Source organism: Artibeus jamaicensis, unplaced genomic scaffold (genome assembly GCF_021234435.1).
Source record: "Artibeus jamaicensis isolate MK-2021 breed Jamaican fruit bat unplaced genomic scaffold, CSHL_Jam_final contig_1539, whole genome shotgun sequence".
NCBI classification, from domain to species: domain Eukaryota; kingdom Metazoa; phylum Chordata; class Mammalia; order Chiroptera; family Phyllostomidae; genus Artibeus; species Artibeus jamaicensis.
In genome coordinates, this window is record NW_026521299.1 from 1048576 (window position 1) to 1620971 (window position 572396).

At 44.7% G+C, this 572396-nt stretch overlaps 6 protein-coding genes and 2 pseudogenes across 21 annotated transcripts; 5 read left to right on the top strand and 3 right to left on the bottom strand.

Annotated features, from left to right (window-relative positions):
• Window positions 1–3987: 3987 nt before the first annotated feature.
• Window positions 3988–107455, bottom strand: ILRUN (inflammation and lipid regulator with UBA-like and NBR1-like domains). Of its 3 annotated transcripts, none has more exons than XM_053669042.1 (5): window positions 107105–107455; window positions 63490–63644; window positions 57165–57362; window positions 21771–22099; window positions 3988–4121 (listed from the first exon to the last, which is right to left on the bottom strand). In XM_053669042.1, exons 1-5 carry the CDS (start codon window positions 107260–107262, stop codon window positions 4086–4088), a joined length of 876 nt encoding a protein of 291 aa, XP_053525017.1. In that variant the 5' UTR covers window positions 107263–107455; the 3' UTR covers window positions 3988–4085. The 3 variants fall into 3 exon arrangements, with proteins under 3 accessions (XP_053525017.1, XP_053525018.1, XP_053525019.1); XM_053669043.1 differs by lacking the exon at window positions 107105–107455 and adding an exon at window positions 106577–106804; XM_053669044.1 differs by lacking the exon at window positions 57165–57362.
• Window positions 39202–39753, top strand: LOC119041200 (transcription factor BTF3 homolog 4-like; annotated as a pseudogene).
• Window positions 107456–160814: 53359 nt separating the features above from the next.
• Window positions 160815–174293, top strand: SNRPC (small nuclear ribonucleoprotein polypeptide C). The gene is made up of 6 exons (XM_037144325.2): window positions 160815–160898; window positions 161281–161323; window positions 166145–166253; window positions 169021–169110; window positions 171221–171325; window positions 173951–174293. The coding sequence occupies exons 1-6, from the start codon at window positions 160891–160893 to the stop codon at window positions 174073–174075; spliced, it is 480 nt and encodes a 159-aa protein (XP_037000220.1). The 5' UTR covers window positions 160815–160890; the 3' UTR covers window positions 174076–174293.
• Window positions 174294–193155: 18862 nt separating this feature from the next.
• On the top strand, window positions 193156–273374 carry BLTP3A (bridge-like lipid transfer protein family member 3A). Its single transcript, XM_037144326.2, has 21 exons — window positions 193156–193340; window positions 222715–222877; window positions 222963–223001; window positions 223915–224006; window positions 230378–230567; window positions 230885–231025; window positions 231442–231612; window positions 232311–232506; window positions 244278–244364; window positions 245125–245241; window positions 252334–252473; window positions 252770–252911; window positions 253160–253353; window positions 253507–254963; window positions 260910–261106; window positions 264460–264614; window positions 264691–264841; window positions 266621–266883; window positions 267314–267422; window positions 267551–267657; window positions 268053–273374. The coding sequence occupies exons 1-21, from the start codon at window positions 193297–193299 to the stop codon at window positions 268176–268178; spliced, it is 4281 nt and encodes a 1426-aa protein (XP_037000221.2). The 5' UTR covers window positions 193156–193296; the 3' UTR covers window positions 268179–273374.
• Window positions 273375–273583: 209 nt separating this feature from the next.
• On the bottom strand, window positions 273584–280721 carry TAF11 (TATA-box binding protein associated factor 11). 3 transcript variants are annotated; one of them, XM_037144327.2, is made up of 5 exons: window positions 279993–280329; window positions 277205–277353; window positions 275307–275394; window positions 274887–274983; window positions 273584–274216 (listed from the first exon to the last, which is right to left on the bottom strand). In XM_037144327.2, exons 1-5 carry the CDS (start codon window positions 280161–280163, stop codon window positions 274086–274088), a joined length of 636 nt encoding a protein of 211 aa, XP_037000222.2. In that variant the 5' UTR covers window positions 280164–280329; the 3' UTR covers window positions 273584–274085. The 3 variants fall into 3 exon arrangements, with proteins under 3 accessions (XP_037000222.2, XP_037000224.2, XP_037000225.2); XM_037144329.2 differs by having other exon boundaries at window positions 274127–274216; window positions 274875–274983; window positions 279993–280573; XM_037144330.2 differs by lacking the exon at window positions 274887–274983 and having other exon boundaries at window positions 274160–274216; window positions 279993–280721.
• A 1011-nt stretch (window positions 280722–281732) lies between these two features.
• Window positions 281733–469064, top strand: ANKS1A (ankyrin repeat and sterile alpha motif domain containing 1A). Of its 12 annotated transcripts, XM_053669070.1 has the most exons (26): window positions 281734–282020; window positions 358667–358747; window positions 360448–360604; window positions 362396–362458; window positions 368841–369137; window positions 369906–369981; window positions 370246–370347; window positions 370443–370544; window positions 371134–371330; window positions 374971–375063; window positions 382222–382342; window positions 399265–399854; window positions 437209–437275; window positions 442318–442424; window positions 455463–455561; window positions 456329–456481; window positions 456576–456683; window positions 460087–460251; window positions 461520–461645; window positions 461896–461967; window positions 462147–462233; window positions 462795–462932; window positions 464080–464250; window positions 465223–465320; window positions 465420–465544; window positions 466771–469064. In XM_053669070.1, exons 1-25 carry the CDS (start codon window positions 281845–281847, stop codon window positions 465424–465426), a joined length of 3453 nt encoding a protein of 1150 aa, XP_053525045.1. In that variant the 5' UTR covers window positions 281734–281844; the 3' UTR covers window positions 465427–465544; window positions 466771–469064. The 12 variants fall into 12 exon arrangements, with proteins under 12 accessions (XP_053525074.1, XP_053525045.1, XP_053525051.1 ...); XM_053669099.1 differs by lacking the exons at window positions 465420–465544; window positions 466771–469064 and adding an exon at window positions 464516–464614 and having other exon boundaries at window positions 281733–282020; window positions 465223–465412; XM_053669076.1 differs by lacking the exon at window positions 465420–465544.
• A 9912-nt stretch (window positions 469065–478976) lies between these two features.
• Window positions 478977–488670, bottom strand: TCP11 (t-complex 11). The gene is given in 9 exon segments (XM_037144359.2): window positions 478977–479086; window positions 479815–479983; window positions 480758–480934; window positions 481029–481045; window positions 481048–481245; window positions 481498–481581; window positions 481584–481634; window positions 487724–487736; window positions 488530–488670. Coding segments are annotated over 9 exon segments (960 nt in total).
• Window positions 488671–536474: 47804 nt separating this feature from the next.
• Window positions 536475–539202, top strand: LOC119048655 (peptidyl-prolyl cis-trans isomerase G-like; annotated as a pseudogene).
• Window positions 539203–572396: the final 33194 nt, after the last annotated feature.

Consider the following 572396-nt stretch of genomic DNA (forward strand, 5'->3'; position numbering starts at 1 on the left):
AGGTTCTTTCACTGAGCTGCCCACAGGGAACTGGCCAGGGAGTCCCTGACCCTGGACCCACACCCCCTAGAGACACTGCTCACATCCACGTCCACTGTAGTTCAGAACACTACACACAGCTTTGCCAGCCAAGGTGAAGACCCAATTTAGGGGTCTGCAGTTTCAGTGAAAGCCGTGCCAGCACCTGGGAACCGAGGGCATGGGTTCAAGTGTGTAGGACCCAAGCAACTCCCTCCTCCCCTCTGATCTCACTTTCTTGTCAATGCAGAGGGGTGATGTTGTGACTGAGGAAAAACTTGAATTCTGAGCCCTTAAGAGTGCTACAGACCAGAAGAAATGGATCCAGTGAACCCACCATTTGCATCATATTTGCCAATTAAGTTTTTCATGCTGACAATGTGTAATGCACCTCTTTTGCTCTTGGCCAAGGTCGGGACTGTCTCACGTAAGAATGTGGAGTAGCTTCCATGTTTGCCTGCTAATTGCCTGGGAGTGTGATCCCTACCTGACTCCTAGGACCCCAGGCAGTCTGCAGAAACTCTCCTAATCCATCGCATACCACGAGGAGAGCCTGGGGCACCACCACCAAAAACACAAAATAAAGATGTATTATTCCCTCTAGGATGCTGGAGCCCCGGTGGAACTGAGGACTCCCCCCAGACCTGGCCCTGTCTGTCTCCCAGTCTGTAAGACGTCCACCGTGCTGTGTGTTCTCCCTGAGCCACGTGCCTGACCCACAGTGAAGGCGGGACGGAGGAGGACTCAAAAGACACATGGGACCCTGGAGACCTAGGAAGGGCAGCAGATCTCACTGTAACCCCAGGACCAATTTCCCAAATGTATAATGAACCTCAGGGTCTCACTTTTCCCGCATGCAGAAGGGAGAAACCCAGAAAGCAACAGTGTACACTGTAGAGCCGCTATGGGGCTAAACAGGTACATGGGGCTTCAGAGAACAATAAAACTCACTGACACATGTGAAAATTGTTTTTGGTGTGTGTTAATTTAATCATACAAATATTCATTTATACAGTAAGGAAATACCTCCTCATCTTCATCTCCTCCCAGGCACCACGAGGCCCCAGCACAAAAACCCACCCAGCTTGCTTACTACACACCCGTCGCGGGGAGCGCGGCCACTGCTGCTTCAGCATTCACCCAAGGACACAAAGGCAAGGCAAGGCAGGGTGTGTGTGGGGTGGGGGTGGGGGGGAATTGAGTGCTTTTCTGAGCCTCAGCAACCCCACCATCCTCTCCTGCAAGGGGCTCAGATTGGACTTGGGGAGCTGTTCATTCTCATGCCCATTCCCCACTCTGGTCACCCTCTGGCCACACCGGCTGTCTTGCTTAGGTTCTTTCTAGGTTGGAAGTGCCTTAGATGGGTTTCAGGTTATAGCCAGTCCTTATAGAGGGAGAGAAATCTGTTTCTTGCAGAAAAATGCCCTGAATTCAACTGTCCCCATGACAAAAAAATAAAAGGGCATGCACGTGTGCACACACATCCGCACACCTCACCCCATGCACACAGATGGGCTCTTCCCAAGCTGGAGCCCCTCCGCCTCCCTCACTGGACTTAGGCCCCTAAAGATGGTGCCTACCTCACTTTGGGGGTCCGACACTGGTGGTCCTGCCCACAGACAGCTGCTATTCAGTGAAGAAGAGCAGAGGCTACTGGGGCTGAGAAGGCAGCCTATGCGACCCCACTAGCAGTGAGGAAGGCTCACACCAGTGAGTGAAGGTGGAATGAACGGTACAGCTAACCCCTGGTCCAGGAGAGCCATGGACTCCTGCCCCTACTCCATGGCTTGTGCTTGCTCTGGCCCTCTGTAAAGATGTGTACAGAAATTATTTTGTTCTCAGGAGGGAAGCCAGCATGACTGGGACAGTCACCTTGCCAGGTCAGGGTGCCTACAAGCAAAAGCAGCAGCACTGTCTCTGCTGAACAGTGGCAGGCGGGCACCTCCTGGGAAATGGGGAAGGGGCACCTTGCGCGGGGCAGATGAGGAAGCGAGGAAACCAGGTGATAGAGAGCCCCCATGATCCTGCCAGGGGCAGCTGGAGACACGCCACTCTGAGGACTATCAAACGAGAAGAATGCTAGGCATGGGCGGGCTCTAGGGTGGCAGTGTCCCAGGAGGTTGGCACCAACGAAGTGGCAGTCTGGGCCTAACAGGGCCCTCAGCCAAAAAGCTATCATGAGCCCCTGGCTAGGGCACCTGACAGGGACACCCCTCTGCTCTGCTCAGAAATGGGGTACTCTTCATGTGCATAAAACGTGGGCATCCCAGTGTGAGTCCTGGTCCAGCCCAGACCGAGCCGTACTGCCCTGCTCAGCAGGCTGGCTCCACTCTCCCCCGGGGCTTCTCCAGTGGACCAAAATATATCCCCCCTTTTATTTTGGGGGGAGGAGGGAAGGCAAAAGGGTTTATTTCATACAAGCTTATCGCTCACAATCAAGCTTTTAAAAAACAGTCTCGGAAGAGGATGAGGAGGAACAAACAACACACATTTTTTGAACTCACACACCCAAACAGAGACAGACAGGCAGGCAGACCTTCACCCACACCTAGGCTATATGACCCCTTGCAGCCACCCATCACCTGGTCTCCCTCTTTGACTCACACCCCCAGGGTGGATTGGGGTGTGATAACAGACAGGCAACTGAGCCCTAGATCCTAGATCCATACCCCTGGCTTCCAAACCAACCAACACTTGAGGGAAGGAGGGGTGAGAAGAGAAGAGGGACTTTGCATATTCTTGTATCTTTGGCAGACAGCTTTTCTAGCCTGGTTTGAGCTCCCCATGGAGACACCCACATCTCAACCTGCTCGGAATCCACAGGAAGCCGTTGGGGCCTCCTGCCCCAGCGGGCGACCAGCCAACCAGCCTGTGCTCTGGCTGGGCTGCCTGTTGCCCACCACCTCCCGGTAACCACGCATCCTGCTCAGGATGAGGGTCCTCTCATTTCCACCGAAACGTGGTCTCCGAGACCACAGAGTCAGTAACTCGGGCCCTTCCCATGGCAAGTTCCCCATCTGTGGCTGTATTTTCATACCTAACAGCTCAGCCTCTACCAACAGGCTATGAAAACGCCACAAAAGACAGTGAGAGAAAACACAGGGAAGGGAGTTGTGTGACAACAGAGAAGCATGGGACCTTTACTTCCCACTTGCTGGTGAGCTGCACCAACGTCCGTGAGTGTGCATGTGGCACGCCCCTATATGAGGCACAGAGGCACTGCTCCCAGAGCGAACGGGGGCCACTGTGGATGCAGACTCCCAAGAGCAATAAGCACGATGGCATTTCTGACACGAGAAAAACGGGAGAAAAGCAGTCTGTGGCAAGTGTGTGCAGAAGGACACCTCTCAGCCTTAGAAACTCCCACATCATCTGAGGCCTGTCCTCAGGCTTCCTCTGCTGGCCACACAGGTAAGTTTGGTCTTCAGAGAGGTTCTGATGGTAACAAGCCACAGGGTTGACAATTACAGATGTCAGAGGTGTAAATCAACAAAGATGGAAGAGAAAAGAAGAGGAAAAGGGCTGATGCCATCAGACTCTGGATCACGTGGCGCGGCAGATGCCCCCCTGCAGCACTGCCCGGAGCCCCAAACATACCGCGCGGCTCCCAACCTGAACCGTTCCGGAGCAAGCGGCTATTCTACAAGGAGTATGTTATCCTTTATCTAAAAAAATAAAAGTGTAGAAAGAGGGGAAAAATTAACATGTGCTCAAAACTACAACCTGTCTGTAGGCAAAATAATTTTTGTTCAAAAAGATGGCTTTTTTCCCCTTCCCGAGCGGCCTAGTGACGTGTTAGACTGACGCCTAATAAACAAAACCCGAGGTGGCTGCGTGGATCTCTTCCTGGTAGCCTCAACACCACTCCAGCGATTCAGCACTCACACATGCACACTGAGTTTACTCAAAACCAGTCTGTTCTGCTTCTTCCTCTTCTTCCAGGGTGGACGATCAGAGCCAGAGGTCCGTGCGATGTGGTCTGCAATCCAGAGGAACCCCTTGCCCGCCCGCCACCAAAGTCAACCTTCTGTCTTTTGTTAGTTTTTCTTCTCGCTGACCACGGGTGTTTAAGATTGGCCAAAAGGGTAAGGCCCGTGGAGCCCCTGGAAGAGAGTGAACACAGTCAGTGATAGTAAACACAGCAGGTACAATGTGACAACCAAAGCCAAGTTAAAGAATCTATGATTCCCGGTGAGGCATAAGGAAACTCCAAGGCAGGGACAAGGCTTGAGGGTTGTCCTCACCATGCAAAACCTCAGAAGGCCAAACATCAGCACATTTCAGCCTTAGACAGTGCGGCTCTGTGACTTGGGTGCCAGCCCACAAACCCCATAGGTCACTGGTTTGGTTCCCAGTCAAGGGAACATGTTTGGGTTGTGGGGCCAGGTCCCAGGTTGGGGACCTGCGATGACATTTCTCTCGCATATTAATGTTTCTCTCCCTCCCTTCCCCTCTAAAAATAAATAAATAAAATCTTAAAAAAAAAGCCCCAAAAACCTAGCCCTGGCTGGTGTGGCTCAATGGATTGAGTGCCAGCCTGTGAACCAAAGGGTGGCTGGTTCAATTCCCAGTCAGGGCACATTGCTGGGTTGCGGGTCAGGTCCCTGGTGGGGGGCATGCAAGAGGTAACCATACACTGATGTTTCTCTCTTTCTCCCTTCTCCCTGTCTAAAAATAAATAAATAAAGTCTTACAAAAATAAAATTAGAGGAAACCACTATTGCTGCTAAGGCAATCTGTAAATTAAAAAACCCGCAATCCAAATATCAGTATATTTTAAGTTCCTAAGTGTTCTCACTCACTCATACCATCCAAAGATGGGGGGGGGTGCTGGGGGAGAGACTCCTCATTTTCAAAGTTCTAGGTCAATCGGTACCAACCTTCCTCTACCTAGGTCTCAAAGCCTTCTTTCCTTCTTGACAATATCTCAGTTTCTCAGCTAAAGATCCACTTTCTGCACCTTAATTTCCACAATGGAAGCCACTACTGGCTGATGACACTTTTTTTTAAAGATTTTATTTATTTTTAGAGGGGAAGGAAGGGAGAAAGGGTGAGAATCATCGATGTGCCAGAGAAACATCAATCAGTTGCCTCTCACATGCCCCTAACCAGGAACCTGGCCTGCAACCCAGGCATGTGCCCTCAGTGGGAAATGAACAGGTGACCTTTGGGTTCTCAGGCCGGTGCTCAGTCCACTGAACCACACCAGCCAGGGTCTAATGACACTTCTATCAACAACCAAAAAACTGCAGCAGAGAAGTGACTATTTAGTGGGCAGCTGGGTACCAGGCCCGGACATTAGGAGCTTTGCATACATTTTCTTTACTCCCCATCTCAACAGCCAGGTGAGTATTATCACACCCATTTGACAAATGCCCATTTGACTACAGAGACTAAGAGTCTCGTTCAAAGTCAAATGGCAGAGCCAAGGTTCAAATCCAAGTCTGATCTTCTTTCTCTCCACAATGCCTCTCCCTTGTCACATGGTAAGGTTTATTCCAAATTCTCAAAGGCATTTTCTATGCTGCTTGGCTGGGTGGAGAAGGCATCACATCTTCCTTTAGTTAAGATGTGCCAACACCAAAGGCAGCTGCATGAAATTGGTGTAGGATGACCTGTGACTCATCCACTCCCAGCCCCACCTGGAGTGTGCTCCCTAAAAAAACCTGGTCAATGCCAAGACTGAGAGGGCAAAGGTAACTGGTGACTAACCTCACTGGGGTCCCACACCCCCAAACTGGCCCAGAAGCAGTAGCAGGGGGCCCTTTGGACCAAAAGGACCAAAGGGGAACAGGGAGCAGTCACCTAAGCTGTAACCAAATGACCAGAAAGGGGCTTCCTTGACTTGACAACTACATTAAGAATCCTGAATCTAGGTAAAACTTGCAGGGAGGAGGCATAATGACTGAGATGACATTTTCCATTAGCTTGATGGAATGTGGGCATCCAAAATTTCATTGCCTTAAAATACGACACATTTTGCTCTGTCTGGTGTGGCTCAGTGCATTGAAGTTGTGGGTGCGAAAGGTGTCTGTTTGATTTCCAGTCAGGGTACACGCCTGGGTTTTGGGCCAGTCCCTGGTTGGGGGGTGTGCAAGATGCAACTACTCTATGTTTCTCTCCCCCTCTTTCCCCTTGTCTAAAAATGAGTAAAATCTTAAAAAAGACGATGCATTTCTTTAAAAGAAATGGAAGTGCTTGGCTGCAGGGCTGCCAGTGGTTAGAATCTCGTTTCAGTTTGACTGTTTGCTGCCATCTCCCAGCACATCGCCTGGCCCTCAGCAGACACCCAGTAAGTATCTGCTGAATCATAACGGAATGAAGAAGGGATTTCTCAGGCTACTACCAGGAGTGTCAGGCTCCTCTAGATCACAGGAATATTAGCCCTTCTAAAACCAAGTTTTTAAACAGCTACTGAGGCCTGGGGACACAACAGCCTGGGTCATGCCATCCATCTGGTCACAGCTTCCCAGGCCCCAGGAGGGGCTGGGCTCTCTGGAGGTGGTTAGAGGCCGCGCACAGGTCTCACTCCCCACTGCTGTGGGTACAGATGGTGTCACAAGAGGAGAGGAGATCTGGGTTCTGCTCTCGGCTCTGCACCAGCTCACCAAGTGACCTTGAGTAAGGTCCCTTCCCCTCACAGGATCTCAGGTTCCTCCCTAAATCTTGCCAGGTTTAAAGTTCTAGGAGTTGACACAAAATGCCTTGGCTCAGGAGGCTTAAAAGGGGAAAAAAATGCCCTTTGGTCATGCTTAGGCAAGAAGTCAAAGCTGCCACATTCTTAGGAAACATGAGATTAAAGTTCCCATATTTTTTTCAGTGAAAAGCACTGAAATTGTTTTTGCTTAGCTCACCCACCCTGACATATAGGCACAAAAGACCAACTAGAGAGATGCTTGGTGGTATTGCTGCACAAAAGAGCCGAAGGTGTATTTGGAGGCCAGGCACGCCAACACCAATGGAGCGTCAACTATGTGCCAGGTGCTGCTTTGGCACTTTAACATGTTCTCTTTAATTCTTACATCCTACAAAGATCCATTGGAACAAGTATGATCTCTAAGCTCAGAAAGGTGTGGTAACCTGATCAAGGGCACAGCTGGAAAGTAGCACACTAGTGCTTAAAATGCCAAAACGCCACATTTCTTGCCAGCCTCTAAGCCAATCATGCCTCTAGCAAGCAAGCTAATGCCATAACCATCTCAGTAGCCATGGCACCTACCCACTCAACCAAGCGGGGGCAGGGCAGCAAAGGGCTCTCAGACTCCCCTTTATGGGGCCTGGTCACGGGGTCACACACACCACAGGTGGCAAGTAAAGAAGCTTAAAATAAGCTGCCCTTAAAGCTAAGCGCTCTCAGTGCTTCCCAACAGCATCCATTCATCTGGAACAACTCAAGGGAAGCAGTAAAGGCTTAGTTAGATTCCCATAAGATTTAAAACCAATACAATGTTCAAAGGTCTCTGTATAGGAAAAAAAGAATAGAAAAGAAAACCTCAAAACAGCATTTGTTTTCTATGAAATAGTTCCCCTTTTACCTCAAATTTAACCGCCTTACAGGCCAAAGCTCCACACATTTCACATGGGATTTCGTAAAGGACATACTAGCTTTCAAACTTGCCCGCAGTGGTTGGAGAAGGGAATGTATGACTTTTCAAGGAGCTGTTTGCACGCCACCGCTCTACAGACATGCAAGACAGGTCCTGTGCTACTGGCAGAGGGAAGGATGAAGACATGGGCATTTTCGGACTTCCACCTCAGTGCCCCACCCTTACACCATTTAACCAGCCTAGACTACGGAGTTACTGCTGGTCTTTCATTTACTGACTGAGCTTCTGTGCCTTTTGGAAAGAAAAATGCTACCTAATTCCCTTTCACCCAGGGAATGGCATATTGGTGTTGTTGAACTGGTACAGAAAGGCGGCTTGAGAACAAGCTCTCTTTTCCTTCTCCTCAAATTACCTACCATCACTTCAAGAAAGGGAGAGAAAGCCAATTCTATTTCAAAACCACTTTACCACCCAGATTTCACACACACGAGAGTACAGGTGTAACATGTGGGTCACAGAGCACAGGCAATGCACACTGGTCATAAAAAAAAAAAAACCATGGTGGAGATTTCAAAAACTCCTCTTCCAAGACATCCCATAGCAGGAGGCCACGTGGGAAGTGCCCTTCCTAACAGTGGGATGGAGGTACAATTGAAACAGGGGGCCCATCTATAGTTCAGGTTCTACTGGAGTTCCAAGACTTGGTGTAATAGGCTCTGGTGGCTAATGCCTCCAACCCCAGTCTAAGAGTAGGGTTTGGCAAAACAGAAAACATTAACTCTCTTCTGGGGCCTAGCAATTCCACTTTTACCTGTAGGAAAAGTGAATGCCAGATATTTTAACTGACCTGGCATCACCAACATCTCTCCTGTAACAGCTGCACCACTACTAAGGAAAACAGGTCCAGGGAGGGACACATTGGATGGTACTACAGAGACCTGAACTACACTCCCAACTCAAGCAAAAACTGAAGCCACCAGCATGACTACATCACTCAGTGAGTCCGACATAGGTCCTCCTCTCTGTGAGGACCACTTCTCCCCACAGATGCAGCACTAGCAACAAAGCTGGTTTTATCCATGCCAACAGGGTATAAATAATCAGACCCAGAAAAGAACTCCTTTATCTGACTCCAGGTCTGAAGGTCAATTCTCCTGCACCTACCCAACTTACACAGAAATGGGTCTTCTAAAGCTGCATTTCTTGGAGTAGCCTCATATCCATTAGGGCAGAGGTCCTGAATCTCTGGGATGGATGTGAACCGGTAGTGGTCTAGGCCGGTTAGGAACCGGACTGCACAGGAGGAGGTCAGCTTGCATGTAATGAACTTGAATTATCCCGAAAACAACCCCCCAGCCCCAGCTGTGGAAAAACTCTTCCAGAAAACCGGTCCCTGGTGCCAAAAAGGTTGGGGACTGCTGTGTTAGGGAACAAGAAGTGTTCCTGGGAGGGGGGGGGCGGGAAGAGAGAGAGAGAGAGAGAGAGAGAGAGAGAGACAGCCTTTATGTCCACAGGGGTTGAGGTGTTGTGTGTTTGCCTCAACCTCCCCTAAGCCTTTCATTAACAGTGGTTGTAGCTCTGAGTCCTGGGACCCAACCACTACTTGGCTACAGGGCAGGTGAGCCCTCTTAAAAGCACAGAAGCTCCATCCTCACCAGATAATACACATGGGGCCTCCCTGCTCCTTAGTGCTTTGGACTTGACCAGGGTGAAAGATTCCAGTAACTGGGTCAGGTCAGAAGCTGCACTTCCATGATGGAATCACTGAAAGCTATAATTTGGCTAGTTTTCTAAAATACTTTGGAACAAAAACATTTACAGACATAGAACACAAGTTCAGTCTTGTTTATCACAATCTCCTGGAAGAAAAATTTAAGATCCAGTACCTATGGCCCTGGCTGGTGTGGTTCAATGGAGTGAGCACTGGCCTGTGAAACAAAGGGTTGAGGTTCGATTCCCAGTCAGGGCACATGTCTCAACTGCAGGCCAGGTCCCCAGTTAGGGGCATGTGAGAGGCAACCACACATTGATGTTTCTCTCCCTTTCTCTGGCCCTCCCCTCCCCCACCTCTAAACAAACAAACAAACAAATAAATAATTGAAAGACAGAAAGACAGACGGACAGACCCAGTACCTATGGTTCTGTTCTCAAAGTAAATCTGAAAAAAAGCCACTGACTGGTTTTTGGCAGCAGTTTCCAGGTGCCCCTGTGGAGCAGCAGGGTCGCTCCTAGCAGTGGTTTGGTTATCATCAAAACTGTGCAAATATTCACCTGCAGTATCTTAAAAGATCTAAAATTTTGCAGAAATCAAAATAACTTTTCCAAAATGGAGTATTAAAAATTTATCACAGAGGGGAAACATTAACTGTATATTAAAATACTAACACCCAGAAAACTAGTTGTATTTCAGCTAGAATTTTTAAAAAAGTTTATTCATCAGTTTTCAACAGTAGGAAATATAGTGCTATTGAAGGGCAAGCTTCCCTCTTTTGAGTATGAAACCTATTTCTGTCAACTATTTTTAAGAGTCGGATATAAGTAAGATTAATGAATCAACTGCAAAATACTTTGCACCAGTGAGCTATCTCTGTTACTAACTTTCCGGGAGAAAAGAAACAAGAAGGCTCAAATTCCTGACGTAAGTAACAAGGATGTCTCACGAGGGCTTTCTGGGTTGCTCTTTTCTTTATGAAAACTGTAGTTTAGTGTAAGCACCACAACAAGCAACTTTCGCATACCTGTCTTTATTTTGCTTTTATTTGTGATTTACTTTAAATAAACAGAAAGGTTCACAGAGAACCTTTAACAAACGGACAGGAGCGCCTGCCACCTGGCTGTGAAGTCACATGCTCTGCCCGTGGATGCTGAGGGCTGCATGGGAGCATGGGGGAGGAGGGGGTCCTCCTTATTTCCTGGGCCAGTTCCGCCCACCTAGTGCTCCTTTTCCTCCACCCCCCTCTTTCTTTCTTAAGAGACTGTATTTATTCTTAGAGAGAGAGAAAAGGTGGAGAAAGAGAGGAAGAGAAACATCATTCAGTTGCCCTTGTACACCCCAACTGGGGACCTGTACTCAACACAGGCTTGTGCCCTGACTGGGAATTGAACTGGTGACCTTTCGGCTTGCAGGCCAGCACTCAATCCACTGAGCCACACCTGCCAGGGCTCCTTTTCTATCACTTATGTGCACTGTATACAAACAGAATACAGGGTTTAGTACTAAGGTCTGGCCTGATCCTGTCCTGCAAACATAGTGTGATGAAGCCCTGTTCATGGGGTGGGGGTGGAGGTAGAGGGGGCCCTTGGCTGGCAAGGGCCAGAGGCTGACTGCCTTGATCAAATTTGTCAGTCCTTCATTCATTAGAAGTCAAGTATGAACTGGAGTAATGGATGAGGGCAATGCCCAGAGAGAAGGGAAGGGAGGGAAGAAGAGAGGGACAGAAACACTGATGTGAGAGACATTGACTGGTTACCTCTTGTACGCACCCTGACTAGGGACTGAACCTGCAACCCAGACACATGCCCAGACCAGGAATTAAACCAGCAACCTTTTGGTTTGCAGACGACACCCAAGCAACTGAGCCACATGTGAGGGTTAGGGCCTTTCCCTTGATGGTGGCCACAGCCCGAGGAGGCTTCTAGTGGAACAGTGGTGCCATGTCAGCACGATCGGAACTCCTGCAGATGCTTTAACCCTGGTGTTCAAGCCACTTTCATGTGACAGTCCTCAAAACTTCAAAGACATATTTTATGTACTGGCTGAGGATGAATGTGAAAACAAGCCCAAGGAAAGAAAATAAGGCCTGAGGGACTGATGGTGGGACGGCTCAGTCCACGGCCTTCTGGTTGTGCCATAACTGCGCTTAAAAAGCTTGATTCAGTTATAAGCGTGCCGAACTGATTTTTAAAAAGCCCTGTGAAACCATTTTTATGCTTACCTCTGTAACACACCTTTTCTGTTGCTCTTAATTAACTTCTACAGCCCTGTTGGGGTCCTTCTCATCTAGACGTCCATTCCCACCCTGCCTGCCCACCCCCAAGCCTTCACCATGTGTCCACCCTTCTTCCTCATGCATCCAAAGGCAACTCTTAGAGCCTTCACCTCTCCCATGAAGAGTACAACTCAAGTGTAACTGTGAATGAGACCACATTATCTAAAGTTCTACAAGGAGCCCTGGCTGGGTGCTGGTTCGATTCCCATTCAGGGCACATGCCTGGGTTGCAGGCCAGGTCCCCCGTGGGGGAATGTGAGAGGCAACCTATCAATATACTTCTCGCACACTGATGTGTCTCTCCCTTCTTTCCCCCCTCTCTAAAAATAATTTTTAAAAAATCTTTAAAAAATGTAAAGTCCTACATTTTTTGGACTGACACTGGCTGAAGTGTGACCTCCCTTTCGGTAAAGGTTTCAGAAAAAGCTATTTGCTCTCTGTGCCTGAGTCCAGGTGGGACGCTGGCAGACAGCTCTCTCGTGGCCATATCCTCCTGTAGAGGAAGTCCCTAAAAAGGAAGAACTGGCAACTATCTCACTTGGGAGGGCACTTGAGAGGAGACGAATTTACCTAAGTTCTGAGCCATGTGGCCGCTGGTGCTACATTGTGGGGGTCCTGCTGAGGTACCAGGTGAAGCTGCTGGTCCCATTTCCCCCCAGAATTTCCACTTGGGCTTCTGTCACCTTTTGTCAACTACCCTTTCCTTATATGTCATTGTATTCCCCCATTTCTCTTACAATGAATTCACAGCATCACCCCCCGTGCCCCCCACCCTTCACGTGGCTGGCAGATTTAGGAGAACAGTGGTCTCTCCCTGGTCCCATTCAGCCCTAATTGGTTTCACCTTGCCACTCCTCTGTTCAGAAGTAACGCTGCTACTGTTTCCTTTCACATTAAAAGTAAACTCTCCTTTGCTTGGCTTTCAAAGATCTTCCTCCAAAATTTGCCCTACCCTCTTTAAGCACACCCCACCACGCCAGGCTGGCCAGTGCCCATTAACGCACCTTGCCTGGCTACCTCTGGGCCTTCCTGTATGTGGTTCCTCTTCCTTCCAATTGAGCTTGAATCTATCATCCAAAAAGGTATCATTTTTTCTGGCTACTCCAAACCTCACTGCTTTCTCCTTCCTCCAAACTCCTATGAGGACTTAAAAGTCAACTGGGACTCAATATACTTCTCTTTACTGGCTCTCATTCTTTCCTATGAACTAGGCACGTCTTTGTAGGCAGAAAGTGAATTCTTTGAAGAAAAGTATTAGTACAGGCTGACCATCCAACTAGGAGGCCTCACTAATTGACTAATGATATTCAAGCTACTGCTGTGTAAAGCAAACAGTTTCAATTGACCCCTGAACAGTAAAATCACAACCAGAAGCCCAGGACCCCCTTCTTCTGCGGGGGAAATGTCCACAGCTTTAGAAAGGTCTCACTTGCAGCTGAGCTCTAAGAGCCCACATCTTCCCCCTGAGAAACAACAGCTTGTAACCTTCCATTCCACCCCTGGTCCTGCCAGAATGCAGTTACAGCAGACTTGGCTGGGAAGAAGCCATTTGAAACCTGAATATAGATGATGTCTCACACTTTCAGTTACTCTTGTCTCCTTGAACCTGTAACTTCACTAGTACTAGCTGGAGAACTTTCATCAGAAGTTAAAATGTTACATTGAGAGTATAGGGAACAGAATGTATCCTTATAACCAAAATAAAATATTCTGGACAACCATGAACACTAACTCTGTTTCAGCTCTAAGATGGTTCAGCATCAGCCTAGTCTACAGCACTGCGGAGAGCCCCGAAACAAAACGGAGCTAAACAGCTTTAAAGCTGTTGAGGTACGAAAGGGAGAGGTCCTGGAGATAATTTTTATTCTTAGTCAGACAATGTTACAAACAACAGAAGACATTTTCTAAGGCTCTCACTGTTTGCTTAATTTATTTTTTTAAACGCATACATAACCCATGCCAATTCAAACACTGGCAAGGCTGGCAGGACTTTACTGACTCTGCTGGGTTTTCAAAAGAGATTCACTGTAGTATCATTAAACCAGAGCCTCCTGGCAAACCTCACCTGGTACAGAATGTGCTAATCTGCCAGCAAACTTGAGGGGTGAGGGGAGACACACAGGCTCCTCGGCTCTCTGCACTGCTCCTTCTTGACCATGAAGTCTTTTGTAACTCTTGAGGATGGACAAGGAGATCTCTACAACCTGACACAGTTATAAACTAACTACCTTCAGAGAACAGCCAACAGACTGCTTCTGCCAGCTGACTTCATCCCAGTGTGGTCTAGAACATCAGACTCAAACTGGGTCCCCAGGTTCCAGCCCATGGCCCAGCCCCAATTTGCTGTGTGAATGTGAGCAAGTCACTTTTAACTTCCTGATTAGTTTGTCAAATGAAGAGTACAACTATAAAACTCGAAAGGGTGTTGTGGGTTTAGAATAAGAATAAAACACAGTAAAGGTGCTCTGGATAACATCAAGCGCTTTGTTTGCACATCAGACATACTATTACGTCAGTCCTTGGACCTCTTCTCTATCTACACCAGTGGTTCAATGGTAGGGTGATTCCCCTCACCCCCCCCACCCCTGCTCACACCCAAGGGACATTTGGCAACGTCTGAAGGTATTTTTGGTAGCTACCTTGGATCTGGGGAGGTATTCCTGGCATCTAGTGGGATGATTGGCCAGGGATGTTGCTAAGCATCTTACAATTTATAAAACATGCCCCCCCACCCCCTAAAGACTCACCTGGCCAAAAATGTCAACAGAATAGTGTCAGTGGACTGGCTGAGCAACCCCATTCCACACCCATCACACTGGATGCGGTGGACAGCATCCAGTCTCAGAGCACTATGTGCCATCCATACGGCATGACCCCCCAAGTGCAGGTCTCCACCCAGACCGCCCCCTAAGCTCTATATGCAACTCGGACACACAACAGCACACCCGACACCTCCATTCAGTTGTTCAGAGAAGACGTCCATGTGCCCAGAAGGAACTTCTGATCACTCCCCACCTCTATCGCAGCCTTTCATTTCTTCACTGATGGCAATTCCATCCTAAATTTTGGTCACTCGGGCCAAAAATCTTGGTGCTATCCTTTATTCTACTCTCTTTTACATCCTCCTCTTCCATCCCACTAGCAAATCCTGTTGGCGTTAGCTACAAACTAGATGCGGACTCAGACCTTCTCCTGCCTCCACTGCCACCGCTCTAGTCCAGTCGCTCCCGCGCTGGCCCCAAATGAGTGCAGCACTAACTTCCCGACTGGCCCCCTGCTTCTACTCTTGCTCCACATTCTCCACGTGAGAGCCAGAGCAATCCTTTTACAACACTAGGTCAGACCCCTCTGCTCAAAACCCTTTTTTTCATGGTCCCTCAGGATAAAAGTCCAAAGCTTTCGAGGGACCACAAAGCCCTCCGTGACCTGTTTCCACCCTCGGACTGCATCTCCCTCTACTCTCCCCTCATTCTGTTCCTTGAACAAATCAGGTAAACGTAAACCTCAGGGCTTGTACTGACTGTCCCTCTGTCTAAAATACTCTTTCTCCTGAAGGCCTTTGTAAAAACAAAGTTTGGTTTTAAAGGAAGTAAGATAGCCCCTAAGTATGTTCTAGTTTTAAAATGCTAAGTATGCTCAAGGGAGATTTTACATTTGTTCCAGAAATATATAATTCCAGAGATTATTTTTTTGGCAACAATAAAGGAATACAGACAGGTTTGTGAGGTATACGTGCTGCTGTCAGAAGAGTGATTTAAGCCCTGGCTGGTGTACCTCAGTGGACTGAGCACGGGCCTGTGAAGCAAAGGGTTGCTGGTTTGATTCCCAGTCAGCGCACATGCTTGGGTTGTGGGCCAGGTCCCCACTGGGGGGACATATGAGAGGCAACCACACACCGATGTTTCTCTCCCACTCTTTCTCCTTCCCTTCCCCCCTCTCTAAAAATAAATAAATAAAATATTTAAAAAAAAAGAGTGAGTTAATAGACATTTCAATGTCCAAAAACATCTAAACCCAAGTGACTAGGGAGGTCCTAGGAAACGTTTTTCCTTCCTGGAGGCTACGGATAAAGGCTGATTCCTGTAGCTTCTGTTGTACTTATGGGGAGAGGGGTTAGTAGTAGAGCAGCTGCATAATATTTGGTCAACAACTGCTTGCTCCTCATTTGAAATGGAGCAGTATACTACAGCGCATGCTCTCCCCACAACTGTAAGCTCAGCTGATAAAAATGTACTTGAACACTACTTGTAATTGGAAAGCAATGGAGTGCACTGTTAAGAGAGCAGCCTTGAAAGTAAAAAGGAACTGCTTTTGTTCATGTCTTGGTTTCACCACTTTCTAGCTGCATGACCTTGGGCAAGTCATGGAATCTGTGTATCCCAAGTCTCAGCAACTGTAAAGTACAGATAACAACAGTGTCTGCATCATGGTCCAGGTGAGTGGACTAAATGATGTCAAACACTAAGCCTGTTGCCTCTGAGAAAAAGACAACTAGGAGGTTGGGGCGCAGGGAGGTAACTGGTATTTTTTGTAATAAGCGTTGTAGAACTACTTGGCTACTTAAACTACATGCATTGATCATTTTAACATTAACAAATTAAATTTAAAAAGGCCTCAGCACAGTGCCTAGCACACAGTAAGTATTCAGTAAGTGGCAGCTGTACAGCTCTGAACATTGCACTTTCAGTGGCCTCTGCCTGGGAGTAGTATGGTTTTGCTACTTGTCCCTTGTCAGAGGAGAACACAAGCTGTAAATATAGAGTGACACAGTTTTCCTTCCAGTCCCTCCTTCAGCCACCTTTAGACCTTTTGTGGAATGGGTCTGTACCTGAGGACTCAAGTTTCACAGCAGTGCAAAGATTAGTTACACCGCCTCTATCACTTCACATAAACTATTAGCCCAGCTAAGGACAACAACCATCTGTCCACTGGTAAAATTCGGTGCCCTCTGCATGGGACAAATGATGAGCCTAATTCCACTAAATCACCCTAAACCTATTCCTCATTATTATGTTAAATTCACTGGTTACCTTGAAGTAGATAAGAAGATCCACAAGCCATTAATTAGATTCCGAGGCCCCTACAGCAAAAGACTTGCTTTTCCCAAGCCTCCCCTAGGATTTTTAAACCCTTGCCTAAACAGATGGAAAATAACTCTTCTCTTAGTCAACAGAGATAGCAGGTTAGAAGTCAGCTGATGTCGGATGTAATAAAAGCAGACTGACTTCTCTAGCTTCAGATCCCAAATATACTAAAGAATAGCTGTCAGAGACAGAGAGGAGGGCAGAGGGGCAGGTGGGAATGTGGGCAGGCAGGCAGATGGCACGCGGCAGTGGTGGGCGCTGGAGGAGTGTGAACCTCCCCACAAAGATAATAACAAGCTTCTCCTTCTGAACCAGCACTTGGCAGAAGTAATAACAGTGGTTCAGAGTATAATCCAGTTTGAAGGAAGAGTATATTACATATACTAGCTCCAAACATTTTTTAAAGTAAGAACAAACACAAAATAAGGGCTATGGTCCAAGTAACAAAATAAATAAATTTGGGATTCTTTTCAGCTCCGTCAGTGTAAATTATTACTCTTAGAGAAAGAAGTGAAGAATTTGGCTGCCCTGAACAACAGCCCCATCTTATTCCCAGATGTCCTGAATCAGATCATTTGGATGGTGTCTTTTTCTTCTGTGAGGCCTTCTTAGAAAACATTTAGAAATTTTAAAAAATTACTGGCAAGTAAGAAAAGGAAGTATATAATTTCAAGAGGACTTATTTTCTCCTTCCACACCTCTATAAGTTATTTTTTCACTGCTTTCGCACTGTCCAAACAAAAGCTGTCCTGGCCTCCAGAGATGAGTCAGGGAGAACTAGAATTCACGACAAGACTAGCCCTGAGTCAACAGAGTGAGCACCTGTCCTACTGTGGCTGTTTGTCCTCCGAGATTCTTGAGCTAATTACACAAAAACGGTTTCTTTAAAACAGCACCTGGCCGTCACCAACACTTGATCTGACTCTTCACCTGGGACAGGTCTGCCACAACTGAGCTGACAAGGAGGCCAGCCAATCTCTAACAAAAGCAAGGAGTCAGATGTATGGAGCTGTGGAGCAGGCCCACATATATACTCACTTTTCTGACTCCCTCTGAGAGCTCTTACACAGGGAGGGGCCAGGCCCTGGCTGGTGGGACAGAGCTAGCCCAGGAGGTCCCATCCAGAGTTTCCCCACAGGCGTGAAGCACTGAGTCCAGAAAGCTAATGGGTATTCAAGGGCAGCTGGGGAAGGGCTCCACGGGTGTCCAGTTCCTGGCACTGACAGATGTGCCATTATGTTGACACATCCACCCAGCCCTCATAGAGCAGGTGCATGAAGCAATCTTTTCATTTCATCCTATCAACCTTAGCAAGTTAAACTATAACTATGGAGACAGCAGGAAACTATATCTGCCCACTAAAACTGTGGTCATGGGCTTCCAAGAGCATCATGTTCTTTCCCAGCCTTAATGACAGGCAGGGAATGTCTTCAGAGTAAATCAGATCTATTGCCAACTCAGTGATCCCTGACACTAGGCATCAGGTATTCCTCCTGATGGCATGCGGGGTGACATGAAAACAGCTGCTCCGACTCTCGAGCCCCAGGAGCCTTTTTCATCCTTTCTACTCATTCATAACTAAAGCAGTGCTATTTATTACAACATCGCAAGGTTTATGTACTCCCAAGAATGATAAAAATAGTTTCCATTTTTATCACCCAAGAAAAGAAGTCACTACTTTAGGAATTCAATAAATTGGGGAACTCTTAAAAAAGAAGATGCCAAAGGTAATCCTCATTTACATATCAGAGCCACTGTCAGCTCTGGTTCTTTCCTGCCTTGATGACAACTGGCACTCACTTAATGTTTTCACTCAACATGGCCTCCAGCCCAACAGGAGGATCTTGGGAAAGTCCAGGTTCCGGTACTAAGAAATACACTGTAGTAATGTGGTGCCTGGATTTGAATCCCAGCTTTGCCTCAATGGGCAAGTTACTCAGCCCCGTGGAGCTTTTCTTACCAAAAAATGAGATGAGGCTTGTAAAGGATTTGGGCAGCACACCTGGCACACAGGAACAGTTAAAAAATACCTCTGATCTATGCCTGATTTCATCACTTTGTCAAGTATACCAATCAGAACCTCAAAAGTCAAGGCTTTTCTTATATAACTACCAAGCATGACACATGGTCTTGATTGGATTCTTGTTTAAACAGATGAACTCTATGACATTTACAGGCAAGTGGGGAAATGAGAATGTGAATTCACATTAAATATTAGAAAATTATTATTAATTATTATGTAAGTTAATGGTATCGGGGTTATATTAAAACGTTCTTATTTTGTAAAGATGCATAATAAAGTAACCAAATGTTTAACATATTTCAGAAAACAAGGGATGGCAAATTAACAATTGCTGAACCTAACTGATGAGTATAACAAATGCTTATTGTATAATATTTTCTCCACTTTTTTGTACATTAGAAATTTTTCATAATTCAAATTCCAATAAAGCAGTTTTCCAACATAAAAATGACACAAGTATGCCCACTTTTTAAAATAAATAAATAAATAAATAAATCTATATTCTGAAGCCAAACACAAATGTTTAGAATTATAAATTACCCCTGCTTTAGGATATCCATTAAGTACAGTCCCAATTCTTCTGAAAGCCCTTATTTTACCTTCTGCTCCTGGAAGAATCACAGTGCATCAGCTGAACCTGTCTCCCACTGTCTGTTCCCCATATTCCCAGACCACACGTCCATTATCATTCTGTCCTCAGACGTAGCTGTTCTCCATACTACTGCCCTTACTGTCGTTCCACGTCTGACCATTCTTTGAAAAGCCCTTTCATCAAGTCCAGATGTACTGTCTCTTACTTTCTACCTCCAGGCACATATACAAATTATACATTTTGACTGTGTTGTTCTCCACTGACCAAATTTATACTTCATCTCTCCTACTGCACTGTAAGCTGCTAGTTGGCAGGGGTAACGTCTTTTATTCTTCAAGTCTCCCACTGAACAATGTACACTGCTCTAAACAGTGCATAAATCCGTTAATAAATATTACTGATGACTGTTCACACCCTACCCCACTCCTAAGGAGCTTTAAGAGGTAGAACTGGCTCAACTCAAGCCAGAATTACTTTCAGAGAGCCTGCTAAATGCTCACGTAAGTGCTTTATGAATAAGGTTCTCCTTAAAATAAGAGAAAAGGGAGGCTCCAATTTCTCTTTGGGATCTAAGTGCCACATTCTTAATGCTTTATAGCTAACAGGCTCCAACGAGAACCTTACTCTGTGGTTCTTTCAAGTGCTACTTCTAAATGAACCCTACAGAGCTCATGGCAACAAATTTAGGTAATATACCATGAGTTCATCAACTTTACAATCTCAATAGCCTCACCATAGCCCTGCCCTTCTGAAAAAGCAGTATGCTGGGACCGGTAGGTAATCCATTCTGACAGCACACCTCTGCCAAATATACCAGGCACAGGGCAAACAGAGCTGGTTAAAAGGCACCAGTCCCTAAAACCCTAGCAAGGGTGTCCAACCTTTTGGCGTCTCTGGTAGAATTGTCTGGGACCACATATTAAATACATTGCAACATGCAGTCACAAAAAAAACCTCATAATGTTTTAGGTAAATTTACAATTTTGTGTTGGGCTGTGTTCACAGCCATCCTGGGCCGTGCAGTGTCCCAGCCAGGAATGCCAGGCCTCGCCTAAGACTACAATGATGGCTGAGCCAGGTAGTTTGCAGGTGGGTAAAGGGGATTCCATTCTAGAAAGCATTGGACAACTGGTTTTGCCTCCTCCAACCCTCATCTTCCCATTAAACTCAACTGCATCAAGTTCCTGTTCTGACTGGGCAATCTAGAGCCCATACCGCCCAGAACGTCATCCTCTGAAGGGTTAATATTAAGGAAGACAAATCTGGAGCAATAGGAGTTTAGAGGAAAATCTTTGGTTAAGTGCTAAAGTGTGGTATCTTTCCTCAAATACAGCCAATTTACTTCTCTCATATCCTGTAGAACTAGCATGGCTCCATAGAATCCTTTATGCTGCGCTATTACTGAATGAACTCCCTCTGCCTAGACCATGTGAAGAAAGGATCCACATCATCAAGTTTCTCTTCTTAATCTGCCTCTCGATCAAGACCATATATAAAGCATTGGTCAGAAAAAACACCATTCTTACAACAAAGCAACTTGTCCTTCAAGTGAACATCAGTTCTACTGTTTAATTTTGAGGGCGAATACTAACATGAAACAAAGACGGATGCAGCAGTTATATATGATTATATAGGTGGGACGCTGGCCTGACGCACAGCGTTATTCATCAGAGAAGAATGCACAGGAATGCTTGCAGGCCCCCGCCACACGAACCACCTACAACGGTGAGCTCTTAGCATCATGGCCTTATTCAACCAACCTAAACCACATCTAGGAACCATCACCACCTTAGCAGTATGTGGAAGAAACTGTTTAATCAATCAGCATAAAAAGAAACAGATTAAGAAATCAAACACCTAGAAAGGTGTCTCAGAACAATCAGAATACTTAAAATCATGCTTATCTCAACAAACAATTCTCTCTTATTCTCTACACGTGAAAAGTCAAAATATTACTTGGGCTACTCTGAGTTGTGGATGGAGAAGTAGATGAGCCACACAGACTGAAAAGACATCAACAAGAAGACATGTAAACAAAGTAAAAGCCCAGCAGTATTTAGGATAAATAATTGAGCTTGTCTTTTTCCTTGGGGCGGGGGGAGGGGGACCAAAACAAAACAAAAAACCCCCTACCCAAAACCAAAAAAATCAAAGTAGAAACCAATCCCAAAGGCGTTGTTGCTGCTCTAAGATCAGTACACATTTAAATGAAAGCATGGCTGGTGATATTTTTACTTTCTTTTTTTAAAATGTAAAGGTAAAGAACTTTGTTCTTTCAACACCCAAACCAGAGCAGAGAGACAGTAGTATATTGTAAGTGTGGATGAAGTAGTATCTACAAGATCTGGAGATGGGGAGGGGGGGAGGGGAGAAGGGGTAGGTTTCGTGTTGTTGCTGTTGGCAGGAAAGCTAAGCGGTCTTAAAGAACATTCTAGGATTCTAGGTTTGCCATGAAGGGGTATCACGGATCCCAAGGCCCACCACCTACCCCTTCTCCTCTTCTCCGAGGGCACCTACCTTACTGTAAGTCACTACTGATAAGTTGTTTGCGTGACTGCTGGGGGACAGATTTACAGAGTTCTGTGAAAGTCTATTCTCATCTTGCTCGGTTTGGTCAGGAGCAGGAGCCCATGTGTTTTTGCTGATCGAGTCGAACTCAGAACCCCCAGGGTCTTTTAAGTTGTTTTCATCTGATTGTCGGTTCTTTTGGGGAGAGGCAAACGGGTTGAAGTTTCCTTCTACCTTGCGATGTGGCTGTGTGTTGAACTCCGTTTCAAAAGATGACAGCTGCTGCGTTACTCCTAAAAGTCCACCCACCTCCACACTGAGAATCACCCAGATGACATCTGAAACAAAAAGGCAACTCATGTCAATACTAGATACACCTGAGGCCCAAAGCAGCTACTGCTGAGAATTTCAACCACCACCCAAACCATAGAAAGAAGTGTTCTTCTACATGCTGGTTTAAAAGCTTACTGATAAAGTAGTTCAGTATATATACATTGCATAAAGTTCTATATTTTTGGCAATGTCAAGAACAAACTCTGGTATAAGTTCAGTAGAGGTCTGTGGTGAGATCCCTGAAGCTATTTGTAAAAAAGGTTACTAGTTAATTCTGATGCACAGTGATCTTCAGAAATCATTACTCCAGAGAACAATGATCAGTAGAAACCTAAAGGCTATTTTCCCAGAATTACAAGCTCTTTCTGGTGTTTGCTTTATTTTACATGTGTTTAACTCAGAAAACTCATGGCATGCATAATTTTTGAGTCAAAAAATGCTTATAATTACTGAAACTGGAACTTAAAGATTTGCCCCCATGGCCTGGGCAATTCAGAGTGACCATACTGTTTAAACTGGGTCACCTGAGAGTTAAAGAGGGCGCTATTAATAACCGCACCAGGACAGAGGTGTAAACCAGCACCAGCCCTGACATACTGGGGCAGATATCACCCGGGCTATTTCCACAACATATGTGGTCAAAAGATACCAAAACCTTTTCGTCTTGGACTTTCTACAATAATCTAATTTAACACCAATTTACCTTAATGTCAGATAGGAAAACCGTACTATCTACTGTAAAGCCGTAAGATATTTGTTTTATTTATTTATCATTTTTTTATCTTCACCCTAGGACATGCTTCTTGATTTTAGAAAGAGGAAGGAAAAAAGAGGGAGAGAGAAATGAAGAGAAACATCAATGCGAGAGAGAAACATTGACTGGTTGCCTCTTGTTCATGCTCCATGTGGGAACTGGACCACAACCTAGGCGTGTACCCTGATTGGGATTCAAACCTGTGACCTCTTGGTTCATAAAACCACATTTCAATCAACTGAGCCACACTGGCCAGGGCCATAAGAGATTTGTTTTAGAAAGATGTACTACAGAACTTTTGTCCTAATTCAGTTCTTTATTTCCTTAACTATCAAAGCAAGGATTCAAAAGAATAAAAAGAGTGGCAGCTTCCTCTGACGTCCAATTCAGAGAATAGTGGCATCTACTTTCCTGCTGGAAGGTTTTCAAAAAGCGAGCTACAGAAATCCAGGAAGCATTTAAGTGTTAACCCTGCTAAACACAAATATAAAAAATTGTCCGGGTTCCTAAATCACTGCTGTCAGACTGATAAGAAAAAACAAATAAATTTCATTAGTTAGTGACATGAAAGCATAGACAACATGTAAGTGGATAGTGAAGCAACTGAGGAAAAAACCCTCTCAGACTGTGCTTATTTTCAGTTTTAAATTTGGGTTCTGTATCTGAGATAGGGGACCTTAGGGTATCAGAGAATCATAAATACTGAATTTTAGGTTAGTGGCTTGGGAGCTGTATTAAGAATTGATTTGCATCCAAACAAGCTATGGGCAGAACCCAGTTAGTGGAGATGCAGTGACATCTGCTGTTCACTGTAGAATTAGCAACTCTTTTCATCTCAAGAACAGGAAGCTAAATGCCCTAGCAGCACTAGCACAATTCACAGGGATGGGTATCCATTCCAGACACACATCATTAAAGCACATGTGAAACTAGTACCATAAAAGCTGTACCTACTGGTTTAACACTGTAAGCCAGGATATACAGTGCTCACATCCCTTAGAAATCTGGGACAGTCCCAGGTATGGTGGGTCAGAGGACTTTCACTCAAGGCTCTCAGTCAATCCCATAAACCAATATGATGTGGGCCTTAAGAACTACTCAGTGGTAGGCAGCTTGAGGGAGATTCATTCATTCCATTCTCTTCTATCCTAGCTTTCTAACCAAAAGCAACATTTCTTCACTCTACTATTCATTTTCTCCAAACAAACAGGCCATTTTACAACACATCAATTCCCACTTGTCCTCCAACTATCTGTTTTCCAAATTGGTTTAGCATACTTACCTATAGGTCACATGCTTAGTTCTCTCTTAGCTCAAGAAACTAAATGCTTATGAGAAAAGACATCTTCCAAAGGCTGTTGCCAGTATATGAAACTAATGACATTCTACCCCCTCCAACTCCATCCCCCGGCTTTGAGAACTAAAATTTCTTAATATAACTCACTGGGCCTTATCACACTTATGCCCCCCCCACTCCATTCACCTTAGCTACTTCACTGTGCTGTTCACAGAGTCTACCTAGCAGCCATAAAAGAAATGTCATTTAAGAAGCCACAGATTTACAAATACCAACAATAAACACTCCAGTTCTGACCCCTCTGAAGTTATTACCATAACGGGTTGGGTCATTAATCAACAGCAAAATATGCCTTCTATACTGCACAGCGAGTCATCTAGGTACTTCCTCTAGACCTCACATTTCTGAATGTGCTTATCCCACACATTGTGTATGTGTGTTTAATCAAATAAATAAAAAAGGATGATAAAACCCCTGGCTGGTGTAGCTCAGTGGACTGAGCGTGGGCCTGCGAACCAGAGTATCACAGTTCGATTCCCAGTCAGGGCACATGCCTAGGTTGCAGGCCAGTTTCCAGCAGGGGACACAGGAGAAATAACCATACATTATTTCTCTCCCTCTCTCCTTCCCTTCCCCTCTAAAGATGGATGAATAAAATCTTATTAAAAAAAAAAAGGATGATAAAGATGAACACAATAAGCTTGTTTCAGAGAAGCTGGGCATTATCAATTCTTGCCAGAATGCCTCAATTACCGAGATGAGAACTGCCAGCTTGGTATTTTACGTTACCTCTAATGACAAAATCACAGCTGTGAGGAAGGTTAGGGGCCATCTAATAGAGCTGTTTCACTTTCTAAATAAAGGATCTGAGGTCTGGAGGTAGAAGAGATGAGCCCAAGATCAGACATCAAGTTAAAAGCCAAATAGGTGATGACTAAGAACTCCCAGTTCTTAGTACAGCCTTTTAAACTCACACTTACATTATTTCTTCCCAACAGCAACTTGGGAAATGTACCCAAGTTGGCTAGAGTTGTCGTTTCTAGCCACAGTAGCTTTACCTACAGACATATGTTCTTTGGTGCCAATATCAAATAAGTGGGTGAATAGGGTGTCCTAGAAACACAGTCAATAAAGTAGAACCAAGGGCTAAACCTACACAATCAGAGATTAGTAAGCAAATGGAGAAACTGACTTTAGAGTATCTTGCTTTAAGGTGATTTTTTTTTAAGTTCCTGATCCAGAACTTTGGAGCCAGGATGTACTAAAAGTATTATTTCATTCAATTCATCTGGTTTACATATGGTAAAATCTTTAATAATAATAAGTACAGAGTTGGAACAATATGGTAAACAAAACGAAAACCAAAGTACTGGACAATAACTCAAATATAAATATATATGAGCCCCTAGTCATATAAATAACTAAATGGGGCAGAAGAGACAAACTTCCTTACAGAAGAATTTCCAGTAATGTATACAGATATTCCCCCCTCCAAGAGGTGGGGCTTAATTCCATACATCCCTCCAACCCACCTTGAGGGTGAGCTAGACTTAGTGATTTGCTTCCAAACAATACAGTAGGAAAAACAGAAACTTTATGGTGGGAAAAAAATGACAGACTACTTGACAAAGTGATCATGAAATTAATATCTCCAGATCAAGTATTCCACAAGGCACCTCACCTCTGCGGTATTCTTCCCCAAGCCCACAACACCAATCTAACCGTGAGGAAAATACAGACAAGCTCAGACTGGGAGGCATTAGAAAGGATACCTGCTGGTGTTCCTCAAAACTGTAAGAGGTCGTGAAAAGCATGGAATGACTGAGGAACTGTCACAAACCAGAGGAGACTGGGCGAGACAACAACTAAATGTAATGTGGTACTTAGAGACTGGATTCTTGAACAGAAAGAGGCTGTAAGCAGAAAAAATGATAAAATCTAAGTGAAGTCTGGAGTTTAATTAAGAGTAACGTTCCAATGTTGATGCCTTCATTCTAACAAGTGTGCCATGGAATGTTAAGATGCTAACAATGGAGGAAACTGGGTATAGGGGAACTCTGTATCATCTCTGAAACTTTACTATAAGTCTAAAATCGGTTCTGAGTAGTATCTGCTGAAAGAAATTAGCATTAAAAATTGCATTTTCAAGCACTAAGAGGTAAAAGTTGCCACAGAGCCAACATAAACCATTCTCTCTGTAGTTCACTTCCTCAGATTCTTCAGAGGCCTACCCTGTCAACTGCACCAGAGTCACTCCTCTCTAAGTGGACAGAGCTCTTTTCTAGTGCAACCCCTTGGCGGAGCAGAAAGGGCCAGTTAACGGTCTTCAAGCAGGAGAAACAGGACAAATGATATGGCTGTTAGACTGAGACTGCCTGGCTGGTTCCAGAGCCTCCCTCTGGCCTGCACAAGGGCAAACAGGAGCTACTCAAAGCAAGCAACGACTGTGGCATCGACAGGTTCCACTCTGTCTGGGCTTCCCGCAGGAAGAGGCCAGGAACTTGGGAAAGCATCATTTTCAAAAAACTAGTTTACAAGGACACTTCAAAGTAGCTTAAACTATCACTAGGACTAAAATCTTGTAGGCTTCTGATCTATAGAACAACTACCTTGGGCATGTCCCCGGGAGCTGTGTGACAAATATGCCACAGCACCAGAAGACATAACTTGGTTTAGTTAGCATATACACGGAAGATTACCATGGCGATCACTTACGGATTTTGAGGTTGAAGATTCAAATCCTCCTAAAGCTCAACTCATCTTCAAAGCACAACAGGAACCTCACATTACCCCTGAGGATTAAGAAACAAATTGGGTCTGGAGAAGTAAACAGGTACCAGTCAGTTGCTGGGCCACAAGCTATGGGAGCACATCTCTTCTCCAGAGGAAAGCTAGGTATGCAGTACCTAGCTTCAGTGAGAAAGGTTTGAAAGGACCGTGTGCAAGCACTGGTCGTCCCGTGGACTGAAATAAGTCCCGACAGTCATAGGTCAATACCATGAGCAGGTCTTGACATCTTTGTGTCTGTCTCTTGGACCTACTAAGGCAATAGTACTACTGTAGGAAGAGGACACTTCCAACTGTCCTTGCACTCATCTGCCTAGTCTCAATTCCCAGCCTGCATTTCCGCATTATTTACGCAACATGATAGCCTTTCTCCCATGACAATACACAGGCACTCAGATGCTTTTACGGCATCTACCTCAGCATCTACACAAGAAGAGGTTAGAGGCAGGCAACACCAGCTCCTCAGCTCCTCAGAAGACAACTCCTGGTTTCTGGGGCTCAGGCCCCATTTAGACAGAGTGACTGCTGAAGGCCTGCTTCCCAACCCATTCTCACTCCCTACTTCATCTTGCCAGAAATGTGTGTTAGAAACTCCTTCAGTTTCAGTATTCTCTTCAGGAATTTCCTTTCAAAATGCAAATGTCCCCCAAGGGTATATATTAAGCTACTTTAACCTCATTATCAGGCCAACCAATGGGCACAAGTTCACACAGGGGAGAAGAGAAGCAAAAGAAAGAACAGTGAAGTACCCCAAGGTGCCCATAAGAGGGAGAGTGGCTCAGAAAGCAAAGTAGAAATGACAATAACAAACACAGTGGAACCTTGGTTCTCAAACTTAATTCATTCTGGAAGGCTGTTCAAGAAGCAATCTGTTTGAAAACTGAATCACACCTGAGAGACATGTGATGATCATACAGTACCACCAGCACGAAAGGTTGAGAACTGAGGCTTGACTGTAAACTATTCCTACTTCACAATTTTTCCAAATCATGCTATTTAATAGGCATGAGCTTTTACCTTAAATGGGGGAGGCACTAAGTACAGTGATCATTTTTAATCGCTTATTTGCTTCAAGTCTTAAGATACAATGATTCCCTACTTTCCAAAGCCATTAAATCAGTGCCATGGAACTGAAAGAGTAAAAGCTTGTCTGAGACAAAAGATAAAAATCAGCTCAGAATGAAAAAGAAAAAAATAACTCTGCCATTAACCGAGCTAAAAGAACAGACAGAGATAAACGCAGGTGCAAAGTTAACAGGAAGCATTACTTCTCCCAAGATCAAAGACCAGCTGTAAAATGCTATAATAGCCATCTGAGTGGCTACTTTCTTATCAATGAATCCCAGACTCACTTTGTTACTGAGGATACCCAATCGCTAACCTGTCCTTGTTGCAAGACAGCACCCAAACCCTAATTAATCCTCCCCTCTAATCCTATCATAGAAACAGTGGCCAATCCAAAATTGATCCCCACATGCCTGAGAGCCTCTTTAGAATGGTTTAACAAAAACCCAAACCTTACAAAAGTCCCTTCCCTGCTTCTTGCTAGTGCAATAGAGAGAATCAGGTTGTCATCACCTGAACCCTTTGACTGATCTTAGCATCACTAAGAGCCAAATAATTCTGAAAAAGAAGAACAAAGTTGGAAGCCTCACACTTCCTGATTTCAAAACTCATTACAAAGCTACAGTAATCAAAACAGTGTGGTACTGGCAGAAAGACAAACATATACCATGAAATAGAATGGAGAACTCAGAAATAAACCCTAATACTTACAGTCAAATGATTTTTACAAGAGTTCTAAGGCCATTCAATACGGAAGAATAATCATTTTCAACAAATGGTATTGAAAATTGGATATGCAAGTGCACAACAATAAGGCTGAACCCGCACCTTACACCACATACAAAAATTAACTAAAAATGGATCAAAGGCCTAACCATTAAGACCTAAAATTGTAAAACTCCCAGAAGAAAACACGGAAGTAAAGCTTCATGACACTGGATTTGGAAATGATTTCTTGGTTGTGACATCAAAAAAAGTAACCAAAGAAAAAAGATTATATTGGAATACATCAAAATTAAAACTTTATACAAAGGACATGACCAACAGCGTGAAAAAGCAAACCAGGGAATGGAGAAAGTATGTAAAAATCATCTATACAATAAGGGGCTAATATGCAGAGTATTTAAAAGAAGTCATACAAAATAAAACAAATGACCTGATTTTAAAAAATGGGCAAAGAACCTGCATGGACAAAATAAGTTATTAACAAGGACATGAAAAATGCCCATCACTCATCATTAGGGAAATGCAAATCAAAACCACAATGAGATACCACCTCACACTCATAAGGATGTATACTATCAAAAATTAGAAGTTTTGGCAAGGATATGGAGAAACTGGAACCCTTGTGTATTATTGGTGAGAGGGTAAAATGGCACAGCTGCTATGGAAAACAACATGGTAATTCCTCAAAAAATTAAAAATTGCCATGTGGTCTAGCAATTTCACTTCTAGGTGAATACCCAAAAGAACTACAGGCAGGGTCTTGAACAGATTATTTGTATACCCATTTTCATAGCAGCATTATTCATAATACCAAAAGGTAGGAACAATCCAAGTTTACATTAATGAATGAATTTAAAGAGTATGGTCTACATACACAATGAAATAATTAAGCCTGAGAAAGAAAATTCTGAGATACGATACAATTTGGACGAACCTTCAAGATGTATGCTAAGTGAAATAAGCCAGTCACAAAAGAAGAAATACTACATGAAAAAATTTTTTATTGATGGATTGATTGATTTGAGAGAGAGAGGAAGGGAGAGTGGGTGAAACATGGATTTGTTGTTCCACTTATTTATGCATTCATTGATTGATTCTTCTATGTGCCCTGAATGGGGATTGAACTACAAACTTGGAGTGTTGGGACAATGCTATAATCAACTGAGCTACCCAGCCAGGGCCCAGGAGTTATTCTTCAATGACTAGAGAGTTTCAGTGTTGCAAGATTTAAAAAAGTTCTGGAGCCCCTGGCTGGCATAGCTCAGTGGATTGAGTACGGACCTGCAAACCAAAGGATTGAGGTTCAATTCCCAGTCAGGGCCCATGCCTGTGTTGCAGGCCAGGTCACAGCAGGGGACACACTAGAGGCAACCACACATTGATATTCTCTCCCTCTCTCTTTCCCTTCCCCTCTAAAAATTAAAACAAACAAACTTCTGGAAGTAGGTGGTGGTAATAGTTGCATAACAATGTGAATGTACTTAATGTCACTGAAATGTGTATTTTAAAATGGCTAAAATGGTAAATTTTGCCAAGATGGAGGCATAGGTGGATATGCCGTGCCTTCTCACACAACCAAGTTTAGAGACAACTAAATATTAGCAACAGAAAACACAGCCAGAACACAGAAAATTGAACTTTTCGGAAGTCTGTTAACAACAAATTCTTCAGTCTGACCGGTAAGGGGCGAAACCAGCAGCTGGTGGAGCGGGGTTGCACAGGAAAACTCGGTCAGACTGACTCAGGCGCGCAGAATCCAGGCGCAGGGTTGGACCTAGTGAGCGACCGAGCGACCAAGCGGGCGACCGCGGGGAAACAGCAAGGGAGCAGGGCTGCGGGTTGACTGTGGTCGCGCATTTGTGTGCGGATAGACAAGCGAGGGAGTGGGCGATTGGACCGGGACCCAGCGGGTCCCCACGGCAAGCGGCAGGGAGGGTGCCGCCATTTCCCTGCTATGACCCCACCTCCACATACAGTGTCATAACCCAGCGACTCTGAATGGCCCGGCCCTGGTGAACCACCTAAGGCGCTGCTCCTCACCCAGCAGCAGGAAACAGCAGAGGGGGCCGCCATTTCCCCACTCTGACCACGCCTCCACATACAGTGTAACAACCCAGAGACCTGGGAGTCCAAGGCGCCGCTCCTCACACTTAAAGGGCGCAAACAGATCAAAAATAGCTCAAGAAGATCTCAAAGCCCCAGAGCCTATAAATCTAAGTGATGAAGAAATAGCAAAACTCTCAGACGCACAGTTTAAAACACTGGTCATCAGGATCCTCACAGAACTGGTTGATTATACCGACAAATTAGACAAATATATGAAGGCGAAACTAATTGAAATGAATGGAATTGCACAGGGCACCAATAGCAATGAAAAGAAAACTGGGACTCAAATCAATGGAGTGGACCAGAAGAAAGCAAATAATGGTCAAACAGAAAAGAGTCAAGAAGCAAGAATTCAAAGAAATGAGGAGAGTCTTAGGAACCTCCAGGACATCTTTAAACGCTCCAACATCCGAATTATAGGGGTACCAGAAGGGGGAAAGGAACAGCCACCAGTGGAAAACTTCTTTGAACAAATAATAAAGGAGAATTTCCCCAATCTGGCAGAGGAAATAGACTTCCAGGAAATCCAGGAAGCTCAGAGAGTACCAAAGAAGTTGGACCCAGGAAGGAACACACCAAGGCACATCATCATTACATTAGCCAAGATTCAAATGAAGGAGAGAATCCTAGAAGCAGCAAGAGCTAAGGGGACAGTCACCTACAAAGGAGTCCCCATCAGACTGTCAGCAGATTTCTCAAAAGAGACCTTACAGGCAAGAAGGGGCTGGAAAGAGGTATTCCAAGTCATGAAATCCAAAGACCTACAACCAAGATTGCTCTATCCAGCAAAACTTTCATTTAGAATGGAAGGACAGATAAAGTGCTTCTCAGATAAGATCAAATTCAAGGAGTTCATCATCACCAAGCCCTTATTATATGAAATGTTCAAGGGACTTACCTAAGAAAAAGAAGTTAAAGAAACATGAACAGTGAAAGGACAACAAACTCACAGTTATTAACAACCACACCTAAAACAAAAGCAAACTAAAAGGACAGCTAGATCAGGAGTGGAAACATAGAAATGAAGATTTCAAGGAGGGTTAGCAACAGGGGAGTGGGAGGAGGAGAAGGGGGGAGAAGGTACAGAAAATAAGTAGCAGAGACAGTAGATAGAAAATAGATGGGGGGCAAGAATAGTATGGGAAATATAGAATCTAAAGAACATGAGACACATGGTCATAAACTAAAGGAGGGGTAATGGTGGGGACAGGGGGATAGGGTGGAGGGGAATGAAGGGGGGAATAGAAAAACTGTAACAGCATAATCAATAAAAAAATTTTTTTTTAAATAAAATAAAATGGTAAATTTTGTCCTGTGTATTTCACCACAATTAATTAAAAAAAACAACAACAACTTTCAGTTGCTTAAGGTTAATCACTCTTATGTGGCAGACTCAAAACCAGAAGTCAGTCCTTTTGAATCCTGGTTTAGTGCTAATCTGTAATACCAGGTAGCACTCCCTCCCCACCCCCATCAGTCTTGAGAGTTCCACCAATCAGGAAATACATAATACTCTTCCTGGCAGAAAAGATGAAAATATTAACATCTTAATAATTTAAACTTCTATAGCCTACTAATAAAGCATAATCTGAGTGGGTGATAGCACAGCCACAGAAAACTGACACGGCATGAAAGTACACTTAAACAACTTAAATTATTAATTTAAATTTCAAAGTATCATTATGTTTAAGGACAATGTAGGGTATCAAAACTATAGCTCAGCACATTAAGAGCTAAAGGTATGCAACTGGCATACATACAGATTAGAAGTAGCATTTTAACAATTATTTTGCCATTAACACTGAAATGCACTTAAATGTGGCACTGGATAAAAATGGCTTAACATTTAAGTACTGTCCATTTTATATGCAAATAGGGAGAAAACGGTTGGTATTCTTATTTCTCACTCCTGCTGGATTTCTCAACCAGTCTGATTGGGACATACTGGTGCTTCTTGATAGCTGTAATATTTTCATCAAAGGGTAATTAAAAACAGAATATTCTAACAAGTATTTCCAAGTAAATATTTAACAACCAGAAAGTTAAATTTTTAGAGTAGCAACTGATTTACCTAATTCAACCTTAAATATATATTTTTAAAAGGCCGCTCCTCTTGGTATACTTTTTTATTTTTAAAGTGTATTTTATTGATTATGCTTTTAGCTTTTCCCATTTTTCCCCTTTATCCCCTCTCCATGCTGCACCCCCCAACCCTAGCACACCCCCCCCAGTTCATGCCCATGGGTTGTACACATATGTTCTGTTTCCTATACTATTTTCGACCTCTCCCTATTTAATGCCTACCAATTATGCTTCTTATTCCCTGTATCTTCCCTCCCATTTCTCCCCTCCTCCTCCCCACTGAAAACCCTCCACGTGATGTCTATTTCTCTGATTCTGTTCCTGTTCTAGTTGTTTGCTTAGTTTTTTTGTTTTTCTTTCTTTCTTTTTTTAGGTTCAGTTGTTGATAGTTGTGAATTTGTTGTCATTTTACTGTGCTCACATTTTTTTATCTTCCTTTTTCTTAGATAAGTTCCTGTAACATTTCATAGAATAATGGCTTGGTGATGATGAGCTCCTTTAACTTGACCTTATCTGGGAAGTACTTTCTCTGCCCTTCCATTCTAAATGATAGCTTTGCTGGATAGAGTAACCTTAGATGTAGGTCCTTGCCTTTCATTACTTCAAATACTTCTTTCCAACCCCTTCTTGCCTGCCAGGTCTCTTTTGGGAAGTCAGCTGATAGCCTTGCGGGAACTCCTTTGTAGGTAACTCTTTCCTTCCCTCTTGCTGCTTTTAAGATTCTCTCTTTGTCTTTAATCTTGGGTAACTTCATGATGATGTGCCTTGGTATGTTCCTCTTTGGGTCCAACTTCTTTGGACTCTCTCAGCTTCCTGGTCTTCCTGGAAGTCTATTTCCTTTGCCAGACCGGGTAAGTTTTCCTTCATTATTTGTTCAAATAAGTTTTCCACTTCTTGCTGTTCTTCTCCTTCTGGCACCCCTATAATTCAGATATTGGAACGTTTCAGGTTGTCCCAGAGGTTTGTAGGGCTCTCTTCACTTTTTTGAATTCTTGTTTCTTCATTCTGTTCCGGTTGGATGTTTATTTCTTCCTTTTGTTCCAAATTGTTGATTTGAGTCCTGGTTTCCTTCCTGTCACTGTTGGTTCCCTGAATATTTTGCTCTATTTCATTTTGGGTATCTTTTATTTTTCAATGAAGCTCAATCAGTTCTGTGAGCATTTTGATTACCAGGGCTTTAAATTCTCTATCAGATAGGTTGGTTATCTCCTTTTCATTTAGCTCTTTTTCTGAGGCTTTGCTCTGTTCTTTCATTGTGGCCCTATTTCTTTGTTCAGGGCCCCTGTTAACTTGTAAGGGGGCAAGGCAACCCTCTTTGCTGCACTGGGGGCACTGCCTATAGGGAAAGGGCCAGAGAGGGAACAATGCAGCTCGCCTGCTAGTCTCTGGCACACTTTTCAACAAACTCTTGTTGTGAGACTGGGAGTTTATCCCACTGCAGCCAACACTGTAGGATATATATACTTCTAAGGTGAAAATGAACTTTGGACTCTGGCACTTTTCCTTCCACAGAGTTACTGCATGTGTTTTGAATACTTAACAGCACACTTAAGACATAAGCCCCATTTGTTTTGTTTGTTTGTTTTTTAATTCTCACCTGGGCATATGTTTCACTGATTTTAGAGAAGGGTTGGGGGGAGAGAGAAGACTAAACTGCAATGTAGGAATGTGCCCTGACTGGAATGGAACCTGTAGCCTTTTTGGTATACGGACCCATGCTCCGAGGAACTGAACACCCTGGTCAGGGCCCATCTGCCTTTTTTTTTTTTTTTAGCAATTCAAACCCTAACTTTAACACAATGATAGACTCTGCATAAACCAGCATTAAGTATAATGGGGGGGAAAAGTATAAAACAGCATTATTGATTGATGGTAGTCATCGTTGGTGAAAGCTTTTTGACCCAAAGATTTCAGATCATGCACACTGCCTTAACTCTGCTCTCCCACCCCCCACCTCCTAAAAGGACTAGCTGTGTTTCTTGCTTCAGGGAAACTGCTCCTAGTCAACAACATCATCTCAGCTGGACCAATGCGCTAGACCAATGCAAATCACCAAAACAAAAGAGCAACCCCTACCCTCTCAACATTCTCTCTCAAAAGAACTACCAATACAGACATCATGTTCACTGGCAAGTCACAAAGTTAGTGATGAAGCAGAACTTCCTGAACATTTCTTCGTTTTCTCTCTGCCCCCAACCCTTGCCTCATTTTTCACTTTCTTCTTCATTTCTTTGGTCTTACACAACTTTCCCAGGCACCCACTCCTCTTTGTTTCTATCGCAGGCCCTTAACAGGCCAACGTATTTTCCAAGCTTAAAGCTGAGCAGAGTCTCGAGGAAATAAATAATTATTCATCCCTGGACTGAAGTAGGTCTAGCAACGTCCACACACAAGGCACCCCAGGGCTCACCCATGGCCATCTGGACTTCTCAATCCTACAAAAGGAAGTCACAACCTCATCTCTACTCACACCTGAGGTGCAGAACATACAGATGCCCTCTTGGATCTCTTACTCTTTTAGTCTGGGCCATGATACATGATAGTCTGCTACTTATCTCTCTTCCAGATGAACTGTGGGTATAAATATTCCTCAGAGGACTATCACTTCAAAGCTATCTCCCACTGTTTCGCACCCAGACCCCTCTAATCATGTGCAAACTGTACTGGTCCTGTTCAACCAGACTTTATGCTTATTTATTGCAGTCTGAAAATGTGGAACCTTCTCCCTGTCACCAATATCAGTCTATTTAGTTAAAATGTTGTGTATTTGCAAAAGCCCTTCTTAAGACCATTTGAGCTAAAACATTATGTTTACTTTTCTTATTCAAGAAATGCATTTTTTAATACTTTACTACTCTTACAACTTCATTTTTTAGAGCAGTTACAGGTTCACAACAACACTGAGAAGATATATAAACCCTCTGTCTCCATATATGAACCCTGTCTTCATATATGCACCACCTCCACTATCAACATCCCACACCAAAATGATGCGTTTGTTACAACTGATTAACCTACACAGACACATCATTATCACCCAAAGTCCATAATCTACATTAGGACTCACTCTTGGTACTGTACATTCCATGGGTTTGGATAAATATATAAAGGCATGTATCCATCACTATAGTATCATACAAAGTGGTTCCAATGTCCTGCAAATCCTCTGGGCTTTGTCTATCTAACCCTCTCTCCCCGAGGCCCTGGCAACCACTGATCTTTTTACTATTTCCACAGTTGTTTTTTTTTATTTTCCAGGATGTCATATAGTTAGAATTAAACAGTATATAACCTTTTCAGACTGACTTCTTTCACTTAGTAATATATACTTAAGGTTCCTTCATATCTTTTCTTAGCTCAGATTGATATGATAACTCAGATTGATAGCTCATTTCTTTTTAATGCTAGATAGTACTTCACTGCCTGGCTGTAGCAATTTATTTACCTATTCACCTATTGTTGAATATCTTGGCTACTTCCAAGTTTGGCAATTATTAATAAAACTAATATAAATACGGTTAGTAGTATTATAGTTTTGTTTTTTAAATATATTTTATTGATTACGCCATTACAGTTGTCCTATATCCACCCCTTCATTCCCCTCCACCCTGCACACCCCCATTTCCCCCCTTTAGTTCATGACCATGTGTCACAAATTCTTTATTTTTACATTTCCCATACTGTTCTTGCCCTTCGCCCTGTCTATTTTCTACCTACCATCTATGCTACTTATTCTCCGTACCTTCTCCCCCCCCTTCCTCCTCCCACTCCCTTGTTGCTAATCCTCCACGTGATCTCCATTTCTATGGTTCCGCTTCTGATCTAGCTGTCAGCTTAGTTTGCTTTTGTTTTAGGTGTGGTTGTTAATAACTGTGAGTTTGCTGTCCTTTCACTGTTCATATTTTTTAACTTCTTTTTCTTAGATAAGTCCCTGTAACATTTCATAGTATAAGGCTTGGTGATGATGAACTCCTTGAACTTGACCTTATCTGAGAAGCACTTTATCTGTCCTTCCATTCTAAATGAAAGCTTTGCTGGATAGAACAATCTTGGTTGTAGGTCCTGGCCTTTCATAACTTAGAATACTTCTTTCCAGCCTCTTCTTGCCTGTAAGGTCTCTTTTGAGAAAGCAGCTGATAGCCTCATGGGCACTCCTTTGTAGGTGTCTGTCCCCTTATCTTTTGCTGCTTCTAGAATTCTCTCCTTCATTTTAATCTTGGGTAATGTAATTATGATGTACCTTGGTGTATTCCTCCTTGGGTCCACCTTTTTGGGACTCATCACTGAGCTTCCTGGACTTCCTGGAAGTCTACTGCCTTTGCCAGATTGGGGAAGTTCTCCTTCCTGATTTGTTCAAATAAGTGTTCCACTTGTTGCTCTTCCTCTTCCCCTTCTGGTACTCCTATAATTTGGATGTTGGAACGTTTAAAGATGTCCTGGAGGTTCCTAAGCCTCTCCTCATTTTTTTGAATTCTTGTTTCTTCATTCTTTTCTGTTTGATTGTTTCTTTCTTCTTTCTGGTCCACTCCCTTGATTTGAGTCCCAGTTTTCTTTCCATCACTATTGGTTCCCTGTGCATTTTCTTTTATTTCACTTAGTGTAGCCTTCATTTGTTCCTCTAATTTGCAATCAAAATCAACAAGTTCTGTGAGCATCCTGATCACCAGTACTTTGAACTGTGCATATGATAGACTGGCTATATCTTGGTCACTTAAAAGTATGTGGTCTGGGGCTTTGTTTTGAGCTGTTCTTATGCTTGAGCCTCAATATTTTGGTCTGTTCATGCCTGTCAGGTACGAGGGGTGGAGCCTTAGGTGTTCACCAGGGCAGGGCAACCCACGTCATTGGGTTGTGACTGGGGGCGGGGTCAGAGACGGAGCAATGGCATTTGTTCTGCTCTCTCTCAAATTTTGGTCCCCTCTACCACTTCCCACAAACAAATTGGGCCCTTCTGGTGCTGGTTCCCGGGTGGGTGGTCTTGTGTACATTCTAAGACCCTGTGGGTCTCTCCAACAAATTCTCCTGTGAGGCTGGGAGCCTCTCCCATCACTTCAATCCCTATAAGTTTTTCTAGTTGGTGCTTTTAGGCTTTCATTCCTGTCACTGGAGCCCTGGGTTGCATGGTTTGTCTCACTGCCTGTTTTTTTGCCTGGTTTATCTGTGTGCGAATGTGTGTCTGCGGTCAGCCAGCCACCTTGTGAGCCTTACTGGGTTTGCTCATTTCATCCCTGAGCCTGCCTGGGTCCGATAACCACTGCCTTTTTCTGTCAGGACCCCTCTCTGCCAGCCACCGACTCTGCCCCCTTAGCGGTCTGGATGAATGCTTCGTTGTTGTTGGACTTCGGTACAGTCCAATTTTCTGTCTGTTTTGGTTGTGTTTTTGTTTCTAAATCTTTGTTGTCCTTAAATTTGGTTGTGCAAGGAGGTACAGTATTTCCAACTATGCCTCCATCTTGGCTGGAAGTCAGCATTATAGTTTTTAAAGAAACTACTGAACTTGTCTTCCATAGTAACTATCACTTTGCAAGGAGTGTTCCTGTTGCTCCAATCCTCACCAGCATTTGTTATTGTCAGTGTTCTAGATCTTGGCCATTCTCATAAGTGGGTATTGGTTAACTCGTTTTAATTTTCAATTCTCTAACTATTGACATATGATGTTGAGCATCTTTTCATAGATGCTTATTTGCTGTCTGGGTACCTTCTTTGGTCAGATATCCATACAACTCCTTTCTCCATTTTTTAATTGGGCTGTTTTCTTATTATTTAGTTTTAAGAGTTTTTGTATATTTTGGATAACAGTCCTTTATGAGATTCTTTTGCAAATTTTTCTCAGTTTATGGCTTCTCATTCTCTTCACATTGCCTTTCAGAGACCAGAAGTTTTTTAATTTTAATAAAGCCTAGAGTATCAATTATTACTTTCATAGATCATGCCTTTGGTGTTGCATTTAAAAAGTCGGTGAGGCCCTGACTGGTGTGGCTCAGGGTTTGTGCTGCCAACCAAAAGGTTATCAGTTGATTCCCGGTCAGGGCACATGTCTGGGTTGTGGGCCAGGACTCCAGTTGGGTGTGTGTGAGAGGCAACCATTCGATGTTTCTCTCACACATCAGTGTTTCTCTCCTTCTCCTTCTTTTCCCCTCAAATAAAGTTTAAAAATCCTTTTAAAAAAGTCATTGCAGAGCTGCCATCTTGTGTCCCAATGTGTGTGCACTTATGCTCAACTGGTCTGCCCAAGACCCCCTGAGCACCAACCCTAGTCCCCCACACAACCCCGTTTTCTCTCCAACAAGATGAAAGAAACTATCATGAACCAAGAAGAACTTGCCAAACTGCAGGCACAAATGCTCACTGGTGGAAAAAGAACTACTCAGAAAAAAAGAAAGTGGTTTACAGAACAGCTACAACAGATGATAGGAAACGTCAGTTCTCCTTAAAGAAGTTGTCGGTATCTCTGTACTATAAACAGTATCTCTGGTATTAAAGAGGTAAATATGTTCACAAACCAAGGAACAGTGACCCACTTTAACAACCCTAAAGTTCGGGCATTTCTGGCAGCAAACACTTTCCCCATTGCAGGCCATGCTGAGACACAGCAGCTGATGGAAATGCTACCCGGCATCTTAAATCAGCTCGGTGCAGTCTGACTAGTTTAAAGAGACTGGCCCAAACAATTTGTGGATGGAAAAGCACCACTTGCTATGGAGGAGGAGGAGGATGATGATGAGGAGGAGGATGATGAGGATGAGGAGGATGATGAGGATGAGGAGGATGATGATGATGATGCTGATGTTCTAGATCTTGTGGAGAATTCTGATGAGGTTTCCAAGAATGAAGCAAACTGAACTGAGTCAACTTCTAAGGATAAACTTGAATTAGTTACTGGGAGTGGCCATTTTATTTTTTTAAGATTTTATTTTATGTAGTTATTTTTAGAGAGAAGAAAAGAGAGGGATAAAGAGAAGGAGAGAAACATCAATGTATGCTTGCCTCCCACGTGCCCCCCAACTGGGGATCTGGCCCACAACCCAGGCATGTGCCCTGACTGGGAACGAACCAGCAACCCCTTGGTTTGCAGGCCTCGCGTACTCAATCCACTGAGCTACACCAGCCAGGGCTGCTGTGTTAATATTTTGTTGAGGAATTTTGTATCTATGTTTATGAGAGATAATGGTCTGTGGTTTTCTTTTCTTATAATGTCTATGTCTGGTTTTGGATTAGGATAATGCTGGCCTCACAGAATGAGTCAGAAAATATTCCTTCCACTTCTATCTTCTGGAAGAGATTCTAGAGTATTAGTATAATTTCTCCTAACATTTGGTAGAATTTACCGATGAACTCTTCCAAGCTTGGTGTTTCTGTTTTGTAAGGTTAATTACTGGTTCAATTTCTTTAATAGATATAGGCCTATTTAGATTTCTTGTTGTGTGAGTTTTGGCAGATTGTATCTTTCAAGGAATTGGTCCATTACATCTAGGTTATCTAATTTGTGGGGACAGAGTTGCTTATAACATTCCTTTATTACCCTCTAATGTCCACAGGATCTATAGTGATGTCCCCTCTTTTATTTCTGGTACTAGTGATTTATGTCTTCCTCCTTTGTTTCTGAGTTAGCCTGGCTGGATAGAGGCTTATCGATTTAATTTTTTTTTCCAAACAACCAGGTTTTTATTTTGATTTTTTCTATTGACTTATTTTTGTAATTTCATTGATTTCTGCTCTAATTTTGACTATTTCCTTTTTTTCCTGCTTACTTTGAATTTAATTTGCTTTTCTTTTTCTAGTTTCCTAAGGTAGAAGCTTAGCTTATAGGTGTAGATCTTTCTTCTTTTCCAATATAGTCATGTGCCACATTTCAACATTTTGGTCAACAACAGAATGCAAACACGATAGTGCTGGCACAAGATTATAACGGAGCTGGAAAATTTCTTTCATGTACTATAGTCGTTGGTCATTATGTCATAGCTCAATGCACTACTCACGTTATTTGTGGAGATGCTGGTGTAAACAAACCACCATGCTGCCAATCACATACAAGTATAGCACATACAATAATGTCGAGTACATAATACTTGATAATGATAATAAATGACTGTTACTGGTTTATGTATTTACTATACTTTCTATCATTATTTTAAAAATGTACTCTTTCTACTTATTAAAAAGTCTGCTGTAAAACAGTGTGCCATGCTATGCCAGCAGCAGCCTCATATATCTTGTGCTTGCCTCATCTCTTGATTGCATCATCTCTTGATTGCATCAACTTCTCTTGTGCTTGATTATATCTCATGCTGTTTGTACAGTGACCTGCTATACTGGTTTGTAGCCTAGGAGCAATGCATTATACCATACAGCCAAGGTGTACAGAAAGGTTATACCATGTAAATTTGTGTAAATATACTCTATGATATTCTCATAATGACAAAATCACCAAACCCCCAACGTTAAGCAGCACATGACCATATATACATTAAATGCTATTAATTTCCCTCTAAGAACTGCTTTTGCTGCATTTCAAAATTCTGATAAGTGGTCTTTTTCATTTAGTTCAAAGTATTTTTAAATTTCTTGTGAAAAAAATTCACATGAGGTATCTTCTTTGAGCAAGTATTATTTGCAAGTGTGTTGTTTCATTTCCATGTACTTGGGGATTTTCTCACCATCTTCCCATTGTTCGTTTTTAGTTTAATTCCATTGTAGTCTTAGGAAATATATTGCATGATTTCTATTCTATTAAATTTGTTAAGTTATTTTATGGCCCAGAATGTCTATCTTGAAGAATGTTTCATGTGATCTTGATAAAAATGTATATTCTGTTGTTGGATGCAGTGTCAATCATATCCAATAGATTGATGGATGCTATTGAGTTCAACCAAATCCTCAATGGTTTCCTGCCTGATGGATTTCTGATAGATGAGTGTTGAAATCTCCAACTGCAATAATGGATTCATCTATTTCTCTTTGCAGTTCTATCAATTTCTGCCTAGCATAGTTTGACACTCCATTATTAGGCGTATACACATTAAGGGTTGTTATGTCTCCTTGCAGTACTGATCCGTCTTTATCCCTAATAACTTTCTTTGGTCTGAAGTCTGTTCTGTCTAGATATAGCTACTTCTGCTTTCTCTGGATTAGTGTTAACATGGTCTATCTTTATCCCTTTATTCTTAATGTATATGGATGTTTATACACATGTATATATATGGATGCTGTTATAAACAAATACAGTTTTGGCCTTGTTTTGTAATTCACTCTGACAATCTCTTACTTTAAACTGCTGTATTTAGACCATTAAGGTCTAAAAAATATTGTTGCCCTGGCTGGTGTAGCTCAGTGGATTGAGCACAGGCCTGCAAAACAGAGGATTATGGTTCAATTCACAGTCAGGGCACATGCCTGGGTTGCAGGCCAGTTCCCTACAGGCCAGTTTCCAGCAGGGGATGCACTGGAGGCAACCATACATTGATGTTTCTTTTCCTCTCTTCTTCCTCTCTAAAGATAAATAAAATCTTGTAAAAAATAAAAATTATTGTTGATGCAGCTGAATATATATATTTGTTACTGTTTTCTATTTGCTGCCTTGTTTTTCCTATTCTGTCTTTCACTATTTCTGCCTTTTATGGTTTTAAATGAAATTTTATGATTCCATTTTCTTTCCTTTTTTAAACTATCAATTATGATTCTTTTTTTTTAGTGGTTGTTAGTTTGCAATGTACATTCACGACTAATCCAAGTGAAGTCTGAAATGACACTGTACCATTTCACACATAGTACAAGTATCTTACAATAACAAAACGTTCCCATTTCTACCTCCTGCCCCTTGCATCATTGCCATTATTCAGTTCACTCATCCATATACACACACAAAAGTGCACATAACTGAACACACTGTTGTGATTATTTTGAACAAATTATTCTGTCAGAGCAATGTAAACAAAGGAAGAAAAAGAAAAGTTTAGTATTACCCTCATTTATTTATTCTCCAATGTGCTTCCTTTCTTTGTACAGATCTGAGTTCGGACCTAGACCTTCTTCCTTCTATTTGAAGAAAACTTCCCTTAAATTTTTTGCAAGGAAGGTCTACTGGCAACAAATTCCCTTAATTTTGGTTTGTCTGAGAAAGTACTTCTCTACTTTGAAGGACAGTTTTTCAGGATACAGAATTCTACCTAGGTTGATGAAGATTTTAAATATTTCACTGTACTCTACTCTTGCTTATATGGTTTCTGAAAAGAGGTCATATAATTCTTACCTTTGCTCCTCTACTTGGGAAGTTCTTTTCCCCCTCTAGAAGTTTTTTCTATATTTCTGATTTTCTACATTATGAATGTAATATGCCAGTATGTGATTTTTAAAAGCATTTAGATGTTTTCTTAGCTTCCTAAATCTGTGTTTTGGTGTCTGATATCAAATTGGAAAAATTCTTTGTCACTACTGCTTCAAATATTTCTTCTGTTCCTTCCTTTCTTATCCTTCTGGTATTCCAAATATGTATATGTTATCTTTCGCAGTTGTCCCACAATTCTTGGATATTGTTCCACTTTTTCAGTCATTTTTTCACTTTGGTTTTAGTTTCAAAAGTTCCGATTGACATACTTCAAGCTCAGAAAACCTTTCTTCAGCTATGTCTCAGCCACTAATGAGCTCAAAGGTATGTTTTATTACTAAGTTTTTAATCGCTAAATTTTAATTTTTTTCTTAGAATTTTGATGTCTTTGCTTGTATTACCTATCTGTTCTTATATATTGTCTACTTTTTACACTAAAGCTGTAAGCATACTTATATTTTAGAAATTCCTGGTTCCAACACTCCTGCCATGTCTCTCTACTCTGGTTCTGATGCTTGTTTAGCCTCTTAAAACTTTTTGCCTTTTAGTATACCTTGTCATTTTTTGTTGTTGTTGAAAGGTATACATGATATACTGTAAAAAAGGAACTGTAGAAAAGAGGCCATCAGTAATATAGTGGTAAGATATAGGGGGAGGGGAAGCATTCCACAGTCCTATGATTAGGTCCCAGTCTTTTGATGAGCCTGTGCCCCTGAACTGTGAACCGCACCAGTGCTTCTCAGGTTTCTTGTCCCCCTGTATGGGGACAGCAAGGCTAAGAGGGATACAACCGGGTATTGCCCTCCCCATGTAGAAAGCTAGAGCCAGCTGGAATTTGCTATCTCTTTAGGCTCTTATAAAACCACAGCAGGCTAGGTTCTGATAAAGTAATTTGTCCTGAGGGCAGGCCATGTTAAGAACAGAATGTTCTTGGTATTTTAAAGACAGTTATTTTCCCCCTCTCACTGATAGAATTAGGGAATTTTTCTCCAATATTATCCACTGTGAGAACTGGATACAAAACTCATAAAAGTATGTGGATGCCCTTGGGGTTTTAACTCTAGAACTTGTCTAAAGCTTCCAGGAATTTGTCAATTACAGTTTTTGGTTTTTCTAGACTAGTACGAGATCTCTGCAGAGGTTTCTGCTCCAGTAAATTGTGATTCTCTGTGTAATTTTCAGTGGACATTAAGTTTGTACATTCTTCTACCTAGGGTACTCCACACCAGCATTTAACACCTTTCTGGTTTTATGACCTGGAATCTTTGACTCCGCCCTGAAGATCCCACCAGGACGCCAAACAAACAGGTGACTGATATATCTGAGAAGGAAAAAACCTCAAAGAACCTTTTCTAAGAAAAGTTCATACAAGGCAAGTTAAGAGTTGAGGAGGGACTGCTGCACAAGGACTCAATATAGTTAGATCTTTTGATAACAGTGAGAATGTTACCACCACCACCACTACTACTACTACTACTACTAAGCATCTAACACTTAGCGATTGCTTACCATGCCAGGTGCTGTTTTAAAAGCTTTTGCATGAATTAACTCTAATTCTCTCAAAACTCTAGGAGTTAAGTACTGTTTTATTTTACAGGCAAAAACACTGAATTCCTGAGAGATAAAATAATTTCCTAAAGGTCACAGTGATTGCTATTACACTGCTGAACTAGAAGTCAACCCCAGAGATACAACCCCAGAACTCATGCTGCTGTTCTAATGTCCTTATTTAATAAAGAATACTTAGGGATTTAACTATAAATGAACCAAATAAGTTATGTTTGTTGATTCTTAGCAAGCACCCCAGATTCTGTTTTTGAGCTAATAGATTTTATTAATCACTATTTATACTCCTTACCTCATCAAAGCAAAAAGAATTGTGACCCAGCCTTGACTGGTGTGGCTCAGAGGGATGCCTGCCACCCGCAAACTGAAAGGTTTGCTGGTTTGGTTCCTGATCAGGGTACATGTCTGGGTCGCAGGCCAGGTCCCTGGTTGGTGGCATGCAAACAGCAACTGATTGACGTTGCTCTCCCCCATTGATGTTTCTCTCTCTCTATTTCCCTGCCTTCCTCACTCTCTATAATAAATTTTAAAAATCTTTAAAGAAAATTACTTAAGGACAGAAAGCACATAAATGTTTGCCAGGGGCTAGAGAAACGGGGAATGACTGCTGCTGGGGTGATGAAAGTGTGCTGGAACTAAGTGAAGACGGATGCACAATACTATAAATGTACTAAACACCACTGAATTGCATTCTTTTCCATGGTTAACTTATTACATAAATTTTATCTCCATTTAAGAAAAGGGTTCTACAATACACGTAATGTTTTAACAGTAATTCAAGGAACTGATAATCAATAGCTAAATACTGTGTTCTTTTAAAGTAATGACAAAAAAGAAAGGTTCTCAAATATTAGTGAGTAGGAAAAAAGTAGGTTACACAGTAAATGCCAAGTCTGAAAAATAACCTTTTCTCTTTTAATATTTGGATACATAATTAGCGTGCCTATATACAGCAGCATAAACTTTTTTCTTTATATTTTCAGTATATTTGTTTTATTATTACAAATATATTTTATTTATTTTTAAAGATTTTATTTATTTATTTTTAGAGAGGGACAGAGAGGGAGAAGACAAAAAGAAAAACATCAATGTGTGGTAGCCTTTTGCACTCCCCCAACCGGGGACCTGGCCCACAACCCAGGCATGTGACTAGGAATTGAACCAGCAACCCTTGGTTCACAGGCCAGCGCTCAATCTACTGAGCCACACCAGCCAGAGCGGAACCAATATATTTTAAATAATTTAATCACAAATAACTAAGTTTAGGGATGTAAGTGATTTACAATTTCAAATAAGAGAATAAACAAATAATATGTTCAAACTAAAATCAAATATATCAATAACTACATCAAATGTGAATAATCTAAACATGCCAATTAGAGGACAGAAATTGTCTGAAAGGAAAAAACACAGCTCAACTATATGCTATGCATAAAAAATTCAAAATATAATCATTTAGGTAGGTTGAGAGTTAAAGCTAGAACAAGATGTACCATGCAAATGTTAATAACAAAGAAAGCTAGAGCACCTATATTAGTATCAGACAAAGTAGACTCCAGAGTGAAGAAAATTCCTAGGGAATAGACGGTCCATTACACACTAATAACTTGGTCAGCTCACCTAGAAGACACATCTTAAATGTTTATGTACCTAACTAAAAACAAAACTTTAAAATATGTGAACCCAAAACTGACATAACTAAAAGAAGAAAGACAAATTCAAAACTGAGGTCGCAGACTTCAACATTCCCCTTTCACTAACAGAGAAAACTAGTAGACCTGCCCACAAAAAAATACTTATAAAGATATGAAAGAACTGAACAGCACCAAACAACTGGATATAAATGACATTTAAAAAACAGTACACTCAACATTGTCAAAATACATATTCTTTTGAGGCACACATAAAATAATCACCAAGACAGACAATTATCTCCTGGATCACAAACATTTTAACAAATTTAAAAGAATCTAAACTGTACAGACTTCCAGCCAAGATGGCAGCGTAGGTAGAAAGACCGTACCTCCTCGCACAACCAAAATTAAGGACAACAAAGATTAAGAAATAAAAATGCAACCAAAACACACAGAAAACTGAACTGTATAAAAGCCCGACAAACATTCATTCAACCAGACCAGTAAGAAGAACAAAGTTGCCGGCCAGCGGAGAGGGATCCCAGCAGGAAAAAGGCAATGGCTGATAGGCCTGGGAGCACAGACGGCACGAGGCTAGCAGACCCTGGGTGCAAGGAAGAAATGAGCAGAGTGCACAAGGCAGTTGGCTGACTGCAGTCACACATTCACATGCAGATAAACCAGGCAAAAACTGAGAGTGAGACAGACTCTGCAACCCAGCGCACCAGCTACAGGAAATAAAGCCTAAAAGCACCAGTTGAAAATACTTGTGGGGGTTGAGGTGGCGGGAGAGACTCCCAGCCTCACAGGACAGTTCACTGGAGAGATCCAGGAGAGACCCACAGGGTCCTAGGACATACACAAGCCCACCCACACAGGAACCAGCACCAGAAGAACCCAATTTGCTTGTGGGAGGTGGCAGAAGGCACTGAAATCGGAGAGACTGCAGAGCAAGCTCCACTGTTCCCTCTCTGACCCCGCCCCCACATACAGTGTCACAACCCAGCCACTGGGTTGCTCGGCCATGGTAAACACTAAAGGCTCCGCTTATACTTAATAGGTGCGACCTGACCAAAAACAGCTCAATCAGAAGAACAAATCAAAGCCCCAGAGCCAACACTTTTAAGCAACCAAGAGATAGCCAACCTATCAAATGTACAGTTCAAAACACTGGTGATCAGGATGCTCACAGAACTGGTTGATTTTGGTCACAAATTAGATGAACAAATTAAGGCTACAATAAGTGAAATGAAAAAAAATGCACAGGGAACCAACAGTGATGGAAAGAAAACTGGGACTCAAATCAATGGAGTAGATCAGAAGGAAGAAAGAAACGAACAGAAAAGAAAAGAATGAAGAAACAAGAATTCAAAAAAATGAGGAGAGGCTTAGGAACCTCCAGGACACCTTTAAATGTTCCAACATCCAAATCATAAGGGTGCCAGGGGTGCTGGGAGGAGAAGAGGAAGAGCAAGAAGTTAAAAACTGGACTTCTGCCAAGATGGAGGCGTAGGTGGAAACACTCTGCCTTCTCCCACAACCAAATTTAAAAACAACAAAGTTTTAACAACAAAAATGCAGACAAACCACAGAAAACTGAACTATACGGAAGTCTGACAATAATGAATCCTTCAGCCAAACCGGTGAGAGGGGCAGAGCCAGCAGCAGAGTGGGGTCGGGCAGGAAAGATCGATCAAACCGACCCGGGCGTGCGATCCAGGTGCGCAGGCAGCCGTGGGTGGATCCCAGGTGTAAAGTCGCAGGCGGACCCACTGAGGACAAAAGGTGGTGGACACACTGAGGGCAGCCTGGGGTCACACATTCGTGAAGGAGCAAGCAGTGAGACGGACTGCGCAGGCCCCAGCGGCAGGAAGCAGCAGAGGAAACTGCCATTGGCCCTCTCTGACCCCGCCCCCACATACAGCTTCACAACCCAGCAACCTGGGTGCCCCAACCCTGGTGAACACCTAAGGCTCCACTCCTCATACCTAACAGGCGCGAACAGAGCAAAACATTATGGCTCAAGCAGAAGAATAGCTCAAAGCCCCAGAGCCAATAACTCTAAGCAACCAAGAAATAGCCAACCTATCAGATGCACAGTTCAAAACACTGGTGATCAGGATGCTCACAGAACTGGCTGATTTTAGTCACAAATTAGAGGAACATATGAAGGCTAAACTAATTGAAATGAAGGGAAACGCATAGGAAGCCAATAGTAATGGAAGGGAAACTGGGACTCAAATCAAAGGAGTGGGCCAGAAAGAAGAAAAAAATGACCAAACAGAAAAGGATGAAGAAACAAGAATTCAAAAAAATGAGGAGAGGCTTAGGAACCTTCAGGACATCTTTAAATGTTCCAACATCCAAATTATAGAGGTACCAGAAGGGGAAGAGGAATAGCCACAACTGGAAAACTTATTTGAACAAATTAGGAAGGGGAACTTCCCCAATCTGGCAAAGGAAATAGACTTCCAGGAAATCCAGGAAGCTCAGAGAGTCCCAAAGAAGTTGGACCCAAGAAGGAACACACCAAGGCACATCATCATTACATGAGCCAACATTAAAATGAAGGAGAGAATCCTAGAAGCAGCAAGAGATAAGGGGACAGTCACCTACAAAGGAGTCCCCATCAGACTGTCAGCTGATTTCTCAAAAGAGACCTTACAGGCAAGAAGGGGCTGAAAAGAAGTATTCCAAGTCATGAAAGGCAAGGACCTACATCCAAGATTGCTCTATCCAGCAAAGCTTTCATTTAGAATGGAAGGGCAGATAAAGTGCTTCTCGGAGACAATCAAATTCAAGGAGTTCATCATCACCAAGCCCTTATTCTATGAAATGTTACAGGGACTTATCTAAGAAAAAGAAGATAAAAAAGATGAACAGTGAAAGGACAGCAAACTCAGTTATTAACAACCACACCTAAAACAAAAGCAAACTAAGCTGATAGCTAGATCAAGGAGCAGAACCATAGAAATGAAGATCTCATGGAGGGTTAGCAACAGGGGAGTGGGAGGAGGAGAAGGGGGGAGAAGGTACAGATAATAAGTAGCATAAATGGTAGAAAATAGGCAGGGGGGAGGGCGAGAATAGGATGGGAAATGTAGAATCTAAAGAACCTGTGACACATGGACATGAACTAAAGGGGGAGAATTGAGGGGGAGGGGTGTTCAAGGTGAAGGGGAATGAAGGGGGGAAATGGGACAACTGTAATGGCATAATTAATAAAATATATATATATAAAAAAAGAAACTGTCCTCATTGGCCTGGATCACTTCACTGAGCATCATTCCACAAAGTGAAAGGTTACCAGTTCGATTCCTGGTCAGGGTACATGCCTGGGTTGCAGGCCTGGTCCATAGCTGGGGTGTATGTGTATGAAAGAGGCAACTAATTATTATTTCTCTCCCTCTCTTGCCTATCTCTAAAAATAAATAAAATCTTTTTTTTTAACTATTGTTTTCAAGGGTTACTCACACTTCTGATATTAGAGAATTCTACAGATCAGAACTGAAACAGGGCATCTTGTTGAGGATCTTCTAGAATTAAATGACGTAGGCTTTTTCAGTCCAACACGAAAGAGAGATGTTTTAAAGTTGGGGTGAACAGGTAAAGAACTGGCAGAAATGTCAAACAGAATAGCATCTAAACACAAGACTTCTATGCGGAACTTAGAGAAAGTTTGTAAGAAATCAGAGCTTCTTTTATAACATGATGGGTTAAAACATAGAAGAATGAGGTCCTGAAATACTAGCTAGGGAGAATATTCTATAAAAGGAGAAGCCAGAAAAAGTACTTAATAAAAGTTTTAGGAAATAAGCATAAAATAAGCATAGGAAATTTACATAGAGCACTCAATAACTCTCCTAGTATGTGGGTCATATGAGAAAAAGTCCAGCTATTAATATAACGAGAATGGTTTTCACAATATCGATGTAACCTGGCAGCCAAGGAGAGTGAACTGGAATGTGCATGAGTGAACAATGATGACTTCACAGTACCAGTCAGTGGGGGGTGGTAGACACCATTGAGTGAACGTGTGTACTGTGTGGCTGTTGCACTCAAAATGACTGAGTGAGTAGAGCAACAAATTTGTAACAAATTTTGCATTAAGCTTAAATTAAATATTCCTCCATGGAAACTGTTCAAATGATTTGGAGGATGCAGCAATTGCCAACTGCTGATTGGCAGCTCATGCATCATGTCTTGTGCAGAGTTTTTTTGGCAAAACATCAAATCACCCAGGTGACTCAGCCCCCTATAGCCCAGATTTGCTGCTTTGGAACTCCTGGTTTTTCTCCAAACTAAAATCACCTTCAACAGGGAAGAGACTTCAGAATATGGATGAGATTCAGGAAAATACAATGGGGGAAGCTGATGGAGATTAGAAGAACTGTGTGAAGTCCCAAGGTGCCTACTTTGAAGGGGACTGAGAGGTTTCTTGTATCTTGTATCTTCTTCAATAAACGTCTCTATCTTTCTTATTACATGGCTGGATACCTTCAGGACAGACCTTGTATTACAGTTTGGGAGCTTAATAAGGGGAGTTCCATTTCTAGAGTCTGGGAAAATAAATGAATAATGTATAAGTAATCTACATATGAAATGTTCCTAGGGACCCACGTGAAGTATTTAACAAGAATAGCTAATTCAAGTGGGAGAAGCCCTCATTAACACATGATAACAAGAGTATCATCTGACCTTAGCTTAATTGAAGAATTTGTAAGAAACTATCACAGTGCACAGGTAAATCTCTCTTGTAGAATTCTGGAAGAGAGCACTCTGCTAGGAAGAGGGGGGGCATGTTACTATTGGTACCAAGACTAAAATGGGCACAACAGCTCATGCTCTTACTTCTTCCCAAGAGTCAACTGTCCTATAGGAACTGTTTATCTCCTGGCAGGCAAAAATTCCTTGGAAGAACACCAATACCTACCCAACTACCTAAGAGACGGCCTGCCAAACTCAACCTCACCCTCATCTCCAGTCCCATTCAGTATAGAAATGGAGAGTGGACTTCTTCCCTAAACCCTTACAAGTATCAATACCCAGGAGCCAAAGTTTTCCTAAGAACCCCATATAGTACTGATGATCAAATTAGTGAAAGATTATAAAACTACTTTTGTATTTTATAACTATAAATTATGCCTAATTTATAACTTCCACTGAATCGTAAACAAATCATTAATTATCTCAGGTCTTTAGTTTCCTTACCCATAAAATGTTGCTAATACTTCCTTTGTAAGGTAATTGATCAATGCAAAAAGCCCAAAACAACGCCTGACATACAGCAGGTATCAGATAGCATTGCTTTTATCTAAGAAGCAAAAATTCTTAAAAGGAAGATAAAATAAAATGTTTGAGCTTGAACATATCCCTGTTATAAATCAGATACTTAGTGCTTCTCAACCAAAGGAATTAGATATGTGTGTGGTGGGGGAGCAGGCTTGGCAGTAAAGACAAATGTAAGAAGTTAGAGGTATTTAGTGAGAGAGGGCCAAGCGTCTCACAGCACGCCCACCTCATGAAGGACTTTGCACACAATGTCCCTTGAGACTGAGTGCACAACCGACCTAAAATGGGGAAAGAAAACCCATTTGTAAATGACTAAACGCAGCAAAAATTTTCTTTTGAGGAAGAGAAATGAGCTGAAACACCCTAAGTGTTATTATAAAAATAAGAACAGATTCTTTCTAGAGAAGATCTAAAGACTACAAAGAGACCACCCCGCCAAAAACAAAACAAACAAAAGATACAAGGTTTATTGTTAAAACAGAAAGATAAAGTACAGAGAAGTTACCTAACTTGTCCAAGTTCATGCCCAGGCAATCAAGTCCCGCATTCCAAATTCTTACTGCCAACTAACTACACTCAATGAGCTAACAAACTGAGAAAAAAACAAACAAACAAACAAACAAACAACAACAACAACAAAACTGGGAAGAGCCAATCACGGGTTGACATAGCAGGTTCTTAGTTGTGGTTTTTTATGTATATTATATGTACTTTCTGCCAATTAACATCTTTATTATCATAATGTGTTTTCTAACCAACAGCAACCTAAATTCAATGAAATACAGTAAGTTTGTAAAATTAAATTCTATACCAGAGCAGATAAAAGGCTTGCAAACTATACACCACAGAGCCCTGGAGGTCATGGAGCAGGGTAACTTGGGCCAAGAAGGCTTTCAACCCAACAAAACCAGTTTTATTTTTATTTTGTCCCCTTATTTGGAGGGGGCATTCATAAATGCTACTATCAAGGAAGGTATTCCACTGATTAAGAAAAAAGCTTGAAAAAGCATGAAATCAGATAAATTTTCAAGACCCCTTAAAGCTTTTAGATTTCTCAAAGTCCTGACAGACAAGTCACAGACTATTGACCAAGAAAGGCTTTAAAAACTTTTATTGCCTGCACAGCTAGTATATTTACACACTATCTACTTCGAGAATTTGAAGGGATGCTACAAGTACAAACTTAATGTACACTTACTGATAATTATTTTTAACACTAAACACACACACACACGGAACAAGACTAGTATTCTCAAACACTGGAGCAGTATCTGCTAAGATTCTGCTAGTATTCTCCAACACTGCTAAGAAGCAGTATCTTTGCATCAAAGGGACTTTAAAAAAAATCCATGTATGTTATTTCTTCTCCCTCCTTAAAATGCTAACATTCATTTTTAAAAATCTATTGAGCAGCCACTCTCTGCTTCAAACTGAGCCCAGCTTTTTGAAGAATTACAGAAATAAATGAGACACGTATATATTGCCTTAAATTTTAAAGATGATATGAGTCATCACTCATCACATTAAATGGGTGGTAAGAAGTAAAGTACCAAAGAGAGGCAAAGGACAGGAAGGGAAAGAGATAATGCACTGAGAGCTAAGCAGTGGGAGAAACTACTTTCAACTGTGCACGTAAGATTCTTGAGCCCTAGCTGGTGTGGCTTGGTGGGTTGAGCAGTGGCCTGCAAACTGAAAGGTGGCCATGTTCTCAACCCAGTCAGGGAACATGACTGGGTTGAGGGCCAGGCCCCTAGGTGGGGGGTGTGCAAGAGGCAGCTAACTGATGTTTCTCTCTTTCTCTATCCCTTCCCTTCTCTCTAAAAATAAACAAAATCTTAAAAAGAAAAAAAAAGATTCTTGAGAGGTGACATGAAAACAGAGTCCAGAGGAAAGAGACAAATAATCTCTCTCCATTCTAATACCTGATTATATGTTCATCTGTTATTCAACAAATAGTTCAAGACTACCTCCTAGATGGAGGTATGGGTGAAAACACTGTTCCTCCTCACACAACCAAGTTTAAAGACAACAAAGTGTTAGTAACAAAAACGCAAACATAACACAGAAAATTGAACTATATGGAAGTCCAACAACAACAAACCATTCAGCCAGACCAGTAAGAGGGGCAGAGCCAGCGGCTGGGTGGATCCCAGGCGTAGGGTTGCAACGGGCAGACCCAGTGAGGGCGCAAGGCGGCAGGCTGACCCCGTTCACACACTCGTGCACAGACAAACCAGGTGAAGGAGCGAGCAGTGAGATAGACCGCGCAGGCCCCAGTGGCGGGAAGCAGCAGAGGGGACTGCCATTGACCCTCTTTGATCCTGCCCCCACATACAGTGTCACAGCCCAGCCACTGGTTTGCCCCACCCTGGTGAACACTGAGGGCTCTGCCCCTCATACGTAACAGGCACGAACAAACCAAGACATTATGGCTCAAGAAGAACTCAAAGCCCCAGAGCCAGTAACTCTAAGCAACCAAGAAATAGCCGACCTATCAGATGCATAGTTCAAAACACTGGTGATCAGGATGCTCACAGAACTGGTTGATTTTAGTCACAAATTAGAGGAACAAATGAAGGCTAAACTAATTGAAATGAAGGGAAATGCACAGGAAACCAATAGTGATGGAAAGAAAACTGGGACTCAAATCAAGGGAGTGAACCAGAAGGAAGGAAGAAAGAAAGAAAGAAAGAAACAAACAAACAAACAGAAAAGAATGAAGAAACAAGAATTCAAAAAAATGAGGAGAGGCTCAGAAACCTTCAGTACATCTTTAAACGTTCCAACATTCAAATTATAGGAGTACCAGAAGGGGAAGAGGAAGAGCAACAAGTGGAACACTTATTTGAACAAATCAGGAAGGAGAACTTCCCCAATCTGGCAAAGGAAATAGACTTCCAGGAAATCCAGGAAGCTCAGAAAGTGCCAAAGAAGGTGGACCCAAGGAGGAACACACCAAGGCACATCATCATTACATTAGCCAACATTAAAATGAAGGAGAGAATTCTAGAAGCAGCAAGAAATAAGGAGACAGTCATTTACAAAGGAGTTCCCATCAGACTGTCAGCTGATTTCTCAGAAGAGACCTTACAGGCAAGAAGGGGCTGAAAAGAAGTACTCCAAGTCATGAAAGGCAAGGACCTACATCCAAGATTGCTCTATCCAGCAAAGCTTTCATTTAGAATGGAAGGGCAGATAAAGTGCTTCTCGGAGACAATCAAATTCAAGGAGTTCATCATCACCAAGCACTTATTATATGAAATGTTACAGGGACTTATCTAAGAAAAAGATTAAAAAAATATGAACAGTGAAAGGACAGCAAACTCACAGTTATTAACAACCACACCTAAAACAAAAGCAAACTAAGAGGACAGCTAGATCAGGAGCAGAACCATAGAAATGAAGATCACACGGGGGGTTAGCAACAGGGGAGTGGGAGGAGGAAAGGGGGGGAGAAGGTACGGAGAATAAGTAGCATAAATGGTAGGTAGAAAATAGGGCGAAGGGCAAGAATAGTATGGGAAATATAGAATCTAAAGAACTTGAGACACATGGGCATAAAGTAAAGGGGGGAATGGTGGGGGAGGGGTGTGCAGGGTGGAGGGGAATGAAGGGGGGAATAGAACAACTGTAATGGCATAATAAATAAAATATATTTTAAAAAAACAACAACAAATAAATAGTTCACAGCCTAGCAGGGGAAAAGGATAAGTAAACAAACATCTCAAACACAATGTGTTAAACAACAACAAGCATGTGTATAATTTAATGAAAAAGAGACATTTCCTTCTCCAAGGAAGACATCTTCCTTGTGAGAAGAGTAAGAAAGGGGGGAAGAGGGAAGGGTGACTTGACTTCAAGGTCTTAAGGATGTGCAGGAGTTTATTGGAAAGAAAGGAAAAGATATTTTAGGTAATGGGAACAACATTAAGCAAGAGCATGGAGAATTGAAAGCAAATGGAGTCTTTGGAGATTGGCTGCAGGGGAATAAGGAGGTGACTAAAGACAAAAGTGAAAGCAAGACCTGGCCAGATTGTGAGGAGCTTTAACCCTCATGAGCTTGGCTTTATTAGAGCAGGCACAAAAGTTTAGGCAAAGAACATTGTTGCGTAAGCACTATGAGACACCTTTCCTAACATTAAATATTTTTTTATTAATTTTATTCAGTTATTTTTCAAGTACAGTTTTTTTGTCTATTTCTCCCATCCCATAAATATTTTTGAGTCTATAAAAATATTTAAAGTTTCCACTGTCTGCAAAAACTTGAGAATATTAATTCCAAGACCCCTTCAAATAACTCCAAAGGTCCCACTAGTCATAAGACCAGTTAAGTGCTCCTTGAGGGCAAGAACTGTTTGCTATTTATTTTTCTCTGGATTTCCAGAACATGGGATGTAGTAGAACCAATAGGGATTGACTGGTGATTAAGGACAGTATGACAGACCAAAACAGAACAAAGATGATTCCAAGTTTTCTGGCCTGATCATCTCACAGAGGTGCCAATGAGAAGAATGCAAGTTTGCCTGGGAAATGTTAAAATTCAGAAATCTACAGAATACCCAGGTGTTCTGTCCATAAGCAGTTAATACACAGGTTTGATGCTCCGAAAACAGTTTGCAGTCACCGATATGAATTTGAGCATCACCTCGAATGCTCTATATTGCTAACAGTTGAAGCCGTGTGGGTAAATGAGGTCGCTGAGCATGATCAAAGCCCAGCTCAGAATCTAGTATTCTCAAGGCAAAGATAAGACTAGAAAGAGACAGAGCAAGAACATTGAGAGGGGGAACAGAAACAATGTGACTCTAGGAAAGTACACATGTCAAAAAACCTTTGGTATATGGTGCCAAATGATAGAGGTCAGTATAAAGCCTGCTAGATCTGGAAACTGGACAGTCACCAATAAACATTTCCCTGGAGTAGGTAAAGAACAGATTGGGTCAAAGAATAAATGGAAAACAGGAAGAAAGGATGCTGAGTACATATCATTTTCTTCAGAAAGTTTGGCAATGAACAGAAAGCCTGAGAGGTGTTAGTAGCTTGACAATCATAGGGCTGAAGGAAGTATGCACATTTTGTGCACTTTTTTTATATGACTTGTATCTAGAAATTCTGTGAACAAAGACTGCCTTTAGTGTTCTTTTACCACCTACTAGATTATACAATAAAAATAGCAACATTACTAAATCATTGTTTACAACGCAAGATACATCTCATACAATTAACTAAATTTTAACTAAAATCCTAGTATAAAAGGGAGAGCAGTAGACTGAACCAACCAGACAGTCTAAATTCAAGCCATTCACCTGCATGAAGTGACTGCTTAAGAGAGGCCATGCCCTGTTAGGTAATTTGACAGACTCTATGAGCAACACTGGGGATGCAGTAAGATGTTACCTTAATTCCTTCACCCTGGGCTGCACAGGGACATACTCACCTCCATAGTAGAGTCCTGTAGCAGTGCACATCCGCCACTGTCCCTGATACATTCCTGCTCTGCTAGGGCTGCACATCTGGACGCTGACATCTGCAATCTCTTGGGGCTCTAGCGATCTCACCATCACCATATTCACGTGTCCAAACTGGTCTCCCCCGACATATTTAAGACAAACCCCTGGAGGCCAGGCCTCTGCTCCTGAGTTCAAGCAAAAGAAAAAAGTGTTAGGTAATCAGTGGTCTTCTGCTTGGTGCAGTTCATTACCAGGCCATAGAAGAGGCCTCCTTGCTTGTCTCTCACACATGTAATCCTGCCCACTGACCCCTAAGCTATTAACACCTCGCATGACTGATCAAAGGGGATCATCAGAGTAAATAACCTCTGACCAACAGGCTACCCCTAAGAGAAGACAAGGAAAGCAAAAACAAGGCAGTTCCTCAAGAAGATTTTCAAGTGACCCCAGGGAAGGCCACACATCACACTACACCCGTAGAAACTAAAATGATACACACTAAGAGCCATGAAAACAAGCACAGAGCCACGTCTTCAAAGGACTGCTTTCTCTGCTAAGAGGTAACACATGCCCATTTTCACTCTAACTTTTTAAGCTGAAATTCATAGTATAAATATGTCTGACTGTCCCCAGTTTTTTTCATCCAAACAAGGAGGTAAAACACATAAGGAGTAATTTCTACGATAATGTTTTCACTTTAAAACCCCTTTTTCCCTGATGTATGACTTTGCCTCTAGAGTCCTTAATTATGAAAAGACCTAGGCTCAAGAGACTGTAAATACAAGATGGAAGAGTCAAGTGCAAGTTCCATGTGCAGGTTCTAACGGTAACAGGGAAAACACAGACAGTGTGGTGAACTCCCCTGATCAGAACACAATGAACTGTGTGGGACAGCACCAGTGAGAGGTGCTTATACAAAGGACAGAACTGTCACTACAGGGAAATGGCTTTGGCAGAAATGTCCTTCCTCCTTTGGAAGTGGCAAAGATCTTATTTGGCACCAACTCCTGTATATCTATTTTCATGTAAAATAATGCAAAATGAGAAATCTACATATCAACTTACTCTGACTAGTCATAGGGAGCCACACAGTGATTAGATGTGATTTTTCTTGTGAGGTATCTCCAATACACTCCTTTTAACCATAAACAAAAACACATATATATCTTTCTGAGGGATAGATGTTCATTATACAAATACATCATTATGAAAAGATGGACATGGCAGGATATAGTGTGCTTGAAATTTACCTAATAGTACTCACCAGGCTGGTTTTGATATGCGTGATGGCTTACTATTGAAAAGAGAACCAGAGAGAAAAGCAACCAGAGCTCTACTGCTACAATCTCAGCCCCATGATCAACAGCACCCTCTCTGGCCCTTGGGTCTGTAGGGATAGTAAATGAAGCAGTGGCCACTATGCTCTGTCATTCCCTCTTAAGAAAAACTGTCAGTGAAGTGTCCTCTTAAGTTAAACACTACAGAGAGCAACTGCAGCTGGTGGAAAGGGTGTGGATGATACACTGGTAATATAGGCACATTTTTTTTCATTTCTGGGGCCTATGGCCTGGAAAAAGCATATCTTATACCAAGAGTATTAGCAGCTGACATAAAGCATCTTGGAAAATGTTGGTCTTTTTAAAGACCAAGATCCAAAAGGAAAATTAAACCCTGTTGTAGGGCTGAATTCACGATTATTGTCTAAAACACAGACAGACACACCCACCCACCTGTAACAAGACAGTATCTATCCACATAAAAACCCCTATAAAGTTTGAAGATTGCATTTCAAATCAAGTGACATAAAAACATTGATTTTGTGGCCATTTTCTCCCTGTACCTGATAAAATGACTTGAACATAATAAAATTTGTTGAATGAATGAACTCGTAAGAAGATCAGGTAAACCATGACTGGCTAGGTGTGGGACATACTTGGCTCTCCATAAGCAGCTGAGAGGGTCAGATCTCTCAGCGATGCAAAGAGGAAGGGCTACTCTACTCCAGGGAGAACTGGGTTAGTTGGTAAAACATTACATGATTCATGTTAAATTATGCAGCTACGGTCCTGATTATTTTAGTATGCTACATACCCTACTGATGTGGTACTTAGAGAGCCTCTTGAAAAAAGCTGGAACAGCACACACCATCAACTCTGAAGTGTTAATTTACTATAAATTAAAGAACCACCATCCGTCTTCTGAGAGGCACCAATAATTCACTATGACATACAGTTCTTACAGCCCCAACTGTTAGGTCAGGTGACTCTGAAAGAGTCAAAGATACTGATTCCTCCTGGCTAAGTATACCTAAAACCAAAATTTGAGAAGTACAACACAACAAGCTTCAAATTAAGTCTGTTACAAACTGGCTTTATGGGGAATGAATATATATATATATAAAGAAAGACTAATCTGTATTTTATGACTTTCCAAAATTGTCACGGGCATGCATATGATTAAGGCTGTGTTTCTCCAGTTGCCATGGAATATAATTTCATTAAAAAAAAAAAAGTAAAACCAACTCCCCCAATTTTGCAATTTTGAGATGACAGAGAGCATGACAAAAATTAAATAAAAGCCCAGCAGTTTCAGAAAGCCTGAAACTTACTACGTACGTGATTACAAAAACAGCTTGGAGACAGTAAGGGGCATCCCAAGAGCAATGCAGAAGGCAACATACCTCAGTGAAAATCCCCTATTCTTTTAATCCCCAAAGTTTGGAGACTGCATTTCAAATTAAGTGGCATAAAAACAGAGACCTTCATTGATTTTGTCACCATTACCTCCCTGTACCTGATGAAATGGGTAGAACATAGAATTTGTTGAATGAATGGAGCAGAATGATCTCTATAATCATGCTGAAGAGAAAGGAAGAAAATTTACGATTTTAAGGAGCCAAAAGAAAAATGGAGGAAGTTATTCCTTCTCAAATTCTTCTCCAACTCTTGCTTTATTACGACTTCTATGTAGTTCAAAAAATAAAGATGCCTGTAAAACCACTCTCACGTAACAATCACAACCACTTTACCAGCCCTGCAAATTGAGCACTGGCCTGGGTCAGTCAGGGCACACGACTGGGTTGCAGGCCAGGTCCCCAGTTGGGGGCGTGTGAGAGGCAACCACACACTGATGTTTCTTGCACACTTTCTCCCTCCCTTCCCCTCTGTCTAAAAATAAATAAATAAAAAGTCTTAAAGAAAAAAAAAAAAACTACTTCACCAAAGTCAGAGAAACACCAGAGTTATCATTCATGCTCAGCTTAACATTCACTACACTTGGACTACACAGCATGGATGTAACAGCTTAGAAGCAGCTGTGCAGGTTAGTAAAGAGTATTGTCTACTCACATCTTTAGAGGGACAGTTTAAAAATTTTACCTTAAACTCCAATGCAAAGTTTCCTGCTCAAATTTCCCACAATTCTAACACTTAAAAACAATGATAAAAGTTTGGAACATGAAAATTTGCACCTGTGTCATTAGATGTCTCACGTCTGTTTTTCTGTGGTCTAAATCTAAGGATTTAAACAGTATTAGTAGTTTAATTTTAAATGATGTGGCATTTATCTTCTTTGGGGAAGCTGTTGGGACAGCTATGTGCAGTTTCTATTGATCTCATCTGCTGTATATCTGAATACCTGGCATGCTGAAAACATGACAGCAGAGGATCACGAAAATTATTTATGAAACTCTTTCAGTGAGCACTACCCCTTAGAGAAGATTATGAATGAGAGTAGGAGAGCCAGAGAAGAAATAGCAAAGGCCTACCCTACTTATGTGCTTTTACTCTAGTTCCAAATTAGGATGGTGCCAAAGAACCAGTGCATATGCACACTTGTCCTCTCCCTAATAACATATCCATCACTCAGTTACTGGAGGTCAGGTTCTCCTTAATCAGATGGAAAACATTTAATGTATAAATAAAAAAGTATTTTACAAATGGTTGAAAAAATTCCAGAAGAATAAAAAAACTATTTATTCAAAGTACTTTGAAAGGTAAATTTCTAGCAATTGTGGCCCTACTTTTCAAGAGGCATTCAGGAACAAAAAATGCTGTTTAGAGGAAAAAAAGGCTGCAGCTCCACAGGCTGTTTTAAACTGAAGTTAGTATGTAAAAACAGGAGGAAAAGGCAGCCAGGCCCACCAACACAGATTTCCTCCACATCAAAGGGAAAGGCAGGCTCTTTGGGGTTCTGATTTTACAATGTACCCATTTTAAATTAATTAGTCCTCCCTCTAACGCCCTCTTTCCCCATTAACCCCCATCACTGTCTAATAAATGAGCCGATATATCAAGAGGTTTCCTAAAATAGAAAATAGGTATTCTTTTGAGGAACAAGTATGAAAGACACAGGGATGAGGACTGGGGGAGGGGAAATTGAAGGGAGGGGGGAGACAGGGCGGGGGTGGGTGGGAGAAATAGATAAAAAATGTACTTGAAAAGTAACTAAATAAAATTTATTATAAAAAAAATAAAAAAAAGAAAAGTTATTCTGCAACAAGTTAGTATTTAAAATAATTCAACATTACTCTAACAACTTATAATATTTAAAAGCACTATAATGACCTCATGGAAGTCCACACCATTTTCACTATAAATAACAAGGTCTTAGATAATTTTTTAAAAACTAAATAAAACTTCTGAATATTTCACACTTTCTAAATAAATGTCACATTTAAAAACTTCATGTATAAGTTTCAAAAGCACTTAAAATTTTTTAAAAATAATTTTATTTATTTACTTTTAGAAAGAGGGAAAGGGAGGAAGAAAGAGAGTGAGAGAAACACCAATGTGTGACAGATGTATCAACAGGCTGCCTCTCATATGCCCCCAAATGAGGACCTGGTCCACAACCCAGGCATGTGCCCTGACTGGGGCACCAAGAGGCAACCCTTGGGCTCACAGACTGGCACTGACTGAGCCACACCAGCCAGGGCTCAAAAACGCTTTTTTGATCAGTAACTGCAGGTTTAATAATACAAAGGAGAAACACATTAATAGAAGCTGAATTAAAGACACTGTTTTCATATTTTTAAAAGTAGGCAGTCATTAAGAAAGCTAAGAAATTAGGCAAAGATAATCAAACTTCAAACAAGTAAGAATTTCAAGAAAAATTTAAAAATACAACTATTTTCCCATGCTACCACATGCCTCTCAAAGTAACAATGCGCTACGCTGTTATAACCAAAAGGGAGAAGAAGCTAATAAAAATTTAACAAAGCCACAGATGTTCGCAGTCACCTATAACACTACTAGGTCAGGCCAAATGATGTGCATTTGCTCCATGACTCACTGAACCTGTATCTAAGGGAGAAGAAATGCTTCTAAATAAGCCAGAAAAACCTAGGAATAATAATTTGGTATATTAGTTATTCTATAAAAGTCCAGCTTAGCCAGTCTTTCCCCATCATAAAAGAAATATAAAAAACTGAAAAGTAAATAGTCAATAAAAATTTACTTCTATAGAGTTTGAGCCCACAGAATTTTACATCTCATTATCAGACTACTTGCTAGCAAGGGTATCCCACCACCCCCAATTTTCAGCTAGATATCCTTTTGCCTACTTTTCTCTCTCTCAGAATTTCTGTCTCAAAAACAAGGATGTTAAAGCATCCTCACCCAGTCAGCATAAATTTTTATGGGATGGGACAAAGAATACTAAACCTACTCAAATTTAAAAAGTCATTAAAAAAGAATTTAACAATTAAAAGATAATAGTTAACAGTTACCAGACGCATAGTCAAACACCATTTTCAAAGAACTATGGTTAGATCAATTTTTTCTTAAAATCAGCAATATACCAAAAACAATGCTTTAAAAAAAGAATTTCTTGATCTTTCCAACTTTCCCATTATAAGCAAATCCCCACAGTTCTCACCATATTTTTCAAAGTGTATTAATGTCTCAGATATTTCAATGAAATTTCAGACTGAATCATCCTGTGGCTGTAAAGAAATGAGCTCACAGCTCTTATTCTAGCTACCTTGTTCTATTCATGGCTGTACCTCCACTAGCCTGATGGAAATAACTGGAAGATGAAGCAGAGCAGAATTAAAGGCTTGAAGTACAACTACCATACACAGGCCAAGTTCCTGGTATCAAATGAGTATTGAATTGTGTTCAGATGCCATCAAGACCTAAACTGTTTTTCCTAATCTGGGGCAAGGGATATTTTGTTGATGTTTAGCCATCATATGAGTATAAGAAATGCTACATCATGTGTAAGAAAAATCTCAAGAGTTATACAATCACATTTCTAAAACTACTAAGAAAAAGAAAACTAGACAAGGAGAATTGCCCACTACATATTTACCAGAATTCTGGATCCGCCATGTTTTTATAAACTGAGTATCAGGAGGTATTGACTCCCCTTCTCCTATGGTGACATCTTCAACAAAAGACATAGAGGGCATACTGATGTTTGGGCTCTCGAAGTCGTAATAGGCGCCAATTGCTGCTTGTAGGTTCCTACAAAGAGAAAAGGTGAAAGACTTCAGTTCTGTTCATGTTAACTGTCAAAAAAAGGAAAAGGCCAGTTTCTTAGGGTTTGTAAAAGAACCTAAGGCTCTTGGTATGTAAATCTTCAGAGCCAGTGGTTTTGACTGATGAACAACAGGAAAAACACCAGGACCAACAACTTGTGCACCATTTTCACCAAAAGTACCCACATAAAAAGCAACAAACAGCACCACTGGCTAAAACATGTGGAAATTTCCCTCTTATACAAAAGGATAGCAAGTATGAGTCCAGCAAGTCAATTAAGAGAATTCCTCTGCAACTATGACAAAAATTCGAGACATTCTAATTTTGTAAAAAAGCAATATATGCACAAGGTTTAAAAATTCCATATAGTGAAAAATACCCATCTTATCTCCTTTCCCCTCCACACACATAATTGTTCATATAACTTTCTTAAGTACCTTTGCATAACTTTCTTATGCACATACAAACAATTAATATATAGTCTCATTTTGCCCCTTTTACACAATTAGTAGCATATTATTCACTGCCTTTTGCTTTATTCTTTCAGTACTGTCATGAGGACATTTTTATGTCGGTGCATAATGAGTATCCTCACTGGTTTTTAGATCTGTATCCATTATATAGACACATAATTTTACATAAGTGGACCGCTTTTGAGTTTGTTTCCAAGCTTTAATTCTTCCATAAATAAGCTTATGCACACAAGTGCATCTATAAGAGAAATCCCTGTAAGTCATACCACTAGGTCAAAGAGTATGGTTTCTATGTATATCTAAACTTCCCTCAATAAAAGTTGTATGCTTAGGAGACTTCTGGTCAAGATGAGGCATAAGTAAATGTGGCTCACCTCCTCACACGACCACAGCAAAAATTATAGCTAGACTACAAAATGAGAATCACTCACAATATTCAGAAAAATGGAGCTGTACAGAAGTTTGACAACCAAGGAATTAATGAAGTCACATTCGTCCAAACATGTAGGAAGGGTAGAGATGCAGAGACACTCGGAGATGGGAAACGGGCAGTCCAACATCCATGTGTGGTAGATAAAAATCAGGAGGGAGGGATTCCTTGGGAGGGAGGGGTCCCAGACCAGACCACTCAGCCCAGGGTTCCAGTGCCAGGAAGATAAGTCCCCATAACTTCTGGCTGTGAAAACCAGTGGGGATTGACCAGCGGGAAAAAACTGCAGGTTTCTAAGGGGTCTTCCCTTAAAGGTCACAAACAGACTTAGAACTTATGTAGACTCACTTCCTTTAGGCTTCAGTACCAGGAGAGCAGCTGGAAGGGCACCAGTGGCATGTGGGGGAAAAAACTTAAGTGCCTGGCACCAAAATGAGTGCTGGGGGACAGCTTCCTCCCAGACAAAACACCAGAAGCCAGACAGCAGCACTGTCCCCATTCTGAGCCCTTTCCCACACAGAACCACAAAGTGGTGACACCATATCAGAGACTCCAACAACCTGGTTCACTTGGGTTACCCCCAGAAACTACCTAAGGCTCTGCCCCATCCAACTAACTGGTGCACTTGCCTACTATAGGCCACACTACTAAGACAGAGAGTCAAAGCATGTCTACCTAATGCATAGCAAAAAACATAGGGAGGCTGACCAAAATGCAGAGACAAAGAAATATGGCCCAAATGAAAGACCAGAAATAAATCCCCGAAAAAGAACTAAACAAAATGGAGATAAGCAATCTATCAGATGCAGAGTTCAAAGTATTAGTTGTTAGGATGTTCAAGGAACTCACTGGGTACTTCGACAGCATAAAAAATACACTGGCACAAATGAAGGTAACACTAAGTGAAATAAAAATTTACAGGAAATCAACAGTGGAGTGGATGAAGCTGAGAATCAAATCAATGATTTGGAACATAAGGAAGCCAAAACAAAAACAAACAAACAAAAAACCAAAAACCACCACACAAAATGAGAAAAAAGAATTAAAAAAATGAGGATAGTATAAACAGTCTCTGAGACAACTTTAAGAGGTCCAACATTCACCTCATAGGGGTGCCATAAGAAGAAGAGAAAGAGCAAGAAATTGGAAATCTGTCTGGGAAAAAAAATGGTGAAAGAACACTTCCCTAATTTGGTGAAGGAAATAGACATGCAAATCTAGGAAGTGCAGAGAGTCCCAATTATGATGGATGTAAACAGGCGTACTCCAAGACACATCATTATTAAAAGGCCAAAGGTTGAAGATAAAGAAAGACTCTTAAAAGCAAGAGATAAGAAGTTAGTGACTGGAGGTTGCCAGATGAGACGGGAGAGGGGGAGAATGGGAAAAGAGGTGAGGGGATTAAGAAGTACAAATCGGTAATTACAGAATAGCCACAGAGGTGTAAAGTATAGTAGAGGGAAGAGAATATTCAAACAACTTATACGCATGACCTATGGCCATGAACAATGATTGGGGGATTGCCTGATTGCAGTGAGGTTTATGGGTGGAGGGGGTCAAAGGGAGAAAAATCAGGACAACTATAACAGCACAATCAATAAAATAGAATTTAAAAAAGAAGTAAAAATAGGTATGTATAGAATAGATGGGGGGATGTTAAGAATAGTATAGGAAATGGAGTATCCAAAGACCTTATATGAATGACCCAAGGACATGAACTAAGCAGGGGAGGATTGCCAGAGGGAATAGGTGGTACCTGGTGGAGGGAACAAAGGGGGGAAATTGGGAAAACTGTAACAGCATAATCAATAAAATATGTATTTTTTAAAATTTCTACGCTCAATGAACACTCCCATCAAGAATGTATAAGTGTTCATTTCCCTACTTGCTCAACAGTCTTTCTCCAATGTTTTAGATTTTTGTCAATCTGAAGGTAAAAAATAAGATCTCAGTGAGGTCTTAAAATAATCTTCTCTTTTTATGAGAGATAGTATCTTTTACATGTTTATGACACATTTGTAGTTTCTTTTTTTGAAGCATCAGTTTGTAAAAGTTTGTGTTCTTTTAAATTAATCATAACCTCTTAGGCCAGAAGGATCTAGCAAGCACACAAACCAGAGTCCCTAACTGGACAGAATGGCACGGCTGACAGCTTGTGTCAGTGCCAGAAACCAAAGGCCACTAAGGGGTTTAAGTACACTGTGTTATTAGAGAGATCAAAGAAATTGTTGGTAATTACATTAACTGCTTCTCTTACAGTCTTATTCAAGCTAGTGACATCATCCCCAATCCCCACAGTAGGCTAACATCATAAATTGCATTTTTTGTAAACATAACCTAACCATAAGCCAATGGATCCAGTTAATAGTTTATCCCCCTTCACCAGAGGACTTTTTCATTGTTTTTAGAGAGACAGACAGACAGACAGACATCAATGTGAGAGATAAACGTAGACTGGCTGCCTCCCATATGTGTGCCCACCAAGGTCAAGCCTGCAACCTTTCAGTTTACAGTACGTCGCTGCAACCAACTAAGCCACACCAGCCAGGGCCAATGAATTATTTTTAATTAAGCATAAACACAGCATGAAATAATCTCTGACAGTACACAACTATTCAAAAGACAAGCTATTAACAGCAACTACCTTTTCTACTGGGAGGCCCACCTGCTCCTCCAGGTGTTTGCAACTGCCAGAAAGACTGACTATATTTAGAGCAGTTACCTCAGGTCAAGCCTCATGCAATGGTGGCCTATTATATTAGTTAGTAATGACTGGAATTACACCAACAGCTGCGTGCCTGTCCTTTATGTGCTAGATAAATTTTACATGGAGAAGAGCTGAGCCAGTGGCCAAACTGTGCCTATTTGCTTGACTATTCAATAGGAAGGTTGGTACGTTAGTCTTCCCAGCAACTTCCTGATCCAGCTGGCTATGATCCAAAGTGAAAAATATATATGACTGGTCAAACTTAGGGAAGCCCAACCCCTCCGTCCCACAAACAGGCTTAGGAATACATGGGGAATCAGCATTACATTTGGGGGTTGGGGATAAAATTAGGGATAGAAAAATAAGCCTAGTTTGCATTTTGTTCTTCTGAATTTTTTTATAGAAGTTATGTGTCCAACCTTACATGAAGATCATTTTTCTGCTGTAAGTCTCCAACAAGTAGCCTGCTGAAAAGTTTTTGTTCACTTGGCTATAAAATACACTTGGGAGGGAAGAAACTGTGTACTCGGGCAACTGCCAATTCTCATCCCCATTCTGTGTCATGTTTCACCTCTTGGCTCTGCCTGGTACCAGACAGGACTTTGAGACCACTGCATAGAAACGCCGACAAGTGGAAAAACCCAGCTACCCTACATAGGCAGACTCATTCGCCTCATCAAGTCTTTCACATGTCCCAGCTCATCTCACAGTCGAGCCAACAAATCTGCTTATTTGTACTTACGTTATATTGGTAATTTAGCCAGAGAAAGAGAAGGAAACTTTATAAAGTCCAAAGTGAAACTGAAAGTAGGAGAAAGTAAACTGGACTCCTGGCAGGAAGCAGGAGCGGAGGATGACAAAGCAAATTCATTTTCTAAGTATGAGGCCTCCAGAGAGTGGACTTTTAGCCCAGTGGTGCTCTGACCCATCAGACAGATACACAGCTCAAAATGTGAGTGCATGGATTCTCTGCACTCGAACCCTTTCAATCACTGCCTTTCTGGGTCAAAAAGCAGCAGGAATAGACCAAAAAGCTCCAATATAAACTCCGGTGTAAGAACAAGTAGACATGATAGCATGTATTCCCACTCAAAACAACACACTCACCTATTATTAGCCAATAAGAAATTCTGCATGGAACAGAGCTGGCTGGGGAGATGCACCGACTTAATATTCAGCCAGCCTGAATGTTTAACCTTCCAGGTTCCTTCACTATTCTTGCTCAAAACAAGTTTTCAATCTGATTTTAGATGGTTAAAAGCACCCTGAAGAACAAAGGGAGGCACAGTAACCGTGGAGAAAAAGGCACATGCTAAGATGAATGATGGTGATGGCTGCACAACACTGTGAACATGCTCAATCCCACAGAACTATACACTTAAAAATGGTTGAACTGGTAAAATTTCTTATGGCATTGTTTAAGAGGCAGCTCCTATCTCTGGCTGTGTGGCTTTGAACAAGTGGCTAAACATCTATGTCAATTTACTTCTCCATAGAACAGAGTTTTTTGTATTATAAGTCTGGCTTATATTTTATATTACAAGGTAGGCTGTGAAGATTGCATCAGGCAGTGTGTGTAAATGCCCTGGGCTGTCATTCACCCATTTAACAAATATTTCATGAATGAGCATTTATTCATACGCTAGGCACTCAACTAGGGACTAAGGACAGAACAGACAGCAAGATGAGGAAAGCCCCCGCCTCTACTATAGCCTAGCACACGGAGGAAAACCAGGAACACTCAAACAAGGATAACTCCACACTAAGTGCCTCTCACACTAAGGCTATCAATTCAAGACAACTTTTCTTACTTGGGGTGAAAAATGGGCTTGGTGCACAATACAGTTTCAACTGTACCAATTATCAGCTTAACCTGATTCAGAGCAGAAGAATTTAGTGATGCTGATACGTGTGTCCTGATGAAATGCAGTTGTGTAACTCAGAAGCAATAGCATCCAACCTTCATTTTATAAAGACACAAATTAACTAAGAGGTAAATAACTTGCTCCTGACTATTAGTAAAATTTACTATTATTGATCATTTATTATTATAGAATCAACTATTAATAGAATTTAAAGCCACATCTATTCAAAAGCATAAAGCTTTTAACTCACCCAGAATTTTCTAGTTATGTAATTAACAATGACCATTTGATTTCCTTAAGAACATATTACCATCATAAATTCCATAAGCAAATCAGTTGCAACCTTTTCATTTAAGCTGAATTCTTGAAAGTGGTCAAATACCTAACTTTGCATATGTTCACAAATACAGAGTATTTATTTCTGTACTATGTATACATACATAAACCAAATTATTGGTCTTATTAAAAAAGTCATCTATATACTGAATATACAGTCAGGAACATCACCCAAAAACATGGAGATAGAAAACAGTTAAAATCAGGAAATCAGAATTAAAGAAAGAATGCCGGAAGACTGAGTAATATTAGCTCAGATTCTCAAGGACATAAAATTAGATACCTTCTCTTTCCATTCTCTGAATAAGAAATTCAAAATGATCCAAATTATTTATGAGAAAGAGAAAACAATCCATCTTATTTGGACACAAATTAAAATGCGAAATCAAAATAATGAACCAATGCAATGAAGCACAAACAATAGTGGCTTTGGGCTTCCAGCAGTACTCATCCCAGGCCCCCTCACCAAGAATCAGGAGGGCTTTCCTATCTCTGAATGACTGGAAAACCTTGCTAGAAAAAGGATCAGCAAAACAGATGGCAGTTCTTACTAAGTCTTTCCAACATCAAAATTTCGTTATTTTAGGAGGAGCATGCTGAAATATTTAAGGGTGAAGAAGAGTCATAGTATTTACAAACTTCAAATGACAAAAAATTTTACATATTAAAACATAATTAAATCAAAAACATTGCCCTGATGGCATAGCTCAGTGGATTGAGCATGGGCTCGATAATGAGCCCATGTCACTCAGTAATATTCTATTATTACAAACCAAAGGGTCACCAGTTCGATTCCCTGGCATATGCCTGGGTTGTGGGCCAGGTCCCCAGTGGGGGCCATGTGAGAGGCAACCACACATTGATGTTTCTCTCCCTTTCTTCTTCCCTTCCCCCCTCTCTAAAAATAAATAAATAAACTCTTTTAAAAAATGTCAACCATGTTGAATCTAGGTGGTAAGTATAGTGTATATACACACTACGATTCTTTTGACAGGTTTGAAAAGTTTATAATAAAAATATAAATGCAAAAGGCAGAAAAAAGAGAAGATATCCTTTTCACTGCCACTGGGGGATATCAAAAAAATTCAGGCACAGAATTACCACAACCATCTTGAGAACATGAAAGGATCCACTGGGAATCTCAGGAGCCCTGATGATGAAGCTGATATCTGAGGATGATAGGTCAGAGAAGGGAAATAACTGCTATGTCCTTGATGCTGTAGTTGAACTACAAAATTAGGCAACCCTAGGGCCATGTTACATTGGGTATCCTTCTCATCTACGAAAATAAAATTGGCTTATTGTTTTATTTTTAAAAAACAAGTTCTGAGGACACAGAAATTCAACAGTGACATTTGAAGAAGTTTAGTTTCTAAGTGCCTCTGGCTAATATGTCAGGATCAAACTATCTTTCTTTCCAAAAAAAACCACAAAAAACTGGGGTAAAATATACAAGCATTAAAATATGTTATTTGGTGGCATTTAGTGCATCACAATGTTGTGCAAACACCATTTCTCTCTAGTTACTTAAGAATACCCCACAGCCACTATGTACTCATTCCTTACTTCACCTCCCCCACGCCCTGGCAAACACCAACCTGCTTCATGTCTCTATAAATTTGCCTATTCTGGATAATTTATATAAAAGGAATCATACAATAATGTAACCTTCTGTGTCTGGCTTCTTTCACTTAGCAAAATGTTTTCAAGATTCATCTTAAATAGTAGCATGTATCAATATTTCCTTCCTTTTTGTCACTCAGTAATATTCTATTACATGTACATCCTACTTGTGTTTATCCATGGGCATTTGGGTGCTTCTACCTTTTTTTCCTAATCCTTATATAAGATATGTTTATTGACTTTGGAGAGAAAGGGAAGGGAAGGAAGGGAGAGAGGGAGGGAGGGAGAAAGAAACATCCATCTTTCTGTGTGAGAAACACCGATCAGTTGTTTATGTCCTGTATGCACCCCAACCCGGGATCAAACCCAAAACCTGGTTAAGTGCCCCGACCAGAAATCCAAGCCACAACATTTTGGTATTTGGTGTATGGGATGACACTCCAACCAACTGAGCCACCTGTCCAGGGCTGGGTGTTTCTATCTTTTGACTGCTATGAGTAATGCTGTTATACACATTCATACACGTCAGTGTGGGAATATATATGTGCTTGTTTCTTTGATATATATATGCAGAAATAGAACTGTTAGGTCATATGGCAATTCTATGTTTAACTTTTTGAAAAACCATCGAACTGTTTTCCTTAGTGGCTGAACCATTTTATTTATGTTTCTACCAACAGTGTACAAGTGGTTCCTATTTCTCCATACCCTCACCAATACTTTATTTCTTTATTTTTTATTATAGCCATTCCAGTGAATGAAGTGATAGCTGACTTTTAAAAAAAATTTTTTCTTTTATTGATTCTAGAGAGGGGGGAAGGGAGAGATAGAGGAGATGGTGACAAACAGGGAGAGAGAGGAAGAGAGGGGAAGGAAGAGGGAGGGGGAGAGGGGGGAGAGAGAGAGAGATGGATGAATGATTGATTGGTTGCTGGTTGCTTCTGGCACACGCCCTGACAGGGGACTGAACCCACAACCCAGGCATGTACCCTGACCGGTAAGCGAACCAGAGACCTTTCAGTCTGTAGGACTATGCCTAATCAGCTAAGCCACACCAGCCAGGGCTGGTTTTGATTTGCATTTACCAATGATCTTAAACATTTTTTCATGTACTTGTTGACTTCATTTAAAAATTTGGACTTACTCCTAAAAGAAAAGAACATCTAAAGGTTTAAAAGAACACACACATACACACAATTTCCTGAAGTAAAATTTACATAGCATAAAGTTTACCTATTTCAACTGTATAATTCAATGATTTTAGTAAAAAACTGTTAAAACCATTATGTTTTAGAACACCGTCATCACCCCAATGATGTCATAACATGTAAATAACAAGTAAATATGTTATCTACAAGGCAAAGGGGAATGAGGGTTGCTAATCAGCTGACCTGAAAATAGTGAAATTATCCTGGATTACCCAGGTAAACTCAATGTAATCACTTCTGTAAGAGAGTAAGAGAGAACTGGAAGAGAGAACCAGAGGAACAGCAATGAGAAGGACTTGCACAGCCTGCTGGCCCTGAAAATGGAGAAATGATGCCTTAAGCCCGGGATGTGTGTGGTCCCTGGGAGAAGGGAGAAAGGCAAGAAAATGGATTCTCTAGCAAGAATACAGATATTGTAACACTTTGATATTAGCCCAGTGACACCCATTTTGAACTTCTAAACTCTGAAACTGTAAAATAAGAAATTGAGACCTGGCTGGTGTGACTCAGTGGACTGAGTGCCAGCCTGCAAACAGAAGGGTTGCAGGTTCAATTCCCAGTGAGGGCACATGCCTGGGTTGCAGCCTGGGTCTCCAGTTGGGGGTATGGGAGAGGTAACCAATCGATGTCATCCTTGCATATCAATGTTTCTCTTCCTGTCTTTCTCTCTCCCTTCCCCTCTCTCTAAAAATGTAAAATCTTTTAAAAAATTTTTTTGGAAAAAAATTAATTTTTTAAACCATTGTTTGTGGTAATTAATCACAACAGCAAAAAACTAACAGATAGTTATTCACTGTATTATTCTTTCTATTTCACTGTATATTTGAAAATGTACAACATAAAAGAAAAAACTATGAATATAAAGACAGATTAAAGAAAGATTACAATTTTAAAAGGTGCTGTTTTCATTTTTTAATTTCAAGATTTTATTTATTTATTTTTAGGGAGATGGGACGGGAGGGAGAAAGAGAGGGAGAGAAATATCCATGTGTGGTTGCCTCTCCTATGCCCCCTACTGGGGACCTGGCCTGCAACCCAGCCAAACCAGTGACTCTGGTTCACAGGACCGCATTCAATCAGCTGAGCCACACCAGCCAGGCTAAAAAGGTGCTGTTTTCTGCTAAGTTGCCTCCTTCATCATAATTCTGCTTTCAAGAATCTGACTATCCATTAAAGACATGTGTTTAGAAATAACTCCCCCTTTTTCTTGCTTCCTCACCTTCCCCTGAATTTGACTGCCATGGATACTTCCTAAAATTCACTAGATTGAGAGCTAACTGAAATTTTCAAAGATACTAGAACACTGGCCTAGAGGAGACATGAAAATGTAAAACCTAAAAAGTCCCAGAACAACAAAGAAAATGTGATTCAGACAAAGCTGTTTTCCTGAATAAAACGTTATGGTTTAGTTGTTCATGAAGCTTTTTGGGGGACCTAATTTAAAGTTTAAATTTAATGATAAATTTACTGAGATAATCTAGTAAATTTATAATTAAATATAGTTTACAAAAAAAAGTATATTTACCTAATAGGAAATTTATAATACGTCAGCAGTAGTCAAACGGATCTTATCTGACAGACTAGTCAAAAAGCTATATCCCCCTACCAGAAAAGGGAAATTCTTGTTTTTGATTTTATAAAAGATCGAACTAAGCTATATGATGGGGGAGACCCAAAAACCCCTGGAATTTATTTATAAAAACTATATTTATTTTTACATGTTTAAATTGCAGTCACCTTCAAAGTACTCTCCATTTGATGCAGGACACCTACCAAGACTTTTTTTCACTGCTCAAAACAATTTTTGAACTCGTCAATTTTGATGCCTTTTAGAGCTTTTGCCGTTTTTTTTGTTTCACCTCTTCCACATCAGTGAAATATTTCCCTTTGAAGATTTTTTTCATCCAAAGAAAAAAAGGGGGAGGGGAGAAATAAAAAAAGTTGCTTGGGGCAAGATCAGGTGAATGGGTAGGCTGGGGCAAGGAGGTCATGCCTTTTGGGGGGGGGCAGGGCAAAACTGCTGAACACTCAGAGCAGTGTGGGAGGTGCACTCATAAATCACCCACCATGAAATGGGTAAACAGGCTGAGAGTCTTCAAAAAATAAATCACAGAGGCCGAACACAGCCTCTCACAACAATGCCACCTGGCACATTGGTACAGATGGGTTCCTAGAACACTCACCTAGTGGGGGAAGCCTATACTACAAGGGGCCTGCCCTCCAGATGATAATTCCAGGGTTTTGGGGGCCCCCTCATAGAGCAACACTCCATTCATAAATCTAGCTATTGTTTCCATTAGGTTGGCAAAAAAGTTCCTTATGTTTTTTTCCATAAAAAACACATTTTTTCATTTTCACCAATAACTATTGATTTGGATATTTTGAGTATATTGGCTATCTCCTGCTACTGTCTTCTAGTGAGCAGAGGCCAGAGGTGCTGCTAAACATTTTCCAATGCATAAGACAGCCCCACAAAAAAAGAATTATTTGGCCAAAATGTCGACAGTACTAAGAAACTTTGCAAACCATTCTCGACACATTCAATCAGTCATAGCACCTTCTCCATCAACTGCACAAACCTTTTTTTTGTTTGTTTCAGTTGCGTTTTTACCTTTCTTGAAAAACAGCATAATATGTTGAAACTGTTGCATATATTCTTGTCTTCAATATTAAAATGGCTGCACGATAATTCACCAATTTTGATAAGCTTTTAAAAAATGTCGCGGGGGACCTCAGAAGATCGGAGGTTAAGTGACGAAGAAATAGCAATCTCAGACCACAGTTTAAAACACTGGTCGTCAGCTTCCTCACAGATCTGGTGGACTATAGCCACAAATTAGAGAAACATATGAAGGCTAAATTAAGGGAAATGAATGGAATTCCACAGGAAACCCATAGAGATGAAAAAAAAACTGGGACTCAACTCAATGGAGTGAACCAGAAGGAAGAAAAAAATGATCAATCAGAAAGGAATGAAGAAATAAGAATTCAGAAAAATGAGGAGAAGCTTAGGAACTTCCAGGACATCTATAAACGCTCCAATATCCGAATTATAGGGGTACCAGAAGGGGGAAAGACACAACCACCAGTGGAAAAACTATTTGAACAAATAATAAAAGAAAATTTCCCCAATCTGGCAAAGGAAACAGACTTCCAAGAAATCCAAGAAGCCCAGAGAGTACCAAAAAAGTTGGACTCAAGAAGAAACACACCAAGGCATATCATAATTACATTAGCCAAAATTAAAACGAAGGAGAGAATCCTGGAAGCAGCAAGAGCTAAGGGGACAATCACCTACAAAGGAGTCCCCATCAGGCTGTCAGCAGATTTCTCAAAAGAGACCTTACAGGCAAGAAGGGGCTGGAAAGAAATATTCCAAGTCATGAAAACTAAAGACCTACAACCAAGATTGCTCTACCCAGCAAAACTTTCATTTAGAACGGAAGGACAGATAAGGTGCTTCTCAGATAAGACCAAATTCAAGGAGTTCATCATCACCAAGCCCTTATTATATGAAATGTTAAAGGGACTTATCGAAGAAAAAGAAGTTAAAGAAACATGAACAGTAAAAGGACAACAAGCTCACAGTTATTAACAACCACACCTAAAACGAAAGCAAACTAAAAGGACAGCTAGATCAGGAGTGGAAACATAGAAATGAAGATCTCAAGTAGGGTTAGCAACAGGGGAGTGGGAGGAGAAGACGGGGAGAGAAGGTACAGAAAACAAGTAGCATAGACAGTAGATAGAAAATAGATGGGGGGGGCAAGAATAGTATGGGAAATACAGAACCTAAAGGACTTGAGACACATGGACATATGCTGATATGACAGCTGTCACAATTCAATCTAATTGTTTCAAATGAAGTTAAAGACAAGTAAGCACTACTAGAGCCATCACACAGAAAAAACTAAACATGTTTTTTGGCCAATACACACAGAGGAAAAAAGCACGGACTTTCAAAAGAAACACCACACACCCTTTACACATAAATTTGATTGAAATGCTCCATACCTATCTGTCTTACCTTTGAGATTTACAGATGGTGTGCTACAGGGGCCTACTTCAAAACCTGTTCAGTTTCATCTCCCCTAAAGTACAATACCACCGTTGGAGACAATAAAAAAGTGTATCTCGGCATACTTCACCTCCAAAATGGCATACTAGGGTACACATCTAAAAGAATCTAAGGCCCTACATTGTCAATCTTATTCTTTATTCTAAGAAGAAAAAGGTACATAAATCTTGGCTTAGTTCTATTTAATATAATGAACAAAGCCAGAACTATGTTACCATCACTGCCAAATAATGCCACATGGCATTAATGCCAACTTTACTCCTTCTGCAGCCAAGCCATCTTCAAATACTCTGTGGCTATATTTGGCTGCTCTCTGGTACACATGTGAGACAGGTACCTTTAAAAAGCTACATACTTACAGTGAGGGAACTAAATTAAATTAGACTTAACTTGGAGAAAGAGTATGATAAAGGCAGATTTTATGATAGTTCACAAATCTGAGAGGACCAGGTCACTTTTTCCTTTAAAAACTAATAAATGACAGTATGATTATGTCAGAGACTGCTCCCATTTTAGGAACAAATAATTATTGTGAAAATAAGGAAGACAGCATTTAAAGCTTTCCTCTACAAGTCCTTTAATACTTGCAAACAGCCCTGGCTGGTGTAGCTCAGTGGATTGAGCGCGGGCCTGCGAACCACACGATCGCGGTTCGATTCCCAGTCAGGGCACATGCCTGGGTTGCAGGCCAGTTCCCAGTAGGGAATGCACGAGAGGCAACCATACATTGATGTTTCTCTCCCTCTTTCCTTCCCCCCTTCCCCTCTAAAGATAAAAAAAAAAGTGGGTGTTGAATCTGCCTTTTGACTCAGCAATTCCACTGCTAGGATTATATCTTAAGAACCCTGAAACACCAATCCAAAAAAAAAAAAAAAACTTGCAAACAATCTCATATACTATGGTTAATGTTTTCATGTTCTGGATAACCAGCTATAGGTGACAAGTGGTCAGGTTTAGACATCTCGTCCAGCTATGACATTTCTTATATATTACAAAAGAATATGATTTTTAAAAACAGCTACTTGCATGATACTGCATAATTAGCACCAGTTAAATTATTAGCCAAAAAAAACCCCAACCAAACAAAAAAAAACACCCACAAAACCATCCAAAGAAACATGGGGGAAAAAACTATCCGATTTGGTTTACAAAGAAAACAGAGAAAATAAAATCCATAGCTTTTTAAAGATTCTTCCTAAAAAAAGAGTAGTCTCTCAAAGAGAGAAAAGCAGCAAATATCCCAAATAATGGACATACAGCAAAGGAGTTTCTGTATTTCAAGCTTTACAAATTCAAGATCTCTGTCTTCAGAAGGTAAGGCAAATACACTGAGTCCCCAATACAAAGATCCACTAAAAAATAACCCAAATCGTACTTAATTTACCATTAAATCCTTCACAACCCTAATTTGATCAGTTCCACTGAGAAAATCAGCAATCTTTACAGTGGACTGCCAACTAATAAATAAAAAAAGAACAGAATTAGAAAATTACCTTTTTTGCAACCACTTATGCAATAAATGACTCAGGAAAGGATGGTTAATGGGCACTAAAAAAATATGGAAGAAACACTGCTAGGGGAAAAAATATCCTTGCTGTCTCTTATATATTACTTATCAATTACGAAGGAGAAAAACAGGTTCACATTATCTTAACCAAATACTCTAGTTTAGCATAGGCCTCCTAATGTGATACAATGAAAGACACAGAATCACCTATGTATTATTTCTAGCAAAAAAATAAAATTTTTTTACCTGAAACTAATTGTGAGAAAACAGTAACACTAATCAACGATATAGGAATCTCTAGAGAACAACTGGCCTGGACTCAAAAAACGTCAGTGTAGCCCTGACTGGTGTGGCTCAATGGGCTGGGTGCTGGCTTGTGAGTCAAAGGGTCATGGGTTTGATTCCCAGTCAGGGCATATGCCTGGGATGTGGGCCAGGTCCCCAGCTGGAGGCGTGCAATAGGCAACCTACTGATGTATTTCTCACACACTGATATTTCTCTCTCTCTCTTCCCCTCTCTCTAAAAGTAAACAAATAAAATCTTAAAAAATGTCAATGTCATAAAACAACTAAATGACAAAGATGAGGGGACTATTCTAGATTCAAGACAGCTAAACAGACATGACAACCAAATGTAAAATGAGATGCTTGAGAAGATGCTGGGTTGCAGGGAGGAAAGGTTATGAAGGGCATTTTGGGGAATGGAAAATCTAGATATCGACTGTATATTGGGCAATACTATGGTTTACATGCTAACTTTCTCGGGCGTGACAATAATACTGCAGTTATATAGCATGATGGCCTTTGCTTAAAGGCTTAGGGGTGAATGTCCCTACGTGTACAATTTATTCGAAATGGTTCAGGGGGCAAAATGTATTAAATCCATTGAAAGAACTCTCATGCATTGTTGGTGGCAATGTAAAATAGTAGTTACTCTGGATAACAGTCTGGCAATTTCTTTAAAAAATAAACACAACTTTACTATGCAAAATATCCTAGGTCTCTATCCAAAAGGAATTAAAACACATACCAACACGAAGTCTCACAAAAGAATGTTCATAGCATTTTTATTCATAATAGCCAAAAAGTACAAATACCCCAAATGTCCATCAATCGATAAACAAAATGCAGTATGTCCACACAATAGAATACTACTCGGAATAAAAATTAATAAAATACTGATACATGCTAAAATATGGATGAGCCTCACAAACATTTATGCTAAATGAAAGAAGCCAGATACAAAAGGCCAAATTTGTATGATTCCACTGTTATAAAAAGTGGAGAAAATGAAATTATTTAGAGAAAGAAAAAAATTATTCATCTGAGTTTGGGAGTGAGAATGGGGATTAACTATCAACTGGCAGAATAAATCTTACAAAGTGATGAGGATAGATGACTAGAGTGTAGTGATGGTTCCTCAGCTTTATAAACTAAAAAGTCATTCAATTATCCTTTTAAAATAGGTTAACTTATGATGTATAAATTATAATTCAATAAAGGTGCTTTAAAAACAAAGCAAATGTGAAAAAATGTCACTTATACAAGTATTCATTGTACTAGTCTTTCAACTCTTCTATAGTTTTGAAATTCTTCAAAATAAAAAGCTGGAGGATAGATCAGAATGAACTCTGCAAAACATCCCCCCCAAAATTAGTGTTCCTAGCTGCAGATTATTTAGAAAGGATAACACAGCACAACTTTGACAGATTTAGAATAACATAAAAGAAGAGCCAGCACCTAGGCCCAATTTTCATCCAAAGATAGGATTAACAGTATTTTCTCTACTTAGGTATTATACTTTCTAATTACCAAATAATCCATATTCACTATTGAAAACTTAAAAATTAAAAAGAAAGAATTAAGGTATAAAAGAAAATAAAAACCAACAGTAACTCCATCAACCAGAGATAGCAATTGAGAATTTGTTCTTTACCCTTCAGGTAAAAGCAGATCCATTTTGGTAAAGAAAAGCTATTTATATATAATATTATCACAATCTGATCAATTATTCAATTGGTTCCAGCCACGTAGCTCAGTTGGTTATAGTGTTGTCCTGGATACACCAAGGTTGTGGGTTCAATCCCCAGTCAGGGCACAAACAAGAAGCAACCAATAAATAAGTAGAACAACAAATGGATGTCTCTGTGTCGCTATATGTCTGTCTGTCTCTCTCTCTCTCCCCCCCTTCCTCTCTGTAAAAAAAAAAATTCAACTGGTACACTGAAATCTTTTATCATATCCAAACAATTACATAAATCGTTATAAGGATACAAAGGCAGAATAAAACATTTTACGTGCAAATGCAAGGCTTTCCACTTCCAATTAAAAACAACATCTTTGGGACTTCCGCCAAGATGGAGGCACAGGTGGAGACGCCGTGCCTTCTTCCACAACCAAGTTGAGAGACAATAAAATATTAGCAACAGAAAACACAACCAGAACACAGAAAATTGAACTTTTCGGAAGTCTGATAACAACAAATTCTTCAGCCTGACTGATAGACCAGCGAGGGAGTGGGTGGTGAGACGACGGGACTGAGCAGGTCCCAGCACCAGAGGCAGCAGAGGGGTCCGCCATTTCACCGCTCTGACCCCGCCCGCAAATACAGCATCACAACCCAGCAACCTGGGCGGCCTCGCCCTGGTAAACACCTAAGGCTCCGCTCCTCATAATTAGTGGGCGCAAACAGACCAAAAATGGCTCAAGAAGATCTCAAAGCCCCAGAGCCCATAAATCTAAGCAATGAAGAAATAGCCAAACTTTCAGACGCACAGTTCAAAACACTGGTCATCAGGATGCTCACAGAACTGGTTGATTTTAGTCACAAATTAGAGGAACATATGAAGGCTAAACTAATTGAAATGAAGGGAATTACGCAGGAAACCAATAGTGATGAAGAGGAAACTGGGACTCAAATCAAGAGAGTGAACCAGAAGGAAGAAAATAATGGCCAAACAGGAAAATAGGAAGAAACAAGAATTCAAAAAAATAAGAAGAAACTTAGGAACCTCCGGGACATCTTTAAATGCTCCAACATCCGAATTATAGGGGTACCAGAAGGGGGAAAGGAACAGCCACCAGTGATAAACTTATTTGAACGAATAATAAAGGAGAATTTCCCCAATCTGGCAAAGGAAATAGACTTCCAGGAAATCCAGGAAGCTCAGAGAGTCCCAAAGAAGTTGGACACAAGAAGGAACACACCAAGGCACATCATAATTACATTAGCCAAGATTAAAATGAAGGAGAGAATCCTAGAAGCTGCAAAAGATAAGGGGACAGTCACCTACAAAGGAGTTCCCATCAGACAGTCAGTGGATTTCTCAAAAGAGACCTTACAGGCAAGAAGGGGCTGGAAAGAGGTATTCCAAGTCATGAAATCCAAAGACCTACAACCAAGATTGCTCTATCCAGCAAAACTTTCATTTAGAATAGAAGGGCAGATAATGTGCTTCTCAGATAAGGTCAATTTCAAGAAGTTCATCATCACCGAACCCTTATTATATGAAATACTAAAGGGACTTATCTAAGGAAAAGAAGATAAAAAAAAGGTAAACAGTGAAAGGACAGCAAACTCACAGTTATTAAGAACCACACCTAAAACAAAAGCAAAGTAAGAGGACAGCTAGATCAGGAGCAGAACCATAGAAATGGAGATCACATGGAGGGTTAGCAACAGGGGAGTGGAAGAAGGAGAAGGGGGGAGAAGGTACAGAAAATAAGTAGCATAGACAGTATACAGAAGAAGAGTATGGGAAATATAGAATCTAAAGAACTTGAGACATGTGGTCATAAACTAAAGGGGGGATGGTGGGGGAGGAGGTGTGGAGGGGAATGAAGGGGGGAAATAGAACAACTGTAATGGCATAATTAATAAAATATATTTAAAAAAAGAATTTAAAAAAAAACATCTTTGGCCCTGGCTGGTGTAGCTCAGTGGACTGAGCACCAGCCTGCGAACCAGGGGGTTGCCAGTTTGATTCCCAGTCTAGGGCATATGCCTGGGTTGTGCCAAGTCCCCAGTGGGGGCGGGGGGGGCATGCTCGAGGCAACCACACATTAGTATTTTTCTCTCTTCTTCCCTTCCCCTCTCTAAAGTAAATAAATAAAATTTATTAATAACAAAAAAAAGAAACACACCAAAGCATCTTTGGCCTCATCTCTCTCCCAAAGCCCTCCTAAAATGGTGCTATTAGCTGAATGCATGGGTTTATGCCCCCCAAATTTATTGAAATCTTAAGCCCCCAATGTGATGGTATTAAGAGGCAAAGCCTTTGGGGTGATTATGTTATGCGGGTAGAGCCCTCATGAATGGGATTAGTGTCTTCATAAAGGCCACCCCTGAGAGCTCCCTGAACCCTTCCACCATGTGGAATTAGAGGAGAAGTACGCCGTACCTATGAACCAGCGACTGAGCACTCACCAGACATTAAATCGGCCAGCACCTTGGTTTTTAGACTTCCCAGCCTCTATCCGCCCACATGAACTAAAAAAAATTTTTTTAATTCGTAAGTTCACAAGAACAAAGTGAGGAAGTGAAGCGGCAGCATTTGGGGCTCTGGCAGGTAGACAACTGACAAATGACAGCTAACCTGAGCAAGCTGAATCCTCCTCAGCTAACAGTGGGAAAAGGCAGAGAAATAACCCAACTTAAAATGAGGATTCCCAAAAGGTTCAGGAATGAACACCAGGCATCCTTCAAGCGAAGGTGAATATATGGGTAAAAATAAGAGAGGTTATGTATTTGCCTAAACCCAACAGTCAGACCTCAGTTACCCCAACACAGTCTAAACACTGCACGGCCTGGTGACTGCCCCACCCTGGAGGAAATGGGTGGGGCTGTTAAAGCCTCAGTTACCAACCCCTATAGTGAAGCCCACAGCTTCCAATCCACTTTTTGTGTTCTCTTAAAATAGGAGTTGGTAGCAAAGAACTACCAGATATTCAAGGTAAAGCACCTAATATGAAAGAAAGAAACCAAATCAAACAAACAGAAATACAACTTAAAGAGAACACTAAAAAGATCTCCCAGAAAAGAGTTAAAAAAAAATCTGTCAAACGGTAGAAAAAGCAAAGAAAGAGGACCAGAGCAATATCTGAAAAACAGGAGATCTAAGAAAAGAGAACAGAGACAAAAAAGGGAGGAAATCAGAAAATTCAAGAAATTTCCCAAGAATAAGAGGACAGTTTCCAGACTGAGAGGACTCCCCAAAGCTGAGCACAATGTATGAAAATACATGTTTAATTTAAATATACATATTGCTGTCAAATTTAAGGACACTGGAGACACAGTAAAGTTACCAAAAGCTTCCAGAGAAGGAAAAAATAGGATTTATTCAAAGAACAAAGAATCAGAACAGTGTTACATTTGGCATAATATTTCCAAGGGGTGGAGTGGTGGGGGGAGAGTAGGAAGATAAAGAAGCAGTGCCTTCAAAATTTCTGAAAAAATAAAAATTTCCAATCTTGAAATTTCTACCTGGCCAAACCTGGGATATCAAGTAAGCGTTAGAATAAAATATACCTTCAGAATACAAAATCTCAAATTCTATCTACTTAGGACTGTCAGGAAGGTTTTAAAAGTGGGGGGTCCAGGAAACAGGGGTTCCAACAAAGGGGGGATAGTGTGAAAGAAACCCTGTATGCCCTCAGACTGACAGCACAACCAGTGCAGACCAGAGTCAAATGCCTTGTAAGAGGCTTCTTCGCAAAGATCAAAACTGACAGGACAACTAACGTGTCTACACCTATAAGAATTGGTAACTGGTAAGGAGTGTGAGGATAACTTAGTGAAAAATATGTAAGAGACTGAGCAAACCAAAAAATCAAGATAATTATTATACTAAGACCAGCAAAATATTGTGCAGAAAAGGAAAATATATCAAAGCACACTAATGGCTCAAGTGTCATTAAACATTTAAATAGTTAAAACAATATAAACACTGAAAACTGCCTTAACCAAATTACAAATAATTGAAGTGGGAGAATGGGAGGCAGATGAGTAAAACTAAAAATCACCATGTGCCAGACACATCTCTAAATCTTTACATATATTAATTTATCTAATCCTCAAACACTAATATTGTCCTTATGTATGAGGAAACCAAGGCACAGAGAGAGTAAATAACCTGCCAAAGGTCACACAAATAGTAATAATATAAGCTTTGAACTTTGCTCTTCACTACACTGACTCACCCAGAACAAAATCCTCATCGCCCTGTGGGAAGTCAACAGATAATAAACCCCAAAATCAATTGCAAGAACTGCAACAGACCACCTCTGGAAAGTGAGATAAGGAAGAAGGAGTCTAGAATCTTTGTTCTTTCAACAAGCCTGTAGTACTACCACTTTCCTCTTTAAACCACGTATGTATTTATATATAAATATATATACACATACATTTATGTATATTTAGATAAGGATTTAATTATAAGAAAATGTACTTCCCTTTAAAATCACTTTTGCAGTAAATATTAAACTCTTACTTCAACCATAGAAAACCAAACACACAAATACAACAGGAAAAAAGTGCAAAAATAAAACCAAACGTGTGGTGTGTGTACATATGTGCAGGTACACACACCACAAACCACAAATCAAGGCAGTTATTACAGCTGGGGCAGCAAAAGGTTGCTCAGAAAAGAAAAATGAATTCAAGTACACTAATCACTCATGGGTCAATACACATTTAAATAGTTAAAACAACATAAACACTGAAAACTGACTTAACCAAATGACAAATAATTAAAATGAGAGATGGGTGAATGAAACTAATAGCTACCATGTGTTAGGCTAGCCTAAATCATTATATATGCCTTTGATATGTGATAAAGATAGCAAAATCAAATTAGTGGGAAATATGACCTTCTCAAATGATGGAAAACTGACTAATCATCTGGAAAACATATTAGATTATCAACCTCCAAATGCCAAATACATTTATTATATAACCACACTGCCAAATACATTTATTATATAAAAGATGTATATGTAAATTATGTAATCATAAAGATGACCGAAGTGAGTAATTATATAACAATTAGATGGGGAAGAATTTCCACTCATGAAACCAAAAGGAGACATCAAAAAGGAAAATATTGCTGGATTCAACTTCATATTAATTCACACGAAAAGTGTCCCTACCTAGTTTAAAAGATTCTAAACCAAGTAAAAAGGCAAACTTTCATAAGGCAACCATTTAATAAGAAGCTAATTACCTTAATACACAAACAACTTGTACAAATCAATGAGAAAAAGAGTAACAATCCAATAAAGGTAAAGAGAAAAACACATAAGTCACAGAAAAATACAAATGGCCTTAATAAAGCTGGGGAAAAATACAAATGATCAATAAAAATATGGAAAGAAATCCAACTTCATTCATAACTAAGGCAATACAAATGAACATGAATATCAGACCAGCAACAACATAAAGACAGATCAAGCTTAGGTTAAGAATGCAGCAAAACAAACACTCTTATACACTGATAGTAATAATGAAAATTGGTACAATCCTTCTGGAGTTTGTTATTGCTGATCAAAATTTAAACTGCCCACGTACCCAGCCCCAGTGATTCTACTTCCAGGACCGTACCCAAAAGTGTACACAGACACGTGTACCATAGCAGTTCTATAAAAGCAAACACCTGGAAAGTCCATCAACAAGAAAGTGGTTAAATAAAATATCATCAGCCACAATGGCATACCATACATCCCTTAAAAAAAATGTTCACAGCATATTGTGAGGTTTATTTAAAAAGTGAACCTGAAACCAGTATGTATAGTATGATTCCACTTGTGTGTATATGTGTTTTTTAAACTATGAACGATGAGATTAAGTCCTCTACACACAAGATGGTCCACCTGCAGATCATGCAGTCTCAGAAATAAAAAATCTTGACAACTAAAGTGAATGACGGATCTGTGGCCTGACCTAAAAAAAGTCCATACTTAAAAACATATCAAAGTTTGTTTAAAACATTGTGGAAGAGGAGGCACATGACAAGGCCTACACAGAAGACCTAATAAGGACACCTATCATGGACTACTCTCCTGACTTTTATTTAACTGCACAGAAGCCAGATATTTTTCAGAAAAACTGTAGGAGGGATTTAAATCTGTATGTACAATGGAGGAAAGCAATGCAGTGACAACTAGTAATTTGCACACATAAGGACTCTGACCACTCTGATCATGTACATAGATGCCTACAAAGGGACAGAAGGTCTCTGAGAAAAATGGAATGGCTACTTCAGAAGAATGTGATGAGGGAGGGAAACACAGGGAATTATGTATCATCTAGGCTTTTCATAAAAAACATGTATTTTTTTACGATTATATATCCAAATAAAATTAAGTAATTAAAACACAAATAAACTAAAAATACATATGCAAAATATAACTTATAAATATCCATTTAAAAAAATGACAAACATGACCTGGCTGGTGTTGGCTGAGTGGACTGAGTGCCAGCATGGGAACCAAAAGGTCACCAGTTCCGTTCCCAGTCAGGGCACATTGCCTGGGTTGCAGGCGGGCTCCCCTGTTTGGGGTATGATAGACACAACTGACTGATGTATCTCTCACACACTGATGTTTCTGTCCCTCTCTTTCTCCCTCCCTTCCCCTGTCTCTAAAAATAAATAAATAGAATCCTTTAAAAATGACAAAGATGCCAAAAAGAAAGGACATTTACAAGTATTAAAACTACACAGAGCCTTGGTTGATGTGGCTCAGTGGACTGAGCACTGGCCTGCAAACCAAAAGGGCGCTGGTTTGGCTTCTAATCAGTGCACATGCCTGGCTGTGGGCTAGGTCCCCAGTTGGGGGCATGCAAGTAGCAACCGATCAATGAAAAGGGAGTGAAAAAACATTATGTGCAAGAGAAATATCGACTGGTTGCCCTCTGCACACCCCCAACTGGGGACCTGGCCAACAACCCAGGAACATGCCCAGAACTGAATTAGCAACCTCTTGGTTTGCAGAAAGAGGCCCAACCCACTGAACCACACCAGCCAGTACAGGATGCTCAATAAACTTATTCAGAACCTCAACAGCATAAAAAATATCCAGTCAGAAATGCAGAATACACTAATTGAAATAAAGAACAAATTATAAGAAATCAATAGTGGAGTGGATAAAGCTGAGAATCAAATCAGCTATTTGGAATATAAGGAAGCAAAAAACAACCAATCAGAACAGCAAGAAAAAGAATCCAAAAAATACAAGGATAGTGTAAGGAGCTTTTATGAAAACTGCAAGCATACCAACATTTGCATCATGGGGGTGCCAGAAGAAGAGGAAAAACAAGAAATTGGAAATCTATTTGAAAAAAAACAAAGACAGAAAGCTTCCTTAACTTGATGAAGGAAACAGACATACAAGTCCAGGAAGTTCAGAGAGTCCCAAACAAAATGAACCCAAAGAGGTCCACACCAAGACACATCATAATTAAAATGTTAAAGGTTAAATACAAAGAGACTACTAAAAGCAGCAAGAAAAAGCAGTTAGTGACCTATAAGGGAGCTCCCATAAGACTGTCAGCTGATTTTTCAAAAGAAATTTAGCAGGCTAGAAGGGATTGGTAAGAAATATTCACAGTGACTAAAAGCAAGGACCTACAACCAAGATTACTCTATCCAGCAAAGCTATCATTTAGAATCAAAGGACCAATAAAGTGCTTCCCAAATAAGAAAAAGCTGAAGGAGTTCATCACTACCAAATTATATGAAATATTAAAGGGTCTTCCTTAAGAAGATAAAAAATATGAACAATGAAATAGCAATAAATATCAACAACTGAATCCATAATACAAAATAAACAAGCAGAACAGAAATAAATTGATAGATACAGAAAAAGTTCTAATGGTTGCCAGATGGGAGGTGGTCAGGGCAATAGGCAAAAGTGGTGTAGGGATTATAAAGTACAAATAGGTAGTTACAGAATAGTCATGGGGATGTAAAGCAAAGCAAAGCAAAGCAAAGCAAAGCAAAGCAAAGGGAATAGTATAGCCAAAGAAAATATATGCATGACCCATAGACATGGACACAGTGTGGAGACTGCCTGAGGGAGTGGGGGTCCTGGGTGAAGGGGCACAAAGGGGGAATAATTGGGACAACTGTAATAGCATAAACAATAAAATATAATTAAAGAAAAAAGTACCTTAACAAGGCATACCTTGACCTGGCAGTTTCACTTCTAAGAATCTGACCTAAGTAAAAACATGGGCTATATATCACAATTAAAATATATATATATATATATATTAAGAGAAGAAAAAATTAGGCAAGTGAGCAGATACTGATAATAGTGAAAAACAAAAATCAATAAATGGCTGCTTAAATAAGTTACAGAATACACTCAAATAACAAAATTATTAGCAACCATGAAAAACAGACATGGAAAATAGCTATAATGTTTAGTGAAAAGGAGGCTATAATGTGTATTATATAATGTTTTAACTTTAAATATATAATATGCATATAAATCTGTATGCAGATATGCACACAAACTGACAGCAGTGATTAGCTTTGGGTAGTATTTAAAAGTGGATTTATTGCCTTCCTCTGACATTTCTGAATTTGCTGGTTTTTATGTACAGTAGTAGTATTTTTACAGTGAGAGGGAAAAACAAACATATTTCCATTTCCCAAAACAGCAAACCTGACTATGGAAAAATGAATAGAGGATATGTTCAGTCAATTCATAAAAGAAACACAATGGACATCTAGCACATAAAAGTACCCATCACAAATATCAAAATATAGCCCTGGCTGGTGTGGCTCAGTGGACTGAGCACCAGACTGTGAAGCAAAAGGTCGCCAGTTCAACTCCCAGTCAGGGCACATGCCTGGGTTGCAGGCCATGTCCCCAGTAGGCGACATGAAGGGCAACCACCCATTGATGCTTCCCTCCCTTGTCTATCTCTCTCCCTTCTGCTCTCTCTAAAAATAAATAAATAAAATATGTTTTAAAAAGTAACAAAATCTAAATTAAAATAAGATCACATGTTTTTAACAAACAAACTGAAAAACAGTAAGTTATAACATGATGCACTGAATAGGTAGTAAAGAAATAGTCACTCACATACCGCCCTGGGTGGTATGGCTCAGTAGACTGAATGCCAGCTTGTTAACCAAAGGGTTGCCAGTTCGATTCCCAGTCAGGGCACATGCCTGGGTTGTAGGCTGGGTCCCCAGTAGGGGGCATGTGAGAGACAACCACACACTGATGTTTCTCTCCCTCTCTTTCCCTCCTGTCTAAAAACAAATAAAATCTTAAAAAATTTTTCGTAAAAAAGAAATAGTCACAGCCCTGCGAACCAGAGGATCGCAGTTCGATTCCTAGTCAGGGCATATTCCTAGGTTGCAAACCGGTTCCCTGCATGCCAGTTCCCAGCAGGGGATGCACGAAAGGCAACCATACATTGATGTTTCTCTCCCTCTCTCCTTCTCTTCCCCTCTAAAGATAAATAAATAAATAAATAAATAAATAAATAAATAAATAAATAAATAAATAAATATCTTTAAAAAAAAGTCCACTAATATAGTAGTGGCAGTAATACAAATTAGTCCACTTTTATGGAAAAGACAATTTTGCGATTAAGTATTAAGAGTATCAAAACCCATCTTTATCTTTGGCCCAGCAATCTAATTCTAGGAATAAAAAAAAAAAAAAGTAATTCATGAGCCATGGTGACGACAGGTCAGTTGGTTAGAGCCTCATCCCAATATGCCAAGGTTGCGGGTTCAATCTCTACTCAGGGCACATACAAGAATCAACCAATACATAACTAAAGGGCAACAATACACCGATCTTTCTCTCCCTTAAGTCAATAAATAAAAAACAAAATTTCAAGAGATACTTAAAAAAATAAATAATTAGTGATGCAAAGATTTAGTTATGATGTTTAATACTGGATTTATATTAATAAAACACTGAAATCAACCTAGAACAAAAAGACTATTAGAAAAAAAGACTATCGAATTAGTATTTTATATCCATGTAATGAAATACTGTGAAGTCTTTAAAAATAAAAGCAAAAATCAAATTTGTTAAGAATGGAAAAATGGTAATAAGAGAATATTAGGTAAAACAGATTACAAATAGTGTGTATACTATTTGAAGAGCATCCCCCAAAATTCACATCCACTGGAACCTCAGAACATGACTGTATTTGGTAACAGTCTTTGTAGATGTAATTAATTAAGATAAAGACTTGCGACATTAGGTTGGGCCCTAAATCCAACTCACTGGTGTCTTTCAAAACAGTAGATTTGAAGACACAGACAAGGAAGGTCATGAAGTGTTGCAGCTACAAATCACAGGACACCAAGAAATGCCAGTAGCCACAGAGGATAGGAAGTAAGGAAGGATTCTTCCCTAGGACCTTCAGAGGGAACACATGGCCTGTTGATGCCTTGATCTCAGATTTCCAGCCTTCAGAACTATAAGAGAATAAATTGCTTTCAAGCTATCAACTTTGCTGGAATTTGTTATGGCAGGCTGCTTATATTTTAATCCTATCTCTACCCCTTATTACTCCAGTGACTTTAGGCAAGTTATTTAACTTTGCTGAGCCTCTCTTCCATTTTCATTAAAATGAAGATGACAATATTTATTTCCTAGAATTTATTGTGAACATTAAGTTATACATAAAATGTAATCACTTAAAACAGTACCTGGAATATAGTAAATATTCAATTTTTGTAAAGCAAACACAGACACTGAAATACACACAAACATACATTATACTCTTGGTCCTGTTACTATGCCATATTTTTGTTTTCTTTTTGAGTATTGGCACTTTTTAAATATTTCATAATGACAGTTTTATTATGACATAAATCTTATTATAGACATTACTTTTAAATTTAAAAAAATTTTAAAAGGCAGTCATTCCCAGTTTTAGTTTTATGCAAACCCTATCTCTCAGCCAGGTATTTCCACTCTATCAAAGCCTGTTATCAAAGTGTTAAAAAAATTCAAAAGCAAAATTTACTTTAGAAAAGAAATGCTGACGACAAAGCACTTTAGAAGGACACTGTGTATCATTCAGTCAATCATTAGTAGGCTGTTGCTTCATAACAGGCTGTGAACCACTGAACTCAAGCGTAGTAATTCAAGTATAAACCCTCAGAAATACAAGAAAACACAACTGTTCATTTTTTAAAATGAGTCTTTTAGTAAATTCAGTGGGGCTGCATTCCTTATTTGAAATAAACTGCTCCCCTTGCCAAGACATATGTTAACTTTGGGAAATTGTTAGAAAAACCACTTACAAAATTAATTACCCTTCCAACATTAGTCTCATTTGCACACGTGATTTTATTAGAGTTAAACCTCTTCAGTGAGTTTCAGTCTTGTTGAACTTGAGTCCATAAAAAGTTTAACTTAACTGGCAGCATCTCATAAATTAATTCAGATGAACTGATTACTAGACAGTTTACTTAACACACTTTGCTCTTAACAGAACAAAACGAAGTTTTAACAATTATATACAATTACTGGATGACGACAGCCTGCTGCTTAATACAATGAAGGAATTCTACTGCATTTGAAAAGTCCAAAGTCCTCTACTGCATTGCTCATTAAAAACCCACCTATATGATCAGCCTACTCAAGTACAATACCTTGACAACTAGTTTCTTTTCCCACTGGAGCAAAGGCGGTACAAGCCCAAGGTTGGACACTACTCTGAATAGGAAAAACAATGATTCAAACTGCAATACCACTGTTGTTAAAATTTTATATGCATATAATTTTACATTTACATATATATATAGAAAATTCTCTGTATATGTGTGTACGTGTACATATACATGCAGAATTTATAGGCAGAGACATTCTCTAAAAGGCACAGGAGAAATAGTGGCTATATCTGAACAGGAATAGTAGTAGTTGCTTTAGCCCAGAGGTTGCAAATTAGTGGCCCAGGGACAACATCCTACCTACAGATAAACTTTATTTTGGCCTACACAGTGTTTTTAAAAAATGTGAGCTCTGACTGGTGTGGTTCAGAGGGTTGGGTACTGTACTGCAAACTGAAAGGTCGTTTGGTCCAGGCGAGGACACATGCCTGGATTATGGGCCAGGTCCCTGACTAGGGGCATGTGAGAGGCACCCAGTCAATGTCCTCTTGCACATTGATGTTTCTCTCCTCCCGCTTTCTCTCTCCCTTCCTCTCTAAAAAACAGATAAGCCCTGATTGGTGTAGCTCAGTGGATTGAGCTCAGTTCTGCGAACCAAAGGATCAAGGTTCGATTCCCAGTCAGGGTACATGCCTGGGACACATGAGAGGCAACCATACATTGATATTTCTCTCCCTCTCTCCTTCCCTTACCCTCTAAAGATAAATAAAATCTTTAAAAAAATAAATAAAAAACATTTAAAAATTTAGATAAAAATAATAAAATACTTGATTTAGTTGTCAAAATTTGAAAATTAATGTTTCCCATAAAAATCTGAATCTCTGGCTCTTGGGAAGAAAAAAATGAGGACCCTGGACTCCCATTCCAGCATGGCAGAATTTAACTTAAGGCAAGAATCAGACACTGTTGTTATAAAAAGGTAAGCACATTCCAATTCTCACACACTTCGATTGTTCATGTTCCCTACCTGGCAACTCTAGGCATTTTAGTTTGTAATTCCTGTTTGGAATTTTCTGAACTATTTGAACTTACTATGTGCTTATATTACTCTTTAAAGTTTTTCCTCAATGAAACACACTAGCAAAGATGCAAGAGAAGTTTAGAGAGCTTACAAAATATTGCTCTCCATTCTAGTTAAATGTACCTAATCTTTCTGAATAATAAATTCTTTCATAAACTGAATTACAAACAATATTCAATATAAGAAAATATGCCTCGAAATGCAGGTATATAAGATGGAGCCAATCTTTAGAGGGCTCAAAAGACTTCTGGAAACAGTATTCTTATTGTTACTTGAATTTTTTAAAATCTGTTTTACTGACTATACTGTTACAGTTGTCCCAATTTTTCCACCCTTGCCCACCTCCACCAGGTACCCTAATTCCTTCCAACAATCCCTCTCCCCCTTAGATCATGCCTATGGGTCATGCATGTCAGTTCTTTGGCTTCTCCATTTCCTCTATTGTTCTTAACATCCCTCTGGTCTACTTTGTAGCTACCAATTTGTACTTTAAAAAAAAATCTATTTTATTTATTGAGAGAGTGGAAGGGAGGGAGAAAGTGAGAAAGAAACCTCAATGTGTGGTTGCCTCTTGCGTGCCCCCTGCTGGGGGCAGGCCTGGGGGCAGTGCTGGCCTGCAAATGCATTCTAGCTGCGAATGGAACCAGCAACCATTTGGTTTACAGGCCGGCACTAAATCCATTGAGCCACAACAGCCAAGGCCCAATCTGTACTTCTTAATCCCTGAACCTGTTCCCCTCTTCCCACTCCTAACTGATAACTCTCCAAATGATCTCCAAACGTATAATTCTGTTCCTGTTCTGCTTGTTTGCTTAGTTTTTTAGATTCAGTTGTTGACAGTTGTGAATTTATTGCTATTTGAATGTTTGCAGTTTTGATCTTCTTTTTCTTAAATAAGTCCCTGTAACATTTCATGTAATTATGGCCTGGTGCATGGCTGGTGTGGCTCAGTGGATTTAGTGCTGGCTTGCAAAACCAAAGGTCACCAGTTCAATTCCCAGTCAGGGCTCATGACTGGGCTGTAGGCTAGGTCCCAAGTTGGGGGCATTTGAGAGGCAAGTGATGTATCTCTTGCATATTGGCTTCTTCCCTGCCCCCTCTCTAAAAAGTAAATAAATAAAACCTTAATGATGGCTTGGTGATGATGAACTCCTTTATCTTTCCATTGTTTGGGAAGCACTTTACCTGTCCTTCAATTCTAAACAACAGCTTTGTTGGATGGAGTAATCTAAGTTGTAGATCTTTGCTTTTCATCTCTTTGACTAGTCCTGCCAGTCCCTTCTTGCCTGCAAAGTTTCTTTTGAAAAATCAGCTGACAATATTATGGGAACTCCTTTGTAGGTAACTCTCTGTTTTTCCCTTGCTGCTTTTAAGATTCTCTCTTTATCTTTAACCTTTGGTATTTTAATTATGATGTGTATTGGTGTGGTCCTCTTTGCATCTTTCTTGTTTGGGACTCTCTGTGTTTCTCGGACTTGTATGTCTATTTCCATCACCAAATTAGAACAGTTTTCTGTCATTATTTTGTTAAATAAGTTTTTTAATTTCTTGTTCTTCCTCTTCTCCTTCTGGCATCCCTATGATTCAGATGTTGGTACATGTGAAGATGTCCCAGAGGCTCCTTAGCCTATCCTCATTTTTCCCCTAAATTCCTTTTTCTCCTTGCTTTTCTGATTGAATGTTTTTTCTTTGTTATGTTCCAAATCATTGATGTAATTTTTTACTTCATCCTCTCCACTGTTGGTTCCCTGTAGATTTTTCTTTACTTCACTTAATGTAAACTTCATTTCTGCCTGCATCTTTTTAATGCTGTTGAAGTACCCAATGAGTTCCTTGAGCATCCTGATAACCAGTGTTTTGAACTCTGTATCTGATAGGTTGCTTATCTCCATTTTGTTTACTTCTTTCTCTGGAGTTTAGTTCTGTTCTTTCATTTGTGCCACATTTGTCTCCCCATTTTGGCAGCCTCCCTGCATTTGTTTCTCCATATTAGGCAGGGGTGCTCTGACCCCCTATCTTAGTGACATTACCTATTATAGAAAAGTGTACCTGTAAGTTGCATGGGGCACAATCATAGATATTCACCAGGGTGGGGCAACCCGCATCACTGCTCTTCGGCTCTGTGTAGAGGAGAACTCAGGGAGGGGACAATGCTGCTGCCTGGGCTCTGGAGTTTTGCCAGGGAGGAAGCTCTCTCCTAGCACTCACCCTGTGCCGGTCACTTCATTTTTTCCCTGTATGTCACTGGTGCTCTTCCAGCTGTTGCCCTGGTGCTGAAGCCTAGAGGGAGTGAGTCTGCATGAGTCCTAAGTCCATTGCAGTCATTTTAAGAGGATACTCCTAAGAATCCTGCAGTTTTTTTCCACTGCCCCAACCCCCACTGACTTTTACAGCCAGAAGTTATGGGAACTTATACTCCTGGCGCTGGAACCCTGGGCTGGGATCCCTTGCTCCCAAGGTATCCCTCCCTATTTTTATCTACATGTGGATGTGAGACCACACATTCTGCGTCTCCACCCCTCCTACCAATCAGGATGAATGTGGCTTCTTTATTTGCTTGGTTGTCAGATTTCCATACAGCTCAATTTTCTGGCAAATGTGGGTGATATTTGTTTTGTAGTCTAGTTGCAATTTTTGCTGTAGTTGTGCAAGGAGGTGAGGCGTGTTTACCTACACCTCCATCTTGATCTGAAATTGTTATTTAAATATAATTTGCTTTCACTCTGACAGATACAGTTCGGTTGGTTGGGCAACACCCCAAAAAGCTAAAGGTCATTGGTTTGATTTCTGGTCAGGGGACAGGCCTGGGTTGTGGATTCAGCCCCAGGTTGGGGTGTGCAAAAGAGGCAACCAATTGATGACTCTCTCTCACATTCATGTTTCTCTCCCCTCTCTCAAAAAATAAAATTGTAAAATATTTTTGAAATTTTTAATTTGTTTTCAAGTTCTGTAGGAACTATTAGCAAAATTTAAATCTCATCTATCATGTATCTGCTGAGTATCTACCTAAGCATCTAATGGTAGGTACTTCTCCCTAAGCACTTACCATTAGATGCTTAGAGAGAAGCAAAGGTCACTACAGGGTGTGTATCACATATGACAAATGTTATAAAAAGCAATAGGATTTCATGAGACATAAAGAGATCAAGAACAGCATTCCAGGTAGAATAAAAAAAGTGTAAAATTGGGAAAGTAAAAGTATGTGTAGGAAATGAGCAGCAGACAAATATAAATGGGACACAGAAAAGTAGGAATCCACACAAAGATATGTCAGAAAAGGTGGAGGCAGACAAGTTGGGATTAATCATTGGAGAGCCCTGAATGTCAAGCTAAAGCTCTCTGCTCTCTATCTGGTACATATACTGTTAAAGGTTTCTGAGAAAAGAGGGGCCTAGATCAAAGCTATGACTTGGAAAGATTGATCTGGTAATGAATGGTATGCCCACAAAATGAACTGGAAGGAAGAAAGTCAGGTGTAGAAAACCATTTTGAAATTATTCCTATGTTACACCCTGTTTGAGTAGAAACACAACCTACAAACTAAAATGGTGACTGAAGGAACGGAAAAAAGAAACAATGGGAGGTGCACTGCAGAGCGGAGATGAACTGGGCTTGGCAAATGTTCTTGGGTATCCAGCGAAGAGAGGGCATTGGAAATAATCAGTTCAGGCCTGATGTTTATGGGACCATTGGAGCTATGAACAGAACAGGGAAAATTCAGAAAGAAAAGTTGGTTGGGGATCAGGAAAAGGATAAACTGACCTTTTAAACACATTTAGTTTGGTGTGCCTAATAGAACGCAAGTTTTTCCTCCTGATCAGAAAATCTTGCACTCTTTTCTGGCCCAATTTCTAGTGATAGCCTAAAAGAGAAATATATATCCTTAACACAAGTAAATAATATATTTAATGCAGCACTGGCTGGTGCGGCTCAGTGGACTAAGTGCCAGGCCTGCGAACCAAAGTGTCACTGGTTTGATTCCCAGTCAGGGTACATGACTGGGTTGCAGGCCAGGTCCACAGCTAGGGGAATTTGAGAGGCAACAAGTCAATGTATCTCTTGCACATTGATATTTCCCTCTCTCCCTCCCTTCCTCTCTCTTTAAAAATAAATAAATAAATAAGGAATATATTTAATGCACAGACCATGAGGAGTCAATCCCAAAGCCTGTAATATGACAAAATTAAACTTCACAGAATGAAGTTGAACTCCTACCTTACACATATACAAAACTTACCTCAAAAAGGACCAATGACCTAAATATAAGAACATAAACCATTAAACTCTTAGAAGAAAAGAGGTAAATCTTCATGACTTTGGGTTGGCAACAGATTATTAGATATAATACAATAGCAAAAGCACAAGCAACAACAAAAAAATTAGATAAACTGAACCTCCTCAAAATTAAAAACACCTGTGCATCAAAGGACATTATCAAAAAAATGAAAGACAACTACTGAATGGAAGAAAATATTTGCAAACCACCTATCTGGGAAGAGTCTAGTAGCCAGAATATATTAAAAAAACTCCTCCAGCCCTGGCTGGTGTAGCTCAGTGGATTGAGCACGGGCCTGCAAACCAAAAGATCGCGGTTTGATTCTCCGTCAGGGCACATGCCTGGGTTGCAGGCCAGTTCCCAGCAGGGGCCAGTTCCCAGCAGGGGATGCACCAGAAGCAACTATACATTGGTATTTCTCTCCTTCTCTCCTTCCCTTCTCTTCTAAAGATAAAGAAATTAATTTTTTTTAAAGAAATAAACGCTAGACTTAAAAAAAAATCCTCCAGCTGAACAACAAAAAGACAAACAATCCAATTAAAGACTGGGCAAAGGGCTTGAACAGATATTTCTCCAAAGAAGATATACAAATGGCCAACCAGCATATAAAAAGACATTCAGTACCACTGGTAACTAGAAAAATGCAAATCAAATTTACAATGAGGTACTATTTCATATACTAGAATTGTTATAATTTAAAAAAAAGTGTTGGGAAGGGTGTAGAAAAACTGCAACAGACCCTCATACACTGCTAGGAGGAACGTGAAACGATTCAGTCACTGTGGAAGTTTGATGGTTCCTCAAAAGTTAATCACAGAATTACCATAAGACCCAATAATTCAAATGTTAAGGTATATACCCCGAGAACTTCCAGCCAAAATGGAGGCGTAGTTGGAAACACTATACCTCCTTGCACAACCAAGTTTAAGGACAACAAAGATTCAGAAACAAAAACACAACCAGAACAGACAGAAAATTTAACTGTACCAAAGTCCAGCAACAACGAACCATTCATCCAGACCAGTAAGAGGGGTGGAGTTGGCAGCCTGTGGAGAGGGGTCGGGGCAGGAAAAAGTGGTTGCTGACTGACCCAGGAGCACAGGCGATGGTTGGCAAATCCCAGGCGTGGGGTGGCAACAGGCAGACCCAGTGAGAGCTGGGTCTGGCTGACTGCAGCTGGCTGACCGCGGTCACACATTCACATGCACATAAACCAGGCAAAATTATGAACAGTGAGATGGACCGCACAACCCAGGGCCCCAGCAATGGGAATTAAAGTCTAAAAGCACCAACTGATAAAACTTTTGGAGGTTGGGGTGCCTGGAGAGGCTCCGAGACTCATAGGAGAGTTCGTTGCAGAGACCCACAGGGTCCTAGAAAGTACACAAGCCCACCCACCCAGGGAACCAGCACCAGAAGAGCCCAATTTGCTTGTGGGAAGCAGCAGAGGGGACTGAAATCTGAGAGAGAGCTGAATAAACACCACTGCTCCCTCTCTGACCCCACCCCCACATACAGCATTACAATTCAGAGAGGGGGGTTGCTCCACCCTGGTGAACACCTAAGGCTCTGCCCCTCACACATAATAGGCGCAACCTGACCAAAACATTATGGCTCAAGCAGAAGAACAGCTCAAAGCTCCAGAGCCAATACATCTAAGTGACCAAGAGATAGTCAACCTATCAGATGCACAGTTCAAAACACAGGTGATCAGAATGCTCACAGAACTGGTTGACTGGTTCCCTGGTTGATTTTAGTTGCAAATTAGAGGAACAAATGAAGGCTACACTATGAAATGAAGCAAAATGCACAGGGAACCAATAGTGATAGAAACAAAACTGGGACTCAATCAATGGAGTGGACCAGAAGGAAGAAAGAAACAATCAAACAGAAAAGAATGAAGAAGCAAGAATTCAAAAAAATGAGGAGAGGCTTAAGAACCTCCAGGACATCTTCAAATGTTCCAACATCTGAATTATAGGGGTACCAGAAGGGGAAGAGGAAGAGCAACAAGTGGAAAACTTATTTGAACAAATAATAAAGGAGAACTTCCCCAATCTGGCAAAGGAAATAGACTTCCAGGAAGTCCAGGAAGTCCAGGAAGCCCAGAGAGTCCCAAAGAAAGTGGACCCAAGGAGGAACACACCAAGGCACATCATCATTACATGAGCCAAGATTAAAATGAAGGAGAGAATCCTAGAAGCAGCAAGAGATAAGGAGACAGTCACCTACAAAGGAGTTCCCATCAGACCGTCAGCGGATTTCTGAAAAGAGACCTTGTAGGCAAGAAGGGGCTGAAAAGAAGTATTCCAAGTCATGAAAGGCAAGGACCTACATCCAAGATTGCTCTATCCAGCAAAGCTTTCATTTAGAATGGAAGGGCAGATAAAGTGCTTCTCAGATAAGGTCAAGTTCAAGGAGTTCATCATCACCAAGCCCTTATTCTATGAAATGTTACAGGGACTTATCTAAGAAAAAGAAGATAAAAAATATGAACAGTGAAAGGACAGCAAACTCACAGTTATTAACAACCACACCTAAAATAAAAGCAAACTAAGAGGACAGCTAGATCAGGAGCGGAACCATAGAAATGGAGATCACATGGAGGGTTAGCAACAGGGCAGTGGGAGGAGGGGGGGGAGAAGGTACAGAGAATAAGTAGCATAGATGGTAGGTAGAAAATAGACAGGGGGGGAGGGCAAGAGCAGTGTGGGAAACGTAGAAGCTAAAGAACTTGTGACACATGGACATGAACTAAATGGGGGGAATGTGGGGGGAGGGGGTGCAGGGGGGAGGGGAATGGAGGGAAATGGGACAACTGTAATGGCATAATCAATAAAATATATTTTTTTAAAAAGGTATATACCCCAAAGAACTGAAAACAGGTACTCAAAGAAATACATGTACACACATGTTCATAGCAGCATTATACACAATAGCCAAAAGGTGGAAACAGCATTTAAATGTTCACCAACAAAAGAATGGACAAACTGTGGTATAACCATATACTGGAATATTGTTCACCAATAAAAAAGGAAAAGTAGTGATACATGCTAAACAATATGGATGAATCCTAAAAGAGACCAAACACATAGGACAAATATCATATGGCTCCATTTATTCCACTTATTTGAAATATCCAGCATAGGTGCATCCATAAAGAAAGCATTCAGTTTTATGAATGATAGGGGAGTAACTGCTTAATGGGTGCCAAGTTTCCTTTTGGGGTGGTGAAAAATGTTTTGTCTAGACAGAGATGTAGTTGCACAACACTGAATACACTAAATGCCACTTCACTGTGGTTTAATTTTGTTATGTCAATGTCACCTCGATTTTTAAAATACCAACAATATTCCCCAGAAGATTTTTTTAAAAATCTGTCATACATATATACAGTGGAATATTACTTGGCCATAAAAAAGAATGAAACATTACCATTTGCAACAACATGGATGGACCTAAAGGATATATGATTAGTGTGGTAAGTCAGAGCAAGACACGTATTATATATTTCACTTACACGTAGAAGGTAAAGAATGATATAAATGATCAAACAAGAAACAGACTCATGGCTTCCAGAATGGAGTGGCATTGGAGGGGTGGTGACAAAGGTGAAGGAATTAAGAAGTACAAGTTGGCAGTGGTCACAAGGATTTACACACAGCATAGTTCAACAGTGCTGTAACTATTCCATACGGTGCCAGGTGGGTACTAGAAATATTGGGAGGGGTACGCTTTGTAGAGCATATGACCACTGACCACTATGCTATACACCTCAAACTAATACAAAATAATACTGAAGGTAAACTATAATTTAAAAGTAAATAGAAATAAAAATCAATAATATTCCAATCCAAAAATAAAAATAAGCTCCATGTCCTGTACTAACCACATTCTAGCCAAGCCAGTCTTGTAGGCGGCCCTGCTCCACCTGCCCCTTCCTTCACAGTTCCACTCAGGAAATAACACACCGCTTTTTCACCAATTCAAAAACCCCAACCATTTCAAAGCTTAACTTCTAAGAAGACAACTTGCCCATAGCAGGTACTCAATCTTTGTGAATCACTGGTTCTATCTGATTCTAGATTAAATGATATTTTACTCATTTAATTCAGTATTAACATGCGAATGTTTCCTTTTTTAGCATCCTGAAAATTTTTTCTCATAGTTTCAGGCATGCTTTTTTTCTACTAAGCAAATTAAGATTGAGGCTATGTTCTGCTTTTTACCACACCATCTTCTAGGGAGTTTATCCAACACACATTTGTTTAAATACTGTCTGGTTGATAGTTTTTGATGTTATATGCTAGCCAAATTTTGTGGGGGGGAGGGAGTGGAAAGATGAAAGGTGGTATAGCCCTAGCTATACTGGAGATTGGTTCTAGCTTAATATATGATCAGAAATTCAAGTCCCACTGCAACAGGACACTAAAAGACTTCCTACAGAACAATTTACTTTTTTTTTTACTGTGTTTCTTTACAACTAAAATTAACCTGTGTGCTTTATTTGTAAACTTATTTATATTATACCAAGTCCCAACTTGTATGTGCCACTCAAAAAAGATGCCCCCCAAAAATGTGGAAGAAAAGAATGTCCAGCCCTGGCTGGTGTAGCTCAGTGGATTGAGCGCGGGCCTGCGAACCGGACGATCGCGATTCGATTCCCAGTCAGGGCACATGCCTGGGTTGCAGGCCGGTTCCCTGCAGGCCAGTTCCCAGCAGGGGATGCACAAAAGGCAACCATACATTGATGTTTCTCTCCCTCTCTCCTCCCTCCTCTTCCCCCTCTAAAGATAAATAAATAGTAAAATCTTTTAAAAAAAAGTAAAAATCTTAAAAAAAAAAAAAGAATGTCCAGAGCAAGAACTCCCAGCTTCCTTAAAAATGCAAGACTGCACAACAGTCTATCATTGAATGTTATATAATTCTTCCCTACCTTCTTCCTGAAACTGCTGCTTGGCATACATTGTTTTAAGAAAGCTAGTATTAATATTAAGTTTTACCTGTCATAAAAGGGACTTTTCCTAGATTCACCCATGTTAAACAGAGAGTGAATCAGAAAAACATTGAGCAGGTCACTGAGAAATGGATTAAGATCTGACAGGAGAGACACTATCACATCAGGTGAGACGCACAACTGATTTTCACATTTAGAAGCTGATTTCACTTCATTGTGTAACAGTGGTTACAACTTTATTTATTTTATTGCGTCTGACAATGTTGAGATAGTCACTAGAACAGTTTTACACAAAGTATTCCCCAAGTTACTTTTCTAGAAAACAACTGTTCCATCTATGATGGGCATGCATATGTAGTATTCCCAAAAAATACACACTGCTTCCTGAAACATACCTTGAGGCAACCTAGGATATTGCAACACTAAAACTGCAAAGCCCTATCCTAATGAATAGGAGGGACAGAAACAGTCAATGTTGTCTATAAGCTAGTGAAAGTTATTTTACATATATATATATATATATATATATATATATATATATATATATGAAATAAGTCTAAGTCTAAGTTAATGTCCTCTAAAAATCAAGAGATTATTTGCCTCTTAAATGCTAAATGCTAAAGTACAACTCATTTTAAAAACATAACAGAGACAAATGACTTTGAAGGCCAGAAGTAAATTTAAAATCTTAACAATGAGCCCTGGCTGGTGTAGCTCAGTGGATTGAGCTCAGTTCTGCGAACCAAAGGGTCACCAGTTTGATTCCTAGTCAGGGTACATGCCTGAGCTGCAGGCCAGGTCCCCAGTAGGGGGCACACGAGAGGCAACCACACATTGATGTTTCTCTCCCTCTCTTTCTCCTTCCCTTCCCCTCTATCTTAAACAAAATCTCAACAATGAACTGTACATACAAAATTGGTTAAAACTACATTTTGTTATGTATATTTCATCACAATTTTTTTAAAAATCATATAAGCTCTCCTCTAATTCTAACCCCTAGTTTCTCCTGAAAAAAATATACAAATGTATCAAGACTATATTAAAGGGTAGGAAAGCATTAAATTGACTGAGTTTAAATTATAAATGGTTGAAAAGTTGTAATGATTTGAATAGAAGCTTTCTGACCCCTTAAGGGTAGTGTTCATTAGACATTCTCCATCTCTAAGGTAGGCATAAGCAAAAAAAAAAAAAAAAGCTTAAATTGCCCTGGCTGGTGCAGCTCAGTGGACTGGGTACCTGCCCGTGAACCAAGGGGTCACTGGTTCAATTCCCAGCCAGTGCACATGCCTCAGTTGCAGGTCAGGTCCCCAGTTGAGGACCTGTTGGGGGTGTAGAAGAGGCAAGCCACCAATGTTTCTCTCACACATTGATGTTTCTCTTTCTCTCTCTCTAAAAATACATAAATACTTTTAGATAATATTTAAAATATTAAATATTTTAATACTTTTATTAAAAATATATAAAAGCTTTTTTAAAAAGCCTAAATTGTAGTAACAGAGACTTCATTTTGACAAATTCTCACTAGAAAAGTAATTAAACATTATAATAAGGTATCATGTCAATCTCTGCCCTCAGGGATGCAAGAATAAGTTATCCAGGAAGGTTTACATGCAATTTCTTTAGGAAAAACTGGAATGAAGTACAAAATCTCTTAAACCAACTTCCAGTTGTTTGTTTTTTTTAAGATTTTATTTATTTCTTTTTAGAGAAAAGTGAAGGTAGAGAGGAGGAGAAACAAGGATGTGTATTTGCCTGTCACATGTCCCCTACTGGAGACCTGGCCAGCAACCCAGGCATGTGCCCTGACTAGGAATCAAACTGGTGACCCTTTGGTCTGCTGAATCCACTGAGCTACACCAGCTAGGGCCCAATTTCCAGTTTTAGAATTCCAGGTTCTATAGTCACAGCCCAACAGTGTCTCTGCAAGATATTCCACCTATAAAGTAGGGGAAGGTAGAAAACCATATGGGGGTATAAATGGTAATAGAGAGGGAGACTTGGCTTAGGATAGAGAACACACAATATAATATACAGATAATGCATTATAGAACTGTACACCTGAAACCTATACATTTCTATTAACCAATGTCACCCAATAAATTCAATTTTAAAAAAAGGTATTCCACCTAAGCAAAGTACACTAATCTACAAATCATTTCAGTTTCACTACAGACACTGAGTTTTTTCACCATTCCATGTATTCAGTTTATGTATTCAATTAGGAATTAAAAATTGACTACTTTTCTTAGAGGCAATTCCACCATTTCTAGTAGTAGCATGGCTGCCAGCGCAAGTATAAACACTGCAAAATGCTTAAACTGAAACAATACATGGTTCTAAACTAAATTAATAGAAATAGCTACATAAAGCAAACCCAATCTAAGGGAAAAAAAAATCTGTGTTTACAGGGTACAAAATTTACAAGGCTAACACATTCAATTTAAGTCAGTCTTCCGACAACTTCTTAAAAAGTTGTTACTAACAACAAAAAAATTCTTTCTTTGGAAAACAAAAACAAACTCTTACCAACTCATTTTAGAAGACTCATGGCCTCCATTTAAAAATAACTTAATTTGCCACATTATTTTTTAATAGTCATCACAAAGAAGCAGGCATTTATGAAGTCACAGGATGGTTCATTATCTTAAATTCAACAGGTTAACCACAGCAGTTGGAGATATGTTGCCAACCTGTACTAGGCCTCCCCAACAGTTTCCAAAGTTAGGCATTAAATGACACTCAATACATTTCTAGAATTTAGAGATTCACTTAAACAACACAAATTATTTTGACCAAGTATGTATTCATTCATGTATGTGTTTTAATTAGATTTTATTAATTATGATGGGTATTTGTCTAAAACAAAAGTCTTAACAAGTCAAATTTAGCCAGGTCAACATGGGAATCAAAACACAATACTGAATTATGGAGCTAACTGCTGTCATTAGAAAAGAGTAACAAGCTTACTGCTTTCAGTTCATAAATGATTTTTTTCATTTTATAATCAAAGAAAACAAAAAACATGGCTTCTACCACCAAAAAACAAGTTAATGTGGCTTAAAGCTGAGTGATCACTTAAGGAGCTACTGACTTCTAACTGCTTTAAAACCAGAATATATTTTTTCAATGGCTCACTCCTTTGTTCAGAAATGTATCATACCTTGTATCATACAGAGATAACATCTTGTCAGAATATATGCTACTTTGTACCTTGGAGCGTAATACTTTTTTATAAAAATTCAAATAAAAATGTATAATGCAACTATAATTTTTAAGTTACTTTTTCCTCATCCACACTGGGCCTCATCTTTCATAACACCTAAAAACAATCTTAGCTATTAAACACATACACACACACCTCAAGCATATAAAATTCATTACACTGGTTTTGTAGCCACAATAATTGTACTAGCAAACACTGACTCCAAAGAACTAAAAACTTACTAGGGCAGGGTTTAAATGGTACAACTCACAAGGGGGTGGGGAGAAATAATGATCCTCCTCTATCAAACTGGCAGTAACAATATGCCAAGTTTCCTTTGCTGAACTAGTGTAAACAAGGAAGAAAAAGGGCTGGGATGGGAAAGAAGGCAGGCAAGAGAACAACCTTTCTTCGGACAGCTTTCTAAATTTCACCCGTGTAATAATACCTCTTAGTGTTTTCAATAACCCTGTCACTCTATTTAAACAACACAGGTTGGTGTTAAGAAAAATATTGTAGATTATAGTCTCTGCCTGAGATCATCCTGAACATAAAAGATACAAGTGCTGCTGACAAATACTTCTTTAGTTCTAAAGCCTAAGTCCTGCATTCGATGTCTCAAAGAGTTTTCTAAACACCTAGAAATTCAATCCCACTCTTCCTATAACAATCAACTTAATAGGACTGACCAATGATGCCACACAGAAAAAAATTCACATATTACTTTAGGTGCAGTCACGGCTACAAGGCTGCCATTAGTAAAACGAGCATCATTCTGGGTAAGACTAGATGAGGAATAGGATAAAGAGTAGGCTTACAGCCTTTTTTTTCTGGCAGGGCCTGAGCCATTCAGTGGGCAAGGAATAAAGGGGAGGCTAGCTGTACAAGTGATGCCAAGAGAAACAAGATTCCACATGTCAGGGGACTGCCCAACACAGAGAGCAAAGGGCATTCACCCCATGGCTTTTGACCAAAGAAAAATGAGTTGCTTTACCTGAAATCTTTTCAAAGGAAGTCTATTAGTCTCCACTTTCTCACTCACCTGGAATGAACCCGACAATCCCACCTCAAAGAGCAAGAGGAAGCCTTGCTTATCAAAAACAGCAAGTACTACCTCCAAAGCCAAGAAATACTCCTTTAGTCTAAGTGCCATGGTCTTCTGCCCCAATTTCAGCCTTCTCCAAGGAGCCTCCAAGCTAAAAATTCCTGGTTCCCAGCCTAAGTCAAGTTCTCCGTTTTCCCAAACAAATACCAACCAGCTTTCTTTCGGATAAGCCCCTCTCCATTCCGGAATTCTTGAGCAGAGGGTCCCAGCCTGTCCAGAAAGTTCCCTTCCCCAAGATAATCTCCTTTCCTTCACTTCTCTAAGGCTGTTCCCAGACCCTGCCCCAGGTCTAACACTCCCAGTCGTCCGTCAGCGGATTAACTAGTAGATCCCACCACTCCCAGGCACAACTCTTCGGAAAAAATCTTCTCTCTAACCGTACTCATTAGCCCTTCTCCTTAATATTCTTCTCCTTTTCCCTATCAGTCCTTGAATGGAAGGGAACACACATATCTGTTCCTCTCGGCTCCTAATTACCTTCTTTCCCGCGCTCCAGATTCCTCCACAGCATCTAATACTCTCCCGAAGTTTCCCCTCATCCCTATCTTTCTCAGCACCTAACTCCACACCCGAAGCTTTTTTCCACTCCCTAAATTCATATTTCCTGTGCTTTCTACTCTTAGCCAACAACCACAGCCCTCTTCCTTCCAAGTCTACTACCCCTATGACGCCTCGAGACTCAGGTCTTTTCCTCTCTTCCCACGTTCCACGGCCACTAATACTTCACAGAACCTCAGGGCCCTCCCCCCGCCACGATCTCTCTTCCGCCCCTCCTGCCCTCCGTGGCCTCCAACAATTCCTCGTACGTCCTCTCGAGCCCTGCTCAGCCCCCAATTTCTCCCTTGTCCCTGGGGCTCCCGCACATGCCTTCTCCGCCCTGGCAAGAGAGGTGCCCCTCAGAGTCCGCCCGACCCTTCCTGCTGCGGGGCTCTGATGTCCCTTCCCTTCCCTTCTCCTCGGGGCCCCGAGGCCGCTGCCAACGCTGGCGCGGCGGGGCCGGCTCACCAGTTGGTCATGTCCAGGAAGAAGGCGCAGCCAGCCGGGTTGAGCTGGAAGCCGAGCAGCCGCTGGAACTCGGAGATGAGCACGTCCTTGTCGGTGGTGCCCAGACAGCTGAACTTCTGCATCAGCTCGGGGTCCAGGTCCACGTCCATGCCCTCCATGTCTAGGGCCGGACACCCGCTTCCCCACCTCCTCACAACTGAGCCGCCGCTGCGCCGCCGGGCCCGGGGACCAGGAGGGGGCCCGCTGCTAACTAGCGCCGCGACCCCGCTCCTTTGAAGTAGGCCCCGGGCCTCTCACCGCCTCATAAGGGTAAACTCACTCAGCCACTCTCTCGCGCGCTCCCCCCCTCCCTCCCCCCCCACGCCGCCGCCGCCGCCGCCGCTGCCGCCTCGGCTCTTGCTACTCCACCGCCTCCGCCTCCTCCCGCGCCGCGCCCACTGCGCAAGCGTCGCCTGCTCCAGGCCCCGCCCCTTCCTCTCCCAGAGGCCCGCCCCTCAGTGGCGTCACAACCTCGTGACGTCTCCCGCATGACCTCACCGTGGTGAAACGAGGGGGCGGGAAGTGGGAAGGAGGAAAGGCACCGCCCAGCGGCGGGAGGCCGGGGGTGACTCTTGGCTTGACCTCCGTCTCGCCCCGCCTCCATCCTCAAGGGGCGGAGTTAAAGCCCGGTTTGGCGGGGAGAAGTTCCCGAGCGTTGGACAACTCCACCATTTTGTAGGTGAAGAAACTCCCGCAAAAGTCTGTGGAAGAGCAGATACTATGGCAAGGTCAAGTACTGAAGTGTACGCCGGTACCCAGTCCTCCCAGCCAGGAGTATCCACTTCATGCTGGAAGGACTTTGCGTAAGTCTACAGAGCCGCTTTCCCAGAGGGGTTTAGTTGAAAATCCTTGGTTTCCCGCCCCCCTGAGTGGTGATTACTACAGTTCATCACGATGGTTTCTGTATTTCAACAGTAGTAGCTAGTCTGGGGAAGTAAAGGAGACCTTGATGAAAACGTTAATGACAGTTCAAACGGACAACATACATAATTGGTCAAGACCAACCCTGTCAAAATAAAGGTTAATGCGAATTTGGCATGTCTTGTTCTATTTTTAAAATAGAAGGCAAAGCACTATTGTATATTCAGGGATGTCAAACCCCTGAATCTACTTTCAGGGGCTTGAAAGTAAATTTATTTACTTTTATTTTTAAAAGTAAAAGCAGTTTACATTTATTTTCATCAGGGGCCACACCAGCCTTGCACTTTCCTTCAAAGGGCTGAATGTAATTTTCAGACTGTATAAATATAACTGCTCCTTAACAGTTAAGCAAGAGCTCAGTGCTGCCACTGGGTAGAAACAAGGTGCCTGGTGGGATAAAACTAGGTGGAGGGCTGGATTCAGCCCACAGGCCTTGTTTGCCACCTGTGGTATATATGGTACACCTACCTGGTCAAGGCCCTCTTTCAAGGTCAGAGAATGAGAAAGGCAGCATAGGGACCATCTTGTCTACCCCCTTACATTCCTTCATTCAGGAAGTGCTTTTGAACACTATTTACCACACACTCTGCTACATTCAAAGGGGGAAACAATGAGTAGGAAATAGTCTCCTGCCTTCAAGAAGTACTCTGTTTTACAAATAATGAATGTGAGATCCAGAAAGCTTGTATGCCTTGTCCAAAAACACAGAGCAGCAAATCCAGAAACCAGTTTTCAGATTCCTAATGGAGTATATTTTCAACAGCGTGCCAAACTAGAATAAGTCACTGGTAGCGTCTAGAAGGTTTTGAAAAGGGAAATCATTCTATCACATTATGAAATAAGAGTGAAATATAATGACTCGTTAAAATATAATACTCATTGCAACTACTGTTGCATGATAAATATTTTACTCTTATTTAAAGTAAGAGTAAATTAAGCCTGGGGTCACACATTTGGGATTCAAATTCTCATTTTCCTAATTATTGGCAAACATAGTACTTGCACAGATAGTGTTATTGTTAGGATTAAATAAGGTAAGAATATACGAGCTCAATACGGTGCCTGCTCCATAGGAAGCACTCAAGAAATAGTTTAACATTGTGACCAAAAACATTATGAGATTCTTGGAGGGTTGGACAGTGATACAAGTAGGCAGGGATTACCTCTTCCCCCAGCTGCTCGTCTACTTCCTGGTCCTCTATAAGAATATTAAATATGTGTCCTTTCTCCTTTTCTAATAAAGGACTGTCCTTTTTCTCTCTAATGATTTTTCCCCTTCCAACGTGAATATCTTATGGGAAATACACCTTGCTATAATAATACTTACAAATATAACTACTCATATTATACAGTAGTTACAAACATTCACACTGTTCTTGGGCCTCTGAAATCTGTGTGAAAGCTTAGATCATTTCAGGGGCCTAATTTTTAGGTGGCCACAGTGTTGGAATATTTCACTACCATTTAGAAAAGTTGAGTCTCCCTCAGAGGTGAGAACATACTGTCTCAATCTTATGGGTGATGGAATGGGGATACAGAAAGATTTTTAAAATCACAATATTAGAGCTGAAAGGAACTGAGACTGTAATCTAACCTCCCCATTTTACAAAAGAAATTGAAACTAAGAGAAGAGAATTGATTTACCCAAGATCCCACAGATAGTAAGGGCTCTCCAAACTTCCAGGCTAGCTCTCTACCCACTATACCCTGCTATAATTCCCTTTATATTTTTTAGTTCAATTTGGCCTTACATATAAAATATGAATTTTGACCCAAGAATTGATTTCATGTTAGACCATAGACTTTGTAGAAAGTGTTTTAATTTGCAACACCCATGGATTAAAGTTGTGTTGACCAAGAATCCAAAATAAGAAAATGTTATTGGAACCTAAGAACTCTGTTAGAATGCTAACCCAAAAGGCAGTGGCTGGGTACTCAGTTGGTTAGAGCATCTTCCAGTAAGCCAAGGTTGTGGGTTTGATCCCTGCTCAGGGCACATAAAAGAATAAACCAATGAATGCATACCATATTTTTTGGACTATAAGATGCACCCCCCCCAATTTTGGAGGAATAATGGTTGTTAATGCTGCTGTTGAGTTCTGTTTACATTTACCTTGGTGAAATATTATGTTATTTATGTTATTAAATATTGTACCACATTTTTTGCTTCAAAAAAATTTTTGCTATTTTCCTCCTCTAAAACCTAGGTGCATCTTATGGTCCAAAAAATATGGGTAAATAAGTGGAACAACAAATTGATGTTTCTTTCTCTATATATAAATGCAAAAGAATACTGACCCAAGAAAATTAAAAACTCTTGGCCAAGTACTAGGGTCTTAACTCACATATAAACAGCTCACATAATGGAAAGAGATCATGGCAAATAAGAGACCCAAATGGCTTATAATAGGCATTATCTCAAAGGAGTACAAGTACTCCTCAAGTGAATTTTGAAACTTTGCAGGACCATTTTTGGTTCTCATAATAGTGGTTTGGTACCCTGGCTGTTAATTCCCTGAGGACCAGAGATGCAGTTCTTGGGACAGTCATGCATGATAAAGAACTGTCCCATCCCTAAACACTATGCAGAAACAATGACCAAGGTGGCTCACACATTAGATATAAAAAAAGAACCACATCCATCCTCATGCAATGGTTCTCTTGTGGGGATAGGATATGAAATGGAGAAAATGAGCTGTTACCCAATCAGAAGACTCCCAGAAATGGGGATTTTCATTTAAGTCCGGAAGTTATGAACACCTACATATCTGCCCTCATAGCTTTGTTTTATTTTGTTAGGAAGAGGTCCTAGAGAAGGACTGGTTGAGAGACAAAGGGACAAATTGCTGAACACCAGTCTAAAAAAGGAAAACCGAAAACAGTATTCTAAAAGACCTTCTAGCTACCATCTCAGAACTATGTCAGGGGTTATACTTGGATATATCACTGCTGGTATATGCCCAAGACCAGCCTGTTTCTTTCTGGATTTCTTAGGCTAGTGATCTTATGTAAGAAATTTAAACTAATTCCAGATCTCAGGACCAGGTCAGTGTCAGGGTTTCTTAAGGGAACTAAGCCATTTTATCATTCAGAAGTTGACTGTCTAGCAGAAGAGTGATTCATCTCATCAGGGAAGCGTAGACTGATTGTTTCCAGATCTCCAAATTCTTAAGATTCAGAATGGCCAAGGCCAGGTAGTTCCAAGATTATGCTACAGCAAAACAGATTCATAGAACAGAAAAGAGTCCAAATAGATATTGGGGTATATTGTATGAAAATATAATAACTTACAGTGAAACTTTTGGGGAGGACATTCAAAATGTGATAATCTCCTTTGTCAGCAAACCATTAACAACCCTCTAAGTAGCCACCAGCAGTCATATCTGCACCACATAACTCTGTCCTTTAACCCCCATTGACTGAACAAGAGAGTGATCCCTGGCCTAAGATGAGCCAATCAGATTATCTTTTTTCAGGAATTTGAAATTGGGACTCATTTGAGTGGGTGGAGTAGACATAGGCTGTTTACTTGATGTGAGTTATAGAAAGAAAAGAGACCATCACCTTCTTTGGGCACCCATAAGAAGAAGATATCGCCTTGAAGCAAGAGAAAACCAAAGATGTGAGACCTGAAGGCGTGGAAAAGAGAGGTGCCTGTCACACTGAGTCCTGGTTGGCCAGCTTCCCTTAGATTCCATGAGATTCTCCAGGTTCAATTCAAACTACGTTATCTCCTGGATGAAGTCAAAGAATAAATCAAATCATAAAACAAGAGCAAATAAATTTAGAATAAAATAAAGTAAATACTTCATTTGTAGTAGATAGGGATGAACATACTACTCTTAAAAATCATGGAAACCAAACTTACATCCAAGATGCAGGTGTAAATAGATACCCTTTGCTTCCTTGCACAACCAAAAGAAGGACAACAACCAATTTAACAATAACAATAAACTGCCAAAACTTCCAGAAAATCGAACTGTATGGAACTCTGACAACCAAGGAGTTAAAAAATATCCAGCCAGACTGGTAGAAGCAGCAGAAATGGGCAGCTGGGGCAGAGAGGACACATGGCAAGACTGTGACTGGCAGATCTGATGGATGAGGTGGCAGCTGGTGACTGGGCAGTCCCTCATTCGTGTATGGATAAATCAGGAGGAACAACTGTGGATTGAGATAGACCAAGCAACCCAGGGTTCCTGCATAGGGAAAGAAAGCCTCAAAATCTCTGGCTGTATAAACTTGTGGGGGTTGTGATGATGGGAGAAACTCCCAGTCTCATAGCAGAATCCACTGGGGAGATCCATAGGGTGCTAGAACGTACACCACTGACCCACCCAGGAATGAGCACCAGTAGGGCCCAGTTTGCTTGTGGGTAGTGGAGAAAGTGACTAAAAGCAGGGTAAGAACTGAGGAAGTGGCACTGTTCCCTCTCTGACTGCTTCCCCACTATGCAGTTCCCTACTATGAAGTAGGTTGCCATGCCCTGGCAAATAGACCTAAGTCTCCACCCCTTACAATGTAGGTGTGCTAAGACACAGAAAAATAGCCCAAATGAAAGAACAGATCAATAAGTGATGAGGAGCTAGCCAACCTCTCAGATGCAGAGTTCAAAACACTGGTAATCATGATGCTCACAGAAATGATTGAGTATGGCCACAAAATGAAGAAGTGAAGGCTATACAAAGTGAAATAAATAAAAATATACAGGGAACCAACAGTGAAGGGAAGGAAACCAGGACTCATATCAATTATTTCAAACAGAAGGAAGAAATAAACATTTAACTGGAACAGAATGAAAAAATAATTAAAAAAAGAGGAGAGGCTTAGGAACCTCTGGGACAACTTTAAGCACTCCAACATCTGAAACAGGGATACCAGAAAGAAAAGAGGAAGAGCAAGAAATTGAAAACTTATTTGAACAAATAATGAAGAAAAACCTCAATCTGGAGAAGGAAATAGATATGCAAGTCCAGGAAGCTCAAATAGTCCCAAAGAAGTTGTATCCAAGGGGGAACACACTAGACACATCATAAATAAATTACCCAAGATTAAAGATAAGGTGTCTTAAAAGCATTGAGATAAAGGAGACGGTTACCTACAAAGGAGTTCCCATAGGACTAGTAGTTGATTTCTCTAAAGAAACCTTGCAGGGAAGAAGAGGCTGGAAAGAAGTATTCAAAGTCATGAAAGGCGAGGACCTACATCCAAGTTGACTTTATCCAGTAAAGCTATCATTTAGGAAGGGCAGATAAAGTGCATCTCAGATACGGTCAAGTTAAAGGTGTTCATCATCATCAAATCCTTATTATATGAAATGTTAAAGGGACTTATCTAAGAAAGGAAGATAATATAAACAGTAAAATGACAATAAACACAACTACCAACAACAACCTAAAAAACAAAAACAAACTAAACTAGAACAGGAACAGAATCACAGAAATAAAGATCACATGCAGCGCTGTCTGCAGGGAGGGGGGAGGATCAGGGAGAATGGGGGAAAAGGTACAGGGAATAAGAAGCATAATTGGCAGGTGGAAAATAGGGGGAGGTTAAGAATAGTACAGGAAATGGAAAAGTCAAAGAACTTATGTACAACCCATGGACATGAACTAAAAGGAGAGGAATACTGGAGGGAGGGGGGTACAGGGCAGAGGGAGATAAAGGGGAGAAAAAAATAGGGCAGCTGTGGTAGCATAATCAATTAAATATACTTATAAAATAATGGAAACCCCTGCAGTATACAGATAATAAGAATGTAAACAGGTAATTCACTAAAGAAGAAATACGAATGGCCAGTATACATATTAAAATGTCATTCATAGTTAAACAAATGGATTAAAACAACAATAAGTATTACTTTTGCCTAATCATGTTGACAAAGCTTTAAAGATTTATAATAGCTTTTCTTGGTAAGAGTGTGGGAAAAACAGGTATTTTCAAACACTACTGCTTCTGGGGATATAAATTCATATAATTTTTCCTAAAGGTGAGTAAATGTGAATTTAGGTGAATTGGTATGAAAAAACCTTACAAATACTCATATATTGTAGCCCCCAAATCTTAGGCTTATAAATGAGCTTTTCATAGAAGTATTATAATACATATAACAGTGAAAAGTTGAAATTAGCCCAAATGTTCATCAATAAGGAAACTGTTGCAAAATAAAAATTGAAAAAGTGGGGAGGGATGGACAAAATTCTTACTCTGCTATTTTCACCAATATAATATTATGTGAATCTATGACCAAAGAAGTAAAGAACTAGAAAGAAACCTGAATGAATATTTTAATAGCCTTAGATAGAAGAGATGGTTTCTAATCATGAAATCAGACTGATAGTTTGCCTACATAAAAAATTTTAAACTTATTTGCTGCAACAATTAAAAAATTAACTGTAACCCCTGATTGGTGTGGCTCAGTTGGGCATTGACCTGCAAAGCAAAAAGTTGTCCACTTGATTCCCAGTCAGGGTTGCAGGTTTGGTGTCCATTTGGGTCGCTGGAGTGCATACAGGAGGCAACTAATTGGTGTTTCTCTTTCACATGATGTTTCTCTTCCTCTTTTTCTCCCTCCCTTCCTCTCTCTCTAAAAATAAATAAATAAAATACAAAAACACTATGAGCAAAGTCAAAAGAAAGCTAATATGAGGACAATAATTATAATAGGACCGACTGTTTCCTCTTGATTTAATAAATAAAAGCCTAGCCCTGGTCAGTGTGGCTCAGTTGATTGAGCATTGTCCTGCAGACTGAAGTGTTGCAGGTTAGATTCCTGGTTAGGGCACATGGCTGGGTTTCAGGTCCCTAGCATCCTTCACACGCTGCTACTAGATCCCCAGTAGCAGCATGTGAAGGATGCAACAGATCCATGTTCCTCTCTCACATTGATGTTTCTCTCCTTCTCTTTCTCTCTCCCTTCCCCTCTCTCTACAATTAGTAACAAGAAAAAAATTAAATAAATATCTATTAGGATCAATAAGGAAAAAACAGTCTAAAGAAAAAATTTGCAATGGAGATGAATGGTCAGTTGACAAAAGAAAAATATAAATGGCCTATAAATGTATGAAAATGCTTTGTATGTCATGACTGATTAACAAATTAAAATTAAAACAGTGTAATAACTTTTTATTCATCTGACAAAGATTGATCCTAGTCAATGTTCTATAAGTGTGAAGAATAGGGCAATTTCATGCAATAGCGGTAGAATTATAGGTAAAAACCTCTTTGGAGGACATCTTGGCAGTGTCTATCAAAATTTTAAATATACACCCTGTATCTTAAATATCATACAGATAAACTAAAAAAGATGGCCAAAGATGAATTTAGAAGGATAATCAGTAAGAATTATTTGAAATGCTAGGAAATTGGAAACAATCTAAATGGCCATCAGTAAGGCTTTAAGTAGATCATACTACGCTTATACTCTAGAGCAGCGATTTTCAACTAGTGCGCTGCAAGAATTTTTAAAAAATGGAATACCTATCTATTTAGTCAGGGGCACTGACTTTTTCCCCTTAGATTGTCAAATAAAATATGACAACAGCCAACACAATAGGTGTTCAGTGTGAATGAATAAAAATTATACCTATTTTTGGGGTCAGATCAGGAAAAAATATATTTTTGTGTGCTACAGAATTTTAGTAATTAATTCATGTGTGCTGTGAGATGCAAAAGGTTGAAAATTGCTGCTTTGCGATATTACACAGCCATTTAAAAAATGACATAGATACCCTGACTGGGTAGCTCTGCTTAGTTCGTTAGTGTCTTCCACGTACACTTAAGGTTGCAGGTTTGATCCCTGGTCAGGGTACATAGAAGAATCAATCAATGAGTACATAACACAGTGGAACAACAAACTGATATATCTCTGTCTTTCTCAGAATCAATTAAAAAAATTTTAACAATACACATATATATGAACTAACATGAAAAGATATCAAAAACTGACCTAGAAAAAAAGCAAGCTGTTAAACAGTATTTATACCATAATCTCATTTGTATTTGTTTAAAAGCATATGTGAGCTTGTATGTTTATGCATATCGTGGAATAGATGCATAGTGATGTGACTGGGGAATATATACTCATGGTTAAGGAGATTGAATTATGGTAGAGTTGCCAGGTGAAATACAGGATATGAAGATAGAGTTGAATTTCAGGTAGACAGCAATTTTTTAAAAATATAAGTATGTAACAAACTAACTGGGTGTTCTGTATTTTTATTTGCTAAATCTGGTAACCCAGTTTATATGAAATGTTGACCTTTAATATTAAATCTGTATTGCTTGAATTTTTACAATGTGCATATATTTTCTTGGTAGTCATTAAAAAGATAATATTTTAAAGTAAAACTTTAAAATTTCTGTTGGTAAGGTAGGCTATTATGTAGCTATTTTATAAACACATTTTTGGGGATTATTTAATTATACAACAAATCTTTATTCAACAGCAGTTTTTAAAAGCTGCATTAAGGACTTCCGCCAAGATGGAGGCATAGGTAGATGTGCTGTGCCTTCTCACACAACCAAGTTTAGAGACAACTAAATATTAGCAACAGAAAACACAGTCAGAACACGGAAAATTGAACTTTTTGGAAGTCCGTTAACAACAAATTCTTCAGCCTGACCGGTAAGGGGCGAAACCAGCGGCTGGTGAAGCGGGGTTGCACAGGAGGACTCGGCCAGACGGACTCAGGCGCCCGGAATCCAGACGCTCGGAATCCAGGCTCAGGGTTGGACCTAGTGAACGACCGGGAGCGACCAGGCGAGCGACCTCGGGGGAGACAGCGGAGGAGCAGTGCTGCATGTTGACTGTGGTCGCGCATTTGTGCACAGGTGGACAGGCGAGGGAGTGGGCGGTTGGACCGGGTGGCAAGTCCCGCGGCGAGCGGCAGTGGAGGGCGCCACCATTTCCCCGCTCCGACCACGCTCCCACGTACAGCATCACAACCCAGCGACCTGGGAGTCCAAGGCGCCGCTTATCACACTTAAAGGGCAGGAACAGACCAAAAATGGTGCAGGAAGATCTCAAAGCTCCAGAGCCCATAGATCTAAGCGATGAAGAAATAGCAAAACTTTCAGATGCACAGTTTAAAACACTGGTGATCAGGATCCTCACAGAACTGGTTGATTATACCCACAAATTAGACAAACATATGAAGGCGAAACTAATTGAAATGAATGGAATTGCACAGGGCACCAATAGCAATGAAAAGGAAACTGGGACTCAAATCAATGGAGTGGACCAGAAGAAAGCAAATAATGGCCAAACAGAAAAGAGTCAAGAAGCAAGAATTCAAAGAAATGAGGAGAGTCTTAGGAACCTCCAGGACATCTTTAACGCTCCAACATCTGAACTATAGGGGTACCAGAAGGGGGAAAGGCGCAGCCACCAGTGGAAAACTTATTGGAAAAAATAATAAAGGAGAATTTCCCCAATCTGGCAAAGGAAATAGACTTCCAGGAAATCCAAGAAGCTCAGAGAGTCCCAAAGAAGTTGGACCCAAGAAGGAACACACCAAGGCACATCATCATTACATTAGCCAAGATTAAAATGAAGGAGAGAATCCTAGAAGCAGCAAGAGAAAAGGGGACAGTCACCTACAAAGGAGTCCCCATCAGACTGTCAGCTGATTTCTCAAAAGAGACCTTACAGGCAAGAAGGGGCTGGAAAGAGGTATTCCAAGTCATGAAATCCAAAGACCTACAACCAAGATTGCTCTATCCAGCAAAACTTTCATTTAGAATGGAAGGACAGATAAAGTGCTTCTCAGATAAGATTAAATTCAAGGAGTTCATCATCACCAAGCCCTTATTATATGAAATGTTAAAGGGACTTGTCTAAGAAAAAGAAGTTAAAGAAACATGAACAGTGAAAGGACAACAAACTCACAGTTATTAACAACCACACCTAAAACAAAAGCAAACTAAAAGGACAGCTAGATTAGGAGTGGAAACATAGAAATGAAGATCTCAAGGAGGGTTAGCAACAGGGGAGTGGGAGGAGGAGATTGGGGGAGAAGGTACAGAAAATAAGTAGCATAGACAGTTGATAGAAAATAGATGGGGGGGGCAAGAATAGCATGGGAAATATAGAATCTAAAGGACTTGAGACACATGGTCATAAACTAAAGGGGGGGTAATGGTGGGGACGGGGGTGTAGGGTGGAGGGGAATGAACGGGGGGAATAGAACAACTGTAAGAGCATAATCAATAAAAAAATTTTTTAAAAATAAAATAAAATAAAAGCTGCATTAAAACCGTTACAGAGAGATCTGATCAGATCACCAGGGAAGAGTAGGAAGAGTAGCAGGGCGTTGCCCGAAGCAAAGATAAACAGTCTAGGACAGGATTGGCTGAGAAGCTGAAAGCCTCCAGTGTGAATAGAACTATTAACTACGAGATTTCAAATAAAAGAAGGGTTCTTGGGCTCTCAGGCTGGCTCACACCACTGGCTCTCTCTCTTCTTCCCCAAGGATGCCTGGATGATTGTACTGCAGCTCCCTGCATTCTCCAATGGACAGTCTCTTGGATGGGAAGAAACTTGAGGCACAGCCTAGAATCAGGCTGACCTGGCAGAGTATGGCAGATTTATTCTTGAATCTTCTAGAGGAGACCAGTTCTGAGGCAGAAGCCTGCCATTATCCAAAATGTTGTAGATGTTGTATCTTATTTTAGTTTGTAAACTAACCCTGTAGAAATAAGATAATTAAAAGTTAATGGGGGGAATAGTAGTTAAAAAGAGTTTAACCTTAATTGATAGGTTTAAGTGATGAAAGCTGTAACTAAGGAGTTAAAGATTTTCAACTTAACTGATAGGTTTAAGTGACTAATGCATGAGGAAAGTTGTCATTCCAAAATTGTGACATATTTGAATATGCCTTTCCTTTATCACCAAACCTTTGCATATGGAATTTTGCCTAGGGAGTGATGGTAGGGAGCAGGACCCCATTTGCAGTTCAGTAACAAAACTATATTTTTCAAAATACAGGTATGGTCTACTTCCAGTTGAGATGAAGACATAGGTAAACACAGCTCACCTCCTTGCACAACCACATCAAAATTACAACTAAAATATAGAACAACCATCACTTGGAACTATTAAAAATTGAGGTGAATGGAAGTCTGACAACTACAGAATTAAAGAAACCATGTCCAACCCAATTGGTAGGAGGGGTAGAGATGTGGAATGGGCTGGTCCCAATCCATATGTGGTAGATAAAAATTTGGGGCGGACATATTGGGAGCAAGGAGTCCAAGCCCCACACTAGGCCCCCAGCCAAGGGTTTCAGTGCCAGGAAGATAAGCCCCCATAACTTCTGACTGTGAAAATTAGTAGGGATTGGGTTGGTGGAAAAAACTTCAAGTCCCAGGCAGTTCCTGTTTAAAAAAAAACTCACGTGGACCTACTCAGACCTACTCCGTCTGAGCACCAGCACTGGGGTTGCAATTTGAAAGCACCATTGGCATACAAGGAAGAGCTGAATTATCTGGCACATCTAGGAGAGACCTGGGTGACAGCTTTCTCCCAGACAGGTAGGCAGAGGCCATTGTCCCTTTTCTGAACCTTCTCCCCACAGAGTCACAAAACAGAAAGACTGGAGCCACAGATGAGATTCCATCAACCTGGCTAAAACTATTTGTCCAAACCAGGAGATCCCCTGAGATTCTATTCCACACAACTTAGTGGCCCACCCAAGCTGCTTTTCCATATGAATGGCTGGTCTCAGTTCATGCTAAACAACTTCCTGAATCCTACCAAACAAGCAATACCCAGCCTCAGTCAGCCCCCAGCCCCCAGCCCCCATACCTCTTGCTAAGTGGCCCTGGGCTCTAGCAGCAACCAGCCTAGATTCACAGCTTGGCTTGGCCTGGGAATCTCCAAACCCAGCAAAAGTAGCAGCTATTTCAGACTGCTTTATAAATCATGCAGGGTGGCACCAGGAAAAACACAGGTAGGGGTTGAACTTGGTCTGCACCCAGGAAGTACCAGCACCTGCTCACCCAGTGGACAGGTACAGACCACATCAGAGTACCACCACCCTGTCTCTGCAAAGCTGATCCTACACAGAGGGCATAGGCTGGTGGTTAGTGGTCACAGCTAGTCCTTGCAGATGACTGGCCTGGGTAAATCTCTCCCACTGACCTGCCAATCAAGGCTCAGCTACAAGAGGTGTACTCAGCCCACACAAAGGGTATACCTCAAGTTCCAGCTGGGGTAATAGGGAATGCTGTGCCACTGGACCCTACAGGACATCTACTACATAGGCCGTACTACCAAAACAGGGAGTCATAGCAGCTCTACCTAATACATAGAAGGACATGCAGGGAGGCTGCCAAAACAAGGAGACGAAGAAACATGGCCCAATTGTAAGAACAAAGAATTTTAAAAGCAGGAGCAAAAAGCAGTTAGTTACGTACAGGGGAATTCCCATAAGACTGTCAGCTGCTTTCTTAAAGTTTGTAGGCTGGAAAAGATTGGCAAGAAATATTCAGTGTTCAAAAGCAGGGACTTAACAGCTCAGATTGCTTTACCCAGCAAAGATATATCATTTAGAATTGGAGGGCAGATAAAGAGCTTTACAGACTAGAAAAAAACTAAAGGAGCTTATCCCCAAACCATTATTATGTAAAATGTTAAAGGGACTTATCTAAGAAAAAGATCAAAACTATGAACAATAAAATGGCAATAAATACATATCTGTCAACAATTGAATCTGAAAGACAAACTAAGCAAACAAGAAGAAGAAAGAGAATCATGGATACAGAGATCTTTTTGGTGGTTACCAGATGGAAGGGGTGTCTCGGGGAATGGGTGAAGAGGTAAGGGGATCAAGAAGTACAAATTGGCAGTTACAGAATAGCCTTGGGGATGTAAAGTACAGTATAGGAAATGGAGTAGCCAAAGAACTTACATGCATGACCCATGGACATGAACAATGGTGTGGAGATTCCTTGAGTGAGTAAGGGATATGGGGGGAATATTGGGACAACTATAGTAGCATAATCAAAATATAATTTAAGTAAATAAATAAAAATATAGGTATTAACTCATGAAAATAAGCAAAGTAAAAAGCTGGAAATATAACAAACTACACAATTGGTTATATCCCACAGAAAAATTGCAGTAGATTTCTATTTTTCATTTTTCTCTATTTCCCAAAGTTTTGACATTAAGGTTGCATTTGAAGAATTTTTATCTTAAAACTTGTCTATACTATGTTAAGTAAAAAAGTAGCATCTAAAATTAGTATACTGTAGCTCTGACTGGTGTGGCTAGGTGGGTTGGGCATCATCCCACAAACCAAAAGGCCACCAATTTAACTCCTGGTCAGGGCGTATGCCTGGGTTGCAGACCAGATCCCCAGTTGGGGGTATGTAACAGGCAACCGATCAATGTTTCTCTCAAACATTGCTGTTTCTCTCCCTCTCTTTCTTCCTCTGTCCCCCCGTCTCTAAGAACAAATAAATAAAATAAAATTAGTATACTGTATAAACTTACTTATATAACATAAGCTTAGAAATACTAACAATTATTATTACTAATTTTTTATACTTAAATAAATCAAATTTATTTTATTTGATTGATCTGTGATTTCTGCTAATACAGAAAAATGTTTCCAATATATTCTTTTTTTCTTTTTAAGTATATTTTATTGATTATGCTATTACAGTTGTCCCAATTTTTTCCTCCTCTTTATCCCCCCTCTGCCCTGCACCCCTCCTCCAGCATCCCCCCTCCCCTTAGTTCATGTCCATGTCTTGTACATATAAATTCTTTGGCTTCTACATTTCCTGTACTATTTTTAAACTATCCCTGTCTATTTTATGCCTACCAATTATGCTTCTTATTCCCTGTACCTTTCCCCCACATTGTCCACCTCCCCAACCCCACTAATAATCCTTCATGTGATCTCCATTTCTGTAATTCTGTTCCTGTTCTAGTTGTTTGCTTTTTTAAAAAAGGTAATGTTGATAGTTGTGAGTTTGTTGTCATTATACTACTTATATAGATAAGTCCCTTTAACATTTCATATGAGGGCTTGGTGATGATGAACTCCTTTAACTTGACCTTATCTGAGAAGCACTTTATCTGCCCTTCCATTCTAAATGGTAGCTTTGCTGGATAGGGTAATCTTGAATGTAGATCCTTGCTTTTCATGACTTCAAGTACTTCTTTCCAGCCTTTTCTTGCCTGTAAGGTTTCTTTGGAGTAATCAGCTGATGGTCTTATATGCACTCCTCTGTAGGTAACTGTCTTCTTTACTCTTAATGCTTTTAAGATTCTCTCCTCATTTTAAATCTTGGGTAATTTACTTATGATGTGTCTTGGTGTGTTCCTCCTTGGGTCCAATTTCTTTGGGACTCTCTGGACTTCCTGGAAGCCTATTTCCTGTACCAGATTGGGGAAGTTTTCCTTCATTATTTGTTCAAATAAGTTTTTAATTTCTTGTTCTTCCTCTTCTCCTTCTGGCAGCCCTATGAATCGGATGTTGGAGTGCTTAAAGTTGTCCCAGAGGTTCCTAAGCCTCTCCTCATTTTTTTGAACTCACTTTCTTCTTTCTGTTCTGGTTGGATGTTTATTTCTTCCTTTTGATCAAAATCATTGATATAGGGTCCTGGTTTCGTTCCCTTCACTGTTGGTTCCCTGTATATTTTTATTTATTTCACTTTGTATAGTTTTCATTTCTTGCTTTATTTTGTAGCCATACTTAAACAATTCTGTGAGCATCCTAGTTACCAGTGTTTTAAGCTCTGTGTCTGAGAGATTGGCTATCTCCTAATCGCTTAACTCTTTTTCTGGAATTTTGATATGTTCTTTTATTTGGGCCCTTTAACTCCTTGGTTGTCAGAGTTCCATATAGCTTGATATTCTGGCAGTTCTGGTTGTTTATTGTTTTTAAATTGATTGTTATCCTTTTGGGCATGCGAGGAAGCAAAGCATTTCTACCTACACCTCCATCTTGGCTGGGACTCCTACAATATTTTCTTGAATGATAAATATGACAAAAAGTAGTGTTAACTGTTATTCACATAGATGGATAACATCTCCAGAAAGATGGACAAATGAGTGCAAAACACATCTGGAAGGATATACTCCACAGTATTAACATTGACAGTTGTTAATGTCACTATCTTGAGTGTGGGGAATAATGGATTTTTAAACATTTTTTATCTGTGTTTTCAGATTTTTAATAAAGCAATCACATAATAAAACATTTAGAGGAATTTCATTTTGAAGAGAAGAACATTGTCTAACCTGAGTTCATTTCAGTTCTAGACACTGTCAAACATGAGTTCATGAGTTCATTATCCACCCCTTCTCTGCTGCCTTAAAGCTTGTAAGCTGCAAAACCTAGGAAGCAGCTAACAGTCAGTTGAGCTATTCAGTAGAGAAGCAAATGTCTGCTAGCTGCTAGCTTATTATAAGTAAGGCTGAGTTAGGACAGTGGCCTAGAAATGAGAGACTTAATCCTTGTTATATGTGACTGTTTACCAATTGCTTAGCTTCTTTCTAGCTCTCAGTTTCCTCACCTCTACATAGGGAATGCTGCAAAAAGATCAGTGAAGTGGAGAAAAAAATAAACAAAATAAAGAAAAAATATTTGGCATTTCATCTACAGCTACAATTATTATTTACATACATAAACTTAACCACAAGCTAAAACTTCCATTCTATGCTTATTTCCTGGGGTTGGAAGTTTAAGTAAAGTAGGCATCTGTGTTTGTGAATGTTAAATATTAAGATATTACATGACAGTGGTAGCCACAAGGCCATACATTTCTATAAATAACTCTGTAAAGGTAGTCAACAGTGCAAAACATCATGCATTCAAGTGCCCAGTGAGCAGAAGGCAAAGAGGCCATAGGACTTAGGAGCACAGAAGAGCTCAGGGGAACTAGGATACCCAGAGAGGTCTTTAAGGAATCCTTACCAGGTCCCTGGATGATTCCCAAAAGTTCGAGGAACAGGCTAGTGAGGGGACAAATTATGGCAAAATTATTTAGGCATTTGTTATTTTAACTTTTTATGTGATTAAGAAAATCATAAAATTTACCATATTAACTATTTTTAACTGTACAGTTCAGTATTGTTAAGCATATTTACATGGTTGTGCAAGCTATTTTCAGAACATTTTCATCTTGCAAAACTGAAACTTTGTACCCATTAAACAACTCTCCTTCCAACCACCCCTAGTCCCTGACAACAACCATTCTACTTTCTGTTTCTATGAATGTGACTGCTTAATATACCTCATGTAAATAAAATCATACCATTTTTGTCTTCATTTTATACTGGCTCATTTCACGCTATACAAGGTCCTCAAGGTTCATCCATGTTATTGCCCATGTCAGAATTGCCATTCTTTTTAAGGCTGAATAATATTTCACTGTATTATGTAGGCACCACATTTTGTTTATCCATTTGTCTGTTGATGGACATTTGTGTTACTTCTACCTCTGGGCTATTGTGAATAACACTGCTATGAACATGAATGTGCAAATATTCTATTTAAATCGTTGCTCTCAATTCTCTTGGATATGTACCCAGAAGTGGGATTTCTGGATAATGTAGTAATTCTGTTTTTAATTTTTCAAGGCCCCCATATTGTTTCTTTTTTTTCTTTATTCTCACCTGAGAATATGTTTATTGATTAATTTTAGAGAGAGAGGAATGGAGAAAGAAAATGAGAGAGAGGGAATGAGAGGGAGGGAGACTTCAATCAGTTGTACCCCCATGTGCCCCATTCAGGGGTCAAACCCACAAGCTAGGTATGTACCCTGACCAGGGATAGGATCCCTCTCTAGTGTTTTTCATAGTAGTCATCATTTTACAATCCAACTAACAGTGCACATGGGTTCCAATTTCTCTACACCCTTGGTAACACTGGTTATTTTTGTTGTGTTTTTTTGATAGTAGTCATTTCAGTGGATATGAGGTGATTTTTTATCATGGTTTTGATATGCTTTTTTGTGATGAGTATGGAAGTTGAGGACCTTTTCATATTCTTGTTGACCATATATAAGTCATCTTTGGAGTAATGTCTATTCAAGTCCTTTGCCCTTTTTTAATCAGGTTTTTTTTGTTGTTGTTGTTGAGTTATAGCAGTTCCCTATATATTTTAGATATTAACCCCTTATCAGGTATATCATTTACAAATATTTTTCCTATTCCATTGGATGCCTTTCACTGTGTTTATTATGTCCTTTGATGCACAAAAGTCTTAAGTTTGATGTAGTCCCATTTGTCTATTTTTTTCTTTTGTTGTGTGTGCTTTTAGGAGTGTTATATCCAAGAAATTATTGTTAAATCCAATGTCATGAACTTTTGCCCTTTGTCTTCATTTAGCAGATTTATGGTCTGGGTTTCATGTTTAGGCTTTAATCTATTTTGAATTTATTTTTGTGTATGGTGTAAATACAGGCTTGACTTCATTCTTTTATATGCATTTGGAAGTTTTTAACTGCTGCAAGACCCAGGATCCTCTTAACTGCCTCCTATTTCTTGTTCTCATCACAGAAATATATCTAGAAGTGATTCCAGGAAAAGGAAATAGAATCTAAGGTGTACCTGAGGGGAAGTAGATAGGTAAGAGTGAAGAGCAGCCTACTGCAGTGAGCAGTATCACCGCTTTCAACATCCACCCACACAATGATGAGGACAGACCAGAACCCCCACATTTGGGGTTTTTCCAGTGCCTCTACCCTATTACTCTATTCAAGAGATAAAAAACAGCAGGTACCACCTTACTGTACTCTTTTCTTCTAAACAGAGCATCTGACGCCCTGACTCTCTTTTTTCGTTGTGTGGTAAATGAGACAATACAAAAGAAAACCTGATTGTCTTTATCTCTTGTCCATTGGTCCCTCTGCAGCAGGATAGTAAGAAGCTACAAAAATTCTGGGCAAGTGTAATGGGGAAACTGAGACAAAAAAAATTAAATAAGGCCAAACAGTGTGAGCAACTTACAGCCAGTTGGTGAATGGCCAGAACTTATCTCCCCTAACCAAGGACATGAGAGTGAATGGTTTATACCTCTCCTTCCTAATCAGAGAACTGGTCTGGGAGGTAGGGAACAGAGACCCAATTAATGTCATTTGTGCTATCTAAACCCAGGGACAGATGAGATCAGGGAAACAAATAACAAAAACCCCATTAAAAGCCAGACCCAAAATAAAAGTAAAACAGTATACAGGAACAAAGAATAGTCCCCCAAATGCCCCCCTCCCTGGTCTGCTCCATGTTAACATACCAGCATATTAAAAATGCCCCTGGAAAGCTGATGAATATTCTTCTGAAACCCTCCAGTAAGATTCTCACCTGCAAAAGAAAGATAAACAGCCCTCAGGACAAAGATGTAGTGCAGGGTCCCTCTAGAGCAGGCCCATGCCCCTTTTTAGGCATGAACCTTTAATTTCCTCCTAAACTCTAACGATCCCCAGGAGACTCGGAGCCAGGGGAGATGTGGGCAGCGGCAGCTCAACGTGAGCTTACTCTATGATCCTGTTTCCAGGGCCCCCTTCTTTTCTGACTTCCCAGTGAGCTAACAGCAGCCCTGCCTTGGCTCCTCCTTTCCTGTAACTTCTCTAGGGAGTCAAAGCAGAGCACTGCCTAGGCTCTCTCCTGTTACTACTTCTCCCCTTTCTTTTTTTGTTTCACTGTCCCCAGCCTTAGTAAACACACTCTCAAAATCACCTGGACTCACCCTGGCTGGTGTGGCTCAATGGATTGAGTGCCTTCCTGCTAACCAAAGGGTCACTGGATCAGTTCCCAGTCAGAGCACAGACCTGGGTTGTGGGCCAGGTCCCCAGTAGGAGACTCTCAAGAGGCAACCACAGATTGATGTTTCTCTTCCCCCATCCTAAAAATAAAGTTTAAAAAAAAATCACCTGGACTCATGTTGTGAAATCTTTCCTACACAAAGTAAAGAACCCACACACTACAGGCTGCCCTGAGGCAGACCTGCTTTGGGCCAGTGCCTGTACAGTAACACCTTGACCTAGATACATCCAGAAGCAGTACATTCTTTTTGCTTTTTCTTGTCTTCTTGGCCCCTTTATCTTAATAGAGCCAAAGCATCTTAAGTAAACACCAACTCCTTATGTCTTCCTCCTGTTAAAAAACAAAAACCACAACCCATCTTGTTTCATAATAATCACCCCTTCTCCAATTGGGTCACAATGTGTACTGTATCTTGCTGTCTACATGCTAGGTAGAGGTAAGAAAAAAAGGAGGGAAACAGGAACAAAAACGTAATGACTCCCTACAATGTGCCAAAGTCCATCTCTTTAAGTAATTTGAGTCATTTAACCACCACAACAAAATAAGATCAATATTATTATTATTCCCATTTTGCAGATAAAGAAATGGATAGTGAGAGTTTAAATAATGTGTCCAAAGTGACACAGTTTTTTTTTTTTTAGAAAGCCGGGATTTAAGCCCAAGGCTCCGAAAGAAACTGCCTTTCTCTTTCCTCCAGATTCTTTCAGTTCTAAGTTTACCTTTTCACAACGTTCAGCCTGATTGTATTTCCATGGAACTGTCATTACTTTCTCCATTATTGTGGAACCATTATTTCATTTCTTTGGCAATTTCCAATTTCCTGCTAGAGGAGATTAGGGTAATAAATACTAATATTAATACTAATATCATAAACTTACATAACACCTTATAATTTTTCAGCATATGCATTCATTCTCTCATTTTAAGGAAAAAATAGGTTGTATCCATTTATTTTCCTTTTAAAAATATTTTTATCGATTATGTTTAAAGTCCCATTTTTTTCTCCCCTTCATTCCCCTCTGCCCTGTACCCCATCTCCCACCAGCATTTCCCTTCCTTAGTTCATGTCCATGGGTCATACATAGAAGTTTGGCCTTTCCATTCCCCATACTATTCTTAACTTCCCTATGTCTATTTTGTACCTCCCATTTATATTACTTATTCCCTGTACCTTTTCTCCCATTCTCCCCCATTCCTGCTGATAACCCTCCATGTAATTTCTATTTCTGTGATTCTTTACCTGTTCTAGTTATTTGCTTAGTTCATTTTTATTCCTGTTGGGTTTTTTTTTTAGATTTGGTTGTTAATGGCTGTGAGTTTATTGTCATTTTACTGTTCATACTTCTGATCATCTTTTTCTCAGATACGCCCCTTTCACATTTCATAGAATAAGGGCTTGGTGATGATGAACGCCTTTAACTTGACCTTTACTGGGAAGCACTTTATCTTCCCTTCCATTCTAAATGAAAGCTTTGCTGGATAAAACCATTTTGGATGTAGGTACTTGCCTTTCATGACTGGGAATACTTCTTTCCAGCCCCTTCTTGCCTGCAAGGTTTCTTTTGAGAAATCAGTTGTCTCCTTTTCTCTTGCTGCTTTGAAGATTCTCTCCTTATCTTTAATCTTCTCTAATGTAATTATGGTGTGCCTTGGGTCCAACTGCTTTGGGACTCTCTGAGCTTCCTGGATTTCCTGGAAGTCTATTTTCTTTGCCAGATTGGGGAAGTTCTCCTTTATTATTTGTTCAAATAAATTTTCAATTTCTTGCTCATCCTCTTCTCCTTCTGGCACCCCTATGATTTGGATGTTGGAATGTTTCAAGTTGTCCTGGAGGTTCCTAAGCCTCTCCTCATTTTTCTGAATTCTTGTTTCTTCATTCTGTTCTGGTTGAATGTCTCTTTCTTCCTTCTAGTCCAAATCATTCATTTGAGTCCCGGTTCCTATCACAACTAGTTCCCTGTACATTTTCTTTTATTTCACTTTTTATAGCCTTCACTTTTTCCTTTATTTTGCAACCATACTCAACCATTTTTGTGAGCATCCTGATTACCAGTGTTTTGAACTCTGCATTTGATAGGTTGGCTATCTCTTCATCACTTAGTTGTATTTGCTCTGGAGCTTTGATCTATTCTTCCTATTGGGCCATAAGTTTTTTGTCTTGGCATGCCTGTCATGTTTAAGGGGCAGAACCTTAGGTATTTGCCAGGGCTGGGCAACCCGAGTCTCTGCTCTGTGGTGCTATATGTGGGGTTGGGGTTCAAGAGAGAACAATGACACTTGCTTTGCCCTCTGCCAGCTTTCAGTCACTTCCTCCACTACCTACAAGTAAATTGGGCCCTTCTAGTGCTGATTCCCAGGTGGGTGGGTTTGTGTACATTCTAGAACCCTGTGGGTTTCTCCAATGAACTCTCCTGTGAGGCTGGGAGTTTCTCTTGCCACCGCAACCCTCACAGTTGTTTTTTTTTCAGTCAGAGGTTTTAAGGTTTTATTTCCCTGTGATGGTACCCTGGATTGCTCAGTCTGTCTGACTTTCCAGTTTTTCCTCCCAGTTTATCTGCACATAAATGTGGGACCACCTGGTCTGTCAGCAACCACTTGATCCAGTCCTCCAGTGGCTGCCTTTCTGTGGGTCCTCTCTGCCCAGGCCACCCATCTTTGCCCCTCCTACTGGTCTGTATGAATATTTCTTCTTTAATTCCCTGGTGGTTGGACTTCCATACAGTGATTTTCTGGCAATTCTGGTTGTATTTTGTTTGTAAATTTGTCGTTCTCCTTCTGGTTGTGCAAGGAGGAACAGTGTATCTACCTATGCCTCCATCTTGGCTGGTAGTCTTTCAAGTCTCCATTTATTTTTTAATAGTTTAATTATTTTGCAAAGACTCATACATATTTATTATAAATAAAATTAAATAATATAGAATATTATAAAGAAGGAAGTAAAAAATCACCCTAAGTCCCACTACCCACAGGACAGGTACAAGAATATTCATTACAATAATGCTTATGAAAGCAAAATACTGGAAGCAGTATAAATGTCCATAACAGGGAAATGGGAACATCAATTGTGATGTAGTCATTAAAACACCTACAGCAGTTAAATTGACTTAACTCTGTGGCAACATAGCTAAATCTCAAAATCATGAGGTTGAATGAGAAAAGTAGTGGCAGGGGATTCATATGATATAATTTTTATAAGTTTTAAAAACAAAACAATATATAATTTTTATGGACTCATACCAACTTTTAAAAATAATAAGTAATGGATTCAGGAAAATGTTTATCTCAAGAAAGAAAAAGAAGGGAGTGCAATAGGGTTGGATACCTGTGTCTCTGTGTTAATTGATACAGTAATATTTTATTTTAAAAATATCTAAAGTGGAACTTCCAGACGGATGAGTAGGTAAACACACTGTGCCTTTTCACACAACCAAAAGAAGGACAACAACAAATTAAAAAACAATAAACAACCAGAACTAACAGAAAATTGAACTGTATGGAAGTCCAACAACCAAGGAGTTAAAGAAACATACATCCAGACCAGCAGCCAGGCACAGAGGACTCAAGGCAGGATGGTGGCTGGTAGACCCAGTGAGGTGGCGGATTTTGGACTGGTTGGTCCCACATTTCTGTACAGATAAACTGGGAGGAACAACTCCCAGTTGGGGAGTAAGACAGACCGAGTAACCCAGGCTTCCAGTGTGGGAAATAAAGCCTCAAACCTCTGATTGAAAACACCTGTGGGGATTGAGGCGGTCGGAGAAATTTTCAGGCTCACAGGAGAGTTCATTGGAGAGACCAAGAGGGTTCTAGAATGTACACAAGCTCACCCACCCAGGAATCAGCACCAGAAAGGCCCAATTTGATTGTGGGTAGAGGGGGAAGTGACTGAGAACCAGCAAAGAGCTGAGCCAGTGGCATTGTACCTGCTCTGTCCACTTTCCCACATACAGCCTCACAACACAACATCGTGGATTGCCCCACCCTGGTGAAAACCTAAGGCTCCTCCCCTTACTATGTAACAGGTGTGCCAAGACAAAAAAAAAAAAAAGGCCGCCCAAACAGAAGAACAGATCAAAGCTCCAGAGCAAATACAACTGAGCAACCAAGAGATAGCCAATCTATCAGATGCATATAGTTCATAACACTGGTAATCAGGATGTTCATAGAAGTGGTTGAATATGGTTGCATTAGATGAAAAAATGAAGGCTATGCTAAGTGAAATAAAGGAAAATGTACAGGGAACCAATTGTGATGGGAAGGAAACTGAACTCAATGATGTAGACCTGAAGGAAGAAAGAAACATTCAACCAGAACAGAATGAAGAAACAAGAATTCAGAAAAATGAGGAGAGGCTTAGGAACCTCCAGGACAACTTGAAACATTCCAACATCCAAATCATAGGGGTGCCAGAAGGAGAAGAGGATGAGCAAGAAATTGAAAATTTATTTGAACAAATAATAAAGGAGAACTTCCCCAATCTGGCAAAGAAAATAGACTTCCAGGAAATCCAGGAAGCTCAGAGAGTCCCAAAGCAGTTGGACCCAAGGAAGCACACACCAATTGGACCCAAGGCACATTATAATTACATTAGGGAAGGTTAAAGATAAGGAGAGAATCTTCAAAGCAGCAAGAGAAAAGGAGACAACCGATTTCTCAAAAGAAACCTTGCAGGCAAGAAGGGGCTGGAAAGAAGTATTCCAAGTCATGAAAGGCAAGACCTACATCCAAGATTACTCTATCCAGCAAAGCTTCCATTTAGATTGGAAGGGCAGATAAGGTCTGGTTCTCAGATAAGGTCAAGTTCAAGGAGTTCATCATCACCAAGCCCTTATTCTATGAAATGTGAAAGGGGCGTATCTGAGAAAAAGATCAGAACTATGAACAGTAAAATGACAACTCACAGTTATTAACAACCAAACCAAAACAAGGACAAAAAGAAACTAAGCAAACAACTAGGACAGGAACAGAACCACAGAAATGCAGATCACATGGAGGGTTATTGGAGGGTGTGGGTGGGGAGAGAGGAGGAAAATGTACACAGATTAAGTAGCATAAATGGTAGGTATAAGATAGACAGGGGGGAGTTTAAGAATAATACAGGAAATGTAGAAGCCAAAGAACTTATATGTATGATCCATGGACATGAACTAAAGGTAGGGAATGTGGGTAGGGGGGGTGCACAGGATGGAGGAGAATCAAGGGGGGAATTGGACAATTGTAATAGCATAATCAATAAAATATATTAAAAATATCTAAAATATTATATAATGTTGGGATTTCTGTGTAAGGACTTGGATGTTTATTATGTTATTCTTTGTATGTATATAAGAAGAAAATACCATAGGCACTGTTAAGTTCTTTATCTGTATTAACTATTTTAGTGATTTCAATCCTGTGAAGAAGTTACTATCATTACCCCCATTTTACAGATGAGAAAACTGAGGTGCAGAGATTAGAAAGTTTCCCAGTGGCACATATTTGGTAAATGGTGACCCTGGGATTTGAAAGCAGTCTGGCTGCATAGTCTGATCTTGTAACAACCACACCTCTTGAAACATTAAATTTTTTTAAAAACTAAGAGGGAGGCAGGATGGAGCAGGGAGATAATATCATGTGGCATCACACAGGTCAGTGAAAGACAGTTCAACAATCTTTTCTAACCTTATTTTTGCTTCTGATAGGAAATGCTTCCCTTCCCCACCAGACCACGTGACATAAGCCATAGAGCCCTGCCCAGACCTAGAGACCATCCAACATCAGCACACAATGTCAGGAGGAGGAGGATAAATAAAACAATGAACTCTGAGAAGAGTCTTTTGAGTTTTTAAGTCTTCAAGAAATTCTCTGGAAGGCGATACAAAGCAGAATAATTACTTCTATGAGTAAAGAAAGTTTTTCATTTAGAGTCTGAGCTAATAATCCTGAAAGTTTTGATTGTGCTAAATTACTGTCTGCATTTGGGCAGGACCATTTGAACAAATTCCCAGGTGAGTCATAATCCACACACATAAAATAAAAAATGGACTCCAAGCTTCTCATCGTGTTAACACAAGAGCAAAATTAAGATTGGATAGAAATCAAGTGTAACATCTGTCTTCAGATGTGTTGTTGGTGGCCTCCACCAACCCTCTGGGGTGGCTCAGAGGCCACTATGGATGACTGGCCTTTGGGAGCTGGCTGACAGCTTCCTCCTAAGGTCCTCTACAGCTCTGCCTCCAAATTCCACATCCAGGAGTAGCATGGCTCAAAGGTTAGACAGGCATCCGACTGAACTCGTGGTGACAGGTTTGGGAGTGAAAAGAACTTAAATAAGCATGCAAAAAGCTTTAGGATAAAAGGTAATTGAACATTTTTCAAAAAAATAGGGGATATTTTTAGTCTTGTCATGTTTCTTAATTTTGCGATTTTATTTTCCCTCTAGGAAGTTCTAATGGGCATCTCTCCATTTCCACAAGAATAAATATTTCAATGGATAAATCAGCCCTTACATTTCCAGAGCAATTTCTTCTTTACGAGGAGATTCCATATTCATTATGTTATCTGGTTCTCTCGCTCTTTGAGTCATAGGCGATAGGAACAACAACAAAACAATAATACTGAGTGTTTTATTCTAATGAAAGTCAGTCACAAAAGATCTCAGACTGTAGATTCCATTTATAGAAAATGTCCAGAATAGGCAAATCTATAGAGACATAAAATAGGTTAGTAGTTGCTGGGGGAGGGGCAGATAATTGAGAGTGACTGTGAGTGAGTGGGTATAGGGTTTCTTTTTGGGGTAATGGGAGAGTTCTGGAATCAGGGGTGGTGGTTTCACACCATCGTGAATATATGAAAACCACTGAATTGTATACTTTAAAATGGTGAACTTTATGGAATGTGAATTTTATCTTAATTTCTTAAAATAGCAAAAGAAAAAAAATTGTCTACCATGTGCTAAGGTTGGCTGAGGGCTTTATTTGCTTCAAGGCATGTATCTGCTCATCTGGGCAAACTTATATGATATTATCAGTTCCTTATTTTATAGATGGGGACACAGGCTCAGAGGTAACTCGTCCACAGTGATGTGATGAACAAATAAGCACAAACAAAAATTTAGATTTCTGGCCCTCACTTTCCTAATCAGACCCTTAACTGTCATCCCTGTGATTCAAGGAGCTATTTCTGTGTAGAACACATCCAATAGTATTATTTCCTCTGCTCAACTCTTTGTAAAAGGTCTTTGCAATGTTTCTTTGCATTTACCTTTTATGGTGTCTTTTTTTCATTTGGGTTTCTTTCTTCCCAATTTTTGTGAGTTAGTCATAATAGCGATTTCCCCCTGAAAGTTCTTAACTCTCTAAATTAACCTTCTTCTGACAAAAAATGAAGTTTCATTTCTTAGTGCCTCTCCAGGGAAATCCCTTAGGGTCACACAATCACAGCTGACTTTAAGTAAAGCTGTGATGTATACCCCTACACTCATCTGTTCCAAGGAGGTGATCACCTTGCCACATAGTCCCCAAAGGGAACTGGTTTACTCTGACCTAATATCATTTAGATCACAAGTGAGTCCGTCAAAACACTAGAGAAGGAAAAGACATATAGCAACAGCCTTGTTATGGGTGAATCCTCTGACATTCCAGGTTGGAGTACACCTTATAGACGATTTGCTCTGACCCGTTCTTGAACATGGAGAATTCCAGGGTGGAGAGGGACTGAATGACTTTACCAAGGCCATGGGATGGCCTGGAATTATGAGCCTAAAATTCTGGACACTATATCACTGCCTTAGTGGATTTCTCCAATGATTCTCAATCCAAAGAGTGCTACTGATACTGCTTGTTCACATATTAGTACATGAATTTTACTAGTTAAAAATGACACCTAAGCATAGCTATATGAGGGACTACTATGTAATCATTAACAGTTGGGAGGATGACTATTTATTGATATTTATATAAAATATAAATTTTACCATTTCTCAGCCTTTTGGGTAAGATCAAGTATATACAAAATATAAATTTTAAAATGTTAAGTAAAATAAATACAGTACCATCCCACTTTTTTGATTCTCAGGCTGACACTGAATCTACTGAGCCACACCAGCCAGAGCTCATCCCACTTTTTTGAAAGAAAACTATATGTATAAACACTTCTAAGGAGAAGAATATGTATCAAAATGTTAGTAGAAGTTATACCTATGAATGGTAACATTATAGGTGATTATTTTTTTCTTATATATATAGTCTAATATTTTTACAATGTACTTTTGAAAAGAATAATTTTTTACTTTAAAAAACAATAGAAAAAAGATTATTTAAATCTTTTTAAATTTTTTAAAATATATTTTATTGATTATACTATTACAGTTGTCCCATTTCCCCCCTTCATTCCCCTCCACCCTGCAAAACCCCCTCCCACCCACATTCCCCCCTTTAGTTCATGTTCATGGGTCATAAGTTCTTTACCTTCTACATTTCCCATACTATTCTTGTTCTCCCCTTGTCTATTTTCTACCTACCATCTATGCTACTTATTCTCTGTAACTTTTCCCCCTCTTTCCTCCTCCCACTCCCCTGTTGGTAACCCTCCATGTGATCTCCATTTCTGTGGTTCTGTTCCTGTTCTAGTTGTTTGCTTGGTTTGTTTTTGTTTTTGTTTTAGGTGTGGTTGTTAATAATTGTGAGTTTGCTGTCATTTTACTATACATGTCTTTTATCTTCTTTTTCTGAGTCCCTTTCACATTTCATAGAATAAGGGCTTGGTGATGATGAACTCCTTGAACTTGACCTTATCTGAGAAGCACTTTATCTGCCCTTCCATTCTAAATGAAAGCTTTGCTAGATAGAGCAATCTTGGATGTAGGTCTTTGGATTTCATGACTTGGAATACCTCTTTCCAGCCCCTTCTTGCCTGGAAGGTCTCTTTTCAGAAATCAGCTGACAGTCTGATGGGAACTCCTTTGTGGGTAACTGTCTCCTTATCTCTTGCTGCTTTGAAGATTCTCTCCTTCATTTTAATCTTGGCTCATGTAATGATGTGCCTTGGTGTGTTCCTTCTTGGGTCCAACTGCTTTGGGACTCTCTGAGCTTCCTGGATTTCCTGGAAGTCTATTTCCTTTGCCAGATTGGGGACGGTCTCCTTCATTATTTATTCAAATAAATTTTCCACTTCTTGCTCTTCCTCTTCTCCTTCTGGTACCCCTATAATTCAGATGTTGGAAGATTTGAAGATGTCCTGGAGGTTCCTAAGCCTCTCCTCATTTTTTAAATTTTTGTTTCTTTTTTCTTTTTCTTTGGTTGTTTGTTTCTTCCTTATGGTCTACTCAATTGATTTGAGTCCCAGTTTTGTTTCTATCACTGTTGGTTCCCTGTGCATTTTGCTTCATTTCACTTAGTGTAGCCTTCATTTTTTCATCTAATTTGTGACCATATTCAACCAATTCCATGAGCATCCTGATTACCAGTGCTTTGAACTGTGCATCTGATAGATTGGCTATCTCTTGGTTGCTTAGTTGTATTTGCTCTGGAGCTTTGATCTGTTCTTCTGTTTGGGGCATTTTTTTTTGTCTTGGTGCACCTGTTATGTAGTAAGGGGAGGAGCCTTAGGTGTTCACCAGGGCAGGGCAACCCTCCCTCATGGCTGAGTTGTGAGGCTGTATGTGGGGGCGGGGTCCAAGAGGGAACAATGGTGCTTGCTCAGCTCTCTGCTGGATTTCAGTCCCTTCCACTGCATCCCCCAAGCAAATTGGGCCTTTCTGGTGCTGATTCTTGTGTGGGTGGGTTTGTGCAGGTTCTAGGACCCTGTGGGTCTCACCAACAAACTCTCCTGAAGCAGGGAATCTTTCCTGGCACCTCAACCCCCACAGGTGTTTCCAGTCGGTATTTGAGGCTTTATTTCCCCGAGCTGGGACCCTGGGTTTCATGGTCTGTGTTGCTCTCTAGTTTCACTTGGTTTATCTGCATGTGAATGTGGGACAGCCCAGTCAGCCAGCCGCCTTGCACGCAGTGCCTCCCTTCACAATCACCACCTCGTTGGGTCTGCCCATTGCCACCCAGAGCCTGGGGTCTGCACGCAGCCACTGCCTGCTGGCGTCTGGCGTGCCTGGGGTTTGCCAGCTGCTGCCATGCATATTCGGTGCAACCCCTCTCTGCCCAGCCACCAGAGTCTGCCCCTCCTATAGGTCTAGACGAATGTGTCTATTTTAACCCCTTGGTTGTTGGACTTCCATACAGTTCAGTTTTCTGTCAGTTCTGGTTATTTTGTTTCTAAATTCTTGTTGTCCTTATTATGGTTGTGTAAGGAAGCACAGTGTGTCTACCTATGCCTCCATCTTGGCTGGAAGTCAGATTATTTAAATCTTTTTAAATGGACACCAAAAGGACCAAGCATGGCCCTGGCTGGGTGGCTTATCCGGTTGGAGCATTATTCTGTACTAAAGGTTCAGGTTCAATTCCTGGACAGGGCACATACCTAGGCTGTGGGTTCTCATCACAGTCAGGCTGCATATGGGAGGCAACCGATGCATGTTTCTCACATCGATGCTTCTTTCTCCCTTCCTCTCTCTCTAAAAATCAATTAACATATTCTTGGATGAGAATTAATTTTTTTAAAGTACCAACATAAAATAAATAGAAATAGACTATATTAAAATTGAGAAATTCATCAAGACACCATTAAGAAAGTGAAAAGTGAGTAACAAATTGGGAGAAGATAGTCACAAATCATATATCCAATAATGAACTCAAATCCAAAATACATAGTTACAAAATACTTTTACAAAAAACTAAGTAAAAGACAGACAACCCAATAGTTAATTGGCCCAAGACTTGAACAGACACATTACAAAAGAAGATATCCAAAATTTCCAATGAGTATACATAATTTTAAAGGTGCTGTTGCAAATTAAAACCCACAAATGAGATATACTTATTAAAATGGCAAAAAAGTAATAACAATACCCAATATTGGTAAGATGTGGAACTAGAACTGTCATATATTTCTGGTGGGAATAAATTGCTACAACCACTTTGAAAGACTGTACCCTGGCTGGTGTGGCTCAGTGGACTGAGCACCAGTCTGTGAATGAAGAGGTCATCAGTTGGATTCCCAGTCAGAGCATATGCCTTGTGGACCAGGTTCCTGGTTGGGGCCAGTGAGAGGCCAGGCAATGCAAGTGAGCAATGTTTCCCTCCCTCTCTCTCTCCTTTCCCCTCTTTCTAAAAATTATATATAGAGGTGTGTGTGTGTGTGTGTGTGTGTATTTAAACTGTTTGCTATACCTCTTTAAGTTATACCCACGCCTACCCTCTGGTTTAAAAATTTCTCTTTTAGGAATATACCTAAGAGAAGTGAGGGCTTCTGTCCACCAACAAAAATATATAAGGATGTCCGTAGCCATGCTATGTATAATCACCCAAAACTGGGAACATTCCAATGCCAATGAACAGGGCAAATTGTGATCTACCCACACAATGGAAGTTCGAATTCCTGTTATATGCAGAATTGTGGATGATTGAGAGGGCATGTTCAAAACAGCATATTCTGTGTTGTTAGAGGTAGGACTGTTGGTTGTCTGGGGAGGTGATGAGGGTGGGGGGAGAATGGCTAGTGACTGGGTGGAAGCCTGAGAAAGACTTTGCAGGTGATGGAAATGTTCTTTCTGTATAACTTGATCTGGAGTTACCCATGTGTGTACGTAGGTAAAAATTCATCAAGCTTAATATTTTCACATTTTGCTGTATATAATTATAACTTAATTTGTAAAGTTTTATTAAAAAGTGTCACAGCAGCAAGAAGAAAGCTATTCATCAGTATTTGGATGGTGAACATTAAGACTAAAAAGTAGGGACTTCCACCAAGATGGAGGCGTAGGTGGAAGCACTGTGCCTTCTCGCACAACTAAGTTTAAAAACAACAAAGTTTTAGCAATAAAAATGCAGCCAAACCACAGAAAAACTGAACTACACGGAAGTCTGAAAACAACGAACCCTTCAGCCAAACCAGTAAGAGGGGCAGAGCCAGCAGCAGAGCGGGGTGGGGCAGGAAAGATCCACCAGACCAACTCGGTCACTCGACCCAGGTGCGCCAGCAGCTGTGGGCGGATCCCAGGTGTGGAGAAGCGAGCAGACCCCCTGAGGGCTGATCGAAGTCATACATTCGCGCGCAGATAAACCGGTGAAGGAGCTAGCAGTGAGACAGACCTCGCAGGCCCCAGCAGCAGGAAGCGGCAGAGGGGACCGCCATTGTCCCTCTCTGACCCCCACCCCCACATACAGCATCACAACCCAGCGACATGGGTGGCCCTGCCCTGGTGAACAACTAAGGCTCAGCTCCTCATACATAACAGGCATGAGCAGATCAAAACATGGCTCAAGAACAACTCAGAGCCCCAGAGCCAATAAATCTAAGCAATGAAGAAATAGCCAAACTTTCAGATGCACAGTTCAAAACACTGGTGATCAGGATGCTTACAGAACTGGTTGATTTTAGTCACAAATTAGAGGAACATATGAAGGCTAAACTAATTGAAATGAAGGGAAATACACAGGAAACCAATAGTAATGGAAAGGAAACTGGGACTCAAATCAAAGGAGTGGACCAGAAAGGGGAAAAAAAGGACCAAACAGAAAAGGATGAAGAAACAAGAATTCAAAAAAATGAGGAGAGGCTTAGGAACTTTCAGGAGATCTTTAAGTGTTCCAACATCCAAATTACAGGGGTACCAGAAGGGGAAGAGGAACAGCCACCAGTGGAAAACTTATTTGAACAAATAATAAAGGAGAATTTCCCCAATCTGGCAAAAGAAATAGACTTCCAGGAAATCCAGGAAGCTCAGAGAGTCCCAAAGAAGTTGGACCCAAGAAGAAACACACCAAGGCACATCATCATTATATGAGCCAAGATTAAAATGAAGGAGAGAATCCTAGAAGCAGCAAGAGATAAGGGGACAGTCACCTACAAAGGAGTTCCCATCAGACTGTCAGTGGATTTCTCAAAAGAGACCCTACAGGCAAGAAGGGGCTGGAAAGAAGTATTCCAAGTAATGAAATCCAAAGACCTACATCCAAGATTGATCTATACAGCAAAGCTTTCATTTAGTATGGAAGGGCAGATAAAGTGCTTCTCAGATAAGGTCAAGTTCAAGGAGTTCATCATCACCAAGCCCTTATTCTATGAAATGTTAAAGGGACTTACCTAAGAAAAAGAAGATAAAAAAGGTGAACAGTGAAAGGACAGCAAACTCAGTTATTAACAACCACACCTAAAACAAAAGCAAACTAAGCTGATAGCTAGATCAGGAGCAGAACCATAGAAATGGAGATCACATGGAGGGTTAGCAACAGGGGAGTGGGAGAAGGAGAAGAGGGGAGAAGGTACAGAAAATAAGTAGCATAAATAGTAGGTAGAAAATAGATAGGGAGGAGGGCAAGAATAGTATGGGAAATATAGAATCTAAAGAACTTGAGACACGTGGTCATAAACTAAAGGAGGGAATGGTGGGGGAGGGGTGTGCAGGGTGGAGGGGAATAAAGGGGGAAATAGAACAACTGTAATGGCATAATTAATCAAATATATTTTTAATAAAAGACTGAAAAGTAAGGGCTTGAAAAAACTCATTAAAAAAGGCCAACCTTCCTCCCCAGGAGAAAAGGACAATTCTGAATTTTTCTCCTGTGAACATTCAATATTTTCCCAGTCTCTTCATATTTTATTTCTTACTGGTGAACCGGGGGCTGATAAAGCCCTAACATCCCCTGGGCAAACCTCAGATTCTAACTCTAGTCATTGGTGGTTTATCAGTTAAGGGACTGGATTAAATATAGTTTATACATATACATTTACAAATGTATACATACCGCAGAGAGGAAAACAGATGATTCCAGCCCTATGTACAGGAATTGGAACACGTGACAAAATTGTTGAAAAGTGACTTTGTCCAGTTTCCCCCCTTGGCACACTAAGTTTGCTTTCCACCTCATCTGCTGTGAGGTCTCTGAGCCTCTTCAGAGCTCAAGCCTCCAAGGGGCCCTTCAGTCCTTCCCTAGGCCCAGCCTACATCTCAGTCCTGATCTGAGCTGAAGCATTTATGGACTTTTAAGGTGTTACCTGGAAACTGCCAGCTGTGCCGTTTCCCCAGGGGCATTTACATTGTGAAAGGGGACTTTACAGGCACACTGGACACCGATATACGAGAGAGGAAGAAGGAAAGTTTACGAAAAAAAAATTGCATTTGAAATGATTTTCAGGTTCCCTAAAATTTTTTGAGGAAATTCCAAGAAGTTCAAAAGGTTTTAGGTAAACTGAAGTTTATAATTCATAACAAATTGTTATCTTACTGGAGCTCATGAAAACCTTTGGTGAGTCATGGCCCCCATTCTATGGACCTAAAGACCTACTGGGAAAGGTAAGGAGCTTCACAGGGTTAAGTAACTGGAACTTGGAAGATTTAGAATGTGAACTTGAGTCACCTGACCCAGGACAGCCACTGCGCTCCTCCAACCTTCCTCTTCCAGAAAAGCCTTTCAACTAAAAACATTTGGTGAGCCTTCCTGGAATCAGTAGAAAGGAAGTAAGAGCCCTCACTTGCAGATTTGCTTCTGGCAAATTCTTTCTCTTTTTTCTTTCCTTTTTTTTTTTTTTTGTTTCCATTTTAGTCCCTTCTATCACTTCCTGACTTGGAAGGTGCTGGTGGTAACTGCAAACTGCCACAACCTAGGATTTAAAATTTTCTTCACACATGGGTTTTCATGTTGGATCGTGGATGGCGGTGGTGGCACTGAGAGGTGGCACCAAGCCTTGGGGAAACCTCAGCCTCCCTACCATCAAGCCACTCCAAATAAACACACAATTTCAGTAGAAACAATGCTAGGGAAATGCAGCTTCATAACAGTTTCCTCCCATCCAAGTACTAACGAGGCCCGACCCTGCTTAGCTTCGGAGATCATATGAGATCAGGGGTATGCAGGGTGGTATGGCCGTAGGCCATAACAATTTCCTGAAGTTCAGATTCCCCAAGTTTCACAACTCCAAGGGGCATTATATATGTAAAATATACTGTAAATTGTATTACAATGTATTTAAAATTGTGCCCTAAAATTCAGTAAGAAGAGAGACTGGCCTAACTACCTTCCAAAGGACCACCCCTCCTCAGAACCCCTGTAACAGAAATTCAGGAGCACCTGCAATAAGTGTGTCCCAGGATCTGGCTAATACCAGCAGAAAGAAATCAAGGCCACAGAGATCAGGAAAGTGATGGGGAAATGGAAAAGGACCATGGGTTGACACAGGTAAGGTCCAGAGTGCAGGAGGTCAGGGGTTAGTCAGCAGAAAGCACAAGCAGGAGTCAGACTTCTGGTCTTGAATGGAGAAGACAGGTGCTCTGAGCCCATGTGTGTTGAGGTGTGCCACAGAGAAGTCTGAGGCTCGCAATTAACCACCAGAAATTCTGGGCGACCAAAAGTTGCATGTTGGCCTTAAGACTTCAGTACAAATTGCTGTTTGTTTCAGGTGAATTCACCTTTTGTCTTGAGTTTTCACTGTACTGTGTTTCTAGATCTGCTAGTTCATAAAGCCAAGGGAACTTGGACATCTACTAAATCTAAAAGAGGATTACTATGGGCTACCTCATCATGAATTACATTGTTTACTAAATTTGATAAACTCAGCTCTGGTCACAAACTGGACTAAACCACCCTCTGTCAGTGGGCCAAATCCTGGTTTGGTTGTGCACAGGAAATGGAGTATGGTCTGTCAGCTGTAGACCCCCAGTTCTGGCCCCAGGGCTCATTTCCAGGCTAAAAGGGACATTTCTATTGGGCAGAAAATAAATGGTTGTACATGAGTCTTTGCACCCCAGCGTTCTGTTTTTCAGGTCACCTAGAGGCCCCAGGTGTCCTTAGCTGGGCCACCTGGAACCACTGTATGGAGTGTGGGGAATGTTGTGAACTCCCAACAGCTGCTAGATCTGCCCTCCTTGGATACCACTCCTTCCTTCCCCCCTGAATTCTGGAGGAGAGAATAGCAATCCAGCCAGCTTTGTTGGAAGTTTGCCAACACCTAGTGTTTAGAACAATGAGAAGGACCATCCTAGCAACCTCCAAAGGCTCAGGGGTGCCTGCACTGCCCTCAGGTCTCTGCAGTCAGGTGTATTTTGCAAAATGACCCATTGCTCTTCATATTACAGCCTCCTATGTGGACCTTCTCTACAGCCTTGCTCTTTCTTTTTGATGAAATTAATCTGTGTTATGTTGTGGGCAGAGACCAAGGAACAAATGGGCAGCACATGGAGAGATTTGACATGAATAGTGCTACCACTAGCCCAGGAACTGATATACCTAGGACTAGAAGAGACATGAGAGTTATAGAATACTAACAACAGGCATTTATGATTGGCTATGCACCAGGTCCTGTGCTATATACATTATCTACATTATGTGCTCATTGACTACGACAACCCTAGGTGGTGTTACTGTATCTATTTGATAAATGAGAAAACTTAGAGGGGCTTATTTTTTTAAGTATATTTATTGATTATACTATTACAGCTGTCCCATTTTGGGTTACCCCTTTCTCTCCCTCTGCCCTGCATCCCCACTCCAACCAGCATTTCCCCATCCCCTTAGTTCATATCCGTGAGTCACACATAAAAGTTCTTTGGCTTCTCCATTTCCAGGACTGTTCTTAACCTCCCCCTGTCTATATTCTTCCTGCTGGTTATGCTTCATATTCTCTGTACCTTTTCCCCTTTTCTCCCCCCTTTACCTCCCTGCTGATAACTCTCTATGTAATGTCCATTTCTGTGGTTCTGTTCCTGTTCTAGTTGTTTGCTTAGTTTGTTTTTGTTTAGGTTCAGTCATTGATAGCTTTGAGTTTGTTGTCATTTTACTGTTTATAGTGTTGATCTTCCTTTTCTTAGATAAGTCCCTTTAACATCTCATAGAATATAGGCTTGGTGATGGTGAACTCCTTTAACTTGACCTTATCTGAGAAGCACTTTATCTGCCCTCTATTATAAATGATAGCTTTGCTGGATAGAGTAATCTTGGATATAGGTCCTTGCCCTCCATGACTTCAAATACTTCTTTCCAGCCCCTTTTTGCCTGTGAGGTTTCTTTTGAGAAGTCACAAGATAGCCTTATGGGAACTTCTTTGTAGGTAACTGTTTCCTTTTCTCTTGCTGCTTTGCAGATTCTCTTCTTATCTTTAGTCTTGGCTAATGTAATTATGATGTGCCTTGGTATGCTCCTCCTTGGGTCCAATTTTTTGGGGGGACTGTCTGAGCTTTCTGGACTTGTATGTCTATCTCCTTTGCCACATTGGGGAAGTTTTCCTTCATTGTTTGTTCAAATAAGTTTTTAATTTCTTGCTCATCCTTTTCTTCTGATAACCCTATGATTCAGATGTTGTAATGTTTGAAGTTGTCCCAGAGGTTCTTAAGCCTCTCCTCACTTTTTAAAATTCTTGTTTCTTCATTTTGTTCTGGTTGAATGTTTATTTCTTCCTTCTGCTTCATATTATTGATTTGAGTCCCAGTTTCCTTCCCTTCACTATTGGTTCCCTGTATATTTTTCTTTATTTCACTTTGTATAGCCTTCATTTCTTCCTTCATTTTGTGTCTGTACACAACCGTTTTGTGAGTATCTTTATTACCAGTGCTCCAAACTCTGCATCTGATAGGTTGGCTATCTCCTTGTCGCTTACTTCTTCTTCTGGAGTTTTGATCTGTTCTTTCACTTGAGCTATTTTTCTTTGTCTTGGTGCACCTGTTACATTGTAAGGGGTGGAGGCTTAGGTGTTTGCTGGGGTGGAGCAACCCACTTTGCTGTTGCATTGTGATGCTGTATTTGGGGGAGGGGTCAGGAAGGGAACAATGCCATTTGCTCAGCTCTCACCCCACTTTCAGTCACTTCCTTCGTTACCCACAAGTGAATTGGGCCCTTCTGATGCTGCTTCCTGGGTGGATCAGTTTTTGTACATTCTCAGACACATGAGTCTATCCAACAAACTCTCTTATGAGATAGGCCATTTTTCTTGCCACCACAACCGCACAGGTTTTACAGCCAGAAATGTTTAGGCTTTCTTTTCCTATGCTGGAACCCTGAGTTGTACAGTCTGTCTCCCTCCCCAGTTGTCCCTCCCGGTTTATCCACATGAGAATGTGGGACTGGCCATTCTGCCAGCCCACCACTTTGCACCTGGTCTGCTGCCTTGCCATGCCTCCTCCACCCCAGCAACTGGCCTCTCCAACCCAGGTGCCCATCTTTGCCCCTCCTACCAGTCTGGATGAAAGTTTCTTCTTTAACTCCTTGGTTATCAGACTCCCCATACAGGTCAATTTTCTGGCAGCTCTGTTGTTTTTTGTTTTAACCTTGTTGTTTTTCTTCTTTTACTTTTGCCAGGAAGCAAAGCATGTCTACCTATTCCCCCATCTTGGCTGGAAGTCTATAGAAGGGATTTGAATAAATTGCTCAATTTTACATAGCTCATATGACAGAAACCAAAGCTGGGTGTTCACTGAACTGTTTCAGTTTCCTTTTGGCAACACAGAAAGACTACATTTCTCAGATCTCCAAGTATCTAAATGAATTCTGGTCAGACTGTTGATGTGATATACTCCATTTCTAGGTTTAAAACATGCCACCCAAACTTCACTTCTGTTTTTTTATCTGCAGAACTGGAATCAAGGATCCACCCCACCCTGTCCTCCTTCACAAGGACAGAGCCTCAATCCCTGAGTAACTGCTAGGAGAGCCTCTCAGGGTGCTGACCTACATTACTTTGTAATGGGAACAACAAATAAACCTTAGTTGTGCCAAACTGCTGACACTTCAGGGTTTGTGTGTCACTACTGCATAACCTACTGACATGGAGTAAAATATGAATGAGGTGTAGCCAGGTTTTGAGTGCAGAGCTGTCTTACCTCAGCCACTATAACTGCTTCCTTAAAACTAGGGCAGGAGAATGAAGAAGAAGTTGTTTCTAAAATGTCTAACTTCGTCACTAACCTCATGTGGGATCTTAGGTGAGTCACTTAAGTGGCTTGGTTTTTTTCACTTGTCCACTGGGAATAAAAATATCTGACCTTCCAACCCCACAAGCTTATTGCAAGGATCAAACAAGGCAATAGCTATGAAATGGCTTGGAAAATAAGCATCACTCAAATGCAAAATAAGTGTTATCTGACCTATTTTGCTGCCTCTGGTTAGGAATGTATTCCACTAACCTTAGAACTGTCATGAAACTTTTGTCTCACATCCCTGCCTCTATATCCCTAATAGTTGTTCTCTTGGTACCTTTTAATGTTAACATAATTATACTTATAGATATAATTATGCAAAAATAGTAGGAGAAGCTCCCACACACCTTTTATCTAGATTTCCTAATTGCTTATATTTTGGCCTATTTTTCATACATGTTTATAATTTATTCAACAAAAAGTTGGGGGCTGTGCTTCATGATTCCAGAGATTACAACTCTGCCTGTGCCTTTATTTCAGCCCAGTGAAACTGTTCTCAAACTTCTGATGTCCAGAACTATAAGAGAATAAATGTGTGTTATTCGAATGCACCAAATTTGTGGTAATTTGTTATAGCAGCCATAGGAAACTAATACAATCCATATTCAAAATTTGGCAAGTATCCAGGTATTATCTATTTTACCTATTTATGTTCTCAATCTAATATTCAGTTTAGAATCACAATTTGCATTTAGGTGTCATGAATTTTTAGTCTTCACTAATCCAGTACCTTACAAAGGTTACTTACTTAAAAGTGAGTTCCTCAGCCTTACTTGGTCTTTCTCAACCTTGACATTTTTGAAAAGCATAGCTTTTTATCTTGCAGAAGATCATTCAGTTTTTGTTTGGTTGATGTTCCCCCATTCTTAGATTCAGATTATTTATTTTTACAGGTGTATGATACCATTTCAGGAGCTACATGGTTCTGGTTTATCCCAGTATTAACAATGTTGATTTTGATCACTTGGTTAGGGTAAAGGCTATCAGGTCTTTCCACTGTAATGTTACTGATGTCCCTTTTGTAACTAAGATGTAATTTGTGGGTAGATATATTGAGAATTTACTTCATTATGCTTTAACCCTCAAGTTTTAGCATCCATGATGATTTTCTAACTCCACCAGTCCTTCCAATTAGTAGACATAATTCTGGAAGGAAGACCTCCCCTTTCATATGCATTTATTTATATCAGAATAGACTCATGGATTTTTATTTAGTTCACTGGGCTATACTTCACTACCATCATTATTTTTTGTTGTTTTATTTATTTTTTAAATTTATTTTTTTATTGATTATGCTGTTACAGTTGTTCTATTCCCCCCGTTCATTCCCCTCCACCCTACCCCCCCATCCCCACCATTACCCCCCTTTAGTTTATGACCATGTGTCTCAAGTTCTTTAGATTCTATATTTCCCATACTATTCTTGCCCCCCCATCTATTTTCTATCAACTGTCTATGCTACTTATTTTCTGTACCTTCTCCCCCCTTCTCCTCCTCCCACTCCCCTGTTGCTAACCCTCCTTGAGATCTTCATTTCTGTGTTTCCACTCCTGATCTAGCTGTCCTTTTAGTTTGCTTTTGTTTTAGGTGTGGTCGTTAATAACTGTGAGTTCGTTATCCTTTCACTGTTCATGTTTTTTTTAACTTCTTTTTCTTAGATAAGTCCCTTTAACATTTCATATAATAAGGGCTTGGTGATGATGAACTCTTGAATTTGACCTTATCTGAGAAGCACTTTATCTGTCCTTCCATTCTAAATGAAAGTTTTGCTGGATAGAGCAATCCTGGTTGTAGGTCTTTGGATTTCATGACTTGGAATATTTCTTTCCAGCCCCTTCTTGCCTGTAAGGTCTCTTTTGAGAAATCAGCTGACAGTCTGATGGGAACTCCTTTGTAGGTGACTGTCCCCTTATCTCTTGCTGCTTCTAGGATTCCTTCATTTTAATCTTGGCTAATGTAATGATGATGTACCTTGGTGTGTTTCTTCTTGGGTCCAACTTCTTTGGGACTCTCTGAGCTTCCTGGATTTCCTGGAAGTCTATTTCCTTTGCCAGATTGGGGAAATTCTCCTTTATTATTTGTTCAAATAAGTTTTCCACTGGTGGCTGTTCCTTTCCCCCTTCTGGTACCCCTATAATTCGGATGTTGGAGCGTTTAAAGATGTCCTGGAGGTTCCTAAGACTCTCCTCATTTCTTTGAATTCTTGCTTCTTGACTCTTTTCTGTTTGGCCATTATTTGCTTTCTTCTGGTCCACTCCATTGATTTGAGTCCCAGTTTCCTTTTCATCGCTATTGGTTTCCTGTGCAATTCCATTCATCTCAATTAGTTTCGCCTTCATGGCCTTGCCCTGGTGAACAACCTAAGGCTCTGCTCTTCACCCAGCTGCGAGAAACAGCAGAGGGGCCACCATTTCCCCGCTCTGACTCTGCCTCCACATACAGCATCACAACCCAGCGACCTGGGAGTCCAAGGCTCCGCTCCTCATACTTAACGGGTGCAAACAGACCAAAAATGGCTCAAGAAGCCCCAGAGCCTATAAATCTAAGCAATGAAGAAATAGCAAAACTCTCAGACACACAGTTTAAAACACTGGTGATCAGGATCCTCACAGAACTGGTTGATTATAGCCACAGATTAGACAATCATTATTTATTTTTGATTCTCAAAGATTGTCCCAGACTTGGCCAGTGGGAGCCACTTCAAACTGGATTCTGTGTTCTTTTGATATTCTTCAAGCAGTTTCTTATTTCTGGCGTGAGAGGTCAGGTTCATCTTATATTTTCTCTGAAGTCCATTCTCCAAGAAATCCTCTTTCCCCTAGTTGGAGAGTGGTATTTAGAAACCAAGATCTGGCTGTTCTGTATGCTCATTGCAGCTAATATGTCACTGCTTCTCTGGACTTTCTCGGTGCACAAAGCCAGGAAATTTGTTTAAAACCACGAGCCATATTTGATACCTCCAATTCTAATCCAGAATCACATGGTAAGTTTCCCTCTCCATTTTTGTAAGTCCTTATGTACAACTGTGAGAAAACCAGCTCCCATTACTTTCAATATATTTTCTCATTTGCTCAAGCCTACTACCAAGTACAGGTCAATCTTTAAGAGATTTTCTTTTTGGCAGGGGGAGGAACAGTGAGATGCACAAATCTTAAGAACACAATTTGATGAGTTGTTCTTTTTTAAGATTCTGTTTAGTTATTTTTAGAGAGAGAGAGGGGAAGGGAAGGGGAAAGAAAGGGAGAGAAAGATCAGTCAGTCGTTTCTCACATACCTCCAGGCAAGAACCTGGCCCACAACCCAGGCATGTGCCCCAATTTGGAATCAAACCAGTGATCTTTCCGTTTCTGGGACAATACCCAACCCACCGAGCCACACCACTCAGGGCACAATTTGATGAGGTTTGATAAATGCCTACATTTATGTAACCTGCACTTCTCTCAAAATATAGAACATTGCCATCATTTCTGTTGTGTGAACAATTTGACACCCCCAGACACAACCACTTTTCCATTTCATTCAACCACAAATTCGTTTTGCTTGTTTTAAAACTGCATGCACTTTTTGTGTCTGGTTTCTTTCGTTCAACATAATGGTTTTACCTATGAAATTCATTCATGTTATCATGTGTATCAGTAGTTTATCTGTTTTATTGTTGTCCATTGCATGAATTTGTTTAATCATTCTTCTGGGATGGACACTTGGATTGTTTCTAGTGTGAACTTATTATGAAGGAAACTTCCTTGAACATTTTTACACAACTCTGTGTATGGACATATGTTTCATTTTCCTTGAATAATTGCTAAAGAGTGAAGTTCTTGGGTCATAAGATAGGTATATAAGAAACCGCCAAACGTTTTTCCAAAGTAGTTGTACCATTTTCACTCCTGTCAGCAATGAATGAGAGTTGTACTTGCTCCATCCTTGCCCACATTTGGTATTTCCAGTCTTTTTAATTTTAGCCAGTATAGTCGGTTTGTGATGGTATCTTTGCTGTGGTTTTAATTTGCATTTCCCTAATGAGTAACATTTTGGGACACTTATTTATGAGCTTATTTTTTCTTTTGTGAGTGTCCAACTCATTTGCTCATTAAAGTTCTTTTTGGCCCTTATTGGTTTGTAAGCATTTTTAATATAATCTGGGTGAAAGCATTTGTGAAATAAATATTTTTAAAATATATTCTCTTGGTCTATGGCTTTCCTCTTCATTTTCTTAACCATGTCTTGTCATAAACAGAAGTTTAAAATTCTGATAAAGTCTAATTTATCCAATTTTTAAATGGCTATTTGCTTTCTGGGTTCTAAGAAATCTTTCTTTCTAGATTGTGAATCCCAAGTACTTAAATTAGTGCTGGAATCAAATGAACAAATTTTTCCTCTTGAAACTTAGGTGCCAAACAGGCTTCTCTGGTGAGAAAATGAAGGATTTTAAAGGACATCCAAGAGGTCGGGAAAAAGAGTGGTGGCTGAGGTTCTCAGGACTTAAGCCTCCGGACTCTCAGCCTGAATGAAACTCACATGTAGTTAATGGTGCCTGGATTAAAGTCCATAAGGCTGAAATCACTGGCAATCTGAGCAAACCCAACAGAGCAGCCCTGTTCCTTCCCTCAATGGCAAGAATTTGGGAGAGTGAATTCCAAGGTGCCAGTTTGTAAGTCTGCATGTTTTCTAAACCACACCTTCAAATGAAGAGTCTGTCTGCTGAAGAAGGCAGTTTTCAGGGAGTGGTTCCGGGAGATAGTTCCACAATACAGCCAGGACCTGTGGTGTGCCTCTCCTGCCATATTCTTTTCTTTTCTTTTTAACAATCATTTACTTAATTTAAAAATTCATAAAGTTTAAACATCAAAATTTTAAAAGGTATACAGTGAAATATTTTCCTTCCATTTTTAATTCCAAAACAGATAATCACTCTTACTAGTTTCTTACATCTCCTTGAAGAAAAAAAATTTAACAGATTTTATATATTTACTTTTAGAGAAAGGGGAAGGGAAGGAGATAGAGAGGGAGAGAAACATTACTGTGTGAGATCAGTTGCCTCTCACACGCCCCCAACTGGTGACCTGGCCTGCAACCCAGGCATTTGCCCTGAGTGGGAATTGAACCATCAATATTTCAGTACACAAGCCGGCACTCAATCCACTGAGCCACACCAGCCAGGGCTCTTTTAACAAATTTTTAATGCATTCACAATATAATACAAATATGTAGTATTTCCCTCCTTTTTAAAAAATATAAATGGTATCTACTATATACACTGTTCTGTGTCTTCGTTTTTTCAATAGTATGTCTTGGAGAGTTTTCCATACTGATACACAGAGATATTTCTCATTCTTTTCTGCAGCTGTTTAGTATTCCACAGTACAAATATCCATAATTTATTTAATCGGGTCCTTGTTGATGAACATTTAACCTTCCAGACATTTGTTCTTTCATTCAAACAGTGCTTCACTTAAAAAGCTTCTATATACATCATTTTTGCACACCTGCAACTATAACTGTAGAATAAATTTCTAGAAATAAAGTTGCTGAGTCAAAGGATATGTGCAGATGGAATTTTGGTAGGTATCACCAAATTTCTGTCAACAGGAACTGTTCCAATTTATACAGACAGGGGATGTGTGATAGTTCCTACTACCTAATAGCTTCTCAGAGCTTAATCTACTAGTATTATAAATCTTGAATTTTTACCAATCTGGTAGGTAATAATACTATCTCACTGACATTTACTTTGAATTAATATTATTATGAGTGAGGATGAGTATGTTTTTGTATGTTTAAAGGACATGTCTATTTCCTTTTTCTTTGCACTTTGTATTGAGTTTATGGTTATTTTATCATTTTGTAGGAGCTTTTTAAATGTCACATTCAACATCATTTTTAAAGTCAGGTGGATTGAAGCGTCAATTATGTACACTAAGATTCACGTTTTAGTGGAGCTGTCCTTTGCATGTGGAAGGCCTTCCAACTGGGGGCTACAAATGACGATTTGAAGTACTTATTTAAAAAACTCCAGCTCATGAATTGCAGTGCAGGAGTTACTGGAAGTAGCTTCCACTCAGGTTGGGATTTCGAAGGTCTCAGATGTACATGCAGTGTGTTCAATGGAAAGAGCATTAGCACTGACGTCCTGGGTTCAAGTCCTGTCTTTGCCATTGTTAACTATGTAATTTGTGTTTTTTTCGATTCCATATATGAGTGAAACCATATATTCCACTTCTGGGTATTTATTTGAAGACAATGAAAGCATATATTAAAAAAAACATCTGCACCCCTATGTTCCTAACATCAGCTCTTTGGGCCTCAGTTTCCTCATCTGTTAAAAAAAACCCTCAAAATCAAATCTTATCAGATAACATAATGAAAACACACTGTTTGGTGCTGACACAAACTAGGTGTTTAATAAATGTTAGTTTTTCTCCTCTTTCATAAAAACCAAGTTACTAAAGATAACACACCCCGAGGCTACAGAGGGTCATGTGCATGTGTGTTTGTGTGTGTGTGTGTGTGTGTGTGTGTGTGCATCACATCCCCAGCCATGACCTCAGATCCTGCCAGGGTGTTAAGCTACCAAGACATCACTTACGCTGCTATTTCCAGCTTTCTAGCTTGACCCCCTAGAGTCAGGCCGAAAACTTTCTGGGCTGATAAAATTGGTTCACAGAGAAAATATTATATGTGTTTAACAGAAGACATTCCAAGAGTGAGTAATAACTCCTTTTTTGGAAGAAGTTACTCAAAACCACTTTGCTAAATCTGTTCTTCTGCCTTGGTGATTAGTGCCCCACTGGCTGTCTCCTTACACCATGACCTGTTGACCCAACAGCCTTAGATTAATAAAAAAAGGTTAAAAAAAAAACCCTTGCCCTGACATTCCACTTAGCATTGTACCCTCTAGTGCCATCCATGTTGTCATATTGTCAAACTTTTGTTCTTTTTTATTGCTGAATAATATTTCATTATATATGTGTGTGCATACATGTATGTGCATGTGTGTATAATTCACACCTTCTTTGCTTCCATAACTTGATTATTTGTAAATAATGTTCATTGAACATAAGGGTGACTATATCTTTTCAAATTATTGTTTTCCTTTTCTTCAAATAAATACCCAGAAGTGGAATATTATTTATTTCATTTATATGTGGACTCTAAAAAACAAGAAAAAAACAGATTCACAGATATAGAGAACTAATGGTTGCCATGTGAAAGGAGTGGTGGAAAAGGTGAAGGAGAATAAGAGATACAAACTTCCAGTTATAAAATAAGTAAGTCACAGGGGACGTAATATATGGTACTGGGAACATAGTCAGTAATATTGTAATAACTTTGTACAGTGACAGATGTCACTAGACATATTGTGGCTCTCATATCATAAGGTATATAAATGTAGAATCACTATGTTGTACCCCTGAAACTAATATAACATTGTATGTCAGTTATAATATTTTTTTAAACTAAAACAACCCTTAAAAAAAAAGAGAACTTGCTACCCAGGCCCTAGGACTTTTTTTGTGTTCCCAGCAGTGAACCCTCTGTTTCCTCTGAGGGAGGCAAAATGATCACAGCAGAACTAATGAATACTTATTTCCCCCGCTACTCCACAGACAAAATGAATGGGCTTTGCTTCCATCCTGTAGGTGCCAGATGGGCATCCTCAGTGTTGTCCTAGTTTTGTTCTCATTTGCTCAGGTGAGCCTGCCTCCAGGCTCTGGCCTTGGAAAGCAGCGGCTAGGTTACCTCTCAATTGATTTCACTTGCAGGGTAGACTGGGATGAGGATTGGGTGAAGTCCTTAGAAGGACTCTCCTTCCTGTCACCAGCCACAGTCAAGAGTTCCCAGCCACAGCTATGTCCACACCCACCTGGGAAGCCTGGTGTCAGCTTCTACAACTGGCCCTATGTCCTGCTGTTGTTTTCAAATACAAGATCAAGTTTTAGCCTTCTCAGTCCACTTCATGGGATCAAGGTCTCAGTTCAAAAAGAAAAGTTAGGGGATAAGGTCACAATGGTGTGACCCTCCCCAGTGAGGCATCTGTTGGCGGGTAGCCCCCTCTGAGCTGGAAGTACAGGTTAGAGTGCAGGGCAAGTCCACCTCTGGAATTCCACCTCTCCCCAGCATTTCAGGGCCCTGAGGTCTGGAATTGTAGAAGAGTGCCAACTAGATAGAAGAGTCAGAAGTCAATGATGTCTGCAAAATGAGGCTGAAGTCTTGTTTCGGAAGGGTGAAGGAAAATGCCTCTGACTTCTACAGCTCATCTTTTATGTGGCCATGAAGAGGTCTGGAAGGATTCCTGGATGTGGTATTCAAGAGTCTGGGGTTTTTAGTACCGATTCTTATAACTGAAATTGCCAGTACTCTCCACCAATTTCTGTGTGTTTACCATATGCTAAGTGCATTTGAGAAAGATCTTATTCAGTCCTCATAGCCATGACTCTATTGTTAGCATAGGTAGCTAGATATTAATAAAGGAAGGAAGCAAAGGAAATCAAACATAAAGAAACCTAATCAACTGAGGAATTGAATTGGACACTGAGCCTGTTTTACTAGGAAGTGGCAGCACTCATAGTCTCCCTAGGGGACAGTTTTATCAGGGACCTGATCCCCAAAGTAATCAGGAAGGATCCTTACTGGTCACTAGCCAGGACTACCAAAAGAAAGGTAAAACAGCAGGAGAAATTCCTCTGCTGGGCACATGTCCAGTAGAAGCCCAGATGACAAAGGGGGAGGAGCTTCTACTATGAGGTGTTCACAGTAGGAGCCAAGATCACGACCAAAAAGGCCCATCTGTCCAGCCTGAGGAAAGGATCTTATTGGATAAGGGACACAGAACTCTGAAAGATGTAGGAAATGATTGGGTAGAGGAAGGATCCAATACCAGCATGCAAAGGATTGGGAAGCTGCTTGGTTAGTTTGAGAGAGCACCCTGGTCCTTCCCAAGCACAGATAATATAATCAGCCTAACGGAGGTGAGCCAGCTCGCTCTCTCTTTTTCTCTCTCACCCTCTCAAATGGTAACACACGCTCGCCCATTTATTCATGAGTTCTCTCTCCACAGCAACCATGTGAGCTGAGCAGCTGCCTTGGGCTTGGCACATGCACAGGCTCCAAGTGCAGACCTGGGCACAGTGCCAGATGAAGCACAGCTGGGAACAGACTATGCTAGAGAGATGGGGACAAACATGAACTAAATCAATGGCACAGAATTTCTGGACATTGGCTCTATTTCTGAGCATGATGAAAACAAGGCTGAACTTTTTCCATAACAGGGTGGACGAAAGTGAGGCACTGGAGCTGAACCCAGGGTGCTCCTTTGAATTTGCTTCTACAGTAAACCTTACCACTCAGCTTTATTCTCCCATACATGGGTTCCTAGAATACTTTGTTTGTGGCTCCATGAAAGGGCCTCATTTTCACTGGCAACACTATGAAGTAGATATTATTATCGTCCCCATTTTACAGATGAGGAAACTGAAACACAAAGAGGTTTAGCAAGTTCCCCAAGGTTAAAGCAATAGCTTGTGATACTGGGATTCAAATACAGGCATTTTAGATCTAAAACTATGCTCATTACACCTACACAGTATTATTCTTGATGAAGTTGTCTTATATATGTGAGAGGATGAGGTCAATGTGTGAGGAGAAGCAGACAGGAAGATGAGAGATGGAGAGAGAAGAGACAGGGTAACATTATTTGAGACCACAACTGAAGATAAATCCACCCTTACATGTCTCATCTTTCTGGGCCTCTACATCCCCAATGTGCTTAATCTAATTTGAGTTGGTTTTGTCACATGCTCCTAAAAGAATTATTTTTAATAAGTACCCTCTAATAGTGTTTTTAGAAATGGGAAAAATGCCTGGGAGATACTAAAGATTATTAAAATTTATTAATAAAATAATAATTTTACTAAATTATTATTTCTAGTAAAATTATTAATTGTTTATCTGAAATTCAAACTTAACTGGGCATCATATATTTAGCTGTCAACACTACCCTGCAGGGATATACAACAGTGTACCAGAGGGTGTGACAAACCACATGACAAATGTAACACATGAGTCCCTGATGGAATATCTTTTTAAGAAAGGAATAAAGTTAAGCAATTTAGCTGGGTAATTGAAATACATTTTATATTAGAATAACCATAGGTAAGACATGAACTCTAACAAAACAGTTGGTAGAGGCTGTTATACAAAAATGTTAACATCCATGGTTGAAGGACTTTTTAAAATTTTTTAAGACTTTATTTATTCATTTCCAGAGAGGGGAAAGGGAGAGAGAGAAACACTGATCAGTTGCCTGTCACACGCTCCCAACCAGGAACTTGGCCCACAACCCAGGCATTTGTCCTGACTGGGAATTGAACTGGCAACACTTCTGTTCACAGGCTGACACTCAACCCATTGAGCCACACCAGCCAGGACTATTTTTCAAAAAGATTTTTTAAATTTATTTTTTGAGAGATGGGAAGGGAGGGAGAGAAACACCAGTGTGAGAGAGAAACATAGATCGGTTTCCTCTAGCATGTGCCCTGACCATGCCCTCACTGGGACTATATGAACCCACAGCCCAAGCATGTGCTGACCGGAATCTAACTGTGACCTTTTGCTTTACTGTCACACTCAATTGGTTTGGGCAAACCAACCAACTGAGCCACACCGGTCAGGGCCTGAAAGACTTTTTTTTTTTTTTTTTTTTAAAGAATGGGTTTATTAGGCCATTGATAGCAAAAATAGAAAATTGGTCTTGGGACCTGAATCCTAAAGCCCCAGCAGCTTGGCCAGTTGGAAAAGACAACATGTCCACAGATCCGGAGTTTTGCAAGAGTTTTTATACATCAGGTAGGGGGAAGAGGGATATAGGCTATTCTGAAAAGATTTACATTAGCTATGGACAAAGGGGATGGGAGAAGGTGAAGCGATGCCAGCTCTGGGATAGGTACTGAGCCAGCAAGGAAGAAGTGTCCACTCCCGTGGATGAGCTGTGGGCAGCAGGTGGGAAACTTCATGCGTAAATGAGAAGCAGAGACTCCTGGGGTCTGACGGTGCCTGGTGGTTCTCTCTTTCAGATAATCTCTAAAGTCGCCACCTGGAAACTAACCCAAAATTCCAACAGGTATACAGAAATGTGAGCAGTCTTTTGTTAGAGTTGATCCACAGCTATTAACAGGCTAACTGTTCTGTCCCTTTCTCTCACTCTCCAGCCACTATAATTTTAATTTAGAACATCTCAGAATTTTTTTCTTGCCAAAGCACATTAATAGACAAACCAATAGAACAGACCAAAATCCCAGAAATGAAAAGAATTTATAGAAGACTTTAGTAGATGATAAAAGTAGCATTTCACATTAGTAGTAAAAATGACGGATTATCAAAAAACTGGTGCTGGGATTGTTGCTGGTGGAAGTGGGGCTCTTTAAAGGGATTGAGAGAAAAACATTTCATCCACCCATGCATGAGAGGTTGTGGTGTGGCAAGGTTTATTTGGGTGGAAGGCTGACCCTCTGTCCTATCTCCATCTGTCCCACTATGGAAAAAGTCCAACTGTGTCTTCAGCAAGGTCAAGACAAAGCAAGTGTCCAGCGTCACATTATTAATATTATTATTATTATATCATTCTCACCTGAGGACATTTTTTTCATTGCTCTTAGAGAGAGAGGTAGGGAGACAGAGGAAGAGAGAGAGAGAGAGAAGAGAATCCACTGGTGTGCCTCAGTGGGTTGAGTGCTGGCCTGCAATCTCAAAGGTCACCGGTTCAATTCTCAGTCAGGGCACATGCCTTCCTTGGTTGTGGGTGTGTGAGAGGCAGCCAAGTGATGGTTCTCTCACACATTGATATTTCTCTCCCTCTCTTTCCCTCTCTTTAAAATAAATAAAATCTTTTAAAAAATAAATTTCATGTAGTTAAAGATATAAATATGGAAAATGACAATAAAAGAACTAGAAAAAATGACAGAATTTTTAAAAAGCTCATAGAGGGGGAGGCTCTCTAAGTATGACATAAAATGCAGAAATTGTAAAAGAATTGATTAAGTTTTAGCAACACAGAAATTGAAATTATTTCATGATAAAAATCACCCAAAATAGAACCAATGACAAATAACAAAATGGAAAAACATTTGCAATTCATATTACAGGAAAAATAAATTTCCTTAATATATATAGAGTTCTCTACAAATCGAAAAGAGAAGGATGAGACTAATACAATAGACAAAGGGGCAAATGGCATGAAAGGCAGTCTACATAGAATAGTATATAATAGACTCCTTAAGGCTCTTAAACATATGAAAAAATGCTCAACTTTATTCATAAGAGAAGTAAAGTTATAATACCTATCATTACAGTACCTGCCGTTTTTAATCTATCATTGAAAAGATGAAAAATCACTCAAATACAACAGAGGGCAATTTGGCAGTATTTTTCAAAATTATAAAGCAAAGCTCTTTAACCTAGTAATTTTACTTCTGGAAATTTATCCTATAAATATACTTGCATATGTGCCAGTAATAGTAAAAAACAGGAAACAATTTAAGTGTTCATCAACAGGTTAATAAATTGAGGTATATCCAAACAATGAAGTACTATGCATTTGTAAAATGGAACCAGAACACAGGTTTGTGTTTGCATTTGCATAGTGTCTCTCTGGAAGGACAGGGAAGAAACTGGTAACAGGGGTATGGCTGGGGAACATACTGCACAAAATATCTTGAGAAGAAATGGATAGCATAGACATATTACGCAGTAGATTGCAAACATTGTGAATGTTTAAGATATCGCACAAGAGTTCAAGGGCATTTCGAGCAAAGATGACCACATTAGATTTTGACCCTACACCTAGAAGAATGAAGGTAACAAATTAATTCTCAAAGTTGCCTGGAACCCTCAGAGGAAAAGTGCAAAAAGCACTGCTTTCCAAGATAATACGTCATGTGGCGGGATACAAGGGAAATACCCTCTTGGAACTTGGAGGTTACCCTCTGAGTCTTGGAAAACAGTAAACATTCTAAGTATTTAAAACAGAGGACATTTAATTCAAAGAATTGTTTTACATAGGTGTTGGCAGAGATAACAAGTGAAGCAAATAGTAAAGTAGCCCAGAGATGAGCAATAGCAAGAAGCTACTGCCACTCTTACACTGGAGGAACAGAAGAAAGATACATCTTGTTACCAGATCCCAGGAGCTGGAATCATCTGTTAAAAGTTAGAGCTAGGTAGGTTGGAGGAGACAGCCTAAGGTTGGGGGGGTGGGTGGGGATGGGTACTCTGGCGTGGGGGTGGGTACACTCTGCTTTTTCCCTCAGTCCCTCCAATCTGCAGAAGTGCCTCCCATCGATGGGCCTAGCAACTCAGCCTGGAAGCCAACCAGCACATCAGTCCAAGCCATGCAGCCTTCATGGGGTCAGGCCCCCACTGGCATGCTGAAAAGATGAGGGGAAAGATAAGACATGGACTTGAGGGCAAAACAATACCAGGGCCAGCACAGAGAAATAAGGAGAAGAATAAAAACATAATTAATGAATCCATCCCTTTGAGAAGAATCAACTCAGGGTGCATACACAAATGTAGGTTTCTAGAACTGCAACATTAAGGCCCAGGCATTTGCCTCCAGTTGTCCTTTATAGCTGGTTTTTCCAAACTAGATCTAATCCTGGACAATTCAATAATCTAATTGTTATACCTCTTAAAAAATATTTTAATCTAGAGTGGCACCTTTTCTTGATTTGGTGAACGAAAGAGGCCAGTTGTCCTATAAAATGTCCCACCTTCTAAATCTACTCATTGCGTTTTGCTTTCCTTTAGCTTGCTCTCCTAGCTTATCCTATAACCTTGATTAGACCCAAGTTAAACATTTTGGGTAAGAATACATCATAGGTAGTGATTTCTACTTAATGTTGGAATCCCAGCAGGAGACACATATCTGACTGTTCTTAGTATTACCAATGCTGAGTTACCACTGTATTGAAGTGGTGAAAGATTGATGACTTCATTGTACAATTAACTTTTGTTTTAGGACCAGGAAGCTTTAACCTTGTTAAAGCTCAGCTTCCTCACCTAAAACGTGAATAATAGGGTTGTTAAGTGGATTAAATAAATTAATGCATTTAATGCACGTGGGGCATAGTACATATTCAAATAAAGTAGCAATTATTATTTTAGTTCCATTTCCACCACCAGAGAGTGTGAAGCAGAAGAATCTAAAGCTCCTCCTCCCCAGTTGCATTTTGCAGTCTGATAGATCAGGCTGGAAGTTTGCCCTTGTTGTTAGAACAGGTTATATCTGTGGACAAGTTACTTCTATCAGTTTAAACCCCACAAGTAAGAATTACTACCCATATTTTTCAGAGGAAACTGCACAAGCAGCAGAGGTAGTAAGCGGCAAAATAAGACTAAACACCAAGGATTCAACTCTCCTGCAGTTAATGTGACTCGAAAAAGACACTCTATGTAAAACAACTTGCACTTGGCTTTATTGCTTTAAGCAACTGATTTTTTTTCTCAGTTGTTCACCTTCTCAGCAAGTTTTCCCTATTATTTAAAGTTGAGCTCCCTCTTTCCTGGTTAATTTTTCACCCTGCATAGAACTTGGCTCCATCTAAACTACTACATACTGACTTTATTATTGTCTGCCCTAACTCGAACGTCATCTTCATGACAGGGATGTTTGTTTTATCCACTGCTGTCTTCTCAGTACTTAGAGCACACCCTGGCAGATAGCGGGTAACCGTTAGCTATTTGTGGAGAGAATGAATAACACGCTTCAGGGAGCATCAGGAATCAAGATGAAGTAAATGCGCGTACATTGAACCTCATAAGGACCCTTAGTACTCCCGCCTTCCTGTAGGTGGCAGGAAGGAAGGAGAAGCCCCACCCCTCCGACCCGGCCACACACTGGAGTATTGGCGCAGCACCGCTCCGCACACTGATTGGATGACTGAGGAGGGTAACGGAAGTCGCGCTAAATACGTCATTCCGCGGCGTCGGCGCTTGGTGTGTGCGTCACTTCCTGTGGTAAGGAACCGAGTGGCCAACGGCCTGCAGAACAACATGCCCAAGTGAGTGGGGACTTGAATCTGGGGGCGGTTTTCGCAGTTACAGTCACTAATGACCCTGTCTGGGCCCTGACATGGCCCTGTGATCATGGCCCTGTTGGGGTTTGCAGGGCGGATTCTGGCTCCTGTAGCCTCAACGGAAACGAGAGGGTCTGAGGAAGGGAGGAAGGGGGCGGGTTCTGGATCCCCCTTTTAGAGTGTGGAGATCGATGGCCTATAGAGGAATAAAAAAGCCTGATTTATGTCAGGGCGCTTTGTTTGACGTGTACGAATCAGTACTAGACCTTTTATTGTTATTTTTTAACCTTAAATGAACAGCACTTCTGTGGATGGGCATCTATTAACGGGTTGTCATCTCTTTTTTCTACGTTCCATCTCCCTCCAGGTTTTATTGTGACTACTGCGATACATACCTCACCCATGACTCTGTAAGTGGTGTTTTTTTTCTGCTTCAAAAAACCTTGTATGTAATAAATTAGATATTTTTTAGGTGTAAGTTTATGGTTTTCGTCTGCTGAGGTTTAAGGGCCCCTGCTTGGAGAAAATAATTGGAGGTGTTTATTTTTCTACCTTTACTGTAACTGTCTTCAGAATTTGAAGTGATTAGTCTTCCAGCAGTCAGTGTTTTCAGTGGAGACTCAAAATAATAAAGCCTTAGCAAGTTTAAAGATGAAAAAAACTGTATATGACAATTAAAAAGTCCAGGAAAGTATCTTAAAGCTCAAATATTTGTGCCACAGCACTCAAATGTTTGATGGAATTGAAAAGAAATGCCTAAGTTTGAAACCAAGTACTTTAATTTGCATTAAAAACTGCTTAACAAGTAATAACAGCATCCAAGATTCAATACATACTGTGTCACCCATTGTTCCAAATGCTTTATGTGTATTATTTTGTTTGCTGTTCATGGTAATCGTTTGAAGTTAATATTTCCATTTTACAGAGAAGGAAACTGAGGCAAGGTGTGGATAAATAACTGACCGATGTTACAACATTATACATCGCATGGAGCTTGGCAGTGTTCTACAGAGCTTCTGTGCTGGCCACTGTCAAGCTTTTGTCTCACAATCCCTTTACGTTCTTAAAAATACTGGGTTGTTAAAAAATTAGGTTTTGTGGTGTATAGCTATTAATATTTGCATATTTGAAATTAAAACAAAAATTTAAAAATATATCATTTAAAGTTAACAATAACATACTTTTTATTTGTAACACAAATAACATTTAAAAAGTGAAAACTAGCTATTTTCCCCAACAAACTATTTAGTACGAGCCATGGCATTGTTTTCACATTTTTGCAAATGTATCTGATGTCAGACTTAATGGCAGACAGCTAACTAAATTCTCAATAGATGAGAAATAGAACTTCTCATCTATTCCACTATGTTTTGGGTGAAATATATGAAGAGTCCAGCCCCACATGGGTGTAGAGTTGAAAAAAAGAGGAGTTCTTTAATAGCCTTTTTAGGCCATTTAATAGCCTTTAATAGCCCTTTTAGATTATTGTAGCTATTCTTTAGTACTTTATATTTCGGCCCAAAAATCAACACATGGTTAGTTGCAGTATGGAATCTGAAAACATATCAGTTTTCATACCTGGTTACATTAAAATTCACTGGTCTCTCTTCTACTTTGAGTGGACCTTTCACCACACATGATTTTGTAGCATGCTTTTGTCACTTGGAAAATATTTGTTCTCTCAGTTACATGAGTCTTCCAAGTGTTGACACATTTGTTTATATAACATAAAAATTTATGTTGGTTAATGTCACAATCTAATCAGAAACCACTTTTAAATATTCAGAAGCCGACAAGCTTGTGGTGGTGATAAAGTTTTCCAAAAGCCTAATTTTTATTTGAAAAGTCAGAATTTTAAATACTACTGATTGCTTTCCTCAAAGTAACTGGTTTATTTCATTTATTTTTGAGGAATCTGAATAATTAGTTTGTTTCTTAGTTTTTTCAAATAAAAATGATGTTCTATCAAAGATGAAGTTGGTAGAACTTACAGCTTGAACAATCGAATGCCTACTTTTCTTTGACATAGCATATTTTGGTACATAGCAGAACTGGTTTGTACATAGTTCCCATTTTGTCACTCAGAATATTAAAAAGACATCTCAGGCACTGAGATTTAATAAAATTAACAAATTTTCTGTCCTGGCTGGTGTGGCTCAGTGGATTGAGCACCAGCTAGTGAACCAAGGGATCACTGGTTTGGTTCCCAGTCAGGGCACAGGCCTGGTCCCCAGTGGGGAGCGCACAAGAGGCAGCCCACATTTGATCTTTCTCTTTCTCCCTCCCTTCACCTCTCTAAAAAATAAATAAATAGAATCTTGGGGTGGGGGACAATTTTACTGCTTCATCAAGGACAGTCAATGAAACTGACTCCACTTCTCTCTCTCCCATGAGTACATGTTACTGAAAAATGCATTGATCACTAATGCTTCAGGTTGCCATTGCCATGATTCATTCCAGAGCACCAGGAGTTTGGCAGCCTCAGTGAAAGTGTCAATACAGTGAGAAAAGTAATGTCTTAATATTATTATAAACCTTTTTTGACCTTGCAGACCCCCCCACCCCTGAAGTCTGGTCAAAGACGCCCTCAGGTGTCTGGGAGCCACACCTTGAGAAGTGCAGCTCTATATTTTTCTGCCTTTGCAGAAACCCGATTAAATCAGAACTTTTTGATAATCATGTTTTGAATAGTGGCTGCAAGAACTTAGCCAGTGATTTCTCTGTTGACACTTCATTTGGAATTCTTTCTGACACATGGTCACATATAGTTTAGCATTAATAGATTTCTGGAACATGTTAGTAGGATGGTTCTGAATGTTACTGTAGATGTCTTGGAGGAGGACCTTTGAATAAGTTTGTGTCAGTAATAGCTTACCTATATATCCCAAATCTTTTTGTTTTGTTTTGTTTTTGTGCCTAACTTCCTATAAGTCATTTGGGGAGTCTTAATTTTCTGACATTGTTAGCAAGGGGGCTGTACCTCTCTAATTTTTTAGCAGTATATATTTTCATATGCCCACTCATATTGCTAATGCCAAAATTCAGAAAATTGAAAAAGGATATTTTTTTTCAATCCTCACCTGAAGGCATTTTTTCATTGCTTTTAGAGAGACAGAGGAAGGGAGGAGAGGGAGAGAGAAACATTGATGTGAGAAAGAAGCATTGATTGGTTGCCACAGCTTAGGTATGTTCCCTGACCAGGAATCAAACCTGCAACCCCTTGATTACTGGACAACACTCCAACCAACTGAGCCATGCTGGCCAAGGGTGAAAGGGACCTTTTTATAATAAATGTCTCTCTATCAGAAACATCAGGAACCCTTGTAATACTGTTGTTCTAACATGATAGCTTGTGAACTAGTATGAGATTTCCATGGTGATTGAAGCAACTCCCTGCAGAGGACTTTGAAATGTATAAAACATTCAGTGTTTAACTTTGGAACTCTTACTGGTTCTCAGGCATGATTTTGTTATTAGGCTTGAGGCATCATTGTTCTAAGCATAGTGTAAGCAGTGGCTTGGGAGACAGGGAACAGTATTTTGAAATGTGGACCACTCATGTCATATCGGTCATATCTTCTGCCACTGAATCAATCATTCAAAGAGGAGATTTACTACTGGTAGGAGGTGGTTAGGCAGCCATGGGGAGCATCTCATTGAGATCTGGATTCACCACTTACCAGCTATGTGTTTTGAGACAGATCTTTAAGCATAAAAATAGAAGATTTATTATCTATAGAATAATCTTGTGATATTTTAAAATCAGTTTTATTGAATTATAGTTTACGTTTAGTTAAATACAAACTTTGTAAGTATACAGTTTGATGAGTTGTCAGACGATTACAACTTGATGTGTACACCAAGATACAGAACATTTCCATCTCCTCAGAAAGTTCCCTTGTGTTCCTTTGCAGTAAGTCTCCTATACCTCTGGCCCTGACTGGTCTGGTTTTTACTGAAGATCAGTGTTACTAGTTTTAAAACTACATGTGAATGGAATCGTACAGTATATACACTGGGCTTGTGCCTGATTTCTTTTGCTGAGTGTGTTTTTGAGATTCGTCCATATTTCCTGTATCAGTGATTTGTTCTTTTTTTTTTTTTTTTTAATGATTTGTTCTTTACAGTTACTGTTGTGGTTAATGTGCATGCATGATTTTTTATGAAGATTGAAAAACTTGTAAAGTACAAAGCTGTCTGGCATATAGTGAATGTTAAACAAAATTTAAAAAACAGAAGGTTAAATGTATGGAGTTTATTGTATGTCATTTTTATCCCAAAAAGCTGTTCAAAGAAAACGAAAAGAATAGTGGGCTGGAGACAAAGGCCTGTACGTGATCTATAGAGACTTTACCAGGGGTGTCGCACCTGCGGCCCAGGGCCATGTGCAGCCCAGGGTGGCTAGGAATGTGGCCAACACAGTGTCATAACTTTACTTAAAACAGTATGAGATTTTTGGGTGATTACATGTCACAGTGTATTTAATGCATGGTCCAAGACAACTCTTCTTCCAGTGTGGCCCAGAGACGCCAAAAGGTTAGACATCTCTACCTAGATCCATACAGTCATTTAAGAGAATATATTGTCATAAACAGTATTATTTAAATGTATGTAAGCCTTTTTTCTTTTTGCCATAGAATAACCTAAGAAAGGGCATTAAAAGGGATCAGTGGTTTGCAAGCTGTTTTTTTTTTTTTTTAAGATTTTATTTTTTAGAGAGAGAGGAAGAGAGGGAGAGAAACATCAATGTGAGAGAGACATTAATAGTTGCTTCTCACACACCCCCAACTGGAGACCTGGCCTGCAACCCAGGAATCAAACTGGCAGCCTTTCATTTCACAGACAGGCACTCCATCCACTGAGCCACACCAGCCAGGGCTAGCAAACTTTTCTTAAAAGTGCCAGATTATAATTATTTTAGGTTTGTGGACCATGTGTTCATTGCTATTATTCACTCTTGTAGAGGGAAGAAATAGACAATACATAAACAAATGAATGTGGCTGTGTTCATACAACTTTTTTTTACAAAATCAGATGGCTGGCCCATAGGCCACAGTTTGCTCTGGTTTAGATAATAAGCATAGTAGATAACATGGATAACGTTTATAAGTGATGGATTAGCTAAAGCTGCTAAAGGTAGCCAGGCCACCTGTATGTAAACATACGGCTTTATAAAATTTCTAGTTTGGGAAATTTGTTTCCGTGACTGATACAACCTTTTTGTTTCACAGCCGTCTGTGAGAAAGACACACTGCAGTGGCAGGAAACACAAAGAGAATGTGAAAGACTACTACCAGAAATGGATGGAGGAGCAGGCTCAGAGCCTGATCGACAAAACAAGTATGTTTCAGTCTCCTGTGCTTATGTGGTAGAATGGTCCCATTCTTTCTCGTCCCTGTATCTGTTGTTGTTCATAGAAGCAACTCATCCTGAATGATAAATAGGAGCATTCTCATGTGATGAATGAAAGAAGTGGAAGGTCATTGGTTTCCCGGGGACATGGCAGCACATTAATATTAATTATTGATGTTAGAGCAATCAGGTGTTAGACTGGAAAGTGGGACAAGGAAGGATGAGTTGCCTAATGTTTATTGACATGGACTGGATTATGTAGCAAATTTATGTAAAACCTCTTTTGTAGTGATCCATACAACTCTTTAGAACTGTTTTTCTGATACAGTAGGAAAAGGTAGGTAGGGAGTAGGTTTGTAGTTTTCTTCAAAGAGTTTGAGAGATTCTGAGTTTCTTATTTTTTGTTGTCCTGACAAAGATAACTAGTCAGAAAGCAAGTAACTGAGGTGACGAAATAATCTGGGTATGTTTTGGAACCCTGTCACAGGTGCCGTAATCTTTTTGTTTAATTAGGGACATTTTTGTTGTTTCAGCTAGTTGGGTTCAGGACACGGACAGAGGATGTTGCATTTTTATCTTAGATCATCCTGGTCTATTTAAAACACATCCTTTCTTGATTATTTATTGTACTCAGAGCTGGCAGACAAATGTGGACTTCGATTGTAGATGTGATTTTTTTTTCAGAAGCAAAAACTGCTGTGGGATATTTCAAACATAGGAGAAAGACAAGTTTAATGAGTAAACCTTCCATGGCCGCTGCTCCCCTACTACCCTCTTCCTCAGTTCCCATTCCCCCAGCACTCAGCTACAACACTCTTGTTTCATTTATCCCAAAGCTCTCCAACCCAGTACTATTGACATTGGGGTTTTGAAATTCTTTGTTGTGAGGGCTGTCCTGTGTGCACTGTAGGGTGTTTGGCAACAGGCCTGGCACCTACCATCAAGGAACAGTTCCCAGTTGTGACAGCCAGAAATGTCACCAAGCATTACCCAGTATTCCCGAGGGGCAAAATTGCCCTGGTTGAGAGCCACCAAATACCTTCATCTACTCCCTTTATCCTTCCTAGATTAAGGAGCAAATCTCAGACGTTGTCCCATTTTATTTGAAAAAAATAAATTATAATGTAATCTTTTTTTTCTCTATTTAAAAAAGCATTAGACATTTCTTGGCACTGAAGAATAGCCTCATATTTAGTTATTTTTGTAGACAGCAAAAAAAATTTAGGATGAGTGAATATTTTTGAGGGAAGACTTGGAAGAGAAGCAAGACCTCAGGGATACACTTTTCTTTTTTTTTTTTTTAAATAAGTCCTCAGGTGACGACATGCTTATATTTTAGAGAGCGGGAGAGAAACATCAATGTGAGAAACATTGATTGGTGCCTCTTGCATGTGCTCTGACTAAGGAGCAAACCCCGTAACCTAGGGAGATCCATCCCCCAACTGGGAATCGAACCTGTGACCTTTCGGTTTTAAGGGATGTTGCTCCAACCAACTGAGTTGTACTAGCCAGGGCAGGGACACACCTCTTCATGTTCATGATTATGTTGACATTGAGTCTGCTACTGAGTCAATGACTTAGTCCCCCTTCAGTCTTTATAAGCTGTTCTTTTTATTCAGGGTGTGGGAGGTGCCTTATTGGGATATGATTCCTTATAGAACTCAGACCATTCAGAGGCATATGAATAGCTGTTCATAAATAGCCACTCTAGGTCAGTTTTTTTGATTTGGTGCTCATGAATTATCGGTGATTACTTGAGTTATTTGACCACCTTTGTACTGATGAGCATGAGTTAGGATAGGGGAAGGGTGCCTGGGTTGTGGACTACACTGAATTGGGAAGGACTTATATTCAGGAATAAATTTTATGAATGTGTATTTTAATATTTGTGACTTTTTTAAAAAGCCAAATATAAATGATCTTCAGTCTCTTTTGTTTTCATTTGTGCCTCGTGTTGTCTGAAAGAAAAATTAAAAGTTGAGCCCTGGTTGGGTGGCTTAGGTGGTTGGAATGTTTGTCCCACATGCCAGAAGGTTGCAGGTTTGATTCCCAGTCATAGCACATAACCGAGGTTGTGGGTTTGATTCCCAGTTGGGGTGAGTAGGTGAACCTTGATCAGGGAGCATACAGGGGGCAACTAATCGATGTTTCTCTTTCTCTCCCCACCCCTCTTCCTCTCTAAAATTGATAAAAAACATAACCTCTGGTAAGGATTTTTTTTTTAATTAAAAGTTGATTGTATCAGACATTTTTAAAGATCGTAATCTACTTTGGCTCAGGCTCTTGCCTTGAAATCTTTCTTTTCGCCCCTTAGGTCAGTGCATTCATTTCAAAACTGGTAAACCAAATAGCCTATTGTTTTGACTCCCAGCAGCATGTACAGGAAGGAACAGTTTGCAGCGCGTGTTTTGGGGACATTTTCAAACAAAACTGTGGGTGGCCGCTTCTCTTTGGCAAGACATTTTGGTAGAAGGTTTTCACTCCAATTTTCTATAGTTAATTCAGCCATAGAAATACTAACTGAATAAAAACAATTAAAAAAAACCCAAACCAGTAAGCCAATTAATTGCAGTTTTAGCTGGTGAATACATAAAGTTGATTTTAAAACTGGAGAGGGCATGCTATAGTAATCTTATATGGTTGCTTTTTAGAATTAAATAATTGGGATCATTAAAGATTAAAAGAAAGTAGTTATTTGAGTAAATGGGCTGTTGAATTCTCATTCACCGTGTGTTTTTTCTCACTTTCTTTAAAGCTGCGGCATTTCAGCAAGGAAAGATACCTCCCACTCCGTTCTCTGCTCCTCCTCCTGCGGGGGCAATGATTCCTCCTCCCCCCAGTCTTCGTAAGTTTGTAAGGTTTTTCTCTTAAGAGTATAACTGGGCAGATTGTACTCAGATCTTGTTAGAGAAAACAACTTCGGTGGTATAATTTCTGAAATATCTGTAGTTCCCTTCTGATTGCATCATCACTAGGGTGTTGTGTCTGTGGCATCCCATGTGGGTCCGAGGCAGGTTCAGTGGATTAGCCGAAGCTCATGTGATTAGACAAGCTAATACATGAAGAGGTATTGCTGAGTACGTTAAATTATTTACTGCTATGACCATAACACAGGAGGGTTGATGGAGCTGGTAAACTTCTCAGTCTCTTTTCTAACCCACCTAACACCAATATATGAGGCTTATCCAAAAATTGTCCAGTCATGGAATTTGAAGAAATAGAGGCACTTACTGAAGAAGATACAAGAAAGATTGTACAGAGGACAATGATGCCTCAGTCCCCTTCCAAGTAGCCACATTGGGACTTCACACAGTTCTCCCAGTTACTATCAGCTGCCCCCTCATATTTTTCTGAATTTTGTCAGCAGTCTGAAATCTCTTCCCTGTCAAAGGTGATTTTAGTTTTGGGAAAAGCCAGAAGTTGCAGGGTGCCAAATCTGGGCTGTAGGGGGCTGAGTCACCTGGGTGATTTGATGTTTTGCCAAAAAAGTCTACGTGAGGCGTGGTGCATGAGGTGGTGCATTCTCGTGATGAAACTGCCAATCAACAGTTGCCCACAGCTGCAGCCTTCTCAGTCGTCCAAATGTGTTCTGTGGAGGAATGTGCTAGCTTCATGCAAAAGTTGATGCAGCTTCATTGCTGTACTCGCTTAGTCATTTTTTAATGCGACAGCCATACAGTGCACATGCTCACTCAGTGGCATCTACCCCCCCCCCACTAGTACAGTGAAGTGATCATTGTTCATGCATGTGCATTTCAGTCCTCTCATTGGCTGCCGGTTTACATCCATGTCACCCAAACAGTTCTCGTTATATTAACAATGGCTGGAGTTTTTCCAAACAGACCTCGTATATACCTTGTGAAAGACAAGAATTGAATAGTTGAAAGTGGGATGGATCAGAGGCCTCTCTTCTCTGGGAATGTTTATTGTTTCTTCATGACAGAAGGAGATTGAGTAACTCCTAAGTTCTTTGGCTCTTCTGGAAGGTTTGAAATTGAAATTGAACCCAGAGACCTAAACTCTTGTAAGTGATCACAGAAACACGTAGAAGTAAGGAGGCTGTTTGTAAGAGTTGTGCGTAGGTGGACCACTTTGGGCTCCCACCTTCCTGGGACCTAGCCAGGCCTCAGCTCACAGCACCTCTTACTTTGGTCATCTCTCTTCTCTATCCTGACAGGCTGGCATTCAACTCCATTTTTTTAACAGTAGAATAGTCTTATGGTATGAATGTACCATAATTATCCTCACTGTTTTCTTACTGATGGACATGTATGTTGTTTAAAGTTGTTGCTGTTGTAAGTGATACATCAGGAATGCCTCTGCATATATATCTTTGTATTTTCAAAGAATATTTTAAGTCTGGGTTTTGATTTTATTAAATGATCTGAAATTAGGTGGTTGTGGCTTAAGTTCATCAGCTTTTTATCAGGAGCTCTACAGAAGGTATAATACCCCCTTTTATCCTTACCTGAGGACATTTTTTCCATTGCTTTTAGAAAGAGGGGATGGCAGAGCGAGAAACATTGATGCGAGAGATAAGCATTAGTTGGTTGTGCCTGGACTGGGAATCATGGTGCCTGGACCCGGACCTAGGATGGGGGATCGAACCCATAGCCTTTTGGTTATGGGACAGTGCTCCAACCAACTGAGCCACAGTGGCCAGGACAATTTAATACCCCCTTTTTAAAAATGTAAATTTTGGTATTTTTTTAAACCTGGGGAACCTGACTGCATTTTATACTTCTGTCTAGATAGGCTTGTCCTTGCTTTTCAGTCAGAGTAACTAAAGTTTTGTGGCATGCTGATTCTTGTGGATCTACTGTTATAAAAAAGAGCATAAGAAGTTTATTATAATAGGATTTAGACCAGATCATGAGGCCCTATTAGTTTCAATAAGAAGATAAAATACTAATATATAAGCATGTCTTAACCTCAGGCCCCATTCTTTATTTCAGCGGGTCCTCCTCGCCCTGGCATGATGCCAGCACCTCACATGGGGGGCCCTCCCATGATGCCGATGATGGGTCCTCCTCCTCCTGGGATGATGCCAGTGGGACCTGGTAAGTGTGAATTTCCTAGAATGCTTCATTGTGTTTTAGCTCTTCATTTAAACGGAAGTCTTAATTAGCCGTCTAAGTATATTATCGCAACAAATTAAATTTGAATCTGTAATAATAAAGAAAAAGAAATATTTGGTTTATCAGTGTAATTGGATGCTATCCAGAGACATTGTGGTACTAAAAGCAGGATAAGGCTGCCTCTTTTTCTCTTCTTCTCCCTCCCTCCTGTTTTCTGGTGTCCTGACTTCTGGCCATTTAGAATGAAGAGAAAGGTAGATGAGCTTGTTCCACAGGGGCATAAAGGAAGGGGTTAATACATGCTTGTACTGCTGCTTTTCTTGGTTTTGATTTGGACCGGAGTTGACCTCCTTTTGCTGATTTTTAATCTTAGAGGTTAGCTAAGCTAAATCAGTATATGAAAAGGGCTTTAGGCCTGGAAGTTGGTCTTTTGTTTAGGAATGGGAAAAAGCTTATATTTCAAACATTTTATTTTAATGTAAATGTAAGTGTACATTAATTTGGAAATTTTTCTGTTACATGGGCAGGGCGTTGACTTTGAGAACAAGTCTACTGATTGGAACATTGTATGTTTTTTGCAGAATTCAGTAAGCCATACCTATGATGCCAAACCTTTAGTTTCATTTTCTGTGAAGTGGTTAGAGACCATGTGAGGCAAGCTAGTTCCCATCTTTTATGATCAGCTCACCTTCCAAACATGCGAGCACTTTTTGGGGATGATCTACCTGACTCGCTAAATATCAACTTAGTTTTCATAGGTAGAGTTCTTTTTTTACACTTATTTTATTGGTTTGCAGAATAAAGTATGTAATTAGAGTAAATACAGCTGACGCAGGAAGCCTAAAATTCAGCTGGTAAGGCAAGATACAAAGGTATTAAAGTAGCTTCCCAGCTGGAAGCCTTCTGGTGCTTACTGCAGGTATCATTTAGAGGGATGGGAGAGTATAGATAAAAAGAGTTCCTGCCTTACTGGCTTTGAACCCAAAACACAATCAAAGTGACTTAGATGGCTTCTTTTGCATTCTTAAATTAGTCACAAGTTCAAATTTGTAGATGGGTTAGTTGTTTCAACTGGGAGTGCATGACTCATCTAAAGAAGGTTTCTAGAACAAGCTGCAGCCCATGGTTGACATTTGAGAATGAAGGTTGGTGTTGCCAGTTCTCCTGAGTATTTTGTTGTTATTTTTAGCCAAGATAAGATGGTATGTTATGGGGTTTCCGTTAAAATAATTGAGTAGTTGGGGTGGGCGTGGATAAGAGTGGGTGGGGATAAGATAAATTGGCCAGGGGTAGACAACTGTTGATGCTGGCTGATGGGTACATGGATGTTCATTATACTCTTTTTTTTCCTATTCTTGTGTGTGTTTGGACATTTCTGTAATACGTTGAAAAGGATCTAGACTTACTTATTAGTAATTATACTTACTCAGTGCCAGTGTTGGCAATTAATTAAAATGAAATGCACTATGGAGGCTAAAGAAGAGTTTTCAGGTGCCTCGCTTTCAGTCTTTGGTCTAGATCAGCTTCCTTTAACAAGTGCTGAATACTGGTTATGTTACGTGGGGTTTTCAGTAAGGTATTCAGTAGTTTAGCAGTATTCTCTGTTCCTGTTGAAATTAATCTTTAAAAAAATTATGTACCTGTTGGATTTTGTGTCTTTGCATACTTGTGTTTTACTTTTTGTGATAAGGCTGTATTCAACTTTGAATATAGTTTTCTCTCGAACCATTTATAGCAAGCCTTTAATCAAAATGATTTAGTTAAAAATAAGTAATTAGGGTAAAATTTGATATTTAACAAGGCAATATATAGCATGAAAATTATGAGGCATAATAAAAAATGAATACCTATGAACCCACCACCCAGCCGAGGATGTAGAACGTTATCAGTTCCATGAAGCTGCCTGTGTTTCTCCCCAGCCTTCACCTCTCTGCTTGCCATCCCTTTCCTGGTTCATTTATTTGGCTTCTATATTGATTTGACACTTAAAAAAAGTCATTAATAGTTTCTAAGATGCATTAGAAAAATCAGCTTTGTGTGTGTGTGTGCTAACTGTTATAAATCACATTATTGCCTATTATTTTTCTTGACTTGAGCTAAGTATGGTTACTAACAGGTTCTCAGCATGGGCCTCCTGCTCACCTTTCCTACAACTCCGAACAAACGCTTAGTGGTAAGATTGTCCTCTGTGCCTGTGTACATCCATGAAATAGCTCCTGGTAATATGGTGCATAGAACTGATTAAAAGAGCTGACTGAGTAACATGTGACTTAGTTGTGAATTTCCCTGAGTGAGAAAAAAGGTCATTAGGGAACTAGTGTCCCTGGTGGTTTCTGGAAAGCCATCTATTATTAATAGTTTCTCCCTTACTATCATTAGAGTATGATTCCCATATGGTTCTTGTGTTTACCTTTTTGTTTTTTGTTTGAGAATGTCTAAATATTTTAAAGATGTGGTGAATTTGTTGTATTCTTCTGTCAAGTATGTCTTTTTTCCAGCATTTTGCAGGGGGGGCCACTTTTTTATCTTTAATAGAAATCCCATCAAGCTCTCTCATAAGAAGTATTTTCTGACTTTCTTTTTCCTTTTCTTTGTTTTGTCCTGCAGCTCCTGGAATGAGGCCACCTATGGGAGGGCACATGCCCATGATGCCTGGGCCCCCAATGATGAGGCCTCCTGCCCGTCCCATGATGGTGCCCACTCGGCCCGGAATGACTCGACCAGACAGATAAGGAGAGAGGGGGGCCTCTTTCCGTCACTTTTGTATTACTTGTTCTAGTTCACCGGGAGAGTGTGGTGCTGTGACTCTGGGTGTTTTCTAACAGCACGACAAGGAAGACACTCCCTCTTCCTATCAAAGAGAGAATAGTTTTTGAGGGGAGTAGTGGGACAAAAAAATTCATTTGTATTGTGAAATGTGAAAATAAAATTGTAAACTCTGTTAGCTAAAGATGTGTTCCCTTTTTTTCCCCTTCTTATTTGTTAGTTATAAAGGAGAGGAACTATTTCAGTTGTGCTTCTCTAGCTTGTTCTCTCTTCAGCGTGCCCTCTGCATGACATTCTTTGTCCTTAGCTATAGAGTGGTTCCCTCTGGGCACCCTGCCTTTATTAAGTAAACTTCTCTTGTACAAGACTTTGGTAGATGTAACACTTGTAAAGCTTTTGTTAATTGAAATAATAAACAGCACAATTGGTTAATTTTTCACATGAACAATACTTTGTATAGTAAGTGGAAAATTTTAAGCCTTGTATGCTGATGCAGGGAAAAAGACCTCACCATGTGTGTGTGTCAGCTAAGAATAGCAAGGATTGCCTTAACTCAGCTTCTCTTTTTTCCCAGCTCCGCTTTTTCTTGGGTCTCAGATAGTCAGAAACCTTGCTAATAGCAGTGGTGGAATTACTCAGATTTCCATGGTATAGAAAGTTCCTTCAGAATGTCATTTGTTATATCCCTGAGCTATAAAGGTATGATATTTTCAGGGACGCATCTAGAAAGTTAGCCATTGGTATTGTTCATAATTCAACTCATTGTAAAACCTGAACTCCTATCTCACATTACAAGTGGGAGTGAAAATTATTGTAACTTAGCCCTGGCTGGTGTAGCTCAGTGGATTGAGCGCCGGCCTGAAAACCAGAGGATCACAGTTCAATTCCCAGTCAGGGCACATGCCTGGGTTGCAGGCCAGTTCCCAGCAGGGGACGCATGAGAGGCAACCATGCATTGATATAAAAAAAATTATTGTAACTTTTGGGGAGGGCAATTTGGCAATATCAGAATTACCTATATCCTTTGACTTAGCACTTCCATGTCTAGAAATGTATCCTACAAATACACTTGCATGTGTACAAGATGACATGTACATGATTATGCATTGTGGCAACAGATCGGAAATAACATAGATATCCAACGAAAGGGAACTGATTTATCAAGTGTGAAAACAGCCACAAAGTGGCATATACCATTCTAGTTAAAATAGAACAAGGGAGCTCTGTGTCTTGATGGGCAAAGATTTTCAAGATGACATGTTGTTCTGCACTTTGGTTTGTTCCCATTACAAGGTATTGTCTGCTGCTGTCCTTTATAAAGGAAATACTTGGATGTGACTATCTGCATAAAGATCTCTGGGAGGACAGATAAGCAGCTGGTGATATGAGTTGCCCATAAGAGTAAGTGGGTGGCTGTGGGACAGGGATGCAGGAGAAAAGCTGGTCACCTTTTCTAGTCTTGGAGTCATTATCTAGTTCAAAACCAAAAACAAACCACTTTCTCTTCTGAGGTTATTGTTACAGTGATGTCATGGCACATGGTGTCATAAACCAGCAGTCTGCAATCTGGCTGATGACTGGCTGATAGGGGACCTTATTCAAAATAAAGGTTCCAGATTTTTTTTTAGATTTTTTTATCAAAAATACTTAATATTGAACTAAGGGAAAGCCACATATACTTTCATACACCAAAGTCATTATTTCAAAAGAAGGGAAAAGAATGAGAACCAAGGTTATCCTATGTTTTAGATTGATGTATTATTTATAATAAATTGAATTTTATGGACATGTAAATATCTATGCATATATGTAAATATATATATGAAAAACCTAAAAATGTAGGAATATTAACATTAGACTATATTCAGTGACTGTGGTGTTGCTATATTGTAATACTTTTTTGTAATTTCTGGTATGTTTAGTCAGAGGAAAAAGTACATGTGAAAAATATTTAGTTTTATGGATCTATCTCAGTTCCTATAGTGATTCCCCTATTGATGACTACTGAGGTAGTTATTATTTCCCAAGTCAAACCCTCAGAGCTTCAGGTAAAAGCTCACTTTTATGAACTCACATTATTAGGAAATACAGCATCCCTTCATTTTCTATGTGACAAACTAATTTCCAGTTTGCCTTCCTATTTTGCCAGAAGGAAAGAAGTGCTGATGTGTCCCTCGTAGGCTTGTCCTCACCTGGGTTCCATTCTAGTTTGTAGATTTTCCAGACACTGGAGAACATGGTGATGACAGCAGAAAGATCACACTTGTCAGTGAAATGCTTTTGTCCAGAAGGACTCAGTGGTTGGTTCCCTGTGCATTTTTCTTCATTTCACTTAGCGTAGCCTTCATTTGTCTCTCTAATTTGTGACTAAAATCAACCAGTTCTGTGCGCATCCTGACCACCAGTGCTTTGAACTGTGCATCTGATAGGTTGGCCATCTCCTGGTTGCTTAGTGGTATTTGCTGTGGAGCTTTGATCTGTTCTTCCGTTTCAGCTCTTTTTTTTTTTTTTTTGTGGTCTAGGTGTGCCTGTTAGGCAGTGAGGGATGGAGCCTTAAGTGTTCACCAGGGTAGGGCAACCCAAGTTGCTGGGTTGTGGTGCTGTGTGTGGGGGCGGGGCCAGAGAGGGAACAACACTCTATTTCTATAGAAATAAAGATCCTGACCAAGAGATAGTCTTTACACTCAGTCTCTGTAGAAGCTGAGTCAGCTTCCTAGGCTGAGTCTTTGCCAGAACCACTTGTTACTTTTAGTTTCTGATTGTCACACCTTTTAAAGAAGACTTAAATCTCAGAAATTCATAGTTTATGTGCCTGAACTTACAGCTCAGGTTTGTTAAAATTTTCTGCAGATTTAAGAATTTGTTTACGGGAGTCCTGACCCATGGCTCAGTTGGTTGGGCATCGTCCTACAAAGTGAAACGTCGCTGGTTCCATTCCTGCCTGGTCAGGGCATATGCCTGAGTTGCAGGTTCAGTCTCCAGTCAAGGTACACGTATGAGAGCCAACTGATCAATGTTTCTCACTTTTATGTTTCTGTCCTTCTCCCTCTTTTCTTCTGCCAAATAAATAAATATAATCTTTAAACAAAAAAGAGTTTGTTAGGGGAAACCTTGGCAACTAAGCTTACATATGAGTCAGCAAGTTTCTGACTTGGATGGTTCTGCCAGGCCAAGGATGAAGAGAGTGTCTTGTGTATACATAGAAGAAGCTGACAGATACCTATTTAAGCTTTTTAAAATAGCCTCAGGTTACTTAGGAACAATCTTAAAGGGAAGCCCTTTGCAGTGTGTAAGAATTTGTATAGGTGCAATCAGTACTACTAGATACCAAGAACCGGAGGAGTTGGTGTAGATGTGGGGTGACATACTTGCTTTTCCGTGGGCAGAGCCAGAGCCATAGGGAGTGCAGTTAAAGTTCAAGTTGTCATTCCCACTGCCGTGGTTTTAAGGGTTTGCCAGAATGCCAGGCCCCTTGATTCCAAGCTGCCTGAGAAATGTGATCCTTGCATAGAGCCACTGGCTAATTTGGTCCTCTTGTGTGGAAAAAGTCCAGTGGCGATTGTCCCAGTTACTTAGCTTCAGTCAGATGGTATCTTTTAGGCTCCTAGATACATTTGGTGAACAGAAAAAAGCCTGGCTTGCCTTAGGTTTCCCTGACAGAAGTGTCTAGAAGGCTGTCCTGGTATATTGGTTTGCATACAGATGTTAACTAATTGAAGTCATTTCTTTCTTTCCCAATTGAAAGCTTGAGTTAGAATTTTGGCACAGAATCAAACAGCATCTAGAAATGTTCATCAGACAAATGCAAGAATAAACTGATCTGAATGTTACTTATTTTCCTTACTTGTTGGTACGGGGGGTGGGGGGAGAATTGAATTTCAAACTTCCAGAACATTGTGAGAACTGTACGAAGAACACTCACACCCTTTGACCAGAGTCACTTATTGTTAGCTGTTAGCATTTCACTTATCTGCTTTATTATTTGCTTGCTCGCTCTATGTTTTCTGAGCCATTTGAAAGTAAGTTGCTTATATTATGCCTGAGTGTGTATTTCCTAAGAATGAGTACATCTTCTTACACAATCATAGTTTAATTATCAATCTCAGAAAATACAACCTTGATTCAACAATCTATCAACCATGGCCCTGGCCCAGTAGCCTAGTTGGTTAGATCATTCTCCCAACACACCAAGGTCGTGAGTCAGTCCCTGGTCAGGGCACATACAGGAATCAACCAATGAATGCATGAATGAGTAGAAAAACAAATCAGTGTCTCTCCCTCTCCCTTCCTCTCTAAAATCAATAGATAAAATTTTTTTTTAAAGAAAAATAATTTAGCAACTATTATTTAACTTTTGTCCACTGAGCCAATATTGTCCTTGTATTCTTTTTTCCTTTCCTATACAGGATCTTCTCTAGGATCATGTTCTTAACTTTTTGATCAAATCTCCTTATTCTCCTTTGATCTAGCTAGACCAATTCTTCAGCCTCTCTTCGTCTTTTATAAACCTTTGTGTAACAGGATGTCCCTCATTCCTCATTTTGGCTTTGTCTGATGTTTCCTTGTAGTTACATGTTGGTGCCTGTCCACAGCTGTGTCCCTGGATATCACATCTGCAGGCAGGCACAGGCCTGCGCCGTCCTTCTGTCTGCCCTTTGTTGGTGAGAGTGATTTTGATCACTTACCGAGATGATTTTCCAATTTCTCCATACTTGTTCCTTTTGAATAAGTGTCTTTCCCCGGTTCCCAATAAAAAAAAGCCCATTGACTTATGTCCTCATTTAATGGTCAGACTTTGAGCACAGCACAGGAAGCCAAGATCTCCAAGCCCTTTGTAAGTAATCATCTTTCACAATGACTCTGAAAACTGGTCTCCTACTCCTTCCCCCTCTCCTTTGCTCGTATGTCACATCCTAGTACTTTGGGGAGGCGGTTGTTGAACGAAGAAGCAAAAGGGAGGACAAAGAATTTACCTCTATATTCTAGTGCTACATTTCTGCCCTTTATCCTTTTTGTCTCTTCAGGTCTCTGTTGGTAGAGTGAAGCATGTAAAGAGGAACAAAAAGAAGAGTAACACAAAAGAGCCTCGGGTAGCAGGCAGATGGTACTAAGTGCCCACCCCAGTATCTATTACTATTCATAATAAGGACAGAATACCTATTTTTTTCTGGATCCATGGCTGTCTGTAATGAGCAGCACATGTCCCATAGTTTGTAGTTTGGTGCGGCCTCCTGGCAGGAAAGAGCATGCCCTTTTTCTGCCCTCTTTCCTTTTGACAGGAAGGTAGATATGTTTGAAATGTAAGCAACATTTTGGACTAGGAATTAGCAACTGAGGGTGGTGTTAGCAAGGCAGAAGGAGCCTAGGTCAGTAACGCCTGAAGAGCAAGAGCTGCCTGCCTTAGACTTCTTGTATGCAAAAGGAAAATAAACATCTTCTTTTTATTGAAGTCACATATTATTTTCAGTTTCTGTTATATGCAGCTGGACCTAAAACAACTGAAAAAAAAAAGGTGCTCACGAGAAGAGTAGCACTGAATAATTCGCCCTAGAAAAGCTTGCCCGGCAGCCACTCTAATACTTGCTCTGAGTTTAGACACTGTTCTAAATGATGGGAGCACAATAGTAAAACAAAGTTCTTTTATGAAGCTTACATTCTAAGTGGAAATCAAACAGTAAACAAATAGAAAATACCAATGTTCTGTGCTATGTGCCATAAAGAAAAATAAAGTAGGCAAGGGGCATAGGGAGTGCTAGATCAGGAATTACTCAGGGGGAAAGACATGAAGAAGTGAGTGGCGGGCAGGGGGAAGCCATGCTGATGTCTAGGGGGTGACTTTTCCACACAGAAGGAACTGCAGGTACAAAGGCCCTGATGTGGGAGTCTGCTTGCTGATTTGGAGGAACCACAGGGAGGCCAGAGTAGCTCAGAACAGCTAGAACTGGAGAGATGGATGTGTTCATTTTCTTGATTGTGATGATTTCACTGTGTGTGGGGGTGTGGGGGTGAGAAAACTCTGAATTGTGCACTTTAAAAAATCTACTTCGTTATGTCAGTAAATTGTAAAAAGTCATAGCTACCACAAACTAGAAACTACTCCAAGAATCCTTATAGACACTAATAACAAATCTTTGCTACTCAACCCTCTTGCTCTTGAGTTTTCTATAAAACTACTTTTCCTTGTTTGCTAGTCTTTCTTTGGACATGTTGTATGTTCTCTTTTGCATACATAGCACAGTAAGTACAAATGAATATTAATCATGAACTAAGAGGTGTGGCCACCCTGCCAGGGACTCTTCTGGGTCAGAAAGTGCTTTCTGACCTAAGTGCTTTTTTTAAATGTATGGATGGTGGAATATGGTTCAGCAATAAACAGGGATGAACTATTGATACAACAATTTGGATTGCTCTCAGGGGTGGTATGCGGAGGGAAAAAATGCCAGTCTGAAAAGGTCACACTGCATGATACAATCTATATAAATGACAAAATTATCAAGATGAGGAGCAAATTAGTAGTTGCCAGGAGTTAGTAATGGTGTTGAGGGCGGGTGAAGCAGAGACTAACATAAAGGGTTAGCATGAGGGATACCTTTGTGGGGATAGATGGCTCCTGTGTCTTGGTTACACAAGTGGTTACACAAATCTACACATGATAAAATGCAGAATTATACACACTCCAGTATCAGTTTCCTGGGTTTTATATCGTTATATATGATGTAGCCATTGTACATCGGTGGATGAAGAGTACTTGTTTCCGATATCTTCACAATTTCCTATGAATCTATATTTCAAAATAAAAAATTTTAAGAAATATATGGACTCCTGCTACCAGAAAGATGGAGTAGATATACGTGTCTCCATACCAACTGCTAAGTACAGCAAAAACCCTGGGCAGTACATATACATACATATGTGTTTATACAAGGTGGAGCAAAAGTAGGTTTACAGTTGTTTGCATGCAAACTAATACAATAATAAGTAATACAAGAATAAACTGTTACACCTACTCACAAATGTAACCGACTTTTGCCCTACCCTCTATAGCACAAGCATAAGAAGGCTGAAAGGTAGAAAGATGAAGGCAGTTGGTAATGAAGAAATACAGATGGGCAAAGAGACTAAAACACCCGAAGAAAAGCCTGCTCTCTGTAGCCAAAGAAGCAGATAAGAGGCAGCTTAACAAGACAAAACTTTTAGACAGCAATCACTCTACCCAAACACCACAAAAAAACTGACCCTACCCCAACATGTCACAAAGACCAAGTGGGGAGCTTAGAATTCTACCCTTGTGAGACTAAGGAGGTATGCCAGGCGCCTGACAGGGTCGTATCAAAGATGAGCTGGGATTGTCATCCCCATCTGGCAGTGACAAAGCATTGTCGCCTCCTGACTTGAGGTAGTATCAGAAGAGGCTTAGTAAGGACTTCCACACTGCCCAGTGGTAATGAGGATGCACACATACACCCCTGTGTCAGTGGAGAGCTTGTGGGGAGCAGTAACAAGGCAGTCTGCCACTCCTGTGAGGGAAGAATTAGTTGTGCCTACTGGAGAGCTGAAGTTCCCACCTTAGCCTAGGAGTAATGAGCCCTTCCCTTGGATGTTGAAGGAAGCTAATTAGGCAGTGCAGACTTCTATCTCCCTCCACCTGACAGTTACGAGAGGGCACCTCCTCCTCTCGTGATACACTATTATCAGAAAAAGCCAGCAAGACAGAAGATCTTAAATAAGATCCCAAGGACTTGACCAGATAGTTCAGTCAGTTAGTGCATTGTCCTGATACACCAGGGTTGTGGGTTTGACTCCCAGTCAAGGCACATATAAGAATCAACCAATGAATGCATAAATAAGTGGAACAACAAATCAATGTTTCTCTCTCTATAAAGTCAATAAAGTAAAAAAAGAGGTTTCAATTTAAAATCACTCATAATAGAGACTTCTGATCAAGATGGCAGTGTAGGTAGATATGGCTCTCTTTGCACAACTACATCAAAATTACAACTAAGATACAGAACAAGCATCACTCAGAATCATCAGAAATCGAGTTGAGTGGATGTCTGACAACTACAGAATTAAAGAAACCACATCCATCCAGACTGGTATGAGGGATGCAGACTCGGAAAGGCTGGCCCCTCACTCACATATGGTGGATAAAGTTTCAGGAGAGACATGGGAGCAGCCTCGGGAGTGAGCAGTCCTAATCCCACACCAGGATTCCCAACCCCACAACTTCTGGCTACAAAACCCAGCTGGGATTAAGTCCCCACAACTTCTGGCTGCAAAACCAGCTGGGATTAAGTTGATGAAAGAAACTTCTGGAGCCCCAAGCAGTTCAAAGAGCCCACACATGGACTCACCTACACAAACTCACTCTGTCTGCCCTCCAGCACTGGGGTAGCAGCTTGAAAGGCATCAGTGGTATACAGGGAGACACTGAAGTGTCTGGCATCAAGGGGAGCAGAGGCCATTGTCCCTTTGCTAAACCCTCCACACACAGAGCCTATAAACTGGTTCTAGATCTGCGACTCCATCAACATGGCTAACACTGTTTGACCTGCCTCGGAGATCCCCACAGATTCCTGGACACCCAACTTATGGGCCCACCCAAGCTGCTATTTCATATGAGCGGCTGGTCTTGGATCATGCTCACAACTTCCTAAGTCCTATCAAATAGGCAACAGCTGGCCTCAGTGAGCCCCAAACTTGGCACTAGCAGCAGCCAGCTTAGATTCACAACTTCCCTTTGCCTGTCAATCTCCAAGCCCAGCACAAGTAGCAGCCTTCTCAGGTTGCTCAGACAGGGTTCCCTGGGCAACACAGGTAGGGGCTGACCTTGGCTACCACCTGGGAAAATCCAGGACCAGCACACCCAGTGGACAGCTACAGACCATGTTGGAGCACCACCACCCTGCCCCTGCACAGCTAATCCTCCATGGAGGGCAGAGGTCAGTGGTCACAACCGGTCCTTGCAGCTGACTGGCCTGGGTAAGTCCCTCCCATTGATCTGCCAAAAGCAACCAAGTCTCAACTAAAAGAGGAGGATATACTCGGACCACACAAGTACACATCTCAAGTACCCAACCTGGGCGATAGGGGAGGCTGTACCACCGGACCCTACAGGACACCTGCTACATTAGGCCATGCTATGAAGACACAGAGTCAAAGCAACTATACCTAATACACAGAAATAAACACAGGGAGGCTGCCAAAATGAGGATAAAAGAAACATGGTCCAAATGAAAGAGCAAATCAAAACTCCAGAAAAGAACTAAATAAAATGAAAGTAAGCAATCTATCAGATGCAGAGTTCAAAACACTGGTTATAAGGATGCTCGAGGAACTTATTGAGGACATCCACAGCATAAAAAAAGACCCAGTCAGAAACAAAGAATACACTGATTCAATTAAAGAGCAATATACAGGGAAACAATAGTAGAGTGGATGAAGCTGAGAATCAAATCAATGATTTGAAACATAAGGAAACAGTAAACAACCAATCAGAATAACAAGAAGAAAAAAGAATTTAAAAAATGAGGATGGTATAAGCTGCCTCTCTGACAAGTTCAACAGTTCCAACCTTTGCATCATAGGGGCGCCTGAGGAGAAGAGAAAGCAAGATTGGAAATCTATTTGAAAAAATAGTGAAAGAAAACTTCCCTAATTTGGTGAAGGAAATAGACATACAAGCCCAGAAAATACAGAGTCTAAAACAAGATGGATTACAAAGAGACCCCAAGGCATATCAAAATGCCAAAAGTTAAAGATAAATAGAGGATCTTAAAAGCAACAAGAGAAAAGGAGTTAGTTACCTTACAAGGGAAATCCCATAAGACTGTCTGGTGATTTCTCAAAAGAGACCGCAGGCTAGCAGGGATTGGCAAGAGATATTCAAGGTCCTTAAAAGTGGGGACCTACAGCCAAGATTGCTCTACCCAGCAAAGATATCATTTAGAATTGAAGGGCAGATAAAGAGCTTCCAAGATAAGAAAATACTAAAGATTCATCATCACCAAACTATTATTATATGAAATGTTCAAGGGACTTATTTAAGAAAAAGAAAAGGATCAGAACTATGGACAATGGCGAAAATACATGCCTATCAACAACTGAATCTAAAAAACAAACTAAGCAAACAAGAAGAACATAGGCAGAATCATGGATACAGAGAATGCTTTGATGGTTGCCAGATGGGATGGGTGTTGGGAGAATGGGTGAAGAGGTGAGGGGATCAAGAAGTACAAATAGGTAGTTACATCCCCCCAATAGCCTTGGGGATGTAAAGTACAATATAGGAAATGGAGTTGCCAAAGAACTTACTCGCATGACCCATGGACATGAACAATGGTGGGGGAATTGCCTGAGGGAGTGGGGGGTGCTGAGTGGAGGGGGGCAAGGGGAAAAATTGGGACAACTGTAATAGCATAATCAATAAAATATAATTAAAAAATAAAAATGTAAAATCACAATAATAATATAAAGAAAGAAACACTCATCATACCAGAAAGCAGGAAGATCTCAAACTGAATTTAAGTGGCAATCAGTAGATGTCAACATCAAGATGACAAAGAGGCTAGAATTATTTGATAAAGATCTTAGAGCAGCCATCATAAAAATGCTTCAATAAGCAATTATGAACATGCTAAAAAGAAATAAAGAAATAGAAGATACAAAAATGAACTAAATGGAAATTTTGGAATCCAAAAATAAAACATAAGCCCTGGCTGGTGTGGCTCAGTGGATTGAGTGCTGGCCTTCAAACCAAACGTTTGCCTGTTTGATTCCCAGTCAAGGCACATGTCTGGGGTATTCGAGAGGCAACCACACATGGTTCTCTCCCTCTCTTTCTCCTTCTCTTCCCCTCTGTCTAAAAATAAATAAATAAAATCTTTAAAATAAATAAATAAAATACTCAGTGGATGGATCAACAGCAAACAATTGGTAACAATACATAATCAGTGGACTTTAAATACCCAATCTAAACAACAAAGAGAAAATAGACTTAAAAAAAAAAATGAACAGCACTTCAGGAACCTGTGAGAATATAAAAAAAGATCTAATATTCATGCGAGAGTCCCCAAAAAGGAAAGAGCTAACAAAGTTACTGTAACAAATTATAGTTGGAAACTTCCCAAAACTGTAAGAGACATGAACCTACACATTCAAGAAGCTTAGCAAACTTTCATTAGGATAGCTCAAAGAAATTCACACCAAGACTTGTTAGATTTGAAATTCTGAAAACCAAAGATAAAGAAAAAAATTGAAATTAGCCAGAGACATCCTGGCTGGGTAGTTCAGTTAGAGAATTATCCTGATGTCCTTATGTTGTGGGCTCAACCCCTGGTCAGAGCACATACAAGAAGCAACCAGTGAATGCATAAATAAGTGGAACAACAAAATCGGTGCCCCCCACCCTCTCTCTTCCTCCTGTCTTCCTCTCTCTAAAATCAATCAATAAAATTTAAAAAAAAAAATAGCCAGAGAATAGTGATACCTTACTTTTGGGGAAAAATAATTTGAAGGACAGCAGCTTCTCACCAGAAACCATGGACACCAGAAGGAAATGGCAGAATACTTTTAAAGTGCTAAAAAAAAAAATTAAGCCCAGAATACTACAGCCAGTGAAAATATGCTTCAGGGATGGATGGGAAGTGAACACTCTCCGATGAAAGACGACAAAGAGAATTTGTTGCCTGTAGATCTACACTAAAGGAATGGATTAAAACTTCTCTAAATGGGAAGGAAAAAATAGATCAATGACTGTTATAACATCAAGAAGGATGAACAAAAAGAAGAGAAAAATTAAAAAAAGAATGAACAAACACAGTAAGCAAAACTGTGGGTAAGTACAATAGACTTTACCTTTTCTGAGTTTTCTGAATTATGTGTGATAGTTGAAGCAAAAATTGTGACAGCTTGATGTAGCTCTAAACATATGTAGAGGAAATATTCAAGACAAATATACCTACTGGAGGGAAAAAGAACATTAAGGGAGATAGGTTTTATACTTCATTTGAACTGGCAAATAAATGGCAAGACTAATAGACTGTGATAATTTATTAATAAATAATGTAATAACTAGAGGAACAACTAACGGCTATGAAAGCTATACACTAGAATACACTACAGTTTCCTTATTTCAAAACATCACAAAGTGACACTAATCAAGACAATGTGTTACAAGTGTAAGAAAGGACATAGAGATGAATGAAATAGACCCTATTTTTACTGGTTATTAATTCTCACGAAGATAATTCAGTGTGGAAAGAATATTCCTTTTAACAATTGATTTTTTTTAAAGATTTTATTTCTCCCCTGGCTGGTGTAGCTCAGTGGATTGAGTGCGGGCCTGCAAACCAGACATTCACAGTTTGATTCCCAGTCAGGGCACATGCCTGCGTTGCAGGCTGGTTCCCTGTAGGCCAGTTCCCAGCAGGGGATGCATGAAAGGCAACCATACATTGATGTTTCTCTCCCTCTCTCCTTCCCTTCCCCTCTAAAGATAAATAAATAAAATCTTAAAAAGAAAGATTTTACTTATTTATTTTTAGAGAGAAGGGAAGGGAGGGAGAAAGAGAGAGAGAGAAACATAATGTGTGGTTGCCTCTCACACACACCCTACTGGGGACCTGGTCCGGAACCCAGGCACGTGCCCTGACTGGGAGTTGAATCGGTGACCCTTTGGCTCACAGGCCCAAGTTCAATACACTGAGCTACACCAGCCAGGGCTCAACAAATGATGTTTAGACAACTAGATAGGCATATGCAAAATATCAAAGTTGGTCCCCTTTATCACACCATGTACAAAAATTAACTCAAAGTGAATCATAATTCCTAAATGTAAGAGCTAAAATTATACAACTTTTATAAGAAAACATAGATGTAAATATTCATGACCTTGGATTAGTTAATGATTTCTTAGATATAACACCAAAAGCACAGGAATACAGAAATGATGAGCTGAATATTATCAAACCCAATTTTGTGCATGTGTGTTTCAAAAGACACTATCAGGAAAATGAAATGACAACTCCCAGAATGGGGGAAATTTTTTTGCAAGTTATATCTAATAAGGAATTTGTACCTAGAGTATAAAAAGAATTATTACAACTCAATAATAAAAAGATAAATATCCAATTTAAAAATGGACAAGAGATCCGGATAGACATTTCTCCAAAGATGTGCAAGCTAGCACATGAAAAGATGCTCAATATCATCAGCTCTCAGGGAAACACATACAAATTCTTTTTTTTTTTTTTTTAGAGATTTTATTTATTTATTTTTGAACAGAGGGAAAGGGCGGGAGAAAGAGAGGCAGAGAAACATCAATGTATGGTTGCCTTTCGTGCATCCCCTGCTGGGAAGTGGCCTGCAGGGAACCAGCCTGCAACCTGGGCATGTGCCCTGACTGGGAATCGAACTGCGATTGTCTGGTTCGCAGGCCCGTGCTCAATCCACTGAGCTACACCAGCCAGGGCACAAATTCTTAACCAAATATTAACAAATAGAATTCAGTAATATATGAAAGTAATTATACACCATGTTCAAAAGAGGTTTATTAGAGGGATACAGGCTGGTTCAGTATTTGAAAATTAATCAGTATAATCCGTGTAAACAGGCTAAAAATCACATGAATATAGCCTTCAGTGCAGAAAAAGCATTTGAAAAAATTAATCATTAATTCTTTTTTAAAAATATTTTATTTATTTATTTATCTTTAGAGGGTAAGGAAAGGAGAGAGGGAGGGAAATATCAATGTATGGTTGCCCCTCGTGCGTCCCCTGCTGGGAACTGGCCTGCAACCCAGGCATGGTTTGACTGGGAATCAAACCATGGGTGTTTGGTCTGCAGGCCCGCGCTTAATCCACTGAGCTATGCCAGCTGTGGCTAATCATTAATTCCTGATAAAAAACTCTCACAAAAGTGGTACTAGAAGAGAACACCCTGGACTTGATAAAGAGCATCTGAAAAAATCTACAATTAATATTATACTTAATGGTTTAATAAAAATTGAATGCTTTCCCCCTAAAACAGGGACAAAAAAAGATATCTAATCTCACCAGTCCTATTAAACAAAGTGCCAGGAGTTGTAGCCAGCTCAATAGGGGGAAAAAAAAAAGGTCACTTAGCATGGCCTTCATTTTTTCATCTAATTTGCAATCAAATTCAACCAATTTTGTGAGCATCCTGATTATCAGTGCTTTGAATTGTGCATCTAATAGTTGGTTATCTCTTCATCACTTAGTTGTATTTTTCCTGGAGCTTTGATCTGTTCTTTCTTTTGGGCCATTTTTCTTCTCATCACACCTGTTATGTAGTGAGGGGCAGAGCCTTAGATATTCACCTGAGCAGGGCAACTCACATGGGTGTGTTGTGAGGCTGTATGTGGGGAGGGGTCCGAGAGGAAACAATGACGTTTGCTCCACTCTCTGCTGGATCTCAGTCACTTCCCCTGCTTTCCACAAGCAAATTGGGCCCTTCTGATGCTGATTCATATGTGGGTGGGTTTGTATACATTCTAGGACCCTGTGGGTCTGTCCAAGGAATTCTCCTGTGAGGTTGGGAGTTTCTCCTGCTGCCTCAACCCCCAAAGGTGTTTTCAATCAGTAGTTTGAGGTTTTATTTCCCCACAATGGGGCCTTGAGTTGCGTAGTCCCTCATGCTTCCCAGTTGTTCCTCCTGTTTTATCTGTGCACAAATGTGAGACCACCCAGTCTGCAATCCGCCACCTTGCCAGGTCTGCCCGCTGCTGCCTTGCTGGCCAGCTGCAGCCTTGCTGGCCAGCTGCAGCCTTGCTCACGCAGGTCCTCCAGCCACTGCCTTGTTGCATGTCCTCTCTGCCAGTTGCCTGTCTCTGCCCCTCCTACCGGTCTAGATGAATGTTTCTTCTTTAACTCCTTGGTTGTCGGACTTCCACACAATTCAGTTTTCTTTCAGTTCTTGTTTTGTTTTTAAATTGCTGTTGTCCATCTTTTGGTTGCGCAAGGAGGCACAGTGTGTCTACCTACGCCTCCATCTTGGCCAGAAGTCTTGTATTATTCCTTACAATTGAATGTTAATGTACAATCATCTCAAAAATAAAATGGTTAACTTTAAAAAAATGTGAATTGCCCCTAAATCTCTTGTTTTTGTGCACCTTGTATTCTTAGCATTGCAGGGAAAGATAAATGCATGAATGCTGTTGGTGAGAGTATAAACTCTCCTATTCAATGATCCCTATGTTAGAGGAAATTGGCAGTTATTTTAAAACATAGCACAACACCCAGGGAATGACTTATTTATGGCTTGTTTTTTTCCTTTGTTTCTTGCTTGTCCCTGCGTGCCAGAGATAACAACTGCCCCTGTGTGCTGGAGATCACATTTCGCTTCTTCCGTAAGCTTTTGCACCAGAAGTAACAGTCTGAGTGACAGACCACCCCTTACCCTATATAAGCAATTTCTCCCCACTGATCAGGGCCCAGAGTTTGGAGACTGTCTCCCCTGGGTCTGCATGTGTAATAAAGGTTCCACTTCTCTTCCTCCAGTGTTCGGTCTGAGTCTTTCCTGTAACACCTAGAGAGGCCATATTCTTGTCAAGCATGAGTCTTTTTCCTTTCAACAAGAATCTCATTCAAGGATTTTCGGCCATGACGGAGGTGTAGGTGGAAACACTGGACCTTCTCACACAACCAAATTTATGAACAACAAATATTTAAAAACTGGAACACAACCAAAACAGAGAGAAAATTAAATTGTACCAAAGTCCAACAACAACAAACCATCCATCCAAACCGGTAGCGGAGTCAGCCATTGGTGGAGAGGGCTTGCACAGGAAAAAGCATCCAGACCCACCCAGGAGTGCAGGCGGTGGTTGGCAGATACCAGGCACGAGGTGGCAACAGGTAGACCCAGTGAGGGCGCAAGGTGGCTGGCTGACCGCAGTCACACAGTCTCATGCAGATAAACCAGGCAAAGGAGCGAGCAGTGAGATAGACCTCGCAACCCAGGGCCCCAGCACTGGAGAAATAAAGCCTAAAGTACCAACTGGAAAAACTTTCATGTGTCAAGGTGCCGAGAGAGGCTCCCAGGCTCACAGAGAGTTCATTGGAGAGACCCACAGGGTCCTGGAGGGTACACAGGCCCACACATCTGGGAACTGGCACCAGAAGGGCCCAATTTGCTTGTGGGAAGCAGCAGAGGGAACTGAAAGCCAAGAGAGAGCAAAAACTGCCATTGCCCCTCTCTGGCCCCACCCCCACATACAGTGTCACAATCCAGCAACTGGGTTGCCACGTCCTGGTGAACACCTAAGGCTCTGTACCTCACGTAACAAGCACAAACAGACCAAAACATTATAGCTCAAGAAGAAGAACAGCTCAAAGCCCCAGAGCCAATACTTCTAAGAGACCAAGAGATAGCTAACCTATCAGATGCACAGTTCAAAACACTGGTGATCAGGATGCTCATAGAATTGGTTGATTTTGGTCGCAAATTAGATGAAAAAATGAAGGCTACACTAAGTGAAATGAAGCAAAATGCACAGGGAACCAATAGTGATGGAAACAAAACTGGGACTCAAATCAATGGAGTGGACCAGAAGGAAGAAAGAAACAACCAAACAGAAAAGAATGAAGAAACAAGAACTCAAAAAAATGAGGAGAGGCTTAGGAACCTCCAGGACATCTTCAAATGTTCCAACATCTGAATTATAGGGGTACCAGAAGGGGAAGAGGAAGAGCAACAAGTGGAAAACTTATTTGAACAAATAATAAAGGAGAATTTCCCCAATCTGGCAAAGGAAATAGACTTCCAGGAAATCCAGGAAGCTCAGAGAGTCCCAAAGAAGGTGGACCCAAGAACACTCCAAGACACACTGTAATTATATTAGCCAAGATTAAAGATAAGGAGAGAATTCTAAAAGAAGCAAGAGGAAAAGAAAGAATTACCTACAAAGGAGTTCCCATGAGACTATCAGCTGATTTCTCAAAAGAAACCTTTCAGGCAAGAAGGGTCTGGAAGGAAGTGTTCCAAGTCATGAAAGGCAAGGACCTCCACCCAAGATTACTCTATCCAGCAAAGCTTTCATTTAGAATGGAAGGGCAGATAAAGTGCTTCTCAGATAAGATCAAATTCAAGGAGTTCATCATCACCAAGCCCTTATTATATGAAATGTTAAAGGGACTTAATTAAGAAAAAGAAGATAAAAAAGATGAACAGTGAAAGGACAGCAAACTCACAGTTATCAACAACCACACCTAAAACAAAAGCAAGGTAAAAGGACAGCTAGATCAGGAGCAGAACCATAGAAATGAAGATCTCATGGAGGGTTAGCAACAGAGGAATGGGAGGAGGAAAAGGGGGAAGAAGGTACAAAGAATAAGTAGCATAGACGGTAGGTAGAAAATAGACAGGGGGGAGGGCAAGAATAGTAGGGGAAATATAGAATTTAAAGAACTTGAGACACGTGGTCATAAACTAAAGGGGGGAATGGTGGGGGAGGGGTGTGCAGGGTGGAGGGGAATGAAGGGGGGAAATGGGACAACTGAAATGGCATAATCAATAAAACATGTTTTTAAAAAATAAATAAAAAGGGGGGGAAAATCTCATTCACCAGGCATGATGAAGGTTCAACAGGGTTGTAAATCTTTAAGTATGAGTTGAGTTTTGTTTTACATGGCTATTGACAGATGCCTAAATCAGCTGATGGCGTGTTCCAGGAAAAGAAGCATGAAAGAAAAGAAACTGTTTTGAGGCCCCTGCTGCTGACAGCAATACTGGTAAAGAATGGTATGGTCAATAATCCGAGCAAGAAATCTCCTCCAAAGGATCTATTGGTGTGTATTCTAGTGAGACATGGACAGAGGAAAAAGTAATGATAATCCTGTTGGGAAGGATTGGGTTGTAGAGCATCTAGTCACGGATGACTCGGGAAAAAGTGAACTTACTAAGAGAGAGGCATAGGCATGCAGGAAGTCTGCTGATTATTTCTTTTGAAAGTTTCACATTTATATGGTTGGCCATGCTTAGACTATTTCTGGAATAGGGTAACAAGATTTTGGGGAGGGGAAATGAATTGCTGAAGGGCAGGAGGAGGGAAATTTTGCTTTTTTTTTTTGTGTGTAATATCTCGTGCATGTATTATCCATAAGAATGAATAATTTTAATACAGTTAATTGGTGGCTAGATTTCCCATAAGGTTTTCTTAGAGTACTATTTTGCTCGGGTTTTTGCTTGAAGGTTTAAGTCTAGAAAGCTGTCACCTTCCCACCTTTGCCATTGGGTCTACAGATGTCCCTGGCATGGGTTATACAGTTAAGTGTATGGATGAAACAGTGAAAAATAGCACTGACTGACAGCAGACTTGGGCTCTTGTCCTGAGTCTCACTAAGTAGTTGTGACCTTGGTCAAGCTCTTTTGAACTATTTCCCTGGGCTTCATTTTCCTTATTTGCTAAACAAAGAACTTGTTCTCTAACATCCTCGGTAATTTTAACAGTTACTGTCTCATTTTCTTGTGCCCTCCACTTGTGGGAGGGGGGTACCTGCGCATTCGGTAAACATTGGTTAACCCGGTAGGGGCTAAGAGGGCACCAGGAAGAAAAGGAGGTGCCCCCTCTCAGTCCTTGAGTACAAACCAGTGGTTCTATGGGCCTCTCACGTCCCTGAGACTATTTTTCACTCCCCATCCTGATTCCTGGAGTAGTTGGTGGTCAACAAATGAATGTGTGAAGGAAGCTGCGCAATTATTGAGCGAATTACTGCAAAAAATTACAAACACGCCGCCTCTCCCCGACGCTCCAAGGCGACTTCCGGAGTGCGAACCACGGGCAGGTCAGAGGCACAGGCCTTTCATTTCTCTCTGCGCCAAGAGGACAGCGGCCGGGCAGAGGCAGAAGGCGGGAGCTCGCCTTGCGCCACCGCGCGCGCGCGCCACCTGGCGCGCCACCGCCCCTCTCCGCGCTCCCGGCTTCTCACCACGCGCGCGCCTCGGGACTCCGGAGGGCGGTGCGCTAGATCTACGCGGCTCTGGGCGGGCTGCCGCGGCTTCGCGCGGGTGGGTGGGATCGCGGCGGAACTGCGAGCGCCGGAGCAGGGGCGGGAGAGCCATGGTGGCGGCATCCGGTCCCCGCGCCGCGACGAGGTGAGGGGCCGCCTCTTCAAGGCTGAGGAGGCCACAGCTGCCCACTTGCTTTCCACGACGGCCGCGGCTCCGGCATGGCCGGGATCATTAAGAAGCAGATCCTGAAGCACCTGTCCCGGTGAGAGCGCCAGCGCCGGTCCGCAGCGGTCCCGCGGCCCTTCCTAACCCCTTAGACCCAGCCTCCCTCTCTTCGGCCCCAGCCCGGACTCCGTGGCGGCTCCCGCCTCCACCCGAGCTGGACTGCCTTCTCCTCGCTCCGCTGGCCCCGCCGTTGTCGCCACTCTTCTTCCCTTACCCTGGGCCCCCGGGTACCGGCGCTCTTGCCCTTGCGCTCGTGCCTTGGGCTCTCCTCCCCAGACTAACAGCCCCTCTATCCCCCGACCCTCAAGGATCTACCGGTCCCCTACCCTCAGTTCCCACACCGCCCAGCGGGTCAGCCCGACTTCCCTTGCATGTCCACCCTCACCCTGTAGGGAGGCCCTGTGACCGTCCCTATACGGACCCCACGGACTGCACCCTTCCCTGCCCGCCCCAGCTCTCCCACCCAGCTCACCCACCTTGGGCTCACCGCCCCGCCCTCCTGGCCCTCCGTGTGCCCCAGACCGGGCCCTCCAGCGCCTCATGTCCTTCCTCGGACTGCTCCAGACTAGACCCTTTAGCCCCTGGCCCATTCTCAATAACACTCGCACCAGCCCTTCAGAACCCATTTTCCACTCAGATTTCCAACTCCCACGCTGGTTTTCTTCCCAGAGGCTCCCAGCTCCTCCTCTTGGTCATCTCGCTGACCCTGTTGCATCACCCTTGAAAAAGATATCCCCGCACCCAGGGCCATTCCTTTGATCACCTTTCTCCCTCCTTGCTTCTCTTCTCATTACACAGACTAAATGGAGAAAGGTCAAGAGTACTGGGCATAAAGTTTCAACAACCTTTCCTTTAAGATACGGAGGTTTTTTTGACAGCCCGTGAAAAGAAGTAAAACAATGTGCACTTCTGCTTTGCAGCCATTTATTAGCAGTGTTATGTCCCAGTAATTTTGGCAGGAGAGGGTGGCAGGGAATACAGTTTGCAGGTGTAACTGGATGACTGCTGACCCTTGTGTTACTGTTGCAGGTTGTCAGCACTGGTGTCCACAAAATTTGGGAGCTAGGATTTCACTTACTTTTCACTCCTTATTCCAAGCAGGAGTTGGTGATGTTATAATACCTTTAGCCACTTTGTATCTCAAGGGGAGAGTGATTCAAGCCTTAGCTCCAGTGGTCAATGGTTTTCAGGAGGTGGGAGCTGGGGAGAAGCCAGGACACCCTGGCCTTGCATTGATTGGTGTGTCTTTCCTGGTCTTCTCATTGTGTTGGTGAGTGGTTTGTGGGACCCTATTGCTGCCACTGCATCCCCTCTTTGGTCACTACTCTGACTTATTTACTGTTGCTTTGATTTTAGACTTTAATTAGCAACGGATTCCGATACATCTTTTGATAATCACCATATTATCAAAGTGAAAGCAGATTGGCTGCTGGAGCTAGAAAGTGACTTTGGATCATTTACTAGGATTAGCTCCCTAAGATATTCTTTTTCAGTTAGAATTTGTCTATGTGTTCCATGAGTTTGGTTGTTCTGTATAAAGATTTAAATAAAATCAGAACTAATGATTGTGAAACAGGACAGAATATTTAACTAAAGGACACCTATTAATTTGAATGAACATGAAAGCAGAGTAGTTTAGGGTTTAGAGATGATCTCACCTAACTAATAACATTACGTTTAAGAGCCCAGACTTTTTCTGGTTTACTCTATTCAGCTGCGAAATGAGTATAATAATGGTAATGTACTTTAAATTGTTATTGTGAGGGTTCAGCACAGTGCCTTGCATACAGCAAGTGCTCAATAAACACGAACTGTGGTTAATTTTTGGGCTACTGCTTGTGTGACAGTTTGATACAAGCCATAGACTACTCCAGAAAAACCCATATATGTGAACAGGTAATTTTTATGTAAATTCCCAGGTGGGGGGAATACGAAACCCTTAAAGCACATGCCTGAACCTTACAAAGCATCCTGGACCTAGGTAAATAACCCTTTGCTAATTCAGCCCCTCATTTTATGGCTGAGGAAACTAAACCCTAAAGACTAGAGAGGGTAACTGACTTGCCCAATCCGCAGAGGAAGGTCAGGTGTAGTGGGAGAGGACCAGCTTCCTGACTGGTGTACCTTCTGCTGTGGTACACACACGGTCTGCGCACTTCATATCCCTGTGAGGGTACGGGTTTTTTTAAAAAAGATTTTATTTATTTATCTTTAGAGGGGAAGGGAAGGGAAGGAGAGAGGGAGAGAAATATCAGTGTATGGTTGCTTCTGGTGCACCCCCTGCTGGGAACTGGCCTATAACCCAGGCATGTGCCCTGACTGGGAATCGAACTTTGATCATTTGGTTCGCAGGCCTGCACTCAATCCACTAAGCTATACCAGCCAGGGCTTGAGGATAGGATTTTTAAAGAAAAATTTGATGGTATATGGTGACACATTCAGTGACTCCTTAGGGAACAAACTGTCTCTTTTAGATGAAGTAGGAATAGATATGACAGACATTGGGAGAGATTTATGCTTTCCTCAGTGTGGGGTGGTTGATTGAGGAGGAGAAAGAGGAGGGTGTTCAGGTCTGCAATTTCAGGGCGCTGTGACATATGCCTGGTTAAGGGGAAGGTCAAACTCTTGGGGTTTGTATTTGACTTTGAAAAACTGTCCAGTCATGTGCGACATTTGTGCCTCTTTATGGTCTCTACTACACCACCTACATAGGTTGGCCTGCCTGGAGGGGAACTGTAATTTCTGTAGCTTGCCAAACCTGATGAGGAAAGAGAGGAGAGAAAAATACTGAGTTAGTATACTAAATAAACATTGGTAGGTGTTTAATAGTTACTTGTTGCTCATGACGACAGTGCTGATTTCCTCCACACAACTTGGAGGAAAGTGTCTCTATAGCAGGAAAGTTATCCCAGTGGCCTCATGTTCTGTTTAGTTTTAGTCATGAAGTTTCAGATATAAAGCATCTTATTGGAAGCTATCTTCCATATTAGTAGAGTATTTTGATAAACAAGATTTGTGGGAGGCGGTCTTCAAGATATTTTTTGTCATGTGCCAACTCGAGACGAGGCAGTGGTCTGGGCACTGGGGATTCAGCATGGGAGAAATGTAAACATCTTTTAAGGGCTTTCACCTATGGTTTGGGTGACTGCTATATAATACAAGTAGCTTCAATGCCCAGTATTCATTTAAACAGACCTAGAAGGAGACCTCTACTCTGAAACAAGGGTGATCATTTAAAAAATATCCAAATTGATGACGACCTGTGAGGAACTCCCCAACTTAGTTTTTATATTCATAATAATATCCTGTATTAGCTATTCACCTAAAGTCATTATATTTTTTAAATTTGTGAAGTGTTTTCATGCAAGTAATTAAAAGATTAGTGTTAAAGCAAAAAAAAAAAAAAAAAATCCAAATTGAGCCCTGGCCAGGTTGCTCAGTTGTTTGCAGCCTTGTCCATTGCACCAAAAGTTCGCAGGTTCTATCCCTGGTCAGGGTGTGGATGTGAGGCAAACAATCAGTGCCTGCCTGTCTCCCCGCCCCCACCCTCACCCCTTCCTCTCTCTCTCTCTAAAAGCAATAAACATGTCCTCGGGTGAGGATTAAAAAAATCCGAAATTGTTTTTTTACTAAATTAGACTTCTCTTGTTTGAGATCACCTTAGCTAGTGACCGTTCATTATAAAAGTAAGAGGAAATCTGATTGATTGTGAAGTAAGTCAGGGACTATGGTTCGTGGAAATTTAGACTCTGGTGCCAAACAAGCTAGATTTCACCTTCCAGATCTGCTACTTAATGAATGGGGCAGCCTTTCTGAGCCTTAATGTTTCTTATCTGTAAAAGATGAGAATAGGGAAGAATGCTACATTCTTGGCAGATTTTTTTGAGGATTGGGGATAAAGCTGGCATGTAAGTAGGGTTTAATAAAGAGTAACTGTTATGACATGGCCGGAGCAGGTAGGGACACTACCACAGTAGGACGACAGCAACCCGCCTGACTGGGTATTTTAGAAACCCATTAGAAGTCTTAATTATTTACTCTAAATAGATGCAACAAATACGACCTTGAGTGATAGAGACATAGCTGATAAACATGATAGATATTTTAAAAACATAAATATTAGGTGAAATTCAGAGGCATAACAAACTTCAGAGTTCTTTGGGAGAATTAGAGAGCCTGACCGTGCACTCAGCCCTCTGAGTTCCCGATCAGCGCCACCATTCGTTGCTATCATTATGCTGAAGAGGTCATCGTGGCCAGTCCCCGATGGACAGTGGCGACCTGCAGGCTCAGAGAGGCTGACTGCTTGCTCAAGGTCTGTTTAGGTGAAGGTTTGTAGGACTACTCTCCACTTCCAGGTTGTGCCTCTTTTTGGTCACCTTTGTTTCCTAAACAATTATTTTGTGCATTTTCTTAAAATAGTCAAATCATATGTCTTTGTTTCTCTTCCTTATCTTCTTATGTTGCTTCAGAATAAAGAGCTTTTATTTACCTAACAAATATTTAATAATAATAGTCAGCTGTGCAAATAAGTACTTTAAAAGTCTTAGGACGATTTAATCCTCAGACTAACCCTAGGAGGTAGGTATTAGGCCCATTTTATAGATAAAGAAAGGAGGCAGAGAGGTCAAATAACTTGCCCCAAATCATAACTAGTAAGTGATGTATCTGAGATTAAAACGCAGGCACTCTGATTCCGGAGCCGTGCTTTTTAACCTACTCTCTTGCTATAATGGTTTTCATTTATTCACTATTTGCACATACCTTTGTTACCAGCACCCACATGAAGGAATAATATTACTAGCACCCAGGAAACCTCCTTGTGTCTCTTCATTATTACCTCCACCACAGAGTAACCACTGTCCTGCCTTTGAGCAATATAGATAAGTTTTGTCTTTTTATATTTTATGTAAATGGAATAATACAGTACGTATGCTTTATGTCTGGTTTCTTTAGCTCAACATTATTATTATTATTGTATTGATTAGCGAGAGGGAGGAGGGGAAGAAAGAGAGAATGAATATCTATTTGTTGTTCTACTTATTTATGCAGTCATTGGTTGATTTTTGTACCTATAACCTTGGCATATCAGGACAATGATCCTCTAACCAATTGAACTACCTGGCCAGGATAACTTTATCTTTGTGAGGTTAATCCCTGTTGTTGCATCAAGGTGTAGATCCTCCATTTTCATTGCCATATAGTATTGTGTTTGTACATTCTACTGTTGATGGACATTTGGGTGTTTTCCCAGTTCAGGACTATGATGACTAGTGCTGCTGGAAACATTCTAGTATGTGTTTTTTGGCAAACAAATATACACATATCTCTTGGGGATATAGTAAGAGTGAAATTTCTGGGTTGTAGGATATGCATATATTACATTTGCATTTTCGATATTTAATCAAACAGTTTTCCAAAGTGGCTCTAGCAATTCACACTTGCACCAGAAGTGTATGGGAGTTCCGGTTGTTCTACATCTTTGCCAACACTTGGTATTTTTCATCCTTTTTATTTTTGCCATACTGGTGGATGTGTTTTGATTTATTTATTTTTTTTTACTTTGTGGTAAACCAGATGGCCACTTTACTTATTGCCTATATTTATTTTTTAAAAAGATTTTATTTATTTATCTTTAGAGGGGAAAGGAAGGAGAGAGGGAGAGAAACATCAATGTATGGTTGCCTTTCATGCGTCCCCTGCTGGGAGCTGGCCTTCAGGGAACCAGCCTGCAACCCCGTTATGTGCCCTGACTGGGAATCGAACCGCAATTGTCTGGTTTGCAGGCCTGCGCTCAATCCACTGAGCTATACCAGCCAGGGCTTGGCCACTTTATTTTTGCCTATATATACTTTTTAAATTCTGATCTACTTGTAAATTATAGTCACAAGTATTAGACCTTGGAAACATAAGATCTTTTTTGGGAGAAGTCTCAAATTAGGCAGGTTTAGTGAAAATAATTATGGTAATTTATAAACATTAGCCCATAAATTTTTTTGCTCGGAATGGATGTGATGCTTAGCTTCTTGTCAAAATAATAGTCATGTACATTAAAAGAAAGGAGGGGCTGTTCTCAGGCATTTTTGTTTGGTCTTTAGTCAACCCTGAATATTAAATAGTTTCATTCTAGTCTGTAAACTTAAAACCCATTTTTAGCAAAGAAACTAAAATTTGAATTTCATAGCTTTTGCATTACAATCCTTACACCTTTCCAAGGGTAAAATGGTTGTCTTGTGTCTTAAAACTAGCACTTAAAAGTAATAAAAAATTTCAAAGCAGTACTACCATGTGTATCTGACATAAGTAGCGTACTGTATGGTTCACAAATAATGAAATTGTCTGCTTTGAAAAATGACTGAGAAGCACATCAATGTAGCAGGAAAAACCAGGACTCTGGATTCTAAAAGGTAGCTGTGCATTTTGACTGTTACTCATTTTTGTTTTAAAGATCTTATCTATTTTCAAGGAGAGGAGAAGAAAGGGAGAAATAGGAGAGAAACATCAGTTAGTTGCCTCTTGTTCACACCAAAATGGGGACCTGCTCTGCAACCCAGGCATGTGCCCTGACAGGGAATTGAACTGATGACCTTTCAGTTTGCAGGCCAGTGCTCAATCCACTGAGCCACGCTAGCCAGGGCTGACTCTGCTACTTTAAAGCTGTGTGTTCAGCAAGTCTTTTAGTTTCTTGAAACTTCCTCATCTGTATAATGGGGGATAATAATACTTAATGTTGTTTTGAGGATTAGAAATAATGTATAGGGGGTAGGCTGGGATGGGGTAAAAGGCAGAAAACTGTACTTGCACAACAATTAAAATTAAAAAATTTAAAAAATGTAATGTATAAAAGTGACTGGTCCAGAAAAAATATGTAATAACCCATTATGTTACTATTTATATTTTTTCTTTTTTAAATGTATTTTTATTAATTATGCTATTACACTTGTCCCATTTCTCCCTTTCATTCTCCTGCACCCTTCACATCCCCTCCCACCCACATTCCCCCCTTTAGTTCATGTCCATGTGTCATAAGTTCTTTAGCTTCTACATTTCCCATACTATTCTTGCCCTCCCCCTATCTATTTTCTACCTACTGTCTATGCTACTTACTCTCTGTACCTTTTTCCCCCTCTCTCTTCCTCCAATTCCCCTGTTGCTAACCCTTCATGTGATCTCCATTTCTGTGGTTCTGTTCCTATTCTAATTGTTTGCTTAGTTTGCTTTTGTTTTAGGTGTGGTTGTTAATAACTGTGAGTTTGCTGTCTTTTTACTGTTCATATTGTTCATATTTTTAATCTTCTTTTTCTTAGATAAATTCCTTTAACATTTCATATAATAAGGGCTTGGTGATGATGAACTCCTTGAATTTGACCTTATCTGAGAAGCACTTTATCTGCCCTTCCATTCTAAATGAAAGCTTTGCTGGATAGAGTAATCTTGGGTGGAGGTCCTTGCCTTTCATGACTTGGAACACTTCCTTCCAGACCCTTCTTGCCTGAAAGGTTTCTTTTGAGAAATCAGCTGATAGTCTCATGGGAACTCCTTTGTAGGTAATTCTTTCTTTTCCTCTTGCTTCTTTTAGAATTCTTTCCTTATCTTTAATCTTGGCTAATGTAATTACAGTGTGTCTTGGAGTGTTCTTCCTTGGGTCCACCTTCTTTGGGACTCTCTGAGCTTCCTGGATTTCCTGGAAGTCTATTTCCTTTGCTAGATTGGGGGAATTCTCCTTCATTATTTGTTCAAATAAGTTTTCCACTTGTTGCTCTTCCTTTTCCCCTTCTGGTACCCCTATAATTCAGATGTTGGAACATTTGAAGGTGTCCTGGAGGTTCCTAAGCCTCTCCTCATTTTTTTGAAATCTTGTTTCTTCACCCTTTTGTTTGGTCATTTTTTTCTTCCTTCTGGTCCGCTCCATTGATTTGAGTCCCAGTTTTGTTTCTATCACTATTGGTTCCCTGTGCATTTTGCTGCATTTCACTTAGTGTAGCCTTCATTTTTTTCATCTAATTTGCAACCAAAATCAACCAGTTCTGTGAGCATCCTGATCACCAGTGCTTTGAATTGTGCATCTGATAGGTTGGCTATCTGTTCAATGCTTAGTTGTATTTTTTTCTGGAGCTTTGATCTGTTCTTCCGTTTGGGCCTTCTTTTTTTTTTTTTTTTGGTCTTGTCAAGGCTGTTACATAGTGAGGGGTGGAGCCATAGGTGTTCATCAGGGTGGGGCAACCCACTTGCTAGGTTATGACACTATATATGGGGCCAGGGTCAGAGAGGGAACAATGGCACTTGCTCTGTTCTCTCTCGTATTTCAGTCTCTTCCACTGCTTCTCACAAGCAAATTGGGCCCTTCTGGTGCTGATTCCCAGGTGGGTGGGCTTGTGTATGTTCTAGGACCTTGTGGGTCTCTCTAGCGAACTCTCCTATAAGGCTGGGAGTCTCTCCCAGCACCTCAACCCCCACAAGTGTTTTTAATTGGTGCTTTTAGGCTTTATTTTTCTTTGCTGGGGCCCTGTCTGTCTCACTGCCTGTTTTCGCCTGGTTTGTCTGTGGGCAAATGTGTGACTGCGGTCTGCTGGCCGCCTTGAGTGCTTCACTGGGTCTGTTTGTTGTCTCTCTGTGTCCAGGGTCTGCTAGCTGCTGCCTGCACTCCTAGGTCTGCCAACCGCTCCTTTTTCCTGCCATGACCCCTCCTTTCTGGCTGCTGACTCTGCCCCTCTTACCAGTGTGGATGAATGGTTGTTGGACTTCCGTAGAGTTTAGTTTTCTGTCTTTTGGTTGTTTTATTGTTTCTAAATTTTTGTTGTCCTTAATTTTAGTTGTGCAAGGAGGCACAGTGTGTCCACCTACACCTCCATCTTGGCTGGAAGTCTATTTATTAAAATTTCTCAAGAGAAATCACTGTTTGTTTCTGGAGATAATGCTTTTCAGCATCTTCAAGACTGTGCCTAGGAACTTCTGGCCGAGATCGAGTCATAGGTGGAAACATTGTGCCTCCTTGTACAACCAAGTTTAAAGACAACAAAGTTTTAGTAACAAAAATGCAGCCAAAACACAGAAAATTGAACTGTACAGAAGTCTGACAACAATGAACCATTCAGCGAGACCTGTAAGAGGGGTGGAGTCAGCAGCATGGTGGGGTCAGGCAGGAAAGATCGGTGGACCAATTCAGGAGCACACATGCAGTTGGTGGATCCCAGGCATGGGGTGGCAATGGGAGGACCCAGTGAGGGCGCAGGGTGGCTGGCTGACCACGGTCACACATTGGAGTGCAGATAAACCAAGCAAAGGAGCGAACAGTGACACAGACCACTCAGGCTAGGGCCCCAAAGGTGTGTCTTCTTGCCACAAAAATAAGGACTTGATGTATTATAAGTATTTGTTTTACTTGCCTACAGCAACATTTATTTTACATGTATATTCAGTCTTTATAGTGCATTGGTAATATGTGGCTTGGATGTCATCTCATCACTTAAAAATTAAAACATTGATGGTGAGAGGTCAGTGTATATAAGTCTCTGACTTATGGAAGTGTTATGCTTTCAAACTTTATTTCTAAGTTTAAAATTTGGAGTGTATAGTTCAGTAGAAATAGTGTTATAAATGTTGAATAGGGTCCCGAGTTAGCTCACAAAATCCATAATAGATTAATTATATATGGGGCAAGCTTACTAGATGGAGTTCTGGATCATGGTTGTTAGGGACCATTTGAAGTGGGAGGGAAGATAAAGGAGAAGAAGAAAAAGTTTTTACTTTCCTATTTCTAAGAGTAAGGTTTTTTAGATCATCAAGATCATATCTCTGCAAAGACCTTTTGGGTTGTGATTGAGGGATGTGACCAGCATCAATGAGCCACCAGGAGATGATGATGTCATGCAATGTGCAGAATGATGTCACACAAAGAAGCATTATCCTTTGTCTCTTTTGGTTTTGGAGTGTTTATTCATGTTTAAGTGGGTGAATTACCTGTTTAGATTATATAAGCCTAGAGTCTAACTGTTTTACATATAAACACAAAGTATTGCACAGTTTGAAACTATAGTGAATTCCAGGACTGCAGTTACCATGGGTGAAGATTGTTTTGAACTTTACCAAGTGCTTTTCACCATTTAGAAAATGTTCTGATTCTGGGCAAGCTGTTTCTGGAATTGAGTTTGTTTGGGTTGAGAACCACTGACTTAGATTAACTTCTTAAACAGCTGAAGCTTGCTTTTGACACTCATTTCTCTCCTTTATATCTCTTTTCCACTTAACAAGTCCCCTCTTCTTGTGTACCCCATTTTGCTGATTCTGCCCTCACCCATCTGCTACTGTATTCTCTGCCCCAGCCAGGTCCATGTGCTCTGCTATTCTCCCTTTCTTGCCAAAATCCTCAATTCTTTAGGATATATAATTTCAGCTAAGTCAAGGGGAAAAGTAGAGAACATATTTTGGAGCAGAAATGGTATTCTAACTAGACCAACTCTAATTCAGAATATGTCCTACCATGCAGGGGTGTCCAACCTGTGGCCCACAGGCTGCATGTGGCCCAGGATGGCTATTAATGCAGCCCAACACAAAATCGTAAATTTACTTAAAACATTGTGAGATTTTTGTGTGTGATTGTGTGTCACAATGTGTTTAATGTTTGGTCCAAGACAACTCTTCTTCTTCAGTGTGGCCCAGAGACACCAAAAGTTTGGATGCCCCTGGAGGCTCCCCTAACCTCATAGTGTAATAGCTTCCGAATCCACAGGTACTCTGGAAATTTTGTCTGTTTTTGATTTTTCAAAATGATTTTTGTTACAGTGGTAGCGGGGATGGGGCAGAGGTCTGGCTAGCTGTTTGTGGTACGTATGTCATTTGAAAGTTGGGGAATCCTAATGTGCAGAAAATCCAGATAAGGGTGGGCTAAGTTTACTTAAACTGCCTCTAATCATCTGCTCTAGTGCCTTCTCAGGCAGAGCTGAAAACATGCATTTCCTTTTTCTAAAATAAATTTTTTCCTCCCTCCCTCTCCCACCTCCCCCCCCTTTTTTTTTTTTTTAAATCTTTGTCTTTTAACCTGTCTGAAAGAAGGGGCTACAGTTCAGGGGCACACATTTTATTTTAGAAACTGTCTCAACAAAGGTTGATATGAAGTTAGAGGCTTGCCGATATAGGAAACATCCACCTCAGTAGAGCCCTCACTGTCTGCCTTTCAGGTAAAGTTGGCTGTGGCTTCTTAGCCCATAAGAGAGGTTCTTCGGCCCCTTTGAGGGAGCCTTGCTGCAAGAAGGTTGAATATTTGGCTGTCGGTGGTGTGTTGGCCCTTCTCAGATGCCTGGAACAGGGAGTTCAGGGAGTCTGGCCTTTCCCCCAGCTAGCCCCTGGCCCTGGGCTGCCTTTGAGGACTCTGTTTCTGAGAATGTTTATTCATTCTTTCATTAAACGTTTATTTACCACCTGCATTGTATGCCAAGTACCAGGAGCTCAAAGACAAATGAGACAAGATTCCCTTTCAAAAACTTAACTGCCTGTAGAGAAAAACAGGCCCATAAATGATGAGCCCGGAAGCATTAAGTATCTGTGGAGCCTGCGTGGTACAGGAAGTCAGAGGCAGAAAGGCAATGCCAGGCAGAGGAAGCTGCGTGAGCAATGGTTCTCATTTGAGAGGTCACGAGACTACGTACAGTTTTCTGTCACTGGACTGTAGAGTTTGGGGGTGGAGCACAGCGTGAAACTATACTGGAAAGATGGGCCAAATCATAGAAGCCTGTATACCATGCCAAGGAATCTGGATATAAGGCTTAGTTTGTTCTCTGTTGCCATTGACCTGGGCCGTAGGCAGCCAATCAGTGTTTCTTTTTCTCCCTTCCTCTCTTTCTAAAAGCAATGAAAAAATACCCTTGGGTGGGGATTTAAAAAAAGGTCTTTAGGACAGTGCCTGGAGTAATGTAAGCAGTTATTAAATATGAACTACTATGTAAAGATTTTTGTTCTCAGAAATGTCATTCCTTTTTATTTTTCCTAGTATTAATTTTATTATAAAAGATTCTAGACAGAGCTATTGATCTTCTCTTTTCTTTTTGAACACTTTTCACTTTCTAGTTGTCTCTAACGGGTATCTCTTCTATTTCACATAGGAATGTATTTCTGTTTTTACAGATGATACTCTTAAACCTTATTGAACCTGTCTGGTTAATCAGGTGTACTATAGCATGTTTGTAATGTAGAAGAGAATGCGAATGGATTGTTGGATATGTCCTTGAGTTTATTACACCTATTCGGCAATTAGTGTTTATTGGCTTTGTGTTATTATTGGTAAACACTAATTGAGTATACTTATCCTAGACTTTGTGCTGATGGAGATCTAAATGATACAGTTCTAGCTCTTGAGGCTCTCATTTTTGTTTTAGAGACCTTCATTTTTAGCTTGAACTTTTTTGTGTCCTCTGCAGCTACTTTATATGGTTTGAGCCTGCTGTCTCCAGCCAGTTGAGTGTACTGTTGTCTCGGGTGTTCATTCATTGAGTGATCTCTGCAGGGGAAACGACCAGAAGGTCTGATGGGCCTTATCTTTCACCAGCATATGTGAGCGACAGCTGGCTCATTTTGAGCACTAGTGCCTCTTAAAATAAGCATGTAAGTTGGTTAAAATTAGGGCCAGTTCTGATAAAAATTTAAAGATAGCCTAGTGTATGATAGGAATCTTCCTTTTTCCTCAGTATCGTCCTTGGACAGTTTTTAAAGCTCAGATAATTTATGTGCTACACTTTTCTAACTAGTTGTTTGAGGCTTCCATGAAGAAATCTATCCTTACTCAACAGTGAATAGCCAACAGTGCCTGTTAGTGGAATAGGTCCTCTTTTTTTGAGTATTATTAGCAAGTGCATTTTCACTTTGCTAGCAGCCTGTGTGTAAGTTATAAAATTAGAAATGTATTATTCAGAGTTCACTAATTTCTACTCTTGATTTAAGTTTGGGAATTGTGAAGACATGGAAGTAAAGGATTAAAGGCAATATGTTAGGATGACCAGAAATGTTTCTAACAAAGTGAGACATCCCAGGATGTGGGTCAGGAGATATAATATCTTTAAGACCAGTATAGGGGAAAGCATCTGGGACCTAATCACTCAGTGGTTGGGAGGAAATGGATGGAAACTCGGTGGCCGAAGAGTAAAGAGAGGGCAGCTATTCCTGAGTTACAGTGGATGAGGAGTCCCTCCCCCCACTATCTTAGTCCTAATTCTAGAATGATCAATAAAAGTATATGTAAGACAGACATTGGATTAGAAATTGCAGCCCAAATTTCAGGTGATGGTCAAATGTGTAGTAAGTTAGGTGAGTTATGTAATAGTCAATTAGATGAACAGTTCATAAGTAACATGACTTAGATGCCTGGACTCTTGCTAGTTCTCAAAAAAGACAGGCTCCAGCCAGACAGGGTATAGGGCTTCAGCTAAGCAGGCAAGCCTCCAGGTTTAGTGGAGGGAATTAGAATGCTCATCAGGGCTACTGTTGAGAATTAAAAAGAAAGAATCTTTCCAGAATCCTTGTTCTATCAACTAGGGCAGTATTAGCTTGGGGAGTAGGGTAAACGGAGTCCCTCAAGTCATGGACTTGGGGAATGGAGAAAGTGTGTAAACTGGTTACATTTTTTGAGAGTATATATCACTATCATGTCTGTGGAAGGAAATTTGGCATTATCTATCAAAAACTGATTGGATTGTGGGAGATAACTGCAGGAGGGTATGGGTTATTTTGGAGGTGGGTAATGAAAATGTTCTAAAATCAATTAAGCTTAAGACTGCACAATTCTATGAATTTACAGTCATACCTCGGTACTCGCCAGCCTCAGAACTCATCAAACCCTCTACTCCTCTCCTTGTCACATTTAGATGAGAAAAAATGTTTCGGCACTCCGTGCTTGCCCAGGACTTACCGCACTTGCTAGAACTTGTATGAGTCATGACACTGCCCCACAAGAGAAAACGGTTCATTATTCAGTTGGCTTTGGCGCTTGTCACAACTTACAGAATTAATTAATGATGATTAACGAGTTGCCACTGTATTAAAAACCAGTGGGGGGGAAAAGTACACCATGTGAATAGTACACACAAGAAAGCTGGGATGGCTGTATTATCATCAGACAAAATAGACCTCAAGACAAGGATTATTACTAGAAATTAAAAAAAAAAGCATTTCATAGTAAAAGGATCAATTCATCAGAAACCATGTTAAATATGAACCTAATAAAAGAGCTTCAATATACATGAAATAAAACCAGACAGAATTAAATGGAGAAAAGGGCAAATCCACAATCATAGTTGGAAATTTTTAATACTCCTCCCTCAGTAGTTGATAGAACAACTTGAAAAGTAGCAATAAGGATATAGAAGATCTGACATTTACAGAACACTGCACATAACTGCAGAATACGCATTCTTTAAAGTGCATGGGTATGTTTGTCAAGATAGATCACATGTTAAACTATAAAATATGTCTCAGTAAAGATAAAAATATTGCAAACTTACATAGTATAATTCTTGACCACAGTGGAATTAAATTGGAAATCAGTAACAATAAAATAACTGGAAAAGCTGCCCCCCACACAAAAATTTGGAGTACTTAAAATACATTTCTAAAAAAACTCATGGTCAAAGAAGACATCATAAAATAAGTAGAAAATATTTTTATCTACTTTAAAGTGAAAATGCAACATATCAGACTTTGTGGGAGGTAGCAAAAAAAGTAAACAATGGGAAATTTATGGCTTTAACTGCTTATATTAGAAAAGTGTTTAAAAGTCAATGATTGAAGCTTCCAACTTTAAGAAGCTAGAAAAAGATGAGCAAAATAAACTCAAGTAGAAGAAAGGAAAAATAAAGGGTAGAAATCAGTGAAACTGACAACAGGACAAAAATAGAGAAAATAAAGACAAAAGGTATTTTTTAAAAATATTTTATTAGGTTTATTATTCTTTTATTTATTTTTTGAGAGAGGGGAAGGGAAGGAGAAAGAGTAGGAGAGAAATATCAATGTGTGGTTGCCTCTCATGCGTCCCCTGCCAGGAACTGGCCTGCAACCCAGGCATGTGCCCTGACTGGGAATCGAACCACGATACTCTGGTTCACAGGCCCGCGCTCAATCCACTGAGCTACGCCAGCCAGGGCAAGACAAAAGGTATTTTTTTAAAGATTAATAAAATTAACCTTTAGCAAGACTGCTCAAGAGAAAAAAAGTACTGTCAGGGATGAAATAGGGGATATAGATAGATTTTGTAGATGTCAAAAAGATGTTAAAGGATATTATTAATATCTTTTGTCAATAAATTTGACAATTTAGATAAAATATGTGAAATTATTAGAAAAATATAACTTACCAGAACTGACAAAATGAAATAGAATGTCTGAATAGCCCTATATCTATTAAAGACACTGCATTTGTTGTCAAAACCTTTTTCATAAACAAAACTGCAGGCCAGAAAGTTTTATTGGTGGTTTCTATAGAACCTTTAAGGAAGAACTAATACCTAAATAACACAACTTACTTTAGGAAATAAAGAAGGGAAACACTTCCAAACTTGTTTAATAAGTCTATCATAACTCGAGTAACAAAGTCTTGACAAAGGTGTTGTAGATAACATGAATGTCTATGTTGAAAATCTAATGGCTTCTTTTAAAAAAGCTATTAGTATTAAAAAGTTGTTTAGGAAAGTTGCCGAATATAAAATCAAAATACAAACATCAATCGTCATAAAGTTTGGAAATGAAGTAATACTTATCTATTCATAGATGATACAATTGTTTACATAAAAAAAAATCCTAGCCCTGGCAGGGTAGCTCAGTTGATTGGAGCACTGTCCCACACACCAAAGGGTTGTGGGTTCCATTCTTGGTTGGGGCGGGTACCTAGGTTGCGGTTTCCATCCCTGCTCAGAGTGCACACAGGAGACAACTGATTGATGTTTCTCTCTCACATTGTTTTTCTCTCTAGCACTCACTCTTGCTCCCTCTGCCTTCTTCTCGCTCTAAAATCAATAATAAAAAAATATCCTTGGGTGAGGATTAAAAAAACCCTAAAGAATCTACAAAACAATCACTAGAGCGAATAACTGAGTTTAGTAAGGTTGCAGGGTACAAAAAGATCAGTATAGAAATATTACTTTTACTGCTATGTTTTAGCAGAAAACAACTAGAAAAAACAACTTTCCTTTACAAATACTGTCAAAAATACAGAGAAACAAATTTAAGAGGAGATGTATACTAAAATTACAAAATGTTGCTGGAGGAGTTAAAGAAGACCTAATTAAATACTCCATACCTGGACTGTATAACATATTCAAGGATAAGCTAACTCATTTTTGTTAATATATCAAATCTTTCCAAATCCAGCTACAGAGCCAGTGCAATTCCAGTCAGAATTTTAGCAGGTGCTTTTTTTTCCCTGACAAATTGGCAGGCTAATGTAAAAATTTATATGAAAATGAAAAGGACCAGAATGATTATTTCATCTTGAAAAGATGAGGATTTATACTACTTACTTTTGAGACTTAAAATGAAGCTACAGTAATAAAGATATTGTGGTATTGGCATAAGGATAAATAGATCAGTAGAACAAAATAGAAAGTTCAGAAATAAGCCACTGTATATAAATTGTACCTCAAGTAAGACAAAACCAATTAAAAAAACCCAACATTGTAAACAACAAATGCAAATCTAGAAGGAAAGAATTTTCTTCTATTAAGTCATACATCTGGCCCTGACCAGTGTGGCTCAGTTGGTTGAAAATTTTCCAGCAAAGCAAAGGGTTGCCAGTTTGATTCCTGGTCAGAGCATATGCCTGGGTTGTGGGCTGGTCTCCAGTTGGGGCACGTGGGAGAGGCAACCAGTTGATGTTTCTCTCACATGGATGTTCTCTCTCTCTTCCTCCCTTTCCCTCTCTCTAAAAGTAACTAAATAAAATCTTTTAAAAATAATAAAAGGCACCACTTAAAAGCCATATCTGTTCATGCAGAAGTTTTGAGAGTAACTACCTTTTAGGGCACCGTCTAAGATTGAATGGCATATTTCTGCAGGTTATCTAGGATGAAATGTTAGCTACTTTAGCAATTGAAATGTTTGTTTAGGTTGATGCAGGTTTTTTTAAAATCTAAAAAAACTGCTTCACTGTTATGTTGTGTTATATCTTTGCTTAAAAACAAGCCTGTGCTATGTCTGAGCAGTGAAAATACTTAAATATGGATTTGGACAGGAAGCTCAGAAGCCAAGGACTGGGGGCTGTGATCACCTTAGTGCAAAAAATAGTGAAGGAAGCAAAGTGTATTTGTGGACTTTTAAATATATATATATATATTTTTTATTGATTATGCTATAACAGTTGTCCAATTTCCCCGCCCCTTTATTCCCCTCCACCCTTCACCCCCCTCCCAACCACATTCCCCCCTTTAGTTCATGTCCGTGTGTCATTCTTATAAGTTCTTTAGCTTCTACATTTTCCATACTATTCTTGCCCTCTCCCTATTTTCTACCTACCATCTATGCTAGTTATTCTCTGTACCTTTTCCCCCTCTCTTCCTCTCACTCCCCTGTTGCTAACCCTCCATGTGATCTCCATTTCTATGGTTCTGTTCCTTTTCTAGTTGTTTACTTAGTTTGCATTTGTTTTTGCTTTAGGTGTGGTTGTTAATGATTGTGAGTTTGCTGTCATTTTACTGTACATGTTTTTTATCTTCTTTTTCTTTGGTAAGTCCCTTTAATATTTCATATAATAAGGGCTTGGTGATGATGAACTCCTTTAACTTGACTTTGTCTACCCTTCCATTCTAAATGAAAGCTTTGCTGGATAGAGCAATCTTGGATGTAGGTCTTTGGATTTCGTGACTTTGAATACTTCTTTCCAGCCCCTTCTTGCCTGTAAGGTCTCTTTTGAAAAATCAGCTGACAGTCTGATGGGAACTCCTTAGTAGTTTACTGTCTCCTTATCTCTGGCTACTTTGAAGATACTTTCTGTCGTTTTAGTCTTGGCTAATGTAATTATAATGTGTCTTGGTGCGTTCCTCCCTAGGTCTACCTTCTTTGGGACTCTCTGAGCTTCCAACTTTATTTCCTTTGCTAGATTGGGGAAGTTCTCCTTCATTATTTGTTCAAATAACTTTTCCACGTGTTGCTCTTCCTCTTCCCCTTCTGGTACCCCTATAATTCAGATATTGAAGCATTTAAAGATGTCCTGGAGGTTCCTAAGCCTCTCCTCATTTTTAAAAATTCTTGCTTCTTCATTCTTTTCTGTTTATTTGTTTCTTTCTTCCTTCTGGTCCACTCCATTGATTTGAGTCCCAGTTTCCTTTCCATCACTATTGGTTCCCTGTTCATTTTTCTTCATTTCACTTAGTGTAGCCTTCACTTTTTCATCTAATTTGCGACCAAAATCAACCAGTTCTGTGAGCATCCTGATCACCAGTGCTTTGAACTGTGCATCTGATAGGTTGACTATCTGTTCATTGCTTAGTTGTATTTTTTCTGGAGCTTTGATTTGTTCTTCCGTTTGGGCCATTTTTTTTTTTTTTTTTGGTCTTGTCAAGCCTGTTATATATTGAGGGGTGGAGCCTTAGGTGTTCACCAGGATGGGGCATCCCATGTTGCTGGGTTGTGACGCTGTATGTGGGGGCGGGGCCCGAGAGGGAATAATGGTGCTTGCTCCACTCTCTGTGGGACCTCAGTCCCCTCCGCTGCTTCCCCTGAGCAAACTGGGCCTTTCTGGTGCTGATTCCCAGGTGGGTGGGCTTGTATACATTCTAGGACTCTGTGGGTCTCTCCAACTAACTCTCCTGTAAGGCTGGGAGTCTCTCTCAGCACCTCAACCCTCACAGGTGTTTTCAGTCGGTATTTTGAGGCTTTATTTCCTGGCGTGTGAACGTGGGACCACCTGGTCAGCCACCCTGTGTGCAGTGCCTCGCTTCACAATTGCCGCCTTGCTGGGTCTGCCCATTGCAACCTTGTGCCCCAGGGTGTGCCAGCTGCTGCCTGCATGCTCAGGGTTTGCCTGCTGCCATCTTGTACGCCCGAGGTACCTTTTGCATACCCAGTGCCACTGCTTTTTGTGCCACAACTCCTCTCTGTCCAGCTGCCTGACTCCACCCCCCTTACCAGTCTGGATGAATGTGTCTATTTTATCTCCTTGGTTGTCTGACTTCCATACAGTTCAATTTTTTGTCAGTTCTGGTTGTTATTTTGTTTCTAAATTGTTGTTGTCCTTATTTTGGTTGTGTGAGGAGGCACAGTGTGTCTATGTACACCTCCATCTTGGCCAGAAGTCTTTTTTCTTTCTTTTAAAAAAAATTCCTCACCTGAGAACATGCTCACAGTTTTTAGAGAGAGGGAGAGACAGAAGAAGGGAAACATCTGATGTGAGGGAGAAAGAAACATTGATCAGTTTCCTCTTGCATATACCCAGAGCAGGGACTGAACCCACAACCTAGGTACATGCTCTGATTAGGAATCGAACCTCTGATCTCTCAGTTCACTGGATGGTGCCCCAACCATCTGAGCCACACCGGCTAGGGCTTTGTGGACCTTTTTAATTCCCCAGTGAGGGTTCAATTTTTGTGGGACCTGAAGTAGACTGATTATTGCAATTTATTGACCCTATCGTTAGCAATAAAGGTTCCAAATTACAGTACGCAAGTGGTGGAATATTTGAATGAATGCTGGCATAAGTCCTGTTTCTGCCACTTAACTTAGTCCCAGCTTTACCACTGCCCAGCTGTGATTCTTGGGCAAGTCATTTAACTTTCTGATCATTTGCTAATTGTAGATTTGGAGTAAAGATTATTTAAGATCCTTTCTAGCTCTGAGATTCTGTGAACCTGCAAATCTGAGAACTCTCACTTCTCAGCAGCGTCGTGCGTTTTCACAAAGATGTCTGAGAGCCTTCCTCTGCTGTTTCTTTGGCAGATCGCAGTCCTCTGGCAAAAATGAAACAATCAAAATCTGTTTTTCCAGCTTGATTTCATCTTAGCTTCTCTGCTCTGTAACAGTAACAGATGTCCGGAAAATGTTTTCCCACATACTAGAAATGGAATAAATAGCAGGCTTCCATTAGTCTTTTCAGCCACCCTTGGACTCAGTGACAGCATTCTCAATTAGGAACACAAATGCCAAATAAAATTTGTGCCAGGGGCTGTAGGGCGACTTCAGATCAGATCTCAGATGAGTGGTTTCCACAAACCCCCACAATAGTTCCGTGGGTCACCTTTTAATCTATTCTGTGCTACTACTATAGAGTGCAGACAAATGCAGTTTAAGAATTCTTACCACCTTTTTTTTTTTTGAGAAAGGAGTAAGTAATATTCATTTTTATTGAGTTCTAAAAGAAATCACTAAGTGACAAAGCAAGTGTGTGTTGTGCCATTATTACTGTTATGGGAGAACAGCCCACGGCGGTCCAGTGGGCCTGCACGTACCATCAGCAGTTCTGAGAGCGGGCTTGAAGAATTCTTAGTTGTTCAGCTTTTGATGATTACTTGCATATTGGATCATAGAGCTGATGGCACAGTACCTTCTGTATTTTTGTTAGTCTCTTGGTAGAGACTGGGTGTTACCTCTGGAATGGTGGTGAATTAGCCCTGGGCATACTTTATTAATCTGATTGGGGTGGTAAAGTTTAGAAAGGTTTCTGATGGAGTTAAACTATAACTTTACCCACCAAAGTTTAGATTTATTTTCTTATTAAGGTTAAGCAGTCCATGGTAGGTTGTGAAAAGAGAAAGGATGTCTTCCATCCATTTGAGATAGCTTATATATCCATTCTGTGCTGGGTGTGTTTTGGAGGAACAGAATATTAAGAGAAGATGTTAGAAGAAGTAAGATAGTCCAGTGAGCAGACCTGGGTTCATACTTTGCCTCTGTCTTTTCCTGCCCTGTCACCTTGGGCAAATTACTTCACATCTGGACTTCATGTTCTTCTTCTTTAAAATGGGGAAAATAATATATTATGAAGGCTAATGTGTTTAAGCACCTTAGTTCAATGCCTTGTACAAAGAAGATGTCATTATCATTAGACTGGTTCTGCTAGTCCAGGTCAAGGGATAAGGCTTTTCCTTATTTGTAGTGTGCAAAATAAATTATTTTATTTTTAAATATATTTTATTGATTATGCTATTACAGCATAATGGGGATATATATCCCCATTATTTGTTCCCTTTATACTCCTCCACCCTGCACCACTCCACTCCACCCCATCCTCAAGCATATCCCCTCCACTTCAGTCATAGCTGTGGGTCATACATATAAGTTCTTTGGCTTCTCCATTTCCTATACTATTCTTAACCTCTCCTTGTCTATTTTGTGCCTTCCAATTATGCATCTTTTTAAAAAATTTATTTGATCAATTATGCTATTACAGTTGTCCCATTTCCCCCTCTTTATTCCCCTCCACCCTGCACATCCCCTCCCACCCACATTCCCCACCTTTAGTTTATGTCCATGGGCCACACACACAAGTTCCTTGGCTTCTACATTTCCTATATTATACTTAACCTTCCCCTGTCTATTTTCTGCCTACCATTTATGCTACTTATTCTCTGTACCTTTCCCCCCTCCTCCTTCCACTCCCCCGCTGATAACCCTCCAAGTGATCTCCATTTCTGTCATTCTGTTCCTGTTCGAGTTGATTGCTTAGTTTGTTTTTGTTTTTGCTTTAGGTGTGGTGGTTAATAACTGTGAGTTTGTTGTCATTTTACTGTTCATAGTTTTTAATCTTCTTTTTCTTAGATAAGTCCCTTTAACATTTCATATAATAAGGGCTTGGTGATGATGAACTCTTTTAACTTGACCTTGTCTGGGATGTAGTTTATCTGCCCTTCCATTCTAAATGAAAGCTTTGCTGGATAGAGTAATCTTGGATGTAGGTCCTTGCTTTTCATGACTTGGAATACTTCTTTCCAGCCCCTTACTGCCTGCAAGGTTTCTTTTGAGAAATCAGCTGACAGTTTTATGGGCACTCCTTTGTAGATAACTGTCTCCTTTTCTCTTGCTGCTTTGAAGATTCTCTCCTTTTCTTTACTCTTGGCTAATGTAATGATGATGTGCCTTGGTGTGTTCCTCCTTAGGTTCAAGTTCTTTGGGACTCTCAGAGCTTCCTGGACTTCCTGGAAGTCTATTTCCTTTGCCAGATTGGGGAAGTTCTCCTTCATTATGTTTTCAAAGAAGTTTCTAATTTCTTCCTCTTCTCTTTCTGGTCCCCCTATGATTCAGATGTTGGAACGTTTAAAGATGTCCTGAAGGTTCCTAAGCCTCTCCTCAATTTTTTTTTTTTTTTTTAATTCTTGTTTCTTCATTCTCTTCTGGTTGAATGTTTCTTTCTTCCTTCTGGTCCACACCATTGATTTGAGTCCTGGTTTCCTTTCCATCACTGTTGGTTCCCTGTACATTTTCCTTTATTTCTCTTAGCGCAGTCTTCATTTTTTCATCTAATTTGCGACCATATTCAACCAGTTCTGTGAGTATCCTGATTACCAGTGTTTTGAACTGTGCATCTGATAGATTAGCTATCTTTTGGTCACTTAGTTGTATTTTTTCTGGAGCTTTGATCTGTTCTTTCATTTGGGGCATTTTTAAAATTTTCTTTGTGAGCCCGATACATAGTGAGGGGCGGAGCCTTAGGTTTTCACCAGGGCAGGGCAACCCATATCACTGCTTTGGGATGGGGACCGAGAGGAAACAGTGATGCTTGCTTCGCTCTCTGCTGGTTTTTGTTCACTTCCACCACTTCCCACAATGAAATTGGGTCCTTCTGGGGCTGATTCCCCAGGTAGGTGGGTTTGTGTACATTCTAGGACCATGTGGGTCTGTCCAACGAATCCTTCTGTGAGGCTGGGGGTTTCTCCTGCTGCCTCAACCCTCACTGGTGTTCTCAATCAGAAGTTTGTGGCTTTATTTCCCCATACTAAAACTTTGGGTCATGAGGTCTGTCTCACTTCCCAGTTCTTCCTCCCGGGTTATCTGCACCCAGTCTGCAGTACGCTGCTTTTCTGGTCCACCAGCTGCTGCTTTGCTGCGAGTCCTCTCTGCCCTGCTGCCCATCTCTGCCCCTCCTACTGGTCTGAATGAATGTTTCTTCTTTAACCCCTTGGTTGTTGGACTTCCATACAGTTTGATTTTTCTGTCAATTCTGGTTGTTTTTTGTTTTTAAATTTGTTAAACATTTGTGTTAAATTTGTTTAACAAATTTGTGTTAAACATTTGTCCTTCTTTTGGTTGTGCAAGGAGGTACAGTGTGTTTACCTACACCTCCATCTTGGCTGGAAGTCAAAATAAATTGTTTTTAAATGCCTCTTAGTTGACCGAAGGACATCTAGCCCAGCCCGTAGAATAAAAGGACATAAAATTAGTTTAAACTGTGTGTCTATCTTCATATTCAGCTATATCCTAGGAAAAAAAGATGTTAAATCAGCTTTCTTATATGTCAGGGCAGAGTAAAAATGTCTGGGGAAAAAGTTAAGAGTGATCATGTAGGTAGAGATTGTGATTACTGACAAAAGTAATAATCTCTGTAGAAATTCTCTACTCTGATTGTCAAAATTATACAATAAAATGAATTTTATCCTCTCACTTGCTAATTATTCTGTGCCCTTCCTGGAAATATGAATGATCACTTTTCATCCAGGGCCTAATCTACTTTGGGGCAGGAAGACAGGTTTTGCTCTTTTTTGATTCCTCTGTGTTTGTGCTGTGGAGGAGGCCGTGTGCCAGCAGGCTGGTGACCTCCTGACTGAGGTTAGTCTCCAGTTCTGGCTGGCTGGCGTTCACACGCATGCAGTCCCTTCAGAGGCAGTTGGAGACATACGTCCTCTTGGTTGCTGTCAGAAGTCTGTGTTGTCTTTCACCAGCTGACATGGCTGCATAGTTCATAGAACTGTGCTGTAGGCCTGTTGTTTTCGATTAGTTGGTCTGGGCTTTACAAGCCTGATTTTTGACTAGCTTCACTGATAATTTTATTCCCTGTCCTCTGTCTCTTGTGACTATTAGAACCAGAAAAACAAGTTACGAAAATCTATTCCTGGAGCAGAGTGGGATAAAATATTTAGGGTTTCTGGGGAGCATTAATTCAGTTTTAATCTTATTCAGGTTTTAATTTCTAGATAGCCAGGTCAAAAGGATAGAAATAAGCATATTGGGAATGGAAGGTGCGACATTGAGATAGATTGATCTGAGGGGCTGTCTCTTAAAGAAAACCTGCACTGGCTGGTGTGGCTCGATGGAATGAGTGCTGGCCTGTGATCTGAAGTGCCACTGGTTCGATTCCCAGTCAGGGCACATGCCTGGTTGCAGGCCAGGTCCTCAGTGGGCAACATGTGAGAGGCAAGCACACATTGATGTTTCTCTCCCTCTCTTTCTCCTTCCCTTCCCTTCTCTCTAAAAATAAATAAGTAAAATCTTTTTTAAAGAGATAAAAGAAAACTCGAGTTCTCAGGTAATAACCGAAGCCTCCTAAACCTTTTAAAATTTTGACATACAATATTACATGTTTCAGTTGTACAATATGATTTGACATTTGTATACATGTTGAAATGATTATCTAAATCTTTTTTTAAAAAAGAGAATCATTTAAGCCTATCCTAAAGGGAGAGGGTAGTAGAATCCAGAAATAACAGTGATTGAGATTTATTTATTGAGCACTTAATAAATGCCAGGTATTAAATGTATGAGAGTTAGCTCTTTCAATCCCAGCAGCCCTGTGAGGTTGGTTGAACAGTTTGCCTGCACTCCCAGTGTTAATAAGTGAGAGAACCAGGTTTTGTGCCCAAGTCTAACTCTGAAGCCTGTGTTCTTAACCACCAAGCCATAATGATGGAAGTTGAAAACTTTGTTCTTGAAGGACGAATTTTCGCATCTCTTTTCCATCTGCAGACTCCGGTTTTCTCTTCCTTGAAGTATTTTAGTTGGTTGACTGAAACCTTAAACTATTCTCAAACTTTAAAGAACAGAAGAAATCACCTTGAGTTTGTTAAAAATGTGGATTCCTTACCCACCTCCCCAGTGTGATTCAGTATATCTGGAGTGTGTTAAAATAAACATATTAAAGTGATTCTACCCATGTGATCAGAGGCACATAGTTTGAGTTGCATTGCCCTGAATACTAACAAGGTTAAGATGAAATGTAACACAATCTCATACAGTTTAATTCAAGGCTTTAAAAATGACATTTATTTTATATGGGGCTGTAAATAGAGTTAGATTTTTGTATAGAGTATGATGTACAATTAGATCTGTGGTAACTATGAACAATCATTCTGAGAATATCAGTGCTAACAAGCAGTGTAATTCATTCTTGACTGTTTATGTTTCATTTTATTTGAAGCATGTTCCTCTTTTTCCAGGGAAATATATTGGGTTGGCCAAAAAGTGTGCTTGGGATTTCCTGTAAGATGGCTGTAGTAGTTAGTACTTAGTTGTCTTAGCCAACATACTCAAAATATCCAAATCAATAAAGTTATTGGTGAAAATGAAAAATGTGTCTTATTTTATGAAAAAACTGAATGAACTTTTTGGCCAATCCAATACTCAAAAAAGTCTCTATCACTTAATTTTTCTAAAAATGCCCTTTTATCATGAGGACAAGTAACTTACGTTAGCAATTCTCAGCCTTTCTCCCCACTCCTGCGTACTAGAGGGACCCTCACTCCTGTCTCTGTCAGTAGCCATTCCTGCCATGTGTCAGCTCTGATAGGAAGATGGGGTCTTGTTAGAATCCGTGGGGAGGACAGGAGGATACATACAGTCTTTACAAACTAATTTTACGTCTTTAAATATTCTTATCTTTACGACAAATACTTCTAAAGGATGCCCGCCCCAATTTCTGAGCTGCTGTGGCTTTCCTGAATACTTAACAATGGAGGAAGGTTTGCTAGGAGGAAATAATAATTGTAATATCCTATTTAAATACACAAGGGGCTTGAGAAAGAAAGCCTTTCTGTACCTAGTGATTACAAATAATGTTGAGTTCCATTTGCTGCCTTCCTTTTCTTCCCTCCCCCAAATTCCTCAGGGCATTCACTTATCTTCCTTTTCTTTCAGTTGTTGTTTCATGTCATGGAAGTATTATATAAGTTCTTCTTCTGTTTTATAATTCTGCTTCCTTGCAGTCATTTCTTGCAGGAAAAGAGGAATTCTTTTCCTCTGTAGTTTCCAGACAATAGGAGCCATTAGAGAAAGCTTGTCTTTTTGTTTCAGAGAATAAAATTGGTTCATACTTAGTAAATGTTGATTTAGATTTCTTTTTATTAATTTTTCTTTTTTTTTCATTGTATTTTTTTTCCATGACCATTTATCTGCCTTATACCCTGCCACCTCCACAATCACCACATTGCTCCCATGTCTGTGAAAAGTATGTGTAAGGGTCTGGGGTTTAATTTTACTGTATTTAGAAGCTAATAATTAGCCTGCTACAGTTCATGCGTGTGTTACGAGACTCTTGGATTAGACACAAGGGACTTAATTACTTATGCCCAGTAAGCAGCCTAAGCATATGCTTGCAGTTAGTTCCCTCCCCAACCCCCAAGTCCCATGGGAGTGTCTTGAATGAGCCTAGATAGATGGCCCCACATGTGTTACAGAAATGGCACGTTGAGCTTGGGGAATCCATTGTTTTTGGTATGCAATAAGCAAGCCTCCTCTTCCTGAAGGGGACGTTACTTCATCCCTCAAAGCTGCTCTTTGCAACACAGTCCTGAGAAGTGGGCTGGGTGAGGATTGGTGAGGGTCGTGCATTTTTAGCACCAGCAAGACAGTGTGGCCAGCTTGAGAGACCCATGGCAGAGTAGTTTTCCCAGTAGTGAATACAGTAGGTAACTGACTGAAATCTTAGAAAGATTTCATATAAAATAGTTGCCATGTGAAAAGGTAAAAAGGGTAATATAATGAACAGTCACCTCCCAACCTGAGAAATAAGTGTTTTCCATACAGTCGAAACTTCCTGTGGAAACTCCCTCGTCCCACAGGTAAGTAAGTCCTTCCCTGAATTTGTTACCATGCCAGTGCATTCCTGTGTATTCCTTATTATCACACAGTATTGTTTTGTGTGTTTATAAACCTCTAAAATTTTTTACTATCTTTAAAAAATTGTTAAAGAACTTTTGTACATAGTACCATGTTAGGCATTATCGAAAAAAATTAAAGCTTTTATATGTCATGATCTTATGGTTCAAGGAAAACCAAAAACACAGCTTAGTAAAAAGAAAGGACATGTGTAAAAAATAAAAGTTAATAAACAATATACAACTCCAAAGTCAACTATTAGCATCTAATATATGTAAAGGCTAAGTATAGTTATGGATAGGGGGCAGAATGCAATTAACTAGTGTGTGGAAAATAATGATGCTAAGCAGTAAAAAAGAGTTACAGGAATGAGATTCATCAAGACAGTTTGTCTCACAGGAGAAGGTTACGCTATGAGAAACTGGCCTTAAATTGATCAGCTGATGGAGATGAGAGAAGGGAGCTGGGAGTAGCGAGCTAGCAGTGCATTTAGCTAAGAGGTGCACAGGCTGAGCGTTCTGTGAGGTAACCATTTCGATTAGGAAGGGCGGCTAAGCCTGCACTGACTTCAAAGTGCTGAACATCTAATTGCTCAGGAGTGGTTACACATGAGAGAATTACAGAATATCCTAAGATCCTAATTGTTTAATGTGCATTGCAGCAGTTGGGGAGAGAAAGCCTCAGTGAGAAAGGATGTTTTGAGTTGGGCCTTGATTGGCAGATCATGATGAGGGTGCTCCAGGAAAGGGAGTGAGTGGCCCAGCACCTGAGCAAAGATGAGACCATGAATGTGGAATAGTGAGAAGACTAACCTGTGTGAATTGTTTATGTCCAGGCCAACTGACTAGAGTTTCCCATGGTCTAGGCTTACTGATTGCACATTTACAGTGCAGTTCAGCAGTTTTTGTCTGTCTTGTATTTCCTGAAGATTAGCAACTAGACCCAGTAGCATGATGAGATTCAGGTCCAGTCCCTTTAGCAAGACTGTAGGTGGCGGCTGTGTGTTCTTTTATCACATCAAAGGTATGTGTAAGGGCCTGGGGTTCATTTTACCCTACCTAATTGCTAATAATTAGTGTCTTACTTGTTCATATTTTAAGTGTGTAGAGCTCCCTCTTATGTTTTTTTAAGTAGTGTTAAAAATATACCTGCTTGTTTTCTGAAATGTCCTGGACTGGCCTTCCCCCACTCTCCACCCCCATTTTAAGTTGGACTCTTCATTTCTGTTACCCCATCTTACTCAATTTGGATTCCTCTCCTAGCATTTTCTTCTCAGTGCTAGGCCCCTGCCCCGGGAAGGAGCCTTTGTTAGTTTATATGAGTTTATAGGGCTAGACTGTTCTAGCTCCTTTGGGCCTCACTGAGGACCTCTTGTAGTGGACAGAACCCCACCAATTTCGATTGCTATCTCAAATTGGTCACATGGTGTTTTATTTAGCTCTTGGTTGTCTTGGGATTCTTCTGTTCTGTGATCCATCAGATGCGCTGTCATTTTCCTCTGTGTTGATCTGCACAGCTGCTTACAGCACTCGTGTCTTATGGTTGTTGATGTTTTCCCCTTCTTGCTTGTATATGGGGGGTTAGAAGGATGCTTTATTTTCTAGTTTTAAAGATTTTATTTATTTATCTTTAGAGGGGAAGGGAAGGAGAGAGGGAGAGAAATATCAATGTATGGTTGCCTCTCATGTGTTTCCTGCTGGGAACTGGCCTGCAACCCAGGCATGTGACCTGACTGGAAATTGAACCGCGATCCTTTGGTTCACAGGCCCACACTCAATCCACTGAGCTACACCAGCCAGGGCTTATTTTCTAGTTTTAAATGTTATCCATGGGCTTTTTGTGTTGCTATCTAATTGCTGTTTTTATGTGGGCATTCAGAAATATCAAAAAGCTGTGTTGTCACTGCTACAGCCATTTCCCCAGAATCTTCATTGTAGGTTCTTGAGTAAAAAGATGGCATGGGGAGGAAGAAGAGGGTACGGGGGGAATAAATGGGGATGGAAGAAGACTTGAATTGGGATGGTGAACACACAGTACAATATACAGACGAGGTATCATAGAATCATAAACCTGAAACCTATATAATTTTATTAACCAATGCCAACCCAATAAATTCAATAAAAAACAGAACTAGTAATACCTATTTTGGAATAAGTATATCTAAGCATTTATATAACTGTGATTTTATATATATATATATCTCTATATATATCTCCATTATAAAAAGAAAAAGAAGAAAGATGACATAATTGTGAGTATAATAATAGGTCTCACCCAACATTTTATGTAGTGTAGAGGCAGTGGTCATTAGATGTTTGTTATTAATGTTCTCTTTTCCCTAAATTCAGAAGTGTTATTGGCTGTATGCCTGTTTAGCAGGTTCCCATGGAAATAATAGCTTCTTATCATTATTCTTTCCAGGTTTACTAAGAATCTTTCCCCAGACAAAATCAATTTGAGCACCCTGAAAGGGGAGGGTCAGCTGACCAACCTAGAACTAGATGAAGAGGTTCTACAGAATGTGCTGGAACTGCCTACCTGGTTAGCCATCACTCGGGTCTACTGCAACAGGGCCTCCATCCGGGTGAGAATGGGGGTCAGAGTGCTGTTGTTCTCTTTGGTCGGCAGGCCTGCCTTCCACAGTCTGAGTCTTTGCTTTTCTCTTTCAGATCCAGTGGACAAAGTTGAAGACGCACCCAATTTACTTGGTAATGGCTTGTCTTGATTGCAAATAATTAAGTGGGGATTACTGGGGTGTGGTTTTAAGGGATCTGAGAGAAGATGTAGAGGGGTCCTGATAAGCTGTCCCTTTTAGGGAGCTGTCGGTGCTTTGTCTGGCCTGTGGCTTCTCTCTGAGACAGAGTGACTATTGTCTGGACTCACTCTGTAACTGCTGGGCAGTATAGAGATGAGCGTTGAGACATTTGAGCCAGGAGTCCTGAGGGTTTAAAAAAAATTTTTTTTTAATTTTTAGAGAGAGGGGAATGGAGGGGGAGAAAGAAGTATTGATCAGTTGCCTCTTGCACATGCCCTAACCGGGGACCAGGCCTGCAACCCAGGCATGTACCTTGACCTCGAATTGGACCGGCGATGTTTTGCTCTGTGGGATGACACTCAACCAACTGAGCTGTGCCGGTCAGGGCCTGAGTTGGTTTTGTTTTGTTGTTTTTCACAAGTTTTGCTGCCCAGGTACAACCTTTAGATTTCCTTATTTTTTCTTAGACTCCTAACAAAGGAAAAATTAGAAGTTTAGTTCATGTTGACTATTAGGTGATTATCAAATGACAGCTCTTAAATAACTGATTGATGTGTATCTTTATCCCAAAGACTGGAATCCCAAGAGGAACGGTAATATCTCTGTAACTGGGATTTATGTTTCAGTTTTCTGCTGGGAGCTAATCCCATACTTGTTTAAGAGTTTTGCTGCTAATGGAAATGAAAGGGGAAAGATGAGACCTCTCTTTGTATTTCAGTTTGTTCATTCATTCAACAGATATTAACTGTCTTCCCACTGTGAACATAGCACTCAGCTAGGCACTGGAACACAGGGACGAACAAGACACAGCCTGTGCTGTGTGGGTTTTTGTGCAGACGCTTAGCTCTTCATGGCTTTTATTTCAGTGTCTGGATAAGGTGGAGGTGGAGATGAAGACATGCGAGGAGCCTCGGCCTCCCAATGGACAGTCTCCCATTGCCCTCGCTTCAGGACAGAGGTTAGTTGGAAAGGTTAACTGGTCCAGATCACCTTTAAGTTAAAAAATAAAAACTTTATTTTGGAAAATTTCAAACATACGCTTAAGTAGAGAGAACAGGATAATGAACCCCCATGCACCCAAGATCTCACTTCAACAGTTACTAACATTTGGTCATTTTTTCACCTTTCTCCTGCCATTTTGTGTGGTGTGTGTGTGTTTGTGCTGTAGCACTTGAAAGCAAATCTCAGACACCATATAATTCCACCCATGAATACTTCTGTGTCATGTATCTTTGACAGACGAGGACTGAGAAGAAAAAAGAACCCATAATACCATTATCACAATGAATAGAATTAATAGGAATTCTTTAATATTCTCTATATTTCATATTCAATTTTCCTGAATTGTCTCTAAAATGTTTTTTATAATACAATGTGGATCAAAGAACTATGTACATTATACTTGGGTGATAAGAGTTTTAAAACTTTTTAATTCTAAACACCGACCCCACCCCACTTTTTAATATATCATTTATTCTTTTTAATAACTGGATTATTTTTTATAAAGAATTTCCCAGATTCTTAGTGTCATTTAAAATGTTTCTCATGTAGTCTGGTAGTTAGAATTAAAGGCTTGATTTGATTTAATTATTTTTTAAAGAATATTTCAGAAATAGCCCTGGCTTGTGTGGCTCAGCGGACTGAACACCAACCTGCAAACCAAAGGGTTGCTGGTTTGATTCCCAGTCAGGGCACAGGCCTGGGCTGTGGGCCAGGTCCCTGGTTGGGGGCGTGTGAGAGTCAACCAATCTGTGTTTCTCTCCGTCTCTTTCTCCCTCGCTCTGAAAATAAATTAATTAATTAAAAAGAAAAAGAATTTTCTTTAACCAGCTATTTGAGTACCCTGAAATATAGTTTTTACAGGTATGTCAGGATGAATGCTGGATTCTTTACCTTTACCAAATATAAAAATCCTATGTACCTAAAACTAACACAATGTTATAAATAAAATATATAACTAGAAAAACAGTTATGAGTTGACAGCTTAATCTCTAAAGAGATTTTGGGGGGGTGGGGAGAAGAAGGAAGAGGTGTACTTTTGAAATCATGGGTTTTGCTTTTTTTACAGCTTTATTATGGTGTATTGGGCATTAAATAGACTGCACATGTATAAAGTATACAATTTGATAAGTTTTGGCATATGCATATACCCATGAAACCATCAGCACGATCCATGATAATGAACATACCCATGGTCACCCCCACACGTAGTGACCTTTTCCTTTGTATCCTCTCCCTTCCCTTCCTACCTCCTCCTATCCCCAAACATTGCCTTCTATCACTATAGATTAGTTGCATTTTTGTAACTATATAAATGAAATCACATACACACTGTTTTTTTGGTCTGGCTTCTTTTATTCAGCATGGTTATTTTGAGAATCATCCATGTTGTTGAGTGTATCAATAGTTTATTCCTATTATTGTTGAGTAATAATATTCCATTGTGTGGATATACCACAGCTTGTTTTCCATTCACTTGTTTATGGACATTTTATTTTCAGTTTTTGGCTATTGTGAATAATGCTGCTATGGACACTCATATCGAAGTTTTTGTGAGGTTACGTGCTTTTATTTCCACTGAGTCAATATCTAGGAATGTAATGGTAGAGTGGTATGGTAGGTAAGGATTTAAGTTTTTTAGAAACTGTCATACTTTTCTAGAGTGGTTTACTATTTTACATTCGTGTTACATGTTATATTTTTTTTAATAAAAGATTTTATTTATTGATCTTTAGAAAGGGGAAAGGGAAGGAGAAAGAGAAGGAGAAGAACACCAGTGTGTGGTTGCCTTTCATGCGCCCCCCACTGGGGGGACCTGGCCCACCACCCAGGCATGTGCCCTAGAATGGGAGTGGAACTGGTGACCCTTTGGTTCTCAGGGCAGTGCTCAGTCCACTGAGCCACACCAGCCAGGGCTACATTTTACATATTTTAACATGCTTTCTCATTTTACTTTTTTATATCCTACATTTATATGTACTTTTTAAATATATTTGCTGTATGTCATACTTTTACAGTCATTATTCTTTTTGCTGTTCTGATGTCCCTATCATTGGCCAGTGAGAACCTTTCAAAATCATCACCTATGTCCTTTGGACAAGATCCCAGTAATTTTCCTGCTTTTAAACAGTGCAAGATTTTCAGGCTTCTCTATACATCCTTACCTGGGACCTGGAATCAGATATCTCTCCAAGAGACCCTGATTCCTTTGACTAAGAAATGTTATGTAGAGACTACAGTCTGGGGAAGATGGTATTCTTTGAGTTGCCATTACCTTGAAGCCTTTCTAGTGTTCAGTTCTAGGGGAAAGGTATTTTCAAGAAAAGGAAAAATAAAGCATGACACTATTCTGATGATTTGTTTTCTTTTGAGAGTTACAATATTTTATTTAATACACAGTGTTTACATATTTTTATTTTAAATCATTTAAAATTTTTCAATTACAAGTTGACACACATTACTATATTAGTTTCAGATGCACACCCAGTGGTTAGGTATTACATACTGGCTAAGGGATCATCCCGATCAATCTTGCACCCATCCACACCATACATAGTTATTAGAATAGTATTCACTATATTCCCTATGCTGTACTTCACATCCCCATGACTCTTCTGTACCAACCAATTTGCACTTATTAATTCATTCACCTTTTTTGCCAATCTCCCCAAAACTCCCCCATCTGGCAGTTGTCAAAATGTTCTCTATATCTATGAGTTTTTGTTCTGCTTATTCATTTATTTTGTTTTTTAGATTCAGCTGTTGATAGGTATGTATTTATTGCAATTTTATTGTCCATATTTATGTATATTTTTCTTCTTAGAGAAGACCCTTTAACATTTCATATAACACTAGTTTGGTGATGATAAACTCCGTTAGCTTTTTCTTGTTTGGGAAGCTCTTTATCTACTCTTTGATTCTAAATGATAACTTTGTTGGGTAGAGTAATCTTGGTTGTAGGTCCTTTTCATCACTTTGAATGTTTCTTGCCAGTCCCTTCTGGTCTGCAACGGTTCTGTTGAGAAATCAGCTGACATTCTTATGGGAGCTCCCTTGTAGGTAACTCTGCTTTTCCCTTGCTGCTTTTAAAGTTCTCTCTGTATCTTTAACCTTTGGCATTTTGATTATGATGTATCTTGGGGTGGGCCTCTTTTGAGTTCATCTTGTTTGGGAATCTCTGAGCTTTCTGGGCTCATGTGCCTATTTCCTTCACCAAGTTAAAGAAGTTTTCTGTCATTATTTTTTCCAGTATATTTTTTCAATTTCTTGCTCTCTTCTCCTTCCAACACCCTCATGATATGAACATTGGTGTACTTAAGGTTGTCCCAGAGGCTCCTTACACCATACTCATTTTTTTATTCTTTTTTTCTTTTTGCTGTTCTGATTGGGTGTTTTTTTGCTTCCTTATATTCCACATCACTGATGTGATTCTTGACTTCATCTTCTCTACTGTTGATTCCCTGTAAATTATTCTTAATTTCACTTAGTATGTACTTTATTTTTGACCAGTCCTTTTTCATATTGTTGAGTTTTTCACTAAGTTCATTGAATATTCTTATAATCAGTGTTTTAAACTCTGCATCTAATAGATTCCTTGTCTCCATTTTTTTTTAGTTCTTTTTCTGGAGTTTTGTTCTGTTCTTTCATTTGGGCCATGTTTCTTTGTCTCCTCATTTTGGCTGCCTCCCGGTGTTTGTTTCTAAGTATTAGGTGAAGCTGTTACGTCTCCTGGGTTTGGTAGAGTGACCAATGTAGTAGATGTCCTGTAGGGTCCAGTGGCAGAGTGTTCCTGATGACCTCAAGCTGGGCCCTCTAGGTGTACCCCCACCTCTCCCCATGGGCTGTGTACACCTTCCTGTTGTAGTTGAGCCTTGATTGCTATTGGCAGGTCAGTGGGAGGGATTTACCCTCAGGCCAATTGGCTGCAATGACTGACTGTGACCACTGACAACCATGGAAGATCATGGTTGGCAGGGGCCTACCCCACAGAGCAGGACTTAGTGGGGCTCATGTGCCCTCTGAGTCTGCCCCTTGAGTGTGTCCTTTGTGAAGGTGGTTGAGTGGTGGTGCTTCAACATGGTGTGAAGCAGTTTATTGGGTGTGCTGGCTTGGGGGCCTTCTGGGAGGTACAGGCCAAGGTCAGTCACAACCTGTATTCTGACAGGGGCCATGTGGCATAAGTTACCAAGTGATCTGCAGATGGTCACTACTTGTGCTGGGCTCGGAGATGTCCAAGCAAGGCCAAGCTTTGAACCAAGGATGGCTTTGCTAGTGCTGGGCCTGGAGCCATTTAGTGAAAGGTATGGGGCACGCTGAGGGCAGATGCTGCTTGTTTGAGAGATTTTATAGGAAAATCTGAAGCATGAGCTAAGACAGGCCATTTGTATGGAAAAGCCACTAGAAAGAGCTTGGGCGGGCCTGAAGACTGGGTGAGGCAGAGCCTCAGGGCATGACCAGGGTGGGGCAACACTGTGAGCCAGGTTGATGTAGTCTCAGATATGACGCCTGCCTGCCAGCTCTGGGGCGGGGAGTCTCAGACAAGAAACGGGCACAGAAAAGGGACAGTGTCCTCTGCCAGCAGTTCTGCCTGGTCGAAAGCTGTCCTCTGGCTCTCACCCTGATGTCAGACACTTCAGTTTCTGCCCATATGCCTCTGGTGTCTTTCAAGCTGGAGCCCCAGTGCTGGAGCTCAGAGTAACTAACTGAGTAAGTCTGAGCATGGGCCCTTTAAGAGAAACTGCCTGGGAATCTAGCAATTTTTGTCTTCCACAGCCTCAATCCCCACTGATTTTTACAGCCAGAAGTTATAGGGACTTATCTTCCTGGCACTTGAACTCTTGGGTCTGGGGGCCCTGGTGTGGGAGTGGGATCTGTCACGTCAACATACCCCTCCCTATTTTTATCCACTACACATGGGTGTTGGACCAGCCCATTCTGGGCCTCTGCCCCTCCTACCAGTCTCGATGTGGTTTCTTCTTTAATTCTGTAGTTGTAGGACTTCTTCATTCAGCTCAATTTTTGGTGGTTCTGAATAATGGTGGTTCTGTAGTTTAGTTGTAATTTTGATGTGGTTGTGGGTTTCTTCCCAGAATTTTTAAAATAAATATGTACAGTACTATAAATGTGTTTCCTCTTCCATATGCTTTTCTTAATAACATTTTGTTTTCTCTAGCTTACTTATTTTAAGAATACAGTATAAATACATATATCATATAAACTGTGTGTTAATCAACTGTTTATGTTACTGGTTAGGCTTCTGGTCAACAGCAGGCTTTTAGTATTCCAATAGTTAAGATTTGGGAAGAGTCAAAAGTTGTATGTGAGGTTTCGTGGATTGTTGATGGCCCGGGGGAGTTAGTGCCCTTAGCCCCTGCGTTGTTAAAGGGTCAGCTGGGTGTGTTTGTTTGTTTTAGTTTGTAATTTTCTGACCTTTTCATCTCATAATAAGAACTGACTTCACCTACATGTCAAGAATGTCTTTGTTTTGCACATCCAGAAATACTCTAAGGTGGCCTTCATTCCTCAGCTTGCCATTTCTGGCCTCTCACTATGGAAGTACAGCTATGGTCTTTGGGATATATTTGCTAGGGTAAAGGTGGGACTACTCTTGATTAGATTTTACAGTATTAACCTCTTGCTCACCTAGTGTGTTTCTTTCCTCTTCCCCATACCTTTGCAGAGTATGTTCTGACTTGGAAGATTTTATACAAACCTAATGTTTCCTTTCTGTAGTTAAAGTTCCCCTCACAGAAAATAGTCAAATGTTTATTTCAGTTAATTTGTGGACTGTAAATTTTTTTTCCAATTTAATCTTTGAAAGAAGAGGGAGATTGTTTCCAGGTAAACTCTTTTTTCTTTTAATTCATTATTTAAAAAAAAATTCCATTAAAAGTCATGACTGGTGTGGCTCAGTTCTTGAGTATCATGCCACAAAGTGAAAGGTCACCAGTTTGATTCCCAGTCAGGGCACATGCTTGGATTGCAGGTTTGGTCCCCAGTTGGGACTCATATCAGAGGCAAACAATCAATGTTTCTGTCTAACATTGATGTTTCTCTCCCTCCCTTTCTCCTTCCCTTCCCCTTTCTCTAGAGTAAGTTAATAAATAAAAATCTTTTAAAATCTTACTAAAAAGTACTGTATCATCATAAAATTTTATTTGAAATTAAAAAATACCAGAAAGTAGAAATGTGAGGCGAGAAATAAAGAAAAAAATTATGTATAGTTTTCACATCCCAAAGGTGGGAACTGTTTATGCTGATGTCCTCCAGTATAAAGAGTGTGTCCGGTTGCACCTGATTCTGAACGCTGGTCTACCTCGTTTGTTGTAGCGAGTATGGCTTCGCTGAGAAGGTGGTGGAGGGGATGTTCATCATCGTCAATTCCATCACTATCAAGATTCACTCCAAGGCCTTCCACGCTTCTTTTGAATTGTGGCAGCTCCAGGGCTATAGTGTCAACCCCAACTGGCAGCAGAGTGACCTCCGCCTCACCCGCATCACCGACCCCCACCGAGGAGAGGTGACAGCCCTCACATTTCAAGAGGAGAGAATGGGGGTGTTTAAAGTAGGACTAAATCTTGAAGGATAGTATTCCTGTGTTGCGGGTTTCCTCCAATGATCCCCTGTTCCTGGGAACGTAGGAACTTCACTTCTCTGTCCAGTGCTATTGCTCTATCCTTCCTCAGTTACGGATCTCTCATCCGCGGCCTTGTATTGGTAAAATCCCAGCTGGGAATGGTGGGAGTCTCTCTGCCTTGCCAGTCTGTTCCCCTTGGGTTGCCCACCTTTTGCTTAATCTTATCCACAGAAATAACGGATTTTACTCTTTTCTTCTAGGTTTTAACATTTAAGGAAATAACCTGGCAAACACTTCGGATTGAGGCAGATGCAACTGACAGTGGTGATCAGGACCTGGTTACCACCCCACTGAGGCTCATTACCAACCAGGGCAGGATCCAGATAGCTCTCAAGAGAAGAGTGAGTGTCCTCTGTCCTTGAAAAACTTCCAATTCCCGTTCTCCTGAACAGCTTGGGAGTTGGTGCACTCTCTTTTCTTGATGCTATCAGCATCTGGAATGACAGTTGGAAAAGCCGGGCCTGTGCTTCAGTGTTGCAAAGTACCCAGTAAGAAGAGAACATTTCCATCTCCCTGCCATCTCAGTTTTGGAAACCCCAGTCTCTACCCATAGTAGGGACACTGACATAGGGACCTGGCAGTTGTCTTTTGCTGCTTTAGTATAAGTTTTAAGAAATTGATTCTCCAAAGTGCTTGATACTTTACTTTCATGTCCTGGGGATTGAAAAGCCATCTCTGAAATTGATTCGGTGGTGGTTACTTTGAGGAGTTGGAATGGTGTGAGATGTTGAATCTGTGTTCTGTGTGGCCCCTTCAGACCAAAGATTGCAATGTGGTAGCCTCCAAGCTGATGTTCCTGTTGGACGACCTGCTCTGGGTGCTGACCGACTCACAGCTCAAGGCTATGATGAAGTATGCAGAGTCACTGAGTGAGGCCATGGAGAAGTCAGCCCAACAGAGGAAGAGCCTGGCCCCTGAACCTGTACAGGTTAGAGGCAAAACAGATACCCTGGGTGGGGCTGGGGAAGTGGTCAGCCAGACTTAATTTATACCAACATAGGGGGAGTCCAGACTTTTTTGGCTTATTGGAGGGGGTTGTTATTTCCTTTTGGATGTGTGAGCATAGGCTTTGCTTCGGCCTCTGATTGATTCATTATTCTGTTCATTGGGTGCCTCTGGTATGTTAGGTATACAGTGCTACCCACTGGAGAGGAAAAGAGGAATAAACATCTTGTTCCTGTCCTTGGAGCTCTCTTGTTTTGTAATATGGACCATCAACAAGCTATTATAATATGATGTGAAAAGTGCTTTAACAGAGATAAACACTGTGCTATGAGGGCACAAGGCATCTGACCACCTGGGCCGAAAGAGGGCATTTAGGAACGAGTTCCTGAGGAAGTGTTTTAGCATCTGTCAGCTCAGTCCTGGGGGGGGGGGGGCGGGTAAGAGCTTGGAGAGCAGCTTAGACCTCAGAACAGTACTCTGATAGTTACTAGACTAATTATAATTAGGCTTTTTGGAATTTTGGGTAATTTAGGGACAGACCTGAGTTGCCAGGTGAAGAGTTACAAGAGGAAGGGGATCTTGCTCAATTGTACTTTTCTTCAGGTTGGACTAAAGCTTAAAAAAAGCCTGCAGAGGAGTCTCAGGGTGTGGACGTCTTGTTTTTCTTTCCATCACTTGTAGATCACCCCACCCCAGCAGTCCTGGGCCCAGGCATTTGGTGGCAGCCAGGGCAGCGGTGGCAGCAGCAGCAGCAGCAGCAGCACCAACCGCCTCAGCCAGTACTTTGAGAAATTTGATGTGAAAGAGTCCTCCTACCATCTGCTCATCTCCCGCCTGGACCTGCACATTTGTGATGATAGCCAGTCCCGAGAGCCAGGTACTTCGGGAGGCCTGAACCTGGACAAAGCTTGGGGAGGAAGGCCTTTTTCCAGAGATGGTGGAGTACTTTGGTTGGCGCCCCTTAATCACATGCATTCCTGGAGCCTCAGCTGTCCTGTGGTACCTTTTTCTACCAGTGGAAGCAATGCTCTTCAGCCTTTAGGGTGCAACGGAACCACCTGTAACACTTGATAAAATACACATGTTGGGGCTCTCCCCAGACCCCACTTCAGTCAGAATCTTCAGGGATATAGCCCCAGCATTGCATACTTCATTCTTTCTCCAAAAGCCCTTGGACAATGCTAACCACTGATGTAAATGTTAAGAAAGGAAATTCAACTAGGAAACCTCAGAATTTTCAGATTTTTAGAAAAATCCTTACCTGAGGATATGTTCATTGGTTTTAGAGAGAGAGGAAGGTGGGAGAGGAGAGGGAGAGAGAGAGAAACATCAATGTGAGAGAGAAACATCGATTGGTTGTCATCTGTATGTGCCCTGACCAGGAATTAAACCTGCAATCCTTTGGTGTACTGGATGACACTCTGTCAACTGTGCCACCTGGCCAGAGCAACATTTTCAGATTTTTAAATCAATTTAAATAATTATTATGTGTAAATGTGCTCTTCCCAAGCACAGAGATTATGCTATGTTCTTGTCCTGTTTTTATGTTCATTAGAGCAATTAGTATTACACATACACATTTATTCAGAACAAAAAAGTAATTGATTCATTTCTTTCCTTCATGAGCTTCAGGTAAATCACTTTAGCTGCTTGTCTTTGGGTTTCCTTATTTGTGAACTTGGGTTAAATTACATCTTCTTTACCTCCCAGATTGTTGTCAGGCTCAAATGAGATATTTACTGAATTTCGAGTACCTTAATTATAGGCAAATATTAAATAGTATTCTTTTAAAAAATATATATTTTATTGATTATGTTATCACAGTTGTCCCATTCCCCCCTTCATTCCCCTTCACCCTGCACACCCCTCTCACCCACATTCCCCCTTTAGTTCGTGTCCATGGGCCATACATACAAGTTCTTTGTCCTCTACATTTCCTATACTGTTCTTACCCTCTCCCTGTCCATTTTCTACCTACTATTTACGCTACTTAATGCTACTTATTCTCTGTATGCTTTCCCTCTCTCTCCCCATCCCACTCCCCCACTGATTACTCTCCATGTGATCTTCATTTCTGTGATTCTGTTCCTGATCTAGGTGTTTGTTTAGTTTGTTTTTGTTTTTGTCTTTTTTAGGTTCAATTGTTAATAGCTGTGAGGTTGTTGTCATTTTACTTTTCATATTTTTATCTTCTTCTTAAATAAGTAAGTCCCTTTAACATTTCATATAATCAGGGCTTGAACTTGAACTTCTTGAACTTGACCTTATCTGAGAAGTGCTTTATCTGCCCTTCCATTCTAAATGAAAGCTTTGCTGGATAGAGTAACCTCGGATGTAGGTCCTTGCCTTTCATGACTTGGAGTACTTCCTTCCAGCCCCTTCTTGCCTGTAAGGTCTATTTTGAGAAATCAGGTGAGAGTCTAATGGGCACTCCTTTGTAGGTGACCGTCTCTTTTCCTCTTGCTGCTTTGAAGATTCTCCCCTTCTCTTTAATCATTGGTAATGTAATTGTGATGTGCCTTGGTGTGTTCCTCCTTGGGTCCAAGTTCTTTGGGACTCTGAGCTCCCTGGACTTCCTGGACCTCCAGGAAGTCTATTTCCTTTGCCGGATTGGGGAAGTTCTCCTTTATAATTTGTTCAAATAAGTTTTCCACTTTTTGCTCTTCCTCTTCCCCTTCTGGTACCCCTGTAATTCGGATATTGGAACGTTTAAAGATGTCCTGGAGGTTCCTAAGCCTCTCCTCATTTTTTTTTTTGAATTCTTGTTTCTTCATTCTGTTCTGGTTTAATGTTTCTTACTTCCTTCTGCTCCAAACTGTTGATCTGAGTCCCAGTTTCCTTCCCAACACTGTTGGTTCCCTGTAGATTTCTCTTTATTTCACATACTGTAACCTTCATTGCTGCCTGGGTCTTTTTATGCTGTTGAAGTACCCAGTGAGTTCCTGGAGCATCCTGATCACCAGTGCTTTGAACTGTGCACGTGATGATAGGTTGGCAATCTCTTTGTCGCATAGTTGTATTTTTTCTGGAGCTTTGAACTATTCTTTCATTTGGATCATTTTCTTTTTTTGTGTCTGCGAGTGCTTGTTATGTAGTAAGTGACAGAGCCTTAGGTGTTCACCAGGGCTGGGCAAGTTGCTAATTGTGATGCTGTATGTGGGGCAGGGGCCCAACAAGGAACGGTGGTGCTCATTCCGCTCTCTGCTGGCTTTCAGTCACTTCCGTCTCTACCCACAAATAAATTGGGCTCTTCTGGTGCTGATTTCCCAGGTGGGTGGGTTTGTGTGTGTTCTAGGATCCTGTTGGTCTCTCTAATGAACTCTCCTGTGAGGCTGGGAGTTTCTTCTGCCACCTGAACCCCCAGAGGAGTTTTCAGTCAGAGATTTTGAGGCTTTATTTCCCCTCATTGGAACCCTGGGTTGTGCAGTCTATCTCGCTCCCCAGTTGTTCCTCCCAGTTTATCTGCACATGAATGTGGGACTGTCCAGTCTGCAAACTACCTCCTCACCTGGTTCACCACGCCTTGCCCACCCCTGTCCTTCAGCCTCTGCCTTTCTGAGAGGCCTCTCTGTCCCAGCTGCCCATCTTCACCCCCCTACTGGTCTGGATGAATGTTTCTTCTTCAACTCCTTGGTTGTTGGACTTCCATACAGTTTGATTTTCTGTCAGTTATGCTCATTTTTTGTTTTTAAGTTTGTTGTTGTCCTTTTGATTGTGCAAGGAGGCACAGTATGTATGCCTGTGCCTGGCCAGAAGTCTCTTAAGTATTATTCTGATGCCTGTTTCTTTAGTACTCTGTATGTTCTTCCACTATACTTCCCTTTGCTTCCAGTTCTTTGTTTTACATGCTCTCATATGGTAGATTTATCTCTTGCTGTCTTTTCTCTGAAGGTCATGTTTGCCTTTTAATGAGACGTAGACTAACTTTTCATGGGGGAGCTTACCTTTTCTTTTCTTCCCAAGGCACCAGGCAGCATTGCCTCTCTTGTTTGGCTATTCCTTGGTCTTGAGGTGATATCAGCTCCCCTCTACTCCCACTCAGAAGGCTGAAAGTCACAGTGACAGCATAAGGATTGCTTTTGCCACCATAGGGAATAAATTGCTCACTGGTTTGCCAACCATTCATTTTGGAAGTTCTGTGTTAAAACAATTATTATTTTATTGGGTGGCTATTTCTTCCAAGTGTTGCTATAAGGGCTTTGCTTTTTGTTGCTATTTTATTTTCAATCCTTTTATAAGTCTTCCTTTAGAGTACGTCATTGAGAGTTTCATCCTCTTCCTTGATGAGGGGGTGTAGAGCACTGTTCTCTCCATGTGGCAGAGCTCTTTAATCCACACTGTGATGTGAATGACTGTAGGCTTCCTTGCAGCCCGCATTTATTTATTAAACTAAATTACTCTACTTGGTGGAACTTATGGAAGTTTTAGATGGGGCATAACTTGCAGCCTACTGGACCCAGGTGTGGTATATGATGCTAAAGGAGCAGGAGGAGGAAGAGTCCTTGTGACTTGACTCTTCTCCTTGGATTTAGGGAGAAAGGGGAAGGGAGAACGAGGTGGTGCAAAAACGGCTTTAAGATTCTCTTGAGCTGTTCTGTCAGCACACCTGTTGGACACCTGAGACACTGGCTGTGCCCAGCTGAGATGCGCTGTGAGTGCGATGTGCACACGGGGCTTTGAAAATGCAATACGGAAATGCAGTGCAGAATATCTTGATGATTATTTTCATGTTGATTACATGTTGAAATGATAATATTTTAAGTATATTGATTTATAAAATGTGTGTTATTAAAATCATTTCACTTTTTTAAAAAGTTCTTTTTCATGTGGCTACTAGAAAATGTAGACTTGTGGCTCACATTCTATTTCTGTTGGATGGTATTACTTTATAACTGTCCGATATGGTAGCCACTAGCCACATGTGGTTATTTAAATCAAAATTAAGCAAAATTAAATGAGTTCTACATTTGCACCAGCCACAATTCAAGTACTCAGTATAATCTATAGACCACAGAAGATGTCCATCACCACAGGAAGTTCTTTTGTACAGTGCTGCTATAGAGACTCCTTGAAGGCTCCATTTACCTTCTTTTTCTTTTTTTTTTTAATTGATTATGCCATTATGGTTGTTCTATTCCCCCCTTCATTCCCCTCCACCCTGCACACCCCCACCCCCATGATTCCCCCCCTTTAGTTTATGACCATGTGTCTCAAGTTCTTTAGATTCTATATTTCCCCTACTATTCTTACCCTCCCCCCTATCTATTTTCTACCTACCGTCTATGCTACTTATTTTCTGTACCTTCTCCCCCCTTCTCCTCCTCCTCCCACTCCCCTATTGCTAACCCTCCATGAGATCTTCATTTCTATGTTTTTGCTCCTGATCTAGCTGTCCTTTTGGTTTGCTTTTGTTTTAGGTGTGGTTGTTAATAACTGTGAGTTTGCTGTCCTTTCACTGTTCATATTTTTTATCTTCTTTTTTTTAGGTAAGTCCCGTTAACATTTCATATAATAAGGGCTTGGTGATGATGAACTCCTTGAATTTGGTCTTATCTGAGAAGCACTTTATCTGTCCTTCCATTCTAAATGAAAACTTTGCTGGATAGAGCAATCTTGGTTGTAGGTCTTTGGTTTTCATGACTTGGAGTACTTCTTTCCAGCCCCTTCTTGCCTGTAAGGTCTCTTTTGAGAAATCAGCTGACAGTTTGATGGGAACTCCTTTGTAGGTGACTGTCCCCTTATCTCTTGCTGCTTCTAAGATTCTCTCCTTCATTTTAATCTTGGCTAATGTAATTATGATGTGCCTTGGTGTGTTTCTTCTTGGGTCCAACTTCTTTGGGACTCTCTGGGCTTCCTGGATTTCCTGGAAGTCTATTTCTTTTGCCAGATTGGGGAAATTCTCCTTTATTATTTGTTCAAATAAGGTTTCCACTGGTGGCTATTCCTTTCCCCTTCTGGTACCCCTATAATTCGGATGTTGGAGCATTTAAAGATGTCCTGGAGGTTCCTAAGTCTCTTCTCATTTTTTTGAATTCTCGTTTCTTCATATTTTCCTGTTTGGCCATTATTTTCTTCCTTCTGGTTCACTCCCTTGATTTGAGTCCCAGTTTCCTCTTCATCACTATTGGTTTCCTGTGCAATTCCCTTCATTTCAATTAGTTTAGCCTTCATATGTTCCTCTAATTTGTGACTAAAATCAACCAGTTCTGTGAGCATCCTGGTCACCAGTGTTTTGAACTGTGCATCTGAAAATTTTGCTATTTCTTCATCACTTAGAGTTATGGGCTCTGGGGCTTTGAGTTCTTCTTGAGCCATAACATTTTGCTCTGTTCGTGCCTATTACATATGAGGGGTAGAGCCTTAGGTGTTTACCAGGGCAGGGCCACCCAGGACTCTGGGTTGTGACGCTGTATTTGGGGGCGGGGTCAGAGCAGGAAAATGGTGGCCCCCTCTGCTGCATCTTGCTGCTGGGGCTGGCTCCATCCTGTCTCACTGCCCACTCCCTCGCTGGTCTATCTGCGCATGAATGCGGGACCACAGTCAACCCGCCGCCCTGCACCCTCGCTGGATAGCCGGTCGAACACTGGGTCGCTCACTTGGTCCGCCCGTTGCAACTGCAGGCCTCTGATCCGTGCCCCTGAGTCCCTCTGACTGAGTTTTCGTGTGCAACCCCACTCTGCCGGCTACTGGCTTCGCCCCTCTTACCAGTCAGGCTGAAGAATTTGTTGTTATCAGACTTTCAAAAAGTTAAATTTTCTGTGTTCTGACTGTGTTTTCTGTTGCTAATATTTTGTTGTCTCTTAACTTGGTTGTGTGAAAAAGCATGGTGTCTCCACCTATTCCTCCATCTTGGTGGAAGTCCTGTTTTTTTTCAATATTTTTATTTATATTTAGAGAGAGAGAGAGAAGGGAAGGAGAGAAACATCAACGTGTGGTTGCCTCTTATGTGCCCCCAAGTGGGAACTTGGCCTGCAACCCAGGCATGTGCCCTGACTGGGAATCAAACTGGCGACACTTTGGTTTGCAGCCTGTGCTCAATCCACTGAGCTACACCAGCCTGGGCCATTTACCTTTTTTTTTTCATTAAGAGACACTATAGCCTGGATGTTGGGGCCCCAGACTAACACACTCATGTAGCCCTTGGTATTAGAGATGAAATTATTGGAACCCGGGTAGGTCACTGGGGACAGTTCGGCTTAAGTTAGGGCAGCACTGTCTCTTAAAATCAAACTGGATCTTTGACATGGGTCTTGGCTGTGATTTTTTTTTTTCATTTGATACCAAAAGCAAAGGCCACAAAAGCAAAAGGACTATATCTGATAAGGGGTAATACCCAAAACATAATATAACTCAATAGCAAAAAACCCAAACAGTCCAATTAAAAAGGGCAGAGGATTTGAATAGATATTTTTCCAAAGAAGACATACAGATGGCAAATAGGTACATGAAAAGGTGTTCAACATCACTACTTATCAGGGAAATACAAATCAAAACCACATTAAGATATCACCTCACACCTGTTATAATGGCTATTATCAAAAAGACAAGAATTAAGTATTGATGAGGATGTGGAGAAAAATCCCTTGTGCACGGTTGGTGGGAATGTAAATTGGTGCAGCCAGTATGGAAAACAGTGTGGAGGCTCCTCAGAAAGTGAAAAATAGAACTACCATACGATCCAACAATCCCACTTCTGAGTGTTTAGCCAAAGGAAATGAAAACACCCAAAAAGATATCTTCACTCCCATGTTTATTGCAGTCTTATTTACAATAGCCAAGGTACAGAAGCAGCCTAAACATCCACCGATGGATAAGTGTATAAAGAAAATTGATAAAGCAGCCTAAAAATCTGTTGATCAATGAATGGATAAAGGCACACACACATACACAAATGCAAACATACAATGAAATATTACTCAACCATAAAAAAGAAGGAAATTCTGCTATTTGTGACAACATGGATGGACCTTAAGGGCATTGTGCTAAATAAAACAAGTCAGAAAAAGACATACAATGCATGATCTCATTTAAATGTGGAATCTAAAAAGGAACCAAAAATACTCATAGATACTAGCACAGATTGGTGGTTTCCAGAAGGAAGGGACAAAATGTATGAATGGAGTCAAAGGGTGCAAACCTGTTACAAAGTAAATAGGTCACGGAGATGGGATGTACAGCATGGTGGCGACAGTGAATAATACTGTATTGTTTATTTGAAAGTTGCTGAGAGTAGGTCCTAGAGTTCTTATAACAAGAAAAAATTTTGTAACTATGGTGATGGGTGTTGACTTACTGCGGTGATCATTTTGCAATATGTACAAATATTGAATCGTTATGTTAACATTGTACAACTGATATCAGTATAATGTTATATGTCAGTTACATCTCAATAAAAGAAATCAAACTGGAGCATCTCACACTTCAGAGGCTTCAGAGAGGAGGTTGGTGGTTGATGTGAAAGAAAGTCACCTGACTCTTTTTAACTCTTTCCCCTCAGGATAAGGCCTGTGAGCCCAAAACTTTGTCTCTTAAACCTAAGCCATCCTTTTCCACCAGCTCATTGCAGAATTGTAATTAGCCATTTATGCCCACTATCATTTATGTCTCGTATATAATTATGTGTTTACAATTAAGTGTGTTGGTAATTGGTAATTATATTTGATTTCAATTCCAGATCCTGTTTTTATATGCTCAGTCTGTGTGGTTTGTTGTTCTTTTAGCTCCAAGTAACTTCAACAGAGGGAGCATGGCTGTGAAACCGTCTCATTCCAGTAGCCTAACTCATGCATCTTAATTGGGGTATTTCTCCCAAGCAGGTGCAAATCGACTCTTTTCTTTTGAACAGCTATGTTGAACAATAATTCACATACTATATCATTCACCCATTTAGAATATACAGTTCATTGTTTAGTGTGTTTATGGGGTTGTGCAATTGTCACTATAATCCAATTTTGGAAAATTTTTGTCCCCCCTACAAGAAACCCTGTAGCCATTAGCTGTCACTCTCACGTCACAGCCGTAGCACATACCGATCTACTTTCTGTCTTGATATTTGCCTACTCTGGACATTGAAAATTGGTTTTTTTGGTGGGTGATGAAAAGAATCTTCTATAGTAACAATGGTTTGTGGTCCTCCAAAGCTTAACCCTGTCTGGCAAGATTTTATTCCTTACTACTTAATTTCTGTCATTGGGTTTGCCTGGATATCACATGAGTAGCATCGATGCTGAATTTACGAAAGGTACACAAGTATATGGGAGATCAGTACTGCAAACTGTGGTGAATAGATGGCTGTGATTAGAAGAATTTCTTTCAGTTGATTGCTTGATCTTAAAGCGTAAGTTGAGAGATGGCCTGCACGCGCCGCTGGCTGTCACTGGCTGCCTTGTCAGTGTTTTTTGTGTTTGCTCGTCAGTGCTTTTGTGATTTGAGCTTTGAGGACTAAATAAAATAGCTTACATTTTGTTATTTAATTCTACAAATGTTATTCAGCCCATCACTTAGATGCTGAAAAGAAAAAATATATCTGAATTAATATCTAGCAGCTAGTTAAGTTAAAGATTATTTTTTCAGATCAAGCAAAGTTTAAAATTAAGGTAATTTAGTTTTAATGAAATTAATTTAAAATTTTCAGTTTTATTTTGCTAAAAATAATTTTGAATAACTAAACATTTGATTATATTGCTGTTATATATTTATATAAAGAGAAAATTTGCATATGTATTTGATAAATTATAATTTACATAAATAAATTACATTAAAAATTACTCAGCAAGCCCTGGCTGGTGTGGCTCAGTGATTGTGTGCTGGCCTGCGAACCAAAGGCTTTCCAGTTCCATTCCCAGTCCGGGCACATGCCTGGGGTGTGGGCCAGGGATACTGGAGAGGCAACCACACATCGATGTTTCTCTTCTTCCCTTTCTCCCTCCCTTCCCCTCTCTCTAAAAATAAACAAATGAAATAAAGGAAATTTAAAAAATTACTCAGCAAATATAAAGTTAAATATTAGCTTTAAATTTTTTAATTTAACTTTTAAATGAAAGGAAATTTAGTCTCTCTTAACCTTGCATTGAATAAAAGGAGTAAGCTTTGTATTTATTCTTTTTATGTATGAAACAGAGATATATAGAATATAAACAGATATACAGCATATCTGAGATATTAAAATTTTATGGAGGGGACAATTAGGGAAAAATGTGTAAAAGGCTCCTTAGAGAGGGTAATTATGAAAAAGTGATTGAGAAACTGAAATACTGGTATAGGTGTATTTCTTGGTATGATATTGATTAGTCCAAAACTTGTGAGATGTAGATTGGTTGGAAAAGACCCTGTGGGTTGTAGGTGTACCAGTTTATTTTTAGCGGATCTCGTGGTATTTCCCTTTATGCCAGTAAGGGACAAGGTGGAAGGGCAGAACATGGGTCAGACATTACATGTTTGCAGAAGAACATCCCTGCTCTTACAGTTCTTAGAATCTAGTTGAAGAGATAAGTGTTTTGAACTCTGCATCTAGTAGATTCCTTGTCTCCACTGTGTTCTTTTTCTGGAGTTTTGTTCTGTTCTTTCACTTCGACTGTGTTTCTCTTCATTGTGGCTGCCTCCCTATGTTGTTTCTAAGTATTAGATAGAGCTGTTACGTCGCCCGGGTTTGGTAGTGTGGCCTATGTAGTAGGTGTCCTGTAGGGTCCAGTGGCACAGTCTCCCCAGTCACCCAAGCTGGGCATTCTAGGTGTGCCCACCCCCCCGCCCCAGGCTGTGTACACCCTCCTGTTGTAGTTGAACTTGATTGCTGTTGGCACGTCAATGGGAGGGACTTACCCCCAGGCTGATTGACTGCAAGGCCTGGCTGTGACCACCAACCGCCAACCACCATGGAGGATCAGCTATTTAGGGACCCATCCTACAGAGCAGGACTTGCTTCAGTGGGGCTTTGGTGCCCACTGAGTCTGCCCCTTCAGTGTGTCACTATGGAGGTGGTTGGGTTGTGGTCTTAAGTAGTCCACCGGTTGTGCTGGCTCTGGGCCTTCTGGAGATGCAGGCCAATGTCAGCCACCACCTGTGTTCTGCCAGGGACCATGCAGCTTGAACTACAGAGAAATCTGCAGGTGGCTGCTACTTGTGCCAGAGGTGTCCGGGTGAGGCCAAGCTGCAAACCAAGGCTGGCTACTGTTAGTGCCAGACCTGAGGCCACTTACCAAGACGTATAGGGCATGCTGAGGCCAGATGCTTCTTGTGTGAGGGATTTTAGGAAACTCTGAAGCATGAGCCAAGACAGGCAGTTTGTGTGGAAAAGCTACTGGAAGCAGCTTGGGTGTGCCTGCAAATTTGATGGCGTGGGGTCCCAGGAAATTACTAGCGAGAGCCGGGTTGATGGAGACTCAGATATGGCACCTGTCTGCTGGCTCTGTGGGAGAGGGCTCATCAAAGGAACAATGACCTCTGCCAGCACTTTAGTCTGGAAGAAAAATGCCCTCCACCCCAGCTCTCACCCTGTTGCCAGACAATTCTTTCTCCCTGTAAGTCCCAGGTGCCTTTTGAACTGTTTCCTCAGTGCTGGAGCTCAGAGGGAGTGAGTCAGAGTAAGTCCACACCTGGGTTCTTTAAGAGCAACAGCCTGGGACTCCCGAAGCCCTCAGTCACACTCAGCCTTGATCCCCTCTGGTTTTTACAGCCTGAAGTTATGGGAACTTACCTTCCCAGCACCGGAACCCTGGGCTTGGGGGTCCGGTGGGAGACTGGGACCCTCGCTCCTCAGGGGGGACCTTCGCTCCTCAGGGGGGACCTTCACAGCTGAGATATCCCAATTTTTAACCACCACATGTAGGTGTGGGACCAGCCTGTCGTGCATCTCTGCTTTTCCTACCAGTCTCTATATGGCTTCTTCAAACCCCTAGTTGTAAGACCTCTATTCAACTAGGTTTCAGATGGTTCGGAATGATTATTGTTCTGTAGTTTAGTTGTAATTTTGATATGGTTGTGGGAAGATGGGAGTACTTCCTACAGATGATGGTATGGGTTATGCCAACATCTTGACCAGAAGTCAATACAATATTTGATTTATTGCTGAAAGTTCCAATTTACCTACAATACTCTGTTATGTTTATTTTACAGTGTTCTTATTAATTCAGTACTTTTAGTATGCCATGGTACTTTGTATGTGCAGCTAAAGCTTTTCTAGTATCACAGCTTTTGCTCTGACGCACTAGAATCTTTTCTTAAATATGAAAGGAAACAGTATGGGTCCTGTGTTTTGAGGAATCTGACTTATGCCTCTCCAGGTGTTGTGCTGAGGGACAGTGTATAGTATTGTTAGTTTGGGGGGAATCAGTCAATGAAGGTTGTAGATTGTGTCTATGGGAGACTTAGGATTGGAGGTTCTAAATCCTGAGTTTTGCACTTTCTTTTGCCCTTCTGGAAATTTGGCAGCTATATAGAGAGACAGTGGAATATACTTTTTTGGATCTTTTAGAGCATGTCCATGGACTGTTGCAACTCAAAAGAGGAGGAACTGAGTCTTGAAAATCACTTGATGTCATAGCTTTTAATGTACACTGTGTATCAGATCCTCAAGAGAACTTTTAATGCTTCAAGAGGTGTTTAGTCTTCTTTGTTTCTTTTGTTGCTAGCTCCTTTATCTTTCTTTTATAGGTGTCTCTGCAAACAGACTCATGGGTGGTGCCATGCAGCTTACCTTCCGCAAGATGGCATTTGACTATTACCCCTTCCACTGGGCAGGTATGAGAATTCTAAAAGGGGGAAGTTCTAGCATGGCCCAGGTATTGAAAGCAGATCTCTTGGTTCATCCCTGGATGCCCCACAGGAAGCTGCAAGGGCTTCCAGCACATGAGGTTTGGAAATAGCCCTCTTCAGAAAGACATCCAGAAGCTTTTGGTGTCTGTTATCTATGATTCTTTATCACTGATGAGAGGAAGTAGGGAGGGGAGACAGAGCCTAAGATACCGCTTTAAAAAATGTTTTTTAGATTTTAGTTTTAGAGAGAGGGTAAGGAGATAGAAAGAGAGGGAAAGAAACATCCATGTGCCAGAGAAACATTAATCATTTGCCTGTCCTACACCCCTTACTGGGGATCCAGCACACAACCCAGGCATGTGCCCTGACTGGGAATTGAACTGACGACCTTTCAGTTTGCAGGTTGATACTCAATTCACTGAGCCACACCAGCCAGGGCTGATACACTGCTTTTGATTCTACCCTTTCTCCCTTATTTCCCTTAGTTTTAGAGCCTTTCTCATAGTCTACAGTCAAAGATAGCAGCAGTCAGAAGCTGGCCTTTGGGAACCTTAGAGAAAAATCACATATGGAATCCAGAATAAGTTAAGTGCTCTCACTGGATAATTTTTACTTTTCCCTGAGAATTCTGGATTGAGGCTGAGGGATCAGAATCTGAACTACGACTATGCCAGCAAAGAGGGAAAAAATGGAATATCGGAATATGATCTTGGACTAGAATCTTTTTGCTTGCTTTGTTGTGCAGGTGATAGCTGCAAACACTGGGTACGGCACTGTGAAGCCATGGAGACCCGAGGCCAGTGGGCCCAGAAACTGGTGATGGAATTTCAGACTAAAATGGAGAAGTGGCGTGAAGACACAGGTCTGAAACCCCCCTGGCACCCAGGGGTAGACTCTCCTTTCAGGAGGAAAGCAGGTGGGGTTATGAGAAGCTGGAGGACTCCTGTTGCTTAGCCTCTGGCCATTTACTTGTGACTATCCAGTGGAAATAGAGTACTGGGCTAACTAATCATCTCGTCTTATTCCTAGCCAATTATCCCATCCTTATCCCATGGAGAGTCATTAGTGACTTTTTAATTTCCTTTTTTTAAGTATATTTTATTGATTATGCTATTACAGTTGTCCCAGTTTCCCCCCCCCCCACTCCCCCTTCACCTGGAACCCCACTTCTGACCAGCAGTCCTTCCCTTAGTCCATCACCATGGGTTGTGCATATAAGTTCTTTGGCTTCTCTCTTTCCTGTACTATTCTTAACATCCCCCACTGTCTATTTTATACCTACCAGGTATGCTTCTTATTCCCTGTACCTTTCCCCCATTCTCCTTCCTCCCTCTCCCCACTGATAACCCTCCATGTGATCTCTATTTCTTTTCCTCTTTTAGTTGTTTGCTTAGTTTGTTTTTTAGATTCAGTTGTTGATAGTTGTGAGTTTGTTGTCATTTTAATGTTCATAGTTTTGATAATTTTCTTTTTCTTAAATAAGTCCCCTTAGCATTTCATATAATAAGGACTTGGTGATGATGAACTCTTAGCTTTACCTATCTGGGAAGCACTCCATCTGTCCTTTCATTCTAAATGAAAGCTTTGCTGGATAGAGTCATCTTGGATGTAGGTCCTTACTTCTCATGACTTTGAATACTTGTTGCCAGTCCCTTCTTGCCTGCAAACTTTCTTTTGAAAAATCAGCTAATAATCCTGGCTGGTGTGGCTCAGTGGGTTGAGTGCTGGCCTGGGAACCAAATTACCTGTTCTATTCCCAGTCTAGAGCACATGCCTAGGTTGTTGGCCAGGTTCCCATTAGGGGGCATGTAAGAAGCAACCACACACTGATGTTTCTTTCCCATTCTTTTATCTCTAAAAGTAAATAAACAAAATCTAAAAAGAAAAATCAGCTGATAGTCTTATGGGAACTCTTCTGTAGGTAACTCCACTTTCCTCTTGCTGCTTTTAAGATTCTGTCTTTATCTTTGACCTTTGACATTTTAATTATGATGTGTCTTGGAGTGGGCCTCTGCATTCATCCTGTTTGGGACTCTCTGTGCTTCCTGGACTTGTATGTCTATATCCTTTGCCAAGTTAGGGCAGTTTTCTGTCATTATTTTTTCAAATAAGTTTTCAATTTTTTGCTCTTTCTCTTCTTCTTCTGGGATCCCTATGATTCAGATATTAGCACTATTGGAGATGTTCCAGAGTCTTCTTATTCTCTCCCCATTTTTTTGTATTCTTATTTCTTCATTATGTTCTGGTTAACTGTTTCTTCCTTATGTTCCAAATCATTGATTTGAACCCTGGCTTCCTTCCCTTCACTGTTGGTTCTCTGTAGATTTTTCTTTATTTCAAGTGTACCCAGGGTTACAGTTCTTCCCGTATGCTTTTGCCATACTCAGTGAGTTCTCTGAGCATCCTCATCACCAGTGTTTTGAACTCTGCATTTGATAGATTGGTCCTCTCCGTTTCATTTAGTTCTTTTTCTGGAATTTTGTTCTGTTCTTTCATTTGGGCCATATTTCTTTGGCTCCTCATTTGGCACCCTTCCTGTGTTTGTTTCTGTGTATTAGGGAGAGCTGCTTTGATTCCCTGTCTTAGCGCACCTGTTAAGTTGTATGGGGCAGAGTCTTAGGCATTCACCAGGGCTGGGCAGCCTGCTTCACTGCTTTGTGGCTGTGTATTCAGTGCCATTGCCTGGCTGCTTGAGGCTTGCTCTGCACTTGCCCTATTTCCAGTCACTTCATCCACTTCCTGTATGCTGCTGCTGCCGTGGTGGTGGTTCCCAGAGTAGGTGGGTTTGCGGACATTCTAGGACTGTGCAGGCTGTTTAAATGGACTCTCCAGAGAGACTGGCATTTTATTCTCTGGCCCCAACCCCCACCTGATTTTATAGTCAGAAGTTATGAGGCTTTATTTCCCCCGCACTGGAACCCGGGGCTGTGTACTCTAGCCTGGGGCTGGGATTCTTTGCTCCCCAGGTGTCCCTCCTAATTTTTATCTGCCACATGTGAATGTGAGACCACCCATTCTGCTGGCTGCAGCCACAACCCTGCTGCTTCACTGCCACCACACTGTGTCCTGTCCACCCTGGCTCCCCATCTTTGTCCCTGCTACCCATGTGGATGAATGTGGCTTCTTTAAGTCTTTGGTTGTTGGCCTTCCACACAGTCCAATCTTCTGGCAGTTTCGGGTATTCTTTGTTTGTAGGTTAGTTATGATCTTTCTTATGGTTGTGCAAGGAGGCGAAGCGTGTCTACCTATGCCTCCATCTTGACTGGATGACTTTTTAAATTTTTTAAAATATATTTTATTAATTATGCTATTACAGTTGTCCCATTTCCCCCCTTCATTCTCTGTGGGGGCGACTTTCCTCACAAGTCCCCCCATGTGCCACCGATGAGAGTAAACATGACTGAGACATGATGTGATCTGCTTGGGGAGGAAAGGTGGCCAATCCCTCAAAGGGGAAGGGCCAAGAGTCCCCTGCTCAAGGGGCTTTTATTGGGTTCGTTTGCACAAGAATACAGGTCAGGATCAAACAATAGATAGCATTCAAAGAACTATGAGGACTTATTCTCACTCAGGGTCAGATAGCTAACGAGCCATAAAACTTTGAGGAACAAACTTCTTGCTTGGACCCTTATCATTTAAATGAGAGCATTCTAAACAAAGCAGGTTTCACAGGATTTTACATATTCTTTCTTAGGCCTGGTCACCCGGGGAACCTGCCCTTTCCAGCCCAGGGCTGCACGGCCTTCCCCATCATAGGTTTTTAGGTTTAAGTGGATTAGAGCCAAGAAGCGCTTCTCCCAGACGGAAATGAGGACTTGGGCTATGTCAGAATAGCTGGGGGCAAGGGTCCATCGCTCCTTCTTTGTTACAACCCCCTGAGTCCTTCCACGATGGCCTCCCAAGTGATTGTGTCTGGCTTAGGTTGCCCCCCCCCAGGGTCGTACCCGCCATGGACATCGACCATGCTTTGGGAGCAGGGGAAGAAGCAGAAGCAGCGCTTGCTGCCAGAGACAAGCTTTGTCTCCTGTGGCTCGCATTCCGGAGGTTGCTCACTTAGCCATGGGGGGCAGTTACAATTCCTGAAACCAGGCAGGGTGGTTCCCAACAATTCCCCTCTACCCTGCACACCCCCTCCCACCCACATTCCCCCCCTTTAGTTCACGTCCATGTGTCATAAGTTCTTTAGCTTATACATTTCCCATACTATGCTTGCCCTCCCCCTGTCTATTTTCTACCTACCATCTATGCTACTTATTCTCTGTACCTTCTCCCTCTCTCCTCCTCCCACTCCCCTGTCGTTAACCCTCCTTGTGATCTGCATTTCTGTGGTTCTGTTCCTGTTTTCTGTGGTCTAGTTGTTTGCTTGGTATGTTTTTGTTTTAGGTGTGGTTGTTAATAACTGTGAGTTTGCTGTCTTTTTACTGTCCATATTGTTCATATTTTTTATCTTCTTTTTCTTAGATAAGCCCTTTTAACATTTCATATAATAAGGGCTTGGTGATGATGAACTCCTTGAACTTGACCCTATCTGAGAAGCACTTTATCTACCCTTCCATTCTAAATGAAAGCTTTGCTGGATAGAGTAATCTTGGATGTAGGTCCTTGTCTTTCATGACTTGGAATACTTTTTTTCAGCCCCTTCTTGCCCACAAGGTCTCTTTTGAGAAATCAGGTGACAGTCTCATGGGAACTTCTTCGTAGGTGACTGTCCCCTTATCTGTTGATGCTTCTAGAATTCTCTCCTTCATTGTAATCTTGGCTAATGTAATTATGATGTGCCTTGGTGTGTTCCTTCTTGGGTCCAACTTCTTTGGGACTCTCTGAGCTTCCTGGATTTCCTGGAAGTCTATTTCCTTTGCCAGATTGGGGAAGTTCTCCTTCATTATTTGTTCAAATAAGTTTTCCACTTGTTGCTCTTCCTCTTCCTCTTCCTCTTCCTCTTCCTCTTCTGGTAGCCCTATAATTTGGATGTTGGAACGTTTAAAGATGTCCTGGAGGTTCCTAAGCCTCTCCCCATTTTTTTGAATTTATGTTTCTTCATTTTTTTTTGTTTTGTTTGTTTCTTTCTTCCTTCTGGTCCACTCCCTTGATTTGAGTCTTAGTTTTCTTTACATCACTGTTGGTTCCCTGTCCATTTTGCTTCATTTCACTTAGTATAGCTTTCATTTTTCATCTAATTTGCGACCAAAACCAACCAGTTCTCGGAGCATCCCGATCACCAGTGCTTTGAATTATGCATCTGATAGGTTGGCAATCTCTTGGTCACTTAAAAGTATTGGCTCTGGGGCTTTAATTTGTACCTTGCATTTGAGCCATTTTTTGGGAGGGAGGCGTCTGGTTGCACCTGTTATGTAGTGAGGGGCGGAGCCCTAGGTATTCACCTTGGGCAGGGTGGCCCAGTAGCTGGGTTTTGATGCTGTATGTGGAGGGGGAGGGTCAGAGAAGGAACAATGGTGCTTGCTCCATGCACCCTCGGATTTCAGTTCCTTCTGCAACTTCCCACAAGCAAACTGGGCCCTTTTTGTGCTGGTTCCTGGGAGGGTGGGCTTGTGTACGTTCCGCCTTGTGCGCCTCACTGTCTGCTCATTTCCTTCCCTTGTCTGGGGTCTGCTTGCTGCCACCTGTGCGCCTGGGTAGGTCTGGCCGCTTTTTCCTGCTGCAACCCCTGTCCACCAGCTGCTGACTCTGCCCCTCTTACCAGTCTGGATGAATGGTTGTCGGACTTCCATACAGTTCAGTTTTCTGTCTGTTGGTGTTTTTTTGTTTCCAAATTTTTATTGTCCTTAATTTTGGTTGTGTGAGGAGGCACAGTGTGTCCACCTACGTTTCCATCTTGGCTGGAAGTTCTGGATGACTTTTTTCTTTCTTTCTTTTTTTTTTTAAACTTTTTTATTGATTATGCCATTACATTTGTTCTATTCCCCCCCCTCCGTTCCCCTCCACCATGCACACCCCCCCCCCACCATTTCCCCCTTTAGTTCATGAACACGTGTCTCAAATTCTTTAGATTCTGTATTTCCCCTACTATTCTTACCCTCCCCCCATCTATTTTCTATCTACTGTCTATGCTACTTATTTTCTGTACCTTCTCCCCCCCTTCTCCTTCTCCCACTCCCCTGTTGCTAACCCGCCATGTGATCTTCATTTCTATGGTTCACTCCTGATCTAGCTGTCCTCTTAGTTTGCTTTTGCTTTAGATGTGGTTCTTAATAACTGTGAGTTTGCTGTCCTTTCAATGTTCATATTTTTTATCTTCTTTTTCTTAGATAAGCCCCTTTAACATTTCATATAATAATGGCTTGGTGATGATGAACTTCTTGAATTTGGTCTTATCTGAGAAGCACTTTATCTGTCCTTCCATTCTAAATGAAAGCTTTACTGGATAGAGCAATCTTGGTTGTAGGTCTTTGGTTTTCATGTCTTGGAGTACTTCTTTCCAGCCCCTTCTTGCCTGTAATGTCTCTTTTGAGAAATCAGCTGACAGTCTGATGGGAAGTCCTTTGTAGGTGACTGTCCCCTTATCTCTTGCAGCTTCTAGGATTCTCTCCTTCATTTTAATCTTGGCTAATGTAATGATGATGTGCCTTGGTGTGTTTCTTCTTGGGTCCAACTTCTTTGGGACTCTCTGAGCTTCCTGGATTTCTTGAATGTCTATTTCCTCTGCCAGAATGAGGAAGTTCTCTTTTATTATTTGTTCACATAAGGTTTCCACTCGTGACTCTTCCCCTTCTGGTACCCCTATAATTCGAATGTTGGAACGTTTAAAGATGTCCTGGAGGTTCCTAAGCCTCTCCTCATTTTTTTGAATTCTTGCTTCTTGACTCTTTTCTGTTTGATCATTTTTTTCTTCCTTCTGGTCCACTCCATTGATTTGAGTCCCAATCTCCTTTCCATTACTATTGGTTTCCTTTGCATTACCATTCATTTCAATTAGTTTAGCTTTCATATGTTTCTGTAATTTGTGACTAAAATCAACCAGTTCTGTGAGTATCCTGATAACCAGTGTTTTGAACTGTGCATCTGAAAGTTTGGCTATTTCTTTATCGCTTAGATTGATCGGCTCTGGGGCTCTGAGTTGTTCTTGAGCCATTTTTGGTATGTTCGCGCCGTTAAGTACGAGGAGCGAAGCCTTAGTTGTTTACCAGAGTGGGCCACCCAGGTCGCTGCTTTATGACGCTGCGTGTGTGGGCAGGGTCAGAGAGGGAGCAATGGCGGTCCTCTCCCCTAGCCCAGTCCGTCCAGTCCCACCACTCGCCCTGGCCTGTTTATCCGATTGGAATTGTGCGAGCCTGCTGCCCCGCGCCTTGCAATCTCAATGCTCACCTCTTCACTGGTTTATCAGCACGCAGATGCGCGACCTACCGCAGACAGACAGCCGCGCCTGTTCCCTGTGTGCTGCCGTAGCTAGCCCGGGCTCCGGGCCTTCGGCTGCTTGCGTACCACCAGGTCAGGGATCTTTTTGGTCAACCCGCTCCACTGCTGGCTTCGCCCCTCTTACCAGTTTAGCTGAGCATTTCGTCGTTTTTTTTTTTTTTTCGGACTCTGTATTGTTGATTTTCTATGTGGTTTGGTTGTGTTTATTGTTGTTAAAAATAGTTGTTCTTAGATTTGGTTGTGCACGGAAGCAAGGTGTTTCCACCTATGCCCCCATCTTGGCGGAAGTCCTGACTTTTTTCTTTAGAGAGTTGTGTTGTCCTCAGGGATGGCTGCAGTGTTGAGAGAGGTTGTCATCACCTCTATTCAATAGGGTGTTGCCCTGGTCTTAAGGAGAATACAATTTTTGAGTTCTATCCAGAAGCTAGACAGTGTTAAGATGCCTTTTCTACATATATTGTAGCATTAATATTTTAGGATCATTATTTTATAATCCTAATTAGGATTTTTACTTCCTAATTTTATTAATAATACAATTTGAATGTATCTGATTTTTTCCCACCTTTTCACTTTTATTTAGATTCTCTCTCTAGTCCTCGAAAGAACCCTCTTGAGAGAAGCCCCTCTCAGGGCCGACAGGCTGGCTTTCGGCCTCCAGCATGGAATCGCTTACGCTCTAGCTGCATGCTAGTTCGGGTGGATGACTTGGACATCCACCAGGTGAGGAGTCTAGGACCCGGGCAAATGTGGTTGGAATGGGGTGGGGCAGTTCATTTGGAATGCAACAAGTGTGAACAGGACTTGAGAATACCCTACTACAAACTGTACAAACCTTTCTTTGAAAAAATGAACTTGTGGATAGCATTAGGCAGGTGTGAGAATGTCTGGAATATGTGTGAAGTATGTGTAAAAGCACTGTGCTCCCTGGGACAGACGTTGGATGGAGGATAGAGGAAATTGAGGCAAGTCTGTCCTGGGTGCAGCGTAGATGCTAACAGCAGTTTGCGATTGCATAGGTCTCTACAGCCGGACAGCCCAGTAAGAAGCCATCTACACTCCTTTCTTGCAGTCGGAAACTTCACAACCTGCCCACTCAGGTCTCTGCCATTCATATTGAGTTCACAGAATATTATTTCCCCGATAATCAGGAGCTTCCAGGTAAGCATTGTACTTGGTCATTTCTTACTGTCCAGGCATGTCCTTTCCATTTGTCAGACTTGGGGCTACTGCTTATATTCTCATTTGTTGTTAGGAGTTTAGAATGTTTGAATTAGCACACCTTTGTTAAAAATTCTGCCCTGTATAAATGTGTAACTTTGCTCTCTGGGTAATATGAGAAATATCAACTGCTAAGTAGGAGTCGAGCTGCTACTTCGTACATGGGGATTCTTTTCTCTGCTTTCCAGTTCCCTGTCCCAATCTCTACATTCAATTAAATGGTCTGACATTTACGATGGATCCTGTCAGCTTGCTCTGGGGAAACCTCTTCTGCCTGGATTTATACCGTAGCTTGGAGCAGTTCAAAGCTATCTACAAACTGGAAAATTCAAACCAGAAAGATGAACACTTGGACATCCGACTGGATGCCTTCTGGTTGAAGGTAGGGAGAGAGTGGGATTTTTGTTCTCTCTTGACAGCCACAGATGCATTTCTCCCATTGCAGCCCAATGGTCTTTCATTGTGTGTTATGGTGGGGTGTGGAGATACTCAAATGGCCATTCTGAATTGGGTTTAATTTTCTCTCTCTCTGAAGGTGAGCTTCCCGCTGGAGAAGAAAGAGCAAGCTGGGTTGCATCGGCCTCAGGCCCTCGTCTTCTCTGCATCAGGCATGACTGCCACCAATACACGCCATGCCCCACACTGTGGCTGTCTAGACCTCCGCACTCTCTTCCAGGGTTTCGATGCTGCCGAGTTCTTTCGTTCCAATTACGTTCAGTTCCCCAGGGTTCCAGGTGGCTTCAGCCTCCTGCACATGCTTTTTTCACATCATGCCTTCAAGATGGAGTCCAGCCTCCCTCATTCTAATACCCTACCTCCCCAAAGGCCTAAAGCTTCCCAGGATCTCTGGTCCATCCACTTCTCCCAGATCTCCTTGGACTTTGAGGGAACAGAGAACTTCAAGGGCCATACCTTTAATTTTGTAGCCCCCTTTCCCTTGTCCATTTGGGCCTGCCTGCCCCTTCGCTGGCAGCAAGCCCAGGCACGAAAGCCCCTTCTGGCTGCAGAAGGGAGGCTGAGACCTTCAGCCAGCTTTGGCAGTTCCTTTCAGTCTGAGGCCCTTGCCCCTGACGCTGTGTCCCATCTGAGGTCAAAAACTGAGCATGATTTGAAAAGCCTGTCAGGCCTAACAGAAGACATGGAAATTCTGAGAGAAGGCAGTGGTGGTATGGACAAGAAAGAGCCTCAGACAGAACTGGAGGATGTGGCAGATGTTCACATGCTTGTACATTCCCCTGAACATGTTTGCGTGAGGCTTGACCACTACCAGTACTTGGCTCTGCTCCGCCTGAAGGAGGTGCTACAGGGTCTTCAGGAGCAGCTGACTAAGGATACAGAGGCCATGACTGGGTCTCCCCTGCAGGACCAGACAGCTTGCATTGGGGTCCTCTTCCCTACTGCCGAGGTGGCTCTGCTCATGCATCCTGCCCCTGGTGCTGCGGAAGCTGACACTGCGGGCTCAGATACCACTAGCCTTATAGAGTCAGAGCTGTCTCCTTCAGAGGATCGGGAGCTGAAGTCCGATGCCTCCTCAGACCAGGGCCCAGCAAGCCCTGAGAAGGTTCTGGAGGATAGTGGCATTGAAAATCCGGATGCATCTCTGGATAGGCCATTGCCTCTCCATAGCAATGGAGAACTGCAGGACTCAGATTCTCTTGCACGACAGTTGGCAGGGAAGGGCCATGAGGCAGTCAATTCCCTACAGGCCAAGAAACTGAGCAGAACTGGAGCATCCAGCTCACCAGCTGCCCTGAAGTCCCCAGGTATTAGGGATACTGCTGTGAATGGGCAGGATGAGCTTATGCCCTTGAAGAGCATTGAGGGAGAATTGTCAAACGCTATTCACATGACCAAGGATGCCACCAAGGAGGCTCTGTATGCTACCATGGACCTCACCAAGGAAGCTGTGTCTTTGACTAAAGGTGCCTTCAGTCTGGGCAGAGACCGAATGACCTCCACCATGCACAAGATGTTGTCCCTGCCCCCAGCCAAGTGAGTGGTTCTTTGCCTCCTCCAGTCACCCGCTGTGACTCCTAATTGTGGTCATTGGACTTAGAGTCTCTTACTGTGAGCATTTTTAGATTGGGATGTACTGTATAGTCCAGAAGAATGTGTAGAATGGCCTATTTAATGTGGCAGAGCCCTTGGTGTTCAGAGCTGCTGCAGGGAAGTGGAGGAATTTTCAGGCTACTTGGAGGATATAGGTACACCAATTAGAGAGACTCATTTTCAGGCTACTTCTAATTCTGTGATGGGGGAAGATTCTGAAATTGCAATAAAATAATGCAAAATCCCCTGTATTATCACATGCCTCCACATATTGTAGCTGTTTCTTGGGCAGTTTTCAAGTCAACATTTATTGCTTCTTAGGATTAAATTATCTCCTCTTTCTGATTCACTGTTATTGATGCAGACATGCTGTATCAGAATAATAATTTCTGGCATCTGTGTGATGTTTTATTCTTTTCGGTGGGCTCTAGTGTAGTATTTTGTTTGACTTGACCCCCACAGCAACCTAGTGAAGTCGCTGCAGATACTTGTATTCTTAGTTTAAGCTGAGAAAACTGAGGCCTCAGGGAGAATGTGTGCGTGAGTCCTGTGCTGCTGATACAGACCTGGGGCTTTGGACTTGCTCTTTCTGGTATACCTTATTAACATCTGCTGGAGGAATAGTTTCACCCACTCGTTCAGCAATAATTTTTTAGCCCTACTGTGTGCTGTTCTTTGTTAGACACTGGAGATAAGTAGGGAGTAAGCAGAAAAACAGAAATGTATTCAGAAGAGTGGAAAGGTACAGATTTGTCCATTGGGTGCCTTGTGGTTTTAGGAAAGATAATGAAGACTGTGGGAAGTCTTTGCTGGGACACACTTTGTGGTTTGTGGACCATGGTATGAAAACCAGTGGCTGTAGAGCTTTTGTGTACGTGGATTTTCTTAAGTAGGTTTTTCAGCATTTGCTGGGGGTGTGCTAGAACCTGCTAGGCATAGACATTCTAGGAGGAAGAAGAGAGGAAAACTTAAAAGAGTGAATGATATAATAATTCTAGCCAATATCTACTGAGTGCTTTCTATGTGTCAGGCACTGTCTTAAATACTTACAATATTAATCCATTGAATTCTTGTAATAACCTTATAAGGCAGGTACTGATATCACCCCCCATTTTACAGATGAGGAAACTGAGGCTCAGAGGTAAGAAACTTGCTCAGGACCACACAACTTGTGAGTGGTGGGGTGAGGATTGAAAGCCTGGACTTCCAGTCACCAAATGCAGTGCGGCCTTTTCTAAATGAAGAAGAGTAAGGGAGATGGGAAAGGAGGAGAGATGGAAAAGAGAAAAGACAGGTGTGTGACACAAGCTCGTTTTTAAACAAAGGCCAATAATGACTTCCTAACTGCTCAGGCCAGTGGCCCTTTCTCAGTCGTCCTTACCCTGGACGACTCTGTGGTCAGGTATTCCTATCAGTCAGTCCGTCCTGAGTATATGTGACCCACCCAACTACCCACCTTCTACCTTGGCTGCTCTCTTCTCCTATTTATCCTGTAAATGTAACTATTCCACAAGGCTAGGGTGTCCATGTTCTCATCACCTTGGTCATAATTAATTATAAAACTGATTGTGTTCATGATATTGTTGACAATATAGAAGAATACAGAAGAAAACTTAAAAGTCACTTGTTATACTATCCAGAGATGGCTTCTATTTACACTTGGATCTAGTTTCTTCCAATGTTTATACATATATTTGTGTATCCATGTGAATGCTTATGTGTCTATACAGATACACACACAAATATTGTTTTTACAGTGGGATTATAATATTTCTGTAGGACGTAGAAAATGTCCAGTTTTATCCACTTAATATTTTTCCATTCATGAGGCATTTGTGAAATTTTTAATTGCTCGATTATGTTCTAGAAAATGAATGTATCATAATTTATTCACACATTCCATCACTTAATGTTTCCAGTTTTTCTCAGGTAGAACTGATGCTGTGTTAAATGTTCTTATTTTTGTGAATATTACTCTTTATGCAAATCTAAATCTTCAGAATAAAAATCTAGAAATAGAATTATTGGGCCCAACATTACAAACATTTTTAAGGTTCTTGGTGCATTTGCCAAACTTTCAGAAGGTTTATATCATTCTGTGCTTTCAAACACTTTTTCTGTAGGTTATTTTATCCATTTCCTCACTACGGCTATATTCCATATTTTTAGTCCTGATTTCCCTTTCCACCCCTGCTCTTCTTTTAAAACTGTCCACTGCATATAGTTCCGCGTGGATATCCCAGTGGTGCCTTGAACCTCACATATATAAAACTAAATTTCTTCTCTCTCCTCAGACCAGTTCTTTCTTTTTTTTTGGTAGCATCAATCTGCTCATTCAAGTTCAACATTTTTGCTCTGCTCTTCCAGTCGTTTGTCAAGTTCTGGCTACAGTTCTTAGAGCAGGATTCCTCAAACTTTAACATGCTTCAAAATCAGTTGGAGGGCTTGTTAATGCACACATTGCTGAACCCTACCCAGAGAGTCCCTTATTTAGGGAGTCTCTAAATGCATCTCGTGCATCCCATATCAGTTGTTTCTGTCTGTTCTCACGTCAACTATTTTAAAAAACTATTAATTGAATTTCTTATTGGAAGTCTTTTTTCTAACTTGTTTGAAGAAGCCAGGTCAGACTTCCTAAAACAGGTATGAGCTTGTTCTTTCCTTACTCTAAAACCTTCAGGCTTTTTCCTTTTAAAAAGGAAAATAATTCAACTACTTCCCCTGAATTTAGTTGAATTTTTTATTGTGACATAATTAAATATTAGGATATATCTACATGGCACTTCACAGTTTTAAAAAAAAATCATAGACTTTATTTTTTAGAGTAGCTTTAGGTTGATAGCTACTGGGTAGAAGGTACAGAGATTTCCCATAAATCCCTTACACTGTATAGTTTCCAAGCACCTTTATATATAATCTTTTACCTAGGGTTTTCTATAACTTGGCTTCAACCAATGTGGTAAAATGAAAAAAGTACTTTGCAGGACTTCCAGCCAAGATGGAGGCATAGGTAGACACACTGTACCTCCTCGCACAACCAAAAGAAGGACAACAGTTGAGAAACAAAAAAAACAACCAGAACTGATAGAAAATTGAACTGTATGGAAGTCTGACAACCAAGGAGTTAAAGAAGAAATATTCATCCAGACTGGTAGGAGGGGTGGAGTCGAGCAGCCAGGGCAGAGAGGATGCACAGCAAGGCTATGACTAGCAGACTAGGGTGTGCAAGGTGGTGGCTGGCAGACCCAGCAAGGCAGCGGATTATGGAACAGGGTGCGCAAAGCTGCAGCTGGCCGGCAAGGCGGTGGCTGCTGGAGCAGGCAGTCTCACACTCGTGCGCAGATAAACCAGGTGAAACAAAATGGGAGCAGAGCAGACTGCACGACCCGGGGCCCCAGCTTGGGGAATACAGCCTCAAACCACTGATTGAAAACACCTGTGGGGGTTGACGTGGCAGTGGGAGAAACTCCCAGCCTCACAGGAGAGTTCGTTGGAGACACCCACAGGGTCCTAGAATGTATACAAACCCTGATAGGAATCAGCACCAAAAGGGCCCAATTTGCTTGTGGGAAGTGGGGGAAGTGACTGAAATCCGGCTGAAAGCAGAGCAAGCACCATTGTTCCCTCTCAGACCCCTTCCCCACATACAGCGTCACAACCTAGCAATGTGGGTTACCCCGCCCAGGTGAATGAATACCTAAGGCTCTGCCCCTCACTACATAACAGGCATGCTGAGAAGAAAAAATGGCCCAAATGAAAGAACAGATCAAAGCTCTGAAAAAAAATACAACCAAGTGACCAAGAGATAGCCAACCTATCAGATGCACAGTTCAAAACAGTGGTAATCAGGATGCTCACAGAATTGGTTGAATATGGTTGCAAATTAGGTGAAAAAAATGAAGGCTAAGCTAAATGAAATAAAGGAAAATGTACAGGGAATCAATAGTAATGGGAAGAAAACTGGGACTCAAATCAATGGTATAGACCAGACGGAAGAAAGAAACATCCAATCAGAAAAGAAGGAAGAAATAAGAATTAAAAAAAAAAAAAATGAGAGGCTTAGGAACCTCTAGGACATCTTTAAACGTTCCAGCATCTGAATCATAGGGATGCCAAAAGGAGAAGAGGAGGAGCAACAAATTGAAAACTCGTTTGAACAAATAATAAAGGAGAACTTCCCCAATCTGGCAAAGGCAATAGACTTCCAGGAAATCCAGGAGGCTCAGAGAGTCCCAAAGAAGTTGGACCCAAGGAGGAACACACCAAGGCACATCATAATTATATTAGTCAAGATTAAAATGAAGGAGAGAATCCTAGAAGCAGCAAGAGATACCCCTATCTCTTGCAGTTACCTGCAGAGGAGTTCCCGTCAGACTAACAGCTGATTTCTCAAAAGGGACCTTACAGGCAAGAAGGGGCTGGAAAGAAGTATTCCAACTCATGAAAGACAAGGACCTACGTCCAAGATTACTCTATCCAGCAAAGGTTTCATTTAGAATGGAAGGGCAGATAAAGTGCTTCTCAGATAAGGTCAAGTTCAAGGAGTTCATCTCCAACCTCTTATTATATGAAATGTTAAAGGGACTTATCTAAGAAAAAGAAGATAACAAATATGTACAGTAAAAAGACAGCAAACTCACAATTATTCACAACCACACCTAAAACAACAAAAACAAACTGAGCAAACAACTAGAATAAGAACAACCACAGAAATGCAGATCACATGGAGGGTTATAAGCAGAGGAGTGGGAGGGGTGGGAGAGGGGAAAAAGGCACAGAGAATAAGTAGCATAGATGGTAGGTAGAAAATAGACAGGGGGAGGTTAAGAATAGTATGGGAAATGTAGAAGCCAAAATACTTACATGTATGACCCATGGACATGAACTAAAGGGGGGAATGTGGTTTGGAGAGGGTGTTCAAGGTGTGGGGGAGTGAAAGCGGGAATGGGACAACTGTGATAGCATAATCAATAAAATATACTAGAAAATAATTAAAAAGAAAAAAGTACTTTACAAGAAGGTAGTGGACTTGGGTTTTTCTTAATTCTACCTTTAACTGTGACCTTGAGTCAGTTTCTTCATTTGTAAAATAGGAGTGTACAATTAAAAAGTCTTTGAAGGCTTCTCTTTACTATGTTACACCTTTCTATCTTCCAGTGCTTTCTCCAACAAAATTTATGCTCTAGTTGGGTTGAGCTATTTACTAGTCTCTAACAGTACTCTTTGTTTTCTGGTGTGCCTTTGCTTACAATTTTTCTACCCCATAAAATGTCCTTTTCCCTTCCTCTTTCACAGTCCTTCAAGGACCAACTCAAATGTTGCCTCCTTACACAAAGCTATTCTTGGCCCCTTTCTCCTCATTCTTTCCTCTCTTTGATATTGCCTAGTCTTTGGCTCGTACCTCTGTTCCTCTCTTTTGGTGTGTATAACTTACTCCCATATAACGTTATTTATGTATGGGTCTCCTCCCTCCTTCTAGATTATAAATTTCTGAGGACAGTGGATGTCTTACTCATCACTCTGCCCTGTACATAGTCTGGTGCCTTGCACACAGAAGTTATTCGGTAAATACTTGTGGAATGAATGTGGTTGGATTCAGGTGCCATTTATCAGCCCAGGGCTGTAGGCAGTTGATCTCTTCTCTGTATGGGATGACCTTAATTAACTTTGACATTTAATGTTGAGCTGGTTATGCAGTTTTAAATGTTGGAATATGAGGATTTAGAAAGGCCAGCTGTTGACAAATGGTGTGACCCCTATAGCAGATAATAGTTGTAATCAAGTTAATGTATATAACAACCATCTGGGCTGAAAGGGACGGGTATTGCAAGGGGATGGAACAGTGTTTCTGAAGCCACATCTGTGGGTTTGTTTTTATTTTTTAAACAGGGAGCCCATGGCCAAGATAGATGAGGGGGTGGCAGCCCCAGTGAGTGGAGGTGCTGCTCGATTCCGATTTATTTCCATGAAGAGGACAGTATCTCAGCAGTCATTTGATGGTGTCTCATTGGATAGCAGTGGCCCTGATGACCGGATTTCAGTAGACAGTGATGGCAGTGATAACTTTGTGATGCTCTTGGAGTCTGGTAAGTGGAAGCAGAGCCAGCCAACGTTCTAGAACTCCAGAAGGGGTTCTTTCTGCTGTCTGTATTCAGAGTGGCAGGATGCAGGTTGAATAAAGGAGCTAGATTTGATGAAATAGACATTTTCTTAGGCAAAACCAAAAACAGAAATTCAATGGATTTGTGACTCTAGCTTTATCTTCACATCTTCTAGGTAATTGTTTAGTACGAGACCTTTTTCACAGAACGAGATTAGTCTTGCAGCCACCCAGCTACAGCAGGATTAGTTTGTGGCTGATGTCAATGGTGTGTGTGTGTTTGTTTTCTGGTCTTTGCCTAACTACTTTATTATTGGAAAAGAACCAGGAACTTTTCATCTATGATAAAATCAATAACTGTTAGGAATTAGATCAAGTATCACTGGAAATTATATTGGTTCTTTCAGCTTAGTGAAATGTAAGATTTTAAAATTGTCCCTTAAGTATCTAAATGGAAAAATAAAAAGAACATCAAATAAAAAGCTGGCTGGTGAGTGCCATATTTGTTTTATTATTATTAACTTCTTAGGGAAAATTTCAAATATATAAAAAAGTAGACAGATTGAAGTAGTGAACCCTCATATACCCATTACCTAGCTTCAGATATTAAGTACGCATGGCCATAGAGACATTCAGTCAGGATGGTGGCACAGATAAACACAGCTCACCCTTTTGCCCAAAGGCATCAAAATTCCAACTAAAATATAGAACAACCATCACTTGGAACTGTCAGAAATTGAGTTGAATGGAGGTCTGACAACTGTGGAATTAAAGAAATCACGCTCATCAGACTCGTAAGAGAGGCAGAAACATGGAATTGGCTAGTGCCATGTGGTGGATAAAAATTTGGTATGGATATCTTGGAAGTGAGGAGTCCTAGCCCCACAGTGGGCCCCCAGCCCAGTGTTCTAGTATCAGGAAGATAAGTCCCCATGACTACTGGCTGCAAAAACCAGCAGGGATTGAGAGGTGGAAGAAACTTCTGGAGTCCCAAGCAGTTCCTCTTAAAGAACCCACACACAGATTTATACAGGTCACTCCCTCTGAGACCCAGCACCAGGGTAGCAGCTTGTTTTCTGGCAAATGGAGAAACTGAAGTGTCTGGCATCAAGGCAGAAGCTGAGGGACATTTTTCTCCCAGCAAAAAAAGAGGGCAGAGACCATTACCCCTTTTCTTTTTCTTTATTGATGATGCTATACAGTTGTCCCAATTTTTCCCCCTTTTCTCCTCCACACAGAACCCCCACTCCCTCAGGCAATCCCCACACCATAGTTCATGTCCATGGTATTAGCTCTACCTAATACACAGAGATAAACATAGGAAGTCTGCCAAAATGGGGAGACAAAGAAACATGGCCCAAATGAAAGAATAAATCAAAACTCCAGAAAACGAACTAACAAAATGGAGATAAGCAATCTGAAAGAAGCAGAGTTCAAAACATTGGTTATAAGGATGCTCAAGGAAGTTAGTTAGTGAGGACCTCAGCAGCATAAAAAAGATCTCCAGTCAGAACTGAAGGATACACTAATTGAAATGAAGAACAATTTACAGGGAGACAACAGTAGAGTGGGTGAAGTCGAGAATCAAATCAATGATTTGGAACATAAGGAAGCAAAAAACAACCAGGCAGAACAAGATGAAAAAAGAATCCAGAAAAAAGTGACAGTGTAAGCAACCTCTGAGACAACCTCAAGTGTTCCAGCATTTGCATCATGGGGGTCCGGAAGGAGAAGAGAAAGAGCAAGAAATTGGAAATCTGTTTGAAAAAGTAGTGAAGAAAAACCCTTCCCTAATTTGGTAAAGGAAATAGACACACAAGCTCAGGAAGCACAGAGAGTCCCAAACAAGATGGATGCAAAGAGGCCCACTCCAAGACACATCATAATTAAATTGTCAAAGATTAAAGATAAAGACAGAATCTTCAAAGCAGCAAGAGGAAAGCAGTTACCTACAGGGGAATTCCCCTAAGACTGTTAGCTGATTTCTCAAAAGAAGTTTTTCAGGCTAGAAGGAATTGGCAAGAAATATTTAAAGTCACACAAAGTGGGAACCTACAGCCAAGATTGCTCTACCCAGCAAAAATATCATTTAAAATCCAAGGGCAGATAAAGAGTTTCCCAGACAAGAAAAAACTAAATGAGTTCATCATCATCAAACCATTATTATATGAAATGTTAAAGGGACTTATTTTTTAAAAAATCAAGACTATGGATAATAAATACATATCTATCAACAACTGAATCTAAAAAACAGATTAAACAAATAAGAACAGAAACAGAATCATGGATACAGAGTGTTTTTTCATGGTTGCCAGATTGGGTGTGGGTATGGAGATGTGGATGAGGATGTGAGGGGATTAAGAAATATAAATACGTAGTTACAGAATAGTCTTGGGAATGTGAAGTACCGTATAGGAAATGGAATAGTCAAAGAATTTATATGCATGACCCATGGACATGAACTGTGGTGTGAAGATTGCCTGAATGAGTCACGGGTGCTGGGTGGAGACAGGCAAAGGGGGAAAAATTGGGATGACTTTAATAGCATAATCAATCAAATATAATTAAAATGAGAAAAATAATAAAGTGATGCATAAGAGAAAAAATGAATGACCATTTTTTTTCACACATACTTTTGCCCATTTACCTTCCTCCCATATTATTTTGAAGCAGATTCCCAATATAGCATTTTATCCATAAATATTTTTATTATGCATCTCTAGAGAATACAGACTTTTAATTATAAGAGTTAAATTGACCATCTTAACTATTTTAAACTATAATTCAGTTAGCATTAAGTACATTGAAATTTTGTGCAACCATCACCACTAAGCTTCTCCAGAACTCTTTTCATCTTGAGAAAAATGAAACTGTACCCATTAAATAGTAGTTAGTCATTCCCTCCTTCTCTAGCCCCTGTTAACCATCATTCTACTTTCTCTCTGAATTTGACTACTCTAGGTGCCTCATATGAGTGGAAGCATACAGTACTTGTCCTTTTGTGACTGGCTTGTTTTACTTAACGTGACATCCTCAAGCTTCATTCACATTGTAGCATGTCAGAATTTTCTTCACCTTTTGTTAATCCGTTTATCCATCCATGGACACTTGGGTTGTTTCTATTTACAGACTTTTAAAAAATTAGGCAAAATACCATTATCACACTTAAAAATTAACAGTAATTGCTTAAGTTCATCAAATATGTAGTTAGCCTTCATATTTCCAGTTGTCTCATAAGTGTCATAAATGTTTTGTTTTTACAGTAGTCATTGTTTTTAGGGATTGTATTTGAACAAAAGTTTTTGACTTTCAGACTCTTTTGTTGTCTTTCTTACGCAGAGTCTGGCCCAGAATCTCTTCCATCAGGATCTCTTCCAAATGCCTTGGACAGTGCTGGTGTTCAAGGGAGCCCTGTGGTGGATAGTTATGGCCAGGGGTCACCAGAGGCCAACAGTTTCATCTCACCCAGTGGGGAAGACCTCAATCTTTACCCGGTCAGTGTTCTTCTCTGCAGAGGGTAGGCTCTAGGCTGGAAGCTCAGGACTCAGCTAAGAGAGTCTCCTTTTCCAGGTCTCAGTTCTGGTTCTGAAGGTGAATGAAGTATCTTTTGGGATTGAGGTACGTGGTGAGGACCTGACTGTGGCCCTGCAAGCAGAGGAACTGGGTCTCCAGCAGCTGGGCACCATGGGACTCTGGCAGTTTCTGCATGGACAGTGCCCAGGTGAGGATGGCACCATCCCAGGAGAGCTGGTGGGATTCGTGTGGGGCAGCCACAGCTTAACTGGCTCCTATCACTGCTCCAGAGGCAGCTGCCCTAGCCAAGCCCTCGGTCCTTCTCTCCAGTAACCATTAGGGGGAGAAAGAACTCTAACAAAGCTCTTTCTTGCAAGGAGCTTCCTGGAGCTCTTGCTGGGGTTTTGCATTCAATAGGTTATTCTCCATGTTTATTTCCCACATGCTCCTTAAGCTTATACATGAAGATAGTGTCCACTTACTGTTTGTGTGGCAGCTAACATCAAATTATATATGACCAGGGAACTTTGGTCATTCAGATTAAGTCCTTTGGTGCGAATTATCATTTGTACTGTAAAAAAATGACAGGGAAAATCTGGGCTTGTGCTACAAGTTTCACTTAAAAACATCGTTTTTCAAAATACCGAGTAAATACTAACAAATATTATAAAATATACATAAGGCATAAAAAATAACAAATTAATGAACTAATGTTTAATAAATAAAACACTTAGTTTAATAAATAAAACAGTACTATTAACTTTGAAGCCCTGGGAATTCCTCTCCTGAACCTTCTTCTGCCTCTCAGCTGTCAAAGGGGATCATGGCATCCTGAAGTTTGTATTTATCATTCTCTTGCTTTATAATTCTTCCACATGTGTTTGAACCAATGTGTTTTTTAGCTTTGAAGGGTTTTGAGTTATTTGTGATTTGCTTCTTTCAAGTAACATGATATTCTTTAAATGCTTCCAGGTTGCTGAGTTAGCTATAACCCATTTTCACTACTATATAATATTCTGTTGCACAGGGCAAACACAAGGCCCGAGGGCCATCCTCCACCTTGTTTTATCCGGCCCAGCACCTTGTTTCTACCTGGCAACAGTGCCAAGCTCCTTGCCCCTAGTTAAGGAGCAGTTACATTTATACAGTCCTAAAATTACACTTGGCCCTTTGAAGGCAACCATGAGGCTGATATGGCCTCTGGTGAAAATGAGTTTGACACTCCTGTTCTGTTGTATAAAGATACTACCTTTTTTGCTCTTTTTATTTTTTAAAGGTTGCTTTTCTTTTTAAAGATTTTATTTATGTATTTTTAGAGGGAAAGGGAGGGAGAAAAACATCAATGTGTGCTTGCCTCTCGTGTGCCCCATACTGGGAACCTGGCCTGCAACCCAGGCATGTGCCCTGACCAGGAACTGAACTAGCAACCCCTTGCTGGCCTCCAGCCAGTCCACTGAGCCCCTCCAGCCAGGGCCTTTTAGTTTTGCTTTTTTAAAAACAGCTTTATTGAGGTATGAGTTCAAGTTGTTCCATATCCTTGGCTACACCTGAGATTGTTCTTCATGAAGTTTTGAGATTAGCATAGATCCTGCTTGGATGTATCAGAGAGATTTAGCATTATATGAGAAGACCAAGACTTGAAGAAAGGAAGACACATTTAAATTTAGCAGAGTTCAGGGTTCTGTGTTTTCAGAGCTTTTCATTAGTAAGGCCAGCTTTTTTTTGGTCCACATCTCCCTTCCGTGGGCATTCTAGCAAAGTAGCTAAGTCCATGGTCTTTACAGTCAGGCAGCTTGTGTTCAAAGTTTATCCTTGCTATTTTAAGTTGAGTAACTTTGGGCAAGTTACTCTCTGTGCCTTAGTTACTTTATCTCTAAAATGAGAAGGTTGCTAACACTTTTGGCATATAGTTGTTATGAATATTAAATATATGAAAGTGCTTAGGACAGTCCCTGCTAATTAATGTTTTCCTTCTGTCTTCTCAAAGGTACGCACTTTCAAGAATCTTCAGCTTTGAAGACTTGCCACATCAGGCCAGCTGTGGGCCTTCGCTTTGAGGTGGGGCCTGGTGCAGCTGTTCATTCCCCACTGGCCACAAAGAATGGCTTTCTGCATTTGTTGCTTCAAGGATGTGACCTTGAGCTGGTCACCTCTGTGCTCAATAGTCTGGGGCCCTTCTTAGAGGATGAGGAGATTCCAGTGGTAGTTCCCATGCAGATTGAGCTCCTGAACTCCAGGATCACCCTGAAGGTGAGAGGAACTTTTGGGTTTTACCATAGACTTTGTCAAGCAAGGAATTCTGGCAGTGACAGCTGTTAACCTCTTGCCTTCTCACTTTAAAATGTGGGGAGGATCAAGTGAGGAAATGCACATTAGCATTCTCTGTCAATGTTATAGCAGTACATAAGTATGTGTGGCTGTCAAAAAGTCCTGGTTTCAGATCAGGAGACCTCGTCAATAGCCTTAACCTTGTCTTTGGCATGCAGCACGACTGTGTGCAATCCCTGGTTTATCTGGTCCTCAGTTTCACATCTCTCGAGTGGGACAGACTCGGTTATGCATCTCACACCTTGCAAGAATGTATGGATAAGCAGTGACACTGAATGGTAGAAGCATGGGTTTTTACCTAAATTGCTCTGAGTTGGTTGGGGGCATCATGCGCTTTTCCTCTTACCTGTAGGATGACATCCCCCCCATCTATCCGACGTCCCCAGGCCCCATCCCCATCACTCTGGCCATGGAGCACGTTGTGCTGAAGCGGAGTGATGATGGCGTGTTCCATGTAGGCGGTGAGTTGGGCTTGGCAGCCCCCCTGGCTTCTCTGCCTTTTTTCTCCCGTAAGGGAATAGGTGACAACTGGGAATTGTCTGCATGTTGACAGCAATGTGTCATGTAGAACCTTTACTTTTTTCCTCAGCTGCTGCTCAGGACAGAACATCAGCTGAAGTATCTAAAAGTGAGAAGAGACAGGCCCCAAGAGAACAGGTGTTTTTTGCACCCACAGGGGAGGCTTTTGGACAGCAGGTGAGGACCTAACTGAACAGTACCTTTCCCATAAACCCTTGGGGACTGTAATCACAGAGGCTGATAAAATCCACAAGGCTCGAAAGGTTTTTTGTGCTGTGTACAGATGGGCTTCTGTCACCTAGCGGCAGCCTCCACAAGTGGAGCATAGAGAATGTAAACCAGGAGCTGGAGGTGGATGGTTGCTGATCACCTGCTGCTGTTCCTGTGCCTGAGGAACTCTGGAGAGGGGATGAGGCTGTTAGGAAAAAATCTGGTTGGGTTCTGTTGATCATTGGCCAAACTTATAGATCTTTCGCTTGAATTCTTCCACCTTGTTCCCCCTTTTTTCAAGTTACCTTATTCATTTTTGTGTCACCTTACTCATTAACTGTGAATTACTTATTGTTCCTTAGGTGAAAGAACTGACTGCTCTACAAAAGGAACTGATAGAAACTAAACAAGCATTGGCCAACGCCAACCAGGAAAAAGAGAAACTTCTTCAGGAGATTAGGAAATATAACCCCCTCTTTGAGCTCTGACAGCAGTGGCTCAGCTGTCCGTGCCAAGGAGAGAGGAGATCACCAGCAATACCACCACCTAGGACAGACGCAGCCTCCAGCATGGAATGAGTAGGCTTAGGATGCCGGAGGAACGTGGGAGCGCTTAACTCCTTTCTGCCAGCTGTTCTAACTTGGACGGCAGATAGGGCAAAGCATGACCATGTTCCAGGAAATTGGGGGCAGTTTCGTGCGTGGCTGAAGTATCATGTCTTGCCTAGATAAAGCCTTTTGGTCCTCTGCACACTGGGTGGAATTTTCTCTACCCTGTAGGGCCATGGCACCACGTGGTTTCAGGATAGACATTTGCTTCCTCCATAACCTGTGTGAACAAGGAAAAGTACTCACCTCCTCAGTCACCCACAGAGCCACCAAAGATTCCATGTCCTAGGGCTTCCTGTAGCAGACCCGAACAGGCCTGAGTTCTGGCCATGGTAGCAGAGTGGAACAGGAAACAGCCAGCAGAGGCGCAAGAATAAAGGAGGCTGGGACCCTCCTTGTTTTAGAAAGGGAACCAAGCTCACAGCATTTTGGCTGATAATACAATCAGACTTTTCAGGGTTAAGCTTCCTTTGTTCTGCCTTGATTATTGTGATGCTGTAGTAGAAAGTAAACAACAGTAATGGCTGTCTTATTATCTTTCCTTTCTACAACACAGTTTATTTGAAATTTAAGTCAAGAAACAAGTCTGCACTCTGAGCTAGGTTGAAGGCGTGACATAATAGGGATCAATAGGGAGCTTGATTCTGAGCTCCAGGTGCCCAGCTAGAGTCCTGAGTCTCTTCCATGGCTGCACCTCAGAGGTGATTCCTCTGTCTTCCTGGGGACCCCAGCACATCTGCTTCCCCAGCACGATGACTTTGTACCAGCACTGTCCTTAGCACTTGGTTTGGAAGCGGAAAATGTATTTTAAACTGTAACAAACATTTCAACCTGTTACGTCTCACTCCCCTCCATCACTGTGACTTTTTAAAATCATGTGATTTCAGCAAGTTAAAAAAAATACCCTTCAGTCTATCTAGGTTTTGTCCCTGCCCCCCCCAAAGCACAGTTTCCTCCTTTTTTTAAACCTACTTCTTCCCTAACACTCTACCTTCATTTGTAATGTTTTGTATACTTCAAGCTGTGTTAACTGGACAGAAATTCATCAGCTAACTCAGCTTGAATTGGCGGGATGGTAGACTAGTGACTTAGTAGTGTCAGTCAAGTCTTATTAATCACGTGTGACCTGTTGAAGGAAAGATGAAATGGTTTCCCTATGGAGAATAATGCCTGACTTGTATATTGTAGGTTTTTGATGGTAAACAGAAACTTGTTCAAAAATGAACAAGATCTAATTTGTTCAGAAAGAACTTTTGGCAAGTTCTTCACTAAGTAAATTTTAAAAGCATCAGTTACTATGAGATTGTGGGAATATTTTGTCATGCTTAGAGACTTCAGAATAAACATCTTTCTCGAGAGAATGTTAACAGGGGAAGTTCCTACTGGTTGATGCTTGGGTTAACCTCATTTAAGATTTTTTATAAATAACCTGAAAGTAGGGTATTACAATGCAATCATATGTCACAGTTTCAGGCATTGAAAGCTAAACCAGATGAGACTTAAAAAAAAAGAAAGAAAAGAAAAACTGCAGAAGGGCCACAAGCCAGACTGTGAATACTAAGGAAAGTGACAGGTGAGGTCTGGGCGAGGTAAATGTGAAGTAATGCACTTATAGAAAAGTCAGCTGCTGACAAGGCAGCGAGCTCTGTTCCTGCTCGGGAAGGAAACCCAGGCACTCCACTGCCAAGAGGGGGTGGGGTCAGGGCGCCGCTGTGGCCAAAAGCGCAACAGCATCATCAGGAAGGGCACATGGAGGCAACACAGAAAATGGACTTCACGCACAACCAGGCTAGTGTCTTAAACTATCTGTGCACTTCGGACAACCTTACTTATAAAGTATAGGTCTAGACAACAGCAAAAGCTACCAGGGGGTAAAGGCATTTAGATGAAGACACATTGTTTTAAAAGTTGGCTCCAATTCTGGAATGATGAAAGCTGAGGGTAGTGTTCCATCAGATACACAGTCAAGAGGAAGGACATGTTCACCCAGCTCTGAAATGTGATCTCTCGGGCTCTACCTCATAGCTTTTTAGGTAAAAGAAAACATTTCTTATAGTACATCAGAAATGTAAGGAGTTCCTTGTCTAAGAAGTGGTGCTGGCAGAAACTATGCATGGGTACAGGACTGGTAGGAGGGGTCCTCGTATGGTTTGGCCTCCCAAAAGGAATTAGCAACCACCAGGGCTGTTTGGTGAAATACAAATGAGACGGTATCTGCTTCCCTCCACAAACTCCTCATTAACTTGATGCTTCTTTCAAAGGCAGAATGGTGAACAAAATAGATCACTGGTCCTCTCAAGTGTGGAATTTCTAATGTTATTGGAAGAGGAGGAAGGAGATTCAGTAGCTGGAAAATCGAAGTATTCAACCTTAGGCTTACCTGAATTGGTTTAAATCACTCTCTGATTGTTCTTCCTTTCCTCTCTTCCCTGAGCCACAATATGTCTCTGGCATCCTTCCACACAAGGAACACACCTAATAGGCATTTCTTGGTATATATTCACCTTACACCCATGCTTGGTGGAAGGCAATAGAAATAAATCTGGGCAGTACCAAGGCTAACCGCCTCCCCCTCCTCCTCAGAAGCCAGAGCTCAGTCAGGTGTCTGGGCTCTCTGGAGTTCTTGCCCGGGTGAAATGGAGCCCTACATTTCACTTCCATTATGTGGCAGCTTTGGCCATTTTGTTTTGAAATATTCCCTCAGGAAATGTAGGGATCGTTTGTCCCATGGAATTTTAGAAAAAATCATCTTGTATAATAACTTTATACTTCTATTCAATAGGAGAAGGAACTTTTTTTTTTCATAATGAAATGTGAACTGGTTGATAATTCTCAGGATAAATGTAAAGGCAAAAAAATGAAGGAAAAAATAAGTGTCAGCTCCTTTGAATTGCTTCGCATTTCTGTCTTGGAGCTGGAAGACTCTGTGAACAAGAAATAATACCTCAAGAAAACATCTGGAGTGATGATAGCACCACTATCCCTCAAAGACTCCAGCCACTGTACATCACTGTTTTAGCTGTGAAACATTTACAACTATGTATCATCTGTGACTGCCTTCATTTCCTGTTTACATGGATGTATTAGAGATATGCTTTCGTGCACATGGACTGGTTTAAGTCTCTTAGGTGAGCTACAGGGATGGTTGTCAACCTCAAATTGTGTTTTCAGCTCACTGGAATAATTAACCTAGTTTCTTTGACTTAAGACAGAAAGCATGGATTCTACTGTGTTGGCTGTTTTTTGCTGTATTTTTAATCTGACTCTGATTTTGCCATGGGCTTCGACCTTACCCTTTTTCATGGTTCTAAAAGGAATGGTTCCTCTACATGGAATATACAAGAAGTGAATAACAGTCTTCAAATATGAAGGGGAATTCCCCCATAAAAACACTGGAATGTATTTATAAAAAACTGTATTCTTACACGTTTAAACTTCAATCACCTTCAAAGTACTAGTTGATGCAATATACCTATCAAGACATTTTCTCCACTGCTCAACAGTTTCTGTTGCTAGTCGATTTTGATGCCTTTTAGTCGCTTCTGTTGTTTTTCTGTTTTGCCTCTTCCACATCAGCAAAGTGTTTCCCTTTGAGGACTTTTTTATCTGGAGGAAAAAACAAATCACTCAGGGCGACACTGAGTGAATAGGGAGGGTGGGACACGGGGGTTATGCCATTTTTGGTCCCAGACTGCTGCACACTCAGTACGGTGTGGGCAGGTACACTTGTAAATCACCCATCATGAAATGGGCAAGTGCATAGAGTCTTCAAAAAAAATTCACTCTAGCCAAATGCAGCCTCTCACACCACCACCAACTGGCACACTGGTACAGACAGGTTCCTAGAACTCTCAGCTAACGAGGGAAGCCTGTAATACAAGAGGCCTGCCCTCCAGAATATAATTCATTTTTTTGGTTCCCCCTTGTATTCCATAACTTAAATGCTTTTATTTAACCCATTTACATTAGCTTCCCCTTAGTTTGGGAGGGTGGTGGAAAGGTAGTTTAATGCCATGGTGATATGAGAACTTTCCATTCCAACTTTTACATTAAGGACTTGTTTTTCCTTCTCCTTTATAGTTAATACTTGCCTAAACTTCTAAAATCAGTTAAGTAACACCACAAAACTATGGAAATAACTGAACATTGCTGCACGAGCTAGTAGGATAACATCTGGTTGTTTGAGACCTACAAAAGCTGTCTAGCTGCCTTGTGATTTACCATAGTCATTATATTATTGTTTCAAGAGATTCTGGTGTGATGTACTATCCTTTCAACTGCATCTCTGGCTTCCCCACCAGGAATATTCCTGTTTGCCTGTGGCTAGGTATGGATGGCAGCTGTTGTTGAACGGGGATTATTTTCCCCATCTCTTACAACAGGGACAAGGTGAAACATTCTTAGATAACCTTAAACTGTGAGGTTTTGCTAAGTGCTCAGACTTGGGATGCAAACTTTCTCCCTTGTTATTTGTAAATTTCAGCCTTATTCAGTATCTCAAATTGCAATAGATACAGTCCCTATAACTTAAAAAAGAATCCTGTTTGAGTTGAGAGAATATCTGTTTTTGTTTGTTTTTCCCCAGTTCATTAGTTTTTGCTCAAGATGTAGCTTGAGTCTTAACAGTATTTCTTTGTGGAATGCCCCACTGAAGTGTCTTTTCCATTGGCTAAGTAGATGTTAAAGCCACAACTTTACATACTAAAAGATTTGCCCAACTGTGTGAGTCCAAGCTCTTTCCCCCACTCAGGGTGCTAAACAGAATTGGGATCTTTACTAAGACACGCTCAGGAAAGCTTCAGAAGACAACAGCTTCAAAGTCCTGCTCCTGGTGACAATGAATGATAGGAAAGAATTCTTGGGGATTGCCAATTAATATTGTAGCCTTATTACTGCTAATCACTGTCAATGAAAGATCACTCCATTCCCCTCTATTTGAGGAAAACAATGAGAATGTATCTGATGAACTGAAATACTGGCATCGGGAAATTTTAATAATGCAATATCTAATTAAACTTTGAGTGTACTGGTTCTGTGAACCACCTGAAAAAAGCAAATTAAACTTATTAAACAGTACTGGTTGTGGTATATCTATTTATGAGAAACTTGAAGTATATGGGCTTTTACATTGTTCTTAAGTACTTTCAGTATCCTTTTATGAGATTACATTTTAATAGCTCTAGTAGGAAGTGGGAAGGGCTCAAATCTTCACAAAAAATTTAAGACCAGTTTTATTATGACACCAAAATTCCAACCAATTAGACAGAAAATGAACACACATGTGATAAGTTGGAAAACAATTTAATGGTCACTCACCAAAATCCACAGAAGAATCTTAAATGTTTAACAGGGATGAACTATTCCATTATTCCTGTATCTTCACGTCATTCACATTAGAAAGTCAAAAGTTTCTGGTTGTTTCATCTACTTAAAACCACATGTAAGAAACAACCTAAGACACGACAACTTCAGGCTTCTGTGTGAAACCGTCGGAATTGTCTTGGGAAGGTTTTCTCTGTGCAAGCAGCTCCCCTGTCCAGAAGATGCTTAAAGCCCACGTGCCTTCTTCCAACTAGCCAAGAGACAGTGGAATGCTTCAAAATGCCTTAAGGTCTCCATACTTAGTCAAGGCAAGTATGAAACAGGCTGCATGCCTTCTAGGTGTGATGAGTTTTGAGAAAGACGCTGAAATCACGGGCAGATGTGAAAGCACCAGTGCACAAAATCTGCAGTTCGAAGTCTGGAAGCACTATGTCCTCCAGTACAAGGCCTTTCTAGGCTTTGGTCTTAGAAGAAGATGATTTTTTTGTGCTTTGAGTTGGGTATTTGCCCCTTTGACTTCAACCTCCGAACAGCCTCCCTCATATGTTTGGGTTGTAGTGGTGGCATTTCTCCCCACTTCTCACACACATCCAGTGCTAAACAGAGGGTGATGAGAAAGTTTCATTACCACACCAGCGCTTATTCACAACCCTTTGAGTCCTGTAAGTCTCATTACCTCTTCTAAAGCTTGCAAAGAAAATAAACCAAGACATTTTCTCTTAAGAAAATGCTATAAAATATATCATGTTAGCTTTAGTATAATATCCCTTTATCAGGCTTTACATAGGCAATAGTTAAAAACAAATCTGCTTAAAAATATAAAACATTTCACCAGCTAGAAATTGGTAGTGGGCAGCAACCGAGTTCTTTACTTGATGGGTAGGTGGGCGGTTCCCAGGTCATAACATCAGGGATAACTCCACACCATGCCAACTGGTTAACCCCAGTGATTGCTTTTCTTGTATCTTTATGTTCGACAGCAGAAATGAGCAAAGTTCACTGGAGAAAAACACAGTCTGCTTCTGGCAGCCTGGGCTGAGGGGAGGAGACAGGAGGGACATTTCCTAGATTCTTCCTGACTCCCAGTATGGGAACTTTGGAAGAATAATGGTCATGCTCTGCTGAACACAAAGGTTCTCTCCCTGCCTTGGTCAACTTCTAGTCTAAGTGGAAACTACTAAAGTGCCTTATTAAGTCCCATAGTCCAGATGTTCTTGAAAATAAAGACCATCACAGGTTCAATCCATTACTTACATCACCACTCACCTTCTTCTACCACTTCCCCGACGAAAACCTTGGAAATACCAGACATCGCAATAACAACATTCTGAGACACAGAGGTGCCAGTGATGGACTGGATCAGCTTGAAAGAAGGACAAAGGCTCTGTGATTAAGTTAGTCAAGGACTGGCTTTAGAAACAAGTACCCATTAGAGCTCTGCACTGGGAAAGTGTTTACTAAAGGCTGACATTAGGACTAGAGCAAGGATGCTGTTTGTTGAAACCCTACTGCTGGAATACAAAACTGCAATTGGTCAGATTATTGAAAGACATAATTTAATTTTGCCGCCTAAATGATCCACCCATTTGCCCAACACCTCATTCCCAAATGCATTGGAGAGAATGCTGGAGTCTAGTTCAGTTCCCTTAGCTGATGAAAAAAAGAACTACGACGGCCCCGCCTTACCCTTTTAATGGCTGCCTTAGGGAAAGCTGACCGGCGGTACATTTCGTAACGGTTCAGCTGCTCCTCAGAAAAAGAAGAAACCAGGATTCTAGACAAAGATTCAGGTAAAAGTTCACTTATAAGAAAGAATGCTTAAACTACATTATTCAATCAATAAAATCAAATGTCAATGCAAAAATGAATTTTCAAGGGGTCGATATTAGGTTTAGTGTCCATAGGGATGAGGGTAAAGTATTTCTCCTCTTAAGGAACATAAGTGAAAAACAACTTCATTTCTTACTTCATTAAGAACAAAACAATAATGTCAAGTCATTCTATTATTGTACTATATATATTAGGTTTTCAGCACTGGGCTCTCTCCCCATAATGCTGCCTTACTACACATTATGGTAAGAATTTAATGTATAAATTTATATTCATACAAGTAGTTTTTCTAAAAGTATACTTTATTGATTATGCTATTACAGTTGTTCCATTTTTTCTCCCCTTTCTCCCTCTATCACCCGCATTCGCCCCTTAGTTCATGGCCATGGATCATACATATAAGTTCTTTAGCTACTATTCTTACCGCCCACTGCCTATTTTGTACCTACTATTTATGCTTCTTATTCAAACCAGTAGTTTTTAACATTAATAGATTAAGGAGGAAAATATTTGTAAAATATATGGAAAAGTTTTAATACTCCATATAGGAGTTCTTTCAAATAAATAAAAAGATGGCCATATCAATTTTTGAAAATGAGCAAAGGACATGAACAGAAAATTTATGAAAATACCAATGGTCAATAAATAGAGGAAAAAATTAATCTTCACTATGAAAGAAATTAAAATGATAAACTAAAACAAGATAACATTTCTCACAAGACAGACTGATGAGTATTGAAAAGAATGGTGCCAATGAGGACGGGAAGACAGAAACTCACATGTGCAGTGAACATGGAGCGGGACAGCCCATTTGGAGAATTCAGAGATATGTACAAAAATCCTTTGAAAATATTCGCACTATTTGAACTAGCAATTACACTCCTGGTTTATTTTAGGAAGCAAATGGACAAGTACATTAAGATATGCTCAAGATATTTTATCATAATGTTGTCAAAAGAAAAGAAATCCAAAACACTAGAACAGCTGCAGGTGTTGGTTAAACTACATAGTTCATCCACACAATATAATACAATGTAGCCATTAAAACTAATGATTTTCAGACATTTACTAATGGATAATATTTTACAATATATATCAGACATTTAAAAAAATCTGAAAAGGTATGTACCCTGAATAAACTCTCAGTAGTGGAATTATACGTAGTTATTTTTTCTATATGCTCTGAATTATTTGCAATGAGGCTACACTTTTACAGTCAGAAGACATAATGAAGCTATTTCCATTTAAAAGAAAATTATGACCTAGATGTAGAGTTACTGACATGCAACACATTTACTATATTTAATGTGAAAAAAAGGGTTACAAATAGTACTTAACACTTCTGAAAATGTTAATTTATAATTATATAGGCGTGGGCAAAAGTAGGTTTACAGTTGTAATACAAGTGAAAGTACAGTAATAAATAATAATCCAAAAATAAACTCGATAAATAAATGGTGATGGGGGAAAAAATAAACTGCGTCTCATGTACTCATAACTGTAAACCTACTCTTGCCCATCTCTGTATATGTACAGAAATTACTTGAGGATATACTTCAAAATATTAAGTGTTTATAACTTGGTGGTATGATGATATTTTCTTTTTGCTTATTTATATTTTCTATGATATACCAATGTATAATTGCTTTAATTTCTTCGAGTTTATAAAAAAATTATAGGTCAAGAAAAATTTAATAACTTTGTGCAGTCCAGTTAGGGTCTTGCGATGTGGAAAAGATCAGAGAGTAACTTACTGCATCTTTTGAATCTCATCTTCGTCCACTTTCTGCTTCTTCTCTTTCTTTTCTTTGGTGTCTATTTTCAGTTTCTTGGCCGCAGGGGTAAGTAATGATGAATCTTCCCTTTCAACTGCTGTTAAATCTGAGAAGTCCTGACTCTTGAGCTGAGAAAGTTGAAAGAAACGCTTTTATATATCTGGCCCACTTTCCAGACCTGGGCAAGGTAAGAAAATATCATTCTCATCAACAGCACAACAAATCCATTTATTCAGCAGCTTTTTGGTTCTAGGCACTGGCTGTACCATCAAGTGCAGGAAACACTATCTGTCCTAAAGAAGTTTATAGCCCAGCTGTGAAAAGAAAACTAGCTAAAAATCCAGTTTTCCAGTTTGGCTATGGTCATAGCTCCCAGGTCTGTTTACAAGGGCAATAAAATGCCAAGGGTCATGAAAACCTCTCTTCCCCTGAGCCCCTCCCCTAGCCTCATTCTTTCAAGGGGAGGTCAGAAAAGTCCTTTCCATCCAGCAGCTCTTCTGCCTCTAAATCTATAGATTTCTTTATTCGTGATGACTCCATGTGGAAAGAATATTTAAAAGGAGGCATCTTCTCATCAAAAGTGTTTCTTTGATTTTGGAACATTAAGTGAGCTTCTCCCACATGTAGCACTCTTTCCTTCCTATCTTTTAACTGTACTGTATCATACACATATTCACCATATTGCAAACTTTTTGATGATAGGGCTTTCTTTTACCATTTATCTCTCCTACCTTAAAGCTTTTGACATCATGCTGGATGTTTAATGTCTGATTAATAATAAAGTAAACAATCAAAATCCAAGCTTCATCTCCTCCAATTTAACTTATAATCTAAGGATACATCAAACCTCATTAATGGGATTTAACCTTTGTTTTCCTAAAAGAGGAGGAACTCATGTTTAAACTCAGAGGAATATGTGGCCCTGACTGGTGTGGCTCAGTGGGTTGGATGACATCTTGCAAACCGAAGGGTCACTGGCTGGATTCCCCATCAGGGCACATGCCTGGGTTGCAAGTCAGGTCACTGGTTGGGGGTGAGTGAGAGGCAACTGAACGATGTTTCTTTCCCTCTCTTTCCCTCTCCTTTCCCCTTTCTCTAAATATAAATTAAATTTAAAAAAACAAAGTCAAAGGAATATGAGAGAGTTAGGTGAAAGTGAGGGTAGTATATGTTTAGCAACCTTTCAATTTCAATTTCTTGTATAAACTTGATTTATACAAGTTTCTAATCTTCTTGTGATCCAATTTTGGTGATTTATATTTCCCCTTTAAAAAATTAAGCCATTTCTCTCAGGTTTTTAAATTTAGTTGTCTTACATTTAAATATTAAATTTTCTTTTAACTTTAAAGATCTCCACATAAGTGCGTATAGCTCTTTCTTATTTCATAATGTTGTACATTTACATTTCAAATAACCAGGTTTTTATTATATGCTTTTAGGCACTTGTTCATTAATATCTACTTTTGTTTTTTATTAACTCTTTGTTCCTACATTCTTTTGGTCTATTTTGTTCTTTTTTGGGTTGCTTGAGTTGGGTGTTTATTTTCAAAATCTCGTGCCTGTTAATAAAAATTATGTATGGCTATGAATTTCTCTTTAAACAAGGTTTTGATCAAACCTCACAGGATTTGATGTCTTCTCTCTGTTAATTTCTTGAATCTAAGGGCTATTTAGAAAACTGTTTAAAATGTCCATGTGGTAGTGGTTTTTCTTTGGGGGGGAGTGGGAGCCTTTTGTTGTTAACTTCAAGTTTATTGCACTGTACTAACAGAATGTGGCCTGTTCTGATAACTACTTCTAAGGATTTTTGTTTTTGTGTGGTCAGGTATATGGTCACTTTTTAAAAGTGTTTCAGAAGCATAAAAAAAAGAATTACATCTTCTGTTGAATGCATTTCTGTGTGTATTGAGCTCTCTAATGGACTATGCTAATTATTCTTCAAATCCTTTTTGTTTGAAAACATCTGTTTGAAACATCTCAAGGTTCCTTCTTAAAATAGTCTCATCACATTGTTTTCTTTCCCCCCTAAAAGTTCTTACTTTATACATTTTGATGCAGTCTGGAAGGCTGTTTCCATCTAACTCAATATCCTTCCGTATTCTCTTTAAGTCCCTACGTAGAGGCTCTAATACCCCGAGATTCTATCTCCAGGAGTGGAACCCAGAGAACACTGAGATTCTGCTCCCCTGATTGACGCTCGGCCAGGCAACAGGGCTGAGCTTTTGGAAAGGCACAATTGATGGGTTTGGTGTGTTTACGCTATAGAGAGACCCTTGACATTGGCAGCAGTTAATGTCCCAAAAGAGTAAGAACGTGATTACACCAGTAACGCCCTCGGTTTCCCTTTAACGACTCCGCAGCCTATAACACAGCCACACCGAAGCAACATCTAAGAGAAAACATGTTGTGGTGAAAGGGATTCTAGGAATCCTGAGTTAGCCGTTGCAGTGACTCCGGGTGACATCGGATCCCAATTTCCTCATCAGGAAAACCAAGAGGCTATTTAAAACTCCCTCAGAAGTAGCTTTAATAGTCAAGGGCAGGAATTAAAAATACTAACCCAGTACTTTGGTCTCTGGGATCGAACCAGCACTGTAGTTTTGTCTCCTCCCTACACTCCAATCGCCTCCGCGACTGCAGGTCTAGAGGGAGTCCTGGTGAGTTCAAATTCTCTTAGCCTGGGAGGGGTCAACCAGAAAGCTGGTTAAGCAGCCAGTAACACAATCTCGGGGTACTCCCCAGATTTTACTAACACATCCCTCCCTACCTCGCCTTCCTCGGCCACAGCTTCTTTCAAGTCTCCATCTCCGTCCCCGTCAGTTTCCTCCGGGATTCCGTCCGTGTCCGTAGCCCCGGAGCTCCCGGGAGCGGCGGCCGTCTCGTCTGAAGCCCCTGTCTCTCCACCTTTTTCCGGGGGCGACTCGCAGGCATTATCCATCGCCACGAGAAGGGAGGGGAGATCGCGACGCTGTCACTCACAGGAGCTCCACACCACCGGCCGCAAGGCAACCCAGGAGCTTCCCGTCGCGCTGCGATGACATCACACCTACTGCTCCGCCGAGGGTCACTGCGAGGCGCGCGTCGAGGACTTCGGACTCATTTGTAACCGTTGTTTTGGTGGTGGTGGGAAGAGAGAAAATGGAGGAGGGTACGGATTTCAGTTTGCGGATTATCCACCCTGGGAAGCCACGCTTTGTAAAGGAGTGCTGCGCTGTGTACCGAAGAATTTATATTTCCTTCCCGCCTTTCTAAAAACGCAACGTCAATTAACACCTTCCTTAACCCGCTTTCCTCAGACTAGTTTGGGGATAGGAGAAAACGCAAATCCGTGGTATGCGCACGTCGCGAGGTGCAGCTTCCTTGTAAACTTTCACGCAGGGACTCCGCCGCGTAAGATTTAATTGTCCTGTGATTACAGAATTGCTAGCATTTCTCTTCTGTTCCTAGCACTTAAAAGTTATGTAGCTTGATCAGAGTTTATCCAATCCATTTATTTACTCCACAACTACTGAGCGCCTTCCTCAAGCCAGGAACAGTGCTAGTACCAGAAATACAATATAGTTTATACCCAATTAAATGATTTTTTCCAACTTACTAGTACTCAAGGTTCGAGCGGGTTTCACGAACCTGACTTTTTATGTCAGTTTGGTTAATCTCATCACAAGCAGAGAAACCGCTCTGACTAGTGTGGCTGAGTTGGTTGGTTGAGTTCTGCAAAGCGAAAGGTCCCCGATTAGACTCCTGGTCAGGGTACGTGCCTGGATGAGTGTTCTGTCCCCAGTAGGGGCGTCTGAGAGACAACCGATGGATGTTTCCTCTACATCGATGTTTCTCTCCCTCTCTTCCTCCCTTCCCCTTGCTCTAAAAACAAATAAATAAGATCTTAAAGAAGAAAAAAGAGGAAACATCCTGCCTGGAGGGAGGATTTCCCTTGATTTTTTTACTTCAGGATCAATTTCAGGGATTGGGAACATGAAGAAGGGGGATATTTCTATTTAAAAATTTTTCTTCCTTCTGTCATAAAGGCACGGAAGGGGGCATTTTATTCATCTTTGTATCATCTTTGTATCACTGTAACGGGTGAACCCCACACCCATTACAGATTTAATTTATGCGTGCTCTGAAAGAATGAACAAGGAAATGTAGGTGCGCGTTACCGTAATTCTCTCTTTGTTTTCTACATTGACTGGATGAATTACCGTATTTACCGTCCCGTGGGCTCCCAAACCTATGGGACGCAGCACACTTCGGGAGGCGGATACAGGTGGGCCCCGTTGGTTCCCTTTCACCCATACAGCGGGCGCCCACACGGCGCTCCCCTCTTGCCCTCGGAGGCCTAACCGCATAGCGAAGTCCTCTAGGTGCGGACCTCAGTCACCTGTGCCGCTTGCTCAGCCCCGCCCAGCTAGGTAGACGAGGAGGCGGGACGCGGGGGCGCGGTGACGAGTCACGCCGGATCCCGGAAGTGACGCGTGGGTTGGGGGGGAAGGCGGGGGGGAGGGGGGTGGTGTCCCCGGCCGGTTTTGGGGGGTGCGTTGCCCGGAGACGGAAAGTTTGGGAGCCGAAGCAGGCATTGCTGCGGCCCTGGGGAGGGTGTCCAGGGGGCGGTGGCCCTGGGGATGGGGAAGGAGCAGGAGCTGCTGGAGGCGGCCCGCACCGGGCACCTCCCGGCCGTGGAGAAGCTGCTGTCCGGGAAGCGGCTGTCCTCTGGATTCGGGGGTGGCAGTGGCGGCTCCGGAGGCGGTAGCGGCGGCGGCGGAGGCTCTTCGAGCCATCCTCTCTCCAGTCTGCTCAGGTGGGTAATGCGCCGGGGCAGGACAGCCGCCTGGGGACCAGTCTCTTGGGTCCCTAGAGAGATCGAGGCTCCTGAGACCCGAGCGGGGTGGGCTTTCTGGGTGCCCCGAGGCGAGGGCAGACGGCCCACGGTGCAAGGAACGCCGGTGCAGGTCGGAGTGATGCCGGGCTCTCCTAGTCTTGCCTCCCGACCTGGCTACGAAGAATGGTGGGAGTGCCCCGGTGGCAGCCTCTGTCGCAGGATCAGCCCGGCTTCACCCTGCTTGCTGTAAGGTGCTGGCTGCCGTATCTAACAAACCACTTTAGAGCGAATACATGTGTATATTTAAATCTTCCTCACCTCCTGCAGAAACTGCCACGCCTTGCAGAATCTCTGGCTCCGCAGAAGGAAACTCTCTTGATTACCTTCTTTTGGGAACTTGGAATCTTCCTCTGGGCTCTGTAGGACTTGGCTTTTGTTGTTTAAATTGACTCTGGATTTACACCTTCAAAGTATTCTTGGAGCTCCTCCCGTGCTTGAAGTGAACCTCATTGGATTAGTCCGTTAAGTGGCATGTGGAGGGTTCATTCGGGGTTAATTCATGGAGAAATAAAGCTTTAGAAAGACTTGTTTAGGAAACTGAGGGGTACTCTAAATTTCTCCAAGGTCTGTTGTTAAAATAACACTTGAACCTGAAATGTAAGGACTGAGGGAAAAATATTACGGTTGTGTTGCTTGGAGGGGGAATTGGCAGTGTGAGTAAAATGTGTTGGTTCAGCAGCACTTTCATAGCCTGTTTTCTTTTCCTTCCTTGTTCTTTTGAGGTTTTAAAGAAGTGGAAGTTCATTTAGAAATGGCTTGGTTTGCTTTTGTTCCCCCATTAGTTTATGGAACTTCAGTTTGGGTGAGCTTGGACTAAGGAAGCCCAAGGCTGTAATAAATTGTTAGATATTAAACCCTGAGTAGGAACCCAGCCCAGTTCCATACAGGAAGATTGTATAAAAAGCAGCATAGGAGGAGGACTCTCCTTGAGTTTTTCTGGGGATGCGAACACCAGTCCTGTTTGCCACAGTTTCTCCAGTCCCTTGAACAATGGTGGCACACAATTGGCACTCAGGATTTGTTGAATAAGTAAAAGTATCAGAGGATGATAAATTTCTAAATAAACTGATGGTGCTACTCACTGTAATTGTTAGTAGTTCAGAGACGGGTCACTTCACTTCGGGATGAGATGGAGATCAGGGCTTCCAGGAGGAGGAGGACTTGAACTAGCTTTGAAGGAAGCTAGGATTTGGGTAGGAAAAGTTGGGTGAAGAGTGTCCAGGTGGGCATACCCTGATGAGAGGCGCAGAAGTGGGAAAGGAGGCTTATTTGGTGTTGGTGGGACACGAGAACTCCTGCCTGGAGCCTTGATTGGTTGGGTGCCGTAAAAGGAAATAATAATGGGAGGGTACACTTCGTTTTTCAAAGTGACTTTGTCTTTCTCATGTTTATATTCCAGTCCCTAGCTCAGTGCCTGACAACTCACAGATGTTGAGTAAATGTACCTTGAATGCATGAATTGGGTTTTGGATCTTACCTGGATTACCCTGATATTTTTGCACTTGTGATGTCTGAGAGCTGAGAGAAAGACTGTACAAGTTAGGAGGTGCCTATCTATAATGAGTTGAATAATGTAGCATTTGGAGGTTTGCCAGAGATACGCTAACCCCCAGCATATCCTGCTGAAGTGAGAAACTGGCACAAATCTCCTGTCTTCAAGTACAGGTCAAGTTATTCTTACTGCCTTCACTCAGAGACTGTTGAAATTTTGCTGAGGATCTAGCAGCCATGTAGTTAAGCAAGACTAGGAAATCTCTGTCGAGTGCAAAGTTTTTACTTTGCACCTCATGCTACTATAATATATTGTTTGTCATTAAGTGTGGATGGTGCAGCCTCTGTTCCATTGGGTAAGAGAGCTGACTCCTGGCTTGCTCCTGTCTGTTGTGGAGATGGTAGAAAGCCTAAGAGCCAGCCTCTTGTCCCTGTGACTCCTAGGGGCAGGGAGGATCTGCAGGCACTTGTTATACTAGGTGTGTCATTAATTAGAGGTGACTGGTTCAACCTAGTGAGAGACTTCTGAGCAAATGAGACTGTGTTTAAATAATCCTTAGGTCAGCATGTCCTGCCTTTTGAGACTTGAAAATAGTGGAGGGTGGGTCCATCCTGCCCACACTCCTCACCTCAGGGACTCTGGGTTATTTAACAAGAGCTGCAGAATCATAGTTTCAGAGTTGGCCTTTGCATTAGCTGCCATATCTCCCCCTGACACCCCTCCCACCAACTGGTACTGCCAACTTCAGCTTACATTTGTCCAGCTGTTGAAGTGACCAACAAAAACTGGCAGATATAGGAGCTTATAGCTGCAGTGGATATAAACGTTCCAAACTGCATGTATGTTTGTCCTTTCATTTATTTATTCATCTGTTCATCCAGTCATCTGTGCATGACACTCCACATTCTACAAAAGTTTTGTGCTTACTCTTAAACTGCAGAGTGCCCCCCCCCCCCCCCCCCCTATCCCTTTTCTCTTACACTGCTTGGGCTTAGGTCTTAACTTCTTAAGTGCTCCCTGATGACCCTAATACTCACTGATCTCTCAGGCTTCTACTCCTGTGGAGCCCATCATCTGTAGTGTACAGTAGCTCATCCCCTGACACTTTGCTTGTCCAGCTGTCACGGTTTATTACTTCGGCCTACCAATATAATGTTCCCATATAGGAACTCTCACCAATTCAGAACATACCTGGGAATCAGAAAGTCAGCAAAGAAGACTTCCAGATTAAAACAAGAAAGTCGTTACAAACTTCATGTCCTTCTGCCCTTCCCTTACGTTCCTGTCCATTCATGGGCAGTGTAGTGTTATGCGTCAGGCCACTTGTTTTGGAGCTAGACTGCCTGGATTCAGGTTCTGCCGCCACCACTGACCTTATGCAAATTACTCACCCACTCTGGGCCTCAATATCTGCATATAAAATGGGGATAATAGAGTCTGCCTTATACATACTGTCAGGTCATTTGTGTGGGAAGGTTACCACAGTTTCTGGCACATTGTAGGTGCTTGCTGTTCGCTCTCTTTGGTTCAGTTCAACACATCCAGTTTTGCTGTGCTGCGCCTGCTACGCACATAGTACCGTGCCGGGCATTCTCAATAGTATTCTCCCACACTCGGGTATCTGTTTTCCAAACGATAGCAGATTAGAAACAGTAAATAAGGGGGGGGGACCTGCTCAGACGGGCACATTAATGCCACTCACTTACCAGATGTTTACCCATCATCTGCTTTGTGCCAGGTGGACTGCTAGACACACTGCAAAGTTTATCTCCAACCTGGGTATTCTATAGTGGGTATTCTGTCGAAATTAGTGCCGCTGCCCTCCCTCAGGAGCGTGCCCACACCTTCCCCTTTTCCCTCTTCTTCCCCGCACGCGCCTGACTTTGCCTTTCCCTCTCCCAAGCTCCCAGGGCCCTTCTGTTGTCTCTGTAACTTGTTTCCTGAGCCTGCGCAGCTCAACAGCTCACTTCTACTACTTTTGTAACTTTTAAAATAAACTTTCTTTTATAATTTGATAAAAAAATTAGTCCCTCTCCCAATACATGGTTTCTTTTGCAGAGTTGATAGTATGATATGTCTATGTGATTGACAAAATGAAAAATAGAAAAAGTAATTAACATCTAGGATTCCACCCTCCCACACTCCCCCTGCGGTAACTTGAGCCTATTAGCATAGATGTATATAGTCCTATACACCTGGTGAGGCCTCAAGTATCGTTGAATTATAGCTCAGTGCTGTAATTCAGTTTCTGTTTATTATGACTCTTAGCTATCAAATAAAGATTAAATTAGGTTCACTATAACTTGTTAATGAAAGTGTGCAAAACATTTTAGTTTTCTATGCAAAATGATTCTAATATAAATTTTGTTACTTAAAAGGACAAGCAGTAGATTGCCTAGAAAGCAGAGCTGTTTAAAATGTCTAGTCCTACAGTGGTTCTGGACAGCGTGGATTTTTATCTTCATATAATGTCTCATGTCTAATTATGGAACGGATGCACACTTTCAGTCTGTAGCTTGGACAGGTACTGTTTTAAACTTTTTTTTTCACAAATGGGATTTTCTGTTTGTTAACATTAAGTCTGGACTTTAAACAGATTTATGGACCGGGGGTTCAAATCCATCAGCTCGTTCAGCTTAAGCACCTGTCTCATCCCCAGTAGCTTCCCCAGAACTGCTACTTCACCATGAAGCTCCATGGTTTTCCCACTTCAAACTTGGGCTTCTTCAGCATTTTGACTTTTCTAACAAAGATGTGGAGCTGATAAATAGACTGGCAAGCCCTTTCCCGTGTCTTTTGTACTGCTATTTGGAATCAGTTTATCGCACACTTCTTTGAAGGCATTTGTTTACACCTCTGGGGTCATGATTTCCATCTTCTTTGGATTTGGTGGATCTGTTGATGCTGAGCAGAAGAGATCTTCTAAATCTGATTGTTGTGTTTTGTTTGTTTGTTTGTTTGTTTGTTTCTAAGTAAAACCAAGACAGAATAGAAAAAGCAAATAGCCTTTGGTAGTCTTGACATCAACTTGAGCTTCATCATTGTCCACCAATGAATGTCCGCGGAGCACATTTTTGTTATGGGGAAGGTCCATGCCAGTTTTTGCCCTAAACATTCTCAGTGATTAGCTTGAATTTTGTAAGTGCAACTTCATTATTCTGCAGGTCAGCTAGAGTCATTTCAAAAACATGACCCTTAAGACGATCACATGACACTTTGGTTTCTCAGATTCTTGTGACTAGTGTTTTCCAACATTTTGTGGATTGAGCATAGCTGGTGTTTTCACATCATACCAGCCTCTCTTAGAAAATGGATCAGACACACTCTTCTCGGCTCCCTTTTTGCTGCTTTCCCTAAGGTACTCATCCTTGCTGCCCACTGTGATGCTGCTCACAGAGCCAAAAGGGCAGAAGTGCAACTCACCAACTTCTTTTAACTCATGGTGGTTTTCAGCCCTGGGCACACGTAGGCACCTAAGTTCTGATATGATGGACGATTGATGCGTTTATGGTTATAGTGAAACTACTGATTTCCAGGAAAGCCACTTCTGTATGAGAATTCTGTGTGATTTGGGTTAAAGGTGCATTCTATCAACTAAGGGGCAAAACGATCTGAGAAAAGGAAATGTTAAAGGAAACAGTACCTATTAACTTAAAACTGTAAATTGAATTATGAGGGACATGCTGATGTACGTGAATGATGAAAAGTGAAGTGCAGCCCTGAGGGCTCAGAAGTACAGAGAAACTAAAGCTGTCATTGAAGAGTAGATTATGTCATGGTTTAGGAAAATTCTGCGCTTAATTTCTCAAGCATGAGGAGAGTTAAATAGGAAAAGAATTCAAGGATACTTGCTGAAGAAATCTGACTATTTATACAGTTATTTACATACACATTCACTGTAACGCCAGGGGTGGCGCCCTGACCCGTGTGACTCAGTTGGTTGGGTGTCATTCTGCCAAGTGAAAGGTCACCAGTTGGATTCCCAGTCGGGGTGCATGCCTGGGCTGCAGGCCTGGTCCCTGGTTGGGATGTGTGCCGATACATTGGTGTTTCTTTCCCTCTCTTTCCTCCCTTCCTCTTTCTAAAAATAAATAAGTAAAATCCTAAGAAAAAAGTAAATGTGGCTATAAATTTGTTTGTAGTCTGCCATTGGGGTGGGGAGAAGGCAAGGAAGACTGTCCAAAACTGCTCTGAGTTTCCCAAAGGTATGAGAAGGCTCTGAAGTAAGGAATGAAGAATAAAACTTTTCGAAAAGTGGACTTTGTTTTAGAGAAAATAACAAGTTCTCTCAAATGTCAGAAGGTATTCACTGTTTTTAAGAAAGACCCCTAGCCCTGGCTGGTATAGCTCAGTGGATTGAGCCCAGGCCTGCGAACTAAGGGATCGCAGTTCGATTCCCAGTCAGGGCACACGCCTGGGTTGCAGGCCAGTTCCCAGCAGGAGACACACGAGAGGCAACCACACACTGATATTTCTCTCCTTCTCTCTTTCCCTTCCCCTCTACAGATAAATAAATAAAATCTTTAAAAAAAAAAAAAGAGAAAGATCCCTAATATTTATTTAAGGAATTAGAACCTAAAAAAAAAAAAAAAGAAAAAAAAAAAAAAAAAAGAGTGCTTAGTATAACCATTCTATTGAAAGGGGCTTTTCTTCACCGCGGCAGGATGAGTCGAAGCTTGGAAATTGTAACGACATGACAGCTTTTCCACATGCAGATCCTTTCCTTTTACCCTCTTACCCTGGCAGATTTCTCTTGAATGTGCCTGTTTTGAGCAAAATGATTTTACTCTCCTGAGGAAGAGGGCACCGTGGACCGTGTAAGGACCGCGGAGGGGGAGCCGGCAGAAGCAGGACCTGGTGGGCTCGGCCGCCGCGAGTTCCCGCCCTTGGAGGAGAAAACGGGAACAACGGAGCACAGCCCTGCGGCGCGTTGGGATAGCAGTTTCCGGGTCTCCCACTCAACTGCCTTACTTCATTCAAATCGTTTTTGAAGAGCTTCTTAAAATACTTCCTTTAAGTATTATTTTATTGGGATGGTAGCCCTTGTCCTTAACTTTGGAATTTTTGTACATTTTCGCTTTCTCTAGAGCAGAAAACAAAAGAAAAACAGACGACATGCCTGGAAATAACTTCATTGTGGTTATTTTATAACTGAAAGTCTAGGAAGTGCCTAATCGAAACTGAGGAAGGGATCTCCTTGTAGTAAGAGATAATTTAGCGGAAGTTGGGTTAGTCAGAGATCTCCCTGTTTCTGTATTCTCCATTTGAAGTTGAGTTTTTACTGTCTTAGTTACAAAAATTAGAGACAGGAAACAGTGAAGCAGTTTTGTGGTTTGAGGAAATTGATTTGTATCTAGTGAGCTTCAGCATGCGCACTTGTCCTGGGAGGTTATGGTCCCAGTGAAAGTTGCGTCCTTGGCCAGAAAAATCCCTTCAGAAGGATCTCCCCTTTCCAGCTTCCCGCCTTGGTTTGTTCACCCGAGAGAGCTGTGAATTTTGGTTTGCAAAAAGGAAGTCAAGGCCATTTCTGCCTTAATCTTCAGTAGGGAAAGTAAATTACTGGGTTTTATAGTCCAGAGACACCAAGGAAGTCCCAAAAGGAGATAGTGGAGAGTTTGTTCTTTGAAATGTCAGGCTGTCCTGTGGGCCAGACCTTGGCTTTTCTAGGGGGCCCTCAGAAAGTGTTCCCCACACTGATTTCCCAAAGATGACAGGGAGATTTTCTGTGGTATAGAAAATTGTATCATTATATTCATAGAATATCTTCAAATAACTTTGGTGTGGTTAGAGTTAATGGTAGTAATACTAGAAATTATATGGTGCGGCTCAATATTTATCCTTTCTCAGTAATTTGTAGATCAAGTTTATTTAGTTTACAAATCAAAATAGCTTTTAAAACAAAAGTCAGTGTCTCTGCATTACTTGGGATGTCATTACCACTATTAAAAACGGTGTCCGTGACCCAGGAAGCAGAACTGCCCCCACTCGCTTGCTTATTTGGTTACTTAACATGGCTGCGAGGGGTCAGGTTTTATCCCAGCTCTGCCTTGTGACTTAGGCAAGTTCTAGAACCGCTCTGAGTACCCGTGTCTTTATTTGTGCCGGGCCTGGGAGAGTACGCACCTCCTGAAGCCGAATCACAGGAGCTAAAGTGTATATGACACGTAATGTCTGGTTTGGCGAACCTCAGCTGCCAGTCGCCTGATGGCGCAGAATGCCTGCTACCGTCGATGGTTCCAGAATGATAATGCTGTCTGTTAAGGACATTTTTGTTTGAGATTATATTTATTTATTTTTAGAGAGAGGGGAAGGGAGAGAGAAAGAGGAGAGAAACATCAATGTGTGGTTGCCTCTTGCATGCCCCCAACTGGGGACCAGTCCTGCATGCAACCCAGGCACGTGCCCTGACTGGGAATGGAACCAGCGACCCTTTGGTTTGCAGGCCGGTGTGTTCCATCCACTGAGCCACACCAGCCAGGGCTTAAGGAAATATTTTTTTTATTGATGTGGCCATTTTAAAATTTATAATAATTGGTAGCACAGGCTCCCAACCTTTTCAAATATGAATCCCTAAAAATGTTAATGGTGGCAAAGTTACAAACTGGTACAGGTCCACAATTTCTTGTCCAAAACTTTGGGGTTCGGAATTCAGGATCTTCATTGGAGGGCACTGTTGAGCCCCCAGTGGGATCTGCAGCAGCACCTGAGACACATTTGCTGCGGGGAAATCTGTAAGTTTCACAGTAAGTGGGATAAATGTGGAGCAGCCCCATACCCCCTCAGGTCAGGGTTTGTACCTAAATGGGTTTGCCACTAACTTTTGAAAATGCCTTTCGAATTTCTGAGTTGTAGATAAAGGAATACGGATCTCTACCTTTACTATAGAAAAAATTGCAAGACAATTAAAAACACAAAGAAGAAAATAAAATCATCTATAATGCCACCACCTAAAGAAATTACCGTTGTAATTTTGAGGTACATACTTTGGTCTTTTTTAATGCAAACTTAAAAAAAACCCAAATGACATTATTCTGTACATACTTTGTCTCACGTGTTTACTTGATATATTGTGAATACTTTCCTATTATTTCTTATTTTCTTCAACCTCATTGTAAATGGGTAAGTGGTATTCCACAGTATGTATGAACTGTAATTTATTTATTCCCTCCTTGCCATTAGACATGAGTTTGTTTTGAATTTCTTTTGTATTGGAGCAGCACTGTGATAGACATCCTTATAGATCAGTTTTTGTTCACTCACGCTTGTGACATTTTGTATACTCAGTAGGAGAGTAGGTGTGATTTGAGTATTCGACCATTGCCAATCAACCAACACATGTGCAGTTGAACTCGAGGTCTCATAATAACCCGAAGGCCCCTTACATCTCTTGGGCCCTTTGGTTGGAAAGTAATGTACTGATCTACGGCTGCTAAATGCTACTTATATTTAGAAAGTTAGCTTTGTACAGACCCAGGATTTTTAATGGTCTGGTTGGGGCCTCTTGGGTCCCTCTTGAGAGGCAGATGTTGGAAAGTGGGCTATTAGTCATACAGACGTGTGGAGCAGCATGTTTGCGCCAAGTGCAGTGAGTCAAAACCAATTTCTTTTGTAGTTCTAGTTTTATTGTGGGAAATTTCAAACATACAGAAGTCGAGATAACAAAATAATGCATCCTTACATACCCTATAAACCCATAAAACGATTACTAGCTTATGGCCAATTCTGTTTCTTTTTATCACCCCCTCTTACCTTGGTTATTTTGAAGAAAATCCTATATATTATTTATGTATGTATCTTTGAAAGATAAGGATGCTGTAAAAAATATTCACCATACCATTATCACACTTAAAAATGGCAGTTCTTTAAAATTAGCAAATGTCTAGTTAGTCGGGGTTCATGTTTTCCATATTGTCAAAAATATTGTATATTTTATAGTTTGTTCAAATCTGTGCTCAAACAGGGTCCACACATTGTGTGTGTTTGTCTCTTAAGTCTCTTGAAATCCGTGGCTTTCATTGCTGTCATGTTTTTTCTTCCTAGGTTTTGTTTTTTTTTTTATAATCTTTACCCGAAGTCATTTTTCCATTGGTTCTAGACCATAGGTGACAAACACAAGGCCTGTGGGCCGAACCCGGCCCTCCACCTTTTTTTATCCGGTCAGCACCTTGTTTCTACCCAGTGGCAGTGCCAAGCTGTTGCTTAACTGTTAAGGAGCAGTTACATTTATACAGTCCTAAAATTACTGTCAGCCCTTTGACGGCAACTGCAGATGCGGCCCCTGGTGAAAATGAGTTTGGTACCCCTGTTCTAGAGAGAAAGGAAGGTGGAGGGGACAGGGGAAGGGGGAAGCAGGTGGGGAGAGAGAGACAGAAACACTGATTAGTTGCCTTCCTGTATGCACTTCAACCAGATTGAACCTACAATCTGGATATATGCTCCGACCAAGGTTTGAACCTGTGACCTTTTGGTGTATGGGATGACATTCCAACCAGCTGAGCCACACCAGCCAGGACTCTTTCCAGTTTATTTGTTGAGTAAGAAAGGTCATTTGCCCCATTTCCCACAGTCTAGGTTTTGCTGATTGTGTCTCTCAGGTATCCGTTAACATGTCCATCTGTCCCCTGTATTTCCTGTAAGCTGGAAATAAGATCTGGGTACTTCGGCTGACTCAGATTCAGGTTTTCGGGTAGGATTCCTTCCTTCTTATTAGTCTTTTTTGAGACGGTGGTGGCCATTGGTGAACACTGCCTAGATCCATGATTTAACTAGGATTTAACAAAATGCTGTTATTTTGATTTCTATTTTACCTTCTTTCCTTATTAACTGGAACACTTTTTAGGAAGAAATTGTAGAGAAACCTCCTGTTATGAACGAACTGGTTATCCTAGGAACAGTTTGTGCAGGAAAGATGAAATAAATGCTTGATTCTTTTCTCTTATTTACCAATATTCAGATCAAATAGTCTTCAGGTATATCTAATGAGTTTTTTTGTAAATAATATTATGAAGTCGTATTTATTTAAATATATTTGTACATTAGTAATAACCTTTTAAAAGTATTCTTCAAGACATTTATACTTTGTCAATTTTTCTTTACCATGAAACAGTAGTTGATTTGATGTATAATGAAGTGATGTTGTTTGTGTTTGTGTGTTTTAACCGAGTGATATTCCTACTCAGTCCCCAGGTTCATGCTGGTTCATGGCATTTGCAGATCAAGTAAGCGTTCCAACCTTCAGAGTGTAGAGAAGTTCAGTTGGCTTGTTATCTCTCTCTTTCTCTCTTTTTTAAGTTTCCTGTTGGCGATAGGTGAAGGGACTTGAGTAATCAAATTTCCTTAGGTTCTGATTATTTTATTTTACTTTGTTTTTTGAATTTTTGTTTTATGGAAGACCCACTTGAAATGGTGTTTTCCCATCAGCTTTATGAGCTTTATGGAGTAGCTTTATATAAGATGTAGACACGTCAGAGTTGTCTCATTCATTACTGTGAATATGTTTGTTTTCCTTTTTTTAAAAAAAGGTTTTATTTATTTATTTTTAGAGAGGGGAAGGGAGGGAGACAGAGAGGGAGAGAAATACCAATGTGTGTTGCCTCTCGTGCGCCCCCTACTGGGGACCTGGCCTACAGCCCGGGCATGTGCCCTTGCTGGGAATCAAACAGACAACCCTTTGGTTCACAGCCTACACTCAATCCACTGAGCCACACCCTCAGCCAGGGCTGAATATGTTTCATGGTAGCACACTTTTTACTAAGCATTGAAGAACCAGTTGAATTGTCCTTCATTAAGTGTACTAAGCACATTTTTCTGTCTCCTTATTGTTATTTTTGATTTGTTGCATTTGGAGCTCCCACTCCCAACTCTGAGTTTGAGTTTCTATTTGACACCTGTGTGTCTTCTTTTCTTGGCTTGGAGATCAGCTACACAGGAAAGCTTGGGGGGAGGTAATATTTTATCCCTTAGTTTTACGTGTTTTTAGTGGGGGTAGGAAACGAATGGGTCTGGGTGCTCCTACCTTGCCACCCGCGTCCTACCTCTAGAGTCCATTCAAATGTGGTCAGAGCAGCGCAAAGACCACCCATCTGTCTCTTTTGCACAGTCATTAGGACAGTCAGGGTCCTGTTGTACTTCTGAGAGATTTCAGCCTCTATAAGGCATTGACAACATCCAACTCTATCACAAGAAATATACTGAAGTTTATTTATTTTTCTTTTTAAAAAATTTTAATAGCTGTGTTATTCATAATAACCCCAAGTCTGTCCACAGGATAACACACACTATATAAACAATGTAAACAATATAAGTGTACATATTAATATGCCTTCAGAAGTCTCTGAATTTTTTTTTTTAATTTGAACTTCATTTATTGAGAAAGGAAAGTGTGTCTTAAAACACGTCACCTTCCTAGTGCCAAAGAGTTCTCAACACCATTGAATCACACGGACCGTGATTTGTGCACAGGGCTCTGCCTCCCTGTGATGGGGCCCATCCCTTGTCAGGGCTGCATACCGCCCTTACTCCTTCCGAAGGTGACCAGAAGCAGTGTGCTGCATGCAGGCCTTTTACTGTGATGGAAAAGGAGCTCTCAGTGTTGTCCTACAAACAAGTAGGAATAGTCAGCATTTACTGAGCTTTAACTGCTATTGGGTCAGTAGTATTAAGTTTTGCATTTCAAAGGCATGATTAAGTGCTTGTGCTTACTAGGATTAAGAAGATAATTTTTATGATCATCCATCCTTTTGTGCATTTTGTGACTTTCAGCTTTGCACATGTACAGATTTTCTAATTACACTTCTTTTCAGTTACAGTGAAAGCTTAAAAATTTTCAAGAGGCTTGTAAATTTTTAAAGAAACATTTTACTTAAAAAAAATGGAAACTTGCAGGGGGGGCTATAAGGGGGATAAATGGCAATGGAAAAATATGATAAAAAATAAATAAATTGGAGACTATATTCTTACCTGTGAAAAGGTAGAAAAAGTGGTAATGTTACCTGAGGTACCAGCTATTTAGAAGACACAAGCTAGTTTATTTGGAGATGACATTTGGTTTAACCCTAGAAAAATCCTTCTTGAAAGGGGATTTCTACCCACATCACAGACCTTGACTTTGTTTTCCAGTCACCTGAGTAAGCACCCATTGTGATTCTCTTTACAGTTCCCTTAAAACCAATTCATTTCTCAAGTTATTTCCTTTTAAATATGGTGGAGACCTACTTATAAGAAGTGAAATGACCAGAAAAGCTTATAAAACAGATCAATTCAGGGCTGTTTATCTGAATTGCTGGAAGATTCTTAGACTTTCTGGAGTTTGTTTTTAGGTCTTTAGCTCTTTGCTGGGCCTGGAGAGGAGCTTTGTTCGTGACTGTCGGTGTCATGTTCCTCGTCTTCCTCCAGTCTGGCCCGATGGAGTGGGCGCACCGACTCTTGTTGCAGCTGGACCCAGCTGCCTGATTCTTGCTTCTTCAGGTTTCCCTACAGCCTCGACTCCGTGTCGAGGCAAAGCCCTGCCCATATTGCAGTATTTGAGGTACCGAGCTCACAAGTTAATTCACAACAGCTCATTGTTCTACAGACTGTCTTGTAGGTGGATATGAACATGTGCATTTGGGAGGGAGGTGGTTTCACTTCTTGAGACCCTAATGCTTTGCCCGGAAAGTAAATCTAAACAGTTGGCAGAAAACCAGAGGTGTGTGTATTTGAAGTTATTTCTAACAATTGCTACTAACTCTGCTTTTTTACAGTTCTCTCCCCTTCTCCCTCATTAGTGGTTTAAATCAAATTTTACCTTTCCGGAGAACAATTACTTTGCCCATAAAATGATTTTCAGAGAGTATTACCTGGCTGGTTCAAATGATGGCCAACTAGCTTGAAGCCTGGGATTATGGGACAACAGGAAATGTTACTTTCCCTAATCCTTGGTGCTTTAGTCCCTACAATCCAATGATAGAGGTATTAATGCCCATTTTACTGATGATATTCAAAGAGGTTAAGTGGCTGGCCCACAACTGAGGTTTTCCATCTGCAAGGCCTTTAGAGGCCATTTACAGGGTATGGGGATGTGGCTGCCAGAAAGGTGTCTGGGTCCCCAGGTAGGAGAAATGTGAGGAGAAGATGGTGTTCTGGCTAAGTACTTCTGGAAACACCTTTGGGTCTAGTATGCTCAGCTGTAATAGAATGGCTCTATTACTTTTTACCTACAAATGAAATTACCTCCGATGTTGAAATTGGCAGTGATTCCAGATTTGTTATTTTTAAATCTATTGCTGTCTCCATAATGGTACATTTAAGGCCTAGCTGGAGAATAGTTCTCTTGCTCATCACTTATCAACAGCCCATTTGCTGTCATTAGCAGACCCAGAGCAGACTTTCAAAGAGGTTTTTAAGCAAATGATCCAGGACTTACTGCCTCACTGTAAAGTTCAACAGGTGTTTTTTTGTTTTTTTGTTTTTTAAAGAAAGAGTGCTGAGCACGGGCCTGCGAACCAGACAATCGCGGTTCGATTCCCAGTCAGGGCACATGCCTAGGTTGCAGACCAGTTTCCTGCAGGCTAGTTCCCAGCAGGGGATGCACGAAAGGCAACCATACATTGATGTTTCTCTCCCTCTCTCCTTCCCTTCCCCTCTAAAGACAAATAAATAAAATATTAAAAAAATAAATAAATAAAAAAATAAAGAAAGAGTGCATAAGAAATTATGATTCCTGTAGTTTTACCTATTATGTTTTGTTGACCAAAACAGTAAAGCTGCTTTTCTTTACCCAGCATGATAGACTCTTTGTCTTTAGTTAGTGTCACTTCCGTTTACCTCTCTGATATGTACTCTTGTCGGTTACACGTCCATTCACACAGAGAACTGACAGTGGCTGGCCCGGCTCACTCTAGCTTCGTCTCATTCATTTGGCAGATATTTATTATATTTACTTATATTAATTCTTTTGCGTGAGTTTCACAATCACTTAAAAATATCTGTTTGCTGAGAGGAACAATATGTAATTGTGTAATTTAGGTCTTGTGTAACGCTGCTGGTACTAATGAAATGACCTAGTAGAAGCTAAACCCAATATTTATTTCGTGGGGGGGGACCCATTGTAATGATAAAACCTATTGCTTATAACGCATCTTTTTTTATCTTAATATTGGTGCTTTACAGTCAGCTAATTATGGGGCTTAGTTGTCATTGTAATAAACCAGTTTGCCCTAAGCCTCTTCTTTAGAAGTCAAATCAGGGACTTCCGCCAAGATGGAGGCATAGGTGGATATGCCGTGCCTTCTCACACAACCAAGTTTAGAGACAACTAAATATTAGCAACAGAAAACACAGCCAGAACACAGAAAATTGAACTTTTCGGAAGTCCGTTAACAACAAATTCTTCAGCCTGACCGGTAAGGGGCGAAACCAGCAGCTGGTGGAGCGGGGTTGCACAGGAGGTCTCGGTCAGACGGACTCAGGCGTGCAGAATCCAGGCACAGGGTTGGACCTAGTGAGTGACTGAGAGAGCAACCAAGCAAGCGACCGCGGGGAAACAGTGAAGCAGCAGGGCTGCGGGTTGACTGTGGTCGGGCGTTTGTGCGCGGATAGACAAGCGAGGGAGTGGGCGATTGGACCGGGACCCAGCGGGTCCCCGGGGCAAGCAGCAGGGAGGGCGCCGCCATTTCCCCGCTCTGACCACGCCCCCACATAAGCGTCACAACCCAGCGACCTGGGAGTCCAAGGTTCCCCTCCTCATACTTAAAGGGCGCGAACAGACCAAAAATGGCTCAAGAAGATCTCAAAGCCCCAGAGCCTATAAATCTAAGCGATGAAGAAATAGCAAAACTCTCAGACGCACAGTTTAAAACACTGGTGATCAGGATCCTCACAGAACTGGTTGATTATAGCCACAAATTAGACAAATATATGAAGGCGAAACTAATTGAAATGAATGGAATTGCACAGGAAACCAATAGCGATGAAGAGGAAACTGGGACTCAAATCAATGGAGTGGACCAGAAGAAAGCAAATAATGGCCAAACAGAAAAGAGTGAAGAAGCAAGAATTCAAAAAAATGAGGAGAGTCTTAGGAACCTCCAGGACATCTTTAAACGCTCCAACATCCGAATTATAGGGGTACCAGAAGGGGGAAAGGCACAGCCACCAGTGGAAAACTTATTTGAACAAATAATAAAGGAGAATTTCCCCAATCTGGCAAAGGAAATAGACTTCCAGGAAATCCAGGAAGCTCAGAGAGTCCCAAAGAAATTGGACCCAAGAAGAAACACACCAAGGCACATCATCATTACATTAGCCAAGATTAAAATGAAGGAGAGAATCCTAGAAGCAGCAAGAGCTAAGGGGACAGTCACCCACAAAGGAGTTCCCATCAGACTGTCAGCTGATTTTTCAAAAGAGACCTTACAGGCAAGAAGGGGCTGGAAAGAGGTATTCCAAGTCATGAAATCTTAACGACCTACAACCAAGATTGCTCTATCCAGCAAAACTTTCATTTAGAATGGAAGGACAGATAAAGTGCTTCTCAGATAAGATCAGATTCAAGGAGTTCATCGTCACCAAGCCCTTATTATATGAAATGCTAAAGGGACTTATCTAAGAAAAAAGTTAAAGAAACATGAACAGTGAAAGGACAGCAAACTCACAGTTATTAACAACCACACCTAAAACGAAAGCAAACTAAAAGGACAGCTAGATCAGGAGTGGAAACATAGAAATGAAGATCTCAAGGAGGGTTAGCAACAGGGGAGTGGGAGGAGGAGAAGGGGGGAGAAGGTACAGAAAATAAGTAGCGTAGACAGTAGATAGAAAATAGATGGGGGGGGAAAGAATAGTAGGGGAAATATAGAATCTAAAGAACTTGAGACACATGGTCATAAACTAAAGGGGGGTAATGGGGACGGGGAGGTAGGGTGGAAGGGAATGAAGGGGGGAATAGGACAACTGTAATGGCATAATCAATAAAAATAAATAAATTATTTTTAAAAAGTCAAATCACCATGTGGGGGGGGAAAACATTTTCTGGTGGATTGAGTCAAGCTGTGAGTTCGGATCAAAAGTCTGGGTTTTTGAAAAACGTGACTATTATGTCATAACCTAATAACCACCATTATTGCTATGTTTATTCAGCACTTTCTATTGCTAAAGGCATTTTCTGATTTTTCTCTTGGTGATGAAATAATGGGTGGTTGGTGTCATCACACAAGGAGTCAAGCGGCATTGGGCTTCCTTCCGTATTACCAGGTGCTGGCACTTGTGAAAATTTGACACCTGTAGGATTAACCTGTTTGACACCTGTAGGATTAACCTGCTGCACTTTATTCTTGTTTTGATTGTATTTACATCTGTTTTAACCTTTCTGTTTTTCGTTGCCCACTTAGTATTTATACTTGTAATTTAGGATTGGTCTTTGGATTCACGTGGTCACCTGGGTTTGAGTGGAAGAAAGTCTAAATCCTGTGTCTCTCTCCTTCACTGATTTTTATTTTAGCCTTTTATTTGATGTGTAGACACTTGGATGAAATCTTTGAGTTAAAGAAAAGCCTGAAGTTCTTTTTTGTCATAGAGTTTTAGCTTGGCCTAATTCTGCAGTCGGGAAAGAACGTAAGTTTCTTAGTTTTATCCTCTAGTCTCTCCATGTTTGAACTCTGCAGGGAAGAGGGTGTGGGTTAGACAGAAATCAGTGTGAAGGAAAGAACGCCCAGGAACCTTCCTCCTTTAGTGCACCTCCCTCTGGGGAAGGTGGGGGTGGGGGAGCCGCAGGCCCCTCAGGGGCATTCCTCCTGGTACACCTCAGCCACCCTCCAGTTGTATGAACTTGGGAATGTTTTCACTCCCGACACCTGTTTCTCATTCATTAAAAAAGGCGGTGTTTGTAGTGTTTCCTGATAGGAATCCTAAGGAAGGTGCATTATTAGCATGTCTTAAAGCGGCTGCGGAGTCAGACTGGAAAGGAGCTTCTGCATTCTTACTCTGACTGAAGCAGGAACTGCACGAGGCCTTTTACATACCTTGCCCAGAAGGGTCAGTCAGGACAGGAGGAAGCCTGTCCCCTCATCTGGATAAGTGCGTGCAAGCGGTTGCTTCCTCAGCCCTTGGAGCTTTCATAAACAGATATGGATTAGTGCCTAATTGCTGTGCGTTGATTTAGGAATACAAACTGTCAGTTCCCTAAGAAACTGACTTGATTAGAGCAACAATGAATGACCTTATCAACCCCTCAGAGAAATGGTTGCATCCAGGACTGACACAGGGAAATTAAAAAAACCCCAGAATGTCAAAAGAATATAGAAGCCAACCCTGAAAGAGCTCCAGTGGCTAAAGCTGGAACAATTGAACAACAAAATGAATAGCAGTGGATTATTAACCAAAGAATAAAATAAATATCCTTGAGTTAATGACATAAGTGGGGGAGAAGAGATACCTCTTCCTTTCAGAAGAATCCAATTAATAAATTTAGAAGGAACCAGGGGAATAGAAAATGGCCATTAGCACTGCACAGGAGTGATAGCCAAAGGCAAGATTATCAGTGACGGCCAAAATTAGTGGGTGAAAGTTTAAGGAGAAACAGTATTTGCCTCGAAGCATTTCCTTCCCCCCAAAATTATTAGTCAAACAAATCCCTTCAGGAGATGGAGTTGAATTCCCCTCCTATTGAGTGTGGGCTGGATTTAGAGACTGGTTTGCAGATAATAGAATATGGAAAGGGAAAAGCAGTAACTTTACAGTGGAAGAACCTGGCAGACACCACTTTAACCAAGTGGTCAAGGTTAACATCACCGTGATAAGTTACATTGATATAACTTACTTGAAAGGATGTGTTGAGAAGAGCGCTTGACCTCTTGTGTTCTTCCCCAGAGTCTATCACCTCAGTGTAATCATGAGAAAACAGACCAGCTCAAATTCAAAGTCATTCTACAAGATTCCTGACTAGTAGGAAAGACTGAGAAACTGTCACTGACTGGAGCCTAAGGAATTATGGCTACTAGGTGTAATGTGCAGTCTTGCAACAGAAAAAGGACATGAGTGTAAAACCTGGGGAAATCTGAACAAAGCCTGTGTTTAGTTAACAGTGTTGTACTAGTGTTAAGTTCCTAGGTTTTGGTCAGTGTACCATGGTGATGTAAGATGCTGACACAAGGGATGCTGGGTGAAAGGCATGGTGAAAGAAACTCTGCACATCTTTGCAACTCTATCGTAAGCCTAAAGTTATTCCAAAGAAAAACTAAAGACCTTGGACAGTGGCTCTGGAATCAAGTTGTCTGGGTTCAAATATTGCTTTTGCCACCTACCAATTGAGAGATAATAGACAACTGCTTTAATTTCTTTGTCTCAGTTCCTTGATCTATAAGAATAGTAGCTCCTCTATAAGCTCAAGTGAAATTAAACAAGTACAACGAGTAGAGTACTTAAGCAATGCTGGAACAGAGTAAAGCCAACTAACATTGTTAATATTTGTACAGAGGAAGACCAAGCACCTTTTTAGATACTCGGCCTTTTAGCCATAGATGTAAATAGTGCCAGAAGAATTCGGCGGAGAGAAGGATGGTAATGGTCTAGGGTGGTCTGGAGACCCCTCCCCCTGCCATATAAACCTCTAGGAATTAGGCCTTGAGTCATGCCCTTGAAGAAGGAGAAAGATTCACATGCTGATAGGACGCTGGTGTGGAGGAGGAAAGGGAACCGCTAGGGACTGAGGGGGATAGCTTCAGTGGGAAAGGCCCATTGAGTGTGGAGCAGTGAGTGAAGCCTCCAGGGGCAGCGAAGGAGGTGGTGAGGTGGGGGGTCCCAGCTTGGTTGCTGACTTGATTGAGTTTAGATTTTATCTCTTGGTGAGAGAGACAGACACACAGACACAGATACACAGAGAGACAGAGACATCACTTCAAAACCTGTTTCAGTCCCGATTGGATTGTGGTTGTACTTCGAGTATTTGTTTTGTTGATGGGACAATGTGTTATGACACAGGGACTATGAAGTTAGTAATACTCTGAAATAAATGTGTCATTTTTTCATTTGACTTCTCTTTATTACAGAAAAAAAAGTTGTATTTTAAAACAAGTCATGAGTCTTCAGCATTCTTTCATTTCACTTTCCAGGCAGTTCCACACTTCCAGGTCTTCACATAAAACTTTCTGTTCTTCCTTGTTATCTCTTTGTGGCATGACAGTTTTCATGTATTATAACTCCACGGAGATGGTTTTGTATTTTTGTTCTTCAGGCACCTATCACTTGCTTGACATAGCATTTCTGAGTTCAAATCCATATTTTTGCTCTCAGAAGCTCTGTGCCCTCAGGCAAGTGACTTAAATCCTCTTCTTTCAGTGTGCAAATCTATAAAATGGGTGAGCTTTGGAGGAAGAGAAGTCCAAAATCATGGTGCTAGCACGGCAGGGTTCTGGTGAGAGCCCTTTTTCAGGTTGCAGCTTTTCAGACTGGTCTAAATGTCTTATTATGTATGGTAGTTTCTCTGTACCTTGGGGACGCTGTATTTTAAACTTGGTTGTGTGAGAAGGTGCAGTGCTTCCACCTATGCCTCCATCCTGGCGGAAGTCTGGAAACACCGTAATAAGCATATGAGACATTTCTTCTGTCTACTGCCAGTGCCTGGTGTACGAATGTGTTTGCTGACCCACTGTGGCCCAAGAGCTAAGAGTCACTGCTGTCACATTATTTACATACAGTGAGTGCATGGATAGTAAGTGCACAGAGCAATACATGGTACCTATGTATTGTTAAAGAACAAAATTCAGCTGAGTAATTCTCAAGACCTGGCTTAATTAAGTGTGTCATGAATCGGGCAGGTCCCATCTAGTAACTAGAAGGGGACTCCAAGGAGTTGTGCAAAATAGGAGTGAGTTTTGTGGATTTTTTTTGACATTTAATATTATATTAGTTTCAGGTCTGCAGCATTGGAAGGTTTTTATAGGCAGGGAGGACAAGAAAGTTAATTGAAAGAGTAGATTATTTTAGGCAAGGTCATTTTCCCTTGGGAGAAGGTAGGAGATCCTGTCAGGCAGATTACCTGAAATTTCCTGGTCACTAATACAGACCAGGATATTCCAGACCAATTGGTTTAAAATTCCACTCCTGGAAAAAGATGTATATGAAGAAAATTATAAGACACTGAAGAAAGAAATTGAGGAAGATACCAGTAAGTGGAGGCATGTACTGTGTTCGTGGGTAGGAAGAATTAACGTCATTAAAATGTCATACTACTCAATCAGGATACCAGTGGTGTCACTTCACAGAACTGGAACAAATATTCCCAAAATGTATATGGAGCCACAAAAGACCCCAGAGAGCCACAGCGATCTTGAGAAAGAAGAACAAAGTTGGAGGAATCACACTGCTTGACATCAAATTACAATATAAGGCCATAGTAATCAAAACAGCATAGTATTGGCATAAAAAGTGGATCAGTGGATCAATGGAACAGAATAGAGAACCCAAAAATAAACCCATGTTTTTATAATAATTAATATTTGACAAAGGAGGCAAGAACATACCTTGGACTAAAGATATTTTATTCAATAAATGGTGTTGGGGAGATTGGACAGACACATGCAGAAAAATGAAACTAGACCACCTTCTTAGGTCACACATAAGAATAAATTCAGAATGGATTAAAGACTTAAAGGTTAGACTGGAAACCATAAAAACCCTAGAAGAAAACATAGTAAAATCTCAGACATTTCTCATAGCAATATTTTTTCCTGATCTAGCCCCTTGGGCAAGGGAAACAAAAGAAAAAATAAATGGGACCACATCAAACTAAACAGTTTTTGCACAGCGAAACAAACCCACTGGCAAAACAAAAAGACAGTCTACTGAGTAGGAAAAGATATTCCATAATGATACATCCAATAACAGATTAATATCCAAAATTTAATTAAGAACTCATACAACTCAACACCAGAAATGCAAACAAGCCAATTAAAAAATAGATAGTGGTCTTAGAATAGACATTTCTCCAAAGAAGACATACAGATGGCCGATAGATACACGAAAAGATGCTCAGTGTCACTAATCATCAGAAAAATGCAAATTAGAACCACAGTGAGATGTCACCTCGTACCTGTCACAATGGCTGTCATCAGTAAATCAACAGACTAGTGTTGGTGAGATGTGGAGAGAATGGAACCCTTTTTGCATTGTCGGGGGGGGGTGCAGACTGATGCAACCACCGTGGAAAGCAGTACAGAGGTTCCTCAAAAAATTAAAAATGGAACTGCCTTATGGCCAGAGATTTATTTGAAGAAACCCAAAACACTAATTTGAAAGAATATATGCACTTCTGTGTTCATTGCAGCACTATTTACAATAGCCAAAAATGGAAGCAGCCCAAGTGTCCATCAGCAGATGAGTGGATATAAAAGTGATGGTACATATATACAGTGGAATACTAGCCACATAAAAAAGAATGCAGTCTTACTATTCGTGACAGCATGGCTGGACCTAGAGCATGTGTCAGATTCATTTTCACCGGGGCCACATCAGCCTTACCGTTGCCTTCAAAGGGCTGACTGCAGTTTTAGGACTATAAATGTAACTACTTCTGACCTAGGGGCAAGGAGGTCGGTGCTGCTGCCAGGTAGAAACAAGGTGCTGTAGGCCTCATGTTTGCCGCCTGTGACCTAGAGGGTATTATTGCTAAGTGAAATAAGTCAGAGAAAGACCAATACCATACGATTTCACTTACATGTAGAACCTAACAACCCAACAAAACAGAAACAGACTGGTAGACGCAGAGAACAGACTGTTGCCAGAGGGGAGCAGAGCCGGGAAGGTGGGTGAAAGGGTGGAGGGATCGAGATGCGCACACTGGCAGCTGTGAAACAGTCCCAGGGATGGGAAGTGCCGCACACGTCATTGATGTTATAATAACTATGTACAGCGCCAGGCGGGTACTTGAAATTTTGGGGGCCACTTCATAAAGTATGTGCTCATCTAACCAGTATGCTGCTGTACACCCAAAACTAATACAAAATAATGTTGACTGTAAACTACAATTGAAAAATAAATATTTCATTCCTGGGAGAGGCTGACACTGCATATAGGTAAGTGTGGTTTAGCAAAACTGACTCCATTTTGGGCTTGTTTCTTTTTAACAGTATACCTCTGTGTAGTCATCACCAAGGTCAAGACATAGAACCTTTTCAACACTCCAGAAGGTTTTCTTGTGTCATCTCCCAGCCAAAAATGTCCCTCCTTGAGGTAACTACTGTTCTGACCTCTGTCACCATAGACTTTCGTGTAGGAATATGTTTCTTTTCTCCACCATACACCCAGGTCCATGCAGTGCATTGGGGTTGGTGCAGGAATGGGTCTCCATGTGCCAAACACTACACTAGACACATTCCCAGACTTAAATAAATTCTCCCACAAGACCTGGACTTATCTAAAATCAATTCCGTACCTCACTGACTCCAGAATCTGTTTTCGCAGCATGCTCTGTGCCTACAACCAGCATTACCATGATCATCATCATTATGGTGAAGTCACCGTTTAGGGTTTCTCCCCCCCAGTGGTTTACGTGGTGGCTTAAGAGCAACAGTTAACACCAAACCCTCGTTTCTATGCTTTTGAATTCTTAGAGAGGAGGGGGAGTTGTGCCGACTTGAAAAGGACAGTGGCAGTTTCTGCATTTAATGAGTGTCGGGCACAGTGCTAGCCAGTGGGGCCTCCATCGCAGTCCTCTGATCACACGAGGGAGACAGATGAATGCTGTGAAACGGGGGGCTCAAGGGGCAGGATGCGAGCTGGGGGCAGCCCCAGGGGTGTGAGGGAAATGCTCCTTCTAGAGGAAGTGAAGTGGGAGTGGAGTGTGAGCAGTTGGAGCTGTACAGGCAGAGAAGGCCAAGTGAGAGCGGCTGTAAGCGGGAGAGAGTGTGGTGTGTGCAGCTGGGTGTGTGGCGAGCGAGGCGCCCTCAGAAAACTGCAGCTCGTTGCCTGACATGACCGCGGGCGGCAGGGTGCCATGTGCGGGGAGAGTTAGCCGGGTATCAGGCTGGGGCAAGACTGCTCGCCCATGCTAAGGAGTTGGATTTAAAAAATACAGTGGATTTGCAGTTTTGAAAAGTCACCTCAGATTTGGGGAACGGGGTCAGAGGGGTTGAGATCGACTAGGGTGCAACATGATGAGGGCCGGGGCCAGTGGGTGTGGAGCAGAGGCCGGACTGGGCAGGTGTTTGGGAGGCGGCGTGGACGGGACTGGTGGGGGTTGATTGCGGTTCAGAGGTCAGTCTACCCGAGGACTGAACAGGATTTACATCGGGTTTTACAATGTGAAGTGAGAGAGTGGATTTTTGTAAGTCTTAACTGAAATGAGGTACTTTGTTCCCTCTTTAGCAGAAGGGCAGTGTTTGCTTTTGAACGGTCTCATCACTTATTTTGATGTGCAGTTTAAAGACGAAGGCCTAGAGTTGTGTGATAGCTTTTTTAAAATCAGGCAAATAAGTCAGTCTTTGGTTTATTTTCATCTTCCCTTGTTCATTGTGGTGAGAACTACATCTCCACGCGGGCAGTCCTGTAGAGAACACTGAGCCTCCGACTGTGAGGAACTCGTGGTAATGGAGAGCCGACAGGACAGGCCTTCTTACTCCCTCAGGCTCTCCAGTCAGTGTATTTGTGCACTGAGGTGTGTGCAGAGGCCAGACCAGTACGTGCTGCCAAATGGTGTATGGATTTGATTCTTAGTGTTTTATGAAGTTGAATGCTAACCCTGTCTTTGCTTTGACCTCTGGTCTGCTGCTGAAATAAGCTCTGTCTGTCTGCACAGGATAGTGGCGAGGAGGACCCTTAAAGCTACAGGGCTATTATCTAGGTGCCCAGGACTTCCTCCCTCACAGCCTTGGTCCTTAGCTATGAGACTGTTCCCTCAGGAAACTCAAGAATCGTTTGCATAGGGCTGGAAACTTCTGCAAAAGGCAAAACAAGCTCCCGAGCTTGTGATTGGCTATGTCTGGAGTCTTAACCCTGAATGGTCAGTAAGTGACCCCGGCCACACCCTTTATACTGAAAGGAAGCTTTTCTCTCCTGTCAGCCAAAATTCATCTTCCTACCCCAACTCCAAATTTCTTGTTACTTGTGCTGTTCCAGTTTTCAGGATGTGCCCAGGGAGTGTTAATGGCTTTTACAGCGCAAGTTCCAGTGCACCCAGGGGTGTTCCTTTTCACTTTGGGTTGCGAGAAAACAAGCGTGCTGGGTGAGCAGCAGTTTGTGAACGCTGAGCGTGTGTGGCCTCGGTTCAGTGTTGTGATGAATCAGACGTTCTTAGGCTAATCTGACACCTTTGATGGTGTGCGTGATCATTAGTGTGCCGCATGGTATTAGGTAAGCAGTTCACAGAAGTGACTGTAATTAGTGTTAATTTCTGCACGGTCAAATCAGGTTTTCCCAGTTTCACATTTACTTATTTCTTCGTCCTCCAGCAGGTGTGGTTCGCATCCGTGTCAGCACATCCTGTGGGTCCCCCACGTGGTCTGAGCTGGTCTGGGTGTCAGCACGGGCAGGCTCCGTGCCCCTGCGTTGAAATGCAGCAGTCTAGGCTCTCTGTCGTAGGGCCCCTCGGAGACAGGGCGGCCAGCCCAATTCTCCCCCCACCCTGCTTCAACCCGGAGCAGCTCCCGGGGCTTCCCCTGACTCCAGGTATTCTGGGAGTCTGGGGTCTTCAGGAATGTGGGGCTCTAGACCTCGAGACTGTGTGCCCCCCCTCCCCAGGCCTGGGAGAGCACAGTGTGGGGGCGAGAGGCCTCTTCACCTCTGAGAAGGAGCTGGCAACACATCTGAGTGGAGTAGAGACTGCAATCACTGAACATCTCTCACCTGGCAATAGTAAGGGTTTAGTAGACATTTATAGATCTTTCTCCTTCTGCGGCAGCGCCGATTTTCGGTTAGGAAGAGGGCTAGTGCACTAGAAAGAATACTTTGGTATCGTTGGTAGAGGACCATTGAAAAGAACCAGTACGTTTTGGAGGGATTGAGAAGTAGCATTGGTTTTGAGTGACACGTGTGACCTGCCCTTTGTCTCTGTGTGACAGGCACTGACTGTCTGTGGTGAGGTGCAGCACCTTTTCTTGTGGTCCTGCCGGCTGAGTGTGTGTTGCCTGTTCCTGTCGTGGTTAACCTGGCCCGGCGTTTGGTTCCCCAAATGGTGGGTTTTCTTTCCCGTGTTGCATGAATGCTGTCAGCTTCTACGGAGGTGAATGTTTGTCTTTTTTTCAAACATTTACTGAGTTTCTGCTCTGTGCTAGGGACCAGGTACAGAAAGATGACAAAATATCTCAACTTGAAATGATACCTTTTACATTTATCTCTGTAAACTCATTTGGCCTCAGCACCTGCTGCAAAATGGAGCAAGACTGTTCCAGTGCCACAGCACAAACAAGTAGTCACAGAGCAGAGAGCTGACCTCTTTAAGGTGCCACGTGATGATAGTGGCTGAGCCAAAGCCTCGGCCTCTTGGCTTTAACTACTCACTGGTGAAGGAAGACTAAGTGACACGGTCTTTGAGTCTAAAACTAATTGGTCAGGAAGCATGGCATCTGCCCAGAGCACTTTTTGTAGAAGTCATACAAATGATTCTTAGACTGTGCCAGTTTATGAAAATATAATAAAAAACATCAACATTTGCTCTGGGTGGGTGACTCAGTTGGTTGGAGCATAGTCCTGTACACACAAAGGTGGTGAGTTCAGTCTCTGACCAGGGCACATACGTAGGTTGTAGGTTCAATCCTCAGTCAAGGTGCGTATGGGAAGCAACCATCCGATGTTTCTTTCTCTCTCTCTCTCTCTCTTTTTTCTCTCCTTCTTTCTTCCTCTCTAAAATCAATAAACATAGCTTCCAGTGAGGATAAAAAAATCAAAATTTAAACATAATTAATTAATGACCGATAATTTGCTCAACAAAAAGATTCATCACTTGTCACCATAACGAGTCCCCTAATGAGCCGAGATCGATTCGCTCATCACCATTTTATTTGTGCAGTGTTTTCAGGAAGACACTCTTCCCCGTGATTTCTAATTGGCCTGGCAGGTAGTAAGAGTCTTCTGAGACTGGGAGGAAACAGTTTTGAAAACTCTATTCAGCAGCGTTGAGTTGGCCAGAGTGGGAAACCCCTACGCTGATGTGCCAGCCCATTGCCTTGTGCAGCCGGAAGTCTTCCGGGCTCGGTAGACATTTCAGGTTTATTCTTTGAAAGAGGCCTTTGAGCTCCCTGTATTTCTGACTCTTTCCAGTTTCTGTAACACTGGAAGGAATATTTCCCTGCAGGTAAAATGAGAAGAGCATTAGAACATTGCACCACAGAGCCCAGGACGGTGCTCACTGAACGAGGGCCCTTGGAAGGCGCTGAGTGCAGGAGCGGGGCGGGTGTGGAGTTGTTCTTCCTGCGATTGCCCGAGGGCCCTGGAGGCAGCAGGGAGGTGCAGAGGGAGCCTGGTGTGTGCGGTTAGAGAGAGCAGGCTGGAGGCCTCGCGGCACTGCCTAAGCAGAGTTGTATGAACTTGGGTGAATTACTTAATGTATCTCATTTTTTTCAGCTGTAAAATGGGGTGATATTTTACTCTAAAAGGGAATTTTGGGGTATCACATATGTAGAAGGTCCTTCCATTTGCAGTGGGAAGTATCAGCTGTCTCCGTACACACACTCTGGGGTCATTTGACGTGTGCGTCCCCAGCACACTGTGCCTTCCGTGAGGTCCAAGGCCACATGGCTCTGTTTTGCTTGCCCTCTCCCTGTCCCTGAGGTGGTGCCTGGAGCAGGGTGTCCAGCTTTTTGTTGTCTCCACACCACACTGGAAGAAGCAGCATTGTCTTGGGCCGCACGTTAAGTATATAAACACTCATGAAAACTGATGAGCAAAAAAAAGGTCCGTGAATAATTTTTGTGATATCTGCTGCCACAGATACGAAAAAAAGTCCTCACATAATAACGCTAATTATGCAGCGGCCCTTTGGATAATCTTTTGAAATTGTTGAGCAGGTCCCACATTTATGATCATTAATATGGAAAATGTACATATCTAAGTAAGGAAACTTAGTAGAGTTTTAAGCAAATTTATGATTTTGGTAGGCCGTGATCATAGCCATCCTGGGGTGCGGGTTGGACACCCCTGGCCTAGAGCTTAGTAGATACTCAGGTACTTAGTAACTGCTGTAGGCAGCTGGGGAAGGGGGGACGCGCTGCCTGTACACATAGACCTGTAGTTGTTAACGTCTTGGATCGTCAAACCTACGCAGGTTTCTTTGTGAGCGAGGTGCAGTCCTTCTCCCCCTTTAGCTTGGTGGGTGAAAATGCCATAACGAAGTGGAAGGAAAGGCTGGCTGTATGTTTATTTTGAGGTGGTCCGGCATGTACTTGAGCCCTAATCTCTGAGGCTGTCTGTTTTGTTCAGGGTTCGTTCCTAGTTAAAGGTGGGCTTGTTCTCTTTGTTCCAGTGTCTCAGAGAAAGTGTTTGGTTCCAGCCTACAGCTATTTTCCTTGTAGCCAACCCAAGGCCTCCTGCTGCTTCTCTAAGAAAACACTGCAAGGCTGCTGCTGTGGGAGGGCCTGGAAGCCCAGGGGCCCTGGAAGGGGAGGTTGGAGGTTTAGTGTCTGCACCTGGGCTTGAGGTCAGGCCCTGAGGAGGCAAGGCTAAGGACCAGGACTGGATTCCTGTCATCACACCCAGCCACCTGGTCAAGGACCTGAAGTTCAAGTCTCTGGAGGAGATTTATCTCTTCTTCCTGCCCATCAAGGAATCTGAGATCGTTGACTTTTTCCTGGGGGCATCCCTCGAGGATGAGGTTTTGAAGATTATGTCAGTATAAAAGCAGACCCACTGGCCGAGGACCCAGTTCAAGCCATTCATTACCTTTGGGGACTGTAGTGGGTGTGTTGTTTTGGGTGTTAAATGCTCCAAAAAAGTAGCCACTGCCATTCATGGGGCCATCATCCTGGCCAATCTCTACATTGTCCCTGTGTGACAAGGCTACTGGGCGAGATCAGCAAGCCCCACACCCTCCCTTGCAAGGTGACCAGACACTGTGGCTCTGTGCTGGTGCACCTCATCCCTGCCCCCAGGGGCACCTGCGGCATCTTGGCCCCTGGGCCTGGGAAGCTGCTGCTGCTGGTGGCTGGTATTGACGACTACACTGCCACCCTGGGCAACTGCCAAGGCCACCTTCGATGCGTCTTTAAGACTGCAGCTCCCTCACCCCCAACCTCTGGAAAGAACTGTGTTCTCGAAGTCTCCCTGTCAGGAACTCCTGGACCGTCTTGTAAAGACCTGCCCCAGAGGACACGGGCTCCAGCTGTGGCCACCGCATAATTTTATGCAAAAAAGACAACAAAAAAATTGAGTTAGCCTATTTTAAAAAAATATAAGAATTTGGGGATAAAGAAGCATCATGTCTGCAGCTTCATAGTTAACACATTGGAGAAAACCTGGACATGGTAATTTATGGAAGGATGGGGCCAAAGTCTCAACTTCAGTACACTTGTCAACAAATACCACTGAACTGAGTTAAAATGTTAACTAACATGAAAAGGAAATTATTTGGATTGAGACTGCCATTTCCTCTGTGTCCTCAGTGGAGCCTGCTATGGAAGAAAAATTAAAATGCTTTCTATAAAGCCTCTATTTTAAGAAGAATGACTCAGAGATGAACTCAGGTCTAAGAAATTTTCATCAGCGAATGAAAACGGAATTGCCAGGTTTGCCTGATTTCTCATTTTAAAGAAAATTTTCCTCATTTGGTCTCTTGTAGAAGTCTTCCTCTGAATTATTCTCTGTCCCATGTCGCTTAAAAATAAAAAAGTTTCCAAATGTTCAGAATCCCATCTGTGCAGGGCTTATTCTCCTTTGCGGCTCAGCTGGGAATTGCATTGCATAAAAATAAAGGCAGAAACACCACGTGGTTGGGCGACAGAGTTTGGGGGAATTTTGTTAAGTCATTTAGTGTACTTCCATCGCCGTCTTCCACTCAGCATTTACGGAGCACCTGCCGCAGACCCTGCTGCTGGTCCCGGATCTAAGGCAGCAGCCACTCACTGCCGCCTCCACTGCCCGTGCCCCTCATTAAAGCTGTGCCCTGTAGCCCTCCTGTCTCCCATGGAGAATAATAAGGCAGAATTGCTAATAATTAAGGGGGGGGGGGTACGGCACTTCCTTTTACACTTAGAGACACAGGCATCTCTTTGGGGGCCAACATAAAACACTCCCTGCATATTCCTTTATTTGGTTAACCGCTAACCCTCTTTCTCCCTGCAGGCCCGCCAGCGTCCTGTTTGCACTGGCAGAAGACAAGCAAGGGGGAGGAGGTAGCAGGTCCTAAGGGGCCTTCGGGGCAGCCTGCTCCCAGCTTTCCCTGCCTGGGCTGGCAGAGGGCCCCCACAGGGCACTGAGAGTGGTGGCCCTTGGCTGAGTGGAGAGGGTTTTTCCTGTGAGGTTTGTGGAGGCAGGTTTCACCCGACGTGCATTTAGACGTCTGGGATGTTTTCTCTCGGTACCTTTCATTTATGTGACCTCTTCTCTTTACATCCAGCCAAGCTTCCCTGCCTCCAGACGTTCCAGATAACCCATCAAAATTCCTATAACCCCTGTGTAGCTGGATTCAAATTGATGTTAGAGAATCAGTTTTTGTAACAGAATTCACAGTAAAGTGCAAAGAAAATGGTATTCCGCCCTGTGCCACTCTCTTTGTCAGTTAAACTAACCCAAATTTGGTGGTATGACAGATCTTTGTGAGTGGAGGTTCTTCACTTTCTTCCAGCTGGATGGAGGGGTGGGGGGTCCTGTCCCCGCGAGTCCACTGCTGACTGCTCTGTACCCCCTTCCGGCTCACCCATCTCTTCTCTGGATCTTAGGCCCCGGGTCCCCGGCCGAGCTGGACCCTACCTCTCCACCTTGTGGCCACCCAGCTTAGGGAATTCTAGGTGTTTGTGCCATGGTCGGGGTCACAGCAGTTCACGAGGGTAAATCTGGGAGTGGAGTTCATTGCCAGAAGTCGTCTACTGTGGAGTTGAGAGAGGGAGAGGCCGCCTCCAGTCATCAGCTCCCCTCCCCCGACTTGGTAACACCTACACATCCCCCCCCCCCCCCCTTTCTCTCCCTGAGCCTCTCTCTAGGAAGGTTTTTTCTGTGTCTCATTCCACCCTCTTGTCCTTTCCCTAGAGCCATCCCTCTTGTTCCTTCCAGAGACTGAGTTTGGCCATCACTGAAGTCAAAGCCTTGAGAGTTTGTGGGTGTGAAACACCTCCAGGTTGAGAATCAGACAAAGGATGTTGAATTCTGTGCAAACGTGGGTTGGGATTGCCGATTCCATTTTGTGTGTAGTGTTTAGGACTACATACAGGTTTGGAGCCCGTGGACCTGGGTTCAAACGCCAGCTTTCGGCTTAGCAGTAAGTTATTTAAAATCCCATCAGTTTTCTTCCAAAAATGGGAATAATAATAGTACCTACCTACCTCATAGGGTCCTTGTGAGGATCTCCAGTGTATGAAGATATTTTGGGTAGTGCCTGGCACATGGTATGTGCTTATTAAATGCAAGCTTTTTAACTGTTGTACAAGGTGATGCTGTAGGCCTGATAAAGACTTTGCCAACAGGTTTATTCCTTAATGCGCCTCTGTGCTCTCTGTGTAGAAAAATCAGGATGGGGTAAGAAGGCAGCAGAAGTATCTCTAGACCAGTTTCACAAAAAGCCATCACATTTATTAGCACCTGGTCTCAAGGTCTCCTTAAAGATGGCCACCAAATCGGTGTTGTGAATTTTATAGTCTCATTAAAAGTATTCTGTTGCTTTCTGGTTTATCGAAGGGAGAAAGTTGATTGTAAGTATATATATATTTTTTAACGGCGCACCATGTAACTAGGACATATTAAATGTGAGTTTCACAAGTACTGTTACATTTTGAACTTTATATAAACCTTAAAAAACTTGATCCTGAATGAATATCAGTTATGATTGATACACTGTAATGTCTTAGTTCTTTGTGCAGTTGGAGGTTAGTCCCTTGGGCAGGTTCCCCCAGGAGACCGTTTGGAAGGGAAAATTAAATGCTCCTTTTCAGGCTGGTGGCTTGTCCTTGAGTCCAGAACCCCTTACTGTGGCTGAGGCTTTTACAGCGGGGCTCATTTCTCTTTCCTCATTGCTCACTGTTAGCTTTGCACCGATGCCTCAGCGTTACTTCATTGAACAAATACTAAGTGCCCATTTGCAGTTCTCTGGAACCTGGGCCCTGCGCTGGCTTGGATCTGTACCTGTACACATACCCCTCTTTGCACACAAAACTTCCCATGCTTCAGTTTTTGACGGCTTCTGGCCTCACCTTAGAAAAAGCAATACATAGTAGTTAAGTTCTTAGACTCTGGAGGCAGGCTCTGTGGGTTCAAGTCCCAGCTCTGTCACTTGCTAGTGGTATGTGTGGCCTCGGGTAAGTTTCTTAACCTCTTTGTCTCACCTTAAAATGGCAGTAATAATAGTGGCTGTCTCGCAGTGTTTCTGAGAATTATAGGAAGTAATCCACAAGTGCACTTAGAATGTTCCCAGCGCATAGTAGCTTCTCAATAAGTGTTAGTTTGGTTATCATTGTTATATGTCATTTCCTGCAGGAAGTCTGATTCTGCATGTGAGGGCCTTTTCTGTGTGCTCCCAGAGTCTGCTCTGTAACTCCTGGCGTTGCACTCGTGATGCTGTATCGCAATTTCCCATGTGCTCGTTTCCGCCCTCTTTTAGATAGACTCCAAGCCCTTTGAAGGTAGGTGAGGTCTCTTTCTTGGCCTCAGCTGTCGCCACATCGCCTGGTGGATACTGTTTCCTGCCTCCACCTGCTCGAAGATTTTAGAGTAGGTGTCTTCTTCTCCTTTTTCTTCTTTAGAAAAGATTCCAACAAAACATTTTAAACTATGTTTTGATGAACAGGTCTGCTTGCCTGTTTTCTGTAGCCACGAGCTTGCTCAGGTGTTTCCCTGTTCCCTCACTCGGGCGGTTTTTAAAGATGCGTCCGGGTTTGGGAATGAAAATGACATTCATTAAGCCTACTTGTTTCAGATGTTATTGCAGGCTTTTTGGATACACTCTTAACTGAATTAACCCTCAGCTCCTCCACTTAGATGCAGATAGACCTATTAAAGAATTGTGTGAAGCTGGCTGAGTCATCCAGCTTAGTAGAGGTCACAGCTGAGCCCTAAACCTGGGTGTCTCTGGCTTCAGGCACCTGCTGTTTTGGTCCTGTGCTCACTGCCAGGCTGAAGACTTGCTGGCTGCCCGCTTCCCTGCCCACAGCTACCTTCCCAGGGCCTTACGGCCTCTTCTCTAAGGAGCAGTACAGTTAAACTTCAGAGGTGATCATTAAAGGGATCCATCCTTTCTGTTGGGAAGGTGCGGAGTTGAATACGGTATAGTATTGTGTGACTGCAGTACTTCAATAGCAAAAACACCGGGGCTCATGCAAGCAGCAAAGGGTTATGGGCAAAACAATAAGCTTGGGAACGTTGGGGAGAAGGAGCAGAGAAACATCTATTTTTGTATCTTCATTTCTTGGTTTGTCCAAAAGTTAAAAATAGAATCAGTCTTGCCCACTGGGCCACCTGGATCTCTGGTTGGTGCGAAGTACACAGCACATCCCAGGAGAGTCTGTGTAAAGGCTCCCCAGGGAAATACGCTGCTTGCCAAAGAATGGGCTCCATCTCTCGTCCGAATATAGTTTTTTAAAAAATATGTTTTTTAAAAAAATCAAAACATAGATGGGCCCTGATTGGAGTGGCTTAGTGGATTGAGTGCTGGCCTGAAAATCAAAAGGTCACCAGTTCGAGTCCTGGTCAGGGCACATGCCTGGGTTGCAGGCCAGGTCCTTGGTTAGGGGTATGTGAAAGGCAACCAATTGATGTTTTTCTTCCTCCCCCCCTTTTCTCTCTATAAAAGAAAATAAAAATACAATCTTTAAAAGAAACATAGATGGGTTTTGTAAACTATGTTTTTTGGGCACTACAACTCATCATCTGGGTAGTAACCTGAATCAGAATTGTATATGTTCTCTCTACTCTAAGGATTGTTAGGATACCAGCCTTTTGTAAAAATCATCCCAGTTTAATTTTCTGTTGGCATGTTTTAAAAATACACCATGGGACTGGCAAGCCCTCTCGTGATTAATGGTGTCCACCTGCCAAGCTGTTTTCACTGCGGTCCGCCTGGCCAGCCTGGGTGGCACCCGAGGAGTCCCCCCCTCCTCTGGTTGGTTCAGCCTCCCACCCAAGCTGAGGGTACAAAGAGGACCCTCAGAGAAGCTTCCAAATGTGGCTGCTGGTGAAAGTCTCGACTTCAAAAGTATCCAGTTCTGAAATTCTGTAAGAACTCCGAAAATACAGGAGAAAGAAGCCCTGTGCTGATTTTAAGTCCTTCAAACATGGTAACATTTTTTTAAAACTTTAAAAAGTTTATTTAAAGTTTTATTATTTAAAAATACCTGTGTGATGACTTATATTCTCAAAAAGCTTAAGTATAACTCAAAGCTTTCGGATCAGAAGCTGTTGTAGGTAATGACTTATTTATCAGAACAACTGATACTTCATGTTCACAAAATCTTAAGGTTCCTTTTGGAAGCGGGTCCAAAAGGAGCCACTGCAGACTTCGTGTTGTTGGCAGCTGTTGGCTGGTAAAAGAATCAGGGACTTTTTTTGGTAAACAAATGTTAGGACCTGACAGACTTTTTGGGGGAGACTCAGAAGAACATATCTAGGTGTTCCGAATAAATTGGTATCCTTCTCCAGGTTATATTATATGCAGGTCATTCATAGCATTGTGCCTTGCTCTGTTTCCTACGTGGACTGTTACCCTGTCTGTGTCGGGATGTTGTAATTGACATTACGTTTTTGACTATGGCTCTGAACTTAATGAGTAAGCAGACGGCAACAGCAGCTATAATTTCTAGTGTACTTATGTATTCTGAGCCCTGTGCTCTTGCTTTACATTAAATCCCCACAAAGCCATATGAATAGGCACTGTTATCCCCATTTTACAGATGAGCAAAATGAGGCACAGAGAAGCGAAGTAACAGGTTCAACATTAGAGAGCTAGTTAGTGGATGAGTCAGGGTGCATGGTGGCTCCAGAGCCCACATCCCTAACCACTGCACTGCAACTGTCTGGGCTGGAGATGTCATGAGAAATTTAGGCATTTTGTAAACCTGCCAATTCAAGCTATTATTTTGATACATTGTTTTGGCCATTAACATGGCTTTGCCACCTTGCTCAGTGCAGCTGGCTTTGTGTTTCAGCAAATTTGCGGAGATCAGCCTGTCCTCACAGTATGCTTTCCTTCGTGTACATGTAAGACTCTGCGTAGGCTCACTGGCAGTCAGTCTGTGTAGCTCTGGGGTTCATCTCGACGGAAGGTGGCGAGGAACGTTAGTGAAGGCGACCGCATTCCCGGGAGCAGGCATGTGCAGAGGAAGGGGGTACAGAGTGAAGAGCCGCACGTGCTTCTACACCCAGGACCAGAGGGAGGAGTCAGAGAAGCCGCCATGGGAGGAACCAGCAAGAACGGAAGTCTAGGAAGCTATGATAAATCAAGGGAAGAGAGAGTTTAAGGGAAAGTTTGATCAACTGTGTCAGGGGCTTCAGAGATCATGCAGGATGAAAACTGAGATTGGATTTGGGGATTGTGTGCATTGCTGATCTTTGAGAATATGGTTCTCTTAAGGTGGGGAGCTGGTGTTGCCATGAGGACATGCAGTGAATGGGCGGGGAAGGCCACTGGGACCGGGAGCATTGACTTCCAGAGTTTGGCCGGAGCAGGAAGAATTGAAGTAAGGTGAGTTTGGGGGCTGAGGGACTCAGTGAAGCTTTTTTTTCTCTTTTGGGTTGTCTGTTCTGACCGTATCTGAAGACAGTGGAGGAACCTCACAGAAAGGGGCAACTGAAGATAATGTTAGTGGCACACACTGAATGCTTTCTGTGTGCCAGGTTCTGGAGGAGTCATGTTTCCTGTTACATTTTAGTAATTCACACTGTAGCTCGAGGAGGTGGGGAGTCAAACACCCTGAGATGAGGAGGAAGAGCCTTTAAGTTTTAGCCACTTGCTCAAGCTCAGAATGTTCCTAAGTTGTATTTAGAACAAAGTCTATGTAACCACGTCACAGACAGAATGTAATGATCAGATTATAGGGGAGAGAGAAGAGAGGAGCCTTTCTTCCTTTGAGACTCTGGGAAAGATTCCTGCATTCAGATGCAGAGAGGAAGGTGGGTCAGCTTTTTGACCCTCACTTACAGGCCTGTGTTGCACCCCCTGTCGGGCTCTACACTGCTTTTCACCGCTCCGTGCACAAAGGGCTGGCAAGCTGTTTGAGGGGTGTCTGCATTTTTTTTGACGGTCCAGTCCTTTTGCCAGAGGTAGGGACTTCAGACATCTAGAGGGAGTTTTAAAAAGCCAGCTCCGTGGACAGTGAATGCACTGGGAATATTGGCTTGGCCCCATGGCCTCTCAGGATCTTTTTGTACTTGGCATTGAATGGAGGGGTTTTTGGTGTGCATAGTTTTGTTTTCTTCTGTATTTGTGGGTGTTAATATGAACCACTCAGCAAGGTCTGTGAGGTTGGCCAGTGTCTGCTTTTTCAGATACAGCCTCCTCCAGCTTTTCTTTCAGCCATCTTCAGGCTTTTGTTCTCACGATGCATGTGTAGGTCCCGGAGACCCATGCCCTCAGCACTCACTGTAGCCCTCGTAAAAATCCTTGAAGACTTACATACACTTTCTACTCCGAAAAACTTCTACACGCGCAGTTTCCTATTCTCTCAGCCCTTAACCCTTCCTGAAGGAGGTGTTCTTTGGGGTAATTCATTACGTTTCCTGTCTCTCTGCAGCTCTGCTGTCTCTGGAAGTGGTTTGGCAACCATTGGCGCAGGGACTTCGGGATTTCCGCTTGGGCAGCTCCTGCCATTTCAAGAGAATCTGTCTGAAATGATCAAGGGGGTGGAGGAGAAGGCAAACTGATTAGAGAGACAAAAGCATAACAATCTGTTTGGTGTTACATTTATTAGTACTACCTCGTCTTAGAAGAGTCTTAATTGCGTTTAGTGTCATTTTTACTTTTTCTACCTACTTACTCCTTGCTTCTTCGCTGTTGAAAACTTTTTTTTAAATTGGCAACTCAGCATTTACATTGTGTTTATTTCTGTAGGACTTCCAAGCATCCCCATGTTTCTTCCTTGTATTAATTTACAAGGAGACTTAATTCTGGTACCTTACTGGTCTGTACTAGTTACAGTTTCGCATCACCCTTGTCTCAGAAACCTCGACTACCTTAGCAGACTTGACTTCTTTCCTATCCTCTGTAAATGACTACTTTAAAAAAATGAAACACATTTGTTTTAGGCCTTTTATAAACCATCTTTAGTACATTTTTCTCCCCCAGCTTTCCTGAAGTCGTGTGTGACAAGTGACATTCAGCGAGCCAGAGAAGGGGGTCTGGTTAGACACTGGCTGTGGCCGGACGGTGAGCGGGGTCAGGCCTTGCAGAGAGGACTTCACGCACTGTGTGCGATGGGAGGGCCGGCTGGGGGCCCAGGTGGGGCTGAGTGGGAAACTTAGACCTTCCTGGAGCAAAAACCACAAGGGAAACCATAAGGGAGACATAAGTGACGAAGACATGGGGGAAGAGCCCTCTGCCAAGAATAGAGACTTATTCAGAGTGATTTTGTTGATAGAATTCTGGGGAATGGTGTGTGGAGCTTGGAAATCAGGGGAAAGTAATTTCAGCTTGAAAGTAGGTGTGAGGGGTGCCCTGGGATTCAGGCCAAATTAAGCTTTCTTTTGTTTCTTTAGGGAAGTGATCGTCAGCTGGGGTGACCCTCCTGGCCCCGACATCGGCAGTGTGTGTTGTCACAGCTTGGGGGTGGGGGCGGCATCTGGCAGGTCTGACCAGGGGCACTGGAAGCATCGTCCAGAGCGAGGGGCCCACCACCAGGGTTACCCGGCCAAAATGTCAGTAGCGCCGGAGGTGAGAAAACCGGCTTTAAAGAGAGTTTGAGGGGTTTCCATCAGGAGTGGATCAGAATTAGGAGGTAAAATGAGAGGAGGCGGTAAAAAGGCTCACGTTTTATCATGCGTATTAACACATCCTAGGCCAATGTGGAGAACAACTCTGACAGGGGTTGTACCTGTACAGTTGTTTCTCCAGTGTGGTGTCTATTTTCTCGTGGTCACGGATTGTAGTAAAGAAGTGTCGCCAGTCCAGCCACCGGCGTGCTGCCCTGCAGAGGGCGCAGGTGAGGTGCGCAGGCCATCTGGAGTCTCGGACTGCCCGGGACACACCTCCAGCCTCTGGGAGGTGGCAGCATGGGGAGCTTACGTGTGGTAGTCGGGAGACCTCTGCGAGGGCCGCTCATGGACTCCCGTGACCATCTGTGCCTGGGACTGGGTGTGTTTAAGGGAGAAGGAAAATCCCTCAGAAGCTTCTAGAGTTCTCAAAAAGTGTGGTGTTCCCAGCCTCCTGGAGCCATTCTTCTTCCCGGGGCCACTGATATCAGAGATAAATGGTCTCTGTCCCTGGACTTCCAGGTGGGGGTGGGTGAAGCAGGTGAAGCCAAGGACCCTTCCCTAAGGAGACGTCATCAGTTTGGAGTTGCCAAAATGAAACCTTTTGAATTGTTTTGTGACCCCTTGAAATTTGCATCATACAGTTCAGTTTATTTGAATTCCTTAAAACGAGTATTTCTGACTGTGGAATTGCAGACTTGGAGGTGCCGAGTGTTCGGACAGAGACCAGGTATGTTCTGTCTCGGTGCTTGAGGTGCACTTTACATGGGAGCACTCACATTAATCAGGGGTTAGTTTAAAGGGTGCTGCTGCTTCCTCACCCCGTTTCCCTGCGCCCCACAGCCTCCCAGGAGGAGCAAAGCTCCTCTTTGAGCTGCTGCTAGGACCAGAACCAGCTCCCGACGGGGCACCTGGCCTCTTTTCCTTGTCATCATTTATGGAGGAGTGTTTGTTAGTGTGCGGCTTTGGGGACGGGCCGTGGGGGGATAGGCATGGACCCTGCTCTTGAGTGTCTTGTAATCATGGTGCAGTATTAAGCATTCTGTAATTATTCTGTAGTGGTCAGGAGTTTGGGCCCTGGCACCAGGTTTAATCCTGGCTCCAGGACTGCCTGCTGCGAATCCTGGGCCAGTTAGCCTGTCTGTGCCTCAGTTTGTCCATTTGTAAATGAGCTTAATTCAGTCAGACCGCTGTAAAGATCAGATGAACATTTGCAGTTGTGCCTGGCACATACTAAGTCCTCAGTAGTGTCACAATGTAAAACAACGTGGTGCAGACACACCTGCTAGAAGAAATTCGGAGAAGGAGGTGAGTCGAGGGAGACGTGTTCAGGAGAACTTTCTTGATGGGGCCTGAAATGGGCTGAAGTTTTTAATTAGGCAGGAACAGTTGCAAGGGGAGCAGTGTGTGCAAGGTCGGGGAAGTAGTAGGGGCTCGTGTGCTAGAAGCTGTAAGGAAACCTGGTAGGGTGGTGGGAAATTGATTGGGTACATGATTCAGGGCATGAAGGTGGAAGAGATTGGTAACTTCCAACACTAATCTAAAGATTAGTTTTTGTAGCAGGGCCCTGGGGATTTCTTAGCTGTGGAACAACATCCACAGGTAAGGAACTGGGTGTTAAAGCAGGCGAGTCAGCTGTGGACTTGCAGGGTGGGTTGCAGGGTGGAGAGTGACCGGAGTCCGAAGGCCAGCTGGGATGTTGTTCTCATGTGCGTCTGGACTGAGTGGGGATGAAGAGGAAGCAGTAGGTGCGGGCAAGTTTTGAAATAGTCCTGTAACATACAGGATTTGGTGACTGACAGAGACACAGGAGAGACAAGCACAAGGTGGCCTGAGTCTCCACTCCCATGTGATGATGGCTGTACACAGAACTGGTCTGAGAGAGGAGAAGGGGGTTGCAGGAGTAGGTTAGGGGAAGGTTTTGTGATCATTGCAGAAGTAATTACCCCTTACAGCCAAGAGCAGCCCCATTCCCCACACTGAGGTGGCTCCCTTTGGCTGCAGTTTCAACGAAGGAGCAGTAGGCAAGGCTGGCATTACTTCCATTCATTCACAGGACGTCCAGCTCCACCGAGTCTGCTCTATGCAGACTTGGCATTTGCTCTCTGTAGCTACTGTTCAACTGTATTACTGGTTATAACCCCAGGTCCTCTTGCGCCACAGGCTTCTCAGAGTATCAGGTGGTATTTGGGCTTCAACCCCGTTTTCCATAGGGCACCTCTGAACCTGATGGAAGTTGGATATTGTCTTCCCTTCTGCTATTTTAAATCTCTGTACAGCCCTCACTGCCATAGTCAGGCACTGCCAGTGACGTGATTGCTGTTGAGGCTGAGAAAAAAGAAACACAGTTAAAGAGGAGAGCGGCCCTTTAGAGCCCCAGGCGGCACAGGACCACTGAAAGGTCTCTGACTTTTAGGCTTGCAGTCACTCTGTCAGGAGCACTCTGTCCCAGGGAAGCTGCCATGTTTGGGATAAGAAAGAGCCCTGGCGTCCCCAGGCCTGGGCTGTAGCCCAACAGCCGCGAGAAGAGCACTATCATAGCAGCATGGATGGGGTGAGGGCCTTCTCTGTGTTCGCTTTGTTTCATTCCCCGCCTTTCTGTGCTCACTGCGTAGGTCAGACACTGTCACGCTTTCCAAGTGTGGCCTCATCGAATCTTTACAACAAAACCCTGTGAGGAGGGCACAATTGTTACCCTACTTTAAAGACAAGGAAACCGCGACACAGCATGGCCAAGCAGCTTGCCCAGAGTTGCACACCCAGTGCTGGGCCTGGATGGAGCCCTGGCGGGCGGGGCTCTGGGGCCCTGCTGTTAACCACTTTGTTTCACAGACTCCCTTCAGGTACCTGGGGCCACCACTTGCCGTGGCGTTTTCTGTGTCTTCTGTTTGTGTGTCTTTAGTTCTACTGATGAATTTGTTTGGGAATGTCACATGGTATGACGCCAGAGGGGGCAGATGCTTTTTTGAGTCCTGCAGACCTGGTCTGAGCACTGGCTGTGCCCGTTTGTTGGCTGAGCAAGTCACTTAATGTCTTTGAGCCTCGGTTTCCAGATCTGATATCTTAATGAAGATAAGACTTGTCATGAAGTGAGAGTTTTCATCAAGTGCCTAGAATTCAGTGGCTGTGAGGTTTTGGACTAGTTTTTTAACCTCCTCTGTAAAATGTAGATAATTCTTATCTCCATAAAGGCCTTACGATAAAGTGCTTAAAGTGCTATCCAGAAGGTAGTAACTACTCAGTACTGTTAGTACTTGCGGGCTCTCGGCCTATTTGTTTTGTTGTGGTGGTGGTTCTCATTTAGGCCTCTTTTGATTAGATTTCATGTACCTTTTGTTTTTTTAAGACACAGAAGCATTTTTTTAAAAAGTCCTCATCCAAAGATATGTTTATTGATTTTAGAGAGGAAGGGGAAGGGAGGAAAAACTGAGAAAGAGAGAGAGAGAAACATCAGTGTGAGAGAGAAACATTGATTGGCTGCCCTGACCGGGGATTGAACCTGCAACCTTGTGGTGTATGGGAGGATGCTCCCACCAGCTGAGCCTCTGGATAGGGCAGATTTCACACACTTTGACTCATGCGCAGAAGTACCTGGCATGGCAGGGACTTGGTGAGATTACGATGGGTGGGTAATTGTGTCCGCCCATGTTTGACTTCCTCTGGTAGCAGCTCTCTGCCTGGAACAGCTCCGTTTTCCAGGGTTTGCTTTTCATCATCGTCATTGTGATTTTAGCTATCTGCCTCTTGGCTTACAATTTGCTGCTCTTGTTTCTTTATTCAAAAATATGTACCTCTCTCTTTATTGTAAAGGTCATGCTGATTAACCATTACTTTTCGTTATGAAACTGAAACCTCTAAGAAATACCTTGTCTAATAAGCCTTATTTTTATCCTATTTTATTTCCTTATAGTTCTGGCTTACTCTCCATGTTCATGCTGTATGACTTCTGAAATTCATGGATGACGTTTTTCTTTTTAGCTATCTTTTATGATAGCTATCTACCCCTGTCTCCTCCCCACATGGGATTCTGAAAGACTAATTTTAACTAAATAAAAGGTTTGGGTCTTCTTAGTTCACCCATCAGTGGGTAGTTGCCAGCCACATCGGATGTGTTCCTGAACTCTCCCAGTCTATTGGAATATTCATAGTTTTGTTTTTAGTACCGATCTTTACATTTTTCTCATTACTTATTGGGGGAGGGATTTAGCAAGGGGTTGGTAGATGCATCTCCCACGCTGTGTTTGGGGGGTCAGCAAGGTGAGCAGATGGATAAAGCACAGGAACAGAACGGAGAGAGCAAGCTTCAGTGTGACGGAAGGTGCGTGGATGGCCCATGTGGCCTTGGCCCAGGCTGTGGAGTTAGCAGAACGGGGTTCAAACTCCAGCCCTGCACACACTGTGCGACCTGGGCAGGCTGCTTCACTCTTCTACACCCTAGGTTCCTTCGTAAAATAGGGATGCTAATGTTTACTGCACAGAATTGCGTCAGGGTTGATCAAGATGACCTCTGGCCAGCTCTAATTTGTCTCTCCCGTTCTTTGTTTCCTCCCTGTTCTTCTGCCTGTCTCTGACGAAACAGTTTCTCTGCCTTTGTACAGTTTCCTTTCATGGAAATTAACCACAGTTTTGCAAGCTTAAGAATGTTCTGTCTCTTAAGAAGTGTTATTTTGCCTCATTCCCATGATTGTGGTCACAGATGTAGCTGAGTCCCCATCCTAGTTGGTAAGCTGCCCATCAGAAATGATCCTTCTTTCTTATCACTTCGGTCAAGAGAAGGGTTTTATGCTGATATTAGTTAAAGACTTTTCAAACTTAGACCTTAGTGTCTTCTCAGCTTTGAGGACTCTTAGAAGCAAATTTTATTTTTGTATCGCAGGTGCCAGTTTTTCCACATCCTTGTCAACACTTGTTATTGTCTCTTTTACTTTAAGCATTTTAGTGGGTAAAAAAATGATTTTTGATTTGCTTTTCCCTCGTGGCTAATGAAACTGAGCAGCCTCATTTGCTTATTAGCCATTTTATCTCTTTGGAGAAATATCTTTTCTAGCCTTTTGGCCATATTTGAATTGGATCACTTGCCTTTTTATTGTCGAGCTTTAAAAAATGTGGTTCCTTTTTGGAAGTTTTGTTTGACAGTGTGGAATTTAAATTTCTGTTACAGATCATTCCATCACTACTTTTTAGACTAAGAGACATTGGCTAAATGGATTTTTTTTTTGAAGTCAGCTATTAGGAATGAAAGCTTAAAAAGATTTTAAATGCCAGTTGGCAAGGGGTTGTGCACGAGTGACTGGAAAGGCCGCTTTGGATCGCTACATGGAAAACAATTGAAGTCTGGAAGCAACTGCTTTTCAAACGCTCAGCTTCCTTTGATGTATCAGTGTTTCTTCCTGCTCTTTTGTGGCCTTGATTGACACCTTTCAAAAGAGGTTTCAGGGCTAATGCCTTTTAAAAATACTCATAAATTAGATGAAGATTAATGTAATTAAGCATTATTTTCATTTGAGGATATTATGGGTTCTTTTGAATATGGCCATCGATAGCTCATAATTCATGGCTGTTATTCCAGAAGCCTGTGGCCTTAGACAAATATACTCTGAGATCTGGTTGCCGCGTCCATTCTTTTCCCTTTTTCTAGGGAAACCAGATGTGGCAACCAGATCACTATGTATTAGAGCTTGGTTAGCTTTAAATTATTTTGGCCTTACTGAAGGACCCATTTTCTTTTTCATTTAAATCCTCACCCTAGGGTATGTGTATTGATTTGAGAGATAGAGAAAGGGGAGTAGAAGCAGGGAGAGAGAGAAAGAGAGAGAGAGAAACATTGATGTGAGAGAGAAACATCGATTGGTTGCTTCCCAATGCGCCCCAACTGGGGATCAAACTCACAACGTAGGTACGTGCCCTGACGGGGAATCAAGCCCGCATCCTTTTGGTGTCCTGGATGATGCTCCAGCCAACGAGGCAAGCACCCATTTCTCATTTGCATTTGCATGTAGCTCAGGGGCCTTGCCTGCATTCCCTCCCCCGGAAGGTCACATAAGAAAAAATTCTTGCAGCTTTGCCTTTTAGTAAGTGTTGGAAACTAGGCTTCGTGACAAGTTGGCTCTGAGCCCAGCTTCCCTTGCTCTTACACATGTGAAACCTGTTTCTTTTGGCTAAGGCATTTGTAGAAAAAAGTGTCTACATGTCAGCTAAACAGTCTTGTCTTACTCCCCTCGCTTGCTCCTTCCCCCCTTCTTCTAAACTTGATCCTTTCCACGTTGCCATTTTTTGAAATAGACTGCTGTGGAGCACTTTTTCTAGTTACTTCAAGTACCTGGCTGCTCAGGTTTCCTTGTTCATGTGCTTTTATTTCCCTTTGTAGGGCAATGGCCACGTGAGGCCTTTCCCATCAACACTGATATAAGAACGTCTTTCGAGTTCTGTCCGTTGTCCGTGCTCAGGAGATCTGGCTCTGTTTTCATGCTTCTCTGCACAGGGATGGGCTGGTTTACGTTTTTTGATGCCTCATCTTTTGGCTCAGAAGTGGGACTACCCTGGTGTTAGTTTGCATTAAAAATTGCTGAGATGAGATGTAAAGCTGGGACTTGCTGACCTTGTTGGACTTGGTTGTTTGTGCTTGAACATGAGGAAGGGAACTGCATGAGATATTTGGGCTCCTCTTTCCAGTAGCTTTAGTTATCTCCTTTCTTTAAACCGAATCCTGAAGGCATAAACATTTAAAATTAATATGTTGTTGAAGCCCCACTGGGTAAAATACACACCAGCATCTTAACATTAAAAGCATCATTAATATTCCCTAAATATCTCTGGCCGCTGGCTATGAAAGGAGAACCTTGAAAGAAAGGAGGTACAAGTTGCTTATTTATAACCGGCCCCCTCCAAAAGTGGTGGTGGGATTAGCACGTCCTTAGGTGCTGGTAGGAGAGTGTCAGAACCCGTTCGGAGTGCTCCCCTGCCCTGGTCTGTAAGTGTGCCATGAGATGTGGGGGTGCACATCATGCTGGCGAACCCTCACTCCCAGTGGCCAGATTCAGGCCAGGGCGGCCGCTGCCATCAAGGTATTGATTCTGGAGAGTATGAGACGCTGGCTAGACCTTTCTTTACAGCTATGGGGTGCCTCTGAGGAGCCCCAGTTGCCTCTGTGACTGTTGGCAGGAGGCTGGCGAAGGGCCTCAAGCTGTTGATGGCTCACCATGGATACAATATTGAAGTCATTACCTTGACATTCAGTTCTCTATATTCTTTCTAGGCCTAGGGAAAACAGTTCAAGTCCCCATTCAACCATTTATGTGCTTCGCTTGCCAGCCTTTTGCCAGACCGTCCCAGTGCCTAGAATGTGTTTGCTTCCTTGGTGGTCGGAAGCACTGCCGTAATTCCAGACCACCCCGGTCTGCAGTTCCTGTACGAAGTCTCTGATACATGCTAAATAGTGTGAACAGGTTAAGTACACTAGAAATCCAGACAGCCTTTCTGGACGCGTCGCACAGAAAGGCACAGGAGTTGTGGCTTTGGGCTCTGAAAGTGCCTGGGTTCAAATCCTGGTTTAGTAAACGTTATTGAAGGCCCTAGGCCGAGTTATTTTGTTTCTCTAAGACTCAGTTTCTTCACCTGGTTTATAGGCATGGTAAGTGCCTATTTCACAGGGTAGTGGTGAGGATTACACAGTGTAAATTAGGTAAAGCCTCAGCGGAGCACCTGGCACGTGCAGGCCTGCTCCTGTGGGCGGAGGACCACGGCAACCATCACAGAGGAGGCCGCCTCTGCAGGAGGCGGCGGGTGGGGAGGCATCCACGTGGAGGAGGCTGTGCCTGTGTGGAGGAAAGGTACCTGTGCTGACTCGGTGGGCTACGGAGCAGGGAAGAAGAAAACAAGATTGGGAAAAACCAGTTACGGCTGGGTCACACAAGTCATCAGTCCACTCCTCAGTCATTCTGGTCTCGTTTTGAAAGATGCGTGTGCCACTGGCAGTTTTGCAGTGAGCTGACAACGATGAGCGCTGGGCCTTAGGAGCATCCATCTGACATCACTCTTCATGGGGCCCACAGCGGGTCTGGGGCCTGAACTGTCAGTTACCTCAGAGCCTTTACTCTTCTATGACTTGGTGCAAAATGAATCACGGACACTTTCCTTTGTCATTGAATTCTCTGGGCATCATCATTTTAAATGGTGGCTTACGTCCTTCTCTGTCATCCCAACCTACACCTCCCTCTGCAGTGACCTCCCTTCTACGTAAGGTGCCTAGTGACCCCTGTTCTCTTCTTCCCTCCATCCAAGCCAGGCTCTGATGCCGTTTATTCATAATCGAAGTGTAGTTGAGTGAATGCATTACTTCTCAACCATTTTAAAGCACACTTTAAGCCATTTCTTTCTTTTAAGAAAATACTTATTTTCAGAGAGAGGGGAAAAGAGGAAGAAAAAGAGGGAAACATCAAATCTGTTGTTACTTCTCACGAGCCCTCACCTGGAGCCTGGCCACAACCCAGGCGTGTGCCCTGACGGAATCGAACCTGCGACCCTTTGCTTCACAGGCCAGCACTTACTCCACTGAGCCACACCAGTGGGGATATGGCCATGTGTTTCTGGTTGCAGCTTAAAAGGCTTTCCTTTTTCTTAAACGAATTTAGGCATCAAGGAGATTGGGAATAGCCCTTTTAGGCCTGCTCAACTGGCTCCAAAAAATTCAGTCTTTAGGCGTTTTTGAGTTGGGGCACAGGAGGTCTCCAGTGTCTTGCCCGAAGAGAGCTGTCCTCCCCCTCGAGGAGTGGGTGGAGTTACTGAGTAGAAAGGGCCTGTGCCATCGCCCTGCCCTGGCACAGATCACCCTGTTCCTCGTGCATGTAGACATCTGCCCCTTGGTGCACAAATGTTTGTCGCGTGGCATTCGTGGCTGCGGTCTGGGCTGTGCACTTACGTGGCTCATTGTTCTGTCCCTCCCTCAGAAGTGCATTGCTGTCACACTCAAGTGTTTCTTTTTTACTGAGTGCTTGGAACACTGATCTCAGGTTCTTTGGGGGCCATCTTTAATTACCGCATCTTTCGAACTATAATACGCACTCCCCCCAAATTTGGGAGGAAAATGGGGGTGTGTCTTATAGTCCGAATATAGCTTACCTGGCTCGCTGTAGGGGGTGCAGTGTGGTGGTGGAGCAGGGTCGCAGGAGGCAGGAGCAGGGTTGCCGCTGCATTTTCCTCCCAGTGGGGGGGGGGGTGCACGTGTCTTATAGTCCGAAAAACCTGGTAGGTGTAAGGGAGCGAATTAAAGAATACCTCTCTTTAGTTGTTTCTGAAACAACTGAAGAGAGTAACATACACATAAAGTCATGCAGATGGAGATGCAAATACCACTTTTATCACCAGTAAAGATAATGGACAGTTGTGGTCTTGAACTGCAGTCAAATGAGCTCTGTCACTTGAACAGGCAGCTGGAGTAGAGGGCGGCCACAGGAGCCCGCTGCCCCGGGCGTACACTGTGCCTCTTGGGGTGGGACAGATCGGAAAGCACACCTCCGGCAGGCAGGGAGTGGGGGTCTCTTCAGCGGCTTCACTGGGGGGATTTCAAAAGTACGCTCACCAACCTTGCTTAGTCTGATTCTGCCTTTCATCAGGTTGGTGGGATTTATTTGCAGGTCTTGTTTTTTCAGTGGACATCTGGGTTGCAGGATGTACTTGATAAATCTTTTTATCATGATGAGTCTAGTTTGTCTAAGCAATATTATGACATGTACTATGGTGATGTGCTGTTTGCTTTCAAGTAATTAAAAATAAAAATATTGGGCAATATGTTAAGGACAATTAATGCTTTTCATTTAGTCACATAGTATTTGTTAATGATTTTGTTTTGTTTTGAAGAAACATGTGCAAAATAGATGATGGTGGAAAATCAGCCACAGAAAACTTGAGGAATCAGGAGCATTTTATGTTTCTGTGGCCTTTTCACATTTTGATCATCTGAGAAACGTGGCAGCTGCTCCCCAGCCCCTGTGGCAGCGGCCGAGGCCCCGGAGCAGGCGGGAAGTGCCGTGGTGTGAGCTCCCGGAGCCTCAGTCCTCGGGGCCCTGGTCAGGTGGCCCCTGCCGCTCTTATCTCCAGACTGACTTCTCAGGCACTCACTGTTCTCCGGTCTTTTGAGCCAAGAACAGTCACAAGATAAGCACTGTGTGGACCTAAGAACAGAGTGTATTCTGCACTGTCTGATGAGTACTTTGTGTCTCTCAAGTTGAGATTCCTCATAGTGAGCTCTGGAAAACAACTGCTGCAAAGTTGGAAGATAATGAAAAGATTAATTATACGTTCCTTATCTGGCCCAGCTCTCAGAGTTGACTGATGGAAGTTCACTGACCTGAAGATGGATCCAAGAACCCTGGAATGTGCCATTTTGTATTGTTTCTCTTGAAAAATGTCGTTAGTGTGCAGAGTGGTCGGGGCAGTTTACTTGGTGTGACCTTTATCCTTGAGGCCCCTCCAGGACCCTACATGTGACACATGTGGTGAAGATTAGCGTTTGCAGGGAAAACAGAAATGAGAGATGGTTGAGTTTGTGTCAGTCTGTGTAATTGAGAACTTCTTCCTGGTAATTCTTTAAAGACAGTCTTCTCTATGTGTTTGATATAAAATTAATTGAGCCAGTACTGCTGATTCTAACTTTTGTGAAACAAAAATATTATTTAAAAATTACTAATACACATTCTGACAATGGAAAAAAATCTGTAGTGTCTCTCCCTACTTTCAATTTCTCCATCAGTTTTGTGTATTTTTTTAAGATTTTTTTCATGTTTAACAAATTTATTTCATTTTTGTTTATTTATTTTTTAAAGATTTTATTTATCTTTAGAGCGGAAAGGAAGGGAAGGAGAGAAATATCACTGTATGGTTGCCTCTCATGCGTCCCCTGCTGGGAACTGGCCGGCAACCCAGGCATGTGCCCTGACTGGGAATCAAACTGCGATCGTCTGGTTCATTTTTATTTTGATGATATATAATCTACAACTTATTTTTTGTCATTTCATATTACTGACTTTAGTTAATTGGAGATTTTTAAATCACGAGTGAGTGTTGAATCATCAAATAATTTATATCTGACAAAAGGAACATACAGTTTTTCTTTTTTAATATGTTAGTGGGTGTATCAGATTCTCTGATGTTCAACACTCCCTTAAAATGGACAGTTGCCCATTCTTTAAAGACATTTCAGAGATGTCACAAAGCCCCAGATGTGTGACCCGGGCTGGGAAACCTGAGAGGGCCACAGCCTTGCTGAGAACAGGACTGACCACACACCTTGCTGCATCGGGGTGTTGGAGAGAGACCCACACTTCCTTCCAGGGGCTGTTCTTGGTGTAGCTGTTGAGATTATTAGGAGTGACACGTTATTAGAGGTTCATAACGTTAACCTAGAAAATACTAGATTCTGAGTAAAGTTGTCCTAGTTGTAACCTTAAGGAATTTGTGTTCAGAGGGGTCTTAAGCTCCACGGCTGCCTTCTCTTTTAGAGTTTATTATGTTTCATTTCCTTTCACAGTCCTTTGAAGGTAGCTTCATAGTCAGGTGGAACTTCTCACACCACCCCCCAGTTAAAATACTTGGGTGTGTTCTGAGCACTAGCCCTTACCTTGGTTGGCTATCTCTCACTGCTTTGAGGAACTAGATTAAAGGGAAATATTTCTCCACCAGCTCTCCTCGAGAACACCTGGTGCCTTAGCCCAGTACATGACGCAGTCACTGAAGGTCTGCTGTTCACACCCACCACAAGTGGCCAGAGCTCAAATACTCTCTTGGGTTTATGGACCAGATTTGAAGTTAGTTGCTTAAAAGACAAATGATCCATTAGCTTCTAGGAGCTAAAACAGGAGTTTAAACATTTAGGTTTCATGTTCCCAAAGAGTGAATGGGTAGGTTATCTCTATAGTTTCTTTCATCTCTAATATTTTGTTTTATTTAGAGATTTTTATTATTTTTAGAGAGAGGGTGAGGAAGGGAGAAAGGGAGAGAAACATGGATAACATCAATTGGCCCGCAACCCAGGCATGTGCTCTGACTGGGAATTGAACCAGTGACCCTTTGGTTCGCAGGCTGGCACTCAGTCCATTGAGCCACGCCAGCCAGGGCTCATCTCTAACATTTTGATTTGGTATAATCGCATCTGTTTCTCAGACTGATTCCTCAGGGAGAACTGTGCCTGCAGGCGGGGGATGGAGGTTAGTGTTGTGTCTCTGTTGAAATTGTGCCCCTCTTAGTGTTGGCTTGTGCCTGTTTTTATCCCGATGCTAGTTTTTTTCTTCCCGTATTTTGGATTATACATTTACATTGTTATTTCTGGCATTAGTGTTCATTGTCAGGGAGTGTGGAGTTTTTTTTAAAAAGACTTTTTTTTTAGAGCAGTTTCAGGTTTATAGAAAAATTGCTAAAAAAGTACAGAGAGTTCCCATATACCCCTTCTCTCCCTCACCGTCCCCCCCTCCCCAGTTTTCCCTCTTAACATCCCATGTGTGTGGTGCTAACATCTTGACTGTGGTGCATTTGTTATCACTGATACGTTATTAGCTGAAGTTCGTATCATAACTGTCAGTTCTGTGGGCTTTGACATACGCACCGTGGTGCATATTCACCATTACAGTATTACACCGAATAGTATCACGGACATGAGAATGGCCCAGGTTTCATCCCTCCTCCATACCCCCTGAGTCCCTGGCAACAGCCGATCTTTTTACTGTCTCTACAGTTTTTATTTGTTTATTTTAGAGAGAGCGAAAGGAGGGAGAATGAGAGGGAGAGCAACGTCAATCCGTTTCCTCTCATCCACGCCCTGACCAGGGACCAAACCCGCAACCCAGGCATGTGTCCTGAAGGGGAATGGAACGGCGACCTTCCACTTTGTGGGACGAGGCCCAGCCGGCTGGGCCACCCGGTCAGGGCCCGTGTCTGTAGTTTTGCCTTCACTGGAATGTCATATAGTTGGAATCACACCGCTGGTAGCCTTCTCAGACTGCCCTCTTTCACTTAGTAATGTACAGTGAAGACTTATTCATGTCTTTTTTTGTCCTGATAGCTCATTTTCTTTTATTGCTGAATAATATTCCATTGTCTGGGCGTTCCAAAGTTTGTTTATTCGTTCACCTATGGAAGGGTACCTTGGTTGGTTCCAGGTTTTGGAAATTATGAATAAAGCAGCTGTAGGAATTCATATGCAGGTTTTCTGTGGGCAGATTTTCAGTTCATTTGAGTAAGCACCTACAAACATGGTTACTGAATTGTACAGTGAGCCTGTATTTAGCTTTGTAAGACACTGCACAAGCAGCTTTCAAAGTGGTTGTTTTCACTTTGCGTTCCCACCAGCAATGAATGAAATTCTTACTCCATGTCCTTACCAGCGTTCGGGCTTGTGTTTCAAATTTTAGCCATTCAAGTTAAGTGTGTGGTGGTATTTCATTGTCATTTTCATTTTCAGTTCCCTAATGACATACGTTGTTGAGCACCTTTTCATATGTGTCCTTGTGACCTGTATCTTCTTTGGTGAAGCATCTATGCAGCTCTTCTGCCCATTTTTGATTGTTTTTTTTCTATTTTTTTAATTGAGTATAATTGACATATTACATTGTGTTAGTTTTAGGTGCACAAAAAATGACTCAGTATTTGTACACGTTGTGAAATGACCACTACAATAATTGTAGTTAACATTTGTCACCACTCATAGCTACAAAACAAATTTTTTGTGTAATGAGAAATTTTTTTTAACTTTATTTATTTTTAGAGAGAGGGGACGGGAGAAAGAGAGGGAGAGAAACATCGATCCGTTGGCTCTCATACATACCCCAACCGGGACCAAACCTGTAACCCAGGCATGCGCCCTGACCAGGAGTTGAACAGTGACTTTTTGCTTTGCAGGACAGTGCCCAACCGACTGAGCCACGCCAGTCAGGGCATGATGAGAACTGTTAAGATCTACTCTCTTAGTAACTTTTATATATAAAATACATATTACTAATTACAACCTCCATGCTGTATATTATATCTCCATGACTTACTTGTTTTATAACTGGAAGTGTGTATCTTTTGACCCCCTTCACCCATCCCACCTCCTCTTCCCTGCCCCCACTCCCACCAGTCTATTCTCTGTATCTGTGAGCTATTTTTTAATGATTCACTTATGACATTATACTGCATTTGTCTTCTTTCTCTGGCTTACTTCACTTAACATAATGCCTTCCAGTTGCATCCATGTTGTCACATACGGCAAGATTTTCTTTTTTACAGCTGAACTGTGTGTGTGTGTATTTGTATATCTCACATTTTCTTTATCCATTCATCTATTGATGGTCACGTAGGTTGTTTTAACTCTTGGCTATTGTAAATAATGCTGCAGTGAACGTGGGGGTGCGTATATTTTTTTGAGTTCGTGTTTTCATTTTCTTTGGATAAATACCCAGAAGTGGAATTGCTGGATCATATGGAAGTTCTATTTTAACTATATATATATATATATATATATACACACACACACACACACACACACACACGCACACACACACGCACATACATATGTATATTTGCTGTTGCATTGTATGAGTTCTTATATGTTTTGGTTAATACCCTATTATCAGATATATAACTTGCAAATATTTTCTCACATTCAGTAGGTTGCCTTTCTATTTTGTCAATGATTTCCTTTGTGTACAGTCGCTTTTTAGTTTGATATAGTCCCGCTTGTTTGTTTTTGCTTTTGTTGCTTTGACTTTTGGTGTCAGATCCAAAAAATCATCACTAAGACGTGTCAAGGACCTTACTGCCTATTTAAGTCTTTAATCCATGGTGAGTTCATTTATTTGTATGGTATAAGATAGTGGTTCCATTTCATTCTTTTGTATGTAGTTTTCCAGTTTTCCCAACACTATTTTGAAGAGACTGCCCTTGTATATTCTTGGCTCCTTTGTTGTAAATTAGTTGACCATATGTGTGTGGGTTGCTTTCTGGGCACTTTATTCTATTGTATTGATCTATGTGTCTGTTTTTATGCCAATACCACACTGTTTTGATTACTATACTTCTGTAATATAGTTTGAAACCATGGAGCATAATGTTTTCATCTTTGTTCTTCTTTAGATCGTTTTGTCTATTTGGAGTCTGCTGTGGTTCATAAAAATTTTAGGATTATTCTATTTCTGTGAACATTGCCATTGGAATTTTGATAGGATTATCTTAATTTGTAGATTGCTTTGGATTTTATGGACATATTAACAATAATTTTCCAATCCATGGCCGTAAATATCTTTCAGTTTTTTGTGTGTGTATCGTCAGTTCTTTCATTGCTGTACAGGTCTTTCATCTCTTTGGTTGGCTTTATTCCCAGGTATTTTATTCTTCTTATGCAATTGTAAATGTGATTATTTTCTTATTTTTTTTTCTGATATTTTGTTATAAGTGTATAGAACTGCAACAGAGCCCTAGCTGGTGTGGCTCAGTGGATTGAGCACCAGCCTGTGAACCAAACGGTCGCCAGTTCGATTCCCAGATAGGGCACATGCCTGGTTTGTGGGCCAGGTCCCCTGTGGGGGGTGCACAAGAGGCAGCCACACATTGATGTTCCTCTTCTTTTTTCTCCTTCCCTTCTCCTGTCTCTAAAAATAAATAAACAGAATCTTAAAAAAAATGCAAAAGATTTTTATATATCGATTTTGCATCCCGGGTTATTTGTTCTTTTTACTGTTGAGTTATAAGAATTTTTTTGTATGTTTTGGATAGACATCCTTTATCAGATATATGTTTAGCAAAGATTTTCTTCCAGTCTATGGCTTGTCTTTTCATCTCACAGAGCAAAAGTTGTTAATTTTAATGAAGCACAACTTACCAATTTTTTTTAATGGGCCATGCTTTTGGTGTTGTATCTATAGAGTCATTGTTAAACCCAAGGTTACCTACATTTTCTTCTATGTTATCTTGTAGAAGTTTTGCATTTTATTTTTAGACCTGTGATCCACTTTAAGTTAATTTTATAAAGGTATAGGTCGCCCAGTCATAGCGGCTCACTCAGTCCGTTGGGTGTTACCCCACAAAGCAGAATGTCTCCCGATGGAGTCACAGTCAGGGCGGCACAAGCCTGTGTTGCTGGTTCAGTTGGAGCGAAAGGCAGCCAGTCAGTGTTTCTCACAGCAGCGTTTCTCTCCCTCTTTCTCCCTCCCTTTCTCTGTTAAAAGTTGTAAAGTCTATGTCTAGATTCATTTTTTGCATGCAGATGTCCAGTTTTTGCAGCACCACTTATTGAAAAGGTTATCTTTTCTCCATTGAATTACTTTTACTTTTTGGTCAAAGATCAATTTACTGTATTTGCGTGGGTGTATTTCTGGGCTATGGTTCCATCGATCTATTTGACTTTTTTTTTTTATCCTCACCTGAGGACATTTTTTCATTGCTTTTTAGAGAGAGAGGAAGGGAGAAAGAGAAGCATCGGTGTGAGAGAGAAACATCTATCCGTTGCCTTCTTGTGTACACCCCAGCCAGGGACCAAACCCACAACCTAGGTATGTGCGCTGACTAGGAATCGAACCCATAACCCTTTGGTTATGGGATGACACTCCAACCAATGGAGCCAACTCTGGCTAGGGCTGTTTGACTTTGCTTCACCAATGCCCCAAATACTACTCTGGCTTGGTCACTGTAGCTTTATACTAAGTCTTAAAGTTTGGTAGTATCGGTCCTCCAACTTTGTTCTTTTCCTCCCTTATTGTGTTGCCTATTCTGGATCTTTTGCGTTTTCATATACAGTTTAGAATAAGCTTGTTGATACTCAAAAAATAACTTGCTGGGATTCTGATTGGGATTGTGTTGAATTTACAGATCAAGTTGAGAAGAATTGGTTAATAATACAGAGGTGGGCAAAGGTAGGTTTACGGTTGTGAGTATGCGAAGCACAGAGTTTATTCTTGTACCATTATTTATTTATTTACTGCTACTGATTTGTATTACTTTTCAACATACTTTTGCCAGCCCCTGTATTGAACCTTCCTATCCATGAACATGGAATACCTCTCCATTTATTTAGTTCTTTGGTTTCTCTTATCAGAGTTTTGTAGTTTTACTCATATAGATCTTATTTATATTTGTTAGATTTATACTAAAGTATTTCATTTTGTGTGCTAATTAATGGTATTATGTTTTTAACTTGAAAGTCCAGTAGCTTGTTGCTGGTATGTAGGAAAGCAGCTGACTTGTAGCAAATAATCACTTAGTTCCAGGAGGTTTTTGTCATTGTTGTTCAGGATTTTTCACAGAGATAATCATGTCGTCTGTGAACAAAGACAGTTTTATTTCTTCCTTCCTAATCTGAGTACCAACTTTTTTCTTTTCTCACTGCATTGGGTAACATTTCCAGTGTGACATTGAGTAGGAGTGGGCAGAGAGGGCATCTTTGTCTCGTTCCTGATCTTGGGGAAAGCACCTGGTCTCTCACCATTCAGTATGTGTCAGCTGTACGTTCATTTATTGGCTGTTTTTATCAAGTTGAGGAAGTTTCTCTCCAGTATTAGTTTTCTGAGAATTTTTTATCATAAATGGGAGTTGTATTTTGTCAAATACTTTGTATATATATTGATATGATCATATGATTGTCTTCTTTAGTTTGTTGACATGATAGGTTATATTTGTTTTCAAATGTTGAATTAGTCTTATATACCTGGAATGAATCCTACTTGGTTGTGGTGTAGATTTCTTTGTATACATTGTTGTGTTTCATTTGGTAGTTTTTGGTTGCAATTTTTGCATCTCTGTCAGGAGAAATACTGGTCTGTAATTTTCCTTCTTGTGCTGTCGTCCAGTTTTGGTATTAGGGTAGTGCTGGCCTCACAGAATGAATTAGGAAGTGTTCTCTCTGCTTCTGTTTTCTGGATGAGATTACAGGGAATTTGTACAATTTCCTCTGTAAATGTTTGGTAGAATTCACCAGTGAAACCATTTGGGCCTGGTGCTTTGCATTTTGTAAGGTTAAAAAAAAAAACCTGAATATTAGGCTCATTCAGATGACCTGTTTTTCTTGTGTGAATTTTGGTAGGAATTGGTCCATTTAATGTAAGTTGTCATATCTGTGGACATAGAATTGTTCATATTAATCTTTTGTAATCCTTTCAAAGTTCATGGGATCAGTAGTAATGGCCCCTCTTTGAGAGTAGTAGCTTGTGTATTTTTTTTCTTGAGTAGCCCAGATAGACATTCATCAATTGTGTTGATCTTTTCAAAGAACCAGTTTAGAGTGTGGTATTTTCAGTTCATATCACAGTTTAGAGCCCTGATAATTCTTGGCTTTGAATTAGTCTCCAAATTTTTGTCAGTAATTGCTATACATGTTGTTACAGAGCACACCAAAACTGTGAGCAAGCAGACCGGGGCCTGTCCACGTGTTGCCTTAGTGAAAGACCCAGCAATTAATGCTGGAAGGAGCAGATCTTTATTTACAACACTCCAACCTTGGTCGGGGCTCAGAGCACCTCAGCTCAGAGCCCTCCTTCCCATAAGACCCAGCACTTCCCATGCTCCCCACCAGGCTATGAGCCAAAGCCTCTTCCAAGGTTGCCCATGACCTTATCTGTGCAGGATCTGGAGTACATTGCTATCAGCCTCCACTTAATAGCCAGGAAAGTATGTGCCATGTTACTCTGGATCATGGTAAGACTCAGGAAGGCACAGATCTTAATAGTCCAGGTAAAATCCAGGTGCAGCCAGTCAGAATCTTGCAAGGAAGTCCTTTGCAGCTCTGGAGTCAGCCAGAGCATGTACTTCTCCCCTCTCACTTCTCTTTCAAATCGCATAACAGAAATTCCTTGATACAGACAGCATTTCTCTTCCCTCACTCTGACTCCCTGCATGGCCAAGAGCACTTCTTCCCAAGCCACATGGTCAGGAGAGCTCTGCACGGCTGCTACATCCTGCTTTCTTCTCCTTTCTAAGCCATGTGGCCAAGAGACAGCAATGGCTTCTGTGCCTAGTTTAAATCCCAGCACCTCTTCAGTAATCCCATTTTGACTCCGCTCACACTGGGTTACACCTGCCTGTTCTGTATCTTCTGCCTTTCTCTGGTTGCCATTGTTAGTCTGGGTAGGGGTGGCCTCCAGACGCCAGCACTGCCTTTGCTTTTGAATAGGCAACTTCCCATAGGCACCACAAGGGGGGAATCACCTCAGGGCTATATCACAGGTTAAAGTCAGCCCATCTCCATCTGCCTTAGTGGAGGGGCTTAACATATCCGTGAAGCTAGCCAGCTGTTAATTGATATGCAAAGTACCTCTCACCTGATTCATCCATTTCCCCATCCCTCAAGTACACAAACACTAACAAAAACTGATCAACAAGAAAAAGGGCTTTAAGTAAATTTACGATTTTGTGTTGGGCTGAATTCACAGTCATCCTGGGCCTCATGCATCCTGCAGGCTTTGGGTTGGACACCTCTGTCCCAGACTATTGATTGAAGCAGGTGGCGAATAGAGACATAAACTTAGAGATCAGACGGATCAGGTCTGCGTGCTGGCTCCCTGTGCTGGAGGTGTGTGCTTGGGCAAGTGGCTCACCTTGCTTTAGTTCTGTGTTCTCTTCATCTCTCTGAGGATATTAAAGTTTATAAAAAACAATTTTTTAAAGTTATTTTAAAATTTATTTATTTATTTTTAGGGAGAGAGGGAGTAAAACATCAGTGTGCGGTTGCCTCTCACACACCCCCTGCTGGGGACCTGGCCTACAACCCAGGCATGTGCACTGACCAGGAATCAAACTGGCGACCCTGTGGTTCGCAGGCCCGCACTAAATCCACTGAGCCACACCAGCCAGGGCTCTGAGACACAAGTTCTTATTTTGCTACTTAGTATGAATATTAGAGCTAATATATGTTAGTTGTCCAGTACGATACTTAGTATGTTGTAGACTCGTAGCTCTTGTACTTCTGAAAGACAACATCCATTAGACTAAGTAAAAACTTTCAGGGTTTATTGACACTCTAGGCCAGCGATTTTCAACCTTTTTCATCTCATGGCACATGTAAACTATTTACTAAAATTTGTGGCACACCTAAAAATATATTTTTTTGTTGATCTGATGCAAAAATAAAAGGTATAATTTTGACTTATTCACGCTAGTTATTATTGTGTTGGCTGTTGTCATTTTTTAAAATGACAATTTTCGGGAAAAGAGGTCAGTGCCCCTGACTGAATAGTCAGATATTGCATGTTTCAAAACTTCTTGTGGCACAGTGGTTAACAATGGCCATTCTGGGCCGTCAGCAGGTGACAGGACTTTCCTTTCGTTCTGTGACATACGAAACTGTGTTTGTTCCCATACAGCGTTCTGGTTGTTGTGAATGGCTGCCTCTTGATTGAACATTTAAAATTTGAGAAGCAAAAAGCTGTTCATAGAAAAGCCCTTCTATTTGGGAAAACTGGTTTCTTCCTAACCTTCCTGGTCAAGCCGCTTGTTCCCCAGGCGGTGGGGGCCGTGTGGAGCATAGCCTTGCCTTTGAGGCAGCAGTTTGCCGAGGTCCTCGGCCACCCGCAACGAGTGCTGTTTTCTGGGACTCCCACTCCAGGGACAGGGTGCTAGGTGCCTTTTTTGAAAACCTAGACAAGGAATTGGGCAAACAGAGCAGATTTGGGAGGCTGATCACTTACAGAGGCAATGGAGTCCCTGAGACAGGCCCTGGGATTGAACAAAACTTAGGCACGCTGCAAATAGAGACAGAGAAAGGGAGAAAACCTGGACGTGGTTAAAGCCAACATGTTGCTTTTGCTTGTGCTTTGTCTTAATTTTCCAAAATAATGTGCCTTGTTCAGCTGTTTTTACTAACAGAAGTTACAAGTGGCTACAGTGCTTACTAAGTTATGGAGAAATAACTTTTAAAAATGAACTTAAACACAAAAAGCTTAAAGCAGCAAAATTGTATGTGTCTTCAGAAATAATTGCCATGTTTCCTCCAAGAACAGAATGTGGTTTTTAGAAAGGAAGTAGTCTGCTTGGGGAAGTCAGTCACCTGGGTTGCGTGGAGCCGAAGCGGAGACGAGGCTGCTGGTAAAATGGTTCTGGGAAAGGGGTGGTTGCTTGTATCCTGGCTCTCCTGGGTCAGAGCAAGTGATGGCCCTGAGTAAGAAGTCTTGGCCTTGGACTAGGACGCCAGGCAGGCCAGAGGTCACGCACGTGGGGGCTGACTTGCTGAGCTTCCATCCCTTCAGAGTGCTCTGGCTTCCTTTGCAAACCTCAGCCTCAACCTCACTCCCTTTGCTCACAGTGCCAGACCATTGCTCACACCAGGATTTGTAGACTTAGCCATTAGGAAAGTGATTCTGAGCCTTAACAGTTCAAGTACTTACCTATCTTCCAGAGTGAATGTTCAAGGCTCTCGGAAGGCAACCTCAGGAAGAGCAGTGAGGGGAGGAGGGCAGGGGTGCTGATCGAAGGAGAGGGCGGAGGTTGTCTCCTGTGACGGGTGAAGAGGACTCACCGGGCACGTGGCGGGCACGTGGCGCAGTGAAAGAGCACGTGGCTGGGGGGCGGGACCTCGCTTCCAGTCCGGCGTGGCTGTTCTCCTCTCCACCGTGTCTCGTTTGGTCAAGATTGTGTCGGCCACTGGGGACTGACAGATGACTAAAACATGGCCCTGCTTTTGAGGGTGTCATCGTCTGACGAAGGAAACAAGTTTGTTGTGAACAAATAAAGAGAACATACGTAGCAGTGCGCGTGTTTCAAATAGACGTCTGAAAGGAGCTGCACTTACAGTCCACTCAGCCTGGAAAGTGGGGTGACATGGCCTTGAAGGATGTTTGGGGTTTCACAGAGATGAGGCTGGGCGAAGCAGAGGCAGCAGCAAGTGCAAAGACCGGTGGCGGGAACCTGGCGCCTCCGGCACGCACTGCAGTGTGGAGGGCGGGAGAGCTGCGGGACTAACAGGGCAGCAGTGTGGGCAGACCCTCGCTGCGTGGCGGGTAGGGGTGTTTTCCTGTGGGGGAGAGAGGGCTGTCTAAAGCTCTTCGGGAGATAAACCTGAGTGGATACACGGGTTAAAGACATGCCCGTGACTTTAGAAAATTAACACTGACATCATTGTAGAGAGTGTTTTTTGTCAGTGGAGAAAGAGTCAAGGTCATTTTGGAGGTTATTTCAGGAGTAAGGCCATGACTTTGAAAATGGAGAAGGGGCCAATCTGTAAACTGTTTTATGAAGTGTCTGCGAGTTGGACCTCCTACTGGCTCTTCACCAGCCCGAACCTCACTGTCGTTCTGACTAGCAGGCACCAAACCGTTAGGTACACTTCCTACACCGCCTTCTAAAATCCACTTGCTTTTCAGATCACTGACCCATCTGGTCCCCTCCCCTGGGGGACTGGTACTGTACTCATATGGGCAAGCTTGGTTTTTTTAGCCTTTGTAATTGAAGAGCTCCATTCAGAAGCAAATGGGAGTAATTGATTTTTAATCCTCTAGAGGCCGGAAAAATCAAAGACCACAGGATTTTTTTTTAAGGAAGCCAAACCCAGAAATAAATTTTCTTCAGAACTCCTTAAAAGAACTCTTAAGTATCTCATAACCAGAAGCCTGTCTCTCTGGAACAGATCTGGCTTCACTTAAAAAGAAAACGTGGGTGTGTGCATGGGTGAGGAAGAAAATGCTGGGGCACCTGCTGAGCAGCCAGGGAGACCCGCTGAAGCCCAGTGCAGGAAGAGTGTTGCAGCAGGGGGAGCGGCCCGCCTCCGCCTGGGTACAGTAAGGACTGGGGGGTTTACGGCCAAGGAGCGAGGGGAGGGGTCAGGGCACAGAAAAATCACTAAGAAGAGACTTCAAGGGTAAAGGCGTTCATGCTAAACTTACCTAACAGGGTTTTTGCTAAAAGCTGGTCGAAGGCCGAGACAGCAAAGGCCGGGTAAGGGGACTCAATCAGATACTCAGGGTGGGGGCTGCGATTAAACTTAACAGTGTTCTTGCTGAAGCTGGGCTGAGCTGGCCAAAGAAAGGATGGACTCCGAAGTCAAGCCTGGTTATAGAGTACTCAGCACAGCCTGACTGATTTGGTGAAGGACAGTCTTTGCCTTTGTGTGCGTGTGTGTATGTGTGTGGTTACAAAAGTAATGCGTGCCTCACCCCCAGAACCAGTCAGTCTTAACAGTTTGGCATATAGCCTTCCTTACGTTAGTGCGGGCTTAGATTCGCTGTTCTTACGGAAATGAGATCGTGCTCTGCGTACTGTGATGCAGGTGCACTTTCCACTTCATACGTCGTACGTGTTTTTTCATGTCAGCATGTGATCGCTGCTTTCATTCTTTAGAATGCCTGTGGCACTTCAGGTACTAATGCCAGACCCTTGTATCTTAGATTTGTTTTCAGTTTTTTCACATTTTGCCATTTATTTCATTAAACAGCCTTCTCAGTGTAGGAATGGGGCTAGTGACATCTGCATCGACATAAAGCCTAGACGATTTACTAGAAACTTTGTAGCTAATACGTGTCACGTCCAGGACTCACTTGTATGGGACAGTTGCATGTGCAATATAAACAGCTGGATCTTTGACGCTCAGCTCACATACCCACCACGTTCAGAATACTGTTTTTATCTGTGGCTCTTGAGGCATTTAGGAAATATATGTGGTACTTTTGGACCTAGAACCTGACCATAAATTTCATTTCAGGTGTTCATTTCTTGTGTGTGTATTAATTTCAGTATTACAATTTTTGTCATTTTAATTTCCTCAGACAGCCAAATAATTATCTTAAGATTAAATGAATTAAGTCAACATTATAACGTTTATGCTTTCACTAATTACCTTAAGTAAAAAGTTTATCAAAGCTCCGGCTGGTGTGGCTCAGTGGTTGAGTTCCAGCCTGCGAACCAAAGGGTCGCCTGTTCGATTCCTGGTCTAGGGCACATGCCTGGGTTGCAGGCCAGGTCTCTGGCAGGGGGCATGTGAGAAGTAACCTCATACTGATGCTTCTCTCCCTCTCTTTCTCTCTCCCTCTCTTTCTCTCTCTCTAAAAATGAATAAATAAAATCTTAAAAAAATAAAAACAGTTTGTCAACTAATTGGATTTCTGGAAATGTTAGTGGGGGTTTTTCAGTTAACTGCCTCTGCCCGTTTCCTTCTGGGGCAGCGTTCCTACACAGAACGTAGTGCCTCTCTCTGTGCTCTGTTGGTTTCTTGTGACTCTAGAGAGCAAGAAAAAGAGCAGTACAGAACAAATGGAGAGTGGGGGCCATGTGAACCAGGGCAGAAGTGAAGGGGCATGAGCTGTGGGGAACTCACCACGTTGCGGAGTGAGGAAGCAGTACAGAGCTGTCTTCAAGAAATTGTATAGCACCGTGCGTAACCACGCGGTTGTCACCCGGTCCAGCTCCGTGACCCCAGGTGAGTTACTCACCTCCTCGGGTTCCCTTATAGGGTTCTCTTACCAGTGTTTAGGGCTCTTGAGTTCCCCAGGACAGAAACTGAGAGGAAGCGCCAGAGAAATTCCCAGGCACATTTTATTAAGCTTATGCTCGAGCACAGGGGAGGCAGCGCGGGGGGAAAGGAAGGCCCTCTGACCTCACTCTCTGAGAAACCTCGTTGGGTTGCTTTGGTAAGCTGGGGACAGGGTGAGCTTGTGGGAAAAGGTGCGGTTGTGAGGGTTCAAGGAGTGGGATTTTCCATGTCGGGGTCAGGCTACTGCGGCCTTCTGCCTTCTGTTGGCTGCTTAGCAACTGCCTCCCCACCTTCCCCATGAGGGCCAGCATGGTGCCTACTCACCACCATCCACCCTAGGAAGGTGCACCTCGGTCAGTGGCCTGTGGGGATGGTGGTTTCACCGTCCACAAGGAGGTAAGCTGTCAGAAGGGAAGTAATAAATACTTAGGCTCTTTGTGAGAACGTGCACGGGTGGTTGCATTCTTGTGGTCAGTTTATCTGGTGCTCCTTCTGGCCATCTGGCATTCCTTAGGCCTGAAAGGCCCTCTGCTGTTTCAGTTCTGCTGAGAAGTAAATAGTGCATTATTTAATCCACTTCAAGTGTGCTTGGTTCATAGTAAACATTTCACGTTAACTGTTATTTCCAGGCCTTTAAGACTAAATCACAATTCCAAGAAAGGGGTCTCAAAGTCTGGATGGAGTGAAGTGACCGTGGAATTCCTTGTCCAGGACAGGGTGCTGTGTTACTTATGCTGGGACAGCAGACACGAGCCAGGACCTGAGGTTTCCCGAAGGCGGAAACCCAAACAGGGCCGATTAGGGCGTCTGCCTTCTTGCCTCAGCCCAGTTAAGCCCCTGGGCTTGGACAGACCAGGGAGCAAATCATTCGTAAAAGCTCTTCTTCCAACAGACACACATGTTCACTCTACAGTAGAGGAAACGTTGCCTTTTCTTTCTACGTAACATGTTATCTTCGAGGAGTGTGAGTGTGTACATATATTTAATAAAATTTGTGCAGTGTTTGTTGCTCAAGAAATAACTTGACAGAGGTTATTTGAGTTCTTCCAGTTTTTAAAATCTAAAAAACTAACGTTACCGTACTTTTCTAGGCGTGGGTTTCTCTTGCCTGCGGCACTGTCAGCATGTGCCAGATACATTGTTCTTGGCAGCGCGGGGCCAGTGGTAACTATGTGGGCCTGCCTGTAAGTTGCGTGAAAGACAATCAAATAGTGACGAATATAGAACTCTAAACTGAGATGGTGGTGATGATGGCAGAGTCCAAGGAGCTCTGCAGGTAGCCTAGGAAGAGCCTGTCTGGCCCGAGAAGAAAGGAAAGAAAGCATCACCCGGGAGGAGGGCTTTGCTCCGTCCTGACCAGGAGTCGAAGAGGGAGCGCGGTCGCCTCCACTGTGGATGAGGAGTGCAGAACCCTGGGGAGAGTCTGTTTCTAAAAGATCACCGTGGCTGCAGTGTGATCACATACCCTTCCCCTGGTTGCAAAGCCCTTTCTTCCCTTCTTTCTTGCTAATGGAATGCCATCCACCCAAGCCTTTTTTCTGTGCGACCTTAGCATTCACCCAGTTTTTTTCTAGCGCTCAGCACATTGCATTGTGATTTTGTTTCTGTCTCTGAGCTTCTTTAGGGCAGGGCTTGGTCTTATTTATTGTAAGGTACCTAGAACAGCACTGCGGCTTTGCCACTTCTTCCCTCTCCCCAGATGCCTGAGCAGTCACTCTGTGCCAGGTGTGGTGTGCTTGCCGCTTGGGAAGCTGGCGCGGGACAGGCACAGCCCTGCCGTCACGGGCCACACAACGGTGCAGCTGTTTTGCTCGGTGAGTGAATCCAGTGAATGAATGAGTCACTACTCAGAATCAGAGTTTTGCACCCCAGAGACCACTTTTATGCAGTTCAGCAGTTCTGTGCCTTTTCTGTAATTGTGGAACAGAAACAGTGAAGGCTGAAGTGTTAAGAAGCCATGCTAAGGTGAATTGAAATAAAAGGTGTAGGACCCCAAAGTAATAATGTCAACCAGGGGAGAAACATGGCTCATACGAATCTGCGTTACTGTGAATCCTCATGAATACGTCGAGGTGGCAGCAGAGCCCTCCTAACTCGGCGTCCAGGGCACGGTGGCGCACCGCTCAGGTCGTCGTGCCCCTGTCCCAGAGTGACAGTTCCTCCCTGCGCTCTCCCGTGCTGCCCTTCACACTCCTCCTCCCTGCTGGAGGCGATGATGGAGAGGCCATGCCAGGCTCGCCCCCAATAGCAGTGACTGAAAATGCCAGTTCTTAGAGCCAGTGTACAAGGTTTGGCCCAGTCCCTACTCAAGGAACTTGCCGATTCATGTGTGTGAGTGTTTTTGTGTGTGTCCATGCAAATTACTACCTAGAAACAGGAGGGCCCAGGACAGAATGCTGCAGAGAGCAGCACTGATAACCCATATGTCTATTCTGAAGACAGTTGTCCTTGGCAGGAGAGGGGGAACGCCTTGTTAGCCGTATGGGACAAGGAGGCCACTCTTCCCGGAATGTGTGAATGGTGCCTCCTGCGAGTTAGAACGGGGCGTCCCCTTTTCACTTGTGTTCCTCTCCCATGAGGAAACAGACCCTTCAAAGTCACTGCCTTTCGTCACATGCTTGCAACACAAAAAGCCCACAGGACACCAAGGTGGCCGGGATCGTACCTTTCCTTAGTCCACAAGGGCTCGTCCAGCCTGACCTGCAGTGTCAGGATCGTTTCTGCACCGTTCTTACCAGGAGGCCGCCTGCACTCCTGGGCTCCTTTTGGGGAAGCAGCCATTTCCAGGTCTGAGTTCTCCTCACTGTTTCCTCCCTGTCTCTGAATATTATGCTTGTGCTGCCATTTCTTGAGTTTTAAGTTTTAGACATCTTCTGTCAGTCTCAAATGGAAGAGGAAGGGTTCACACTGTTGGGCTTTCTCGGTCCACTGCCTCTCCCTTCATTCTTCGGGTGTATCATTAGACATTTTTAGTTAGACCAGTATTGAAAATTTATGTTTCTATTTGCATGGCTATTAGTGTGACTCACCTGCCGAACCAATTAGTATGCAGTGGGCCTCAGTTCTTGAACTTAATGTGTTCTAGAAAACTGTTCAAGAAGCAGTTTCTTTGTTCAGAAACGAAATCTCCTTTGTCACCTAAGAGACAGGTGACTCATCGTGCATGAAGGGGTTGTTGGGTCAAGACCCAAGCCCCCAAGTTTTGTTAGACAACCAAGACAGGTGTTCGTGACAATTTGGTCGAGAGCCGAATTGCTTGAGAACCAAGACATTCAAGAACTGAAGTTTGACTGTACTGCAGTCCTGTCCCTTTTCTCTCACGCAGCCCATTAATGCATCTCTTGTTGGTTTTCTGAGTTTTCTGTGTCTGGTTCACTATTAATTCCCAAACCACAACCGTGGTTTATAAATCCCTGAATACCCTTTTCCACACCCAGGTGGACACACGAGTCGATCTTGCGAGCTGCATTTCCCCCACTGGCTCGTCCCTGCGTTGCCCAGTGGAGGGCGGTCACCCACGCCGTTCCCGAGGCTCGCTGGGCGGCGAACCCCCAGTGCCTGCTTTGCCCTGTGTCCTGGGTGCCCGTCTTCCTCTTTCTTGGTTTGTTCATTTATTCGATCGAGTATGTGCTCCACATGCTTCCTAATAAAAAGGGTTGTGAGGGAGTTAAATTTGAGACCCTACATGTCGAAGAATATCTTCACCCTCCCTTCATACCGTACTGATAATTTGTCTTCTAGACTGGAAATGTGTCACCTCGGAGTTTTGAAAGCATTGCTCCCTTGTCTGTGGCTTCCAGAGATGCTACCGAAAATGGCAGTGCACTCGGTCCTTCGTGTGTGACTTGTGTTTTCCCCCCGGCGGCTGCGTGCTCTGTCCACGGGTCCCGAGACGTATTCTGAAATGTCACCTGTGCCTGGGGGTGGGCCTCTGAAGAAAAATTGTCCTGAGCATAGGATGCACTCTTTCAACTGGGAGTTTGGAACACAACTTCCCTTTCTAGAATCCCTCAGTTCTAGAAAAATCTCTGAAGTTACTTCTTTGATGATTTCTTCTCCTCTCTTTTCCTGGGACTCAGTCTTCCAGTTTTTAAGATCTTTTCTCTTGTATTTCCCATCTCTGCTTTTACTTTCTGAGAAATTTACTCAACTTTATCTTGTAGCTCTTTATTTACATATATTTTCTACTGTCATTTTTTTACTTTTCAGGAACTTTGCACTGATCTAGTTTTTTCTAATCTGGTTGTTGTGTAATAATGGGCTTTTATTATTGAGGTTTTATTTGGTCCCTCATTTCTATGTTTTTGAGTCCCTTTATTCTCTTTGTTTTGTGCTCATTTATATTGAACAACGGCCCTTGGTTATCATTTTCATCTATGGCTGAGACACTAAAAAGCCAATCAGAGGGTGTATGCAGAGGTAGGAGGGACTTGTCCTGGGTGGGTTCTACATAGTACAAGGTGATTGGGCAGGAACCCACCTGTTTTGTTAGGGAGTCCCCAGAAGGCAGTATCTGGTGAACTTTTCTGTGGTGGCATTTGGTTTTTCCAGGAAAGAGTCTTCCAACCTTCTGTTTGGGGTGGAGGAGGGGCCGCCAGCATTCTGGGGATTGAGTAGACACACAGGGCTGGGATCTTGTCCTTCTGGCTGTTGACTTCCTTTTAGGGGCTTTGTTTTTAGTGCAGTGGCTCCCCTAGCATTCTGCTGTTCTTAATGTCCCCTAGTCTGGTTGTTTCTTCACAGAAGAATCTACCTTCTCCAACCTGGATACAGGAGTAGTAGCCTGGCGGCCTCCGCAGACGGGACCAGAGACCTGCGGTCTAACACCTTTCTGTACAGAATTTGTGTCAAGTCCCTGTTTTCAGTCCCTACCCTCCCCATACCCTCTGCCACCTGGTGCCTGTGGTTCCTGAGCCTTCCCGGGCACACGTGGGTGGGCATCCCGCTCTGGCCACGGCGTCACCGTCTCAGCTCTGCTAACTTAACTGTTCTTCATCTTCCAGAAAGTGTTGACATTTTACGTTTCAGTCTTTTCTCTCCTGTTCCTTTTGTTTGTTTCTGCTCCCATTTTAATGAGATTTAGGAGCAGATAGAAATAAAAATACATGTTCATTTTTCCCAAGTTAGCTACATAGAGTTCCTTCGGGGGTTTACGCGATTGTTTGATGTGTTGCGTAAGCTTTGTCTTTCTCTGAGGATCACAGTTTCTTTGACAGTGGAGATTGTTTCATAGGCTCCTTCTTATCTTTCCTTTTACCCTCAATGGTTAAGTATGTAGGAAGCTTTTTAGTAAGGATATGTCAAATTCATTTCAGTAAGATGAACTCTTTAAAATTAGACTAACTGTGGACAACGTTTCATTGTGTTAGAACGCTGCCAGCCCTTCCTGAGGTTCGGCAGTAAACCTGCCTTTGCAGGGACAGCCAAAAGGGAAACACAGTGAAGGCCTTGGGCAGAAAAAGGCTGATGAGACAAGCTCCTGTTTCGACCTTCTGTAATGAAGTAATCGGGAGGTGGTGGAGAGCAGAGCCTCTCTTCCCCTTCAAGGTCATTGCCATCACTCCATTTTCAGAATCTAAAACGGACAAGACCTTTCCTGACTTGATGTTCTGAGAGCCTTGACCTCCTGAGAACTAATTCAGGAGGAGACTCAGCGCACCAAGTTTTCTTTCAACAGTCAAGGTCAAGAGCCTGGAGAAACTGGAAGGAACATGTATTAGAAGTCAGATGTGGGATTTTGTTTCAGTTCCACATTAATTAGCTGCATGATAATCAGTGAGTCATTTGATCTTCAGTTTTCTGACCTGTAAGATGGAAATAACAACATGTACTTTTTTACTCCATAATGTGGTTGTGAGGGTCAAATACAGGTTGTATGAATGCATGTAAACATTCGAACATTGTTATATCACACTACCCACATGACCACGGTGCTCCCCTGCATCCACCGAGGGACCGCTCTTCTGTGCATGGGCGTCCCCGGTTCATTTCAGCCTCAACTAGTGCAAAACAAACCCTTCTGCCTCCTCCCCTGTCCTCCCCTCTTCTCCCTCACTCTGCCACAGCTATAAAACAAAGCAGCCCTGGTTTTCTTCCTGAATTTGCTCTCATTATCCACTGAATTGTTCGCCTCACACCCTAGATCCTGTCTTTTCTATTGAACCTGCACTTCTCTTTGTCTTCATCTAGGTCCATAATTCTTGCCTGGATTGCTAACTGCTGACTGGGCTCCCTGGGTCTAGTCACACACTGCTTCCAGTCTGTCATCTGTGCGACTATTTATCCTCATTATTTTTTTCAAATTCCAAAATATGTCAGTCCATCACAACAGTATGATGAATAACAAATTGACGCTCGAGGTTCCCACCTCCCAGCAGTAAAAAGAAGGGCTTTTCTAAAACATAGATCTGATCGGTCCCTGCAGAAAACCTCACGTTAGCGTACAGGGCCTTCCTGCCCCAGCACTGCCTGCCTCTCCATCCTTGCATTCCCTCGTCTTTCACTTGCATCTTCCAGCCACCCACGGTCACTTGCAGTCGCCTCTGTTTGCTGGGGCTACTTGGGGGACTTTGAATTTGGGTGTTTCCTCTTCGTTTCTCCTGGCTGGCTGACTCCTACGGCTTAAGGCTCAGCTCAAGTATGTCTTCTGCAAAGTTTCCCTTATTCCCATTTCCTCATCAACTACTCCTTGTACACTTTCTTCACAGAGTGTCACACAATGTATATAGTATTGTCATTTGTTCACTTGTCTCTCTCTTCCCAGCTTACTCCAGGGTGGAGACTCTGGCACCCCGGAAGGGAGTGCATAACATTTATTGAATTGAACTGGGCTGGATGCTCTGCCCGTGCACTGAGATGTCATTCTTTGTCTGTGTAAAGCAAGCAGTCAGGTAGCTGGGCAACCACGTGAAGCCAGCTCACTGCCAGCTAGGAGCTGACCCCAAAGTCTGATGGCATAGTGGTCATGATGAAAGTGGGCTGGGCACTTTGGTGCCAACTTTTGATCCTTCTGTCTCTTGTGTTTTGTGTACAAATGCAGTGTTTTTGTGAATCCCATAGTTTGTTGCCATTTTTATTTTTTTATTTGTATTTTTTTACTTATTTGCTTTATTTCACAAACACGATTTTTCCCTTTTTTTCTTTTCTTTAATTTTTATTTTATTGATTATACCATTACAGTTGTTCTATTCCCCCCTTCATTCCCCTCCACCCTGAACTCCCCCACCCCTACCATTCCCCCTTTCAGTTTATGACCATGCATCTCAAGTTCTTTAGATTCTATATTTCCCATACTATTCTTGCCCTCCCCCATCTATTTTCTACCTACCGTCTATGCTACTTATTTTCTGTACCTTCTCCCCCCTTCTCCTGCCACTCCCCTGCTGCTAACCCTCCATGAGATCTTCATTTCTATGGTTCTGCTCCTGATCTAGCTGTCCTCTTAGTTTGCTTTTGTTTTAGGTGTGGTTGTTAATAACTGTGAGTTTGCTGTCCTTTCAATGTTCATATTTTTTATCTTCCTTTTCTTAGATAAGTCCCTTTAACATTTCATATAAGGGCTTGGTGATGATGAACTCCTTGAATCTGATCTTATCTGAGAAGCACTTTATCTGTCCTTCCATTCTTTTTAAGGGAAAAAAGCCCACTGAGCTAGCCTGTCCTTCCATTCTAAATGGAAGTTTTGCTGGATAGAGCAATCTTGGCTGTGGGTCTTTGGATTTCATAACTTGGAATACCTCTTTTCAGCCCCTTCTTGCCTGTAAGGTCCCTTTTGAGAAATCCGCTGACAGTCTGATGGGCACTCCTTTGTAGGTGACTTGTCCTCTTAGCTCTTGCTGCTTCTAGGATTCTCTCCTTCATTTTAATCTTGGCTAATGTAATGATGATGTGCCTTGGTGTGTTTCTTCTTGGGTCCAACTTCTTTGGGACTCTCTGAGCTTCCTGGATTTCCTGGAAGTCTATTTCCTTTGCCAGATTGGGGAAATTCTCCTTTATTATTTGTTCAAATAAATTTTCCACTGGTGGCTGTTCCTTTCCCCCTTCTGGTACCCCTATAATTCGGATGTTGGAGCATTTAAAGATGTCCTGGAGGTTCCTAAGACTCTCCTCATTTTTTTGAATTCTTGCTTCTTGACTCTTTTCTGTTTGGCCATTATTTGCTTTCTTCTGGTTCACTCCATGGATTTGAGGCCCAGTTTCCTCTTCATCGCTATTGGTTTCCTGTGCAATTCCATTCATTTCAATTAGTTTCGCCTTCATATATTTATCTAATTTGTGGCTATAATCAACCAGTTCTGTGAGGATCCTGATGACCAGTGTTTTAAACTGTGCGTCTGAGAGTTTTGCTATTTCTTCATCGCTTAGATCTATGGGCTCTGGGGCTTTGAGATCTTCTTGAGCCATTTTTGGTCTGTTCTCGCCTGTTAAGTATGAGGAGCGCCTGTTAAGTATGAGGAGCGGAACCTTAGGGGTGGGGCGGGGCCTCCAGGGCAGGGTCACTGGGTTGTGACACTGTATATGGGGGCGGAGTCAGAGTGGGGAAATGGCGTCCCCCTCTCCTGCTTCGTGCAGCTGGGTGAGGAATGGAGCCTTAGGTGTTCACCAGGGCAGGGTCACTCAGGTCACTGGGTTGTGACACTGTATATGGGGGCAGGGTCAGAGCCGGAAATGGCGGCCCTCTCTGCTGCCTCCAGTCGCTGGGACCCACTTAGTCCCATCTCACTGCCCACTCCCTCGCTGGTCTATCTGCACAGGAATGTGCCACCACAGTCAACCCGCTGCCCTTTTCCCTCGCTGGATCCACGGGTCGCTCACTGGGTCGCTCACTGGGTCCGCCCTTTGCAACCCCACGGCTGGGATCCGCATGCCTGAGTCCGTCTGACTGAGTTTTCCTGTGCAACCCCACTCCGCCAGCTGCTGATTTCACCCCTCTCACCGGTCAGGCCGAAGCATTTATTGTTATCAGACTTCCGAAAAGTTCAATTTTCTGTGTTCTGGCTGTGTTTTCTGTTGCTAATATTTTGTTGTCTCTAAACTTGGTTGTGAGAGAAAGCACGGTGTCTCTACCTATGCCTCCATCTTGGTGGAAGTTCCACCAGTTTGTTGCCATTTTTAGTGGATACAGTGTAGATCAGTTACACTGCAGAGACCACATCACATTGGGGCTGCAGCTTGGTGAAAATAGAATGTTAGAAGTAGCAAACTGGGGGCCCCATACCACTTCCTTGCATAGTGTGGTGCTCTTGGGAACATGAGGGATTCCCCTAACGGGTTTCAGTTACGTAGTACAGATGAGTAGCATGAATTCACTGTGGTTTAGGGTCAAATATGATCAGCACGGTGGTGAAGGTGCAGTAGATGATCTGGAAAATCTGAGGAGTGTGAAATTAATACCCACCAGTGCCGTCAGGAAAGGTGTGGCTCAGGGCTCATTTGAGCTGGGCCAGTTTCTGTGCTGGGTAGAATAAGTGTCTCAGTATATTTTCTGCTGTTCTTATTTGACTTCACAGAGACTTTAAACAATTTTACCCCAAGTTTTTGCCTGAATTTTGCTAGGTCTGAAGAGTGGTATGTAAATTTAAACATGAATGTTGATGGCCCTTTTAAATCAAGTCAAGGAATCCTGATTCCCTTTCAGATGTCTAGTGTCCATCTGATCATAGTGGTTCGGACTTGAGTCTTGCCTCTTCCTCTTGTTTTGAAAGTGCCCCCTTTCCTTCAGCATGGATTTTGTATCCTCCCTCCCCCACCCTGACACACAGTAGATGCTCAGTGGGCGCTTATTGACCTGAACTCACCTGGGTGTCCTTTGTGAGCCTGGTCCGTGCGGACCGAGCTCCCTGCTCCTCCTGGCTCTCCAGCCCATGTCAGGCACGTTCGTTCTCTGGGCTTTTGCATCTGATGCTGTCTCTGGCTGTCTCCTTCAGACACCCCTACTCTACTTGGCTCTCTTTTCAAAGATCACCTTCTTCAAGAGGTACCTTGTTTAAAATGTCACCCCTTACTTTGTTTTACTGCTTCTTTTGTTTCATTATGACACTAACCACTACCTGGCTTCATTTTATCTATTTATTAGTTTATTTAGTCACTCCCCCTCCCCCTAGAATCCAAGCTCCGTGATGGCAGACTGTCTTTTTCCACCTGCTCTCCAGCCCCGAGGACAGTGCCTGACGCCTAGAGGGTGCTCTTCATGTATCCGATGAATACATGCCCATGCTGCCTGCTAAAAACTGTAAACCCTATAGTTCGTTTTTAAATGAATGGAGAGAGGTGTTTGAGAGGTGGATTCAAAACATGCAGTTTCTCATCCGTCTTATTCTTCCTTGCCCCTCCTGTGTCTTTAGATGCTGTCTCAAAACATAGGTGCTTCCACCCTAACCTGTGTGGCTCAGCTGGTTGGGGGTCACCCCACAAAGCCACATGTCACTGGTAGGGCACTCTCCTGGGTTGCAGTATGGTCCTCAGTCAGGGCGTGTAATTCTTTCTCACATCAGTGTTTCTCTTCCTCTTTCTTCTTCCCTTCCCATCTCTCTAAAAATAAGTAAAGTCTTTACAAAAATGTAGCACCATTAAAGTATAGCTTAAAAAAATAGGTGCTCCCGAGGCACAGAAGGCAGGGCTTGCTTGTGCCTCCACACCACGTCCACAAGCTGGGGCGGGCGACACATCGGCACATCCTAGGTCTCAGCCCTCGAGATGTCAGGCTGGTTCGCGCCAGTTGTGTCCCGGGAGCCTATCGCAGTGGAATTCACAGAAGCAGAGACAGTGGTTTGAAGGAGTAGTAACTTGTCCAAGGTCACAAAACTGACGAGTGGCGGGGCAAGCTTTGAAGGCAGGTCAGCTAATCGCAGAGCCTCCACTCTTAACCTAGGCCCTAAGGTTTCTTCCTGCAGGATTGCTGGGGCCGACTGCTCTAAGTCCAGGTTAGTCTGAGGGTTTCTTCTGCGCCTCAGGGGCAGCCCATTATATGTCTTCACAATCCGTATAGGTTCGACCTTGTTAGGAACCTCCTGGACCATTATTTTTTCTGGTTCTCTTGGCACATTGTATTCGTTTTGTTTGCAGGTGAGCAGCCCTCTGGTATTTACTGGAGAAACACCTAATAGGATAGCAGTGAGCAGGAGGAGACTGAGGCTGTAAACAGCCCTTTTCTTGGGCTGCCAGAAAGGAAGAAACTTGGGTGGAGGGGGATGTTACTGCCACCCTGTCTGAAGCTACAGTTTCAAGCAGAGAGACTACAGTTCTCCATTTTCACTTAGGTTTTATTTAATAACTCCCCATTCCCCCAAGTTTCTAGATGGGTATTTAGAGGAAATGCTAGTTAGAGAAAAAGTAGGTGTGGGGGGAGTCCGTACTATTTGGTAATGTTACAGCTTTTTGCAGGAAAGTTCTTACCTTTCTTCCTTGTCTTTTCTGGTTGTTTGCGATAGTTTTACCTGGGTTTAGGACGTCCAGACTAACCACCTCTAAACCAGAGATAGGGAGGCAGAAGTTAGAAAGTGACAGAGGGCATGCACAGTCCTGCCTTTTTGTTAAAAGCAAATGCAGTCTAAATCTTAGTTTTACTCTGGGACCTGAACTGAGATGCTTGAAATAACACATTCCTAATGGAGTGCTAGTTGCAGAAAGACCTGTGTTTCCCCACTGTTTTAATTCATATTGATATTCCCCCTTCTCAAGTCCCCTTGCTCTCCTCCAGCCATCTTGCTGTTGAATTATGTACAGCCTTCTGTTCCTGCATACGCACCACCCCTCGTCCCCGTGGGTCCTAAAGTCCGTGTTTGGCCAAATGCCAAGAGCTCCATAAATGAGAGGTTTCGGTCTGCTGCTGATTTGGCTTGTGACTTGGGGCAAATAACTTGGTTTTAGATTTTAGTGTTAACCTATTTTATAATAAAATGATGATCTTTTGTCTTGAGGGGCAACTCAAAAGAGTCTGAAAACGGTTTCCCCCAGATTTTCCAAATCCATTTCACTTTGCATCGTCAGTCCGTCGTCAGGCAGGCGTATGCAATTTTTGGGTCAGAACGTGAGATTATCACACAAGTGTGAAAAAGTGTACTTTTTAGCTCTGTGTTTGGAAGGTGTTATAAGAATCTAAGTTAATGGAGGGTGAGGCTACCATGCTCCTGATGTTGTCACCAGCACCCTTGACAATGAACAAATAATACATGTGTCAAAGGGCACATATCCTCTCTTTTCACTGAAAATGTGTCAAGCTTTTAGGGTTGATACCTACAAGCTTATTAAAGTGGCCCTTGTCTCACATATATAGACATTTATTATTAGCGTATCTATTTTTTGTCTTTTCCCTCTGTATGGGTTCTTCCCCCTTTCTTTAAAAAAATTATTATTATGAAATAATGCATGATTACATCTTTATTGTAAATATTTTGAACGTGGTAGAACGCCGAGCAGAACGTCAGTGAATGTCACTCTTCCCAGCGCCTCCACAGGGGTGTGTGAGCACGTACATACACACACCGCAGGCTCCTGTTCTGTCGCACAGCGGCCTCTGGTTCACACCCACCCGTAGCAGAGTGTGTCTTAGGAAATCTTTCCACGTGAGGACATGCAGAGCCAGTTCATTTCCTTTCCTTCATCATTGTCATTGATGGTTATATAATAATTCACTTTATGAGTGAGTGTCCCTGATATTTAACTGCTGGCCTGTTGATGGCCTTGACAATTTGAGTTTTCATTCTTACACTGAAGCAGTTCTGCAGGAGTACAGGCCTCTGCACATGTACAGGAGTTTCCGTTGGAGAGCTGCCTGGACGTGGAAGGGCTGGCTCAAAGCGAAAGTGCCTATTTTTGTTTTAAGGGTGCTGCCAAATTGTCTTCCCACAGGAATTCACCCATTTAAACTCTGCGAGTGATGTTTAAGAGTGTTTGTTTCCCCGATCTTTATAAACACTTTACAATGTCATTATTTTCATTTTTACCAGTTTGAGAGAGTGGAAAATGGTATGTAATTATTTTCATTTGCATTCTTCTGGGTTGTGTCTCTGTAGATCCACCCTCGTCTGATGTCTGCCTTTTAGGAATTCCTCAGTATTGTCAGTGAACTTGATGACAACTATTCTTATTTTCTTAGACTGAATCTATCTATCTAGCTAGCTATGGTGTAGTGTAAGAATTACTTCTGTCACTTCATGGAACTTTTTAGATAGGAGGTTGTGTATAGTTGTGCACTCAGTCCACTATCCTGATAAATTTCGCTCATATATTTTTTCTCTACAGCATTTATAATTTTTTCTCCTTAACATTATATTCTAATCTCTATTCTGTCTTATTACACAGCAGTATAACTGATATATGAAATGTTACTATGTGTTTATACCTTACTTATCAAATCATTTTTCTATTGATAGACTTTTGGGCTACTTCTAAAATTTTATTGTTATAAATAATGCTGCTTCCAAAATCTTAGCATAAAGGCTCTGGGCTGAGATGGTTTTACTGGTGATTCTTTACAAGTCAGTGCTCTGTGTTATTGATTCCTGAATATAGAAATGGGTGGATATCTATCCAGCTGATTGTGACCAAAACCTAACACTAACACCATCCAATAGCAATAGACCAGGCTCACTTATGAATGCAGACATAAAAATTGTAAATAAAATACTCTCAAGTAGAATTCACTGACAGGGCCATAATGGAGAATGGCCAAATAAGGTTCTGTTTTAATCCAGGAATGGAAAAATTGCTCAATATTAAAAAACCTATTGATAACAACATTATTAGCTGGTTAAATGTGAAAAACTGATGATCTCCATAGACATAGAAAAATTAAACATTTAAATTAAACTGTTTTTATTAACACTTTACATAGGAAAAAATATGGTACTTCTTTTACATGTTACAGAGTGCCTATCTCAAACCAGCTGCCAACAACGTTAGAGATGTTCTCACAACAAGCGAGGCCAGAACAGGGCTGCTCTCTGCTACTTACCGTATTTAAGAAGCTCTGGCCAATACAGTAAGGTGTGAACAGAAATAAGAATTAAGGCTTTGAGAATTAAATAAGATGACATTTTAACCTTTCTAGTATAGTATTTTTGATTCAAATAAGGCACTGAAATTGTAGATCCTGTTGTTATTTATTTATTTTTATTGCCAACAAGACATATTCACCAAAAAAGACAGCACTGTCTCCTGCATCTCAAAACATGTCTCCTCGTGCTTTACAAATATGGGTTCCTTGGTCTGGGTCCTTGTGGTGGAATCGTCCTGGTTACCTCTCTGGTCTGTGGAGGTCTCTCTCCAGCCTTCTCACCAGCACGAGGTGAGTGCTCAGAACCCGTGACTGGCCGAGTGGCTTGGTTCGGCGACATTTCGGATGACCTTCCAGTGAGCTGTTCTTGCAGCCCTGTGAGTATTCAGTGGCACCAGTCCCACACTGAGCAACCGATGAGGAGGGTGCAGAACACACCCTTAAGTGATGACTCTGGTGTTTTGACACTTGACTCCTTGCTCAGCAGGCCACTGTGTACTCTTGGTGCTGTGCGTTTCTGTGGTAAAACGATGCCATCCTTTATCAGAAGTTATGTAGAAGTAAGCAGTTTGGTTAAACACCACACAGGATTCTTTTCCAAGCAGCTAGGCGGCTCTGCTTCGGTTTGTGACTTTGGTCTTTTCCTTTCTCTGCAGCATCTGGAGAGGGCCCAACGTGAACTGTGTGGACAGCACCGGCTACACCCCTCTGCACCATGCCGCTCTGAATGGCCACAAGTAAGTGCCGTGTTCCTGCCCCACCTTCAGGACGGAGGTCTCCAGGGGTCTTTCCAGTTCCTGGAAAGGATTACTAAACTGTCACACTGAGGAAAACAAGCTAAATCTAGCCCATCTAGAATTCCCGAATCTCTCTTTAGTGTGTGACAACCTTACCATCCTTCCCTGCTTCACCCCTCAAACACTCGAACTGCAGGTTAAGTTTGACCTTTTCTTCTCCCCCGAAGTGGTGCAGTGCCACACAATCATCTGCGTGAGAAGACCTTATTTGGGGCAGCCGGCCCATGAAGGGGCTGGATAATCTGCCAGGTAACCAGCCCCTTTATAAACTGAAAATAGACTGGTCCTGGGAAACTTTCCTTCTGTTAAAGTAGTTATTTTTTTTTACTGTGTTTTAGCTTGCCATTTGTTCCTTATAAAACTAGCCTAATGGGCAACAGGAACCATTTTTAAGGAAAGGAATACATGAATAATAAGGCCTATTTAATTCTCTTAAGCATAGAGAGCTTATTGGGCGTTGGGAGGGATTTGTGTGGGAGTTTTCTGGAGGTGTGCTTTGGGTGTCTAGGAGGAGAAGGCACAGGTGTAAATGATTGGCAGCTAAATGAGGGCCCTGCCAATCAGGTAAAGGAGAGCGGGAGGGCTCCACCAGGGGGCAGGCATGGCTGCGGGTGCAGTGAGTAGATGTGCCAGGATGTGGGAGAATGGAAACCAGAATGTAACAGAACAGAGAGACACTGGGGCATGATACCATATAAGATTAGCAGAAGTTTGGATGATGGAGGAGGGATTATTGGAACCATTTTAAACTTTTCTGAGTGAGGAGCAGGGCCATGTGGTGTTTTGTGTCACTTGTGCAGTATTTGGCCCAGCCTAATGTGCTGAAAAGAACTTTCCTAAAATATATTGAATGTGGTCATCATGTCCTTTCTGTAGCCATTTTAGACAAAGATAACAAGAAATGTGCATATGTAGCAATCCCTGTCCCCTCTTAAATAGTGGGGTAACCTGAATTAAAGTGACTCTTGAACTAAAAGACTAGCTTGTTAGCCAAGTTGATCTCCAGATGCTGGTTTTGTTTACAGTGGGAATTTTCTTTGACCTCATGTGCATGGGGATAATTATACATTTGTATCTGCTTAATTAGTGGTGTTACCAAGAAGAAAGCCAAGTCCTTCTTCCCGGATGTAGCAAATGACACCACATGTGTCTGGCTCATGTCTGCGACAGCTCTAATTCTGCTCTGCCCGCCCACTTTCAGCTCCCACATCACTAAACTCTCCGAATAATGTGGAGAATAATAATGTTTGTCTTGCATGACTTTTTATGTCAGTTCTATCCCTGAATGCTGTTTAAACATCACAAACAAGGAAACATTGCAAGGCTTGGACAAGAGGACCAGACGTTTTTTTTTTTTTTCAAAATAACGGAACATGGACAGACTGCCCAGAAAAACCAGATAAACAGGGAGGCAAAGCGTCAGTGCAGTGTGACGCAAGATGGCTCAGCCTCACAGTGGCAGCTGCATGCATCGCTCCTGGAGTGACAGGAGGAGGCTAGGCCATGAGCTCAGGTAGACACAGGGGAGCCCAGTGAGACGGTAGCTGTGAAAGTGCTTTGTGCTAAACATGTGTATGAAGAGCTGTTAGTAGGAAGGACTCCTGAGTTCTGCAAACTCATAATTGATTTTTGCTTTCTAGGGATGTGGTCGAGGTTCTTCTGAGGAATGACGCGCTGACCAATGTGGCTGATTCTAAAGGCTGTTACCCTCTGCACTTAGCAGCCTGGAAAGGAGATGCCCAGATAGTGCGGCTGCTCATCCATCAAGGGCCCTCACATACCAGAGTCAATGAACAGGTTGGGAGGAAGGGAAGCTTTCTTCCATTCAGCTACAGTCCAGGCCTCGGCAACCCCATCACTGTCTCGGTCCCACAGCTCAGATCTCAGGGCACAGGCTCTCCCAGGCCGGAGAGCAGTCCCTTCCTCCCAGCACGGCCCCTCTCAGTGCCCCAGGCAGATATTATTCCATTAGGAGGCATTTTATGTGCATTTGAATCCAGTGTTATTTGAATAACACTATAATAAAAATACAATGCTAACCTCATGCAAAATTTGAAATAATGCAAATTCTGCAAAATTTCAAGCTGGTGGGCTTAATTAATTGCACATTGTGCTTATGCCATCGACACAGCATCGCAACTTCAGCTGATAAACAGAAATCCTCCCGTGCATGTCCGAGCCGTGTGAACGATGCTGTTTCACGTGCATCCCCCCTCACAGAGGTGGAGGGACTCCAGCCAGTGCTGAAAGTGAGCTCCCCGACACGGGAGCAGAAGTCAGAGTCAGCAGAATGAAGATCATACCCGTGATGCCTTTTAACGTTAACTTAAGAGTGCTCGTGCTTGGCCAGAGCAGAGATGGTTCTTAGACAACAAGGCAGCATTTGAGTAAAAATACCTCACAGCAGCCAAAGACTTAGGTGGTACTCTTCTTTACATTTATTACTTTGGAAAAGTTATACTTGAACTGTGCATGTTCTGGACAAGCCTTTCATAAAATACCCCTGTAGTTTTGGGATCTGAGGAGATGGGTTTTCTCTTATATGACAAGCCATTCTCCTGCCTTTTTCACGTAAGCGTAGGATTATTTTCCTAATGACTTTGCTGAGAGGAAATTGTTAAATTACCTGTATAATTAGAAGTTAAATCAGGGTTTTTCCTCAAAAACTATATCACTCTGGCAGAGTCCATCTGTGAGCAAGACCACGCACCTTCTCGGCAAACTGGTTAAGATCCCGGCTCTGGTTCCAAGGAAGGCAGCTTCACACTGAGGTTTGAGAGAGTGAGAGCAGCTCTCCCAAATGTCCCAGTTTGGAGATCGTGTGTGTGTAGCTGTGGATCAGCTTCCCTTCCCCCTACTGGGTGGTGTTTTTTGGATAGGTGAGCAACAGACATTTAAGATCATCAGTGAGGATGTTTGTTTTCATTAGGAATGAAAATGGTCTGTTGAGAATCTAAATGCAATTTACTTCTCCTGACTAAAGTGATTGTAATTTCTCTTATCTGGAGGAAATTTCTAAGGAAGTTTGCTTTTAAATAATATTCCTCAATGTTGAAATAAAACTAACCCTTCATTAAAGTTCTTCTTATTTAGGAAATTTTCAGTAACCACTTCTAATCCTCTTGCTCACTTTTTCCGTGGAACACAGCTGCTTGGATTTTTTAACCACTTGAGTGTGCTAGCTTGTCCTGCTCACGCCACCTCCCGCCTGGAGTAACTGTCATCGATAGGGTGATAGGTGGGACACCAGCCCAGTGCTTTGAGTACCTGGCAGGCAGGTTGGTGGGGCAGGGTGCAGCTGGGGCAAGACAGCAGCAATAGCTTGAAGAACCTAATGGATCTAGGAAGTAGTTCCAAGTACTACACTGGTTTATTTAATTGACCATTAGTGTGGTTTCAGTTGGGTGCTTGGATAAGAGGGGGTGATAAGTGCTGAGCCCTGAGGCCATCTTCCCCCATTAACTTCCTTTGGAGGTGCCCAGGGGCCAGGTCCGAGTCTCCCAGTGTTGGTCTCCCTGGGCTGTGTGATTGCTTTGATGTGTTTCACCCATTCTGTCATCACATTTTCTTTTCCTCTCCTTTTTGTAGAATGCTCTTGAAATCAAAGAACTCAAAAAGTACGGCCCCTTTGACCCTTATATCAATGCCAAGGTGTGTACTTTGTTGTCAGGGTTTCTCTGCGTCATTTCTCCAAGCTGCACACTCTCTCTGGTCCTCTCTGGCTCCCACTCTCGCCCACCCGGGCTCCTCTCATCACCCCGACTGCTGTCCGCTTCAGCCCCTCTGCCTGTGCTTGTCTGGGAGTGGGAGACGCGGCTGCAGTGGGCTTGGGTTTGGGTTTTAAAATCCATTCTAATTCTGGGAAGGTTGGGTGCTTTTCCTGGAATGTCTGAAAAGCTTAGAAGTGGCAGAAATGGGGGAAAAATATAGGACCATAGTATGTGCATATCTTACTATTGTGATTTCTGAAATCATTTAAATTCTAAAAAGAAAAATGCAATTAAAAGATATTAAATTAGTTTACTTTTTAAGAAAAGCACAGAAAAAAGGTGATTTAAGTTTTAATTCCTGGATTAAAAAATAATATTAATCTGCTTTCTTTGTTTCTATTGAAATGGAATCTAGTTTTCAGGAGCTTGTGGTAGATGAAGGTGCAGGAAAAGGGAGGGCGTGGTGACCTCAAAGCCATTGCTTGTGCCCCCTCCCCCTCATTTCTCCGAGTTTGTGCATTTCTGCCTGGGACTTGAATGCTTCGATCCCTTCTCCCCAGCCAGTGGCTTCTCTCTCTGCCTGGTCACTCTTGGCCCTTGGACGGGCTCTGAAATGGGGCAGGAAGTTGCAGGGCCAAGCAGGGCACTTGTGCTGGCTCCTTCCCTGTGAGGCTGGGACCGGTTCTGGCAAAGAGCTCCGATGACCAGCCCAGCCAGCCTCGCTGCCCAGCCAGCCTCGCTGCCCAGCGGCCTTGGCCTTCACCGCAGCGGTGGACAGTCTGTGGGCTGGGTTGGTGGTGTTAGCCTCTTTCCTTAGCACTCTCACCTGCTGTTTTTGATCTGAGTTGCTTTCACATCAGGTTTGCCTTTTGGCAACATTATGATGGTGTTTGGTTGAGTCATTGCATTGCTCACATTAGCTGCCTTTTCCTTGCTCTGAATACACAGCTCAGGGAAGCAAAACATATGGTGCTTCTGCAGATACACCATGTTTTTCTTTGACAAATAATGATTTAGTAAATAAAGTATCTACAGGCTTCACGTAGGCAGCCTCTATGAAGATTTTCTTCAGTCATTGGGCTTTAATGGTGCAGAAGCAGTTTGATTTGGGATAATGGGACACATTAGCTTTTGTTTGGGCCGACCCTTTAAATTTTGCCTTCTGGTCTTCAAAATGGGAAGGTCCTCTATCTTAGTTTTCTTCTTCTTCTCCTCCTCCTCCTCCTCCTTCTGCTTATGGAAAGTGGTATGGTAGAGTGGAGAATCACAGGTCACCATCTTTCAAGTCAGACCTGAGCTTGAATTCTGTGCTACCACTAACTTGGTTTTGTTGACTTGAACAAGTTGTTTACTTTCTCTGAGCCTCAGTTTCCTCTTCTGTAAAATGGGGTGTACCATGTACTTTGCTGGGTGGTTTTGGAGTTTAAGCAAGATATTGTATGTAACGTAAAAATATCTAGTAACTAGTAATTTTTAGATCCTAATTTATTTTTAATAAATTAATCAATGAATTTTTATGTTTTTCCCCCCATTACCATTTGCCCCCTTTCTACCCTCTTCCCAAACCCCCAAGATCCTAATTTTAAAAGGAAAGGGCATTTTGGAATTTGTTCTTTGTTACTAGTGGGTGAAGCCTAATGAAACATTCCTCAGTTCTTCCAGGTTTTGTTCAGGGGAGGCACCTTGAGGTGATTGTCTTCCCTTTCCGTGGTTGGTTTAGGTAGCTTATAAAGCTCTGATTAAAAAGTAAGACTTTGGTTCTTGGAAGTGTATTACTATCCCTTGATTTTGCACACATAAAAGAAAGTGGTCTAAGTGGAATAAAAGTACACTTCTCTGTTTAGAAATCCTGCCCTTCGCCTCCCCCTTTCTTCAGCCCCAGAGCAACCGACTCGAGGGCATCAAGGGACACAGCAGTTTTGGTTGTGTTCCAACACCCGCTCCTCCCGGGCTGATGTGACTCAGACCCCCGGGCTTGACCCGAAACCATGGGTGTCGGTGCACCTAGCTCGTGTCCACGAATTGTTTTGCTGAAGGACTTTGCTGCTAAGTCATATGGAGCTCCCGGGGAAATGAAGTCTCGGTGCCTTTCCGGGGAGCAGGGGCTGTGTCCTGAGCTTTCGTTTCCCCTCCACACACGGAGTCTTTCCTGTTGTTCCACAGGCAGCCTAACCTGTCCCCGTGCAAGTCATTCTTAGCTACGTTGATGCCATTAACACGGTTTTCCGTTTCACAGTCATTTTAACTTAGTCCGAATATCATAAGATGAGCAACCGTGAAATTAGTTTGAGGGTAGACATGTTTTTCTATGTACTTAAAAAGTTCGCTCTTAGATCTTGAAGAACCTAGACCTGTTTTGTTGGCCGCCCGTCAGTTTGAGTTTGTCACTGTTTCCTTAGTCCAGGTTGTGCACTTCGGGCAGCGATGCCACAGGAGGAACGCTGTGTCCCCCTTCTCAGTGTGTCAGCTCACAAGGCACATGAGGTCAATTTGTGTCACTTTTGATGGTGATGGATGATTGCTTGGTTGAGTTGGTGCCCGCTAGGTTGGTAAGCTTTTTATTTTTACATTTATTTTATGTTACTATTTTTTTATTATAGCCACCCCTGATCTCCTTGAGGATGTTTTTTCTTCCTTCCTTCCCCCTTCCCTCCCCTCTTCTCCCCTTTCTTTTCCTCTCTCTCTTAATTGTAACCTTTATCATAATAGTTTAACTTGCTTTACCCTCTGAGGTGCTACCTTAGCAAGTCTGGGGCAGGACTTAGTATTAGCTACTTTTAGGTTCACGTGCAATTCCAAAGTGCAGCCAGTTTGAGAACTACTGATCCAAGCTAACTTCCCACCCAGAGCAGGAATCTTTCTCTCTCACCAAAAAGGCGGGCCATCTACCTGTTACTCTGTTTGTTTGTTTGTTTGTTTGTTTGTTTGTTTCTCCTAGTAACAAACAGGGTTACTGCTTGGCAGCCTCTTTGGGGACTCCACTGCCCTTTGGTTTCTTGCGCTCACTTGACCTCTGTCTTCCTAGACCTCCCTCCCTCCTGTCGGTCAGTGCTCTGCCTTCTGGAGCACCGCCCAGTAAGTCTGACTTCTGCTGGCGTTCCTTGTCCTCTGACTCTCGGCAGACCCGCTTTGTCCTTTTGTTCCAATTTGGGTGTATTTTCAAGCCTGTACTCTTGTTGCTACAGAGAGCTGTAGCCCAAGGGTCCCTAACGTAGGCATCGGTCAGCAGTGAACAAGAGTGCAGCTGGGCTTTAATCTCAGCCCTGGGGTTTTGAATAGTTCCAAGAAGTGAACGGCTGTAGAAATGCTTCTGTATAGCCTTCTGCTGCTTATACTGTGTGTGCGTGTGTGTAAAAGCACAAATATAATGGATTTACACATCAAACGAGGTCCCCAGACAAAGTGCCTGGAGTACTCTGGCTTAGAGGTACTGACTGTAGCAAGGAAGAGTGGAAGTGGTCTCGGGTGGCCAGGAATGGAGTTTGTGCAGAGACTTTGGGGAAAAGCAGAATATTTCATTTCAGTCCCTTCCTCAGTCCAGATCCATAGTCAGATGATGCCAGGGACTCGAGATGCCGTGAGCGCCTGCGCTGCAACTTGGCAAGTGTGGAGGAGAAGGGTTCGAGGTGGTTAGAAGTCTCTGTACTCCTGGGGTCTCTCCCTTTCCTGTGGGTCCGTGAACCCATGTTTGGTGACCCCCTGCCCTGCTAGCTGTCAGGCTCACAGGAGAAAGAGTAAGAGCTCATTGTGATGGCCTGTGTTTAATCGTCGGGAGATGTGGTCAGCACAGACATAAACTCAGGGTTGTCACAGTTAACAGACCTTGTCTGGCAAGACCGAAACGGAAGTAAGATGCTTCCAACACTGTGAATATGAGCATAATATTCTGCAGAGATGCGATTAGGCCTTTTTTTTTTATTTTGAGGGTATGTTTATTAAACTGGGGGCCATGAAACAAGGAAGGGCTTAGGGTAGAAAGCAACAGGAGAGAGCCTCTGTCCGTCCTCTGCTTTGCTCCTTAGAAACTTTATAGGAAAGGAGGAGCCAAGGCGGGGCTGCTGTTGGCTCCCGGAGAAGAGAAGGTCACAGTGACAGAAGTGAGCCAAGAGGGGGCGCCCTGCTATCAGCTCACTGAACGATCAGAGAAAAGGGGGCCCTGTAGACAGGCTTAGGCGGGTAGCCTGCGTTGAGCTGCCGCTGCCCCCTGCTCCCCCATTGGAAGTCTCACGAGGACCCTTGCTGTCAGGACCTGCATGCCTGAGAGGGAGGAAAGACGAGACAGAGAGCCGCCTAATTAGGCCATTTTGAACGGAGGCAGGGAATTTGCCTGGCAGGCAGCTCTGTGGCAGCTGTCTTAGTTCTGACAAAAATAAACAAATAGGGAAGACTATTTTTCTTCTGGATAGTTAGAGTTTTACAGTTGTTCAGGCCCTCATGGTATACTTTTTTACAAAATCAAGGACAGATTATTCTGGTGGTTGGGAGACAGCTTGGATCTGAAAGACACGACAGTGTCTGCTTCACAGTAAACGAGGTTTTCTGGGGTGGAGTTTTAATAAGAATAAGATGACCTTGGCCCTTGCTGTCATGCTAATCTTGAAACCCTGCTAATCTTAAACTTCCTTGGGCTGTGCCAGTGAGCTGCTGTGAGTTTTGTTGATGGTGTAGCTCTTGTCCTCCTGAGAAAGGACGGAGGCAGCTCTGTGGGCTCACGGAACTGCTGCCACAGCTCCCTAGCATTCGGGCCTTCCAAACGGGCATCCTCAATGGTGCGTTTGGCTTAGGCAAACACACGGATTCGCTTCCTGCCCAGCATTTCCCCTTTCCTCCATAATTAGGTTGCTATGAAGTTGCCCGGGGGCGGGGGGGGGGGGGGCGGTGCGCGTCGCTGACTGCCTGTGTCTGGCCAGTGGAGGCTGTGTGTGCTCTCAGCTGCCGCTCCCCTGTGCCCTGTCTGAGCTCTGTGCTGTGTCCTCTGTTAATCTGTGTGCATTTATCCTGCATGTGCTCTACTACCACCCTTCTTGTCCTTACTTCATTTTTAAAATTTTCTTTGCTATCATTCTGGCCTTTAGGGGCCTTGCTCCCAGCAGCTCTGGATCTTTCAGGTATACTCAGTGTAGCTGGAAAAAATGATGCAGTCAAATGCCAGCTCAAAGCAGATGGGATCACATGCATGTTCCTTCTGACATCATTAATTGAATCAAAGCAGTTATGAAAACACCTAATTCTTACCTTTTGACCACTGAAAGGTGCATAATATTGGCTTGATGAACAGCTTCCTCATAAGCTGTTTCCCTGAGGCCTCCTGGGTGAATACAGGACTCTCAAAGTCTCATGGGAAAATTATTTTCATTAGTGCTTCTAAAAAAGAAAGGAGCATGGAAATCACTTTATTCCTGCTATAATTGTAAATTGTCAGTAGTAGTAAAAGAAAGAGCATTGTTGGAATAGTTCGCTTCTGATGGCTGGAAAAGCACACATTTTATCCCATGTTCTACTTTAGTTTGAAGCAAAATTGGCAATCTGGGCCCATTGGGTTGTCAGTTTGAATCAGTGGCAGTGTTACAATTTAGAATATTTTGCACCTTTCACATAAAACTTTGCAGTGTCTGACCGAATCTTTCTCACGTAAGAAACGCTTCCCTGCGCCATAGATTATGCATGCACTGACTGGTGCAGGCTCCGGAGCAGGCGTCAGCAGGCCCCCCCGGGGTCCCCTGTTCCTCTGTGACTGGCCATAGGGCCTCCCTCCCCTGGAAATGGCTGCTGGCTGATGTCCTGGGAGTGATTTTTGGTGCTCTGCTGTGTTACTGTCATTGTTGGCTGATTGATTTGCATGCAGAAAGCTAAGCAGATGACAAACTCTTCAAAAAAGCTTGCGTGTGAGTCAGTGGGTGGTCAACAAATCCAGAATCAGAACCACAGGGTTAATGAAATAGAAATTGTAAAACCAGTTGAAGTTTAAAATGAATCAATGGCAGTGATATTATTGGCATTCCTCTGCGCCAGGGCTCCTACCCAAGGCCTGCGCATTCCCTGGCTCACTCTCTGGGCTACCTGGAGGCACCTCCTCACCGCAGAGAGGCTGTGAAAGCTTGGTGGCTGCTCCCCTCCTGCAGCAACTGGAGCACAAGGCAGCTGGTTGGAGCAGTCGGACTTGTTCCTTGGGGAGTGTGTCTGGATTCTGACTCACTTCTCCTAGTCCCCAAGTATTGCTGCTATTTTTCTCATTTAAATTTCAGTGGTTTTATGTGTGATTGTCCCAGCCATATGCCAGTCTGCCAGTCACCATTCTGATTGATCTGCTCATAACTCTTTAGAACAACGACAACGAGACGGCCCTGCATTGCGCAGCACAATATGGCCACACGGAGGTGGTGAAGGTCCTCTTGGAGGAGCTGACAGACCCCACGATGCGCAACAACAAATTTGAGACGCCTCTGGACCTGGCTGCACTCTACGGGAGACTGGAGGTGGTGAAGATGCTCCTCAACGCACACCCCAACCTCTTGAGCTGCAACACTAAGAAGCACACCCCTCTGCACCTGGCAGCCAGGAACGGCCACAGAGCTGTGGTCCAGGTGCTCCTGGAGGCTGGCATGGACAGCAACTACCAGGTAGCGGGCCGTAGTCCTCCCAGGCCAAGGGGCCTAGTCATTTTGGACAAGCCACAATACCTTGCTCTTGGGCTGCCTTACTGAGCGCATTTCCATCACCTGTCAGATGCTTCCATTTGTTGACTCATATCACTGTGAAGCTTTAGAAACAAATAAACTCCCTTAGTGAGTCTGTTAATTTGTGTTTCTTTTCAGGGGTAATATATAGTCATTATATCCTGAAAAGATGTGATTGTGGACAAGCTCTCAAAATTAGAAAAATTTCATTATCTTCCTATACTTTTATTCTTACTGCCACCATTAGCATCTCCCAAGCCCCACCGACTTGGTTTTGCCGACTGGAGACTTAGCGTTTCCTTTGGCCGTTCACCTTCTGTGTTCAGTTGGATGACCATTCCTTAGGCTTCACATCGACCAAACCACACTTGAAGTGGAGGTGTCCTTTTCCCCTTGTACTTCTCATTATTTCTTCCACCCAGGAAGGTGGAGTTTTGAGGAGTTTTACCCATAGGTGGCTCCAGGGGTAACTGGGCAGTTGGTCGTGTGTGGCCTGCTGGTGGCTCACTGGGCACCCTGGATGCACAGTCCACGGTTATGGTTTTGGAATCCAGACAAGAAAAATGGGAAAGATAATGACAGAGGACTTTATGTGGTGTATTTTATTTTCCTGTCCCTTCTGGTCTTTGTCCCATTTGTCGTGCGTGGCCACGCCAGACCTGGGTCACTGTTCTGATGACATCCTGCTCTGCGCTCTCGTTTGCTTTCCAGACGGAGAAGGGCAGTGCTTTGCATGAGGCTGCTTTGTTTGGCAAGACCGATGTGGTGCAAATCCTGCTGGCTGCAGGTGAGAGGTCGGCAGCGCTCTTGTCCACACAGCATGCAGGGTGGGGACTGTTTCCCCTGGCCTCCCCAGAGGGGGATTTTTGCTGGCTGCCTTTGAACCCCATGTATGTATGTCTCCACTGATGGATTGCAAGGGTGCAAACTGTTCCTGAATGGCCGGATTAAATGGCTTTGGATGAAAAATGTTGGGCGTCCTGGAATTGGACCCTGTCTGAGGCTGACTTGAAAATGCTCACTCCGCTGGTCCACCTGGTTACCTTTCTAGGAATTGACGTCAACATAAAAGATAACCGTGGACTGACTGCCCTAGACAATGTCCGGGAGCTGCCTTCTCAGAAGAGCCAGCAGATAGCAGCACTCATTGAAGGTACAGTCCACCTCCCTTCTGGGGGAGCAGAGGGTACACTGGCCAGACCAAGGCATTTGTATTTGGTGCAACTTTTTTTTTGTCTTTCCACGTAGATCACATGACTGGAAAAAGAACTGCGAAAGAGCCAGATAAAACTCCTACGCCCCAGCCCTCTGTCATCCCCAGCGTGGACTCCGTACCCCAGAAGTCTCAGGGTAAATCTACTAAGTCTCATCTACTAGTAATGGGATTTAGCAGTTCACCAAGTTCTTGGTGTTCCAGTTACAGTTTTGACTCTTTGCCAGTGACCCAGAGATCCCTGGTCTGTAACCGTTGGTCCCAGGTGTGGATCCCAGGCCCTCTGAGGTTCAGTTACCTAGTGAGTGAGGCTGACAGACGCACGTGCCGCCGTCTCAGAAAGGCTTGCTGTCCTCGAGCACATGCAGGTTCTTACTAAGAATTTAAAGGGTTACTTAAGTAGTTTTAGTTATACTTTGGTGCATTTTATGGTTTAAGTGTACGTTACGGTATCAAGGCATTTGGGCATTTCAAAGGTCTTTGGAGGCACCCCTCGTAGATGTCAAGGACTCTCCATTCCGAGTTGGAAAATCGGTTCACTTCTCAGGGTATAAGAGCAGCTGAAACACTATTCCCGTTTGTGGATCAAAGCAGTCGTTCATTTTTCTGCTCTGGGTTAGCGTCTGTTAATTTGGGTTACTGAGCAGGTTCTGGGCTGTCGCAGAGGCTGGGAATCCAAGATTGTGCTCTTCCATTGACTGTCTTGCCCTCTAACCTCCTCTTCAGGTGATGTGGAGAAAGCAGTGACTGAGTTGATCATCGATTTTGACACAAGCACTGAAGAGGAGGGTCCCTACGAGGCACTGTGCAACGCCGTCTCCTGCCACTCATTGGACAGCGTGGCCAGTGGGCGATCATCAGACCGGGACTCCGGCAGCAAGGAGGCTGATGCCGCAGCAGTGAAGGCTGCTGGAGTGAGGCCTGTATGTGCCCCAGGGCCCTCAGCAACCTGGAGCTTCTGCTGTCCCCTGGGCGTCTGGAGGTGCTGGGCAGAGGCTGGGAGCCCTCATGCCGGCTCACGCGTCAGAGGCCTGGGCCCTACTCCCCTGTCCTGGGGCTCTGCCATGTCTCCAGCTTCCTTAGCCCTTCCTTCCTGTGCTCTTATCTGCACAAATCGTATTGAGGGAGAATTTTGTTTATTCCAGTTTCAATATAATCCATTTGCATCTTTTTATTACTCTTTGGTCTTAGAGCAAATTAAGGCATTGTATTTCTTTTTAGCCGTAAGCTGCTTCTGTGCTTGGGGCCATTGCTGCGTAACTTGTTTTCTTTCTAGAAAGCAGTTCTGATGGAGGAAGGGCTCACTGACAAAAGTTCCTGTCCACCCTGAGCACATGGTCACCTTCTATACGCTCTCGAAGAATTATCCATTTGGATTTGGACAGTGTCTGTCCAAATTTTCTATATTGGGCAGGGTTGTGGCAAGGTTTAGTTAGACATCACACGTCTTAATATGGGGCATTTCTATTTTTCCCAGTTACAACCCTTCCAGCCATTGAAATAGTAAGATGAGGACAGCTCTGAGTTTTTCCTTCTCAAGGCCACCTTCCTGTCTTACTGCTTCTTTGTCTGCGATTTGCTTCTACTTCTGGCCTCGTGCATTGTTCTCCAGCCTTCTTGCCCCCATTTTCTTCCTGGGGTTTTACTGTGAACCTAGGCTGACCCAGTGTTCCTGCAGCCTTCCTTCCTGCATCGGCAGACACAGTAATGGGAGGTTTTAGCCCTGGCCTTGTACTACACTGGCCCTTACTCTAACAGGATCCCAGTGCTAATCCCACCTTGAGGCACATTTTCATGTGTGTATTATTTCCTCCTGTTGGAGAGGCTGGTTTTTCCCTTGTGGTCTGAATCTGGCTTATAATCATTTTCACAGGCCTCTGGCTGCCAGGTGATGCTTGGGCTTCTCGGGTGTACCCTGGGAGTGGCCTGATTTCCTTGGTGTTCTTTCGTGTCAGGCTTCTCACCCTGCCCTGCAGTAGTCCCACATTGGGGTGCGGGTTTTGGAAAGGCCAGCCAGTCTGGGATCCCAGCCCACAGAGAGGGTGTGACCAGGGACCGGGAAAACTCGTGAGTGGCGAAGGCCGGTGCCTGTGCCGAGCCCCACCAGCATAGTAGCTCTGTGGACAGAGCTAGAGGTGTTTGTTTATTTGTTTGTTTGTCTTCAGTTTTTCACTGTTAAGAACAAATGAGTTAGTAAATCCACCTGTGGAGGAAGGCTTTGCTTTAAGTGGTACTTACAGGTGATGCCCATTAGAGGGAGCTGGAGGCTTGGCAAGAAGAGTACAGGGTTGTTGAAGGAAGCCCTGTATAACCGAGTTCCTTGGGGCTCGGCCACTGATTTACAATCTCTTTGTTCCACCCTCCTCTGGAGATCCAGCCTCCTTTAGTCCTTCTAAGTAAATACTAATGCATTTTAGCGTGCATGCTTTGCCATTTTCATCCGAGTCTGTTAACGGCTGTGGAGCCTTCCTGGCCCTTGGCAATGAACTGTGGCTATGGGACTGTTGTACACCTAATCAACAGAATGGCAGATGTGTACAAATCAGCGCTGTACTTCCAGGCCCCGGGCCAAAGCTTTGACATTAGATGATCGTGCTTTTCTTTCCTGCCAGTGTCTCTGGTAATTGCTTCTTCCACAAGGGGCTTTCATATTGTTCTTTGGAGGCTCCTTCAGGATGCACAGCCTAGGAGGGGTCCTTTGTCGTTGTATTCCGTTTTACTTTTCCTCAGCCATCTGTGTCCCAAGGTTGGGTAACTTGTTGTAGATTATAGGCCTGCTGCTTTTGTATTCCTTCCTTACAAGGTGACTCCTCAGGAGCAAAGAAGGCGAGGAAGTGGGACTTAGTGGGAATCTCATCTAAATTGCTTTGTTTGGCTTGCATGTATGAACCTGTTTTGAAGTTGTTGCCCTTGGGCATCCATCTGGACCCAGGGACCATGGGAATGACCAACTTACCAAGGTATAATACCAAGCAGTGAAGCAGGGTTGGTTTTTTTTTTTTTTTTTTAAGATTTCATTTACTTAATTTTAGAGAGGGAAGGGAGGGAGAAAGAGAGGGAGAGGAACATCAGTGTGTGGCTGCCTCTCATGTGTCCCCTACTGGGGACCTGGCCCACAACCCAGGCATGTGCTCTGACTATGAATCCAACCAGCAACCCTCTGGTTCACAGGCCAATACTCAATCCATGAAGCAAGTTTTGATAGAGATCACAGATGCCAAATGTTGGCTAACTCTGGCAGCTCTGGGTACACGAGAACCATCTTTCCCTGCAGATTTCCCTGAGGCCCTCATATAAGTCAGCATTCACCTCCACCCTGACTTAAATGCTCCCGTTCCCCCAGTAAACTAGCCTGCAAGCCAGGGGATGCACGGGCAACCAGCTCCTCTTTCAGGTCCCACTGCCTTCCCAGTAGGAACAACTCGTCATCAAGCTCTGGAGTAGAAACGGTGTTGGAAGTACTGCAGGTACAAAGTCAGGCTGCTCTTTAGTTTTATGCCACTGAAGACCATTCTGTATATGCCTGAAATTGTCTGCCCGTGATCTAAGTAATCCCTCTGCAGTGAGTGTCTTGTCCAGGGCAAACTAAGGCCACAAACAGCTGCTTCTTGTTGCAAATAATGTTTTACTGGAACATAGCCCCAGTCACGTATTTTCCGTGGCTGCCTTGTACCACAGTGGCAAGTTGACTGCAAAGCCATAGCCCTTTCAGAAAAAGCTTGCCAACCCTTCTCTCCGGCAGAGAACTGACAAATATTATTTTTTAAAATAGGCTGGGTGAAATAGGGTTTCAAATGCTAATGATACATAATAGTAATCATTGAAGGAGGTGACTAAGTACCAAGGACCCATCTGAGCTTTTGCCCATAGCGGGAATGTGGTCAGAATGTGAGTGGGAATGGACGTTTAGGGCCTGGATTGCTTTCCCCTTTACTTCTCTGATGCCTTGGGTTTGTTAGAACTTGGACAAGTTGACTCCTTTGACTTACTGTTTCCTTTGAGAGTGGACTAGAAGCCCAGCCACAGATTTATTTACATGTATCAGTATATGAAGGACGTGTCCTCACAGGGCAGTTCTGTGATTTCAGTGCTGATTTTTCTCACCGTGGTCAAGGGTGGGAAAGAGATGTTTATATTCTCTGCTATGAACATCTAAAAGCAAAGAGCATGTTGCTCAAAGTGTGCTCATGCACAGGGTTCTCTCTCTGTACAGATATGAAATCTTGAGTTTGGTCTCTGAGAAGTGCTTTACATTATTCTTTTTCATTTCCAAGGGTTAAGATCAGAGTAAACCTGCCCTGGCTGGTGCGGCTGAATGGGTTGGGTACCGGCCTGCAAACCAAAAAGTTGCCGGTTCCATTCCCAGTCAGGGCACATGCCTGGGAAGTGGGCTGGGTTTCCGGTTGGCGGCATGTGAGAGGCGACGTGTTTCTCTCACACATCGTTGTTTCTCTCCCTTTCTTTCTCCCTCCCTTCCCCTGTAAGAAAAATAAATAAAATTTTTTTAAAGTAAACCAGTTAGATGCTCAGAGTGAGTTAAATACTACTTTTTCTTTTCTACAGAGGGAACGTCCACCACCTCCAGCAAAGCCCCCACCTGATGAGGAAGAGGAAGACCGCATAGATAAGAAGCATTTTCCCGTGCCAGCTTCTGAGGTAAAGGGTTAAGGGTTTATTCCCATCACTGAAACACAGTTTGTTCGACAGTATGTTACCATGTGCTTGAAGACTTTGCTTTCTCATTTCTTACCACCTCTTTGGATTACTGAGTTTATATTGCATATATTAGTAATCTGGAACAGGACCTTTCAAGCTCACTCAAAGGTGCGAGGCAAAGCGTCCGTCTGGGTGGCACTCAGACAGACGGGCCAGGCGTTGCTCCACCTGCCGTGAGCTGTGCCTTGACCAGAGCGAAGCCCGCACATTTCCTCCGGCTCCAGTGGGCTCACCTGGCTCACTTTGTGCTTTTGCACCTGTGTTGTCTTTTGATATAAAATCTAGAGAATCACCTGGTCATTGTGCCCTGGCTGGTGTGGCTGAATGGGTTGAGCACCAGCCTGCGAATGGAAAGGTCACCAGTTTGATTCCCCGTCAGGACACATGCCTGGGTTGCAGGCCAGGTCCGGGGGCGGGGTGGGGAGCTGCAGCATATGACAGGCAACCACACATTGGTGTTTCTCTCCTTCCCTTCCCCACTCTCAAATAAATAAATAAAATACAAATCTGTAGAACCAGAAGGATGGCTTTAGTTTCACAAAATGTTTAAATACAAGGAAGCCGTTTAAGAATGTAAGTCATTGTTGAAAGTAGGAGACCATTTCTGTGCTACATACAAATTCTGTCCTTACTTCTTTCTTTACCGTAATTACCAAATGCTTGTTATCATGTCTCAACTAGGTGGTCTCTCTAGTTACAACCTCCAGGGTGATAATACATTGGGGGAGATACAAGTATCTGTAATAAACAGCTTGTTTTCATGTAGAGGTTCACTTCATTACTCCCTTTCACAAGGAGAATCCTGGTAACATGGAGCATATTCTGTTGGGGCTGAGTCTCTGTAACTGTATTTTTCTTTCATTTCTTTTTTAAAAAATTATGTTTTACTAATTTTCCCCTCTCATCCAGCACTCCCACTGCCTCAGACAGTGCCCACACCTTTGTCCACGTCCACGGGTCCCGTGTACAAGTCCTTGGGTTTCTCCGTGCCCTACGCTGTACTCTGCATCCCCAGGGCTGTTCTGTAACTACTGATTTGTGCTTCTGAAACCCTTTATCTTTTCACCTGTTCCCCCAGTCCTCCCTCCCATCAGGCAGTCAAACCGTTCTCTGTATCTACGATTCTGTTCTGTTCTGCTTGTTTGCTTAGTTTGTTACTTAGCTTCACTTGTTGATATGTATTTACTGCCCTTTTATTGTTCATAGTTTTGATCTTTTTTTTCTTAAGTAAGTCCCTTTAACATTTCATAAAATAATGCTTTGGGAATGATGAACTCCTCTAGTTTTTTCTTGTCCAGGAAGCACTTTATCTGCCCTTTCATTCTAAATGATAGTTTTGCTGGTAGAGCACTGTTGGCTGTAGGTCCTTGCTTTTTTTTTTTTTACTTTGAGTATGTCTTGCCAACCCCTTCTGGCCTTCAAAATTTCTTTGGAGAACTCAGCTGACAGTCTTATGGGAACTCCTTTGTAGGTAACTAAGTTTTCTCTTGCTGCTTTCAAGGTTCTCTCTTTATCTTTTTAACCTTTGGCATTTTAATTATGATGTGTCTTGGTGTGGGCCTCTTTGCATCCATCTTCTTTGGGACTCCTTATGCTTTCTGAATTTAATGTCTGTTTCCTTCACCAAATTAGGGAAGTTTTCGTTTATTATTTTTTCAAATAGATGTCCAATTTCTTGCTCTTTCTCTTCTCCTTCTGGCAGCCCCTATGGACGCCAATGCTGGAAAGATAAAAGTTGTCCCAGAGGCTTCTCACATTATCCTCATTTTTTTTTTGGATTCTTTTTTCTTCTCGCTGTTCTGGTTGGTTGTTTTTTGCTTCTTTAATGTGCCAAATCATTGATTTTTATTCTCAGCTGCATCTACTTTACTGTTGTTTCCCTGTAAATTGTTCGTTTCAGTTAGCATAGCCTTCATTTCTCACTGAATCTTTTTACGCTGTCGAGGTCTTCACTAAGTTCCTTGAATATCTTTATAACCAACCAGTGTTTTGAACTCTGCATTTGGTAGATTGCTTATCTCCATTTTGTTTTGTTCTTTTTCTGGAGTTTTGTTCTGTTCTTTCCTCTGGGCCATGTTTCTGTGTCTCATCTTGGCAGTCTCCCTGTGCATGTTTCTGTGTATTAGGCACAGCTGCTTTGACTCTGCATCTTGGTAGTGTGGCCTAATGTAGCAGGTGTCCTGTAGGGTCCAGTGGCACAGCCTCCTCTGTCACCCAAGCTGGGTACTCGAAGCCTGTTCTCTGTGTGGGCTGAATACACCCTCCTCTTGTAGTTGAGCTTTGATTACTGTTGGCAGGTCAATGGGAGGGACTTAACCGGGCCAGTCAGCTGCAAGGACAGATTGTGACCACTGACCACCACCCTCCACTGTTAGAGGAGGATCAGAGGATCAACTGTGGTTGTGTGTTCTGTCTGGGGTCACTTGGCATAAGCTATTAAGCGATCTGCAGCTGACTGCTTCCTGTGCTTGGCTTGGAGGTTCCCTAGCTGGGCCAGGCTGTGAACCAAGGCCAGCTGCCGCTAGTGTTGGGACTGGGGCCACCTATCAAGGTATGGGGGCTCGCTGAGGCCAGCTGCTGCTTGTTTGAGATGATTTAGGAAGATTACAAGCATGAGCCAAAACAAGTCATTTGTATGGAAAAGCTACTGTTAACCGCTGGGATGGGCTGGTAAGTTGGGTGGGACAGAGTCTCAAGGAATCACAAGGGCGGGGCAATGGTGTGAACCAGGTTGAAAGAGTCTCAGGTAATGATACCCTCCAACCCTGTGCATCTGTGTGGGGCGGGCTGAGAAGAGGAGCAATGGCCTCTGCCAGCAGCTCAGTCTTAGAGAAAGCTGTCCCCGAGTTCTCGCACTGATGCGAGACATTGTACTCCTCTCGGTATGCAACCAATGCCTTTCAAGCTGCTGCCCCAGTGCCGGAGCTCAATGGAAGTGAGTCTGAGTAAGTCTATGCAGGGCCTTTAAGATGAACTGCCTGGGAATCCAGCAGTTTCTTTCACCAACTCAATCTCCACTTTTATAGCCAGAAGCCTCAGGGACTTATCTTCTTGGCACTGGAACCCTGGGCTGGGGGGCCTGATGTGGGGCTAGGACCCCTTGCTCCTGAGATGTCCCTCCTGATCTTGTCCACCACACGTGGGTGTGGGGCCAGCCCGTTCTGCATCTCCATGTCTCCTCTCCTCCTGCCAATGTGGGTGGATGTAGTTTCTTCTTCATTTCCAGTGTTGCAGGACCTCTGTCCAACTCAGGGTCTGCCAGTTACGAGTGATGGTTTTTCTATAGTATAGTTGTAATTCTGATGTGGTTGTGCAAGAGGTGAGCCATATTTACCTAGGCCACCATCTTGGAGATCGTCTGAAAACTTCAATTTCTGCCATTTCCTGTTGTCTCTCGGGTCTGACTTGTCTGAAGTGGCCCTGAGACTGCCTTACCCATGAAATGGTTATACTCCCTCTGGCTGAGGCTGTGCCTGAGGGAAAGACACAGTTGCTTGCTCTTTGCTCAGGCGCCATCTGGACTCCACTGCAACTGTCGTGTGCCACCTTTTTAACAAGGTCATGGACTAAAATCCCAGTGCCCAAGGATAAGGGCAAGGCTCTTAAGGAGGAGGTACTGAATAATCAAGACTTTCTCTTTTTGCAAGACTTTCTCCAGCAAACAGTTTGGCAATAATACAATGTCAAGAGATAGGGAGACATTTCCACATTACTCTCTGGGTGGGAGACTCCAGTCTAGGACTTGCTTTGCAATAGTCTGGAATTCTGGGTCAGCTGAACCACCAGAGTCAGTATGCAGAAGACTCTGTGACCCTGGCGTCACCTGCTTAGTGATGATTGTACATGCCTGAATGTAGGGGTGCTGTGGTCTGCATCAGTAGCCTTTTAGTGATGAGGGCAGAGTCTGTTTGCTGTGGTCTCAATGGATAGGTCTTCTCCAAAAGTAGACCTTTTCATTTTACTGTAGTCTTCACCATCTTTCTCTTTCTCTCTCTTTTTTTAAAAGATTTTATTTATTTTGATTTTTAGAGAGGGGAAGGGAGGGAGAAAGATAGAGAGGGAGAAACATCGACTGGTTGTGTCTCGCATGTTCCCATTGGGGGACCTGGCCTGCAACCCAGACATGTGCCCTGACGGGGAATTGACCTGGTAGCCTTTCAGTTCACAGGCCAGAGGTCTGCAGGCTGACCCTCAATTCACTGAGCCATACCAGCCAGGACACCATCTTTATTTCTCATACTCTCAAAACTTTACTACCTTAAATGTCATCTCCTTGGAGGCAGTGACTTCATCAAAGTTTAGACTTTTGATTTGGCCAGTAGTCTTTCCTAATGATTGTGTCCCATTCCTGAGGCTTGTCATTGCCAGATGGCCCAGGCAGCCTTTAAGGGAACCTGCATGTACCCGACTCCAGGAGAGCTCATCAGAGCAATGCGCAGATCATAAAACTGGTCATTCAAACACACACACTTGCACACACGCTGCGTAGATGAGCTGCCAGTTGCACCGGCTGACCATGAACGTCCTGTACGCGGAGGTGCTGAGTGTTCATGGCAGGCTGCAGCTGCTGTGGTAGCTCTTCCCAGAAAGCTGCCCACCCCAGCTGGCCACTCCATTGGTCAGGGTTTGGTGGTAGTAGCTTTTATCTATAGCAAAAATGTTGCTTTCCATATAGCAGAGAACATGTGGCAGGGGTGTGGGGGGGTTTGGTTTATTGCCAGGCCTGGAAGAAGGAGGGAAAAGATTAACTTTTAGTAAAGAGCAGGATTCCTTCAGTTGAAAATCAGTTACTACCATATTCACTGTGACTTGGGGCTTCTTGAGTGGGGGCTAGGAAGGATGGAAGAAAAGCAGCTTATTGCTTTAGTGTGAGGTTTCGATCTCATAGCTGGCAGGGGCCAGGACAAAGCAAAAAACATTCACCCTGCAAGTTGTCTGGGTAGGAGTAGGAGACTCTCAGACTTCTCTGAAGGAGGGAAGGAGTTCCCAACTGGATGGAAAAGTGAGGCCAGCTTGTCCAGAATCAGAGGAAGCGAATTATATGGCCCTAGCTCTCCTGGGAGTTCTCTGTGTAACCTTGGGCAAGTCCCTAGACCTGTCTGGAGCCAGGTTTTGTCATCTGCACAGTAGAGGAGCTGGAACCAGGTGCTCTCAAGCAGTGGCTGGTGGTTCTGCTCCCTTCAAGCTCTGACATTGGCTGGTTCTCTGCTCCTACTAGTCGTGCACAGAGCCAGGCAGGGAGTGAAAGCAGACCTGGGGGCCTGGCCTGCTTGGGAAGGAAGGCTGTCACTGGCCTGGCATCCAGGCTGCCAGGTCCCTCCCAGAGGCATGCACCCTCACTGTGCACCGGCTACTCATGGAATCGGGCTCCCGGGGCACTGCGCTGCCCAAGTGCTAGCTAGGGACGTGTGAACCTGCAGGACAGCTCTCCTGTCTGTAAAGCCTCTAGTAATACCTTGACACCAAATGAACTGTCTAATGGTTCTTCTTTGTTCCCTTAATTGTATTCCTGTGAAGAGGCAAAGGAATAAGTAATACAGGTACATGGCTCATTGTAATGTAATAGCTTTTAGCTGCCAGGTGGCTTTCAGTAAGTGGAGGTTCCTGCTGTGCTTCACAGAATTTTGGAAGAAGACTCCCATTCTGCCTCTAGAGTGGTGGCAGCCTTGTTAGGAAACAGGAGCAGCAGGCTCATTGCGTCTGAAGCTGCGGGAATCCTTGTTGTCTCTGTATCTTTAGTCGTAACACGTGACACGGCACGTGCGTCTCCAAGAAGCACAGCCGTGATGAATGGTAAACCTGATTCGTCTCCAGTGAGCTGTGGGACATGCCAGTGAAGGTGGAGGTTTCTATGTGTTCAAGAACCTGGTTTGTAAGGAGCTGTTATTTGTGAGGTGGATTGGGAATTCCCCCTCTCATACTGTTTGTGTGTACCACCCGTCCCAGAGAAGAGACTGTGCTTTGAGTCACTCTCCTAATAGCTGGTATATGATTATTGTTAATTTGCCTGTGAAACTGTTGGATTCTTAGGACAGGGGAGCTGGAATTACCCTCAGAAGCCAGGGTCTCCATTCTTTCTCTTAAGGCTGCTGTTAAACAACAGTACTGGTGTCCCTGGCTTGGTTTGAACTTGGCTGCTCTGGTACCATGGCTAGCTGGCCACCGGGCCCTCAGCTGCCTGGATCAATTGGCAGGTGCAGGACCAGCTCTAGTCCAGTTCCTGCACCAGAGACACTTGGCTGCCTGGACTTCTCAGCAAACAGAGCTGCTTTTTCTCCACTGAAGTATATGCTGCCTAGCCACTCAACTGTTTTCAGAACAAAGACTGGTGGAATTAATTTAAAACTGTGTTATCAAAACTGGTAGGAAGCCAGCTTTGGGGGAATTCTTCTTAGAACCCCCAGGACCTATGAAGAAAGACTCACAGAGAAGCCATGTTGATTCCGCTGCAGAAGGTGAGAAGGACTCCAGCCTTTGGGTGACCCTTGTGCGTGTTAGGAAAGAAACATGGAGAAAGAAGGTCTTAATGCACTGCCCAGAAAGCGCTCTCCACGGAGGGGAGACCACACAGGCCACGGTGGAGATGGGAGAGACAAGGGGAATGAGAATCTTGGATTTTATTCATGGCTTTTGAAAGATAAAAATGAGGTAAGGAAAGAGTAGTGTTTTATTTTTTAAAGATTAAAAAAAAATGATTTCTTAAAGGGAGGGGAAGAGAGGGAAGGAGAAAGAGAGGGAGAGAAATATCGGTGTGTGAGGGAAACACTGATAGGTGGCCTCTCACACGGCACTGACCGGGGACCTGGCCCGCTGCCCAGGCATGCGCCCTGTCCAGGAATCAAACCACTGACCTCTCGGTTTATGGGCCGGTGCACAACCCACTGAGCCACGCCAGCCAGGGCAGGAAAGGGAGGGCATTGTTTTAAGCAAAGGCCATTCGATTTAAGGTTCAAGTACATATCCACAAAAGTAGTTGCAATCCCATAGTACACTGGGAATCATTTACCTTCTCTTTCTCTGTAATCTCAGATTCGCTCAGCATAACCTGATTTGGTTGTAGCCACCTGCATGAACAGTCTGTGGTGTTTTCTCTCCTAGGCCTTGGCCATGAGAGCCCGGGTTCAAGGGAGTGCAGCCAGGGAAGAGGACGAGCATCCTTATGAGCTGTTGCTAACAGCAGAAACAAAGAAGCTGGTGGCAGCGGATGGAAAAACAAAAGGTGCCTCTCTCCTCCTTAACCCTCCCCCAGCAGAAAAACTCCTAAAGGATTTGTAAAGTTTCTGGTCCTGGGTAGAAATGGGTGGTGCTGTTCGTGGCAGCCTGGGCGGTGGGCGTATTATGGCCCTTCATTTTCAGTACAGTTGTTGGAGTGGCTTGCTACACTTCTGCACATGGAGCAAGGAAAAGGTTGGGTCAGGGTAGGTGTGAACGGTGAAAGGAGAGACTGCCAGTGTGGTGGCAGAGATTGATTTGGGGTCTCAAGTCATAAACCCTCAAGTTAATGCTGTGGAAAAACAAGCCCAACAAGTCAGCCCCTTTGGGTTCAGTCTGACGGCACAGACTCCGCTTCGAGTCCTGACCTCAGAGTGAGGCACTCTGGGGAGGGGCCCTGATTGGCTGCCGCCAGGTAACTAGAATGCTCTGTCGCCTTGGCCTACTTTTATTGGTGCTGCGCATTCAGCTTGCTGTGTGAGGAGTGAGTGCAGTGGAGCTGGGACCCTGCCGGGCAAATATAACGCGGCCACGACAGAGGTGAGTTTGCCCTGCCAGGCGATGTGTGACCACCTCTTCTCATAAGGACAAACAGGAAGGGCGAGGCGCTTCTCAGTACACGGAGGGAACTCTGTGGCCTCTCCTCCGCTCCATAGCTTGCAGGGACGAGGTCCTTTGCAGTGTATTATCTGTGCGTCCTTCCACTTGTGACAGTTCGTGGTTCAGGTGAGAATGGGGGTTGCGACGTTTCTTTCCAAGTACCCTTTGCCAGGCCTCTAGGAGGTGGGGGTGGCAAAGAAGAGAACGTGTGTATATTTGAGAGCATCGTGGACCTTAATTTTAAAGGTCCTTCAAAAAGGTTTTTGTCTGGCTTACAGAAATGATGGGTTTTTAAAATTTTGCTTTGTTTTTTGTTTCCATTTAGAGCTTTTTTAAAAAGCTTATTTAGATACAGTAAAATTCACCCTTTTGTGTACAGTTCTGTCAGTTTGGACAAAAATAGTCATATAACTGCTGCCATATTCAAGGTGCAGAGAAGTTCAGTCCCACCAAAAAGTTCTGTGTCCCTTTGTACTCACTGCCCCTTCCCTCACTGCAGCAATCACTGCTCTGATGCCTGTCCCAATAAGTTTGCCTTTTCTAAAATGCCCGTGAATGGAAGCACACAGTACGAACCCTGTACGCCTGGCCCCTTTCACCTAGCGGGATTCATCAGTGGTTCATCCATGTGGTTGCGTCTATCAGTAACTTGCTCCTTTTATTACTAAGTGGTATTCCTTTTATGGATGCACCACATCACATCCATGCTCTAGTTAAGAGGCTCTCAACTAGAGGTATTTGCTTTATTTACAGTTTGGGGTAGTTAACAAAGAAAGCTATCATAAACATTTGCATAGAGATTTTGTGTCTACATGGGTGTTGTTACTCTTGGGTAACAGGACTGGGATGGCGAGGTCCTAGGTAAATACGTTTGACTTTATAAGAAGCGGCCGAAACATTTTCCAACATGGTTTACCATTTGCATTCCCATCAGCAGATGCTATGTATCCTCCCCAGTGCTTAATATTGTCAGGTTTAAAAATGTTTTAGCCATTCTTTTTTATTTTTTTAAGGTTTTATTTATTTATTTTTAGAGAGAGGGAAAGGGAGGAGAAAGAGGAAGAGAAACATTGGTTGCCTCTCACCTGCCCCCAGCTGAGGACTTGGCCTGCAACCCAGGCATGTGCCAGAAGTCTGACCAGCAACTGACTGACACCCTTTGGTTCCCAGGCCTGCACTCAGTCCACTAAGCTACACAGGCCAGGGCTTTATAGCCATTCTAATAGGTGTCTGTAGTGGCATTTCACTGTGGATTTAGTTTTCAGTGTCCTGAAGACTAGTGATTTTGAATATCTGTAAATGTAATTATTTATCATCCTTATATATAAAAGAGATCTGTTCAGATTTTCTGCTCATTTTTAAAAGTTGGGTTTTTGAAATTATTGACTTACAAGTATTCTTTATATATTTTGGGCAAAAGTTCTTCCTCAGTTATGTGATTTTTCTCCTAGTCTGTGATTTATCTTTTTATTCCCTGAAGAGTGTCTTTTGAAGAGTAGAGGTTCTTAATTTTAATGAAGTTTAATTTATCCTTTTGTTAATGGATAAGGTCACAGTTTTTTTCCTGTATTTTTCTAGAAGTTGTATAGCTTTAGGTATTACATTTAGGTCTATGATCCAGTTAATTATTGTGCATTGTGTGATGTATGGGTGGAGATTCTTTTAATTTTTTTAAATTGCATATGGATGCCCAAATGTGTTTCAGCACATTTGTTGAAAGAATTGTCCTTTCTCCATGCAATTACATTTGCCACTTTGTTATTCTCAGAATTTTTTCAGATATTCTAGTTCCTTTATCTTTCTATTCAGAAATTTAGAATCAGCCTATTGATTTGTTGATTTTTACAAAAAGTCCTGCTGTGATTTTTATTGAGATTGTGTTGAATCTATGTAGCATTTTGGGAAGAATTGATATCTTAGTGTATTTAATCTTTCAGTCATATGGTAGATATTTAATTAAAACATTTAGAGGGCCAAGATGGAGGCATAAATAGATATGCTTTTCCTCCTCACATAACAAAAAGGACAACAACCAATTTAACAAACAAAAAACCACAACTGCCAGCAAATCAAACTGTATGGAAGTCTGGCAACCAAGGAGTTAAAGAAGAAACACTCATCCAGACCAGTAGGAGGGGCAGAGACAGGCAGCTGGGGCAGAGAGGACATGGCAAGGCAACAGACTGGGCTGGACGAGGCAGCAGCTGGCAGACTGAGTGGTCCCACATTTGCATGCGGATAAGCCAGGAGGAACAACTGGGGAGACAGGCTGCCAAAACCAGGGTTCCGTGTGGGGAAATAGAGCCTCAAAACCTCTGGCTTTAAAAACCCGTGGAGGGAGGGCAGCGGGAGGAACTCCCAACCTCACAGGAGAGTGCATTGGAGAGACCCACTCGGTCCTAGAATGTACACAAGCCCCCCACCCAGGAATCAGCACCAGAAGGGCCCAATTTGTTTGTGGGTAGCGGGGGAAGGGACTGAAAGCCGGCTGAGAGCCGAGCAAGTGGCATTGTTCCCTCTCAGAATCCTGCCCCACAGGCAGCACCACAGCGCAGCAATGTGGGTTGCCCCACCCTGGTGAATACCTAAGGCTCTACCCCTTACTATGTAACAGGTGTGTCAGAGAAAAAAAATTTGGCCCAAATGAAAGAACAGATGAAAACTCCAAAAATAGAACTAAGTAATGAAGAGATAGTCAGCTTATCAGATGCAGAGTTCAAAACACTGGTAGTCAGGATGCTCACAGAAAATGGTTGAGTATGGTCACAAAATAGAGGGAAAAGTGAAGGCTATGAAAAGTGAAATAAAGGAAAATATACAGGGAACCAAAAGGGAAGCGAAGGAAACCGGAACTCAAATCTACAATTTGGAGCAAAAAGAAGAAATAGACATTCAACCAGAACAGAATGAATGAAGAAACAAGAATTCAAAAATATGAGGAGAGGCTTAGGAACCTATGGGACAACTTTAAACATTCCAACATTCTAATCATAGGGGTGCCAAAAGAAGAAGAGGAAGACCAAGAAATTGAAAACTTATTTGAAAACATAATGAAGGAGAACTTCCCCAATCTGGCAAAGGAAATAGACTTTCAGGAACTCCAAGAAGCTCAGAGAGTCCCAAAGAAACTGAACCCGAGGAAGCACACCCCAAGGCACATCATGATTACATTACCCAAGATCAAAGATAAGCAGAGAATCTTAAAAGCTGCAAAAGAAAAGAAGACAGTAACCTACAAAGGAGTTCCCATCAGACTGTCAGCTGATTTCTCAAAAGAAACCTTGCAGGCAAGAAGAGGCTGGAAAGAAGTATTCGAAGTCATGAAAAGCAAGGACCTACATCCAAGATGACTCTATTCAGCAAAGCTTTTATTTAGAATGGAAGGGTAGATAAAGTGCTTCTCAGATAAGATCAAGTTAAAGGAGTTCATCGTCACCAAGCCCTTAGTATGTGAAATATTAAAGGGACTTACCTAAGAAAGATAAGACCCAAACTATGAACAGTACAATGACACCAAACTCACAACTATCAACAACTGAGCCTAAAAAAACAAAAGCAAACTATACAAACATCAAAATAGGAACAGAATCACAGAAAGGGAGATCACATGGAGGGTTATCAGTGGGGAGGGGGTGGGGGGAGGATGAGGGGAAAGGTACAGAGAATAAGAAACATAAATGGTAGGTACAAAATAGACGAGGGGAGGTTGAGAATAGTGTAGGAAATGTAAAGCCAAAGAAATATGTACAACCCATGGACATGAACTGAAGGGGGCGGGGGATGCTGGTGGGAGGAGTGGTACTGGGCAGAGGGGATTAAAGGGCAGAAAAAAATGGGACAACTGCAATAGCATGATCAATAAAGTGTACTTTAAAAAAAATTTAGAGTGGAGTAGAGCATTCATGCCTTCTGTAATGATTTAATAGTAAATCCATACTGAAATTATCTCTTTTTTAAAAAGTATATTTTATTGATTATGCCATTACAGTTCTACTTTCCCCCTTCATTCCCCTCCACCCTGCACACCCCTCCCCCACCATTCCCCCCCCTTTGTTTTATGACCACATGTCTCAAGTTCTTTAGATCTATATTTCCCCTATTATTCTTACCCTTCCCCCTATCTATTTTCTATCTATGGTCTATGCTACTTCTTCTCTGTACCTTCTCCCCCCTTCTCCTTCTCCCACTCCCCTGTTGCTAACCCTCCATGTGATCTTCATTTCTATGGTTCGCTCCTGATCTAGCTGTCCTCTTAGTTTGCTTTTGTTTTAGGTGTGGTTGTTAATAACTGTGAGTTTGCTGTCCTTTCACTGTTCATCTTTTTTATCTTCTTTTTCTTAGATAAGTCCCTTTAACATTTCATATAATAAGGGCTTAGTGATGATGAACTCCTTGAATTTGACCTTATCTGAGAAGTACTTTATCTGCCCTTCCATTCTAAATGAAAGTTTTGCTGGATAGAGTAATCTTGGTTGCAGGTCTTTGGTTTTCGTGACTTGGAATACTTTTTTCCAGCCTCTTCTTTCCTGTAAGGTCTCTTTTGAGAAATCAGCTGACAGTCTTATGGGAACTCCTTTGTAGGTGACTGTCCCCTTATCTCTTGCTGCTTCTAGGATTCTCTCCTTCATTTTAATCTTGGCTAATGTAATTATGATGTGCCTTGGTGTGTTCCTTCTTGGGTTAGGTTTCTTTGGGACTCTGAGCTTCCTGGATTTCCTGGAAGTCTATTTCCTTTGCCAGATTGGGGAAGTTCTCCTTTATTATTTGTTCAAATAAGTTTTCCATTTGTGACTGTTCCTCTTCCCCATCTGGTACCCCTATAATTCAGATACTGGAGTGTTTAACATCCCAGATGTTCCTTAGCCTCTTCTCATTCTTTTGAATTCTTGCTTCTTGACTCTTTTCTGTTTGGCCATTATTTTCTTCCTTCTGGTTCACTCCCTTGATTTGAGCCCCAGTTTCCTTTCCATCACTATTGGTTTCCTGTGCATTTCCCTTCATTTCAATTAGTTTAGCCTTCATATGTTCTTCTAATTTGTGGCTAAAATCAACCAGTTCTGTGAGCATCCCGATCACCAGTGTTTTGAACTGTGTCTCTGATAAGTTGGCAATTTCTTGTTCACTTAGATTTATGGGCTCTGAGGCTCTGAGTTCTTCTTGAGCCATGTTTTGGTCTGTTTGCGCCTGTTAAGTATGAGGAGCGGAGCCTTAGGTGTTCACCAGGACGGGGCCATCCAGGTCACTGGTTTGTGATGCTGTATGTGGGGGTGGGGTCAGAGAGGGAGCAATAGCAGTCCCCTCTGCTCCTTCCTGCCACTGGGGCCTGCGCAACCTGTCTCACTGCTTACTCCTTCACTGGTTTATCAGTCTAGCTGAGTGATTCATTGTTGTTGGACTCCGTATTGTTCAATTTTCTGCGTTTATTGTTGCTAAAACTTTGTTGTTTTTAGATTTGGTTGTGCAAGAAGGCAAAGTGTTTCCACCTATGCCTCCATCTTAGCGGAAGTCTGAAATTATCTCTTAAAGAACAAATAGTTAATTTTAATGCTCTGTTTGAAGGTAGTGCTTTGGCCCTGGCTGGTGTGGCTCAGTGGATTGAGCACCAGACTGTGAACCAGAGGGTCACAGGTTTGATTCCCAGTCAGAACCCAGTCAGGGCACATGCCTGGATTGCAGGCCAGGTCCCTAGTAGAGGGCGCATGAGAGGCAAACACACATAGATGTTTTTCTCCCTCTCTTTCTCCTTCCTTTCCCCTTCTCTCTAAAAATAAATAAATAAAATCTTTTTAAAAAAAGAAAGTAGTTCTTAGTGAGGAAAGAATCATTAGCATCATGGACCAGGAAGATTTCAATTCTTTCTTTCAGAGGCTTGAATTTGTATACAACAAGATAGTGGGCTCAACCTTTGGAAGGAAGGAGAAGGGAAATTCAGATGAGCTCTGTAAATGGGGTTAATGTCCTTGGCTGCCAAGTGCCCTTGTTAGGAATTTTCTGTGCTCAGATCAAGACCATCTCCAGATTCAGGAGAGAACTGCCCTGGAGAAGCACCCAGCTCACATCCGAGCCTCCTGTGCTTTGGTTTCTTCAGCTCTGCAGTCCTGGGCTAACAGTGGAGAGTGTGTGGGCGTGCCCGCCTCCAGGCTGCTGCTTGGATTACTCAGCTTTCAGACAAGGAAGGTGTGAGACATTAACTGTGAAAGTAGACTCTGCCAGTTTCTTAGCAGCCTGGAAGGAATGCCTGCTAGGATTGGTGAAAGTGAGGCAAATTATTAGGTAGCTTTTATGAATTAATTTATCAGTTTTCAAAAGGCCATGTTAATGAGACTACCAGAGCTCTCAGCCCTCCTTACTGTAATCCAAGAAACTGCAGTGTGAGGAGTGGGATAGGGGATTTTTTTTTAAACTACATTTTAAAATTACATTTGTATTCGCACACTAGAAAAAATTAGAAAAAATTCAGAAGTGAATACAAATAAAGTGCTCAGGTTCCTCTCACCTCTTGCTACTCATAGTTGCCCGAGGGGACCACAGTTTTAGTGTGGTGTGTGCTTCAGGCCATTTGCTATCTTCACACAAAGGGACTGTGTGAGACGGTTTTGTGTTTAACTTAAAATGGGACCATATTTTACAAGCTATTTTGCAAACTTGCTTTTTTCTACCTTGTCTATAGATTATAGGTACAATTTTCTTAGCTCTTTAAAATCTACCTCATTCTTTTAAAGTGGTTGTTAAATATCTCATGACTCATTCTTCCTTTCTCCAGTTAATGGATGTTTAAGTCCCCCAGTATTTCTCTGTGATGAATTGTGCTGCTTCGGACATTCGTATGCATATTCGTACATGCTTATAAGAGTGTTTCTTAGAAGACACTGATAGAGAGGAGCATTGGGCAGTCGGTGTCGGCACATGCTGGTTCTCATTGGCGAGCTAAGTTACCTTCCCCTGACGGTGAATGTGTGCGCTGTCCTCCCCGCACCTGCACCAGCACCTTGTCATTCTCTCATTTGTTCCCCACGATAAGCAAAAGAAAAAAAGTGTCGTTTGAAATTGGCATTTGATTAGTGAAATTGAGCTTGTTGATTAGTCTATGAGTTGCCTAATTTTTTTTCTATTTTTCTACATATAAAGTATTGGTAGTAGAAATACTTCATATAAATACAACATTTTGCCAAAGTGATACTCAAAGTTTACATCCTTGAATTCATTTGCTAAAAAACAAGAGAGACTAAAACTTAACCAAAAGGAAGTAGTAGAGAGTAATTAATAAAGATGAAAACAGTATACTTCACATACTTTATGGTATGCATATTACACTTCAGTAAAATAAAGGAAAAAAAAAGCACATATAATGACCAAAAAAAGGAATAGGCTTGATCATTACAATGAAAACTTGTTTGATTTTTAAAAGATAATCTGGCAATGCTGAGCAAGAAAATAGAAACAAAACAATATATTAGAATAATAAAAGAATGTATATAACCCAAAATTGACATTTTAAAATTAATATCGTATAAATGTTTTACATAAATATAAGAGCATATAGAAGCAACATATAAATAGTTAAAAACTGCACAGTATTTTTTTTTTAGAGAGGGGGAAAGGAGGGAGGAGAGAAACATTGATCAGCCTGTGTCCTGACCAAGGTCCAGGCCTGCAACGCAGGCATGTGCCCTGACCGGGAATTTAACCTGCAGCCTCTTCATTTATGGGGCAATGCCCAACCAATTGAGCTACACCAGCCAGGATTGTACAGCAAATTTTTAAAGCACTTTTTTCAAACAAACAAACAAACAAACAAATAATAAGGGGATTATGTGTGGTTAGATAATGTTGTTACCATCCCTCTGGGATGCATTTCTGGGAGAGTCATTAGTCCACCATAGTGAGTGGTTGAGGCAGGGTTCCTACTGGCATTTAGTTCCCGGTGACCAGGAATGTGAAGCATCTTACACTGTGCAGGACAGTCCTGCACAGTGAGGGTTTCTCACCCAGAAATGCCAGTTGTGTCTGTCGATGTGACGGGAGTGGAACACTTCGTCAGGATCCATGAAGTAGAAAACCTGTCCCCCCACAAAAAGGCACTAGGCCCAGGTGGTTTTATGATAGTTTTATCCAACGAGGTATTTCTGTTATTTAAATTATTTTGAATGTGGGGAAAGTCTTCTAAAGGCACTGTGTGTGGCATGACTGAGGACAGTGTTTCCCGTTTTGTGGAGCCTCATCATTATTTCCCTACTGTTCAGCTGTTTGCCAGCTGGACATTCTGGTCATACCATGGCTCAGAGAAACAGTGGGCAACTTTCCAGGTTTGGTAGCAGATGGGAAAGTGGCCAAGAGCTCTGAAAGTCATTGTTCTCTGTGGCGGTTTTCTACAGCACCCGCCAGCAGCCACTCAGGTCCACTAATCCAGGACAGTGATGAATGATTATCTGAAGACAGCCATACATGTGAGCTCACTGGCATATGGCCACGCTCCTGAGGGGTTTTTTAGATGCAGTAAGTCAGTATTCCTGAGAGTTGTGCATTTAGGTCTGTGTGAAGTTCATGCATGAGGATGAAGGCCATAGTCCTCTTGGGGGGTGGGGGGAGGAAAATATTATTTTAGCTTCTCCTCTCCTTCTGCTCCCACATCCAGAGTGCTCCCAGTTCCTGAGCCTTAGGGACTTCTGTAGTACGAGCCTTGGCTTTTCCCTTTGCCAGCTTGGGATTCTCAAGTGCGCTTCCATCTGCAGTCCCATCCTTGGTACGAGCAGTGTGGTGAGGCTTTGGGAAGACTGAGTGGACACATGTGTTCAGTGTGCTCTTGGTGTCTGAAGAGTCTGGGCCATCTTTTCCTTGTAGATTCCAAGGACCAAGTTTGGATGCTTTGCCAAAAGGCAAAAAATATAAAGGATACAGTTTAATAATTATGCCTTATTTTTAGCAGCTTCCTCTTCTCTCACCTCCTTGCATTAGAGGAGCTCCTGCCAGAAGCCCCACTGTGTAACTGTCTTGCTCTCTCAGTTTACATTTCTCAGTTGGAATAGTGCCCTTTATCTACAGTCATTTATTTATATATGTATACATGAGACATATGTAAGATAATCATAAAGAGCAGAATATGTTAAATTCACCTCAAGTGTTATAGAAGTAATTTCAGAGTTCAAAAGAGGGGTAAATTATGTCAGTGTAAGAGATTGGGGATGGCTTTATGAAAGAAGTTCCATTTGAGCTGAACTCCAGAATCAAGACTTCTAGTTGATGGACAGAAGGTAGGAGGGAGGAGAGGGCGTCCCGGGCAGCGGAGTGATACAAGGAGCAGTAAGATGATGGGAGAGATGGAGCACACGTTTGGGAAACAGTAAGAATCGGTTTGGCTGGAACAAAGAACGGGTCACAGAGTGTTGGCTCTCAGGTGTTCATTCCAGAGACAGCGCCGTGTTGTTGATGCTTTTTGCATGAGGTGACAGGGCAGCCGTGCTTTAAGAATGTGATTGTGGAATCCTAGACGGCAGTTAGGAGAGACTAACTGGAGACAGGAATATCCTGAGGCCGAGTCTTCAGGGAACCTCTGAAGGAAATTAGAGCCCAAAGTAGGGGGCAGTAGGAGGTGGTGACAGACGTATTGAGGAGGACCTTACAATGAAATGTGGAGGACTTAGGAGGAGAGGGTATCGAGGATGACCCTGAGGTTGTGAGCCTAGTTAACTGGGCCGATACTGTGCACCTAACAGAAATGGGGTAGGAGGACAGACGTGTTTAAGGAAAGATGTTGAGTTCAGTTTTGAATATAGGTTTGAGGTGTTTCAGGTACCAGGAGAACATCCAGGTAAAGGTACCCTGCAAACACTTAGAAATATGGGTATGATGTTCAAGAGAGATGTAAAGATTAGAAACAGATTTGTGAATTATCCGAGCTGAGATGATGGTTAACGTAAATGATAACCAGGATAATGCAGTATCTTAGAAGCCAAGGCTGAATGTGATAGAAATCCCAAAATAACAGGTTTAAACAAGATAGAAGTCCAGAAGTAAGGAGTCCAGGGCTAGTTCATGATGGACAAGGACCCAGTTTCCCTCTACCAGTTCATGAGTATAGGGAGGAAGAAAGGGGAGAAGAAGGCACTTGGTTGAAGACAGTTGCACATACCGCTTTCACTTGTAACCCATCAGCCAGAACTTGGTCACGTGGCTATACCTAGCTACAGTGAAGTTGGGAAACGTAGTCTTTATTCTAGGTGTCTGTGAGCCAATCCAAAAAACCCCATAACCAAGGAAGGAGGGAAAAGTGGCTATTGGGGACAAGTGGTACTACCAGTGCCAAATGATGCAGAAAGAGCTGGAAGAATGAAGATGAGAAAAAGGGTTAAGCAATCAGGGGCCATTAGTAAATCTTAGACAGGGCATACTTCCGTGAGGCAGATAGGAAGAGATGAAATTATCCCCACATTTTAACCTAGTGTTGAGAGTAGTTAAGTAAGTCTGTCTAATCCAAGTCTTCTCTGGAAATTCATCTGATTATCTTCCAAAAGTATGTATAGGTGCCATGGGGAAGATGACAGTGTGAAAAGAGTGGAAGAGATGAGTTCGTTTTATGGTGATAGCACAGTTCTCAAGAGATGAACGAAAGGATGAATGAAAGGCTGGCTGGGTCTGTTAGTCAGACTTGCTTTTGGATTCTAGCTCTGCCACTCACTGGCTAGTGACCTTGAGGAAGTCATTTAATCTCTTTAAGCCTCGTTTTCTATGTGTAAAATAGGAATATAAATTCTTACCTCATGGTTGCTTCGATTATTAAAAAAGAAACTGTTAATACTTAAGCACAGTGTCTGGCACAGACCAAGCACCTAATACATTGCAGCCATTGGAAGCAGCTGAGTTAAATAAATTGGCTGAGGACTCAGTCAGTTGTTTCTTGAGTATTCAGCAGGGCTCAACATTCCAGCAACTGGAGAAGAGAAAGCAAATGGTGGTGAATACCCCACTGTTGGAACTGGCAGAAGATCAAAGGGAAGCAGAGATGGCGAGTGTGCTATTATATTAGGCACAGATGTCAGGGCTGGTCACAAACTGATCCAGGCAGAGCTGGAATATCACATGGGGAAGTCCGAGGGGCCAGAGATCCAGCAGTGGGCAGAGCGCACGTTTAAGAGGTGGTTAAGGAAATGGTGGAGAAGTAAAGTAATCAGCACCGAGTCCGTGAGTGCCAAATCTGGCTGTCCCCGTTGGTGCGGCAGTGGGCGGAGATGCCTCCCCACCCCAAATGTTGTCCATGGCTGTTGTTACCGTCGCCCTGAGCCAGACTGGCAAGACTACTTGAACCTACCCTGGCACCCGAGTTGTATTCTGCCTGGTTTACAGGGCCTCCTAGAGGAAGCCAGCCTCTGTGCAGTGCTGGCAGCATGAAGAGCAGTTGAAAATAGGTGCACATGAGAAATGATGATAATGACGACAGCTTCCATTTTCCAAATGCTTCTTACAGGCCAGCCACGTGCGGAGTTCATTTATACTGATTAGGTCATTGAATATGTCCAGACAGTCCTGGGTAGGGGCTATTTTTATCCCTGTTTAGTAGATGAGGAAGGAGTTAGGTGTTAGGGCTGAGTTTTAGGCCCTCATCTGGCTGGATCCGAAGCCTTTTTAGTCACAAGATTAAATCATTTCACCCAGAGCCCTGCTGCTATTCACAGTCTTAACATCACAGACCTGGAAGGAAACCTTGGGTCATCTAGTCACGGGTTCAAACCATGCTAAATCTCAGGCCTTAGAGAACGCAGGCCAGCCAGTCATTGTTTGAAAAAGATGCAGAGAGGAAAAGTTACAGGACTGGGACCACGACTTGGGCCTCATTCTGTTCCTCTGGGTGCCACGGACCAGAATGGACTCTCAGTGTATTTGTCTTCTCAGATCACAGTGTCCCGCCACTGTCTGCGTACCTCAGTCAGAACCTTCCTCCTGGGGAAGCAGAGGGCCCTCTGAAAGCAGCCGTGTACTTAGAAGTTCACGTGGTTTCTGACGCTCATCCCAGTGAGGAGGTGATCAAGGTTGGATCCTAATGGAACAAAGAAAGCAGAGCAGCCTGGGAATTGGAGTCCCCTCCCCCCCCTTTCTCCTCTGAGTCTGAGCATTGATTGGACTTAGTGAGTTCTCACATGAGTTGCCTTTCAGACCTAATTTAAATGGGCAGGAATGACTAAAAATGTGAGCACTAAAATTTTATTATTCAAAAGCTCTTGAGGTCCCCATGGATCATTGTAGTAATTAAAATGCAGCACAGAAGACCCCTTGCTTGAGCAGCTCACAGAGGAAAAGGAAAACACCCAGAATGGATTAAGGTCGAAAGTGGAAAGGACTGGAATTAGCATGCTGATGTGTCCTATTCAGTAGAGCAGCTGGCCTTGATGGATGGCCAGGGGAGGAGTGCCGAGGGCAGTGTGGGAGGGGCGTTGGAAGCCTTGTAATTCCAAAGGTAGGCACATAGTGAGTCCCAGTCAGAAGGAAGGCCTCTGGCCTGAGGGTTCTCTTCTGCGAATCCTCAAGCCCACGAGACCTCACACGAGGCTCGTGTCTCTGCATGAGTGGAAATTCTAATGTATTTCCACTTCCCTTTAAGCCTGCCAAGGCCTGCCTTGTCCTTCAGTGCACAGCTCAAAAGCTACCTCTTCTGAGAAGCCTCCTGGTTCAACATAATCACACTTTCCTTCCTGCTTGCTTTGCATTTGGCTTACACTTTGCTTCAAGCATCTATGAATTTTTGCCTTGAATTTTAGTCACTTCTGTATATGCTAGTCTCTCCCAGTAGTGCATAAGTCCATTGGGCAGATGTGGTGTCTTCATCTTTATGTCGCTGGGGTGCCCCTGAAGGCAGGCATTTTGCACGTGCTTATGGATGGGACAGGTGGTGGAGCAGCCGCTCTGGGGCCTGTCTCAGTTTCTGCCCCCAGCCTTCCCACTGTGCTCCCTCTGCCCCCTCCGGCTGTCCAGAGCTGTGAGGATAGTGAAGTCAGTGGGTGTTTGTATTTGTCAGGCACATTGCCTTGATGATCCTTGTGAGGGACAGAGAAGTTGTCTCATCTGTGAGCCAAATACGCTGTGATGGATCTTGTGTGGAGAATACTAATTGTTAACATCTGTTGAGAGCTGGCACGTGCCAGGCACGATTCTAAATGCTTCACACGTATAATCTAATTCTCACAACAATCCTATGAAAGAAGTACTACTGACATTTCCAAATCCTACATGAAAATACTGGGCACAGGGAGTTGCTGAGATTTGGCTCTTGATCAGCAGCACCTTGTCCCTCAGAGACCTACTTTCATCCTGACTTTACAGAAGGAAGGGACCATTGAGTGGATGGATCTATTCCCACCCGTTGATTTGCCAGGCAGTCTAGCTTAAGCTTGGACATAGTTTTTACAGGGCAGAGAACACCGTCTTAACATTCGGTCCTGAGGTTCTCACTTAGATCAGGCTCTCACACAGCGAGGTGTCTTTCCTAGGGAGTTGCCTGGGTAAGCGGAGTAAGTGCAGGAACCCCCTCCGTGATGGCCTACACTTCTGCTGATGGGGTGTGGTTTCTCCCATGGGATTATGAACCTCAGAAATTCTTCCTCCTCACATATTCCCTTCTCCTCTAAGTTTCCATTTCTTTTTTCTGCCCACTTCCTCCCCCAGCATCAGCCTGGTACTGAGGACTTGGCATCAGCCCCTCTTTCTTCATTGAAGGCTCGCCTGAATGGCGGCTGTTAAACAGGGCCTCCATTGTCAGCTCCCACGGCGGCGGCAGAGCCTGCTCAGCGGCCGGGGCCTGAGGTCCACCCAGGCAGCGTGAGCCGGCTGGCTCCCACTTCTGGACTGGGCCGTTGTTTTCTTTTGTTGTTGGGCTCACCCTCCTCCACACCACCCCCCAAACTGTTAAATAAGAAGCTAGAAGCTGATGCAAAGAAATGGAAGCCTGTGCTCCTGTTACCAAAGTCCTCTTTTTGCATTCAGATGCAGCCAGAGGGACATCACCCCTTCAGCCAGGATCCGTACGCAGGAAGCTGGCCATTGGAATACAGCCCTAGAGGTGGCAGATTTTGCAGCTTGGTTGGCCGTCCCAGCAGCCTCTTCTAGGAGGTGCTGTAGGCCTGAGCCCCCCATTAGATGGTCATGTGTCATCCTCCCTGTGGCCCCACCAAGCAGCAGCATAGAGCAGCTGTGTTCACGCTGCTGGTGGCCATGTGTGTTCACACACTGATGTCGCGGTTTCCTGGAGCGGAGTAAAGCTGGGTGGGATCTGTGCACACAGCATTTCTTCTCCCTGAGAAGTTATTCAGGTTGTTTGGTGCTCATTTGTGCTCTGGGCCTGACCTGTGGGGGTAGGCTTGTGCGTGGGGCTGCAACAGTCCTGCAGCAGTGAAGTGGAGGAGGAGGAGAGGCTGAGACCCCCACTGCTGGGCTCCTGTGGAGGTGCGGTCAGAGCCAGAAGGCGCGGTTACTGGCTGAGCCCCTGCAGCCAAGGTGCACTTGCCAAATCCGAATGGACTGCGGAGACTGAACTGTTCTTCTTGAGAGGATGGTGTGAATGGAACCATGTGTCTGCTCAGACCTCAGGGTGGTGGGCTCATCATGAGAGCTGGTGGTGGGGACCCATCCTTAACGGCTGTCTTGGAAGAGCCAGCGTTGTGGGACACCAGGGTGGCGCATGGGCAGTGGAGACTGTGTGTTAGTGCATAGAGTTGATGAAGTACGCCCCTCCTCATCTGACTTCCCTGTTCAAGAAAGGTGCTGGGGCTGCAGGCCTCCCGCCAGGGGAGATCACAGCATGGGGCAACTCGGATTCTCACCGCTATCAGGACATAAAAGGGACTTTGAAGGACCATGTAGTCCAACCCACTTATTTTATTGCTTTTTACTTAATCTTCAGTGTATTTTTTTCCATTACCATTTAGTCTCCTACACTCCCCTCTCCCCAGACCCACTTGTCATAGATACTGAGGCCCAGCAGGAAGAGCTCACTGCGAGGCCACACAGGTCGGGAGCAGCAAGGCCCGGAGAACCAGGTGTTTGGATGCCTCAGTTAAAGGCTTCTCCCCGTCACCTCGCAGAAACCACCAAAGGCCTGAGGGCCCTCTGTTTTTCATCTGCAATAATAGTTGAACTTGACCCTTTCAGGTCTAAGATTCTCTGATCTCATGAACAGTTCTTGGGGGCTTTGGGCAGGCTATGAAATCATTTGGTATGTATACCATAGATTCCACTTACAGAGAAAAAAGTCAAATATTAGCTTCGGAATGTGAACTAGTCCTGGGTGCCAGGCTGTTTTCTGTTCTGCTGATGGGGGTTAGAATCTCTTCTTAATGGGTCCCAGTTCCTGCAGGGCGAGCCCCTCAAGTGTCCCCGTGTAAGACCCATGTTGGACTCTGATTTGCTCAATTATTTATGCTGCTTCAGGGCGGAGGTATTTGATATCCTGGGGGAGGGCACAGTAGCAGTCGGCCTCCTGGGCTAGTAGTGTCGGATTTCTGGGATGTGAGGGGCCTTGGGGGAACTGCAAATGTCTGTTGGCACTGACAGATTAGACCATTTTGTTTTCAGTGGATCAACTAAGGTTAAACTTAAACAAATAGGAGCAGCTGGGAGCCTTTGGAAGGAGTGAGATGTGCACATTTTCAGAAAAAAGAAAAGTTTATGCTCCCTGCGGAAGGAAGGATGAGGCGTGGAGCTCTAACAGCCCCCGAGGAAGGAAGCGGTCATTTCTCTGCCGCTTTGTTTTGCGCTTTCAGTTAAGGAATTCCAGAAGTCGCAGGTTGTGGCTCATGACCTCCTTTTTCCCTCTGTTGCTGCCTGCCAGAGGGAGGGCGGGTGGACGGGCGGGCGGGCGGCTCTAAATAACACTTCGGCCTTTATGGAAGCGTATCAGATGTTCCAGCAGCGAGTCTCCCTTGCTCACACTTGCTCGCTGGCGCACACCCTTTCCCTCTCACTTGTGCTCCGTGTCCGCTCACTCTCCTCACTGTGTCCTTTCTGTAGAACATAGTTAGTACTTCTCGCCTTATATAGCAAGGTCTGGTCGTTAATGTTAACAGAACTCCAACAACAGGGAAGGCTGCCAGATAGCATTAATCAGGCCAGTGTTTGGAATTTCATAAATGCTCTGACTTTGGGTACAAATTGAACATTAAGAACAATACGAAACTGTTTTCTTCCTTCCTCTCTCTCCTCTCCCTCTGCCCTCTCCCCAGCCCATCCTCTCTCTCCCCCCCTCTGTTTTTGAATTCCTCTGCTCTGCTGTATGCTTGCTACATTGGAACTTTGTTGATTTTTGCCACTTTAATTTGTTATTTCTCTCTCTCCGTCCACTTCAAGACTACAGGCAGAGCGGCCGCAGCCAGAGCCAGGACTCTGCGGAGGGGCCAGACGGGCAGGTCCCAGAGCAGTTCTCGGGTCTCCTCCACGGCTCCTCCCCGGTGTGTGAGGTGGGGCAGGACCCTTTCCAGCTGCTCTCTGCCACTGGCCAGAGCCATCCAGAAGGATCCCCCACGCAGGGCACCTGCCACGAGACCAGCATGCAGCTGGAGGAGCCGGGTGTGCACGTTCCTGGAGGCTCCCCACCCAGCGTCCTGGACCAGAGTAAGAGAGTGGGCTACCCAGCAAGCCTGCCCACTGCCAACAGCCAATCGCACCCCGAAACTTTGACTCACACGGCATCTCCACATCCTGGTGGTGCCGAGGAAGAGGGAGACCGGAGCGGGGCCAGAAGCCGAGTCCCTCCCGCCAGCAAACCCAAAGCTGAACTCAAACTCAGCCGCAGCTTGTCCAAGTCCGACTCCGATCTCCTGACCTGCTCACCCACGGAGGACGCCGCGATGGGGAGTCGGAGTGAGTCTTTGTCCAACTGCAGCATCGGGAAGAAGAGGCTCGAGAAGTCGCCCTCTTTTGCCTCAGAGTGGGATGAGGTAAGGCCGTGTGACGTCACAGAGAGTGAGCTAGCCACAGCCCACCGCTGAGCTAGTGGGACTCCTGTGTGGGACTCCCAGGAGCAGGCTGTGGGCCAGGGTTGCCCCTGGTTCCTTCACACTATGACCAGTGTGGTTCTGAGGGCCGTGCAGGAGGCAAGGCCCAGGTAGCCAGGGCAGGGTCTGCCAGGATCGCACAGGGCAGATCCATTTATGGTTGAACTAGAGGGTCAGCACAGCAGGACGGAGGGGCATGAAGCTTAGAAATGATTCGGATCCTGTCAGCCCCACTGAGGGAGTCATGCTCACTCTGAAGGTGGTTAAGAAGAGCTAGAGTCCTTCCAGTGCGTCTTCAGGAGGAAGAGGGGAGATCCAGGGTTAGCTGGGGGCGGGGGCTTTGGGAGAAGCTGCTGAAAGGGGATCCCAGAGGGCTTTTCTCTTCCCCACACCTCTGTGGTTAGTCTTACCGTGTCCCCTGGAAGACTCCGTGCTTCTCCCAGCAGAAGCCTCTTACCCACCCCACATTTCCAGGTCGGTGAGGTAGGGGGCGAGGTGGTTCAGAAACAGAGAGATTAGTGAGGAGAAAACATTCAGAGTCTGGGGCCCAGTTTTGTTTCATAACCATTGTTACAGGATAATTGAAATATGTACCTGACTATTTCTCAGTGGCCTGTGCCATGTCTTATGGGCAGAAGAATGTTTCTCAAAGATTGGTAAACACTCGGGGAATGTTGAAGTGCTATCCTTGCAGGCTTCTAGCTAGGAGAAAGCTGCCTTGGAGTGGACTGGGTCTGTCTCCCAGGAACATTTTCGAGAGAAAAATTTAGCTCTCAGGAGGAGGGGAGCGGTACAGCTGACTCGTGCGTTTGTAGACCAAATGCCTGTCCTGGCTCCGTTCTGGTTGCAGCTGCAAAGTTATGTAAACCAAAGCTAATCCCATTCCCCTGTGGGAACAGGGCGGGGGCAGTTCCAGTTCCTGCAGCATCTCCAGATAAGAGGGGCTCAGGGCTGTGTGTCAGGAGGTGCCCACCCTCCGTGGAACAGTGTGTGCTGAGCCTGTGCCGGCTGCGGCCGCTGAGGGAAAGCAGGCCCAGGGACAGAGTTCCAGGCCGCTGGGGAATAAATACGTCAGGGTCTGTGTTTGTTAGGCATGTGCACTCTACCTTTGTTTCTCAAACAGAGTTTTGCTCACCCACAGCCAAGTACAGAGTGAGGCAGTCTGGGAGGAAGATGAGTGCAGTGTGCTCTGAAACAACAGGCCTGGTGAAGGGAGGAGGACATCGTGAGGGTGGGGTGGGTGGACAGGGGGTGTGAGAAGGAGGAAAGGGTTTCAGGGAACATCACAGAGGAGTGGGATTTGACGTGGAATTAAAGCACCAGTGTTTTGGTTAAAGCCAGATTGAAGCCAGTGGGATGGAGAAAGGATGTTGCCGGCAGAGAGGGCAGCACGAGCAAAGGTGTGGGCCTGGGGATGCGGGAGTCCCTGCGTTTCTGTAGAGTGCAGAGTTTCTATGGGGACAATAAGAAATAAGAGTAGAAAGTAAAACTGGGACCAGATTATGCAAGGGTCTTGAATTTAAGGCTGAGAAATTAGTATTTGATTCAGTATCAAGGCACTATCTCAGAGTCCCTCACATGGGCTAGAAGACAGCATCACCAGTCTAATGAGTTAACTACCTCTTCTCTTTGACCTGTCGGTTGCGCGTGCCTCTCCCCAGGAGGTCAGCAGGGCCACCTGAGTCCTCACAGGACTTTCCTGCTCTGTAAGGGCAGCATCACCAGGCAGGCTTATGGGCTCTACCCTTTCCTCCTACAGAAGAAGCATGGAGACCCTGGGCCACAGCTCAGCTTCGTTGCAGTTGGCTGTTTGGACTAATAGACCAGTTGTCTCCTGGCATCTTAATGAGAGGACGTTCATGGGCTGATGTTCCCTTTGCAGGTAGAGATTGCAGATGGGTAGAGTGAACCCAGGGACTGTTCAGGGTGTCCTGGGCCAGCCTGTAGTGCGGCCTAGAAACACATTTTAAATTTGAAAAAAGCTAGAGGCAACTGAGGTCTTCGTGGAAAGAATTGGGAAGATTGAGCTTTGCTTATGTAGTGACCCCTAACCCTCCAACGTTGTTTTTGAGTCATATTATCTTGGTTTTTGTGGCTGTGTCTCCCCAGTGGTTGGCTTTGCACCCAGGCCTTGTGCAGGCTTTCCTAGAAGAGCGCACAGTGCGCAGCTGCTCCCCACCCCGCCCCCGACCCTGCCTGAAGGCTATTGTGTGTCTTGTGCTTAGTGGCTTTTTTTTCTTTGTCATTCATCATTAGATCCCTGGAAGAGGGGAAGGCTGCTCCTAGGGCTGGACCTGGGAGGCAGAGGAAAAGGCTCTGGGGCCCATGCAGCTGTGATCCTAGGACAGGACAAGTTGGGCGTTGGCCAGGCCACTCGTAGGAGGAGGTACAGGGCAGTACGGAGGGCTCGGCCCAGAGTCAGCAGATCCAGCCTTGAGCTCCACCAACTCCGCCTTGATGCCTGGATGGCCTGGGGAAGCATCCGTGTTTCACCCTGGTGTGTGAAATGGGGGTAGGCGAGTCTGAGTTGCAGAGTTGTTTGCACCAATTAGACAAGAGCCTAGCACAGGAACTAGTGTGTAAAAAGCACTGTGCGGGTGGTGAGTCGTTACTGGGCCTGCAGACCTTAAAGAAGGCAGAGCTTATAGCGGTCGTCCAGGGGTGGGAGGGTGACTGGGGAGCAGCAGAGTTCAAGCCCCTCAACTCATGAACCCCTGCGTGAGTCCACCCTACTCCAGACCTGGAAGAGCCTTCGAAAGCAGGGCAGGCGCCCCCCATCGTTCTTTGAGAAATTAATGAGCTGTTCTGCCTAACTCCCTCAGAAGAGAAGAGAGGTTATAAGTCTCTGATGTTTGTTTTTCAGTGTATTCTACATACAGTAGTCCCCTATTTATCCATGAGGGGTATGTTCCAAGGCCCCGCTGGTGCCTGAAACCGATACTGATGACCCCTATATATATGTATATATATGTATGTATTATGTATGTGTGTATACATATACATACGCACACTGTTTTTTCCTATACATGCATACCTGTGATAAAGTTTAATTGATAAATTAGGCACAATAAGAGATTAGCAACAGTGACTAATAGTAGAACAGAACTACTGTAACAATATATTATAATGAAAGTTATGTGAGATAGTGTCTTTTCACGTAGAGGACGCACTTGACAGCTTCCCCTCGGCGCGCTGAACCGCCAGCTCCACTGCTGTTGCACTTTGGGGCCTCGATGAAGTAAAAGAAGGGTGACCGAATACAGGGACTGTGACACCAGGAATGTCAATCCAGTCACCGGGGTGGTTGCTGAATGCCCACGGGGCGGCGCTGTGCCCAGTGTGGGGTTGATGGAAGGAGGGAGGAGTCCTCACATCCTCCATCATCCGGCCGAGCAGGATGGCATGAAATTTTTATCTCGCTACTCAGAACAGTGTGCCATTTTAAACTTACAAAATGTTTATTTCTGAAATTGTTCATTTGACACGTTTTGTATGGACAAGGGGGCACTGCTGTGACGGCCAGCCATGGCCCCCTGATGGGTCGGTTGTTTGGGACCGGGCGCAGCTGATAGGTGAGGAGTCACCTTCGGCAGACAGACGGCTCCGTGTCTTTAGTGCGGCCCCTGGCAGCTGCCCTGACACGACGACGTCTGAGCGTTGGCCCCGTTAGGGCGGGCCTCCCATAGTGTCCGTCAGCGGCACTGGCGTTCTCCCTATTTTCTGTTCCATTTTTGATAACAAAGAAGTGATAGGGATTGTTTTTAAAAGCGCTCAGCATAAGAGGAGCTCTAACCTCAAGCTTCCATGGCTGTTTTCCGTGTTCTTCAGTCAGGTCAGAGGCACTCTTTGTTGTCTTAACGATCCTGACAGCGTAACTGAGAAGCTGTTCGTAGAACTTGAGACATGTATAGATACAGTGGGAAAATCACCTGCATCTCTCTACACGTGTTAACATCTGTTATCATTTGATGTGTATCCAAACTTGAGGTCTTAGTGTATTTACAGACTTATCATTGGCTTTCCTTACCTGACAGCTGCTTATTGGATATGCTGCCCTGGCAGTCAGTGAGGTCTGGATTCAGGTCCGGACTCTAAAAGGCGAGGCGTTCTGTTCTGTGGTTGTGTCATTGGTCAGTTTGTTGTTGCTTGGTCTCCACCTGTCCCGTACTGCGTAGGGCATTTTCCATCAGCCCTTCGGGTACATTCCCTCCCCTCCCTACCTACCTGGATGTCTCAGGAGCCAACACCTATGACTCAGTGGGCCAAGGAACTCGTGGCTTGACTGTTCTCCTACTGAAGACCACCACTCCTGTGAGGGACCTTCTCCCAGTAGCTGTCCTCTCTGGGTCCTGGTAACCCGCCTGGGGCTCCTGGCTGTGACTGGCTTCCACCCCTGCTGCTGTTCCTGTGCTCTACCCAGACCTGTGTCAGTAGTCCCGTTTTCAGCTCCTGTAGTAGCCCCGTTTGTGCCGTCATTTTTCTGCAGAGACCCTGAGTGATGCAGGCGTTTTTAGCACTATTCCTGTCAAATCTCGGCAAGCCAGTGGCTGCGTGCTGGAGCAGGAGAGACAGCTCTTGTGTGTGAATTGTGAATTAATCTTCATTTGCAGTTGAACCAGAAAGGGTAGATATTTAGTGTGCTGGGAGGCAAGAGAAATCCATCATTTAACTTGAAGCCTTTTCCACTCCCGATTATAGCAAGAACCCTGTTCTGCTTTCTACCCAGTTGGCCGTGCGGTCAGCATTTCAGTTGTGTGCTACTGGGTCCCAGTCTCCGGGAGGAGTTTCACCCTCTGTCCCTGCGCTGTCTGGCGCACCCACGGGCACACACACAGCAGCAGTAAATGTCAGAAATGAAGAAATGTCAGGAGAAGAACAGAAATGACATCTGGTCAGATGGCGGTTTGAATGTGCACAGTCTGTGGGGGTAGGGCTGTCGCACACCTGCCTGCGGACGGGAGTGAGGCCTCTGAAAGAGAAAGCCACGCAGCCGCTCGTCTACTGCGCATGAACGTTGGAGTCCTCTAGAACTTGCTAAACACTGAAGCGACAAGTCTGTGTTTTGTAATAAACTGTCATAAATATTAAACATGGGAAATGAGTGAAGACAAGCTTCATATGCATTTGTACAAGCTGAGAATCATTTCTGGTCAGGGATTTGGGGACTGTTCCAGTTTTGTCTGAAATAGTGGCCATGGGGACCCCAGCCTCTTGAATCCCTCCTTGAGAAGTGAGGCAGCAGTGGCAGGGAGGGTACCCTTCCAGGCAGGTCCCCACGCCCTTTCCAGCAAGCAGTCCAGTTGGAGGCATGATGTCATCAGGAGAAAAGCCGATTGGTTCAACTCCACAGAGGCTTTGGCTGATTTCAACCCTTCAGGGTTGGGTGTGCAAGAATGACTTAGTGACAAGATTGGGGCATTTGCATTCCCAGTGCCTAACTGCCCACACCCTCTTCTGCAATAGCTGCTGTTTTTCATGATGTAAATAAGCATGCTGTGTCGTCCTTCTTGCTGACCGAAGCTGTCTCACTCTAGATAAGAATGTGACACTCCTGCTTCTGGGGACAAATCAGAGGCTGGAGTGTCTCTTTTAGTTGCTTCCATGCGTACACTGGAATCACAGCTTTCCTCTTAGAACCTCTCCGTTTCCCTTGGTTCTAGTGGTCTGTTAAGATTTAGGTCTTTTTATATATATTGTATATATACATTATATATATATGTTTTTTTTTAAGAATCTCACTTAGTTTATAGGCAGTCCTGAATGAACACCCCTGGCCTTTCTGTGTGATAACTCCAGGTGATTTTTGTTAGCCTGGATAAAAATATGTACGGGGGTGGGCAAAAGTAGGGTTAGTGTTATGAGTTCCCAAAGCACAGTGTTAATAAAGCTCCTGTAATAATCATAACCTGCACGCCTTTTCCCACATGGACCACTGTAGACCCGCGTTTGCCCACCCCATCTGTAGGTGCATTCCCATGGCCTTGACACTCACAGGAGAGGCAGCATGCTCTTAGGAATAAGCCCGAGTTAGTCCTGGCTCGCAGCGGTCTAGTAATGAAGAGAACCGCATGCCTCCCCGCCCACCCCCACCGACAGGCTCCGGATGATCTCTCCATGACATCGTGCCTCTAACTGGGCAGTTGCTGGAAGAGGGCGGGAGGCTGGGACCTGGCCTGGAAGGCTGCCCCGCTGCTGCGCCCCCCAACCTCCCCCTCCCCCCCGCACTTCTCACCACAGCAGCTGGGGAGCCCAGCACCTATTCTTTTTCGCTTATTTTCATGCTTTTCTCCACTCACTTCTCCGGATTTCCTCTTTGCTGCTTTTCCTGTCATCCTGCACCTTTTTTTCCTATTTGCTTGCTCTCCCCTTTTCATCTGTGCTGTTTTCTGCCTTTTCACTCTGTTCTTCCTTTCCTCACTGATTTTTCTTCTGCATGCTTATTTTCACTGGCAGCGTCAAGGAGAGGCTTTCTTAATAGCATTTCCTTTCTCCACCAGAGGATTTTTTTCTTTTATTTTCTTTTTAACATTTCACCTGTTGTATATTCTACAGAACATCTTACCTCTGGTGGCACCCCTGGCCTCCTCCCTGGCATGCTGCCACCCTCACTGTCCCTTCATAAACAGACTGGTTCCACTCGGCCGCATCAAGGCAGGCGCCATCAAGCGTCGTGGAGGGACTTGTGTGTAGTGTTTGCGAAATTGCTACCAAGATGAGAATTGCTCTTTTCTCCTTTTTTGTTTAATTACTTTCTTTTTAAACCAGACCAAAAGCTTGGATGACAGTGGCTGTGGGTGAATATGTGAGAAGAATTTGATCTTTATTCCGGTGCATACAGAGTCTGGGAATCACAGAAACATTTTCTGGAACATTCTTTATATACTTTGGTTCTAATTTTGTATCTCCTCTTTTTTTCTAGTAACAGCATCAGTAATATACAGACTGAATGACTGTATATAATTTAGGGGAATAGTACTTTATCTTCTATTATTCTAAGCAGTTGTTTTTAAGAAACAAGTAGAGGAATTTTCATGTAATCAGCAACAATATCAAATTAAAGCATGTTTTTATACAGCCATTCATTCATTCAGTTAACTCGTTCCAACACCTGCTATGTCCCAGGCACTGTTCTAAACCCCGGGAAAGGCAGTGAACAAAACAGGTGGAATCCTCTGCCTCATGGAAGTGACATATTCTAGAAGGGTAGAGGGGAAGAGAAATAACAGGACAATAAGTAAAATTCAGAGTGTGCTCCCTGGTGATAAGTGCTAACGAGAAAAATAGAGCTGAGAAAAGGAGGTGTGGTGGGAAGTAGGGGCTGCGGTTGGTGGGGAGCCAGGGCAGCTTGGGGGCAGGGCTCCCCCCCCTCCCCCGCGCCCTGCTGAGCTGCTGTCTGCCTTTGCAATTAATTATTTTCTCCTGTGAGAGAAATTTAAAATTCAGTTCTATACTACATTGTCTTACAAATATATGTTGTTACTTGATTGCTACTTTTAAATTCCTTTCTCTTCTTTTATTGTTACCAGCTTCTTTTTTCACATTGTTTTTTCTCTCTTGATTTTTTTTACTAAGCTGTTTGGGTGACCTTTTAAACACACATACACTCATATGTACATACGTGATACACACACTTATATAACATACATATATTTAAGCAACTGAACTAGAGTGAAACCTGACTTTCTTTTCTGGTTTTTTTTTTTTTCATTAGCACATTTTTATTTTTGTTTTACAATTTTATTATCTGGCAGTACTAGTAAAACCTCAGTCCTCTTTCTTTACTTAATTCTTTATCATTATTATTATTGTTATTATATTTTATTGTTTATGGCATTACAACTGTCCCATTCTGTAGCCACCTGCCCACCTGCACCCTGCCCTCTGCCTGTCCTCACATCAGTGTCCATGTCCTTGGATTGAAACCTGAATCTCTAAGAATTTCTCAGAGTTGATCCTTGTCCTTGTCATCATCCCAGGAATGGATCATTAATTGTGTTCTGTTGGAGGGTTGGGTTTAAAGTCATTGTCTCAGAAAATACATTTCCATGGGTGCATCACATATTTAAAGCAGAAACAAAATCTAAAAAACAGGATGATAAGGCAAGGGGAGAGGAATTCAAAATTATTTAGACTGGAGGATGGCCAGGAATCTAGAAAACAGGGACACTGAGAGAGGAAGACAGCTAGCTAGCCATCCAGGGAGTCTGGGCAGGCGGGTCTCGGTGTCAGCACCAGGAACACACCTTCAGGGCTGATGGCCTGATTAATCTGCAGTGCACCCCTTAGGTCCAAGCCCACAGGTTCCAAACAGGTAATTGCAACCAATTAAAGAGTGAGATGTTGGTCAGAGTCTCAGACATCCTCTGACCCTGGGTGGATTTAAGGGAGGTCAGTGTAAAGGGAGCTCCTTAGACACCAGGTATGAAGAGTGTCTTTGTGCACACACACACACACGTGTGTGAGACAGCAGGGGTGTGTGTTAGTTCAGATGGCAAATAACTTTATATCTGGGTGTCCAGCTGGGAGTGGGGGCATAGCTCAGTCAGCCGTGTCTGGTTGCCTGGTCAGTGAAGGTGCATCAAGGTGCCCTGTGTGTGATGCCTCTGGTCCATGCTTCCACAGATCTGGCTGCTTTAGGCCTCATCATCTCTGGCTCACGGGGCCCTGGGAAGTAGAGCAAAACAAGCCGGCTTCCTTATACATGCGCAACCACGTCTCTGTGGCTTGTCCTCCTTGAAATGACTAGGACCCAGAGAAGCTTATTTGTTTAGAGATGTGCTGTGTGGTCACAGTGGCCAGTAATTACCTGGCCATCTAGTGAGGAACAGGCTGGCTTCTTAATATATAAGACTAGGAAAGCAATTCATCTGGACCTCACTTGGGCTTCCTAGGGAATCTGTGGCCCTCAGCAATGACACAGAGCTCTTCTCGGGACTCCAGTGTTGTGCCAGCACCGTCAAAGATGTGATCTCTGGTCTCAGCTCCATGATCTCCATTCTCAGGGCCCTGCCTAGGCTTCCTTTACATTCCTTTGTCCTGCTTTTCCCCCCATCGATGTTTCTTTTTGATACTACCATGTAAATAGCCAGTGGGAAAGAAGAATGCTTGGGGCCTGAAGATGCTGGGCAGGGGGAGGTGCCGAGGGGTCTTCCCAGGCATCCCAGGCTCTGCCTTGCACACCAGCCCTAATGGCCCATCTCTGGTGCCGCAGGCCCACCTGTCTGTAACTCAGGGCAGCCTGTTTATTTGTCTGCACAGGTGGGAAACTGCCTGAACCCACCACTGGGGTTCTGCAGATAACAGTGTGTCTACAGTCTGTTCCTGCCTATCCTGATTTAAACAACCAGGAAGCCATCATAAACTCAGCTGAAGTAATGTGGTTTATGTAAATATTTGGAGTTATCTTGAGCAGAACATCCCCCCCCCAAAAAACTGTGGGAGTACCTTATATTATTACGCAGTGTATGTGCATTCTTGGGTTTGCCACTGGGCTAGATTCCCACACTGACACCCAGATGGTGAATGATCCTAGAGAAGTTTATCTTCAGGGGTTGGCCAAACCCTCTGTGCCGGCCCATAGGGCAGAAGAGAACGCCATGGAACTTGGGGAGTGGTGGAGGAGGAGGCCCCTCAAAGGGCAGGAATTACCAAGTCCCAAAGTATTCAGCTGTGTTCTTGAAGGGAATATTAGTCTTGAACAACTTTCATTTCTAACTGCAAATGGAACTTTTATGCCCTGGGGATTTTTTTTGAAGTTATAATACCTGAATGTGGCTGAAATTTAAAGGACACCAAAAAATATAAAATCTTTAAACTATATTTTATTAATTATGCTATTACAGTAGTCCCAATTTTTTCCACCTTTACCCTCCTCCACCCACCATTTCTTCAGGCAGTGCCCACACCATTGTCCCACGCCCATGGGTCACGTGTAGGTTCTTCAGCTACTCCATCCCCTATACTGTACTTTACATCTCATGGCTATTCTGTAACTACCTATTTATACTTCTTAATCCCCTCACCTCTTCACCCTTCCCCCATACTCCTCTTCCTTCTGGCAACTGTCAAAACACTGTCTTTATCCATGATTCTGTCTCTGTTCTTGTTTGCTTAGTTTGTTTTTTAGATTCAGTTGTTGATAGGTGTGTATTTATTGCCATTTCATTGTTTATAGTTTTGATCTTACTCTTAAATTTAAGTCCTTTTTAACATTTCATATAATAATGCTTTGGGGATGATGAACTTTAGTTTTCTTGTCTAAGAAACTCTTTATCTGCCCTTCAATTCTAAGTGATAGCTTTGCTGGGTAGACAGTTCTCAGCTGTAGGTCCCCATTTTCATTACTTTGAATGTTTCTTGCCAATCCCTTCTAGCCTTCAAAGTTTCTTTTGAGAAATCAGCTGACAATCTTACGAGATGTCCCCTATAGGTAACTAACTGCATTTCTCTTGCTGCTTTTAAAATTCCGTCTTTATCTTTAACCTTTGGCATTTTAATTGTGATGTCTTTTGGAGTGGGCCTCTTTGTATCTATCTTGTTTGGGACTCTGTGCTTCCTGGGCTTGTATGTCTTATTTCCTTCACCAAATTAGGGAAGTTTTTTTTCATTATTTTTTCAAATAGATTTCCAGTTTCTTGCCCTTCTCTTCTTTTTCTCGCATCCCTGTGATGCAAGTGGTAAAACAATTAAAGTTGTCCCAGAGGCTTCTTACACTATCCTCATTTTTTTGGATTCTTTTTTTCTTCCTGTTGTTATGATTGGTGTTTTTTTGCTTCCTTATGTTCCACATCATTGTTTTGATTCTCAGCTTTATCCACTCTAAGTGCTGTTTCCCTGTAAATTGTTCTTTATTTCAATTAGTATATTCTTTGTTTCTGACTGACTGGATCTTTTTTATGCCGTTGAGGTCCTCACTAAGTTGCTTGAGCATCCTAATAACCAATGTCTTGAACACTGTATCTGATAGATTGCTTATCTCCATTTCATTTAGTTCTTTTTTGGAGTTTGATCTGTTCTTTCATTTGGGCCATGTTTCTTTGTCTCCTCATTTTGTCAGCCTTGCTGTATTTGTTTCTATATATTAGGTAGAGTTGCTATGAGTCCCTGTCTTAGTAGTGTGGCCTAATTTAGTAGGTGTCCTGTAGGGTCCAGTGGGACGGTCTCCCCTTTCACCCAAGCTGGGTATTTGAGGTACGTCCTTCAGGTAGGCTGAGTACACCCTTCTCTTGTAGCTGAGCCATGATTGCTGTTGGCAGGTCAATGGAAGGGATTTACCCAGGCCAGTCAGCTGCCAGGACTGGCTGTGACCACTGACCACCACCCTCCATGCTACATGGAGGATCAGCTGTGCACAGGCAGGGTGGTGGTGCTCCAGTGCGACTTGTTGCTACCCACTGGGTGCACAGGCTCTGGGGTTTCCTGGGTGGTGCAGGCCAAGCTCAGCCCCTCCTGTGTTTTGCCCCCGGCCACCTGAGATATAAAGCAATCTAAGATGGCTGCTACTTGTGCTGGCCTAGATTCTCAGGAGAAGCCAAGCAGTGAATCTAGGTTGGCTACTCCTAGTTGGCTAAGAGGATTTAGGAAGTTGTGAAGAATGAACCAAGACCAGCCATTCATACGGGAAAGCAGCATGGGTGGGACTGAATCTCTGGGGATCTACAAGGTGGGGTAAACATTGTTAACCAGGTTGAAGGAGTCTCAGATGTGGCACAAGCCTGCCAGCTCTGTGGCTCTGTGGGAGGAGGGTTCAGAAAAGGGACAGTGGCCTCTGCCAACCTTTCTGAGAGAAAGCTGTCCCCCAGCTCTCACCTTGATGCGAGACACTTCACTTCCTCCCTGTGTGCCGCTGGTGCCTTTTCAAGTGGCTGCCCCAGTGCTGGAGTTCAAAGGAAGTGACTTCAAGTAGGTGAGTCTGTGTGTGGATTCTCTAAGGAGGGACTCCACAGGGTTTTTTCCCACTGAGTCAAACCCACTGGATTTTACAGCCAGAAGTTTCGGGGACTTAATCTTCCTGGCACTGGAACCCTGGATAGAGGGGCCTAGTGTGGGGCTGGAACTCCGCGCTCCTGAGACACCCCTCTCAAATTTTTATCTACCATACATGGATGTAGGACCAGCTCATTCCATGTCTCTGCCCCTCCTACCATTCGCAATGGATGTGGTTTCTTTAATTCTGTAGTTGTCAGACTTCCATTCACCTCGATTTCTTGCATTTCTGAGTGATGGTTGGTCTGTATTTTAGTTTAATTTTGATGTGGTTGTGTGTTTACCCATGTTGCCTTCTTGACCAGAAGTCCTATAAATTTTTTTTAAGTCTCTTTCTCTGTGTCCCTTTGACACCTAGTCCTCTCTCTGGTTTTTTGAGTATCCTTCGAGAAGTAGTCTGTGCTTTTAAAATCATATTAGACATGTCGAGTGTTTTTCTTTTTCTATTTAAGACAAATAGTGTCATATTATACATAATGCTCTGAATTTTGCTTTTTTCATTTAATATTTTTTGACCATCATTTTGATTAACTACATGAAGTATTTACTTTAACACTTAATAGTATTCCATAGTATGAATATACTATTATTTATTTGAAAATTTTCCCCTAGATGATTAATCTAGATGTTGCCAAGTTTTTACTGATTAAAAGTAATGCTGCAAGGCATATGCTTATTCAAAATTACTGAAAAATTTCTAGTAGGCAAACAGCTGTTTTAAAGGTTCTTAGCTTTTTAATTTTTTTCGTTTAACAAATTGGTGATTAATTTGGTATAGTTTTAAAGTGGTATCTTTTATTATGAGTGAGGTTGGCATCTTTTTCTTACATTTAAAAAACATTGTTTTATGCTCGTTCCCTTCCTTTTTCTTTCTTTTTTTATTGTTGAATCAGTTTCTTTCTTTGTATTCATAGAAGCTCTTTATGTTTGAAGAAATTAGCCCTTTATCTGTGATATCAGTTGTCTTTTGGCTTTGTTTATGGTATTTGTTTGTTTGTTTTTAAGACTTTATTTATTTTTAGACAGGGAAAGGGAGGGAGAGAGTTAGAGAAACATCAATGTGTGGTTGCCTCTCATGTGTCCCCCACTGGGGACCTGGCCTGCAACCCAGGCATGTGCCCTGACTGGAATTGAACTGGCGACCCTTTGGTTCGCTGCCCGCGCTCAATCCACTGAGCTACACCAGCCAGGGCTGTTTGTTAGTTTTTTTTAATTGGGGTAAAATTGACATACAACTTTTGTTAACATGCAGCAATTTAAAAATTTTTATATAATTGAGCCTATCTATCTTTTCATTAAAGAGTTCTGGATTTTGTGCTCTGGTTAAAAAGACCTTCCCTACTCTAAAAATTTTTTGTTTTTTTTCTTTTAGTACTTTTATGGTTTTATTTTTCAGGTTTAGATATTTGTTTCTTGTGGATTGTAGTTTTATATAAGGAGTATTAAGTCACTTGTTGACTTTTTTCCAGTCACACTGAGTTGTATATACACCAAACACATCATTGGCACACATTTCATTGTGAAAGAGTTCCCCCATCAAGTTAGTTAACACATTCATTCCTTCACATAGTGCCTTTTTTGTGTGTGAGAACATGTAAGTTCTACTCTCTCAGCAAGTTTCACTTACATAATAGTGTTATCATGTTATATATTAAATCTTCAGACTTTACCATAAAACTGAAAGTTTGTACCCTTTTACCAAAGTCTCCCTATTTCCCCCTTCTCCCAAACCTCGTGGTTCTGAGTTCAACTTTTTTTTTTAGGTTCTACATATAATCACATTTTGTCACAAATGACAAAATTTACTTCTTTTTAAATGCTGAATAGTAATCCATTTTGTATGTATTGCATTTTCTTTATTTATTTGTCGATGGACACTTGTTATTTCCATACTTTGGCTATTGTACATAATGTTGCTTTGAACATGGAAATGCATATATCTCTTTGAGATACTAATTTATTTCCTTTGGGTGTACCCATAAGTGGAACAGCTGGATTGTGTGGTAGTTCTGTTTTTATTTTTCAAGGGAATTTCACACTGCCTTCCACAGTGGTTGCACCCGTTCCCACCAACAGTGCACAAGGGCTTCCTGTTCTCCACGTTCTCGCAAACACTTACCTCTTGTCTTTTTGACAGTGGCCATTCTAACAGATGTGGGTGATATCTCATTGTGGTTTTGATTTTTATTTCCCTGATGGTCAGTGATATTGATCACATTTTCATGTACCTATTGGCCATTTGTATATCTTCTTTGGGAAAATGTCTACATAGATTGTTTACCCATTTTACATTAATTGGTTTTTTGGGGTTTGGGGTTTTTTTTTTTTTGCTATTGAGGTGTATGAGTTCTTCGTGTAGTTGGGATATTAGTCCCTTAACCAGATAGGTGGCTGATGGACATCTTCTTCGTTCCGTAGGCTGCTTTTGTTTTTCCATGGTATCCTTTGATGTGCAGAAGCTTCATAATTTGACGTAGTCTTGTGTGTTTATTTTTGCTTTTGTTGCCTTTGTGTTTGGGGTCAAACTGAAAGAATTGTTGCCAAGAGCAAACATTCTGCTGAATTTCAGCAACTGTTTGATCCAGCACACTATTTTGACTCCATTTTCTAGGTGAAGACACTAAAATTTGGAGAGCTGAAATGACTTGCTTAACATGTTGGAGTGGATAAATGAGGGGAGCCGGTTGGAGCTACATCGTCTAAGTCTTAGTGAGGTTGTATTTGGAGTATAGGTGAGCTGAATTTTTGTTTTGGTGTTAATTGGCAGTTACTTTTTAGTTCCTCTTGTTTGAACCCAAATTACTACAGCTTTCCCCCCCAACTCCTGAAAAAGTTGTGTCTGCGTATATGAAGGAAAGGAACTTGGGAAAGGGAACTCCTGAGAGAAAGCCTGGATTTTCCTTTTCATTATTAAGGCTCCAAGCATTTTTACCCCTTTACTGCTGTCCCAGATGGAGGACTACTAGGTTTTCTTCTATGACTTCCAGAATGATGGGATGATGTACAGCAAATTCACAAATCAAGAAATTGGAAGAAACCTGAGTTGCCGCGTTATCCAGCTGCCTTAAGAGCAGTTACTTCCATGTTCCCTCAGAGTGATCTCCCAGCTTTTTCTTAGAAGCTCCAGGTGACCATCTCCACTGTTCACTCCTACTTGTGTGAGCTCATAGAATCTGCTTTCACGTTTCCAACTGCACTCTGTGATTTCCACCTCATCAGTTCTGGGTCGCGCACCGTGCCCTGCTTCCCAGTTGTTCAGATATTTGAAATGCACTCACGCCCTCACATCCTGAAATCTTCCTGTGCCCTTGCCAGGCACTGCAGTTCCTTCTCCCAACCTCAGTTGACTTGTTCTCAAACTGCCTCTGTACTAGCTGCTCTCTTGAAGATGTATGATATTGTTACAGACCACATTGTACATTGTGGTGAGGTTCTACCTGTGACATGGCACCTGGTAATGCTTCATCAAGGAGTTCGATGTGCCTCCTACTCTCCTGAAAAATCAAGGGGATCGATTTGCCAGGGAGCCCAAATCAAGGACCCCTCCAGAGTCACCCCCCGCCCCCGCTTCAGGAGGCCATACGAAGGCTGTGAAGCCGGTTAGAGCTGGTCGTGGCCTTGTGAAGCTTCCGCCCGTGCTTGCTGCCTGGGAGACATGTTTCAGCCTCTCCCCTTGGCACTTTTTGGCAAAAATCAATGTAGGCCTTCCCTGCTCCCCATCACAGACCAGTGACTGTGCCTGACAGCATAGTCGTCTTCTGCCGGGTCCCTGAGACTTTCTCAGGCCTTGATTGGCAGCTGTAGGACTCACCATGACCTCAATTTCAGGTGAAGATGATTCTTTACCAGTTTTTCATTCAAAATCAGTAGGATTAATGAGAACTGAGAAAACCGTGTTGTATAAATGAGCTTGAGCCAGGCCATATACAAGGGTGTCTCAAGCCCTCACTTGCCCTTGACTCTAACTCTTCCTCTTCTCCACCCCATGTCAGTCACCAACGTCTCTTTCCAGAATCTGTCCCCTTCCTGGTACCACCGCCACAGTCACCCCTCAGAATTCTGCTTGCATCTGGGCTTCCTTCTCCTCTGGTCCGTTGTACTTGCAGTTCCCCCATCACATTCCTAAATACTGTGTGTACCTCCCCTGACTAAAAACCTTCCTGGTGCCCTCTGGCTGCAGTACAAAGTCCAAATTCCACAGCCTGGAGTTCGTGGTTTTTCAGAAAATGAATCTGTGCTCCAGCTTCTATACCTGGCTTTCTCTCTCATCTTGCAATGTTTTTCTGGTTTCAGTCCATTTCTTTACCCACTTTTTGTCTACACTTTGGTTTATAGCCTTTCCCTGTTGGAAGGACTTTCTCCATTTCTTTTGATTAAAATTCCACCCTTCTTTAAAGCTTGCTTATTTGTTCATTGAATACATATTTTGAGAACTCTGGTACTGCGTACCAGGTGGTTCTGGGTGCTGGGCATACAGAAGTGAAATAGTAAACAAAACAAACATCCAGCTTTTGAGGGACTTACAGTTTAAAGAAAGAGACAGGTATTAAACAAGTACAAACAAATAATAAAAGTATTGTCACAAAATAAGCACTGCTGGAGAAAAAGAACCAAGTGCTCTGAGGTCAGAGGTGAGGTAAGGCCCCTGTTAGATTGGAGGGGTCGGCCTGGTAAACAGCGCTGGGACCAGTGCCCAGTTCAGGGAGGTCACCCCCGGCACTAAGTTGGCACTTCAGGCATTGCTGATCTTACAGGATCGTTAGGGGTTTTTTTGTTTTTGTTTTTTGATTTGTGTGTGTGTGTGCATTTGGCCTACCCCACCTAACCAGGTGAGAGACCTTTCAAGGTTAGTGATCACAGTTTATTTTCACTAGGCCTTAGGCTCCCTGGCCCAGAAAAGGCGCTCAGAGCTATGAGTCTGTGGTTAAGGGCCCCGGAAGGATGTTGGAGGTCAAGGTTTGGGTTGCTAAAAACCTTGCCGTGCTCGGACAAAGATTTCTTCCTTTTTCTTCTTGAGAGAGGTAATAATTAAGTCCTTCTTCAGCTCAGCCTTAAATTGTAATTTTTACTTTCTTTTTCATTCTCTAGTAGTAAGTAATAGCCCTTTTATGCTACAGCTGAGGGATTCTAGACAGCATGTGGAATAATTTGCATTGCAGATGGGAGCATAGAAATTTATGTATTTTCAGGAGAGGTTTATTGCTGGTGTTTTATGTATTTCTCAACTTAATAGAGTAGCACCCCACCTCCATTTTTGTTTTTATTGAAAATGTTGGTTTACTAAAACATTCTCATTTAGAAAAAAGGGCTTGAATTTGACATTTAAACGCCAGCATATGTTTTTGGCTAACTCGGTTTATTGTCCGCCCCACTCCCCACACAGAAACACTTCAATGTCTGTAATGAATATTGAAAATAGAAGTCCTCTTGGAAGTGTTACAGCTCTTTTTACTGTCCAGTGTCATATATTTAAGTCAAGGACAGGAATAGGTTTGGCCATTTCTCAGCCCCTGATCTTTTAGATCTTAGATGAGAGGAGAGAAGAACCCACGCAGACCCGGCGGGGCGCCGCTGAGCTGTCAGCCGGGCCCGGTGCCCGTCCCTGCAGGGCTCCAGAAGGACGCCGCGGTGGCACAGGGAATGCACAGCGAACAAATCCTCAGCTGGTCCGTGTTTAAAGCCATTTGCAGGTTTTATAGGCACTTACCTGATAGAGCATAAGAATTAGCATCGCTGACATACATGGTACGGGCAGAATGGATTCAGCTAGAGGAAGTTTTCCAAAGCCCATTTAAAAAAAAAATTAGAAATATTGCTGCTGATCCAGAAATAAGGTCCTTGATGAGTCTCCCCTGTTGAGTATTAACCCAGAGGTCTGGCCATGCGCCAGTGCAGATAATGCTGTTTCTCTGTGCTAAATTCCCCCTGAAGGTTCAATTAGATGTGGCCTTTTTTGTCCTGGGCAACAGCTTGAGAACTGCCAATTTCTAAGGCCAGAGCCTAGTGATGGATGCATTTGTTTCACTGCTGACAAAGACCGCAATATAAAATCTCAGACCCTTGAGGATGAGAAGAGACTGATCTCACTGAAGAGCGAGTCTGTTGGCCCTAGTACAGAGATGGTCAACGTCTCCATGTGTTCCGGGAGGGGTTCACTTGTCCAGATGGGCCTGAGCAGACTGGGTGTTGCAGCCTGTTCGGGCCTCTTCCTAGGACAGGACTCCACTGAGTGCTTCATTCGGAACCATCAGCAGTGTTAAACCCACCGTTGCTTTGGTCAGTCATTCCACAAAACAGCGTTTACTGGGTCTCGACCCAGTGTGTGAGTAATGCTATCTACACTTGGACAGCACTGTGTATCCCTGCCAAGCTGTGGCTGTGCCCTTTACTTGATTTAGTTTAGGCAGTGCTTCCTACTTGCGTTAAAATACATTTCCAAGCCTTTGTAGGCTTTAGCATCACTTGGGCCAGTGTCATGGCATCATGTGCTAATAAATTTTATGGAGTATGATCATCGCATCTCTGTTTCTTCAGTGGTGAGCTACGGAAGGAAAAGCAGCACTGTAAACCTGCAGTGTGCTTGTTAGAGGCAGTCAGGTCACCTCAGTGAGGCCTCTGAGTCTGAGGACAGGAAGCCTGAGCTGTGAGCTGTGGCAGGACCTGGGAAACCGCAGGACTGAATAGCTAAGCACAGCCTCATTCCTAAATCCCAGCACAAGGAGATAAAACACAGGCAAAAACATACAGGTGGTGTGTTAAACCAAATAAAGGAAACAGTTTACTTTACATGGGCAATAGCAAGCCTGTGGGCTCATTACCTCGTGAGCAGGTGGAAAACGTCAGCCTGGGAACCAGCTCACCAAGAGTGACAGGTGAAAAGGCCTGGGCCACCTCCCCGGAGCCTCAGCCACGCCTGCCAGTGCTGTCTGGGCCTGCGCTTCATTCATCAGCAGGCGATTATTAGGCGGCAGCTCTGTGTCAGGTACTGTGCTAGTTACTGGGTGCGGGGCAGTAATAAAGGACACAGGTCCTTCTCTTGGGGAGCTTCCTTGATGGAGGTCAGGGTGGCTCCTGAATTCTGTACAAGGAGGGAGTAGGGGCAGCAGACTGCAAGCAGGGACTCGGGGCTCGTCCTCATGATTTGTTTTACTGTTTTTACTTAAGTTTTATGGGTTAGATCAACAAAAAGAGTTTCCTAGATTTACTTTCATGTGTACCTTATATGAGACTGAGAAAATAGTTTGCTGTTTGTATGAAAAATACTTTTGTTTTTATTTGGCTTGGCTTAGCCAGGGACTCTCGGGGTTGTAGGCAGTAGGCGTGCCCTGCCTGCGGTGTCGTCCTGGCCGGGCTGTTTCCACCAGCTCGACCTTGACGCCACACCAACAGGTGGGTCTTAGGGTCGATGTCGGATTTCACTGACTTCTTGTCTTCCTCAAGCCTGGCCACATACTGACCAGAGGTTGTCAGACGGGTCAGTCAGAAATCAGCCTCACTTCTCTTCTCACTCCCACAGTTGATTTGTTGGTGATTTTGAGCAAACAGTTCTCATCCTTGGGTATCGATTCCTCCGTCTGTAAAAGAGAATAAAACAAGAACACTTCCTGCAGGTTCCCTGTGGAACCTGGAAGGCCATTGCTTTGCCCAAGGGCGCCTGGGGAGTTGCTTTCAGGAGCCGGCCTCGGAATCAGTGGGGCTGTCAGTGGCCGCCCTTCACGGGTGACCGGCCCGCCTCTCCCCACTGGCACCCTGCTTTGCATTCCAATCAGGAAAGCTGTTAGCACAAGGCTCATTTAAAACCCCGTTTGAGGAGGTTCTCATGCTGTCCTTAATTCTAGTGAGTGGCTCCAGTGTTCCCTTCAGCAGTCGGAGTGATTAAATGTCATAATATATCAGAGAGCAGCAATTATGAACATGGATTTTATGCTCGGCGCTTCTACATTCTTTGGTTGGCATTGGGCACAGTTGTGACTACCTTGGCAGCACCTTTAACTGGGGACAGTCACTGAATTTGACTGGCCAGCCAGGAGGCTCAGGACTGCTGCCAGGGCTTCCCCTCCCGCCACCGTGGGCTCACCGAGGCTGCGGGATCATGCCCGCGTTTATCACCACGCCGCCCAGACAGCCAGGCAGAGCGTGTGTGCTCCAAGCCACAGTGCTGCTTTGGTTTGTTGTGAAACGTCAGGGCTTGGAGCTTTCCTGACAATGAGCACCTCCTTTACAGGTTAGCAACTGAGGCCCACAGAGAATGTGACCTGGCAGAGTCTCATAGGACCTTTGGCAGTGCCCAAACCTCTGTTGCCTGGCAGCACCTTTGACGCAGAGTGGGCCCTCCCAGCTGCTGAATAAAAGCAAACCCAGGTGCCCTGGGAATTGTGTGTGTGACAGAGTCAGTTTTGCCTTTTCTGGTTCGAAGTGCCAGCATACGCAGCCTGGTTCTGCTTTGGTGACTGACCTGCAGCATTGGAAGCTTTCACCGGTTTGCTTGAAACAGACTGTCAGCCTTTCACGTTGCAGATGCCAGCTGGAGAGTTTAGCCTGGTGGTTGGTTCTTTCCCTTGTTTGTGGCACTTTATAGCAGTGGTCCTCACAGTGTGACTGCAGACCACCACAGCAGCATCACCAGGGAACTGGTTAGAAATGCCAGTTCTCAGCTGCTCCCCAGCCCTGCCGAATGAGGGCCCCAGGGTGGGACCCAGCGACCAGAGTGTCACAGAGTGTCAGGTGTGAGTGTCCTAACAAGCTCTGCAGGTGTTCCCTGGCCCCCGGAGTCGGACTGTTCCGCTTCCAGAGCTGAGTCCCAGCGGCGCTTCCTCCTGCTGTGAGCAGGCTGTGAACACACAAGAACTGCGAGTGGGGTAGCACTGGTGATCCAATACAACATGATGCAGGTTTTATCTGATACATTTAATGTGTCCTTGGTAGTTACTGTGCGAGTAGTAATTAGGGAAATGAAAAGCAGTTTGTGTAAATGGCTGTAAAGAGTACTACCCAGGCAGATCAAGTCCTTACGGTTTTCCACGTTAGCTGTCTGGCGTCTGACGGCGCCTGTGGAGCTGGCAGTCGCCCCGTTCTGTAGATAGGCACCCTGCAGACACCCAGAGACACATTCATATTTGAAGTTTGGCTCTAATTTTCTAGTTGTTGGGGTTTCCGTGACCATCAACTTAGGTTGAGCCACCGCCCTCCCTGGCCCAGAGCAGGATTTGGATGCAAATAGTTTTTTCAGGGGGTGAGCCCAGGAAGCACTGGTAGGGGAGTGGGGGAGTGAGAGGGAAAGCAAAGCACTAAAGGCTTTGTCATCAGGGGTTGGGCCCAGGCCTGCTGGGCTCAGTCCTCCCATCTGACTGGGAGGCAGCTGGAGTATTTACCTACCACCTTGGCTCAGTCTGGTGAGAGCTGCCCCCTAGAGTGGGAGGAGGGGCAGGCATAATCCCCTGGCACTTCGGTCTACCTGGGGAGCTGCCGAGAGGGGGTAGGCAGGTGCTGGCTGCCTCTGCCACCCCACCCATCCATGGCCTGGGCTGAGGCTTCTTGGGCTTTCCTGGGTGCACCCCTGCCCCACCACCTTGTGGAGGAGCACCAAGACTGTCCCTCTTGGAACTGGTCAGGACAGGCTTGTTTCTGGGATCCTGGTTCTGGAGGGGACGTGGCAGGCAAGTATTCAGGGGACACAGCAGTTGCCAAGGGTGGTGGCAGGAGGAAGGGAGCCGGTGCTGTGAGTTGAGACTTGATCTAGGTCTCAGGGTTGGAGCCAGGAGGGGAGAGGGCAGAGTAAAGGAGCAGACCTGGGGGTGCGAACACTGACGCAGGCTCTCTTTGCCCGGGTGGAGGAGAATGGAAGAGCGGGGGGTCTGGGCACCGGTGAGTGGAGGAGAAGGCAGAGGAGGAACGTCCGTTTCTTGGCAGCAGAGCCAGTCCTGCCCGTCCCCCCAGCCCCACAGGGCACTGTCGTCCTGCCCGGTGTTGTTCTGGGCCCTCCCTGGGTCTGCTGGCTCGCCAGGCCGGTGAGGACGGAGAAGCTAGAATCTCTCGTTCTGACAGCAATAGTCCTCAACACAGTTTCAACTGGTCTGCGAGAAAGGAGAAAGCTAGGGAAATGAGGAGTGGCGTGGTGATGCTGGAGGGTATTTGGTTGCCAGCTGCGTTTATTCTAATTGGGTCCATCCTTCCTTCGTACTTCAGTTGTCCTTTTGTAAAACAGAGGGGGTAGTTTTCATGCTAACTTAAAATTCTTTTCCTTTATTCATATTTTTTATTTCAAAATAATTATAGATTCACAGGAAGTTGTAGAAATAATACAGAGAGGTCCTTTATTGAGTGCCCACAGTTTCTGCCGAAGGTAATAGGTTACATGACCCTGGGGCAGCGCTGGTACGACCCACAGGCCTCGTTCCGTTTTCACCAGTTTCATGGGCACGGGTGTGCTGTGGTCCTGTGCCGTTTTGCTCTGTGCAGGTTCGTGTAACTGCTCCTCTCCCGCATCCAGAAGCAGAGCTGTTCTGTCATCACAGAGATCCCCCTCACACTTGCACCCTGTTAATTTTGAAGTCCTTATTTACCATGCTGAAAAGTTGGCAGCCTTGTAACATCCCCATTACCCAGTTGGGGCTGGAAGGTGGCTCCCAAACTTGCTGAGTTTGGGGACCACAGCCCAGTGGCGCAGCGCAGGGCTCTGCCCAGAAGCCATTTTCCTGACAGAAGCACGTGCCAGGGATGCAGAGACCTGGGGGTGAGAGCTCATTTTTTCCTCAGGTCTTTGGGGTCCGCTCTCTGGAGGCCTGAGTGTTCTCACCCAGGGCTGCTCCACCTCCCCCTTTGTCCCACCTGCAGAATCAGTGCGGAGCTCAGCAGAGAGGCAAGGAGCAGGGGTTAGACCCTTATTGCCTGTCTTGTGGCCTTGGTGTGGTTATCTAACCTCTCTGAGCCTTCGTTTCCTTACCTGCCAGACAGGCGCATCTGGGTAATCGGTAGGGCCTCTGCAGTCTATGTGGCTTCCTGCCTCGGGTGGGCCCCGCCTTCCTGTGCTCTGGGTCCCCTGACGCAGGGGTGAGAGCCCAGCAGCTGGGTTCGTTGGTCCCTGACCAGCTGTGCCCACTTTTCCCCACTTCTGGGAGCAAATACTTTTTTAAAAAGAGGTCAGAGATTTTGTTCTTAACAGTTTTGACTAGATCCATCCTGTTTATTTTCAACCATGTAGGAGCATATTTGAGATTCCGATGCATGTGTGCGCTCACATACATGGCCTGAGCTCAACGATAGAGAAAAACAAATTCCGTACTGACCATGGTGCCGGTGAGCAGTACCCTTCCTTCCGTCTGAACGTATACTTCCTCTACAGTAGTTCTTTTGTTGCTCAAACATTCGATTCTGTCAGAGGTAGAGTCTTAGAAGTACCTCAGTTAACAGCAGGCCCAACCTGCAACCCCGAGGGCCTCAGAGAGCTTCCCGGTCGCCCCTTCCCTCCCTCGCACAGACCTGGGGGACCAGCACGCCTGCGCCCCCCCCCCTCCACTCCTCCCGGGTCTCTGGAGGACGGGCAGTGCTGCCCAGTGTCTTCCCAGGGTTGCTGTAGCCAAAATAAGCAGAGACCCCTTCTAAGTTTTCACTGCTTGTCAGACAAAACGAAAATGAGAAACAGAGGCTGACAGAAATGACCAGTAAACAGGCAACAGTCGGAGATGTTCTGACATTATTGGACATACTGAAAGTGGTAGTTGCCCTGGGTCCACTCAAGTATTAACAGACTCAGTCTTTTCCCGGCTCCTCTGACTGACCTTTCCTCTTGGTGTCCTCATGAGACAGTGGCGCCCACTGCTTTTCGGAAGGGCCCTGCCTCCTAGGTGCACTCATGAAGCCCCCAGAAAACAGTTTCTGGCATGATAAATGCTTGCAAAACAGTTGAGTCTCGTGTGTTGTGGGTGCTTTGGAATCATGGTGCAGGCTGGGTGGCCCAGGGACCCTGCGACGCAGCAGTCTCACAGAGTGGAGAGCGCAGCATGGCCGTCTTTTCTGCCTTTCCACTCCCTGCACGCAGCCTCTCTTGGAGCTCTTCGGAGAAAATTTATGTATTCTGTAATTGCAGTTGCAAGACTTCCTTGCCAACGCACCCAAGAGTGCAAGTCCACAGGGGCTTCCTGGGGCAGGCAGGCTTCGCTGAGACTATATTTGTAAAGGTTGTACTCTTCCTGGTTATCCAATGTGGCTGTATATTTTAACGTGAAGTTTAGCCCCACACAGGGAATGGATTTTCTCAGGAGTCCCAGAAGACATATGATCTTGGAGACACGGGGCTCATGGCTCTCCCTTTCCCAGAGCTGTTTCTTCAGATGCTGGGCCCTTCCACGGCCACCCCCTTAAGGCCATGGAGCCTCGGAGCCAGGGAGCCAGGGCACCAGGGCACCCCTGAGCTCTTGTCCCAGAACCTATTGGGTTACTTCAGGGACGTCAGGTTATACTCCTAGTCATTAGGCCAAGAAAGAGACAGGAACCGGGGTTGTCTGGGAATACTGACGTGGATGGGGACCTCAGAGGACAGGCAGGAGGCTCGTGCACTGCGTGCAGGCTGTGTGGGGGCTTCAGAGTCATCAGCCGTGCTCCAAGTCCTAAGCCAGGTGCTGGGCGTGTGGACAGGTCATTTGTTACTGATGTTAAAATCATAGTGCTGTAAGATGGACTGTTGCAGTTTAAGAAATATTTTACCTTTCTTAAGAGGAAAGAGTACAGTTCCTTGTGCTCGAGGTCAGACCCCTGATAAAGAGGGTGCTGCTGCAGGTACTTCCCAGTGAGGCAACAAGGAAGCTGGCAGCGGGAATTCCGTGGGAAGAGGCCACACATCTGCTGGAAAGCCACTGTTTCCCCTCTCTCTTCCGAGAAGGATATAAGTCATAAACCCCTCCCTAAGAATCAGTGAAGATGTAACCCATCATTAAACCCCTCGTGTATTTTTTCCTGGGTATTGACTAAGCCCACCCAGTGCTCCGTACCTGCTGGGCACCGTTGGGAAGCACAGACAGCCCAGGAGACGTGGTGCACGCCAGAGGGCTGGCGCTGTGCTCGGACCACGTGTATGGCGCAGGTTTGCGTTAGTGCCGCAGGCCCCTAATATGAAGCTCAGTGCAGTCCGTTGGAGGCCTCTGGCGGGCACCAGTGCCTAGTGGGCACCGCTGCGCCAGCCACTGCCCGTGTCACCACATTCAACCCCACACCAGACTGCAAAGCAGGTGTTACCTGTCCAGTCTACAGATGAGCTTCAGGTAGCTCTTCAGGTAGCACTTCAGGTAGCGTTTTACCAAAGGGAGAAACCAAGGATTACACCTCGTTCTGACTCTGAAATTTTTTTCTATTAGATCACACATGGCGTGGGAGAGCACAGGTGACTTGAGCTGGCCCTGGAAGGAATTATAGGGTGAGGATTTGAGGGTGAAGAGGAGGCAGAAGCCTGCCAGGCACAGGCTTGGGGACTCCAGGCATTAGGAATGTCAGCTGGTGGGGACAGTGGGTAAGTCGTGGGCTCCATCATCAGGACTCCAGCCAGTCAGACCTCTCACTGCTCTGTTGCCAGACTCCTGAGCTCTGCTTTCCCACCCAGAAAATGATTATCCCCCACATACCTATCATTCCCACGGAGTATTTCCACTTATCCTTTGTGATTATATTTGGGGGACGTGAGGATGCTATTCCATAATTTTTTGTTCTCCCTGATGGGGTTGGGGTAGGGCAAAGCACAGAGTAGTTCCTAGCTCAGGCTTTTTCTTTGGGATGACCTTGGATGCCTTTGAGCTTCAGAACACAACTGTGAGACTTGGAGGACTCCAGCTGCCGTGCCTCTCTGCCCCATGAGCTGCCAGAGGCGGGAAGGGGACCGTGGGGAGAGGAAAGGCCTTCTTAGTTAACTTGGTTAACCCTCTGCCTCTGTGCCCCAACTCAAAATCGGTTCCTGTTCAGGCCCTGCTGACTTTTGTGAGGAAGCCCCTGAGTTGAGAGAAGTAAGAGCCCATGACTTGCGAATGCCTTTGGTCTGTAGCCAGACAATCCCAGGACCCTGGCTGGCTGGCACTGGACCATGGCGCTGATCAAACAGGAGCCACAATGCTGGGGCTTCCCAGGGATAGTTTGCCAGCCCTCAGTGGAGAGCGTTTTTAGGAAGAAGCGCCAGAGAGGAGCTCTGTGTCTCTGGGAGTTGATGGACTTGATAAAGGGTTTGAGAATTGCTGCCCACAGCGCTTGGTACTGATACGCACAGGGTTCGTCAGGCCCTGCAGCCAGCTCCCCCAGGGGCGGTCCACACGGCCAGTGGGACTGGGGCTTGTTTAGTTCATCACAACACTGTTAGAGGAGCTGTCGGGTTTGAAAAAAATGCAGACATTTCAGCTTAACCCCAGACAGACCGGGGTGGGGGGGTGGGCCTGTGTGACTCACCCCCATCCTGCGTCCTCGTCCCTGCCTGTCACACGCGCCACATCCACAAACGTCGGGGACTTACACTTCCAGTTGGAGTTCTTGAAAGTAAAGCAAGAATTTCACCACTTGTGATGATGCAATCTACGTACAGAATCCTTTTAGAATTTTTTAAATTTCTCTAACACTTAATTCAAGAGCACATTTTAAAAAAAATGATCCTGTGATTAAGTCTCTTCAAAGCATCTACTTGATTGTCACAGAAACAGCTCTTTTTACTCTTGTTTCATGACTATAATGTCCAACTAAATTTTCTATCTTCATCAACAAATACTGCCGTCTTAAACAGTTTGGGAAGTGGTCCCACCTGCTGCTTGGTACACAGAACCCTCAGTGGGCGGCTGCAGAAGACCCGGGTGTGCGTGAGAGTCCCGCCGGTGCGCACACAGCTTGAGTTGGCTCAAGGGAACAGGTGGCATGAGGCTAGCTGATTGGTAGGTCAGTTAAGTAAGTGGAGGTCATTGACGGACTTGCAAGGTAGGTGTTGCTGCACCCGTTACAGATGACCGTGCTGGCTCCACAGTCCCTGCCCACCTGCTGACCCCTCCCTGCTGGGGCCTCAGGCGTCACTTCTGTCCTGCCTGGCGGGAGTAGGCCTGAGTGAGACCCTGTTCCCGCTCCTCTCTTTGGCACTGTGCTCTTGTTCTTACCGAGGAGCTGCCTTGTAAAGGCATCACCGCCCTCCCACGAAACATGTCCTGAATGGAGGAGCAGCCTCCTGCTGAGCGTCCAGGAAATGAGCTGTTGTTCACATGGCGTGTTCTACACAGTCTCTGCCAGAAGGAAGCCCTTTCCTCTGGTTTGTCCTTTGAAAAACATAGACACAGAGGAACCTGGGTTTTGATTAACTTGTTTTTTAGGTAGAAACCTGTTTGTTTTGGAACTAGATCAGTGTGAATCATGAGTGCAAACCCTTTCTAATCTCCATAAACCAAAATGAGCAGCAGAGCTGGGACTGTGTGGGCCACTCACCCAGCATCTGAGGTTTTACAAGGATTGCAGCTGTTTCTCGGTGTAGGGAAGGCTTGCAGCTGGCCTCGTGGGTCACAGAGTGAAAACCAAATGACTTCTGGGCTCAGCCCTGTGTTTCCAAGGACTTAATTTAAAAAGGCTCCTTAGTACCTCCTGCCATGGCCCCAGATGTGGCAGGGACCTCTCCTGGAAACAGGGGCAGACAGGCGCTGCCCTGGGAGAAGGAGCAAATCTCGTGGCTGTGCTTCCAGCAGCCAGAGCCTTGCCTTACTGCTCGGTGACGTCACTCAGGGAACAAGGCAACACACGGAGACCCCGAGTCTCTTACGCAGTGCGGAGCCTCCTGCTCAAACTCCTGTCGTGATAAACTGACTGCTTATTCAGCTCCGTCTGTAACCAGGTGCAGATTTCTCATCCAGTGTGTCGGACCTTTGCAGCAGCCCAGTGTTTGCATCTCTGTTTTGCCTCTGAAGCAGCGGAGGCCTAAGGAGGAGAGGTACAGAAATTCGTCCATAACAGTGATCCCATGAGGGAGGAAATTTTTCACACTTCATAGAAAAGGAAATTGAAGAAATATTAAACGAGTTGGCCAGGGTTCCACAACTATAATTAAGTGGGTTTTGAACTCAAATTTCTTATTCCAAAGTCCTCATTTTTTCCACCACCATTCACTGCCTTTTCAATGGTCTCAGTCCCATATATTTGAAATAGAACCCTGGGCTTTAATAGAGCATAAGCTAGGCCCTAAAATAAGGTGGAGGCCATGAATTAGAAAGATAATTAATCGGACACTGATTTCGTATTTCTAGTGCTGTGACCACCGGCGGCCTGTAATTGTTCCAATGTTTGGTTTTTCTCCTCTGTGAAGTGGAAAGAATCCTAGCCCCCCCAGGCTGGCTGTGGGCGTGAACCGAGTGCTGGGAGGCCATCAGCTACTGCTCAGCCCAGAGGCCCCTGGGCGGAGCCTGGCCCGTGACCAGCCCAGTCTGAAGGCTCTAGCGTTACCGTCATTGGTCAGAGGTTCTTTCCAAGGAGAAGCCTACCTTTCTGTGAGCACCGGAATTCCATTTTCAACAAAGATGACCTCCTAAAGCAGGAAAGAGACCATTTAATAAACTCTCAACGCAGTCCACACATATTTCCCTTGCTCCTTCAGTACTCCAAGCATGGGTTTGATCTCATTTTATTGCTTTCAGACTATAAAGTATACAAACATTTTCTACTAGCCAAGTACTCCAACCTGCTGCTTACTGTACTAAAGAAGCTCACTGATGTGGGGATTAGTGTCTTTTCAGTCTCGTTAATATGAACCAGGGTCGAGAGTCTGCTCATCCCTGGGAAGGAACCCTCAGATTGAGTTTCAGACTGTCAAGACTGGGGTGAGCCTGTTTCCGGAGTAGAGAAAGCCACACGCTGACAGAGGGGCTGTGCTGTGGCCCTTCACCCTGAACTTGTGTCGGGGATAGTGAAGTCGGCCTCCCCGCGTTCCTTTGTCTTTGCTTATTAGCATGTGGAACACAGTTCATTAGAGATGATGAAACTCAAACCAAGGTTGAGCTTATAATCTGTTATTCTCAAAAACATTTGATCCTGAAAGAGATTTTTCCCCAGTATTCTGAAAATTTTTGAGCATATAGAAAACTTGAGAGAGACTTGAATAATGAATACCTGTAACCGCCACCTCGAGCTTAGGTCTGCAGTCAGGATTGCGCTACGCTTGCTCTGTCTCCACACACCTAAAAATTTATGTTATTTTTTATGCATTTCAGTATAACTTGCAAGCATGAGTACATTTCATCCTTAAACATTTTATAGTATATATCATTAACTAAAATTCAATATTTTTCTATAGTTATTTGGAGGTGGTAAATTTATACAGAGTTAAATGCATAAACCTTAAGTCTGCCATTCCCTCAGTTTCGATAAATATGTGTATTTGTGTGACCTAAATTCCTATCAAAATACGAAATAGTATCATCACCCTAGAAAGTTCCCTCCTGTGCCTTCCCAGTCAATTCTTACCCCGCCCCCCAACCCCAGGAGCGCCTCTCCTGCCACCCTGCACCGCTGCAGGCTGCTCTGGCCTCTTCTGGGACTTCATGAAAATGGAATCGGTGCAGTGTGTGCTCTTTTGTGTCAGGCTTCTCTGAAAGACTTTAACTAGAGCTTTAAAATGAAGTTTGGGCCCTGGCTGGTGTGGCTCAGTGGACTGAGTGCCAGCCTGCAAACTGAAAGGTCGCTGGTTCAGTTCCCAGTCAGGGCACATGCCTGGGTTGCGGGCCAAGTCCCCGGTTGCAGGGATACAAGAGGCAGCCAATCCATATCTCTCCAGCACATTGATGTTTCTCTCGTTCTCTTTCTTCTTCCCTTCCCAACTCTGTAATGGAATGAATGAATGAATGAATGAATGAATGAATGAATGAATGGAAAGAAAGAAAGAAAGAGAAATCTTCTTTAGAAAAAATGAAGTTTGAGGGTGCTCTCAACTTCATTTATCCTACTTCTTCCTATTTCACGAGTTCGGCGGTAATTAGGAGGGGCAAGCTGCAGGAGGTCCCAGGACAGCTGATGGATACTGGTAGGATATTTGTATTACGTATGTGATTTTTGTTTTACATCTTAAATATTATAATTTGGTGCTCAAAATTTCACATCGACAGACCTGGTATTATGAGGCTGGTGTTCCCCTGTGGAATCTGAGCGGCCCACAGATGTTGGGCTTCTTTCCCTGGCCACGCCAAGGGAGTGGATCGTGAGTGGGAGCCTAGGGTGTTTTCTTGGGGCTCATTTGCTCCGGAGCCAGATGAACCGGCCGTGCAGTGGGCTGCAGTGCAGTGCAGACTGCAGAAGAACGGGGCCAAAGGGAGGCCTCTCGGACGCTGGTGGTGGTGGTGAAAGAAACCACAGGACCAAGAGGCGGGCCACTCGGCGTTCGCGTGACCAAGGGCGTCCTGAGGCCCGTGTGCTGCCCCCTCCCCCGCCCCGCCACTCCCCCTCCCCCCAGGAGCCTGCTTGTGAACAAAAAGTAGATTGTGCGAATTGGACTAGAACCCAAATACATAATCCTCATTAATCTTTTAGGTTCTTGTCCCACTTTTTAAAGCCAATCCTTGGCACGCAACCCAGGGTTCTATGGCAAGCAATAATAAAGGTCATTGGAATCTAGGTCTCTCAACTTTTTTCTTCTTTCAGCAGTTTCTTGGGGCTTTGAGTTAAAGATTGCTGTTCGAGTGTGAGAAAGTCACTTGGCAGGTATTGTGTACAAGTAGGACACCCTTTCGATCACGTCGTATGAAAGGTCTGGGGCATGAGCACTCTGGGTCAGGGAAAGGGCTGGCTGGAAGACATGGGGTGAGAGAGGCTTTGGGGAGCAAGGCCCAGTATCAGCAACCCCACAGGTACAGGAAAGATAACACTGGGAGGGAGGGAGGGAGGGAGGGAGGGGGGGAGGGACTCAAACTGGGTGGGCGGCTTTCCTCACTCCACCCATCTAGCCAGGACAGACACCTCATGGGCTCTGACAGAAAGACAGAGCTCTGGCGTCTCTCAGTCTGACAGAAAGTGAGGGACTGAGAGCAAAGGTGACCATGTAAAGAGGACAATGAACATGCCCTGTGATGAGGCAGAGGGAGCTGAGACGCCCGCACTCTGCTCTGCGGGAAAGAGGCTCCTCCCTGTCAGCAGGGCTGCGTGGAGCTGGCACCCTGGGCCACTGCAGGTGCTCAGTCATCCCTGCCGCCTCCCCCACACTGTCCAGCACCCCCTCCTCAAAGCAGTTGATGAGGTTAGAAATCAGACAGATAATTTACTTCGATCCGTCATTGTCCTTCCCAAGGCTTGTGCAGTTCAGTCTGAGGGGGGAGGGAAGAGAATAACCCAGACGCTGGTCAGTGAGCCTGTTTCAAAATGCAGAATCAAAGCTCTCTAGGCTCAGAGCCTGTCTGCTGCTGAGAGGCAGAGGACAGAGATGGGGATGAATTCTTAGTGGTTTCTGGGCCTGGAGTGTAGCCATTAGCAGTCTCCAGGGCTCCTTGCACAGCCGGAGTGACGTCAGCAGCCACCTGCTGGATGGCCTGGGCACGGGCATCTGGTGAGGCTGGGGAGGTTGAGACTCGGTTCCTCAGCCATGTGCCCCTGGGAGTGCGGAGGGCTGTCCAAGCAAGGCCAGCTGGCCAGAGGAGAGGGTCTGCCACCTGGACCCCCCACTCTGCAGCAGGAAGCTCAGGTCCTCCAGGGAGCAGGCTTGGCTTCCAATGACACTTACTGGAAGTGAGACTTGTGTCACCAGCAAAGTAGAGCTTCCATGTCCTCACCTAAAAAATGAGTACTACATTTTCCTGGCAGCAAGTTGAGGCTCTGTAGGATTGATTGTTGAACAGGCCAGCTGGTAGTTGTGGGGTATGGTGGTTTCTGGGCCGCAAGCTCAGGAGTCTGGAAATTATTGAACCCAGACGGGGCCAGCGGTGTTGGCTGCCTTTCCCGTCTCCTGTCCCAGTGAGGTAACTAGCCTGCTGTGGGCATGTAACAGATGGCACCTGTTTCCGTGTGTCACTGGGCACCCCAGTGCGCCAGCTCTGCACAAGGTACCCCATGGGATCCGAAAGAAGCACAGCGTGAAACAAGATCTTCACCCTTCATTGATTGTTCGGTAGTATCTCTGGGATACGCCGTAAAACAGCTAATCAGGGAAGTAACAGGGCAAAGCAGAGCGTCTCTGTGCCGTACAGGAGCACATGTCGGGGGCGGAGGAGGAATGGTCCAAGGTGCAGGCCCAAGGAGGCTGCTGTGTGTTTCCCACTGTAGGGGGTGTCTGAGGAGCTGAGAGCACCCCAGGCAGCAGAAAGCGGTGGGAGAGAGTGTCTGGCATCAGGAGCCAAGTTCAGTGCTGGTGATCCACAGAAACAGCTCCTCATGTTCCCACTCTCACAGAAGAAGGTAGAAGGACGCCTGTCCCTTTCCCTTCCTCCTCTATGTTGGCCTCGCTCACGGGCAGGTTAGCTGGACTGATTTCTGCTCTCTGATATTGGCTGCTGCTTCTAACTTGTCCCACCTCCTGGGGGGCCGTCCATACAGGCCGGCACACAGAGCACCCATCAGCTGTCCCCTCCACCTAGTGCCCACTGAAACATGGGCAGTGTGGTCTGAGTTGCCCCCCGCAGCCAGGTTATGGTGGGGGAGGGGGGCGGAAGCCTCTCTGCACACAGAACATCGCCTCCTACTGCCCACCTGTGGGCCACGAGGGGTCTGTGTCCCAGACAAGCAGCCGTCGGGCGGCCGAGCAGCAGTACCTCCAGTGCTTGTGTTTGGGGTTTTTTAGACATATGGTGAATACATTTTATACAGCCCTGGTAGGGGGGAAGGTGAATTAGATTAGTCCTGAATGCTTTCTGAAAATGGACTGTTTCCAAACATCTTTTGAATCCATGAATCCATTATTGTGATAACCTTCAGGTCTTTCCTCACCAAACACAAATACAAGTTCTCTAATTGAGTTCGTGCAAAGCACAGTATGAAAGTGTGGCTATTTCCCACCTCTCTCCAAAAAATGACACTGATTCTAAACAACAGAAAGAAAAGAACATCAAGCTGAGTCGTTCCTTCACACCCCACCTGCCCCTTCCCCTGCCATTCCCACGAGATGCAGCTGGTTTCTGGGAAAGCAGCCTAATCAGATCAGTTTTAAAGCCTAAATGGTTAAACTGTGTGAAATTTAAAATCAAATGAGAGTGGTATCTGTCTTGTGACTGCTCCTCTTAGTCTAGACTGAGATGAGCATATCCGTTCTCTGCTGGTTCTAGGCCATGGGGGCGGGGCGGGGTGGGATGATGTGATCCAGCTCCTCCCTGTCTCCACAGCCCAGGACCCTTCTCTGCCACTTCCCTCTTAGCCCTGAGTGGCCACCAGGGCAAGACATAGTCCTGAATTGATTGCAGGTGGTCCGTAAACTGCCATCTATTCCCAGTTCCTCTATAAACTAGGATCTTCTCAGCTTGACTTAGCTACTGCAGTTCACAGAAAACAATGTACTTTCTACTTGGGATGGAACAGTTCTCACCCACCCAGAGGGCTGTGGAAACCTGACCTATTCCTGGCCCCTTGTAGCTGGCATGATCTGGGTCCTGGGACAAGCAGGAAGGGACCTAACGAAGCAGCAGCAGGGTGTTCAACTCAGTTTACTTTGATTTCAGAAGGCCCTTTGGCAAAATGTCATGAATTAGGCACCCAGGAGATGTGGATCGGATAGGCCAGCTGGGGCTTTGGACATTCGGCAGTGATGATGATCGCGAAATACACAGTGTAGATGACGGCTTCATTTCAGAAGACACAGTATCACCTCTGTTTCAGCTCTGTCACCCTGACGCTCCGCGTGTCCCTGGGAACACTGCTTCTTCACTGCTGGCTCTGCATAAATGGAAACCATTTCCCCTCCCCCTTCCTCTCTCAGTCTCTGTCTCTCTCTGTTGCCTGTTTACCATGAGCCGGGCATGGGGTTGAGGGCAGGTAAAAAGGCAACTAAAACATGCTTGATTCCTGCCCTCATGGTGGCCACGTGGTAACTGCTTCCCGTACACGCCCTCTGGCCTGGAGGAGGGGTCCAGAGGCTGGTGGAGCGTCCCTGGGATGAGGACCCATCCCCATGTAGGGAAACGTTTCTCACCCTGAGCGCCCTACTTTTCTCTTATGAATGTGGAAAAGGAAAAAGAAGGCGCATCAGCGGATACCTACTGTGTGTCTACTCTTTGCCCAGCTTCACACTCGTCATCTGACCTGACGCCCATCTGTCCTTTTGTGTAGCCTGGGGGTGGGGAGTGCCTGGCCAGGAAGAGAAGAGCTGTCTCCAAATTCTTCTGAGCCTTCCCTGTGGAAGAGGAGGTACTCTAGGGAAACAGTGGGACCCTGGGCTGAGGTTAGGGAAAAAAAGGTTTAAGTCTGTAAAAAGACAAGTGTTATAAATTGGTGTTTTCTACAAATGGGAGTGAACTGACTGGGACAGACAGCAACTGCCCCATCTCGTTAAGGCCTTTAGCAAACTCAGACATGGGTGGGGGCGGGATCACACGGCCCCGCTGCCCCTAACTCAAGGCTCTGTGCCTGGAGGAACTTTCGGGAAATGCCTAGGACGTGCCCCACAGACGGACCCGCACATGCGAACAAAGATGTGTGCAGAGCAGTGTGATCGTAGCGCTGTTTACCGTGAGAAAAGATGGGATTCCACACGTGCGCAGCGTGGAGCCTGGTGCGTGAATCACCATAAAGCCATACATCGGGTGAAACCGTGCCTGATCCATTTAAAAAGGGTTCCTTTTTCCCCCCATTTTTCCCTTTAATTACTTTATTGTTTATGCTATTACAGCTGTCCCAGTTTCCCCCTGCCCCCCTCCCACAGGCAGTCCCCACACCGTTGTCCACGCCCATGGGTTGTGCATATATGTGCTTTGATCATTTTTTTCTAAGTTCTTTTCTGTAGAAAGAATTCCAAGGCGTATTATTCGACAGAGCGTGGAGCGCATGTCAGCGTGGGAGGCGGGGCACATCCGTGTGTGTGGCGACACGGGGCTTGAACAGCCACAGGAGGACATGCAGGGGAGGCCAGTCAGACTGTTTTCTCCCAGAGGGGTGATCTAGGGGCCAGGAGACAGGGAAGAAAGGGAGTTTCTCTGGATAAACTTTCGTGCCTTCGGAATTTTGAATCGTGGAATCGTGGATGTTTTACCCATCAAAAAACTAAGTGTAAGTGGCCTTGGCCAGTGTGGCTCAGTTGGGTAGAGCATCGTCCATCCTATGGCTGAAGGGTTGCAGGTTCAGTCCCCTGTCCTGGCACATGCAGGACACAACCGATCAATGTTTCTCTTTCTCCCTTCCTCTCTAAAATCAATGAAAAAATGTCATTGGGTGAGGATAAATAAAGTAGTATAAGTAAAATTATTTTTAAAGACTTTAAGTTTTACCATGCTAGAGCATTGCAGACAGCAGAGGGGGTGTGGAAAGCAAACTGACCTTGTATTGAGCATCTGCTGTGAGCCAGGTCTTCAACCAGATGCTTTTTATGTGCGTGTTACTTTTGGTCCACACAGCCCTTCGTGCCCCCACTGTCACAGATCAAAGGCCAGGGCTTTGGGTGTTAAGAGTGCTGCTTGTCCGTCGACATGGAAGGAGGCAGCGTGAGGCGGCCAGGGCCAAGGAAAGGGGGGCACCAGGCGGGCACGCGGAGCAGACCTGCTGTGGGCACGCCCTGCACCTGCTCTGCCGCTCAGCTGTTGCGTTTCCCTTTGCTGCTGCTAAACTGGGGGTGAAGTGGCAATGAGTGTTAGCAGACAGTCATTTCGGAGGCTGGCAAACACCCTCCTGTGCTCCTCTGCTGGGTGTAAATGTGCTGCCTTTGCCTGCAAGCCACAGGCTGGCTGGAGAGTTGTTTTTCTGATCGTTGGGTCCTTACTTGCACTTAGAGAAAAGCTTCCAAGCCCTGGTACAAAAGGTCCACTTTCCATTTCTTTGGAAAAAGAGCAAGTGAATGAGCTCATTATCACTGCAGCCCAGAAAGGAGGGGGAAGGAAGAAGAGAAGGTGGCCTCCTCCTCACTGCACTGTCCCACACTGTCTGGTCAGGTGTCCTGGGGTGGGGGGCATCGGTCTGGCTCAGGGCGGCCAAAGCTACACGGCTGTGCCACACGGGGGCAGTGCCACACGGGGGCAGTGCCGAAGACAGGAGATGTGTTGTGGAAAGGAGAAAAGACACAGGCGTTCGGGCTGCCTGTCACTACCAACCCAATGAGCAATGACTGTGGTGGAATCTTTATGGGCACTTTATTCAGATGGCCGGTGATCAGAGAAGATGGCGGGTTCACACCCTAACAGACCATCTTATCTTTTCTTTCCAGGCCAGACATTTTATAACGGAGTAATCAAGGTGCGGTGAGGGCTTTGAGATTCAGGGGGGATTAGGTGAAAGAAGCTGCAACATCCTTGTCCTGGGCACTTAGCTGTTCCCAGGGGTCGGTGGTCCTCTGCCTCTCCCTGGAACACAAAGGCCCGGATGCCCCCACGTGTCCCCAGGTGGTAATCTCTAGCAGTGCCCCAGGAGGTCGGCTGTTTTCCCTGGAGTCAGGATGGGCCTTATCTGTAGTTTCTGAAACAAAAGCTTTAACATACACACTACTAGGCTTATCACTTTTTACCTTAAATTAAAATTTTCTGACTTTTGAGTCCCCTCTCTTTGGGATGGGTTGTCTGCTGTGGTCTGGAGAAGGACACGTGTCTGAGCCCTTCGGACCCCTGAGTGCAGAGCTCTGTCTGGGATCGCTGGCCTCCAGGGAGCGAAAGGTTCTCCAGTTTGGATTATGTACAATGCTTGTCTCAGCTCTGGAAATTGGCTCACGCCTCAGAGCTGGTGTATATGCAGTGTCAGTGACGGGCTGAGGACTCATGATTTGGCAGGCACTGCCCTGGGCACGTGGGGTCTTTTGTGTGATGAAGCTGGCAAAGTCTCTGCTCTGATAGAACTGAAATGCCGGCACGAGCTGTGAAATGTTCCAGGTCTGGCCTGCTCTCGCACCCTCTGCCCAGTCTCAGCCTGGGCTGGGAGAGCTGAGGGGAGGGGAGATACAGACGTATGTTGAAAGAGAGGCTCTTTGGAATTTCCAGCAGTCAAGCCCAGGTTGTTCCTGCTTACTCCCTTCAGGGCACGTCTTTAGACCCTACTGGGTAGGGGCCAGAGTGGGCCTTTCTCCATCTGAGTGGCAGAGTTCTGGTACCTCGCTGTTTGGTGCCGGACTCGGGGAGTCATCCGGAAGAGCCCCGGAGGCCTGCCCAGGGCTCTAGGGTGAGCCAGCCATGTGTAATTCAAACCTGACAGCCTCTCCTCTTTGTCTCTTGCATTTCAGATTGAGAAAATCATGAGCTCTATTGGAGAAGGGATTGACTTTTCTCAGGAGCAGCAGAAGATCTCAGGTATGGTACCAAGCAGCTGTCTTCCCCGCCGAACACAGGCCTGTGGCCCCTTCCCAGTCAGGTTTTCCCTCTGACGCAGGAGACGGAGTCTTGGGGTGAGAGGGGTCAGCCTCTGACCAGGTCCAGCTCTTAGAGCTCAGGGTCTCGACTGGCTGGCAGCCCGCCTGGCTGTTATTTTTAGAGCCATGAGCCCTTTTACACGTTGGAGGGCAATGTGTACAGATGGGACCTGTCTGCTGAGGGAGAAACTGTTTTTTTAATGAACAGTTGTCACTCCTGATTCTTTTCATGAGTGTAGGCTGTCTGAATGGCTTCAATTGGAGTGCTTCTCAGTTCGGTCTCCCCAGCTTCCCAGGCGGCTCTGGCGCTGTCTTCAAGGGCACTCAGCTCTTGTTGGTCTAGTCTGGGTCGGAGGCAGGGGTTGAACGGTGGCCTCACCAGTTAGCCCGCGTCTCCTGAGGGGCCGATTTTGCTGTCCTGCTGTGTCTGTCCGTTTTTCCATTTACTAAGTCACTTGTCCTTTTCCCTTCAGATCACCACTACCTCAGGCTTTCCTTCCATCGCAGAGCCCTCGGGGCAAGGTGCCTTGTAGAAAACCTGGGACTAGAGAGGCCCTGCCTGCGCTGTTGTCCTTGACAATAGAATTGTGGCTGTGGTGCATCCTTAGGTTGGTGGCATTCTTAAAGTGCCTCTCAGAGTAGCTCCCATACCCAGCCTGGTCTCTGCCCCTTACCAAGGAGGTGTCCTTCTGCACTGAAGGGGTAGGCTTCCCTGCTTCCTCTGGAGGCTTCGTCCAGGATTGACCCGTTAGCCCCAGGAGCCTCTGGTTCCTCCATGGACCTCTGGCTCTGGCAGGAAGTCTAATGGGTGGGGGCAAGTGTGCACATCAGGAGGAAAGGGCCTGCCGAGGCCACGGGGCTTATGGAGAGAGTACAGGCTCTGGATCCTCAGTTCTGCGTCCAAACCCTGGTTCTAGACATGTGTGTATGTGTTGGACAAGGAACCTAACTCTCTGAGCCCCAAGTTCCCTACCTACAATGTTGAGGTGATCACACCTACCTCATCGGTTAGTGGGAATGACTAGTACATATAAATACTTAAGCTAAGGAGTGTAGTAGCTGCGCCTGTTTTTTTCTCTGAGATCACTGCTAATGCGTGTTGAGACACCTGTGCCGCGGGCTGTCTCCCAGGACCCACCCCACCCCATGCAGTCTTGTGTCCCTGGGTTGTAGCAGGGAGGGCCCAGCCAGGCTAGGTCCGCCTTTGTCAGCCCTGGATTACTGTGGGGTCTGCAGAGGGAGCTCTCCTGGCTGAGAGTTTGTGGACCTGTTTCCAGGCAGCCGTTTACTCTCAGGCACACAGTCTCCTACTCTTTTGTAGTGTGCAGGCTTTGCTGAGAGTCCAGTGTTTGCAGGGAATAGAAGTTCAGAACTGAGCCCATCACTGTTGCCATTTTCACAGGTGTGCTTGGGACGCAGCCAGGAGTGGGGTTGATAACAGTCAGTTCAGCTAAGGCCGAGTCTTGCTTCCCTGTACTCCTTGGTGGCAGAGGGGCCTAAATCACTTGTGCGTGCTTGAGAGGTAGGGTTAGAAGCAGGCTTTCCTGAATCAGGATACATGGCAGCACCTCTGGAAGACACCCTTCCAGAAGAACCCTTCTCCTTGGAGGTGCTGACACGGAACTCTTTTTTGGCCTTGCTGACTCTACGCCCATTTCTGTCCCCCGTGAACCCATGCGAGTAGCAAGAGTTGGTCGGTCCCGCTATCCCCCTAGGTCTCTGGATTGTGACACAGTCTCGTTTTAGTATTCATTGAGTCGAATTATCCTCCTTACCGCAGCTTAGGAAGTCAAGGGCAGGCACACAAGGGTGGCCGTGTGAATAGATGGTGCGTCCACCCACGCTGCCGAGCCTCAGCCCGCCGTGTGTGCCCCACAGCCAGGCTGGGACCCGTGGTGAGGGTGGGCTCAGCCTGCCCCACACTCTGCCTTCTAACTGTCAGGAGGGGCTTTTCCCGGACCTCGGGGAGCACCAGCCCTCAGCCCAGCCCAAAACAGAATTCTTATTTATTTTGAGTGGTTGCTGTCAGGGTGCAGATTGTCCTTGGGCTGCTTCTGGATCTAGGAGAAGGGACCTGGCTCTGGATTTGCCAGCCTGGCTCCTCCAGCAGCCAGCTCTCAACTAAGCATAGGGTTGCCCTGCTCATGTCCTGAAGGGGGAGACCCTCTATGGCACCTGAGTCTCAGTCCTGTTTTGGGCCGTGAGTCCCTAATCCTCCAGCATTGGAGCTAGGTACCCGACTCCCTGCGCCCCCAATAGGAGTCCAGGGGGGCAAGCCTTCCCGCCGGCCCTGGTCACTCTGGCCTTGTTTGCCAAAGGCCTGTTCTGTCAAACAGAAGAGACTGCTTGGCTTTCTTTTGCTAAAATCAGTCATTTTAGCTGTTGAGTAGCAGCTAAACGCCTGCTCCTCCTGTGGCCTGATCTCCCTGCACACAGAGCCCGCTCTGCGCCAGGACCGGCTACAGCCTGTTGGATGCAGGCGCCCCCCGAATGTTTAGAGGTGGCACGCGGTCCTTGGGTTGTGTCTGTACGTGTTACTCTTGTCTCCACAGCTGGACTTGGGGTTTGGGTCTGGCTTCCCCCTGCCCTTGTCACCCCCCTCCCATGCCTCCTCCTCCAGACTGTGCCTGACCTGCTCTGGGCCGGGCACTTCTCCCCATATGCCGACAGGCCCGCAGAGAAGTCACTTCCGGGCTGTTCGGTGCGCTCACCTGGAGAATATCAGGTGCAACGCCCGGACGTCGCCTTCTGTGTTTGTGGTACCCAGGGCAATCTTCTTGGCACAGAGGCACAGTCATTCCTTAAGTGGCAGGTGGGCTGTGTCCTTGGGACCGTGTTGTTCATTCCTCTGTCCCCTCTCTGGCTGTCCTGGAGCCCGTCAGCCAAAGCTGTCGGAGTGTCCCTCTTTCCGCTGCCTGAGAAGCTGTTTCAGCCACCCGAGCTGGCGGTCAGGTCTCGCTGTCCCTACCTTCATGCTGGCAGGTGTGTCAGCCAACGTCAGATGTTGGGAAATCGGCCATTTGCTCTGGTGCCAGTGCTGCTGTGTCCTCCCTCCGAGGCAGCAGCAGCAGCAGCTTCTGTTTCAATGTCCGATCCCTGATGTATTTTCCCGAGCGTGGAGGGGAGGAGGGTGGGGAGGGGGAAGGGGAGGGCCAGGCATTATGAGAGTGAGCAAGGGCTGTGGAGCCGGCAGCAGGCAGCGTGGAGCCCAGGCGCCTTTAGACAAAGCACACACACCCTCCGGCAGCCGGGGCTTACGGGCAGGAGTGAATCAGCGGCCAGGAGCACCTGACTTCATGGGCGGACAGGAGGCTGCTGCTTAGGTCCCTGGAGCCAACAGCCCTGCTCAAGGGCAGGGGAGCTCAAGTAGCCCCGGACTCAGCGGCATCTGCTACAGCGTGCACTGGGAGGCCGCCAGGTCCTTGGCCACCATCTGCTCAGCTGAGAGGACAGGCAAGAAGGGGACCCTGGGACCCTGGGACCCTGGCGGGGTCCTAATAACCAAGCCAGTGGCATGGGCCTGCCAGGCGGGCAGAGATACCGGGAGCCACAAAAGGACTTTTACCGCGCCGAGAGTTCTCTGGAGGTGACGTTTTTATAGTTGGTTCTTCTTCCTCGTACCTCTTTCTCTCCCCGTTTTCTTTTTCCTTCTGTCTGCACTTGCCTGTGAGCACCAGAGAAGTAGGCGGTGGGCAAGGCGTTCAGCTCAGAACATCCAAGGTCTTCCAGGAAGGGCTGAGCTTCTCTCCTCCCTCACCCCACCTCCCCTGCTCAGTCTGAGGAGCGCAGCAAATAGAGGTCCTCCCTTCCCCGCTCGTCCTAGAGGAAGACGTCAGGATCCAGACAACCTGGAAAGACACCTGCTGTCTTCATCTCTCGGCCAAAGAGAGAACAGTGTAGCATGTGAATAGACTGAAGCTGACAGAGGACCACCTCCTTTTTCTTTTTTCTGCTGGATTTTGTCAAAAACTGGATCTGCCTGCCTGCCTTCCCCCTGGGCAGGCAGGTGAGTCACAGGAAGAGCCACCATGAGAGGAACATGAACACCCAGCCCCTGCAGACCCACCTGGCCAGAGAAGGCAACCCTCCAGACAGTGTCCCAGGCTGGGAGACACCCTGCCTGCCGCTGGCACCTGGGCTCTAGCTGCAGACCCAGCTCCTGGCCTGCTGGCCACACAGCCCAGCGGAGTGCGATGTCGCCGCCCCAGCAGTGCCACTCTGAACCTGGTGCCCGAGCCGCGGCCCATGCACCCTGTCAGCTCCTCGCTGCCTGAGCCTCTGAGCACAAAGGGCCATGGTTTGCTTGTTCCGGGACTGCTGGGGGAAAACAAGTAAAAGTCTCTTTTCTCCCCGCCATGTTCACTGCTGCTTGGGTTGCATGTGCTGGGTCCCTGCGAGAGCTGCCGCTTCCCTCCCGGAGCCCTCCCAGTGTGCCTGTGTCCAGAGCTGCATGGAGATGTGTGCGCTCTCCTGACCCATGTGTGCTGCAAGGTCGCAGGACTGGTCCCGCACCCACAGCCCTGAGGGCCTCCCGGATGCACAGATGACAGGCACTCCCGGCCCGGCTACTGCCCGTGGGACCAGACTTTGTGAACTACCTCAGTGTGAATGCTGACGAGGAGCTGACCCAGAGACCAGTGGTGGTTGGCTTCCCCCCACCCCTGCCTGTCCCCAACTGGTGGGCAGAGGTCATGCATGCGCCCCCCCCAGCCTGGAGCAGCTCGGCTGAGGGGCGAGCGGGCAAGCGGGCCAGCTGCCCACCCGAGGTCGTGGGTGCGTGTGGCCTGGCAGTCCGCCCTCGGCCACACACGGAAGAGGAGCTGCGGGTCCTCCGTTCTCCCGCTCTGGCCCTTTGTTCATAGTTTGTCTGCTTCATGGTGATGACTATGATGTGGCAGTGCCATCTGTCTTCATCCGAGTGCCGCTGCTACCGCCTTAACAGTCTTTCCCTTTTCAAGCGTCTGCCGATTCCTCTCTCGTCAGGGTCGCGGACGCTGGAGCAGAGCGTTGGGGAGTGGCTGGAGGCAGTGGGGCTGCAGCAGTATGAGAGCAAGTTGCTGCTGAATGGCTTTGACGATGTCCGCTTCCTGGTAAGTGCAGGCCTTCTGGGGGCGGGGGGCCCCTGGGGACCCCTCCTACTGCGGCTCAAACAGTACGAGAGGTGACTCACACAGCCGGGACTGTCGTGGGCCTTCTTTCTAAACTCTGCCTCCTCCACTCTGCTGTACAGAGAACTCTTCGCAAGTCTGCATCCCAAGAAGGAGGGTCCCTCCCCAGTCTCCCTCTCAAAGCGTGGGCCGCGTGTTGTGTGGTTCGACATCAGGCCTCCTCGTTCCCAGTCAGACACCAGGCGTTGGGGCGGACAGGACAGCCTGGTCCCTCTGGTGACTGTCTGCCCTGCCCCGTCTTATTAGCTGGACACCAGAAATCTCTTCTGTCTCCAAAACTTTGCTGTTAACAAGTCACTTGTCTGGTAGAAAGGCCTCTTCTCTGTGCGGTGTCTGGGTGGCCACAACAGCCTCAAGTGCCCCTCCATGTACCCGTGGCCTGGCAGGTGGCCGGAGGAGAGGCTGGTTGTTTGAAGTGTTGGTTGCTTTTCTGAAGTATAATTTTTAAAAAAGAAAAAGAAAAGCCTCGATGTCTTTCTTCAGGCTCCCCGTGGAGTAGGGGCCTCCCCCTGACCGTCGGAACGTTGCTGAGGGCAGGGTGCCCACGGTGACGATCCCTTTCCAGGAAGCCCTCCCTGAGACCCCTCGTGGGCTGGGCCGGGGCAGCACAGCCCAGGCAGAGCTGAGCCAAGAGGCAGCAGCACTGGTATCCCCTGGGCGGCATTTAACGGGGATGCCAGTGAGAGCTGCCACTTCTGCACCTACTGTGTGCTAGTCACCCTGGGCACGGGTGCGCCTGTGTCAGCCCCTCGAATCTTCCCAGCAGCCTGAGATGGGCACTAGTATTACTGTTTTCGTCTCCCAGACCCAGAGCAGTTAAATGGCTTGCCCACGTCACACCACCAGCAGTTGGCAGCGTGGGAACGTGCAGCAGGCACTCTGGGCCTAAGGCCACGCAGTAACCAGTCCCGCACGGTGTCCTTCCCACGTGTGAGGATGTGTGGAGTGACAACGTCACTATTTCCATGCTCTGAGTCACCCCGACTCGTGTGTTGCCTCAGGAGCTTGGTTCGAGGTGAATTTAGCCAGCCTTCCCTGCCCCTGCCCTTCCTTGTTCCCCGGCAGGCCTGTCGCCTGCTCACACAGTTCCTGGGAGCACAGGCCTGACTTGGCATTGAGCTGCCTTTCCTCTCTGAAGCAGACCCCCTGTCTCTGCCCACCTCGCTCCGCTGCCTTTTGAGGGGCAGTGGTCAGAGTCAGCCTCAGGCTCCTGCCTCTGCTCTCACCTCGCCAGTGTGGTTCCCTGCGGGTTTCCCCCCGATGAGGTGGCATTCGGTGCCTCCCCAACGCCCAGGGAGCTGGCCCGGGGCTTCCAGGAGGGGCCCTGAGTAGGACAGCTCGCTTTGCCCGGGCCATCTGCATCTCCAGGGCTGGCTGGGAAGCCTGCAGCAAGCCGCCCTTCCAAAGCCTACTGAAGGCCAGTTAGTATTTAGCTTAAAAAAATATTAGGTTTTAAAATAGCAATTTAAAAAAAAAGTTAAACTGAGTATATTTATGGTTCTTCAAACCTAACCCCTGACTCATCGTGTTCCTTGGGAAAGGCCGACAAACCCAGAATGGGGTAGGGGTTCAGCCGGGGGAGGGACGAGTGGCCCCTGGCACTGAGTGCAGCAGGGCCTCCCCTCTCTGCGCACATGCTTTCCTCAGACTGGCCATCAGATGGGCAAGGGAGGGTGGTCGCGGACTTCCCACGTCCCCTGCCTGTGCTTCAGTATTTTAGAGGCTGAGCGCTTCACTTCTAGCTCCTCCTGCTAATTCGGGAACGGGTGAGGTTCCCCGCCCTTCCCTGTGCTCCCAACCAGAGTAGCTGGGCAGGCATCTGGGGAAGGCTGGCGCTGTCCCTGGCCCAAACGTCCATTCAGGATGCAGGGCCCCTGTGAGAAAGGACCTGTTTCCATTCGGCAAGGGCCCTCTTTGAGGGAGGCCAGCAGTTCCATTTTTCCAGGACCCCTCCAGGCCCCTCCTGTGGCCCTGGGTACAAGCTGTTCTTCCTGCTCCTCTCGGTCTGCTGGGCGGCTGGCAGGCGGGGTCTGCACAAGGGCTGCTGATTGCATTGCGCCCCAGTGTGTTACCTCATGGACCCAGAGTGGCCTGAGTAGACATGCAGAGCATCCTGGGTAATTGCATCTAAATTGCCAGGTGGGCTATAACTCTAATTAAGTTTTAGTGACCAGAAAGAATGGGAAGAAAACACCCAAGAAGGGGGCCATTTTTGTTTAGAAACATTGCATGTGGTACACCGTGTGTCACATTAGCTATGGTGCATCCGTGTGGTTTGGTTTTCAGCTTCGCAGTTGTCTCCCTTGGTTCCGAAACGCCCTGCAGACGCTTCCACAAGCGCCTGGGTGCGAGAGTGGCTCCCAGGAAACCAGGCTCTAGCTGTAGTGGGTCTGGAAGCAGGGCGTTTCGTGGACAAGAGGTGCTGCTGCGGGTTCTGTGGCAGGTCCTGCTGGCTTGTCGTGGGAGTGCAGGGTGTCCGTGGGGCTCCGGGCTCCCTCTCTGGGTGGAGGGCACTATAACAGCATGCGGCCTACTGTATTTTGCCGTGTATAATGTGCAATTTTTTGCTCAAATTTTTTAGATAAAAGTAAGGATGTGCATTATACATGGATAGTACTGATTCTGTATCAGCCGTCTGTGATATGTAAATATCGTAAATTTCTCACCACTGTATAAAATTTCTTATACCTCGTTTATCTGTTGTGTTTTACAATTATTTACTACATGAAATTTCTTATACAATAATATATTCAAAAGTAAATGCTAAAATCCCTTTATAATACAAAAAACACAAATATGTAAATATAAATAAATAAATAATTGGGTTTAAAGGTTAAAAGAACTTTTTCCTGAAAGTTTGGGCCAGAAACATGGGTGCATGTTATGTTATACAGGCAAAATACAGTAATCGTCCCCTCTCTGCCTGAACCCTTCCAGGTAGTCTTTGCTGTGATGCTGTGTCAGTGAGGGGGGCTCACCCCTTACCAAGTAGGAGCCCATTTGTGTTTTTCAGCACACAGGCTGATTGATCTAGAGCGTTCTTCACATGAAAGGGAAATCTGTTTGCTCATGACTGCTGTCTCATGGTCCCAGATGTACCTGCTGGGGGCACACAGGTCATATGTAAGCCCCTCAGGAAACTGAGATCTGCCAGGCCCCCGGGGCCTTTTGTCTAAGCTCGGCACCTCCTTTCTCTTGGGCGCTTCCTGTCATGTGATGACTGAGCTAGACAAGCAAGTGCTGCAGCCTGAACATTACTCATACACTGTTGCTTGCCTGCCAAAAGGGCCATTGATCGGCAGGGGGCGGGGGCGGGGGCAGGGGCAGGGCAGCGGTGGCCAGTCGGGTCCTCCCTAGGCTGACGCCGGGTGGGCCAGCTCACTGCAGTGGCTCATAACATCACAGCCAGTTCCATTTTTCACCACAAATCTTGTCCATAGGAAACGGGCTTTCTTAGGAAAAGGAGGAAGGTAGTTGGTAGCTCCAAGCTACCAATGCTGGTACAGGTCTCCATGTCTGGGGACTCAGCCTGACCTCCCTTCATGGAAGTGTTAAGTAAGAGATGGTGTCCCTAATGCTGGAATAGTGTGTGGACATTAAAACTGTTGTCGAAGAATGTCTCGTGAGAAGACATTCACCTTGGAGTATTGAGGAAGAAATTGGACACAAAAATCCATATGCAACATGATCTTAATTTTCATAAGAGGAAACTTCTTCCCAGGGATTACAGGTGGCTTCATCTTCTTTTTTAGAGTGTAATAGATTTCCTGCATTTCCTACAATGAATGTGTCTGAAATCAGAAAAGCAAATAATGTAGGTATCTTAGGGGAGTTGATGGTGCAGCTGGGAACACTAGGCACATAAGGCAGTGAAAACAGCAGCCTGGCCACGCGTCCGGTGCTGTGGTGAGGCCTGTAAGCGCTGCAGCAGCACAGGGGGAAGAGAAGCTAGTTCCCCAAGTGTTTACCACATGCCGCCAGAGCTGGCCCACAGCCCTGGGGGGCTGTCCACTGGGTCCCCTATGAGCGCTGAGGCCAGGGTTGGGGGCACCGCCAGTAGGTGGCACAGCCAGGATGCCAGCCCAGATCTGCCCACTTTGAACCTGTGGTCACGCTCGCTGTCCTGGGTGTTTGTCGAGACTGTGGGACTTGGAAAGGAGCCAGGGATGGAAAGGCTGGTGAGAGGCCTGTGCAGCCGAGTGTAGGGAAGGCAGGAGAGGTGGGCTGGGCTGGACAGCAAGGGGTCTCGACAGCCACACTGCGGGGGCGGGGAGCCCTCTGGTTGTGCTCCTCTCCAGGCAGAGACCCTTCAGAGCAGGCACGTGGCGGGTGGTCATGAGGAGAGGACGGGCAAGGGCAAGACGGAATGAGTCTGGCAGCAGGCTCAGGACGAGCTGGAAGCAGAGACCGAAGGGGGACGCCTGTCGCCTCTCGCAGCCAGCCTCGGGGAGGCCTGGTGCCTGCCCACCTGTTTATTGCTCCACAGGCTCCTGCTGCACGCAGATAGGCTCCCGCTGTTTTTCTGCTGGTTTCTGAGACTGTGCCGTCCTGTCCCCACGTGTTGGAGGGAGGTGACGGCTGAAGAGGAGCAGCCCTAAGAGCTGAGAGGCATAAGTTTGGGGAGCAGGTCCTCCTTTTCTGGCTTCCAGAAAAGCCAGAAGCTTTCCAGCCAGGCCTCCAGACCCCTAGACCCCTGAGCTTCCGTTCCTGCTCCTATCCCCCGGTAAACACCTCACTCCTCGGCCCTGGAAGCCGCTTCGTGTGCCGTGGGGCAGCATGTGCCCCGGCCGCCCTGTTCTGGCTGCCTGAGCCACGTCTTGCCTTCCGCCGACATCCTGTCCTTTGCTTTCTTCCCCCCCAGCTTTCAAGGGGAGGCGCTACCCGCACTCCCAGTGCCTCCCTGTCTGGGCATCATCCCCAGGCGTCTGCGCCCCAGCCTGCCCCGCTTCTCTCCCCACGGAGCTCAGGCACTCCAGGGTGGCTGTGGACCGTCTGTGCCCCAGTGGGAGGCAGGGCCCCAGCAGGAGATCCTCCTCAGCTTCGGTGTTGGAGGGTCTGGAGGGTCGGCTTTGATGGGAATACTTTCAGGATGGATCCTGCCTCCTGGGCTAACTCGATTCTGTGGTCACTTACGAACTTAACTCCTTGATGCCCCCAGGGGTTGGTGCGTACCGGCTGCTGTCTTATCTCTGCTGGGCCCTTTGACCTTGAGACTCAGTCCTGTGCACTGTGCTCTCGTTCTGCTCTTTCTCTGCCTGACCACCTGGTGTTATTCAGAGCGACAGCAGCTGCAGTTATTCAGGAGTCCAGCTTTCTTTGCCCCTGGTAGCGCTCTGGCCTTCTTCCACCCCCTTTATGGTGGAGAGACATTGGAGCGGAATTCTCACGTCTGTTGGTTTAACTAACTACACTTTTCAGATGGGGTTGGGCTGACGAAGAGATGCTGTTACGTAGTTCTCGGTTGCTGACATCTCAGTGTGACCGGCAGCAGAAGGTCCTGCCCTGGCATCTCAGGCTTGCAGGTTCGTTTAGTGAACCCAGAGGGCAGGGCAGTGGGTCCCATGTGTCTGTAAAAGCACAAGCCTCCTAACACACCAAGTGTCAGTTATGACCCAGGAGTTCAAGGGCATCCCTCAAGCCCATCTGTGGACTCCTGGGGTCCACAGACACCACATTCAGGGTCCCGGGATTAAGTACTTCCCCAAAGTTGCTCCTCAAGCAGACTCCTGGGCCCAGAGTGGCACCCTCCCCTCCCGCTCCAGTCCCCACACCTCCCTTCCCAGGCAGAGCAGCCTGGCGTTGGGCCAGCGGGCTTGGTTAGCGTGTCCCTGGCAGGTGCCAGCCTGAGTCGGGCAGACCATTCCACCCACCCTCTGTGTGCTGGCGCCTTTCTACCAAAGGCTGGAAACGGAGCTGCGAGGGATCAGACCCGGCGAGCTCCAGGCACTGGCTTGGAGCCCTTCTAGACCCACAGCTGCCACCACCGCAGGTCGTGGAGCCGGTGCTCCCTGCTCCACTCTCATGAAGCTGCAGGGCCAAGGGCAGCTTGCTGAGGCCATCGTTCAGTAAACTGGACGGGAAAGCAGAAAAGAAAACTCAAGGTCACACGCCCCCTTCCTCTCAAAGGGAACCGGACCAGGAGTCAGGAGACGTGGATTTCCCTCCAGGGGCCCCCGTGTGGTTCGGCTGTTCAGCCTCCCTGCTCCTTCCTGCTTCGCGGGATCTCATGTGACTGCCCACCTCGTGGGGCACGAGGTCTAAAGGAGACGCACGTCACCTACAGTGACACATAGCAGCACCCGGCACTGATTGGGTCAGTGTAAGGGTGTGAGGCGGAGGGTGGCGTCTTCCCGGCATCGAGGGCAGGCCCCCGCCTCTCCCAGGAGACAGCAGGCACCAGCCTCGTCCTCGGCTCCAGGAGGTAGAACCACTTTGGGTGGTCTTGGGATCGAGCCTTGGGCTCAGCTAATCTGCACTGCTGATTTGGGGGTGAATATGGCACCTGGACCTCAGAAAGGCAAATGTTTGGGGGGCAGTAGACGTATAGACAGAGACCATGCCTGGTACGGAGAGAATGGGGACGCCAGGGCCCTGCCTGCAAGGACAAGGGTCATAAGGAGCATGGCGCCTCCACAGAACTGGGAAGAGTTTCCCTAACACCTTGAGGGCCCGTCTTGTGAAGACGACAGACAGGGCAGGAGCCCGTGACATTTTTGCTTCGTCTTTGTCTGTGGAAGCAGTTGCTGTCTGTAACCATCGGGTTCTCTCTGTGTGTGAGGACAGGGCTGGGGTGGGGTGAGGGATCGTAGGCAGAGTAGGGGGTGTGGGTCAAGGCTGAGCCGCTTTTTTTGCTGAGGGTGGTGATTCTTTTAAAGGGACAGCCATGAGCAGGGGGATGCTGTCAGTTTGGAAAGTTCTGTGACAGAGGCCTGCGGGGGGGACATGGGGGGGGCTGGCGAGTCAGCAGAGAACAGGGGAGCGCAAGATGGCTGTCGAGCCCTGGGCCCTGCCGGCGGGCAGAGCTCAGCACAGGGAATTCCTCGCTGAACCCTGTGAGGCAGCTCTGTTCATTCCTGTGTACCAGGTTCTGACCTCGTACCCACCTTGAGCAGCAAAGTCAGGATTTGAACTCAGTTCTGATTTGAACAACTTCTTAGTCCTTTGTACCGCAGCTGCCTTGCGTAGCGCTGCCACACAGAAAGCTCTCAACCCCTGGACGTGGGATACTTCAGGAAGCATGGCTTCTACAGAATTTTCCATCGTTAAAATCCCGGGGCCACAGCGGTAGCAGCAGAGCCCTGCCACTGCCCCTCCCCATCCTCGCCCCCTCGTGCCCGGGACTCCCTGGCCCGGAGGCCGTGGTCTGCCCTCGGAGGCGAGTGCACTCACCCCTCTCCCGCCCGGCCCAGCCCGGGGCGGGTGTGGTCAGGGCAGCCCCAGCCTCAGGAGGCAGTGCTGCTTAGACCAGCGTCCCGTATCGTGACCACCTGATGACTGTGCCCACAGCTGTGTCACCGTGGCCAGTGGTATGTCTCGGGGACTTGCGAGTGCTGCCTGCAGTGGAGGAAGCAGGGTGGCCGGGGCTGCCGGACTCCGGGACGCCTGTGCCCCACAGAGCGCGCTCACGGCAGCTTTTGCACAGGGCAGTTGAGTGGAGGGGTGTGCGCGCCTCGGCGACCTAGTGTGTGCGCCACAATCCCGATGTCGCTAAAACCTTTTTAAAATAGCTTAGAAAAAACACACCAAAATGGTAGATGTAATCCCAGTCTCTTTTTTTTTAAATCTTTTTTTAAAAGATTTTATTTATTTATCTTTAGAGGGGAAGGGAAGGAGAGAGGGAGAGAAATACCAGCATATGGTTGCCTCTCGTGTGTCTCCCGCTGGGAACTGGCCTGCAACCCTGGCATATGCCCTGACTGGGAATCGAACCACAATCCTTTGGTTTGCTGCCTGCACTCCAGTCTTTTAAAAATATATTAATTTACTTAAAAAATATACCAACTGTTGTTGTTTTCTCCCTAGGGTGATGGATTTAGGGGTGGCTTTTACATTTTTCTCTGTGCTTTCTTTATTTTCAAATTTTTCTACTCAGAAAAAAAGTTTTGCGTTTTAATGTGGGAAAGAGATAGAGGCAGGACCCAGTGGAAACCCCCAGCATCTTCCACGTCCCGCTGAGCCAGCCCCGAGCTGGAAAGCTGCGTGAGCTTCTCAGTGCGGCCCTGGAGGAAGCCGTGTGCCTGGGCCCAGCCCCCCCCCCCCCCCGCTGCTGTTCTGAAGCCGAGTTTGAGAAAGCTGGGTGTTGGGGCGTTGGGCTTCAGGGACTTACCACACTGCCCCCGTTGGGCCCCAGATTCCTTGCTGATGGGAGGAAGGGCCAGCCCCAGGGGAGCCGTGCCAAGGAATCAGATGCCAAGCAACAGAGCACCCAGACCTGGTGCCTGGGTCTGCCCAGGACCCCAAGCTGAGACTTGTCTTCCACAAGGAGGGGCCGAGATGTCGCTCGGCCATAGTCTCGAAAGAGAACCTTTGCTCCCTGGCGGGGCTCCCCCCCGGCGGAGGTCCCTGGCAGCTGACCTCCCTGGCCCCGTGTGCTGCCTGCGCAGCAGGAGGCGGGCAGAGCACAAGGCCACACTCACGTGACCCACGTGGGTTGGGGCTCCTGTAGATGTGCCGACATCCGTCCGGGGCTGGAGTCAGCTTCCCAGGCCCACCTCCAGTTCACCCAGCATAGCCCAGCCTCCACCTCCCCACACCGGCACCTTCTGCCAAGAGACTGCTGAGCCCTGTGTGCCCAGAAAGAAGCCCAGGCTTCCGAGTGAAGTTCAAATGCCTGTCCCCACCCTGCTTTGGTTCTCATTTGTGCCAGGAAAGAGGCAGCTCTGTGATCTGAATATGGCAGGAGTAGGGCTGTGTGGCCTCAGGCAAGTCCCTGCAGATGCACCTCAAGCTTCCTCATGGTTAAATGGGACGGCCGCCCTCTGGCACCTGCAGGAGCAACTTCCCGATGCCGCTGTCTGCTTTCCCTGGGCCCCGCCGCAGCCTCAGCTCCCCACCTCACGGCCTGGGCTTCCCCACCTGGCACTGCCCAGCGATCCCCAGCAGGGGAGCCATGGGCCCACTCCTCCGCCCTCTAACCACCTACCTGTATGGGAAGTTCCAGACTCCCCCACCGCCTCACTCCCCACATCCCAGGGGTCCCCTCCACTACCCCTGCCCCAGGCCTCTCCCCAGACCCCGGCCCAGTCCTTCACAGAGGACTCAGAGACCAAACAGGTGAAGGCAGCAGCATTGGCTTGGGCTAGTCGACCTCTTGTCACTGTTCTTTTATGTCAGTGTGCCCCTCTCATCATAAGTTTCCTTGGTCACCCAAGTTTGTTGAGGACAGACAACATGCCAGGAACTACTCTGGATGCAGGGGACAGAGTGGATGGGACAGACAGGTTTCTGGCCCATAACAGCCTTGGACCCTCCGCAGGCACCCAGCCTGTTTTCCCTTCGGCCGAAAAGGCCCACGACAGTGCGCTGGCAGTTACAGAAATGTTTAGCAAAATATTAACAAGCAGGATGCTTCCCGAGATGTAAAAGGACCTTTCCTTCTAAAATCATATGGTCAAGTATCTCATCATAATTGGAGCCCTGGAGGGCAGGAGAAAGCTTACGAAAGAGGAATGTGGGCCTGCTCAGCCCCTCCCTTCTACCTGGAGTGCACCCTGCCCGGACCCTGCCCTGGCTGCAGACCGCCCACCCTCTGTCCATCCAGTGAGCTATGCCCAGGGACCTGGAGCCTCAGAGACCCTGCTTGGCAGTGATGAGCTACTGTGCGAGGTGCCACCTTCTGCGCCTGTTAGTGGAGCCCGAGGAGAATACCAGTAGGGAGGAAAAAGCATTCAGATGGACTGGGCTCGTGGAAAGGGGGAACTAATTATAGCCACCACGATAGGCTTCTAGTGGGTGCTGTATCCAGGCAGGACACCCAGTAACAGTGTGTGCCATCGGGCACCATCGTGCAAGTCGTCCTGCAGGGCAGATTTGCCCTGCCCCTCACTGAGTGCCACGGGCTGGCGGGCCTTTCCCCGGTCAGCCAGCTCCAGGTCCCCAGACGCAGAGGCCTGGGCCAGGTACTGACTGCCCCTCACTGTGCGGCCTGGCAGGCCCTCCCCTCTTCTATTTCTGGGAGTGTCCTAGGAGGAACACTTGTCCAAAACACAAGTGCAGGGGGTGAGGGGGGCAGTATGGCACCTCCAACTGCCAAGGACCGAGTCCCAGCCTGTGACAGAGTCCCTGCTCCTGTCCCCAGGCTGCCGCCACTCACACCTTCCACGCTGCTTTGTCTTCATCAGACCCCACCTGACCGAGAAAGGAGCCTGGGGCAGACTTCGGAGTCGGTCAGGTGGAGGGGCAGCTGTCCCTTTGCCCTTCGTTCACGGGCTCTGTGACTTCTGACGCGCCGGCGTGGTTCTCGGGGCCTCGGTGTCTCTGCGCCATGTGGACGGTTTGGGCCTCGACGGTGCATTGGCAGGGCCTTCCCAGGTGGTGGGTATAAAACCCCAGCACAGCACCAGGACGTGGTCAGGACCCATGTTGCTGCGTCTTCACGTGTCACTTCTCTCGCCGACAGCAGCAGTGGGGGCCCGGGCAACGCCCTCAGGGCCACCCGTTGCTCTGCTCTTCCTTCAGCGTCTGCAACGCGGGCCGTGGCCAAGAAGGGGCCCCCGGCAGCCCCAGCAGCCGTGTACCCCGTTTCCTCGCCTGCAGTGTGGGAGCAGGAGTGACACTGCCCCTGGTTGTGAGGACCAGTGTCCCACCTCTACTGCCCTCCTGCCCCCTCCTCAGCAGCTGAGCCCAGCCAGGCCAAGTGCAGTCTAGTTATGTGTATCAAATTCACTCAAAATGAACTTTTTAAACATCTAAGAAGACCTCTATAGTTGAAATGCTGAGTCCCAGGAGCTGTTCTCCTGTGTTGGCTCCCTAACACTGACTCTTCAATGAGCCCTCGGCAGCTGTGGGTGCGGGGCGTAGGAGGTCCCCTTCCCCCACAGTTCTCCTCGTGAAGAAGTTTCTAGAAGGCAGTAGTCCCTTTCTCTTTTAGTAAGGTGTGGTAACTTCCAGAATGATGTTTCTTGTCTGTGAGGATCTGTAGCACCTTATTTTTTTATATAGTCCAGAAAGTATCCAGCCATGGAGCCATGTAATATGAGAAGTACAGACATGTTTTGAAGAAGATGCAAGGAACATTGTACAGAGGACAATGCTGCATTCAGAGTAGGCCACTTGGGACCTCACACAGTTCTCCCAGTCACCGTCAACTGCCCCATCGTATTTTCCTGAATCTCATCAACAGTCGATAAAATCCCTTCCCTTTCAAAGGTGATTTTAGTTTGGGGAAAAGCCAGAAGTCACAGGGTCCAAATCTGGGCTGTAGGGGGCTGAGTCCCTGGGTGATTGGATGTTTTGCCAAAAACTCTGCATGAGACGTGACACACGAGTGGGCACATTGTCATGATGAAGCTGCCAGTCACCAGTTGCCCACAGCTGCGGCCTTCTGAATCATCCGAATAGTTTCTGCAGAACATGGTCAAGCTGCACACAAAATTTGATGCAGATTCATTGCTCTACAGACTCAGTCATTTTTAATATGATGGCCACACAGTACACACGTCACTCAGTGGCGTCTCCCACCCCCACTGTGACACTGTCCCTGTTCACACACACGCATTCCAGTCCACTCTCCTCAGCTGCCAGGTTACATCGATGCCACGCAGAGTGTTCTCATTAACAGTAGTCGTACTTTTTTCCTCACAGACCTCGTATATATTAAAACTATGTGTATATATATTTTAAACTAGTATGTACTCAAACTAATACCACAGAATGCAGGTGTGGCAAGACCAGGGGGTCAGGAGGCCCCGCCTTGTGCCCAGCACATGCTCTGCAACCGTTTGCTTTGACCTCCATAATCTCCTCTGTTTCCGTTCTGCTTCCATTAGCCCCTCTTCTCAACGCTGCATACAGTGCCTCGTCCTCTTGCCTGGGGTCTTTTTGGTGAAGGCCTCATCTCCAGCTGGACCTGGTTTTCCTGGTTGTCAGTCTCCATTGCCCTAAATGCTCATGAAGGCTTAGGAGCCAATGTTGGGGTTGCGACAGGAGTTTCGGAAATCACTGTGGTGCCGCCCTGTTTGAGGTTCACTGTTCAGTTCAGTTGAGGCCCTCCACAGGTGTGGTCAGGTGGAGAAGTCCGCGCCGGCGCCTGCCTCCCTCCGCCTCTCCCTGTCAGCATACCCTGGGTTTGGACCCGCAGTGACGGCAGGACCTCAGCATGGTGATGCCTGGGCTCGGGGTTGACGCTGGGACTGGCCTCAGGCCTAGAGTGGGGCCCAGGGCCCACGGGACCTTCTGCAGGCCCAGAGGAATAAAATCTGTGTGAAAGTGAAGCTTGTACACGCATGTATGTGCCCAGCTGGGCTCTGGAGGGACATGCAGGGCAGTTGCCTGGGGAGACTGGGATTAGTCCACCTGTCCATCACCTCGGATGGTCGTGAAACGTCCTCCCCAGGAAAATGCGAATTAGCTCAGAAGTGAGCTAGGGCTTCTGGCTGGGCCTGGGCTTGCACTGTCCCCCAGGGCCCTGCCTGGTGTGGCCTAGGTCTGCACCCATGCATGTTCCAGAGCCAGCACTTCCCAGCTCACCTGCATGCTGCTTTGGTGGGAGTGGGAGGCTGGGCCTCTCCCTCCAAAGTGGGAGACCAGGCCACTTTGTCTGCAGCTTTCCTTGGCCACCTGCATGCACAAGGCTGCGTGCCAGGGCCTGGCCTCCCTGGGAGTCCCAGGTCTCCAATTCTTCTTGGTACATGTGGCAAAAGGGAAGAATTAGGTGAGGAGCTATGAAAGGCCAGCCTGACACCTGCAGGTGACCCAGCCATCTGCACAGGAGGGGCCTCACATTCTCCATTCTGCTCCTAGGGGTCCAACGTGATGGAGGAGCAGGATCTACGGGATATTGGCATCAGTGACCCACAGCACCGCCGGAAGCTGCTCCAGGCCGCACGGTCCCTGCCCAAGGTGATCACCCACAGCTCTGCAGCCTTGGTCTTCGCCAGAGCCAGGGCTACCTCCCTAGAACCCAGAATAGGGAAGGAGCTTGGCTCTGGGCTTGCAGATCACTCTGGGGGGTCTGCCCTCATTCTGGGGGTCCCAGAGAGCTGGCAAAACACTAGGGACAGTGAGAACCTGGTCTGGCCTCAGGAGTGCTTGCAGCCTCCACCTGGTGTGGGAGCATGGTGGCCACAGGCTTGGCTCCTAGAACCCCACTGGGGTCCCTCCTCAAACACTTTAAACCAAGCCAGCCAGTGCTGACCCCTGGCATCTGTCCCTGGGGAGCCAGGGGCTAGTGGGGCCTGGCCTTTCCTTGACTATGCTGGTACTGAGTCCAGTGTCCCCTTGTCCCTTCCACTTGCCCAGAGCTCAAGAAATGTAAACAAGTCCCAACAGGTGAGATCAATGCCTGCTTCATGAACACACACTGTTTTCTTGTCCCACTGGGTCCTTGACCTGCTAAGAACATAGTGGGGCCTTCTGCAGACCCTCCTCCCCAGCTTCCTGACCCAGGATGCAATGGAAGTCTCCAGAAGGGAACCTGAAATCAGTGCCACAACTGAAAAGGCTGTCAGCGGGGTGTCCCCTCCGGGGCCCTGAGCACCTCCCCCATATATACCTGGGCATGGTCTGTCATGTGGACTGCGTGAGCAGGCACACGTCTCCATAGCCCCCAGGGACCTTGTCTCTAGAGTGCTGAGATGCGAGCCCCGCCACCCCTCCTTGCCCTGCAGGTGAAGGCCCTGGGCTGTGACGGGAACAGTCCCTCATCGGTGCCCTCCTGGCTGGACTCCCTGGGGCTGCAGGACTATGTCCACTCCTTCCTGTCCAGTGGCTACAGCTCCATCGACACTGTGAAGAACCTCTGGGAGCTGGAGCTCGTCAATGTGAGTGCGGCTCCTGCTCAGCCTGGCTTCTCTCCAAGCAGGAGTTGCCCTGGGCCAGTCCCCACCTGAATGCTATGCTCTCCCTCCCATCCAGGTTCTAAAGGTTCACCCGCTCGGCCATCGCAAGCGCATCATCGCCTCCCTTGCAGACAGGCCCTACGAGGAGCCGCCCCAGAAGCCCCCGAGGTTTTCCCAGCTTAGAGTGAGTTGGAGAAGGATGGAAAGGGATGTGTGTGTTCTTTGTGTTGTTGAGAATTGAAGGGAGTTGTTTTTTTTTAACTGTTGTTCAAGTACAGTTTTCTGCCCTTTACCCCCATCCCAGCCCACCCCCTGAAGGGGGTTCTTTAGGAATTCTTTAGAGGCAGCATGGTCTCTGGTGGAGGAGCAGAGAATCCCTCCCCTCTTGTTGTCAGGGCCTGGTCTGGGCGCAGTTGTTTGGAGTGGTTATTTATCAATACATGCCTCCCATCTAAAGAATAAGTGGCAAGTACAATGTCAGGATCCTGAATAACCAACTGAACACAAGCTGGAGAGAAGCCTTATACCCAAGGACAGACAGAAGAAACAGCCTCACCGCAACGTGACTGGTAGGGAGTGCAGAGGAGGCACGAGCCGGTCAGCCGAGTTCCCATGGGTGGCAGCTGAAGCTGCAGAGGGGTATTTCAGCAGCCGGGGGTTCCCACTGGGAAGTTGGGGGTCCAAACCCTAAGCTAGGCTCCCCAGCCTACAGCACCAGAGCCTCAAAAGGAACTGAGATAACATCCAGCTGTGAAAAGCATCAGGGTTTCTGTCTGCCAGGGAGGGACGGCTGAAGATGCAGAAAGCCTGTTAAAGGGCCAGCAGACAAGATTCCATTTACAGCCACTTACCCTGGCCTCTGGCAGAGGGAAGGCAGAATAGACTAAAGATGCTTTAGGAGAGTCTGGGGCTGGTGGCTCTGGGGAGAGAACTGAAGGGACGACCACCAGGATCCCTGTGCTGAGTCATTCCCCACACTGCAGAGGCCCCCTGTCTCAGGCAGAGCACTCCTCTCTGAATGGCATCAGCCTGAGAAGCAGTAGCCCACCCACAGGAATCACTCTTCCCTGACCTGTGGAGCTTCAACGAGTACAACTTGAAGCTATGTCACTGATTAAGTTTAACAGCTAAGGCAGATCTCTGGGAGCTCTGGCCTAGTTGACCCTCCCCAAGACCCAGTGCTGGTAAAAGCCTGCCTTGGTGTGCATTCTGGTTCTTGCTGCACACAAACAGGCCTGGCAGAGGGAGCACACGCTGCGGACTTGCCCAGGGCCGGTCACAGGCAGCATCTGACAAAGGTCTGCTCCAGAGTCTTTGCAGATCTGCCTAATACGTAGAAATAATACAGAGAAGCAGTCAGAATCAAAAGACAAACAGACCCCAAATGAAAGAGCAAGAGAATTCTCTAGAAGAAGAACTAGATGAAATGGAGGCAAACAATTTATCAGATAGAGAGTTTAGAGTAATGATTATAAGGATACTCAACAGCATGAAAAAAGACAAAGAAACCAGGTAAAGAGCCAGTCAGAAATAAAGATTACGACATCTGAAATAAATAATGCACTGGAAGAATAAACAGTAGGTTAGATGAGCAGAGGATCAAATCAGTGACTTGGAGGACAAGGTAGGAAAAAACACCCAGGCACAGCAGCAAAAAGAAAAAAGAATTTTAAAAAATGAGGAGAACTTAAGAAATGTTTTGGATATGAAGCATAACAACATCCGCATCATAGGAATACCAGAAAAAGAAGAGAGTGAGCAAGGGATCGAAAACCTATTTGAAGAAATGGTGACCAAAAACTTCCCTAATCTGCTGAAGGAAAAAGACACAAGTCCAGGAAGCTCAGAGAGTCCTAAACAGGTTGAACCCAAGGAGGCCTAGTGATTAAAATGACAACCCTTACAGGCAAGGAGAGAATCCTAAAAGCCACAAGAGAAAAGCAGGTAGTTACCTACAAGGGAGCACCAACTAGACTGCCAGCTGCTTTCTCAACAGAAACATTTCAGTCCCAAAGGGAGTGTTGTGAAATATTCAAGGTGATGAAAACTGAGGACCTACAACCAAGGCTACTTTACCCAGCGAGGCTGTCATTTTAAATCAGAGGAGAAATAAGGAACTTCCCAGACAAGAAGAAGCTAAAGGAGTTTGTTAACACCAAACCAGTACTGCAACAAATATTAAAAAGATTGCTTTAAGAAGGGGAAGGGGAAGGAAGGGAAAGAAGGAAAAAAAAAAGAGAAAAACAGTCTAACAATAAAGTGGCACTACGTGCATATCTGTCAGTAACCACCTTAAATGGAAATGGCCTAAGTGCTCCATCCAAAAGACACAGGGTAGCTGAATGATAAGAAAACAAGACCCATGTATACGCTGCCTCCAAGAGACACACCTCAGATCGAAGGATACACACAGACTGAAAGTACAGGGATGGAAAAAGCTATTTCATGCAAATGAAAAACAAAAAGCAGGGGTAGCAGTACTTACATCCGACAAAATAAACTTTCAGACCAAGGCTATCGTGAGAGACAAAGAAGGACCCTACATAGTGAGAAGGGGAGCAGTCCGACGTGAGGAAGTGGCCCCAGTGAACATCCACACGCCCAGCACAGAAGCACCTGAATATGTGCAGCACGGTGTTAGGAAACCAGGAAAACAACATCGGACCCCGGAGGGCTGGCTGGGTGCCGTGTCTAAGTGCAACAGTCAGCTGTGCTCAGGCAGCCAGGGGTCGGGCGGTGTGACACGAGCCTGGACCTGACACAATGCTCGGACTGCACGGTGGGACCTGGGTCTCCTAACCGCCGCCCACCCCAAGTCTTCTGCAGAAAGATCCCTGTAGCAGGGTGTTTGAGAGAACCTGCAATTCAAAAGGCCCTCACAGGTGCTTTGCTGTAACCAGGTGATCCCTGACCGCAGAGCAGGTTAGACCCTGTGAGTGGTGTGGGGTGCCCGTCCCCCAGCCCTCGGAACTGAGCTGTGGGTGGGTGGTGGTGAGCGGTGGTGACCCCGTGACAGGCGCCTGGCTCTGAGCGCCTCCACCCACCTCCAGCAGACTCAGAAGTGGGTGCCGTTTTATCCTCCTCCTACGCACGGGAAGCCGAGGCAGACTGGGCCTGAGAACCACACACAATCGACATCAGCTATAAAAACTGCAGACACTGACCCCTGTTCTTGTGAGATAGGCCCTCAGGGTGCCGACTGCTGCTGCTGTGTGTTTTCTCAAGAGCAAGCCCCGGATTTGGTCACGTGTTTCAGACACTCACAATGGATCGTGACAGATATTTTGACAATTGGAAAGGACTTCCCAGCCCTATTACCTCCCATTTCCCTTTGCAGCTCAAGGCCAAGGGGCATGCTACTGAAGGGGGTTGCTCGGGGTGGCTGCTCACCCACAGGTCTTTTGGCTCCAACAAGAATGGGGTTGCTTTGATTGTACTCAGGCTGGGCCCAGTGAGCCATTTGTCTGGCTCCTCCAAGCCCAGACAGAGGCTGTCTTGTCTGGCTCACTGCTACCCCTGAGAGCCCTCAGCAGCCCAGGCCCTAGCCCAATGGCTCTGAGTTTCACCCGGATTTGTCCCTGCTGCAGTGCCAAGACTTGTTCTCCCAGACATCGTCCCCTTTGAGCCAGAGTGACTCATGCACCGCACGGTCTGCGGACCTGCTGCTTCCTCCTGGGGATACAGGCAGAAGGCGGCATGACAGTCTTCCTGACCCCACGGCACCCTCTCGAGCAGAGCGCTTCAGAATCCAGGTAAGGTGGGAGGGGGTGCTGCAGGCAGAGGTCCCCTCGTTCCTCTGGAAAAGACAGGGCCTCCTAGCCCCAGGCTCAGCCCCAGCCCAGTGCCCGAGCCCTGCTGGGAGCGGGAAGAAGACACCCGCCCTCTCCCGGCGGCCCATTGGCTGCCTGTGCTAGGCCCCCAGGCCCTCAGCTCCTCGCTTCTGCTGTCACTGTCAGGGCCTCCCTCAGCTGTTCCCACTCAGCCCCATCTTGGCCTTTTTGTCCTATCCCTCCCCTTTCTCCAGAACTTTCTGTCCCTCCCCCACAACTCCACCTCCTGCTGTTCTGCACCTTGGGACTGCAGTCTGGACCAGCCTGGGCCCGGCTCAGCTCCTCCTGCTGTTTCTGTAGCTCAGTGGTGGGGGCAGCTGCCTGCCTCACCTTCTCAGCTGTGCCTCCCACCTCCGCACACTCTCCGGGTCCCCCGCAGCCCTTGCCATTGTGCATCGGAGCTGCCTTCCAGATTGGGGGAGCCCCTCATCACCCTCAGGGTGAACTTTAGCTTCACTCCTTTTCCTTCCTAACTCACACTCATTTCTGGCCTCTGGGCATTTCCCAACCTTCCCACTAGCTTGGCCATGAGTTTCACAAGCCTTACAGGGCTGTGATCTGAGGGCTCTGGTTGCCCTGGTCGCTCTGGTCTGCACATTGCTGGGAATGGGAGTCGCAAGTACTTCCTGGATCTTGCCCCTCCATCCCCTTCCTTCCACCAGTGCCCTAAGGAAGGAGCGTATCCCCTCACAGGGTGGCAGGGTGGGTGCTGCAGCAGCCCACCCCACCCCTGCCCCCGCCGCTGCCAGGTGCTCACTACAGTGCGTCCTGGCTGCGGGGCCCTCAGTGCTTCCCCACCCCAGGCTCAGATCCAGGGGCCTAGGCTGGGGCATGAGGCTTCCAGGGGTCTGGCTCCCGATCCCTGTGCTCCGTGCCTCGTGCTGCCCCGTGTCTAGACTTGTCACTCCCTGTCTCTGTTAAGGCTCATCTCAGACACCGCAGGGCCTTTCTGACTAAGCCTGCTTTCGGGGCCTTGGGGCCTTGCTCCTCCTTTTCTCTGGCATGGACAGTTCTCCCCTTTGCCACAAGTGACTTTGAATGACTGTCTGCCTCCTGCTGTCCTCACCCTGCCCTTGGCCTTCAGGTGGCTGGCTTCTTCCCTGTTGGGTGTGCTAGAGCCAGGCATGGAACCTATGAGCTCCTCTGGATGGGTGGGGGGGGGAAGACTTGTGACCCCGCATGTTCTGCAGGAAGAGCACCGTGAAGCCAGGCTAACCCTCCGGCCCCCCAGCCTTGCTGCCCCTTATGCCCCTGTGCAGAGTTGGCAGCACCGGCCAGAGAAACTCATCTTTGAATCCTGCGGTTATGAAGCCAATGTAAGTGGCCCCTGCCCTCCCAGCCCAGCTTGGCTCCCTGCTTCTGCCCCCACGCCACTGTCGCACCCCCGCTCAGGGCTCCTCGGATGCTCCCAGCACCGGGTGGGGGAAGGGGGACCACCCCAGCCAGTGTGGGAGCAGGGAACCACTGGGAGAAGGGACCCTCTAACTGCGGTCCTGAATTGGTTGGGTCACCCCTGTGTGACAGCGTGGGACACTCCTTAAGCTTGGCCACTGCTCACTCCCACAGTATCTGGGCTCCATGTTGATCAAAGATCTTCGAGGGACGGAATCCACACAAGACGCCTGTGCCAAGATGCGGGTGGGTTATCTTTATGGGGTGAGAGGGGCTGGCTAGGACGAAGGCAGCAAGTAGGGCGCCAGCTGCAGCCACCTGGGTCCTGTGTGAGGCTGGGGGGGAGGGAGGGGGTTGGGGGGCTGTGGAATCCAAGGGGCTTAGCCCTGAGAAGGAGTGTTCACAGGCTGCCGTATTTCCCATAGAAATCCACAGAGCACATGAAGAAGATCCCCACCATCATCCTGTCCATCACCTACAGAGGCGTCAAGTTCATTGACGCCTCCAACAAGGTGTGTTTCTCACAGGTGCTGGTGGGAGGAGGGGCCCTTTCTCCCTGTCCCTCACCCCTCACTGGCAGTGTGTCTTTCCTGAAGTACTCTCAGCCCCTTTTATTCCTCTCCCTCTCTACCCTGGCCCACCCAGTCCTGGGGCCGCGCAGTGGTGCCCACCACTCCATGGCTCCCTCAACAGGGCTTCATCACCCCGCTTACCTGCTCAGAAGTGTTCAGTGGTGTGAGTCCCTTAGTGAACAAAGGGCTCCCCCATGTCCTGTCTGGGCACCCCCCTCCCCCCCCCGCTGATACCTTTTTCTCCTTGCCCTCACCCTGGAAGGCAGAGGGGCTGGGGAGCTGGTGATTGGATGTGAACATTTTACTCCATCAGCTGCTGTGGTCAAGGGTGGGGACCCCAAACCTAAATCATGCAAGATTAGACACTGCCCCCACCACTCCCACCAAAAGAAATGAAGTGGCGCTCGGCTCACACCCTGGGCTGGGATGCAGGAAGGTCAAGGGCTAAGGTGTGCCCTCAGGGAGGCCAAGGGTTCCAGGCCTGGCTATTTTTTTTGGCAGAACATCATTGCCGAGCACGAGATCCGGAACATTTCCTGTGCAGCCCAGGACCCGGAGGACCTCTGTACGTTCGCCTACATCACCAAGGACCTGCAGACCAGCCACCACTATTGCCACGTTTTCAGCACAGTGGATGTGGTGGGTGCAGTCCTGCAGCTGGGCACAGCTGGAAGGGGGGCCTGCACGGAGACAGCCTCCGTGTGGTGCTGTCCTGGCACCTGGCGGGCTCTGAGCGAGTGTTTGGTTCAGGAGTGAAGCTGCAGCAGCCGCCCCGTCCCGTCCCCTCTCTCCAGCAGTGACTGAATCAGCACGGAACAGGACCAGGGCTTGTCCAGGGTTCTAGTAACGGAGGTTTTCCTCCTTCTGGCACATGTTGTGTCGGTCTCGTGGCCTTTGTCCCCCTAGGTTGTTTGTCACCTGCCACCCTGATTCCCCACCCCTGCTGCAGGGCAGTCTCCCCGAATGCCCTCTGCCTCCTCCTCTGTGGGGGCAGCGGGGCCCCCAGATTCCTGCTAGTTCTAGACTCTGGTGCTGGGCCGAGGGGGTGTTGCCCACGGGGAGTGGACACCTGGAGGGCTCCCTGCTGCCCTTGGGGAGAGTAGCGAGTTCCTGGATCTGTAGCTTCTGGAACAGTCAGCTCAGGGGTTCCCAGCCCCAGGGCCTCCGTGCGCGGCTCTGGGCCCGGCGTCAGGCCCTCGTCTGTGAAGGGCGTGTTATATGACCAACCTTGTGAGCTTGCTTTCAAGATGAACCGCAGCAGTCCACCCACTCCTCATTCCTGGCACTGACTTGTCACGCAGGTTTCCCACTTCAGTCCTACCGCAATGCTTCTGCGCTCCTACAGACCGCTGTGCTCTGGGAAGTCGCACAGCGGGGGTACAGGGCAGGGCCAGGGGCGCAGCACCCAGAAACTTCGTTGGCGGTGTGTGAGAAAGGAGATGGGGACTGAGTAAAAACCCCGGCACCACTCTGGTCATACTGAATGGCAGAGAAGTGCATAAATGCCCCCAATGAACTTGACTCTCTAGCTGACTTGGGTCAGCGGGGCGCAGCTCTGCACTTGCCTGGTGTTTCTCTCTGAGGAAACCCTGCGTGAGACACCAAGTACGCATTAAGCTCAGATCGTTCCCTAGTGTCTCAGTTGCTTTGGGACAGAAAGAAGTCCCAGCAGAATTGACTGTACTTTTGGGACCTGTCCAGGCGCCTCCATGCCAGTGCCCAGGGGTGTGAGGCCAGGGTGGCAGCTCCTCCGTCCGCCTGCCTGAGTCGTGCTGTTTCCTCCCAGAACCTGACCTACGAGATCATCCTGACGCTGGGGCAGGCGTTCGAGGTGGCCTACCAGCTGGCCCTGCAGGCCCAGAAGTCCAGGCCGATTGGCACCTCTGCAGCTGAGATGGTCGAGACAAAATCTTCCAAGCCAGTGCCTAAGCCTCGTGTTGGCGTGAGGAAGTCAGCAGTACGTGGCCCATCTCGGGACTCCCCACGCCCTGGGCTCGGGCGGGGGCCGGGGGACACTTCAGGCAGCTGACCCCTCAGGAAGCCACCCTGCCCATCAGGCTCCTGCTCCAAGCCCTCACCTGGGACCCCCCCGACCTGAAGTGGACAGCTGCCCACCGTCCTGCTCAGCAGGCTTACCAGGGCCCGGCCCCGCGGGGCTGCGGAGCAGTGCAGGCGGACCCGTGATGTCGCCCCGTCTGTGTCTGCTTTGCTTCGCACCCCAGGTGCCGCTGCCCCCCGCTAGTCGCTGTTGTTACTGTCACACCTGCACCACCCATCGTCCTTCTTACCTACCGCTGCCATCCGTTAGTCCTGGAGTCAAGGTCTTTACGTCACCTGTGTCTGTGTGTCAGTCTCCCCGGAGGGACCGTGAGCTCCCCGAGACTCGTGCCCCCCCTTTCCTGTGTGGTGCCCTTCTTTCCTGAGCTGTCCCCATGCCGCGCTATCTGTGCTTTAGCCCTTGTGCTGTGTGTCCCCTCTCCGGGCGCCTGGGGTGCCAGCTGTGGCCTTGCCCTGGGTGAGCTTGCTGGCCCCTCCCGAGGGGCCTGAGGCTTGCAGTTTCCAAACCCCTGTCCCTCCCTATCCCACGGCTTTGGGGCCTGGAGCAAACAGCTCCAAGAAATCCCTGGGACAAGCTGCCCATGCCGAGGCCCAGAGGTGGCCCTCCCATGATGAGCCAGGGAGGGTGTCCCTTCTGCCCCTCCACCCCCAGGGAGCCTGCTCTCTGGCTTCCCCCCCGACAGGCTCTGCGCCCCTCGGGCTCCGGGCATCAGATTGTGGGACGAATCGCTTGAGAAGCCTCAGGCTGGGCAGGCAGCTGGTGGTCGCAGTCAGCTAGACCTTTAGAAAGCTAGTCTGACTTTGGTCTGTCCTTGAGATGCCCCGGCCTGGGTGCAGCATTCTCTGACTCTTCACCCTTCTTCCTTGGCAGCTGGAGCCACCTGACATGGACCCAGAGCCCCAGTCCCATGCCAGCGTCTCCTGGGTGGTGGACCCCAAACCAGACTCTAAGCGGAGCCTCAGCACCAAGTATGAGACCACTATCTTCTAGCCACCCACTCCCTGTCTCCACTAGTCTCACTGTGCCTTGCCACCCGGTCTTTCTGCTCTTCTCAACTCTCCTTCCAGCTGCTGACACCGGGCCCTGCCCCGGGACCTGCTCTGCTCCTGGGCAGCAGCTGCAGATACTGCACTCACAGCTTGTACCTACCACCGGACACTGTGAATCCCCCTGGGCAAGGCCAGCTTGGGGGGTGAGTTGCCTTTGAGGTGGGCACCGAGAGGGCTAAGGGGCCCCGCCGCGCCCCCGAAGCCTCAGCGGGCAGGCACTGCGGATCCCAAGGGTGGGACGGTCTTCGAGCGGAGTCCAAGCAGCCCAGTGCTGGCTCGCTGTGACCAGGCCGGGCCCCCGCTCTCCTCCGCTGTCTTCTGTGCTGAGCCTCGGTGGGGGCTGCTGCTAACAGCTGTCTGTTTGCACCTTTCTTGCCACAACCGACCACTGTGACCGCCTGATGCCAGAATCCCCTTGCGCTCTGATCACATCTGGCCCACGGCCGTCTCTCTCTCTCCCATGCATGAGGTGCTGGCCTCCCCAGTGTGAGAGCAAGCTCGGCGAGGTAGCTGGGCCAGAGTCAGACTGCTTTCTGTGAGGGCCACATTCTGCGTCAGGCACTGGGGCGCAGGGCCAGCTCCGGAGCGTGGGGCGCTGGGCGTTGGAGCGCAGCAGGCCAGCTTCATGCAGCAGGCCTCTCGGTCCTGATGGGTCTTCCACTCCAAGGAAGGGGACGGCATATGTGGTCGGCCCTCTTGTCTTCACCAGTGGGTCACAGGCTGGCTCTGGAGTCCAGCTCACGGCAGAGGAAGGCCTTCCTGTGTCGCCCCACAGGAGGGAGGCCCGTGCCCCACACACACACGGCCCTCCCAGAGCCGAGCCGCTCTAGGGCAGTGACCTGGACTGAGCAACTGCCGTTGTCCTCCAGGGGCTTCCTGACACTGTGTGAGCCAGCTGTCACCCGGTCTTTTCCCAGCATGGGGGCGGTGCAGTCTGTCACCACAGATGGGCCAGCAGCGGCAGTCGCGGGGTCCAGGCTCTGAAGAAGCCCCACGTTGTGCTGTGCCAGCCAGTCAGCTTAGGTGGCCAGGGACAGGAAGGGAGAGGTCCCAGCAGGGAGTAGTGCAGACACAGTTCAGTCCAGTAGAGAAGCCAGTAGGTTGCAGCAGCTGCTTTAGAATTGAAACCCAAGTTAGCAAACCAGGGAGGTCCTCCTGCCCACCTGCCTGTCCTGCGCCTTCCCAGGCAGATGCGCTGAGCCAGAGGTGACAAGGGGCCGTGGGCCATGGGTGACCAGGGGAGGCTGTGAGGGACATCCTGTTCTACTTCTTGTTCCCTTTCTGCTTTCTGTGCCCTTGCCATGTCCTCCACCTGTGCAGGCCCCTCGGTTAACCCTTTCCTCCCCCCATTGTGTTTGCTTCTGCCAAGCTGAGCCACTGAGGAACCATCTGTGCTGCGGACACACAGGTGTGGGGAGCACAGGCTTCCGCCGCCACCATCTCCACCTCCACCGTCCCACCTGCAGCTCTGAAGACCCCGGCCGGCCTCTGCCCAGGGGACTCCTCTCCGCTGCCGGCCTGGGCCTGCCCCGGTCCCGCAGCACAAGCCCTGCCCTGGCTGGGGAGCGCTGCGGGCCTCTAGCCGAGGAGACCAGAACTCCAGAGGGTCAAGAAGTGACACGTTTTTTAGTAGAAATTTTGTTTTATAATTGAACTTTTAAACTTGGCTCTGACCTCTAGGTTAAACTGCCAACCTTTCGACAGTGGCCATAGGACCAGAGAACAGAGAAGCTGAGATCCGTCAAGGCCAGTCTGTCCGGCTTCTGCCCACGGACAGGATTTTGGCGAACTCCATCAGGTCTGCCGAGAAGGCAGTGGCCTTGGGCAGTGGAAAGGGGCGGGCGAGGGGCAGAGCTGACTCCGTGTTGTCAGCGTGTGCTTCCCAACCCACCTGCGTTAGACACTGTTCCCTGCGAACCTCACACTCCTTGTCCCCCCGCCTGGGCCTGGACATGGCCTGAGAGGCACCTGGCGGAAGCAGCACTTCTGGTTTGTGTTGGGTTCCAGAAGTGAAGGTCTGGGGGTCAAATGGAGATGGGTGAGCAGTTCTGGGGCCGTGAAGCCCTAGCCGGTGCCTGGAGCTCCGGGCCCCCCTCAGCCGCCAGCCAGAGCTGTACCTTGGGCTGCCTGGCCCACGAGCTCTCTGGTGACTTCAGGCTGGCGGGGGTGAGTCAGAAAGGAGGAAAAGCAGCTTTGTTTCGGGCATTCATGGGTAGGTCGGCTAAGACTGCTGCCTGCCAGTTTGTGGTTTGTTTAATCAGGTCTCTGTGATTAGGACTCACTGTCTCTGAATTAGGGGTTTGACTGTTATATTTTCATCTGCTGGCTCATCCCTGGTTCCAAGTGTAGAAAAGGCAAAGGTGACAGTGTGATTCTCCCATGTGGTCCTCAGGGCAGGCTGGTGTCTGGGTGCTCCGCTGTCCCTCCGGCCCCCTGGGGCTTGCTTTGCTTTTTAACTGTGGGTGTGTTCCTCCTCCCAGGGTGTAGCAAAATGAGAGGCTGGTTGCTCTGAGGCCAGGAGGCAGAGCCAGGTCAGCTGATTGTCCAGTATTTTCCAGAGCAGGGCACAGACCTCATGCTTCTTGGGCACAGCTCAGCCTGGTCCCTGCACCAAAAGTCGAGGCCTCAGCAGCACGCGGCTTCCCAGGGAAGGTCAGCTTTGAAACTCGCGGCTGGTGCGCACTGCAGGGAGGCCTCCCTGGGCCCATTCACAAGCCCGAGTTTGGCCAGATGCTGAAAGCAGGGCCACGCCCTCCTGCTGACATGGGCTGGGCCCTGGCAGTCACCTCTCTGGAGCAGAGGCAGGTGGTCCTCTGCTTTTCGGTACTAAACAGGAACCTCGACGCCTGGAGGCTTGACCTGCGCTCTTCAGGAGGTGACGAGGACTAGAGCCAGCGGGTAAACGGTGCCGCTGCAGGGCTCTGAGGTCCAGGGAGGGCCAGCCCTTCTAGGGCCCCTCTCGGTGTGGGTGGTGGGTCCAAAAAGAAAACTGTGCAGACACTACGATGAGCTCTCCAGCCTTGTGTTGGTAAGTCACGTGTAGACGTTCCTTCCCCTCAAAGCTGCTATATCTTCTTTATTTATTCAGGGTATTTTCATATGGGAGAGCCTCGCCTAATCTGCTTTGGCTCTGGATTTCATTTTGAGATTGGTTTACTTCTGAAAGGAAAGGACTGGTTCTTTTTTTCTTTTTTACTCTCCTCTGGGGCAGGTACTCTCCCTTCCCTAGAAAGAAACAGTATGACCGAGGACGGGCTGCAGGCGGCAGGGCCCCTGCTCCTGCAGGTCTCTGCGTCTCTGAGCTGTGGGAGCCTGTCCAGCGGGGACCGTGGCGTTGGTCCCCGTCACCGGCCGTGGGCTCTCCTGTTGCCTCTCTTCTGCTTGCCAGCCACTCCGAGCACGGCTGCCCTCCCGACGGGCTCTGCCTTCACCAGGCTCCTTGCCCCTCTCGGGCTTCTGGCGTCAGATTGTGGGGCAAGTCGCTTGAGAAGCCTCGGGCTGGGCAGGCAGCTGATGGTGGTGGTCGGCTAGACGTTAGAAAGCTAGTCTGACTTTGGTCTGTCCTTGAGATGCCCTGGCCTGCAGGATGACTGTCACAAAAGTATTGTTGCTGATGGTGTGGCAACGGGACTGAATTGTAATAAAAATGTTATTTAATCTTTATCTCTGTATTTTGATACTTGAATGACTCGCCCCTTTATTTTACTGTACATATACTTGTTAATCTGTCCAGCCGTGTCCAAACTCCGAACATCGTGTGGTACCAAACAGAACCAATCTGCGCGACAACGTAGACTGACCTCACTACATGAGAGTGTAAATATTCCCGGGCTTCCAGCTTTGGTTTTGTTATTTTCATAACTGTACAACTTAGAACAGACTGAATTAATAAATGAGAAGCGACACAAAACCAGCCTCACTTTTTGGAGTCTTTGAACTGGAATGTTCCGTGATTGCTTTCTGTGAGGGCCAGGCTAGGCCCTGGGTCGGCAGTGATGAGCACGGCTCACTTCCTTTGGTCGGGGGGAGTGTGAGGGTTGTGCTCTGCCCCGCACTCTTCAGCAGGGAGATTGTCGGTTACGGTTACCCCTGGTTAGGTGCAAGGGCCCTGCACTTCCCCTCCCCCTCCCCCTCCTCATGGCTATCCAGTCTGAATACCAGGCAGGGAGCACATTCTGGCTGTAGCTCCTGGTCTGGGCTGGCCCACCCGTGGACATGTACTCACCATCTGTGTACAAGGCAGCGTGGAGGGTCAAGAACTGTGGGAGGAAAGTATCTCCCTATGCAGCTTAGTTTGATCATGGAGGTTTTTAGACACACGCAGCCACGGGCCCAGAGCCATGCCACAAGGCCCACACCTCAGTCTAGGGCTGCGGGATGCAAAGGCATGGAGGGTGCCCAGGGGGCGGGGGAGTGGGTGTCTGGACTGGTATTTGAAAGGGGAATGTTTGGGAAGGACTGTACAACACTAATGACCCTTCAGTGGCCACCCCCTCGGACCCCAAGCCTTCCAGCAGCTCCACGGTCGCCATCTGGTTCCCCCGCACGCCTTTCTGGGCAAGTGTGGTCAGCCCTGTTTACAGAGCAGGAACCGGGGGGCCTCGGAAACCTGGTCCAGTGGCTTCCCACTGTCCTCAGAGCCCCTGGCCCCCTGCGTGCTTCAACCCGAGCTGCCGAGCAGCAAACACTCATACTTCCGGGTTTTCTGCCACATGCCATTTGCTGAAGGGCTTTAAAAGAGGAACTCATTGGTCTAATATCCAGTTGTATTTGTAAAGAAAACAAGACCCAGATCAGGGAAGTCATTTCTCTTAGCCCGCCGGCCAGCTAATGGCAGAGAGAGGACCCAAATCCAGGTGCTTCCTCCCAGATGGGGCTTCTCAGGTCAAACTGCACTGCAGTTGGGCAGGCGGAAGGGCCCCCATGCCCCTGCTCCCGGCATTGGTACTCTCCTAGGCAAGAGACACACGTGGCCAGAAGAAACATGGCTGGTCACTTACGTCCCTGGTCCCCTGGAACACTACTGGGACACATTCATCATCCCTGTTGATGCCACTCCGAAGCCTCTGTGACACTCTCCCCCACCGGGGGTGCAGTGCTGATGGTGTCAGGGGCCTGGGCAGGGGGACCCAGACCCACTCTGGGCACCTGGGCCCGCCATTCCAAGCCCTGCCTTGCCCAGGGGGAGCCGGACTGGAACAGAAGGGAGAGACCGGAAGGACCCAGGAAAGGAAAGGGGTGGGGCAGCCTCAAAGGAATGGATGGGCCCCTCCAACTACACAGCATCTATGCACCCATCCCCACCCAATGACCTCTCCCCACCCCTCTGACTCACTGTGGTCTACACACCGCGGCCCTTGGGACCCGGAGGCTGTTGGGAGGCCTTGTGTAGCATGGAGTGTGAGGCAGGTCAACCCTCCCAAGGCCTCACCCGTGCCCTGTCCCCCATCAGGGCTGCATCTGTCATACTCTCCCCCACCCCCATGTCTCCTCACAGATGTTCTGTGGTCCAGGCACCGTGGTGGCTGGTGTTAGTCCTGTGGGCTGAGATAGAGCCACTCGGCAGGGGCCAGGCTGCTGAGGAAGCAGAACTTTGCTCACTGGGCACTTTCAAGGGCAACTCGATACACCCTGTTGGCCATGGCCAACTCTGGCCTACCTGTGCCCATAGGGTACAGAGCCCCCCCGGCCCCCAGTAGACAGGATCGCAGACCTTCCAGTGTGTCCTGCAGGCCAGACTGGCTCACGCAGCGCCAGGTGTCACGAAGCAATGCCGGAGGAGTGCGGCGCTCTGAGCCTCCATTGCTCAGGGCTGCCCCTGCACTCCGGCTGCCCCTTTCAGGTCTGAGGGCCAGGAACACTGTTAATAAACAAGCACTTGCCAAAGTAAAGGGTTTCCCTAACAGCCTGCAGTATTCACTATCCTGTAAATAGTGCCGGGACCGCTGGGTAGTCATGGGGGTGGTGGGAACAGGGCGGGGAGACTCCCATTCCTACTTGCACCAAAACGAACTCCAGATGGCTCACATATTTTAATGTAAAGAAAGAAAGAAACCCAAACAAAGCTACAAGAAAATGGGAGACTTTTTTATGAACTTGGAATGAGAAAGGTCCTTTCCAAGCATGTTACAAAATTCTAAATCCTGTTTTAAAAACATCAATATATTCAACTATATAAAAATAAAACATTTCTGCATAACAAAACATTAAAACAAAAATGCTTGCACCAGATGTCACAAAGGGCAACTTGACAATAGTTGTCAAAAGTGAACAGCTTCTACTTCCAGGAAGATGAAGTGGACATATTTTTCCCTATTCTTCTCACTAAGTGCAGTGAAAACCCTTGGCAGAAACGCCAGTGGGCACGGACAAAGCCCAAACAAAAGCCTGCTCTGTGCAGGTAAAGAGCAGAAAGGGGCGGCCTGGCCGTGCAGGAAGGAAGCTTTTGGACCCCAGGGCGAACTCACATTGCCCAGCAGTAAGAAGGCTGCTCCCCAACAACACAATGACCCAAAGTGAAATCTTGGTGGATGCACTGGACAGAAGAAAAGAGACAACCCACAAACTGGAAGCTGGAACAATAGAAATTACCCAATCTGAACAACAGAGAAAATAAATTGAAAGAAACAGAGACTCTCAGGGACCTATGCGACAGTAACAAAGCATCAAACATTCTTGTCAGCAGAGTCCCAGGAGAGACCGGGTGGGGGTGGGGGGGGGCGGGCTGCTGGGAAAGTGCTCCACAAAATAACAGCTGAAAACTCCCCAGGTTTGGCAAAATGTAAACCTACACATTCCAGAAGCTGAGCACCCCAAACCAGATAAACCAAGAGAAGTCCATGCCAAGATACATCACAATTAAATTTCTGAAAATGGAAGACAAAACCATGAAAGCAGGGAGAGAAAAATGACCCTTCCCTAGGGGGTGTCAGTGGTTTGAATGACAGTGGGTACCTCGGTGGAACTGCAGAGGCCAGAAGGACGCAGCCCAGTATTTTCCAGGGCTGAAGGAACTGTGAACCCAGATTTTGACACCCCGCGGGCATGTTGTTCAGGAGTGAGAAGAATCGAGAATTTCTCAGGTGAAGGAAACCTACCATTTATCGGTGAAGGACAATGGGAAGATTCCATGATCACCAATCAGAGCACTGGGAGTGCCAACCAGTGCAACACGGCAAGAAAAGGAAACAAGTCATTCATATCGGAAAGAGAGAAACAAAACTGTCTCTACTTGAAGATTATAACAGTCCTCTCATCCATGGGGGACATGTTCCAAGCCCCCCAATAGATTTCTGAAACCTCAGACAGTAGCAAATTTTATATAAACTATTTTTTTCCCTATGCATACATAATACCTTCAAGCAAGGGTGTCCAAACTTTTGGTATCTCTGGCCCAGCCTGAAAGGAGAGTTGTCTTGGGTCACACATTAAATACACTGTAACATGTAATCACAAAAACATCTCACCATGTGTTAAGTAAATTTGCCATTTTGTGTTGGGCTGCATTCACAGCCAACCTGAGCCGCAGGGGGCCTCAGGCTTTGGGTTGGACACCCCGGCCAGAGCTTCTCTCTAGCATATTCAGATCACCAGCATCCCTGCTCTTGCACCTCAGGGCCACGATTAAGTAAAATAAGGGTGACTGGGACACGAGCACTGCTGGCTGCCCAGTGGGCAGCGTGTGGGCACGGGTGCACTGGACGAAGGGCCGACTCACATCCCGGTGGGACAGAATGGGGCAACTCAAGATTTCATCGTGCTACTCGGAATGATGTGCAATTTAAAACCGGGGAATTATTTCTTGAATTTGCTGTTTAAGATTTTCAGACCATGTTTGACCACGGGTAACCACAACCATGGAAAGTAAAACCGCCAACAGGAGGGGACTACTGTGGGTAATTGTTCACGCAGAAGATCCCAAAGAACTGACAAAAAAAATATTCAAATGAGTGAGTTAAGTCAGCTCACAGGGTACAAGATAACCCAAAAGTCTATTGCATTTCTGTATATTAGAAATAGACTCGTGGACACAATTAAAAATAAAACATAATCATTCAAAAAAGAAAATCCTTAGGAGTAGATCTAACAACACATGTTAAGAACTTGTATAATAAAAACTCTACAATGCTAATGAAAGAACTCGAAGATCTAAACAACTGGAGAGATAGACCACGTTCAAGGACTGGAATATTCAACACAGTCGAGATGTCAGTTCTTCCCACGTTGATGCACAGGTTTAACATAATACTATCAAACTCCCAGCAAGGTGTTTTTGTAGTTATAGATGAGGTTAGTGTATGGAAGGCAAAGTAACTAGAACAACTAAAACAACGTTGAAAAACAAATAAAGTCAGAGGACTTAGTCTACCCAACTGCAAGGCTTACATACAGCACAGCAATCAGTGCTGTGCGGTGCGGCAGAGAGGCCGACAGACGCGTGGAGCAGAAGAGACAACCCAGAAAGGGACTCATACAAATGTCTGACTGATTTTTAGGAAAGGTGGGAAAGCAATTTCATGAAGGAGACACACTTTTCAACAAATAATTCCGGAGTAGTTAGATATCCATAGGCTAAAAGGAAAAAGTGTCTCAACCTAAGTCTCCACCTTATATAAAAATTAATTTGGCCCTGGCTGGTGTGGCTCAGTGGATTGAGAGCCAACCTGAGAACTGAAAGGTCACAGGTTCAATTCCCAGCCAGGGCACATGCCTGGGTTGCGCACCAGGTCCCTGGTTGGGGACACGTGAGAGGCAACTGAACAATGTATGTTGCACGTTGCTGTTTCCCTCGCTTTCTCCCTCACTTTCCCTCTGTCTAAAAGTAAATAAATACAGTCTTTTTAAAAAATTATTCAAAATGGATCACAGACTTAAATGTAAACATAAAACTATAAAATGTTTAGCAAAAAATTTAGGAGAAAATCTTTGGGATCCAGGCCTAAGCAAAAAGTTCTTAGACTCCATACCTCAAGCACAATGCATAAAAATTAAACCTGAAAAATTGGACTTCAAAATTAGATTTTTTTGTGCATCAAAGGACATGATCAAGGAAATGAACTCACTGGCCATAGAACAGGAGGAAATGTTTGCAAATCATGTATCTGACAAGGTCTGGTATGCAGAATATATAAAGAACTCTTGCACCTCAACAACAAAAAAGTCCAACTCAGAGACCTCTGGCCAAGACGGAGGTGTAGGTGAAACATTGTGCCTTCTCACACAGCCAAATTTAAGGAAAAAAAGATTTAGAAACAAACAACCAGAACAGACAGAAAATTGAACTGTACCGAAGCCCAACAACGAACCATTCATCCAGACCAGTAAGAGGGGCAGAGTCAGTGGTCGATGAAGAGGGGTCAGGGCAGGAAAAATTGGTGGTTGGCAGACCTGGGCATGGGGAGGAAATGAGCACACCCAACCCAGTGAGGTGCACAAGGCGGTTGGCTGACTGTAGTCACACATTCACACAAAGATAAGCCAGGCAAAAATGGCAGTGAGACAGATCATGCAACCCAGGACCGCAGCGATGGGAAATAAAGCCTAAAAAGCACCGATTGAAAAAGTTTGCAGAGGTTGAGGCGCCAGGAGAGACTTTCAGGCTCACAGGAGAGGTCATTGGACAGACCCACAGGGCCCTAGAACGTACACAAGCCCTCACCTGGTAACCAGCCCCAGAAGAATCCAATTTGCTTGTGAGAAGCGGCAGAGGGGACCGAAATTCGAGAGAGAGCTGAACAAATGCCATTGCTCCCTCTCTGATTCCGCCCCCAGTCACAACCCAGCCACATGGGTTGCCCCACCCTGGCGAACACCTAAGGCTCCACCCCTCATACCTAACAGGCGTGAACAGACCAAAAAATTATGACTCAAACACAAGAACAAATCAAAGCCCCAGAGCCAATACTTTTAAGTGACCAAGAGATAGCCAACCTATCAGATGCATAGTTCAAACACTGGTGATCAGGATGCTCACAGAACTGGTTGATTTTGGTCACAAATTAGATGAAAAAAAATGAAGGCTACACTAATGAAATGAAGGGAAATGCACAGGGAACCAATATGATGGAAAGAAAACTGGGACTCAAATCAATGGAGTGGACCAGAAGGGAGAAAGAAATAAACAAACAGAAAAGAATGAAAAAACAAGAATTAAAAAAAACGAGGAGAGGCTTAGGAACCTCCAGGACATCTTTAAATGTTCCAACATCCAAATTATAGGAGTACCAGAAGGGGAAGAAGAAGAGCAACAAGTGGAAAACTTATTTGAACAAATAATAAAGGAGAACTTTCCTAATCTTGCAAAGGAAATAGACTTCCAGGAAGTCCAGGAAGCTCAGGAGGTCCCAAAGAATTTGGACCCAAGGAGGAACACACCGAGGCACATCATAATTATATTAGCCAAGATTAATATGAAGGAGAGAATCCTAGAAGCAGCAAGAGATAAGGGGACAGTCACCTCACCTACAAAGGAGTTCCCATTAGACCGTTAGTGGATTTCTCAAAAGAGACCTTACAGGCAAGAAGGGGCTGGAAAGAAGTATTCCAAGTCATGAAATCCAAAGAGCTACATCCAAGACTGCTCTATCTAGCAAAGCTTTCATTTAGAATGGAAGGGCAGATAAAGTGCTTCTTAGACAAGGTCAAGTTCAAGGAGTTCATCATCACCAAGCCCTTACTATATGAAATGTTAAAGGGACTTATCTAAGAAAAAGAAGATAAAAAATATGAACAGTGAAAGGACAGCAAACTCACAGTTATTAACAATCACACCTAAAACAAAAGCGAACTAAGTGGACAACTAGATCAGGAGCAGAGGCACAGAAATGGAGAACACATGAAGGGTTAGCAACAGGGGAGTGGGAGGAGGAGAGGGGAGGAGAAGGTACAGAGAATAAGTAGCATAGATGGTGGGTGGGGAGAAAATAGACAGGGGGGAGGGCGAGAACAGTGTGGGGAAATGTAGAAGCTAAAGAACTTATGACACATGGACATGAACTAAAGTAGGGGAATGTTGGGGGAGGGGGTGTGCAGGGTGGAGGGGAATGAAAGGGAGGAATGGGACAACTGTAATGGCATAATCAAAAAAATATATATTTTTTTAAAATCCAACTCAAAAATAGGTAAAAGACTAAAACAGACATTTCTCCAAGGAAAATAAACCAATGTCTATTAAGCACATGAAAAGATGCTCAACATCACTAGTCACTAGAGAAATGTAAGTCAGACCCACAATGAGATTCCACTTCACACCACTAAGATGGCTATAATTTTTTTAAAAAGGAAACTAAGTGTTGGTAGAAATGAAGAGAAACTGGAACCCTCATGAAACTGGAACCCTCATGCATTGCTGAGGGGGGGGGTGTTGAAAATGGTGCAGCCACTGTGGAAAACAGTTTTAGTGGTTTTCAGTAAATAAACTAAACATAGAATTACCGCACAACCCACCAGTTCTACTCCTGAATATATTCTCCACTCAAAAGCATTGGAAACAAGCGTTCAAACCAAAGCGTGTTCACAGATATTCACAGCAGCACTATTCACAAAAGCCAAAAGGTGAAAACAAGCCACGTTCCCCCAACCGATGACAGGACAACAAAGTGTGGTGGATCCATAGAATGGAATATTATTTAGCCACCAAAAGTAATGAACTACTGATACGTGCTACATGATAAATCTTTAAAGCATGCTAAGTGAAAGGAGCCAGTAACAAAAAGACCTCATGTTATATGATTCTCTTTCTCTAGAGTCAGAAAATCCATTGAAACAGAAAGGTGGTCAGGGGCCGCTGGGCGACTAAAGGGAGGGACGAATGAGAAGTGACTGCTTAATGGGTATGGGACCCACTTCTGCAGTGGACAGTGGCAGTAGCTGCACAGCATTGCACCGCTTGTCACGAAGGGTCGATGTCATGTGTATTCACCACAGTATTTAATTGACATCCTTCCATTCATGTGCAAGGCCGGATGGAGCTCTTCCTTGTTCAGGTCAGGCTCCTGTCTCCTCCGTGTGAAAGCACAAGAAAACCGTAAACGACATTCGAGAAATGCATCGATCGTTTCAGAGTTGGATCATGAAGTTCAAAGCAAGGTTCTCTGCCAGCCAGCTCCGCACGCAGCCGCCAGGCCGCCCAGGAATCCCTTCGGAGCGCCTCTGCCTCTAAGATGAGGAGGCTCCCCAAATGCGGGTTGCTTAGACATTCAGATTAACTGTTGCAAATCAGAGACTCCGTCCAGGCAGGCCTCGCCGTTTAGGAAACAAAACTCCTTTTCCGGGTCTTCCCCACCCTGCGGGCGCGGCCCCAGGCCCGGGGACTGGGAAGGACGCGGCCCCGCCGCGTTTGCGGTGGAGGCCGCCGCGCTGCGCAGGCCGAGAGGCTGCGTCGCCGGGCCCTGCGCTCCGCTCCCCAGAGAGGCAGGCAGTTGGGGCAACCCTGGGCTGACGGACCTCGGTCCCCTCCAGTTCCTCCCACGCGAAGTGTGTTATAACCAGCTCCCTCCACCTCCCGCCGCGGGGAGCACCGGTTCTCTGCCCCTGCCTTGAGAGCACCTGGCCAAGTCGCGTTTTCCCCCGGGCGTCTCAGGCGGAAACCCCCGCGGGTGACCTCGCTGCCACCGCGCGCCCACGGCACCCCTCGGGAAGCATCCTACGCTCACAGACGTGGAGCACGCGGGCTCACTGGTAGGGAACCAGACCAAGGAGAAACTTGGTCCCAGTGAGCCACTGGCCCAACTGCCCTGGCCTGGACTCATACTTGAGGGGAAAATCCCGAGAGCAGTGAAACCTGTCACCAGCTCGCTTGCAGCGGCCAACACCCCCTTTTACCGGGTCTGCACGCTCCTTCCCCCAGAAGAGGAAGCTGGGCTCTCACTTCTTGTTCCACTGTTTGAAACCCGCAGGGAATTAGGCCCTCGAAATCAGGTTCCTAAGAACTTCTTTCAACCAGGCCCAGGTCCTGAGCTGAACTGGACCAAACAACTCTCTAACTGCCAGAGAAGCCCGTCCACTCACGCTTTATTATTCCACAGAGCTCTCAGAGCCCTCAGAGAAATGCTTCGCCCTTAAACAAAATAATGCCAGCACCTGCGTGTCCTGGCTTCTCGGCTCTGGGTGCAGAAGGGAGCACCTCCACGGAGGAGGAAAAACCGGGGCCTGTCGGCTTCTTAGTTCGGTGCCGAGGGCGCCGGCCTGGCCACAGGCCTGGCCACGGGCCTGGCCACAGCTGCGGCAGGAGAAGAGTGGTTTGCTATCTTTTGGAAGTTTACTAGAGAATGAGTTTGGGCCAGTTGGTGTTTACATGCTTAGTCACTACAGAGCTGGTACTGGGTGCAGGAGGGGAGAAGGCTTGCTGCTTTGCTGGTCACTGGAGAAGTCACCCCAGGAAAGTGATGGGCTTCTCTCCTAGGTCCGAGTGCCAGGGCTCAGAGCTGGGGCTCTCAGGGAGACTCCACTTCTGCTTCCAGGGCCTGGCTCAAGGGGATGAGGGTTGTTAGGGTCTCCGTGTAGTAGGGGCCGGACACCTGCTGATTGTGGTGCATTAGGCTGACAAACTTTTGGCCCAGTTCTGCCAGCTCTGCCTCAATGAGAGTAAGGCCTCGGGGGAGGCCTAATCAAGAGCGCTGCACACCAAGAACCAAACAGCATTTGAGAAACAAGTGGATCCGCTGATCTGTGAGCGGGAAAAGACAGTGAGAAGGGACAGGTCAGGCGCCTTCAGGGAGACACGCTGCCCTGCACTCACCAGGTTCTGAGTGAGCTGAGACACTCACTAACCTACTCACTTGGCTAGACTTAGGGACTTTGTTTTGTTTGGTGGGGGGAGGGGGCTGCTATGTAGCTCCCAAGGACAAAGCGAAGATGGAAAACTAGTGGGCTAGTAAATTTTTGACTATTCCAAAGATTACTTAGGTATCCATCAGTTAGATCCTACCAAGCATTTGACATACCAGAAAGATCTTAAATTGATTCTTTGGATGGGCTGAGGCGAACAGCAAGGCCATGTTCATAGCCTCCACTCCAGCGTGGGATGGTGGAGGGGAATCGCTGCCATGCGAACATGTCTGCCAGTATAACTCAGCATCAGTTTCTTGTTGGAGGGGGGTGGGTGCCACAGGTCACAGACCACAATCGGAAAATGACCTAGAAGGCCAGAGATGACTCAACCAGGTTGGTTGGACAGTATGCCACACCTACATGTCATGGATTCCTGGGTGCAAATCTTTCTTAGAACCACAGAGTCGGTCTTTAAATTAAAAAAGATTTATTTCAACCCAGCATTTCCAAAAACTAATGCCCAAATAACAACTTGCCCAGTGACCACGCCTGTCCCTGTTAAGTGGTTCGGTAGCTGACTTGCAGGGCTGGAATCTACCTCTCTTCACGCTGTCCTCACCCCCAACCTCCAACACACACTCACCGATGATGCTGCGGACACAGTTCTCCTTGTGGGCAGTGTCCTGGAGCTGTCCCACCAAAGAGGCTGTGTTGTCACTGCTCGGAGCAGCAAGGCCCATGTTCTTAAGGCTTTGATTGATTTCCTGAGACATCCGTTCACTCACAGTCAGTATGGCCTCCTCAGGCCGAGACCATGAAGGACACTCAGCTGGCACCCCCAGGTGGCCCTGGCATTGGCCCAGAGCCTTGAAGCTCCACACCTGCCACAGGGCCCAAGTGAGGGAGACTCCCAGCCCTCCTCCTGCCCTCACCCAGCCCTGGGGAGCCACAGAGCCCAGTGGGCAGATTCAGTGTCTTCACTCTCACCTCAGGATATCGACTGTTCTCTACAGACAACACCACATTCTCCCTCTCAGTGAACAAGATAAACTGAAACCAACTCCGGACAGCATTTGGTTTGGCCCTTGGATCAACTCAGTATTCTTTGGTCCCATGTAATTTATTTATATGTATGTATGTCTATACATTTTTCAAGACTTTCTTGGACATTTTCCATGGCTTTTTGTCCTACTCTCACCAACTAGAGTGACAAACCTGGCCTTCTGATTCTGCTGGCGTGATGTCCGGCAACACAGTGGACATCATTCAGTACTGCTGACCCAGCACCTCCCAGTGCGTGTAAGTAAGACCAGCCCACTGCCGCCCACTCAGCCACAGGATGACTGCGTTGTAGCAACAAAATGATGCGTCATTTTGTAGCCTCTGCACTACTCTTCTGGAAGTTTGATTTTTCTTTGTCACGAGCCTCAAGACCACTTATAGGAAGACACCAATAATCTCTGTGGACGGTTCCAAAGGGCCTTTCTGTGGCTGGTGGTGGAACGTAAGCAGTTATTCCTTATCTCCTGTCCTCTTACCACATGCCATGTCCTCTAAAGACACAGAACCTACGCAGCTCACCTGGAATTCAATTCCTCCATGGAGGCTTCGATTCTGCATTTCAGCTTATCCACAAACTGAGGGGAGCCAAACAGAACGCTGACAGAGAAACTGCTGGTCACCAGCAAGACCGAGGCCGGGATGGTCAAGTAGAGCAGCTGTGACTGCAGCTTCTGCAGCCGGGCTCTGTCCACCAGCAGCATCTGAGGACGCAGAGGGGACAGGTGGTCAGAGAGCAGAGTCCTGTGGAGGAGGGACCTCATACAAGCCCATAGGCAGTGCCCCACACAGGCTTGCCTCAGGGAACTCTTCATCTCAGGGTCCCAGAGAAGAAGGTTCAGGAAACCCTGGGACGGCACCACTGTGGGGCTAAGGGGCTCGGGGCTGTGGGCTACCCCCTTCGGAGAGGGGCAGGCCACCCCACAGGGGTCCGGAGCTTCGGGGCAAGCTGGAGGCAGCGTGGCAAGGTCTGCTGCTGCTCAGGTCCGCCACCCGGTGGTGCGATCCAGGAGGCCTGGCTCCGGGCAGAGTGCAGGAGCGGCTTCAGCATCTGTACCCCTGACTCTTGGTTCTTTCCCAAATGTACTCCTGGTCCATAAACACATGCTTATGGGTGCCCTTTTGTCTTTGATAACTGTTCCTTCTCCCTCCCCCTACTGAGGAAGAAACTTTCTGTTCCTCAAAGGAGGCAGAGTACTCTGTAGTGATACAAAAGTCAGACCCAAGGTCATATCTCCCCACGCCTGCCCACAAGTTATATATGTGCTTGGCTGTTTGTCGAGGAGTTGCTGGAATTTAGCCCGTTCATACTGAATGGAATGTTCCTGCAGGTGGGGTTGAAGGCTCTGGTGGTGTAATTCATCCTGTGCGTTTTCATCAGGCCCAGGACCCGGAAGATCCCCCCGATGCAGAGAAAACGAAACATTGATTCTGTGAGAGGGGATCCAGTGAGAGGCCCCAGCAGAAGCCACTGAATCACTGCGTTAGAAAACTAGAGTAAACACAGCTCATTTCCTTGCACTACCACATCAAAATTACAACTAACATATAGAACAACCGTCACTCAGAACCATCAGAAATCAATGGAGGGCTGAATATAGAATTAAAGTAACCTCATCCATCTACAACCACGTGAATAAAAACTTGGGAAGCATATCTCAGGAGTGAGGAGTCCCAGTCGAAGACCAAGGCCCCCAGTCCAGGGTTCCAGTGCCAGGAAGATAAGTCCCCACAACTTCTGGCTGCAAAAACCAGTGGGGATTGATTTGGTGGAAGAAACTTCTAGATTCCCAAGCAGTTCCTCTTACAGAACCCACACACGGACCGACTCAGACTCACTCCCTCTGAGCTCCAGCACTGGGGTAGCAGCTTGAAAGGCACCAGTGGTGACAGGGAGGAACTGAAGTGTCTGATGTCAGGGTGAGAGCTGAGGGACAGCTTCCTCCTCGACAGAAAGTTGGCCGTTCTCCTGTTTCTGAACCTCCCCCCACAGAGCCACAGAACTGGCAGGCAGGTGCCACACTTGAGAGTCCATTAACCTGGCTCACACTGTTTGACCCACCCCTCAGATCCCCTGAGGCTCTGTCCCACCCAATTTACAGCTTTTCCATGAGTGGCTGGTTTGGGCTCCAGCTTCACAAGTTCCTAAATACCCTCAAACAAACAACAGCCAGCCTCAGTGAGCCCCAGACCCCATACTCTTGCTCAGTGGCCCCAGGCCTGACACTAGCCCAGCTGGCCAAGATTCACAGGCTGGCTTTGCCCGGGAATCTCCAAGCCCAGTACATGTAGCAGCCATCTCAGATTGCTTTATAGCTCATGCAGGGTGACCCTGGGCAGAACACAGGGCGGGGCTGACCTTGGCCTGCACCACCTGGGAAACCGCAGGGCCTGCACACACAGTGGGCAGCTACAGACCAGGTTGGAGCACCACCACCCTGCCCCTGCACAGCTGATCCTCCATGAAGGGCAGAGGTTGGTGGTCAGTGGTCAGAGCCAGTCCTTGCAGCTGACTGGCCTGGCTAAATCCCTCCCATTTATCTGCCAACAGCAACCAAGGCTCAACTACAAGAGGAGGGTGTACTCAGGCCACACAAAGGCTGCAACTCCAGTATCCAGCCTGAGTGATAGAGGACACTGTGCCATTGGACCCTACAGGACACCTACTACATCAGGCCATGCTGCCAAGACAGGGACTCATAGCAACTCTACCTAATACATAAAAACAAATAGAGAGAGGCTGCCAAAATAAGGAGACAAAGAAACATGGCCCAAATGAAAGAACAGATCAAAATTCCACAAAAAACCTAAACAAAATGAAGCTAAACAATCTATCAGATGCAGCGTTCAAAACACTGGTTATAAGGATGCTCCAGGAATTTAGTGAGGACCTCAGCAGCATAGAAAAGATCCAGTCAGAAATGAAGTATAGGAAAGAGACTTCCGGCTAAGATGAAGACACAGGTAGATATACTTAGCCTCCTCATACAACCAAAAGAAGGACAACAACAAATTTAAAAACAAAAACAACCAGAAAATTGAACTGTATGGAAGTCCGACAACCAAGGAGTTAAAGAAGAAACATTCATCCAGACTGGTAGGAGGGGCAGAGACAGGCAGCCAGGGTGGTGAGGACACACGTCAAGGTGGCAGCTGGAGGACTGAGCAGAGGAGGCAGTAGCTGGTGGTCCCACATTTGTGTACAGATAACCCAGGAGGTACAACTGTGGAGCAAGACAGACTGCCCAACCCAGGGTTCCAGCATGGGAAAAGAAAGCCTCAAAACCTCTGGCTATGAAAACCTATGGAAATTGCAGCTGCAGGAGAAACTCCCACCCTCACAGGAGGGTGCATTGGAGAGACCCACAGGGTCCTAGAACATACACAAGGCCACCCACCTGGGAATCAACACCAGAGGGCTCAATTAGCTTGTGGGTAGCAGGGGAAGTGACTAAAAGCTGACAAGAGCCAAGCAAGCGGCATTGTTCCCTCTCAAACCCCTCCCCCACATACAGTGCCACAACGCTGTGATGTGGGTTGCCCCATCCTGGTGAATACCTAAGGCTGTACCCCTTACAATGTAACAGGTGTGCTGAGCGAATAAAAATGGCCCAAATGAAAGAACAGATCAAAACTCCAAAAAGAACTAAGTGACAAAGAGATAGCCAACCTATCAGATGCAGAATTCAAAACACTGGTAATCAGGATGATTGCAGAAATGGTTGAGTATGGTTGCAAAATTGAGGGAAAAGTGAAGTCTATGCAAAGTGAAATAAAGAAAAATATACAGGGAGCCAACAGTGAAGGGAAGGAAACCAGGACTCAAATCAATGATGTAGAGAATAACAAACAAATAAACATTCAACTGGAACAGAATGAAGAAACAAGAATTCCAAAAAATGAGGAGAGGTTTAGGAACCTCTAGAACAACTTTAAACATTCCAACATCGAATCATAGGGTTGCCAGGAGAAGAGCAAGAAATTGGAACCTTATTTGAAAATATATGAGAGAGAACTCCCCCAATTTGGCAAAGGAAATAGACTTCTAGGAAGTCCAGGAAGCTCAGAGAGTCCCAAAGAAACTGGACCCAAGGAAGCACACACCAAGGTACATCATCATTAAGTTACCCAAGATTAAAGATAAACAGAGAATCTTAAAAGCAGCAAGAGAAAAGGAGACGGTTACCTACAAAAAAGTTCCCATAAGACTCTCAGCCTATTTCTCCAAAGAAACTTTGCAGGCAAGAAGGAGTTGGAAAGAAGTATTCAAAGTTATGAAAGGCAGGGGCCTACAACCAAGGTGACTCTATCCAGAAAAGCTATCATTTAGAATAGAAGGGTAAATAAAGTGCTTCTCAGATAAGGTCAAGTTAAATCAGTTCATCATCATCAAGCCCTTATTATTTGAAATGTTAAAGGGACTTATCTAAGAAAAATAAGATCAAAACTATGAACAGTTGAATGACAACAAACTCACAACTATTCAACAACTGAACCTAAAAACAAAAACAAACTAAGCAAACAACTAGCACAGTAACAGAATCACAGAAATGGAAATCACATGGAGGGTTATCGGTGGGGGAGTGAGGGGGAAAATGTACAGAGTATAAGTAGCATAAATGGTAGGTAGAAAATAGACAGGGAAAATGTAGAAGCCAAAGAACTTATATGTACAACCCATGGATATGAACTAAGAGGGGTAATGCTGGTGGGAAGCGGGATGAAGGGCAGAGGGGAATAAAAAAGAGAAAAAATGGGACAACCATAATAGCATAATCAGTAAAATATACTTGAAAAAAAGAAATGAAGTATACACTAACTGAAATAAAGAACAATTTACAGGGAAACAACAGTACAGTGAATGAAGCCAAGAATCAAATCAATGATTTGGAACATAAGGAAGCAAAAAAACCACCAATCAGAACAACAGGACAAAAAGAGAATCCAGAAAAAAACAAGGAAAGTGTAAACAGCCTCTGAGACAATTTCAAGCATTCTAACATTTGCATCACAGGGATGCCAGAAGAAGAGAAGGAGCAAGAAATTGGAAATCTATTTGAAAAAAATAACAAAAGAAAAATTCCCTAATTTGGTGAAGGAAATAAACACACAAGCCCAGGAAGCACAGAGAGTCCCAAACAAGATGGATGCAAAGAGGCCCGCCCCAAGACAAATCATAAGTAAAAGGCCAAAAGTTAAAGATAAAGTGAGAGTCTTAAAAGCAGCAAGAGAAAAGTTAATTAGTTACAGGGGAGTACCCATAAGACTGTCAGCTGATTTCTCAAATGAAGTTTTTCAGGCTTGAAGGGATTGGCAAGAAATATTCAAAGTCATGAAAAACAGGGACCTACAGCCAAGACTGTTCTACTCAGCAAAGCTGTCATTTAGAATCAAAGGGCAGATAAAGAGCTTCCCAGACAAGAAGAAACTAAAGAAGTTCATCATCTCCAAACCATTATTATATGAAACATTAAAGAGACTTATTTAAGAAAAAGAAGATCAAACCTATGAACAATAAAATGGCAATAAATATATATCTATCAACAGCTGAAACTAAAAAAACAAACTAAGCAAACAAGAACAGAGACAGAATCATGGATCCAGAAATGTTTTGATGGTTGCCAGATGGGAGGTGGATATGGGAGAACGGGAGAAGAGGTGAGGGGATTAAGTACAAATAGGCAGTTACAGAGTAGCCATGGGATGTAAAGCACAGTGTAGGCGGTGGAGTAGCCAAAGAGCTTACACGCATGACCCATGGACCTGAACAATGGTGAGGGAGTGGGGGTGCTGGATGGAGGTGGGAAAGAAGAATTGGGACAGCTATGCTTGTATAATCAATAAAATATAATTAAAAAAAAAGAATTAGAGGGGCTTTAAAACTCACTTAGTTCTGCCTCCTAAATTATACAAGAAGATGCATGGCCCAGGACCAGAGGCTCAGAGTGAGAGCACGGCGGAGCGGGGGACACAGGCCTCTGGACCCTGAAGCCTCTGAGCCCAGTCTGTTTCCACAACAGCCGTTCTGTTGTCTCTTTAAGAAGGGAGTCGGTGGGAGGACTTCTGCCAAGATGGAGGTATAGGTGGATGTGCCGTGCCTTCTCACACAACCAAGTTTAGGGACAACTAAATATTAGCATCAGAAAACACAACCAGAACACGGAAAATTGAACTTTTCGGAAGTCCGTTAACAACAAATTCTTCAACCCGACCGGTAAGGGGCGAAACCGGCGTCTCGTGAGGGGTTGCACGGGAGGACTCCGGTCGGACGGACCCAGGCGCGGAATCCAGACGCGCGAATCCAGGCGCACAGGTTCCAAACGCAGGATTGGACCTAGTGAGCGACCGAGCAACCCACCGGGTGAGCGACTGCTGAGGAGACAGTGGGGAGGCGGTGCTGCGTGTTGACTGCGGTTGCCTGTCTGCGGGCGAGTGGACAGGTGAGGGAGTGGGCGGTTGGACCGGGCCGGCGGTCCCCGTGGCATGCGGCAGTAGAGGGCTCCGCCATTTCCCTGCTCTGACCACGCCCCCACATACAGCGTCACAACCCAGCGACCTGGGAGTCCAAGGCGCCGCTTCTCACATTTAAAGGGCCAGAACAGACCAAAAATGTCGCAGGAAAACCTCAAAGCCCCAGAGATAAATCTAAGCGACGAAGAAATAGCAAAACTCTCAGACGCACAGTTTAAAACACTGGTGATCAGGATCCTCACAGATCTGGTTGATTATAGCCACAAATTAGAGAAACATATGAAGGCTAAACTAAGGGAAATGAATGGAATTCCACAGGAAACCCATAGAGATGAAAAGGAAACTGGGACTCAAATCAATGGAGTGGACCAGAAGAAAGCAAATAATGGCCAAACAGAAAAGAGTCAAGGAGCAAGAATTCAAAGAAATGAGCAGAGTCTTAGGAACCTCCAGGACATCTTTAAACGCTCCAATATCCGAATTATAGGGGTACCAGAAGGGGGAAAGACACAACCACCAGTGGAAAAATTATTTGAACAAATAATAAAAGAAAATTTCCCCAATCTGGCAAAAGAAATAGACTTCCAAGAAATCCAAGAAGCTCAGAGAGTACCAAAAAAGTTGGACTCAAGAAGAAACACACCAAGGCATATCATAATTACATTAGCCAAGATTAAAATGAAGGAGAGAATCCTAGAAGCAGCAAGAGCTAAGGGGACAATCACCTACAAAGGAGTCCCCATCAGACTGTCAGCAGATTTCTCAAAAGAGACCTTACAGGCAAGAAGGGGCTGGAAAGAAATATTCCAAGTCATGAAATCTAAAGACCTACAACCAAAATTGCTCTATCCAGCAAAACTTTCATTTAGAATGGAAGGACAGATAAGGTGCTTCTCAGATAAGATCAAATTCAAGGAGTTCATCATCACCAAGCCCTTATTATATGAAATGTTAAAGGGACTTATCTAAGAAAAAGAAGTTAAAGAAACATGAACAGTGAAAGAACAACAAGCTCACAGTTATTAACAACCACACCTAAAACGAAAGCAAACTAAAAGAACAGCTAGATCAGGAGTGGAAAGATAGAAATGAAGATCTCAAGGAGGGTTAGCAACAGGGGAGTGGGAGGAGGAGATGGGGGGAGAAGGTACAGAAAATAAGTAGCATAGACAGTAGATAGAAAATAGATGGGGGGGCAAGAATAGCATGGGAAATATAGAACCTAAAGGACTTGAGACACATGGACATAAACTAAAGGGGGGTAATGGTGGGGACGGGCAGTAGGGTGGAAGGGAATGAAGGGGGGAATAGAACAACTGTAACAGCATAATCAATTTAAAAAAATAAATTAAAAAAAAAAAAGAAGGGAGTCGGTGGGAGGACACACAAGCACACTAACAGTGTCTCCGGGAGGTGGATTATAGGGGATGCTGTTTCTGATGCCATTTTTGGACCAATCACTTTTTTTTTTTAATTTTCTGTGTCTGGATCTTGGTTTCTATAGCTGTGAACTAGGGATAACCCTTGCCAGTTCACGTTATGTGAACTACAAGAGAGCTTGAGAAAGCGGAATTTGAATGATTTGGAAGAAAAGGCTGCGCGGTTTTACGAAAGGACATTACACAGGGGCCAGTCCATCTAAGGATAACTGGGGGCCCCTCAAGGCCATCTTTGGAAAAGAAAAGCTAACAGGCCAGAGAAAAAGGAGTTAGTCGGGTCTCAGCAAGGAAGAGCCAGCCAAGACAGGGGCTGCCAGCCGGGGCCTGGCCCACAGGAAGGGACAGGTCGCAGAGGACAGTAATCAGGCTTCACACCTGAATAACCGAGCAGGGTCTGTGATGCTGTCCAGTCTCTGCACAGCTTCATCTCCAACCGGTGCACCCAGCAAAGTCACTGTGTTGAGAATGTACTTGGAGAGGTGAGGGACCTTCAGGGCCCCGAGCTCGGCTTCCTGCTTGAGGAGGCCCATGTTCAGAGCTTCCTCGATCTCACTTCTCAGGCGGTTCTGGCGTGGTAAGAGCAGTGACAGCAGGATCTGCCCAGGACACAAAGTCAGAAAGGGGTTAACAGGACAAAAGCCCCTTGTCAGGCCCTCTTTACCAGAGCTAACTGGACCCCATAAAGTATGACTGCCTCTTGTTTTACCAGCCTTTATCCTCAGGTCTGGAAAATCACTGGAAGCACCCCGAAGGGGCAGCATATCCTAGAACTTATGAAACAGGATGTGCCAGACCACAAAGACCCTGCACCCAAAGACAGCGTCGGGACAAGCTGCAGCCTATACAAGATCGACCGAAACACCCTGCTCCGCAGCCACCCGATCACCTAACAAAAGCTCAAAGCCCCCACCCCCCAGGGCTGGTGTGTCTCTCCACACCGTGCCCCCTCCCCTCTTGGAGGGTGAGTAGAGATCTCTATTCTCTGCACTTTTCTTTGTGAATTCTTCCACAGCCCGCATCACCGACCGCCCTAACAGGGGCTGCACTCTGTTCAGAGGCCCGGACTTTCCCTAATGAAAACCCTTTAGCCAAATACATCCCAGCCCATGTCTTCTATGGATTAAGACATCACATCTCTGAATTTCCTAGAGGGCACTAATTCATCTTTGTTTAGGGACCAATAATAGATCAAGGCTTGAGGGGATCAAATACAGCAACAATATATCATTTTTAGATAGAATGAGATAAAGAGATAAATAAAATCAAGGAGTGTGGTAGCAAGAAACTCAAGGTGCAACAAATATAAAATACACACCACCGCATGGTGATGAGGTACTCTTCATTTTAAAAAAGCAGGCATTTTGTGATTTACGTCAAAGACCAAGGAGAAAACAAGCAAAGAAACTGTGAGGAGTAACTGGAAATAGCCTATTAACCCCAAAATGTAAGTTCCCTGTGGATGTCTCTCTTCTTCACCTCTGTGCCTCTGGGACACAGTGGGGCGGAGGGATGGGGTTCAGTGGACATTTAACTGAATGAAAAATTGTGTTGTCATAGCAAGATTCTGCCTGTTTAGCCCTGGCTGGTGTAGCTCAGTGAATTGAGTGTGGGCCTGTGAACCAAAAGATCACAGTTCGAGTTCCAGTCAGGGCACATGCCTGGGTTGCAGGCCAGTTCCCAACAGGGGATGCATGAGAGGCAACCATACACTGACATTTCTCTCCCTCTCTCCTTCCCTTCCCCTCTAAAGATAAATAAATAAAATCGTTAATAAAAAATTCTGCCTGTTTAGCTTTGTCTTAAGCAAGTAAAGCGGAAGTTGCTCCACACTCTATTTAAAAGGTAAACTCTGCCAATTTTCACTTCGGAGCCTCTCAGTTCCAAGTCTGCCCTTCCAGCGCCTCCTCGTGGAAGTGAAGCTGCGGCGCTGGGTCAGCTTTGTCAGTAGAGGGCGCTAAAGAGAGACTGTAAGAGGAGGATGTCCTCCGCCACACACACACACCCATCCCACTGGGCTTCCCCTGGGCAGGCCCCTGGGGCACACAGCTTCTCTTTGTTCAGATTACTGCCCGGTTTCTTCATCCTGATGGGACCCTGACAGATACAACATGGATGCCATGAGTGAGACGGGAACTCAAAAGGCCATCTGTCTGTTGGATCTGATGGGCAGCGAGTGTCTCATATTTTCAATGTCTTGGGAAGACATGCAACGGGGAGAGTGGCAGATAATCCCCACAAACTCTCAGCCGCCCATCACCTCGGTGAAGCTGGTAGAGCGTCAGTGGTCTGGACCGCGTCAGGGGCACACCCTCCAAGGTGAATGGAGAGTGGCTGCACCTCAGCCCACCCACGTGGAAAAAGAGGCACAGCGCTTGTTGGCTTCTTTTGAGTTTCCAAGGCAACACACCCCGCATTAGTTCTGTGGACAAAAAGGGGCTCTGTATAGAATCTGATAAGACGCATCACAAATTCCTAGCTGGGCAGGTCAGAGCGGGTAGTCACCCCGGGCACGACTGTTCTTTAGTAAAAGGCTGGTCTTTGCCCGTAAGCCAGTCCTGTCCACCGTTCTCAGTATCTCGGACAGCAGACTTTGAAATGCCAGAGTCATCCTCTCTTTCAGACCCATCAAGGGAGCACATAAACTTTTTTCTTTTTTAATTTTTTAATTGTTTTTTTAGAGAGAGAGGAAAGGGGGGCAGAGAAAGAGAGACAGACAGACAGACAGACAGACATGTGTTATCCCACATACTCATGCATTCATCAGTTGACCCTTGTACGTGCCCCGACCAGGACTGAACCCGCAACCTTGGCACTGGGGACGACACTAACCAACGGAGCCACCCAGCCAGGGACAGCACACGACCTTGACAACCGTAATCTTCATGACCTTCCCTCTTCAATTTCAAACGTGTAAAAGAAATTACAAAACTGTCCTGCTCCGGAGCATCTGAGATCCTGCTTCGTGGCATGTCATCACTTTGGCTCAAAAAACTCAGACTCAGAAAAAATTCTCTGCAATTTTGAACATTCTTATGTGACACCCACTTAGAGTTGCTCATAAGGTTGCCAATTTCAAGTGGGAGCCGGAGCCGGAGCCAGAGCGGCTCTGCAGCCAGTTCCGGCCCCGCCCAGCCGCTCTGCCACAAGGGCCTTACGGTCCTGCAGGTCCGTGACACCTGAGGGTCCACAGCATTGGAAACTGCACTGCGCAGAGCCCCTGGGAAGCACCCATAGGAGAGACACAGCACAGAGTTCTGGGATTCGGGAGCACGTCTCTGCCCTCTTCCGCGGATAACCGTTTGCCTTGTGAGGAACAGTTCCTGGCTTGCTTCTAGGCCTTGGCAGAAAGTAACACCTCACCCACCATAAGACATCAGGTGACCGTGTGGGCTGAGCTTCCCACGAGGAGCTGGGTGGTTTCTGACCTACCCAGTGGAGAGATGGGATGACCTGGGAATTCAGATGTGTGTGGAAGCGTCTGTGTGGCAGCTGAGGAGCCCAAGCAGTGAAATGTGATATTTATCAATTTACTGTCTCTCAGCTCCAAATCCATCCTTAGTTTCTCTGCTCTGAAAAAATATGAAGTCCTTTAAATATTTTCCCTTTACCAAATGGTAAATTTTAAGCTTCATCTGTAGAATGCACTATTAATTAGTGTTTGCGCAGCGTAGCAAATTACCATGAACTTGAAAGGCTTAAGAAAGCACGTGCACTTGTCCTCTCACAGCTTCCGGGGGCCAGGGGCAGGCGCAGCTGAAGCCGGTGCTCGGCCCAGGCCTCACAGGCTGTAGCGAGCTGTCGCCAGGCTGCATTCTCATCTGGGAGTGCGGCTGGGGATGGACCTCTTACCAAGCTTCTTCAAATTGTTGGCTGAGTTCATTTCTTTACGGTTGTGTACTGAAGGGATCCAGCTTCTTACTGGCTGTTGGCTGGATGAGGGTCCACCTGCATTTCCTGGCCATGGGACCCTCTCCATAGGTGGTTGACAGCTTCCCCGTTTGCTTCGTCAAGGCCGGCAGGAGGATCTCCAGTCTGCTAAGACAGAGTCTTAGGTAATAAAATGTGTCATCCCAGCACCTTTGCCATATTCTGTTGGTTAGAGGCGAGTTAGAGGTCTCATCCGTACTGAAGGAGAGAATGTTATCCAAGGATGTAGCTCACTGGGTGGGGTGGGGTGCAGTCAAGTTAGGGAGTGCCCACCACGTGGTAGAAGACATTGCAAAAGACAAGTGCCTTTCTCTCTGGTTCCAGAATGCTCACTGGCCAGACTCCTGCAGGAGTGTGGCTTTGCCAGTAACTGGCTCCTCCAGCCCGAGTAGCGTCTCCCAGGGCTCAGCTCCTGCAGGGCACAGTGGTCGGCAGCACACACGGCCCAGCGACTTCCCCACACAGCTGTGCCCTCTCAAACCAACACTCGGTGGTCTGTGTCAGCCAGGGGTACAGGGGTTCTCCTACAGCTGCTATTCCAGTCTTCTTTAGAGTTCTCTTTGCTTCTTACTAACCCAAAGCCCCCATTTCTCCAGTTTCCTGTTATAATAATTTTTACATTAAAACTTCCTTGTTGACCCTGACTGGTGTGGCTCAGTGGGTTGGGCATTGTCCCACAAATGGAAAGGTCGCCGGGCCAATTCACAGTCAGGGCACGTGCCTAAGCTGTGGGCCATGTTCCCAGCTGGGCAGTGTGAGAGGCGACCAATCGATGTTTCTCTCCCTCTTTCTCCCTACTTTCCCCTCTCTCTAAAAATAAATAAATAAAATAGTTTTAAAGAATTCCTTGTTGAGCCCTGGCTGGTGTAGCTCAGTGGATTGAGCTCAGGCTGCAAATCAAAGGGTTGCCAGTTCGATTCCCAGTCAGGGCACATGCCTGGGTTATAGGCCAGGTCCCCAGTGAGGGCCATGTGAGAGGCAACCACACACTGATGTTTCTCTCCCTCTCTTTCTCCCTCCCTTCCCACTCTCTAAAAATAAATAAATAAATTTTAAAAAAAATAGAAGGAGCAAAGGCAATTCAATTTAAAAAGCACAGTCTCTTCAACAAATGTTGCTGGAACAACTGGACATCCACATGCAAAATGTGAGTCTAGGCACAGACCTTCCACCGTCTACAAATGGGTCATAGGCCTAAAAGGAAAACGCAAAACTATAAAACTCCTAGAAGGCGACTAGGAGAAAGTCTGGGTGACCTTGAGCTTTGCAATGACTTTTTAGACGCAATGCAAAAAGGAAGGTCCAAGAAAGAAAAAAAATCGATAAGATGCACTGCATTGAAACTAAAACATCTGCTTTGCGAGAGACATTGTTAAGAGAATTAAAAGATAAGCCACAGACAATCTTTGCTAAACACACACCTCATAAAGGACTGTTATCCAAAGTATACAAAGAATTCTTAAAACTCAGCAATAGCAAAACTCTGCAATTTTAAAATGGGAAAAGATCTGAACAGACGCCTCACCAGAGAAGATACAGAGATGGCAAGTGAGCACAGGGGAAACGCTCAGTGTCACCAGGGAAGTGCAAGTTAAAACACAGACGAGATACCAGCACACACCTGTGGAAAGTCCCAAACCCAGAGCCCTGACCGCCGGGGGAGGGGGAGGCGGAGCCACAGGACCTCTCATTCGAGGCTGGTGGGAGTGGGGGACTGTGTAGTCAGCCGCTCTTACAGAACTAAACGTGCTCTTGCCATACGACCAAGGAATCGTGCTCCTTGGTATTTACTCAAGTGAGTTGAAAACTACGTCCACACAGAACCCTGCAGATGTAGGTTTACAGAGGTCTATTCATGATTGCCAAAACTTGAAAGCAACCAAGATGTCATTCTGTAGGTGAATGGATAAATGGAAAATTACTAAGTGCTGAAGAGGAATGAGCTACCAAGACTCCCAAAGACACGGAGGGACCTCGAATGCATATGGCTGAGTGAAAGGAGCCCATCTGAAAGGCTACCGAGTGTATACGTCCAGATACAGGACATTCTGGAAATCCAAGGAGAAGGTGAACCACATCACCACTGCCAAGGACCTGGGGGGAGAGAGGGAGGGGGGGAGGGAGGAACAGGTGCAGCACGGTGGGTTTTTAGGGAAGTGAAATTACTATGTGTGATACAGTAATGGTGAATTCATGTCATTGTATATTTTCAAAACCCATACTATATACAAAGAGTGAGCCCCAACAGAAACTATGGACCTGAGTTAATAATGAGATGTTAATATCGGGCCGTCAAATGTAACAAATGCACCACACTAATACACACTAATACAAGATGTAAATAATAGGGGAGTATGTGGGAACTCTCGCATTTCCGGATCATTTTTCTGGAATTAAAACTACTCTAAAAATTATTAACTTAAAAAAAAGAAATTACAGGAATCGATTTTCCTCTGAATGTTTACTTAAATGATGCCTTGTCCTACAGCGTTAGACTAATAAGGAAAAGAACTATTTGAGAATTCTTAAATCATTTCCAAAGAGAATTCTTATGTAATCATTTCCAAATAGGTATTGGTTGTCTTGAATTAAACACCCCCCCCACCTCTTAAAAAAATACGGCAGTAATGCATGCTCCTTGTAAAGAGAAAAAAAGCAACACGAAGATGAATAAAACAAGTCAAAGTTCCCATCCCTACACACAAACCTCAGGCATCAGAGACAGTCACCTCCAACTGCCTCACGGTCCGGTGTGTACTGGAATTGTTCCGAACTCCTTTCTCTTCATCTTATTTTCACAATCCATCTCCAAGTTCCACCAATTTTGCTTCTTAAAAGTCTCTGGAATCCATCCCCTCCTACCATGACCTGGGCTACTGTCTGTGAACTGGTCCCCTGCCTCTGTCTCGTCTCTTTTTAATCTGTTCTCCAACCATTCACCCTCAAAACAATGACTTCTCTAAGATGCAACCCTGACCACTATGTCATGCTCATTTAAACTCCTTTAAAGGACTTCCCATCATCAGCAGCGTAAATGCTTATGCTGTACCGCCCTTTCTGACACTGTTCTGCCTCCCTTTCCGATTGGGCCCCTCCTACCTTGTAACATAATACCCTGTAGGCAGCCATACCAAACCCTTGTAAAGAACAGAGCACGGTCTAGCCACTCTGCGCCTCCAACGCTCTGCCTGGAGCACTTTTCCCACCCACGGCCCCTGGAAAGCGCCTATTCATCCTCTGCAACTCAACTCAAGTCTTCGCAGGCAAAATCTCCCTCCACAGATCATCTCTGATCCTCCTTAGCGGTTCATCACACTCATTAGAGTCTATACACACGACTTACCATTTTCTGTTTTTCAACTGTCTCCCCTATGAAAGTTCCTTGACAGCCAAGCCAGGGCCTTGCTTATCTATAGCTGAAGCTATAACGACTCCTAGCCCAGCACTCAGCCTTCTGCCTGCCACCGAGTAAGGACACCATAAATGCCTGATGAATGATGCCCCAATGCAGGATTCCCTTAGGAACATACAGCTGTAATTAACAGCATCTTATGAGCCCAAAGTAAAGCCAATTACCAATAATGAGTAATCTTAACTCTATTTCAACCTCCCCCCCCCAGATAAATGTTTGTATCACCTTACTTGAAAACCAGCTCCCTGCTCCATTTCCCCCTCTCTCCTTCCCTCCACTTCTGCCCCTTTCAAAGACCTCCTCTGTCCCCTTTCTACTTCTCTCTCTCCTGCCAGCAACCAACACATCTAAGCAGAGGGGCCAGGAGATCGGGAGTGGGCTGAAAACCCGTCCCAGAGGAGCTGTGCTTGGCAAGGACCCCTGATGGCACAGTCAGGGGAAAATCAGAGCACTAAGCCCAGGGGAGCAACCTGGGGCGGAGACCTGCACTTGAGTGACAGATGCCCTGACTGCGAAATACCGAAAGCATTGAAGGAAGCCAGCCAACCACAGGGTGCCATTATTTACCTGGCTATTGATGGAAAATTAGAACTGTTTTAAAATGTAAAATCCGACAATGGATTTACCCACTTAACTGCCAATATGCGGCAGAGCCATTCAATTCACGCCTCCTGAATGGCTCCTGTGTACTGCAATGTCAGCAGAAGGAGGAAAAACCAAAATAAAGCTTGAGGGATACACATTTTTAGTAAAAATAATTTATTTTTATGTAAAGAACACATAAAATATAATAGTGTGAAAATTATATTCAATGTTAAACCAATACTTGAAAACTTAAATAGAATAGGTCATGAATCATGGAGCCAATTTATATAAAAATATGATTAATAATTTAGTCACTAATTTGAAGAACTGTATGTAACAAACATGCACATTTAAAACCATACTTGAGAACTGTGATGCTAAGGGAAATCTGAAGTCATCTGATTTGTAAGTCATGCATGTGATTTACTTCAAAGCAATTTTGAAAACACTTCCTATTCACATGACTGATTCTTTACAAATTCTAAGATAACACCATAGGGGAAAAACTTTCTGTTCCATTATATGATATACATTGCTATTAAAAACAAAAAGTACCATCTTCCAGCATGGACTGTGTTAACATAATGAAAACATTTCTTTGTGAAAGAAATGACACCTCAACAGAATTGCTTATTTTTAGAATTATAGAAAGATCATCTGAGGTGGGGCCAAGAAATGATTTCTCCACTACGAGTGCATGAAATCGTGCCGGGCAATAGTAGTTAGTTGCCAAGACGGTGACCTGTTCTTCCCCCCGTCCCAGAAAGCACACATTCAAGATTGATAGGATCCGTCATGTGTTCACCCTGTTACATTGTATGAGTCTCACCCAGTACATCATACTTCTCTGGATGTTCTGAATAAACGTTTAGGTTCTGACCAAATAGGTTCAAATAAATATTTCTTAAAGTAAAATAAATAAATAAATAAAGCTTGAGGGGGTGGGGGACTATTACTGATCAACAGTGTTCTGATCCTTAATTCCTACATTAAGCTGATTATGAAGCCAGAAAAAAAGAGTTGAAAATGCCACTATTAGAAAATTAATCTTTTTATCTGTGCCTTTTAATCTGTGATCCCTCAAAAGAGTAATTGATAGGAGCTGTCTGTAGGCAGCTGATAAAATGACCCCAAAGATCTGTATTTGCTGATACTCACACCCCGGTGTGGCCCCTCCCGCTGGAGTGTGGGCAGGGCTTAGCGACTCCCTTTTGGGCACCAGAATGCAGCAGGGGCCCCGGTACAGTCACTTCCGAGATCAGGCGACAAAGACCGCCTGGTTTCTGTCCCAGCAGCGACTCTCACCTCCGCCTCTCACTCTCTTCACGAGAGCTGCCCTGGGGGAGGCCCACCTGGCCAGGACCTGAGGGGCGCACGGCCAGCAGTCAGCAGACTGACCGCAGTCTGGTCGGAGACCTGGGGCCAGAGGCACAGTGAGGCCATGGCCAGGGTCCTGACCCACAGAGAAGAAGACGACGGGCACCGTTTCACCCGCTGAGTTTGGGGCAGCAGTGGCCGGCTACTCCAGGCTGCGTCCGTCCTCCACATCTGCCAGTGAAGGGCTGATCACCACCCTGTTTGCATTTGATTATTAACTAGGGCCCCGGGGTGAATACTCCAACAATAATGGCTTTGGTTCACTCACTGGTTAAAGTGAAGGTGCTTCTTGACCCTCTGATACTAATAATTACAACTGATCATTTTTCTGTTGGAATTTATGAGACCTGTTAAGGCTCATAGTCAAACATTGACTGTATTATTAAATAAAAAGTCTTCAAGTCTGGTCAGAAGCCATTAGTGCTAATACCTATGCCAAGACTCATACGGTGAGAAAATTAGAGGAACCTGCCCCTGCTTGGAGGAAAAACCTTCCCTTCCTTGTGGAAGTCACGATGCTTCCCCACCTCGTGGCCCAGCTTGGGAGCATCGTCGGCCGTATCTACCAGACCTGCGACAAAAGGACACACGGCGGACAGCAGCGAACCCCACACGTCTGGACGGCTCGCTCATTCAGACTCACTGCACTGAGCGGCCGGGTTAGGGTCCGGGCGCAGACCCCTTGACCGTCCCTGCGCTGCCGTTTACGTTTCCGGAGCGCCACGGCGTGACTGCGCCTCTCAGAACAGTGGGGCGTGGTGGGGTGAGGGAGGACAAAAAAGTTATTTAAAAGAAAAACAGAGTGTGAAACTAATTAAAACCTTCCTCCTACAAAGTAAATAATTACTTAAGGGGCAAAGAAACAATTTATTTGCAAAGATAAACATTATGATAAACGTGTGTTAGGACTGCACATTTCTTTTTGCCTTCGGTAAAGTTCATTCTCCACGCAGACGGTACCGAATGGCCCACTGTACATTCTGAAGCGGTAGTTCCCACGTTTGGGGATTTCACAGACTAACAAAACTTCCAAAAAGATTTTGACAACCACTTGCCAACTTTTTGTTTGGCCATGCATGCACAGTGAAACAAACAAATAAGCAAATAAAAAATCCACTCTGCCACCACCAAACCCACCATTTCGCTAGAGAAAGGATAGTGCAGAAAGGGAACGCTGTCAGGATGAGCAGGAGCCCTTTCAATGCAGTTTCACTTCAGGAGAGACTCACCACAGGGTCTTTTTTCGCTTCACTAAATCCTGCTGAGAAGTTTGGCTCTGGCCCCTGGGGGCCACCGTCCTAGGTTCTCGGTAAAGACGAGCGGACGGCATTCTCATCTCAGAGACAGACGTGGTGGTTGTAATGATTACTTATTAAACAAAGTTGCACACAATAAAGCATGTTTTTTCACTGTCTTTCCGTGAAGCTTCATAATTTGTTCACAGAAAGTTACCTGGCTCCCTGATGTGGAGAGGACACAGATGAACGCAGCCTGGCCGTCACCTGGTATTGGCAAGGCCCGGGGCGGGCAACCCGCTGGGGTCATCCCCTGTGCCGGCATCTCGACTTTTGGGAGCATTTAAGTTTTCCATTAGTAAAAAGATTGAAGGAGGTAAGAGGGGAAAAGTCACTGTAGAAAAAGGTCACACAGGAGAATGCCAGTGTTCTTAGAAGATGCGTGATGAACTTTTTAGAGGGACATGACTCGTATTTTCCATAAGAGACAAAACGCATATGGTGAGAGCGCATGTAATTTGGCAGAAATGCTGACACCGTGGGCACGCGCTGTGTTTTCTCTCTGACTTTTCAACAAATTAAAAATATTTCTAAAGAAAAAGTTAAGGGGAGAAGGGGGATAGCAGAATTTACCCAAGTACCTGCTTCAGTAAACATACAGGAGAGTGGGTAGCCGAAGCTACGTCTTGAATACATCCCTTTATTCAAGACGGACGAAAGCCTCTCTGAAGGCTTTGGTTCCAGCCAAAATGACGAACTCAGTCAAATACGTGAACAGACTTACCAGTAATTCACTAATTCAAAACGAGAGCTGAGAGAAAACCTTCAGAGATCAAGCTCTGACAGTTCGTGCAGTTGTGCACGTGTGTCCCGTGCAGAAACACTCCACCCGCCACAGCGCAGCGAAGCTCACAGCCTGCTCGGACTCCGCCCTCACTGCTCGCCACAGCGAAGGGACCCCAACAGCCCAGGACCCAGGACAGAGGGCGGCTCAACCAGAAACTGGCGGTAAAGTGCAACTAATGGAGATTTTTAACGTTCGGATTCCAAGGACAAAGAAATTTTCAAAATAATTTAGTAACTTAACCAAGTCAACCTAGTATATAAAATTTCAAAAATTTTAAAAGATTTTATTTACTTATTTTTAGAGAGAGGGAAAGAGAGAGAAACAGCGATGTGAGGAACACTGATATGAGAAACATCAATCAATTGGTTGCCTCTCACATGCCCCCACCGGGGATGGGCCCACAACCCGGGCACGTGCCCCGACTGGAATTGAACCAGCAACCATTGGTTCGCAGGCAGTGCTCAATCCACTGAGCCACACCAGCCAGGGCTCAAATTTATTTTTAAAAATAAGAGTTTGGTTACTCATTTTAATTAGTTGTTTTGCCTATGGATTCATTTAAATAGCCACCTCAAGAACTTAAATTGGTTAAATTGTATTTACAAAAAAAAAAAGAGACTTTTCCCCTTTCTGCACGTAACACCGTACGGGTTCCTATCCGCTGACTGCTATTGCAAACGGGGATGCCCGAGCACCCGATATGCCGCTTTAGCGCCAGTCTGTTAACCAGCAGCGCCCCCACGTGGCTACAAGCGAAACAAACGTATATCAACAGCAGGGCCTTGAAGTAATTTTTCTTATTTCAGTCTTCAAGAATTTCACTCATGTTGTTGGATGTGCACATGTCTTCAAACTGATGACTAGTTAAACTCCCTGGAGGTTATTATAAGATAAATGCAGATGAGTCCCAGTGAGATTAAACCACCCGAGTGACCGTGTGCTCCAATAGGAACATAAAAGTTAACATCTATAGTTTTAGAGAAGAATATGAGCCCAGGGCAGTATTACCCTTGACACAACGAAGCACCGAGAGAACAATTCCCGTCTTGGATCACTTGGGTTCTTTAAAACCTACCCCAGGTGTCTGCCACTTTCCACGTACAAATTGAAAATACAGGAATAACAAAGATGGCTTTGAACTGGCACAGCCTCAAATCTTGCCAGGTTCAAGCTATCATGCTCAAGTCACTTCTTGCCCCAGGACCAAAAACTCTGAGAACCTTGTGGTCAAACAGGACCACAGATTGGGGTGGGGGTGGGGGAAGGGCAAGTCAAAAGAGAGGGCGGATAACCAGAGAGCTGTGGGGCCGAGGCCACTGCGGACCCTTGCGGGGCGTCTTCCGGCCTGACCCACACTAAGCGCCCCCAGGACAGGACCAACGAGGGGTTGGAGCCTCAGGGACACTCTTGTCCTTCTGGGTCCGACCTGGTGTTTGGGGCTTACAGGAGCCGCTCTCTGCAAGGCCAGGGTCCTCCAAGGGCACATTGTCCTCGATGTCCTGCATTTTGCTGATGGAACCTGGGCGCGGGAGGAATGGCGCGCCGTTGGCGGCAGGGCGGGGGCTCTCCGGCTGCCCAAGGGGATCCGAGGCCCTGCCCACCGCCCCTGGCCAGGACAAACCAAGAGCAGGCGGCCTCAGGGGGTCTCTTGGAGAACAGAGAGGGGCAAAGGAGCCTAGAGGAGTAGAACGCGGGATCAGAGTGAGGTTGAGCGTTGGAAACCAATGGGAAACAGGCCAGAGGGGCTGGCACAGGGAGGGTGCGCTGGGCAGGGCCCTCCCCGGACCGCCGGGTGACGTCCTCGCCCCAGATGACCTCCTCAGCGGGCCGGACTCGCGCAGCAAGGGGAGGCCCGGGTGTGGAGGCTCCTCACCGCCTTGCCAATCACCCGCAGCCTACCCGGGAGAGGGCTTCGCAGCCTCGCTGCCTCCAGGCTCCGAGGCTGGGGCAGAACCACCGCGTGGGCGGCGCAGGCAGGTGGTCCAGCCAGCGACCAGGCCAACTCCCGCGCACACCCCAGCCCTCAACAACCGGGGCCCTGGGTGGCAAGTCCTGGACTTGAAAATAAACCACTGCCCATCTCCCAGGGCAACAAAGTGGGGTCACGTGCTGGCGCTGCAGCCTGCCGCCCTCATGAGCAGGAAGCCACCCAGGCCTCTGGTTACCAGGTCACTGAGGTCGTCGCTGCATGACATCTCCTGTCCCCATGACAAAAATCAGCTGGAGCTACTTAGGAAGAGAAGGGGCGCTCTGTTTTGTTTCTCCTCCTCCTTTTCTATAGCCCGAGAAGCGCAGAAGCACCCCAGGCACATCCTGGGCACACAGTGACAGAAGAGCCATGGGCCCTGCTCTCTGCTGGTGTGGAGAGGAGAGCCCTGTTCTCCCAGGTACTGCTGGTCCGCTCTCCCCACTGCATTCCTGGCCTGGGGCACATCTGTGACCTGGGGCTGGGCCTTAGCTCATTGGCCCCAGGGCGGGGGCCTGTCCGGTATCCGACTGTACTCTGTTGCCCCTGGAGTGATGTGCAGGACTGGAGTGACGTCCTTCCTTACCAATGCCTGCGCTTTGAGGGGAAGGATGAAAAGAGTTTCTACTCCACACTCTCCCATCCTTCTTTGTTATTCTGACTTGATTTCTTACCACAGAAGCTTACTTAAAAAAATAAAATAAAAGATGAAAACATTGCCTTAAGAAACCAAGTCCTCATTATAACCCTTGCCTTGTTAGTAAAGGGTGTGGATTTTTCTTGCACAATGTGTGCATTTTCAAGGGAAAACTACACAGGCCAGAGAACATTTCTGCTTGAGAAAATCCACTCAACTCTGAGGAAGACATGAGGGGAATGGCCCAGTGAGGTCACTGTTTAGCCGGAGAGTATCTCAAACCAGTACAGACTAAACCTGCCCCTTCCTCCTCCTCCTCACCCTTCCCTGGTGTTTCCCTCAGGGCTGTCACTGGTCGAAACCCAGAAGTGGGAGGAGCTCACATGAATTAAGCAAAGAGTTCAATGGAAACATGGTTCTGCATTTTACATAGGCTAGATTGTTGATTTCTTTAGGGAAAAAAAAATCCAGAATTCTGTTTGGACATTTTTATTTGTGGGAGCAATTTTCCAGAATGACATCAGTCCTTTTCCCCATGAAAATGGCATGGCCATAAAACTCTCTCTGCTGATGCCTGAACCGACTCCAGCGGTTCATTCACATGCATCGCACAGCCTCTTTAAGTGCACTTTTCAAAGCCAGGTTCTCTGGATGGGGCAGTGGGAAGAAATGGGAACTCCCGGGGTGGGGTGGGGGGGAGCCGAAGGCAGATGGGGAGTGAAGGACTGGGTAGCAGAGAAAGGGTTAGCGAGTTCCCAGGGTCAGCTGGGGGGCAGCACGTCAGCATCTTAATCATGAGTACACATCAGAACTGACGAGGCAGAGTCAAAAGTTGAGGGGACTAGAAAGATGATGTGAGAGATATGCCCTCCTTCTCTTCAGGGTCTTAGTTAATAATAACTGATTTTTGTTTAATGATTTACAAAATTCTTCTACATGGCGAATCCACATGCCCTGTGTACGACCCCCCCCTGTTCAGCAGGCAAGGTGGCAGCTGTTTCAGCCCGTTTAATAGACGCGCAAACTGGGGATCGGGGAAATTTGGGGGGGTTCACCAAAAGTCACGTGGCAAGCAAGGTCCTGACTTTTTCTTCAGTCACGGCACCTCCCTGACTCTGGCCACAAGGCTGTGTAAACAAGAAAACGAGACTACCACACGCTGGAACGGAGAGCCCCAGAGCAGGGCCCAAACAGAAGCGCTCCTGGAGGTCCGGCAAAGGCCGAGGGAGCTTCCAGACTCTCGGATCAGTCCAGACGCTTCAAATACAGCCTTTAGCCAGGTCCTAAGCAAGACTGGGTCACTGACTTGGTCTTTGGAAAAGGGTCTCTTGTTTGGCCTGGCTCCCTCTCAATCCAGACCCTCTTTAAACTCTCCTACTGGGTGAAATTGGACTTCCCACACAGGTCTATCACTTAGAGGGAATGCTCTTCCTGAGCAGCCTAATGACTTTACCCTGGCGACGCACACGCCTCTCCCAGCACCCGCGGCGAGCACTCCTCGAGCCACCCCAGGACGGAAGTGAAAGCCCCGTGGCTCACACAGGACAGCGCACCCGAAGCTGTGCGCCACGGGTTTCCCTTCCACAGTAAGATGTCCTATGACTTTTACCTTCCGTTCATGGTGTACCCATGTTTGTTTGAATGCTAAGTCTATTTGCTCTCCGCAAATCTTTGAGAATTCTTATTTCAGAAGGAAGGGCTTTCAGTACTTGCTGGCACACCTCTGCCTGGCCCTGGGGGTGCGCACCCCAGTCTGAGGGGAGGAGCACTCCAACCTGACCTGCGACTAGAATCGTCCTGCTTCTCAGTCAGTTCCCCGCATGTGTGAGCTTTCACCCAAACCCCAAAGGGTGATTGACTTTCATTTGTTCAATGTTATCTTGGGTACACCATCCCGCCAAAGCAAATTATACAGAAAATCCGTCCTGCCCACCAAGACGTTCTGAAAAAGGGATGGATAATGACAAGGACGTAACAGAAATACTACTACATGGCCACAAGAGGTAGAGAGAACCACAGAATTGAAGAGAAAGCCTGCGTGTGGGTCTGCTAGCTTTATGAAATAAAACAAAATAGAAACAAAAAATACCTCACTTGACAAAGAAGCGTCTCTGGCTCAGTGAGGTGAATGGCCTGGCTTGGTGAGGTCACCACCGGTTTGTGAAAATTCAGGACTACAGCCTACGTCGCAGCCTGTTCACTCCATACACAGAGCTAAGCATGAGGAAAAGCTAATACTGGAAATAAATACCTACATTTCCTTAAAAAATGTAAATGAGAGGCGGAAGGAAACGTCAGCGGCGATGCGGGGGCTGGGCCTGCAAGCGCAGGAGGGCGCACTACGGCGGGCCCGTGGACTGCAGCGCAGGGCAGGGCGTTTCAGTGGAACCCTTTGGAGCCAGGTAAACTGGGACCGACTTCATTAGGGCCTCGTGTCACAGAACCGCATGTCGAAACCGTCTGCTTTAGTCTTTTGACAAATGCGTTTTCTTCACAGAACCCAAGAGGGGTGTGAGAAGGGCTGCGGGCACCTGGGGGACCAGGACACAGCCCTCTGAAGCTCAGCCTGAGTGCGGTGGGTAGGGAAGCCGCTGCAACCCGTTTTAGGGAAGGGGGCTCCCAGAGAGGGCAAAGGGGATTCTGGCAGCAGCGCCAACTGCCCAGTTGTCCAAACACACCTCGCTCCACCGCCACCTGCTTCCCGCGCTGGGGTCCGTGCCAACAGGGGCGCTTCTCCCTCCTCTCTCCCTCTCTGCTCACTGACTTTCTCTCGCTCTTCGGGTCTGGCTTACAAGACCTAACTTCCTCAGCGATGCTTTGGTGGCCCTCCATCAGCTTCTCTCCACACCCTGCACTTTCCCTGCATAGCACTCGCTACGGTCTGTAACTATACCTTTGGTGGCATAACCAACCTTTACTGAATGTCAAAGTCCCCCAGAGACAGTAAGCTTTCTGAGAGCAGACACTATGCATTTCATTCACCACACTGTGCCCGGAACACGGTAGCTGTGCAACAGATAAGTGCAGCTTCAATTAAAACAGGGAGGCGGCAATGCCAGGGAGTGAGGGACGCACCGAGCAGTCAGGCGAAGTGGGACTCTCTGCACTCGGTTTCGGTTTCCAGTGTCTTTCTCTTTTTTTGTCTCCCGGACATGTGCCCTTTCTTTCTGTGTCCTCTGTTCTTAGCTTCCTGAGAGTCTAAACCAGCAAAGACAACATCCTTGAGAAAAGGAAGGACCCTTTAGGGTCCTGTGACAGGAGGGTCACCTTCCTGAGCCGGGAGGGGGGCAGCAGGGGGCAGTGGCACCCAGGGAGAGTAATTAACAGAGGCAGACTCAGCTGCGCCCCCCTCTACTCAGGGCCAGCAGCGGCCCAAAGCCACAAACACTGGCTTTAAAAGTCCTCCTGAGAGCTGCATCTTTCGAGTCCCCAAAACAATCGCGCCTTGTGCCTCAGGACACGGTGCAAGTTACACACTTAAAGCAGTTTCCACAGAACCACATTCAGTTGGTTTTAAACTCTGGGGAAAGCTGGCAGCCTCTTTGTGGGTTTTTAAAAAAACTAGTTAGAGGGACAATTAAACCTTTATGGGCCCCAGAATATACCTCTGCAGACATAAACAGGGATCGTTCTTCACCACCGGAGAGAATCCACTTTCTGGCAACAGACATTTTGCTGCCATCACGGGACAGAGTCATGCTCACGTCTGAGAGCCTTTATGATTCATTCGGGCAGGTGACGGGGTCGGCGTGAGCAGTTAGAACTTTCACCCTACGTTTGGCACGGGCTGTTTCTCAAAATGGACACAGCGCAGGCCTTGGGTCTAGCTGGTCTTAAACAAATCAGACTCCCAAAGCCTCCCCAGGACGCTGCCGGGGTTCGTGGCCCAGAAACTCACCTTGCTCTCCCCTCCTTTATTCCTTCGGGCCAAAACGGTCCATTTGTCAAGAAGTTCTGACTCCTTTATTCACACTGTACAACACAATACAATGCATTCACGTATTCACAGTGCGCTGTCCTAGAGTGGTCAGGAGGATTCTGTTTTTAATGCAATCATCTCCTTAAATGCACCAGGGGGCTCTCTTCTTAAAGGGACCTTTGAGTAAACTCTTCGGTTAAGAGAATCAATCTCTTGTAAGGGAGATCGTCAGCCGCCAAAGTTTGTCTTCCAAATCGGAGGTGTCACACGGGAGGTCTCCGTACACCAGGCCCACTGCAGGAGGCGGCCTGCGCACCTTCTCTGTCTTCCCCACTTCGGTGGGGACGAGCTCTTCCTGGGTGGACATGGTCAGTCGGGATGGAGGACCCTCAAACACTTGGGAAATGAATCCGTTTCGATCATTCCTACACCCAGAATTCTCTAGAACCACCAACCTAAAGCAAAGTATCATGACTTACTGACGAGAATCCAGTTGCTTAGATTTGAGGGCCAGTCTATTGAAGTCAATTTCAAAAGAAATGCAGAGAGCAGGGTTTTAAAAAATGATTGTAGTTTTTTTGTTGTGGTGGTGGTGGTGGTGAAAACACAGCATATTTATCATTCTAACCATTTGTAAGTTTAAACTCGGTGGCATTAAATAAATCGAATTCACAATATTGTGTAACCACCACCACTATCCGTACTATGAACCTTCCATCACCCCAATAAAAACTCTGCGCCCATGAAACAATACTCGCCCCCAACCTCTATTCTCCTCTTTGTCTGCGAACAGAGATCATTTCTGAACTCCAGTTTGACTTCGGGTTTTTTCCTTCCCAGGCTGGTGGAGAACCGCCCGCGCTCCACCTCACAGACGCTTCCCCGGCGGCCCCCCCAGCCCCTCTCTGAGGACGGTGTCCAAGACATGAAGTGGACAGAGCTCATTTGGATGGTGGAGCTGCAGCCCCAGAGGGAACAAAAGGAGGTCACTGGGTCCAAGTCTCTGTTACGAGTTCAGGAATGGCGGGAATTTTCTGACTTGGGTGATCTGAGGAAGCGGGAACGTGATGAGCCAAATGGCCGTCCCGGTGTCTGCAGCCTGCGCGCGGCCCCAGTCAGCGCTGCCAGCTACAGAGTCGCCCCCTGGGCTGGCGGGGCGAGGGATGGGAATGCTGGGAGAGGCCGCACAGCCCCCTCGGGCACCTCCGGTTCCACGCTGTGAGAGGTCTCACACTGAAAAACGCTGGCCAAACCCTCGCAGCCCCTGTGGAACCTGACCTCTCATACCCATTTGTGGCCGACAGAGGCACACTCAGAATGACTCACATCCTTCAGCTGGGGTCTTACTTCACTCGCAACGCTTGGGAACTCTCAAAGTGGCTGGCTAGCCACCCCCCACCTCCGCCCGTCTTTCCCCAACGCACAACTCAGGATAACTGGAGACTCGACTTATAAAAACTGATTTCTAATTGTTTCAGAAACTGCTGAAGACCACGGCCCACACCCAGTCTTACCTCCCCAACCCCAGGACTGTGAGCCTGCTGGGGCCCTCAGGACAACTGGGACAGAGAGCGCGGGAGCCGTGGGGCAGGGGAGGGGCAACACCTCGAAACAGGAGGCCTGAATGCCTCCTGCGGCCACATGCTGGTGGCCCTGCGCAAGTCACTTCACCTCGGACCTGTCTCCCTCAAGCCGGGTGGGGGTGCCCTTCAGCTGCAAGAACGGTAGGAAGCCGGGAGAGGAACAGATTTCTGATATCTGCGATTCCCGAAAGAAAAACAAAGCCCTTGGTTCCCCGTAGATGCTGACGTTACTGGACAGGACGGCTGCAGAGAGGAAAAGCTGGGGAAGAAGCGGTGGGTATATTTTAGGGCAGGTTGAGAAGAAAGTTTTGGTTGGAGCTTTATGGGGTAATATTTAGCAAACAGGAGGAAGTAAGCAGCTGGAATTAAGGAGAGAAACTGAGAGTAAACAAGAATGGACTCGGGAGTCGCGGCTGATAGATAATAGCACCAGACGACACAGGTGAAGGGCTTGCCGAGTGCCGGGCCCTTGGGGGCCCCTCACTCAGACGTGCTGCTGTCGTCCACTTGGCAGCCCCACAACGAAGGTGGTTTGCTTGCTAACTCTCACCCAAGGACGCGTCCATTGAATTTGGGAAGAGAGGAAGTGACGGGAGTGGGTGGTGGGGAGGAGGGCGGGTGGGCACAGAGAGACACACACGACCATGTGAGAGAGAACGTCAGCTGGCCGCCTCCTGCAGGTGCCCCAGCTGGGGATCGAACCTGCAACCTTTTTAGTGTCCAAGATGACGTTCCAACCAACCGAGCCACCCGGCCAGGGCCACAGGTGTTGTTTTTACACCCACTCTGCAGATGAGGAGAACTGAAACATCCTGTCCAAGGTCACACAGGAGTGCGTGACAAGACAGGGACTTGAACCCAGGGAGTCTGACCACAGAGCCCTGGGTCAGTCTTTTCTATCGCCTCCTGAGCAAGCGGAGGTGCAGCAACGCAGAAGAAGAGCGGTCGGGTGGAGAACGGAATCTTGACAAACACCCTTGAATGACAGACGCGCATGATTTCTCAACCAGCTGTGACCTCAAGTCTGACCCGAAGAAGAAGAAACAAACATGGCTCCCCAGGTGTGTCTACTGACATCGTCGATCGAACCGGCTCTGCACGTGTGAAATAATAACCTTGAGCACTCACTGTGCGCCAGGCCCATACAGAATAAGGGGCATCCCATGCATTATATCTTATTTAATCCTCTCACGAATCCGCCCATGGAGGTACTGTGGTGCTCATTTTCAGGAGAGGAAGCCGAGGTTCCAAAAGCTTAAGGGATCTTCCCATCTAGTAACTCTCACAGGCAAGCTGCGTGCTGCCGGGGCCTGCTCGGGGTGGCCTCCCCCGGGCGGTCTTCCTAATTGCCCCTCAACAGTCATGTAGGAAACACTCGGTGCATTTGTTATGTTTTTTAAAAGGTTTTCCCCTTGAATCAGTTTGTAGTTGGAACCAGTATTTGAAGTCAATACTCTGGAGGTTGCTAAAAACTTATCCACTGCCTTGAACCAATGTTAAAGTTTACTATGTGCATGTTCAAGTTAACTTAGCCCAACTAGAATAAGACGGTGCCTCTAATTTCTGGTCCCTGAGACACAGCTGGGGAAGCCTGATCGGCCAGAGGGAAATCCCATCAGGCAGAGGTCAGCTGGAGGCTTGTGAACATTCTTTCCTGTGCTTCCTCTGGCCCCCTTCAGAAGGGGGGAGCCTTACCTCTGGACTTTGGGAGATGTTCGGGACATTATGGGAGTCCAGGAACTGTCCCTGGCAGCCTTCTAACAGCCTCACTACAGGGAATCCCTGAAGCCCAGCTCCCTGCCTGAGATTCCACAGCATCAGCCAAACACAGTCCTAATTGTTTAAGTCAGTTTGACTGGGGATGCTGGCAGCACCCAGCTCCCACTGGAATGTAAGCAGCATGAAGGCACAGACCAGGTCTGTCCCCTTCACTGCTGGGTCTGGCCCCTACTCCAGAATTAGAAACGGAGAGATAGCTCATCAACTCATCAGGTCTCAGAATGAATGAGTCAGAGAAGCACTGAATGAACCTAATCTCATCGACTAGGAGAATGGGATGGCTAGAAAACACTTCTAAAATCATCTGATCGAGTCTTCTCCCTTTCTCTTCTACCGTGGTGAGACAAGAAGAGCTGCCGTATTAGGAAGCCAGGGCAGACGCCCAGACCATTCGGGTGCCACACCCAATCCAAGGTGGAGAACAAGTCACCAGGAAGGACTCAGCCAGCTGGGCTAAGTAAAACCAGCATCAGTTGATGATAGAAATAGGGACTTGGTAAGAAAGACACACACTTTTAAATTAAGAATTTTTATTTGTATTGTATTTTTTAATTATATTTTATTGGTTATGCTATTACAGTTGTCCTGACTTTCCCCATTTGCCCCCCTCCACCCAGCATGCCTCATCTTTCACTCCCTCAGGCCGTCCCCCCACCATTGTTCATGTCCATGGGTCATGCATGCACGTTCGTTGGCTACTCCATTCCCTATACGATACTTTACATCCCCAAGGCTATTCTGTAACTGCCTATTTGTACTTCCTTATCCCCTCACCTCTTCACCGATTCTTCCCCTCCAGCCTCCTGTCTGGCAACCATCAAAACACTCACCGTAGTCATAATTCTGTCTCTGTTCTGGTTTGCTTAGTTTGTCTTTTAGATTCAGTTGTGGATAGGTATGTATTTTTCACACTTTTTTGTTCATAGTTTTGATCTTTTTCTTTTTCTTAAGTAAGTCCCTTTAACATTTCATATAATAATGATTTGGTGATGATGAAGCCCTTTAAGTTTTTCCTTATCTGGGAAGCTTTTTATCTGTCCTTTGATTCTAAGTGATATCTTTGCTGGGTAGAGCAATCTTGGCTATAGGTTCCCACTTTTCATGACTTTGAATATTTCTTGCCAATCCCTTCGAGCCTGCAAAACTTCTTTTGAGAAGTCAGCTGACAGTCTTATGGGTACTCCCCTGTAAGTAACTAACTTTTCTCTTGCTGCTTTTAAGATTCTCTCTCTATCTTTAACTTTTGGCCTTTTAATTATGATGTGTCTTGGAGTGGGCCTCTTTGCATCCATCTTGTATGGGATTCTCTGTGCTTTCTGGGCTTGTGTGTCTATTTTCTTCACCAAATTAGGGAAGTTTTCTTTCACTATTTTTTTTAATAGAGTTCCAATTTCTTGCTCTTGCTCTTCTTCTTCTGGAACCCCTATAATGAAAATATTGAAATATCCTGAAGTTGTCCCAGAGACTGCTTATATTATTATATCCTCATTTTTTTACTCTTTTCTCCTATTTCTGTTCTGTTTGCTTGTGTTTTGTTTCCTTATGTTCCAAATCATTGATTTGACTCTCAGCTTAATCCACTCTACTATTATTTCCCTGTAAATTGTTCTTTATTTCAATTAGTGTATCCTTCACTTCTCACTGGGTCTTTTCTATGTTGCTGAGGTCCTCACTAAGTTCCTTCAGCATTCTTATAACCAATAAGGATGCTGTATCAATTGATTTTGAACTATTTTGAACTCTGTATCAATAGATTACTTATCTTCATTTCATTTAGCTCTTTTTCTGGAGTTTTGATCTGTTCTTTGATTTGGGCCATGTGTCTTTTTCTCATTTTGGCAGCCACCCTGTGTTTATTTCTGTGTATTAAGTAGAGCTGCTTTGACGCCAGACACTTCAGTTTTTGTCTGTATACACTGGTGCCTTTCAAGCTGCTACCCTGGTGCTGGAGCCCAGAGGGAGTGAGTCTGAGTAGCTGGGTCCACGTATGGGTTCCCCAAGAGGACCTGCTTGGAGTTCCAGCAGTTTCTTCCATTGACTCAGTCCCTGCTGATTTTTGCAGCCAGAAGTTGTACAGACTTATCTTCCTGGCACTGGAACCTTGGGCTGGGGGGGCCTGCTGTGGGGCTAGGACTCCTCGCTCCCGAGATGTCCCTCCCAAATTTTTATCCACCCCACATGGGTGAGGGACCAGCCTGTTCCACGTCTGCGCCCCTCCTCCCAGTCTGGATGGATGCAGTTTCTTTAATTTCGTAGTTGTCAGGTTTCTATTAACTCATTTCTGATGGTTCTTAGTGATGGTTGTTCTATATTTTAGTTCCAATTTTGATGCGGTTGTGCAAAGAGGTGAGCCATGTCTGCCTATGCTGCTATCTTGACTAGAAGTCCCCCATGTTAAGAGTTCTTTAAATTTTTTTATTTATTGATTTTACAGAGAGAGGGAGAAAGAGAGAATCATTGATTTGTTATTCCACTTACTTATGCATTGATTGGAAGTTGCCCAGCCAGGGTAAGAATTCTTTTTTTTTTTCAGGGTAAGAATTCTTAAAGTACAAAATGTTAGGGTGGTCGGTGACACAGGCTGTGAAAGAATTCACAAAGAGAAGAAAGTATAGAGAGTAAAGTTTTTATTCACCCTCCAAGAAAGGAGAGGGGCCCAGCGTGGAGAGATACACCAGCATGAAGGAGTGGGGGCTTTGAGCTTTTATTGGATTATCATTGGATTAAAAAAGGGTGGGGGGTTGCTGCTGTGTGGCCCCTGGGCTGTAGGGGTGTTTCAACAGGAGGCTGCAGTTTGTACCAAAGTCATCTTCTGCCCGTGGCTGCAGGCAGTGGTGAGTTCTGTTCTTGCTTCCAGTAAGTTCCAGTCCTGGGGACAAGCTCAGGAGAGTAAAAGGGCATCATGTTCAACAAGGTCAGGCCTACTCAGCAAATGGGGCCACAACAGCAAATGAGGCTAACTTTGTCCTTTCACAAAATATCTGTGTAATAGTTTGTTAATGTTGAACGTTGCCTATTTTTCATGAGTAAATTATGGAAAAATTCCTGGTTATAGCTCTATGGACCTTTAGCACGGAGAGCGCCAGATGGGCCCCTCTTCAGACATGCGCTGAGACCACCCGCAGCTCCCACTGTGGAGACGCACCTCTCTAAAAATCCAGAAGTACAGGCCCTGGCTGGTGTAGCTCAATGGATTGAGCGTGGGCCTGCGAACCATACAATCGAGGTTCGATTCCCAGTCAGGGCACATGCCTGGGTTGCAGACAGTTCCCTACAGGTCAGTTCCCAGCAGGGGATGCACAAAAGGCAACCATACATTGATGTTTCTCTCCCTCTCTCCTTCCCTTCCCCTCTAAAGATAAATAAATAAAATATTATAAAAAAAACCACATTTAAAAAAAAAATCCAGAAGTACAAAGTGGAAGATGGAAAATGTGTTCCTTACATATTTCATCGCATTCAAGAGTTCTTGTTTACATAACCTTTTGTTTCTTTTAAAATCAACTGTATTGAACTATAACTTTCATGACTAAAATGGGCCAATTTTAAACATACATTTTGATGAGTTTTGACAAATACATCTACCAGGGAACCAGCACCATGGCCAGACGAAATGCTTCCAAACTGCACACTTCCTTGTGCTCACTTGCGATCAGTACCCATCTCCTTATCCCGGCCCCCAGACAGCTGCTGACCTGCTTTCTGTCCCGATAGTTTACTCTTCTAAAACTTCACAAAAACCGGGATTATAAAATATGTAGCTGTATTAGTTATCTAGGACTGTCGTAAAACACCACAGACTGGGAGGCTGAAACAACAGAAATTTGTTTCCTCACAGCTGGAGGATGACCTTGGAAGACCAAGATCAAGTTTTCAGTGGGCGTGGCTTCTCCTGAGGCCCCTCCCTCTGGCCGGCGGAGGGCTGCCTTCTCCCGGTGTCCTCACATGCTCTTTCCCTGTGGGGGTTCGTCCCTACTGTCTCCCTTTTTTATAAGGACACCAGTCTTACTGGATCAGGGCCCCGCCGTATGGCCTCATTTAACCGTAATTACCTCTTTGTATACAGGCCCTGCCTCCAAATACAGTCGCATCGGTCGGGACTTCCACATGTGATTTTGGGGACACAATTCAGTCCCTGACAGTAACCTTTTGTGTCTGACATCTATGATTCAGTATGATGTCTGTGTGATTCATTTACTTTGTCAGCATTTATCAGCAACTTTTTTTCTTTATATCGAAGAGAGTAGTCTGTAGTACGAATATAGCACAGCTTACTGGTGGATATTTGGGTTATTTCTAGTTTTTTACTATTACGAATAGACTGCATAAATATTCCAGTATGTCTTTTGGTGGACATATGTTTTCGTTTCTCTTGGGTAAATAACTAATTGTTTAAATTTTTTGCATATATGTGTATGAGGGATACTGGTCTGTAGTTTTCTTACAAATGTATTTGTCTGGCTTTAGTATCAGGGTAACACTAGCCTCAGAATGAGTTGGGAACAATTTCTCTTCTTCACTTTTCTGAGTTTGTACACGATTGGTGTTATTTTTTTCTTTAAATGTTTGTAAAATTTACCAGTGAAGTCATCTAGGTGTGGGGTTTTCTTTGGGACAGGTTTAAGTTACCACTTCAGTTTTTAAAATCGAGCCTGGGCTATTCACGTTGCCTATTCTTGTTGAGTTTTAGTAGTTTGTCTTTCAAGGACCTTCTCCATTGCATTTAAGTCTAACATGCTGGCATTAACAGTTCATTGTGGACATCAGCACAGTCGTTCACAATATTCCCTATTATACTTTGATTACCTGCAAAATCTGTAGTGAAGTCGCCTCTCTTATTACTGATATTGGTAATTTGTGTCTCCTCTCTTTCTTCCTGATTCCTGTGGCTAAAGGTTTATCAGTACAGCACAGTACTATCAGTCTCGCCCTGGCTGGTGTGGCTCTGGCAGCTGGGTGCCGTCCTGTAAAGCATAGGGTCACGGGTTTGATTCCTGCTCCGGGCACAACCTGGAATTTGGCTGTGAGCCAGGTTCTTGTAGGAAGCAACTGACTGTCTCTCTTCCCCTCTCTCTAAAAATTAATAAATAAAAAATATTTTTTAAATCTTTAAAAATATATTGATCTTCTCAGAGAAGTAGCTTTTGGCTTCATTGATTTTCTCCATTGTTTTGCTGTATTCTATTTCATTCATTTATGCTCTGATATTTATTATTTCCTCCTCTTTGTCTAGTTCCTTAAAGTGGTAGCTGAGGTTATTGATTTGAGGCCTTTTAAATAGTAGGCAGCCCACACATTTTGATATATTGTTTTCATTTTCATTCTATTCAAAATACATTCTAGTTTCTCTTTCTTTTTTAAATTCAATGATAGATTATTTAGAAGTATGTTAACTTGTTTCCAAATGTTTGAAGGTTTTTTTCTTTTATTGACTTCTAATTTAATTCCATTGTAATGAGAGGACATTTTCTAATGACTTGAATCTTTTAAAATTTATTGTCACTTGTTTTATGGCTGAGAACATGGCCTATTTCAGTAAATGCTCCGTATGCATTTAAACGGAATGTGCGTTCTGTTGCTGGGTGGAGCGCTCTCTGGATGTCATTCAGGTCAAATTCGTTAGTGGGTTATTAATTTTCTATGTGCTTGATTATTTTCTACTTACATCTGTGTCAATTATTAAGCAGTATTGAAATTTTCTACTATATAATTGTGACTTATCTATTTGTCCCTGCAGTTCTATCAGTTTTTGCTTCATGTATTTTGAAACACTGATGTTATGTGTGTAAACTTTTAGAATTAAATCATTTGGATGAATTGATCCCTTTTCATTATGAAGTGATTTTCTTTATTTCTGGCAATACTCTTTGCTCTGAAATCTACTGCTGTTAATATGGCCATTCCATCTTTTTTTCTTTTTTGTTTCACAACTATTTTTTAAATTTTTATTTATTGATTTTAGAGAGAGAGAGAGAGAGAGAGGAGGGGTGTGGGGACAGAGAGAGAGAGACATGGATTTGTTGTCCCACTTATTTATGCTTCATTGGTTGGTTCTCATATGTGCCCTGACCGGGGATTGAACCCACAGCCTTGGCGTATGGGGACAATGCTCCAACCAACTGAGCTGCCCAGCCAGGGCTCACAACCACTTTTTAAAAAAGGTTTTATTTATTTATTTTTAGAGAGGGAAGGGAGGGAGAAAGCGAGGGAGAGACATTGATGTGAGAGAAACATAATCGTCTGCCTCTCCCATGTGCCCTGACGGTGTCCTGACTGGGACCGAACATATGCAACCCAGGCATATGCCTTGACTGGGAATCAAACCTGTGGCCTTTAGCTTTGCAGGCCAATGTCCAACCAACTGAGCCACACTGGTCAGGGCTGACAACTATTTTCAATTTAATAATATATTAGGGACATCTTTTCAAGTTATAGATATCTTTTGTTTTTGAGCTATAACTGACACAAAATGTATATTGTTTATTTATTTAAAAATTTTAAAAATCCTCAACTGAGGATATGTTTATTGGTTTCTAGAGCGAGAGGAAGGGAGAGACAGAAAGACATTGCTCTGAGATCCCCGGCTGGCGTGGCTCGGTGGATTGAGTGCTGGCCTGCAAACCCAAGATTAGCCAGTTCGATTCCCAGTCAGGACACGTGCCTGGATTTTGGGCCAGGTCCCCAGGTTGGGGCATGAGGCACTCCCTCAATGTTTCTTTCACAAATTGATGTTTCTTTCCTCTCTCTTCCTTCCCTTCTCTCTCAAAAAAACAAAAAAATTGATGAGAGAGAGAAACATGGGTTGGACATCTCCCGGTGGGACGATGCTCCAGCCACCCGACTGGCCAGGGACAGACCACCCCAGATCCTCCACAGAATCTAGAAGAAGTGACCACCACAGTACATCTTAGCATCCATCTCCCACACACGCACGAAGTTATTTTCTTGTGATGTAAAGATATACTCTTCTAACAACTTTCGAATGTACAATACAGAATTATTAGCTATATTCACTGTACCATACGTAATCCCCAGGTTCACCTTTCTTTTGATTGGCATTAGCATGTTGTATCTTTTTCTACTCTTTCACTTTTTGACCTTATCATGTCTTTATAATTAAAGCATACTTTTATAAGCACCATATAACTTGTCTTACTTTTTCATCTGATTTGACAATCTCTGCCTTGTAATTAAAGCCTTTAGACCATTTACTTAAAATTTTTATTTATTTCTTTATCTTTAGAGAGGAAGGGAAGGAGAGAAATATCAATGCATGGTTGCCTCTCGTGAGTCCCCTGCTGAGAACTGGCCTGCAACCCAGGCACGTTCCCTGACTGGAATGGAACTGCGATCGTGTGGTTTGCAGGCCCACGTTCAATTCACTGAGCTACACCAGCCAGGGCTCCATTTACTTTTTTAATCACCTCAAAGAAATACCTCAAAACCACCTAAAAAAAAGTAGGTATTTTTGTTTGGTTTGATTTGCTTTTAACTGTGGTAAAATACACATAACACAAAATTTACCATCTTAACTGTTTTGAGTGCACAGTTCAGCAGCGTTAAGTATATCATATTGTTGTGCAATCTCAAGGGCTTTTTCCTCTTTGTCTCCGTGCACCTGTTACACTGGAAGGGGCGGAGCCTTAGGTATTCACCCAGGAGGGGCAACCTGTCACAGCACTGTGGCCCTGTCTGTAGGGAGGGGTTCGGCAGGGAACAGTGCCCCTCGCTCAGCTCTCACCCACTTTCAGCCACTTCCCCTGCTACCCACAAGCTAATTGGGCCCTTCTGGTGTTGATTCCCAAGTGGGTAGGTTTATGTACGTTCTAGGACCCCATGGATCCCTCCAACAGACCCTCCTGTGAGACTGGGAGTTTCTCCTGCCACCGCAACCCCCACAGGTTTTCACAGCCAGAGGTTTTGAGGCTTTGTTTCCTCACACTAGGACCCTGGGATGCACATCTGTCTTGCTCCCCAGTTGTTCCTCCCAGTTCTGCCACACATGAATGTCAGACCACCCAGCGTGCCAGCTGTCAGCTCGCCCACCCGACCCAGCTGCCACCTTGCCCTGCGTCCTCTCTGCCCCAGCTGCCCATCTCTGCCCCTCCTACCAGTCTGGATGCATGCGTCTTCATTAACTCCTTGGTTGTCAGATTTCCATAGTTTGATTTTCTGTCAGTTCTGCTTGTTTTTTTCTTTTAAATGGATCATTGACCTTTTAGTTGTACAAAGAAGCAGAGTGTATCTACCTATGCCTCCATCTTGGCCAGAAGTCTAGATCACTTACTTTTAATATGATTATTGTTGTGGTTAAGTTTAAGTCCATCATCTTGCTGTTTTTCTATATTTCTTTTATTTTTATTCTTTTTTCCCTCTTTTTCTGTCTTCTTTTGGATTTTTTTAGAAGATTTTATTTATTCATTATAGAGAGAGGGGAAGGAGGGAGAAAGAGAGGGAGAGAAACATCAATGTGTGGTTACCTTTTGTACATTTCCACCTGAGGACCTGTCCTGCCACCCAGGCATGTGTCCTGACTGGGAATAGAACTGGCGACCCTTTGGTTCATAGGCCAGCATTCAATCCAGTGAGTCACACCAGCCAGGGCTGCATCATTTTTCTATGATCCCATTTTTATTTCCTTTGTTGGCTTAGTAGTTATAATTCTTTGTTTTGTTATTTTAGTGGTTGCTTTAGGATTAATTAATATTATACCACTTCACATAGAGCGTAAGAATCTTAGTATACTGTATATCCACTTCTTCCCTGGGCTGCTTTTTTTTAAAATGGCTTTTATTACCAATCATTTATTTATTGCCACTTTTTAAAAACTTTTATTAGTATTTATTTGATGCTGAGTTTACTCCCAGGCCGTAAGTTTTTGTTTCTTCTGGGATATCTTCTTCTGTGCAAACTACCCTCTGGTTGAGGGACAATCTGCTCTTTTTCAGTAAGCTCATCTCAGTGTGGTGGGGACGGCTCATGTGTGAGTTAGTCCTCCGAGAGCTCTGCTGTAAGTTCTGCACCGCATCTTGGTGGCTTTGTTCACCTGGATGTGCTCAATGACCAGGGAACCTATATCTAAAGCTTAAGTTTACTCTCTGCATTTTTAAGCATGTGCGGCACAATTTCAGCATTCTTTTTGGGCCACAGACCCTGTCTCCAGCCCCACTGTTTGGCCTGGGCACACCCACCAACTCCACCAATGTAATGATGGAATGGCACGCATTGCTTCTGTGAAGTGACACCCTTCAAGTACTTGGTGGCCTGGGCAGTTTCACAGGTGTTCTTAAAGTGAACATGAAGATTTGAACTGCTTGATTTGCATGATTTTGTCTGTTTTTTTCTGGGTCAAGTGAACAGTGAACCATTTTCAGAGGTCGCATGGCTGCTTTTGAGAAGAGCTATTTATTGCCACTTTTCCCTTCATTTAAAATTTTGTTTATTGATTTGAGAGAGGAAGAAGGAGAGAGTGAGGTAAACATCAATGTTAGAAACATCTACCAACCACCCCTGATACATGTCCCGACCAGGGATGGAACCTGCAACCCAAGTATGTGCTTTGCCTGGGAATCAAACCCCCAACCCCTCGGAGCCCGGGAAGACGCTCCAGACAACTGAGCCACACTGGCCAGCACTCCTCCTGGTTGCTTTTGCTCTCACACTTTTTACTGATGCAAATGCAATGCACCACACAATACATCATTTTCGTTTTGTTTTGTTTAAGCAGACAGCTTTTTTTTTAATGATACAGTTTTAAAAAGCTATGTATTTACCTTTTGTAGTGCTCTTCATTCCTTTGGGTAGATCCATGTTTCTACTTGGTACCATTTTCCTTCTGCCTGAAGGACTCCCTTGAATTTTTTTACAGTGCAGCTCTGCTGGTGATGAATTTTTTCAGTCTTTGAATGTGAAAAGATCTACATTATACCTTCCTCTTCGAATATATTTTTACTGGGTATAGGATTTAGATTGTGAGGGTTTTTTTCTTTCAGTACCTTAAATATTTTACTCCACTGTCTTCTCACTTCCATGGGTCCCAGTGAGAAATCCGCAGTTGTTCTTATATCTGTTCCTCTGTGTATGTTGTGTCCTTTCTCTCTGGCTGCTTGAAAGATTTTCTCCTTTCACAAGTATCGAAGAATTGGATCAGATGTGTGTGTGGTATAAGGTCCTCAAGTTTTTATGCTTGGAGCTCATTGAGTTTCTTGGACCTTTGAGTTTATAGTTTTCATCAAATTTAGCAAAACTATGGCCACTATTCAAATAATTTTTCTGTTCTCCCACCTCTTTTTTTGTGGGGGTTCCAATTACATGTATTTTAGATTGCTTGAAGTTGTCCCATAAGTCACTAACACTTTTTTCATTTTTTAAACTTCTCTTTTTCTGTACGTTTAATTTTGAACAGTTTCTGTGTTATGCCGTCCTGCTTGCTAAAATTTTCTTCTGCAATGTCTAATCTGCTAGTAATCTCAGTGTGATTTTTCATCTTACTCATTGTAGTTTTCATTTCTGCAAGTTTGTCTGCATCCTCTTGAGATCGTACATGTATCAAAGGCATGGAATACAGTTCAAATAGTTGGTTTAACAAACTTGGCTGCGAATTTTAACATCTGCGTCAGTTCTGGGTCATTTCTGACGGTTCCACTTTTCTCCTCATCATGGATCTTTGTTTATATGTCAGACATTGTGAATTTTCCCTTATTGGGAGCTAGATATTTTGATATTTCTGTAAATCTTCTGAGCTTTGTTCTGGGACGCAGAGTACTTGGAAACAGTTTGATCTTCTTGGTCTTCCTTTTAAGAGTTGGCAGGTGGGACCAGAACAGTATTTAATGTGGGGCTACCTATTCCCCAGGACTGAGGCAATACCGTACTTCTGAGTATTCTTCCCAGGGCCCCATGACTCACCGAGTTTCCCAGTGTGGCTGGAGGAAACGGGCTCTGTGCGAATGTCTACGATTGCTCTCGGATGCTCCTTCCCCAGCCCTGGGGAGTTTCCTCACACTCATGAGTCAGTCATGCCATGAGTCAGTCATGCTGAAAACCTCGGGGGAGCCCCCACAAATCTCCACATCTCTGTGTAGCCATCTCCTCTCCAGTACTCTGTCCTGCAACTTCTGGCCACCTTGGTCTCCCCAGACCTTTAGCTCTGTCTTCTCAACTCAGAGAAGTTGCTCTGCTCTGCTGGGGGTTTATCTCCCTTGCTGCCGTGTAAGGAAGGAACCTGGGCCAATTCCAGGGCCTACCTCATATGTTTTCCCGTCTCTCAGGACCTGTCTGTCCATCATTGTCCGAAATGGTTTGATAACTATTGTTTCACGTATTTTGTCTGGTTTCTTGTGGGGTTTTTGTTTGTTTGCTTATATTGATTCAGGTAGGAGAGTAAATCATTTGTTTAAAAATTGATCCTATTTGTAACAGATTCATGCTTCTTCCAGTCCCTTCACAATATGCTGTGTTGCCCTCACTTTGTAACATTGTTTTGTCAGGGAAGTTAACAAAAATCCTATTTCTTCATAAGAGAGGCCAACATTTTGATTTGGAAATCTTAATTAAAGAGGTTTGGCTATACTCCTGGAAGCATCAGCTTGCATAACACTTTGACTTTAGCTAGATTTGTGTGGATTCCTGGGGCTCCAGCCCCTCGCCTCAAGCTCTCTCCCCATCCAACATGCCCTCTGGGCCCAACCAAATCTTGCACAACTGTCAGCTCAGCTCCAGCCTCCCTTCCTCCATAAAGCCTTCTCTTGCCCCAGCAAGTTCATCTTCTGCCTCTTCCTTAGAATTTGTCTTTTCCATTCACTTGGTATCAAATCAACCGTACTGCCTCATCATAACCTTGGTGTTTGTCTGACCCACCTCATAACCACCTTCAGAACAGATGGCTACATGTGCCTAGCACAGTAATAATAATAATAATAATAATAATAATAATAATAATAATAGCAGCAGCAATAACAAACATTTACTGAGTACTTACTATGTACCAAGTGTTGTTCTAAGAACTTGTTATGAATGACTTCAATTAACCCTCACTCAGTCTAAGAGAGTGGTGCTATCACTATCTCTCTCCTTTTTTTTTTAGATTTTATTTATTTTTAGAGAGAGGGGAAGGGAGGGAGAGAAACATCAATGTGTGAGATACATCAATTGCTTACCTCTCTCACGTCCCCAGCTGGGGACCTGGCCTGCAACCCAGGCATGCGCCCTGATTGGGAATTGAAACTGAGTTTGCAGGCCAGCACTCCGTCCACTGAGCCACACCAGCCCGGGCCGTCCCACTTTCTAAAGAAGGTGAGGCACTTGCCCAGGGTGGCCGGCAGAGGTAGGTTTCAAACTCAAGCGGTCGGTTCCGGAGCCTGAGCCCTCAGCCCCTGGCACTGGGGGTGCAGGAGCTGCCCAGTGCATTGCTGTTGAATGAATGTAAATATGTCAGCTCGGCCTGTGCAGGAGGGAAATTTGCAACGGAGGCCCTGTTCTGACACTCTCACGGCTTTGCTGGTTCCCATCACTACTCTGCATCATTGCTGTTGTGTCAGGAACAAGATCTTGTGTGGTCCAGGAGGAAGGAGAGGACAGCAGTGAGGTGTCTGCACCCCTTCCCTGCCTTCTTCCTTTGCAGATTGGGCCAAGAGCAAGTTGGGACAGTTCTTCCTCCTGCCACCCCTCAGCTCTCAGAGCCAGCCAGCGAGCCAGAGCAGGGAGGAGCAGAGAGGGTGGTGTGGGGGTAGCACCGTCCTCAGGATCGCTGGTTCCTGGGGCTCCGGCCTTCCTAGGCTCAGTCAACCGGATGAGCCTTTAGCTCGCCGGAATTTGGCCGGATTTACAGAGATAAAATCAATCTGACCCTTAATTCCCTAAATGTAATTTATGGGCTTGCCTTCTGTGTGCCGCAACACGTCTGGCTATCCGAAATCTGGTAATTATTTATGTAAACACAGCATCTTGCCTTTGTGGATTATAATTGGACTTGAACAGCAAGAAGTGGGGACTTACACAGCTGGGACTGTGCTGAAACCCTCCTTTTGAAACCGCTCATCTGAGTCTTTGAAATCTTCCCTGGATGGCTTTAACCAGACCGAGCCTCCCCCACCCCTTTTCCCTCCTCTTTCAGCAGGCCTGGGCAAATCGATTCCCAAACACCACCGGTTTGGTAGGTCCTCTCAGGGAGTGGAGTGAGACACACCAACCACCTTGGCTGGACCCAGCCTGAGAGGACTGGAGCTCGGGTGTAGGCCTCCACAGGTCTCTGCATTGTCTGTTGGAACATGAATTTTATGCCCCCACTGAGAATAAACAGGATTAGGAACTTAATGCTGTTTGGGGAAGAGGAGAGGTGGCTTGTGAAAAAGAAAGGCCTTTGCTTCTTGTTCAGCCCGTGAGTTCCCCAGGAACCTTCACAGTGTGTACACACACACACACACACACACACACACACAGAGCGGGGAGGGGGGAGAGTGTGGGGGGGCAAAGAAAATGAGCTGATTGAGCCAGACGGTTCAGAAAGCACTCCTGGGAGGCCTCTGGGGTAGATGAATCTGCATCTTTAAATAACATTAATTTCTGAAAGGCCTAAATTGTTTCTTAAATCACTGCACTGAAGTCTCAGCTTTCATCTATTTTCACGGCACCTCCCCTAGTTGGAGGCAGGAGCTGCTGCTTGAGGAGCTGGCGAGGATCAGCTTCCCGAAGGAGAAGAAATCTTTAAGAATCAGGGTGCTTTGAAAAACGGATTTCAGCAGGAACAACCACGCCTGGGCAATCTGAGCAAAGAGCCCAGTTCTGATGCCAGCTGGGGTACTCATTTCCTCAGTAGCCAGGGGCAAAACAATTAACCTCAGTTTCCAGGTCTGTAAAATGGGGTTAATAATGCTTACCTGCTGCAGGAGTGCTGTGAGGTTTTAATTGGGTAATGGTTGTGGAGCCCTTTGATGTAGTAAGTTTTATTAACTTCCAAGGGATTCCCCGAGGCCAGAAAAAGTAGTTAAAACCCAAGAGAAGAAAGACATTGAAACGCAGAGCAGCTCCAATTTCAGAATGCAAGTCCAGGGCTCCAGGGCCAGTGGGGAGCTACAACCAGGGCTGGGGGCTGTGTGAATGGTGTCAGGGGAGGGAGAACCGAATGTTGTCCCAGAAGGAGCTCAGCTTTCAGATCCAGGGGCGAAAGGTAAACAGCTACCAGCCTCGCTGCACTCTGGCCCCATAGGGTTCTTTCCTAATAGCAAGTCTCCAGGAAGGGAATTATTTTGGTGTTAATCCAAGGTCCTTGGAATTGAATTTAGAAAGCCCCAGGTTCTGGCTTCCTGCTTTCCAACAATTAAATAGAGAGAAAACTCAAGGTCTGGCCTCTAGCCAGGGTTTCTGACCAGAGAAGGGGTGGGGAACAGCATCGGCTAAGGTTCAGAGAACTGGGGCTTCTTAATGGTCCATCACTCAAGCTCAGAGCACTGGCCTAGGTGGCCAGGCCAGCTTCACGCCTCAGTCTTCTAGTTCCTAAAAATGACTTTAATCTTTGCCTTAAAGACCCAAATAACTAAGATTTGGAATGTGAAAGAACATTAAAAGTATAAAGCATGCTCAAAGTGTTAGCTTTAATAATTAAGAACAAACCCCTACTTTTCCTTCAGTAATTGTTACAAATATCTTTTTTAAAGATATTTATCCTTAGAGGGGAAGGGAAGGAGAGAGGGAGAAAAATATCAATGTATGATTGCCTTTTATGCATCCCCTGCTGGGAACTGGCCTGCAACCCAGGCATGTGCCCTGACTGGGAATCGAACCCGCAATCCTTTTTGGTTTGCAGGCCTAGGTTGCAATGTGCTCAATCCACTGAGCTACACCAGCCAGGCCAATGTTACAAATATCTTTTATCTGACTAATTTTACTCCAAGACAACTCATTCAGCATGAGAAACCCTATCCTCTCTAACTTTCGCTGCTCCTACCATGCGTTGGGTGCCCGCTAATAGGTCAGCATGGCTGGTGGCTGTTTCGAGGACACAGCTCAACAGGAGGGCCAGCTTTTTCCCTGATCCCGGTTTAGCCCTGAAAAACTCGTGTACCAGGAACCTCAACCCCAACCCCAGGCAAACTGGGGTGGTCGTCATGCTACTGGTCCTTGGGCTTGTTAGAAAGTGCTGGCGACCAGTTCCTGACGAGCAGTGATTGGCCCAACACCGGCCTATCGAGGGAAAAGCGGCGCCCTGGGGGCAGTGGGGCTGGGCCCGGCTCTCCTTCCCGGCCCTCCCACGGCCTCGAGTCCTCCGTGTAAGGGGACGGGCTGTGATGCTGGGCCTTCTCACCTTTCCCTCCGGAGAGAAGGCCACGAAGACTTGCCCAGGAACTTTCCCAGGCCTGGGGGGGGTGGGGAATGCCATGTGGTTTTTGACAAGAGACACCAGTGGTGAACATGCTGGGGACCGAGTCCATCGTGCCTGTGGGGTCCGGCCCCCCAGGAGTCCTTTAATAGCCTCTGTGAGCAGCAAGCAGTGGCGGGGAGCGCGGCAGCCCTAAGCCAACAGCCGAGCGCTGTACACGGTTCTTTAGGTCACCTTCCTGCCTAAAAGGAGCACATTATACCCCTGAGGGTCAAGATTTTTCCAAGGCTGTGTTAGATTCCTGTTTGAAGAAATGGAGTGCTGAGTCCAAGAATGAAAACAAGTGAAAAGACCTGCACTGTTTCCCTTATCACAAGTTGCTAAGCGTCACCTCTGTTTGATGTGGTTTGCTGTAACTGTATTTTATTTTACAAAATAAAGGTAAAGAAAAATATCTTCTGCTAAGGGAAGTGAAACCACACTAATTACACTTTTGTTTCGTCTTCGCTGTCCAGATCCTCCCGCCGAACCGCTGCTTGGACCCCGCTGTGTCTGAGCCGGGCAGACGGGGGGGGGGGGGGGGGGGGGGGGGATCATCGTGGTAGCGCTGGGTAGAGGGGCGCACTTTGGGGGGATGATTCTCTCAAAGTGCCCTTGACAGGAGCTTATGCTAATGAAAGCAATTTTCTCACGACAGATCAGAATGTGGCCTTTATAGCACTAAAAAATAAATTATATTGAGAAGAAATGGGGAACAATGATTGAATCAAAACCTCCCTCAGCAGCCTCCCCCCACTCCACCCACCTGAAACGGCTGTGTTTCCACTTCACCGCCGAGTGCAGCCTGCCTGCTCCAGACGTCCAGACCTCGCACCCTATAAATCCTCTCTGCCCTTGCCCCGGAGTTGCTGACTATATGTATTTTGGGGCCCGGCATTAATTCCCTCATCCTTGGCTGGTGACATTGAGATTTGTAACTGATAGAATGTGTTTTTAATGTATTTCCTGCAGGTTACTATTAAAGAAATCTAATTCTTCTGAACTTACAAAAGGTTCTGCTACCATTTAAAAAAAAGAAGAAAAGTATTCCAGGAAGAATTTCCCCTCAGCCTCCATCCAGATGAACAGGGCGGCCCGGGGGCCGGGGGCTCCAGGCTTCTCTGCTTAGCTCTACCACACGGCTCCCCTCTGCCCACCCTGTCCGTTTTCTTCTCTGGGCCTTAGTTTTCCTGGGTATGAAGTGAGGATAAATATTTGTCTACGAGATGAGGGGTGTTGTAAGGATTAATTGGTTGGTGCTTTGGGAAGCCTTTGAAGATGAAAGACGTTCTCTGCAGATGCTAAATAAACTCATAATGTGTCTGGTTTTAATGAGCCAGGTGAAGCCAGTGGGAATGGCTGGAGATTAACTGTGCCTAGTCCAGAGCCCGCCTGCTTAGACGGCCGGAAAACTGGGCGGGGCTCCCCGCTGGCTCCCGGCTAGCTCCCTGGCTCCTGGCACAGGGCCTGGCACACGGGTGTCTATAAATATATGCAAAAGCAACCAAATTCGGATTTAACCCAGACTCTCACGTCACACAGAGCAGGGCCCCAGATATGCCAAAGCATGCTTGTTGCCGGCCATTCTAGCACACGCCTTGGGCAAGTCACTTAGCCTTTCCAAGGCTCCATTCCTCATTTGCCAACGCAGATACTCGGAGCCCCATCTCGGGGGGGCTGTGGTGAGGACTTAGCTTAAAAACAGCCAACAGCAACTGAGCACGTGCTAAGTGACAGCGCTACCCACGAGTTACACTCATAAAGTCGTTGAACTCTCTCACCGATCCACTGAGGGAGGGGTGCGTGTTGCATCCCCACACTCTACAAGTGACAAAACGGAGGCACAGAGGGTTACCTGGTGGCGTCCACAAGGCTCAAGAAGTGAAATTATGCTTGAAGTGAAATACTGTGTGTCCCACTTAGCGGAGGGCTGGCCACGCCCTAAGCTCCCCACAAACAGGCTGTTTGCAGAGTTCCCAGATGTAGCCCTGTTTGCCCGGCCAGCGGAGAGGGTACGACATGGGGGTGTGACACAGGACGGGCCCTGGGAGTAGAGGAGCCAGGAGGGAAGGGACTAAAGTAGATGCCCATGGGGGCCCAGAACTGGGAGGACGCTGGGTGTGGGTGCACCCAGCCAGCCTGCAGGTTTTGGTGTGTGAGTCTGGGCCCGCTCAGGGCGACCACATACGTACAGGACCCACGGCACACCGTCAGAAGCATTTCATGCCCAGTCCCAGTACCTCGGATCTGAGCTATGAGCTTCAAATGCTGAAGAATGGGAACTCCTAGGATGGCATCGTGGCTTAAGGGGGAGGTATCTCAGAAAGTGTGGACTGAATAGCTGATCTTTCAAGGCAATCAACAAACCCAGGGATCACAATGACACAAACATCAGACTCTGGCTGCCCAAGCTGTCCTACTAGTCCACGTGAGGAGAAAGAAGGGGAGACCGCGCCCCGTGGAAGAATGATTTCACACCCCAGCATGTGAGGTCGCGGCCCAGGCTACGACGGGGCAAGGGGAGCAGCTCAAACTTGGGTTGGGGAAGCCTCAGGTTGAGACGGAAATATCTTCAGCAACTGCTGCTGGTGATGGAGAGGCGGAAATGGAATTTCGTTTAAACGTTATGTTGTTTTGAAAAGTCTGACTAACGTGAAAGTCCCTATTTAAAAAGGAGTCGACTCCACACTGAAATTGGCCTGTGTTTCCACACCCACAGGTTGACTAAGCCCTTGGAAAACAAACTTCCCAGTAGATCCTGATTCAAATCACACGAGAGTGAATGCTTCAAGGTACAACCCCTGAGCTGCGAGCAGAGGGCCCTCTCCAAGAAAAACTCCAGTGTGTGTTTATGAAAAGGCAAACAGATCCCAGAGGGAGGCCCAAGTCCTAGCACAGACCCTCCCGGAAGGAACGCAGGGTCCGCAGGGGGCCTGGCACAGCTCGCCCGGGACCCCGCTGGACCCTGGCTGGCCTGCGTCAAGCCCCACTCAGAAAAGCACAGAGGGGGCGGAGCCGCCTCTAGGGGCACCCACTAACGCTTACGTCACTCACTGCAGCTTCAGCGCAGGCACATAAGGCCTGCGCGCTTTAATGTCACCACGTCCGTTTCACAATGTGGAGACAGGCTTGAGGAAAGCAGGGTGACCCATGTTCTCGTTTGCCCCAAATAGTCTCGATGTACGATGTTCTCCCAGAATAATTAGCAATAGCTTTCTCCTCCATTCTCGAAAGTGCCTCCATTTGGACGAGAAATTATATAGATATCCGAGGTTAAATGAATTGCTCAAACGCCTCAGCTAGTGAGTGGCACTACTGGGATTTGAATCCAGGTTTTCCTCAGTTCAAAAAGCAGACACTGGGGGGAAAACAAGCAGACCCGGGAGGAGTTCCTCCTCAACATAAAAGCAAAGATCATCCAGGCATTAACTGCAAAGCATGGACAGCCAGACGCCCTCCCCTCTCCCACCCAGGGCTCAGCCTGCCTGGCAGTCTCGATGCAGGAAGGGCACACCAGTAGCAGCAAGCTCCACAGACAAAACACACACCTTCCAACAACCCACCTCACTGTGTTTGTTTTGTCTGCAAAACTCCTATCTACCACCTCCTCCGTGATAAAAATGCAAGAACTGACTTTGCACTTGGGCCACCAGCCCAGCTCCCAAGTTCTAACCTCCAAGCCAGAACCACCTCAGTCGACCCCACTGTGGGGACCTCCTCTCTTCAGAAGGCTGCCCCGGGGCCCACCCCCACCTCCTTCCACTGCCCGCTTCTCCCGTCCTTACCTCTGAGACACGGGGTTTGTCTGCTGTCCCAAGTTCCTCTGTAACATCTGTTCATGTTTCAGGACTGCAGAACTGATCCAATCCATGCTGATTTTTCCCGGTGAAGAAAATGAGGTCCAGAGACGCCAACGACTCACCCATGGACACAGAGCTGAAAGTCAAAGCCAAAAGGCCAGGTCTCCTGCCCCTGAGGCTGGTGCTCTTTCAAGCCAGGTTGGTTCTCACCTTGCCCTGAAGCTGCCCTGGAGGACGCACCTCCAGTATACCTGGAGAGATCCTTTATGAGACAAGACTTTTCGACTGCTGGAGATCAAGACATGTCTGCTTGACCTGGTTTCCTTGCCCTTGAGTCTGCCAAAATTAGCAGAGTTAGCAGCAGGTGCCTTCATTCAGCCACCTACTAAATCCACCTGCCTGCCTCTCTGCCAGGTGGCTGCACATAAACACCCCCAAAGTCAAAGAAATCACTGCACCTGAGGTTGTCTGCGGTCTCCAGGCCACTCGCTGTTAGAAATGTCTTTTTCGCATTGAGTGGAAGATGCCTCCCTTTCACCCTTTGGTCTTAGTTCCTCCCAACGACTCAATGTAGGGCGGGTCTGAGCCCCCTTCTCCCGCACACCCTTCAGGTAGCGGAAGACTCACAACCCCTGCTCTTTCAATTATTCCTCATCGGATGTTGTTTTGGTGGCAGAATAGGTAGAGGCCCAAGGTTGAAGCCCACTTCTGCCTTTTTTCTGCTGTGTGGCCTTGGGCAAGTCACTCAACCTCTCTGAACTTCAGTTTGCTCATAAGAAATATAGGGAGATCACCTTCACCGGTGTGGCTCAGTTGGTTGGGCATTGTCCCATGAAGCGGAAGGTCACTGGTTTGATTCCTGGTCAGGGCACATGCCTAGGTTGCAGGTTTGGTCCCTGGTTGGTGCTCATTCAAGAAGCAACCAATCAGTGTTTCTCTCTCACATCAATGTTTCTCTCCCTTTCTACCTCCCTCCTTGCCCTCTAAAAATAAATAAATAAAAATAGGGGAAAAAAAGAACTATAGGGAGATCATAATAGTATTTACTTAAGGTGTTGTGGGGACCAGATGAGGTAATCCATATAACTGGTTAGGTCCAGGGTCTAGCACAGTGAACCCTTATAAATGGCAACACCTAATATTCTCACTTTTCTTCAACTTCATACTATATTTCTCTGAATGTAGCACCAAAGCTTTAGTTTCTCTGGAAGCCACATCACAGGAGTAACTTATCAGCAAGGGAAACCCAAGCTCCCCTTCCACACACGAAGCTGCTACACGTTTCACCCACACGCAGTCACTCTCGCAAACTCCCCCTGCCCCCCCGCCCCCCGCCGGGCCTGAGGCTTGCCCCGATTGTTTGTCGTCCTATCAGAGGCTGCCTATCTCTGCCCCAGCAGCAGGACTGTCTTTGGATCTAAGATCTGGAGACCGTGGAAGACCATAACCACGTGAAAACCCCAAAGGCTCAACCACGTGGGGCTCCAGCTGTCTCAGTTTTCCTTCTCCATCCAGGGCCCATAAAAACCCACCGGCTGCCTAGTGAGGTGACCGACCCCTTCAGGCCCGACCCACCATGTTGACGTTGCGCAGGCGATTGTGTGCAGAGGAGCCCTTGCGCCCCTTTTGAAGTTCAGCAGAGTGAAGTGTAATCTAAGTGAGCTGGAACACGTTTTGATAAAGCAGCTTCCGAGGGGGCGCCTGTCGGCAAAGCCAATTAACATGGGAAGCTGAGCTGGGGGGTGAGTTTTCCTGTCTGGGTCCCCCAGGCCTCTCATGGTTCCTTTGATCACAGGACAGTAGGACATCAGTGCACAAAGGATAGCTCCATCTGGTGCTCCTGTTTTACAGAGGAGGAAACTGAGGCCCAGAGAGAGTAAGTGACTTGCCTGAGGTCACACAAAGAGAAATGACCTGCTGGACAGCATGGGCGGGTGCTGCCGTGGGAGCATCTGCCCTGGAAGAGGGCTCTGGGATCTCTGGGATAGTGAACAGGGTAACACCATAACCGGCTTCATGAGGCGGCTGTGACAGTTACATAAGTGCTCAGAACTCAGGGGGGCCGCCTGCCTCAGTCATGGCCATCACCAGGACACTTGTCCTCCTCCGCCCTCAGGCTGATTCCTGGGGAGAAAGAAAGGCTATTCTGGCAAAGTGTGGGCTCCTAGCTGGCCTTCTTGCCCAGACTCCCAAACCCACTCAGGGGACACCCCATGGAAGTGGTGGACCTACAGGTGACCCCCACAGTGGCAGAGGTCCAAATGTGTGTCCCGATATGTCCAGCCTGTCCTCTGGCTTTCCAGATGCACCTCTGAGCCCCCGAGGAAGGAGCTATCTGGTTCTGCACATGCCCCTTCTCATTCTCTGGAGAAGCGTGTCGGGAATGGAGGGCCGGGAGGACTCCCCGCTGAAAGCCAGCAGGTCTCCCAGAACAAGGCAGAAGGATAACTCCCACCCCCTGGGTGAGTAGGGCGGGGAGTGGGGGCCTGCCTGATCTTTCTTTCCAGCCTCACAACCTCGCTGTGCTGGGCGGGTAGTACCTGGCTCTTCCTCGCTGTGACCTGCTCAGACTGCAGTTCGTGTGAGTTGGCTTTCCTAGGGCTTGGTGGGGTGGACAGAGCTCAGAGTCTGCTGGGGGCCTCGGGGAACCTGTTCTCCAGGTGACCCCCAAACACAGTGGCCACAGCTCATCTTTTCGTATGTTCTAGATTCGATTTAGCTCCCCCTTGGAGTCTTAGCTCTTGGAGGACCAAACTCAGGAGATTTCCTCTCTGTGAAACTCCTCACAGCAACTAGCAACCGATTTTGACTCTGTACACAGGAAGGGATAAATAAACTGTGAGCAGTTCTGTCACTTTGCAGCATCCTCGCTTCCCTTCCCTGCCCCTCCATGAGTAAGTGCTGTGCTTCAGACGTCACACTGATCGGTGAGGAGGCAGAGACAGAGACAGGGTCTTGCCCCGAGGAGCCCCCTCAAGCAGACACTGGACCTCCAACAGTGCGGTTCATGCCATCATCAGGATGGAAAGGTGTGGAGGAGCACAGAGGGGAGGGACCCAGTCTGACTGACAAGGGTATAGTCAGGGAAGGCTTCCTGGAGGAGGAGATGTCTATGTGGCACTCTGCCACAGAGCTCTAAGACAGCAGATTTAGGGGGTACAGATTGGAAGTACATTACGGCATCCCAGCCCAATGGGGCCGCCTGAGCAAAGGTGTAGCGGCAGGAAGGAGCAGGCAAGCCAGGGGCCACTAGATGAGTGAGGGCACGCGTGGGGTGTGAGGGGAGGAGTGACTGTGTTGGGTGGACTTGGGAGCAGGGCTTCCTGGGACGTGAAGCAGTGGCATCCTGGGAGCCTCTCATCTGCGTGGTCTCCCAATCAAAGGAGCAGCACGGGGCAGAGGGGTCTCTCAAGACCAGGGCTGCATCTTGGCTCTGCCCCTCGCTGGCTGCGGAATGTGGACAAGTCAGTCAGCCTCTCTGAGCCTTGGCGGCCTCCTCTTCTGGAAACACAGGGATAATTGTCCCTCTCAGAAAATTATATAAATAAAAGCAGTGTGCAACAAAACCCCCTAGCACAGTGCCTCGAACTTAGAAGGGGCTCCTTGGAGACGGCTTCCGTCATTCATTGCTTTATTTATGCTCTTGTGTTTTCCTCGCTTCTCGTTTTAGACTCTGCACTCAGGAAAGGAGGTGATAAACTCATCATGTTAACTAGGATATATTGATAGTTTGGCTGCGGAAAATCACAAAGTTTCAACCAAGTGGGGCTCCAGCTGTCTCCTCTTTTTTTCTCACATCAAGGGTCCCATGTAATGAAGGTCAAAATGGCTCCGGGAGAGTCATTTCTCTCTGATACAGAGTTTAAGTGCATGCCACAGTGCTGGGCACCGGGCTTTTCTCTGAAGCTGCTCTGCCACCTTGACCCACAGCCTTTGTCTCCCAGCTCCTGGAGCTGGGTTCACATTCCAGTCAGTGGGAAGGAAAGAAAAGAAGCCAGAGAGCCCGCTCTTCCCTTTAAGGGAAGCTGGCAGTTGCCCACATCGACACTTCTGCATGGTCCAAGTCATGTGCCACAGGCTGGAACTTTATTACGTGGCCACATCTAGCTGCAAGGGAGGCTGGGGGAGGTAGTCTCTAACTCAGTAGTCTTCAACCAGGGGAGATTTTGCCCCCACTCCCAGGAAACACTGGCAACGTCTGGAAACAGTTTTGGTTATAACTGGGAGGGTAGTGGTGGGTAGAGGCCAGGGACACTGCTAAATGTTTTACAATGCGCAGAACAGCTCCCCACAAGAAAGAAGTATACAGCCCACAATGTTTAATACAGCCTCTGTTGAGACACTGCTCTGACAGGGCAGCCAGAACTTGGGGGTTCTATTACAAAAGGGAGACGGAGGGAGACGGAGAGAAATGATACAGGCGACACCAGCATTTCCTGCTGTAGTCACATACACCGAGGGTTACATGATTGAAGGGGATTAAATGATACCTTTTCCCAGGGGTATCTCTCCAGCAGGGATCAAAGCTTTAAGTCCATGGGCTTCGAGGACTATCAAGAATTAGCCCACAAGACAGAGCGGATTAGTGGCTGGGCAGTCCTAAAATCTCGCCCCCTGGGTGGCCCACCCAGAGCCATGCCACCGGGGAGGCCGGAACCCACAAGCCTCCCAGGGAGACAGGCCCGCAGGTGGGGTTCCCAGCCTCACCCCGGCAGCATTTCAACCTCCAAAAGGTTTTCCTTGACATAACTTGGGCCTTTTGGAACCTATTCTGATTGGTTCTGTTTTCTAAGGAGGTGAAAAGTGGGCTGAGCAAAAAAGGAGGGTGAGAGCTACGGGGCCTTCATTCCCAGGGAAGACACCGCAGTGAAACTGGCCGGGTGTTCACCCAGCACCGCTGCATTACCCGCCGCCCAGCAGGAGAAACAGGCCGACAGACAGGAGTGAGGGTGTGGAGACACGTATTCAGGGAACTATCCCACCGCTACCCTCTTTGGCTGCACTTTGCCCCTATCGATGGTTTCTTGAGCATCCATCCACACATTCTAGAGACTGTCTTTGGCACAGATGTTACCTCCTTTTATCTCTCTACCAGCTCCTGAAGAAGCTGCTATTATCCCCGTTACACAACGAGTCAGAGAGATTAACTAGCCTGAGATTCATTTATACAACTAGTAGAACACAGACAGACCTGTTTTGGCCTTGGGAGTGTCTGGCTCTGTAGCTTATGCTCTTCCCCCAATCACCTCTTCATCCGCAAGGACAGCCAAACGGGGATCTGATCTGTCGGCAAACGTCTGCACCCCCAAGGGAGGAGGTTTACCATCTGAGTCACTTGTTCCACTGCGTCACCCATAAACAAACCTCAGCCTGTGGATAAATGCCACAAAGAATGGTGCCATCTACTCCCTAATTTCCAGCTAGGAAAACAGGAGCACAGAGTGGTCAAGTGACTTGTTCAAAGCCACACAGCACGTCAGAAAGTGTTCCAAGAGCCTTGTCTCCCTCTGCTCTAACAAATAAACCAACAGCCAGGGCACAGCAGGCCCAGCCGCCCTGCACACTCTGCCAGGAGGGCTGAGCCGTTCACCCGGGGAAGAGGTCCGGGAGGGAAGCCTGCGGGTTTTCACAGCTGTGGGACTCCCGGGGGCTGCGCTGAGGAAATCAGCAAGGGAGAGAAGGCTGCTTTTGCCCGTGTGAAGAGAACGGCAATGACTCAAAGACACACGTGCTCTAAATCCACCGAGCAGGATGGGCCCAGTTTTAGAGAGACGCTCTTTTGAGCCTTACCCACACCCAATGCCACAAGCCGGTGTTTGTCAACAGGAAGCCCATCCCAGCGATGTATACTCTGCTCCCTCACTCTGGCTGCCATGGGGTGACTGCCGGAGGTCCTTGGAACCAGAAGCAAGGCGCTAGGCCACCAGACCGAAGGAGCCGAGCCCAGGGAATGACCTTCATGCCTCTGAGGAAAGCGGTTGTGCCCAGCAGCCAGGACCTCAGATTTTCCCAGGCCAGGTCGACCACGAAGGGGCCTGAAATAGCTCTGAGGTTCTGGGCCCACGGGGCAGGGAGGGCAGCGGCAGGGCTGCGGGCAGTGGGAATGAGCACAGCGCCGCTTTGTTGGGAGGCGAGGAACTCCGGCTCCACCTGCCAGGGACAGAGCCGGGCGGAGCTGGGGCGAAGCCGGTGGCCCATGGCTGGGCTCATCACGGAGAGAAAGCCATTTGTTAGGCTATGAAAATTGATTCGGTGAACCTGAAATTCATCACAAGGAAAACAATCAGGCAACCCAAAGGGACAGGCGTTCTGCAAAATAACAGCCTGGACCCAAAACTGTCAGTGTCCTAGCAGCATTATTCATAGTAGCAAAAAAAGCAGAAAAAAAAACAAGTTAATGTCCATTAACTGATAAATGAACAAAAAAGGTGGCATATCCATGTAATGGAATATTATTTAACCATAAAAAGGGGTGAAGTTTTAATACATGCTACAGTATGGACGAATCATGAAGACACTGTGCTAAGTGAAAGAAGCCACACAAAACGCCACACGTTGCGTGATTCCGTTGATAAGTATCCAAAGACTTACATCCAAGATTGCTCTATCTGGCAAAGCTTTCATTTAGAATGGAAGGGCAGATAAAGTGCTTCTCAGGTAAGGTCAAGTTCAAGGAGTTCATCATCACCAAGCCCTTATTATATGAAATGTTAAAGGGACTTATATAAGAAAAAGAAGACGAAAAATGTGAACAGTGAAAGGACAGCAAACTCACGGTTATTAAGAACCACACCTAAAACAAAAGTAACCTAAGAGGACAGCTAGATCAGGAGCAGAACCATAGAAATGAAGATCACATGGAGGGTTAGCAACAGGGGAGTGGGAGAAGGAGAAGGGGGGAGAAGGTACAGAAAATAAGTAGCATAGACAGTAGGTAGAAAATAGATAGGGGAGGGTAAGAATAGTAGGGAAAATACAGAATCTAAAGAACTTGAGACATGTGGTCATAAACTAAAGGGGGGGAATGGTGGGGAAGAGGGTGTGCAGGGTAGAGGGGAACAAAGGGGGGGAATAGAACAACTGTAATGGCATAATTAATAAAATATATTTTTTAAAAAAAGAAATGCCCAGAGTAGACAAGTGAATAGAGACAAAAAGTAGACCGATGGCTGCCATGGCCTGGGGGTGAGGGTGGAGAGAGATGCCAATGGTACAGGGCTTCTCTCGGGGTTGATGAAGACTGTCTGGAACTAGAAAGTAGTGACAGCCACACAGCTGGGTGACTGTGCTAAAGCCCCACCGATCCGTGCTCTTTCGAAGAGTAGACTTTATGATATGTACATTGTATCTCAATTAAAAACTTCTTAAAACATTATAACTAAACACAACGTGTGGTCCTTGACTGTACTCTATACTGAAAAAACAGCTACAAAGGGCATTTCTGAGACAGGGCCATTTGAAAATAAACATTGTATTAGACAATAGCGCTGCATCAGTGTCAGACTTCCCTGCGCTGACCCGGTACCCAGGTTACACAGGGAAACGCTCCCGTTCTCGGGACAGACATGAACTATGGGGGCAAAGGGTCATGATGTCCGCAGTGGCCCCCCAGGCGGTTCGGCATTTACAAAATGCTGAGGTTAAATAACTCACCCAAGGCTGCGTGATGGAGAAGAAAGTTAAGAAATCAGGTACTGTCTTAGGTTAAGGGCACGGGCTCTAGACTCCAGGACTGGATTGTGGGGAGGGAGGTGGGCATGGGCTTTGGGGCATTTTCAGGCGGAGGCGATAGGTTTGAAGCTCTTTAAAGGACGGGACCTTGGGAGGAGGGCACTGTCCTGGAACAGGGCTGAAAGGACCGGATCAGTGTTTTCTCGCTTCTTCTCTGTTTAAAAATCGAAATATTGGAGCCATGGAAATAAAGGTTCGGCATCCATGATTTTTCTTTATATATCACCATTAGTAATCAACTGGCTGGAAGAGCTATCTTTTAATAATTTTCTGATGTGTGCCCCAAACATAGATGAACTCCTGTTGAAGGGAACAGGTGACAGGGGGAAATCGACTCAGAGATGTTACATCCTAAGAGCTGTCCCTTTCTTCAGAGGGCTGTCCAGGATTTTCTGGTTCCGGGCAGTGACTTCAGTGAAGGGAAGGGACAAAGAGGGGATTCTATTTATGGAGGATTTTTGAGGATGAGAGGTTTGCTGTCAAGCACAACAAAGAATTTCTTTTCCCAGCAGGTGGACAGGAAACCAGGGGAAAGGATACAAATAGTTGGCAGTTCGTGACAATGAAACCAGCTCCTCAGTGTACACAGGCATCATGCGGTGCTGGAGAGGTGACTTCTGGTCGAGAAGTTGCAAGGGAGACAGAAAACCCATGCAGCTAGCGAAACGTTTGCTGAGGTGCAGACACTCAGTTGTGGAGAGCAATCCCTGCATCTAAAGCTAAGAAGAGAAGAAAAGACACAAATCCTCCTCCTCCTTCTCCTCTTCCTCCTCATCCAGTGGTTCTCAGTCTGCTTCTGATGGTTCTGATCCTAAAGTGCCTCAAAAGAGAAATTTGAAGAGGAAGGAGGAGGAGGGGGAGGAGGAGGGGGGAAGAAGAAAAGAAACAGGAAAAATTCCTGAAAACACAAGAAGAAAAGAAGAAGCAAAAGAAAAGCAAGAAAAGCACAGCTACTGAAAGTGAGGCGGAAAGTCCTGATGCACCCCGGCCTCCTGCCCTCCGACGGACATCCTCCTGGACCTGAAAATGGATTCTAATGAAAGAAAGTCCTAAAGCTGATGGAAAAGAAAGGGAAACAGAAAAAGAGACCGAGAGGGAGTGTGTCACCCACCTAACTCCCAGCCCCACACCAGAGGCAACTTTTAGCCCCCAGGTCTGGCAGGAAACTTGAAGGAAGGGGGCCAAGGCGTCATCAAACTCCATTCAGATCCAGTTCAGGATCGTCTCAGAGGTAGTGAGATTCCTCTGCATTGGAGGCAAGACATGCAAAAAGCTCAAAGAATAAGAATATCAAGGCTTAAAAGATAGACCGGAGGGGCTAAGAGTGAGTTAAATAAAACAAAAGAAAATCAAAGAAGCCCAGTTAGAATAAAGAGGGGGAGAAAAACTGAGCACAGACATGTGTCTGAGAGTCCAAATAGAAAAAAAGTGAAAAGGAAAAGAAAGTTAAAGACCATAAATGTTTAACAGCAACCAGAGAGACATCAGAAGAAATTCAGAAAAAGGTGAGTATAATAGAGTGAAGAAAAGGGCCAAACCTGAAACTAGGAATAAAAGCAAAGAGAAATCAAAGAGTAAGGACAGCGACACAAAGCATGACAGACATGAGGAAAAGAGGACGAAGCCTCGGAAAGGACCGTGAGCTTGCTAAATAAAAAGGAAAGTCGCTCTGGCTGGTCGGTGTAGCTCAGTGGATTGATCGCAGTTCGATTCCCAGTTGGGGCCCAGGCCTGGGTTGTAGGCCAGTTCCCAGCAGGGGACCCACGAGAGGCAACCATACATTGATATTTCTCTCCCTCTCTCCTTCCCTTCCCCTTCCTGTCCAATAAATAAAATCCTTAAAAAGAAAGAAAAAGGAAAGTCTGATTCTAAAGGGAAAGACCTGGAAAGGGGTAGAAGTAAAGAAAGAGAAGTCAAAGCTACAACCACACGGAGCGTGATCAGACCATGATCATAATAAAAGCGAGGAAAAGGGCAGACGTGCCCAGTCTAAGGGGAGAGAACCGCACACAGTAGGGGCAAGCAGCAGGGCAAGGAGCAGGAGCGGGGAAAGGAGCAGGAGCTGAGACAGGAGCAGGAGAGTGCGACCTGGAAGCTGGAAGCGGCAGTGACCTCCGTGACCTCCGTGACCTTAGCCACAGGGGAGGCGAGGAGGCTGTTGACTCACTCGGAGGACCGAGGACCGGAGGACCGGGAATGGGAGAAGAGGAAGTCACCGAGCCCAGAGAGAAGAGCAACAGGGTAAAGAAGTAAAGATAGAAGGAGAAGGAGAGATTGACGGAGCTCAGAAAGAGAAGAAAGGCCGAGCAGAAACAAACAATAAGACAGAAACCAAGAGAAGAGGTCACACAGAAAAGAAAATTCTGAGAGTCAGAAGAGAATGTACTCTAAACACCGTGGTTATAACAGTTCCAATAATAGCTGTTTAGGGATAAAACGGCTGATAGAGATCAAAGGCCATTCTCAAAAATAAAACCAATAGTCAGGACAATAAATTAAAGTTCTCCATGTTGAAAAATAAGAAGGACAAACCCAGCTGGTGATCCAGCTGGGTTTGAGCATCACCCTTTTAAACTGAAAGGTCACTGGTTCAATTCCCGGTCAGGGCACATGTCCAGGTTGTGGGTTCAGTTCCTGGTTGGGGTGCGTACAACCGATTGATGCTTCTCTCCTTCTCTCTTTCCCTCCCTTCCCCTCTCTCTAAAAATCAATCAACATGTCCATGGGTAGGATAGAAAATAAAATAAAATTCAAAAAAAAGAAGAAAAAAATGAGGATGAGAAGAATAGGTGGGTGGTGGTAAAAGAAAACCAAAATCAAAGGGTCAAGAACATGACTGTGCACATGATAAAAATTAAAAATTTGATCATGAATCACACCCTGGAACAGATGAAGACGAAAGTGGATGAGTGAGTTGTATAAACTTATTTCCCCTCTGATTCAATTTTAAGTCCAGAGACTTGCTGAAGAGTCTTCAATATGCTGTTTTCCTCTTTTCATTGTTTTAGGGTTGTTTTATGTTTGTCCCTTTTTTAAATGTAGACTTACATCGATCTTTTGATAATCTGCAACCTGGATAACTCGTACTGCCGAATTCATTTTTTTTTAAGATTTTAAAAGATAACTCATTTTTTAAAAGATTTTGTTTATTTACTTTTAGACAGAGGGGAAGGGAGGGAGAAAGCGAGGGAAACAGCAACGTGCAACATACATTGATCAGTTGCCTCTCACAAGCCCCCAACCAGGGACCTGCCACGCAACCCAGGCATGTGCCTTGACTGGGAATCGAACCAGCGACCTTTCGCTTTGCAGAATGATGCCCAACCAACTGAGCCACACCAGCCAGGCTGTGCTGCCAAAGTTTTAATAAATTTGAAATGAGAAAAACAAAGAAGAGGATGGGCTCTAGAGGCAGACCGTCTAGGCAAACATGCAGCTCTAGCCCTTACCAGCTGTGTGACCTTGAACAAGTTACTTGACCTTCCTGTGCCCATTCTCCTCAATTTAAAAGTGGGGATGATGATGGTGATGATAGAATCTACCCCCCAGTGTTATGCAAGTTAGAACACGTGAAGCCCTTGGGACAACGGCCAGTACAGTAAAAGTTCTCCGAACCCATTTGAGGGAAGAATTCTGAAACCGGGCCTGGTTTCCGCTAGAGACTAGACCTTTACGCTGCCGCCTCCTCCCTGAAAGGATGGTGTGATCCCAGTGGATGCTGGGACAGAGAGCACTTTTTGAAAGACAGAGAGTTAGCAGAGGGTGAAGGAACTGGTGAGTGAACAGCCCAAGAAAGGGAAGGCAAGCTACAAGGGGCTGGACCTCAGAAATCCAGTCCAGGGGGCGTAAAAAGGGGGTCAGTCAGGAATGGGGGAAAACAGGAGAGATGTCACGTGAGTCGGGACTGACGGCAGGGATGCATAAACTGCAGCAGAGGAAACAGGCTTGGGACCTTGTATTGTGCCGTGTGCTCCGGGGGCAGAGGGGCAGTTGAGGAGAGACTCCAGTGATGAAATCTCGGTCTCGGTCTCGGTCTCCGGAAGTCTGGGGGCTGAGGGGGGGAAGTGTGTGTCTCTGTAGCCTCGCCCTCCGAAGAATCCAACCTATGCCAACCGTGAGCGCTTGGAACTCTCAGGCGTTCTCCCTGCTCATAGCTTCGCCTGGCTGTAGGAACTAACAGAAGAAACTGTCACGTGGTCATTCTCTAGCGCTCTCAGCAGGTTTAAGGCATCCCGGTGAGCCGCCTGGGATGGCTCTCGCACCAGGCCCAGCAGATGTACAAATTGAGAACTATGAGGAGAGAGGCCCCAGCATTCCAAGCAAGTGCGCAGGAAGAGGAGCAGGACAAACCGTGTATGACCAGAAATGAGGAGGAATCCAACTTGGTTGCAAACAAAAAACCATACAGCAGTGGCTTAAATAACCTAGTAGTTTCTCTTTCATGTAAAAGAAGTCTAGAAGTAGGAAATCTGGACTGGTATGGTGGCTCTCTGGTCATCTGAGACTCAGGTCTCTTCTGTATCTCTGATCTACAATCCCACTGCATGACTTTTTCCTCAAGGTCACTTCATTGGCCAATATAGCTGCTGAGCTCCAGCCATTACATCTGAGGTCCAGGCAGTGTGTAAAGGTAAAAAAGGTCCATGCCCCCTCCCTCCCTCCTTAAGGAGTGTTCCTGAAGTTTCTGCTTACAAATCACTGGCTACAAATGAGGCTTGGAATTTTTCTTTCGTCTGGGCACAATACTACTTTGTATAAAAGTGAAGTTCCTAAGGGAAAACAGGGGAATGATTTGGGGTGGCTATAATCGGCCTCTGCCCCAGTCTCCAAACGCAAGAGGGAGGGCACCTTGGGTCAAAGGAAAGAAGACAGGACCAGAAATCAAAAGATATGCTCTGACCTTTATGAGCCCATGACCTTCGGTAAGTCTCAGAATCTCCCTGAGCCTTTTGGGAGTGGCCCGCTGTTTGCTACAGGAGGAAAGGCAGAGGAACCTGGAGAAAGAAGAAGAAGACAGCATTCAATGGGGGAAGTAGAAGGAGGACGGGAGATGCTGCTGCTCCTGAGCTGTGCATGAGAGACACGCCCACAAGCAGGAACCTGTTCCCCCAGGGCCGTGTGCCCCAGGTCACGTAAAAACCCAGAGTCTGGCAAAGGCGCACAAGGCCTTCTGCAGCTCCCAGGGCCCCAGACAGCAGGGCAAACAAATAAGGCACCTGAGGGAGGCCCAGACACCCCAGAGAGAGGGAGGCCTCCGAGAGCAGAAACCAAGCTCTGGGTCCCCACAGGGCCAAAATAGCTGGCCCATGGAGTCAGTGGGCCAGCACATTGGTCAAGCTGCTGGGGGAGAAACCAAAACCCCAGCCAGATCTATTATTTAGCAGTTTGTCACTAAGCAAAACATAAATTATCCCCTCCCCCCATCCCCAACTGCAGGGTTGTTTGGTGTCAAGAGAGACCTTGGGTCACTCAGGGCCAAGGCAAATGTTTTAGGTTGGGTCTCCCACAGCACCCAGTAGGCAGCTGGGACGTGTCCCATGTCAGAGGAAGGGACAACCTCTCCTCTAGGCCCCCAGGTCCTATGTCCTTGCAAGTAGCTTCGCATGCGGGTGGTGGGATCCCAGGGTGCCCTGAAGAATTTTTACAACACAAGCACCCACAAGTGTTTGCTGAATGCCTACTGCGTCCCTGTGAGCCCGGGGCAATGGTGGGCTGTGCCCCTCAGGCTGGCGCGTGGGTCTCTTCAACAACTAACCAACCGCTTACAGCACTGGCCTGCGCCTGGGGAGGGGCGGGGCCAATCACAGCGGCGCAGAGAGTTCGAGCCCAGCTCCGCAGGCCCCCTGGCTGGCACACACTGAGGGTAGAGACCAGGCTCCTGTAGCTCTAGTTTCTAGTCCACGGTTCCCTTCGTCCAAGACTCCAACCAGAACCTTAAAAAAGGCGTTGCAGAAGTGAACATATACAGTGTACAGAAAAAAAACACACATGATAAGTGAAAAATAGCTTGGAGAATTTTCCCAGAGTGTTACCCAGGTAACAGCATCTATATCAAGAAATAGAACATTGGCAGGCCCCCCTAAACCCCTTGTGCCCCCTGCCAGTAATTGCTCCCCAAGGGTAACCCTGTCCTGACCTCTGGCACCACAGAGTCACTTCGCTTTGCGGTTTTTGTGCTTCGTACGAATGGACTCACTTAGGACTCTCCTTTGTGTCTGCCTTCTTTCACTCGGCACTGAGTCTGTGAGGCTGGCCCGGAGCGTGGTGTGTGGCTGTCGTGTCCGCTCACAACGGCACGGCATCCCACTGTGTGGGTGAGTAGATGGCGTTTCACCCTGCTGTGGATGGGCATGGGGCTAATTCCAGTTCAGAGCTATCAGAAAAGTGCTGTGAAAACAGAACTTGCTTTGCACAATCATACACCCCGCCTGTGCGTGTGCACAGTGGGGGGAATTGCATAACATAAAAGTTGCCATGTTAACCATTTCTAAGTGTATAAATTCAAGTGGCATTAGTTACAGTCACACTGTTTTAAACCATCACCACGATTTCTGAAATGTTTTCATCACCCCAAACAGAAAATCTTACCCACCAAGTAGTAACTCTCCACTTCCCCTCCCCCAGCCCTGATAACCTCCATTTTACTTCCTGTCTCTATGACTTGGCCTGTTCTAGGGACCTCATATAGTTGGAATCACACAATATTGGTTGGTCCCTTTGTGACTGGTTTCTTTCGTTCAGCATAATGTTTTCACAGTTCATCCATGATCAGAACTTCATTCTTTTGATGGCCAAATAACTCTCTACTCTGGGACAGAAAAAAATTTGGTTATCCATTTACCTGTCGATGGACGCTTGGGTTGCTTGCACATTTGGGCTGTTGTGAATAATGCTGGGTGTGCAAGGATCTGTTTGACGCACAGCCTTTGGTGAGGACCTGCTATACGTACAGGACTGAGATAGGAACTCACCCATCCATCAGCAGCCTGCATTTGAACCAAATGGAATTATTGTGCCCAGGCTACAAAGGTGGAAAGTCAAGGTGCTTTTCCAGGATCAAGGGGCTGATCTAAGTGGCTGAGGCCACGGCTCAAATCCAGACCTGTGACCCCAAGCCCAGTGTTCTTCCCACCCCTCCCCACCCCTAGCCCCCCGGAATCTCTCTGGTCACAAAGGGAGTTAGAAGATTTTGGTCTGCAGCCTAGTTCTTGCTTTAGTTCAGGTAGGAAAGCTTTCCCTTGGAGCCACTAAACCCGGAGCTGCACTTTCTGGAAGCATTTTCCTCCCCCTTGGCAAGCATCCCAGGGAACAAGAGAAGCTTCTTGGCCCCTCCACTCAGCCCTTAAACTCAGTGCTCTAGTGTTTTGTTTTGTTTTGTTTTGTTTAGCTACAAGTTCTGTCACACCTCTGTCCTTCTGCCACCAGGCCTTCTGAGTGGCGCAGGGCTCTGGCTACACCTAAGACCTAATTAAATTTGTATTCAAGAGACAGGGAGAAGACTGCCTGACTCAAAGCATCCTCGTTCTGAGCCCTGCCGGGTGAATTCTAGTGGAAAACATCAACCAAGTGTTGGGCTGCCTGTGGTTTTGTCCTGGGGAAGTGATAACACATGCCCCCCACGGTCCCTGTCCTGGGGGCAGCCCTGGCAGACTGGGGGGAATGTGTTTGCCTTGAGGGGAGGGCACAGTCCTGAGAAAAACAATGATCAAGCCCATCAGGCGGGATTCTGGTGGTACAAGAATGCTGCCCAGCGTTCTGCAGGGAGGTTGGGGACACGCCCAGACACAGCCTGTCGAAGGTTCTAGTCATTCACCATGCAAATGTTGCTTGAGTGCCCACAGTGTGCTAGGCCCCAGGGAGCGGGGGCCACAAACACAGACAACTCCCAGGGCCTATGTGAGCCCCTTCGAGGCCCTAAAATACCGCACAAACCCTGAGGTGCTCTGCGCCTGACCTCCCAGCTCCCCTCGCAGGTAATACTCTGCTCTGGGCTGAAGAGCGGCTTTGGAAGTCTGGCTGAATCCTGCCCCGGTGATCCGCGGTGCGGCACTAGGGTGCATAGCCAGGGTCACCCGCCACCCCACCCAGGCCTCGCGGTCCTCTCCCCAGGGCGGCCGGTTGGCGGACAATAGGCCCTTCAGCGGCTCCGCCCCCCCCCCGCCCCGGAAAATCCCTGAGCGGTCTCCTGGGCAGCAGCGGCGTCTGTTTCCCTCGAGGTGAAGGACTCTGCGCCCCCAGCCGCGACGAGGTGGCCAGTCTGCCGGCTGGCGACCCAGTCCCGGGAGTGTTCAGGCTCCGCTGAGCGCCCCGGGGATCCCGGGGCAGCCTGAGCCCAGATCTGGGCAGCTGGAGACCCGTTGCCTCCACCGAGCTCTGTCCTTTCGACAGTAGTTTTTTAAAATTTTCATTTCAACATATACTCACACATTTATAACTGTTCCATAAAGGCAAACGTTTGGTCACGTCACACATAATGTTAAAGTCTGCTCTTTTTTCTATTTTCCTATTTTCTCGGCTGTACTTTGGTCCCCACCTCAGCATTATCTCCACTGCCAGGGAACCCACGCAGGCAACCTAAAACGAACCCTTCTACATTTTCCCCTGTTCGTATAAGCATATGCAAATGTTTCGTCTGCATTTACATTACACAAGTGCTATAAATGGAATCTTGTTAAACATATTTTTCTGCATCATAGGAGCTATTATGGTCGCATAGTGGTCTTTTTAAAAATATGATTATTTACACATCATAAAATTCACCTTTATTAATTTTTTAAACTACCCCCTCCTGACAGGCATAACTATGTTTCTTGTTTTTGCTACTGTGAGCTGTGATGTGATAAAATCCTCGCTACTTGTCTGTATGTGCCCAGAAACGGGAATGCTGGCTTGCAGCGTCCCTGGGTTCAATTTTAGAAGGTGTTGCAGATTGCTTTTGCAAAGGCCGGACACCTCTCGGCCCTGCCAGCAGGGAGCGAGGAGGCCCTTCCCTACACGCAGCGGCCGCAGCGCTCCGTCGTGCCTCCCAGTGCGCCGGCACCGCGCCTGGGGGTCTCACCCGCACCCTCATTCGTACCTGCCTGACCCCCTCATGAAGCAGAGCATGATTTCATCTGCTTGACGGCCACCTGGCTTTGCGTTGCCAGGAACTGCCTCTTCCCGGTGCATCTTGACACACTTTAAGCACAGACATTCCTGGGAGCCTGGGACAGGCTGCAGAAGGAGGTGCTAGGGTTAGGGGGTTGGTCTAGTCAGTAGGACGTCCCTCATTTGTCATACCCAATTATGAGTTTTTTTAAAAGACCTTATTTATTTATTTTTAGAGAGGGGAAGGGAAGGAAAAAGGAGGAGAGAAACATCAGTGTGTCTTTGCCTTTTGTGTGCCCCCCCTAGGTACCTGGCCCACAACCCAGGCATGTGCCCCGAATGGGAATTGAACTGGCGACCTTTTGGTTCACAGCCTGAACTCAATCCACTCAGCTACACAAGCCAGGGCCCAATTATGAGTTTTCAAAAGAGATATGTGGGGAATGGAAAGTGAATGGGCTTTGGGGTCACTTACTAGCTATGTGCTATTAGGCAAGTCATGTAGCCCTCAGAGCCTCAGTTTGCTCATCTGTGAAACAGGGGTAATAAATGACTATGCCGTCTACTTCTTTGTGGTTGTTGAAAAGCTTTCAGTGTAAAGAACCTGGGACATTGTAAATGCTCAGTGAATGGTAGTCAGTTATGAGAAGCATGGTTTATGCCTTCCTCAGGTGGCTACACAGGCCTTGCAGAGGCCGAGAATTAGCCTAAATGCCCGTCAGCACTGCATGGCTCTAGTGAGATTATTTAAGTTTCCTGTGGGCCCAGTGATCAGATTCATATGAACTGGGGTTTCGCAGCCTCAGCGCCATTCACATTTGGGACTGGAAAACTCTTTGTTGTGCACTGCTGTCCTGTGCTCTGTAGGATGTTTAGCAGCGTCTCTGGCCTCTACCCACTAAATTTCGATAGCACACCCCACTCCTTCAGTCATAACAACCAGTAGGTTCCCAGACCTGGCCACCTGTCCGAGGGACAAGACTGCACACGCTTAAAAACCACCGACATCTAGCTTCTGTAAGAAACTTCTGAAGGGCTTGCACAGCAAGGAGAGAAGCCCCGCCCATGCCCTTGCTCCCTCTCCCCCGACCCTGCTCTTCAGCTTCAAGATTTCCCCAGGCAGGCTCTAACTGTTAGTCAAGTCTGAGCAGGAGGCAGGAGGTGGGGAGGGGCAGATGGGGGGCGTTGTCCCTGTCAGTGTCCTGGAAATGCTCAGCCTGGGCACAGGAGAGGACCGGGCATGCTGTGCTTCTTAGGTGCTACCCGCAGGTAGGAGCTGCACTCTGTGCCTTCCGAGGTCCTGCAGACTGACTGGCAGGCGAGGTGAGCCCACATGAAGTCACAGAGTGATAATGGACAAACGATGGCCTGTCATTTTTTTCTTTTGCAAGCTGTAGATTTGACCGGGCTTGGCCATGGACTCTCACTACAGCCATAGTTCTTTTGTCTCTCTGTGGCTGACCAGAGAATCTATGTACTCAACACCGCATTCACAGGTGTTCCACTCCTCTGTTTCAGACAGGTCGTTCCATCCTCACTGCGAACTCTGTGTGCCCCAAACACAATTCCTTATCTTTCACCCTGACTCAGTTCTAGTCAACAGCTATTTATTGAGTGCTATAGCAGAAGCTGCAGTAGCTTCCCAATGTCAGTGCTTCCCTTCTATGCCCATAACACAGCTCTGGGCAACACGCCCTGCTAAACAAAAAACAAAACAAAACACTACATTTCCAGGTCTGCCTTGCAGCTTGGTGTAGCCATGTGACTAAGTTTTGGTTAATGAGAGGCAAGCAGAGGATGATAGGTGACTTCTAGGTAGCATCTTCAAAAGGGTGGGGGACATATACCCTTTTTGTCCTTCTGTCCTTCCTTCTCTCTTTCTGGAATTCAGATGTAATGGGTGGAACCCCAGTAGCTACTTTGGGCCGTGAGGAGAGTTCGAAGCTGACAGAGTGAAGCTGTAAGGGTCCTAGTGACTATGGAGCTGTTGCACCAGCCCTGGGACTGTGGACTTTTATGTGAGAGAAGATACCTGTGTGTTTAAGCCACTGTGATTGAACTTTTATCAGAAGGCCAACACAATTCATTGTTGAGGCAAGTGGCTCCTCCCAAGTCCATGCACCTGTCTTTGCCATTCTCCAGTTCTCCCTGTCCTCAGGGTGAATACCTTGGAATTGACATTGGTTTGTATTTCTACAGCCAGCTGACCTCCGTGACCTGTCAGTTTTCTGCACTGAGTACCTCCTATACCTATCTGTCTTTTCCTCTTCATCCTTTTCAGCATGGCACAAGCAGGGGTGGGGGTGGGGGGACTTGGTGATGAGGGGAAGGATCCACAGACTTTGGAACTAGTGGCTGAGATGCCCACCTGGGCCAGGACACACCAGGAGAGGCAGGAATGGAGGTGACAACTAGTTTTATCAGTTAGGACTCCTGTTTATCCTGTGTGCCCAGAGTTAGCACAAGGCTTGACACATAGTAATTGCTCAAAGCAACTGGGGGATTAACAAATTTATGAGCTTGATGCACACACGTAGACGCATGTGTTTTTGCCATTCATGTGCATACACATTACCTTTCATTATGGAGACACCAGATTACAAAGAAAACCCTCAAGAGTTTGCTGTTGACTTGAGCTGTGTCAATCGTAAGAAGGACAAAATATGCATGTGGTCAGCTTGAAAGCCAGGCCCACTACTAGAAATAAACTAACCCCTTGTTGAAACGGCACAGGAAAGCTGAGGGGAGGTGGGCAAGACGGGCGGCAGGAAAATACCCGAGACCTTACACAACTTGTGCAAACAGAATGACGAGGCTGGGCAGCTCCCGGCGTTCAGGAATTAATAGCCCTGCCGAGGCTCCAGGGTTCCAGAGATGGAGCTATTTAAAGCCGAGAAATGTCATTTCCACCCACAGAGGCTACCCCATTGTGTTATCTGGACGCTCTTCAGCCCCAGTGTTCTGGCAGCTTCCCTGGCCTGACCTCCCAGTGGCAGGACCACGGGGCTCATGGTCAACATGTCGTCACTGCTCTTGGGAGGGGGCTGAGCTTCGCCTCTCCAGGTTCTTTCTCCGGTCTGCTCAGGCTCCAGGGCAGCACAAGGGCCAGTCAGGGCTCAGTTCAGCCCCCAGAAAGGCCATCTCAGAGCTCAGAGGCTGCTGCCCACACAGAGAACCAACCAGCTCAGCAAGGGGCCTGGGGGCCAGGGCTGGGAGCTGGGGTCTGCAGACGTGAGACAGAGGCCCTTGCCCACCAGAATCATGTCCTTGTCCTGCTCTGTGACCTCGGGCCTTTGCTCACACTCCTTGGGCCCCCATTCCTCACCTGGACTAGGAAATAAAAGAATCTTCCTCTCCTTGTCCTGAGAGATCAGAGAGGCGGAAGGCTTTTGAAGCCTCAGGAAGAAAAGCAGCACAGAAATCCAGGGATTACTTGCAGCTCCTCCCCCCTCCCCTCCAGTCAAGGTGATCCAGGAACACAGAAGGCCTGTGTTTGAAGTGTCAGTGGGCTGCTGCCTGTGTGAAGGAACCTCAAGCCCCAAGCTCCGGGGAGCCCAGGTTCATGTTGCCAGGCACCGAAAGCAAGAACTTCCTCACATCCTGCCTGCTCTGATCCCATGTATCTGCTCTGACTGATGCGCCAGCGCTTAGGGGAGGAGGAGGACTCAGAGGCCTGGAGAACGTGCCAAGCAAGTCTGCCCTGCGGGTGTGTAATACCCAGGATGGCTGGGCTGGTTTCCTGAGGCTGAGGCCCACTGGGGAGAGCCCGGTGGTGCTGAATGGGTTTCTGAGGCAGTGTAATGAGGTGTTGGGGCACTCCATCCTGAAGGCTCCTGGATTCAATGCTGATTTTGTCCATTGCCACCACTCAAAGGCAAAATGGAACTAGAAATGGCTTTTTTTTTTTGGAAAGAGCAATGGAAAGGAAGCCTTGATGGCCCTTTTCTCCTATGCCCCCTTCTCTTGTCAAATCTTGGCACTTGCCTGAAAAGCCTGGATGTTTTCTCTCATTTCATTTTTTAATTGAAATATTCTCAACACACTAAAATGTATGTACCAGTCAGAATAGTTTAGATTGTGCTGCAGTAACAAACAACCCCGATACCTCAGTGTCTAACACTCTCTGCTCCTGCTACTTGCTGCTTCCTGCTTCTGCCACACGTCCTCCAGGGGCCAGCAAGGCACACTGAAATCACTCAGGGACCAGGCTGATGGAACAGCCAGCAAAAGTGAAGTTGGAAGGGTTTCCAAAAGGCAATTTAATGCTCTAGCTCACAGCTCATTGGCCAGAACAAGTCACAGAGCCCCTCCCAACCACAGCAAACCAGGAAGGACAATCCTATTACATTTCTAAAAGGGGAAGGAGCCCTGGCTGGTGTGGCTCAGTGGATTGAGTGCTGGTCTGTGAACCAAAGGGTCACCAGTTTGATTCCCAGTCAGGGCACATGCCTGGGTTGTGGGCCAGGTCCCCAGTAGGGGGCACACGAGAGACAACCACACACTGATGTTTCTCTCCCTCTCTCCCTTCCCTTCTCTAAAAATAAGTGAATAAAATCTTTAAAAAGGTGGGGGAAGAAGCCACAGGTATCTGGTGAACAACATTAATGATGACCACAGAATAAAGACTGATATATCACCAGGCACCCCAGACACCCCCTACCACCCAGCCTGGTAAATATCCCTATGTCAATACTGATAAAGCCTTCTGTGTTCCTAACTCAAGTACATTTCTCTGCACCCCCATGCCACCCCAGATGATCACCCTCCTGAAATTGGTGTCTATTTTTCTTTATATTTTATTATGTATTGAAATAAGTAATGTATCAATTGTATATTCCCTTTGCAGAGGGGTGAACTGCACCCTAAGCCACCATTCAGCATGTCCTGAGCCCTAATATATATAATCAACAGTATGTAGTGTATTTTGCATTTGTTTAAAGATCAAATAAGTGGAATTGTATTGTATACATCCGTCTGCAGCTTTCTTTTCTGACCTGCTAATTTTCTGAGAGCATATAACCCATGGTGGAACAGTCACAATGCCCCCTGTTGCCCCCTGTGGATGGACACATAGGTCACCCCTCGCCTTTCGTGATTACACAGAGCACTGCCGTGAACGTTCTCGTGCACGTGCAAGAGACAGTTCCTCCAGAGCAGAGGCAGGAGGGCCCCTTCCATTTGATCAGACGTTGCCATGCAGCTCTCCAAAACAGCCGGGCCAAGTCGCCCGCCATCCGCGGTCTCTAAGCCTCCAGTCTCTGCATCCGCATCGACACGCAGTTCTGCCTGGTGAGTGTGGGCCGCTTCTGCATGGTTTTCACAAAACTGAACTCATTAATCAGTCCCTGAACATTCATCAAACACCAGCACGGCTGGGAGTTGAGGATAACAAAGAGGAGCAGGGCTCCATCCCTGCTTTCAGTGGGCTTGAAGCCTGGTAGGCAAGATGGACACACTCACTCAGAAATCACTAGAGTCGACTGAAAAGCATAAAGAGGCAAATAAAAATCACCCCATCCTGCTACCCACGGGCAGCTGCTGTCTTCTTTTTTTTTTAAAGGACAGACTTGTGAGCTCAGGGTAAGGCAAAGAAGCCAGGCTGGGGCAAAAGGACAGGGCCCAGCCTCCAAGGGACCCAGACACCTTGAGTCATACTCAGGCAACACGGATAGTACCTTGGCTCAGGGGCAGTAGCCCATCAGGACCAGTGCCACGTGGCCTCCAGACCAGGGTGGCTGGGAAGCTCATGAGACTCAGCCATGAACTGGTGAGGCAATCCTGGGTATAGTGCCTGCATCGAGGGCTTCAGTCAGGAGCCTCCGACTTATAAGGTGAGTGATCGGCAAGACTGGGCAGAGAGTGTGTATGAGAGACCAGTCATCATGGCAGTGCTAGTGATGGTGATGGTCGCATTACAGCGACCTTACAGGGCAGGCTGGGGGAGGAGTCAAATGTGTCTCCTTGATGTGGGCTTGAGTTACTGGGTAGAAGGACCAGCTTGGAGGCAAAGCCAGACCACACAGAGTTGATTTCAGCCATGCTGTTCGAGGAGCCATGTTGAGCCAGAAGTTGGCATACAAGTTCGGGTGGCTCTCGGCTATAGCTCTAGATACAGCCTAGCTCTTACGTCAACTTACAAACGCAAGTGAGTCCTGGTATAAGCGAGATGTGACTCTAGACTCTGTAAGTTATATGGAAATAAAAAACAACAACAACACCAACTTTCATCAAAGTATAAATCACATACAACAAAATGCAACCATTTTAAGTATACAGGTAGGTGAGTTTCAATAAACGCATACATTTGTGTAAGCAACACCACAACCAGCATGACCATTGGTCCCCGTGAGTACCTCAGGGTCCCTGTCATTTTCTTCAACAAGCCCTTCATTTGCTGTAAGACACATCTACCTAAGAAAAATAGCAAACTATACAAGGCAGCAAAGCATAAGTTTCAATAATTGGCACAGGTAATGGGGGCTTGGGAAGTGCCTGGTCCAAATGCAAATATACTCAAGGCCAGAGGCTGTCCATCACCCAGAGGGTTGGGAGAGGCAGTCCAGGCACCACAAGACTTGCTTGTCCCAAAATATCTCACCAGCCTGAAATGGCACCGTGAGTCACCCCTCTGGTTTAAAACATTTAGTATTCCCTCCGGCATACCTATATTAAAATGTACATGAAGGACTAAAAGACAGCCAGTCCTCCACAAACATGTAAAAGCGGTTGTCAGATTTGCCTGCCAGCACCTCAGGAGAGGGCAGGGCTGCTCAGAGACAAAGGGGGATAGACAAGGCAGCTGCCCCGGGTCCTCTAATCACTTCTTTTTTAAAAAATTATTTTAAAAAATAATTGGAGCCCTGGCTGGTGTGTCTCAGTGGATTGAGTGCTGGCCTGCAAACCAAAGGATCACTTGTTCAATTCTCAGTCAGGGCACATGTCTGAGTTGCCAGGTCCCCAGTGGGGGGTCACTCAAGAGGCAACCACACATTGATGTTTCCCTGCCTCTTTCTCCCTACCTTCCCCTCTCTCTAAAAATAAATAAAGTCTTAAAAAATAATTGGAAGGAACCCCCTCTGGTGGGAGACACCTGAAATGATCACCTGGAGGCAAGCTCCCTCTGAAAGACTATGGCATCTCTTTTGACCCAGAAAGACGGAAGTTTTTGTCAAGAGAATGAATTGAGCAGGGGCTTAGGGAGAGGCTCAGCAAGGGGGTGCAGGTTGTACACAAAGTCCAAGGTCATCAGGGCCTTGGGGTACCGAAGATTAGGACAAAAGTTGTTTTCCCCTGGAAAAGAAAAAACTTCAGAGGTAGGAGACCCTGCCTTCTAACATCTACAGGACGGTGGTGAGGCAAGAGGACTGGAATAGTTTAATGTGGTGCAGCTGGGAGTGGGGTGGGAGAGGCCGACGGTGGTAGGTATGATCTCAACATGGAAAAGAACGTCCTTGCCCTGACTGGTTTAGCTCGGTGGGTTGAGCGAGGGCCTGCGACGTAGAAGATTGCGGTTCAGTTCCCAGTCAGGGCACATACCTACATTGCAGGCCGGTTCCTGGCAGGGGACACACGAGAGGCAATTGTACATTGATGCTTCTCTCCCCCTTCCCTTCCCCTCTAGAGATAAATAAATAAAATTTTTACAAGGAAGAAAGAGAACTTTTTCTTATGTTCAGAGCTATCAGGAGAATAGATTGCCCCGGGAAGCAGTGAGACTTCTGTCACTGGAGGCATGTAAGCTAAGCTGAAGCCAGACAACTTGCTGCAGGAATTCTAGCTCTAAGTAGGTCATTGGATTAGATCTCTTCCATCACTAAGATTCTTTAATTTGGTCCATGCCAGCAAACACATATGAACTGAGCATTTGCTTTGTGGAAGGCACGATGGGGGAGAAGCCAAAGAACAAAAGCTGTGGCTTCTGTCCTGCATGTCACTGGGAGATGGTGTAAAGGCAGGTGTGTTGGAACACCAAAGGGACAGAAAACACATGCGTTCGGAGATCTTGCCAAGGGTTAGAGTAGCCCGAGGGCACCAAGGCGGGAGTGAGGTGGCGGCTTCACCACTCAGACAGGCAGAGAGAGGGGAGGGTGCTCCGGGGACCAACGGCCAGGAGGCAGGAAATGACCAGGCGCTGGGCCGGTGGGAAGAAGCAATCTGAAGGAATAAAACGGCAAGTGGAGAGGGAGCGGAGGAGGCTGAGAGAAGAAACAGGCCAGAAGGACCAGGGGAGTCCAAGTGCCAACATGCCCGTTTGGGGCACAGACGGTGTCGTGGGGGCAGATCTCTCCCCACCTCCTTTGGGCTGCAGACCACCAGGCACTGCGCCCCGAGAATGCCTCTCACCCCCGTCCCCAGCCCCACGTGGAGTCCGTGCCCCTCAGGGCACTGAATGCTGGAGAAAGACGGGAAAACCCACAAGAATCTTCCAAATAGGACAAACGTGTCTGTAGACAAAAGCCGCACTGGGTGGGACGAGGTTTCGGTCGCTCCCCAATGGGCGGACCGGTCAAAGTGGCTTGTGGCTACAGAAAAATACGTCATTTCCCAGCTCTTGGTGAAGCTCATTGTCTCAGCTACCTCCACAAAGAACCCACTCTGGGAGTTCCCACAGTGAGGGACTTAGGGGTCAGCCCCTGGCCTCCAGGTCACCCACCTGGCCCTGTCCACTCCCTGGCATGGGGCTCCAGGGCTTCTCAGGGAACCGAGGGGTACCCTCTTTAGGGTATTGGTGAGGGGATTTTAAGCTGCCCCCTGGTTGTGGTTCCTGGTCTTCCCAGTGTGGGGTGAGTGTCCAGGACATCCCTGGGTGGGTGGGTGGGCGGCCTATGCAGCTCCTCAGAGCCCCATGAGAGCATGACGGGGTGGGGGTCCAGTGGTATTCCAAATGGGAAAGCCAGCTGCCTCCAGAAGTGCCTCAGGGGGACAGGGGTGCAGATGCGTGATGGCAGGAGGTGGTGGGGAGAGGCTCTCCCCAACCTGTCTCCCAGTCTCCTCCCCACCCCCCAACTCCTCCAGGCTCCAAGGAACCTGGGATTCACGTCATTTCTGTTCCAGTTCTATAGCTGTTAATGGCCATTGTTCCGTGAAGAAAGACAAAAATCATTCTCAGTTTAGAGGCATTAGTTCCGAAGTTCTCTCCCTGGGCCAAGGCAGGGAAGGGGAGGTCTGGGGTAGGGAGGATGGCCCCGGGCAAGGGGCGGGACTGCACTTGATGTGGGCGGGGCGGCCCGGGTGAGGCCGGGAGAGAAGCCTGGTCGTCCGTGCTGGTTCTCACAAGGAAAAACCTGCACAGGGCTCAGGGCCCACACTGCCAGTGGGGCGTTGCTCTTCACACAGCCCTGGCGCTATCCAACCTCTGACCCCTCCTTGTCCCCCAGTCCCACCCTAGCTACTTTAGCTCCTGCTTACTTTTCTACTTAGGCTCCCCACTTTGGGTGAGTAAGCAACTTGCTCTCACTGGGCCTCAGTTTCCTCTTCTGAATTGTAAGTGTTCTAAGCTCTTCCTGGTTCTGAGTCTCCGAATTAACGTCTCAGTCACACCAGCTGCCTTTCCTCACCAAAAGACTCCAGTGGTCAGAGCTGGCCTAGGGTTGCCTGAACTGATGGCCACCTGGGCAGTGAGCTTTGAGAGGGAAAGTACTTGCCTCTGGCTCCTTAAGTATTTTTTTAACTTACTTTATACCATTAAAGATTCACTCTTTGGGGGCCTATTTCAAAAGTCAGTTGCAATAAAACGGAGAGGATAACTGACTAAGAATATTCTTTTACTTTCTTGTCTGCACAATGTCCAAATCATTTTCAGATGTGGATCTCACCTGGGACTACAACCACCTGGAATCAGTTGATCATTGGGAGGTTAAGGTGTGGGAAGCTGTGACCCAAAGTTAGAACCTGGACTCAGGTGATCTCCTCCCAGAAATTACTGCTCCCAAGAGGACATCACTACATTTTAACAGAGGGACCTCCTGAGGATAATAATAAACAAAGGAGCACCCCTCTGGTGGCAAGAAGCGCCAGCCCTGGGACGACAGGCAGGGGAAGCTGGTGGCTGGGAGTGAGGATGCCGCCTTCGAGAGACTGGAGGGCACATGCCCACTCTGCCCGGCACTGTTGCCAATCAAGTGACCAGCCCTCAAGGGTTCACTCGATTCCCTGTGGGGGTAGATCTGTGTGGGTTCTGGGTTCCCTGGAGGACAAGAACACTTGGAAAACAGAGTAAGAGGGAGTGTAAGTGTGTAGGGGTGGGTGGGGTGGGGAAGTGTAAGAAGTTAGGGTGGGTTGGAACTGGATGAGAGCTATTGGACACTGCGAAGGTACCCAGGCTCAAAAGCTCACTTCAAACTGACTGGTAGTAATAGGAGACCAACCCTAGTACACATCCGTTGTCCACAGTGAAAGAGAATCAGGGCTCCAAGGTCCTAGACAGCTCCGTGCATGATCTTGCTTGAACCTTAAACTATCCTAGAGGCGGATTTTACAGTATCACCCGCAGTTTACAAAGAAGTAAGCTGAGGTTCAAAGAGAGCATGGGACCTGCTCACAGCTAGTCACACAGCTAGTAAGCGGCAGAGCGGAGATTCCAGCCCCTGTCAGTCTGGGCCCCAAATCCTGCTGTCTAGCCACTTCTGAATGGCGACAGCCATAAGCTAAGAATGCCCTCTTCTATGGGCATTCTTAAGGCGCTAAGACCATCCTTGCTATTTTCTTCAAGGGCCATCCTTGATCATTTGTTTTTCACGTAACAAGCAGTGATCGGAATTCCTCTCCAGCCCTGGCTTGGTGCTGACAACAGGAAGATGCTTTTTCTGTAAAGGGCTTTGCAGGCTGTAAGACCGCTATGGTAAATACTCAACTCGGGGATGGCAGTCATAAACTTGGTGAAAATGATGGGCGTGGCTATGTTCCAATACAACTTTATTTACATACATTTTTAATTCATGCATGTATTTACTTATTCATCTATACATCCGATCATTCATTCATTCAAAATACTTACACTGAGCACCTTCCATGTGTTGGGCACCGTTCTAGGTGGTGGGAGGGCACCAACAAGACAGCCCCCTGCCCTCCTGGAGCTCACATTCTTTCTTTGTAGCCTCCTTGGCGACCGGTTCAACGTGTGAAAGCGAGTAGAAGCCCAACCGATCACAGGGTGGGGAGATGAGGCATCATTGGATGTTTCCGATCTGGAGGGAAAAGGCCAGCCACATCTGAGGGTGAAAAGCAGCACAGGACAGTGGTTCAGTAGAGATTCTAGAGCCAAGTTGCTCCTGCCACACGCCAGGAACTTGCCCACTAGGGAGTCGCTGCCCCCTCTCGGCGTCCACGCTGAACAAGCATGGGCGGGAGAGCAGCACCTAACTGCGAAGGCCCTGGCGAGAGTCACCCAGAGAACGCTCATCAGGCACGGACAAGAACGCCTGACTCGGGAAGCACAAGCAAGCTTATGTGGAACAAAGCAGACGTCCAAGAGAAAAAACAACAGTTAGGAATCAGGTCATGCGGCAGAGCCTGCTAATTCCGGTTTCACCAGTGCATTGGAGGAACGCCGTGATTTTTCTTTGCATCTATTTCCTCCTTTTAAAGATGAATATAGTAAACTCCCACCGTCTTCAGTCAGGCAGAGTGAGTCCAAATGATTTCTTCACTTCAGAGGGAAAAAAGCAACTTTAATTCCTAGAACAGGGGCTGGCCAGATAGGGGCCTTGAGCCATGGTTTACCGGAGCGCACAGTCGGGTTGCAGACGCCAGGTTTACATGGGTAGGACTGTTCAGTAACAGGGCACAAGTTAAGTGACAGGGTGAGTGTCACGGACTAAGGAGCACCCATTAGGTGATGGCGAGTACACCAAGAGTTTGTGACATTTGCACGTTGGAGAAGAGTTGGAGGTGAGAGAAGAAAGGCAGACTGGGTCCAGTGCCGGAGGGCCGTGAACCTCAAGACTCAGGCCCTTAAGTCTAAACAGTCCTTTAGTCTGCACTCTCTGGAGCAGGGCTTGCAGTCACCTTCCCCCTTTCGGGACAGCGTGACCGAGTGGGCTGTGGCAGAGATGAACCAGGCGTTCAGTTCCCAGGGGTCCCTGTGAATGAATGAGGTTACAGTTCCAAGGAGACGTAGAGTCTACCCCACCCAATCGTTTTAATGTTAATTGCTTATTTTCATGTATTGTGACAGAAAAAATGGCTAGTGCGATTTTTTTCCAGAAATTTGTTGAGTTGTTTTTGTGTGTGAATGTTGGATGTGTAATTTGGGAAGAGATTTTTTTCCCAGTTTGTAGGGCACAAGATATATTAGTTAAAGGTTGCTAACTGTGTCTCTCAAATCCACTATTAATTTTTATCTACTTGGCCTGTGGATTTCTGAGCCCTTCTGCATTGGGTGTGGATTTATTCATTTCTCCTTAGTTTCTGTCAGTGTTTGCTTTGTATATTTTGAAACTGGTTTGTTAAGAATCATAGATATTATATATTTCTGTAGGATTATAATTTCTGTCAGTTTATCTCCTTTTAGTGATTTTTGCCTTGCATACTATCTGATGAAAATATGCCCACTTTATCTTTGTTATCTTTTGCTTGGTATAATTTTTCCACCTGTGCATATTCAAAATGATCTTGTCACTTAGTTTTGGATACATCTGTGTAAACAGCATAGAACAGGATTTTGCCCTTTAATAGAGGAATATTCTCTTTTTTATGTATTATTAACGACATTTTAAACATCCTGTCCTTTCATTTCATGCTTCCTTTTCTCTTGTTTTCTTCTTGTCTCTTTCTTCCTTCCTGCTTTTTGTTGGGTTGGTTAAGTTCTCTTTGCCCCTCTTAAAATTCGCTCTAATGATTTGGAAGCTGATTGTCCAATCCCCTGTCTTCTATTGGTTGAATTTGAATCCTATACTCTTTGACTTATGACTTGTTATTAGTCATAGAGCTAATCAGGAATTTTCTCCCTTAGCACGCTTTAACTTTCCTTTTTGTCCCCCATTTGCCACCTCCCAAGTCGAGAGCACCTGGGTAGATTATGGCTTCAAATTGTTGATTTTAAAATGTTTACATTGTGCCTCAATTATTATTTAGACGTCACTGAAGTTTTACTAGTTCCTTTGTTCACCACAGTCTCAGCACCCCACGGCTTCCTCTCCTGAATTCACCGTGGTGTTGTTTTCCACTGGACGGCCTCCCCCAGGACTTCTTTAAAGAATAGGAGGGCGGCAAACCTCCTCTGAGTAACACAAAAGAAGTCTTCATTTTCTCCTACTTGAATACTTCATTGCCCTTTGGAACTTTGGAAATAGTGTTCCACTGTCTTTTTAACATCTGGGCTAATGCTTACTATTATTTTATTGGTGACCTGCTTTTTTTCTCCAGAAGCTTCCAGGCCATGTTTTTCTTTATCTTTCTTGTCCTGAAATTTCACTATACTGTGTCTAAGCGTGAGGTTTTTTTCCTGGAAACATTTGATCTAATGATCAATTTATTTCTTTAACAACCGGCACCTTTGTTTAATTAGTTCCCTAATATTTTCTCCCTTCTGTTCTCTGAAGTTCTATCCTTCTATAATGTCTAGTAGATGGATGTGTCTTAACTTTTTTCCTCAGACTTTCCACCTTTTTGTCCTTTTCACCGTGTTTAAGGAGACTTCTTCAGCTTAATCTTCCCAAAAACCAGATCACTAAATCCATCTCAGACCATCTACTGAGTTTCAAATTCAGGTTATCAATGTTTACATTTCTAAAACCACTGGTTTTTAAAATTGATTTATTATTATTTTGCAACTTTTGAAGATAATAACTATTGTTCAACTAAACTGGTTTTATTGTTATGTATTCTACTATCTCTATTTCTTTGGCTGTCATCTTTTCTATATGTTGAGTTTAGAGCTATGCTATCCAATACAGTAGCCATTTGCTATTCAAATTAATTGAAATAAAATAAAATAAAAACTGCTGTTCAGATATAGAACATACCCATCATCACAGAAAGTCCTGTTGGGCAGTACTGGCTTAGAGTTTCTCTCTACCATCGTTTTATTTTTCCTTCAGTCTTTCGTGGCTCATGATGTTCAGCTCATCTCTGTGTTTGCGAATCCCTGTGTGCCGGCCTTGTGCTCACTCTCCCATTGCTGGTTACTGAGGATGGAAGGGAGATAAGTGGCCTGCTGGCAGCCTCTCTCCTGGAGGAGGGCCCCCTCTTTCTGTCTCCCCACTTGGAGCATTTGTTGTCCTGCGTTGTATCCCAGCACCTGAGGCAAATCCGCTACCGCCAGCTGCTGAACACAGGTCAGGAAGTAGCGAGCAGCGCCTCTGGGCCTCCTCTGGTCGTGCTGAGTCTGTGGTCTCAGGCTTGGAGCCCCAACCAGCAGCCTCCTCCACACATGTTTTCAGCTGAGGTTTTCTCCAGTTTGATTTCGTTGTAGCTTTCATGCTGTTTGTTCTTTACCTTTCTGGGATCCAATGCTTCTGATATGCTGATGGTTGTCTTGTTTTCTCACGTTATAATATAGGTTTTTTTTTTCCCTGAAGTGTTTCTGTCATTTTGTGGATTGGGGCAGGGGAGAGGGTTTTCGATCAGCTTGACCCACTCTGCGACAGTGCCTTTCATAAGCATTGTTCTGCTCCTCGTGGATGTGCTCCTAACTAAAATCTCATAAGCCTAGTGACCCCACATTCAGACAGGTGCTGGCTAGTTATATCAGAATCACCTGGGGACCCAGGGACCCCACTCCTGGGGACATTGAATGCACAGCTCAGTGTGCAAATCATCAGCTACTTAGTGGGATGAGTGAAAAAGAGGTGCTCCATACAGGCCGCCTATTTTGCAGGCTCGCTTGTGGCCGATACCCAGATGTCCAGGACCTCTAGTGGCCAGGTCACTATCTCATGAGTGAGTCGGACACAGGTGGGTGAGATAAGGAGTGAGAGGTACATCTTTATTCTTGAGCTGAAGGAAGGTGAGAAGCTGCAAAACTCATGAGAGAGATACAATAAATACACTTGAGTGGAATTGTAATGAATTATTGCTTCAGGCCTCTCTCTCTCCCACAACGATATCAACTCTGCAAACTCCAAAGATCAAAATGGGGCCAGAAAATTCCCCCATCTAGAGATTTGCTTTTAACTCTAATTGCTATCCTACTGAGGAGCCCAACTCCAGCTGAGGAGATATATTTATGGGATAGATTTGCAGTAATGATTATTATTGTTACCGTTAAGAAGAATACACTCATTGTCTCCAGTGAGCTCACAATGCTGCACAAACATGACCTCATTTCTCCTCTGAATGGGGCAGGTATTGTTAACTCTGTTTTCCAGAAGGAGGACAGGGAGGTCCATTCCAGTCCAATGCCTTGAGCAAGGCCACACAGCATGAGAGGGAGGGAAGCTGGAGCCAGGCCCCGGACCCCTTCCATTTGGGTCCCAGGATGCTCTGCACTGGGCTAGGCTCACTTGTTTCCTCAGTCTCTTGATTTCCCTTATAGCCACGCTGGTTCCAGGGGCCCAGGGCAATCAGAGCACTCAGAGTCACCCCCATCGGATACCGGGAGGAACAATCGTTACTTTTCAGAGGCTCGGCCAAGTCCAGGCTTCGAGCTCAGCAATACAAACCTCCCTGGTTTGGCCCCTGTTTCACTAGGCTCCGACCTGGCTGACCCCTCTCCTCATTCCCTCACTGAGGGACTCAAGTACCTCACCCCTGGATCCACACATTGAAAATCGTACTCACATCAGATTTGTCCTGCCCCATGAGGCGTTTCTGCACTCTGCGTCCCTTGGGAAAGTACAATACATTTTGGCCACTGTGCTTTCTTTGGGCCTTTGCTTCTGCCATCGCCTAAGCCCTGTTCCATTTTGCCCTTCCTCCCCTCCACTCTTCCCACCCAAGCTGCAAGCCTCAAGGTGCCCAAGAAACCTTCCTTTAACTCTTCTTCCAGAAAAGTCCCTCTCCCTCTGAACTCCTGCCACCCACACATCCTTTTTCAGGTCCTACTGTGGGTGGCAGGCCCTATGGGAAATGATGGGGATACAACAGTGAACAAGCCAGACAAGGTCTCTGTCTCATGGAATTTACATTCTGGAAGGGGAGACAGAAAAATAAAAGTAATACAGTAACTCAAATATTTATGAGTTGTCATAAATGTGTATAAAAAGGTTTCCAAAGCATATCCCAAATCTGCCAATGTCCCCTCATTTTCTACTTGGCTTGCTCAGGTACACCAAAGGGTCACATGGCTAGAGGCTGATGGCAGGTGAGAGCTGCCAGCACCAGGATGGCCAGGCAGGCCTGCTCGGGCCTTAAAGGCATGCCAAGCAGCTAGATTTCATGCTCAGAGCAATGGGAAGATATTGCAGGATTTATACTTTTGACAGAGATTCTCAGTGGGGTGGGGGAGAGGCATCTGCCTCTCTCTCCCAGGGGACATTTGACAATGTCAAATGACAGCCCCACAACAAATGTCAATGGTGCTGAGGTTGTGAAACTCTGCGTTGAGACAACTCTGGCTGCAATGTGAAGAATAGATTCCCTGGCCCAACTCATGTTCCCAAAAAGCCCCTTTGTATTTTAACAGGCTTCTTGTGACAATGCTATAACCCACAAGAACAGCCGGGCAGGCTGAGCAGGGAGGAGCCAGGCTAAGGCATCGCTGTGCAGAGGCTACCTGCTGTGTGGGGGAGGACAAGGGGTTACAGAGACTGGCTCCAAGGGTGCTGTCTCCCCCATAGTCACACCTGTGACCTTGTCATGACAGCTGCCAGCTTAGCACCCTCCTCCTCTGTGACCTTCTTTTTTGTTTTGTTCTGTTTTTCTCCCAGTTTATTCCTTTAATTAAACCTAAAGCCACAGGCCTATATAAGGTTGCAGGGGATCTGGGCTCCTGAAGGCATGTGATGCCTGGGGCTGACAAGGGGTTTATGAGTATTTACTCCAGCAGGCAAGCCTATCATTTACAGCCTCGCCATGTAAATCAGCAGTGTTCAAGGGCTCTCCACTTGCCCCTGCAGCCCCACTCGAGCTTGGTGTGAAGGCTTAGGAAAGCCAGGGCTGAGCTCCGTGACAATGGGAGGTCTGTGGAGAAAATGTCTCTAGTGGAGGAGGGGCTCTCCCTCCCCGGGGTGGGGCTGGCCAAGCAGGTGGCGCAGGCAGGAGCCTTTGTCTTCTGTGGCCCAGTTATGGACCATGCCTCTCCCAGTCCCATAGAGGGTTGTTTTAGCATTTTTTGGAGGGGTGTGTATGTCATGGAAACTGAAGAAAGCCGGAGGACTGAACACTGTAGACAAAAGTTTGCGTACAGTTTGAGATTACCAGACCTCCTTGAAGCCTATCTGTGACCTTATGAACTAATTCACACCAACATGTAAGTGGCTAGCAAGTTTCAGTGTACTTCCACTTTAATGGGGAGTAAAGCCCTTAAGCCAAAGAAACTAGAGTTCTTACCAGGGGCACTGTTCCATCAGTGGGCTGAGACATTCTGCAGGGCATGGGGAAGCATCTAACTGAAGACTTCCCACATCCCTGCTGTACCTACCTATAAAACTGGGCTTGGAGGCAGGGAAGCGGCAGAGGGAGGGAGGGAAACACCAGCTGTTTTAGGTTAATTTGGACTCAAAAGGCCACCTGAAACTTGACCCAGTGGGGCTTGTTGGGACCCCAGTACCAGATATTCCTGGTCAGCCCACAGCATCTGATCTTGTTAATGGGCCAATAAAAATTAGGGGGACAAAGGCCAAGCCCTGGCAGCTCAAATGAATCTCCTCTACAAGAGGGAGCAATCTCGTAAAGAGTTGTAACTGAGCAAAAGGAGGAATCACTGCGTTTCATTAACTTTAATAGTGCTTGTTAGGTTGGCTTCCAAGGGGTGTGGGACTGGAGAGAGAAAGCCAGACTCATCGTCAGGGCTTGGGAGCAGGCTGGCTCGCGAGGACTCCCCCTGAGGCCCTCGGCACCAACTGGAAGTGGCTGCTCTTGCTACCCCCACGGGCTCCTCAGCCCAGCCCGACATCCTGGCAACATAGGCAAGGAGCCCAGGCCGCAAGGACTAATTTTTTTCCTGTCAAGATTGGGGAAAACAGGGTCAAAGAGCTTGGGGCAAACCACCTCTGGGCCTAGGAAGGCCACCTGGTCCTGGGTGCCTACAGAGAGGCCTCTCCCAGGAACATCAAAAGTCCAGCGCCAATGCCCACAAGCCCCCACTAAAGGATCCCAAAGCTCAACTGGCCTGGGGACCATTGTCAATGCCAGCCACACCCCTGACCTCCTCCTGCTTCTTTACCACAGACATGTCTGCTGCCAGAAAAACAAAACAAACAAACAGGACCAACAGAAAACACACCACCAAACAAACCCGCCTTACATTGTCCTCTGTGGTCCAGGGCCTGGAGCCAGAGGCCGCTGGCCTGGAAAACCCAGACAGCTCCCTGAACGCAGCCCTGGGGCCCAGCCTCCTCCCAGTGCGGAGTCTGCCTGGCCTCCTCCCCTGCCGCTCCATCTCTTTCTTCCCCTCCTCCCTCTCCATCTTTCCTTTCCTCCCATCCGTTATTCCCTTCCCTTTCACTTCTTTTTGTGTTTCCCTTTCCCCTCTCTCCTCTCTTCCAGCACCCGTCATGACATAAATTCACTAAACCCTGAAGAAGTCCTGTGGGGCACATAAAGCCCAGACAACCAAAAGGCAGTCCACCACGTGAGCCAGCCTTGCTGGGAAGTCATCGGGCGGCCCGGAGCCCAGGCCACAGGTCAACCCCTCACACCAGATGGAAACAGGCTCCTCATGGCGCGGCCTCCACCTTTCAGACCCTCCTCCCCGCCCCTCAGTACTCGGCCCTCCACCTTCCGGACCCTCCTCCCCGCCCCTCAGTACTCGGCCCTCCACCTTTCCGACCGGCCCTCCCCGCCCCTCAGTACTCGGCCCTCCACCTTTCCGACCGGCCCTCCCCGCCCCTCAGTACTCGGCCCTCCACCTTCCGGACCGGCCCTCCCCGCCCCTCAGTACTCGGCCCTCCACCTTCCGGACCGGCCCTCCCCGCCCCTCAGTACTCGGCCCTCCACCTTCCGGACCGTCCCTCCCCGCCCCTCAGTACTCGGCCCTCCACCTTCCGGACCGGCCCTCCCCGCCCCTCAGTACTCGGCCCTCCACCTTTCCGACCCTCCTCCCCGCCCCTCAGTACTCGGCCCTCCACCTTCCGGACCGTCCCTCCCCGCCCCTCAGTACTCGGCCCTCCACCTTCCGGACCCTCCTCCCCGCCCCTCAGTACTCGGCCCTCCACCTTCCGGACCCTCCTCCCCGCCCCTCAGTACTCGGCCCTCCACCTTCCGGACCCTCAGTACTCGGCCCTCCACCTTCCGGACCGGCCCTCCCCGCCCCTCAGTACTCGGCCCTCCACCTTTCCGACCGGCCCTCCCCGCCCCTCAGTACTCGGCCCTCCACCTTTCAGACCCTCAGTACTCGGCCCTCCACCTTTCAGACCCTCAGTACTCGGCCCTCCACCTTCCGGACCGTCCCTCCCCGCCCCTCAGTACTCGGCCCTCCACCTTCCGGACCGTCCCTCCCCGCCCCTCAGTACTCGGCCCTCCACCTTCCGGACCGGCCCTCCCCGCCCCTCAGTACTCGGCCTTCCACCTTTCAGACACTCAGTACTCGGCCCTCCACCTTCGGGACCGTCCCTCCCCGCCCCCCAGTACTCAGCCCTCCACCTTCCGGACCGTCGCTCCCCGCCCCTCAGTACTCGGCCCTCCACCTTCCGGACCGTCCCTCCCCGCCCCTCAGTACTCGGCCCTCCACCTTCGGGACCGTCCCTCCCCGCCCCTCAGTACTCGGCCCTCCACCTTCCGGACCGTCCCTCCCCGCCCCTCAGTACTCGGCCCCCCACCTTTCAGACCCTCAGTACTCGGCCCTCCACCTTTCAGACCCTCAGTACTCGGCCCTCCACCTTCCGGACCGGCCCTCCCCGCCCCTCAGTACTCGGCCCTCCACCTTCGGGACCGTCCCTCCCCGCCCCTCAGTACTCGCCCTCCACCTTCGGGACCGTCCCTCCCCGCCCCTCAGTACTCGGCCCTCCACCTTCCGGACCGGCCCTCCCCGCCCCTCAGTACTCGGCCCTCCACCTTTCAGACCCTCAGTACTCAGCCCTCCACCTTTCGGACCCTCCTCCCCGCCCCTCAGTACTGGTCTCTGACTCAACCAGGTTCTCGAATCCCTGGAGACAACCCCCCCCCCCCCCCCCCCCGGCCACGATGTCCTCTTTCTCCTCATTTTCAGGACCAGGAAAGCCCTTGCCCTCTTCTTCACCCAACCCCATGGATGAGAACTCTGCATTCTTTGAGATTGTTGTTCCAAACCCTCTCCTCCTCTGAGTCATCCCCAAGCTTCCAGATGGAATAATCCATCTTCTCTAATTCTAATCCGGATTAGAATGTAATGTTGGCACCTCCACATTTGGGCACTTACCATATTCTTCCTTATATCCTACTCATGTAGATGAAAGTTTCTCTCTCCTACCTAATTACAAACTTGAGAGGAAAAACCATGTCATCTTTGACTTCCCATGTCCTTTAAGTTCCTGGGACACAGTACGTACACACAGAATGTTAAACTCATTGAATCTGTGATTATAAAGAAACCCACATACAACTAACTGCACGTCTTTACTTCACCAGTGTGCTGTACCTTGTTTATAATAATTCCATTTGCCGATTTGTTTGAGGCACCGGGGTCCTTGAGTAGGCTCCCCCAACTCGCTTTCAGGACTTCGCCAAGGGCTGGAGGATGGTATGTTAGATGGCGGCACCTACTGGTGGAGGGTGACATTACAGCCTGGGGCGGCCAAAGAGAAACAACTGAATTTCTCCATCAATCTCAGCAGGATTGAACCAGGGCATGGAGGAGACGGTGTGGGCACAAGAGGACTGGAACGAGTTCCTCTCTCTCCTCAGTAGCCCTTAGGCTGATCGAGGGGAGCAACATCCCTGAGTCAGGGTCAGGGCTTGTTCTCCTCCAGCGTACCGCAGCCTCCTGCAGACTGATTTTTGCAGGACTAAGGTGGGACACCAAGCAAGGAATCTCTGAGCCTGGCGGTGACGCCCCTCATCTTTCCCCAGCCAGCTCAGCATGATGCCTAGGACGCTCATTGTAAGACGGGGGGGGGGGGGGGGGCGACGACACACGAAGACTGGAAAGCCTGTTGCCAAACAAGGGAGGCGAACTTGTGTGAGGACAGCGACATTCAGCAAAGCACACAGCTGTCCAACATTCCGACCCCTCCTTGCTGCAGCTTCTACAAGGATTCTCAGTCCTGTGGAAGTCCTCAGAAAATAGAATATTGGGAAAGTGAGCCTTGTTTTATTGCAACTTACTCTATGAATTGGTTCATGAGGACCTTGAACTTGCCCAGATACCTCCATCCATCCTTTTTTTACTCCAGGATACTCAGGAATTATGCTGTCAGATGGAGAGGTCCTCCTCCAACTCTCTGTCTTTCCCTCGGGGGAGGGGACCCAGTGGGGATCTGGAGGAGGAGATCCGTAGGGAATCGGGGCAGAAGGGGCCAGGCTGAGCTGGCTCTCAGGACAGCACACCTTTGTTAAGCATTTACTTGATAACTAAAGTTTTAACTGGCAAGTGCTTAATTCTGTCACCCACTCTCACAGGGATATGAGTCTTTGGGACCCATGGAACCCAGGTTCAGCTCAAAGGCATGATCCTCTAATGGTGGGATTTTAAGCACCGGTAGGAAAGATCTTTGGTGAAGGGGTGGAGAGGATGAGTCTGCTTCCCCACGGTCCAGATGGTAGCTGGCTGCCTGCGGAGCCCACCCCGTCCACCTTCGGCCCAGGCCTCTGTCACTGTTCTCTCACCAGTCTCTGGCCCGGACTGCTTCACCCAGGCTGCCACCACCCAGTGCTGCAAACCTTCGAGAGGAATCCTGAGTTCTGGCTCAGATGGTCTGCTTCTTTATCTTCCCGGACCTGAGAGTCTCTGGCCGAAGTCCCCACCTGGACCCACTCAATTCTGTGGTTTTTCTTTAGCTGAGCATTTCCACGCTGCCCCTCCACTGAACGCCCTGTGCTGCTGCCAGTCCTGTAGGCAGACTGCACCACTCCCAGGCTGGTGGGAAGCAGGGGACAGGCAAGCGATGCTCTGCCTGTCCTTGGGATTCCCATGACTCACCATTTCTTCACTCTTTTGTTCATTCAACAAACATTCACTGAGCACAAGTAATCACCAAGCATATACTTGAGACTGGACTTACCGTGGTGATCAATATGGGCCTTGCAGACTGACAGACCAGTGAAGAGAAACAGACCAATACAGTACAGCATGGACAGGGCTGGGTTTCAAGGACCACTGAGCTCCGAGCCTCTGGGGCAGTAGGAGGGCTTCATAACAAGGTACCTTTAAGCTGGAGCTTAATGGTTATCCAGCTGGCAAGAACATGGTGTGTGCCAGACATGATGGGGCGTAGTGATGGTGAGATCAGAAGATAAACACAAAATGTCGTTGGAGAGGAGGGGTTGGGACTGGCACAGAGGACCACGTATGCCATGCTAAAGAGTTGGGACTTAATCCTGTTGTGAAACAGTACCCAGGAGACACTGAGGGCCTGAACTGAGGCAGCAGCAATAGGGGTGGGTAGGAGGGATGGGTTGGAGGGACGGTTCAGAAGTGTCATCCTCAGGGTCCAGTGGCCTGTTAGATGGGCAGGAGGAAAGGGTCCTTACCTATTCTGAGAAATCCAACTGGGTTTATGGAGATCACAGGAAGAGGACAGGTCAGGAGAGAGTGCTGAGAGGGACAGTGAGTGTGGTTGGGGTCGATTCAGCTTGAGGTCTTGAAAAATACCATTGGAAATGTCTGTAAGTAGGCAGAAATATAGGCCGAAATAGAAAAGAGAGGAGGAAGCTAGAGATATAGGTTTGAACATCAGACATGGAATTAGAGCTGAAAGAAAAGGGGGCTAGGGATATAGATTCGGGGTCATCAGCACATCGCAGGTAGCTGGGGCCATAGCACCCCACAGCGTGCCAGCTGCTCTGTGCTGGACCTTCCAAATGACTCATCAGCAGTAACCGTCCAGGACCTGCAAGGTCAGAATTTCACTCTCCCTGTTTTTAAGACGCGGAAGCTGAAGCTCAGAGGGATGAAGAAATTTGCTTAAGCTCATCTGCTGATAAGGCTGGAATTCAAACTTAGAACTTGCTGACCGAAAAGCCAATATTCTTTCCATCCATCTCTGGGTGAAGTTAAAAGCGCCAAGCTAGAAGCACCGAAGAAAGAGAGAGAGAGCAGGCGGCAGGAGATTCAGGAAAAGAGAGGGCTCCAAGAAGGGAAAGGAAAATGTCCACAGGCTTCTGGTGATGCAGAGAGGTCAGGCTAGATAAGGCCTGGCAGGCAGCCCCGAGATGGAGATGCGGAAGCCACTGAAGGCCTTGCAGAGGGAGGCAGAGGGGGCCTGGGCCAGGCTGCACGAGGGCGAGGGGTGGAGGGAAGCAGTGAAGTGGAGACAGAGGGCAGGCCTGCTCCTTCTAGAGGGTCAGGAGCCGGAAGGACAAGAGGCAGCAGGGTCTCGGGGGTTGTTGCTATCGTGGGTGCTTATGCTGTATTCACTGGAGGAGAAGGATTTGGAGGGAATGACGGACAGCACCAGCTGCATGTAGGGGCATGAGGGGATGGAACCTTTGCACTTGCACGTGGGATCGGCCTTGGCCAGAAGGAAGAACCACTGTCCCAGCAGTGAAGGGGGAGACGGGAGTGGATAGGAAGTTCATGCCAGATGACTTCTGGCTTCTCAGTGAACCAGGAGCGGAGGGGCTGAGGTCGGCAGAGGGGAACCTGAAGTTTTAGAAGGACAGCTGTGTGGAAGGGGACTGGGCACGGGCACAGGCAGTTTGGAGACATGCCTCGTTACGCGGAGGGGTCTGGAACCACACATCGGTGTTGGTGCCGACTGGCTGCCTGGAGACTTTTGTTTTCTTCGTGGAAGCAGCCAGGGAGCAGGTGGGAGGAAGCAGGTGGCAAAGGGACTCAGGTGTGGGGCTGGGCTGGGAGGAGGGGTCAAGGAGGCCCCCGACTGGCCCCAGGAGAGGCTGGTACAGGCACGGGCATCTTGGACCAGGCTACCCCACTGCAAGTCCTGGCAGCTCTGTCAGGGGACCTCTCTCTAAAGGCAGAACTAAGGGCCTTGGAGCAGGGCGCCCCCAGAATCCCGGGGCCGGAACAGACTTTGAGCGAGTAGGACTTCCAGTCCTCTGCCTCTGTGGCCAAATGGCTCCTGAGTCCTCCCGACAGATGGGAAACTTGGACCAACCAGGGTTAACCTGTCTCCTGAATCAGTGTGACCCCATCCCTTCTTCCATTTTTAGAATTTTTTTTTTTTTTTTAGAGAGGGGAAGGGAAGGATAAAGAGAGGGAGAGACACATCAATGTGTGGTTGCCTTTCACGCACCCTGCACTAGGGACCTGACTTGGCCTGCAACCCAGGCACGTGCCCTGACTGGGAATTGAACTGGTAACCCTTTGGTTTGCAGGCTGGCACTCAATCCACTGAGCCACGCCAGCCAGGGTTCTTTCTTCTATTTCTTTTGTTGTTCTGACTGTTCTCTTTGCATCTGTCAATCACTAACTTTTCTTTATATTTCTACCTGGTCTTATTTTTCTGTTTAGATGTCATCAAGATTCTCCTCAAATCTTTCCTTGTCCATCAGCCTCCTGGATAATCCCTTTTGTTTCCTTTGACTTCCTTCCTATGGCACTTTCTGTCTGAGTTGCTTGATGCCACATTCGGAGAGTCTTTTGCGTATATAATGCTTGTCTTCCTGGTAAGAGCAGCATTTGTGGGATTTGCCTTGTGAGTCTGGGTGTCTGGAACATGCGCTGGTGTTGATATATCTCTTTGAGCGAGGGTCGTGTTTTCCTTGTGTGTGTGTGTGTGCATGTGCATATTTTAAAGGGCCCAGGACAGTGTGCATGGGGGGAGGCTATGAGATATGAGATGTATTACACTTGATAGGAGGATTCGAGGCTGATCAAATCATCAGGAAGAGGAAGCCTGAGAGCTGCAAGTGGGGGACTGGCAGCTCCAAGGGGACAGGCTAAGGATCTCTGATCTAGGAGACCGAAGTCAGGGGAGACATGGATTCTGCTCCTGGCTTTGTCTCTTCAATACGTTGTGTGACTTAGGGCGAATCGTGTGACTTCCATCATCAGACAAAGGTGGTGTCTAGTCTCGTGAACTCCTCCTCCTGTATGATCCTCTAGAGCAAGGAAGGGTACTGCTCTCCGGCCTCTGGTGTGTGAAGGGGCCAGCCTCTGCCCCTCGACCTGCCCCAGATGCCTCGCTGTAACAGTGACGAGGTTGTGTTAGGCCCCTGTGGATTCAGAGGAGGCAGTATAGGGAGCAGGGGAGGTATATAGGCTTCAGAGTCAGGCCTGGGCCTAAATCCTGCTTCGTCTCTTCTCAGTCAGCCATCTGGGCAGGTTGACCTGTCTGAGCCCGAGCGTTCCCATCAACACAATGGGAATAACAATTCTGGCTGGATATACTTGTAGTGGAGTGCCTGGCACGGTGCCTGGCACGTGGAACGTACCTAGTAAATGGTAGCGATGAGCTCTAATTTGTGTCTTAGAGCCTCTGTGCCTTCATAAGGCAGGGTAAGAGATGCAAAGTGGTAGGGGAAGAGGAATTCTGGAGCTACCCTTCCTGGTGGGTGAGCTTCCTTCCATCTGCAACTTGGAAGTGCTGCCGACAAGGGCGCTGTGCTATGACGCATGCTATTTTTGGGGACCTTCTCAGTAGGAATATGTGACAGATAGGAACCTAATGAGGGTGGTGAAAATCAAGCCCAGTGGCCTGTGCTCACACCGAATGGCATCGAAGTCTAGCCTGGGACAAGACTGCTCCTTCCCAGGAGCTACCATGGCTTTACTACCAAACACTGTGGCCCTTGTTCCTTCCGAGCAATAGCAGAAATAACAGCAATGGCCGCCACCTATTGAATGCCTACTGTGTGCCAGAGGTTTTCCACTTATTGTCTTATTTCAAAGATTTTAAAATTTTATTTTTAGAGAGAGGGGGAGGGAGGGGAAAGAGAAACATCAATGTGTGGTTGCTTCTTGCAGGCCCCCAACTGGGGATCCAGCCAGCAACCCAGCCATGTGCCCCCACTGGGAATCGAACTGGCGACCCTTTGGTTCACAGGCCAGCACTGGATTCAACTGAGCCATACCATCCAGGGCCCATTTATTATCTTATTTAATTAACACCATAACCCCATGAGGTGGGTATTTTTATTCCCATTTTCAGAAGAAAAACTGAAGCTCACTGAGATTGAGTAATTTATCTGAAATCACACAGCTATAAAGTAGCAGAGCTGAGATTAAAACTGTGGTTTACTTCACTCTAGAGCCCATGGAGTTAGTGATACACGCTCCCCTTTGAGTTCATGTGCTCATACCCATTTCCTAGTCAACGAAACTGAGGCTCAGAGAAGTGAAACAACTCACCACGAATAGACAGGTGGCTGGGAAATGGCAGGGCCTGACACTGACCTCGGGGGAGTCTAGTTCCACTTCGTACATGTTCTCCATCAGACTACCTACCCTGCCTGCTGACGTGGGTGCCAGCCCACTTCACAGATGCTAAAGCTGAGGAGCGGGGGAGGAAAAGCAAGTGTTCATGGAAGGAAACATGGCGGGGTAGGGGAAGTCCTTGCATGTGGTGGAGCCCTGGCTCTGATTCTGAAGCAGGATCAGAACTGAGATACATCCGCTGTGGGCCCCCCAGGCCAGTCCTCTCCCTAGACATTTGCAGGAAAACTTAGAGTGAAATGAATGTCGGAGGTCTCCCTGAGGAGTGAAGCCCAGGCAAACTGCAGCCTGAGAGGTGAGTGTGGGAGGCCCGGGAACCCAGGAACATTTTGCCCCTGCAAGCGAGGGTGTGGCATATACTGCTGCTTCTGGGGTACCACTTGCAAGAGCCACTTCATTGTCCCTTCCTTGTCATCTTTCTGAGTCAGTATCCAGTTGTGAGTC

Excerpts from the sequence above, each read along its gene's own strand:
- BLTP3A (XM_037144326.2), top strand. The coding sequence starts at position 193,297 with ATGGCCGGGATCATTAAGAAGCAGATCCTGAAGCACCTGTCCCG. Across the intron at positions 230,568-230,884 it reads CCGACCCCCACCGAGGAGAG|GTTTTAACATTTAAGGAAAT; the intron begins GTGACAGCCCTC and ends CTTTTCTTCTAG. Across the intron at positions 267,658-268,052 it reads GGGAGGCTTTTGGACAGCAG|GTGAAAGAACTGACTGCTCT; the intron begins GTGAGGACCTAA and ends ATTGTTCCTTAG.
- ILRUN (XM_053669042.1), bottom strand. The coding sequence starts at position 107,262 with ATGGAGGGCATGGACGTGGACCTGGACCCCGAGCTGATGCAGAAGTTC. Across the intron at positions 63,645-107,104 it reads TTCCTGGACATGACCAACTG|GAACCTACAAGCAGCAATTG; the intron begins GTGAGCCGGCCC and ends TTCTCTTTGTAG. Across the intron at positions 22,100-57,164 it reads TACAGGACTCTACTATGGAG|ATGTCATCTGGGTGATTCTC; the intron begins GTGAGTATGTCC and ends TTTTTGTTTCAG.
- TAF11 (XM_037144327.2), bottom strand. The coding sequence starts at position 280,163 with ATGGATAATGCCTGCGAGTCGCCCCCGGAAAAAGGTGGAGAGACAGGG. Across the intron at positions 277,354-279,992 it reads CTGTGGCCGAGGAAGGCGAG|CTCAAGAGTCAGGACTTCTC; the intron begins GTAGGGAGGGAT and ends CAACTTTCTCAG. Across the intron at positions 274,984-275,306 it reads CTAAGGCAGCCATTAAAAGG|CTGATCCAGTCCATCACTGG; the intron begins GTAAGGCGGGGC and ends CCTTCTTTCAAG.
- SNRPC (XM_037144325.2), top strand. Across the intron at positions 169,111-171,220 it reads TCCTCCTCCCCCCAGTCTTC|CGGGTCCTCCTCGCCCTGGC; the intron begins GTAAGTTTGTAA and ends TCTTTATTTCAG. Across the intron at positions 171,326-173,950 it reads GATGATGCCAGTGGGACCTG|CTCCTGGAATGAGGCCACCT; the intron begins GTAAGTGTGAAT and ends TTTGTCCTGCAG.
- ANKS1A (XM_053669099.1), top strand. The coding sequence starts at position 281,845 with ATGGGGAAGGAGCAGGAGCTGCTGGAGGCGGCCCGCACCGGGCACCTC. Across the intron at positions 370,545-371,133 it reads CGTACCCCAGAAGTCTCAGG|GTGATGTGGAGAAAGCAGTG; the intron begins GTAAATCTACTA and ends CCTCCTCTTCAG. Across the intron at positions 375,064-382,221 it reads TTCCCGTGCCAGCTTCTGAG|GCCTTGGCCATGAGAGCCCG; the intron begins GTAAAGGGTTAA and ends TTTCTCTCCTAG.